Source organism: Pseudonaja textilis, chromosome 4 (assembly GCF_049901715.1).
Source record: "Pseudonaja textilis isolate UNSWEBS1 chromosome 4, rPseTex1.2, whole genome shotgun sequence".
NCBI lineage: Eukaryota > Metazoa > Chordata > Lepidosauria > Squamata > Elapidae > Pseudonaja > Pseudonaja textilis.
The window spans coordinates 86,569,637-86,992,634 of record NC_141993.1 but is presented as its reverse complement, the minus strand read 5'-3'; the positions used below and the strand labels follow the sequence as shown (position 1 = coordinate 86,992,634).

Below are 422,998 nucleotides of genomic sequence, written 5' to 3'. Positions count from 1 at the left end.
TGCAGCCGTTTGGAAGCGGAAGTACATTCCAACTCTTATCTTTAAAAGATTGTAACTAAAATACCAGAGTTTTTGCCCGTGAATATATTCAATTGGAGAACGTGATGGATGGTCACCCAGCCTGTGAAGGTGCTCAATTGGAGAATCTGGTTTAAAACGGTCATAGGTGACTGTATATGACGTATGCCAGAGTCGGCTTCATGCAGGGCAGGGCCAGTAAGTCGCCTCTAATAAATCCTTTTGACGTTTCTTGGAAGTTTGGCTCGAGAACCATGACTTAATTAGAGCGATTGCTGGAATCCTGACAAGGAGTCTCGGTGATTTTTAAAGACTTGTGCACTTTCAACTCCCAGGATTTCTCAGCCAACCTGGCTGGCTGAGGTGTTCTAAGAGTTCAGATCCCCAAGTCTTATTAAAGTGGCTAAAAGTTGCTCTGATCCAAGCGTGAGGCATAGCAGCTTTTTCCTTAACTCTGTTCTTTATTGCGCGCACATTCTGGATTGCCCGAACAAAAGAGGGTGATTAGATTGATCCACTTTTTTTAACGGCTGCCCGATCTCTTGACCTACCGAATTTAAACCGCAGGCACCAGCCAGTTTTTGTTTTAAGATGGGCTTCAGCCTTCAAAACCAAGCCCGGTGGGATTTAAGGGCTCGCTAAACCAGTTTGTTTTTAACTGTCCTGTTAATATGGGAGGGTATGCCTGGAATAAGGGTTACTGCTGCAGGCACCCCCATTAAGATTATAAAGAGTGCCATCCCAGTGTATTGTAAGACACGTGTGGTTTCCTGGATTTTTATGCCGGTAAAATTTAAGATTTTATGTCACGGCATGAAATGAAGCCTAGTGATGCAACGGTTAGAACACGGGATTGCAAGCCTAATTTTGCCAATGGGCGAGTCTCACCGTCTCGTGGTTGACTTGGCCTTCCACCCTTCCAAGGTTGGTAAAAGGAGAACTGTGGGGAGCAATAGGCTGACTCTAAGCCGCTTAGAGCTGTAAAACACCAAAGCAGTACATAAGTTGATTGCTATTGCTTTGAGCAGTGCGTGCATACATTAGGTTTAGCAAAAGATTGTCTTTATAGCATTAAGTGCGTCGGTTAAAACAGTAGATCCTTCTCTGTGTATGATCTGTTTTCCACAGGCCATTCTTGTAGAATATGGTAGACCAGAGGTCTCCAAACTTGTCAACTTTAAGACTTGTGGACTTCCAACTCACAGAATTCTAGGGAGTTGAAGTCCACAAGTCTTAAAGTTGACAAGTTTATGGTAGATCTTAACAGTTAAGGTTACATTACAATTGGCTGGGCAAGAACAAGAGTGCAGTGCATCAATTCCACACCTGGTGCATCTAGAGCCACATTCCTCAAACTTGGCAGGTAGAAAACGGGTGGACTTCAACTCTGAGATTTCCACACATCTTCAAGCCACCAAGTTTGAGCTACGTTGATCTAGAACAGTTGTCCACATTTGGGGGAATTGATAGATCGCCCTTGACTGAGGACCAGAAATTCCACTGCTAAGCAAGATGGTTACGTAACTTGTGCCAGATTTTATGATTGATTTATTTTTTTTGCCACGGTGGTTAAAACAAATTAAGGTTGTTAAGTGAATCGTGTGGCCATTAAGCGAATCCAGCTTCCCTCCCTATGACTTGGCTTGTGGGAACCCATTAGGGAAGATCACAAATGGCGAATAGCAGCATAAATAGATGCTGGTTGCCAAGCATCTAAATTTTAATTGTGTCACTGAAGATGCTCCCACGGTCAGATAACAGATGACAGATAATCAGAGTTGGAAGGGATCTTGCAGGTCATCTAGTCCAACCCCCCCCTCCCGCACAAGCAGGAGACCCTACACCGTTTCTGACAAATGGCAGTCCAATCTCTTCCTGAAAGTCACCAGTGATGGCACTCCCACAACTTCCGATGGCAACTTCTGTTCCATGGGTTGATTGTTCTTCCTGTCAGAAAATCTCTCATTATTTCCAGGTTGAATCTCTCCTTGTTCAGTTTCCATCCATTATTCCTTGTCTGGCCTTAAGGTGCTTTGGAAAATAGCTTGACCCCTTCCTCTCTGTGGCAGCCCCTCAAATACTGGAAGACGGCTATCATGTCACCCCTGGTCCTTCTCTTCACTATACTAGCCAGGCCCAGTTCCTGTAACTGTTCTTCATATGTTTTAGCCTCCAGTCCCCTAATCACCCTGGTTGCTCTTATCTGCACTCTTTCTTGAGTCTCAACATCTTTTTTATAATGTAGTGACCAAAACTGGATGCAGTACTCTAGGTGTGGTCTTACTAAGGCTTTATAGGGTGGTATTAGTACTTCCCTTGATCTCGATTGTATCCCTCTGTTAATACAACTTAGGATTGCATTAGCTTTTTTGGCTGCTGCTACACACAGCTGGCTGATGCTGCGCACTGCTGGTCATAAATATGAGGACTGGTGGTAGGTCTTTTTCAGTGCCATTGTAACTTCAGTCACCAAACAAATGCTTTCAAGTACGGGTAGTCCCAAACTTGTGACCATCATGGAGTCCAACGTTTCTGTCCTTAAACAAGACGGTTGTTTGTTTTTCTCCATTTTATGACCTTTCTTGCCAAAGTTATTCAGTGAATCATTGCTGCTGTTAAATGACTGGCTTCCCCGTTGGCTTTGCTTGTCATGTGGTCACAAAAGGGGATGACATAACGCTGGGACACCAACTGTCATAAATATGAATCCGTTGCCAAGCATCTGAATTTTGATCACGTGACCCTAGGGTTGCTACAACGGCCATAGATGTGAATAAGTCCCTTTTTTCAGGGCCGTATTAACTTTGAGCAGTTACCCAAAGGAATTGTTATAATTTGAGGACTGCACGTACAAGGTTTAGGGTACAGAATCGCTTAAGGACTCTTAAAGATTCTAAGAACTTTGCAGCAGTTAATTTGGTAAAAATAATAAAATTGGGAATAGAAGTAGCCAGTCACTCTTTCTGTTCACACTCTTTCTGTTTTTACCCAATTAACACTTGGAATGATGCGAAATGACAGACATTTTGAGTCAGTGATATTTGTGGGAAAGGTAAGTTCTTTTGAATAAGGAAGTACGGGGGAAAAACTGCTGCATATTGCAATATCAAAACTATGCTCCTATTTGCCATGTACAGGTCAGTTAGCCCAACTAAAAAAGTGATGCTGAGAAAAGAGAACGGCACTACAATTAGGATGGGACTGGTATAAATTTCCCATGAAGGATTTTGAGAGTTTTTCTATTTAGAAAAAAACCAAGTAGGACATAATGCGTAGCTTTATATTCTGTATTGTGTCATAAGCACATCCTTTGCAATGTCCAGACGGCACAGATAAAAGATGGAGGTATAAAAAAAGTGAATGTGGCTATTGAGTCTTTTACTGACCTGGTTGAAATCTAGGTTCTTTTGATCGCTTTCGCCTGGATTGTTCCAAGAAACTTATATTGGAACCAAATGGGAGAAGCTATTCTATTTTTCTGACTCTCCGTGCAGGGTTAAGGACATTTGAGTTTTCTCTGCTTTCTTGGCCTCTGTCTGAACCAGAAAACTGATTTTGGAAACCCTCGTGTGACACATTTTATGCTGAATTTAGACTCTCATATTGATAATGGGGCAAAGAGAGGCTGGAATTTATTTTTCCAATTAATACACGCTTTAACCTGGATTATACCTTCATTCGTTTCCAGTTTAACAAAGTAACCATTTTAATTGAATGAATTAAAATGGCTTCATTTATTATGAAGCGGATGGATGGATGTTTTCTTTGACTTGACACAACTTTGCCTAACAGTAACATTTAAAATAGCTTTCCTTTTGGTGCAAACTTCATTTTGTAAGAGAGGCTACTTGTTAGAAATTTTGCTAGGTAATACCCTGCTTTAAATTTTCCCCCTCTACTAGTCTTTTACACACCACCTGTATCTCTTAGTACAGATAATCCTCAAATCAAGACTTCAGTTGAGCCCAAAATTTCGGTTGCTAAGCAAGGCAAGGATTGTGCTCCATATTATGACCTTTATGCCACAAGCTTCATTTGTTAAGTGAATCATGCAGTCGTTAAGCGAATCTGACTTTCCCCATTGACCTCGCTTGTTTGGAATCCAGCAGGGAAGATTTTCAAAGGATTATCCCATGACTACAGGGACAGTGCAATTGTCACAGATCCGTGCTGGTTTGGCAAGTACCCGAATTTTGATCCCATGACAAGATGTTGCAACGGTCGTAAGTGTGAAAACTGGTCATAAGTCGTTTTTCAGTGCTGTGGTAACAGAACAGTCACTACACAAATGCTTGAAATGAGACCTGTCTGTAGGTAGGCCCATCTCTTGAAATGTTATGCTACTGTCACCCCAAAATTTCATTGGTTGTGGGGCAAAATGAAAGAATAAACACCCCAAATTACTCCCAGGAGGAGAAGAAAGGAAGATTTTTTTCAGAAGAAATGCTACCATCTCCCTTCCTTCTGTTGCCACCCCTATTATGGTAGATGACTCAACTGCCACCCATCACCTAAGCCCAGTGGGACTTGAGGGATAAGTTTTCACTCTGGTCTTTCTAGTAATCAAAAAAACCCAAGATACATTGGAAGTAATTTGGATATTCTGGCATTTTGGCAAGACAAAACAAAGCCCTTTTCTACTCCTTGTGAGATGGATCAACCCCATGAGAGGGAAAATCAACGTTTATTATTGTTATTTAATTAAGTTTACAGATTCCACTCCCCCCCCCCTCTTCATTTTAACATGCAAACATACCATGTGGAAGGAGGTCAGTTACAGAACTGGCCAGATCCTAAGATAACACTGGCTTTGCAAATTGTGTGTGTATTTTTTTTAAGGGGGGGGGGAGTTGAGAACTAATACGGTGCTTCCTCCAGATGAGAAGATGGCCTCGATGTGCTATGAATGGAGCCACTCTCAGCCCAGAATGTCACAGATCACAAGGAAAGAGTTCAAAACAGTGGGAAGGATTCTAGACAATACAAATCCTGGCTTTCTGGATGGTGTATCCTGAAATATGGATGAGGCTGAAGTTAAATCCTTTTCAACCAGGGTTTCTCAACCTTGGCCACTTTTGAAGATTGTGTGGACTTCAACTCCCAGAATTCTCAAGCCAGCAAAACTTTGCTTAGCAGTGGAATACTGGGAGTTGAAGTTCACACATCTTCAAGCAGCCAAGGTTGAGAAACGCTGCTCTAAATCAGGGGTCTCCAATCTTGGCAACTTGAAGACTTGTGGACTTCAACTCCCAGAATTCCTCAGCCAGCAAAGCTGTCTGGGGAATTCTGGGAGTTGAAATCCTCCAGGCTTAAAGTTAAGGTTGGAGACCCCTGCTCTAAACAACTCTCTCCATATCTCTTTTTGTGTGTGTCTGTCTCTCTCTCTCTCTCTCTCTCTCTCTCTCACACACACACACACACATGCACACACGCACAGAGAGAAAGAGAGAGTGCAAAGAGGAAGTTCTGAAGTTCTAGAGAAAGTTCTAGAAAGTTCTAAAGCAAAATATTTCTGCTTCAATTTCCTGGACTCATCCAACATCTTTTACATCTCCAGACGCTGCTAGTTGGTGCTATGTTCTCTGCCCCGCTCCCCCTCCCTCTCTCCTCCTACCCTTCCTTTGAATAAAACCTAATATTTTTCTTCTCTACTTAGCAAAGTGACCCGACTTTGTCCTTGACAACAACACTCCCCATCTGTCTCTTCTGGGGATGAGAATTGTTGAGTGTCATTGTGCCTTCTGGCAGATGGGCCTGGCCTTCACAGCAGGTTGCTTCTGCAGAGTCTCTTTCTGTAAGTCCAAAGGCCTGGCAATTAAAATCTGATACTCTCTTGATAGATCGCTAGACCGAAGCATGACTAGTGTTTTAGATCCTACCCTGCTTGACTTAGATCTAAACGGTTCTTCCAATAATAAGGACAACCAACTGTGAATGAAGTCTTAGGAAAGAAGGGAAGGAAAGAAGGAAAGAAGGAAGGAAGGAAGGGATCATGAATGTGGATTTTTCACTTTAACAGATAATCAGAGTTGGAAGGGACCTTGTAGGTCATCTAGTCCAACTCTCCGCCCAAGCAGGAGACTACACCATTTCTGACAGATGGCAGTCCAATCTCTTCTTGAAAGTCTCAAGTGATGGCGCTCCCACAACTTCCCAAGGCAACTTCTGTTCCATTGGGTTGATCGTTCTCACTTTTAAGAAGAGACACCTGCGATTCATCCTTCAAAAGCCTAAAAAAGATACTGCAGGTAGCCTTCTACTTACCACCACAACTGAACCCCAAATTTCTGCTGCTTGGGAAGAGGGTTGTGAAATGCCCCATTTCACAACCTTTCTTGTCATACTTGTTAAGTGAATCACTGCAGATATTAAGTTGTTAAGTGAACCTGGCTTCCCCAATCGGCTTTGCTTGTCAGAAGGTTTCGAAAGGGGATCGTGTGACCCCCTGGATACTGCAACCATCATAAATAGGAGTCAGTGGCCCAGTGTTCGAATTTTGATTTAACGGTGGGGGATGCTTGCAATGGTTGTATAAAGTAGGAAAACCGGCCACAAGTCCCTTTTTTTTCCCAGTTACCTTCAAATGGTTAATAAATGAAAGTCTGTTGTAAGTTAAGGACTACCTGCAGCAAAAAGCAGAGAGATTTTTGCCATTCCAGGGGACTGAGTAGAAGGGTTGTAATAAATTAACAGAAAAACAAGAGTTGGAAGGGACCTTGGAGGTCTTCTAGTCCAACCCCCTGCTCAAGCAGGAGACCCTATACTATTTCAGACAAGTGGCTGTCCAATCTCTTCTTAAAAACTTCCAGTGAGGAAGCACTTACAACTTCTGTTCCACCGTTTAATTGTCCTCACCGTCAGGAAATTTCTCCTTAGTTCTAGATTGGTTTTCTCCTGGATTAGTTTCCACCCATTTTACTTCTTGTCCTGCCTTCAGGTGCTTTGCAGAATAGCTTGACCCTGTTGAGGGTCAATTCCCCGTTAGGAGAATGAGCGCATACAGGGAGACGTATAGAGAGCAGTGTTGGAATAATACACACAGAGCACACAGATACACTGTACGGTAAATGTAGGTTTTTACTTCCAGAAAGGTTTAAGCAAAGTCCAAACAAGCAATCCAAAGTCATTCACAGGTAAAATCAGTCAGTTTTCATCCAGGGATAATCCAAATATCAAATTCCAGTGTCAAAAACAGTTCAGTATCAGACTTACATGAAATCCAGTAATATCAGTCAATTAGAAGAAATGGAGCAACGGCAATACTTTCCAACAGAAGGAAACAGAGACAGAGACACACTCCCTTCTGAGATTAAGGCAAAACAAACCAGGTTTCTGGCTCCATCTTATGGCTGTTTGAGAAACCACTCCCAACTGCATGCTCTTGCATTCCCTTAAAGAGACAGTATTAAAATGTCTATCCTGGTTTATATATTTCTAACCGAAATACCTGTTAGGTGACTTATATTCCTAACATTCTCCCCTTTGGGGCAAGACAATATATACAACCTTACATTCTAAGTCCATAATCTTCACAGCACGCCTTATTCTTTATAGAGCCTTGGGCTTTTGTAAAATGACCTGCTATATTGTTTTCTGACATACAGTATTCTAGCTTAATCATCTTACTTTGCACACATTGTCTCACATTTAAATATCTTAAATCTGTGTGTTCCGTTCTTGTTTTAACAGCAATATTTGAAGCCATCTGTATTGCTGATTGATTATCTTCGTAAACAACAATAGGATCTGTTACATCAATTCCCATATCAATCAATAATTGCTTATACAAAACTAAATCTGTACATAATAAAGACAAACATGAGAATTCAGCCTCCATTGTTGATAAACTTAGATGTTTCTGTCTAATAGATCTCCATCCAATCAATGCTTTTCCCAATAATACAGCAGTACCTGATGTAGATGTTCGTGTATTTATGTCTGTAGCAAAACTTGCATCAGCATATGCAGTCAAATTCAGTTCATCTTTTGGCTCCAGATACAATGCATAATGCGTTGTTTGTTTCAGATAACTTAACACGTTATGTTAGGAATATAAGTCACCTAACAGACTCCTTCCTCTTTGTGGTGTCCTCTTAGAAAAATTGTCTTTCTTGAAAAATGTCTCTCCCAAGTGGTTAAAATAATAGTTTCCAAGGAATACAAATAGTGGGCGAAGTTCTATTGGTTCCTCTTGTGTAACTTTATCCCTGTTGAAGAATCGGAGAACTGTAAAATTTTGGTTATTTTATATGTTTGTTTCATTCTAAGAAACATCTTTCCTCACTGTTGTTGGTTTCTGAGATTTTTTGGGTGGAACTATACGGCTAGGAGTATTTTTTTTTTTAATGTCCTTTGCATCACACAGAGACATTTACTGCATCCAAAAACCAAAGCAACACGGCTCATAAATAGCCCCTTAAAATGAGGTTTATTGCATGCAGCTTGTGTGCATCCACCAGAGGACAGCTAAAGACCACTTTATTACAGAAATAAATCTCGCACATCTAGTTTTGTTTCTGGATAAACAGAATAATTCAGGCTCCAAACTTCTTGCAATCTAGCAGTTCACTTCATGATGATGCTCTAACCATCATAATTATTTGCTTCTTTTCTATTTTGAAGTCTTGCCCGATTTTCAGAACCTCCTTCCTTCCTTCTCTCCCTCTCTCCCTCCCATATTCCTTCCCTCCTTCCCTTCCATATTCCTTCTTTTCTTCCTCCCTCCCTTGCTCCCTCCCTCCTTCCCTTCTTTCCATATTCCTTCTTTTCCTCCCTTCCATATTCCTTCTTTTCCTCCTTTCCATATTCCTTCTTTTCCTCCTCCCTCCCTTGCTCCCTCCCTCCTTCTCTTCCATATTCCTTCCCTCCCTCCCTTCCATATTCCTTCTTTTCTTCCTCCCTCCCTTGCTCCCTCCCTCCTTCTCCCTTCCATATTCCTTCTTCCTCCCTTCCATATTCCTTCTTTCCTCCTCCCTCCCTTGCTCCCTCCCTCCCTTCCCTCCTTCCATATTCCTTCCTTCCATATTCCTTCTTTTCCTCCTCCCTCCCTTGCTCCCTCCCTCCTTCCCTCCCTTCCATATTCCTTCCTTCCTCCCTCCCTTCCATATTTCTTCTTCCTTTCCCCCTCCCTTGCTTCTCCCTCATAAATAGGTCAAGAAGCCATGAAGAAATTAAAAACAAAAAAAAACCAGGAACCTTTTTTTTAAAAAAAAAATAGGCCAAATAAACAGTTACAAAATCACTGCGGGCTTTTAACTTTTTTAATTCTTCTGCTACGCTTGCAGAAAACGGTTTTTGAGTTGAGTTTTAGCATTAGTCCACTTTCCTACAGAACTTGTCAACTGATGAGATGCAAGCTACCCAGATAGATTGTCTCAGGTGGCTCCACTTGAAGAGTTCAGCAATGTGCAAATCTCAAAATTCCTTCACTGCCACACTATACAAGTGAACCCAAACCTGGTTAGCCCTAGAGGCCATAATTATTCTTTGAACATGCCGGTGATTGAACAGGTCCCACAGAGAGGTGCATTCTGGCCCATATTCCATATTCTTTGTCACTTCCAAAAAAACCCCAACAAAGGCTGTTAGGTGTCTATGTGTCAACTAAAAAAAATACTTCTTTGGTCTTTTTAGTTGCCAGCAGAAAGGAAGGGGGAAAGTAGTACATTCCTAAAATGTTTCAGATAATTGCTAGGCAGCCGAAGCTGTTGGCGCACAAGATTATTACTGGAGAGTATTATTGATGACTCTTGGCTATGGATGTGTCCCATTGGAGAATATACATCCAGGGATGGGGGGAAGACCAGGGTCAAGAGAGAAATGAATGATGTGTCTTAGTATCAGCTGCACCCAGGTTACACCAACATGGTGACTCCTAATAAATCATTTTTTTTTACTCTGAGAGATGCCGCTAGAGACTTATGATTTGAACAGGGGTGGATTTGTCAGAGCCCTGACACTATGGAGTTTCTCAGCCATCCAGGTCATGGTTGTCCCAAAGGTGCTTTTTTCTTTCAAGAGGCAACTGGACTTTCTGGTTTTTTTTTTTTCTTTGAAGAAATTTCGCTTTTCATCCAGGAAGCTTTTTCAGCTCTTCTTCAGAGCTAAAGGGTCGTAAGTCCCTTTTTTTCAGTGCTTCCGAACAGTTGCTAAGTGAACTGTCGTAAGTCAAGGACTACCCCTTTTCTGTGCCTTCCTCAAGTTTCTTTTCGTGCCTGGCCTCCTGCAAGAAAATATCAGAGGGGGGATGCTGATGGTTTTCAGATGACGCTGTCAGGGCTCCAACATGCACCCCCGTTCAAATCACGAGTCTCTAGCCGCATTCTCGGAGTAAAAAAGATTGTTTTATTAGGACTTGATGTGTCGGCATTTCCTGGTTGCAGCCTACTCTGACACATCATTCATTTCACCACCTGGATGTATATTCTCCAATGAGACCCATCCATAGCCAGTAATAATCTTGCGCGCCAACAGCTTCAGCTGCCAAGGCGATTATCTGAGGCATTTAAGGAATGCACTGCTTTCCCCCGCTCCCTTCCTGCTGGCAACTAAAAAGACCAAAGGAGTATTTTTTAGCTGACAGACTCAGGAGTCATTTTTACAGGCAGTCCTTGACTTGCAACAGTTCATTGAGTGACTGTTCGAAGTTTTAACAGCACTGAAAAATGTGAGTCAGGACCGTTTCTCACACTTATGACCATTGCCGTATCCCCATGGTCCTGGGATCAAAATTCAGGTGCTTAGCCACTGGCCTTTTGCGACCTTCTGGCAAGCAGCCGACGGGGCAGGTAGATCCACTTAACAGCCGGGTTACTAACTGAACAACTTCAGGGATTCACTTAACAACACGGGCAAGATATAAAGGGCATAATATGGGGTGAAAAAAATCACTTAACAACTGTCGTGCTTAGCAACAGAAATTTTGGGCTCCATTGTGGTCATAAACTGAGGATTACCTGTGTTATGGAATCAAATCTGTTCTATTGGAAAAGCCAAGCTGACAATCAGGAGGTGAGAAAGGCCAGTTTGCACAGGCAAACCTGATAACCAAAATACAGGTAATCCTCAACCTATGACCACAACTGAGCCCAAACTTTCTGTTGCTAAGTGAGACAGATAACAGATAACAGATAATCAGAGCTGGAAGGGACCTTGTAGGCCATCTAGTCCAACCCCTCGCCCAAGCAGGAGACCCTACACCATTTCCAACAAATGGCAGTCCAGTCTCTCCTTGAAAGTCTCCAGTGATGAAGCTCCCACAACTTCCAAGGGCAACTTCGGTTCTATTGGTTGATTGTTCTCCCTGTCAGAAAGTTTCTCCTTATTTCCAGGTTGAATCTCTCCTTCTTCAGTTTCCATCCATTATTCCTTGTCTGGCCTACAGGAGCTTTAGAAAATAGCTTGACCCCCTTCCTCTCTGTGGCAGCCCCTCAAATATTGGAAGACCACTATCATGTCTCCCCTGGTCCTTCTCTTCACTAGACTAGTCAAGCCCAGTTCCTGCAACTGTTCTTAATATGTTTTAGTCTCCAGTCCCCTTAGCATCCTGGTTGCTCTTCTCTGCACTTTTTCTAGTCTCAACATCATTTTTATAATGTGGTGACCAAAACTGGATGCAGTACTCTAGGTGTGGTCTTACTAAGGCTTTATAGGGTGGTATTAGTACCTCACTTGATCTCGATTGTATCCCCCTGTTAATACAATTTAGGATTGCATTGGCTTTTTTGGCGGCGGCTGCACACGGCTGGCTCATATTTAGCTGGTTGTCCACTAAGACTCCAAGATCCCTCTCACAGTTACTGCTATTGAGCCTGGTTTCACCCAGTCTATATGAGCACTTTTGGTTTTTCTTGCCAAAGTGCAGGGCTTTGCTTTTCTCTACATCGAATTTCATTTTGTTCATTTTGTTAGGCCCAGTGTTCTAGTCTGTCAAGATCCCTCTGGATCTTGAGCCTATCTTCTTGGGTGTTAGCTATTCCTGCCAGCGTAGTATCATCTGCAAATTTGGTAAGTTCCCCTTCTATTCCCTCATCTAAATCATTAAGACATTTGTTCATTGAATTTTGTCCCCCATTTCTTGTCACAATTGTTGAGCGAATCACTCCAGTTGGTAAGTTAATAACAAGGTTGCTAAGCCAATCTCGCCTCCAGTATGTTTTAGCCTCCAGTTAGGGGACTGGAGGTTAAAACCTATGAAGAACAGTTGCAGGAACTGGGCATGGCTAGTCTAATGAAAAGAAGGACTAGGGGAGACATGATAGCAGTCTTCCAATATCTCAGGGGCTGCCCCAAAGAAGAGGGAGTCAAGCTATTCTCCAAAGCACCCGAGGGCAGGACAAGAAGCAATGGGTGGAAACTAATCAAGGAGAGAAGCAACTTAGAATTAAGGAGAAATTTCCTGTCAGTCAGAACAATTAATCAAGGGAACAACTTGCATCCAGAAGTTGTGAATGCTCCAACACTGGAAGTTTCTAAAAAGATGTTTGATGACCATTTGTCCAGGGGTGGGATTTTACCGGTTTGGACCGGTTCTAAAGAATCGGTTGTTATGATTCTGCGCAGTTCGGAGAACCGGGAAATCGTGCCCCTGGCTGGCCCCTCCCTGCCCGCCCCTCCCCACCCAGTCAGTCCTTATCGCGCATGCCTGACATCGCTGACCGTGTTCTCCCACACCTAGTCACTCCTTATGGTATGTGTTTTTATTCCCCCCTCCCAACGATCAGCTGTTCCAACGATCAGCTGTGCCGACGATCAGCTGTGCCAGGATCCCCCTCGCTGTCTTACTGCTTCGCCCAGGAAGCTTCCCTGAGGCCCAGGAGGCCTAAAAATGGAGGGGGGGGGGTTGCTGCAAAAAAAGAGAGAAAAAAACAAGCCACACCCACATAGTCACATGGCCACACCCACCCAGCCACGCCCACAGAATCGGTTGTTAAAAAAATTGATTCCCACCTCTGCATTTGTCTGAAGTGGTGTAGTAGGGTTTCCTGCCTAGGCAGGGGGTTGGACTAGAAGACCTCCAAGGTCCCTTCCAACTCTTCTTATTCTATTCTATTGACTTTGCTTGTCAGAAGACCGTAAAAGGGGGATCGCAACCCAGGATGTCGCAACCAGGAGTCAGTTGTCCGTTGTCTGAATTTTGATCGCGTGTCCACAGGGACGCTACAACGGTCGTTAAGATGTGAAGTCATGAAGTCGCTTTTTTCAGTGTCCTTATAATTGGGACGGTCAGTAAATGAACCGTTGTAAGTTGAGGACTCCCCTGTATTGGAGAGAAAAAGCAGCGATTGTAATAGGCAGCTATTGAGGTTGTGAGCTTTCCATCAGTGAGAACTTTCCTCTTCGTGTGAACCCTAAACAAAAGAGCAGGGATAATTATTACTCCTTCTGGTCTCTCCTCAGCTCTTAATGGCTTCTTAAGACCCCCAGTTGTTGCAGCTGCGAGATTGTGACGTTGTTGCTGGCGCACCGTCCTTCTGACTCATAAATCAGGCTAATTTAGAACTCTGAAAAGCTTCTCCTGGTTCTCAAAGCAAATACCAATTACATATATATACACTGCTCAAAAAAATAAAGAGAATGCTTAAACAACACAATGCAACTCCAAGTCAGTCACACTTCTGTGAAATCAAACTGTCCACTTAGGTAGCAACACTGATCGACGATCCATTTCACATGCTGTTGTGCAAATGGAATATACAACAGGTGGAAAGCATAGGCAGTTAGCAAGACATCCCCAATAAAGGAGTGGTTCTGCAGGTGGTGACCACAGACCACTTCTCAGTTCCTATGCTTTCTGGCTGATGATTTGGTCACTTCTGAATGCTGGCGGTGCTTTCACTCTAGTAGTAGCATGAGACGGAGTCTACAACCCACACAAGTGGCTCAGGTAGTGCAGTTCATCCAGGATGGCACATCAATACGAGCTGTGGCAAGAAGGTTTGCTGTGTCTGTCAGTGTAGTGTCCAGAGCATGGAGGCGCTACCAGGAGACAGGCCAGTACATCAAGAGACGTGGAGGAGGCCATAGGAGGGCAACAACCCAGCATCAGGACCACTACCTCCACCTTTGTGCAAGGAGAGACAGGAGGAGCACTGCCAGAGCCCTGCAAAATGACCTCCAGTGGGCCACAATTGTGCATGTGGCTGCTCAAAGGGTCAGAAACAGACTCCATGAGGGTGGTATGAGGGTCCAACGTCCACAGGTGGGGGTTGTGCTTACAGCCCAACACCGTGCAGGATGTTTGGCATTTGCCAGAGAACACCAAGATTGACAAATTCGCCACTGGTGCCCTGTGCTCCTCTCAGATGAAAGCAGGTTCACACTGAACACATGTGACAGATATGACAGGGTCTGGAGACGCCGTGGAGAACGTTCTGCTGCCTGCAACATCCTTCAGCATGACCGGTTTGGCAGTGGGTCAGTAATGGTATGGGGTGGCATTTCTTTAGAGGGCCGCACAGCCCTCCATGTGCTCACCAAAGGTAGCCTGACTGCCATTAGGTACTGAGATGAGATCCCCAGACCCCTTGTGAGACCATATGGTGGTGCAGTTGGTCCTGGGTTCCTCCTAATGCACAACATTGCTAGACCTCATGTGGCTGGAGTGTGTCAGCAGTTCCTGCAAGACGAAGGCACTGATGCTATGGACTGGCCTGCCCGTTCCCCAGACCTGAATCCAATTGAGCACATCTGGGACATCATGTCTCGCTCCATCCACCAACGCCACGTTGCACCACAGACCATCCAGGAGTTGGGAGATGTTTTAGTTCAGGTGTGGGAGGAGATCCCTCAGGATACCATCCACCACCTCATCAGGAGTTTGCCCAGGCGTTGTAGGGAGGCCATGCAGGCACGTGGAGGCCACACACACTATTGAACCTCACTTTGACTTGTTTTAAGGAGATTACATCAAAGTTGGATCAGCCTGTAGTGTTTTTTTTCCACTTTAATTTTGAGAGTAACTCCAAATCCAGACCTCCATGGGTTGCTAAATTTGATTTCCACTGATAATTTCTGTGTGATTTTGTTGTCAGCACATTCAACTATGTAATCAACAAAGTATTTAATGAGAATATTTCATTCATTCAGATCTAGGATGTCTTATTTTTGTGTTCCCTTTATTTTTTTGAGCAGTGTATATACACCACACCACCACAAAATTCAAAATAAAGTAATTGTCTAGCCCAGCGGTGGGGGTAAAATGCAAGAAACAGATTGTTACGACAAAGCATACGTCCCTCCTGAGTCACCCTGAACCTAAAGTGCAAGAAGAAAAGAGGTGATAAAATGAGATTATATGAGGAAATGAACTTAACATTTAAATGATTAATAGGCCCATTAAGCTGCCCCTCCCCCCCTAACCCTTGCGATGTTCCTATCTGCGCTGCGCTAACATTTGGTAAAGCACATTGTCATTTTTTAAAAAAACCTGTTGCATCCAAAGAGATTTCTCACTGAATTAAGAAATACAAAAAGAGTCCTGGATATGATTAAGAGTATTTCTTCTGAAAACAGACTACTTTTAACTTTATTTAAAATAGCTTTTTGTTGCTGGAAATCTGGCATTCTAAATTTGTGACTCTAAGATATATATATATAAGAGAGAGAGAGAGAGAGAGAGAGAGATGTATTCCTTATCTCTTGGTGGCAGAAATAACTGGTCTGTTTATTTATGTATTTTTGTCCCATTTGCCATGTCCTGCTCCATGCAGATTCCATGAGGTGTAGAATGTTGTGGCTGGGATCGTGATAATTATTACTATTATTTTATTTTTATTATTTTATTTTAGCCATTTAAATAGCTCTACTCTCAAATTCAACTCGCCAGGTCAGGATGACAGGGACAAATCACCCCAAAAGAATAAATGAAATATAATAGAACATAAAATCAATTCTGCTGTACATGATCCTAGAACTCATGAAGGATGCTATTGCACAGGGGAAGACATACAGCATCTCCCGGCTCTGGTAAAATAACGCTGCCCTCTGCTTTTGCTCAGAGAGCTAGTTTAATGCTTAAGTTGCTTGTGAGTTCTAGTCCCGCTTTAGGTATGAAAGACAGTTGGCTGACTTTGGGCCAATCACCAGGAGTCTGTGAGTTCTAGTCCCATTTTAGGCATGAAAGACAGCTGGAGGACCAATCACCAGGAGTCTGTGAGTTCTAGTCCCATTTTAGGCATGAAAGACAGCTGGAGGACCAATCACCAGGAGACTGTGAGTTCTAGTCCTGCTTCAGGCATGGAAGCCAGTTGGCTGACTTTGGGCCAATCACCAGGAGACAGTGAATTCTAGTCCCATTTTAGGCCTGAAAGATGGCTGGATAACTTTGGACCAATCACCAGGAGACTGTGAGTTCCACTTCTGCCTTAGGTATGGAAGGGTGACTTTGGCTCAGTCATTTTCTCTCATCCCCCAAATTGATGTTTGTGTGGAAAAAGAGGAAGAGGAAGTACTATTGGGTATGTTTACTCTCCTGAATTACCTACTGAAAAGTTATAAAGGCAGGATAAAAATCAAATAAACAAACAAATAAATGTGTGTCAGCAAGTCCAGATTACAGTTCAACTGTAGGAGGCAATGCTCCTCAACTTAGAATCTCTAAGTTGGATGGACTCTAAGAGAGAGAGATGGATGGACTCTAAGATGGATGGATTCTAAGATGGATGGACTCTAGGATGGATGGACTCTAAGATGGATGGACTTCAAAGATGGATGGACTCAAAGTTGGATGGACTCTAAGATGGATGGACTCTAAGATGGATAAACTCCAAGATGGATGGACTCCAAGGGGGATGGACTCTAAGATGGATGGACTCTAGGATGGATGGACTCTAAGATGGATGGACTTCAAAGATGGATGGACTCAAAGTTGGATGGACTCTAAGATGGATGGACTCTAAGATGGATAAACTCCAAGATGGATGGACTCCAAGGGGGATGGACTCTAAGATGGATGGACTCTAAGATGGATGGACTTCAACTGTCAGAATTCCCCAGCCCGCGGTGCTGGGAGTTGAGGTCCGTTAATGTGAAAGTTGCAACAGATACACCACCTTGTACCCTGTGCTTGCCTGAACAGCTAGGCCTCAACTTACAAAGAGTTCATTTAGTGACGCTTGTCAAACGACTCATATTTATGATGGTTTGCAGCGTCCCGGGCTCAGGCGATCCCCGTTTGCAACTTTCACACAAAGCAAAGTCGATGGAGAAGCCGGAATCACTACTTCACACCTGTGTGACTAATTTAACAACCGCACCAAGAAAGGTGGCAAAGTGGGGCAAACTCACTTCACCAAGATTTCATTTAGCGACAGAAAACATTGGGCTTAAGTGTGGTCGTAAGTCCAGGACAACCTATACTTCTTGGCCTTTGTTGATGGGACCCCAAGTCCCTTGTCAACTTCCTCCCAATTGTTACAGATCTTAAACTGACCTGCCAATGTGAATTTCTAATCTTTTCAGGGGTGGTTGTTAGGTTTTGGTTTTTTTTGTCATCGTTTCTTGGCAGAAGGGTTGAGCTATTTTAGATGTCTCGCTCCCATCAGCTCCTCCTGGCATTGCCAAGGCACAGGAACTGTGGGGGCTGGAATTGAAAACGAGAGGAGAGAACCAGATTGTATCCAAGCCAACCACTCCACCCCAGTTATTCACCGGCTTACACTGGTGTCTCTCTCTCTCTCTCTCTCTTTTTTGATGGAGTAGATGTCTCCAAACACGATATGACACGATAGCAGCCTTCCGATATTTGAGGGGTTGCCACAGAGAAGAAGGGGTCAACCTATTTTCCAAAGATCCGGAATCAGTGGTGGGATTCAAATTTTTTTACTACTGGATCTGTGAGTGTAGAACTAAGGATAAATTTCCTGACAGTTAGAACAATTAACCAGTGGAACTGCTTGCCTCTAGAAGTTGTGAAAGTTCCAACACTGGAAGTCTTTAAGAAGAGATTGGATAACCATTCGTCTGAAATGGTACAGGGTTTCCTGCCTAGGCAGGGGGTTGAGCTAGAAGAGCTCCAAGATCCCTTCCTATTCTGTTATCCTAAATTCATTGGATACGACGCCATCTATCTCCTGCTTATAATGTAGTCCTTTCATCAGATCCAAGAAGGTTTCCACACCCCTTTGCACTGCTCAGGTGACCTTGAGGGCGCAGATATACCTCCCAGTGGCCTCAATGGCCCTCAGAGGGAGCGCTAGCAACCAGATGACTGCAAGGAATACAAATCCTCCCATTCTCCCTCATTCAGTCAGAACTGAAGAAGCTTCTTGGATGAGAAACGAAACGCCTTGAAGGAAAAACCAAGAAAGTCCAGCTGCCTTTTGAAAAAGCACCTTTGGGACAACCATGATCTGGAGGTGACTGAGAATCTCCGTAGACATTGTTGCATTAATGCTGTTAAATATGTCAACCGGTTTAATTTATCTATTTATTCATCACATTTACATAGTCATCCATCTCACAAGTGTTTCTTAATCATCGTCCTAAATATTTAATGTATAACATTAGAAGGACCGATTCTGTTATGACAATTATTGCTCTCTTTTTCTCTTTTGTTATTCTAAACTGCCTAGAGACTTGGGAGCTGGCTGGTACATAAATCGATGTCATAACAAATAAATGAAAAACATCTCACTTTCTCCATAATATTCTCTGCATAATATTCTCTCCCTCAAATTAATTGTTCCAGAGCAGCGTTTGTCCACTTTGGCAATTTTAAGTTGTGGGAACTTCAATTCCTGGAATTCTTCAGTCAGTATGGACCAACTCCCAGAATCCTCCAGCCAGCATGTGTGGACTTCAACTCTCAGAATCCCTCAGCCAGCACGTGTGGACTTCAACTCCCAGAATTCTTCAGTCAGCATGTGTGGACTTCAAATCTCAGAATTCTTCAGTCAGCATGTGTGGACTTCAACTCCCAGAATTCTTCAGTCAGCATGTGTGGACTTCAACTCTCAGAATCCCTCAGCCAGCATGTGTGGACTTCAACTCCCAGAATTCTTCAGTCAGCATGTGTGGACTTCAACTCTTAGAATCCCCCAGCCAGCATGTGTGGACTTCAACTCCCAGAATTCCTCAGCCAGCATGTATGGACTTCAACTCCCAGAATTCTTCAGTCAGCATGTGTGGACTTCAACTCCCAGAATTCTTCAATCAGCATGTGTGGACTTCAACTCCCAGAATCCCCCAGCCAGCATGTGTGGACTTCAACTCCCAGAATTCCTCAGCCATCAACTCCCAGAATCCCTGGGCCAGCATACTAGCTAGGGAATTCTGGGAGTTGAAGTCCATATATTATATGTTGTCAAACCTGAGAAGCAATAATCTAGAGTCAACAGGTTTACTTCTTTTCCTCATTCTTAACTTCATTGCAATGTGAGGCTAATGTGTGATTAACAGAATGACAGAGTTGGAAGGGACCTTGGAGGTCTTCTAGTCCAACCCCCTGTTCAAGAAGGAGACCCTATACCATTTCAGACAAATGGCTGTCCAATCTCTTCTTAAAAGACTCCAATGATAGAGCACCCACAAATTCTGGAGGCAAACTATTCCACTGGTTAATTATTCTTGGTGTTGGGAAATTTCTCCTTAGTTCTAGGTGATTGAAGGCCGGCAACTGATATCTTGACTCTCCAATGAAGATGATGATGATGATATCCATTATTGGGAAGGGTCTTGTTCGTATACCCTTTCCTATTCCTGCAAAGTTTCTCTTTCCTAGGCTTTTTTGTATGCTCCTGCTAATAGCAGATAAATTTAATAAATAATATGTCTGTTCTGCCCTAGGCCTCCCCAAAAAGCATTAAGTCAATTCGGAGTCCCAGCAAAAATCTCTTTTATTACATTAATGTGAATCTATTTCATTCACAGCCAGCCAACGGCTTGGCAAACAGTCTTGAGAAGGTATACTAATTAGCTCAGGCCTTTATCAATCCTGGAACGCTGCCCGGTAAAATTCCACACTCAGTGCTGACAGGGAAGGGCTGGGTTTTACAGACAAATCTGCACAAGGCTGGAATGAACAGACGAAGGAAGGAGTGAGTTGTTTCCTGCAAAAGCCCCCTTCCCCTTTGCTTCTCTTTTAATCCTGATGGGAGGCGCCATTCATCGTTCACCTGTGGCCTTAGTCCCATGTCGATCCTGAGTTCTTAACTGTGCCTTCCTTTTGGCAGCTCTACGCATGCGCAGGCTGGGAACTGGTTCCAGAAGCTCCTCCTCCTCACTGCTGTCCGACTCTGAAGACATCTGATAACTGCCAGCCTGTCTTGGCCCCATCTCAGCCTCTGATGCAGAGCCCTCATCTGAGTCTTCCTCATCCTCCAGGACTGGCCCAGGTTCCTCCCCAACCTCCTCACTACTGTCCGACTTTGCTGCCAGCTCCGCCAGCCGCTGGCGAGCCACAACAATGTCCCCAAGGGTAGACTAACATAATACAGTCACCTGTTGTGGTTCGCTGGCAGCAGGTGCAGATGGCAGAGGTCTCTGATAGCTAGTACTTGGACGAGGGGCCTTTGTGTGATACAGGGATGGGGCCAGGACTATCAGAGAATGGGGTGCTGCCTTCGGAGGTTGTGGAGTCTGGCAGCAGTGACATAGAGGACCCCGGGGAGCCTGTGCCCAGATTGTGTGTGCTCAGGGCTGCTCGAAGGGAAGAGCAGCTGAAGCAGCAAGGGCGACTCAGGAATAAGGCTGGAAGGTGATGGTCCCTCCCATAAGGGATAAAAGCCAGCCTTTGGGGATGTGCTCTTTGCAGGAAGCAAAGAAGTCCTTTAGACTCATAGTCCTCGTTGAAGCCCTGCTTACTCCAGTTTGTTTTTGAAACTTCTGTCGGTGGATATTTAATCGGTAATTAGTCTTCTGTTCTTGGCAGCCTTTTGCAAACTTGAAAGGACTTGCTTTTGATATCGGACAATTAGGTTTAAATGTCTCTTGGCTGGGAATGCACTGAATTCCCAGCGCTGCATTAAAAAAGGCTTGCTTTTATATACAGTTTGTGTTTGTTTAATTTGAACAAGGCTTGGGTCAGAACATCACCTGAAACAGGTGTATGCAACAAAGAGCGGCTTCGTTGTACAAAGACATAATTGCAAGATAATTCTGGTGACAGATTTTGAATGAAAAGAACCAAGTGGTTTTATTTTTTTAATTAAATCTGATTCCTGTAATGGGACTATGTTGGGTGTCCAGTCCTAAACTATGTAACAATAGTGTTACATCAATAGAATGATATTATTATGAGAAGGACAGGCTGCCCTAGGTAATAGTATTTTCTCTGGGGTCCTTTCTGAGCTTGGTGGGTTTCTTACAGGCTGTCATGCCCTTGGTAGAGACTCTGAGGGAGAGGAGAAACAGCCAACAGGGAGTGGAGGTGCGGCTTCTGAGGTTGTGGAGGAGGCTGGGGAAGGTCTGAGGCCGGCTGGGCAGTCAGAGGAAGAACCAGGCCCATCCCCTCTGCATCCTAGGACACGCAGGGAGGAACGGAGAAGGCAACAACTTGGCTTGCGAGAGAGGAAGCGGCCATGATCCTCCTCATTGGTTGCAGCTGGGGAGACAAGTGTATAAGACAGACAAATTACAACACAGCATTGCCAGAAGCAAAGCGTGTGCTATTTTGGGCTGAAGTTATCTTGGTTGGCGTCCTTCCAACAAACTGTGCCTTGTTATCTCCTTGAATTTGGTAAATTTCATCATTGTAGTTTGTTTGTTTTTTTGTATTTCACCTCTCTCTGCTCATTAAGTTCAGACTGTATTGCTTTCTTTTGAAGACTATTTTTGAGTATGTTTTCTCTCCAACTGAGTATTGTTGAACAGTGGAGCCAAGTTAGAGGCATTAAAGGACATTTATTTACGTTTTGTATTTTGTTATGCTTGTGTTACACTCTGGGTCATCACACAGACATTTCATTACCAAACTAGGTAACATCATCAGAGCATCTTGTGATCTAGTTGGGTAATGAAACCTCTGCCAAGCTCAGAGAGCCTCAAGGACATCACGTTCATCCCTGCGCTAGAAATATTCTCTTCTATTTTTAATACCGTTTCTGGACACTTTGAGAAGTTACATTTCTTTTTCCTAGATCTTTGGTTCAAAATCTGCTTGCTTCTCCCAAAAATGAGGAAATAAAATGTGATAAACACAGCCAGCTCCCTAATCCTCACTGCTAGTCAAGATTCATATTTCCAGATCAAAGTGTCAAGCCCATGTGGCTGGATGCTTCTGTAGTTTTAGGTTACCCCGATGCTCTAATATGCCATAAGGTGCAATGGTTGCATTCACACAGCGTGCTTGCCCATTGTAAGAAGGATAAATTTGGGGTTCTAATTCAAGTGGGGGTTGTGCAAGAATAAATAAAAATGAGGTCCAGACAGCTTTGAGGAAAGGAGAAATATTTATTCCCAAAAGCAAAGAGTTTTGCTTTGAGAGGCAGCTGTAGAGAAAGGGGGTGCAGCGACACAATTTTATAGGGGAGCTTGTTTCTGCCCCACACCCTTTTCCAACAAATCAAACACAATCCAAAAGGAACAGAAACCTGGTAATGCTTTTTACAAAAAAAATTAGCTGCGATAAGCACAAGCCTTGCCAAACTGTGTGAGACTTGCCAAAAGACAAGAAATAATTTGCAATGCAAGAATCTTCAAATACAAACTCAGGATACCGGAATGTCCACGAGGCTGGAGTTTCAAAATGTCTTTGCTTCCTGTGAAGAACGTTCGCTTCACAGCTGGCTTTTATCTTCTTGAAGGAGGGGCCATTACTTTGCAGCCTTACTCCCGAGTCTCCCGTGCTGTTGCAGCTGCTCTTTCCTGCGAGCAGCCTTGCGCCCATGCACACTAGCCACAGGCTCCTCGGGAACCTCCTCATCGCTGCTGCCACCCCCCACAATCTCTGAAGGCAGCAGTCCACTCTCTGATGCTCCTGGCCCCTTATCTGAGTCCTTGCTCTCCTCAGCCATTCACACCGGCTGCCGGCTAACCACAACGGAGCTTCTCCTGGGTGTGGAAGTGTCTACATGCCGATTCTAAGGGCAGTGATGACAAACCTTTTCAGCACCAAGTGCCCAAAATGGAACATGCATGCATGCGTACACCAAAGTGCCAAAAACCCGAAGACCAGCTGGTCAATGCACATTTGCATGCCAGCCAGGTAGTCTTCAGGTTTCCGGTGCCCCGGTGCCAGAAACCGAAAGAGCATCTGGTGACACTTCTCGTGTCCACAGAGGGGGCTCTATGAGCCACCTCTGGTATGCCTGCCATAGGTTCACCCTTGAGGAGTGTGCGTTGTGTGTAAGTATGTCCTCGGTGATATTTATTCTTGTGAACATGCAGTTCTGCTGGGAGATCTAATTTAATTAATTCTATTTGTTGTTTACAGGCCTTATCCTTTGATATGTGGATTGGATCTGGGGGTAACCTATTGGGGAGTTTAATTTTCTCCCATTTGCTGTTTTTTACTTTGATTAACTTAGTTTCATCTTGACTGTCCATTATCTAGTGGAGACGCCGATTCTCAGTCCATTCTGGGTTCTGTTCATGTTTTAAGGGAAGGTAGAAAGAGTATAAAGAATAACGTATATTTTGATTTAAAATGTCTCATGCCATCTTTAACGGAACCATGGTCTGTGCCATCTACTCAACTGCTGGATTCATGCCACACCCAAGGGGCCTATGTCAGCCACAGGAGTTGGAAATACACTTATTTGTAGCTTTGTGTCTGTGTCACATCAACACAGCCACAACTTCGGCATTTTGTCTATGCCGGGCTTGCCTCATCAACGGATGTCTCTTTTAGCTGAAAACTAAGCAGGTTTAGTCCTGATTGGGTCTCGGATGAGACACCAACTCATCTTGGGAATGTCAGCTAGATGGAGAACCAAAATTCATTCTCTCTCCCTCTCTCTCTCTCCCTTTCAACTATTATCTGTCATCTATCATACCTAGCTATCATCTCTCTCCCAACCTACTTACCTCTCTCTCTGTCTCCGCCCCTCTCTCATCTCTCATCTCTCTCTCTCTCTCTCTCTCTCTCTCTCTCTATCTATCTATCTATCTATCTATCTATCTCTATCATATCTATCTATCTATCTATCTATCTCTATCATCTATATCTATCATCTATCTATCTATCTATCTATCTATCTATCTATCTATCTACCTACCTACCTACCTACCTACTATCATATCTAGCTATCATCTCTCTTTCTCCCCACCTTTCTATCTATCTATGTATCTATCTATCTATCATCTCTCTCTCCCCACCTACCTACCTACATTTCTTTCTTTCTTTCTTTCTTTCTTTCTTTCTTTCTTTCTTTCTTTCTTTCTTTCTTTCTTTCTTTCTTTCTTTCTTTCTTTCTTTCTATCTATCTATCATCTATCTATCTATCTATCTATCTATCTATCTATCTATCTATCTATCTATCTACTATCATATCTAGCTATCATCTCTCTTTCTCCGCACCTACCTACATCTATCTATGTATCTATCTATCATCTCTCTCTCCCCACCTACCTACCTACATTTCTTTCTTTCTTTCTTTCTTTCTTTCTTTCTTTCTTTCTTTCTTTCTTTCTTTCTTTCTTTCTTTCTTTCTTTCTATCTATCTATCTATCTATCTATCTATCTATCTATCTATCTATCTATCTAATCTATCTAATCTATTTATCTAATCTATCTATCGTCTCTTTTTCTCCCCCTATCTACTTACCTACCTCTGTCTATCAATCCATCTAACTATCCATCCATCCATCCATCCATCCATCCATCCATACATACATCTTGGAAGAAGCCAGACTGCTGGGAAGGAAATGGTTTGGGTGCGGCTAAAGGAAACTGAGCTTAATTTAAGACTGCCTGGACCGTTTTTCCTCCAAATTAGTTTGCCCTTTAAAGATCAATTGAATATCTCGCTAGCGTGCTCGGCACAGCTAAGCAGAGCGGCGCTGTGCTCAGTGAGGCAAACACTGTTTCTGATGGTATTAACAGAATAATTAATAATTAACAGCTTGTCCCTATGGCTCAGAAGCTGTTGTTTTCGGAGCATGACATCTAAAGTAGCTTTTCTGCCGGCTTTGGAGGCAGCATTTTTGGAACAAGCAAGGCTGAATTAGCTAACACTGAAGAGAGTTGTGAGGGTGTTTCAGTTCATCGACAAAACATAAAACAGAATAATAGAATTGAAAGGGACCACAGAGGTCTTCTAGTCCAACCCCACCCACCCCCGTTCAAGCAGGAGAGCCTATACCAGTGATGGCTAAACTTTTTGGGCTCCTGTGCCAAAAATTGTGCACGCACTTTCATGCTCATGCTCGCATGCCAGCACCCAGAAGGCAATGCGCCCCCCCATGCCCCCTATGCATGCGTACGCAATCTCCCATCACCCACCCAGCCTTGCTGCCTTATCTGCACTGCGCCTCACAGCTGATTTTCAGCCATTTTGAGGCCTTTATCAGCCTCCCAAAGCCTTGAGGAAGGATTCTGCAGGCTTCTGCAAGCTTTGCAGTCGAAAACTAGCCCCCGTTTCATCACTTCCTGTTTTTCTGGAAATACCAGAAGTGATGAAATGGGGCTAGTTTTTGGCCTACAAAGCTTGCAGAAGCCTGCAGAAGCCTTCCTCAACCCTTGGGGAGGCCGATAAAGGCCTCAAACTGGCCAAAAAAATCAGCGGTGAGGCACGCACAAATGGATATCCAGTCTGTTTTTGAAAGCCTCCAGTGATGGAGCACCCACAACTTCTGAAGGCAAACTGTCCCACTGGTTAACTGTTCACACTGTTAATAAATTTCTCCTTAGTTCTAGGTTGCTTCTCTCCTTGGTTAGTTTCCAACCATTAGTTTCTTGCCTTGCCTTTTGGTGCTTTGGGAAATAGTCTGACCCCTCCATCTCTGTAGGAGCCCCTCAAATATGGGAAGACTGCTATCATGTCACCCCTATTTCTTCTTATCATTAGACTAGACCAAGGGGTGTCAAACTCGTGGCCCGTGGGCCAGATGCGTCACATGCTGGCCCCACCCCCAGCTGGTTTAGCGAAGGGGGGGGGAAAAATTTCCATACGACACTGTGACGACGCAAGTTTGACACCCCTGGTCTAGACAAACCCAATTCCTACCACTGTTCTTTGTATGTTTTAGCCTCCGGACCTCTAATCGCCTTCATCGCTCTTCTCTGCGCTCTTTCCAGAGTCTCAACATCTTGTTGACATCGTGGGGACCAGAACTGGGTGCACTATTCCAAGTGTGGCCTTACTAAGGCTTTGTAAAGCTGTGCTAGGACTTCACGTGATCTTGATTCTATCCCTCGATTAACACAGCCTAAGATTGCAACTGGCTTTTTTGGCTGCCATCACACAACTAATCAAACTAATGAAGGAGAGAGGCAACCTGGAACTGAGGAGAAACTTTCTAACCGTGGGAACGATTCACCAGTGGAACAGAGGTTGCCTTCAGAAATCGTGGGCACTTCATCACTGGAGGTTTTTAAGAAGAGACTGGACAGCCACTTGTCTGGAATAGTATAGGGTCTCCTACTTGAGCAGGGGGTTGGACTAGAAGATCTCCAAGATCCCTTCTTGCTCTATTTGATTGATTAATATTTAAGGGGTTGTGTATAAATTTGGCATTGATCAGACCTGCAGTATGCAAGGCCTTTCTTGTGGACTAGCTCAATTCCTCCTCCTCCTCCTCCTCCTCCTCCGCAATAGTGGCTCAGTGGCTAAGACGCTGAGCTTGTCGATCAGAAAGGTTGGCAGTTCGACGGTTCGAATCCCCAGCGCCATGTAACGGAGTGAGTTCCCGTTGCTTGTCCCAGCTTCTGCCAACTTAGCAGTTCGAAAGCATGTAAAAATGTAAGTAGAAAAATAGGGAGCCCTTTGGTGGGAAAATAACAGCGCTCCGTGTGCCTTCGTTGATTAGTCCTGCCAGCCACATGACCACAGAGATGTCTTCGGACAGTGCTGGTTGTTCAGCTTTGTAACGAAGATGAGCACCGCCCCCTAGAGCCAGAAACAAGTAGCACATATGTGTGTGGGGAACCTTTATCTTTACCTAACTTGACAACTGCAGTGATTCACTTAACAACTGTGGCAAGAAAGGTTGTAAAATGGGGGAAACTCACGTAAGAGCTGTCTTGCTTAGCAGCGGAAATGTTGGGTTCTGTGGCGGTCATAAATATGGCTACGTTTGCATAGACATGCCCTGTAAGGTTTTCTAAATCCAGCGCCTGCCTTCGTCTCTCAGGCCACACCTGAGTAGCTTCAAGCTTTTTTCGTTCGCGTGTGCATTGCAGGAGGGGCCGAACACTCAAAGGATGTTGTGTGAACTCAGCTCATTTGTTCCTTTATGGTTCTCTGCCTGTGTTTGACACAACCCACTTAAGCACTCAGATGAAAACCTCATGCTGTGGAGTGGATTAACCCGGCTTGTTTAATTGGGTCAGGGTGCAGTCTGTTGCACGGGACCCAGGAATGGGATGAATGCAGCAACAACAGTAAAGTCGCTTGGTGTGAGATCGATGGCCGTATGAACAGGTCGTCCTTGACTTACAGTCATTCATACAGTAACCATTCAAAGGTACAATAGCACCGAAAGAATAGAATAGAGTATAATGTAGAAAATGCAATACAATAGAATACAGAATTACAATAGAAAATAGAATAAGAATTGGAATGGAATAGAACAGAAGGCAATGTGTGCTGGGGGCCCCCATGTCCCCTGCGTATGCGCACGTGTGACCCTCTTGTGCTCTGCACTTCTGCATATGCGTGTGTGATTCCCCCCTCATGTACCACACATCTTTGTGCATGCGCACCCAATTCCCCCTCACACAAAGCGCGTCTGTGCATGCACGTGGAATCGCCTTGCATGCAGCACATCCCTGCGTATGCGTGCGCATCTCCCATGCACCTCCTCTGCCCCTGCGCAGGCGCACCAGATACCCAACACTCAGCTGCCAAAAAACAACAGATAAGAAATAGTTTACAACACAGTCTTCAAATACCAACTGTAATGTCCACGAGGCTGAGTTTCAAAGCGTCTTTGCTTCCTACAAAGAACGTTCGCTGCACAGCTGCCTTTTATCTTCTTGAAGGAGGGGACATTACCTTGCAGCCTTACTCCCAAGTCACCTGTACTGTTGCAGCTGCTCTTTCCTTCAAGCAATCCTTCATGCACGTACACTTGGCACAGGCTCCTCGGGAACCTCCTCATCGCTGCTGCCGGCCCCCACAATCTCTGAAGGCAGCAGTCCACTCCCTAATGGTCCTGGCCCCTCACCTAAGTCCTCGCTCTCCTCAGCCGTCCGCACCTGCTGCTGGTTAACCATAACAGCGTGGCAGGGGAAGGAGGTTACTGCAAAATCCCCATTCCCTCCCCACCCCACTAACCTGCTTTCCAGCTCCAGATTCTCCTGTGCAGGGCAACCAAAGAAGACCCAGCCAATCGTCTGGGACTCAATAGGAGGCAGAGAAGAGATGGGGACAGGGCCAGTCAGAGGTGGGATTTGCCGGTTCTCCGAACTACTCAAAATTTCCGCTACCGGTTCTCCAGAACTGCTCAGAACCAGCTGAATACCACCTCTGGCGTGCCATATGTTCACCATCACAGCCCTATACCATTTCAGACAAATGGTTATCCATCTCTTCTTAAACTAGTGTTAGAGCATCCACAACTTCTGGAGGCAAGCAGTTCCACTGATTAATTCTTCCAACTGTCAGGAAATTTATCCTTAGTTCTAGGTTGCTTCTCTGCTGGATTAGTTTCCATCCATTGCTTCTTGTCTTCCCCCTCTGATGCTTTGGAGAATAGCTTGACCGCCTCTTCTTTGTGGCAGCCTCTCATATATTCCATCATGTTGCTCCTAGTCCTTCTTTTCATTAAACCAGACATACCCAATTCCTGCAACAGTTCTTTATATGGTTTAGCCTCTTCGTTGCTCTTCTCTACACTCTTTCTAGAGTCTCTTCTCTACACTCTTTCTAGAGTCTCTTCTCTACACTCTTTCTAGAGTCTCTTCTCTACACTCTTTCTAGAGTCTCTTCTCTACACTCTTTCTAGAGTCTCTTCTCCACACTCTTTCTAGAGTCTCTTCTCTACACTCTTTCTAGAGTCTCTTCTCTACACTCTTTCTAGAGTCTCTTCTCTACACTCTTTCTAGAGTCTCTTCTCTACACTCTTTCTAGAGTCTCTTCTCCACACTCTTTCTAGAGTCTCTTCTCTACACTCTTTCTAGAGTCTCTTCTCTACACTCTTTCTAGAGTCTCTTCTCTACACTCTTTCTAGAGTCTTTCTAGAGTCTATTTTATGGCGACCAAAACTGGATGCAGTATTCCAAGGGTGGCCTTACCAAGGCATTATAAAGTGGCATTAAGACTTCACGGGATCTTGATTCTATCCCTTTGTTTATGCAGCCTAGAACTATGTTGCCTTTTTTGGCAGCCACAGCACATGGCTGGCTCATATTTAAGGGATTGTCCACTAGGACTCCCAGATTCTTCTCATAAAGAAATAAATCATAAATAAAATGATTTATAACCGTTTTTTACACATCACCCTTGCAGCATCCCTATGGTCATGTGATCAAAATTCAGGTGCTTGGCTACTGATCTGTATTTGGGACGGTTTTAGCATACTGGGATCATCTTTTGCAACCTTCTGACAAGGAAAGCCAACGGGCAGCCAGATTCATTTAACCATGTCACTAACTGAACCATTGCAGTTATTCGCTTAACCGTTGTGGCAAGAAAGGCCGTAGAATGGGGCAAATGGAACTTAGCAGCAGAAATTTTGGGTTCCATTGTGGTCATAAGTCGAGGACCACTTGCATGATTGATAAATAAGTAAGTAAGTGGTGCGACAACAGCTTAATATGTGAAAAATATATGGAGAAATATCTATAACGTGGGCCAGTTCACTGTCCCTGTTTTGGATGTGAGCTTTTACCATTGTTCTTGCGTTGCTACAAAAAAATAAAAATAAAATAAAAATAAATTGCGATGCCTTTTCCCCAAGTCCTGGAAATTTTCCCCAGACTATTATTAGCAATTGGGTGTTTTTGGAAAAACAAGATGTACAATGATCAGCCGCGTTTGTTCAGCCTCATTTGGATGTATTGTCGGCTTAGCAGCTGCATCCTCAAACCAGCGTGGAATATAATTCCCATAAATACAGCATTGCCGAAATAGCCAGAATATGTAATAGATCTTTGCCCAATTCTACATATCTTTGTACGATGACAAGCTGTTCCTAAACCAACATTTTTAGCTGAGACATGATTTGGGACTTGTACTGATGGGAGACAAACAAGCTTTTATAATGTAAGATCTACTGAAACCTTTGTGTTGGTTTGACTGTTTGTAACCTTCAAATCGATGCGCCAGAGGGAAATCATTTTTGACCCAAATTGTTGAGGGCAACATGCTGACTCTGTAAATCACTGAGAGAGGGCTGTAAAGTACTGTAAAGTGGTATATAAGTCTAAGTCTTAAGTACAATCCTATTTATAGTAGATGTTCTACGTCATGCCCCTGTCAGAGTCTGAATCAGAGGAGGACGATGAACAGCTGATGGGGAATGGGAGTGTGGCTCCATTGGCTGTGAAGGAGGCTGGGGAAGGGCAAAATCCGGCTGGGCAGAGCAGGGAAGAGGTAGAACAAGGGAGAGGGAGTTCAGAGGAAGAACCAGGCTCACCCCCTCTTCATCCCAGGGTACACAGAGAGGAATGGAGAAGAGAGCAATGTGGGTTGCATGGCTTACGGGGGAGGAATGGGCTCTGATTCCCTTCATTAGCCACACCTGGGAATAAAAGTTTAAAAGAACTGAATGCTGACTGTGGCAGCTGCTGGGAGCAAATGTGATTTTATCCTGTGTTGTCGTTGCTTATCTGTGTTCCTGGTGTCTTTCCAACTGTGTGAGTTTTGCCGTGCCTTTATGTCTGGAATTCTTGCTCCTGCTCTGCCAAACTAATTACCTTGGTTTGGCTTGATTGGACTTAAAGTTACAGTTTTTGTTGACCATGTTTTGGACTTGATTCCCTTCAGTTAAAGGCTGTTCCTGGGAGAGTTTTTCTCCAGCCAGAAGGTAACTTGGACATTGGGGGCAAAGTTGGAGCCATTAAAGGGACTCTTACTGATTATCTGACTGTGTTGCCTTTGTGCCATGCCCCGGGTCATCACATCCTACCATAAACAAAAGGTTGAAGTTTAATATTTTAGGAACGATAATATATCCCTTAAAGAGTGCAAATATTTCACAAAGATCCCTCACTTTAAGTGAAAAGAGAATTAATTCTTAAGCCAATTTAGAGGCTATCAGAATAGAGTACTTAAAGTGACTGTAGGGAAAAAAGACTTAAACACCGTGTTAACTTCAAATCCAATAAACAACATTGTCTAGTCTAGATGTCAGCAAGTCTAGAACAAACCACCTAAAATAACATGTCCCATTTTAACCCTGACTGAATAAACCAACTTTGTATTCCTTCCTTTTGTGTAAAACAGTCTTGCTCTTCCCTTCAGATGAGTGTCTTTAAAAAAACCCCTTCTTTTGTAAGTCCAGTAAGAAGAAATTATTGTAATTACTCTCTTGGGATTAGCATTCCTTCTTAATTTTCCTTCTTAATTTTTAAAGACTCGTCCGTATTTTTTTATGCTCATCTCATGATAAATTCTTGTTCGTGTTCTCAGATTTTGTTGAGAATCCTTTTCTGTAACAGTTTCATCTGGGAACAGACTGTTCCTAAGAACAGACAACACAGCTGAGATCAGAGCTGCAAGGTTCAGTGGCAATTTCTCAAAAAAAAAAAAAATGCCATTATAAGTTGCTTATCTGACTGTGTCCCTTGTTATGACTTTATGGCTTTTTGTTAGGAAGAGCCATGGTGGCTCAGCGGTTAGAATGCAGTACTGCAGGCTAATTCTGCTGACTGCCAACTGCCTGCAGTTTGGCAGTTCAAGTCTCATCAGGCTGAAGGTTGATTCATCCTTCCATCCAGGGGTGGGATGCTACCGCTTCTGCCCAGCTCTATAGAACCGGTAGCTCTGAAGAGCAGCAGACACCGAACTGGTTCTGTGTTTGCTGCTGTTTGGCCCACCCGCCTGCCCGGGCTCTTACCTGTCCTTTATTTCCTGCTTTTTCAACCTCAACTGCTTTGCGTGGCACAGCTGAAGTTGAAAAAGCAGGAACGAAGAGGCTTTTCAAATGCTGTGCACCTGCGCGCTGCGCTTTTCAGCTGTCCGGGCGGCACAGCTTAAGGGTTTTGGGGGGGGCACGTGTGTGCGCAAAGTGTGCATGTGCGCGCAAAATGTAGTCACCGAACCTATAGTAACACCAGTGGAATCCCACCCCTGCTGCCACCCCACCAAGATCAGTAAAATGAGGACCCAGATTGTTGGGGGCGAATAGCAGTGGTGGTATGCTACTGGTTTGGACCGGTTCAACCGAACTGGTAGTAAAAAATAAAGATCAGCTGAGAGGGGGAAAACCAGCCTATCAGCTGAGAGGATAGAGCTCCTAGCTTTTCATTTGTTCATCCTCTCACCTGATTGGCTTGTCAGGGGTGTGTGCATTAGGAGTACACATATGCATGCGCGCATGCGCACACACACATGCGCAATCACCCACCAAACTGGTAGCCACTAAGATAGGATCCCACTGCTGGCAAATAGGCTGACTCTGTAAACCCACTTAGGGAGGGCTTGTAAAACACTGCGAAGCACTTTATAAGTCCAAGTGCTATGGCTATTGCTAACAACTGTGACAAGAGAAGTCGTAAAATGGGGCAAAACTCATTTAACGAATGCCTCCCTTAGCAACATAAACAACATTTATGCTGACTGTAAACGGGCTTAGAAAGGGCTATAAAACACTGTGAAGCGGCATATAAGGCTAAAGTGCTATTGCTATCAGTTTTATTTGGAAAATTCCACGTGATTTCATCCTGCTTATTTTTTAATTATTTTTTCGGCTCTATGTTCTCATTAAGGCTTCGTTATATGAAAACCACTTTGGGGGAAATTGCTAACACTTTGGAGCGTAGATTCAAGATTCAGAAGGACCCCGCACTGGGTCCTTCCAATGAGATACAGTTCAACGGGGAGAAAAATAAAACTGTCAAGCCAGGTTCAAGACCCGAGCACTGTCCAATGGGGTGAGCACCTGTTACCTTGCTCCAGCTCCTCCCCACCTAGCAGTTCGAAAGCATGCAAATGCGAGTAGATAAATAGGTACCACTTCAGTGGGAAAGTAACCGCGTTGGGTGCGCCTTGGCGTATAGCCATGCTGGCTACATGGCCACTGCTCTATCCTCACTCCGCGTTACTCTGTGTGCAGCTTGACATACAGCTGAAGCCACCTATCCTCCATTAAAATAGACCGTGTGCGTAGAGCTGCATGTTTTATTGAAGGAACAGGATGGGCGAAACTGAAAAAAATAGGAATACGTATAATAAGATCCCAAATACAAATAAGCCAGAGGTGGTATTCAACAGGTTCTGACTGGTTCTGGAGAACCAGTAGTGGAAATTTTGAGTAGTTCAGAGAACCAGCAAATACCATCTCTGACTGGCCCTGTCCCCATCTATTCTCTGCCTCCCATGGAGTGCCAGCTGATCAGCTGGATCTTCTTTGGTTGCCCTGCACTGGAGAACGGAGCTGGAAAGCAGGCTGGTGGGGTGGGGAGGGAATGGAGATTTTACAGTCTCTTTTCATGCCACTCCCACCATGCCACGCCCACCATGCCCACAGAATTGGTAGTAAAAAAATTTGAATCCCACCACTGCAATAAGCAGTGTTGAGTTGCAATCAATCACTATAAATAAATCTAAGTCTCAATATCAATGCAGTGTGTGTATGGGATGCGGGTTTCTGTCTTCAGATAAATGTGTGGATGCTCCAACCCTGGAATTTTTAAAGATACTGGAAGACCATTTGTCTGCGATGGCAGAGGGCTGGGCTAGAAGACCTCTAAGGTCCCTTCCAACTCTGTTCTTCTCCTTTACGCTGGGCTTGCAGAGCAACCGGAGCGGCACCCAAGCCCAGTCAATCAATGTGAAACCAATCCATCCAGCGGTGGGATTCTACCAGTTCGCACCGATTCGCTAGAACCGGTTGTTAACATTCTAAGCAGTTCGGAGAACCGGTTATTAGAAGAAATTACTGGCCTAATCCTGTAAGGAAGGCAGGAAGGAAACATTCTGGTGTTGCTTACAGAAACTGCCTCTCCGTTAACCCTTATTACATTCTTGGCAGGACTAGACTTCCTGTCTCAGGAACTTCTCTTGAGTTTTTTTCCCCTCCTTTGCTAGTACTTTGCTTGTGTGGAGTGACCATTCAAAGTTACAGTGGCACTGAAAAAAGTGACTTATGACCATTTTTCACACTTACGACTATTGCAGCATCCCCACCGTCACGAGAGGCCAGGCGAGGAGATGCGTGCCTCGATATGAGTGATATTGAGTTGGCCACGCCCAGCCGGTCACCTTACCACCAAACCACGCCCACCAACTAAGCCACGCCCACCGAACCAGTTGTTAAAAAAAATTGAATCCCAACCCTGAATCCATCCATCCCTCAATTAATGATTGCATCCGTGCTGCCGAACGATAGAACAAAACCCTCTCTGGCTGTTGAAACAGTGTTCGTTTATATTTTTTTGCAACAGTTGTTCGTGAGCTTGAAAGAGTTACCTAGAAAAGGACCTGTACAATTGCTTTAGGCCGGGCGCACGAGAAGGCAGGCTGTTGAGTCATCCGAGATGGTCAAGGAGGATAAATAATCACCGGTGCCCTTTGTGAGTTCCAACTGCTGCCCCTGAAGACTGCAGAGAACAGGCTGCTTACGGCAGAAGCTAATCCAGTATGCTTGGCTGGGGAGGGCTTGGCAGCCACGATCTGCTCCTCTACCCAGATCTACTCAGAAGTGGATCCCAGGCTTCTTCCTCTTGCTCTCCGAGACCTCAGCCGTCTGCACCCGCTACCGGTGAACCACAACACCTTTTTGGGCCACGGCGGTTAAGCAAATCACCACCGTTCTTAAGTGAACCGTGCCATCATTAAGCGACTCCAGTTTCCTCCGCTGACTCCTTATCGGAAACCAGCTTGGAAAGTTAGGGGATCGCATGAACACCCCCCAGGATGCTGCAAACGGTTACAAATCCACGCCGGTTGCCATCTGTCCTAATTTTGGTCATGGGATTGCGGGAATGCCAAGACAATCACAAAGGCGAGGATGAGCAATAAAGCTGCTTTTCCAGGGCCGTTATGACTTCGAAACATTAACTGGATCGTTGCACGTCGAGACCAACCTATAACAAAGGAGGGGGTGAAGTAACTAAGATTAAAATGCACGGGGAATGCATTTATATTGCTTTTTCCGGAAAGGCATCCGATGGGTCCCGAGGAGATTTTCCATATCAAAACATGGTCAGCTACATTTTTCCCTTCCCATCCTCCCACCCTCCCTCTGTTTGCATTAAAAAAAAAAAACAAGCCTTATTTTTCCCTTAATGCCATGACTACCAGCGCTTGTTTAATCCCGCCATTTAAAAAGAGGATGCTTCTCAGAGGGAGATATATAAAAAAAAAACAACTCAAAATGCGTAGCTGCAAAATTTGCTCAGCCAGCAAACCAAGGTATAACGGCAGATTCCAAATCTCATTCAGTCTCCCGTTGTTTTACAGTTTTCCCAAAGACAGCCATTTCCTCTAGATTTGGGGTATGGCTGGTTTACCCATTTGTTAGATACAGATGAACAAAGTTGGAAGGGACCTTGTAGGTCATCTAGTCCAACCCCCTCACCCAAGCAGGAGAGCCTACGCCATTTCTGACAGATGGGAGTCCAATCTCTTCTTGAAAGCCTCCTGGGATGAAGCTCCCACAACTTCCAAAAGCAACTTCTGTTCCATTGGTTGATTGTTCTCGCTGTCAGAAAATTTCTCCTTATTTCCAGGTTGAATCTCTCCTTGTTCAGTTTCCATCCACTATTCCTTGTCTGGCCTTCGGAAGCTTTAGAAAATAGCTCGAACCCTTCCTCCTCTCTGTGGCAGCCCCTCAAATATTGGAAGACTGCTATCCTGTCTCCCCTGGTCCTTCTCTTCCCTAGGCTAGCCAAGCCCAATTCCTGCAACTGTTCTTCATATGTTTTAGTTTCCAGTCCTCTATCATCCTGGTTGCTCTTCTCTGCACTCTTTCTACCTGTTCTCCTTTTAATCCTACAGCCCAACTCCCGATCTGCTCCGGACACGACAATGTTTGATAATGTCAGGTGACAACACTGGAACTGAAAACATATCAGTGGGAGTAGATAAACCTGCTGGGAGGAGAGACACATATATTGCGCCTTGCAAAATTTTATGGTGGGGTACGAAAGCAATAAGAGCCACTGCTCTTGAAATTTAAAAAAAAACAAACCATACAGGTAGTTCCTTTAGTGACCATTCAAAGTTACATTGGCACTATAAAATGATGCATGCTTTTCACACAATGGTTGCAGCATCTGCCCCGTCAAATTCAGACACTGGGCAACTGACTCCTATTTATGACGGTGGCAATGTCCTTGTGTCATGTAATCCCCTTTTGCGACCTTCTGATGAACTAAGCCAACGGGGAAGCCAGATGCACTTAACAACCACATGACTAACTTAACTGCAGGGATTCACTCAACAGCTGTTGCAAGGAACGTTGTAAAATGGGACACGGCTCTCTTAACAACTGTCTTGCTTAGCAGCAGAAACGTTGGGTTCAATGACAGCTGCAGATTGAGGATGACCTCCAAGAGCAACAGAATTTTGCAAGTCTGAATACCCTTCCTCCTCCTCCTCCTCCCCTTTTGTTGTGGTTAGCCAGCAGCCGGTGTGGATGGCTGAGGAGAGCGAGGACTCTGATGAAGGGCCAGGACCATCAGGGAGTGAACTGCTGCCTTCAGAGATTGTGGGGGCTGGTAGCAGCGATGAGGACGTTCCCAAGGAGCCTGTGCCAAATGTACGTGCACGAAGGATTGCAGAACAATTACAGCAGCACAGGCGACTCAGGAGTAAGGCTGCAAGGAAATGGCCCCTCCCTCAAGAGGATAAAAGCCAGGTTTGGAAAAGTGTTCTTTGCAGACAGCAAAGAAGCTCTGAAGCTCAACTGGGGGACATCTTAGTTCGTGTTTGGAGAATCTTGTAAATTAGTTCTTATCTCTGGGTTTTGGGCAGCATTGATGAACAACTTGGCAAGGCTCTTTCTTGTCGGAGCTAATGTTTTCTTAAGTTTTCGTGGGTACTTACATGTATGGCATTCAGCTTTGCTCGGGTATTTTCCCACGTCTTTGTAGTTCTGCTTTTAAAGTTGTAGCGACGTTTCGGCAGAATCTCATCTGCTATCATCAGGCTTCTGTATGGTGTTCATTTGTGAGTCGGACTTTCACAGCCATTTCTGTTTTAAATTTGGTGCTAGCCTACTGCTGTGCCAGAATGTGCACTTCAATGACACCAAAACCCTAGCCACTATAGAAAACCCCAGCTACAGAATTATCAGAGAAGCCGTAGAGATTGAAAAAAGACCTGAAAGCATGAATAGAAGCAATGACTCCACCAGACTGTCAATTATCTGGAAGCCTGCACTCACAAACAAAAAAATCTCCATACCACAAGCCAAGCAAGCACCTGGGCACAAATAGAACTCCCTGATACTTCCAGCTCAAGTACACCCCAACCAAACACTCAGATGAAACCTGGCTTCCTAATAAATGATAGCCATCCATTTACTCGGAGCCAAGCCACACTAAAAGCCTCCAATACAGGAAACACGATGTTGCCAGACAATGTTTGTCTTTTGTCAAGACAAAAAAAGCTACAAAACAGATAGAAGATATTAGAAACACCAATCAAGCAGAACACAGCAAACTCCAAGACTAATAAACACAGACCAAGATTCCCAACCAATAAGGATGAAGATAAAACCATTCTGGCACAGCAGATGGCTAGCACCAAATTTAAAACAGAAACGGCTGTGAAAGTCTGACTCACAGACGAACACAATACAGAAGCCTGATGATGGCAGATGAGATTCTGCTGAAAAGTTGCTACAACTTTAAAAGCACAACTATAATGATGAGGGAAAATACCCAAACAAAGCTGAATACCATACATACATACATACATACATACATACATACATACATACATACATCCGATTATATCTATCTATCTATCTATCTATCTCCGATATATATCTCTGATTACAGTTCTAGCCTAGACTCAGGTTTCTTTTATCTAACCATTGTCTTGGTAGAACTGAGCTGTGAGAGTGGCAGGTAGAATAGAATAGAATAGAATAGAATAGAATAGAATAGAATAGAATAGAATAGAATAGAATAGAATAGAATAGAATTCTTTATTGGCCAAGTGTGATTGGACACACAAGGAATTTGTCTTGGTGCAAATGCTTTCAGTGTACATAAAAGAAAAGATACATTCGTCAAGAGTCAAGAATCATCAGGTACAACACTTAATAATAGTCATAGGGTACAATAAGCAATCAAATCATACTAGGAAAGTCAATATAAATTGTAAGGATACAAGCGACAAAGTTACAGTCATACAGTCACAAGTGGGAGGGGATGGGTGAAAGGAAGAATGGGAGGATTAATAGTAATAGTAATGCAGACTTAGTAAATAGTTGAACAGTGTTGAGGGAATTATTTGTTTAGCAGAGTGATGGCATTCAAGAAAAAACTGTTCTTGTGTCTAGTTCTGGTGTGCAGTGTGAGTGTGCATGCACAGTTCCACTTGTGCAAGTGGCAGGTCCTCACACAGAGCCACCCCCTTTTTACCCTCACCATCTGTGAGTTTTAGTCCTGCCTTAGGCGTGAAAACCAGTTGGCTGACTTTGAGCCCATCACCAGGAGACTGTGAGTTCTAGTTCCTCCTTAGACATGAAAGCTAGTTGGGTACTATTGGGCCAATCACCAGGAGACTGTGAGTTCTAGTCCCACCTTAGGCACAAAAGCCTGTTTTATGTTTTTTGGATCTATCACCAGGAGATTGAGAGTTCTAGTCCCACCTTAGGCATTAAAACTGGCTTTGTGACTTTGGGCCAATCACCAGGAGTCTGTGGGTTCTAGTTTCTTCTTAGACATGTAAACAAGTTGGGTAACATTGGGTCAATCACCAGGAGTCTGTGAGTTCTAGTTTCTTCTTAGACATGTAAAGCAGTTGGGTAACATTGGGTCAATCACCAGGAGTCTGTGAGTTCTAGTTTCTTCTTAGACATGTAAACTAGTTGGGTAACATTGGGTCAATCACCAGGAGTCTGTGAGTTCTAGTTTCTTCTTAGACATGTAAACGAGTTGGGTAACATTGGGTCAATCACCAGGAGTCTGTGAGTTCTAGTTTCTTCTTAGACATGTAAACGAGTTGGGTAACATTGGGTCGATCATCAGGAGTCTGTGAGTTCTAGTTTCTTCTTAGACATGTAAACGAGTTGGGTAACATTGGGTCAATCACCAGGAGTCTGTGAGTTCTAGTTTCTTCTTAGACATGTAAACGAGTTGGGTAACATTGGGTCGATCATCAGGAGTCTGAGTGAGTTCTAGTTTCTTCTTAGACATGTAAGCGAGTTGGGTAACATTGGGTCAATCACCAGGAGTCTGTGAGTTCTAGTTTCTTCTTAGACATGTAAACTTGAGTTGGGTAACATTGGGTCAATCACCAGGAGTCTGTGAGTTTTAGTTTCTTCTTAGACATGTAAATGAGTTGGGTAACATTGGGTCAATCACCAGGAGACTGAGCTAGTCCCATTTTAGGCATGAAAAGCTCCTGGGTGTCGTTGGGCCAATCATCAGGAGATGGTGAGTTCTAGTCCCACCTTACGCATGAAAGCCAGCTGGGTGACTTAGGGGCAGCCCATCTTTCTCAGCCCAACCCACTTTGCAGGGTTGTCGTTGGATGGAAAATAGGAGGAGGAAGGACCGTTAGGCATGTTCGCCACCTTGAGTTATTTGTGAAAACTAATGAAGGCGGGGGGAAATGTCTAAACCAAAAAATAAAATTAAAAATGGAATGCCAGCCTTTACTGCCTATGCGTTGAAAGCAAAGGAAAGCTGGTGACTCAGCCCCCTTCCTGATGCACGACGTTGCCCTTTTCCTTCAAGTTCATTCAGCACATCAGGTGATGGGCAGTGCCTGGCAGCCGTTCCCCTGCCCCTCTGAGATTGGCAGGAGGCTGTCCCCACCAGCTAGCCACTTGACCTTGGCATAACTGTGCCAGGGTCTGCTGCAGAGGTACCTGGAGGGAAGCTGGGGTTTTATCAGAACAATCAAAGGTGGGGTCCTGACATTGTATGGGAATGTATCATGGTCCCATATTTAGCCCCAGGCAAAATGGGATCCAAGTACAGCAGAGATGGTATTCACCAAGTTCTGACTAGTTCTGGAGAACTGGTAGTGGAATTTTTTTTTTTTTTAAAGCAAACTTTATTGATTATACAACTTAAATAACAAACACGTACACAACACAAAGGAAAAAAAAGGAAAAGGAAAAGAAAACGAATAAAAACAAACAATTCCATTATCAACAGTCTGTGGTTCCTTATTTGTTATCAAGATTGGTTATCATTATTTACAAATAAGTCTTAGTGCGAATGTGTAATTACTACCCCTTTTATAATTTAACAATATTTACTAATATAGTTTCTATTTTTGTTCTATCCAATCATACCAACATTGCCAGCTTTTATACTATTCTGACGATTCTTTATCCTTAAGTGCTAGGGTTAATTTATCTATCTCTGCACAGGCTGTTAGTTTCTGAATGATCATTTCCTCTGTTGGAATGTCAGCTTGTTTCCAACACTGTGCGAAGGCTAATCTGGCTGCTGTAAGAATGTGCAATATTATATATTAGGCTTTTTTTTAGAAAATTGTCTATTAAATATCCCTAATAGGAAGAATTCTGGTTTTAATTCAAATTGCTCCGTCGTTATTTCCTCTAACCATTTTTTTATTCTATGCCAGTATCTTTGGGCTTAAGTGCAGGACCACCACATATGAAAGAATGTTCCATGTTTCTTTTTACATTTCCAGCAATTCAAATTCATGTTAGGAGACATCTTTGCTGTTCTCGAAGGGGAGAAAAACCATCTATAAAACATTTTATAGGCATTTTCTTTATACGTTGCTGATTTTGTGATTTTGTTATTCCTGATCGAGACCTTTTCCCATTCTAATATGGTGGTGGAAATTTTGAGTAGTTTGGAGAACTAGCAAATCTCACCTCTGACTGGCCCCACCCCCATCTATTCTCCGCCTCCTGAGTCCCAGCTGATTGGCTAGGTGTTCTTTGGTTGCCCTGCACAGGAGAATGGATCTGGAAAGCAGGTTAGTGGGGGTGGGGAGGGAATGGGGATTTTGCAGTAACCTGTGATGACCCAGGGTAGGATACAAAACAAATACAGTCACAGAAAACAGGTGAAGCCCCTTTTATTCCTTCACTTTGCTTCCAAGCTCCGAATGTCCTTGATGGAAGACAAAAAACTCCCACACAGTTACAAGAGGAAGGAAAAAAGCAACACAAACCAGGGTAGATAAGGGCTGAAGGACATCCACAGATAACAGAACACACACTGGGAAGGTAACTCAGAGAGGAACCATAAACTAGAGATATTTCCATGCTTTGTTTCCAGCGCTCACCTGTACGCAAGTCCGTTCTCTCAGTCAGTTGTCACAGCTGCAGCCCATAAAGAGGATCAAGGTCCTCTTCTCCCAAGTAGACCACGTCTCTCCCTTATCCTCTCCTCCCTGTGTGCCCTAGGATGGAGAGGAGATTGACCTGGGTCCTCCTCGGTCTGCCCTTCCCCAGCCTCCTCCACAACCTCTGGAGCCACACTTCCACTCCCTGTCGGCTGTTCCTCCTCTTCCTCAGAGTCAGTCTCCACCAGGGGCATGACATAACCTTCCCCCAGGAGTGGGGAAGGAATGGGATTTTGCAGTATCCTTCCCTTGCCATGCCCACCAAGCCACACCATGCCCACCAAGCCACGCCCACAGAACCAGTAGTAAAAAATTTTGAATCCCACCACTGAAGCACGGTGCCCATTGTGACCCATCAATGGATTTTAAACAGGTATATCAGCACTCGTCTTCTAACTAGCTCTGGGCATCTCCCAGTCACAAGTTAAAACCAGGTACAAAACTGTACGGGTGCTCCTTTTTACGACCTTTCATGCCTCTGTTGTTAAGAAAATCACTTATGCGGTTGGTAAGTGAGTGGTGTAATTGTTGAATGAATCTCACGGACTTTACTTGTCCAAAGCCAGCTAGGAAGTTTATACATGACCCTGGGACACTGCAGCCGTCATAAATAAATAGCCCAGATTTTGATCATGTGATCATGGAGATGTGGCAATCATTGTGTTAAAAGCCATCATAAGTCATTTTTTTCAGTGCTGTTTTAGCTTCAAACACCCGAAATCCAGCTGAAGATGTTACCTAGAAATGTCCGGGAGTCAAACAGCAAACTAGGAGGACAAACCTGGTATAGGATTTCCAGGGGTTGGACTTTAAGACTTCCAAAGTCCCTTCCAACTCTATTGTCCCAAGCCAGAGGTGGCATTCAGCAGGTTCTGACCAGTTCTGGAGAACTAGTAGCGGAAATTTTGAGTAGTTTGGAGAACCAGCAAATCCCACCTCTGACTGGCCCCGTCCCCATCTATTCTCTGCTTCCCATTGAGTCCCAACTGATCGGCTGGGTCTTCTTTGGTTGCCCTGCACAGGAGAACGGAGCTGGAAAGCAGGTTAGTGGGATAGGGAGGGAATGGGGATTTTGCAGTAACCTTCTCCTGACACGCCCACCAAACCACGCCCACAGAACAGGTAGTAAAAAATTTTTTTGAATCCCACCACTGTCCTAAGGTGCTATCTTGAAACAGCACCTTTGGGACAACCAGGACCTGGATGGCTGAGAATCTCCATGGACTTTCACCTCTATTCTCATTGATGGACCTCTTCCTAAATTGGGAGAATTATTTGCAAGGCAACCTCCCCATCCATTCCTGTTTCTGTGTATTCTCTAAAACACATCCATTGTTAAGTTTGCTTTTTTTTTTTTTAATGCAGAGGGATTGGTATTTTGTCAGAAACTCCTGCCGGAGTGAGAATTACCTTCCACCTTGGTCCCATTTAGTAATAAATAAACCCAACAATTTTTGTGATTTTTCCACACACACATACACCTTTTCTCAATATTGCTGATAGTGGAGTTTCAGCATAGATAGATAGATAGATAGATAGATAGATAGATAGATAGATAGATAGATAGATAGATAGATAGATAGATAGATAGATAGATGATAGATAGATGATAGACAGAGGGATAGATGGATGGATAGATGGATAGATCGATAGATAGATAGATAGATAGATAGATAGATGATAGATAGATAGATGATAGATAGATAGATGATAGATAGAGGGATAGGGAGATAGATAGATAGATAGATAGATAGATAGATAGATAGATAGATAGATAGATAGATAGATAGATGATAGATAGATAGATGATAGATAGATAGATAGATGATAGATAGAGGGATAGGGAGATAAATAGATAGATAGATAGATGATAGATAGATAGATAGATAGATAGATAGATAGATAGATAGATGATAGATAAAGGGATAGATAGATAGATAGATAGATAGATAGATAGATAGATAGATAGATAGATATAGATGATAGAGGGATAAGGAGATAGATAGATAGATAGATGATAGATAAAGGGATAGATAGATAGATAGATAGATAGATAGATAGATAGATAGATAGATAGATATAGATGATAGAGGGATGATAATAGATAGATAGATAGATAGATAGATAGATAGATAGATAGATAGATAGATAGATAGATGATAGATAGATAGATAGATAGATAGATAGATAGATAGATAGATAGTTGATAGATAGAGGGATAGATAGATGATAGATAGATAGATGATAGATAGAGGGATAGGGAGATGATAGATAGATAGATAGATAGATAGATAGATAGATAGATGATAGATAAAGGGATACATAGATAGATAGATAGATAGATAGATAGATAGATAGATGATAGATGATAGATAGATAGACAGATAGAGAGATATAGAGAGATAGATAGATCAGGAGAGAGAGAGATCTGGAGAGAGAGATTGCAAACCTGCCCAAAGCTATGGGAAAGTAACTTACATACAGCTTTATAAAACGAGGACATAAATAAGAGAAGCGCCAGGGCATTCTTGAAAATAAAGGCGAGGCCTGAGGCCAGGTTTGGCTTCGCAACTTATTCTCAATTTTTTTTTCTCCCTTTGAATGAAAAGAATTGTTTATCATGCCAAGGAAGAAAGTTTGTCAAACACCTGATGAAAAATTTCCCAGAGAGCAGAGAATGGTAAGGCTCGAAGGGACCTCGGTGTTCTTCTTAGTCCAACCCCCTGCTTTAGGCAGGAACCTTATACAGGTACGACCACAACTGACGACCACAACGGGGCCCGGAATTTGATGTGGTTTAAGTGAGAAATTGGTTAAGTGAGTTTCGGCCCTATTTTACGACTTGTCTTGCCACATTTGTGAAGCGAAAATCCCTGCCGTTGTTCAATGAATAACACGGTTGTTAAGTGAAATCAATTCAAGTTGTTCATTTAGTAACACGGTTGTTAAGTGAACCTGGCTTCCCCGTTGACTTTGCTTGTCAGAAAGTCCCCAAAAGGGGATCACACGACCCAGGGACACCGCAACCATTGTAAGTGTGAGTCGGTTGTCAAGCATTCGAACGTCAGTCACCCGACCCTGGGGAATGCTGCAACAGTCATAGGTGTGAAAAATGATCGTAAGTCCCTTTTTTTTCGGTTAAGTTGTAACTTTGGACGGTCACTAAGTGAACTGTTGTAAGTGGAGGACCACCTGTGCTATCCTGGTCCAATGGTTATCCCAGTCTATTTTTGAAAAACTCTATGGTCTACCTCTGACTTGGAAGACAAGAGAAACAAGCATTTTGCCCTGGGATGAAGAACAGGGACATCTACAGGGTGGAGGGTGTTCCGGACTAGCAAACTCGAAAGCCTGCATCTCTGATTGGCCCGCTGATAGCCGATCGTGATTGGTCACCATAGACTGATGCGATTGGCCAGTAAACGGGGTGCCGCGATTGGCCCTGCCAAGTGCGGCAAACCCAAATCGCCTTCATTGGCTGCCTAGCCGCAGCCAGCCCTATATAAGGGGCTGCTGCGGCTGGGATGTTTCGCTCAGATCTGAAGTCACTAATAAAGAGCTGTTGTTGTTATCTGAGTCTTGCCTCCGTTCTTGGACCCATCCTCCCAGATCTAACAGAGGGGATGCCCAAAGGGCAAGATGGTGGCTGCAATGGCAGCTTATTCTTCATTCACCAGGTTGAGGATGGGGCAAACAAAAGAGTTAGCAAGGATTGTATCGGAGGGATACAATCGAGATCAAGTGAGGTACTCATACCACTCTTAGTAAGACCACACACGTAGAGTACTGCATCCAGTTTTGATCACCACGTTATAAAAAAGATGTTGAGGCTCTAGAAAAAGTGCAGAAAAGAGCAATCAGGAGGATTAGGGGACTGGAGACTAAAACATATGAAGAACGGTTGCAGGAACTGGGCTTGGCTAGTCTAGGGAAGAGAAGGACCAGGGGAAACAGGATAGCAGTCTTCCAATATTTGAGGGGCTGCCACAGAGAGGAGGAAGGGGTCAAGCTATTTTCTAAAGCACCTGAAGGCCAGACAAGGAATAATGGATGGAAACTGAACAAGGAGAGATTCAACCTGGAAATAAGGAGAAACTTACTGACAGTGAGAACAATCAACCCAACGAACAGCTTTTGCCTTCAGAAGTTGTGGGAGCTTCATCACTGGAGACTCTCAAGAAGAGATTGGATTGCCATTGGTCAGAAATGGTGTAGGGTCTCCCGCTTTGGTGGGAGGTTGGACTAGATGGCCTACAAGGTCCCTTCCAACTCTGATTATCTGTAATCTGTAAAACCTACAAGGTCCCTTCCAACGCTTATTATCTGTTACCTGTTAAACGTAATGTGAGCAATCAACCCACAATCCCATTTTTTTATAGCATGTTAAAATCCACCAGGACATTTTGAGAGAAATCTAGCAATGAAACATTGAAGGGAAGCGAGTTCATTTGGCAAGATCCTTTGGATACAGGAATGCATATTTTTTTAAAAGGAAAACATTGCGTCCGTCATAAATATGATCCCATTGCCAAGCGTCCAAATTTTGATCAGGTGACCATGGGCTTCCTTGAACAACCACACGATTCACTTACCAATTGCAGTGATTCGCTTAACAACGGTGGCAAGAACGGTCATAACATGGGGCACAGCTCACCTTTGGGGTTCTCTTTGTTGTCTTCAGTCAAGGACTATCTGTGTGAGAAAATGTAATTGATTATATAAAGGATATTAGAAAACAGAGAATATGGTAAACCTGAAAGGATTTTATTGTAAAGTAAAGTATTTGTAATGAGATTATTATATGATGATTAAAAAGGAGGGGAATGAAAATTTAATAAAATTTCATAGGTAAAATTTGGTTAAATGGCAACAAAGAGGAAATATGAAATAGTTATATGAATATCTCTGGAATAAATATAAGATTTATTGTAGATTGGGGTTAATACCATGTGGATCCTGAATATATTAGTTCTATTTTGCTTTTAGTTTTTTGTTCGTTGATTATACATCGGCTTTGAGAAAGTTAATGAAGATAATAATGTAAAATAAAATAGGTGGTAAGCTGGAAATTAAAATAATAGGGGATAAAGAGTGGAAAATATATGTGAGGATGAAATGCTTTTGATATTGGATTAATGAAATGAAAATATGAAGCGAGAACTTATTCAAAGATCAATGGAATAGATAATGATTTGATATGAAATTAGATAAGAAAGTTGGAAATGTAATTATGACAATGTATGAATGTTGTAACCTGGAATCACGTTGCTCACTTGAAGAGATGTGTAAAATAAAAAATAAACAACTTTTATATATTTTTTTTTACAAAAAGGACTATCTATGTGATGAGGAAGCATGGTTGGTATTCGGTGAGGGCCGAAATCCCTCAGAAAGCCTTCCAATGGTTAAAGGTCTAAATTACACAGGAGATAATTGATGTGTTATTATTATGACATCATTTCTACACAGCGGAGTAAACAAGAGAAACCTTTTCTGTTGGGAAAAGAACAGAAGAGGAAAGCGAGTAAAAGGAGGGTGTGATTTATTCACCTCAAATAAAATAAATAACGGAGCTGGTAAAAAAAATGAGGCCAGGGTCTTGATCCCCCCGCTCAGGTGGCGATTTAAAAATTATGTGGGAGTTTAGGGGAAAGACTTCGCTTTCCTTGTCACTTTCCTTCAACACCGAATGATTTCAAAGCTATTTACAGTACATCCACTTCACCTTCTTCAAACAGGAAAGGTTGTGCGCACTATTAATGGAGAGATTTTCAAAAGTCAGCATTAGCACTTCCCTTATTTTCCACTGGCATCAGTGAAACTGGCGTCAGTGGCACGGTGGTGAGAATGCAGTATTGCAGAGTGACTCTGCCCGCTGTCAGGAGTTCGATCCTGACCGGCTCAAAGTTGACTTAGGCTTCCGTCCTTCTGAGGTCAGTAAAATGAGGACCCAGATTGTTGGGGGGCAAGAGGCTGACTTTGTAAATCGCTTAGAGAGGGCTGTAAAAGCACTGTAAAGGGGTATATAAGTCTAAGTGCTACTGCTAAGTGCGAAGGAAGGAAGGAAGGAAGGTTGGTTAAAGATCCTTCCAAGAGAAATGATGTAGTAGGGTCTCCTGCATGGGTGGGGGGGTGGACTAGATGCCCTCCAAGGTCCCTCCCAACTCTGTTATTTGGTTATTCTGTTCAGGAAGGAAGGAAGGAAGGTTAAATATCATCCCAAGAAAAATGATGTAGTAGGGCCTCCAGCATGGGTGGGGGGTTGGACTAGATGAACCTCAAGGTCCCTTTGAACTCTGTTATTTGGTTATTCTGTTAGGAAGGAAGGGAAGGAAGGAAGGAAGGAAGGAAGGAAGGAAGGAAGGAAGGAAGGAAGGAAGGAAGGGGAGGGAAGGAAGAGGAAGGAAGGAAGGAAGGAAGGAAGGAAGGAAGGAAGGAAGGAAGGAAGGAAGGAAGGGAGGGGAGGGAAGGAAGAGGAAGGAAGGAAGGAAGGAAGGAAGGAGAGGAAGGGGAGGGGAGGAAGAGGAAGGAAGGAAGAAAGGAAGGAAGGAGAGGAAAGGGGAGGGGAGCGAAGGAAGAGGAAGGAAGGAAGGGGGATAGGTAGATGCAAGGGTGGGAGGAAGGAAGGAAGGAAAGGAAAGGAAAGGAAAGGAAAGGAAAGGAAAGGAAAGGAAAGGAAAGAAGGAAAGGAAAGGAAAGGAGAAGAGAGGGGAGGGGAGGGGAGGGAGGAACACGCCTAGGGGTGCAGTAGTGAGAATGCAGTATTGCAGGCTGACTGTGCCCACTTGATCCTGACTGGCTCAAGGTTGACTCAGGCTCCCGTCCTTCCGAGGTGGGTAAAACAAGGACCCAGATTGTTAGGGGGGGCAATAGGCTGACTTTGTAAACCGCTTAGAGAGAGGCCTGTAAAAGCACTGTGAAGCGGTACATAAGTCTAAAAGCGCAATTGCTATTTATTTACGGTTGCCTTGTCCTAGGATCAATGGGATCGCCAGTCTGACATGCAAACGTCAGTGGAGGAAGCTGAATATGCTTAAGGACCACGTGGTTCGCTTAACAAGGGCAGCTTGGCAACCGTGGGGGCGAAGAGGTTGTAACATAGGGCCCTTGCTTAACGACCGCCTTGCTTAACGATGGAAATCTTGCACTGCCTTGTGTTCCAAACTAGAGGACTGCCCTGTATCGCATTTGGTCATTATATACTTTCTTCTACCCTTCTACAGGAGAAAAAAATGGGCTAAGAACATCCTGAAGGTACCAGACTGTTGAAGGAGCCAACATCTCTTCAAAAGGTCTATTACGCTTCTGACCTTTATTCTTCTTGTTGTTGTTTTTTCAAATACCAATAAGCCAGGTGAATTGACATTCACAACTCACAGGCCAGGGTATATTGCACGGGTTTGGCTGCGGTCCTTAATAGATCGACCCAGTTTTCATAATGATTGTTGGATAATGGGGTCCTCAGTGCTCTCTGACCGTGGTGTTTTTCCTGCAGACGTTTCATTTCTCAAACTAGGGAACATCATCAGGGCTAGGTGGGGTGTGGGGTTTGCTCTCATTTTATAAAATTTTAGCGATCCCTTTTAAAGACCCCTTAATCAATTGGATGAGAAAGAAGGGAGTCCGCAAGGCAGGATTTGGAGAAGCAATTGTACAGTTTTATAAAATGAGAGCAATCCCTACTCCCTTCCAGCCCTGATGATGTTCCCTAGTTGGGTAATGAAATGTCTGCAAGAAAACAACCAAGTTCAGAGTGCACCGAGGACCCTATAATCCTCCTTCTCCTCTTCCTCCTCCTCGACCTTCTCCTTCTCCTCCCCCTCCTCCTCCTCCTCCTCCCTGTAAACCCCACTCTCTTCTAGCCTGATGATATTCCCTAGATGGGTAATAAAATGTCTGCAAGAAAACAACCAAGTTCAGAGTGCACGAGGACCTATAATCCTCCTTCCCTCTTCCTCCTCCTCACCTTCTCCTTCTCCTCCCCTCCTCCTCCTCCTCCTCCCTGTAAACCCCACTCTCTTCTAGCCCTGATGATATTCCTAGATGGGTAATAAAATGTCTGCAAGAAAACAACCAAGTTCAGAGTGCACCAAGGACCCCATCCTCCTCCTCCTCCTCCTCCTTCTCCTCCTCCTCCTCCTCCTCCTCCTCCTCTCTGTAAACCCCACTCTCTTCTAGCCCTGATGATATTCCCTAGTTGGGTAATGAAATGACTGCATGGAAACAACCAAGCTCAGAGGGCACCAAGGACCTCACAATCCTCCCCCGCTCCTCCTCGCCCCGTCTGCAAACCCTACTCCCTTCTAGCCCTGATGATGTTCCCTAGTTGGGTAATGAAACGTCTGCAAGAAAACAACCAACTCAGAGATCACCGAACACCATTTCAACCTTGAGCTACAAATATTCTCCTTTATTGATTGTTGGATTTTTTAAAAAATAAAAAATTGCTTGGTCTGTGCTTTTCTTTGCCCAGACTGGCTGGAAAAGCTGAAGTTTTCTTGGGCCTGAATTTTATGTTGACCGGTGGGCACCTTCAGGTTGCTTCTCCGGCTGCCCAGTTTTTCTGGGTCTTATGTCTGCCCGTGGCTGGCTGGAACGAAAGGAGATGCCCTGCCCATCACTTCTCTTTTGTGGCTGCGTTGCCAGTGTCTGTCAACGTTCCCTTCTGGATCTTGCTTGACTGGGCACATTTGTCATTGTTTTTCCGAGTGTGACATTTTGTCCCAGCTGCGTCACCCCTGTCATAAGTGCCTCAACAAGGACAGGAGTTGGCAGCTCTCAATGGCAGAGCGATGTGGCGCCGGGTGCCAAAAGCAGAAAGAGAAATTACCCAAGCCCGGAGAGGCTCATTGGTAGAGAGAGAGAAGGAAGAAAAAGACCGCAGGGAAAAAAAAGAGGGGAAAAAAATGTATTTCTGTCTTCTGTATTTTTTATTTTATTTTTTTAATTATAAGCAGCTCAGCGCCGTTGGGAGTTGGGTGACCTATAAATTGTATAACTATAACTATATATAGTTATAGTTATAGTTATAGAATTTATATAGCCAAATTTATATATATATATAAATAAAACAGCTAAAGACAAAGCCAATTTTTTTTCTTTTTAACATATAACAATTTAGCTAGATATGCCAAAAGGGAAAGCTTTGAAAGAAACCAAGAATTGAATGCCATGTTCTTAAAAACAGGAAGGAAAGGAAGGAAAAATCTGCGCAGTGAGGCTTGTCCAAGCCTTTCCAACAGTTTTAGCTGTTTAATGCCCGTTGTTTTGGAGTGTGCTTCGGGGTGTGTGTGTGTGTGTGTGTGGTGGGATTCAACATTTTTTACTACCGGTTCTGTGGGTGTGGCTTGGTGGGTGTGACAGGGGAAGGATACTGCAAAATCCCCATTCCCTCCCCACCCCACTAACCTTCTTTCCAGCTCCATTCTCCTGTGCAGGGCAACCAAAGGAGACCCAGCCAATCAGCTGGGCCTCGAGAGGTGGAGAATAGATGGTGGTGGGGCCAGTCACAGGTGGTATTTGCTGGTTCTCCGAACTACTCAAAACTTCCACTACCGGTTCTTCAGAACTGGTCAGAACCTGCTGAATACCCCCTCTGACACACACACACACACACACACACACACACACACACACACACAGAGGTCAGGGGTGGGATGCAAATATTTTTACTACCGGTTCTGTGGGTGTGGCTAGGTGGATCTGGCCATGTGACTGGGTGGGCGTGGCTTCTTCCTGTTTTTTTTTTGCTCCTTCCCCACATTCCATTTTTTTGCCTCCTGGGTTTCAGGGAAGCCTCTTCTCTCCTCTCCCCTTCCCTCTCCTCTTCTCTCCTCTTTTCTCCTCTCCCCTCCCCTCCCTCCCTCCCCTCTCCTCTCCCCCTCTCTCCCTTTTCTCTCCCTCCATTCTCCTTTCTCCTCTCTCCTCCTCCTCCCCTCTCCCTCCCCCTCTCTCCCTCCCCTCCATTTTCCTCTCTCCCCTCCCCTCTCTCTCCTCCCCTCCTCTCTCCTCTCTCCCCTCTCCTCTCTCCCTCCATTCTCCTCTCCTGACTTATCCTGCCTTCATTACTCTATAATGAAGGCAGGATAAAAATCAATCTATCAGCCAATCAATCAATCAAACCGTCAAAAACAAACAAACAAACAACATTCTCTCTCTTTTCCTCTACTACCCCTCATCCCACCTTCTTGTTTGGCCTTTTCATGGATGTTGAGTTTGGCCACAGAAGCCCCACCTTGAGAAAATGAGGATCCCAACATGGTTTTCAGGAGATGCAGCCGAGGTCCTTTCAGCCTCCCTGGGGACAACAGAGTCAAAACAGGGTTAGGGCATCATTGAGTTGCCCTTGGTAGTAACTGCAGAGAAGTCGTCGCCTGTCACAAAGCCAAAGAGGACATCTCTTAGTGGGGCTTGGTTCATACGAAGCTAATAATACAGCTGACAGGTCGGAATCCGAGATTGCACCCGGCTAACCTTGGCTGATCTTGAGCAGCTCAGGAGATCATATCTCTGGGTTAGTGTTCAGGTGGGAGACCCCCCCAGGAAACCCCCAGGGCCATTAGGATGATCTCAACCCCTCAGGGGCAAGCAGAAAACTGCAAAGATGCACCACCATCCTTTTACGATGAACAACGTAGTTGCGTTAGAGGATATGTTCGATAAACCCCTGTGAGCCGCACAGAAGGCTGTAAGAGCTGGCAGACCTGCGCGAAGCTGCTAAGTGTTCATTTGGCAACACAGCTTTCTTCGCCTCTTGCACCAAAGAAAGGTCCAACTGCTAGGTCAAGGGGCCCCTGAGGATTTTACTCTGTGAGTGGTTGTCCACTATAGGAAGCGATGCTCATCTCATCCGTTTCAAGGCCATTGAGCCAGAGCTATCCGAAAACATCTCCACGGTCGTGTGGCCAGCCTTCCCACAAAGTGGTACCTATTTATCTACTTGCTGTTGCATGCTTTCAAATGGCTAGGTTGGCAGGAGCTGAGGCGAGGATGGGAATTCACCCTTTTGCGTGGCGCTCAGGTATTGAACCTGAGCTGCTGGCTTTCTAGCCAACAAGCAGAACATCTTCACCAAATATCCACAGCCGCCGCTGCCGCCAAAAAGGCTAATGCAATCCTAAGTTGTATTAGCAGAGAGATACAATCAAGATCAAGCAAGGTACTAATTCCACTCTATACAGCCTTAGTAAGACCACACCTAGAGTACTACATCCAGTTTTGGTCACCAAACTATAAAAAAGATGTTGAGACTCTAGAAAAAGTGCAGAGAAGAACAACCAGGATGATGAGGGAACTGGAGGCTAAAACATATGAAGAATGGTTACAGGAACTGGGCTTGGCTAGTCTGGGGAAAAGAAGGACCAGGGGAGACAGGATAGTAGGGTTCCAATATTGAGGGGCTGCCACGGAGAGGAAGGGGTCAATCTATTTTCCAAGGCACCTGAAAGCCAGACAAGGAACAATGGATGGAAACTGAACAAGGAGAGATTCAACCTGGAAATAAGGAGAAACTTTCTGACAGGGAGAACAATCAACCAATGGAACAGAAGTTGCCTTTGGAAGTTGTGGGAGCACCATCACTTGAGACCTTCAAGAAGAGATTGGACTCCCATCTGTCAGAAATAGTGTAGGGTCTCCTGCTTGGGTGGGTGGGGGTTGGACTAGATGGCCTATAAGGTCCCTTCCAACTCTGATTATCTGTTATCTGACTATGTGCCATCCTCCCTGTGTCTAAAGGAGATTTGGCTGTGCTGATTTACTCAAGGAGGAAGATGATAAACTTCTCCAGGTTTATAGACAAGTCACACTGTTGCAATAACACAAGGAGGTGATTTATAGGGTGTCCGTGCCTCTGAGAAGCTAAGGTCTCTGTGTTGTGTTTTCTCTAAATAAGCAGTCCAAGTCTAAATAAGCAAGTCCCCACTTGCCTGCTAAAGATCACATCCCCTACTTCCTTATCTTAATTACAGATAATCCTTGGTTTATGACTGGTGGAAGTGCCATCCGTCTGATAAACTCGCAAGATGAATTTTTCTCTCAGTGTACATGCGTACAACCCAACTTTACTGTGTTGTTTCTCTGTGTCATATAATATATGTGGGGTATGAGGGTATATGCATAATATTGTATTGATTTATTTCCTCATGTTTCTGTAGTGTATGTTGGAGGTGGTGAACTTTGGAGAGCTCTATGCAATGAAATTTCATTTGTAATGTGTGCCGATTTGTGTACCTTCAACGTGACCATAAAAGTTATTCGAAGTCTTTAAAAAGTCTTAAGTTACAATGAACCCAGCGTAGTCCAGTGTTTTTCCATCTTAGCTGGCTGGGGAATTCTGGGAGTTGAAGTCCACACATTTTTCAAGATGCCAAGGTTGAGAAATGCTGAAGCAGAGCCAAGTCCATCTGGTGAATTTACCATTTCCTCAGGTTGGCTGGGGAATTCTGGGAGTTAAAATCCACCCATCTTCCAGCAGCCAAGGTTAAGAAACGCTGGGCCAAAGCTGTCTAAGAGTTGGTGGTGATGATAATGATAATTGTCATGCCCCTGTCAGAGTCTGAATCCGAGGAGGAAGCCGGACAGCTGACAGGAAATGGGAGTGTATCTCCATTGGCTGTGGAGGAAACTGGGGAGGGGTAAAGTCTGGCTGGGCAGAGCAGGGAAGAGGTAGAACAAGGGAGAGGGTATTCAGAGGAAGAACCAGGCTCATCCTCTCTTCATCCTAGGGCACACAGAGAGGAATGGAGAAGAGAGCAATGGGGGTTGCGTGGCTTATGGGGGAGGAAAGGGCCCTGATTCCCTTCATTAGCCACACCTGGGAACGAACATTTAAGAGAACTGAATGCTGACAGCGGCAGCTGCTGGGAGCAAACGTGACTTTATCTTGTGTTGTCATTGCTTATCTGTGTTCCTGGCATCTTTTCAACTGTGTGAGTTTTGCCGTGTCTTCACGTCTGGAATTCTTGCTCCTGCCCTGCCGGACTAATTACCTCAATTTGGCTTGATTGGACTTGTAGTTACAGTTTGTGTTGACCATGTTTTGGACTTGATTCCCTGCAGTTAAAGGCTGTTCGTGGGAGAGTTTTTCTCCAGCCAGAAGGTAACCTGGACATTGGGGGTAAAGTTGGAGCTATAAAAGGGACTCTTATTGATTATCTGACTATGTTGCCTTTGTGCCACGCCCTGGGTCATCACAATAGTGATGATGAGGTAATCCATTCAGTCGTGTATGACTTGTGGAGATTCTCTGGTCCAGGTCTCTCCTCACCTTCCAGTCTTGCACTATTTCTTTGAGTTGTTCAATGCTCTGGCTGAGGTCAGTTTTGATGGTGTGCAGCTTCCATGTTCTTTGATGGCCTGACTTCCTTCTAAGAGTTGGTGTTTCAGATAAATATTGTGCATGCAGCCTTGTGTGTTCTGAGTCCTGGATGAAAAAGTGCATAGACATAAAGGCGTCTTCTACTGTTTTCATTGGTTGTTATTAACTATGCAAGCATGAGACAGAGGTTTACTTTCATTTGTCCCAAAGGTCCTTTTTCCTAAAAAGCAACTGGACTTTTTTTGTTTTTTTTTCCTTTGAAAACGTTTCGCTTCTCCTCCAAGAAGCTTCTTTAGTTTTAACTGACTGGTGGAGAGTAAAAGGATTTATATTCTTTGCAGTCATCTGGTCGTTAGCTCTCTGAGAGGCGTGAGGCCATTTGAGGGTTTATCTGTATCCTCAGGGTTCCCTGAATCAGAGAGTAAACAGAATCAGGTGGCAGCAGTGCTTCAGATAGAAAGTCCATACAGAGAGTGGTAAGGACAGTGGAGAAGAGTATAGGAAGCTCACTTCCTGTTAATCAGGATGCTGCTTATAAGCACTATGTGCTTAGAGCTCAAAGCATTGTTAGAGACCCCACATACTCACTCTATGATCTGTTTCAAACTATTTCTGGCTTTGTTACCTATGCCAACCATCTAGCAAACTCACAAGATTCATTTTTCTCACCCTGTGCATGTATACATCCCAACCAAGCTATGTTGTTTCTCTGCGTCATATCATAATATATGTGGGAATATGCATAATTTGTATTTATGAATTTATTTTGTTGTGTTGATGTAGTGTATACTGGAGGTGGTGGCCTTTTCAGAGATGAATGCAACGAAATTTTATTTTAATGTATGCCGATTAGTGTACATTCCAAGTGACAATAAAGTTATTCTAAGTCTAATCAGAGTATAGACGTTGTCTTGAGACAATCTGTGGGACGAGTCTATGACAACTCACCACGGCCAACTCACCACGGCCAACTCGCCACGGGACAAAAGTTACACTAATATCGAAGAAATAGTGGAATAGAATTACTAAAGAAAGGTTGCCAAAGGAAGGACAAAATGAAATGTGAATGACAAAAATTAAAATTATTTTAAAATTATTTTAAATGATTAAAGTGAATTGTCCAATAGTCCCGCAGCTAGTTGTCCCATGGAGAGTTGGCCATGGATCATTGCAAGTTGGTCATGCTGAGTTTACAATCATTTTGTTTGATACATTATTTACTATTTATTCTGTTCATCCTGTCTACTTACGTTCCAACCTTGCTTTTGTGGTTAGCTGGCAGCAGGAGCGGATGGCTGAGGAGAGCGAGGACTCAGATGACGGGCCAGGACCATGAGGGAGTAAACTACTGCCTTCAGAGATTGTGCGGGCTGGCAGCAGCGATGAGGAGGTTCCCAAGGAGCCTGTGTCAAGTGCACATGCACGCAAGTTGCTCGCAGGAAGGAGCAGCTGCAGCAGCACAGGCGACTCGCGAGTAAGGCTGCAAGATAATGGCCCCTCCTTCAAGAAGATAAAAGCCAGCTGTGAAGCGAATGTTCTTTGCGGGAAGCAAAGATGTTTTGAACCTCCAGCCTCGTGGACATTACAGTATCTTAAGTTGGTATTTGTAGACTCTTGTATTGTGAAATATTTATCTGTTATTCTCGGCAGTCTTGCACAGTTTTGGCAAAGCTCGTGCTTATCAAAGTTAATTAGTTTGCAGCGGCCTTTTAACCGGGGATTTGTAAGAATCATTAAAAGGTTTCTGTTCCTTATGGTTCGTGTTTGTTTTATTGGATAAGGGTTTGCCTTTTTCTATGCAACTACTGATAGAATTTATTCCACCATTATTTATTCCATAGTACTCAGATTCCCCCTTGTTTTTTAAATCTAGGGTTAGCCTGTCCCATTCTGCACAGGCCATAATTTCCCTTATTATCTCTGTTTCTGGCGGTATGCTTTCCTTCTTCCAGTATTGTGCATATATTATTCTAGCCACCATCCACACATGTATTATTAGATAAATTAAATCCTTCCTATATCCTTCTGGTATTATTCCTAAAAGAAAAAATTCCCCAGCTGAATTTGCCAGTACACGGGCCTCCACCCCACCTCCAAATCTAACTTGAGAACAACATTCACATTATTTCCAAAGAACATCCAGATTACGTGCCTGGAAGCAATTGTTAAAATTAGATCAAGACCTTTGAGCATCTATTTGCCAATCTCCATTTCTTATTCCCCAGGGATGAGTTTATGAGAACACTCGTTTTGGTTTATTGTTAAAAGAATGAGGTTCTTGGGTCAACAGAAGTGAAATTCAACAAACCCCAATTGTGGCAGATAGCAGATGAAGATCAGCATTTTTTTCATTTGAGTTTCAAGACGTACATCAACTTTTTTCTCTTCTTATGTTCTTCATGTGGTCAGAGTAAGGCATAAACAAGAATGCAACAAGAAAAGAATTTCTCGACAAAAGTAGCTGTATTCTGAAGAGTTTTTTTTAGGAAACAGCTACGTGCTTGTTGAAAGACAACAGAACACATTATTAATAAAGTTATGAATGAGTTTATGTGGGAAAAGAAGCAGAGACTGGAGGTGGAGTCAAGAGAGGACTCAGTATAGAATCATTAAGTATCCACAAATGTTCCAATTCCAGCTGTGATGACCTAGGGTGGGATACAAAATAAACACAGTCACAAAAAACAGGTGAAGCCTCTTTTATACCTCCACTTTGCTTCCAAGCTCCAAATTTCCTTGACTGGAGAGAAAAAACTCCGACACAATTTACAAGAAGGAGGAAATGCCATATAAATTATAAAGAGTAAAAAACAACACAAACCAGGCAAGATAAGGGCTTGAAGACCTCCACAGATATCAGAACATTTACTGGGAAGGATGCCAAACTCAGAGAGGAACAATAAACTAGAGATATTTCCACGCTTTGTTTCCAGCACTGGCTCGTACGCATGTCCGTCCTCTTATCCAGTTGTCACAACTGCAGCCCATGATCGAGACCCTCTCCTGTCCAGCAGACCACTTCTCTTCCTTATCCTCTCCTCTGTGCATGCCCTAGGACAGTGGCCCCCAACCTTTTTTGTGCCACGGACCGGTACCGTCATCACAAAATGATCCACAGCCCGGTACCGGCATCAGCACGCATGACAAGGCAAGGCGAGCCGAGCGACTGGCCAGCCAGCCATCCCCCGCTTCTCCCTGCCACCTTCAACTCCTCCTTTGTACCTTTGTCGATGGGCTTTGCTTCGGGACGGCTTCGGGATGGTCGCTCGGCTTGCCTTGCCTTGGGTGCTGAAAGAATCCTCGTGCCTTAGTTTCATTCGAAGCCCCCCCCCTTCGATGAAACTAAGGTGCGAGAATTCCTTCAGGACCCAAACGCCACTTTCCAACTGGAAAAGCTCACCCGGAAGCACTTTCTCATCAAACAAGATGGCAGCTCTCAGCAAACCGGCGGCCCGGTAGGAAATGTTCCACGGACCGGTACCAGTCCGCGGTCCGGTGGTTGGGGACCCCTGCCCTAGGATGGAGAGGGGATGGGCCTGGGTCCTCCTCTGACTGCCCAGCTGGCCTCTGTCCTTCCCTAGCCTCCTCCACAACCTCCAGAGCCATACTTCCACTCCCTGTCGGTAATTCCTCCTCCCCCTCAGAGTCAGTCTCCACCAGGGGCATGACACCAGCTCTCCTGAATTCTGTTGACTCTTTTCTACCATTAATTGAGCACTGACCATCAATTGACCAGAGTCTTACATATAGGCTTGAGCAATTAATCAACTTAAACAGAATTTAATGTACGGCTCTGATTCTTTGTGGATGACAGTTTAAGCCAACTGTAAGCATTTCCTGGAAAAAGAACAGTGAGCGTTTTTCCTTGATGGCTGACAAAAATCTACTTTGTAAACTAACCCGAGTGTTTCTCGCCCTCTCTTTGAAACCACAGAACAACACTGCCTTGTCTTCTATATAGAGCTAAAAGCACTTGCGAGGCAATAAAAAACCATCTACACCCAGACAGCACCCTATTGATTGCCTGCAGCCAGCTAAGCAGAGATTAAAATCCAGGAAAAAGCTTCCTTGGGTCATTGGAAGACTTCAGCTTAAAATTGGAAAGCAGAGAGGACCTATGGAAAGCTAGGAAGACCTGACATTGGATGGAACCAACAGAGGACTTAGGTCTGGCAAAAGCTGGGAAGCATGAAAATTGTTGAATTGAACTGCACACGGGTACAAGAAGATCCTGAGACACTCTGAACAAACAGGGCTATTTGTTGGCTTCTGCCCTTTGCGATTGTGGCGACATGTACGTAGGCAACAACACATAGCAGAGGTGATATTCAGCAGGTTCTGACCAGTTCTGGAGAACCGGTAGCAGAAATTTTGAGTAGTTTGGAGAACTGCCAAATATCACCTCTGACTGGAGGTTTTACAGTATCCTTCCCCTGCCACGCCGACCAAGCCATGCCCACAGAACTGGTAGCAAATTTTTTTGAATCCTACCGCTGACACATAGGTATATCTGTGTTCTGACCAAGCTTTATTGAGAAACTAACAAACACACGTTAATCCCAAAATCCTTTTTTCTTTATTTCAACAGCTGTGAATTTTAGTCATTCACAACCAGGGGTGGGATTCAAATTTTTTAACAACCGGTTCCGTGGGCGTGTTTTAGTTGGTGATGTGGCTTGGTGGTCATGTTATTGGCTGGCCATGGCCAACTCAATATCACTCACATGGAGGCACGCATCTCCTCGCCTGGCCTCTCATGACTGTGGGGATGCTGCAACAGTTGTAAGTGTGAAAAATGGCCATAAGTCAGTGCCATTGTAACTTTGAGTGGTCACTCCACACAAGCAAAGTACCAGCAAAGGAGAGGGAAAAATCTCCAGAAAAGTTTCCAAGACAGGAAGTCTAGTCCTGCCAAGAATGTAATAAGGGTTAACAGAGAGGCAGTTTCTGTAAGCAAAACCAGAATGTTTCCTTCCTGCCTTTCTTACAGGATTAGGCCAGTAATTTCTTCTAACAACTGGTTCTCCGAACTGCTTAGAATGTTAACAAATGGTTCTAGTGAATAGGTGTGAACTAGTAGAATCCCACCTGTTCACAGCCCATAATGAGTCTCAAACAGTTTGTAAATTATCCCATAAAAGTCTGCCAAAGTCCTTTGGGATAAGTCTGATAAGCACCCACCTTTATCTTCTTTGAAATGCTGCCAATGACTAAATGTCCAATTACTCTTTCAAAACAAAATGGAGCACAAATTCACCATGGAGCTTTCAGGTTCCAAACCGACCAGAGCGAACAACGTTGCTTCCTGCAAAGGTTCCTGTCCTTTTGCACTTCTTTTCTATCTTATGGGAGGGGCAATCACTTCCAAGCCTTACTCCCGAGTCGCCCCTTTTGTCTTAACTGTTCTTGCCTTCTGGCAGCTCTGCGCACGTGCGCACTGGGAACAGGCTCCCCTTGTTCCTCTGCCTCATTGCTGTCAGATTCTGGAGGCTATGGAGTCAGCACTTAACTCCCAGATGGCCCTGGCCCCATCTCTGTATCTGATGCTGGACCCTCGTCCGAGTCCTCCCCAGACTCCTGCCCATGTTTCTCCCCACTATCCAACTCTGCTGCTGTCTCGGCAGGCTGCCAGTAGACCACAATAACCTGCTCTTTGTGTCCTGATCAGTGTAAACTAGACAACCTCATGACAGCACAACAGAATTCAATTAACAGCACTACAATAGCTCTTTGACTTATATACCGCTTCACAGCCCTCTCAAAGCGGTTTATAGAGACAGCGTATTGCGTCAACCTTGAGCCAATCAATATTGAACTCTTGGCAGTCAACAGAGTTAGCTTGCAATGCTGCATTCTAACCACTGTGCCACCATGGCTCATAGTGTGTTGCTCATAATGTTGCTAGTTTCAGGGCAAGATTTGTGTGATGACGTGGGGCATGGCACAAAGGTAACACAGTCAAATAAGCAAGAAGAGTCCCTTTATTATCTCCAACTTTGCCCCCAATGTCCAGGTTACCTTCAGCTGGAGAAAAACTCTCCCAGGAAAAAGCCTTTAACTGTACAAAATTCAGTCCAAAACAAGGTACACACAAACTGTCACTGAAAATCCAAACCAACCACGCTGCAGTAATTAACTTGACAGAGCAGGGGAAAGAATTGCAGACTTGAAAGGAAACACAATTGGGAAGATGCCAGGAACACAGACAAGCCTCAACAATACCAAATAATTCATGATTTGTTCCCAACAACTTGCTGTGCTCAACTTCCCTTTTTAAACACTGTGTTCCCAGCTACAGCTAATGAAGGGAATCAGGGCCCTTTCCTCCCCTGGAAGTCATGCAACCCACTTTGCTCTGTTCCTCCCTGCATGCCCTAGGATGAAGGGGGGATGGGCCTGGGTCTTCCTACGAATTCCCTCTCCCTTTTTCTATCTTTTCCCTGCTCTGCCCAGCCGGACTTTGCCCTTCCCCAATTTCTTCCCCAGCCAATGGAGCCACACTCCCACTCCCTGTCAGCTGCTCAGCCTCTCCCTCCAAATCAGATTCTGACAGGGGCATGACAATTTGTTCAACTTTACAAGATATTTTAATCTTGTATTTTATATTTTAAATTTTATGCCGCATAGTATGCCTTATTTTAATTGTGATGCTTCTGACATGAATAAACCAGTACTTTGAGGGCAACTCTTTTGTGTCCTTGCAATCTTCTCTGAAAAGTACAGGTGGTCCTTGACTTACAACAGTTTGTTTAGTGACCATTCAAAAGTTATAATGGCACTGGAAAAAAAGGTGATTTATGATGGTTTTTCACGCGTCTAATCACTGCAGCATCCCCAGGATCATTTGATCAAAATTCGGGCACTTGGCAGCTGTCTCATATTTATGATGGTAACAGTGTCCTGGAATCATATGGTCCCCTTTTATGACCTCTTACTAGCAAGGGGGAAGCCAGATTCACTTAACAACCATGTGACTCACTTAATCTGCAGTGATTCACTTAACAACTGTGGCCAAAAAGATCATACAATGGGGCAAAACTCGCTTAACTTAATCAAATTAATCATAAATAAATTAATCCAAACAATGCATTGATGCAGATTCTACTGCTGTCCTCATAAACAAGCAAACACACACACACACAAACACAGAGAAATATTATTGATCCAATTTACTTGTACTTAACTCAAAAAGGTTCCTTTATCAGTTTCACATTGTGGAAGTTTAACATTCTTTACGAGTAGGTTTTTTTAAAATCCAGCTGGGCATTCAGAGGAAGACCCAGGCCCACCCCCTTATCCATCCTAGGAATGGGGATAAGGGAATAACGTGGGTTATGGGGGAGAAAGAGGCCCTGATTCCCTTCATTAGCTGCAACTGGGAAAACAGGATATAAAGGGTGTTTGTGCACAGCACCTTGTTGGAAGCATTATCTTTGTTTGTCATGTCTTATCTGGGTTCTGGCGTCCTCCCAACTGTGTGTGTTTCGTTATCTTTTGCAGTCTTCAATTCCTTATCCTGCCCTGTCTCGTTAGTTGCTGCAGCGTGGTTTGTGTTGGTTTTCATTTATAATTTAAATGTACTTTGGGTTCGGACTAAATTTCTTCCTTTTAAAAACTGTTCTTAGGAGAGTTTTTTCTCCAGCCGATGATCACTGGATATTGGGGGCCAAGTAGGAGGAATTAAAGGGACTTTACCTATTTTTGTGACTTTGTTGCTTTTGTGCCACGCCTCGGAACATCACAACCTTAAAGCTTTGTTTTTGATGTTTCAATCCGGTTTCCTGTCTCAGCAGAAAATTACATAGAAAGAAAGTTAACAGGATCCGAGACGCTCTTTGAAACGGTGATTCAGTTGAAAGTGACCCCGCCCCCCAAATAACAAGGCAAGTAGGGTAATAATAAGAGGCAGGCTTGCATTTTGGAGAAGAAGCATGCAAAATTGTCATCTTAAAATAATAGTTAAAAAAAAAAAAAGATGTAGATCAGGGTTAATAACAAGATTAAGGCACCAGCCTCAAGCTTTAGGTCTGGCGGTTTCCTTGTGGCAGACTTCAAGGCGTTTCCTGTCTAGGCAATGTTGTGTAATTAATTCTTGATGCATCTTTCCTATTTGCCATATAATTGTTTGTCACTTTATTGTTGTGGTCTCAGTCCTTTTCCTGAGGGCTCAGGAATCACTGTTTTGTTGTTGTTCAGTTGCTAAATCATATCTGACCCCTTGCGATCACATGGACTACAGTAGAAAGTCCATATAGAGAGTGGTAAGGACAGGCGAGAAGAGTATAGGAAGGTCACTTCCCGTTATTCAGTCCAACTCAATTTCATTGAGGGTCACATCAGTGTTGTGTTTGACCTCGGGTGGCTGGGCACGGCTGGGTAGGTGTGGCAGGGTGGGGGTGGACAGGTCGGGCATGTCCAGCTCAACATCACTCGTGTTGGGGGCATCTGTGGTGGCCAAATGCTAAAGGCAGGACTTCCCTCAGACCCTCTCTCACTCTCATTAAAATCTTCCTTCCTTCCTTCCTTCCTTCCTTCCTTCCTTCCTTCCTTCCTTCCTTCCTTCCTTCCTTCCTTCCTTCCTTTCTTTTCCTTTCCTTTCCTTCCTTCCTTTCTTTTCCTTTCCTTCCTTCCTTTCTTTTCCTTTCCTTCCTTCCTTCCTTCCTTCGTTTTCCTTCCCTCTTCATTCTCCTTTCTTCTCTCTTCCCCTCTTTCCTTATTTTTTCCTTTCCTTGCTCTCTTCCCATCCTCCCTTCTTTTTCTTTGTCTTTCCTCTTTCCCTTTCTCCTTTCCTGTCCCTTCTTGCAGGCTCAAATGCAAAAGGGGACACATTTCTCCTTTTGTTTTGGTTTTAGTTTGTTTTGACTGCTCTCTGTCATGTCCCTGTTGGAATCTGGTTCCGAGGGGAGAGGTAGAACAGCTGACAGGGAGAGGGAGTGTGGCTCTGGTGAGTGTGGAGGAAACAGGGGAAGGGCACAGTCCGGCTAGGCATACAGAGGAAGACCCAGGCCCACCCCCTCTTCATCCTAGGGCACGCAGGGAGGAACGGATAAGGGAGCAACGTGAGTTGTGTGGTTTACAGAGGAGGAAACGGCCCTGATCCCCTTCATTAGCTGCAGCTGGGAAAATTGTTTAAAAAGGCAAACTATGCACAGCAAAGTTGCTAGAAACAAAGTATGAATTATTTTGGTTTGTCAAGTCACAGGATTTAAAAAGGACATTTATGCACAGCACCTTGCTGGAAGCAAAGAGTGCATTATCTTTGTTTGTCACGTCTTATCTGAGTTCTGGCATCCTCCCAACTGTGTGCGTTTCGTTATCTTTTGAAGTCTTCAATTCCTTATGCTGCCCTGTCTCGTTAATTGCTGCAGTGTGGTTTGTGTTGGTTTTTATTTATAATTTAGATGTACTTTGGGTTTGGAAGGAATTTCTTCCCTTTAAAAACTGTTCTTGGGAGTTTTTTCTCCAACCAATGATAACTGGATATTGGGGATAAAGGTGGAGGTATTAAAGGGACTTTACCTACGTTTGTGACTTTGTTGCTTTTGTGCCACACCCCGGGTCATCACAGCTCTCTGCCAGCAAAAATGGAGCTTGGGGCCCTGTTTTCAGCTGTGATGGCTTCCTGCAGCCCTCGCCAACGTTGGCCAGTCCTTTGCTATTTCCAGGGCAACCCCTGGGACAAATCTAAGCACCGTGTGGTCCGCATCCAGGCCACGAGCCTTGAGTTTGACACCCCTGCTCTAATAACATTTTTTTAGGGTATTTTATTTCGGGTCTCCCTTGCCTTAATTCATATTAATGTCGATTGCTATTTTTTTCCATGACAAGAAATTGGCACACGGTATAAACATGAGCAAGAGTTAAATAGCATGAAAAGCTAGCAAAATGGGGAAATAACAGGGGTACTGATATTTCTCTCATTCGGAGGCCCCCCTTACTTTGTTTATGACTCTGTGGGTTGTGAAGAATTCTTCGTTCTCTTTTTGGATTAGGAAAAAAAAAAATTCTCAGATTGACTGAGGGTTGCAATAGAAGACATTGCTTTGTCATTGAGTGTGTGGTCTCTCCACTGCCTACTTCCCCCATGAGCCGCTGTTGACATACGCACCTCCAAGCAATGGTGACCACTAGAAAGTCGTGCTGTAGATAAAGGATTAAAAGATTGATTCTTGTGAATTTGATAATTTCATGCTGCAGTGCATCCTAGATTCACAGAGGGGGAAATTCACGGGAAGCTCCTCTTACCGAAGGACAAGCCAACTGACAGCTAGCAGAGCACTGGTTGCGTTCACGTGGCTTGCATGCTACCTAAATCACGGAGTTAATTTATCTACTTATCTATTAATTTATCCAATTAATTTATCCAGTTTGCAAATAAACTAATTAAGATTAGTGTTACCAAGTGTAGCATATTAGGCAAATGCAATGGGTTTCTAGAGGAAATGGTTAAGTGTGTACTGTAGCAGGACTGATTCAGTCATTTGCAATTCATCTAATGGCCAGAACTTCAAAAAATAGATAAGAATAATAGAATGGAATGGAATGGAATGGAATGGGAGTGGAGTGGAGTGGAATGGAATAGAATAGAATAGAATGGAGAGTAGAGTAGAGTAGAGTGGAATGTAATGGAGTGGAGTGGAGTAGAGTAGAGTAGAGGAGTGGAGTGGAGTGGAGTGGAGTGGAGTGGAATGGAATGGAATGGAATAAAATATAGACTGGAGTGGAATGGAATGGAATAGAATATAGAGTAGAGTAGAGTGGAGTGGAGTGGAGTGGAATGGAATGGAATAGAACATAGAGTAGAGTAGAGTAGAGTAGAGTAGAGTAGAGTAGAGTGGAGTGGAGTGGAGTGGAGTGGAGTGGAGTGGATGGAGTGGAGTGGATGGAGTGGGGTGGAATAGAGTAGAGAGAGTAGAGTAGAGTAGAGTAGTATAGAGTAGAGTAGAGCAAAACAGAACAGAACAGCACAGAATAATATTTTATGGGCCAAGTATTATTGTACACACAAGGAATTTTTCTCTGGTGAAGAAGCTTTCAGTATACATACAAACCACAAGGTAATATAATTATAATATACCAATAGGAGAAGGTAGTAGAAAAGATGAGAAGAGAGAGGAAATCCAGCAAGCTTTGGCTTGATTGTCACCAGATCACCAAGCTGGTTGTGTATAAACACTGACTCGTGGCAAGCCTGGGATACAAAGTATAGCCTTTCCCAAACTTTTGGAAAAGGTTAAAGCTTTTTTTGCAGTCAGTTGCTCTGGAAACCCTTTCTCCTCCTACTGAACAGGTTTGAAAGTATCTTTCCCCTCTATTTTAAGACCCAGCGTGGTCTAAATATCCTCCTCTTCATTGCTTTCTCTGACAAGGAATCAGAAATGTAAGTTATTAGGGTGGAAACGCCCTTTGCCAATGCCCTTTCTGGCAATACTGGGGATCTAGATTAGTCAGCCATACAGTGGGCACCATACCCTCTTCACCTTGTGCCAATCCCAAGAGTAAAGCTTTGTGCCACAGAAAAGAAATCAAGGGAAGTTGTCCATAAAGAATTGGTGATTTCTTACCTGTCCTTGTTTTCGGTACAAAAGTTGCTGAGATTCTTTGGAATCTGAGATCTAGTAGATTTCCTTCCCAGAGGATCCGAGAGTTTAACAGGAACACAAAAGCCATGTAGTCTATGAGAGACCATTACTCATGTAGTGGGGAAAAAACACATCCGTTCCTGAAAAGTGGTCACCCAGCTTCTGCTTAGAAACTGCTACTAAAGGTGCATTCACCAGTTTCTCAGACTGTGGGGCTTTGTACCATAGCACTGTTCTACCTAACCTTTGAGTGGGTACTTGGTGTTTTGACCCAGGCTGAACAGAATCACGAAACGGACTCCTGGTCCACCCAAAACCTCCCTTTTTCATTTAGTTAATGTTAATTCCTGGCATTCACACCCAGAAAAGTCCCAGCAATAATCCTTCCCAGGTTTAAGTTCAAGAACAGACCTTATCAGTTCTTGGATAGTTGCCAGGCCGAGAGCTTCTAGTCGCAATGCTGTAAAAGGAAATACTTGGCAAAGAGTCTCTGTGAGGCACGAACTCGGATAAGCAAATCTTCACAATAATAAGTGAGCTAATTGTCTCCTGCAAACACCCTTTTGCTTCTATTTATCCCCCATGGGAGGGGCCATTCAGCGCCCACTTGTGCCTTTTCTTCCGAGTCGACCCCTGTTCCTTGGTTGTTCCCTTCTCCTGACAGGTCTGCACATAAACGCATCTGGAACAGGCTCCAGCTGTTCTTCTTCCCCACTTATCTCTGACTCTGAAGGCATCTGATAAATGTCAGGTGGCCCTGGCTCTCTCTCTGCCTCTGATGCAGACCGTCCATCAGAGCCTTCCCCAGACTCCAGGACTGATCTAAGTTCCTCCCTAACCTCCTCATTGTCCGAGTCTGCTGCCAGCTCTGCGGGCAGCTGGCAGGCCACAACACTTGGTGCTCTCTGAGCTTGGTTCTTTTCTTGAAGACATGTCATTACCCAAACTAGGTAACATCATCAGGGTTATGTTGACAGATGATGTTACCTAATTTGGGTAATGAAACATCTGCAAGAAAAGAACCAAGCTCAGAGAACACCGGGGACCCCAGCACCCCCATTTCAATCCTGAGCTACAAGTATTCTTCTTTATTGTTAATGTCAACTTTCCAGTTGGCTAATATGGAAAAAGAATCTCCTGGGACATCATTATTATTCCAACTTTACTGAATAAATCCACATCGGCACAGAAGAAGTGAAACCAACTCTGGGCTTCCTACGTAAAAGCATGCATGGTTCACCCCCCCTCCTTTTTCTCCATGGGCCACCCAGAGTCCATTATGTCCACCAATCCCTTCTGTTCATTTTATTATGGGAACTGGCTGGCCATGCTGGGACATCTGCTCAGGGTGTCCTTGAGGGGGGAGCAATGTTTCACGGGAACCAACGATGCTTGGATGCCATTCCCCCCCACCCTCGCATTCCAATCGACACCCACCTTCTATTCTTTGTCAAACTGCCAGCAAAGCAGAATATAGGTGAAAGTTCGAGTCAGTCTTGACAGGTGCCTAACTTTTAGACAACATCTTTGTTTAAACTTTGGGAATGCATGGTATCCTAAACCGCCTCTTAGTTGGCTGTGTGAAGCTATCCTATCTGGGGATTGGTTTATAAGTCTGTAATGTTATGCAACCCTAGGAAATTGAACTTAAACACACTACCATTCAGTTAGTCATTAGCAACCATGGCATGTGAACGCATATTTTGAACCAATTAGTCTGGTTGCTAACCTTTGTAGAATTAGAGAAAACATTGCACATCCCTTCAAGTGGCACTTGAAGAGGGCAGTCGTATCGTCTCCTAGTCATTTCTCCTCCAGGTGACAAAAGCTCTTCCAGCTTTTACTCATTGGATTTGATCTTTAGGCCTTCGGTGTATGTCTTGTCTTTCTTGGTAATATTATTAAGAAAGGACTGGTGTGTCACTGCCTCTGGACCAGAAGATTCTGATAAATTGATTCAAGTGTTGCCTTAAGATGTTGGAGCAAGGAGAAGAGAACGGGGATGACTTTCCAGACCAATTACTAGCTGGTATAAATAAATAAGTAAAAAGCCACCACAAGAAGAACGTGTGGTACATCCTATACACGCTCCATGCAGTATTTCTTGCTTTAGGAGGCATGACAGCATGCATTGTTATGCATTGCAATGATTTTGTCTCCACTTGACCTGGGAGTTCTAGATGCCTTGGAAACAACCCCTCAAAAGCCAACCATAGGGGTTTCGAAAAAGAAAGACCGGTTCGGAGGGAAAGGTTGCTATGCCTGTTGCACATTTCTAATGTCTTCTTGGGGCGGGGGCTAGCATCTTCTCCTGTAGGGCCATTCACTCCGTTTTCTTTAAGCTGAAGAATGAATCGGGGAGTGGCAGAGCCGAAGATAGGCATGGGAAAGAGAGGGAGGGAGGATCAAAGCCTTTCAAAGCCACTTTCGGGAGCCCCCCGGGGTACTCCCAATTTGAGGCCTGGTTCAACTGACCCAACGACCCAACGTGCTCAATTCCCACAGCCCCTTCCGCAGGGCCGCCGGCGCTCTCCATGGTGCTGAAAGCAAAACCCGCGGCGCGTGCGTTCGCCTCTGTCCAAAGTGCTGAAGCGAGAGCGCCGTTTCAGCCGTCAACCAACCCGCCTCTCTCTTTCTCCCTCCCCGCCACTCGCGCTAGCAGCAGTGACGTGGGCGAACGTGCAGGCGTCTCAGCCCCAAAGTCCCCGAGACGCCAGCTTGTCGAGGAGTGGGGGGGGTGGGGGAAGAAACCGAAGCGGGGAGGAGACAGCGAGCCAGCGCGCTTCCTTGGAGGCTGGCGGTTGTGTGTGTGTGTGTGTGTGTGTGTGTTTGTGAAAGATTGCGCTCGCGCGCCCCCGCGTTTTCTCAACCTACCTCTCTGGCATTCGTGGCAAATCAAGCAGTTCAACCGCCGCCACCACCGCCCCAGGAAAAAGGGGCTCGTCGTGTCATCCACCGGCTCCCGGTTTGCCTACCAGTTGCCGGCCCATGAGGTATTGTGGCAATGTTTGCGGTCTGGAGCAACGGTTTACTTCCATCCTAAATTGCCCCCGTCGATTATGGGCTGTATTGGCTCCAAAACCCCCATCGGTAAGGCTGGCTTCGTTGTTTGTGGGAAAGGGGGGTGGGGAGGAAGGTGGCTGCGTTTTCCCGTGGACCGGGACCAGCCACCCTAAGGACTGGGGGCGGGCGGGAAGAGGCTGGGTGCTCCCTTTGGAGAATGGGGTGGGGGTGGGGGTGGGGGCGGGAGGTGGTAGCAAGGAACCTGAACGACCTGAGGGGGATCTGTGCGTGTGTGTGTGTGTGTGTGTGTTTGTTTGTGGGCGGGATGCGCTCAGCCGAGCTCAGTTGGGTTTCCTGCTTCCTGCCTGGATCCTCCTGGCGTGGGTATAGCAGGTCTTGGACAGTGACTATTGCACGGTTGGCTTTCGCGGGACTGCATGGCCCCACACAGCTCCTCTCCGAGCAGTTCGTAGGTTGTTTTCTCCTTCCTTCGCTTTCTCCCTCTCCGCCCTCCCACCTCACCCGGCGTCGCCAGCTACGGCCCGAAGCCCGGCGCAATTAGCATGCTAGGGCAGGCTCGCGGTTGCCAAGGAACCGTTCTCCTTAGCAGACCTTCAGTCTCTTCGCCCCCCGCCCCCCCACGTCTCCCCAATATCAATTGCCATCCCAGAAGCAGGAAAAGGCGAAAGGAAGGGCGGGGATGAGGACGGGCGGAGAACCCCAGCCGATTAACGAGCTTCGTTAAACTCTTCTTTTCTACTCCGGCGTGCAAAAAAAAGAAAGGAAGAAGGAAGAAAGGGAGGTTTTGAATCGTACTTCCGAGCTGAGCTGAGGTCCTAGCCTAGCGTGGTTATTTTGTTGGCAACCAAGAGAGAGTTGGGCGGACGACAGCCGATTTTTCTCCAGTGAAAATAAAGGCATGCGAAAGAAAAGGTTGGCTTTGCAAGATGTGTGTATGTTATAAGTAAACCCCCCGGAAAGGGTCTGCTCTAACTCTGGCATTGTCTGGTGAAGGGAGTATCTATTCTATGCCAATTGGAAGTATTCTATGCAATTTCTTATTGTCATGTGCCTCCTAACTGATTAGACACCAACCTCCTTCTCTGGCTGCTCTGGAACCGAGAATAGCTGGTTCTTTTCTCTCAGGAGTTACCTCTGAGTTACTTGGAGTAACTCTACGCTGTTGACGTGTGTAGAATGAGCCCAGTAGAGTCTGAGAAACAGTTGCAGAAAGTTTGCCCGGGAGGTGAAGAAAGAAAACCTGTAGCGTTATACATGAGTGTTTACTTACACTTTAATATCCCATTCTTCAAACCCCCAAGCCGCCTTAGTGAGGCTTGCCGAAGGCATTAAAGATCACCGACATGCAGACAGATTGGATAATCCTTATGCAATTAATAAGGTAACCGAACAACAACAATATTAAAAAGCAGCCTAAGATCTAGAAGTCTTTAAAAAAAAACAAAGACATTGATTTTCTGTGTAAATCTCTTCTTAGTGACGGATTTCCAAATGGGGTGGGCAGCAAAGAGGACTTAAAGAATTTGGTTATGAGAACACCTTCTCAGTTATGAATGGAAAACCAGAGAGCGTGAAAGGTTTTAACAGGAGAGGCAAGTTTGGTGTAAAAGATCTTAATAGTGAGCGCTTCATTGAACTCAACAGCAACCATCCCTCAACATTTCTCATTTGAGAGAGAGAGAGAAAAAAAAAAAAACCTTCCCTTCAAGATTTTCTCCTCTAGTGGATTCATTTGTGCACATGCCCTTTGCAGCGTGTTCAAAGGCATCACCCAAATCCAGAGGAATTTCTTTCTTTCTGGATATTCAGTGGTTGATCCAGAAGAAAAGCACGGATTGTTTCCGTAGCTTGTTTATTGGCCATCGATGGCAACGTTCAGACAATTAGGCTAATCAGGTTGGTTCACAAGACCTACAGGCTGCGTCCACAAACCGTACCAAGCTTGCCTGTTTATTTTGATACGCAAGCGTACACATATCGCTCTTCCAAACCCACCGGTCTTACAGTGCAAGGTTAATTTTACTTTGGAGAAGGATGAGAGTAAGTGGCTTCTGCAAACCTAAACTGTTTAGTGACGAGGCCAGTTTGTGCATCCTTAAAATGGGTTCATTTAGGAATCAGGAGACGTGTCTGCAGCACGTCTATTTAATTCTAGGGGGGAAAAACACTCAGGTTAAATAGCATTCATCTGTGCTGCGTAGTTATCTGTCTCCGTGGACTAAAATACTGCCATCGTGGTTTAAGCTAGAGGATGGTTTTTCTAAGCTAGAGGACTGGTTTTGCAGTAGGTATTGGCATGTTTGTCAGTCTGTCTGTCAATAAGTTCTCTTGCACTCAGAAAGTTCCTTCTGCTTGGCATCACCCTGCCTATCTACATTCCTTGTATCCCTCTCTCTAATGCTATTTCTCCAGAATATCACTTGCCTCAGTGAGTTCCCCCCCAAATCGGTGTGTTCTCCCCATCAAACTAAGAAGGGGGTGGTGGTGGAGGAGAGAATGAGAACAGACCAAAGGGCAATTTTTTCCCCCACACAGAAATGAAATCAAATTACGGAAATCACAAGTACAAGACACAACTGACAACTGAGATTTCAGCAATGTCAGAGTTGGAAGGAACCTTGATGGAGGTTTCTAATCCAACCCCTTGTGCCCTGGGGGCACAGTGGTTAGAGTGCAGCACTGCGGGCTACTTCTGCTGACTGCTGGCTGCCTGCAAATTGGCAATTCAAATGTCACCAGGCTCAAGGTTGACTCAGCCTTCCATCCTTCCGAGGTCAGTAAAATCAGGACCCAGATTGTTGAGGACAAAAATGCTGCCCCTGTAAACTGCTTAGAGAGGGCTGTAAAAGCACTGTGAAGCAATATATAAATGCTACTGTTATTGCCCAAGTAGGAGACCCTGTCACTATTCCAGACAAGTGGCTGTCCGGTCTCTTTTTCTGGAGGCAAGCTGCTTTTTCACTGATTGTTCTCACTGTCAGGAAATTTCTCCCTAGTTCTAGGTTGCTTCTCTTCTTGACTAGTTTCCATCCGTTTTGTTTCCTTGTCTTGCCTTCTGGTGCTTTGGAAAATAAGTTGACTCCCTCTTCTTTGTGGCAGCCCCTCAAATATTGGAACCCTGCTACCGCGTCACTCCTTAGCCTTCTTTTCCCGAGATTAGACATACCCAAGAGCGATGATTCATCGAGGAGATGACTATCAACAGCTACTAGACGAGGTTTAGGATATCAGAGATGGTGTGCCTCTAAACCAGGGGTCTTCAAACTTGGCAAGCTTGAAGACTTGTGGACTTCAACTCCCAGAATTCCTCCTCTAGTCGTGTTAGCTCGGGAATTCTGGGAGTTTGAAGTCCACCAGTCTTAAACTTGCCAAGTGCGAAGACCCTTGCTCTAAACAGTGGTTTCTAGGATGGTCGATCTCATGCCCTACATGTGAACGTCCACAAAAATCTAGTCTGTCTTTGTAATTCATCAGATGCTAAGATTGGACAGTTCATGGCTCTTATGTTTTGATACTCAGGAGAAAAGATTCCTAACTTTGAGATCTTTTGAGATCTGAGCTTGGTTGTTTTCTTGCAGGTGTTTCATTACCAAATTAAGTAACATCACCAGCACTGATTGTGTTACCTAGTATGGTAATGAAAGGTCTGCAAGAAAGCGATAATAGCAATAGCACTTACTTATATACCACTTTATAGTGCTTCACAGCCCTCTATAAGCAGTTTACAGAGTCAGCCTCTAGCCCCCAACAATCTGGGCCCTCATTTTAGCCACCTCAGAAGGATGGAAGGCTGAGTCAACCTTGAGCCTGGTGGGATTCGAACTGCCAAGTTGCAGATCGATCTATCAGCAGAAGTAGTTTGCAGTACTGCCCTCTAACCACTGTGCCATAAAGCTCAGAGAGCACCCATAGACCCCACAGTTCAATCCCAGGCTATGAATATTCTCATTTATCAATTCCCAACTTGTTTCATACTTACATCCTGAATATCTCCGTGGTCAATCTTAGAAGGGATAGAAAAAAACTTCCAGCACTGGTCAGGAAATCTCTCTCTCTCTCTCAATCCAGTCCTTTTTTTTTTGAAAAATGAAGCTGCAGGCACTTCTCACTCTCCTCATGTGAGTTGGTGGATACCATAACAACTACTTCATGCACCATGAACGTGTCTGAGATGAGTAATACTGCAACCATTGTAAATACATAGCAGTGGCCAAGTGCCTGAATTTTGATCACATGATCGTGGAGATGTTGTAATTGGGTATTAACTGTAAGGACTGGTCATAAATCAATTCTTTCAGTGCCGTCGTAACTGAAAAGAGATTGTGAAACAAATGGTCACAAGTCAAGGACTGCCTGTCTGAGACCTGAATAGCGACATCACTCTATTGGGTGTCAATGTACGCTTGTCAATATTCTCCCTTTTGCATACAAGCGTGTTCTAGGCGAGAAAGGATGGGATTGCAAGCAGGCAAAGGACTCTGGGAATTGTAGTCCTTGCCCTACTGCAGGATGTCTAGTTGGGAAAAGCAGAACTGAGACACTGCGCTGGAACTACTGAGATATTGATCTGTATGGATGAATGTCAGGTTTATGCAAAGATCCTTTGGAATCTTTCTTCTTCTATAATATTCTACAATCCCATAATGGAACAAGCAAGACATATCCAAACCATGGCTATGATTAACTGTTACCATGTTTGCCCCCAAAATAAGACCCTGCCTTATATTTTTTTGACACCAAAAAAAGGCACCAGGTCTTATTTTTGGGGGAAGTATAAACCACTGACTCACCTCACTTGAGCACTTCACCCCTGACCTCCTTTTCATTGTCAGAGGCCTTCAAGAACTTCTTCTGTGGCTGGCAAGGCTTTCCCTGAAGGCCTCTTCAGACGGTAAGAGAGTTCCAGATCGATTCGGAGCTTTGTTATCAGCTACGGAGGCTTTCAGGAAAGCCTTGCCAGCTGCAGAAGAAATAGGCTGGCAAGGCAGGTGTCAAGGTGTGCGAGGCCTGGCTACAACTGTCCAAAGGTAAGTAGTCGGGCAGCTCCACCCCCAGATCCCTATCCTAGCTTAACTTTTACTCGTCCACTCTGGAATGGGTGGGATTTTAATTAGGGCTTATTTTGGGGGGGGGGGGTAGGGCTTATATTGGGTGCACATGTAAAAATCAAGCTAGGACTTACTTTCAGGGTAGGTGGAAACAGAGTATTGTTATGTTTCCTTCTTTCAACTTTAAAACCATTACAGTTAACATTTCTTGAAAGAAGAAATTTCTTTCTTTCTTTCTTTCTTTCTTTCTTTCTTTCTTTCTTTCTTTCTTTCTTTCTTTCTTTCTTTCTTTCTTTCTTTCTTTCTTTCTTTCTTTCTTTTGAATATATAATGAACAGAATAGCCATAGCTATACAAGAGAGTTATGGGGGTAGGTTCACTTCATATGTCCAGCTCTTTAAAGGAACCTAATTTATTATAGGGAGGTGGAGAGGCGGGGGGAGGAAAATATGGTAAAGGCAACAAACCACTTCTCTGTACTAAACTACAGAAAGAGGGAATAACAAAAGGAACGGAAAACAAGAAAACCCTAGAAAAGAAAGAAAGAAAATTTGCTTTAAAAAAACAAACAAACCCAAAAATCCCCAACAAGCCAAAAACACACAATAGTGTGTGTGTGTGTGTGTGTGTGTGTGTGTGTATCAAATAGGATGGCACAAAGGCAGACAGGGAGGAAAATAAGAAAGATTAGGCTACTGAATAAGAGGTTGTCCTTGACTTAGAATACTTGTTTTGTTTAATGACCGTTCAACGTTACCATGACATTGAAAAAAGTAACTTGTGACCATTTTTCGCACTTTTTTTTTTTTTAGAGTAGAATAGAATTCTTTTATTGGCCAAGTGTGGTTGGACACACAAGGAATTTGTCTTGGTGCAAATGCTCTCAGTGTACATAAAAGAAAAGATACATTTGTCAAGAATCACAAGGTGCAATACTTAATAATAGTCATAGGGTAGAATAAGCAATCAAATCATACTAGGAAACAGTCAATATAAATCGCAAAGTTACAAGCGACAAAGTTAGAGTCATACAGTCCCAAGTGGGAGGGGATGGGTGATAAGGAGTTGTAGCACGCCCATGGTCATGTGATCAAACACCAGATGTTTGACTCATATTTATGACTGCTGGGGGGGGTCACCTTTTGTGGCCTTCTGACAAAGTTAGCAGGAAAAGTGACATTCCCTTAGCAACCACATTACTAGCAGCCGCTGTGAGAAACAACTGCGGCAAGAAAGGTCATTAAAATGGGGCAGAACTCCCTTAACAACCGTTGTGCTTGGCCAACAGAAAGGTTGGGCTCCATTCATGGTCATAAGGCGAGGACTACCTGGACGTATACTTTCTTCCCTTTCAGCCGTTCAATTCCATTTTAGAGCAAGGAATTGAACCTAGGACCACAACAGAACAGCAATAGAACTTAAGACTTATATACCGCTTCATAGTCCTTTACATCCTTCTCTAAGCAGTTTACAGTTGAAAGCAGAGGTCCCCAAACTTGGCAACTTTGAGACTTGTGGACTTCAACTCCCAGAATTCCTCAGCCAGCAAAGGAATTTACAGAATAACAGAGCTGGAAGGGACCTTGTAGATCATCTAGCCCAACTCTCCACCCAAGCAGGAGACCCTACACCATTTCTGACAGTCCAATCTCTTCTTGAAAGCCTCCAGTGATGAAGCTCCCACAACCTCTTTTCCATTGGTTGGTTGTTCTCACTGTCAGAAAGTTTCTCCTCATTTCCAGGGTCCTCCTTGATCAGTTTCCATCCATTATTCCTTGTCTGGCCTTCGGGTGCTTTGGAAAATAGCTCGACCCCTTCCTCCTCTCTGGGGCAGCCCCTCAAATATTGGAAGACTGCTCTCATGTCTCCCCTGGTCCTTCTCTCCGGCGGCTTTCAAGAAGAGACTGGACTGCCATTTGTCAGAAATAGTGTAGGGTCTCTTACTTAGGTGTGTGTGTGTGTGTGTGGATGGACTAGATGACCTACAAGGTCCCTTCCATCTCTGGTAATCTGTTAAAAACCTGTTAAAGATTTAAGAAAAACTCCTGCAGATCTTGATAGAATTGACATCCAAGAAATACGGACTCTGTCAATTGAAAAAATTTTAGTCCACCCATATCAACCTTGGAAACTTCAGGCAGTCCTTTACTTATGACTACTTAACGTTGCTAAGAAAGACTGTTGTTTAGTGAGTTTTGCCCCATGCCACGATCTTTCTTGCCACCGCTGTTGAGTGAATCACTGCAGTTGAGTTAGTAACACGGTTGTTAAGTGAATCTGGCTTCCACTTTGACTTTGTTCATCAGACGGTCGCAAAAGGGGAATCACGTGTCCCTGGGACACCGCAACCATCATAAGTATGAGTCAGTTGCCCAGTGTCTGAATACTGATCATGTGATCGTGGGGAGGCTGCAACAGTTGTGTGTGTGTGTGAAAAAAGACCACAAGTCACTTTTTTCAGTGCCGTTGTAACTTTGAACGAGCCAACCTCGAGAGCCTGTGGAACTCCTTGCCAAAGGAAACAAGCTTAACTTTCACGCTGACTTTTTTTGCCAAAAGACAAAGAACATTTTATTTAATCAGACTTTTGACTTCCAGACTGACTTTTCTGCCGAGATGGGGTGCTTTGTTTGTTCCTTGATTTTTTTGTTGTTGTTGTTAATGGGTTTTAACTGCTTCCAATTCATTGCATTTTATGTTTGAATGAGTGAAAATAGAATATAAATATGTTCCAGACTTTTGCTTTAAAATAGATTTGGAATGTTGTTGTCGCGTCTTAAGCAGAAAAGTACTCGATATTTAAATGACCTGAGGCCATTTGACTGAGTTGCTTGTCCCGAATGCCTTTTATATATCAATGAATCTATATATATAAAAGCGAAATACCCTTCATGCATCATCACAAAATCTCCAGGACTGTAAAAACCTATCAACTTGAAATTTGGCACCTATGTTCCTCTTGGCTTCTAGGTGCTACTAAGAAAGGATTTTTTTCAAAATCAGAGCACTAGTATTTCCTATATTATTATTGTTATTAACACGCTCTGATGCTAAGGAGTTCTACCACTCCTCCCCACCTGAAAAGAAATCTCTTCCAAATGCAAAACATAAGCAGAGGAGAGAAGTTTCAGTTTCACAGCACCAAGCAGCTTTAGTACAGAACAGTTTTATTTTATTTTATTTATTTGTCAATCGCTTACAAAATAATAGATGTAAGTATAAACATGAGTAAGAATACAGGAAATAGGTACAAATAAATGGGGACAATAGGACAGGGACGGGAGGCACGATGGTGCACTTATGCACCCCCCTTGAGCTGAGTTGAGCTAAGCCATGTCCAGCATCTTTGCTGTCTCCTTCTTGCTCACACAGCACATACTATTTCAGTTTCCAAACAGCCCTCAGCTCTCACACACTGACAGGACACTAGCCAGATGAATGCCGATGGATGCTGGTAGACAGAGGCAGAATTTTACCCCCTTATTTTCCTCCCCCAAAACTAAGCCCAACCACATAGTTTCGTAGCAAAGCACAGGTATTGAGCTAGTATCTTTTATGCATTAAGCTTCTTAATATAGCTTATCTTTGTTTGGATCAGATAAAGGCAGGGCTGGGATCCTATCAGTTCGCACTTATTCGCTAGAACCGGTTGTTAACATTCTAAGCAGTTTGGAGAATCGGTTGTTAGAAGATATTACTGGCCTAATCCTGTAAGGAAGGCAGGAAGGAAACATTCTGGTGTTGCTTACAGAAACTGCCTCTCCGTTAACCCTTATTACATTCTTGGCAGGACTAGACTTCCTGTCTCAGGAACCTCTCTAGAGGTTTTCCTCCTTTGCTGGTACTTTGCTTGTGTGAAGTGACCATTCAAAGTTACAATGGCACTGAAAAAAGTGACTTATGATCATTTTTCATGCTTACGACTGTTGCAGCATCCCCACAGTCATGAGAGGCCAGGCAAGGAGAGGCGTGCCTCAATGTGAGTGATATTGAGTTGGCCACGCCCAGCCAAAAACATGACCACCAAGCCATGTCCACCCAGTCACATGACCACCAAGCCACACCCACCACCTAAGCCACGCCCCCAGAACCGTTTGTTAAAAATTTTGAATCCCACCCCTAGATAAAGGTAATGATGGTGACATCCTGGGGAGGAGATAAATGATATTCATTTAATATCTTACCCCAATTAAGAAATTAATCCACTGGCACAATGCCCTGATAGAGTCCCCAGGGCAAGTAGAATTTGCCCAACACATTAAACCCACAAAATCTAGCCAAGCTTTAGTGAGAATACACTCATTAGATCTATAACAGTCCTGGTTAAGCATTTTATGAGTACATAACACAGAATGCATGCTACTGAATGTACACCAGAGGCACATTCTCAAGCAGCGACTTTTCAGTCTGAAATACTCACGCTATTTTGGTTTAATCAGAAAAATGCACATCAGCTGAATTACCCCTGGTGTTTATTTCCTAGGGAAAAAAATGTTTTAGATTGCAACAGGAAAACTGGCAGATCTATGCAGGCTTAATTGGCGGGTCAGCATAACAAAATTTAGCAGATTTTACTTTGTGATAAATACAGGATTGGGCCGTAAGCCCAGGCTCTGATGCCGTAATAAGGATTAAATGTCTTCTGGAGGATTTATTCGGTTAAGACTGCTGCCAAAGATGCATTTTCTGTATCCTAGCATGCTTGTTTTCAACCAGGACAAAGAAGTTAAAAAAAAACCTTGCTGGAGAGTTGATCAGTCATTTAAAAAAAAAAAAATTCAAACGCTTTAGCATTTTCTGTTTTTTTTTTTTTAAAAAAAGTGGAATCCGCGCTGTCTCCCTTTTTTTTTTCCTTCCAAAATTGGAAATTAAAGCGGGGAGAAATATGCTCATTTTGTGCCAGCAGGAAACAGTTTGCTTACTTCGATGCAGGAAATAAAACCTGGCGGGGCAAGAGAGGATTTCTGCCAACCGGCACAGGAGCTGGAAAGTAGCGCAGACGCTTAGCAAGGAAACTGGCTTGCTTGCTTGGAAAGCAGCGCTGCGTCTGTAGGCTTTCCAACGCTCTTTTTAGGACGGAAATCTCGAGGCGGATTTGCAGGTGGAGGGAAGTCTGCTATGCTCCTCACGTAGCCGGATGGAGCTGAAGAAGATCCTGCAGCTCAGATTTCCTGGCCCAGAAACTTTTGGCGCATTGTAATCTGTGCCCCGGGGGACCCAGTGGCTCAGTGGCTAAGACGCTGAGCTTGCCGATCAGAAAAGGTCAGCATTTCGGCCGTTCGAATCCCCAGCGCCACGTAACAGAGTGAGCTCCCGTGACTTGTCCCAGCTTCTGCCAACCAAGCAGTTCGAAAGCCTGTAAAAAATGCAAGTAGAAAAATAGGAACCACCTTTGGTGGGAAAGTAACAGTGTTCCGTGTGCCTTCGGGCGTTTAATCATGCCGGCCACATGACCATGGAGATGTCTTTGGACAGCGCTGGCTCATTGGCTTTGTCATGGAGATGAGCACTGCCCCCTAGAGCCGGAAATGACTAGCATGTATGTATGTGCGAGGAGGAATCTTTACCTTTACCTTAATGTGTGCATTAGGGGGTGACAGGAGAACAGTCCTCCAATATTTGAGGGGGGCTGTCACAGGAAGGAGGAGGGCCAACCTATTTCCAAAGCAGGGGTTGGCAACCTTTTGGACCTCAGGGACCACCAAACTCATAATTTTAAATCCCAGGGACCAGTAATATGAATTTTGACTGACGGTGACTTGCTGACATTGATGGGAGAGAGAGAGAGAGAGAGAGAAAGAGAGAAAGAGAGGGAGAGATCTGATCTAACCCCCCCCTCTCTCTCTCTCTCTCTCACACACACACACACACACACACACACACACACACACAAACACAGAGAGGCAGGAGTGGGATTCGAATTTCTTAACAACCGGTTCTGTGGGCATGGCCTAATTTGTGAGGGTGGCTCAGTGGTCATGTGACTGGCTGGACATGGCTTGTATGTAAATACTATAAATATTGATGTAAATATTGAATTTTTTTTTTAATAACAAAAAGAGCAATTTTTACCCAAAATCGGGCAAAGCAAGCAGGCAGGCAGATTGAGTTGCTCACAGAATCACAGATTCACTTAGAGATCTGTGTTTCTGCCATCGGCTACCTGGGTCTGCACTGAATAATAGATGCTTCAGTCCTAAGGGAGGTTCGGTTCTGCTTAAAAGCAGAGCTGAAGATCTAAGGATTAGCTAGAAAGCAAGAAATCCAACCATTTTCTGCTTTCTAGCTAATCTAAATCTCCCAACACAGCAGAACAGCTGATGGTCAGGGGGGTGGGAAAAAAGGAAAAATAGCAACTTAGCAGGCAAGTTTGCCAGGTAAGGAGTCAGTGGGCGAGGAGGGTTCCTGCTGGTCAGGTGCGTGGCACAGCCTTGTGTTCCCACACAGCCTGAATGAATTGCTTTGGGGGTGTGTGTGCTCTGGGGTTGACATTTCTCTGCGGACCATCAACATTTTCTCGTGAACCACCAGTGGGCCATGGACCACCAGTTGGCGACCACTGCTCCAAAGCACCTGAAGGCAGGACAAGAGGCAATGGATGGAAACTGTGCAAAGAGAGAACCAACCTAGAACTCAGGAGAAATTTCCTGAGAGTGAGGGGAAAAATTAACCAGTGGAACAACTTGTCTCCTGAAGTTGTGGGTTGCTGCATTGCTGGAAGTTTTCCAGAAGAGTTTGGAGAGCCATTTGTCTGGAATAGTTTAGGTCTCCTGCCTGAGCAGGGAGGTTGGGCTAGAAGACCTTTAAGGTCCCTTCCAATTCTGTTGCCCCAAAGGTGCTTTTGTTTTTCAAGAGGCAACTGAACTTTTCTTTCAAAGACATTTCGCTTCTCATCCAAGAAGCTTCTTCAGCTCTGACTGGATGGTGGGGAATGGGAGGATTTATACCCCCTTGCAGGCAGCTGGTTATTTGCATCCTTTTTAGAGTGTCGTTGAGGCACTTGGAAGCTCATCTGTGTCATCAGATCACCCGAGGGGTGCAAAGGTGAGCCTGATGACACAGTTAAACCTCCAGGTAACCTTAACGACCCACTAAAAGAATGCCAGGAGTCTGCAAGCGGTATAAATCCTCCCAGTCAGAGCTGAAGAAGCTTCTTGGATGAGAAGTGAAACGACTTCAAAAGAAAAAACCAGAAAGTCCAGTTGCCTCCTGAAAAAGAAAAAAGCACCTTTGGGATAACAATAACCTGGATGACTGAAAATCTCCATAGATACTTCCAATTCTGTTATTCTATATTCTGCATTGCGGACATATGTATTTCATTTTCAAGAAATATAGTAGTCTTATAGTTAGTCTCCTCATCTACATGCATCATTTTATTTTTTGGGGTAAAAATAACAGAAAAAAATTGCTGACAGCTCTCCTCTGCTGAAGCCTTGATGAATAGGTTTATTAGAACTACATAATTGTTCATTTGCAACACATTTTTCAGTGCCACTGTAACCTTGAACGAGCCGTCCTCAAGAGCTTGTGGAACTCCTTGCCAAAGGAAACAAGCTTAACTTTCACGATGGCTTTCTGCCAAAACACAACAATTGTAGGGCAGTTTCACTGGGCTTTCTGGAGCAAAGTGGGCCTGGCTATCCTGGGAATGACAGCTCCTAAATCAGAGGCAGGTAACTATGGCAACTTTGTGGCCTGTGGACTTCAACTCCCAGAATTCCTGAGCTAGCATGGCTGGCTCAGGAATTCTGGGAGTTGAAGCCCACAGGTCTTAAAGCTGCCATATTTTTCCACCCCTTTCCTAGATTGTAGCCTGGTTCTTCTTAGTCGGGAGTCACGCTTGGTGTGTTTTGATTGGTGGAATCATTGCTTTGAACGGCGAACCAAAGTTAACGATGTATGAAGCCAATGTTTGATCCTGAGTCCAGTTCACGATGCCATCCAGCCCATCCCCATCTGGTTAGCTCAAAACAAAAAACAAAAAAAAAACCCACCACTCCATCAAAGCTTGGATGGATTTTTGCAAGATATCCATTCTGGGTGAAGATGCCAGCTTTGCACAGGGCATTCTCTTCTCTTTTGGCCCAATAGTTGGACAGCCAAAGGAGGCCCTCAGAACGAGCTGGCAAAGTTGTTGGCTCCTTGAGATCGAGATTTAGTGAGGCACTTTATTTATTTATTTAACGTATGGCAAATACATGGTCTTATACTTTAGTTTTAGTTTAGTTTACTTTATTGTCACTGCACCTCGTCCAACGAAATCAGACACCATCTTCAGTGCACGTCCTGACCGTGACCATGAAAATAAACACAAACACACATCTTTCACCCTCCACACATTGAACCGAAAACCACCGACACCGTGTTTCAAATGTTAATGTCCAGACCCCCGATGGTGGGATTCAAATATTTTTACTACTGGTTCTGTGGGCATGGCTTGGTGGAACTGGGCCTGGCTAGTCTAGGGAAGAGAAGGACCAGGGGAGACAGGATAGCAGTCTTCCAATATTTGACGGGCTGCCACAGAGAGGAGGAAGGGGCCAAGCTATTTTCTAAAGCGCTTGTAGGCAAGACAAGGAATAATGGATGGAAACTGAACAAGGAGAGATTTAACCTGGAAATAAGGAGAAACTTTCTGACAGTGAGAGCAGTCAACCCAATGGAACAGAAATTGCCTCGGGAAGTTGTGGGAGCTTCATCACGGGAAGCTTTCAAGAAGAGACTAGACTGCCATCTGTCAGAAATGGTGTAGGCTCTCCTGCTTGGGCAGGGGGTTGGACTAGATGACCTCCCAGGTCCCTTCCAACTCTGTTAAACTGTAATCCCAATTGAAGACGTGGCGTCAATTTGGGGAGGGGAGAACTTCTATTTTCAACCTCTTGGGGGTTGGCTTTCTCCGAGTGCCACAAGCCCCTCCAGATGATGGGGGGGGTTTCCCGGCATCTGACTGGTTGCTGACAATCGGGACAAGAGAAAGCTTTGCCTTCCGGCACCCTCTGTCCGAATCCATTAGCTTCTCCAAGATGTCCTCTTCTCTCCGTCAACGTCGAAGTCGCTCAGCTTGTTAAAAAAAAAAAAAAAAAGGCTTTTGTTTTGGATTAGCTCTTTTTTCGTTTGCTTCACTTGTCGGCGAGGAGCCAAACAACGCATGCATCAGTTCCGCACAATCGAGCGCTTTCAATATTGTCCTGCCGTCATATAAATAAATATCTCCCGATTGGAAAGGCTTGAGGTGGATGCAATTCTCAAGAGCCATTGCATTGGGCAGCCCTCAAAGCTTTTATACAGGGGGTTTTGTTTTGTTTTTTTGCACCTTTAATTAAAACCCTCCCCTTTATAGTCCCTGCCTCTTACATGCTTCCCTGCCTGCGTTCACATAATACGTTTAATGAGATCGGGTCAACATGGAGTAGCTTCATTTGTATAATTGGCTAAGCAGAGTTCGCTGTTATCCAGCATATCGTGCAACAATCCCAGAAAAGGGAGAAATTCAATAATCAGGTTTAAGCACGTTGCACGATTACAATCTACGGATTACGTCTGGTGTTGAAGTCGCAAATCGCTTCCTATTTATGCATTCAATAATCTCCCTTGATCACCTCAGTTTCTTTCTTTTTTTTTCTTTGTTTGGTTCCGTTGGAAAGACTTTTTTGTTGGTAAAATTTGTTTTATTTTTTTAACAACAAACATAAACATAAAACAACAAACAAAACCTTCTTTCAATTGTAGAATGTGTCGGTTGGTACATATTTCTTGTGCATAATATCTATAGCCTTCCCCTCTTAGATTTAAATTGATATTCAAATTATATTAATCAACTTTCCATGTCATGTTATGTTAAATCCCAGAAAAGGGAGAAATTCAATAATCAGGTTTAAGCACGTTGGGCGATTACAATCTACGGATTACGTCTAATGTTGAAGTAGCAAATCGCTTCCTATTTATGCATTCAATAATCTCCCTTGATCATCTCGGTTTCTTTCTTTTTTCTTTTGGTTCTGTTGGGAAGATTTTGCTGTTGTTGTTGTTTACTTCTTTGGGGAAAAAAAAAATAAGAGAGAAAAACGGAATTATTTTCTCCTCCAAAACAATAACGCAGCTTTGAGGCAATTCAGGGAAGTTATTCCTTCACCACCAAAGGCCCAGCCCTGATCGATAAGAAGTAAATGAAAAAAAAAAATCCCAATTAAGTGTCAAAAAGGATGTTTTGCAGAATTTAAACAAACTCTGCACTAATTGTTCCAGAACGAGCATTACCACGGAGCACTGGGGACACAAATCTGAATATTTTATTTTTATTACCTTTATTGTCAGAGTACAACGTGTGTACAATGAGATTGGCTGAGCCTCCCTTCGTGCACCACATACAACACAAATCTATCATATTATGTTGACATGAAGTTATTTTCCGTTCAGATGTCTGACAGCCCAAGGGGAGAAAGTGTTCTTCAGCCTGTTGGTGCGGCTGGCTAAGCTTCTATCTCCTACCCAATGGTAGGAGAGTGAAGAAGTGCTGACCAGGGTGTGAGTTGTCCCTGAGGATTTTCTTCCCTCTTTTAAGGCAGCAAGCCCTAGCTGCTGTGGTTCGCCGGCAGCAGGTTCGCCGGCTGAGGTCTCGGAGAGTGATAAGACCGAGCCTTGTCAAGGCTGCCAAGAACACTAGATAAAGTTACTAAGACATATTTCAAACACAAAGAGTCTCCAAACACCAGCCAAGATATTCTGAACGTCCACAAGGCTTGAGTGCAAAAACTTCTTTGCTTCCTGCAAAGAACTCCGGTTTCTCAGCTGGCTTTTATCTCTTGAGGGAGAGGCCATCACCTTGCAGCCTTACTCCTGAGTCGCCCGTGCTGCTTGCAGCAGCTCTTTCTTTCGAGCAGCCCTGTGTGCACACGTGCTGGGCACAGGCTCCTCGGGGGCCTCTTCATCACAGCTGCCAGCCTCCACAATCTCCGAAGGCAGCATTCCACTCCCTGATGGTCCTGGCCTCATCCCTGCATCACACACAGGACCCTCGTGTGAGTCCTCACTCTCCAAGACCTCAGCCATCCACACCTGCTGCCGGTGAACCACAACAGATACTCTTTATGGTGTCCACCCCGGTGCGGGCTTTCCCACGTCCCAAAGTTGCAGGGAAAACTGACTTCTGAGGTCTCATCCTGGTTGTTCGTTCTTGCATCGCTTCGAGCTCCTTGCAGCTTCTAAAGCGCAGCACAACCCACTCCGCAGCCCTATCAAAAGGAAATCCAAAGCCACTCTGTAGAAGACCTGCTGGGGTCTCCATTTCCCCAGTGAGGGTCATGGGTCCAAAAGGCCTTTCAGCCTTTGGATCTTAGGGGAGTTAAAACACTGTTTCCCCATCATTTAAGACTCTGCAGTATGTTTAGAGCAGAGCAGCTGTGCAGCTGTGTAGTGGTGGCGGAAATTGGCTGGGCCCTTGGTGACTTTCTCTGGAATTGTGCACGTTGTGATGTCCCCTCCTCCCTCCTCCCCTCAAATAGAAAACCCCCAGTTTCTTTGGGTTTTTGGGATGCTTTGCAGAAGGGGTTTATTCTGAATGGGATGGTCTACAAGTTAAAACAAGAAAGGAAATCTACAGCATGGAGCCCCAAAACTCTAGCGAAAACTGAAGCATTGCTATTATCCTTCTCTTCTTTCCTATCATAACCTTCTCTTACGGTGCCTTATGATTTATTGTTTTGTTCTTTGGATCTTATGATTTATGATCGCATCTTATAATTTATGATTTATCACTTCGTTGTTTGTATGCGCACTCAGAGCTTATGCATCAGAGAAGTGAAGTGAAGAGAAAAGAAAATAGAATAGATTAGAGAATAGAATGGTAGTCTGTTCTATTCTCTAATCTATTTATTTATTTTATTTGGTTTGTCAAATGCTTACAAGATAATAAGTATAAGTAAAAACATAGTTATGAATACATGGATACGTATAAGAAAAATAAAAGAAACAATAGGAATGGGACGGTAGGCACGATTGGTGCGCTTATGCACTCCTCCTACAGACCTCTTAGGAAAGGAGTGAGGTCAATAGTAGAAAGTCTAAGATTAAAGTTTTTGGGGTTTGGGGAAAAAAAAACCACAGAGTCTGGTAGAGTATTCCAGACATTGATCACTCTGTTGCTGAAGTCGTATTTCCTGCAGTCAAGTTTGGTGCGGTTTACCTTGAGTTTGTATCTATTCTTTTGCTCTTGTATTGTTATGGTTGAAGCTGAAGTATTCATTGACTGGTAGGACATTGCAATGTATGATTTTATATACTATATGTAGATCGGACCGAAGGCGGCATAGTTGTAGGTTTTCTAGGCCTAGAATTTCTAGTCTGGTGGCATAAGATATTCTGCAACGAGTAGAGGAGTGGAGAACTCTTCTTGTGAAATATTTCTGGACTTTCTCAACTGTGTTAATATCAGATACATAATGTGGGTTCCAGACTGATGAGCTGTATTCAAGTATTGGTCTAGCAAATGTCTTGTATGCTCTAGTTAGTATCCATTATATCTTCTAGTTAGTATCTATCTTCTCCCCTCCCTTCCCTTCCCTTCCTCTTTTCTTCTATTCTATTCTATTCTATTCTATTCTATTCTATTCTATTCTATTCTATTCTATTCTATTCTATTCTATTCTATTCTATTCTATTCCATTCCATTCCATTCCATTCCATTCCATTCCTGACTCTATTCCTGGTTCTGCTCTGTTCTATTCTGTTCTGTTCTATTCTATTCTATAATCTATTATATTTTCTCTTCTCTCCCATTTTCTTCTCTTCTCTTCCCCTCTTCTCTTCTCCCCTCCCCTCCTATTCTATTCTATTTTCTCCCCTCTCTTCTCTTTTCTCCCCTCCTCTTCTCTCCTTCTATCCTATCCTATCCTATCCTATTCTTCAGCTCACCAAATGCCTTCATGAGGTTTCAGAAACCCCCACACATTTATTATATCAAAATGATTTAATAAATACTTCTTGAACTTATTGACCTTGGTTTGGCTTCTCCTCACAAAATGAAGGCCCTTATGAAGATGTCGAATGTTTCTGGCCAGTTTCCCACTCAGACGAAGGATGAGCCCTGAAGCAACACGAATAACAGAATAACTAAATTGGAAGGGACCTTGGAGGTCTTCTAGTCCAACCTCTTGCTCAAGGAGGGGACCCTATACCATTTCAGACAAATTGGTGTCCAATTTTTTCTTAAAAACCTCCAGTTGATGAATCACCCACAACTTCTGGAGACCAGCCTGAGGTTCATTCCAGGATATCCTGAGCTGAAGATCCCAATCATTTAATCCTGGAAGTTCGAAATAGTCCCTTCCTGTCAGAGTGTTTACAGTGTGAGTACTATTGTGAGACAACCTCGGAGCAAAACACAGGACACAGAGTCTTTTAACAGAGATTTATGTACAAGACTACTATATACATACATACACATGTTAGGCAAATACCAGGCAATCAATCTTCAACTCTACATGAAGAATTACAATAGAGATAGAACACGAGGAGAGAGAGAGAGAGAGAGAGAGAGAGAGAGAGAGAGAGAGAGAGAGAGAGACCATCACATGGCCTCTCTTATACAGACAGCTGCTTAAAGCGACAGTACCCTGCTGGCTCATCCTCAGTTCACCATCTTGGCTTACACTGCTTACAGCAGATGGTCAGCTATGAAATCTCCATTACCTTAACCCTGTATATCTGCACACTTTTTTTTCCCTTTGCACCTAATCGTGGCATGGATGGGCCTTGCCCATCCCTGCCTTCTATTGTGTCCTCATGATGTTGCCTTCATCTCATCCCAACTCCTGTGTGAAAGTCATTCTTGACTGTCTTGTGTTAAAGGAATTCTTTCCCTCCATATTCTGACACTGTCTAAGGGGCACCCTGAGGGCATATGAGATTGAATATTTGTCCCCACCTCAAATGCCTTGAAGGGAAGTGCAGGCAATCAAGACAATACAGGTGGTCCTCAACTTACGACCACAATTGAGCCCAAAATACCTGTTGCTAAGAGAGACACTTTATAAGTGAGGTTTTACCAGGTATCGTAAATGCAGCTGCTGGGCCTTTATGACACCTGCAATTGTTGAATTAGCTGTGAGATTTTCCATGAAGGAGCTGTGTGTTAGAAACTATAAGAGAGAGAAGCAAGAAATAATTAATGAATTGGATGAAGTTTACAGAGTCTATACTAACTATGCTAGATGCCATAGGTTGCTGTCGGCAGGCCATAAACGTTGTGCCCGAAAGAAAGTAAGAGACATTATATATAAAATTACTAGAGATGAACCGATGACATACAAGGGCAAGGAATTAATAATGCTGAAACAAATTCCTAGGAGAAACTAAAACAATAGCGATAGATACCAATAGAGGGAAAAGTAATTGAGAAAATATTTGAATGTGCAGAAATGAATAAGTTAACATTGGTAATCAAAGAAAAAGAAGAAATGGAATATTGTATGGGATTTATTTTATAAATGGTTGGAAAATAGAACAAATTAAAATGGACTAGACGAATATATAAAGTAATAAGATGGTTAAAAAAATAGATATATTAAATAATAGTTATAAGAAAATGTGATTATTGTTACATTGATAAAAAAGTATTAAATATAATTGTAAGCACAAGATATATGTACCCAATCGACACACAGTTGAAATGAAATGGAGTTATTATAAAATATAAAATAAAATAAAAATTCAAAAAAAAAAATACAGATAGTCCTCGTCTTACCACCAAAATTTCTGTTGCTAAGTGAGACATGTGTTAAGTGAGTTTCACCCTATTTTACGACATTTCTTGCTGCCGTTGTTAAGTGAATCGCTGTAGCTTTTAAAGCCGGTAACGTGTTTGTTGAGTGAATCTGGCTTTGCTTGTGAGAAGGTTGCACAGGACCCTGCAACCATCCTAAACATGAGTCAGTTGCCAATCTCCTGAATTTTGATCACGTGACCACGGGTGCAACGGTCGTACATGTGTAAAACGGTCATAAGCCCCTTTTTTCAGTACCGTTGTAACTTCGAACAGCCACTAAATGAACAATTATATGTTGAGGACTATTTATATAGCGATCGTAGCTCATTTCATGCTAGTAGAGGTTTTGACCAGCTGAAGGATACATGAAAAACACTTCAACTCATCAAACTCTTTGTATTGATGGAGAACAATCGATCTAAATCAATCAATTCAGCCTGGAAGGCATTGCTGTTGTTTTTTTTGTAAAAAGTTTTTTATTTTTTATATTTCAAAAACATCTCTTTTAGTGAACAGCATGTTTTCGTTCACATTTCCATACAAACATGGCCTTGATTACATATTCATCTTTGACATTCGGTTTTAATATCATATCATTACATTTCATATTTTTATAAATTTTCTCTGAAATTCTTATATTCTTCAAATTTATTTTATATATTTTCTATTCCTTTCTTATTTCTTTTTATTTTAAATAGTTTTCATATCTTCATATTCATTATACTTTATGTTTTAATTTGTCACATTTGCTATTTCATCACATATTCTTATTTCATTATTTCGAAAGTTCCATCTTAATTCTAATTATTCAAAAAGTTTCCCCTTTAATTACTAATTTGAGTGTACCACCCCTTTATCTTATACATCATTAACTCCTCTTTAATTCATAATAATAATTTATCACAATATAATCACTTTTTAATTATCACCTTAAGAGTTCATAACAATAATCTCCTAATAACTACTTAACACATATACATTTTAAGCCAGATTTCGCATGGTATTTTCCCCTTCAGTTGCATTAAATCATTTATAATTTCAAATAAATTAATCTAGTCAATTAATCATACAAAACTGATGTTAGTCTTTTTATAACAGTCTTCATAATTCATTTTAGCCTGGAGGGCATTGTGAGTGGTTGATTGTGGTTGGGTTCACACATTGTGCTAAAGCAGGTTTCACCCACAGCTTCCACAGGAAACAGGCTAGGAACTGTCAGAGTTGCCATCCAAGAGACATGGGTTGGATCGTGGTTAGAATTCATCAGAGCGCATCTTTGTTATTAATCTTTTTTTAAAAAATAATGTTCTCTACGCAGTTTTGGGAATTAGAGTTGTGGTGTTAGATACCTAGGGGATATCTAGTGCTAGAATTTACTATGCTTTCGTGAGTTATTTGGAGTAAGTGTTACAACTGTAAAGAGTTCGTTGCTGCTTATTTCTGTTGTGTTTTCAGCCGCATCTGCTCGGAAAGGCAAAAAAAAAAAAATCATGATAAGAGCCACAAGCAAGCTTCGTCTTTCACAGAAGAAGAAGAAGAAGAAGAAGAAGAAGAAGAAGAAGAAGAAGAAGAAGAAGAAGAAGAAGAAGAAGAAGAAGAAGAAGAAGAAGAAGAAGAAGAAGAAGAAGAAGAAGAAGAAGAAGAAGAAGAAGAAGAAGAAGAAGAAGAAGAAGAAGTAGTGGTGGAGCTTTGATTGTGTGGCTGCAGCTGACATCTTTACTTTTTTTTGTCACGCTTGAGGATAGAACAGAGTAGAATAACAGAGGTGGACGAGACCTTGGAGGTCCTCTAGTCTAACCCCCTGCTCAGTCAGGAAACCCTATACCATTTCAGACAGGTGGCTGTCCAATCTGTTCTTAAAAACTTCCAGTGTTGGAGCATTTACAACTTCTGGAGGCAAGTTGTTCCACTGGTTAATTGTTCCATTCCATTCCATTCCATTCCATTCCATTCCATTCCATTCTATTCTATTCTATTCTATTCTATTCTATTCTATTCTATTCTACTCCTACTCCTAATTTCATTCCGTTCCGTTCCATTCCATTCTATTCTATTCTCTATTCTACTCCTACTCCTAATTCCATTCCGTTCTGTTCAATTCCATTCCATGCCATTCCATGCCATTCTATTCCATTCTATTCTATTCCATTCTATTCTCTATTTTACTCCTACTCCTAATTCCTGTGATGACCCGTAGTCTCTCAAAATAACCCCAAACCCAAAACATATATTAAAGTCCGATAAAGCCTTCAACTTAACTTCACTGTTTTATTAGGCACAGTTTAAAATCACAAAAGTAAATAATGAGGCAAAAAGAAAACCAAAACAAACCGCATTGATGAGAGTTCCTAAGCAAGCCATGATAACTAATCATAAACTCCAGGAAAATAACCGAGAAAAGTCCATGGGAAGAACGCCAGCAAAGATAAACCTCTTTCAAGGTAAACACTAAGTGACTCCAGCAATTCTAACTGCGCAGTTGCAAACTTATATCCATAGCTCCCACCTGCAAGCCACGAGGAGGATCATGGTAATCTCCTCTTGAGTAGACCTCGCTTTTCCCTGATCCTCTCCTCCCTGCGTGGCCTAGGATGGATAGGGGATGAGCCTGGATCCTCCTCTGACTGCTCTGCCGGCCTCTGCCCTTCCCCAGCCTCCTCCACCACCTCTGGAGCCACACTTCCACTCTCTGTTGGCTGTTCCTCCTCTTCCTCAGAGTCAGCCTTCCTCAGAGTCATACTTTGTCTCCCCTAGTGGTCATAAAGGATTGTGCAGCCTAGTTTTAGTACAGGTACTGCTTAAGTTAGAGTTGTTTAGTGATCGTACAAAGTTACAACAGCACCGAAAAAAGCTAATTATGACCATTTTTCACCCTTACAGCGTCCCCAGGGTCATGTGATCAAACTTCAGGTGCTTGGGCAACTAATTCATATTCATGACGGGTGCAGTGTCCCGGGGTTACGTCATGATTCCACTTTTGCGACCTTCTGACAAGCCAAGTCAATGGGGGGAAGCCAGATTCGCTTAACAATTGCGTGACTCACTTAACAATTGCAGTGATTCTCTTAACAGCCGTCCCAAGAAGAGGTCATTAAAATGGGGCAAAATTCACTCAGCAACGGAAAATTGCTGAGCAATAGAAATTTTGTGCTCGTCCATTGTGCTCATAAGTTGAGGACTACCTGGAATTGTAACTCAGGGGTGGGCAAGTCATTTTCTCAATGGGCCCCATGGGAAACTAGGACTGTTCCGGAGAGCTGAACCCGTAGGCTGAACTTCATTCGGCTCAATATTAATTTTATCGCTTTATAAAAAGCAGTAAATTATAAGGTCTGGATTTGCTGCATCAAATTGATATTTGATTTCCTAATGTCAGATGGAGCTGCCCCGAACTGGGGCAGAAAAAAGGGTCGGTTAAATGCCGAAGTCTCTTCTAGGTTTGCTCTCACACAAAGAATTAACTTTAAAAGGAATTTAGAGATGACCTTGTGGGAGGGGAAAGTCTTGCATAATTTTCTTTGCAAGTCCTTCCTTAATAAGACTTTCACGCCTTTTCCAAAGTCAAATTTTCAATTCTTTGGGGGAACTTTTAATGCTCCTCTCCCTCTCTATCTCTCTCTCTTTTTTCCCCACCTTCCTCTCTCTCTCTCTTTCTTTTTTTTTCCTCCTTCCCTCTCCCTCTCTTTCTTTGTCTCTGTTCTCTATCCTCTCTCTCTCTCTCCCTCTCTTTCTCTCTCCATCTCTCTCTCTCTCCCCCCCTCTCTCTCACCCTCTCTTTCTCTCTTCCCCTCTCTTTCTCCTCCTCTCTTTCTCTCTCTCCCTCTCTCTCTCTCTCTCTCCCCTTCTGTCTCTCCTCCCTCTCTCTCCTCTCTCTCTCTCTCTCCCCTTTCTCTCTCCCTCCCCTTCTCTCTTTCTCTCCCTCCTCTCTCTTTCTCTCCTCCTCTCTTTCTCTCTCTCCCTCACTTTCTCTCTTTCCCTCTCTCTCCCTCTCCCTCCCTCCCTCCCGACTGCTTGAGTAATACTTCATTATGAAATATTGAGGAAGGCAACGGTCTCCAAATTGGCTGAACGATATGGGTCAGTTAAATAACACCGTTTCCTCTTCCTCCTTCCTTTTATGCCAGCCAGTTGGCATTCCTACAGAAGGCGCCACTTCGCCCTCCCTCCCTGGTAGGGACACAGCCAGCTCAGGGGACAAAGCCAGCTAACTCCTACATCGCTTCTGAATAGGTCTTGGAAAGAGAGAACCCACGCCAGAAAAGGCTTTTGATAATTATTTAAAATTTAGAACAACCTACTGCTTACATAACCGTGGGCTGAAAAACGGTGGGCATTTTGGACACGTTTTATTACTTGTAAGAGTTTGGGTGAATTAAATGGTTCACCTACTTAGGAATTCAGGGCCTATTCGGGAAACAAGAGACCCCGATAAGACCCAGCTTGCATAGAATCATAGAATAACAGAGTTGGAAGGGACCTTGGAGGTCATCTAGTCCAACCCCTTGCTCGAGCAGGAGAGCCTATTCCAAATATTAGCCTCTCGCATGTCTGTAGGGTCTCTAATGCACCATCTAGCCATGTAGGTTTGTGTAGGGATGGTGGCTAGATCAGCCAAACATTTTTCTCCTTTTTCTCCAGTGTTGTATATCTTCACTTGTTCTTGAGGGTCGGTTCCTGAAAAACCATAGTTTTTCTTTTTCTTAAAAAAAGAAAAAGAAAATTCTTTTTGTTCTGGTTTTGACGTTTCTGGAAATATTACAAAAGATTTTAACTTTCCCACCAAGGACAAAGTGGGGTTACTGAATCTTGCAGAAACCAGAGCTGAATAACAGAACAACAGACTTGGACGGGACCTTGGAGGTCTTCTAGTCTCACCCCCTGCTCAAACAGGATACCATTTGAGACAAATGGTTGTCCAATCTCTTCTTGATCCCCTCTTTTTTGTGGCAGCCCCTCAAATACCGGAACATGGCTGTCATGTCACCCCTAGTCCTTCTTTTCATTAGACTAGACATACCCAATTTCAGCAACCATTCTTCATATGTTTTAGCCTCCAGTCTCCTAATCATCTTCGTTGCTCTTCTCTGCACTCCTGCCTTCCATTGAGGACCTATATCCGTGATGGCGAACCTATGGCATGCGTACCACAGGTGGCACGCAGAACCATTTGTACTGGCACACAAGCTGCAGGCAAACTTACCTCACTGTGCATGTGTACACCTCACAGCTGACTTTTGGCTGGTTTGAGGCCTTTTTTGGCCTTCCAAAGGCTTTTTGGGAAAACAGGAAGTGATGAAACAGGGCTCGTTTTCGGCCTAAAAAGCTTGCAGAAGCCTGCAGAAGCCTTCCTCAAGCCTTTGGGAGACTGAAAAAGGCCTCAAACTGGCCAAAAATCAGCTGTGAGGTGCAGGGCAGGTAAGGGGGTGGCAGAGGGTGGGGGGTAGGGGTGATTGCGCATGCATGTGTAGGGCGTGTGGGGCAGGGGTGGGATTCTACAGATTTGCACCTATTCGCTAGAACCGGTTGTTAACATTCTAAGCAGTTCAGAGAACCAGTTGTTAGAAGAATATAATGGCCTAATCCTGTAAGGAAGGCAGGAAGGAAACATTCTGGTGTTGCTTACAGAAACTGCCTCTCCACTAACCCTTATTACATTCTTGGCAGGACTAGACTTCCTGTCTCAGGAACTTCTCTGGAGTTTTTTTTTTCCTTTCTTTGCTGGTACTTTGCTTGTGTGGAGTGACCATTCAAAGTTACAGTGGCACTGAAAAAAGTGACTTATGACCATTTTTCACACTTATGACTGTTGCAGCATCACCACAGTCATGAGAGGCCAGGCAAGGAGATGCATGCCTTGATGTGAGTGAAGTTGAGTTGGCCACACCCAGCCAATAACATGACCACCAAGTCAGGGCCACAGAACCGGTTGTAGGGGGCGGGCGTGCATTGCCTGGGTGCTGGCACGCGAGCATGAGTGAGCAAGCGCGTGCACAATTTTTGGCAAAGGAGCCCAAAAAGGTTAGCCACCACTGACCTATATAATGCATGAGCCAGAAAGAAGGATGTGAAAATATTTACAGACCCCTCACATCCTGGACATAAACTATTTCAAATCCTACCCTCAAAATGATGCTATAGGGCACTGCACACCAGATCAACTAGACCCAAGGACAGTTTTCCCCCCGAAAGCCATCATTCTGCTAAACAAATAATTCCCTCTGCACTGTCAAACTATCTAGAAAGGCAGTATTACTCATCCTTATTCTCATCTTCCTTACTTCCTATCTCCTTATCTTTTCATGACGATAACTTTATTGCTTGTATGTTATGATTTAAATATATTTAGTATCCTAGTATGATTTATGTTGATAGTATCCATGACTATAACTAAGTGTTGTATCTAACGTTTTATGACTATGATAATGATCGATCACTATTGTTGCATGTACACTAAGAGCTTATGCACTGGAAACAAATTCTTTGTGTGTCTAATCACACTTGGCCAATAAAGAATTCTTATTCTTATTCTAGTCTCTAGTCTCTAGTCTCTAGTCTCTAGTCTCTAGTCTCTAGTCTCTAGTCTCTATTCTATGGGTGGGATTCAAAATTTTTAAGAACTGGTTCTGTGGGCATGGCTTAGGTGGCGGACATGGCTTGTTGGTCATGTTATTGGCTGGGCGTGGCCAACTCAATATCACTCACATCGAGGCACTCATCTCCTCGCCTGGCCTCTCATGACTGTGGGGATGCTGCAACAGTCATAAGTGTAGAATGGTCATAAGTCACTTTTTTCAGTGCCATTGTAACTTTGAATGGTCACTCCACACAAGCAAAGTACCAGCAAAGGAGGGGGGAAAAACTCCAGAGAAGTTCCAGAGAAAGGGAGTCTAGTCCTGCCAAGAATGTAATAAGGGTTAACGGAGAGGCAGTTTCTGTAAGCAACACCAGAATGTTTCTTTCCTGTCTTTCTTACAGGATTAGGCCAGTAATTTCTTCTAACAACCGGTTCTCTGAACTGCTTAGAATGTTAACAACTGGTTCTAGCGAAGAGGTGCAAACCGGTAGAATCCCACTCCTGCTATATTCTATATTCTATTCCATTCCATTCCCCTCTTTCAATGTCATTTAATTCTGGTTGCCAAAAGTCATATAGACATGGCTAGGTTTGGCACGGTCAGGGTGTCTTCAGGGAAGAGCCTTCCAGGCTGACCTTTGTCCGAGTCACTCATCCTGAATTGGAGGATAATCGTTATAGGTTTGAGTCTGGATCTCCTACTCAGGTATGAGTAAAGAGCACAGAAACATACCCTTCCTTGTTATATAAAAAAAAAAAACTTCTTTGTTATGCCTTGACAGTGGAAGAGAAAAGAGCTGTGCTATTTTCTGCAGAAAGCTTCTGGCACCTCCTGGGTACAACAGTAGCAGTAACACTCTAGAAAATTAATGGCTCGTCTGTTTGGAACGCAGCGTCCCTTCCTTGCACGGAAGGCAGATTCCCTGCCGCCAGATGCATTTCTCTCTTCTCAGAAGGAAATACTGGCTCAGTTCAGATCTCCTCTCTTCTTTCCTTCTTCCCATGCCTCCCTCCCTCCCTCCCCCCTCTCTCTTTCTCTCTCCTTCTCCTCATCTGTCTGTCTGTCTCTCTCCCCTCTCTCTTTCCTTCTCCCTCCCCCTCTCCTCCTCTCTGTCTCTCTCTCCTCTCTCTCTCTCTCTCTTTCCTTCTCCCTCCCCCTCTCCCTCCTCTGTCTCTCTCTCCTCTCTCTCTCTCTCTCTCTTTCCTTCTCCCTCTCCCTCTCCCTCCCTCTGTCTCTCTCTTCTCTCTCTTTCCTTCTCCCTCTCCCTCTCCCTCCCTCTGTCTCTCTCTCTCTCTCTCTCTCTCTTTCCTTCTCCCTCCCCTCTCCTCCTCTCTGTCTCTCTGTCTCTCTCTCCCTCTCTCTCTCTTTCCTTCTCCCTCCCCCTCTCCTTCTCTCTGCCTGTCTGTCTCTCTCTCCTTCTCCTTCTCTCTCTCTCTGTCTCTCTCTGTGTCTCTGACTCTCTCTCCTTCTCCCTCCCCCTCTCTCTCCCTGTCTGTCTCTTTCTCTCCTTTTCTCTCTCTCTCTCTGTCTGTCTCTTCTTTTCTCTGTCTCTCTGTCTCTGTTTGCCTCTGTCTCTCTATCCTTCTCCTTCTCTGTCTCTGTCTCTGTCTCTCCATCCTCTCCACCTCTTTGCCAACACAGAGATAGTTTAGTTCACCCTTCTGTAGCCTGGTTGGGATTATTCCTCAAAATTTCTTCTGTCATTTGGAGGCATCCGGTTGAGGCTTAGGCCAGGGGTCTCCAAACTTGGCAACTTTAAGACTTGGGGACTTGAATCTCTAGAATTTTCTAACTAGCCATGCTGGCTGGGGAATTCTGGGAGTTGAAGTCCACAAGTCTTAAAGTCGCCAAGTTTGGAGATCCCTGTCTTAGATTGTCAAAAGATCCCTTAACCTTGATCATATTCATCCAGAACAAATGAATATTGTGGGATCCTTGATGCTCTCTGGGCTTGGTTGTTTTCTCGAAGACGGTTTATTACCTGACCAGGTAACATTACAGGGTAGCTACAAATATTTCCTTCTATTGGTACCGAATGGATATTCTCGAATGCATGTCTTCCACTTCACTGCTCGTTGCAAGGTCTCCTCTATGGATTATGTTTTTGGCATATTACTGTGTAGCTTCCTTGGCTTTTATTAATTCATACACTGTTTGAGCTGTCGGGCCGTTTTCAGGAATCCAGGCTTGCGGAAAACTCTCTGCTGAGTTAGCAGCTTATGCGAAGTAGCCATTCCGTGCGTCGCTTTTTGTTGTGGTTCATCTTGTCTGACTCTTCGCAGCCCCATGGACCAGAGCACGCCAGGCCCCCTGTTGTCCTCCACCGTCTCCTTTTCAGTTTGCTAAAATTAATGTTCATTGCGTCGATGACACTATCGAACCATCTCATTCTCTGCCGCTGTCCCCTCCTTTTTTCCCTTCCATCTTTCTCCAACATCAGGGCCTTTTCCAGAGAGACCTCTCTTCTCACAGGGTGGCCAAAGGATTTGAGCTTCAGCGTAATATCTGTCTGTCGAGGATGAAATTTTGGCAGCTACGGGCCTCTCCATTCCAACTTGCCATTAGAGTAAGAGGTGGAGGGAAGTGTTGCTGTTGAATGGGGTAGATCAGAGTCCTGCAACATTTTTGGGTTGGTGGCCCAGAAGGGGCAAGCGCAGAGGTGGGATTCAAATTTCTTAACAACCAGTTATGTGGGTGTAGCCTAATTTCGGGGTGTGGCTTGTTGGTCATGTGACTGGGGTGTGTGGCTTGCTGACTGGGCATGGCTTGGTGGTCACATGATTGGCTGGGCATGGCTTATATATAAATATTGACATTTTTGTAAAAAAAAAAAAAGGAGCAACTTTTACCCAAAATCAGGCAAAGCAGGCAGGCAGATTGAGTTGCTTGCAGAATCACAGATTCACTCAGAGATGGACCTTTCTGCAATCTGCTACCTGAGTCTGCACTGAAAAATAGAAGCTTCGGTCCTAAAAAAAGGTTCAGCTCTGCTTTTAGATTAGCTAGAAAGCAAGAAATCTAATAATTTCCTACTTTCTAGCTAATCTAAATCTCCCGGCACAGCTGATAGTTGGAACAGCTGGTGGTCGGGGGAGTGGGGGGAAGGAAAAATATCAACTTGCCCAAAATTAGGCGAAGGCACAATGCAGGCAAGGTGGATGGTGTGCATGCCAGGTAAGGAGTGAGTGGCATGATTTGTTGGTTCTCCGAACTGCGCAGAATCGTAACAACCGGTTCTATGGAACCAGTCCCACCAGGTAGAATCCCACCCCTGGGCAGGCGCCTTTATGAGCGCATGTGCATCTGAGAATGGGGCCATGCCCACATGTGAACAGGACCACGCCTGCGCATGCAATGCAAATGGGGCTGCGTGTCACTAATGCAAGTGGAGTGTGTGTACATACACACATACACATGCACCGGCCAGTCACTCACACAATCTGGTAGCCAACAGGCCATGGCCTGATAATGGGCTTTGGCCTACAAGCTGGGGACCCTTGGATTAGATGAAGAAAACAACATTTCTAAATGGGTTAGACGGAGTGTTGTGGCCTGCCAGTGGCTGGTAGAGCTGACAGCAGAGTCGGACAGTAGCGAGGAGGTTGGGGAGGAACCGGGCCAGACCTGGAGGCTGAGGAAGGCTTGGATTTGGGCTCTGCATCAGAGGCAGAGATGGGGCCAGGGCAGACTGGCAGTCATCAGCTGCCTTCAGGCTCAGACAGCAATGAGGTGGGGGAGCTTCTGGAACCGGTTCCCAACCTGCGCATGCATAGAGCTGCCAAAAGGAAGGCACAATTAAGAACTCAGGGTCGACGTGGGAGTAAGGCCACCGGTGGACGATGAATGGCCCCTCCCATCAGGATTAAAAGAGAAGCAAAAGGGGAAGGGGGCTTTTGCAGGGAACAACTCGCTCGTTCCTTCATCTGTTCGTTCTAGCCTCAGGCAGATTTGTCTGTATAACCCAGCCCTTCCTTGTCAGCACTGAGGGTGGAATTTTACCAGGCAGCGTTCCAGGATTGATGAAGGTCTGAGCTAATTGTTATACCTCTGCAAGACTGTTTGCAAAAGCTGTTGGCTGACTGTGAATGAAATAAATTGACATTAACGTGATAAAAGAGGTTTTTTGCCAGGACTCAGAATTGACAGTGCTTTTTGGGGAGGCCTAGGACAGAACGTGGAGGAACAAAACTTTGAGGATTGTGCTGAAGGCTGTGGGAGCTTGGAATCAATTCAAGGATATCCTAACAGGTATGGAGTTGAAGCAGATGGTTCCCATAACTTGCTTCCGTAGACCAACCACCGGGCCCCGGACTGGTACTGGTCTGTGGAACATTTTCTACCGGGCCGCCGGTTTGCTGGGCGCCGCCATCTTGTTTCGATGAGAAAGTGCTTCCAGGTGAGCTTTTCCGGTTGGAAAGCGGTGTTTGGGTCAAGAAGGAAACCTCGTGCCTTAGTTTCATTGAAGGGGGGGCGGCTTTGAATGAAGAGCCGTCCCGATGGTGGAGGAGATTAAGAAAGCACAAAAAAGGTACAAAGGAGGAGTTGAAGGTGGTGGGGAGAAGCGGGGGACGGCTGGCTGGCCGGTCGCTTGGCTCGCCTTGCCTTGTCACGTATGCTGATGCCGGTCCCAGGCCGCGGATCATTTTGTGATGCCGGTACGGGGCCGTGGCACAAAAAAGGTTGGGGGCCACTGCCGTAGACTACATGGGTATTGGGGTTTGGGCTTGGAAAAGTATTGTTTTATTCTATGGACTGGGGTTCGGGAACCTCAGAGTTAGTTTTGCTTCGACGTTACCATGCCGCATATTCAATAAACAGTAAGATTTTTAGAAGTGGAATGATCCTGGACTTTTATTTGAATTCACAAGCTGGATGTTGAGACACTGTCGTTCCCAAGGACAGTCAGGGTTAAGGTTGATTTCCTTTAGGAACTGTGCTTTGTGGGGCATGCTTAATTCTCACTTTGGTCGAATTGGAAGGGCTGTGGTTGTCTCCTCTTCCTTCAGCTCGTCTACGAGCTCAGCTGCGCTCATATTAATATAATTCGTATTAATAGCTCGGGGCAGGGAAACATGCATAAGAGAAAGAGAAAAATAAAATTGCTTCTACCGCTGCACCATAGAGAGTATCTTAACTTACTGCACCTCTGTATGGTTTGCCAATTGCACAGTGGCAGATAGGACAGCACTCCAGAGGGTTAACGTCATTGCCCAGAAGATCATGGGTTGCCCTCTCCCCTCTTTGGAAGAGCTTTATAGCTCCCAGTGCCTTAAGAAAGTTCAGAACATTCTCAAAGATCCATCTTATCCTGGGAACCCTTTTTTTGAACTATTACCATCTGGCAGGCAGTACAAGATAATAAAAACAAGAACAAACAGGCTGAAAAACAGCTTCTATCCCAGGGCAGTAAATCTGTTGAATTCTACTGTATAGTGCAATATTAATGCAATATCTGGGGTTTCCAGTTCGATTGTGTACAATGCGAAGGATGTGTGTTTGTGTTTATTTTCATAGTCACAATGTACACTGAAGATGGTATTTAATTTCGTTGTATGAGGTGCAACGGCAATAAAGTAAACTAAACTTAAAAACTGAAAAAGAGCAGACTCCCTGCAAAATCAAAGCTCTCCACGTTCTCAAAATTAGCAGGTACAGACCCAAAGTTACCAATTTTGCCATTCTGGCGTTGCAGTGTAGGACATTAAAAACAAAACAACCAAAGCTTCAAAGCTTTGTTCCATCTGCAGAGTCCTTAGTAGCCTCTGAGCTTGGTTTCTTTGCTTACAGACATTTCGTTACCTGTCTATGTAACACCATCAAGGCTAGAGAGTGTGGGGCTCGTTCCTTGGCAACATCGGCAGTGCAAGCTGCTGTATGCATGCATACAAAGGGAGAAAAGCAAACCAACCCTGACATCGCTCAAAAATCAACAGGGAAGCTGGGTTTGCTCAACAACCATGTTGCTAACTTAACAATTGGAGCGATTCCCTTAGCAACTAGGGTGAGAAAGTTTGTAAAAATGGGGCAGAACTCACTTTGCGAGCGTCTCGCTCAGCACCCCTCATTGGCACCATCGTGGATGAAGATTGGAGCATTCTCCTATACCCCACACTTTACTTTGTGATTAAATGCAAGAACAACACACTCTACCAGGGGTTGGGCTTCAAAAATGTTAGCAAGGGGTTCTCCACCCGGTTACTGGGTGGGCGTGGCCATGATGGGAGTGGCCTAGTCAGCCTCCTGCATCACGACCGGGGAAGGCATTTTTGAGCTTCTTGGGCTCCGAAGGCTTTCCTTGAGCCTCCAGGAAGGCAAAAATCGCCTTCCCGGACTCCGGAGGCTCTCTGGAAGCTGGAAATGGGCCCATTTCCGTCCTTCCTCAACTTCCAGGTGGCCATTTTTTCACCCTCCCTGAGCCTCCATGCCTGCCCTGCACTTATCTGCATCTAAAATGGGCCACCTGGGGACACCTGGGAGGGAAGAGGCAGGGCGGGGCAGGGTGAGTGGGGCCAGCCAGGAGTGGGATTTGGGGGTCTTTGGACTACCCAGAATTTCAGCTAGGCGCTCTCCCTGCGAACCCCCAGCCGCCCACTGGTGGACTCTTCACACAAATCCTTCTACTTTTTTGAAATGATTTCTTAGGTTGAACGAAAGCCGCCCAGGGCAAAAACCAAGCAAATAAACAAACCAGAACAGAACTCTCTGACCGGTATTTTGCCAATTACCCATCTGATCCCACAATTCAGCTGGAGGCGACCTTGTGGCAGCTATCTTTAGAAAGCTTCTCTCAAAGGTTGACTGCCCAGATCTAATTCCTTGAATCTGGGATATTTAGGAAGTAAAGGTTCGTACACTCAGGCAAAGCGTGCAACACTGCACAGGTAGCCCTCGAAATACAACAGTTTGCTCAGTGGCCGTTGAAGCATCTCCATGGCCACCTGGTTTGCAGATTTGCTTGACCCCCGACTCACATTTATGACGGTTGCAGTATCCCAGTGTCACGTGATCCCCTTTTATGGCCTTCCGACAAGCCAAGTCCATGGGGGAAACCAGATTCACTTAACAACCATTAAGTTACTCATTGAAATACCTGCGGTGACTCACCTAACAAATGTGGCAAGAAAAGCTGTCAACTTACTTCACCAATTTCTCACTTAGCCACATGAATTTTGGGCTTGACTATGCTCGTAGGTTGTGGACTTAGCTGTACAGGAGTGTCTCCATCAGTATTGTAAATAAGCTCAATCCCAACTTCGCTGTTGATCACTCTGCAGAATACCAGAGCTGGAAGGAGCCTTGGAGGTCTTCTAGTTCAGGGGTCACCAACCTTTTGGACCTCAGGGACCACCAACCTCATCATTTTAAATCCCACGGACCAGAGACCCTTCAGAAAATCCCTCCAAAAGTCTGCAGGAAAATTCCCCACCCCGTTTTCCAACCGATCGGTCATTCTTTATTTGGGATCGCAGGATACTGTTACCAGCTCTGTTCTCAGGGGGAGAGAGAGAGAGAGAGAGAGAGAGAGAGAGAGACTTTTGGCTTCATGCAAGGAAAGCAGCAGAAGTCTTTCTTTCTCTCCCCCAAACTCCCCCAGAAATGGGTCTTTGTGAGACTTGTCATGCCGGCACGGCCTCTTGGAGGAGGAGGCCTTGCAGGGTCCCAAAGACTCATTTCTGGTGGAGTTTGGGGGAGAGAAAGAAAGACTTTTGCTGCTTTGCGTGCAGCCAAAAGCAGAAGAAGACAGAAGCGCAAAGAAGCAGCCCGGTGGCCAGGCGAGGTGTGTGAGGTGAGTGGGGCAAGTTCCCCCCTCCACCCTTTCCCCCCTCCCCTCATTACCTCATGTTGTTTGCAATGCAAGTGATGCAAGCCTTGTGTTCCCATGGGCCATGTGGGCGGCGCAGCCTTGTGTTCCCACTCAGCCTGGATTAATTGTTTTGGGGGGTGCTTTGGGGGTGAAATTTCTCTGAGGACTACCAAAAATTTTTCGCGGACCACCAGTGGTCCCCGGCCCACTGGTTGGCGACCACTGTTCTAGTCCAAACCTCTACTTAATAAGAGATCCTACCATTCCATTCTGGACAAATGGCTGTCCAATCTCTTCTTAAAAACCTCCAGTGATGGAGCACCCAGAACTTCTGAAGGCAACTTCTGTTCCACTGGTTAATTGTCCTCACTGTTAGGAAATTCCTCCTTAGTTCTCGGTTGGTTCCCTCTTTGATCAACTTCCGTAAGTTGTTTCTTGTCAGATGATTTTAGGGCAGATATATCAGCTTATTTGTGATAGGGAATCAGTACAGAAAAAAAATATACATTACAGGTAATCCTCAACTTATAACCATTCACTTGGCAGCTCTTCCAATTTACACCAACACTGAAGAAAGTTACTTACGATCAGTTCTGGCGCTTGGAAGCATTGAGGAAATCCGGAAGTATTTGATTTGGCTAGCTAGTTGCATGAAGTGGGGTAGGGTAGGGTAACGTTAGGGCAGGGTTTTCCAACCTTGGCTACTTTAAGATGGGTGTCCCAAAGGTGCTTTTTTTTCCCCCAAGAGGCAACTGGACTTTCTGGTTTTTGCTTGAAGATGGTTTTGCTTCTCATCCAAGAAGAGCTTCTTGGATGAGAAGCGAAACGTCTTCAAAGAATAACAAGAAAGTCCAGTTGTCTCTTAGGAAAAAAAGCACCTTTGGGACAACATGACCTGGAGGATTGAAAATCTCCATAGTGACCAAGGGTCTTCAAACTTGGCAAGTTTAAGACTTGTGGACTTCAACTCCCAGGATCTCATGAGCTAACATGACTGGAGGAGGAATTCTGGGAGTGGAAGTCCACCAATCTTCAATGTCTATGGCAGGAGTCTTCAAACTTGGCAAGTTTAAGACTTGTGGACTTAAACTCTCAGGATCCCATGAGCTAACATGACTGGAGGAGGAATTCTGGGAGTGGAAGTCCACCAATCTTCAATGTCTATGGCAGGAGTCTTCAAACTTGGCAAGTTTAAGACTTGTGGACTTAAACTCTCAGGATCCCATGAGCTAACATGACTGGAGGAGGAATTCTGGGAGTGGAAGTCCACCAATCTTCAATGTCTATGGCAGGAGTCTTCAAACTTGGCAAGTTTAAGACTTGTGGACTTCAACTCCCAGGATCCCATGAGCTAACATGACTGGAGGAGGAATTCTGGGAGTGGAAATCCACTAGTCTTCAAGCTATCAAGTTTGAAGAGCCCTGCCATAGACATTGAAGACTGGTGGACTTCAACTCCCAGCATTCCTCCTCCAAGTCATGTTAGCTCACGGGATCCTGGGAGTTGAAGTCCACCTGTCTTAAAGTGGCCAAGGTTGAGAAGTCTGACGTGAAGGGATTGCTCTCTGTCTCCCTCTTGTGGCACCCTGGAGGTTGACCTCACTCTCTGCTCTCCCCTGCAGTGGCTGTGGACAATACGCTGCACGTGGAGTGGAACGAGGCAAAAACCTTGCCTGCCCTCTCGTCCTTGGGCCACACTCGGACCTCACTGGTGCGCAGGTTGGTTCGTCAGAGCTCTGTGGACAGCCAGGACTTCCTTGAGGTGCCTGTTTTAATTGCTCTCCTTGTTGGCTGACTGGTTATTTATTTATTTATTTATTTTTATTTTGCCTGGGGTGCTACCATCACGGTGATTCAGCCATGAGTATTATTTTTTTTAATAGAAGTAACGAATTCTACCATTGAAAGGGGCCATGGAAATAATTTAGTAGTCCAACCTGTCAACTAAAAAAAATACTCCTTTGGGAGTGGTGAAAAGTAGTGCATTCCTGAAATGCTTCAGATAATTGCTAGGCAGCTGAAGCTGTTGGCGCGCAAGATTATTACTGGAGAGCATGATTGATGATTCTTGGCTATGGATGTGTCCCAGTGGAGAATATACATCCAGGGGGTGGGGGGTAAGACCAGGGTCAAGGGGGAAATGAATGATGTGTCTTAGAGTTGGCTGCACCCAGCTAACACCAACATGGTCACTCCTAATAAATCAATTGTTTTTTACTCTAAGAGATGTGGCTAGAGACTATGATTTAAATGGGGGTGGATTTGTTGGAGCCCTGACACAACCCCTGCTCAGGGCAACAGTCCAAGTTGAAGGCACTGCTGGAAGAAAACATCCTTCTGGGTTCAGTTCCAAGTGGGGAAGAAAGACGCTGAGAGGAAGACCCAGGCCCACCCCTTCTTTATGCTAGGGCACACATGGAGGAACAGAGAAGAGAGCAATGTGGGTTGCATGGCTTACGGGGGAGGAAAGGGCCCCGATTCCCTCCATTAGCCACATCTGGAAAGAGAGTTTAAAAGAGATGCATGCTGAGTGCAGCAGCTGCTGGGAGCAAACGTGAGTTTATCTTGTGTTGACTTTGCTTATCTGCGTTCCTGGCATCCTTGAATTACCACCGTTCCTTCACGTCTGGAATTCCTTCTCCTGTCCTGCCAGACTAATTACCGCACCTTGCCTTGATTGGACTTATACTTACAGTTTTTGTTGACCATGTTTTGGACTTGATTCTCTGCAGTCAAAGGCTGTACCTGGGAAAGTTTTTCTCCAGTCCAGAAGGTAACCAGGACATTGGGGGCAAAGTTGGAGCTAATAAAGGGACTCCTACGGATTATCTGACTGTGTTGCCCTTGTGCCACGCCCCTTTGGGTCATCACACTGGGTGAACAGGGAGGAGATGCTGAGAGTGCCTGGGTGTTATGCCCTCTGTTGGGCTTTGGATTTGAGCTTGCGTTCTAATTGGTTGTCAGACTCCCTTGGGGGCCATGCAGGGGCAACTCTGTAGGCTGTCTTTTGAGTCTCAGGCCTTGGTTGAGCCTTGCTGGATGATGATGTAATAAAAGGGCTTTGGGATTCCTATGATGGCTCTGCTTGAAGGAGGTAGGTCTTTGTTATGTAGAAAAGACTGGCTCAGGCCTCAACGGCCTATTGACGAAGTTGGGGTGGGGTTGAGTTTCTGCCTCTCTGAGTTTCGACTTCTCTTTTAGGGGAAATATTCTGCCTTTTTTTTTAGTATATCCTAAGATATTTCATTATCATAGGAGTGGGGCGGGTTATAACTTCCAGCAGTACCTCAACAGAAGGTCGTTTGCTTGAACGTCTCTCCATCCAATGGAGGTCACCAGCTTTCTTGGCTGGGGATTCCACTATCCTGTCAGTCTTGGTTACTGGTTAATTGTCCTCACAGTTAGGACGTTTCTCCTGAATTCAAGGTTGCTTCTCTCCCTGATTAGTTTCCGTCCATTTTTTTTCTTGTCCTGCCCTTCTGATGGTTTGGGAAATAATTTGACCCCTTCCTCTTCTTTGTGGCAGCCCCTCAAATACTGAAATACTGCTCTCTCATGTCCCCCCTGGGTCTTTCTTCTATCCAGACTAGCCAAACCCAAATCCTGCCACCGTTCTTCATATGTTTTACTCTCTTATTCATCTTAGTTGCTCTTCTTTGCACTTTTCCCAAAGTCTCAACCTCTTTTTTTTTTTTTTTTTGTAATGTGGTGACCAAAACTGGACGCAAGGAGTGCCTTGGTCACTAAACGAATGGTTGCAAGTTAAGGACTTTCTGTATATATCACGGTTTTCAAACTCACTGCGTTATGTTGCCGTCATGTGACGTATTGTGACGTCTTTTTTCCCCTTCGTGGAGCTGGGATGGGCCCGACTTGGGTGTGATGTATTCAACCTCCCCCGCAGGTCGGCAGTTTGACACAGAGAACAGAGTTGAAAGGAACCGATTATGACTAGTTTAATGAAAAGAAAGACCAGGAGTGACATGATAGCAGTGTTCGAATATTTGAGGGGCTGCCCCAGAGAAAAGGGGGTCAAGCTATTCTCCAAAGCACCTGAGGGCAGGACAAGAAGCAACGGATGGAAACTCATCAAGGAGAGAAGCGACCTAGAATTCAGGGGTAATTTCCTGACAGTTTCAACAATTAATCAGTGGAACGACTTGCCCCTAGACAATGTGGGTACTCCAACACTGGAGGTTTTAAAGAAGAGATTGGACAAGCATCCGTCTGAAATAGTATATAGTTTCCTGCCTGAGCAGAGGGTTGGACTAGAAGATCTCTAAGGCCCCTTCCAACTCCGTTATTCTGTTAATATGTCTGCTGAAGATGCCCATTTTTGTATTCCTTTTATGGGAAAGGCTGAGAGTGCAGCTGTGGTGAGTCCAGGGCATTTTTAGTGGAAGGAAAGCCAGCTGTTGAATCTAGCCAGATGTTTATTTTTTAAATATTTATTTATTTATTTTGTCAAGCGATTATAAGATAACAGGTATTAGTATAAACACAGTTATGAATACATGAAATGGATACATATAAGAAAAATAAAAAGAATCAATAGGACAGGGACGGTAGGCACGTTGGTGCGCTTATGCACGCCCCCCTACAGACCTCTTAGGAAAGGGGTGAGGTCAATAGTAGCGTAGACTTGTCTACTCTACTATTGTCAATTATCAGAGTAGACTTTCATTCCAGATGTCCTGTTTTCTCCAGAAACAACCCAATGCCCGATATCAACAACTTGGTTTTTTGCAGCCCCTGAAGATGCTGTCTTTCAAATCCTTGGATTAATTCAATTACCCAACTCCGGGTGGCCTCTGCTCTTGGCACTCAAAAGGAAATAGCTAATAAATCGAAATAGTAGCTTTTTTTTTTTATTTGAACTGGCCAGAATGATGGCATTTCCAAGAGGTTCAATCACACAGCGACCAGGAAGCCCATGTTCTGACCCAAGCCTTATTCAAATCAAACAAACACAAAGTATGTATAAAAGCACACCTTTTAAATGCGGCACTGTGAATTCTGTGCATTCACAGTCAAGAGTCATTCAAAACTAATTGTCCCAGATAAGAGCAAGCCCTTTCAAGGTTGCGAAAGGCTTCCAAGAACAAAAGACTAATTGCATATAAATATCCAAAGCCAGAAGTTTCCAAAAACAAACCGGAGTAAGCAGGGCTTCAACGAGGACTCTGAGCAGAAAGAACTTCTTTGCTTCCTGCAAAGAAGCCAACCCCGAAGGCTGGCTTTTATCCCTTATGAGAGGGGCCATCAACTTCCAGCCTTACTCGCAAGTCACCCATGCTACTTCAGCTGCTCTTTCCTTCAAACAGTCCTGCGCGCAAGCACACTAAGCACAGGCTCCTCGGGGTCCTCTTCATCACTGCTGCTAGACTCCACAACCTCCGAAGGCAGCACCCCACTCTCTGATAGTCCTGGCCCCATCCTTGAATCACACGCCCCTTGTCTAAGTCCTCGCTGTCAGAGACCTCAGCAGTCCGCACCTGCTCCCGGCGAACCACAACAGCCCAGCAGGTTGCCAACTGACCAAAGAAACCACCGGTTGGCCTGCTCCTCTGCCGTCTGCATCTGTTGGGCCTTTGAAAGTTGGCAGGTGGCATTTCACTTGGTGCTGGAATGAACAGGCGTGAACATCTGCTGCCCTTAAAGCAGAGATGAGGGAGAGATTTATTTAGTGATCATTTCACTGCCAACTTCTTGAATTTCTAATTTTTGAACCATATGGTCAAATTTAGCCGTGATTTGTTGTTCTCCAAAAGTTCACGTTGAGCGGTTACAATTATGCCTGTTGGAGAAAAGTCAGTGAAATGAACGTGCTAAAGTAGGTCTCAGGTCTTACAAACACAACTGGAAGCAGAATTTTTGGTTGCTAGGCAAATCAGTGGTTAAGTCAATCGCACCTGACAATATGATCTTCTTTCTTTTGCACGGTCCTTAAGCAAATCACTCCACTTGTTAAGCGAACCATGCAGTCATGAATCAAACCCCCTAAAGCAGTGGTGGCAAACCTTTTTTTGGCACCGAGTACCCAAACCAGTGCTGGAACACTGGAAAACCAAAGACAAACTGGCCAGTGTGTGCATGCCCCCTTTTAGGAAATTTTTGGGCCTATTTTCAGGCTGGTTTTTGGTCATTTTTCAGGCCGTTTTTGGGCCATTTTCAGACCATTTTCTGGCCATTTTTCAGGCCATTCTCCAGGCCACTCCTCAGGCCATTTTCCAGGCCATATTCAGGCTGCTTTACAGACTGTTTTCAGACTGTTTTCAGAATGAAAACAGCCCGAAAAAGGGCCTGAAAAGGCCCCGAAAACAGCCTGCTTTTTGGCTGATTTCCGGGCTGTTTTCCAGTGTGCCGTCGCCCGTGAAGACCAGCTGTCCAGCACTCATGTGCATGCCAGGAACCAGAAGAGCAGCTAGAAATGGTGCGCTTGCCCACTGATAGGGCTCTGTGTGCCACCTCTGGCACGCGTGCCATAGATTTCGCCATCATGGCCCTATAGATTTTGCTTGTGGGAAGTGGCTAAGAAGACAACAAACAGTGAGCGCATGACTCTGGGCATTGCAGTTGTTGTAAATATATATCCAATTGCTGAGGGCCAGAATTTTGATCGTGTGCCCGTGAGGATGCTGCAATTGTCATAAGTATGAGGATTGGTTGTGACTTTTTGGGGGTGCTGTTGTAACTATGAGCAATTGCTAAACGAACGTTTGTAAGTTGAACAGTAGCTCTAATGCATTCTGTACATTACAGGTAGCCCTGCACTTTGTTTAGTGACTGTTTAAAGTTACAACGGCACTGAAAGGAGCGTTTCCCCATTTACAACCATTGCGGCATCCCCGTGGTCATCTGATCAGAATCTGGATGCTTGGCAACGGGCGCATATTTAAGACAGTTGCAATGTCTCGGGGTCACGTTTTGTGACCGTTTTGTGACCTTTGACAAAAAAAGGTTAATGGGTAGCCCAATTCAGCTAACAACTATTGCTTAGTTAAGAACCGGTTACAATATTCCAAGTGTGGCCTTTACCAAGGCATGCGTTCAGTGGCCCGCTCCTCCAGCAGCCAAATAAAAGGAGGAGGAGAGGTGTGGGAATCAGGCCCAGCATCAGGGCAACTTGGCAGCTTTGAGAGTGAAGAGGGAGTGGATCCCGCGGAGGGGGAGAGACAGAGAGAGAGAGAGAGAGAGACAACAGAGGCGGAGCCTGGGCTATCTATCAGTCCTCAAATGGAGAGTCAACAGCCCCCAGGTCTGGAGGTGGATGATGAGTCCAGTGCCTGAAGTGCAGAAGGCAGAGGAGAGGAGAGCAGTGGAAATCTATGGGCCGGTCCTTGGGATGGAAGAACCACCGCTGCTAGCGAAACCCCACCCTAGCTCTGGGGATAAAAGACAGGGGGAGGAGATGAATAGATCTGGCAGACAACTCTTCATCCTCCAGCCAGACGGATTTGTTAGCCTGTGATGAGAGAGAAACATTTTGTCAGGGCTGCTGGCACTCCTAATAAAGGAATCTTTGAGTTAACTTCAGAGGGTTTGTCGTGTTTTGGGTCAGAACATCATTATAAGGTGGTATTAACACTTCACATGATTTGGTTTCCATCCGTCTGTCAATGCAGCCTAGGATTGCATTAACTCTTTTGGCAGCTGCAGCACACTGCTGGCTTATACCTATTTAAGCAATTGTGCACTAGGACTCTAAGATCCCTCTCACTATTATACTATTGAGCCAGATGCCTTCTACTCTATAGCTGTGTACACTGGTGGGATTCAAAATTTTATACTACCGGTTCTATGGGCGTGGTTTGGTGGGCGTGATGTGGCTTGGTGGGTGTGGCAGGGAAAGGATATACTGCAAAATCTCCATTTTCACCCCACTCCTGGGGGAAGGTTACTGCAAAATCCCCATTCCCTCCCCACCTCACTAACCTGCTTTCCAGCTCCGTTCTCCTGTGCAGGGCAACCAAAGAACACCCAGCCGATCAGCTGGGACTCCCTCGGGAGGCGGAGAATAGATGAGATTGGCAGGGCCAGTCAGAGGTGGGATTTACTCAAACTTTCCACTACTGGTTCTCCAGAACCGGTCAGAACCTTCCTTAATACCACCTCTGCCTGTGCATTTGGGTTTTTCTTGCCTAAATGTCGAACATTACTTTTCTCACCGTTGGATTATATTTTGTTAGATAGGGCCCAGTGTTCAAGTCTGTCAAGAGCCTTCTGCATTTTAAGCTTATCTTCTTGAATGTTGTAGGCCTGGAGACTAAAACATATGAAGAATGGTTGAAGGGTTTGGGTTTGGTTAACCTGGGGAACAGAAGGGCGAGGGTGATATGATAGTAGCATTCCACTATTTGAGACAAGGGGATCAACTTATTTACCAAGGCACCTGGAGGCAGGAGAAGAAACAATGGATGGAAACTAATCCAGGAGAGAAGGAACCTGGAATTCAGGAGAAACTTCCTAACAGTGAGAACAATTAACCAGTGGAACAGCTTTGCCTTCAGAAATTGTGGGTGCTTCATCACTGGAGGTTTTTAAGAAGAGACTGGACAGTCACTTGTCTGAAATGTTATACAGTTTCCTGCTTGTGCAGGGGTTGGACTAGATGACTTCCAAGGCCCCTTCCAGCTCTATTCGGATTGATTGATATTCCTGCCAGCTTGGAGTCATCTGCAAATTGGATGAGTTCTCCTTCAATCACCTCATCTAAACCATTGAGGAAGAAAAGTTCCTGTACGGTGGAACAGGAAATACATATGTACTTCTGTAAAAACCCATGCCTGTTAACTTCTTAATAGCCCGTGGTGGCATTTATAATATATAGAGGAGCAGAATAAAGTATGGCAAAATGTAGGACACAAACCCGATAGATCCAACAAGTTGGAAATCCTACTCAGTACTTAAAAGCTTTTGGTTTTACCCCCACAGTAAAAAAAAAACTGCATTTCCATGCTTTTCCCTGCAGCTTTATTTTGTCATTTGCTGAGAATGGCAGTTTCAATAAATTGGTAGGCCAAACCATTTCTGGCAGGGAAATAGGTGTGGGTGTGGGTGTGCACGCGCACACACACTCACACACACACACACACACACACACACACACACCCCATGGGCTAATACACAAAGCCCAAGTTCCTTTATCCACTGCCTTGAAAAAAAAACAACAGTCAGCATGGGTGCCATTCAGAAGCAATTATCACAAAGCTCTGGTACTTTTCTTTTCTTTTCTTTAAAAAAAAAAGATTTTCAGGAAGAATAAGTGTTGGCTGTCATGTTTGAAGTTTTACAAGGTTTAATTAGGGCTCCCTTTCCCTCTTAGGAAGTTTCTTCTTAATTCCAGATATTTTTCTGTTTGATTAGTTTGCATCCGTTGTTTCTTGTCCTGCCTTCTGCTGCTTTAGAGAATAATTTGACCCCTTCCTCTTCTTTGTGGCAGCCCCTCAAATACTGGAATACTTCTATTAGGTCACCCCTAATTCTTCTTTTCTTCAGACTAGCCAGACCCAAATCCTGCAACCATTCTTCATATGTTTTAGTCTCCAGGCCTTTGATTATCTTAGTTGCTCTTCTCTGGGCTTTGTCCAAAATCTAAGCACCCCCCACTTTTAAATTTGAATTTTACCCGTGTAAAATTTAAAGAGGAGAGAGGAATCCTAATTAAAACGAATCAACATTCCTCCCCTCTTTAAATTTTATATAGGTAATCCTTGAATTACGACCATACATTGAGTGACCATTCAAAGTCACAAGACCACTGGAAAAAAATGACCAAGGAGCCCTTTTCATACCTACAACCGTTGCAGCATCCCCAGGGTCACAGGATCAAAATTCAGACAGTTGGCAATAGAATAGAATAGAATATAGAATAGAATAGAATAGAATAGAATAGAAAATAGAATAGAAAATAGAATAGAATGTAGAATAGAATAGAACAGAAAATAGAATAGAATAGAATGTAGAATAGAATAGAATAGAATAGAGCAGAGTAGAATAGAATAGAATAGAATAGAATAGAATATAGAATAGAATATAGAATAGAATAGAAAATAGAACAGAATAGAAAATAGAATAGAATAGAATATAGAATAGAATAGAATATAGAATATAGAATAGAATAGAATAGAATAGAATAGAATAGAATAGAACAGAATATAGAATAGAATATAGAATAGAATAGAAAATAGAATAGAATAGGATAGAATGTAGAATAGAATAGAATGTAGAATAGAGCAGAATAGAATAGAATAGAATAGAAAATAGAATAAAATAAGAGAAGAGAAGAGAAGAGAAGAGAAGAGAAGAGAAGAGAAGAGAAGAGAAGAGAAGAGAAGAGAAGAGAAGAGAAGAGAATTCTTCATTGGCCAAGTGTGATTGGACACACAAGGAATTTGTCTTCGGTGCAAATGCTCTCAGTGTACATAAAAGAAAAGGAACATTTGTCAAGAGTCAAGAATCATCAGGTACAACACTTAATGATAGTCATAGGGTGCAAATAAGCAATCAAATCATACTAGGAAGCAGTCAGTATAAATCGTAAGGTTACAAGCAACAGAGTTACAGTCATACAGCCACAAGTGGGAGGGTTTGTGTGATAAGGAGTGATGAGAAGATTAATAGCAATAGTAGTGCAGACTTTATAAATAGTTGGACAGTGTTGAGGGAATTATTTGTTTAGCAGAGTGATGGCATTCAGGAAAAAACTGTCCTGTGTCTAATTGTTCTGTTGTGCAATGCTCTATAGTGTCGTTTTGAGGGAAGGAGTTGAAACAGTTTGTGTCCAGGATGTGAGGGGGGTCTGTAAATATTTTCACCGCCCTCTTTTTGACTCGTGCAGAATACAGGTCCTCGATGGAAGGCAGGTGGGTAGTAATTGTTTTTTCTGCAGTCCTAATTACTCTCTGAAGTCTGTGTCTGTCCTGTTGGGTTGCAGAACCAAACCAGACAGTTATGAGAGGTGCAGATGACGGACTCAATAATTCCTGACTACAGCTGATAGACTCAATAACTGACTCGTATTTATGATGGTTGCAGCATCCCCAGGGGTCACATGATCCCCTTTTGTGACCTTCGGACAAGCAAAGTCCATGGGGGAAGCCAGATTGGCTTAACAACCGAGTTACTGACTTAACTGCAGCGATTCACTGAACAACCATGTAAAATGGGGCTCACTTAACAATCGTCTCACTTTAGTGATGGAAATGTTGGGCTCAGTTAGGATTGTTAAGTTGAGGACTACCTGAATGCTGTTTTTAATGTTTTTAATATTTTATTCTACACTGCCCAGATCGTGAGGGAGATTGGTAGTTCTTAAATAAATATAAGATAAATGTGTCTGTATGTGGGTAGAGTTGTGGGTATATGTGATTGTGTGTGTGTGTGTATATAGATATAGAGATAGAGATAGATATATACACGCACACACAAATGTTTGTGTGTGTTTTGCAGGATTAACAGATAATCAGAGTTGAAAGGGACCTTGCAGTTCATCTAGTCCAACCCCCTGCCCAAGCAGGAGACCTTACACCATTTCTGACAAATGGCAGTCCAATCTCTTCTTGAAAGTCTCAAGGGATGGTGCTCCCACAACTTCTGAGGGCAAAAGTTATTCCACTGGTTGATTGTTCTCACTGTCGGAAAGTTTCTCCTTGTTTCCAGTTAAATCTCTCCTTGTTCAGTTTCCATCCATTATTCCTTGTCTGGCTTTTCGGTGCTTTGGAAAATAGCTTGACCCCTTCCTCCCTGTGGCAACCCCTCAAATATTGGAAGACTGCTCTCCTGTCTCCCCTGGTCCTTCTCCTCACTAGACTAGCCAAGCCCAGTTCCTGCAACCGTTCTTCATATGTTTTAGTCTCCAGTCCCCTAATCATCCTGGTTGCTCTTCTCTGTACATTTTCTAGAGCCTCAACATCTTTTTTATAATGTGGTGAACAAAACTGGATGCAGTATTCTAGGTGCGGTCTTACTAAGGCTTTATAGAGTGGTATTAGTACTTCCCTTGATCTTAATTGTATCCCTCTGTTAATGCAACTTAGGATTGCATTAGGTTTTTTGGCTGCTGCTGCACACTGCTGGCTCATATTTAGCCAGCAGTGTGTGTGTGTGTGTGTGTGTGTGTGTGTGTGTGTGTGTGTGTGTGTAATCTCTTTTCTGTCTTTTCATCAGTGCCCAGCATCAGCCACAATGGTGTGCATGTGATAACACACCCCTCTCTCTCCTCCTCCCAGAGGCCCGTGGTCTCCTTGTTGAAGGGCTGGTGCCACTGTCTGAATTCTACCCTCTATTATTTTAAAAGTGAAGATACTTCGGTTAAGTGCCTTACTGAAGTAATGCCCACTGTGAATTGTGTGTTTGTCCCCAGACGCTGATTGCATCGCATGACACACTTCATCTGATGATTAAATTAACCCATTTTCTGGCTTTGCACAATACATGGAACAGTAAACTAATCAGATAGGCCAGGATTGCACTGCTAAGTCAAAGGAAGATTTTAACTCTAACTTTGCTTAACCTGTAAAAATGCACCTCATTTGGTTGCTCAACTGGTAGGAGCAGAGGAAGGCATTGGAGAGAGAGAGAGAGAAAGAGAGAGAGAGAGAGAGAGAGAGAGAGAGCCAATGGGAGAGAGAAAGAATGAGAAAGAGAATATGAAAGAGAGACAGTGAGAGAAATGGAATGGTAGAAATAGAGAAAGAATGAGAAAGAAAATACGAGAAAGAATAAGAGAAAAAATGATAGAATGAGGGAGAAAAAGAATGAGAGAGAATATAGAGAGAGAAAATGGGAGAGACAAAGAATAAGTGAGAGTGAATGAGTAAGATAGAAAGAGAGAATGGGAGAGAGAGAAAAAATAGAGAGAAAGAGAGAATGGAAGAGAGAAAGAATGAAAAAGAATATGAGAGAGACAGAATGAGAGAGAAAGAGACTGGGGGAAAGAAAGAATGAGAGAAAGAGAGAAAATGAAAGAGAAGGAGAGAAGGGAAGAGAGAAAGAATGAAAAATATGAGAGAGGGTGGCAGGAGAGAGAAAGACAGAAAGAAAGGAAAGAATGAGAGAGAAAGAGAATCAGAGAAAGAGATAGAATGAGAAAGAAAGAGAGAGAATGAGAGAGAATGAGAGAGAAAGAGAGAAAGGGAGAGAGAAAGAATGAAAAAGAGAATATGAGAGAATGAGAGAAAGAAAGAATGAGAAAGAGATGAGAGAGAGAATAAGAAAGAGAATGAGAGAAAGAGATAGGGAGAATGAGAGAGAGAGAATGGGAGAGAGAAAGAATGAAAATGAGAATATGAGAGAGAGAGTGAAAGAAAGAATGAGAAAGATGAGAGAGAATGAGAGAGAGAGAGAGAAAGAGAGAAAGGGAGAGAGAAAGAATGAAAAAGAGAATATGAGAGAATGAGAGAAAGAAAGAATGAGAAAGAGATGAGAGAGAATAAGAAAGAGAATGAGAGAAAGAGATAGGGAGAATGAGAGAGAAAGAATGGGAGAGAGAATGAGAATGAGTGAGAGAGAGAGAATGGGAGAGAGAAAGAATGAAAATGAGAATATGAGAGAGAGAGTGAAAGAAAGAATGAGAAAGATGAGAGAGAATGAGAGAGAGAGAGAGAGAAAGGGAGAGAGAAAGAATGAAAAAGAGAATATGAGAATGAGAGAAAGAAAGAATGAGAAAGATGAGAGAGAATGAGAAAGAAAGAATGAGAGAGAAAGAGAATGAGAGACAGAGGAGAGAGAGAGAGACTGGGAGCTGAAGTCCATCCATCTTAAAATTGCCGAGGTTGAAAAAACAGTGCTCTAAGGCATGTTTCCAGACTGCAATGCCCAGAACGGCAATGTCTCACTTTAGTTCTGAGGTCGGCTCTGCCACCACTGAACATACAAAAGCATTCCCCACAGGTAGAAAACTAGCTGCTCAATACAAGGCATTCCAGACACACCTTCTTCCTGACAGGTTAGCTCTTTTTGCGAAAGGGATGAGGCTCCCATTACGGGGGGGGAGGGGGGGAGAGAGGGAAACATACATTAAGCAGCTGAACTGCCCCCTCCAACCCATACATCATGTCCCAACCCACACACACACACACACACACACACACACACACACACACACAGAGCGCCTTTAAAAAGGCCTCGGTGTTATCGCTCTTTCTGTGCTGCACTGACGTCAGTAAAGAGCCCGGCCTGTATCCTGGGAGAAATTGGTCCATGGTGACTGGTTGCCATGGAAATACACCTTGTTGCAAGCTACCAGCCCCGATCGGCTTCCGAAAAAGACCCTCCCCCCCCCCCCGGCTTCAAGCCAAGAGGGCTGCTGTGATGTGGGAAGGGGCCAAGGTAAGCCTGCCGAAGAAGGATCGGTGGAGAAGGGCCCCCCCCCGTGGCTGTTTTTGAAACATGGGGCAGGTGGAGACAAAAGAGGGCATCCTCCCCCTGCCAAGGTGCCCTACAGAGTGGTACCCATGATGGATGCAGCTTTCTCTGTACCATCAGCATCCCACGCCCACTTCCCAGTCTCGCTATGGGGCAGGCAAGGGATGGTTGGGTCTTGGGGAAGCTGGGAAGTGCAGCGGGACGATGACTGTAATTTTCCTTCTTTACCCTCTTTCCAATTTTGCAAAGGCACCCTCTCCCCCCACCCCAAAAAAGAGGTAAGGGTAGAAATAAGTCCAGGGTGACTCTGTAGGCAGTGATTCTCCTATTTCTTCAGGCCTTCCCAATGTTCCCCTTGCAAATTATCACCACTGCTGAGTTTATCTGCTCCATGTGTAAGGTGGCATCCACACAACACTTTGGTCTAGAGGCAGCAGCTACTCAAGCCACACTAAGTTCGTCTTTATGGATAACCTTGGATAGAGATTTGGTAGGGGGTTCTTCTGGCAGACTGACTGGTTGTGTGAACGCGGCCTGTTGGGTTCCTTTTGTAGTTTAATTTAATATGTTGCCCGAACAGAAGAACCCGTCTCTAAAAGGAACTCGCAAAGATATTCTTTTATTTATTTGCATTTATTTTTTGTTCCCGTCATTATATTTTTTTATAAATAATTCAAATATGCCTAATAGTCCTTCCCCCTTTCCCCCACTCAACAACAGTCCTGTGAGTTGGATTGGGCTGAGAGAGAGAGAGAGAGAGAGAGAGAGAGCCATTGGCCCGAAGTCACCCAGTTGGCTTTCATGCCTAAAGCGAGACTAGAATTCACCTGGTGCCTAATAAATTGTGAGTTCTAGCGCTGCCAGAGGCATGAAAGCCAGCTGGGTGATTTTTGGCCAATCACCAAGAGACTGTGAGTTCTAGGGGCATCTGAGGTATGAAAACTGGCTGGGTGAATTTGGACCAATCACCCGGAGATTGGGAGTTCTAGTCCTGCTTTAGATATAAAAATTTAAAAACTGGTAACAGTGGAATTCTGGGAACTGAATCCACACACCTTAAAAGTTGTCAACGTTGCAAAACCCTGTTCTAGGGCAGGTTCCTAGTCTGCTGTGCTACAAAACAGCAATCTGTAGCTTAGTTCTGAGATCAGCTCTGCCATCAGGGGGTTGGACTAGATGACTTACAAGGTCCCTTTCCAGCTCTGTTCATCTGTAATTGCTGAATATAAAGAATCATTCTCCATAGGTAGAAAACTAGATGTTCAACAATACAAGGGGTTCCAACCACACTTATCTTTCTTTGGGTTTATCAACACGACGCTACCTGTACAACAACTGAGCTGGGGAATTCTGGGAGTTGAAATCCACCCACCTTAAAATGGCCGAAGTTAAACTACGGTGTAGAAGGCAGCATTTTCATCACCTCAGTCATAGCATTACCTCTTCCCTACTAGCACCAAGGCTAGGAATAGAAAGGAAATAATGTCTAATAAAATTTCATTTCTTGCCCATTTACCATATGTTGCTGTACCCAAAACTTCCTAAAATCTTATCTCCACAGACGTTTACTCTCTTTTACACCAGCAACTAATACATTTTATGGCCCTGTAAAGAATTACTGAAACAGTCAACAGAGTAAAGGCGCAGTTGGTGTTTTTTCGCCATCATAATTTTTTCAGCCTGGTTTTGAAATCCCTATAATATGAAGGTCAAGGCACAGGAGCTTTTGGAAACCACAGTAATTAGCATCCAAGGAAAGAAATAGCCCTGAAGGAAAACAGAAGGAAAAAAAGGCTTTAAAAATTCAAAGTGTGGACAAATAATTTATAAGGCCTGGAAGAATGGAAAGACCCACATTCTCCTCTATATTCATAATATTTGTATGCAGCCTACTGGAAAGGAGCAAACAGGTGCTTTGAAAGAAATCCTTTCCGAAATTTATAATCTGTCAGTTTCTCAAATGAGAATTTTCTGTATATATAAATGCAAAATACCACTCATGCATCATCACAAAATCTCCAGAACCGTAAAGCCGACAAACTTGAAATTTGGCACTTATGTTCCTCTTGGCTTCTAGATGCTCACTAAGAAAGGATTTTTCAAAATGATCATCTGAGCATTAGTATTTCCTATATTTTTATTAACACGCTCTGATGCTAAGGAGTTTTACTCTCCCTCCCCACCTGAAAAGAAATCTCTTCCAAATGCAAAACACAAGCAGAGGAGAGGAGTTTCAGTTTCAGCTTTAGTTTCACAGCACCAAACAGCTTTAGTACAGAACAGTTGAGCTAAGCCACGCCCAGGCTACTTGGTGTCTCCTTCTTGCTCACACAGCAAATACTGTTTCAGTTTCCAAACAGCTCACAACTCTCTCACACACAGACAGGATGCTACCCAGATGAATACCGATGGATGCTGGTAGGCAGAGGCAGAATTTTCCCCCCTTATTTTCCTCCCCCCAAAAACTAAGCCCGACCACGTAGTTTCATAGCGAAGCAAGGGAATCAAGCTTGTTTGTGGCATAATTGTATCATAATCTTTACTAAACGGTGAAACATCTCTCAACCTGATTTCAGACCTTTGAGGAAAAAGGAGCTGGCAAACTGATGGGGGAAAAATCCATTCAGATAGCAATTTGTTGCGACTTTTAAATCAAACCTCCATGCTTCAAGGCAGTACAGATAGTCCTCTACTTATAACCATTCCTTTAGTGGCCATTGGAAGTTGCAACGGCATTGAAAAAAGGGACACGACGGCTTTTCACTCTTACGACTGTTGCAGCACCCAAATTTGGACACCTGGCTACAGGTTCCTATTTATGACGGTAGGGCAACATCCCAGGATCACATAATCCCCTTTTGCACCCTTCTGACAAGCAAAGCCCATGGGGGAAGCCAGATTCAATTAACAACCGTGTGACTCACTTAACGACTGCAGTGATTCGCTTAACAACTGTGGCAAAAAAGGTCATAAAACAGGGCAAAACTCATTTAACAACTGTCTCTCTTGGCAGCAGGCATTTTGGGCTCAATTGTGGTCATAAGGGGAGGACAATCTGTATTGTCCAATTTTTTTTTGAGTGTCTTGAGGTTTTTTAAGGACTGTTTTCAAGACAGCAGTTATTCCTTGTAACCTTATAAACTGTCTGCTTCTTTGTTCTTTTTCCCTGGTTGATCGTCAGCCTTGAAAACCTTGATTTACGTTATTTAATTTGTTTCCTTATTCCAGCAAGCGGCTTCAATCCAGCCCTTTCAAATCTGTGTTCACTTTAATTGTAGACTGCAGGACTTGCCCTCCGTTTCTATGGTGAGGGTTGAAAAACGCGTTGTGGTCGATTCGATATCGTGCCAATTGGAGGCAAATATATGTGTCCCCTTTATAATGCTTTGGTAAGACCAGACCTGGGTCACTGCGTCCAGTTTGGGTCGCCACAATGTAAAAAAGATCTTGAAACTCTAGAAAGAGGGGAGAGAAGAGCAGCGAAGATGGTTAGGAGACTGGAGGCTGAAACATATAAAGAACGGTTGTAGGAATTGGGTATGTCTAGTTTAATGAAAAGAAGGACTAGGGGCTATGGGATGGCAGAATTCCAGTATTTGAGGGGCTATCACAAAGAAGAGGGAGTCAATCCATTCTCCAAAGCACCCGAAGGCAGGGCAAGAAGCAATGGAGAGATAACAGAGTAGAGTAGAGTAGAGTAGAGTAGAGTAGAGTAGGGTAGGGTAGGGTAGGGTAGGGTAGGGTAGGGTAGGATAGGATAGGATAGGATGGAACAGAATATAATAGAATATTGAGTGAAGAATAAAATATATTACAATAGAATAAGAATAGAGTAGAGTAGAGTAGAGTAGAGTAGAGTAGAGTAGAGTAGAGTAGAGTAGAGTAGAATAGAATAGAATAGAATAGAATAGAATATTGGAATGAAGAATAAAATATATTACAATAGAATAGGAATAGAATAGGAATAGAATAGAATAGAATAGAATAGAATAGAATAGAATAGAATAGAATAGAATAGAATAGAATAGAATAGAACAGAACAGAACAGAATAGAATAGAGTAGAGAGTTGGGATAGAGTGGAATAGAATAGAATAGAATAGAATAGAATAGAATAGAATAGAATAGAATAGAATAGAATAGAGAGTTGGGATAGACTGGAGTGGAGTAGAGTTGAGTAGAATAGAATATAGAATAGAATAGAATAGAATGGAATGGAATGGAATGGAATGGAATGGAATAGAATAGAATAGAATAGAATAGAATAGAGAGTTGGGATAGAGTGGAGTGGAGTAGAATAGAATAGAATATAGAATAGAGTAGAGTAGAGTAGAGTAGAGTAGAGTAGAACAGAACAGAACAGAACAGAACAGAATAGAATAGAATAGAATAGAATAGAATAGAATAGAATTCTTTATTGACCAAGTTTGATTGGACACACAGGGAATTTGTTTTGGTGCAAATGCTCTCAGTGTCCATAAAAAGAAAAAAAATGCATTTGTCAAGAATCATAGATATAACACTTAATAGTAGTCAAAGGGTACAAATAAGCAATCAAATCATACTAGGAAACATAATAATAAGCGATCAAATCAAGTTATACTAGTAAACAGTTTTAAACAGTCATAAGGATACAAGCAACAAACTTACATTCATGCAGTCATAAGTGGGAGGAGATGGGTGAAAGGAAGGATGAGAAAATGAATAGTAATAGTAATGCAGACTTAGTAGACAATGTTGAGGGAATTATTTGTTTAGCAGAGTGATGGCGTTCGGGAAAAAACTATTCCTGTTCTGGCGCGCAGTGCTCTATATCGTGTCGTTTTGAGGGTAGGAGTGGAAACTGTTTATGTCCAGGATGTGAGGGGTAAAACTAATCAAGGAGAGAAGCAACCTGGAATTGAGGAGAAACTTCCTAACAGTGAGGACCATTAACCAATGGAACCGAAGTTGCCTTCAGAAGTTGTGGGTCACTGGAGGTTTTTAAGAAGAGTCTGGACAATCAGACACTTGTCTGAAATGAGATAGCGTTTCCTGCTTGAGTAAGGGGTTAAAAGAGAAGACCTCCCTTCTGGCTCTATTCTGATTGGTTGCTTGGGTGCCAAGTTAAGACAATTTCCTAAACCAGTGTCAATGAGGCGCAATTGTCACCTTCATCTAATACACTCATCTGGAAGAAGCAACCTATTCTGCCAAGGGAGAAGTTGCCTTCTAATAGCGTACTGAGGAACAAACTTTTCAAACCCTAGTTTAGCCTCCTGCTTGAGCAGAGGACTAGAACAGGGGTCAGCAACCTTTTGGACCTCAGAGACCACCAAACTCAGAATTTTAAATCCCATGGACCAGAGACTCTGGGAAAATCCCCCCCAAAGTCTGCAGGAAAATCCTCTCAGTGGGGGAGAGAGAGAGAGAGAGACTTTTGACTGCATGCAAGGAAAGCAGCAGAAGCCGCAGAAGTCTTTCCTTCTCTCCCCCAAACTCCTTCAGAAATGAGACTTGTCATGCCGGCACGGCCTCTTGGAGCAGGAGGCCTTGCAGGGTCCCAAAGATTCGTTTCTGGTGGAGTTTGGGGAAGAGAAAGAAAGACTTTTGGCTGCTTTCCTTGCATGCAGCCAAAAGCAGAAGAAAGGAAAAAGTGGAGAGAAACAGCCCAGTGGCCAGGCCAGGCGCGTGTGGGGCATATGGGGCAAGTTTCCCTTTCCCCCCTCCTCTCACTACCTCGTGTTGTTCGCAATGCAAGCGACGCAAGCCTTGTGTTCCCACGCAGCCTGGATTAATCGCTTTGGGGGGGAGGACATTTCTCTGCGGACCACCAACATTTTCTCGTGGACCACCAGTGGTCCCCGGCCCACTGTTTGGCGACCACTGGATTAGATCGACCCCGAGGCTGGGCTTGTACAACATCCGAAAGTGCTAAAAGGAAGAAACAAAACCGAGCGAAAGCGAACCAGCCCCAGATGTGGTCTAAAACCAACTTTTTAAAATGCACAATCTTTTTTTTCTCGCTTGCCTGGGAAGGCAGCGCAGGGGATGGTTTGGCTTCTCCATTTCACACGCAGCAATCGTGCCGCATGTATCGCTTGACAAGGAATAATCTTTTGTTGAGTTTGATCCCAAGCCTGTTTGGGGTTTAATAAAAGAACGTCATGGTCCTTCTTTTCTTCCGCTGGTGCCCTTCAGAAGGGGATCCTGTTTGGAGGGAAGAGGAGGGAAAAAGAGACGACTGGACGGTGGCTGATCAAAGAAGACGGGAAAGGTTATTATTCTTGGAATGAGTCAAATCTCAAAAGGGATATGGCCAAGGGCAAATGGCAATGGCTTGACTTACCATCATAATGGAGCCTGTGAATTATAGTCCTAAATTCTGACAGTTCTGGAATAGAAGGGACCTTGGAGGTCTTCTAGACCAACCCCCTGCTTAAGCAGGAAACCCTATACCCGTGATGGCGAACCTATGGCACACATGCCAGAAGTGGCACGCAGAGCCATTTCTACCGGCAAGTGAGCCGTCGCCCAGGAATGATTTACCGCACATGCGCGCACACTCCCCCAACAGCCAGCTGATTGTTGGGTGTAGGAGTTGCACACACATCTGCTGGGGGACAGGGAATCATGCACACATGCACAGAGGTGCGCGATGCACACATGGGGAGTTGCGTGTGCATGCACAGGGGGGCGGGAGGGTCACGTGTGCATTGGATTATGGGTGCAGGCACACATGTGTGCGCTTTGGACACGCGACGATGAAAAGGTTAGCTATCACTGCCCTATAGCATTTCAGACAAATGGTCGTCCAATCTTTTCTTAAAACTTCCAGTGTTGGAGCATTCACAGCTTCTGGAGGCAAGTTGTTCCACTGATTAATTGTTCTAACTATCAGGAAATTTCTCCTTAGTTCTAAGTTGCTTCTCTCCATGATTAGTTTCCACCAGGGTTGGGATTCATCCGGTATGGACTGGTTTGGACGAACCGGTAGTTCCGGCAATGAATTGGCGAAGTGCATGCTCACTGAACCAGTTGAATCCCTCACTGGTTTCCACCCATTGCTTCTTGTCCTGCCTTCAGGTGCTACGGAGAATAGGTTGACTCCCTCTTTTTTGTGGCAGCCCCTCAGATAAATAACAGACAAATAAATAACAGATAATCAGAGTTGCAAGGGACCTCATAGGTCATCTAGTCCAACCCCCCACCTGTTCTGACCCTACGCCCTTTTCCGACAAATCAAGCACAATCCAAAAGGAGCAAAAACCTTGTAATGCTTTCTCAAAATAATTAGCTGTGATAAGCACAAGCCTTGCCAAACACTTGCCAAAAGGTAACAGACAAGAAATAGTTTGTAATACAAAAATGTTCAAATACAAACTCAGGATACTGGAATGCCCACGAGGCTGGACTTTCAAAACGTCTTTGCCTTCTGCAAAGTGTGTTCCTTTCAGAGCTGGCTTTTATCTTCTTGAAGGAGGGGGCATTCCTTGCAGCCTTACTCCCGAGTTGCCCGTGCTGCTTCAGCGGCTCTTTCCTATGAGCAACCCTGCGCGCATGCGCACTTGGCACAGGTTCCTCGGGAACCTCCTCATCGCTGCCGTCAGCCTCCACAATCTCTGAGGGCAGCAGTCCGCTCCCCAATGGTCCTGCCCCTCATCTGATTCCTCACTCTCCTCAGCCGTCTGCATTTATAATTTATTTATTTATTTTTATTTGTCAATGGCTTACAAGATAAAAGGTATAAGTAAAAACATAGTTATGAATACATGGATACATATAAGAAAAATAAATATATATATATAAAAGAAACAATAGGACAGGGTGGTAGACACATTGGTGTGCTTATGCACGCCCCCTACAGACCTCTTAGGAAAGGGGTGAGGTCAATAGTAGACAGTCTAAGGTTAAAGATTTTGGGGTTTGGGGAAGAAACCACAGAGTCAGGTAGACTATTCCAGACATTGACCACTCTGTTGCTGAAGTCGTATTTCCTGCAATCAAGTTTGGTGCGATTAACCTTGAATTTTTATCTATTGTTTGCTCTAGTGTTGTTATGGTTGAAGCTGAAGTATTCATTGATAGGTAGGACATTGCAGTGTATGATTTTTTTATACTATACTTAGATCAGACCGAAGGCTGTGTAGTTCTAGATTTTCTAGGTCTAGAATTTAAAGTCTGGTGGCATAAGGTATTCTGCAACGAGTAGTGGAATGGAGAACTCTTCTTGTGAAATATTTCTGGACTTTCTCAACTGTGTTAATATCGGATACATAATGTGGGTTCCAGACGGATGAGCTGTATTCGAGTATTGGTCTAGCAAATGTTTTGTATGCTCTAGTTATTAGTGTAATATTACCAGAGAAAAAGCTACATAAGATTAGGTTAACAACTCTTAATGCCTTTTTGGTTATGTAATTACAGTGGGCTCTAGCACTTAGGTCATTTGAGATGAATACTCCAAGATCCTTAACAGAGTTTGGATCATCAACAAGGTCTTGACTATTCAGCCTGTATTTTATTTTCTGATTTTTTTTGCCAATATGTAAGACAGAGCATTTATTTGTTGAGATTTGAAGTTGCCATTTGATTGACCGTTCTGATACATAGTCAAGGTCTTTTTGAAGGGTAGTAGTATTGTCTGTGGTGTTGAATAGCTTTACATCATCAGCAAAGAGAACGCAGTTGGTGTTAATATGATCACCTAGGTCATTTATGTAGATTGGATGGTTTAAACTGAATTTAAATTGAATTTAAATTGATGGTCTAAATTGAATTGGATGGTTTAAATGTGAGATGGGTCCAAATTCGAACCAATCAGCTTCCATGCTGAAAAGGAGGTTTAAATATGCGTTTCCCCAGTTTTCTGTACCATTTAACCTCACGCTGTTTCTCACTAACAGGCTAGATGGACTTCATTGGAACTATTTTGAAGGCAGAACTTGCAAATATTTACTGTGAAGGGAAAGCCATCCAAATTTCAACACTATCTCACAGACAGGTTCACACTGAGATGTCGATCTAGAACAGGGTGTGAACGATGGCCTCTTTATGACTTGTGGACTTCAACTCCCAGAATTCCTGAGCTAGCTGGCTCAGGAAATGTGGGAGTAGCAGTCCACAAGTCATAAAGGGGCCATCATGCCCAGTGGTGGGATTCAATTTTTTTTACTATCTGTTCTGTGGGCATGGCTTGGTGGGCGTGGCTTGTGGGTGTGGCAGGGGAAGGATACTGCAAAATCTCCATTCCCACCCCACACCACTAACCTGCTTTCCAGCTCCGTTTTCCTGTGCAGGGCAACCAAAGACGACCCAGCCAATCAGCTGGGACTCAGGAGGCGGAGAATAGATGGGGGCGGGGCCAGTCAGAGGTGGGATTTGCCAGTTCTCCGAACTACTCAAGATTTCGGTTCTCCAGAACTGGTCAGAACCAACTGAATACCATCTCTGCTCAGTCTGGCTGGCTCAGGAATTCTGGGAATTAAAGTCCATAAGTCATAAAGGGGCCATCGTTCCCAGTGGTGGGATTCAATTTTTTTTAACTAACTGTTCTGTGGCACGGTTTGGTGGCCGTGGCTTATGGACATGGCAGGGAAAGGATACTGCAAAATCCCCATTCCCTCCCCACCCCACTAGCCTGCTTTCCAGCTCCATTCTCCTGTGCAGGGCAACCAAAAAAGACCCAGCCAATCAACTGGGACTCAGGAGGCAGGGAATAGATGGGGGCGGGGCCAGTCAGAGGTGGGATTTGCTGGTTCTCCGAACTACTCAAAATTTCCGCTACCGGTTCTTCAGAACTGGTCAGAACCTGCTGAATACCCACCTCTGATCGTTCCCCATCTCTGATCTAGAGGCCCGCTGGGAGTTTCTACCTGAACCTTCTTAATGACCTCTGGTTTCTTCCCTTCCACAGGTCAATGTAGAAGACACCATCGAAATGCTACCCAAGTCCCGGCGAGCGCTGACCATTCAAGAAATTGCAGCCCTCGCTCGATCTTCCTTGCATGGTAAGATGTGGGAGACGCCAGCCACATTCTCACAACCCTCTGAGTTTTAACTTTAGCAAGGTTTGGCTTAGGGCTCAGTGGAGGCCGTTATTTAGTGCTCCTTGCAAGTCCAGGATGTCAACTCATCAAACATTCCTAGGCCTGTTTGTGGTTGCCATAAAAAAAAAGCGACGGTGTGGGGAGAGAGAAGCAAATCTGGAAGAGCAGTGCAGCAGTTTGAAAGCGAAGGTACATTCCAACTCTTTATCTTTAAAAGATTGTAACTAAAATACCAGAGCTTTTGCCCGCGAATATATTTAATTGGAGAACGTGATTGATGACACCCAGCCCTTGAAGGTGCTCAATTGGAGAATCTGATTTATGAGACACCCAGGAGGGGGAAACAGGGTCACAGGTGATTGTAAATTATGTAGGCCAGAATTGGCTTCATACAGGGCAGTGCCAGTATGTCGTCTCTAATGAATCCTTTGAAGTTTTTTGAAGTTTGGCTCGAGGATCATGATTTAATTAGAGCAATTGCTGGAACCCTGACACAGGAAATGGGACTTAGAAAGTGTTTGGCTAAGATTTGATGATTGAAGGGAAAATGAAATAGCAGGTCAAAAAAGATGTCGAATCATCTGGATTGTGCAAAAGATGCTTAAGAAATGCCATAGAGGTTGCGCTTAGACGAATTTCAGATTTGGTCTGAATATCGGCTTATTTTGTCACTGTGTAGTGAAAAGGGTACCTGTCATCCATCCAACTGACAAAGGCAACAAAAGCAGGCACTTTCAGGAACTTTAAAATCCCCAAAGCAAAACTTTATTGAGTACATTATTTCAACACTGAAGAAAGCAAACCCAGCTCTGAATTTTCCCATACAAGCCTGCATAGTTAAGAAACAGATTTCACCCCTCCTCCCATGGAACGGGTCACATGGTCCAGTTAGGAAGTGTTCTTTTGCTTTGTTAACAGTCCATGCCTTGGCGGCCATCTGCAAAAGTGTCCTTGGCTCTCAAGGTTGAAGTCTGCAATCTCTGCTTTCCATCTCACCCTTCCCTCCCCCCCAGTTCTTTGATAAGTTGAAAAACAATAATAGTCACAAAAAACTTAAGCGTTTTTCAATTTTAACAGGTACAAGTAATCCTCAACTTACGACCACAATGAGCCCAAAATTTCTGTTGCTAAGTGAGGTTTTAGCTAAGTAAATGTTGCCTTTTTACAACCTTTTTACAACCTTTTACAACCTTTCTTGCCACAGTTGCTAAGTGAATCACTGCAGTTGTAGCAGACGACCAAGCTGTGACCAAGGGAAGAGTAAAATGTGTCATCGGTTATACATCTCTGCGAGCCTACAAGAGATCTAAGTCCAGCCCACCTTAAATACCTTTCTATTCTTAACTCCCACTAATTTCCCTTGACTGTTAGTAGTTCAGATTCTTGTAGAGACCTTAAGCTTGCAATTGTCAGGATTCCAGCAATCGCCCTAATTAAATCATGATTCTCAAGCCAAACTTCAAAAAACTTCAAAGGATTTATTAGAGGTGACGTACTGGCACTGCCCTGTATGAAGCCAACTCTGGCATAGGTAATTTACAGTCACTTGTGACCCTGTTTCCCCGCTCCCCCCTGGGTGTGTCATAAACCAGATTCTCCAATTGAGCATGTTCACTGGCTGGGTGTCATAACAGATAACAGATGATCAGAGTTGGAAGGGACCTTGTAGGTCATCTAGTCCAACCCCCTGCCCAACTAGGAGATCCTACACCATTTCTGACAAATGACAGTCCAATGTCTTCTTGAAGGTCTCAAGTGATGGCGCTCCCACAATATCATCATTCACATTCTCTAATTAAATATATTTGCAGGCAAAATCTCTGGTATTTTAGTTACAATCTTTTAAAGATAAGAGTTGGAATGTACTTTCGCTTTCTCCCCCTTTTTATGGCAACTACTAAAACAGGCATAGAAATATTTTACGAGTTGACAGCAATATCTTTATGCAGCTAATCGTCAACTTATGACTGCAGTTGAGCCCAAAATTCATGTTGCTAAGAGAGTAATTTGTCAAGTGAATTTTGCCGCATTTCTCTTGCCATATTTGGGTTTATTTTGTAAAAAGTTTTTTTTATTTTTTTCACATTTCAAAAACATCTTTTTTTTAGTGAACAGCATGATTCCAGGTTTTTCCATTTCCATACAAACATGACCTTGATTACATATTCATCTTTCACATTTAGTTTCATATCCTATCATTTCTTTACATATTTCCTATTAATTTTCTGAAATACTTTTCTCAAACTTATTTTATATATTTTCTATTCATTTCTCAACCCATTTCTTTTAACTTTAAATAATTCTCATATCTTTATATTTATTGTGCTTTATATACTTTTATCTGTCAGGTTTGCAATTGCATCGCATATTCTTATTTCGTCATTTCAAAAACTCCTTCTCAATTCAAACATTTCAAAAAAGTTTCCCCCACATTTACCAATTAGAGTGTACCACCCCTGTACCTTATATATCATTTGGTTAACTCCTCTTTAATTCCCAATAATCATTTAACTTTAATTATCACCTTAAAAATTAATAACAATAAACTCCTAGCAACTACGTAACACATATACATTTTAAGTCAGTTTCCACAACTTGCCATATTTGTTAAGTGAATCACTGCAGTTGTTCAATGAATAACCCAGTTGTTAAGTGAATCTGGTTTCTCCATTCACTTGGTCACATGACCCAGGGACCCTGCAACCATCATAAATGTGAGTTTAGTTGTTCAAGCATCCGAATGTAAAGCACGTGACCATGAGGATGCTGTAATGGTCATAAGTGTAAAGAATGGTCATAAATCACTTTTTTTCAGTGCTGTTGTAACTTCAAACGGTCACTAAGTGAACTGTTGTGAGTTGAGGGTTATTTGTACTCCTTTGAACTGCTGGAATCTGCTGATTACCCCACAGTTTGACAGTTAAATTAGTAAGTTAGTACTAAGTTAAGTTAGCGACAATGTTGTTAAGAGAAGCTAGCTTCCCCATTGACTTTGCTTGTCCAAGTTTGCAAACGGGCATGTGCTGACCCGGGGTGTGGCACAAAAGCAACAAAGTCACAAAATTAGGTAAAGTCCCTTTAATACCTCCAACTTGGCCCCCAATGTCCTGTTATCGGCTGGAGAAAAAATCTCTCCCAAGAACAGTTTTTAAAGAGAAGAAATTCCATCTGAATCCAAAGTACATTTAAATTATAAATAAAAACCAACACAAACCACGCTGCAGCAATTAACGAGACAGGGCAGGATAAGGAATTGCAGACTTCAAAAGATAACGAAACACACACAGTTAGGAGGATGCCAGAACTCAGATAAGACGTGACAAACAAAGATAATGCACTCTTTGCTTCCAGCAAGGTGCTGTGCATAAATGTCCTTTTTAAATCCTGTTTTCCCAGCTGTAGCTAATGAAGGGAATCAGGGCCTTTTTCTCCCCCAAAACCCACGTTGCTCCCTTATCCGTTCCTAGGATGGATAAGGGGGTGGGCCTGGGTCTTCCTCTGAATACCCAGCCGGACTGTGCCCTTCCCCAGTTTCTTCCACAGCCACCGAAGCCACACTCCCACATCCTGTCAGCTGCTTGGCCTCCCCCTCGGAATCAGATTCCAACAGGGGTATGACAGGGCATCACCTCACCCTTGGACACTGCAACTGTCATTAATATGAGTTAGTTACCAAGCAGCCAAATTTTGATCACATGACTATGGGGATGCCACAATGGCCGTAAGTGTGAAAAACATTTAGGACACTTTTTTCAGTGGCATTGTAACTTCAGTGGAGCAACTTGCCTCCAGAACTTGTGAATGCTCCAACACTGGAAGTTTTTAAAAAGATGTTGGATAACCATTTGTCTGAAGTGGTGCAGTGTTTCCTGCCTAGGTAGTGTGGCTTTTCACTGCCTGCTTCCTGGCGACGACAGGGTCTGAACTCAGAGCCCTGGGCCTCTCATGGTAAATAAATAAACACACGGCACACAGTGTTTACTTGGGATGAAAGACCCTTTAATAATGGTGGGTACTCCTTTTATAGGCTACATGCATACGTCATAGCAGAACAAAGAAGCTTTCTACATAATTATGCTAATGCACACCTATACCATAGCTGGTATCTTATGCCCCTACTTCTTAGCTCCCCCCAGTTACTCTTAACTTTCGTTTCTCCCATGTTACTCTCATTTCTCCGTTTCTCCAGCTAGTACTTTTCCACACAGCACCTTATCACATGGCTACATTCCATTGTCCATCCATCACTCTTACAAGGTCGAGCATTGCCACGTTTATTGTACCAGTCAGTACCAGTATATTGCAACAGGTAGGGGGTTGGACTAGAAGACCTCCAAGGTCTCTTCCAACTCTGTTGTTCTGTTCTATTCAAACAGTCAGTAAATGAACTGAGGAGATTGTAGATTGAGGAGTATTATATTTGTATGTACTTGAATTGGAATTGGCATCCTTCGGTCTCAAGAGACGATGGTATCGTGCTATAAAATGGGTAACTGCCACTTCCTGTGTTGTTCAATGCTTTTATGCAAAGCTGCAGTGTCCCCTCCAGACCACAAGGCCTGGATAATTTAACATGGAGGATAAACTGTTACCCAAGCAGCAGATCTGAGTTGTAAATTTAATTTTACGGAGCTTCTCCTCTGATAATACTGATTTGCAAACTAGGGCATTCAAAACCTTTGCTAGACCAATACTTGAATTCAACTCTGCTGTCTGGAATCTGCACTGTGTATCTGACATAAATACAACTGAGCGAGTCCAGAAGTATTTTACCAGAAGAGTATTACATTCCTCTGTTTGCAACAGCAGACTTGAGATTCTAGGCTTAGACAAACTTGAACTACGCCGGCTAAGATTGGACTTAAAATCATAAGTTACAACGTCTTACAAGTTAATGAATATTTCAGCTTTAACCACAACAACACAAGAGCACGCAACAGATATAAACTTAATGTAAATCACTCCAAACTTGATTGCAGGAAGTATGATTTTAGCAACAGAGTGGTCAATGTCTGGAACTCACTACCTGACTCTGTTGTTACATCCTCAAACCCCCACTCCTTTAACCACAAACTATCCACTATTGACCTCACCCCATTCCTAAGAGGTCCGTAAGGGACGTGCATAAGTGCACAATCATGCCTACCGTCCCTGTCCTATTGGTCTGCAATTATTAGTTCCTATTTCTTCTATTTAAACTTATGTTTATTCTTAATTCTATTGTATTGTAAGCTTTTGACGAAATAAATAAAAAGAACCCCCCCCTTTCCACATCATAGAATACATGCATACATTGTATGTACTAATTGTTTCAATTGAACTGTGTCCTTTTACAAATCATCAGATTTTTTCCCATGCTAACTTATTTTTTTCTTTTTCTATTTCAACATATAACGCTTTTTTCAATTCCTACACTTACCTGTTGTTGGATGCCTTATTTCCATGAGGTTATACATGGGGCAGAATGGTTTTTTTTTTCCCCTCACCAATCAACTTTTTCTTTGAACTTTCTCTTCTTTTTTTTTTTACAAACTATAAAAGGAAGTGCAAAATGGGGTAAAATTCACTTAGTCTCACTTAACAACAGGAATGTTGGGCTCAATCATGGTCGTAAGTCAAGGACTTCCTGTCATCCTTTGTTACCTCAGCCTGAAAAAGTTCTTATCTCGCAGGTAGAAAATTACAGCGACTCGGGTGTTACGGGAGAAAAATTCAACATTCCGTTCTTACAAGATTGTGATCCAACGTAAAAAGCAAAATTAAGTAACATAAAATACATCAATAACCCATATTATTTGGCAAGTATAACAAGACTAGCACTGATGACGTTACCTAGTTTGGGTAATGAAATGTCTGCAAGAAAGCAACAAGCTCAGAGAGCACCAACGGTCCCTCAAGTATAACAAGGCCCATGTTGCTTTGCCCTGAGAATGACAGCCAATTTAGGGTCGTGACTGAAGGACTAGAAACCATAAGTTTTAGTTTTGCCTTAGGCATTAAGCCAGTTGGATGACTTTGGGCCCATCACTCTCTCTCTCTCTCTCAGGTCTGGAAAGAAGACAGCAAGGGCAAGCAATTTTTGAAAATCTTGCTAAGAAAACAGAATATATTTGTCCATAAAGCTGCCAAGAATCCAGGCAGACTCGAATAGCAAAATGAACAGGACCCTAAAAAGGGCACTGGAAAATATTCTGAAATGAAAGAGATTTTTGCCAAGGTGTTTTGTCTGTGAGTGAGTGAGTGTGTGTGTGTGTGTGTGTGTGAAAAAGTCCAGATAGCTTTATGGTTGATGCCCTTATTTATAAAGCTTATTACGTTGTGTTTATTTTTTAGCAATCTTAAGAAATGTTAAGTACGTATATGTATTTGTTTCAGCCTGCTATTGTTGCTTTTGTTTCTCTCACCGCAGTTTTTCGATCCTCTCCCTGTTTGTAGGTTCAGGATTCCAATCCACGGTGCCTCTAAAAAGCAGTGCTTTCCAAATTTGGCAACTTAGAGATGGGTGGACTTCAACTCCCAGAATTCCCTGGCTGGCTGGGAAAACAGTGTGCTCTAAAACCTCTTCCTCCGCAGCCTATTTAATTAACCAGCTTTTCTCCTTTCCAGTAAATGCTTTCTGCCCCCATTGCAAGTATGAAAACATTTGAAATATGAACGCACGCAGAGACAAAAGCATATTTTAATTAACCAAAGTCATGTCAGTCACACAGAAGGGATGAAGGAAGTTCAGAACAAGTTGTGAATCACGCATTTAGCTCTTTTAGAAGAACGAGTGTTCCTTAGAACAGGGGTCTCCAACCTTGTCAACTTTAAGACAAGGCATAGCCCGCTGAGGAATTCTGGGAGTTGAAGTCCACAAGTCTTAAAGTTGACAAGGTTGGAGACCTCTGCCTTAGAACGTGAAATATATTAATTATCAGAATTCCAAGTGCCTTAATTCATGGTCTCCGGGATCCTTCACAGGTTGGGAAGCATCCTAAAAGGGGAAAGAGACACACCCTCTCAGTAACTCGAGGGCCTCTCCAGCTAACGCTGTCCGTCCGTTTGGTTGCAGGTATTTCCCAGGTGGTGAAGGACCATGTGACCAAGCCCACCGCCATGGCGCAAGGCAGAGTGGCCCACCTGATCGAGTGGAAGGGGTGGTGCAAACCTATCGATTCTCCTGCGACTTTGGAAAGCACCTTCAACTCCTATTCGGATCTCAGTGAAGGAGAGCAGGAGGCCAGGTTTGCTGCAGGTGGGACTGCGAGGGAGGGGAGACCAGGTGGGGGGGGGGGCAGCTCTCTCAGGGAAGTCCCTCAGGCTAGATCAGTGTTTCTCAATTAAGATGTGTGGACTTCAACTCCCAGAATTCCACAGCCAGCTTGCATGGACTTGAATAGAGTAGAGTAGAATAGAATAGAATAGAATATTGGCCAAATGTGATTGGACACAAGGAATTTGTCTTGGTGCAAATGCTCACAGTATACTTAAAAGAAAAGATACATTCATCAAGAGTCAGGAATCATCAGGTACAACGCTTAATAATAGTCATAGGGTATAATAGGCAATCAAATCATACTAGGAAACAGTCCATACAAATCGTTAGGATACAAGCGACAAAGTTACAGTCATACAGCCACAAGTGGGAGGGGATGGGCGATCAGGAGTGATGAGAAGATTAATAGTAATAGTAGTGCAGACTTCGTAAATAGTTGAACAGTGTTGAGGGAATTATTTGTTTAGCAGAGTGATGGCTTTCGGGGGGAAATTGTTCTTGTGTCTAGTTGATATGGTCTGCTGTGCCCTATAGCGTCGTTTTGAGGGAAGGAGTTGAAACAGTTTATGTCCGGGATGTGAGGGGTCTGTAAATTTTTTCACAGCCTTCTTTTTGACTCGTGCAGGTATACAGGTCCTTGATTGAAGGCAGGTTGATAGTAATTGTTTTTTTCTGCAGTCCGAATTATCTTCTTAGGTCTGTGTCTGTTCTGTTGGGTTGCAGAACCAAACCAGACAGTTATTGAGGTGCAATGACAGACTCAATCATTCCTCTGTAGAACTGGATCAGCAGCTCCTTGGGCAGTTGGAGCTGTCTGAGTTGGCGCAGAAAGAACATTCTGTGATGTTCTTTTTTTGATGACGCTTTTGATGTTAGGTATCCGTCCATTTTAGGTCTTGTGATATGATAGAACCTAGAAATTTGAAGGTCTCTACTGTTGATACTGTGTTGTCTAGTATTGTAAGAGGTGGTAGTATGGGAGGGTTTCTTCTAAAATCTACCACCATTTCTACGGTTTTGAGTGTGTTCAGTTCCAGATTGTTCTGGTTACACCTCGAGGCGAGTTGTACAACCTCTTGTCTGTATGCAGATTCGTCATTGTCTCGAATGAGACCAATCACTGTTGTTGTCATCAGCAAACTTCAGTATTTTAACAGATGGACCATTTGAGATGCAGTCATTGGTATATAAGGAGAAGAAAAGTGGAGAAAGCACACAGCCTTGGGGGAGCCCTGTGCTGATTGTACAGGTATCGGATGTGATTACGCCTAGCTTCACTGGCTGCTTCCTGTCTGTTAGGAAGCTTATGATCCACTTACAGGTGTGTTCAGGTAACTCCCATAATTTCACAACCAGCATGCATGGATTTCAAGTCCCAGAATTCCACAGCCAGCACGCATGGACTTCAACTCCCAGAATTCCACAGTCAGCATGTATGGATTTCAGTTCCCAGAAATTCACAGCCAACATGTTAGTTGGGGAATTCTGGGAGTTGAAGTCCACGGTTGCCAAGGTTGAGAAATACTGGTCTAGACTACGGCAGAAATATAATGCCAGATCTCAGCCGCAAGAGCCAAGGCTAATACTATCTGGAAGAAGAGTTCTTTCTCCCTCTCCCTCCCTCCCTCCCTCCCTCCCTCCCTCTCTCTCTCTCTCTATTCTGCCATCCAGTGCTTTGTGTTCCTTTTCCACCAAATCTAGGTTAGGGTCTCCTGCTTGGGCGGGGAGTTGGACTATATGACCTTACAAGGTCCCTTCTAACTCTGGTAATCTAACCTAATCTAATATAGGCACCATACTTTCCAGTGTTTGAGAGAGAGGATCACACATGCACAGCTGCGTATTTTTTGTATGTAGTATTGGAATAAATATCCATCTGGTTCAATTCCAAGCTGGGAGAAAGACACTGGAAACATGGAGGCTGACTGGAAAGATGGTTTAATGAAGAAGAACCGTCAAGCACATGGTCCTGGTGCGGCTGACCACATGGAGTTGAGAGAGATATATTTATACCCTCTCTTGGGCCTTGCTCTTGAGCGTCCTGTTACTGTGCAAGAACATGTATTCTATTGGTTGCTGTAGGGGGTCACAGCTAACTTTGTAGGCTGTCTGAGTCCTAGGCTTGGTTGAAGCCTGCTGGGTGATGCAACGTCCTTAGACTGTGTAGTGTGGTGAGCTCTGCTGCTAGATAGACTAATCCAGTGATGGGATTCAACATTTGTTACTACCGGTTCTGTGGGCATGGCTTGGAGGACTTGGCGTGGCTTGGCAGGCGTGGTGTGGCTTGGTGGGTCTGGCAGAGGAAGGATACGGTAAAATCTCCATTCCCTCCCCACTCCTGGGGGAAGCTTACTGCAAAATCCCCATTCCCTCCCCACCCCACTAACCTGCTTTCCAGCTCTGTTCTCCTGCGAAGGACAACCAAAGAAGACCCAGCCGATCAACTGGGACTCAGGAGGCAGAGAATAGATGGGGGCGGGGCCAGTCAGAGGTGGGATTTGCCGGTTCTCCAAACTACTCAAAATTTCCGCTATCGGTTCTCCAGAACTGGTCAGAACCTGCTGAATACCACCTCTGGGCCAATCCTATTATATCCTGGAGGGTCATGACATAATCCCATCGCCCTGGAGCTGGAGGCATTTTGTCTTCAATATAGGCTGGCCCAGTTTTTCTTAATGGGCACTAAATTTCTGCTGGGGGAAAGGCAGCTGCTCTCTGTCTTTAAAACATGTTTCCTCTTTAATCATCCAGGGAAATACCACATTCCACCTTTTTAATATTTCTCAAAATATTTCATTCTTCTAGGAGAGGGGTATTACGCACATGATGGCTCAGTGGCTGAGACGCTGAGCTTGTCGATCAGAAAGCTGGGCAGTTCGGTGGTTCGAACCCCCAGCGCCGTGTAATGGAGTGAGCTCCCGTTCCTTGTCCCAGCTTCTCCCAACCTTGCAATTCAAAAGCATGTAAAAATGCAAGTAGAAAATTAGGGACCACTTTGGGGGAAGGTAACAGCGTTCCGTGTGCCTTCGGTGTTTAGTCATGCCGGCCACATGACCACAGAGACGTCTTCGGACAGCGCTGGCTCTTTGGCTTTGTCATGGAGATGAGCAGCGCCCCCTAGAGCCAGAAATGACTAGCATGTATGTGCGAGGGGAACCTTCACCTTTAGGACAGAGGTGGGTGCTAACTTTCTACAGTAGTAAACCCTATTTAGTTGCTGGTTTGTGGTGCATCTGGGGAAAGGCCCATCTCTACTAAGCAGCTGCACAGTAGTGGGAGGCAGATGGTGTAATTTACGGGCACACGGGTTGTGTTTCCTCTGACATTCTTACTCATGGTGAAGTTGCTTATTCAATTAAGCCAATTTTCTGTATGCTCACGCGATACAGTATTCGGATCTATTACTTAATTGGGGAATATGCAGCTATTGAACGGCCTTGTTCCTGGAACTTCTCCGCTTTCAGATCTTCTGGAGAAGTTCAAGAGGCCATTTGATGACCTCATCAGGAGGGACTCATCCCATTTTTAGTGTTCTTTTGGTGAGCGGTCTGAGGGTGGAAATTGCACATGGCAACCTTCTAAGCAGCCACTTGGCTACAATAGCCATCCTTAAAACTTTCCTTTCAACCCCTATCCAAATCAGGAGTGGGATTTTACAGGTTCGGATGAACCGGATGTTACATTGGCATCTGGTTCGCCAAATCGGGATTTGAACCAATCGGCTGGCTCCGTCCACCCCATCCCGCCCCTCCCAGGAGTCTCCGTACCACCCATTTTTGATGCAGATAAGCGGAGGCTCTGGGGTGGTGGGGGAAATGGCTGTACCGGAAGTACCAGAGGTCATAAAATGGGCCTGTTTCTGGCTTCCAGAGGGCCTCCAGAGCCTGGGCGAGGCCATTTTCGCCCTCCCAGAGGCCTGAGGGAAGCCGTAATTAAATCATGATTCTCGAGCCAAACTTCAAAAAACTTCAAAGGATTTATTAGAGGTGACGTACTGGCACTGCCCTGTATGAAGCCAACTCTGGCATAGGTAATTTACAGTCACTTGTGACCCTGTTTCCCCGCTCCCCCCTGGGTGTGTCATAAACCAGATTCTTCAGTTGAGCATGTTCACAGGCTGGGTGTCATAACAGATAACAGATAATCAGAGTTGGAAGGGACCTGGTAGGTCATCTAGTCCAACCCCCTGCCCAAGCAGGAGATCCTACACCATTTCTGACAAATGGCAGTTCAATCTCCTCTTGAAGGTCTCAAGTGATGGCGCTCCCACAATGTCATCATTCACATTCTCTAATTAAATATATGATGCAGATAAGCGGAGGCTCAGCGGGGGCGGGAAATGGCCATACCGGAAGTACCAGAAGTCACGAAATGGGCCTGTTTCTGGCTTCCAGAGGGCGAAGCCTACGGACCCTTGGGAAGGCGAAAAACAGTCCTCCTGGAAATTCTGATAGGCCACACCCACCATGGCCACGCCCACTCAGCAACTGGGCAGCGAACCGGTTGCGGGTATTTTTGAATCCCACCTCTGCTCCAAGTGGTATAAAACTCATACTTCAAAAATACATCGATTTTGGTGCCTGTTGTTTTGAGAAGCGGGGGTGTAACCTCCCTGGAGCCCACATACGCTTTGTAAATTGCTCAGCTTAGCTTGACAAAGTTGGCTGATGCCAAGGGAAAGAACTACTGGTAGATAGAACCAAAACGAAGGAGAAATGAATTCCAGGCTGGTGTTTGGAGATCAAAGTCATGATTGTTTAATTGGATTTTGACTGGATATTTTATAAATGTTTCCCAGTGCTCATTTGCTACCTTAATCAGATCCTAGTAGAAGTAAGTGTATGGAGTGAGTTCATTAAGATTTAATTAGTTCATTAAGACTGATTCCTAGCTAGGGCTTGTTTGAGTGGTTCTGAAGAATAACATGGGAGCTTGCTTGCAAATAGAAATAAATATGCATAGGAAAACCTTAGGTGAAATCACAGACTCAAATGCTAGCGTTTCACACAGACAGACCTGTTTATTTCCATTCAAACAATGCAGGGTAGTTAACTTTTTGCTGGAATCCAAAGTCTTCCATTTCAGCCTAGCTGAAACCTTGGTGCACGTGACTTCATTCACTTAACATCAGGGTGTGATGACCCAGGGCATGGCACAAAGGCAACACAGTCAGATAATCAATGAATCCCTTTATTAGCTCCAACTTTGCCCCTAATGTCCTGGTTGCCTTCTGGCTGGAGAAAAACTCTCCCAGGAACAGTCTTTGACTGCAGAGAATCAAGTCCCAAACGTGGTCAGCGAAAACTATAACTATAAGTCCAATCAAGCCAAACTGAGGTAATGAATTGGCAGGGGAGGAGCAAGAATTCCAGACCTGAAGGCACGTCAAAACTCAACACGTTTGGGAAGATGCCAGGAACATAGATAAGCAAAGACAACACCAGATCAACTCACGTTTGCTCCCAACAGCTACCGCACGCACCCTACATGTCTCTTCAACTTTCTTCCCAGGTGTGGCTAATGAAGGGAATCAGGGCCCTTTCCTCCCCCGTAAGCCACGCAACCCACGTTGCTCTCTTCTCCATTCCTCCCTGCATGCCCAAGGATGAAGAGGGGTGGGCCCAGGTCTTTCTCTGAATTCCCTCTCCCTTCTTCTATATCCCCCCTGCTCTGCTCAGCCGGACTTTGCCCTTCCCCAGTTTCCTCCACAACTAACGGAGCCACACTCCCACTCGCTGTCAGCTGTTCGACATGACACAGGGGTGGGAAACTATGATTGTCATGTCCCCAGCATATAATTTGTGTGTATAGCAAGAACAGAACAATGGCCCTTTTATGACTTGTGGACTTCAATTCCCAGAATCCCTGGGCCAGCCAAGGCCACAAGTCATAAAGGGGGCATAGTTCTCCATCTTGAATACTGGTAATGCTTGAGGACAGAGAGACTCATAGACCAACACAAGATCTGGGAGGATTATAGATTAGAAACAGGTTGTTTGTACTATGAGGTCATTGTGACAGGTTGTATTGTTTTGTTGTTGTAATGTGTTTTGCTTTTTCTGTAAATTCCCAGATAGATGGACAATATATTCCATGTCTCTCTGCCCCACCATGGGGGCCAGACAAAATCACGTTTAGATAAGGTGTATTAGCACCAGTCTTTCTTTAACCCTGGTTTGGAAAAAGGCTGGGCTGTATACAGGTACTCTTCGACTTACAACAGTTCATTTAGTGACCGTTGAAGGTTACAACACCACTGAAAAGGTCATGGTTGTCCCAAAGGTACTTTTTCCGGAGACAACTGGAGTTTCACGTTTTTCTTTGAAGTTTTGATTCTTATCCAAGAAGCTTTTTTTTAGCTCTGACTGGATGGTGAGGAATGGAAGGATTTATATTCCTTGCAGACAGCTGGTCATTTGCATCCTTTTAAAGGGTCGTTGAGGCCACTTGGAGTTTTGCCTCAAAGTGGTCTCAATGACTCTCTAAAACAAGGCAAACGACATATATAAATCTTTCCATTCCTCACCATCCAGTCAGAGCTGAAGAAACTTCTTGGATGAGAAGAAAAATGTCTTCAAAGGAAAACAAGAAATTCCAGTTGCCAGGTCATCTAGTCCAACCCCCCCCGCCCCGCCCAAGCGGGAGGCCCTACACCATTTCTGACAAATGGCAGTCCAATCTCTTCTTGAAAGTCTCAAGTGATGGCGCTCCCACAACTTCTGGGGGCAACTTCTGTAGCATTGGTTGATTGTTCTCACTGTCAGATAGTTTCTCCCTATTTCCAAATCTCTCCTTGTTCAGTTTCCATCCATTATTCCTTGTCTGGCCTTTCGGTGCTTTAGAAAATAGCTCGACCCCTTCCTCCTCTCTGTGGCAGCCCCTCAAATATTGGAAGACTGCTATCCTGTCTCCCCTAGTCCTTCTCTTCACTAGACTAGCCAGGCCCAGTTCTTATAACCGTTCTTCATATGTTTTAGTCTCCAGTCCCCTAATCATCCTGGTTGCTCTTCTCTGCCCTTTTTCTAGAGTCTCAACAGGCCAAAGATGGGACACGCAGGGCCTCCGCAGCCCGTTTTGGCGGGCAGAGGCACCGTGGGCCAGTCCTTTGATGTTTCCAGGCCGGCTCCACGGGCCAGATTTAAGCACCCGGTGGGCCCGCGGGCCCTGAGTTCGACACCCCTGGTATAGGGTCTCCTGCTTGAGCAGGGACTTGGACTAGAAGACCCCCCCAAGGTCCCTTCCAAGCTCTGTTATTCTGAAGAGGCTGGCTTGTCCTTATGTGGCCGAGCTTCACCAAGGCCAGCTTCTGAGTCACTCCGAAAACTCGGGGGAAAAGCCAGCGAAGGATTTTAACTCTCTCCAACCTGCCCTTTTTAAGATAAAAGCAGGGGAAAGAGATGTTGGCTCCATGGAATCCAAAGCCTGGATCCTGGCAAGACCCATACAATTGCTGTTTTGGGGGAGAAAAAAAATCCCGTTTTGTAAAGCAAAGGGTTACCAGGGTTTATTATGGCCACCATCCAAGCTGTGGTGTTGGCTTTAATGGCTGAATGGTTTGCTGTTTGGACAGCTTGTCAGCTGAGGGGGAGAAGGGGACAGGCAGGAACAGCCATTCCCAGGGATAAATAAGGAGAGGATGCAGAAGAAGGCAACCCAGGCGTTGTGACGGTAGACCAGGGTTTCCCCTATCTCAGCAAATTTAAAGCTGTGTGGACTTCAACTCCCAGAATTCCCCAGCCAGAGATTCTGGGAGAATTCTGAGAGTGGAAGTCCACACAGCTTTAAAGGTGCTGTGTCTGAGAAACATTGGGGTAAACCAGGGGTGTCAAACTGGTGGCCCAGGGCGGGCTGGATGAGTCACACGCGGGCCACACACACACCCCGCTCCATGAATGCCGCGAAACATCACGTGACGGCAATGTGACGCCATGAGTTTGACACCCGTGGGGTAGACCATCCCTGGGTGGGGAGGGGTGTCTTTCTCTCCCACTCATCTCTCTCTCTTTTCCTTTCTCTCTCTTTCTCTCCTCTTTTCCTTTCTCTCTTTTTCTCTCTCTTTCTCTCTCTTTCCCTTTCTCTCTTTCTCACCTCTTTCCCTTTCTCTCTCTTTCTCTCCTCTTTCTCTCTCTCTCCTCTTTCCCTTTCTCTCTTTCTCTCTCTTTCCCTTTCTTTCTCCTTTCTCTCTCTCTTTTTTCTCTTTCTCTCTCTCTTTTTCTCTCTCTTTCCCTTTCTCTCTCCTCTTTTTTCTCTCTCTGTCTTTCTCTTTCTCTCTTTCTGTCTTTCCCTTTCTCTCTTTCTCTCCTCTTTCTCTCTCTCTTCTCTCTCTCTCTCTCTCTCTCTCTCTCTTCTTTCTGTCTCTCTTTCTCTCTGTCTTTCCCTTTCTCTCTCTCTTTCTCTCTCTCTCTCTTCTCTTTCTCTTTCTCTCTTATTTGAATGCAGTTCTGCCTCTTCTTGCCTCTGAAAGACGTGCTTGAGTTGTTCTCTTTTATTTATTTAATTTTTATCCCGCCTTTATTTTTCTTTATAAATACCTCAAGATAGCAAATATACCTCCTGTTCCTTCTGTCTCCAATTTTTCCTCACAACAATATCCCTGTGAGGGGGTTGAGATGGGAGAGAATGACTGACCCAAAATCACCCAGCTGACTTTCATGCTTAAGGTAGAACTAGAACTCAATGTCTCCTGGTGATTGGTCCAAAATCACCCAGCCAGATTTATGCCCGAGGCAGGACTAGAACTCACTGTCTCCTTGTAGTTGGGCCAAAGTCACCCAACTGGCCTTCATGCCTAAGGCAGGATTAGAACTCATGGTCTCTAGTTTTGAGCCGAATGCCTTAACTACTAGACCAAACTGGCTCTAAGTGAACTTTGGTATTCTTTTCAGGTCAGCTCAGAATCTTGACATGCTGAACTTGGTTAATTTAAATATGAACTAAACATTTGAGATTTATTTATTTGCCTGCCTGCCTGCCTGTCTGTCTGTCTCTCTCTCTCTCTCTCTCTCTTTCTCTATCATCTATCTATCTCTCTCTCTCTCTATCTATCTATCTATCTATCTATCTATCATCTATCTATCTATCTAAAAGCGAAATGCCAGTCACACATCATCACAAAATCCCCAGAACCGTAAAGCTTACAAACTTGAAATTTGGCACGTATGTTCCTTTTAGCTTCTAGGTGCTCACTAAGAAAAGATTTTTCCAAATGACCATCAGAGCATTAGCATTTTGTATATTATTATTAACATGCTCTGATGCTAAGGAGTTCTACTCCCCCTCCCCACCTGAAAAGAAATCTGTTCCAATTGCAAAACTCAAGCAGAGGAGGGGAGTTTCAGTTTTAGTTTCACAGCACCAGGCAGCTTTAATTCAGAAGTTGAGCTAAGCCATGCCCAGGCTCCTTGCTGTCTCCTTGCTCACACAGCAAATACTGTTTCAGTTTCCAAACAGCCCTCAACTCTCTCACACACTGACAGGACACTAACCAGATGAATACTGATGGACTGGTAGGCAGGCAGAGGCAGAAATTTCCCCCTCTTATTTTCCTCCCAAAAAAACTAAGCCCGACCACATAGTTTTGTAGCGAAGCATGGGTATCGAGCTAGTTTATTTATAAAATCTATAGGTATGCTAGCCCAGCCCAAATGGGAGATTATGGTCTAGTCTGGTGCATTGTTTCCCAAACTTGGCAATTTTAATATGTGTGAATTTTTAACTCTTAAATTTGCCGCACTTTGAGAAACACAATCCAGGGGTCTCCAACCTTGGCAACTTTAAGCTTTGCTGGCTGAGGAGTTCTGGGAATTGAAGTCCACAGGTCTTAAAGTTGCCAGGATTGGTGATCCCTGAACTAGTCTGTTATCCAAAACCAGGTAATGGGGTAATTCAGTAGTGACTTAGTGACTGCATTCATACAGCAACAACTCTCTCACTTAAAGACCTAATGGCTATGCATACACAACACGGCAAATTTTAACCTTATTTGTTTGAATTATATGTCTGCAAATGTGCTGCCAAATCTTTGATTCTTTGTTTTAGTCTACTCTCAGTGTATTGTGTGAATCCAAATATATTTTTTTTCTACAAGGTGGCGCATGAAGGCAATCGACTCATATATTTTGAAACCCAGGAGATTTACAACATATTGTTAATATAACATGATATGTACTGTTTTTATTGCTTTCATGTAAGTTATTCATTCTTGCTTGTTAATCTTGCTTGTGGTTGGACTACGCTCCAGAAAGGGAGGTGATATCAGTATTATTTGGATTTCTTGCTTATTATGCTGTTGGCACCAAGATTGCAAAACTTCAAACCACCACTAGAGGGCAGCATTGAATTAGATTTAGGTATTAGATTTACTGCTGCCACCTGCTGGTTATCAAGAGTTTTGTTTGTAGTATAAATCAGAAATGGGAAGTTGGGTTTCTTGCTTATTATGCTGTTGGCACCAAGATCTAAGTTGCAAAACTTCAGACCAGCACTAGAGGGCAGCATAGAATTGGTTTTGGGCACCTACTATTGCCACCTGCTGGTAATCGAGAGTTTTACACATAGTGTAAATCAGAAATGGGAAGTTGGGCTTCTTGTTTATTATTGCTGTTGGCATCAAGATCTAGGTTGCAAAACTCCAGACCATCGCTTGAGGGCAGCATAGAGTTAGTTTTTTGGCAACAACAGCTGCCACCTACTGGAGGTCTGGAGTTTTGCACGCAGCGTAAAACAGAAATAGGACGGATGGTCACTGTGTGAACAGAGCAGGAGATTTAGCAGCCCAGATCTGGTAGCTGTTTTATAAGGTACTAAGATTTATGGATTTAGCTCCGTCCAGAATGGCTGTAAAGAGTTACAGAAATACCATTGGCGGTTGCAAAGTGTCAACCAGCTTCATGCCCCAAAGCTTAGGAAAAGCTCCTGGTGATATATTTCCATTTGCAGAGCCTTTTTCACCAAGTCACCTCAAACCAAGGTCCTTCCTGAGAAACTCAGGTCATGTTGGCAGACTGTCCAATGACATGCCAGGACAATACCGATTTATCTACCTTCAAGCTGTTCTGAGTCAGCTGCTCTGTCTAGAGTCCCGGGGAAAGAGCTGGGGCAGTTCACCTTGCCAAATGCAGTATATTTGTTGTCTTTTATTGTTATTTGGTGCTTTCCCGGGGCAGCTCCGTCTCTCTTCTGCTCCGCCTTTTCCTTCCCAGCCTGTCAAGTAGCAAATGAAGATTGATGCGTGGAGCTGATTCCCCAGTTACTCTCTTAATTAAAGGGAGCTAGTTTCTCAACTCGGTTGTCCTTCATTAGGTGCCTGGGAGGGGGGGAGGGGACAGAGAGACAGAGGAACAATTCACTCAAGGCAAGAGTGAGTAAAAGGAAGCCAGAGGCCAAGGGAAACGGTGTCAGGCAAATTTTCTGCATCCAGGAAACGTTTAAAGGAAGCTGTGGAAGGCTGAAGAGGGCGGCATCATCCCAACAACGGCCAAGATGGTGGCTGGTGGCTGATGACTGAAAGATAGGAAGAATGAATGCAGGAATTGGGAACGTCAAGTCTAGTGAAAAGAAGGACAAGAGGTCACGATAGCACAGAGGTGGGCAACTATGGCCCCTTTATGACTTGTGGACTTCAACTCCCAAAATTCCTGAGCTAGCATGGCTTGGTCAGGAATTCTGGGAGTTGAAGTCCATAATTCATAAAAGGGCCATAGTTGCCCACCCCTGCGATAGCAGATGTAGTGTATTGAAATAGAGACTTCTAGGGTGATGTTCCTATTGGTTAGCAGAAGCAACGATACGTTTGGTTAGTAACGTTAGTATCTGATTGGCCGCCTATAGCAGTGGGAAGTTTAACTAAATGTCATTGCGAGCCGTGGAGCAGCCGCTATAAAAAGGGGCTGCTGCGGTTCGACTGCAGTTGAAGTTACTGTTATTATTAAAGAGCTGAATTCAACTCCGGTCTGCGAGTCTCTTTACCGGCGACAGAACAGCAGTGTTCCAATATTTGAGGGGCTACCACAGTGAGGAAAGGGGGTCAACCCAATATTGGTTGCTACAGTATAGCACAAAGATGATAAGGGGACTGGAGGCTAAAACCAGAGGTGGGTATTCAGCAGGTTCTGACCAGTTCTGGAGAACCACTAGTGGACATTTTGAGTAGTTCGGAGAATCGGCAAATCCCACCTCTGACTGGCCCCACCCCCATCTCTTCTCTGCCTCCTGAGTCCCAGCTGATTGGCTGGGTCTTCTTTGGTTTCCCTGCATGGGAGAACAGAGCTGGAAAGCAGGTTAGTGGGATGGGGAGGGAATGGGATTTTGCACTATCCTTCCCCTGCTACGCCCGCCACACCACGCCATGTCACGCCACACCCCCAGAACTGGTAGTTGAAAAAAAAAATGTATCTCACCACTGGCTAAAACATATAAAAAACAGTTGCAGGAATTGGGTATGTCTAGTCTAATGAAAAGAAGGACTAGGGGAGACATGATAACAGTTTTCCAATATCTGAGGGGCTGCCACAGAGAAGACGGAGTCAAGCTATTCTCCAAAGCACCTGAAGGCAGGACAAGAAGCCATGGGTGGAAACTCATCAAGGAGAGAAGCAACCTAGAACTAAGGAGGAATTTCCTGTCAGTTAGAACAATTAACCAGTGGAACGATTTTCTCTAGAAGTTGTGGGTGCTCCAACACTGGACTCTATTAAGAAGAGAGTGGACAATCATATATCTGAAATGGTATAGGCCAGCTTTCCTGGTTGAGGAATTCTGGGAGTTGAAGTCCACAAGTCTTAATGTTGCCAAGTTTGGAGATCTCTGTTTGAGAGGAACATGGCTTTTTAAAGGTGGGTTAGATGGTTCACTGGTGAGGACCTCATCACATACAAGGAGTGAAAGAGGTCATCTGCCTCGGTTCTGTGATATCATGAGTGGTGCATGGCCTCATTGTGGCTTTTAACAAACTCTTGTGTCTCCAAAGCACTGAAAGGCTGCAGTTCCCTTCCATTAACACCACCATTATTGGTGGCCTCCAAAGATGGCTTCATCTTGATTTAGACCCTAACCCTAACCCTCGAGCACAGAGATGTTATTAAAAACGTCTTGATAGAAGTCACATCTTTTGAAAACCAGCTGTTGTACAAGTGCAATAAAACCTTTTATTGCTTTTGCATAGAAAGGTATCCAAAATTTAACCTTTTCAATATACAGTTTTGAAGCTTTTTAATTTTCCCAGTATTATTTTTTAAAATTAAAATGAAACTGCAAGTATGGAATTAAAGGATTAGGGTTAGGACATATCGGGACTTTTTTCCCCCTTTGCTAAACTGGGCGGGGCCAGCACGTGACGCTTCCAGCCAGCCGTCTGCGAGTTTGAGATCCCTGGCTTAGACCCAAGATGAAAAGCAGACATGTCGCACCATCCCTTTATCTGACAACCATGTTTTGTAACCACAGCATGGCAGCTTAATACCGCGACACCCTCGACCCAAGCAACACGCATCTCCGTGAGCGTTACGGTCCCAAATATTTTAACTTTTCAACACCTCTATTTTAACTTTTCAACACACACACACACACACACACACACACACACACACCCTCCAATCTTTGACTTAACTTATTCCAAAGAGGCTCTGGATGCTCCCCAGCTCTCTCCTACTCCATTACTTGCCCAGAAAACAATACTTAACATTCCTCAAATGCCAGCTCTTATCACCCTGGCTGGCCTAGAGGCCTCTTGCTTGAAGAAGATAAAACTTTTGCCTTTCTGGGAGAAGTTGTGGGAGAACGGAACGTATTTTCTCAGGCTCTTACGCCCTTGCCTGGTTGGTTGGTTGATTTTATTTCTCCTGTGTTTTTTATTGTTTTTATAAATAATTCAAGATGGGGAATATATCCAACATACCTTCCTCCTTATATTTTCCTCGTAATAGCAATCCTATGAGGTGAGTTGTGTTGAGAGACAGGGATTGAACCTACCTTCCTTCCTCATCTCCCTCCCTCCCTCCTTTCCATCTTCTTTCTTTCCCTCCTTCCCACCTCCCTCCTTTCAACTTCCTTCCTTCCTTTCCATCCTCCCTCTCTCCTTTCCTCCCTCTCTCCCTCCCTCCCTCCCTCCTTTCCTTCCTCTTCCTCCCTTCCTGGAGAAGCAGTTAGGCTTAAATGCAGGGTCATCTTCCTTTTGAGTGACTAAAATTTAGAATTGCAGCAGGAACATCTTCAACATCTTCCACAGCTTGGCATGTTGTATGATTCAGCCTGACGTTGCTAGGCAGTTCGGAAACCACTGATAAAGGCTGGAGCCGAAAGCTGTCATTGACTCTCTCTCTCTTTCTCTCTCTCCCTTCCTCCCTCCCCTCCCCCCTCCCTCCCTCCCTCTCTCTTTCTCTCTCTCCCTTCCTCCCTCATTCTCTCTGTTTCTGTCTCTCTCTGTCTCTTTCTCTCTGTGGGTCTCTTTCTCCCTTCCTCCCTCCCTCCCTCTCTCCCTCCCTCCCCTCTCTCTCTCTTTCTCTCTCTCCCTTCCTCCCTTCCTCCCTCCCTCTCTCCTCTCTCTCTCTCCTTCTCTCTCTCTCCCTTCCTCCTCTCTCTCCCCCTCCTCCCTCCCTCTCTCTCTCTCTTTCTCTCTCTCCCTCCCTCCCTCTCTCTGTCTCTGTCTCTCTCTGTGTGTGTGTGTGTCTCCCTCCCCCTATCTCTGTCTCTGTCTCCTCCCTCTGTCCCTCCCTCCCCTCCCTCTTTCTAAAGTGACACCCACAGGCAGCCATGAGCTCCAAATTACTTGCCTGTGGCGCACCCCTATTTAAGGACGGGCTCAGCTGCCTAATGACAGGTCAGATCAACAGACACGTTCATGAGGTTCAATTGAAAGCCTCAGACTCCCGGGTTTCTGCCCAGGATGGGATGGGGGAGAAACCCTCAAGGAATTGAAGATCTGGTCTACCGCTAGTCGTGTCAAAAAACACCACCTACCTAGTGGTTTCTATTGGGACACGAGCAAGGGTGGGATTCAAATTTTTTAACAACTGGTTCTGTGGGCGTGGCGTAGTTGGTGGGCATGGCTTGGTGGTCATGTGACTGGCTGGGCGTGGCCAACTCAATATCACTCACATCGAGGCACACATCTCCTCGCCTGGCCTCTCATGATTGTGGGGATGCTGCAACAGCCGTAAGTGTGAAAAATGGTCATAAGTCACTTTTTTCAGTGCCACTGTAACTTTGAATGGTCACTCCACACAAGCAAAGTACCAGCAAAGGAGGGGAAAAAAACTCCAGAGACATTCCTGAGACAGGAAGTCTAGTCCTGCCAAGAACATAATAAGGGTTAACGGAGAGGCAGTTTCTGTAAGCAACACCAGAATGTTTCCTTCCTGCCTTCCTTACAGGATTAGGCCGGTAATTTCTTCTAAAAACCAGTTCTCTGAACTGCTTAGAATGTTAACAACCGGTTCTAGAGAATAAGTGCGAACCTGTAGAATCCCATGCCTGAACATGAGTAACAGGCAGCAATTTATATTTTCTATATATTTATACATGTCAAAAAAACGTACACCTCTACAGAAACAATACTGCAGGTAATTAGCACAGATATTTCCAAAGGGACTGACCTTTGAGGTTTAACTCTTTTATGTTCATATCAGTACTAGATGGAAAAGAGGACACCAGATGATCCCACTGCTATTCTGTACCATGAAACAAATACTTTGGGAAATCGAGAAGGTGGATCCAACAATTATAACACATAAACTCATTGTCAGGGCTTCGGTAGCTACCCCTATTTAAATCATGAGTCACCCTTGACCCTGGTTTTCCCCCACCCCCTGGGTGTATCATAATTCATATTCTCCAATGGGACACATCCATAGCCAAGAGTCAGCAATCATACTCTTCAGTTAGAATTTTGCACGGCAGAAACTTCGGTCACCTAGAAACTATCTATGGAAACATTGATGGAATGCAGTTTTGGTTTTGCAAGCTGCTGCACTTCTCCCCCTCCCTTTCTGTTGGCAACTCTAAAAGACCAGATAAATATTGTACTCATACTTAATGGAACCATGGTTTAAACCAGGGGTCTCCAACCTTGGCAACTTTAAGCCTAGAGGACTTCAACTCCCAGAATTCCCCAGCTAGCAAAGCTGGGGAGTTGAATTCTGGAAGTTGAAGTCCACCAGGCTTAAAGTTGTCAAGGTTGGAGACTCCTGGTTTAAACAATTCATTTGCAAATGAAAGCAAATATATGTGTTCCATGTTGCAGGGTCCAGTGTGGATCAGTCATTAGGATAAGGGTTTAATCTTCCAAGTTTTTGGACTTGTGTTGAAACCTATCCTCCAGGAATTTTTCTCTCCCAGAATGTGTGCTTTGGGCTATTCTATGCATAATATTTATCTGGTGCCTGGTTGTGTGTAGCTTTTTAGTTGTTGGTTGGGGTGTTGATGGCCGGTTATTGGCCGTTGTTTCCTTGTGCTGCTGTAAGGTCTGGCAGTACGCTTAAGCCAATAATGAACCAAAACAAAGACTTAAACGGAGGCTTTCAAATCAAAGAAAGCAGACTTTTATTCTTTGATCAAATTTAAAGATCTGGGGAGAAGTTCCTAGCACATCACAAGAGACATGGGAGGAAAATTCTACAAAACATAGAAAGATGCCCTGTCCTTCTTATACCTTTAAGATTCTTAGAAGTCGAGTAACTGCAGTGTAAAATTCTCTAACTTAGATTTCCATCTTTCCTGCAAAAGACAAATGTCTCTCCAGCAATGTTTGCCTTTCATCATCTCTTCTCCTATTGTCTATCTAATGGATCACAATTGACCACTTAAGGAGGCTATTAACAGCATTCTTCAAAGGTGTGGATTCCTCTGAATGGAGGTACAGTTTCATTCTCAAGGGGTGATGCTGGGGTGAAATGTATCAATCCAGAAAAACAGATGGATTCAGATTGATTTAGATAGGACAGTCATGTGTCTTAATGGGAGAGGAATGTAACTGATTGCAGGCAGGTGTTTATAACTGTTTTACAACAAGTGCAAGTTTAAGGAAATCTTTTTTACAACAGCAAGATAACAAATGCCTATAGAGTAACTCTCTACTTAATGCTATAATATATTTTACTACTCTTTATTTATTACTATCCCCTTCACTGCCAAGTCCTCGATTCCTGACTACCTGATAATCTGGCGGTAAATCAGCACTCCTATTGACTGATAAGTGGCTGGTTTCCCAGGCTTCAATCATTTCCCTGGCTGTATTTGTCCCTGCTCGTCCGACAATCTTAGTAGGGCCGAAATTGAATGCATGTCCTTGTTCACTGCAATGTGAGGCTACCCATGAATTTGGACCTCCTTGTCTGGGCTCCAGCCTGAGTCCAAAAGTGTGGAAGACTAAATGTCTGTGGTCTTGATGACAGACCCAGATTGGAACTTGCCATCTTGGTTGGTAGCTAATCTTTGAAAAACAAAAAAGATAAAAGTAAGCTATGAAAGAAAACTGCCTGAAAAGGAGGTTTTTTTGGGAGGGGGGGGGCTTTTAAATGCCCCCCAATATTATTCAAAAGGATAAATAATCTGAGGTGGAGATGAGAAGATTTAATTTAGGGGTGAGGGAAACCTTATGTGCAGAAGGGAAACGGGGGATGCTCATCAAAAGAGAAGGGAAAAAAGGAGGAATTTGTTTTTCTAACTAGCGTGTCCACAACTGTTGGAAGAAATATCCTTCTGGGTTCAGTTCCAAGTGAGGAAGAAAACATCGAAACATGGTGACTGGAAACATGGTGACTGCTTGGAAAGATGGTTTAATAGTGGACAGGACCACATGTCTTGGGTGAAGAAAAAAGGGGCAGAGATGCTGAAAGTGCCTGGATTTTATAACCTGTGTTGGGATTTGATTTTGAGCTTGTATTCTGATTGGTTGTCAGACTCCCATGGGGCCATGCAGGGGCAACTCTGTAGGCTGTCTTTTGAGTCCCAAGCTTGGTTGAGCCTTGCTGGATGATGAAAGGGCTTTGGGGTTCCTATTATGGGTCTGAAGGAGGTAGATCTTTGTTATGTAGAATAGACTGGCCCAGGCCTTAAATGGCCCTTTAGCAAAGGTGTGCGTGTGGGGAGGCTGTTTCTGCCTCTCTGAGTTTCTACTTCTCTTTTAGGGGAAATATTCTGCCTTTTTTTTTAGTATACCCTAAAATATTTCATTTTTCTAGAATTCTAACTTCCAACAGAACAAAGCGAACGCCTAGTAGCATTGCAGTCTGTTTCGGAGACGGCAGCTTCGATTGCCATCTCAAAAGCAATTCCAGTTCAATTTATTTAGTCATTCTTGTACGTCGCCCGCAGTTGATCTATGGCGATTAAATTTATGTTCTAAGAAGCACTCAAAATAGATAATAAAATTAAGAAAGATTTTTTTTAAAAAAATGTAATAAAGATAATACATCTTGACAGTGGATGATAATACATCTTGACAAGTTCACAGATAGCTTGGCCATTGGCAGGAATTCAAATTATGTTACCAATGCAATTGAAAGGCACCAAGCAGGAAGCTTTCAGTTAAAGGCACATAAGCCCTGCTAAGAAAAAAATATATATGCCACTTTATTGGCCTTTCTTATGATAATTATAAAATTATAACTATATAATAATTATAATTAAGTCTCCTCCAGTATTCCTATTCCTTGGGAGAGCTTTCCCACACAAAATGGCTTTTTTTCTGTAGCCCAATTTCTCTAAACCCATGATGGCGAACCTATGGCATGTGTGCCACAGGTGGCATGCAGAGCCATTTGTGCAGGCATGTGAGCCCAGGCAAACTTACTTCACTGTGTATGCGTGCACCTCCTGGCTGATTTTTGGCTCTTTTGAGGCCTTTGTCAGCCTGCCAGAGGCTTGAGGGGAAGCCTCTGCAGCCTTTGCAGGCCGAAAAATAGGCCAGTTTGGTCATTTCCGGTATTTACAGGAAGTGATGAAATGGGCCTATTTTTCATCCTGCAAAGGCTGCAGAGGCTTCCCTCAAGCCTCCAGCAGGCTGAAAAAGGCCTCAAACGGGCTGAAAATCAGCTGGGAGGCCCAGTGCACATAAGGGGGTGGTGGTAGGGATTGTACATGCATGTGCAGGGGGTGGGGGGGGGGCGCACATTGCCTTCTGGGTAACAGGAGCACAGGAGCCCCAAAAGCTTAACCATCACTGCCCTAAACGTTGGAACAAGCATGTCTTTCTGATCACCGTGTCCTTTGCATTCCTAAACAAATGACTGCAAATATATATTCCTTATTTTATTGCACCAGAGGGAGTTGGAAGTCTACACCCTTTTTTCTTTTTTCCCTTCTTTTCTATATGCTTTTGTATTTTTGTATTTTATATGATAAGCTAATAAAACTGTTAAAGCAAAAAAAAAAAGAAAAGTGTAGGAGAAAAGCAAGCTGGAAGGTGGGGTTAAACATGTCATCAGTTTGGAGTCATTATGTTGCCCCAAGAGATTTAGCAGTGACCAGGTGACTGGGTCAGGGACGTGGCCAGCCAGAACTTACTACCGGTTCGGCAACCCATGCCAAATCCTTGCTACCGGTTCACCTAATCCAGTGCGAACCAGCTGAATGTCACCACTGATGTCGAGACTCTGGAAAGAGTGCAGAGAAGAGTGACAAGAATGATTAGGGGACTGGAAGTTAAAAGAATAGTTACCGGAATTGGGTATGTATAGTCTAGTGAAAAGAAGGAATAGGGCTGACATAACAGCAGTGTTCCAATATTTGAGCGACTCCTACAAAGATGAGAGGGGGTCAGCTTATTTCCCAAAGCACCTGAAGGCAGGACAAGAAACAATGGATGGAAACCAACCAAGGAGAGAAGCAACCTAGAACTAAAGAGAAATTTCCTAATGGTGAGAGCAATCAACAAATAGAACAGCTTCCCTTCAGAAGTTGTGGGTGCTCCAACACTGGAAGTTTTCAAGAAGAGACTGGATAACCCACATTTGTCTGGAATGATATAGGGTCTCCTGCTCAAGCAAGGGGTTGGACTAGAAGACCTCCAAGGTCCTTTATAACTCTATTATTTTATGTTCTTGTTGTGGTTAGCCGGCAGCAGATGCGGACTCAGATGAGGGGCCAGGACCATTAGGGAGCGGACTGCTGCCTTCAGAGATTGTGCGGGTGGGCAGCAGCACTGAGTAGGTTCCCAAGGAGCCTGTGTCACATGTGCGTGCGCTCAGGGCTGCTTGCAGGAAAGAGCAGCTGCAGCAGCACAGGCGACTCGGGAGTAAGGCTGCAAGGTAATGGCCCCTCCTTCAAGAAGATAAAAGCCAGCTATGAATCAGACGTTCTTTGCAGGAAGCAAAGACGTTTTGAAACTCCAGCCTCGTGGACATTGCAGTATCTTGGTTGGTATTTGAAGGCTCTTGTGTTGTAAAATATTTCTAGGTCACCTTACCTGTCATTTTTGGCAGCCTCGCACAGTTTTGGCGAGGCTCGTGCTTATCAAAGTTAGTTTGCAGCAGCCCTTTTAACCGGGGATTCGTAAGAATCATTAAAAGGTTTCTGTTCCTTTTGGTTCATGTTGGTTTTATTGGACAAGGGTTTGGGTCAGAACAGTTTTATATATGTTCTATATCATGGAACATTTTCTCCCAGGTGACTTTCCAACCTTTATCAATCAGCTGCAGGTCTGAAATCTACTAGATTAATCTGTCCCCAGCTTGCCACTCCAGTTTGGTAAAGTACAAAGCTTGGATTTCTGACTTTCACAATGGCCCTCAGGGTTGGCACCTCTTCAGCAGTGATTCCCTACACCTTGTGTTCCACCACCTCTAAATAACAGCACTCCTTTCTCCCCAGGTGTAGCCGAACAATTTGCCATCGCTGAGGCCAAACTCAGAGCCTGGTCATCGGTGGAGGGGGACGACTCCAATGATGAGTCTTACGAAGAGGATTTTCCGGCTTCCAGTGAAACTGCCCAGGTAGCTGGTAAGTGAAGATGGATGGCATCTCTGCTTGGTTGAAAGCCAACAGGAGGCTGAACGCCCAACCAGGTAGAAAACAAAGAACTAACTGATCCACTGACTTTATTCCAAAATCCAGCTCTCAGTGCAATATTAGGTCTTAGGTGTCACACCTCATTTCATTGAGAGTCTCATCAGCTTTACGGTTGCCTTCAAAGGGCCAGTTGCATGTTAGACTGTGTATCCTATTAGTTCAGGAGTGCTCCCTTAAGTCCAGGAGATTGCCAGATTAGCTGATGGCTGCAAGCCTGACCTTTATTGGTCAAGCAATTATAAGATAACAGGCATAAGTATAAACATAGTTATGAATACATGAAAGCGATACATATAAGAAAAATAAAAAGAATCAATAGGACAGGGACAGTAGGCACGTTAGTGCACTTATGTACACCCAGGGGTGGGATTCTACCAGTTCGCACCTATTCTCTAGAACCGGTTGTTAACATTCTAACCAGTTCAGAGAACCGGTTGTTAGAAGAATATAATGGCCTAATCCTGTAAGGAAGGCAGGAAGGAAACATTCTGGTGTTGCTTACAGAAACTGCCTCTCCATTAACCCTTATTACATTCTTGGCAGGACTAGACTCCCTTTCTCTGGAACTTCTCTGGAGTTTTTTCCCCCTCCTTTGCTGGTCCTTTGCTTGTGTGGAGTGTCCATTCAAAGTTACAGTGGCACTGAAAAAAGTGACTTATGACCATTTTTCACACTTACGACTGTTGCAGCATCCCCACAGTCATGAGAGGCCAGGCGAGGAGATGCGTGCCTCGATGTGAGTGATATTGAGTTGGCCACACCCAGCCAATAACATGACCACCAAGCCATGTCCACCCAATCACATGACCACCAAGCCACGCCCACCAACTAAGCCATGCCCACAGAACCGGTTGTTAAAAAATTTGAATCCCACCCCTGTGCATGCCCCCTACCCCTCTTAGGAAAGGGGTGAGGTCAATAGTAGACAGTCTAAGGTTAAAGTTTTTGGGGTTTGGGGAAAAAAACCCACAGAGTCAGGTAGAGTATGCCAGACATTGACCACTTTGTGGCTGAAGTCGTTATGTCCTGCAATCAAGTTTGGTGCAGTTAACCTTGAGTTTGTATCTATTGTGTGCTCTTGTGTTGTTATGGTTGAAAGAGGTAGGGTCTCTTTCCAGGCAACACAGATGGGCTCTTGACATTTTTGGAACCTCCTTTAAGCCCCTGCACAATGGGACTTCTGAGTTCCAGATGTTCTCATTTGCAAGGAAAATGTTTTTTTTTCTTCCTGTAGTTACTCTTAACTGAGAAAGCAGTCTCAAGGAGGGAGGAGGAGGAGGGAGGAGGGAGGAGGAAGAAGAGAAGAAAGGAGATAAGGAGGAGGGATGAAGAGGAGGGGATGAGGAGGACAAGATGAGGAGGGAGGAAGAAGTGGAGAAGGAGATGAGGAAAAGGAGGAGAAGGGAGGAGGAGGAGAATAAGAAGGAGATGAGGTGGGAGGAAAAAGAGGAGAAAGGAGATAAGGAGGAGGGATGAAGAGGAGGAGATGAGGGAAGAGGAGGAGGGAGGAAGAAGAGGAGAAGGAGATGAGGAGAAGGAGGAGGAGGAGGACAGGAGGAGGAGGGAGGAAGAAGAGAAGAAAGGAGACAAGGAGGAGGGATGAAGAAGAGGAGAGGAGGGAGGAGGAGAGGATGAGGAGGGAAGAAGTGGAGAAGGAGAGGAGGAGAAGAGGAGGAGGGAGGAGGAGGAGGACAGGAGGAGGAGGGAGGAAGAAGAGGAGAAGGAGATGAGGAGAAGGGAGGAGGAGGAGGAGGAGGAGAATAAGGAGGAGATGAGGAGGAGGTGGGAGGAAGAAGAGAAGAAAGGAGACAAGGAGGAGGGATGAAGAAGAGGAGATGAGGGAGGAGGAGAGGATGAGGAGGGAGGAAGAAGTGGAGAAGGAGGGGAGGAGAGGAGGAGGGAGGAGGAGGGAGGAGGAGGAGGACAGGAGGAGGAGGGAGGAAGAAGAGAAGAAAGGAGATGAGAAAAGGAGGAGAAGGGAGGAGGAGGAGAATAAGATGAGGTGGGAGGAAGAAGAGGAGAAAGGAGATAAGGAGGAGGGATGAAGAGGAGGAGATGAGGGAGGATGAGGAGGGAGGAAGAAGTGGAGAAGGAGGGGGAGGAGAAGAGGAGGAGGGAGGAGGAGGAGGAGGAGGAGGAGGAGGAGGACAGGAGGAGGAGGGAGGAAGAAGAGAAGAAAGGAGATGAGAAAAGGAGGAGAAGGGAGGAGGAGGAGAATAAGATGAGGTGGGAGGAAGAAGAGGAGAAAGGAGATAAGGAGGAGGGATGAAGAGGAGGAGATGAGGGAGGAAGAGGAGGGAGAAGGAGAGAAGGAGATGAGGAGAAGGGAGGAGGAGGAGGAGGAGGAGAATAAGGAGGAGATGAGGAGGAGGTGGGAGGAAGAAGAGAAGAAAGGAGATAAGGAGGAGGGATGAAGAAGAGGAGATGAGGGAGGAGGAGGACAGGAGGAGGAGGGAGGAAGAAGAGGAGAAGGAGATGAGAAGGGAGGAGGAGGAGGAGGAGGAGGAGGAGGAGGAGGAGGAGGAGGAGGAGGAGGAGGAACTGATGAAGAGAAGGAAGAAAAGACCCATCCTTTAAAATGATCAAACCAAGCTTTTGCACAATCACCATGCCGACTTGGCCCCTTTGAAGGCCACGTCCAGTGGTGGGTATTCAGGAGGTTCTAACCAGTTCTGGAGAACCGCTAGCGGAAATTTTGAGTAGTTCAGAGAACCAGCAAATCCCACCTCTGACTGGACATTTTGCAGTATCCTCCTTCCCCTGACATGCCCACCAAGCCACGTCCACAGAGCCGGTAGTAAAACAAATCGGATCCCACCCCTGCCCACATCAGGTCACAATGCGCTCTCTCGATCCAGGGCCACGATGACTAAGCTGCCTCTCTCACTCTTGGGCTAGAAATAGGACAGAAAAAAACAACAACAACCTTCCAAGGACATAGCAGGAAAAAAATATACAGTATTTCAAGGACTCGCGTGGTGCGAGTGGAGAAAAGTTCTAAATATGGATCGACCCACTTGGATTCTCTGATTAGTGTTCCAGCTGCCCTTTCAGACGAGTAATCCACCTTCTCTCGGGCTGCTCAGCCCTGGTTGCGCATGAAGGACTTCTAGATTAATCGCACCAAACTTGATTGCAGGAAATGCGACTTCAGCAACCGAGTGGTCAATGCCTGGAACGCTCTACCTGACTTTCTTTGTGTTTCTTCCCCAAACCCCAAAAACTTTAACCTTAGACTGTCTACTGTTGACCTCACCCCTTTCCTAAGAGGTCTGTAGGGGGCGTGCATAAGCGCACCAATGTGCCTACTGTCCCTGTCCTATTGATTCTTTTATATCTATTTATTTATTTTTCTTATATGTATCCATGTATTCATAACTACGTTTTTACTTTTACTATCTTGCAAGCAATTGAGAAAAATGAATAAATAAGTAAAATAAAAAATAAATAGGCCTGTTAGAAGCTTTTGTGCCCACAAAGAGCGCCCCCCAACATGTGTTGACAAAGTGTGCAATCTCTATTCTTTGGGGGCAAAGAAAAGCTTTCACTTCCTTAGAATTAATTACTGACAAATCTGGGTCCATTTACATATCAAAGAAAGTTAGCCGTAATCTGCCAGCGTTAACATCTAAAGGGAATTCAAATTACTGCTCTCTGTCATATGCAGGCAAGAGACTGAGGAGGTGCCTGGATGAGACCCCCTAAAATCTTTTCTGGTTGTGGGGTGCGTACCTGATAGGGATGTGGCTCTTTGTTATGGCAAAGTTCCCGTCACAAAAAGAACGCGTTGGTAAACATAGCTCATGGTTTTAAGGTGTTTGGAAAATTGAGAATATTTGCTCAGTAAGAAATATGCCATCGAAATTGGCATGGGTAGTTCACTTGGGGAAATAATCTAGAAGCGGAGAAGTCCTTGGTTGTTTTCTGGAAGACATTTCATTAGTTTACTTTATTGTCATTGCACCTCGTGTAACGAAATCAAACACCATCTTCAGCGCACATCATGACCATGAAAATAAACACAAACACACATCCTTCACACTCCACACATTGAATCAAAAACCTGCCCACACCTCACTAACACTGCACTATATTCCTATAGGATTCCTGAGAGGGGAGGAGAGGGGTGGGTGGGGCCAGCCAGGAGTGGGATTTGCCGGTTCGCTGAACTGGCCATGAAATTAACAACCAGTTCGCCTGAACCGGTGCAAACCGGTAGCAGCGCACCCCTGGAAGTGTGTGAAGATCGCGGCCTGAATGAGGTTACTCTGGGCTCCTGTTCTTCTTGGGAGGGGCTTTAAAAAATAATAATCAGGGGACAGTCACTCATTTTCATTCAATATATGCTCCAAACCTGGGGAAATTTCAGATGGGCTTGGATAGCTCATCGACTAAGCTAGGATCGAACTGTTGAGTAACCTATGGCTCAGTCGGTTGTAGTTTAGTTTACTTTATTGTCATTGCACCTCGTACAATGAAATCAAACGCCATCTTCAGTGCACATCATGACCATGAAAATAAACACAAACACACATCCTTCACACTCCACACATTGAACCAAAAACCTGCAACACTGCACCAACACTGCACTATATAGTAGAATTCAGAAGAGTTACTGCCCAGGGATAGAAGCTGTTTTTCAGCCTATTTGTCCTTGTTTTTAATATTCTGCACCATCTGCCAGATGGTAATAGTTCAAAAAAAAGGCTGCCCAGGATGAGATGGATCTTTGAGAATGTTTTGAACTTCCTTAAGGCAGCGGGAACTATAAAGCTCTTCCAAAGAGGGGAGAGGGCAACCCATGATCCTCTGGGCAATGACTTTAACCCTCTGGAGCACTTTCCTATCTGCCCCTGTGCAATTGGCAAACCATACACAAGTGCAGTAAGTTAAGATACTCTTTATGGTGCAGCGGTAAAAGGTCTCCAGCAGTTTTCCATCCAGTTGTTGTTTCCTGAGAAGCCTCAGGTAGTATCATCTCTGCTGGGCCCTTTTGACCAGGGTTGCAATGTCAGCACCCCAGGTCAGGTCTTATTTTATTTTTTATTTCATTGCCCAAATCTAGGTAACACCATCAGTGCTAATCTAAAAAGCTTCCCCGAATCTCGTTTTGAAATTCAACTCTCACTGTTTAGTCTAGTTTGACTGGAAGGGAGCAGACCAAAGAGGCTGTTTTAGAAAGAAGCTCTAATGGGTTTTACTTCTCTCTTTGATGAGTTTCCACCCATTGCTTCTTATCTTGCCTCCAGGTGCTTTGGGGAATAGCTTGACTCCCCTCTTTGTGACAACCCCTGAGATATCGGAACACTCCTATCGTGTCACCCCTAGTCCTTCTTTGCACTGAACTGAAATGCTGCCTTGCTAAACTCTTCCCTCTTGGTTGTTGTGTTGCAGACACAGTGGGCCAGCTGCCCCCCAACGCCCTCTTGAAGGGCTTCCTGCACAGCCGCCTCTGCCACCTGAACTCCCGACAAGGTTCTTGCGACCCAGAAAGTGATTCCTCTCAGTCCACCATCTCCCCGGAGACCTTGTGCTCCAGTCTCTGCAGCCTTGACGACAGCTTCCTTCTCAAGGAGTTGGGCACCCCTTCTGAACTTGCCGCCAAACTGCTGGGCTCCGTCTCCGGCGGGGAGGACACGCTGATTTCCAAGTTGCCCACACAGACTGCCGGAGAATGTGCCTTCCGGAGCCTGGCGCAACTCGAGTGCCAGGACTCTATGTACTCCATGTCCTTCACCGAGTCCTGCCTCTCGCCCGCGGAGGAGGAGCCAGAGGGCCTTCCGTCCAAGGACTACAAAGTCCATGGGGACAGCTGCCAGGTCCGGAGAAAAGTCTCCGATGTGGCCTCCTCCGGCGTAGTGTCGCTCGACGACAACGAAGACGATGAGGTCGAAGAAGAGCCGGACGCTGAAGAGCCGTGAATCCCCTTCTGTTCCGTGGCATGCTTCACCTGCCATTTTTGCCCCGCTCCGTGGCACCTTTTGTCCACCCAGCTCCACGGCCCATCAGTTGTTTCAGCGGGATGGTTCCACCCTCCCCCTTTTGGGGGGATGAAGGGAGGCAGCATGGGCAGGCATGGCGGGTTCGAAAGCTCCCCTCCCAGGCCTTCCTGAGCTCTACCGTGCCATCCAACGCCGCCATTTTAAGCCTCAGGAGCCTGCTTAACGGCTTTGTGGGTTTTGCCTGCTGCATTTGATCTCTCTTTCTCTCTCGTGGCCTGTTTTGTTTCCTTTGCATGGGAATGTCTTTTGGGGGAGGGGCAGGGTGAGGACACCGAGCAAACTATCGGAAGAAGCGCAATGCTGGTGGGAGTTATCACAACTCAGGGGAGGGGGTTACTCGGGGAACATCGGGCGAAGCCCCATCGTGGTGCCCTGGGAATCCAGAAGTGCCCCCGTTCGCTGTCCAGGTGGTGGTATGGCTAACGCTCTTTCAAGCCGAAAAATCATTTCTCTTTGTCAGACTACGAAACTCGACTGACTTTCGAGTTTGCCTGTGTGTCCCCCTTTCCCATCCCAGCTCCTGTGGTTTGTGGCAAAGAGCGGAAACGGGACGCGAAATGCAAACAAGGGTGTGCGATTTGTTATGCTTTGTTTTTTTAAAAAAAGAGGAAAAAAAAAAAATAATATCCACCCCCGACTCGAGGGGCAAATCCTTGGCTTTATTGTCTCAGATTTTATACTGTGGACCCATTGGAAGAAAGCGGGGGAGGATAAGGGGAGGTGGGGGTGTCCTGGTGTGTGCTAATGTGCTCCATTTCCCCCCTCCCCATCTCTTGGGAAAGGAAGCAAAGAGTCCACACGACCTTGTTCCGGATCTTTTCTATAGTTTTGTACGTGTGTTTCCATGTTCTGTCTTTCTGGGATTTGGTGCCTTGACACGGATGGATTTCCTTTGGGTGCCCTGTCCCCTGCTCTGCTCTCCCAACATGGCTCACCTGGCTTGGGAATACTACTGTGTTTCCCCAAAAATAAGACCTATCCTGGAAACAAGTCCTAGCCTGATTTTTCAGCCTGCGCCCAATATAAGCCCTATCCCCCCAAAATAAGCCCTAGTAAAGATTGTCATCAAACCCAGAGGGTGGGAGATATGGCCAGCGCAGGAGATGGTGAGCGCATGGGGACCAGTGGAGAAAACCAGCCCAGCGGTAGCAGTGCTCCCTATCGGCCCCCACACTTTCCACCTTCTGTACGTGGGGGAAAAAAGACACCACCCCCCAAAAAATAAGCCCTGGTGCTTATTTTGGAGCCCCCAAAATAGAAGGCCAGGTCTTATTTTTGGAGAAACATGGTATGATCTTTATTCTGCTCCCCTTTGCTCTAAGGTAGTATTTCTCGATCTCAACCAAGTTAAGATGCGTGGACATCAACTCCCAGAATGCCTCCGTCAGCTTGACTTGGCTGGCTGAAGCATTCTGGGAGTTGAAGTCCACGCATCTTAACATGGCTGAGGTCGACAAACGTGAGTGTCTCTCTTTTCCATGCAGCCTCTTCTGGCATCTCACCTCTTCTCCAAGCCTACGTTAAGTAGATTTGGATGGTGCAAGCAGTCACCAAGCAGTTTGGCACAAGTTCACAGTGATGTCTCTTTTGTTGGGTCATCATTGCAAGGCCTTATCTGCGTCAGGGTTTTCTGGGATAGGCCCTCCTTTGAATCTTGAGATAACAAGGACTTTGACCTTGCAGGTTGGGAATTTGGAGGAAGCTAGGTTCCTCCACTTCACTTCCTTGTTTAGCAATGGAAACTCTATAGAGCAGAGGTCTCTAACCTTGGCAACTTTAAGAGTTGTGAACTTCCACTCCCAGAATTCTTCAGCCAGCCATGTTGGCTGAGGAATTCTGGGAGTTGAAGTCCATCAGGCTTGAAGTTGCCAAGGTTGGAGACCTCTGCTATAAGGAAAGCTGATCAGCCCCGTAAGAATACTATCCATTTTATACTGATGTAATTGTCACAGCTTCTTTCAAAGGTTTCTGGGAATTGTAGTTTGGTAAAATGAGTTGAGGATATGGAGATAAAAGTCCTAAGGTTGTCCACACACCAGTTTTTAGCAAAGATTTCTGGGAGGCAGGTAGAAGGAAGGACGATTAAATCAGTTTGAGACCTACTGGATATGTTTTTGTAGGAAAAAAGTCCCATCAGCACTAATATTCATGCATCTGAGTTGGATAAAACGATCTGAAAAACAGTGTTGGCTGCAGGATGTGGTTGTAAAATTCAAGATGGCAGCCTTGCTGTTCTTGATTTATGTCCTTGCAGCTGCCATCTTGTTTTTTTCTGACCACCTGGACATAAACACAAGCAGCTGCCTTCTTGACTTTTGAAACCACATCCTGAAGACACCCTGGACTGGACTGTAGATGCCATCTCAACTTCTCCTAGCACAGTGCTTCCCAAACTTGGCTAAATTACTCAGACTTGGACAGAAGTGGTTTTTCTTTGAGTAATGCCATACAAACCTATTACCCACTCATAACAGGGACCTTTAACTAAGGACTCTCTGATCAACAGTAAAAGATAAATTTCTCAAAAAAGGTTTTGTGTCATGTAAGAAAAAAAGTTTGGGAAGACTGTCTTAGAAAGACATCAGAGTCCTTCCTAGTTTTATTCTGGCTGTGCTGTCCAGACAGTTTAGAGTTAATGGGATTTGGGATAGTTACTTGGGAATTGAGAGCTGTCCCCTTAAGGGAATGCATCATGGTAAATGTAGTTAAGGTATCCTGGAAAATGTTCATGTCATGTGGTCACATCTGTAACCCTGATTGGTCACTGAATTGACCCTTGGTGGGTTGGGGGAGATTTCTTCTCTTGCCTGAAAACACAGCCTCATGGTAGCATCTCTACCCGCTGCTTCTACGATATGGGATGAAAGAGATAACCATCTTTTTACCTATAAAGACAGGTATGCAAAGGATTGGATATTAAGAAGAACCTCATCATAACTGTGAGTTAATGAGGATGCCCAATGAACCAATTAAAAAAGACTTTGTATGCATGCTTTGTGGAGTTTATCTATCTGCTTTGTACAAGAGAGAATGGTAAAAAGATGCTCATCTCTTTCATCCCATATCGTAGAAGCAGGGGGTAGAGATGCTACCATGAGGCTGTGTTTTCAGGCAAGAGAAGAAATCTCCCCCAACCCACCAAGGGTCAATTCAGTGACCAATCAGGGTTACAGATATAGCCACATGACATGAACTACATTTCCCAGGATACCTTAACTACATTTACCATGATGCATTCCCTTAAGGGGACAGCTCTCAATTCCTAACTAACTATCCCAAATCCCATTAACTCTAAAACTGTCAGGACAGCACACTGGCCATTGCCCAATTCTTTGTGAATTACATCTTCCACAAGGCGGGGTTACTACATTTTGTAGAATCTGGAGCTGAATAACAGAATAACAGAGTTTTCTAGTCCACCCCGCCTGCTCCAGCAGGAGACCCTATACCTGTGATGGCAAATCTTTTTGTCACCAAGGACCCAAACTGGAATGTGTCTGCATTCGTGCACGTATATATGCATGTGCCGGAGCACCAGAAACCCAAAGACCAGCCGGCTGGTGCACACATGCCTGTTTTTTTGGCTGTTTTGAGGGCCGTTTTCAGGCCGAAAAACAGTTTGGAAATGGCCCGAAAAAATGGCCTTAAAACAGCCCAGAAAATGACTTGAAAAATGGCCTAAAAACAACCTGAAAATGGCTGGAAAACAGCCTGGAAAATGGCCTGAAAATGGTCTGAAAACAGCCCGAAAAATGGTCTGTTTTGGGGGCATCTTTTTGGCTGTTTTCGGGTTCTCCGGTGCCCACAAAGAACATCTGGCAACGGCACGCAGCCCACAAAGAGGGCTCTGCGTGCCACCTCTGGCGCATGTGCCATAGGTTCACCATCATGGCTTTATACCAATTCAGTCAAGCAGTGCTCCAATTTCTTCTTTAAAACCTCCAGTGGTAGATCACCCACAACTTCTGAAGACAAGCAGTTTCACTGATTAATTAATTCCTCACTGCCAGGAGATGCCTCCTTAGTTCTACATTGGTTGCCTCCTTGGTTGGCTTCAATCCATGGCTTCTTGTTCTGCCGTCAGGTGCTTTGGAGAACGACCCCCCCTTTTTCTTTGTAGCAGCCCTTTCTCCATGGCTTACACTTCTACACTTAGGCAAGAAAAACCAAAAGTACACATATAGACTGGGTGAAACCAGGCTCAGTAGCAGTAATTGTGAGAGGGAGCTTGGAGTCTTAGTGGACAACCAGCTTAATAGGAGCCAGCCGTGTGCAGCAGCAGCCAAAAAAGCTAATGCAATCCTAAGTTGCATTAACAGGGGGATACAATCCAGATCAAGGGAGGTACTAAGACCACTCTATAAAGCCTTAGTAAGACCACACCTAGAGTACTGCATCTAGTTTTGGTCACCACACTATAAAAAAGATGTTGAGACTCTAGAAAAAGTACAGAGAAGAGCAACCAGGATGATTAGGGGACTGGAGGCTAAAACATATGAGGAACGGTTACAGGAACTGGGCCTGGCTAGTCTAGTGAAGAGAAGGACCAGGGGAGACAGGATAGCAGTCTTCCAATATTTGAGGGGCTGCCACAGCGGGGAGGAAGGGGTCAAGCTATTTTCCAAAGCACTTGAAGGCCAGACAAGGAATAACAGAGGGAAACTGAACAAGGAGAGATTCAACCTGGAAATAAGGAGAAACTTTCCGACAGTGTGAACAATCAACCCATGGAACAGAAGTTGCCCTCGGAAGTTGTGGGAGCTTCATCACTTGAGATTTTCAAGAAGAGATTTGACTGCCATCTGTCAGAAATGGTGTAGGGTCTCCCGCTTGGGCAGGGGGTTGGACTAGATGACCTACAAGGTCCCTTCCAACTCTGATTATCTGTCATCTGCTTTGGAGCAGATTGTCCCACATAGTTCTTTCGATCTCAGAGGAAGGAATGGGACTGGCAGGAGGACCATCCCAGGACTGGTCTATCACCACAGTTGACGTTCTTCTAAGGAAGGAGAAGTTGCAGGGAGCCTTGTGTAAGGATGAGGTTGGGGGAAGTCTCGGATAAACCAACTAGTCATGGGGGTTAAATAACTAGTTGTGGGGAGTTGGCTTCTTGTCCCAGTTATTCCAGGGACCCTTGAGATATCATGGAGATTGGGAAGGTTGCTTCTTTCCCAAGCATCGGGGGAGGTCGGGGACCTTTCGATCGGCTCAGGGATGGTAGAAGAGTTGAGTCTCACCAGGCCTCACTCATCTGACGTGCAGCAAGACCTAGTCAGGTGACCATGGGTGTGTAGGGGCTCTTCACCGGAAGGCCACTAGGGAGTAGGGTGAGATGGGGAGGGGACGAAAACAACACGTCTCATTCGAGAACCTCCCTTGCTAAGCCCCGTCTTCTCCTACATCGTCTGTGCAACACCAGTCCATTCGGAGACACTGTCGCACGCACCCCTCCCTACCACTACCGCCCCCGCCCCCCCAAAAAAAATCTCCGTGCGGACTCCTGTCTTGCCTGCCCCTTGATGCCCGAAGAAGCCTAGAGCATTTGCCCTCTTTACTCGTTCCTCTCAACCTCTCTGGTCCTTGCACTCCCGTGTCCCAGTCCAAATGCACAGTATTTGTTCCTGTGTGTCACTATTTCTACCCCCACCCTCCCCGATTTGTTCCTGATGTATAGCCCGGCCTGGTACGATTGTCTGTTTCGTTTTCTTTGTATCTGTAAATTCATTAAAAAGGCGGTTCTTCTACCCGATCGGGCTGTGTTGTATTGCTCCTTTGTTCTTCTTCTGTGCCTTGCTTCCGGCAGGTTTATATCTTCCCATCCTTGCCTTCCTGGATCTCTTTCAGAGTCCAGGTAGTCCTTGACTTACAACAGTTAGTTTCGTGACTGTTCAGAGTTTCCACGGCATTGAAAAAAAGTGACTTATCACTCTTTTCCCCCCCCCCATCTACACTGGCGACCTTTGGAACATCCCCACGATCACGTGAATCAAAATTCAGGCGCTTGGCCACCGACTCGTACTTACAACCATTTGCTGGGTTCCCAACAAAGTCACATGATCTTCTTTTGCAACTTTTGGGACGAGCAAAATCAACAGGAAAGCACAGATTCACTCAACAACTGTGTTAATTGACTGCGGTGATGTGGGAAGAGAGGTCATACAATGAGGGCAAAACTCCCTCAACAAATTCACAGAAATTTGGGGCTCAGTTGTGGTTGTACCTATCTAGTATGAGTGTTTGGTATCCGCTTTTCTTCTTTGTTTTTAATGTACCATAATTCAGTTTGGCTGAGGCTGGTGGATTTGACACTTGCCACATCCATGCCTAAGGGAACTGTGTGCTTGTGTTGTCTGCAACTAAAGCTCTGCAAGCAGAGATGTCCACCGGTTATGGTCCAAAAATGTCAAAATGATAACTGTGATGGTTGTCATCCTGACTTTTAGTCCATTATCTTGACTTCGGGGTCCCATTATCCCTGGACATCCCTGCCTGCAACGGAGAGCCACGAAACAGCCTGCAAATGTTACATTCCCCAGAATGAACGGAGCCAGGATGAAAATTACATTTGATTTCCTTTCCGTGTAATTAACATTAAACGCCATTCACATGTCAGCTTGCTGGTCATCGATTTACTTCTTGCCTCCGCCTGTCCTGTTTCCCATGGCGACGTGTAAACCACAATCGATCGTCTCTGAGATCCGCTCCCTGTGGTTGGTACACACCCAAACTCTGCAGTTTAAAAAATGCGAAACGGAGCATAAATAAAAGAAGACGGGTGCTTGGTTTTTCTGCTGGTCATTGTGTGAGAATTGGAGGATGACTAAGAAGGGCGGAAGGTGTCAGGGAATTGCGCAGCAGGTGTCCAATTGGAAGTCAGAGATGCTGACACGAACTCGTAGTTTTATATAAATAATAAAAAATATTTTACATCCATATTTACAGCAAACAAGAGAGTCAGGCAAATAGGAGCATCCTGAGGTAAATCACAGAGCAACGCAGGACACACAGAAGAAAAAAGGCGAGAAAAAAGCGAAACTGCCTCTCCACACCTACAGAATAGAAATCAGAATAGAGTAGAATTGAATTGAATTGAATTGGGGGGGACCTTGGAGATCTTCTAGTCCAGCCCCCTGTTCAAGCAGGAGAACCTATGCTATTTCAGATAAGTGATGAAATGGTATAAGTTCTCTTGCTTGGGCAGGGGGCTGGACTAGACGACCTTCAAGGTCCCTCCAGGTTCTATTTTCTATATTTTCTATATTATTTTCTCTCTTCTCTTTCTCTTCTCTCCTCTCTCTCCTCTCCTCTCCTCTCCTCTTCTCTCCTCCCCTCTCTTCTCCTCTCCTCTCCTCCTCTCCTCCCTCTTCTCTTCTCTCTCTTCTCTTTTCTCTCTCCTCTCCTCTCCTCTCTCTTCTCTCTTCTCTTCTCTCCTCCTCTCCTCTCTTCTCCTCTCTTCTCTTCTCTCCTCTCCTCTCCTCCTCTCCTCTCTTCTCCTCTCTTCTCTCCTCTCCTCCTCTCCTTTCTCCTCTCTTCTCTTCTCTTCTCTCCTCCTCTCCTCTCCTCTCTTCTCCTCTCCTCTTCTCTCTCTTCTCTTCTCTTCTCTTCTCCTCTCCTCTTCTCTCTCTTCTCTTCTCTTCTCTCTTCTCTTCTCTCCTCCTCTCCTCACCTCACCTCTTCAGATTGCCTCAAAAAGGAGCCAGCATTCTCCAATCAATCAATCAATCAAGCACAACTGTGTGCTAGCTCACTATACAATCCCACTGTCCCAGCTACTAAATTTAAATATGTGAACAGACAGTTTCTTAACGGATGCGTTCCATGCACCTCAGTGTATAGATAGCCATGCTGGCCACATAACCGTGGAAGCGCCTTCTGACTGCAGGGAGAATCCCCTCTCCACCCCCCTTTTAATCTAAGGAAGACCCCATATCAGCAAAGAAAAGCTTCCCAACCCCAACCCCTCCCGGAAGAGAAAAGGCTTCCCTGAAGTAAAACCGCTCAAGTGGTTTGTTCAGCAACCAGGTTGAGATGTCTGGCACGAATGCTGCTGGAGCACAGGGATGACCCAAGAGGAGCCACCTCGGTTGCTGCTACTCCTACCTCATCCCATGTTCTGGAACATGGTTTCCCAACTTGCCCTCACTGGGGAATTCTGGGAGTCGACTCACAATCCGGTCTTGTGGCAACATCCCCACAAGTCACCTGGATTAAAATTCAGGTGCTTGGCAACTGGCTTTCAAGTAATATATATTTACCGTGTTACCCATGGCAACTGGCTTTCATGGAACAGGGTTGGAGCATCCCGGGGTCACCTGTTCACCATTTGCGACCCACCCAGCCGGCTTCCAAAGAGCAAAGTCATGGGGAGAAGCTGGATTCACTTAATGACTGTGTGATTCACTTAACGATGGCAGTCGTTCACTTAGCAAGCGTGGACAAAAAAAAAGTCATCAAATCAAGCATGTCTCATTAAACAACCTCCTTGATGAGCAATCTGCTTCCAATTGTGGCCGTAAGGTGAGGACTACCTCTAGGGTAAGGTGGAGGTAAAGGTTCCTCTCGTGCATACATGCTAGTTATTTCCGGCTCTAGGGGGCGGTGCTCATCTCCGTTACAAGCCAAAGAACCACCACTGTCTGAAGATGTCTCTGTGGTCATGTGGCTGGCATGACCAAACGCCTGAAGGTGCATGGAACGCTGTTACCTTCCCCCAAAGTGGTCCCTATTTTTCTAAATGCATTTTTTAACATGTTTTCGAACTGCTAGGTTGGCAGAAGCTGGGACCAGTCACAGGAGCTCACTCCGTTAGGCGGTGCTGGGGATTCGAACTGCTGAACTGCTGACCTTTCTGATTGACAAGCTCAGCGTCTTAGCCACTGAGCCACTGTGTACCTATAGGGTAGGCAAGCTATTACCGTCCCACTTCTGACACCCACAACCAGGATTGTCTGGAGCAGCTTCCCTTACAAAGCCCAGATGAAATATCCTTGTGCCTCCAGGAGTTATTGGGCTGTCAAATCTACAAACTGATGAGGATTAGGGGCTTGCTCAATACAGGTAGTCCTCAATTTACGACCACAATTGAGCTCAACCTTTTGGTTGCTAAGCAAGACAGTGCTGAAACGTGTTTCACCCCATTTTACGACCTTTCTCGCTAAGTGAATCCCTCCAGTTGTTAAGTGAGTAAAATGATAGTTAAGTGAATCTGATTTCACCCTAGTCTTTGCTGGTCAGAAGGTCACTGAAAGAAGATTACATGACCCCGGGACGCTACGACCATCATAAATATGAGTCAGTGGCCAAGCATCTGAATTTAGACCCTATGACCATGAGGATGCTGCAAGTGGTCCTAAGGGTGGAAAACGGCTGTAAGTCACTTTTTAAAAAAATGCCGTTTTAATTTAACTTAATTTAATTTTTATTTAATTTAATTTAAATTAAATTAATTTTTATTTAATTTAATTTAAATTAATTTCATTATTATTTAATTTTATTTATTATTTAATTTTATTTAATTTTAATTTTTTTGAAATTTCATTTAATTTTAATTTTTTAAAAACGCCTTTTCAATTTAATTCTAATTTTTTTTATATAAAAATGCCTTTTTAATTTGAATGGTCATTAAATGAACCTACATTGTCTTTGAATGGTCATTAAATGAACCTACTCCCTGTATTAACCTTGGAGGCTGACAGGGAGGCAGTATTTTCTGGCTTGTAAAAAGCTTCTCTTATTTCCAGCCAGACCTGTCATTTTGCGGCAGGAGCCACCTCAATGCAGGTGACTCGGAGAAGGTAGAATCATCAGAACAGAGCTTGAAGGGACCTTGGAGGTCTTCTAGTCCAGCCCCCTGCTCAAGCAGGAGACCCCTATACCAGGGGGTTGGCAACCTTAAACCCCCAAAGAACCACAACAGTCCTAACCAGAAGCCCCTCTGTTCAATTCTGGAGCTGACCGGAACTCCAGTTCCCCCACCATAGAGTCTCCTCCTAGTGTGGCATCCTTTTTCTTCTGCCAACCGGAAGTCTGCTTCCCCCATCATAGAGTCTCCTCCAAGCGTGGTGCCCTTTTTCTTTTTACCGACCAGGGACAGGAAGTTCCACAGAGGGATGAAAGAGCCACATGCAGCTCCAGAGCCGTGGATTGCTGACCCCTGCCCTATACCAGGGCTCCCCAAACTTGGGCAACTTGAAGACTTGTGGACTTCAGTTCCCAGAATTCTCCAGCCAGCTATGAAGCACACAAGTCTGAAAGTTGCCAAGTTTGAAGACCTCTTACCCTATCACATTCCAGACAAGCGGCTGTCCAATCTCTTCTTAAAAGCCTCCATTGATGGAGCCCACACAACTTCTGAAGGCAACTCAGATCCACTGGTTAAATTGTTCACACTATTAGCAAGTTTCTCCTGAATTCCAGGTTGCTTCTCTCCTGGATTAGGGAAGCGTGTCGCTCTGCCTTCTCTCTCCCAGGGACTGAAACGGCAGCCTTCCTTATCTTGCATTCCAATGTTGTGTGGGACCCAAAGGGCATTGCAAAAAGCCAATTATGGGCATCATCACAGCTTCTCCTGCCCACGGACGTGCCTTCTCCTCCTGCCTCTTCACAAAGAGCCTTGCGCACACCCAGCAGCCGCTGGGCACCCCCAAAGGGCCATGTCTTCGGTGAGCTCTTCGTCCACGTTCCGCTCCGAGCACATCAGCACCTACACGCCGAGTAAACATCGCTTCGAGCCCCTCCTGGACCCTGCCCATGGGATCTTTGGGGCAGGGAGAACGCAGGAACCCTATGGGTATTCAGGTGAGTGAGAGCCTTTTGAGGGTGAGGGAGCTCAGCTGCACGATATGTTCCACCTCCCCCTTGGACTTCAGAGGCAAGGGGAGGCCAGTTGCTCATCCCTACTTTAGAGGAGGTCAGAAATGGACCAAGAGAATACCCTTTTCTGATTTCCAGCATCGTACGAGCAATAAACAGTTTGGCTGTTCTGCTATGTGTGTCCGCTTGACGTGATCTGCTTAGCAGCAGCAATAAAACGTAGACTTATATGCCATTTCCCAGGGCTTTACAGCCCTCCCTAAGCAGTTTGCAGAGTCAGCGTATTGCCCCCCTCACAATCTGGGTTCTCATTTTACCCACCTGGGAAGGATAGGAGGCCGAGTCGACCTTGAGCCAGTCAGGATCGAACTCCTGGCAGTGGGCAGAGTCAGCCTGCAATACTGCATCCTAACTACTGTGCCATCAGGCCTGTTCCTCCCTCCCCTCCCTCCCTCCCTTCCTTCCTTCCTTCCTTCCTTCCTTCCTTCCTTCCTTCCTTCCTTCCTTCCTTCCTTCCTTCCTTCCTTCCTTCCTTCCTTCCTTCCTTCCTTCCTTCCTTCCTTCCTTCCTTCCTTCCTTCCTTCCTTAGCACTTAGCACTTAGCAATAGCATTTAACCTTATATACCACTTCACAGTGCTTTTACAGCCCTCTCTAAGCAGTTTACAGAGTCAGCCTATTTGCCCCCCAACAATCTGGGTCCTCATTTTACCCACCTGGGAAGGATAGGAGGCCGAGTCGACCTTGAGCCGGTCAGGATCGAACTCCTGGCAGTGGGCAGAGTCAGCCTGCAATACTGCATCCTAACTACTGTGCCATCAGGCCTGTTCCTCCCTCCCCTCCCTTCCTTTTTTTCTTACTTTCCTACTTTCCTTCCTTCCTTCCTTCCTTCCTTCCTTCCTTCCTTCCTTCCTTCCTTCCTTCCTTCCTTCCTTCCTTCCTTCGCATTTAACCTTATATACCACTTCACAGTGCTTTTACAGCCCTCTCTAAGCAGTTTACAGAGTCAGCACATTTGCCCCCCAACAATCTGGGTCCTCATTTTACCCACCTGGGAAGGACGGAAGGCTGAGTCAACCTTGAGCCTGGTGGGATTCAAACTGCCAAACTGCTGGCAGCCGGCAGTCAGCAGAATTAGCCCAACAGAATTAGCCTGCAATACTGCATTCTAACCACTGCGCCACCACAGGTCCTACCAGATTCTTGAATTCACCCATTCGGGAAGGAGTCTCGCGGTACATACAGGTAGTCCTCAACTTAACAGCCATTCATTTAGTGTCCATTCAGAGTTGCAACAGCGCTGAAAATAATGACGTGCAACCTTTCTTTCACACTTCTGACTGTGGCAGCATCCGTCCTGGTCATGAGATCAAAACTCGGGCACTTGGCTACCGGCATGAATTGATGATGGTTGCAATGTAATGTGATCACCATTGGCAACCTTCCCAGGGGGAAGCAATGGACGTTGGGAGTTCAAGTGGGGTCATAAGCCAAGGACTGCTTGTATTAGGACATGCATTATGAATTAATAAGAGTCATGGAACACATATCCAAAAGGAAATCCAATTAAGCCCACTGTGATGGATGAATGCACCTGACAATTATGAGCATTGAATGAACCAGCACTGAAATTTCTGGACATCGAAACATGATCAGTTACAACCCTGAAAACACAGGAGGCAAGACAGGGTTAGGTTTAGGGTTCAGCAAGAAGTTGCTTCCTTGGGGGTGAATCTTCCAAAATTAATGGCTGGGGCTCCCTGAAAAAAAACATTAATTCATCTTGGCTGATCTTGTGGGGCGGGGAGAAACCTAAGAAGCATCAAGCTCGGTTAGTACAGTACTTGGATTGCAGAATCCTAGATCACCACTAGAGGGTAGCAGGATGATACCAATACCATTTCCCACCACTAGGGGGTCCTTTACAATGTTGCAGCTCAAGTACAGATGCCCCAGAGGGCAGCTTGGTGTAGTCGTGAAGGCATTGGGTTAGAAACTGGGAGAGCCTGAGTTCTAAACCTGCCTTAGGCCCAAAGCCAGACCATTTGATGATTTGGGGCCAGCCATTTTCTCAACCCTAGAAAGGAGGCAATGACAAACTACGTCCCCAAAAATCTTGCCCAAAAAGCTGCAGGCAACCCAAAGGAGATCTCTCTCCCTCTCTCACTTTCGCTCCCTCTCTCCCCTTCGCTCTCTCATACATACATACATACAGACAGACAGACATACAGACAGACAACACACCCCTCTTTTGGCTCCCGTCCCAGGTTCTCCTCCGTCAGTCCATTCCTCAGCCTTGGGCAGCAGCAATGTGATTGCCAGCGAGAACAAATACCAGGTCATCACCGATCTCAGCCAGTTTGAACCTCAAGATATTGTGGTGACGTCCTACAACTACTGCATTGTCATCCAAGCTGAGAAGGTAAGTAGGCGGCTTCTATCAGGACTGAGATATGCTGAGGGGATGAAAAGAAACCAGTACGTGAGGTCCTCTTCCCACGAAAACCCAATCGATGGAGCCATTCAAGTGGGGTTGGAATGTCGACACGGATGAATTGCTCTGGTCATTAAACAGCTCACTCAATTATTACAATTAACTCCAAGCAGCACGGTCACTGATGAGGCTAAGCTAACTCTGGCAGACGCCTGTGTCTCATGGGAATCCCTAAAGCAGGGTAGGCCGGTCTCAGTTGAACAAACAATGATGGTTATTATGACGGCCGTTGTGCCGTCAGTCAGAATTCAGCCTGGTTTTGACTTTATATCCACCTATCCAGGCCTAGGACCTGGGACAGGCCTATGGTGGTGTTGGGTGGTGTTAAAAGGGATCGTCCCAAGATGTAAGCTGTTCCATGTAAAACTGCCTTTTGCAATTGACTGATGGTGATTTTTGTCAATGCCGGTGGTGTTCAAGTGGTGCTCCAGATCAGTGGTGGGATTCAAATTTTTTTTCTACTGGTTCTGTGGGCGTGTCTTGGTGGGTGTGGCAGGGGAAGGATACTAAAAAATCCCCATTCCCTCCCACCCCACTAACCTGCTTTCCAGCTCTGTTCTCCTCTTCAGGGCAACCAAAGAAGACTCAGCTGATCAGCTGGGACTCAATGGGAGGCAGAGAATAGATGGAGGTGGAGCCAGAGGTGGGATTTGCCGGTTCTCCAAACTACCCAACATTTCCGCTATCGGTTCTCCAGAACCTGTCAGAACTGGCTGAGTGTCACCTCTGCCCTGGATCCTGAATTAACCCATTTTTTTTTGCTTTCACACCACATTCAGTCCTAACCAGCCATAAAAGGAAAACCAAAATTAACAACAACCCCCTTTGCAATGTGGAAATATAATTTATTTCCCTGACTTAAGGAATCCATATGGATGCCACATGGCATCCATAAATCAGTTTATTTTCCAATAAGAATATATTGCTTTTGGTTAAGTCCAGCATTCATATTATACGGTGACTCTGATTGAAATTTATGGGACTTCGACTTACACCCATAATGGAATCTTCCCGTTGTGGTCGTAAATCATGACAGTCATAAAATGGGACATCTTGCAACCAAGCTGATTTGTACAACTCTCTTTTTGCAGAAGTCATAAAGCAAATCAGCACGGTCATAAAATAAACCTTCAGTTATTACGTGAGCCCACTGTGTGCCAGGGGCAACTGGTATACCATATTTTCAGTAAAGATGTTGTAAATTGAGGTCACAGGGTGTTACACATAGTTGTAAATAGTTGTAAATGAAGGCTGGTTGCCAAGGCAGAGAAGAGCAACAAGGATGATGAGGGGACTGGAGGCTAAAACATATTTAAAAACGGGTTGCAGGAATTGGGTATATGTCTCGCTCCGTGATGGCGAACCTGTCGCACGCATGCCACAGGTGGCACGCAGAGCCATTTGTGCCGGCACATGAGCTGCAAGCAAACTTACCTCACCATGCATGCGCGCGCCTGATTTTTGACCGGTTTGAGGCCTTTTTTGGCCTCCCAGAGGCTTCAGGAAGCTGCAGGCTTTTCAGACAGAAAACGGCCCGTTTTTTGTCACTTCCTGTTTTTCCGGAAATACCGAAGTGATTAAACGGGCCTAGTTTTTGGCCTGAGAAGCCTGCAGAAGCCTTCCTGAAGCCTTTGAGAGATCGAAAAAAGCCTCAAACTGGCCCAAAATCAGCTGTGAGGCGCAGTGCAGATAAGGGGCAGGAGGGGGGATTGCACATGCATGCGTAGGGAGCATAGGGGGTGCATTGCCTTCTGGGTGCTGGCATGCGAGCACGAGTGTGCAAGAGTGCATAGAATTTTTGGCACAGGAGCCCAAAAAGGTTAGCCCCCACTGGTCTAGTTTAATGAAAAGAAGGACTAGGGGTGACAAGATGGCAGTCTTCCAATATCTCAGGGGTTCCCACAAAGAAGAGGGAGTCAAGCTATTCCCCAAAGCACCCGAAGGCAGGACAAGAAGCAACGGATGGAAACTCATCAAGGAGAGAAGCAACCTAGAATTAAAGAGAAATTCCCTGACAGATCGATTAACCAGTGGAACAACTCACTTCCATAAGTTGTAAATGCTGAACACTGGAATTTTTAAAGAAGCGAACAGCCATTTGTGTGAAATGATATAGGGTCCCCTGCTTGAGCAGGGGGTTGGACTAGAAGACCTCCAAGGTCCCTTCCAACTCTGTTATTCTGTTAACTTCACAACTGGGCTCGAGGTAATTTTTCAGGGTTCCGTTGCAACTTTGAACAGCTGCTAAGTAACTGGCCGTATGTATTACGTTTGCTCAAATCTTACCCATTGCCTAAGCTCACGTAAAACAAATCAGTTTTTTGGTCTCAGTGTGCCGTATGTTTTCAAACAGCGCACTTAACCTGATTACTGAACGGACTCGCGTTTTTAAAGTTTGTGCCATGCCTGAACGAAAACCCCTCGTCGAGGTGAACCGAAGTCAAGATCCCTCTATTATGCAAATGCATCTTTGTCTGATTTGAATTAAAATGCTTGCATAAACTTAGTCACAGACCGGGAAGCGAGGGGGCAGGAGAGGGAAAAGAAGGACGTGGATTGAAGGCAAGAAGAAGAGAATGTAGGAGGTTGCCATCAAAAAGGAAAGAGAGATGTCCATCTTTTTTCGTTTTGATTCTCTTTGTCTTCTGCTTATTTTCACTGATGTACTAATCACCGAAGTCATCAGCACCCAAATAGGGTTCCTCTTTAGGGCAATGTTTCTCAACCCTAACCATTTTAAGATGTGTGGATTTTGACTTCCAGAATTCCAGAGTTGGCTGTGAAATTCTGGGAGTTGAAGTCCGGACATCTTAAATCTGCCAAAACTGAGAAACTTCGCTTGAGGGGGAGGGAAGGGGAGAAAGGAACCTTAAAGGAACCAAAGATTAAACTGAGTTCAAGACAGTTTCTTGGGTGCTAAGGAGGGTGCAATACCATGATGCTTTCTCAAAAGGCAACTGAATTTCCTTGTTTGTTTGTTTTTCTTGAAGATGTTTCACTTCTCATCTAAGAAGCTTCTTCAGTTCTGGGTGGATTCTGAACATTCAGTCAGAACTGAAGAAGCTGCTTGGATGAGAAGTGAAACGTCTTCAAGGAAAAAAAACCAAGGAACTGGGGCGAGAAGGGTCATAAAATGAGGCAAAACTCACTTAACAACTGACTCCTTAGCAAGATAAATGTTGGGCACAATTGTGGTTGTAAGTCAAAGGCTACCTGTATTCTTGATGACCTTCGATCTCAACCCGTGTTTCTCAACCTTGAATGTTGGCTGGGGAATCCTGGGAGTTGAAGTCCAAACATCTTAAAAGTTGTCAAGATTGAGAAACACTGGGATATTAAAACCCACATCCTTTGATCAGATTACAGTGATACGTATGGCTTACATGCAGAATATGGATGACAGTAATTTGATAACCAGGTCAAGCAGCTTGTGGGAATGCTCCCGGTGACGAAGACCCCTTTGAAAAACTCCAGCTAAGCTCTTAAGCCAACATTGGTAGTGTCATGCCCCTGTTGGAGTCTGAATCCAAGGAGGAAGATGAATAGCTGACAGGCAGTGGAAGTGTGGCTCCATTGGCTGTGGAGGAGGACGGGGAAGGGCAAAGTCCGACTGGGCAGAGCAGGGGAGAGGTAGAACAAGGGAAAGGGGAAGACCCAGGCCCACCCCGTCTTCATCCTAGGGCATGCAGGAAGGAACAGAGAAGAGAGCAACGTGGGTTGTGTTGCTTACGGGGGAGGAATGGGCCCTGATTCCCTTCATTAGCCACACCTGGGAATGAAAGTTGAAAAGAACTGAATGCTGACTGCAGCAGCTGCTGGGAGCAAATGTGATTTTATCCTGTGTTTTCTTTGCTTATCTGTGTTCCTGGTGTCTTCCCAACCATGTGAGTTTTGCCATGCCTTCACGTCTGGAATTCTTGCTCCTGCCCTGCCAAACTAATTACCTCAGTTTGGTTTGATTGGACTTAAAGTTACAGTTTGTGTTGACCATGTTTTGGACTTGATTCCCTGCAGTCAAAAGCTGTTCCTGGGAGAGTTTTTCTCCACCCAGAAGTTAACCTGGACATTAGGGGCAAAGTTGGAGCTAATAAAGGGATTCATTGATTATCTGACTGTGTTGCCTTTGTGCCATGGCCTTGGGTCATCACAGGTAGTGCCTTAGAGGCATCCGAGTGAAAAATTCAGGAAGATATTTGCAGAAAGGGCTCACGCACTTATATTTGCTTGCCTTGCAGATGGCCGAAGATGGCATTGTCTCCAACACCTTCACCCACAAGTGCCAGCTGCCAATAGACATGGATCCTCTGTCTGTCAGTTGTTCCCTGAACGATGCTGGCAAGTTGATCATCACGGCTAGGAGGCGCCAGCTGTCCACCTCACCTCTGTATCGTACGGAAGTGACACTCTAAATGTATCACCCAAGATAGCACATCAGCCCACACCTGAAGCTCCCTTATACATTGATTCTTAGTTTAGTTTGTGGGCATCCTTTCTCCATGCCATGCCATACCATAGCACCTCACGTGGCATTGATATGCATTCCTTCAACGTCCATTTGACAGAAATAAAACCCTATGGTAGTCCTCGGCTTACGAGTGAATTTTGGACTGCAACTTCCATCCCTAAGCGATGAATTCATTGAGTTGTTCCCGATTCTACGACCTTTTTCTTCTTTTTTTTGGCCCACGGTTGAGAAACGAACCAGTGCCGTTGTTAAATGATTTTTTTCCCCCTGGTTCAAATAGGTTATTAGTTTACCAAACTATAAAATGCAAAAATACAACTAAAAATAAGGATCATGGGAAAATTAAAAGGAGGAAAAGTGGAAGAGAGAGAAGTGTAGGGAGAAAAAAAACAAAAAACCCACTGACTTCCGATTCCTTTCGGTGCAATAGAATAAGGTGGCAATGTAAAATCTCAACCTTTTACTTTCATATGGGAATACAGTGGAAACTTGGGTCGCGATGATAATCTGTTCCCAGGACTACGAGCGCAACCCGATTGGGTCGTGACTGGAAGCACGACTGACTTGCGCATGCTTGAGCACCAAAAAAGAAATGGTGCGAAATGGTGCGGTGGGGTGGGATTAAAAAATTTTTTTAACAACCGGTTCCGTGGGCATGGCTAGGTGGGCGTGGCTATGTGACTGGGTGGGTGTGGCTTTTTTTCCAGCCCCTCCCCTGTTTTTGCTCCCAGAAGTCCTCCCTGGGGCCCAGGAAGGCAAAAAATAGATTCCCCCCCCCCCACATGTCCCGTTTTGCCTCCTGGGCTTCGGGGCAGCTTCCTGGGCGAAGCAGTGTGACAGCGAGGGGGATCCCAACACAGCTGATCATCGGAACAGCTGATCGTCAGGAGGGAAAAAAACAAGAAATACCTTAAGGAGTAACTGGGCAGGGAAGAACGTGGTCAGCGATGTCGGGCATGCGCGATAAGGACTGACTGGGCGGAGAGGGGCGGGGCCAGCCAAGGCCACGATTTGCCGCTTCTCCGAACTGTGCAGATTCATAACAATCGGTTCTATAGAACTGGTCCAAACTGGTAGAATCCCACCCCTGTTTCCACGCCAATTTTGTTCACACACCCCCAATTTTTGAATCGTGACCCGATTCAAAAATCGGGTGGATTGGTTGGCCGTCACCTGACTTGGTCACAAACAGAAGCATTCGCGGCCCGAGGTTTCACCGTAGATGCTATCCGTTTCTATAGAAACACACCTATGAAATCGGGAAAACCTAAAGTCAAAGTTGAATCACTGCAGTTGTTAAATGAATCGTATGTTTGTTAAGTGAACTCAGGAAACAACAACTGAATGGAAAACTGCTGGTGACCTTCTACCGCTGCACCATAGAGAGTATTTTAACATACTGCACCTCTGTATGGTTTGTCAATTGCACAGTGGCAGATAGGACAGCCCTCCAAAGGGTTAATGTCATTGCCCAGAAGATCATGGGTTTCCTTCTCCCCTCTTTGGAAGAGCTTTATCATTCCCGTTGCCTTAAAAAAAAGTTCAAAACATCCTCAAGATCCATCTCCTCCTGGGCACCTTGGGCAGACAGTACAGAACCATAAAAACAAATAGGTTGAAAAACAGCTTCTATCCCAGGGCAGTAACTCTATTGAATTCTACTGTATAAGTGCTGTTGGAAGTGAAAACCCACCCCTCTCCTAGGAAAATGAAATATTTTAGGATATTTCTCCTAAAAAAAGAGTAAACTCACCTCAGAAACAGAAGCTCACCCCCCCACCACCACCTTCATTAATGGGCGGGCCATTAAGGCTTGGGCCAGAGTATTCTACATAACAAAGGCCTCTGCCCATCTCACCACCTGGCCTGGGAAGTTTGCATCAGCCAGCACTCAGGTGAAGCCATGTGGGTCCAGACAAAGCCTACAAAGTTAGCTAAGACCACCCCCTGCCCCCTGGGAGTCTTGACAGCCAATGGGATACATTTCTTGCACAGGAACAGAGGGTATAAAACTAAGGGTCTCTCAGCATTTGGACCCTTCTTTTCCTTCACCCAACACCTTGGAGCATGTGATCGTCCTTTTCACTTTGGAGCTCCAAGCCGTGTGGTCCTGTCCACCATTAAACCATCTTTCCAAAACAACCTCCATGTTTCCAGTGTCTTTTTCCTCCGCTTGGAACTGGACCCAGAAGGATCGTTCTTCCAACAGTGCAGTATCAGGGGTTTTCCATTCAATTGCATAGAATGTGAAGGATGTGTGTTTGTGTTTTACGTTTTATAGTTTTCTTATGTACACTGAAGATGGCATTTAATGTTGTTGTACGAGGTGCAATGACAATAAACTACTACTGCTACTGAATGAGTCTTCCCCCACTGACCGATTGGCCCCAGGATGCTGCAACTATCAGAACTACATGCCAGCTGCCAAGTGCCCAAATTCCAATCGCATGAGCACAGCAACAATGAGACTATTGTAAGTGCGAGGACTGGTTGTTAAGTCACTTTTTAAAGTGCTGTCGTGATTTTGGACATTCAACAGTCGTTGAGGACTAATTGTATGTGCAGCGAGAGACAGAAAGCCCTCCGTTGAATTTCTTGTGCAAGGGCTGTGCGTCTTCCATTGTTGGGGTGTGCAAAGTAATAGCTTCTGTGAAGAAAAACAAAATGTCACGAGGTCTAGAAGCTTGAAGCTTGGGGAGGTGGGAGGGCTGCAGTACCTTTGATGGTGGATAGGTGGCAACAAAGATAAATCTCTCCTGCTACCTGGTAGGCAGAGATGATATTCAGCCGGTTTGGACTGGTTCAGGTGTACCATTAGCGGAAATTTTAAGTAGTTCGGAGCACCGGCAAATACCGCCTCTAGTTGGCCCCGTCCACCCGCCCCCACTGTTACCTCTCCTATATTCCCTTGTATTTTAGCTCAGCTGATTCAAGTGGCAGAGCTCAGCTGACCAGCATTGACACAGAGGACGATTTTTGGGCCTTGTGCGCATGTGCGCTTTCAGAACCGGTAGAAATTTTTTGGGAAACCCACCACTACTGGTAGGGTCTGGGTTTTAGGCTGGCATCATAACATAGATTAACAGAATGGGAAAGGACCTTGTAGTCATCTAGTCCAACCCCCTGCCCAAGCAGGAGACCATCTATACCCATGATCAGGGGTGGGATTCTACCAGTTTGCACCTATTTGCTAGAACCGGTTGTTAACATTCTAAGCAGTTTGGAGAACCGGTTGTTAGAAGAAATTACTGGTCTAATCCTGTAAGGAAGGCAGGAAGGAAACATTCTGGTGTTGCTTACAGAAACTGCCTCTCCGTTAACCCTTATTACATTCTTGGCAGGACTAGACTTCCTGTCTCAGGTATTTTCCTCTCCTTTGCTGGTACTTTGCTTGTGTGGAGTGACCATTCAAAGTTACAGTGGCACTGAAAAAAGTGACTTATGACCATTTTTCACACTTACGACTGTTGCAGCATCCCCACAGTCATGAGAGGCCAGGCGAGGAGATGCGTGCCTCGATGTGAGTGATATTGAGTTGGCCACGCCCAGCCAATAACACGACCACCAAGCCACGCCCACCCAGTCACATGACCACCAAGCCACACCCACCAACTAAGCCACGCCCACAGAACCAGTTGTTAACAATTTTGAATCCCATCCCTGCCTGCGATGGTGAACCTACGGCATGCATGCCCGAAGTGGCCGGCAGAGTTATGTCGCCTGGTACAAGAGGCTTCATCCATTCCTCTTCTGGGTTTCTGGCGCGTGCGACAATCAGAAGGCCTTCGCGTGTGCCACAGTGCCGGAATACCGAAGAGCTGGTCTTCTATTTTCTGCCATGCACACGCGCCCCGGCCATGTGTTCGTCATGTACGCATGCACATCGGAAATCAGAAGGGCGCGCACTGGAAGCCTGAAATTTATTTCCTAGCGTGCGGCAAGCCCCCCGGGCACTTCCTCTTCCAGGTTTCATCCCCATCAGTGCATGCATACACATGCTCCTTTTTGGCTCTCGGTGCCGAAAAGGTGGGGCATCCCTGCCCTACACCATCCCCGACAAACGGCAGTCCAATCTCCCCTGGAATATACGTAGTTCTCGACTTACGACCCCAGTTGTTGAGCCCAAAATTTATGTTGCTAAGCAAAGACAGTGATGTGAGTTTTGCCCAATAATAATGGATGAAAACTGAACAAGGATTCAACCTGGAAATAAGGAGGAACTTTCTGACAGTGAGAACAACCAAGCAATGGAACGGCTTTTGTCTTCGGAAGTTGTGGGAGCTTCATCACCGGAGGCTTTCGAGATGAGACTGGACGGCCATTTGTCAGAAATGGTGTAGGGTCTCCTGCTTGGGCGGGGGGTTGGACTAGATGACCTGCAAGGTCCCTTCGAACTCTGTGAGTTCTGTTAGCCCCATTTTACAATCTTTCTTCCCATAGTTGTTAAATGAATCACTGCAGTTAAGTCAGGGTCCAAGGAACTTTGGATGCTTTTTTGGTTCCAGGCAGAAATCCAGAAAGTTTATGTATGTAAAGGAGTGGATTAGCATTTAAATTACAGTAATTAAGCTTTAAATCAAACACTTTAAAAGAGACTCATTTAAATGATTAAAAGCAAGGCTGCCCGCTGGTTTTTTTATTCTCTAGGAATTGTGCTACTGAATCTTGTGATTTCATAAGTGAGCAAAGGACTTATGTAGGCAGCGGTTTTATTCTTACCATCAACCCCTAGTTTTGTCTTCCAATACTCGCTGCAGATGATTGCTGGGTTTTGCTTTGGGACCCGCGTAGGAGGCGGAAAAAATGCCAGAGAGCTACTAAGTTCCTGCAAATGGATATGCATTTCAGGATCAGCCAAAAGCCTCAAGTGCAAAGAGAGAAAATACAGAGAGATTTTGGGAAGAGATGGAAAAGAGATGGAGACTAATTCCTTGTATGTTGAACCACACTTGGCCAATAAAGAATTTTTCTATTCTATTCTATTCTATTCTATTCTATTCTATTCTATTCTATTCTATTCTATTCTATTCTATTCTATTCTATTCTATTCTATATTCTATTCTATTCTGTATTCTATTTTATTTCTATTCTAATTCTATATTCTATTCTATTCTATTCTATTCTGTATTCTATTCTTATTCTATTTTATATTCTATTCTACAGTATATTCTATTCTATTCTATTCTATTCTGTATTCTATTCTATTCTTATTCTATTTTATATTCTATTCTACAGTATATTCTATTCTATTCTATTTCTATTCTATTCTATTCTGTATTCTATTTTATTTCTATTCTAATTCTATATTCTATTCTATTCTGTATTCTATTCTTATTCTATTTTATATTCCATTCTACAGTATATTCTATTCTATTTTATTTCTATTCTAATTCTATTCTAATTCTATTCTAATTCTATTCTACTCTACTCTACTCATTCTATATTCTATTCTATTCTACTGTATATTCTATTCTATTCCACTCCACTCTTATTTTCTAAAAAGGGGTTGTGGGAAGTACACCCCCAAAAGGACAGTGCCAGAAACCTCACAGCATCAGAAACCTCAGAAAACAATGCCAAGAAACTCAAGACAGCCCCCTTCCCTCTTTAAGAAAACCAAGAATCACCAGCTGAAAGAGAAAAAAAAAAGCTCAGAGCAGCCCTGCTAACAGAGCCCACAATAGAAACACTTAAAGTAGAGCCATTAAGATAAGGAGAATCAGGCTAAAAATAACTCACCAAGGCAAAAAAAGGGAACTTCCCTTTTTTCTGCCCCGACAAGATTAATCCCCCAGGATCAGAAAGACAAAGGTCCTGGGAACAGGATCAATCCATTAAAGTAGGAAGGGGGATCACTTAAGAGGCACACAAATAAACCCATCAAGCTGCAGGAACTTCGAAGCATAAAAGGCTCATTTCCCCCCCCCACCAAATCTGCTTGCAAGCCAGAAACTCTGGAGTTGTGTCACTACTTTTTTTTGCTTTACTGAATCAGATCATTTTTCTTGGTAGCTGGCTTCCGTGTCTTCTTCTTCTCAGCATCAGTGACTGCTTCCCAATGAACTCAGGGAATGAACTCAGGAAATTTCTTCCAACGGGGTTATAATTTGTTCATCTTTCCTTTCCCCGCAGTTTAATCTCACCTAACATAGAAATTATTTAAAAGAAATTTGGCATTCTCAGTATTAAAGGCTTTGGGGGGGAAAACTGAGAGCAAACACATTCTGTTTAAAAAAAAAAAATCCTAGCTGGGATTAGCCAGCTTTCTAAAACAGGGGTCTTCACACTTGACAGATTTAAGACTTGTGGACTTCAACTCCCAGAATTCCTCCTTCAGTCATGTTAGCTCAGGAATTCTGGGAGTTGAAGTCCACCAGTCTTAAACTTGCCAAGTTTGAAGACCCTTGTTTTAAAACAGGGGTCCTCAAACTTGGCAACTTTAAGACTGGTGGACTTCAGCTCCCAGAATCCCTCAGTCAGGAGAGCTGGCTGAGGAATTCTGGGAGTTAAAGTTTACAAATCTTAAAAGTTGCCAAGTTTGGAGACCCTTGTTTTAAAAGATCCCAAGGGAACACAGCTGTTCTTTAGGCCAGTCTCAGTGAAGAAATGGTTATGGTTATTTTTATGGCCGTTGCACAATCAGGCAGAATTCAGCCTGGTTTTGCCTTTTTTTATCCACCTATCCAGGCCTAGGACCTGGGATAGGCCTATGGTGTTGTTTGGTGGCGTTAAAGGGATCGTCTCAAGATGTAAGCTGTTCTGCATAAAGCTGCCTTTTGCAATTGACTGATGGTGATTTTTGTCGATGCTGATGATTTTTCATCTGGTGCTCCAGATGTTTGGGGACTACACCCATTCTTGTTGTTAATAAATATGCATTGGTTATGTAGGATGTGTATGTGTTTATAAGGAGATGTGTTAATGGTGTGTAAAATGTTTTATTTGTTTTGTTAAAATTTACAAATAACTTTTAGAAAAGAGCTTTTAGGTTCTTATGTTTTATGTTTTGTATGTCTTTAAAAATTAATAAAATTTGTAAAAAAAATAAAAATGCATTGGTCGCCTATCTCCCATGGACTCTGGACTCCTTTCAGAACTGGGAGCACATCTGTTTAGGAACCCTGGAACTCAGACTGTCTTAATTCAGTGATTCTGGGAGATTACAAGGATATACTCATTTTTTAGCAACTGCATGGAGGGAATTTGCAAATGTATTCTTCAGCAATACTTTTTTTTTCTAAGTCTGGAATTTCTGGACATCTCCCACCTAGTTATTAACTAGCTTGCACCAGCTGGGATATTTGGGGGGAGATTACCTGAAAGATCTGGCTGGCTAGATCAATTTATGGAGGAAATCAGAGATAAGAAGAAATAATTTATTGAAAAGGATCTTGAGTTTCTCCCCCCCCCCCAAAAGAAAAGTAGACATTGACCGCATTCACATAATATCTTTAACCTGGGTTATCAGTTTAACCCCTTCCTGGGTTCCCCCAATAGACTGAATTGGAGCCTAACTAGGCCTGCACAACATGAAAGCCACCTAACCATGTTTTTTTTTTAAAAAACCCTCCCTTTTTACAACCCTGTAATCCCTTAATTTGGGATAAAATTGGAGTTGATTGGATGAGGCTGAGAATTTACTGGCTGGATGCCCTTCTTAACGCCACACAGAGTTGGCAGCAGATATTTTCTCTGTGTGCTCTAGGAGAGAAATATCTGCTGATACCTAGGATTTAACTCTCAATCTTTTGAGTGGAATCTTTCGTGCCTAAGGCAGAACTAGAACTCACAGTCTCCTGGTGATTGGCCCAAGTCACCCAGCCAGATTTCATGTCTAAATTGGGCCAAAGTCACCCAGCTGGCTTTCATGCCTAAGGCGGGACTAGAATTCACAGTCTCCTGGTGACTGGCCCAAAGTCACCCAGTTGGCTTTCATGCCTAAGGCGGGACTAGAATTCACAGTTTCCTAGTCGTGCCTAAAGCAGAACTACAACTCATAATCTCCTAGTGATTGGCCCAAGTCACCAAGCTGATTTTCCTGTCTAAAGTGGGATTAGAACTCATAGCTTCATGATCTCCAGCCTGAAGCCTTAACCATTAGGCTAAACTGGCTCATACCGATACCCACCCTTCTCTTCACCCTAGTTGTGACCTGGGCCATGTCAATGAACAAACCAGACCAGATTCCCACCACCGTCTATGGCTTAGATAACACACCAGACACTCCTTGGTTTACAATATAGCTCTATTTGTACTCTTTTCTGTAATTAAATTAATATAGATAGATAGGTATAAAAAAAAAAATCTTCGGTACATACACACAGCCATCTTTCTTTCCTTCTCCTCTGCCTGCAGACTCCATCATGAGTGGGTTCCACAGAGAGAGGAAGGCGGAAGGGAAGAATTCCAGGTTCTGGCAGAGGGAAGGAAATGGGTTGCCTGGTTCAGTAGTTCAAGAAATCCAGTGTTGGTTTTATTCAGGCCCGACCAAGAACACCACACCACCCCTCAAAAAAATCCCACCCATTATTTAGGATTTCTCCCTACAAAGGGGACTAGCCATACATGGTACGGCTGGGTCAGCGCCGAAGGTTTGGAGGGGAAGATTCAGAACACGGGGAGAGAAATCCAGAGGCTTCAGCACAGCTGCCCACAGGTGCTCCACGCGCCGAAAAGTTCCTTTTTTCCTTTCAAACCTGAACATCGGAGCATGGGGACGAGACCGCGAGGAAGACCGATGCTTCCCCGGCTGCTGAGAACCAACGAACGAGGTCTTCAAGGATGCTCGGAGGTGGCCCGAGCGAGATGAGGGCTGCAAGGAGGTAGGGAGAAGTTGAGATGAGAATGGGAAGGTTAAGTCTGAAATCAACCCTGAGACCAAGGATGGAGCAAACGGGGCACCGGGGAGCCCAGCTTCAAGGTTTCGGAAGGCAGTTCTCCAGTTATTCCAAGGAACCGGCCGTCCTCTTGAAGTCTCCAAAGCTGGAATGTAAAAGGCATCCTTAAAAGAGGCCTAGCTGCAAGAGCAACAGCGCAGGCACGGCAATGATGAACCGTCTCTTGGTTGGCAGGCTCTTCACACCCGTCGTCACTGGTACTTGTCGTCACTCTCGGAAGGGCTGAACTCACGAGGGATGGAGTGTCGCTGCCGCCGATCCCACAGCTGGTGGATTTCGGTGGCCTCCATGTCGCTGCTGCTGGTTGTGCTATCCCGGAAGCTCGCCAGCGGAGGGCGCACCTTCACCCCTTTGGCGGTGACCGAACCCTCAATGGCTTTGCGCAGCTGGAAGAGAGGAAGAGGAAAGGATGAACCGTGGTGGCGCAAAGGGTTAGAGCGCAGTCCTGCAGGCTACTTCTGCTGACTGCCGGCTTGCCTGCAATTTGGCAGTTCGAAATCTCCCCAGGCTCAAGGCTGACTTGGCCTTCCGTCCTTCTGAGGTGGGTAAAATGAGGACCCAAAATGGTTGGGGGCAAATATGCTGGCTCTGTAAACTGCTCAGAGAGGGCTATTGTAGGAAGTTAGCAGCCACCCTTCTCCTAGAAAAAATGAAATATCCCAGGAAATATTAAAAAGGCAGAATATTTCCCCTAAAAGTGAAGTAGAAACTCAGAAGCAGAAACTCACCTCAGAAGCAGAAGCACACACACCCCACACCCCACCTTTGCTAATGGGCCATTGCTCTAGCCTAGGCCAGTCTATTTTACATAACGAAGATCTACTCCAGGTAGAGCTATAATAGGAATTGCCCAAAGCCCTCTCATTACATCATCATCCAGCAAGGCTCAACCAAGCCTGGGACTCAGGACAGCCTACACAGTTGGCCCTGCATGGCCTCATGGGAGTCTGACAACCAATCAGAATACAAGTTCAAATTCAAATCTCAACAGAGGATATAAAACCCAGGCCCTTTCACCCCTTCTCTTTCTCCTTGATCCTTTTCCCTTCATTTGTGAAGCGTGTGATTGTCCTTTTCGCTCAGGAGCTCCAAGCCACGTGGGGTCCTGCTGCCCACCATTAAACCATCTTTCCAAACAGCCTCCACGTTTCCAGTGTGTTTTTCACCACTTGGAACTGAACCCAGATGGATCGTTCTTCCAACACTGTAAAAGGACTGTGAAGCGGTATATAAGTCTAAGTGCTATTGCTATGAAAGGGGACAGCAGCATTCACCCAATCCATACAGGTAGTCTTCGACTTAACAACAGTTTGTTTAGCGACCGTTTGAAATTAGAACGGCACTGGAAAAAAAAAGGGACTTAGGATCACTTTCCACACTTAGGACCTCTGTAGTTATCTCCCATGGTCACGCGGTTAAAATCCGGCCTCTGGGCAACTGACTCATATTTATGACGGTTGCAGTTTCCCCAGGCAATGCAATCCCCTTTTGCGACCTTAAGTCAATGATTCACTTTACAACCATGTTACTAAGTTAACAATTGCAGGGATTCATTTAAAGACCGTGGTAAGAAAGTTCATAAAACGGGACAAAACTCACTTTAGCAACAGAAATTTTGGGCTCAACTGAGGTCATAAATTGAGGCCCACCTGTACTTATCTATTCTGACCAGATAACTGACATCCTAAGAGCCTTTTCTCACCAAGATGGCCATAAAACCTGCTGGACTTATGACTTCAATCAGACCAGATCAGCATGGTGGCTGCTATTGGGTGAAAATTGTACTAGCTGAGGTTTGTAAGCTATTGTTCTGACCCAAACCTGGTTCCAAGGAAGCAAACGCGAGACAAAGGTAACAGCACAACCTTTTAATGCTTCTTTACGAATCCTGTTCCTTCACGGGTAAAAGGCTGCTTCAGACCAATTAGCTCCGATAAGAAAGAGCCTTGCCAAGGTTTTGCAAGGCTGCCAAGAACACCAGATAAAGTTACTAAGCAATAATTCCAACACAAAGAGTCTCTCCAAACACCGACTCAGATATTCCTAACGTCCACAAGGCTCAAGTGTAAAACTTCTTTGCCTTCTGCAAAAAACTATGGTTTCTCAGCTGGCTTTTATCACCTCAAGGAGGGGCCATTACCTTGCAACCATACTCCCGAGTCTTTCCTTCAAGCAGCCCTGCCTGCATGTGCACTTGGCACAGGCTCCTCGGGGTGTTCTTCATCACTGCTGCCAGCCTCCACAATGTCTGAAGGCAGCACTCCACTCTCTGATAGTCCTGGCCCCATCCCTGCACCACACGCAGGCCCCTCATCTGAGTCTTTGCTCTCCGAGACCTCAGCCGTCCACACCTGCTGCCAGGGAGCCACCACAGCTATCCACAGTTGCCTTTGGATGAGATGGGCCAGCCCATAAATTTAGGAGCCATGGTGGCACAGTGGTTAGAATGCAGTATTGCAGGCAGACTCTGCCCATGCTGGCTGGGGAATTCTGGGAGTTGAAGTCCACCTATATTAAACTTGCCAACGTTGAAAATGCTGATACAGGATGACCTTAAGAAACGTTTCTTTGCCGCATATAGGACAAAACCTATGACATTGGACAAAACCAACACGAACCACTGAAGAGCCACGATTCTTGGGGAGACCCTTCTAAGTGCTACTCACCTCCTTGAGGGACACCATGCCAATCAGGCGCCCGATGCTGGTGACGTAAGCGTGGTCCACTCCCAAGAGGGAGAAGATGGTGTGCGTCTGGAAGAGATAGGAAACATCTCAGCTGGGCATCACAACGTACAGAACAATGGCACCCAAAAGCTCCATCCATACGATCAAATCAATCTAAGGGAGACCTTTGCCCATGGCACACTGATGCCAACAGTGCAATAGAGGCTAAGTCGAGGACTACCTGATAAATCGCCCAGCTGTAGGAAGTTAGCACCCGCCCGTCTCCTAGAAAAATGAAATATCCTAGGAAATATGAAAAAGGCTGAATATTTCCTCTAAAAAGAGTAGAAACTCAAGAGCAGAAACACCCCAGAAGCAGAAGCTCACCCTCACCTTGTTAATGGGTGGGCCATTAAGGCCTGGGCCAGAATACTTTACATAACAAAGATCTCCAGGTAAAGCTATAGCAATTGCTCAAAAGCCCTTTCAAGTGCATCATCATCCAGCAAGGTTCAACCAAGCCTGGAACTCAGGACAGCCTACAGAGTTGCCCCTGCATGGCCTCATGGGAGCCTGAGAACCAATCAAAATACAAGCTCCCATTCAAATCCCAACAAAGGTTATAAAACCCAGGCACTCTCAGCACCTCAGCCCTTTTTTCTTGACCTTCTTTTTTCACCTTGGAGCATGCGACCGTCCTTTTCACTTTGGAGCTCCCAGGCACGTGGTCCTGTCCGCCATTAAACCATCTTCCCAAACAGCCTCCCTGTTTCCAGTGTCTTTCCCCCCCGCACTTGGAACTGAACCCAGAAGGATATTTCTTCCAACAGGACCCACAATCTCTCTACCTTGTGCAAAGAGGTCCGTTCGACCAGCTGGAAGGGAGCCGGATCGATCTTGCAGTTGTTGAAGTTGACCAGCTGATCGAGTTGTCGCTCCTCCCATTCCATAACCTACAAATTCAGGAGACACATTAATGCAGCAGGACTGCTCACATTTATTTATTTTTTTTAGTTGCATTTACTGTATAATATTGATGAGTGGTGCAGTGGCCTAGAGGCGGAGCGGAGCGCCTGCCTCACAATCAGGAGGCTGTGAGTTCGACCCTAAATTAGAGACAGATAGTTCTCTCTCTGGGGCTCAGTGAGAATATATCTGCTGAATATAACTCGGCATTGGGGACGGGAAGGGCATCCGGCTAGTAAACACTCTGCTTACTCAATTCAGTTGCCCAGACTCGACAAGGGATTATGGGGTTGTTAAAAGATGATGATTTACTGTATAATATTTACAATATTTTCCCCTGAATATCAACTGTTCGAGATCCATCGATAAATGATTCTCTCACTCCAGATGGTCACGAATCTACATATAGACAGGAAGTTGAACTGGCCCTGTGGTGGAGCCAGAGCAGTCTGGAGTTGAACATGCTTAACATGTAGAGATGTTAATAGATTTTAGGAGAACCTCTCCTATTCTATCACTTCTTATAATATCAGGAGACACAGCATCAATGGTAGAGACCTTCAAATTTCTGGCTTCTATAATCTCCCAGGACTTGAAATGGACACCTAACTTTGGAACCACCCTAAGAAAGCCCAACAAAGAATGTTCTTTCTACGCCAACTCAGAAAGCTCAAACTGCCCAAGGAGCGGCTGAAACAGTTCTACAGAGGAATGATGGAGTCTGTCATCTGCACCTCTATAACTGTCTGGTTCGGTTTTGCAACCCAACAAGACAGACACAGACTTCGGAGGATAATCAGGACTGTAGAAAAAACAATTGTTACCAACCTGCCTTCCATCGACGGCCTGTATGCTGCAGGAATCAAAAAGAGGGCTGGGAAAATATCTACAGACCCCTCACATCGCGGACATAAACTGTTTCAACTCCTTCCCTTGGGAAGCCACTATAGGGCATTGCCGACCAAACTAGGCCACAAAGACAGTTCCCCTCACATGCATATCATCGCTCTGCTAAACACCTCACTCCCACAGCCTTATGCCTAAGGATATCTATCTATGTAATAGGGTTGTATTGCTATTATCCTTCTCATCCTTCCTATTGCCTACTCCTATTGATATCTTATGACTATCACTTTGTCGTTTGTATCTTATGATTTGTGATTTATCATTTTGTTGCTTATATGTACTACACACTAATAGCTTCTGCACTGGAGACAAATTCCTTGTGGGTCCAATCACATTTGGCCAATAAAGAATATTCTATTCTATTCTATTCTATTCTATTCTATTCTATTCTATTCTATTCCATTCCATTCCATTCCATTCCATTCCATTCTCAATTTTCTATTTCTATTTCTATTCTCTATTTTCTATTCTATTCCTATATGCTATGCTGTTCTATTCTATTCTATTCTATTCTATTCTATTCTATTCTATTCTATTCTATTCTCAATTTTCTCTTCTCTTCTCTTCTCTTCTCTTCTCTTCTCTTCTCTTCTCTTCTCTTCTCTTCTCTTCTATTCCATTCCATTCCATTCCATTCTATTTTTACTCTCTATTTTCTATTCTATTCTATTCTCAATTTTCTATTTCTATTCTCTATTTTCTTTTCTATTCTGTTCTGTTCTGTTCTATCCTAATCCTAATCCTAATCCTATTGTTCAGTACAGATAGTCTCTGGTTCCATACAACATGCTACAGAAGACTACCACTGAGATTTGTTAATCTGGGTTTAACATTTAACATATTAAGAGAAGTGCTACAGATTGGCATACAAACTGAAAATCATGCCTGAAGGCATCTAAAACTTGAATCTCCCTTGTATTAATTTTAAAACCCCGATGACTGCACCCTACCGACTTTGGAAGATGTGACTGTTTTCAGATAATATGCTTCCTGAGGTAGCCTCTTTGGGATTTTCATAATTTTTGGAATAACAAACGAACCACACACGGGCTGGCTTTGCAGATACGAAGCCATAGAATTTTTTTTTTGTAAAAAGCAATTCTAATCAAATTTTGCAAGTTCTGTGAATTATCTGCAAGGTCTTTATCTGGCTAAGTAGGTTTGTTTGATCACAGCCAATGTGCGAATAATTTAAAGCAGATAGGTGATTAAGGGAAAGACTAACCACAGGCAAGCTTATTTCCCCAGCTCTTAGCAACAGATAAGACAAACCACCTCAAAGGCTTCTGCTTGTTAATTATTTGCTCTAATTCAAAGAGACGCAGAGATGGATGGATTGGAGATCTTTATGGGCAGCGCATTATCAGATTGTTCCCAGCACTTCTTGATTAAGGCAATTGCAACAATCTCATGCTCTATCAATGGCACGGGCCTGTTTTACACATGGTCCAAGGTTCAGTTGCAAGCCTCTCCAAGTTCAGAAAAAATCAAGAAAGAGCCCCCACCCCAGATATTAGAAAGCGACAACTGGGTTGATTTAATAAAAAGCTGACAGCCCCACTAGGTAGACTAGACTAGACCTGAGAATCAGCTCCACGGGTAGACCAAAACTATACTTTATTGAAATATAATAGCACAACCTTGCAAGACTGATTGCATTGGAATATAGAACAACAGGGTCAGAAGGGACCTTAGAGGTCTTCTAGTCCAACCCCCAACTCAAGCAGGAAATCCTGTATCGCTTCAGGCAAACGGCTGTCCAAACGTTTCTTAAAAACCTCCAGTAATGATACACCCACAACTTCTGGAGGCTTTTGTCATTCCACTAATTTAATCAGATTGATGCATTAATTAATTAAAATATTATACATCCTCTCCTTTTTATAACCCAGTAAATCAGGGAGGCCTCTGCCAGAGTTACTCGTCTTGTTGTTTTGGACTTAAAATAGGTTTTATCCCTTTGGTCTAGGCCAGGCCTTCTCAATCCTGACTGGCTCAAGTTTGACTCAGCCTTCTATCCTTCCAAGGTCGGTACAATGAGGACCCAGGTTGTTGGGGGTAAAACTGAACCCACACATGCAACCTTCTACAACGCTGTAACAAATCTGGGACTGGGACCACAAGTAACCAACAATACTAGACTTAACAACTACCTCGATCTCATCTTCTGCAATAGTTTGAATTCAATTTATGGAATACAAATTAAAGAACCCTTTTCCAACAATGACCACAACATGATTGACTTTTGTCTCAACATACGTCCACACAAAAATCATCACAATGATGTGATCCCCAATTATAACTTCAAAAAAGGCAACCATGGTCTTATAGACAACAATCTCTCATCCCTTGATTGGCAATTTCTATTCACTGGATGCAATACTGTTGAAGACCATTACAATATTGTTTTACTTGAAGTCAAAAGAGTCATCAAACTATACGTACCAATAACAACTCCCAAAACCAGGAAAAACAGATTACCCATAACAATAAGGAAGCTTCAATCCAAAAAGAGATCACTTTGGCAGAAAAACAAATCTGGTCACGTTGCCAATTTCAAAAGCCGATACAAAAATGTATGCCACCAGACAAAAACTGAATGCATCAATTATCACATTAAACAAGAGGAAAACCTTCTGTGCACCAATTCCACCCGCGTTTCTACAATTTTGTAAACAACAAACTAAAAGACTCAAGGTCCATCCCACCCCTGATAGGACCTAATGGTAAAGACTGCAACAACGACACCATTAAAGCCAACCTCTTTAACATATTCTTTGGATCAGTATTTGTAAACACCAATGGATCATGCCCAGTATTTCCTAGCTGAACCACAGAAAACTACAATGATCTAATACATATCGATTTTACAGAAGACATTGTTGAAAAAGCATTGCGCAATCTAAAACCATCTCTATCTATTGGACCGGATGGAATATGTGCTGGAAAGCAGGTTAGTGGAAGGAATGGGGATTTTGCAGTATCCTTCCCCTGCCATGCCCACCAAGCCACGTCCACAGAACCGGTAGTAAAAATATTTGAATCCCACCTGGGAAAGCCAAGGAAAATCATCAGAACCATAAAAAAGGAAAACCTTAGAATATTTTGGACATGTGATGAGACACCTGGAAAAATACAGCCTACTTCACTTAATCCTCCAGGGAAAGACTGGAGGCAAATGAGGTCCAGGCAGAAGAAGAACATCATGGCTGCACAATCTAAGGCAAGGGTCTCCAAAGCTGGCTGAGGAACTCTGGGACTTGTAGTCCACAAATCTTAAAGTTGCCAAGGTTGGAGACCCTTGATCTAAGGGACTGGTATGGACAAAACTTGTTCAGACTTTTGCAGCAATTAATTCAGCGCCAGAAAAATAAACACAGGTGGCTGATGCTTCATTTAACATCTTTATAAACATAATAAGTAGATTTTACAAACCAGGTGTAGATTTCTCCAACATGGAGCAAACTCAGACAGAAACATTATTGCAAGTAGCTCCAGCAGGCAAGCAAGCTAGTTTCATTTTCAATAGACAGACTCAGAGCTTCACATAGCTGCAGTGCTGCAGAGCTTAATACAGAGCCACGCCTAAGCTACTTCTAGTTTCAGTTTCCAAACAGTTCTCTTTGGCTGACTTAATTGCTATGGCCTATTCATTGGCTGACCTTGTTACCAAGCTCTATCCCAGTTCATGAATATACTCTTGACAAAACTCAGCAGCACTTTTTCATGCAGCCGTTGATAAAAACAGGATCGCCAATGTCCGATGACGGATAAGGCACAAGAAACAGGTAACAGATAATCAGAGTTGGAAGGGACCTTGTAGGTCATCTAGTCCAACCCCTGCTCAAGCAGGAGATACTATACCATTTCAAGAAGGAGGAAGAACCTAGCACTGGCTATCTAGTCATAAACTTGACTTATTTTTGTGAGTGTTGGCTAAGGTGGTGGCAGAAATGCTTCTCCTTTCAAAATTGGAGCATCTCAGTCAAGATGGGAGACTCCTAGAAGCTTACCTCAGTTGGAGTCATCTCGCTAACTGGATCAAATTCATCCTGCAAGAGAAACAAGGAGAAGACGGATTATTTACCATAAGCACCTATGTGGGGAAAAGGGACACAGGGTGTGACTGGGCAGTGGAAGGAGGGGAGGCCCAGCTGAAGGAGTAGAAGTCAGGAGAATCAGGAGCTGGCAAAAGAACTTGTGATGACCCAGGGTGTGGCACAAAAATAACAAAGTCAAAAAAGTAGATAAATTCCCTTTAAAACCTCCAACTTGGCCCCCAATGTCCAGTTATCCGCGGCTGGAGATCCAACTCTTTCAAAAACAGTCTACAAAGGGAAGCAATGCAGTCCGAACCCAAAGTATAGATAAATTAGAAATAAAAAAAAACCAACACAAACCACACCGGAATCCTTAACACGACAGGCCAGGATAATGAACTGCAGACTTCCAAAAGATAACGCAGCACCCACAGTTGGGAGGACGCCAAAACCCAGATAAGCCTCGACAAAGATAATGCACGCTTTGCTTCCAGCAAGGTGCTGTGTGCAAACGACCTTCTTATATTCTGTTCTCACAGCTGCAACTAATGAAAGGGGATCAGGGCCTTTTTCTCTCCAATAAGCCACGTTGTTCCCTTTTCTGTTCCTCCCTGCATGCCCTAGGATGAAGAGGGGATGGCCCTGGGTCTTCCTCTGAATGCCCAGCCGGATTGTGCCCTTCCTCCATTTCTTCCACAGCCACCAGGGCCACACTCCCACTCCCTGGCTGCTCAATCTCCTCCTCAGAATCAGATTCCAACAAGGGCATGACAGAACTACAGGAATTTGGATTCTTTATTTTCATTGTATGCATATACACAGTATAAATACAACAAAATTCACATAATACCCAGAGACCAGACCCAACACACACACACACACACACACATACACACACACACACACATGACAATCCCCAAACCCCCACCCATCAAAGTTCCCCAACCCCTGAAAACACACAAGCATCCACACAACAGACCAAGTAATACTGTCCAACAGCTCACTGGTGGTGGTCCTTAAGTTCGTTGTTAAGTGCAATTATAGCTCTGGGATTAAAAACTGTTCAGGAAACGTGTGGTCTGAGTTTTAATTGTTCTGTATCTTCTGCCAGAAGGCAACAGTTCACAAAGATTGTGAGCAGGATGGGAAGAGTCTCTTGAGAATGTTGTGCAACTTCCTCGCACAGCGAGATGCAAAGATGTCATCCAGCCTGGTAGCTGGAGCCCAACGACATTCTGGGCTTTTTAAATGATTCTCTGTAGAGCTTTTTTTGTCCTCTACAAAGCTACTCCCGTACCATGCAAGAGTGCCGTATGTCAGGACACTCTCAATGGTGCTGCGGGAGTAGGATAGAAGTAGATGCTGAGATAGATTTATCTTCCTGAGTATTCTCAGGAAGTACAGCCTCTTCTGTTCCTTCTGTGCCTGTCATCTACACCTCTCATAACTGTCTGGTTTGGTTCTGCAACCCAACAGGACAGACACAGACTTCAGAGAGTAATTAGGACTGCAGAAAAAAACAATTACTACCAGCCTGCCTCCAATCGAGGACCTGTATACTGCATGAGTCAAAAAGAGGGCTGTGAAAATATTTAGACCCCTCACATCCTGGACATAAACTGTTTCAACTCCTTCCCTCAAAACGACGCTATAGAGCACTGCACACCAAAACAACTAGACACAAGGACAATTTTTTTCCCCGAACGCCATCATTCTGCTAACCAAATAATTCCCTCAACACTGTCCAACTATTTACTAAGTCTGCACTACTATTACTGTTAATCTTCTCATCACTCCTTATCACCCATTCCCTCCCACTTGTGGCTGTATGACTATAACTTTATCACTTGTATCCTTATGATTTATATGGACTGTTTCCTAGTATGATTTGATTGCTTATTGCACCTCATGACTATCATTAAGTGTTTTACCTGATGATTCTTGACTCTTGATGAATGTATCTTTACTTTTATATACACTGAGAGCATTTGCACCAAAGACAAATTCCTTGTGTGTCCAATCACACTTGGCCAATAAAGAATTCAATTCAGTTCAGTTCAGTTCAGTTCTGTTCTGTTCTGTTCTGTTCCGTTCCGTCCTGTCCTGTCCCATCCTATTTACAAGCATGTTAGCATTCACAGTCCATGAGAGGTCCTCCAAGATATAAATGCCCGGAAATTTAAAATTTAAACAAGAGGCAAGTTGTTCCACTGGTTAATTGTCCTCACTCTTAAGAAACTTATCCTTAGTCCTAGGTTGCTTCTCTCCTGGGTTAGTTTCCATCCATGGCTTCTTGTCCTGCCTTCTGGTGCTTTGGAGAATAAATTGATCCCCTTCTCTTTGTGGCAGCCCCTCAAATACTGGAACGCTGCTCTCATGTCCCCTTAAGTCCTTCTTTTCCCTAGACTAGCCAAGTCCAAATCCTGCAGCCGTTCTTTCTATGTTTTAATCTCCAAGCCTTGAACCACCTTAGTTGCTCTTCTTCGCACTTTTTCCAAAGTCTCAACATTTTTTTTTTTGGTCATGTGGTGACCAAAACTGGATGCAAGTATTCCAGGTGTGGCCTTACTAAGGCTTTATACAGCGGTATTAATACTTCACCTGAGGTTGATTCTATGCCTCTGTTCGTACAACCAAGTGTCTCATTCACTTAACAGCAAGAAGTTCCCTTAACAACCGTGGCATAAAAGGAGGAGAGGGGGATTCAGACAGGTTCGTACCGGTTTGGGCGAACCAGGTGTTAAATCTACACCTGGTTCACTGAACCGGTAGTTGAACTGACCAGCTGGGCCCGCCCAACCTGCCCCTCCGCTCCCAGGAGTCTCCATGTGGCCTGTTTTGGATGCAGGTAAATGCAGGGCCCACGTGGAGGCTCTGGTAGGGGGAAAAACAGGCCTTCTGGAAGTCCAGAAATGGGCCTGTTTCTGGCTTCCGGTGGGCCTCCAAAGCCCGGGAGAGGATGTTTTCGCCCTCCCAGAGGCCTGGGGGAAGCCTCCGGACTCTGGGGAAGGAGAAAAATGGCGCTCCTGGAAGTTTTGGATGTCTGGAAATGGGCCTGTTTCCGGCTTCTGGAGGGCCTCCAAAGCCTTGGGAAGGCTGTTTTCACCCTCCCAGAGGCCTGTGGAACTCCCTTAAGAACTGCCTTGCTTAGCAGCTGAAATTCTGATCTCATTTGTGGTTGCAAGTCGAGGCCTACACGTAAGTGGGGATTTGAACTAGTCTGTTGTGCCAGTCCCCAGCTGTTTGGTTCGTTTTATGGTTTAATGCACTGTGGAAACCCACATTGGGGATTAAATCGGTAACCAGGTTTACGTATATCATGGGAATGTAACGCCAGGACCCTCCCCCGCGCGACTCTTATCATCTCTCGACTACATAGACTTTCACCTCCTCGCTTGCGTTGGCGCCTTAGATCATACCTAGGGCCTTTGCAGCATCCAGGAGAACAGCCGTGTTACTCGATGCTTCCGTCAATAAAAGCCAGATGTTGCACTAGCATCTTTGAACAAGGGGACCGCGTCACTGTGTACATCGTAATAAAGACGGAGCTGCGAAGAGCTACGCTCCTTGAATGGATGTCTCTTTGGAAAATGCATTCCGTGAGCCCAGAAATGTCTTTCATGTCTTTCTCGCAAGAAAAAAAAGGAGGTATTTGTCGACCAAATGAAGATAAAAGGTGAAGATAGCCACAATTCACCCAGTGGGGTCGTCACTAATTCAGCCCCCTTTTGCCATCTTCTTAGAGACAGGTAGAGGATCACCAAAAATCACTTTTACGATGCAGATTTATTTTCAGGATAGAAAGATGGAAACGAGGAAAGGAAGCTAGTCATTCTTGAGGCAGGGATGAAGGCAAGAAATATTTAGGATTGGTTGTTCCAGAGGGGAAGATGGCTCTAAATAAATCAACTGGTTTGTCAAAGGAAGATAAGAGGATTGTTTTGGGTTACCGCTAACACAAAAACACAATCAAAATGAGAGCTGAAACTGTGCGGAAGGTACTCGAGGGTGGCCGTACAGGTAGTCCTTGACATACGTCCATCCCTTTAGTGACTATTTGAAGTTAGAATGGCACTGAAAAAGGGGACTTGTGACCGTGTTTCGCACTCACGACCATTGCAGCTTACGACTTACGACTGTGGCCGTGTGATTTAACATTCGGGCGCTTGGCAAAACCCTGTTATTAACTTAACCACTGCAGCGATTCACTTTGCAACAGCGGTCAAGAAAGGTCATAAAAGAGGGCAAAACTCACCGAACGAGCTTAGCGACCAAAATGTTGGGCTTCGTTGTGGTCATAAGTGAAGGACTACCTGTACGTTAGAGCAGTGTTTTTCAATTAGGGGAGCTTTAAGAGGGCTAGATTTGGATTTCTAGAATTCACAAGCCAGAATTCTGAGAGTTTAAATCCAGACATTTTGAAGTTGCCCAAGCTAAAAGGCAGTATATTAGAGGGTTTTTTTTAAAAAAAATAAATCCCAAAACAATGCAGAATTTGAGGCTCCTGTACAAATTATTACACAAAATGAGCTCAAAGAATATCAACCATGTTGTTTCAAGGATTGGATAGCTCAGTGCTTTTTGGAAGCTCAAACCAGGTGGAATTTTATCAATGTCAGGCACTTTATATATACTCTGAGTCCTATTTATAGGCCATAATTAAATGTGCATTGTGTGTGCTTCTTAATCTTAAGATAAGATATAGGCACACGTTAATTGGCAAGTTATTATCTATAATCAACCTCGGAGACTTTAGGAAGTAGGCCTTGTCAAAATCAACACAACTGTGCCACGTGCAAGATTTCTTCTAAATGATAAGGATAGTACAAGTCAGCAGAGCTTTGGGTTGGCCAGGATTTGCAGACTCTTTTATTCTAAATATATTCGCACGATATTATGCAAACAAAGATCTGTAAAACCCAGAGCAGGGTTTCTCAGCCGTGGCAACTTTAAGACGTGTGGACTTCAGCTCCCAGAATTCCCCAGTCAGCACAGAATTCTGGGAGTTGAAGTCCAGCCATCTTAAAGGAATTCTGGGTGTTGAAGTCCATACTTCCGTCAATACAGCCTAACGTTGAATTTAGCATCTTTAGCAACTTGACTGCATCACTGTCTACATCAGGGGTGTCAAATTCAAAACCCGCAGGCCGGATCTGCTCTGTGGGGCAGCCCTAGAAACAGCAAAAGACTGGCCTGTGGGGTCTCTGTTAGCAAAAATGGGGCGCAGGCAGGGCGCCCCCCCCACCGCAACCGCTTTCGGCCTCCAGGGTGGTCCAGGAAGCCTACCAGGCCCAAAACGAAGCCTCAAGAGTGCTGCAAGGAGGCCGTCCTTGACTCAGAAGGTTATACAAGGGAGGAAAAGGGAGGAAAACTTTACCTTTCAGACTTGCAGGATTCTGCTACTGTAGCCTACTGTATGCCAACAATTTTGTAGTTCAATTTCCTACGGAGTCAGATTCTTGATCTAGTCTCTCTCTCAAGTAGATCAAGTAAGTATTGAAAAAACAAAAACACAGAAACGTATGCCTCCCTATTTTTATCTATCTATCTATCTATCTATCTATCTATCTATCTATCTATCTATCTAATCTAGGTGAAATACCACTCATGTATCATCACAAAATCTCCAGAACTTGAAATTTGGCACTCTTGGCTTCTAGATGCTCACTAAGAAAGGATTTTTCAAAATGATCATCAGAGCATTAGTATTTCCTATATTTTTATTAACACGCTCTGATGCTAAGGAGTTCTACTTCCCCTCCCCACCCAGAAAGAAATCTGTTCCAATTGCAAAACACAAGCAGAGGAGAGGAGTTTCAGTTTTACTTTCACAGCACCAGGCAGCTTTAGTACGGAACAGTTGAGCGAAGTTGTACCCAGGCTCCTTGCTGTCTCACACAGCAAATACTGTTTCAGTTTCCAAACAGCCCTTAACTCTCTCACACACTGATAGGACACTAGCTAGATGAATACCAATGGATGCTGGTAGGCAGAGGCACAATTTTTTTGCCCTTATTTTCCTCCCTCAAAACTAAGCCCGATCACATAGTTTTGTACTGAAGCATGGGTATCAAGATAGTAAGGTTATAAAACCATGCCTGCGGTGGTGCAGTCTTGTTTCTGCTACACCCACCATGGCCATGCCCTCACCGGGCCCTCCAAGGTCAAATCCAATCCTGATGTGGCCCTCAATGAAATTGAGTTTGACACCCCCTGGTCTACGTCATAAGAAAGGCTGAGCTGCAAAGAGCTACCCTTGTTGAATTGATTTCCCTTTTGGAAAAAATATATATTCCGTGAGCCCAGAAAGCTCTTTCGTAGGTTCCTTGCAAAACTAAAAAAAACAAAAACCTGAGACCACGTCAACCAAACCGTCTGGGGAATTCTGGCAGTTGAAGTCCACCCCTCTTAAAGTTGCCACGGTCGAGAAACACTGCTTTGGATCGAAGGTCGTAAAGAATACAAGGTTAATGCTAAACTTTGTGTAAAGGAGTTTGTATGGATAAACAGGCAGATTTATTTATTTTTTTAAAAAAAAGTTAGGCATGTGTGAATCTTACAGAAGCCAAATTGTCCTGAATTGGGGAGTCAGGTTTCATAAATCCTGTAACCTTCAGCACAGTTTAGGGCCGATCTAATTTTTAGTTCCTGTGATTTTGGGAAGGAGAGGAACGGATACGGGGCGGCCGGCCCACACTTACCACCACCGAAATACGGACGCGTTTCGACTTGTGCTTTTCGGATGCCCCCGGAATCTCCTCCTTTTAATTTTTACCAAAACAAGCGGGAGGGAGAGAGAACACAATTTCAGGAGGGAACCGGTGGCGGAGCGGGGACAAGTCTGCCATGTTAGGGAGCAAGCAGCGGCCTGGGAAGTGAAGATTTCGGGGGGGGGGGGGTTCTGGCTCAAAGATGGAGAGAGGGAAGGCGGGGTGATTAAAAATGGGGAGCTCACCTCCACGGACTCTGCTGTTGAGGCGTTGGCGCAAAAAAGGTTCTTCAAGGTCATCCCTGCCGTCTCGCTTGTCCCAGCTGTCCAGAAAGAGAGAAAGAAAGGGAAAGAGAGAGAAAGGGAAAGAGAGAGAGAGAGTAAGGGAAAGAGAGAGAAGAGAAAGGAAAGAGAGAGAGAGAGAGAGAGAGAGAAAGAGAGAGAGAGAAAAGGAAAGAGAGAAAGAGAAAGGGAAAGAGAGAAAGAGAAGGAGAAAGAGAGAGAAAGAAAGGAAAGAGAGAAAGGAAAGAGAGAGAGAGAGAGAGAGAAAGAGAGAGAGAGAAAGGAAAGAGAAAGAGAAAGGGAAAGAGAGAGCGAGAGAAAGGGAAAGAGAGAGAAAGAGAAGGAGAAAGAGAGAGAAAGAGAAAGGGAAAGAGAGAAAGGGAAAGAGAGAAAGGGAAAGAGAGAGAAAGAGAAAGAGAGAGAAAGAGAGAGCGAGGGTTAAAGGAAAGAGAGAAAGGGAAAGAGAGAAAGAAAAAGAGGGAAAGAAAGAAAGAGAAAGAGAGAGGGAGGGAGGGAGAGGGAGAAAGAGAGACCTCATAATTATTCAGAGAATACCTGGGGGAGGACCCAAGTGCCATAGAGGTTGTCCTTGACTTATGACCACAATTGAGCCCAATATTTTGGTCGCTATGTGAGACATTTCTTAAATGGGTTTTGCTCCATTTTACGACTTTCCGTGCCAGAGATGTTCAATGAATCACTGAAGTTGTGAAGTGAGTAACCCAGCTGTTAAGTGAATCTGGCTTCCCCATTGACCTTGCTTGTCCGAAGGTCGCAAAAGTGGAGCACGTGACCCCGGGACACTGCAAGCGTCATAAATATGAACCTGTTGCCAAGCATCTGAATTTTGACCATGGGGATATTGCAATAGTCATAGGTGTGTGAAAAACGGTCAGAAGTCACTTTCTTAAGTGCCGTTGTAACTTCAAACTGTCACCAAAAGAACTGTTGTAAGTCGAGAACTATCTGTATTGTGCAGAGGACTAGCAACTTATCACCTTTAGAGACAAATGCACCGAGGCAGTTTGGGAAGCAGAAAGTCACCCTCTAGGAGAAAAGCTTGAGTGGGGGGTGGGGTTGGACTAGATGACCTACAAGGTCTCTTCCAACTCTGATTATCTATTAAATCTGTTATCTGTTAAATCTGTTAAAACTGTGTACTTTGCATCGCACCAATAAAGGAGATTATTTGTAGCTCAGGGTTGACACAAGAGTTTTCTTTGGTGCTCTCTGAGCTTGGTTGTTTTCTCGCAGACATTTTCAATACCTAACTAGGTAGCGATATCAGTGCTGTGGTAAGGAGAGAGAGTTTACACTGAAATGTGGAGAACTTAAGGGAACCTAGAGCGGAGTGCTACAGTGGCCCAGAGGTGGAGCTTTCACCTCACAATCAGTGAGGCTGTGAGTTCAATCCTAGGTAAGAGGCAGATATTTCTCTCTCTCTGGGCACACTGAGAATATAATCCGCTGAACAACACTCCGCACTGGCGACAGGAAGAGCATCCGGCCGTTAAAACACTATGCTAGCTCCATTCGGTTGCCCAGATTCCACTCCGCAAGGGATTATGGGGTCGTGTAAAGAAGAAGGTGAACGGGAATAGAGCAAAAGAGCTTTTTTTGCCCCCGCCCCGGTTACCTGAATGATTGTCGGATAAAGTGCTGGGGACCCGTTTCAGAGCCGGCTTCAGGGGTTTACGGGGTTCGCTCTGTGGAGGGAGGGAGGAGGAGGAGGATTCCTCTGGCACGATCTGATTGGAGAAGGAAAAAGAAGAAGAAGTTAGAAAGGGACACGACTTCAGCTCGGAGGCCTAATGGTTTGTGAGAAAGACTTTGGGGGATGAGGGGAAGAGAAGCTCCCCTGGATACGAGACAGATAAGAGACAGGGGAGCCCTCCGTGGCTTAACGGTCAGAGGAAGAAACTGAGGAAGCACCTGGCCTAATAGTTCAGCTGCTTAAAAAAGGAGATGGGAGATTTGTGTTTTCAGATTTTTAGCCAAATTTGTCAGAGTATTCACGAACTGGCAGAGGCACGGTTATAAGGTCAGCCAATGCATAGGCAGAGCAACTAAGTCAGCCAACGACGACTGTTTGGAAACTGAAACTGGACGGGGAGCGTGGCTCTGTATTAAGCTCTGAGCTCTGAAACTGCCTTCTAGTCTGCCACTCTGAATCAAAACTGAAAACTGTTCTCTCCTCTGCTTGTGTTTTTTCCACGTTGGAAGAATCTGCTGTTGGTATTGTAAATTTACTTCATGTGCTATTTATTATCTATCATATATATATATATATATATATATATATATATATATATATATATATATATATATATATATATATATAAAGAAGTTAATGCATCCTGCTGAATCAGTTATCTGCGTGTGCCTTTTGGGATGTGATTTTCTTGCAACAAACTCTGATAAAATTCTGTTAACTTAGCTTGGCAAAATAGGTAGCCCTAGACTTATATAACGAGCCACTTAGCGACCATTCCGAGTTATGACATACCTCCCTGGGGTGAAGGTTAGGGTATTTATGATCCGGATTCAAAGGTTCTAATGGCCTCTGAGGTCATTTGACCACATGTCGTGCACTTGGCAACCAGGCTGCATTTAAAGCCATGGACACGTGACTATGTTTTACTTATATATTTAATTAATTTAATTATTTTAGCGTATTTACACAGCCGCCTAGGGTTATGGGCAGTTACGATGGTTTTGCTGAAAACTGGCATTTGCTTCTGGGTGTTGGCAAAACCAGCCTGTAGCAAACCGTTAGCTCACTGAATGAGTGCCGTGTTTGTTTAATGACCATCGCAAAGAAAGCTCATAAAATTGGGTCAGTCATGTGGGTGACCTGATTTACAACTGTCCTTCATTATGATGGTGACGGGGAGGCTTCATGATGGTCACAATTTAAAGTAGAATTAGCTCATCTAGTGGTATTTCCTGTCAGGTGTCAGGGCTCTAACAAATCCCCCTCATTCAACGCAAAAGCCTCTAGCCGCATCTCAGAAAAAGTAAACTGGTTTATTAGAAACGGCCCTGTTGGCGTGTGGCTGGGTGCAGGCGGTACTGAATCAAATCATACATTTCCCCCTTGACCCTGTTCTTTCCCCCACCCCCTGGATGTGACTTCTCCAATGGGACACATCCGTCTCCAAGAGTCATCCATCACGCTCTTCAATAACCTTCTCACGCTCCGACAACTTTGGGCTGCTGAGTTGATTATCTAGGCATTTCAAGAATGCCACTCCCTTTTTCTGGCAGTTAAAAAGACCAAAAGGGTATATTTTTATCTGACATCGGGGTTACCCAGGAGGCCTGACAGTTACTCTGCACCCAGCAGGTGACTGTGTGTTTCTCTTTTTCCAATGGCTTTGTAGGAGATAACCAGGCCGAGAGTGAGGGAGGGGTCAAACGCGTCATCAGTCATGAATCCCTGCGTGCCCACAAGAGATCTAAACCCAGCCCACCATGAATGCCTCCATTTCCCTTGACTGCTAGTAGCTCAGATTTTTGGAGTGGTGCGGTGGCCCAGAGGTGGAGCTCTCGCCACGCAATCAGGAGGCTGTGAGTTCGATCCTAGGCAGATACTTCTCTCTCTGAGCATAATGAGTATATATCTGCTGAACAAAACTCAGCCTTGGTGACAGGAAGGGCATCCAGCCATTAAACACTCTGCTTGCTCCACTCAGTCGCCCAGACTACACCCCACAAGGGATTGTGGGGTTGTTACAGGACGACGATGTTACTAGCTCAGATTTTTGTAGAGAGCTTAAGCTTGCAAAAAATAATAATAATAATAATAATAATAATAATAATAATAATAATAATAATAATAATAATCTTTACACTCCTTTGAGCTGCCTGATTCTTCCAAATTTCCCTGGTGTTAGACAGTTTTTCAGTTCTTTACAAAATGAAAGATGTTGGCAAAGTCACCGCTGGAGTAAAGAGGGGGCCCCGGTCACCTGAAATCGCACTCCTGTGTCTGGCACGTGGTGTGGCTCCTTGTTTTCCTGGCTCTTCTCAGCGTCCCGGTGCTCCAGCCGGGTTTTCTCCTGCATGAACTGCCGGCGCCGAACGTAACTCAGCTGGTCGTGGAGGAGGGAGCCAATCTGAGTGCGGTCAACGGATCCTAGCAGGATCATGGATTCTGCAGAGGGAAGCAAATGGGACCTAAAGATTAGGAGACACATTTGCCAGCCCGGTAAGCTTACTTGCCTTTCAGCTTGATATTTCCAGTTTACCGTGCTGGGCAAATCAACCATTTCTGGTTCCACAGTGTGGGAGAATTTGAAAAAGGGATAATTCTCTATATTTCTGAAATAATCCAGAGGGGGTTGGACTAGAAGACATCCATGGTCCCTTCCAAATTTACTACTCTGGTGCTATGTAAATGCAATGCAAATGCAATGCAGTGACTCAATTTTCAGGTAGCTAGCTTGAGCCACGAGATAAAGTCCCAGTTCTCTTAAATTTCTGGCGAGCTACTTCTCCCAGCAACCTCTGGTGCTATGCAAATGCAATGCAAATGCAACTAGTGACTCAATTCCCAGGTGACTAGCTCGATCCAATAGATGAAGTCCCAGTTCTCTTAAATTTGTGATGAGCTACTACTCCCAGCCAAGAAATTAAAAGACCCTCCTTGCTCCTGGGAGGAAAGCTATGGCAAATCTAGACAGCATACTAAAAAGCAGAGACATCACCCTGCCAACAAAAAGTATGTACAGTCAAGACCATGGTTTTCCCAGTTGCAATGGATGGCTGGGAAAGTTGGACCACAAGGAAGGCTGAGCGCCAAAGAATGGAGGCCTTTGAACTCTGGTGCTGGAGAAGACTCCCTGGGAGTGCCTTGGACTGCAAGGTGATCCAACCGGTCAGTCCTAGAGGAGATCAACCCTGACTGCTCTTTAGAAGGCCAGATCCTGAAGATGAAACTCAAATACTTTGGCCACTTAATGAGAAAGGAAGGACTCCCTGGAGAAGAACCTAATGCTGGGAACGATTGTGGGCAATAGAAGAAGAAGGGAAGAAGAAGGGAAGAAGAAGGGAAGAAGGCAGAGAATGTGGTGGCTGGATGGAGTCACTGAAGCAGTCGGTGTGAGCTTAAATGGGCTCCAGAAGATCGCAGAGGATAGGAAGGCCTGGAGGAACGCTGTCCATGGGGTTGCAATGGGTCAGAAACGACTTCGCAACTAAAAAACGACAACTTATCCCAGCATCCTCTAGTGCTATGCAAATACAATACAGATGCAACCAGTGACTTCTCAAGCGACTAACTTGATCCCCTGGACAAAGTCCCGCTTCTCTTACATTTATAACGAGCTATTTCTCCCAGCAACCTCTGAACCTAGGCAAATGCAATGCAAATGCAAAAATGGTGACTCTGCAAATGGTGACTATCTTTACCCTGCTTGGGGGGTGGGGTGGTTGGGTCAGGCACAGCTGCCTTTCAAATGTTGGCACACCGCACTTGCAACCGCCGTTACAATTGGTTTCAGTGTGCAGCTATTTCCTTAACCCCCTGCTGCGCATGACATGTAACCCGGCTTGTTCCTCCGAAAGGCCAAACGGCTGTTACAAGGATTGTGGCAAAGTTGAATGGCACGCACAATGGCGCTGCGGAGAACTGGCCAGCTTCCTGTCCTTTTGATAGCAAATCTGAAGTCACCGGGCTTAAAGCTTATCTGTTATATTCAGAGATAATAACTGACTGTACAAAAAACGTGGCCAGTGCTGTAATGGCTGCCCTCACTCTTTCCTCAAGACTTTAAAAGCGTTCTCAATTCCTAATTTCCAAACCAATGGCATTGTCTGCCTCGGAGCACGATCCAATTTCTCAAAATCTTTTTTTTAAAAAAATATGAAATAGTATCAAAGACCAGACACACAATTCAAGATAGGATCTGGCCAAAACCAAGGTCCTCCAAAAAATCTGATGGAGACGTGTGATTTATGTTACTTTCTGTGCTAGACCTTCATTTGTGGAATCAAAATGGCATGAAGTATTATTAGTTGCGCTTTATAAAACCTTGAGTAAGGCCGCCACTTGGAATACTCGCGCCCAGTTTTGGTTACTGCCACATTACAAAAAAGATGTCAAGATATGTTTTTTTGGTGGTGGTGGGGAGTGCAGAGAAGAAAAACCAAGATGATTAAGGGCCCGGGAGGCTAAAACACACGAAAAATAGTTGGAGCATCTGGGTTTGGCTTGTTTAGAGAAAAAAAGGACTGGGGGAGGGGCGCGGGTGGAACGGACATGACAGCAATATTGCAGTATCTGTGGGGCAGACACGAAGAAGAGGGAGTCGAGCTATTCTCCAAAGCACCTGAAGGCAGGACAAGAAGGAATGGATGGAAACTAATCAAGGAGAGAAACAAGCTGGAATTAAGGAGGAATTTCCTGACAGTGAAGACAATTAACCCGTGGAACAGCTTTGCCTTCAGAAGTTATAAGGGCTTCGTATCTTTCAAGAATAGAATAGGCTAGAACAGAACAGAACATAATAGAATAGAACAGAACAGAATAGAATAGAATAGAATAAGGAATGGAATGGAATAGAAAATAGAATTCTATTCTATTCTATTCCATTCCATTCCCTAGTCTAGTCTAGTCTAGTCTAGTCTAGTCTAGTCTATTCCATTCCATTCCCTATTCTATTCTATTCTATTCTATTCTATTCTATTCTATTCTATTCTATTCATTCCATTCCATTCCATTCATTCATTCTATTCTATTTCTATTCTATTCTATTCTATTCATTCCATTCCATTCCATTCCATTATTCTATTCTCTATTCTATTCATTCTATTCCATTCATTCCATTCCATTCATTCCTATTCTATTCTATTTACTATTCTATCATTCATTCTATTCCATTCTATTCTATCTCCATTCCATTCCATTCCATTCCATTCCATTCCTATTCTATTCTTTCTATTCTATTCTATTCTATTCTATTCTATTCTATTCCATTCATTCATTCATTCCATTCATTCCATTCCTATTCTTTCATTCCATTCCCATTCCATTCCCTATTCTATTCCATTCCATTCCATTCCCTGTTCCGTTCCGTTCCATTCCCTATTCTTTGAAATGATGAACCCTTGTCCTCTTTCTCCAGTTGAGGAATGCCTGCGTGCTGCTGAAGCTCTTTGAATGTTTCATCAAAGATTGTATTTGTTGCAAATGTATCTCACGGTGTTTCCAGGCAGGGGAACACACACACGCCACAAGCACTGCAGGTCACAAGTGCAGACTTTTTTGACTGTTTATCTCCGCTTCTGCTTCTTAGATACCACCAGCAAAATCAGCATTTATTTCTCTTTGATCTTTCTTTTTTTTTTTAGACTTCTGCATTAGCCAAGATCAAAGTGTTCACTCAGGTGGAAAACTGATTGGGACTCTCCCGCAAGGTCCCCTTCTTACCTCCCCCACTGGCTTGCTCAGGGAGATCTGGGGAGAATCTTAAAAAACAAACAAACTCTAGAAGTTATTTAAAAAAACGTCTGCTCCATAGAGTTGTTCAGTGGAGATTGCAGCTTCCTAAAGCAAGCGTGAAAATAAATTTATGGAGGCAACACATTCCCTACATTTTAGAGTCCTGCAGCCCTGGGAACTAAAAACAGAGTCTTGACCATGCATAAAGAAGACGGGCATTTTTAACCAAGGAAGGAAGGAAGGAAGGAGGGAGAAAGGAAAGGAGAAAGGGGGAGGGGAGGCAGGGAAAGGAAGGAAAGGGAGGGGAGGGGAAAGAAGAAAAAGAAAGGAGAAAAATGAGGAAGGGAGGGTGGGAGGGGAAGGAAGGAAGGAAGAAAAGAAGGGAGAAGGAAGAGAAAGAAGGAGGGAGGGAAGAAAGGATGAAGGGGGAAGAAAGGAGGGAGGAAGGAGGGAGGAAGAGAAGGAAATAGATAATGAGGAAATAAGGGAAGGAGGGAGGTGGGGGAGAAAGGCGAGGGAGGGAGTGGAAGGAAGGAAAAAGGGAGATAAAGGAAGAAGGAAGAAAGGGAGGGAGAAAAGAAGGAGGGAGGGAGGAACAAAAGGAAATAGATAAATGAGGAAATAAGGAAGCGAGGGAGAAAGGGAGGGAGAAAGGGGAGGGGGAGAGAGAGGAAGGAAGAAAAAAGAAAGGAGATAAATGAGGAAGGGAGGGAGGGTGGGAAGGGGAAGGAAGGAAGGAAGGAAGGAAGGAGATAAATGAAGGAGAAAGGAAGGGAGGTGAGAGAGAAGGGAGGAGGTAGGAAAGAAGGAAGGAGGTAGGAAGAGAAGGAAATAGATAAATGAGGAAGGAAGGAAGGAAGGAAGGAAGGAAAGAAGGAAGGAAGGAAGGAAGGAAGGAAAGGGGGGAGGGAGATAAATGAGGAAGGAAAGGAAATAAATGAGGAAGGAAGGGAGGGAGGAGGGAGGAAGAGAAGGGATAAATGAGGAAAAAAGGAAGGAAGGAGAGAAAGAAAGAAAGGAGAGGTAGAGAGGGAAGAGGAAAGGAAGGAAGAGGGAGGGAGGGAAGAAAGAAAAAGAAAGAAAGAAAGAAAGAAAGAAAGAAAGAAAGAAAGAAAGAAAGAAAGAAAGAAAGAAAGAAAGAAAGAAAAGAACTGTATTTGAGGTCAGGCACACCATGGGTTATTGGAGACTTTATAGCAGTGTTTCTCAACCTCAACAACACCTTTAAGCTGTGAGGACTTCAACACCCAGAATTCCCCAGCCGGGATTACTGTGTATAGAATTCAATCCTCTCAGTTCCTCTGATCCAGCACCCTTCCAGACGGTGGAACACACATTGGATGTTTTCCATGCAGAATTTTGCTGCTCCGGAGATCCCACTTTTCTTACTGCCTTTGCTTTTAAAAAAATTTAAAAAATATATATTGTAGCCACCCTGGGGAGAGAAGCTAAGGGCCCCTTCCTTCCCCTTTCCGCTCTTCCTGTGAGATGCAGACTAAGCAAAACATGGCAAAAGTACTAATTTGGATGACTAATACAGCACAGGACTGCAATTGTTGGGGTTTTGGGTCTTGTTTTTTTTTTTTTTTTGTCGAGAGGAGCAGGTGCAGTTTGAAACCCAGCTGAAAGAACCTCCGTTATGCCAGTGCAGGAAGTAAAAGCATGATGGGAAGAACAGGGGAAGTGAATAAAAACATTCAAACTGAGGTCTACAACCTGGATCAGGCCAAGAGCTTAGGGAAGCCAGCATTCTGAATCCCTCCAGGGGCCTGTCGGTTGCACCTCAACGGGAAACAATCCTTTTCTATGGTAGCTCTCCACAAGCCGTTGCTCAAAATACTCAGGCAGTCCTCAACTTACACCAGCTCATCCAGTGAGCGTTCAAAGTTACAATGGCACTGGAAAAAAAAAAGGGACTTAAACAGGGGTGGGATTTTACAGGTTCTCACCTCTTCTCTAGAACCGGTTGTTAACTTTCTAAGCAGTTCAGAGAACCGGTTGTTGGAAAAAAACCTCCTTTTGTTTTTCTCTACCCTTCTTACATTCTTGGCAGTATGCCCAGACTTACTGTCTCAGAAGGAGACAGGTGGGCGTGGCAGGGGAAAGATACTGTAAAATCTCCAGTCAAAGGTGGTATTTTCTGGTTCTCTGAACTACTCAAAATTTCCGCTACTGGTTCTCCAGAACTGGTCAGAATCTGCTGAATGCCACCTCTGCTCCCCACCCCCACTAACCTGCTTTCCAGCTCCGTTCTCCTGTGCGGGGCAACCAAAGAAGACCCAGCCGATCAACTGGGACTCAGGAGGCCCAGAATAGATGGGGTTGGCAGGGCCAGTCAGAGTTGGGATTTGCTGGTTCTCCCAACTACTCAAAATTTCCACTACTGGTTCTTGCTTTGCTGGCTGAGGAAGTGTGGGAGTTGAAGTCTACAAGTCTTAAAAGTTGCCAAGGTTGGAGACCCCTTGCTCTAGACTATCTTTGTTGCCATGATGTCTTTCTGGCTACATAACAGGAATGGGATTCAAATTTATTTACTACCAGTTCTGTGGGTGTGCCTTGGTGGGTGTGGCAGGGGAAGGATACTGTAAAATCTCCAGTCAGAAGCGCTTTGCCGGTTCTCCGGACTACTCAAAATTTCCACTACCGGTTCTCCAAAACTGGTCAGAACCTGCTGAATACCCACCTCTGCTATATAATATATAAACCCCCCCACAAATCAAGCTTCATCTTAGAAGAATTCCAAAAATATCACATTGGCAATTATGATTTGAACGGATCGTTTCCCCCTCTCTAATTTTGCATCTGATTCAGCGACAAGGTGCAGCCTTTTGATGTTGTTATAATTTGGGCTCAGTGATGTCAGTAGCGGCTCGATTGACTCACCCGTCGATAAAGGCATTTAGGAAAATAGCCATTGCATCAGCAACTTTGGAAGAGACATTGGGACAAGCAGGGAGAATCTATATTTGTCACCGTGGAAAACATACTGGCTGTAACACATGCGCCGATGTTTAGGCGCCAATGCTTCAGGAGACGCAACACCAGAAGCCGTTAAAAAAAAAGAAGAAAACCAGGTGTGCTTATGCGATGTTTCTCAACCTTGGTAAGAAGTGTGGATCGATTCCCAGACTCAAATTTTTTAACAACCGGTTCTGTGGGCGTGGCTAGGTGGGTGTGGCTAGGTGGGCATGGCCATTTGACTGGGTGGGCGTGGCTCTCTTTTTTGTGGCAACCGCCCCACCCATTTTGGGGGCCTTCTGGGCCTTCTGGGGGGTGTTTTTGCTCTCAGGAAGCTTCCCTAGGGCCCAGGAAGGCAAAAAATGGAGTGCGGGGGACCTCAGGGAAGCCTCCTGGGCGAAGCAGTAAGACAGGGAGGGGATCTCAGCACAGCTGATCATAGGAACAGCTGATTGTCAGGAGGGTAAAAAAAGAAATACCTTAAGGAGTGACTGGGCAGGGGAGAACGCAGTCAGCGATGTCGGGCATGCGCGCTAAGGACTGACTGGGCAGGGAAAAAAGGGGGCGGTTGGAGAGGGGCGGGACCAGCCAGGGGCGCGATTTGCCAGTTCTCCGAACTGTGCGGAATCATAAGAACCGCTTCTATAGAACTGGTCCGAACCGTTAGAATCCCACCCCTGGGGAAGGGGATGGTTTTGCACCTAAGTCTGTGTCACTTGCGCAAATAGAGCTTCTCATGCACGCCCACCGCTTTGTTGTGGCCTGTCAGCCGCCCGCCCGTCCAGGAGCTGGCGGAGATGAGGAAGCAGCGTGGGAGTCAGGGTCAGCATCAAGGCAACCTGAGAGCTCCGAGGGGGGAGAGGGAATGGAGTTGGCACAGAGAGACAGAGAGAGACAGAGACGGAGCCTGGGCCGTCCGCCAGCCCTCAGATGGAGAGTCAACAGCCCCCAGGTCCAGAGGTGGCTGATGAGGAAGAGGAGGAACAACGGGGTCCAGTGCCTGACGTGTGGATAGACAGAAATCAGAGGAGAGGAGAGCAGTGGAAATCCGTGGGCTGATCCTTGGGATGGAAGAGTCACCGCTGCTACCGAAGCCCCACCCTAGCTCTGGGGATAAAAGGCAGGGGGTGGAGATGAATAAATGTGGCAGACAACTATTCACCTCCCTGCTGGACAGATTGGTTAACCTGTGGTGAGAGAGAAACTTTTTGGAGGGGCTGCTGGCGCTCCTAATAAAGGAATCATTGATTTATAGTAACTACAGAGGGTTTGTCGTGTTCAGGGACCTCAGAACCAAACCTCTCTCCTTGGAACTGATCCCTGGTGCCCAAAAAATTGGGGGTCACGGCTGTAAAGCACTATGGAGTGGTATATAAGTCTAAGTGCTATTGTTGGTTGTAAAAAGTAGATTGGGGGTATTTAGTATTCTTGCTTGCAAAAGGCAAGTTCTAAAACTCCTGAGCTGCTCCCACTTTCCCACCTGCTTGCCCATCCTTTTCTCTTACCGGCTGATTCCACCAGAGCTAGGCTCTTCATCTTGGTGCTGTGTAACGCATCCTGAAGATCCCGGTACCTACAGTTCAGGGTGATATAACGCACATCACGCACCATGATGTCCTCCACACGTACGTTGTACTTCCTGAAAAATGCAAACAAGCTGTCTGGATTTACACGATTAACTTGATCATTGATTAAAACCTACTCTCCACGTGTTAAATTACAGGTAGTCCTCGACTTATGACCACAACTGAGCCCAGCATTTCTGTTGTTAAGTGAGACAGTTGATAAGTGAGTTTTCCCCCATTTAATGACCTTGTCACTGCTCTTGTTAAATTGGTAACATTAAGTTGCTAAGTGAATCTGGCTTCCCCATTGAGTTTGCTTGTCAGAAGGTTGCCAGAGGTTGCATTGTAGGTCAGATCTGGGCCTCTGGAAGTTCCATTTCGGCCTGCAACAGACCGGGGGAGGCCCGCGGAGGCCCGAACAGGAGCATTGGAGGGGTGCACGCAGCTGAGAGCCTGGAGAAGAGACTGCTTCCTAGATCTTCACAAGGTAAGTGATTCGGCGTGGCAGGTTGAGGTGGGGGGGGAAGCAATTGTGGGGAGCATGAGGTATTTCAGTGGGTTGGGGAGGACTTGGGTGGTCTTAGGTGTTCCATTGCTAGGCCCCCCCATGGCCTTCCTCACCCTGAAATACCTCATGTGCACTTAACAAGCCTCACATTCGATTAGCAAATGCTTGGGCAAAAGAAGGGAGTGATCCCATTCAAAGTACAAGATTCACTCCCACGAATCCTCAGGTTACGAATGGAATGGGCAGGCTCCATTACATTCATAACACGAGGATTCTGTCTTCTGACTCTTTTTTGAATTGTAGCTTTCATCAGCTCTGGCTAGCATACACATTATTCAGAGCGCTATTCACCCAACTCCCCACAGCATCGCAACCCAAAGTACGGGTCTCGCCCAGGGATGGTTTGCTAGGGGTTTGGGAGAGCCCTTAGCTAAGATTCTGTGAGTTCGGAGAACCCCCAAATCCCACTCCTGGATGGCCCTATCCACCCTGCCCCTCCCCTCCCAGGAGTCCCCACAGGGCCCGTTTTGGATGCAGGTATGTGCAGGGCATGCATGGAGGCTCATGGAGAGTAAAAAATGGGCATCCCAGAAGTTCGAGAAGGCTGGAAATGGGCTCATTTCTGGCTTCCAGAGAGCCTCCGGAGCCGGGGAAAACTGTTTTCACCCTCCTGGAGGCTCAAGGAAAGCCTCCAGAGCCCAGGGAGGGCAAAAGTGCCTCCCCAATGTGGTGCAGGAGGCCGACACGGCCATATCCACCATGGCCACGCCCACCCAGCAACCGGGCAGAGAACCCATTGCTAAAATTTTTGAAGCCCGCCCCTGGTCTCGCCCACATCTGTGCACACTTACTCCTGATGTCCCCAACCCAGCTCTGGCAGGTACGGCAGTTTCTTGATCCGGATGATGCTGTCGTAGAGGGAAGGCTGCAAACTCTGGGCCACGGCGTTAGCCAGGATCACCGCAATCATAACCGGCAGGATGTGTGAGATCTGGCCGGTCAGCTCAAAGACGATGACGGCAGTGGAGACCGTGTGGGTGACGGCCCCAGAGAGGGCAGCGGCACCTGGGGAGGAAGAGAGGGAGCCATGTCAGAGAAGAGCAGGATCGCTTTCTGCATTAGGGGATGGGGAAGGCATCCAATTGGGCTCGCAACAGAGGTGGTATCCAGCAGGTTCTGATAGGTTCTGGAGAACCGGTAGCGGACATTTTGAGTAGTTCGGAGAATCAGCAAATCCCACCTCTGACTGGCCCTGCCCCCATCTATTCTCTGGAGTCCTAGCTGATTCGCTGGGTCTTGTTTTGTTGCCCTGAACAGGAGAATGGAGCTGGAAAGCAGGTTAGTGGGGTGGGGAGGGAATGGGGATTTTGTAGTACCCTTCCCCTGCCATGCCCACCAAGCCACGCCCACAGAACTGGTAGTAAATTTTTTTTGAATCCCACCACTGGAAGAGGGGCCCAACATTTGAGATTGACATTTAGAGTTATTTTTGGTTCCCTTTCAAACAGGTTGCCAGGCTGTACAGACTAGACAGAACCAAGAGTCGAGCCCTTGGGATACTTGGAAAGCATATTATGAGCCACTCTGGGTACAGGTACAGGTCCTCCTCGACTTATGACAATAACCAAGCAGGGAATTATGGTAATAAATCCTTGTGCTCGACGGCCATTTTTGAAGTTAAGACTGTTTTTTTTAAAGATGGTCATTTAGTGCTCCAATGGCCATTTTTGTGCTGGAATATGGAAATTAATAGCAATAGCACTTAGACATACATACCGCTTCACAGTGCTTTCCAGCCCTCTCTAAGCGGCTTACAGAGTCACCATATTTGCTCCTTAGAATATGGATCCTCATTTTACCAACCTTGGAAGGATGGAAGGCTGAGTCAACCCTGAGCCGGTGAGGATCGAACTGCTGGCAGTGAGCAGTGAGTTAGCCTGCAATGCTGCATTCCAATCACTGAGAAACCATGGCTGCTGCCTGCCTGCCTGCTTGCCTGCCTGCCTGCCTATCTATCTATTCCTGTCTACCTATCTATCTATCGATCTATCTATTTATCCATCCATACATCTATCTATCTATCTATCTATCTATCTACCTACCTACCTACCTACCAATATCTACCCATCAATCCATCCATCCATCCATCCACCTCCCTACCCCCCTCCTTATCTATCTATCTATCTATCTATCTATCTATCTATCTATCTATCTATCTATCTATCTATCTATCTAATCTCTCTCTCTCTCTCTCTCATTGATCCAACTTATATGGCCACTCATCTCACTTGCATGAGAATCTATGAATGGTGTACATCAGGGGTGTCCAACCTTGGCAACTTTAAGACTTGTGGACTTCAACTCCCAGAATTCCTCAGCCAGCAAAGCTTAAAGTTGCCAAGGTTGGACACCCCTGGTGTACATAGTTAAACACAACCAACAATTACAACCTGCCATCCTTAAAACCAATTACAAATTATTAAAACTTCACGTGATGCCACTGGAACGGGCTCTGCAAGAGCTATCTGAATCTCACTCCACCCATTTATGAGATGGAAGTGTGGTCCTTCTCCCCCCTGTAAGACCAACATTGAAACACCTCTCTCTTTCTTTGCTACTATTCTAAAGTCCTTTCTCTTTCGCTTGCAGCTCCGGAAACAGCTCAGCCAACCAAACAATGGCGTGAACGCAGCTGCTAATGCTTCAACTGAGGTGGTGAAGCCCGTTCCTGACGGAACCAACCCTCCTGAATTTTTTGGGGGGTGAGTGGGTGGGGAGAAATAGAAGAAAAGGTGCCTCTCTTACCTACCACTGCGTAACCCCCTGGCACAATGCGGTAGATATTGCTGTCAGTGTGAATGCCATCGGGGAACCAAGCTGCCATGCTCTCGCCCATCAGCCTCCCAAAAGCTGCCCCTGTTTGCAAAGAGAGGCAAAATCAGACGGGCGAGAAAGGAGAAGACAGACAGACGAGGGACTTTCTCTGGTCTCGGGAGGAAGGAGAAAGCGATTTTCTGGGTCTGGGCTGGGGGAAACCCATGGGCTGCCTTCCCAGAAGACAAAAAAAAAGTCCCCTTAAACACAGGTGATCCTCAACTTACAACAGTTCATTTAGTCACCGTTCAAAGTTACAACGCGCAGAGGTGGGCTGCCGGGGATTCAGGAGAGCCCCTACCTAAAATTCTGTGCAGTTCAGAAAGTCCCCAATCCCACTCCTGCCCCTCCCCCACTGCACCCTGCCCCTCCCCTCCCAGGAGTGCCCACACGGCCCATTTTGGATGCAGGTGAGTCGCACGGAGACTCGGGGAAGGCAAAAAACAGGCTGTCAGGATTCCGGCAGTTACCTCCCCATTTAAATCACGAGTCTCGAGCCAAACTTCCAAAACCTCAAAAAGGATTTATTGGGAGTTCACATGTCCGGCACTGCCTGGGTGTAGCCGACTCTGAGGCACATCATTCATGACCCTGGTTTCCCCACCCCCACCCCCTGGGTGTATCGTAATTCATATTCTCCAATGGGACACCTCCGTAGCTAAGAGTCATCAATCATGCTCCCCGCAGTGAGATATTTGCGCGGGAGAAACTTTCAGTCACCTAGTTACTATCTTTGACCAACTATTTATGGAATGCACTTTCGGTTTGCAAGATGCTGCACTGCTCCCCCCGTCTTTTTTCTATTAGCAACTCTAAAAAAGACCATAGAAATATTTTATGAGTTGACATGGGCTTCTTAGAAGTTCAGGAAGGCTGGAAATGGGCCCATTTCTGGCCCTCCGGAGCCCGGGGAGGCCGTTTTCACCCTCATGGAGGCTCCAGAGCCTGGGGAGGACAAAAACACCCCCTCCCCACTGCAGACCGACTAGGCCACACCCTCCATGGCCACGTCCACCCAGTCCCCGGGCAGAGAACCCTTTGCTAAAATTTTTGAAGCCCAGCCCTGTACAACAGTACTTGAAAAAAAGGGGCTTACGACCGTTTTTCAGACGGATAACCCTTGCAGCATCCCTGTGATCATGCGATCCAAATTAAGGTTGTTTGGAAACTGACTCGTATTTATGACGGGTTGCAGTATCCCGGGGTCGTGGGATCCCCTTTTGTGACCTCCCGACAAGCCAAGTCAACGGGAAAGCCAGATTCACTTAAGAACTACGTTACTGATTTAAGAACGGCAGGATTTAACTTAACAACTGTTAAAAGAAAAAGTCGTAAAAATGGGGCATAACTCACTTAACCCACCTCTCTCTTTAGCTTATCAAACTAAAACTTTGGGCTCAATTGCGGTCATAAGATGAGGACTAGCTGTAAAACACCTTGCAATAACAGAATAACAGAGTGGTCGCTGTTGCAGGTGCTCAGTTGGTAACGTGACTGTTAGGTTAATCTGGCTTCCACGTCGCTTCTGCTGGTCCAGAAGGTCGCAAAAGGGGATCGTGTGACCCCCCGGAACAGTGCAACCGTCATAAATATGAGTCAGTGGCTAAGCGTCTGAATTTTGACCATGTGACCCTGGGGATGCTGCAGTGGTGATAAGTATGAAAAAAGGTCACAAGTCACTTTTTTCAATGCTGTTGCAACTTCTGAAGGACTGGAATTGGGTATGTCTGGTCTAATGAAACGAAGGACTGGGGGAGACATGATAACAGTCTTCCAGTATCTCAGGGGCCGCCACAAAGAAGAGGGAGTCAAGCTATTCTCCAAAGCACCTGAAGGCAGGACAAGCAGCAATGGACGGAAACTAATAAAGGAGAGAAGCAACCTAGAACTAAGAAGAAATTTCCTGACAGCTGGAAGAATTAATCAGTGGAACTTCTTGCCTCCAAAATAACTGACTGGACAGCCACTTGTTTGTATAGGGTTTTTTCCTGCCTCAACAGGGGGTTGGACTAGAAGACCTCCAAGGTCCTTCCAACATTTCTCTTATATTTTTATTTCTATCCTGTCCTATTCCATTCCATTCTACTATACTTGTATTCTATTTCTACTTTCTCTTCTCTTCTCTTCCTCTTCTCTTCCCTTTCCTTTCTCTTCCCTTCCCTTCCCTTCCCCTTTCCATTTCTATTCTATTCTATTCTATTCTATTCTATTCTATTCTATTCTATTCTATTCTATTCTATTCTATTCTATTCTATTCCATTCCATTCCATTCCATTCCACTCTATTCTACTCCACTCCATTCCCTCTTCTCTTTTCTTGTCTTCTCTTTTCTTCCTCTTCTCCTCTTCCTCTTCCTCTTCTTCTTCCTCTTCCCTTCTCCTCTCCTCTTCCCTTCCCTTCCCTTCCCCTTTCCATTCCCTATTCTATTCCATTCCATTCCATTCCATTCTACTCTACTCTATTCTACTCTATTTCCTATCCTATCCTATCCTATCCTATCCTATCCTATCCTATCCTATTCCATTCCATTCCATTCTAGTCTACTCTATTCTAATCTATTTCTTATTCTATTCTATTCTATGCTATGCTATGCTATGCTATGCTATGCTATGCTATGCTATGCTATGCTATGCTATGCTATGCTATGCTATGCTATGCTATTCTATTCTATTCTATTCTATTCTATTCTATTCTATTCTATTCTATTCTATTCTATTCTATTCCATTCCATTCCATTCCATTCCATTCCATTCCATTCCATTCTATTCTATTTCTAATTCTATTCTATTTCCTATTCTATTCCTAACCTATCCTATCTCAATCCACTCCACTCTACTCAAGACTATCTGTATTTGCCTGGAAAAGGTAGGGCTCAAATACAGGGCGATATCAAGAAAGGATGCAGCTAGAAAGTGGGTGGCAAAGAAAGGGGGAGAAGACGGCACAGAGGCCGTAACTTACCAATGACAAAGACGGGCATGAACGCCCCGCAAGGCACAGGGATGGTGGTCGCCAAAGCCGACATCCAGAACTGAAGGAAGACCAAAGGACAAACGTTGATTAGCAGGAGAGAGTGATTCTCTGTACTGGCTTCCCTGGTTTGGGGTCAGGGGGTTTAGCCTACAGTTGCTATAGCCTCCAGCCAGCAGGCCTATTGGTGGCACTGACAGTCCTTGACTTATGACCATTCATCCGGTGATTGTTCGACTTCCAACTTCCAACTGGTCTTTGCACTTAGGAATAGAATAGAATTATTTTATTGGCCAAGTGTGATTGGACACACAAGGGAATTTGCCTTTGGTGCAAATGCTCTCAGTGTACATAAAAAGAAGAAAAAATACATTTGTGTCAAGAATCATAAGATACAACACTTAATGATAGCCATAGGGTACTAAATAAGCAATAAAATCATACTAGGAAACAAATAAAACAATATAAATCGTAGAGATATAAGCAACAAGGATATAGTCATAAATGGGAGGAGATAGGTAATAGGAAAGATGAGAAGAATAATAGTGACACAGTCTTAGTAAATAGTCTGACAGAGTTGCTGGAATTAGTTGTTTAGCAGAATGATCAGAGGGGGGATTCAGCCAGTTATGACCAGTTCTGGAGAAGCGGTAGTGGAAATTTTGAGTAGTTCGGAGAACTGGCAAATCCCACCTCTGACTGGCCCCGCCCCCATCTCTTCTCTGCCTCCCAAGTCTCAGCTGATTGGCTGGGTCTTCTTTGGTTGCCCTGCACAGGAGAACGGAGCTGGAAAGCAGGTTAGTGGGGTGGGGAGGGAATGGGGATTTTGCAGTAACCTTCCCCCAGGAATGGGGATTTTGCAATATCCTTCCCCTGCCATGCCCACCAAGCCACGCCCACCAAGCCACACCCTCAGAACCAGTAGTAAAACATTTTTAATCCCACCACTGAGATTGATGACATTCGGGGAAAAACTGTCCTTGTGTCTAGTTGTTCTGGTGTGCAGTGCTCTATAGTGTCGTTTTGAGGGTAGGAGTTGAAACAGTTTGTGTCCGGGATGTGAGGGATATTTTCACAGCCCTCTTTTTGACTTGTGCAGTATACAGGCCCTTGATTGAAGGCAGGTTGGTAACAATTGTTTTTTCTACAGTCCTGATTATCCTCTGAAGTCTGTGTCTGTCCTGTTGGGTTGCAGAACCCAACCAGACAGTTATAGAGGTGCAGATGACAGACTCAATAATTCCTCTGTAGAACCGGATCAGCAGCTCCTTGGGCAGTTTGAGCTTTCTGAGTTGGTGCAGAAAGAACATTCTTTGTTGGGCTTTTTTTTGATGACGTTTTTGATGTTAGGCGTCCATTTTAGGTCTTGAGATATGATAGGAATGACAATGAAAGGTCCGTCAATTAATGAAATGACTGCTGCAGGGACCCCACAGGATCACGATGGAGGTGCTTAGCCATCAGCTCACAGTTATGATAAGTCACGGAATTCTGGGTCGCATGATCGCCCCTTGCGATCTTCCCAGCTGACAGTGAAGAATAGAGTCTCCCTTTGAGCCAGAAGGGCAGTACAGCAACGTGAAAAATAAATAGAACCAAAAAAAATTGGAATAAATAGAAATTTAAAAAATGGAGAGCTGGCAGAGAAGATTGCGAGCTGTGGTCACATGAGTTTTCCCTTACGCATTGCGGCAAAAAAGTTTGTAAAACTGGGTGCGGTCATGTGATGCCTTGCTTCACAAGCACACTGATTTAATGATGTTCCATTGCGGTCATAAATCAAGGATTACTTGTATTGGCTTCAAGACCGGGGCTGCTTGTTGTGGTTCGCCAGCAGCTGGTGCAGACAGCAGCGGAGTTGGACAGTGGAGAAGAAAGGGGGATCAGGCAGGGAGTCTGGGGAAGACTTGGACGAGGGTCCTGCATTCGATGCAGAGATGGGGCCAGGACCACCTGGGAGTGGGGTGCTGACTCCAGAAACTCCGGAGTCTGGCAGTAGCGAGGCAGAGGAACCAGGGGAGCCTGTTCTCAGTGCGTGTGTGTGCAGAGCTGCCATAACGCGAGAGCAGCTGAAGCAGAAGGGGCGACTCAGGAGTAAGGCTGGGAGGTGATTGCCCCTCCCATAAGGGATAAAAGTCAGACCTCAATGACTAATGCTTTACAGGAAGCAAAGTAGTGCAGGAATTTCTGAGTCCTTCTTGAAGCTCTATGAACTCTGGTTGTTTTTTTCTGGGACTTTGGTTGGTTTGTGTTATAATTAACTGGACTTCTGTTTTTTGGGCAGCATTCTATCGCACTGAAAGGTGTGCTCTTATCTGGGGGAGCTCTTTATAATTTGTTCTGGCCAGGAATGAAAGTAATTCCCAGTGTTGCATTCAAATAGGTTTTGCTTTTAAAATAAGTTTGTGTTTCATTAAGTTTGATGAAGCCTGGGTCAGACCACTGGTGCAGATTATGTCTCTGAAAGGCAGTGGAGTTCCAGAAAGCTAATTTATGGCATCTCTTCCTCCAAATCAAAAGGGAGATCAGAGACTTATCTGTACAGCTCCATCCTCGACTTATGACCACAATTGAGCCCAACATTTATGTTGTTAAGCAAGACAGTTGCTAAGTGAGTTTTGCCTCATTTTACCACCTTTCTTGTGAATCATTGCCATTATTAACTTAGTTATGCGGTTGTTAAGTGAATCTGGCTTCCCCATTGGCTTTGCTTGTCAGAAGGGGATCACATGACCCTGGAATGCTGCAACCGTCATAAATAGGAACCAGTTGCCCAATGTCTGAATTTTGGTCATGTTACCATGGTGATGCTGCAATGGTCGTAAGTATGAAAAATGGTCATAAATCACTCGTTTCGGCCCTGTAGTAACTTTGATCGGTCACTAAACGAATGGTTGTAAGTTAAGGAATACCTGAACTTTGGTTTTGGTTTTTTTTAAAAAGGGGGTTTGGAACAAGAGAAAAAAAATGGGAAGCCAGGATAGAAAAGGACTTGAACTGGGGATCGAAAAAGCAACTAGTTGGGTCATTGGCAGCTTGAAAGGAACTGAACTAATTTAGAATTTTTCTTGTTGTCCACTGAACTACTGGAACTAGTATTTACTGAATTATGATTAGCAAACATTATCAAATAACCAAAGCAACATACATTTTAATGACTTTATTCGTTACCATTTATGTCGCTTTGGTTAGTTGATAATTATATAAAGATATAAATATACAAAAAAATAGACTTAAGATTTAAAATGTACAGGTGGCCTAGAGGAGGAGCTCTCGCCTCACAATCAGGAGGCTGCGAGTTTGATCCTAGGTCAGTGGTGGCTAACCATTTTGGGTTCCTGTGCCAAAAATTGTGCGCACTTGCATGCCAGCAACCAGAAGGCAATGTGCGCGCGGCCCCACGCCCCCTGCGCATGCACACGCAACCCCCTCCAATGCTGCCCTCTTCCCTGCACTGTGCCTCCCAGCCAATTTTCGGCCTGTTTAAGGCCTTTTTCGGCCTCCCAGAGGCTTAAGGCTTCTGCAGGCTTTGCAGGCCGAAAAATGGGAAATACAGGAAGTGATGAAATGGGCCTATTTTTTGACCCGCAAAGGCTTTTCTCAAGTCTCTGGGAGACCAAAAAAGGCCTCAAACAGGCCAAAAATTAGCTGTGAGGCATGCACATGTGCAGTGAGGTAAGTTTGCCTGTGCCACGTATGTGGAGGCTAATAAATGGAATAGATTCTCCTGCTTGAGCAGGGGGTTGGACTATATGACCTCCAAGGTCCCTTCCAACTCTGTTATTCTATGACCTATGTAGAAATTTATTGTATATGTGAGGCATTCTACTGTCATATTATAATCTATTGCAATTGAGATAAACTATAAAATCCATCCAAATTTAATAAAGATTTCTGTCTCCGAATTCTCATTATTTTAACTTTTTCATCATTTATCTTAATGTGGCAATTGAAGTGGCCTTGTTAATCCACATCTCATGATCTAGGATTAACAGAAGAGCTCTTGACTTTGCTCCTCCCTTCTGTTTGTCTTCCAACGATCCAATCTGATGGAGATATTAATTTTCATTTATCCGTCTCCCTCCTTCCCTCCCTCCAGATACTTTCCTGCCTCCTTCGGCAATCGTTTTATGCCACTTCAATCATTACAATTTCTTATTCTAGTTTTTTTTTTTTTCTCTCACTGATATGCTACTCAGGGGTAGGCTTCAAAAATTTTAACAAGGGGTTCTCCTTCCCGGTTGCTGAGTGGGCGTGGCCTAGTCGGCCTCCTGCACAATGGTGGGGGGGGGAGTAGCATTTTCGTCCTCCCCGGGCTCTGGAGGCTTTCCTCAAGTCTCCGGAAGGGCAAAAATATAACTGTCTGTTTTGGTTCTATAACCCAACAGGACAGACCCGGACTCCGGGGAGTAATTAGGACTGCAGAAAAAACAATTACTACCAACCTGCCTTCCATCGAGGACCTGTATTCTGCACGAGTCAAAAAGAGGGCTGTGAAAATATTTACAGACCCCTCGCATCCCGGACATAAATTGTTTCAACTCCTACCCTCAAAATGAGGCTATAGAGCACTGCACACCAGAACAACTAGACACAAGGACAGTTTTTTTTTCCCGAATGCCATCCCTCTGCTAAACAAATAATTCCCTCAACATTGTCCAACTTATTTACAAAGCCTGCACTACTATTACTGTTAATCTTCTCATCGTTCCTTATCACCCATCCCCTCCCACTTGTGACTGTGCGGCTGTAACTTTGTCACTTGTATCCTTACGATTTATATGGACTGTTTCCTAGTATGATTGATTGACTCTATGACTATCATTAAGTGTTATACTTATGATTCTTGACAAATTTATCTTTTCTTTTATGTACACTGAGAGCATTTGCACCAAGACAAATTCCTTGTGTGTCCAATCACACTTGCCCAATAAAAGAATTCTATTCTATTCTATTCTAAAATGGCCACCCTGGGCTCCGGCGGTTCTCTGGAGGCTGGAAACTTCCGGAGCCTCTGGGTGGCCTGTTCTTTGTCCTCCCTGAACCTCTACGCGGGCCCTACACTTACCTGGCATCCAAAACGGGCTGTGTGGAGACTCCTAGGAGGGATGGGGCAGGGTAGGTGGGGCCAGCCAGGGGTTGGATTTGCCGGTTTGCCGAAAATTATAACATTATACCGCTTTGCCTGATGCTACTCACAGGACTACTTTTTCTGTCTCCTACTCCCCCAGCCCCCCAAAAAACCTTTAGATCTATAAAGTTAGTCTTACGTTGAAAAGGCAAAACCAACTCCCCTTCCCTTTGACGATTACCTGCCAACGACAGATAGTCCTTCAGTTACGACCACAGTTGGGCCCCGAATTTCTGTGGCTACGCGTGACATTTTTGCCCCCATTTTGCGACAGTGGTTAAGTGAATCGCTGCAGTTGATAAGTTAGCAACACCGTCGTTAAATGAATCTGGCTTCCCCAATGACTTTGCTCGTCAGAAGGTCGCAAAAGGCAATCACATCACCCTGGGATGCGGCCACCATCATAAATACGAATCAGTTGACAAGCATTTGAATTGTGATCATGTGACCAAGGGGATACTGCAACGGTTGTGTGAAAAACAGTTGTAGGTCACTTTTTTTTAATGTCGTAATTTTGAAAATCACTAAACAAATGGTCGTAAGTTAAGGACTAAACCTCTGTGTTCTTCCTCCATTGCTTTGGAAGTCTCTTCCCTGAACCTCTGAAATAGCATAGATCCTGGCTTAATTCCTCTGTTGGAAAACTAGATTTGTGTGTCTATTATCTTACTTACCCGTGTTCCCCCGAAAATAAGACTGGGTCTTATTTTCTTTTGGAACCCAAAGTAAGCAATAGGGCTTATTTTTGAGGGGGTGTCTTATTTTTTTCCCAAGTATGGGAGGCCCACTTCTGCTTGCTCATGGCAGGGCAGGAGGCTGCGTGGCACACCAGTGCCACCACCGCGAGGCGACGGATGGAGCTGCCTCACGTGCCCCACACTGACTTACCTCAGGGCCCCCGCAGCCAAACCATCCATGCCCCGACACATGTCTCGCCTCGCAACTGCGGCAACACACCACTCATCCTCCTGCTCTGTTGTGGCTATGTGGGCTTCTGCTACATATGCCTGCTGGTAGTGCCACCGCGAGGTAGGGGTGAGGGCGTGGATGGCCTGGCTGCGGGGGCCCTGAGGTAAGCTGGTATGGGCCGTGCTGGGTAGCTCAGCATCACGAGCAACCGGATGGAATGGGCAGCTGGCTGGCTGCGCAGGCTCTTAAGTAGGGCTTATTTTTTGGGGGGGGCAAGGCATATAATAGGTATGTGCATAAAACATGCTATGTCTTATTTGGGGGATAGGTCTTATTTTCAGGGAAAACAGGTTATTTCTGCATTTAAACGACAGGGTGCGGCATTTCCAGGATTTAAGTTATTTCAAGCTATGCGAGAAAGCGTCACACGTTTCAATGTTCACTCATGACGAAGGTTTTCCCAGCCCTTAGGAAACTAGCTGATCAGGAAGAAAAAAGCCTAATCCAATTTCCCCACATTGCAGGGTTTTGTCAACTTCCTTCATCTGGTTACTGAATTAGCCCATTTCGAGGGTTGCACAATGCATTAGACCATATTCTCATCAAGCAAATTGGGTTTGCAATAACAAGCTGTCATAAAAGGCTAATAAAGGTTCATTGTCAACCAACGTGGCATGATGTACCATTTCTTTGACAGACCTTTTGCTTAAACTTGTTATGTGAATATTCTCTCTTTACGGAGAGAAAAGCTAGGACTGCAGTTTTCTTCTTAGTACCTCTTCCCACATGCTTGATATCTTCTCATTTATCAGAACTCATGATTGTGTAGTTCCCATCCTTTTATTCATCTTTCCTAACACAGGAGAAAGTGGTTTGAGGCACCTTCTATTCCAGTTGCTCTCCTTGTTCAACACTAACACCCAGATAAGCAGAGATTACCATCACAATCAATGCTAAGCAATGATCAATCAATAAACAATATCTCAATCATAGAACCACCAACTCAGAAAAACAACCAAATAGTAAACAACAATGCAGTCAAGGAACCATGAAGAATAAAACAACACTCCCACCAACACTGGGAGGGAAACTATATATAAACAAAGAACAAACCCCTTCTCCCTTCTTGCACGGATGACGTTACCTAGCTGGGTAATGAAACGTCTGCTAGAAAACAATCAAGCTCAGGGAGCATCAAGAATTCCACAATACCAACAACAGGTTTTGGAAATTAGATGTTCCTACTCCCAGATGCCACTGGGGGAGACATCCCAGAGAGAGACAGGGTTATTGTTCTGACCGAGGCTTCCCCAAAAAGCACTAAGGAGACTCTTTGTCCCGGCAAAACCTCTTTTATTAAACGAAGGTGAATTTCTTGCGTTCACATTCAGCCAAAGGCCTGGCAAACAGTCTTTCAAGGGTCTAATTAGGAGCACAGACCTTATCTAGTTTGGAGAGTTGCCAAGTAAATATGTCCAAACACATTGCTGACAAGGAAGGACTCAGCAGTCTCTGAGATGCACAGACAGATCTTCACATTGCTGCAACGAACAAATTGTTTCCTGCAAAAGCCCCCTCCCCTTTGGCTCCTCTTTTAATCCTTATGGGAGGGTCCATAGGGATCCACCTGTGGTTTTACTCCCACGTCGACCCTTAGTTTGTAAATGTTCTTTTCTTTTGGCAGCTCTGCACATGTGCAGGCTGGGAACAGGCTCCAGCTGCTCCTTTGCCTCACTGCTATCCAACTCTGAAGGCAGCTGATAACTGCCAGACTGCCCTGGCCCCATTTCTGCCTCTGATGCAGAGCCCTCGCCTGAGCCTCCCTCAGCCTCCAGGTTCCTCCCCAACCTCTTCACTGTCCGACTCTGCTGCCAGCTCTGCTAGTCGCCAGCGGGCCACAACAGTTATATCCAGAGTTGTCACAAACTCACAACACACCTTCATCAGGATGAAAACCACCAAGGTGACAAAGACGTTGGCGCGAGGGTGTTTCCAGGCTTCCGAAACGCCACCAAATTCAAATTCTTCCGCCAAGCCCTGCTTGGCCCATGTGCGGTTATCAAACAAGGTAACTAGGGTTTCCTTCTGGGTGAGCTGAAAGGGAAAAGGGAGAAGGTTAGAGACGCAATAAGTGCCAAAAGGTTTGTGTTGATTTGTCCTAGTCCCGTGAGATGGCACGCAGATCCATTTATGCCAGCACACGAGCTGCAGGCAAACTTACCTCACTGCGCATGTGTGCGCCTCACAGCTGATTTTGGGCGGATTTTTGGCCAATTTGAGGCCTTTTTCAGCCTCCCAAAGGCTTGAGGAAGGCTTCTGCAGGCTTCTGCAACCTTTGTAGGCTGAAAACTAGCCCCATTTCATCACTTCCGGTATTTTTTGAAAAACAGGAAGTGACAAAACAGGGCTAGTTTTCGGCCTACAAAGCTTGCAGAAGCCAGCAGAAGCCTTCCTCAAGCCTTTGGAAGACCGAAAAAGGCCTTAAACCGGCCAAAAATCAGCTGTGAAGCGCAGGGCAGGTAAGGGGGTGGTGGTGGGGTGATTGCACGCTCATGTATAGGAGGCGTGGGCAGCACTGCCTTCTGGGTGCTGGCACATGAGTGTGAGCGTGCAAGCGCGCACACAATTTTTGGCACAGGAGCCCAAAAAAGGTTAGCCACCACTGTCCTAGGCCTTACCGTTCAACCAGCCAGAACTTTGGATTCAATTTCCAGAAGATTAAACAGTGGAATGACTTGGCTCCAGAAGCTGTGGGTGGCTCCAACATTGGAGGTTTTTAAGAAGAGATTAGACAATCATTTGTCTGAAACGGTATTGGGCTTCCTGCCTGAGTAGGGGGTTAGATTAGAAGACCTCCAAGGGTCCTTCCAACTCTGTGACAGGTAGTCCTCGACTTTCAACACTTCATTGAGTGACCGTTCAAAGTTACAATGGCACTGACAAAAGGGACTTATGACCAGTTTTCATACTGATGACTGTTGCAGCATCCCCATGGTCACATGATCCAAATTCAGACTCTTGGTGTGATGATGAGGCACAAAAGCAATGAAGTCACAAAAATAAATAAAATCCCTTTAATACCACCAACTTGGCCCCCATGTTATTAACTTAAGAACTACAGTGATTCACTTAACAACTGTGGCCAAGAAAGGTTGTATAATGGGGCAAAACTCCCTTCACAACTGTCTCGCTTAACAGCAGAAATTTTGGCCTCAGTTTTGGCCGAGGACTATCTGTAATTGCATGAAGCCGGATTGGAGAAGTCCACTTTGGGGATTCAAAACTTACCTGGCCTGCCATGAATTGCCCGAAACCAGGTGGGAAAGTCAGCGTTGCTATGAGGAAGGTGACAAGAGCAGGAAAAAGCAGGCGCCTGCCGAGACCACAAGAAAACAACACAATGTTACATGACAACACCTCACAACTTCTCTTCCTGCTTCTTTAACCGCAAATCCTGGTGCCCTCTGGAGATGCTGAGTGTACACTTAAGAGTTGATGGACGAAGGGGAAGTATAGGAAGAAAATTAGGTATATTCTACTACGTATTTTGACAGCATCAAGGATAGCATACGCACAATGTTGGAAACAAAATAATATACCTTCGGAGGAATTAATAATTCGAAAAATCCTAGATTGTGCTGAAATGGATAAATTGACCTTAAAACTAAAGGACAAAGAGGAGTCAGATTATTATGAAATTTGGTATAATTGGTTGAGTAAGAAAAACAAAGATAAAAGGAAATAAGAAAGTGACAGACAAAAATATACAAATGTATATAAAGATATATAAATGTAGATATTTAAATGAGATTGGTTTGTATAACAATTTGTATAATAATGAGATTAGTTTGTAGAACAATGTGTATAATAATGACGACACAGTACTGTTAAAATTAAGATAAACATGTTTTAAAGTTGGAAAATAACAATGAAAATTATTGGGGGGGGAAAAGAGTTGATTGAGGGATGTCCTAGGCCAGAGGGGGTGGGCAACAGTGGCCCTAGTGTCAGATTCTGGCGTTAGCCTGGGCGTAGCCGACTCTGAGATACGTAATTCACTGTCACCCTTGATCCTGCTTCCCCCACCCCACCCCTCTGGGTGTATCATCCAACGAAACACGTCCATAGCCAAGAGTCATCAATCATGCTCTCCAGTTAGATTTTTTGCAGGGCAGAAGCTTCAGTCATCTAATCAGTCTCTGAAGAAAATATGAATGGAATGTACTTTCGATTCCACACTGCTGCCTGCTCTTTGACCCCCCCCCCCCTTCTTTCTGTTGACAACTACAAAACGTATATACAAAATGCTTTATGAGTTGACACCTGGAACCACATTGGCCCTCCACCATGGGTTATGGTTTACTGTCAGGCACAAAGAATCTGGACCACATTTCAAGTTGTAGCACAGACGATTTATTTCCAGCCCATACAAAAGTCACCTAGTCTGTACAAAAGTCCAGTCAACTAAAGTCAGCTCAAAATTGGTCCTAGGTCAGGAGTTGGCCGCCTGAGGCTCTGGAGCCGCATGTGGCTCTTTCATCCCTCTGCTTTGGCTCCTTGTTGTTGATTGGCACCACAATTTTGAGAGGAGCCTCTTTTGGGGGGGAGCGGGGGGGAGCACAGCATTTCAGGAGAAGACTCTATGGCAAGGGGTTGGTTTTCTGGTCGGCTCCACAATTGATAGGGCTTTCGGAAAGGACAGGTAGAGGAAAAAGGACGCTGTGCTAGGAGGAGACTCTATGGTGTGGGAACCGGACTTCTGATCGGATCCAGAATTAAATGAGGGGCTTCCGGTTAGGACCTATGTGGCTCTTTGAGTGTTGAAGGTTGCCGACCCCTGGCCTAGAGAAAAGATCAGAGGAATTTAGAGGAGCTGGACTTACAATTGTTTGTGGCAACATAAGGATTCTAAGCAGATGACACATTTAATTCTGCCCCCATCTCTGCTTGCTCTTCTCCTACATTTATGAAGGCATCTCTTAGTTTCTTGCCCTTTTTGGGAGGAAACCAGAACAAAACTCTAATTTTAATCCTAAAATAGGCATCGCATATTTTTAAATTTTTTAAATATTAATAAAAGCAAACCCTCACCCACATGTGGGAAGTGATGCCTCCCTTTGTGGGCATCTTCCCGATGCCAACTCAAAAAATATTTCTATGATCTTTTTAGAGTTGCCAACAGAAAGGGAGGGGGAAAAGGGGGTTTGAAAGAGCAGTAGGGCAGCTTGGAAATCGAAAATGCATTCCATAAATACTTTTTTAAAGATAGTAACTAGGTGACTGAAGTTTCTAACTGGAGAACATGATTGATGACTCTTGGCTATGGATGTGTCTCATTGGAGAATATGAATTATGTACACCCAGAGGGTGGGGGTAAATCAGGGTCAAGGGTGACAAGGAGTGATGTGTCTCAGAGTCGGTTACACCCAGGCAGTTCCAGACATGTTAACTCTCAATAAATCCTTCTGAAGTTTTTGGAAGTTTGGCTCGAGACTCATGATTTAATTGGGGTAACACCCTTGATATTAAACCCACTGACCCCAAACCTGGCTCTTTGCATGCCTTACTTTTTCATCAGGAAGCGGTTGATGGTTTTTTGTTTACGCATGAATTGCACAATCTTGCGATTGAAGTAGACAAAGAGAGCTCCTCCGAAGCCACTGGCGATCCTGAATGAAGAAAAGAGAAGTTAGCAGGAGAGGAGAAGGCTGATTTGGGAGGGGGGGGGGGTCCACATCCAGAGGCAGGGGAGGCCCCACCAAAGCGAGCGAGGCTCACCCAATCACTGCAAAAGCCGGAAGCTCCTGCAGATCAAACGGGAAGTCGAGCCGGAAGCGGGTTTTGAAAAGAGCCGTGATGGTTTCTGAGGGAAAGAGAACAGGCGGGAGTGAGACACGACAAGAGTGGCAATTTAGAGAGTTGAAATGGGTTTGAATATTAGCAGCTCGGGATGGTAGCTAGGCTGTTGGTTTGCACTCCGAGTGTGGCAATTTGCCTGCAAACCTTTCGTCACCATTCGAGGAGACGTCGTCAGTGCACTTTGAGTTGTGCTGTGCTGTGCTGTCTTCTGACAGACGAGCACAACTCAAAACGTACTGACGACGTCTCCTCGAACGGTGACGAAAACTTTGCAAGCAAATTGCCAAGCTTGGAGCGCAAAACCAAGAACCTCAAATAAAGGATGTACAGATCTCTCAGGCACTCCTCACTTTACGACTGTATGGGTAGTCCCAACTTACAACCATTCCTTTATGATTGTTCAAAGTTACAAGAGAGCTAAAAAAAGTCACTTAGGAACATTTTTCACATTTACGACCGTTGTAGCATCCCCAGGGTCACGTGACCAAAATTCAGATGCTCAGCAGCTGACTCATATTTATGACAGTTGCAGTGTCCAAGGGTCATGTGATAGCCTTTTGTGACTAAATCTACTAAAGACCTTGTTTCAGGAATTAAAAATCCTGCCTGGCTCCCTGCAACATGCTTTAACTAATTAAAATGAGGTTGAATTATCCGTAATTCAGTGTGTGATGGGCATCCAAGCTAGGTTAAGTTCTACAGGCCAGGGGTCTGCAAAACCTGGCAACGTTTAAAGACTAGTGAAGGTCAACTCCCAGAATTCCTCAGCTGACTGAGGAATTCTGGGAGTTGAAGGCCACAAGTCTTAAAGTTGCTAAGTCTGGAGACCCTGCTATAGACTGACGATGTTTGGGCAAGTCTGATGAATTTTAAGATTCATGGTAAGCTATCTTGACTTTAGCAAAATAGGCCAAATACAACACATTTGGAGGAAAAAAATATGACCTATGACCTCTCCCACCTTACATCTGGGTCGATGTTTCAGAATTCCACACCAAATGTACAAAGGCTCAGAAAATACCCGTGTTTCTCCAAAAAGAAGGCCTTGCTGTTTTTTCGGAGGCCAAAAGAAAATAATTCTTTTGATCCCTGAAAAAAAAAAAACAGCTAGGTCTTCTTTTTGGAGGGTTCTAATTATTGAGCCTGAAGACGAAATGGAGGCCGGGGCAATGCGTGCAAGTGGCAGCAAGTAGCTGCAGAAGAAGGCGGGGCAGGTGTCAGGGTGTGCAGGGCCTCGTAAGTAGGGCAGCTCCGCCCCTCCATCCACACCCTAACTTATTTTTTTACCTGTGTGCCTCGCCCCACCCTCTGCACCCCAGGGTGGGCAGGGTCTTAATTAGGGCTAATTTTGTGGGTGGGGCTTAATTTAATTGCATGCACTCAAAAACATGGTAAGGCTTCTTTTCAAAGTGGATCATCTTTTTGGAGAAACACAGTATTTACAGACCCCTCACACCCTGGACCTAAACTCTTTCAATACCTCCCCTCACGACACCATTATAGGGCACCGCATGCCAAAACGAGTGGACACAAGGACATTTTTCCCCATGCCATCACTCTGCTAAATACCTAAATTCCCACAGCGCTGTTTTATTCCTAAGGCTATTTACCCATGTAGTAAGGCTGTGTTACCATTATTATCCTTTTCATCTTTCCAATGACCTTCTCCTATCGGTTTCATCTTATCACTTATCACTTGGTGGTTTCTATCTTACGATTATGATTCCTGTGACTTACAATTTATTACTTTGTTGTTTCTATCTTATGATTTATGATTCTATCTTATGACTTACGATTTATCACTTCGTTGTTTGTATGTGCACTGAGAGACACATTCCGTGTGTGTCCAATCACACATGGCCCGTAAAGAAGATTCTATTTAATGGTTTGGCAATATCCAGGGGTGGGCTTCAAAAATTTTAGCAAGGGGTGGTCTGCCTGGTCGCTGGGTGGGCGTGGCCATGATGGGTGTGGCCTACTCGGCTCCTGCACCATGGGAACGGGGGCGTTTTTGCCCTCCCTGGGCTTCGAAGGCTCTCTGGAAGCTGGAAATGGGCCCATTTCCGTCCTTCCCAAACTTCTGGGAGGCCCGTTTTTCACCTTCCCTGATTCTCCACGTGCGCCCTGCACTTACCTGCATCCAGGGGTGGGATTCAAATTTTTTAACAACCGTTTCTGTGGGCGTGGCTTAGTTGGTGGGTGTGGCTTGGCAGTCATGTGACTGGCTGGGTGTGGCCAACTCAATATCACTCACATCAAGGCACGCATCTCCTCACCTGGCCTCTCGTGACTGTGGGGATGCTGCAACAGTCGTAAGTGTGAAAAATGGTCATAAGTCCCTTTTTTCAGTGCCATTGTAACTTTGAATGGTCATTCCACACAAGCAAAGTCCCAGCAAAGGAGGGGAAAAAAACTCCAGAGAAGTTCCTGAGACAGGAAGTCTAATCCTGCCAAGAATGTAATAAGGGTTAACGGAGAGGCAGTTTCTGTAAGCAACACCAGAATGTTTCCTTCCTGCCTTCCTTACGGGATTAGGCCAGTAATTTCTTCTAACAACCGGTTCTCCAAACTGCTTAGAATGTAAACAACCAGTTCTAGCAAATAGGTGCAAACTGGTAGAATCCCACCCCTGCCTGCATCCAAAACGGGCTGCCTGGGGACTCCTGGGAGGGGAGGGGTGGGCGGGACCAGACAGGACAGGGATTTGGGGCTTCTCTGAACTGCCAAGAACCTTAGCTAGAGGCTCTCCCTGCGAACACCCAGCAGCCCACTCCTGGCAATATCCCCCAGGCCAGATTCACATTGCACCTGGATGCCACTTAATCCACTCTTGATGTCTTGCAGGAAGAAACCACAACGGTACCTTCATCTTTGTTCCATACCGCGAGGACCCGGAAGATGAACGCGCTGAAGGTGGCTGCGAAGAAACCACGCCAATAGTTGCGGACAGCAAAGAACGTGGAAGTGACTTCGATGCTGAAAAGGACACCTCATGGAGGAAGGAAGGAAGGAAGAAGAAGAAGACAAAAAAGTGGGAAATTGCTGAAGTCATCTAAATTCAGCACCATTTATCCAGGTTGTCAACTCTGAAACTGGCTGAGGCCATTTTGGAAGCCTCAGGCATGCCGCACAACAGAGGTAAGGCGGAGGAATAGCTAAGAAGGCGGTTTGTAGCCAGGGGTGGGCTTCAAAAAATTTAGCAACGGGTTCGCTGCCTGGTTGCTGGGTGGGCACGGCCATAGTGGGCGTGGCCTAGTTGGCCTCTTGCACCACGCTGGTAGGTAGGCATTTTTGCCCTCCCTGGGCTCCAGAGGCTTTCCTTGAGCTTCCGGAGGGTGAAAATGGCCTCTCCGGGCTCCGGAGGCTCTCTGGAAGATGGAAACCGGCCTATTTCCAGCCGCCCCAAACTTCTGGGAGGCCCATTTTTCGTCCTCCCTGAGCCTCTGTGTGTGCCCTGCACTTACCTACATCCACAACGGGCCATGTGGGGACTCCTGGGAGGGAAGGGAGGGGCAGGTGAGGCCAGCCAGGAGTGGGATTTGGGGGTTCTCACAGAAACTTAGCTAGGGGCTCTCCTGAACCCCCAGCAACTCACCCTTGCAATTGTAGCCAAAACAATAAAATTTTCCCTGGGAACCAAGGCCATTCTCACAAGTGGCTGGCCAGGGGAGGAGTGAAGTAACCAAGCAACCAGTCAGCACCTTGATTGGACAGCGTGACCAGTGTCTTGGGGGAAAGGGGACATTTTTACTTATTTGCTGAAAGCCGCGGGAATTTTCAGAGTCGGCTTTCACCAGTTTGTGCCACTACAATGTATCCAATAAATTGTTCTTTGAGGAATCTTTCTGCCTCAGAGTCCTGCTTTCTATGGGTGCAGGGGTTCACGCCAACACAGATCTCGTATTCTGTGGGTCAGACATTAACCCTATGGTAAATTGGGTGGCCAATAAATTTTACAAAAAAAGAAACTAACAAACAAACATTGACTCTCCCACAGGTGTTCTTCCTCACTTTTCAAGTTTATCTTTCCTCAGTTTTCAAGAATGCAGCCTCCCTTCCAATACACGAGGTCCTCGACTTACGACCCCCAATTGAGTTCCACATTTCCGTTGCTAAGTGAGCTTTGCCGCATTTTATGACTTTCCTTGCCACGGTCATTAAGTGAACCACTGCAGGTGTTAAGTTAGTAACATGGCCGTTAAGTGAATCTGGCCTTCCCATTGGCTTTGCTTGTCAGAAGGCCACAAAAGGGGATCATTTGGCCCAGGGACGCTGCAACCGTCATAAATATGAATCGGTTGTCAAGTCAAACATCTGAAAGCCAATCACGTGACCATGGGGAGGCTGCAACGGTCATCAGTGTGGAAAAACGGTCATAAGTCGCATTTTAAGTGACGTTGTAACTCTGGAACGGTCACTAAATGAATGGTTGTAACGTCGAGGGCTACCTGTATCACCTTGAAAAGAACACCGTTAGCCAGAACGGACAGGACCAGAGGTGCCAGCCACACATCTCAATCATTACAAGATTGAGGGTTGGATTGGATGACCTTAGTGGTCTCAGTTCTGAGACTGGGGAGGAATTGGAAGTGAAGAAGCTTATTGGATGAGAAGCAAAACATTTTAAAGAAAAGTCAAGTAAGCCCAGTTGCTGTTTGGAGAAAAGCACTTCTGGGATGCCTTAGATTAATTTAATGGCCCTGAAAAGTATCTGTTTATTGCAGGAAATTGATGAATAGCCCTCTGTGGCTACATCTTCCCTCTTCAAGAAGGAATGACGCACAAAGGCACAACAGACGACAACAAAAAGATTAGAATGAGCCAGCACTAAAAATCCAGAGACTTGAACTTTAAAGCAGGGTCTCCAACCTTGGCAACTTTAAGACTGGTGGACTTCAACTCCCAGAATTCCTCAGCCAGCGAAGCAACTTTAAGACTGGTGGACTTCAACTCCCAGAACTCCTCAGCCAGCGAAGAAACTTTGAGATTCGTGGACTTCAACTCCCAGAATTCCTCAGCCAGCGAAGCAACGTTGAGACAGGTGGACTTCAACTCTCAGAATTCCTCAGCCAGCAAAGCAACTTTAAGACTGGTGGACTTCAACTCCCAGAATTCCTCAGCCAGCAAAGCAACTTTAAGACTGGTGGACTTCAACTCCCAGAATTCCTCAGCCAGTGAAGCAACTTTGAGATTCGTGGACTTCAACTCCCAGAATTCCTCAGCCAGAGAAGCAACGTTGAGACTCGTGGACTTCAACTCCCAGCTTTGCTGGCTGAGGAATTCTGGGAGTTGAAGTCCAAAAGTCTTAAAGTTGCCAAGGTTGGAGACCCCTGCTTTAAAGGAATTATTTTTAAGCATCCCTCCTTCACTTTCGAGATCTCCGTTGGGCCAAAGGTGATTGATGCTGTCAATCAATATTCATACTTGCAAGGAAGCATAAACATCAAAAGAAGGAAAGAAGACTGCCCCTCATTCACGGCAAATCACATCTATTCCGAGGTAGCCCACACTTACGGCATCTAACAACTCTTTCGAAAACTAAAACGGTTGCAAATTTCAAGTTGATTTGCACTGCAGGAGAACGGCAGTGCAATAAATACAGAAATCAATAAGGTGTGTGACACACCCATGTGGAAGGGTGTATACAAATAGCCTTTGACTTACAACAATTTACTGAGTGACAGTTCAAAATGGCACTGAAAAAGTGACATATGACTATTTTTTTCACACTAATCACTAATTTACACTGCACAGACGGTACTTAAAACCAAGGACAATGACTCCATACTACCAACCCAAGCTACTAATAATATTCAAAGACATTTCAAAGAGCTTAAAGTCTCCAAGTGCAGGCAGAGAGGAAACTGTTTCCATGCCATTTGCCCCTAAATTACAGCAAGTCAAAGACAGATAGATATAAATATGTTTTGCACAAAGTGGCCATTATTGAAAATAACTTTATTCCGTTGGGGGCGGCTGGATTGCAAGGCGACTCTCCCTCCACCCCTCCCTCGTATCACAGACAATATCCTAGCCTCAGATCTAAATATTTTGACAATCCCAAATACACACGAGGCCCGTTTGGAGAATCCTTTGTTTTTAACAAAACGTTTATTTTCCTCCAGGATTCCATTGGGGGGAGAGGAAATTATTTCTTGGCAACCTTAAACGCTGCCTGAAATCAAAAGCCACGGAGTCCCTCTGCCCACCACCCGTATCAATGAATGTAAACCAGCATAGGGGTGGATTTGAAAAGAATAAAGCCATTTATTTCTCTGGACAGGAATTTGCCTTGGCAGCAGTGTGTCCCGGCTCAGCTTTTGTTAGCCAGCATCAAAAAAAGACAACACGGATAGCCTTTTCTATCCCCGCCAAGCCTCCTCTGCCTTCCGCAATCCTTTTCTAACTTTTTTAAAAAATGCAAGGACAATTTAACAGATTAAGAATTGGAAGGGACCTTGTAGGTCATTTAGTCCAACCCCTGCCAAAGCAGGAGAGCCTACACCATTTCTGACAGATGGCAGTCCAGTCTCTTCTTGAAAGGCTGCAGCGATGAAGCTTCCATAACTCCCGAAGGCAACTTCTGTTCCATTGGTTGATTGTTCTCACTGTCAGAAAGTTTCTCCTTATTTCCAGGTTGAATCTCTCCTTATTCAGTTTCCATCCATTGTTCCTTCTCTGGCCTTTGGGTGCTTTGGAAAATAGCTTGACCCCCTTCCTCTCTGTGGCAGCCCCTCAAATATTGGAAGATTACTATCATGTCTCCCCTGGTCCTTCTCTTTACTGGACTAGCCAAGCCCAGTTCCTATAACCGTTCTTCATATGTTTTAGTTTCCAGTCCCCTAATCATCCTGGTTGCTCTTCTCTGCACTCTTTCTAAAGTCTCAACATCTTTTTTATAATGTGGTGAACAAAACTGGATGCAGTACTCTAAGTGTGGTCTTACTAAAGCTTTATAGAGTAGTATTAGTACCTCCCTTGATCTTGATTTATATCCCTCTGTTGATGCAATTTAGGATTGCATTGGCCATTTTGGCTGCCGCTGCACACTTCCAGCTCATGGTTAGCTGGTTGTCCAATATTTTATAAAAGAGTTCAGAGATAGTCCTTGACTTACGATGACAATTGCTCCCTTTTTAAGACCCCACCATAAACACTTAATTCAGGGCTTCAGCCCAAAACACCTTGCAAAGCAAGGCAGTTTTTATGTGAGTTCTGACCCATTTTACAAGCCTTTACATTTGCCACGGTTGCTAAGTGAATCCCTGCAGTTGTTAAGTGAGTAACATGGTTATTAAGTGAATCTGGCTTCCCCGTTGACTTTGCTTGTCAGAAGGCTGCAAAAGGGGATCACACAAAGCTGGGACACTGCAAACCATCATAAATACAAGTCAGTTGCCAAGCATTCGGATTTTGATCACGTGGCCATCGGGATGCTGAAGGTGGTTTGTTTGAAAAAAAAAAAAAGGACATAAATCATTTCTTTTCAGTGCTGTTGTAACTTTGAATGGCCACTAAACGAATGGCTTAAGTCGAGGACTACCCGAACAAGCATTGGGAATTGTGTACGGAGAGTCCTCAACTTACGACCAGAATTGAGCCCAAAATTTATGTTGTTAAGTGAAACCTTTGCCAAGTGAGTTTTGTTCCATTTTACAAGGTTTTTTTTGTCGCGATTGTTAAGTGAATCACTGCAGTTGTTAAGTTAGTAACACAGTTGTTAAGTGAATCTGGCTTCCCCATTGACTTTCCTTATCAGAAGCAGTGGTGGGATTCAAATTTTTTTACTACCGGTTCTGTGGGCGTGGCTTGGCGGGTGTGGCATCCTTGATGGGCGTGGCATGCTTGGTGGGTGTGGTAGGGGAAGGATACTGTAAAATCCCCATTCTCTCCCCATCTCACTAACCTGCTTTCCAGCTCCATTCTCCTGGGCATCCCTGAAGACTTGTGGACTACAACTCCTAGAATTCCCCAACTGGCTGAGGACCTCTGGGAGTTGAAGTCCCCGAGTCTTAAAGTTGCCACATTTGGTGACCCCTGAAGACTTGTGGACTACAACTCCTAGAATTCCCCAGCCGGTTGAGGACTTCTGGGAGTTGAAGTCCACGAGTCTTAAAGTTGCCAAGGTTGGAGACCCCAATATAGAAGACAGGAAGGTCCTTTGCCAAGGGCTCTCTGTAGAAAAGGATAGCAGGGCTACAAATTCTGCATTACTACCTGCATCCAGTTTCTGGATGCAGAACTTCTCTAAATCATCCAACTGGGGCCAAATTAAAATGCAATGTATACCCACCTTGGCAACTTTAAGGTACCTGGACTTCAATTCCCAGAATTCCCCAGCCAGCACGGCTGAATAGGGAATTCTGAAGCTGAACCAGTGGTGGGTTTCAAATTTTTTTTTACTACTGGTTCTGTGGGCGTGGCTTGGTGGGTGTGGAAAATCCCCATTCCCTCCCCACCCCACTAACCTGCTTTCCAGCTCCGTTCTCCTGTGCAGGGAAACAAAAGAAGGCCCAGCCAATCAGCTGGGACTCAATGGGAGGCAGAGAATAGATGGGGGAGGGGCCAGTCAGAGGTGGTTTTTGCCGGTTCTCTGATCTACTCAAAATTTCCGCTACCGGTTCTCCAGAATTGGTCAGAACCTGCTGAATACCACCTCTGGCTTGACTCCTTCTTTGTGGCAACCTCTCAGAAGGTCACAAAATGGGATCACATCACCCTGGGAGACACCGCAACCGTCATAAATATGAACCAGTTGCAAAACCAATGAATTTTGATCATGTGACCGTGGGGGAATGCTGCAACGGTCATAAGTCACTTTTTGCAATGCCGTTGCAACTCTGAATGGCCACTAAATGAATGGTTGTAAGTCAAGGACTACCCAGACAAGCTTTGGGAAGGGTGTGCATTATTTTGGAGAAGAAGTGCCATTAGCTTTATTATAAGGTTATCTCTTCCTAGGGATTTGGGATTTCCACACGCCCCCCTCCTATTCTTCTCCTCATATTTATTATAAATAATTTTTGAAATCCTTGTCTCACAATAGCCTTATTTATTTTCTTGCTAAAACGATTTCTCAAAAAAAAAAAACCCAAACAAACCAGGAGTGCCCCAAGAAGGATTACGTCACTTTAAAGTTTGAAAGGCCCCCAGGTTCAAATTCCCAGCCGATTCTTTGGTCTTCACGGGATGCATTTACTCCAGGAGGATAACGACGTGTTTTGAGTTAATAGAAAAGAAAATGAACCACTACCAGAAGGACCATGGGAAGCCCCAAAACATATTTTGACCTACTTTGAACAAAAGAAATGCCTACGGCACCCGGTATTCCCAGGCGGTCTCCCATCCAAGTACTAACCAAGCCTGACCCTGCTTAGCTTCCGAGATCAGACGGGATCGGGCGTGTTCAGGGTAGTATGGCCGTAGACGATGAACGAGGTCTTTGCTGCTGCTTTTAAGCTGCCTCTCTGCACTCGCCTTCCCAATGCTCTGCACAGCAATCAGCAGGAAGACTACAAAAAACAGACCCATCATCCCCTGCCCCCCAGGCCCTCCGTTCCTTCCCCCAAACCAGGATGCCAATTCTAAGCAAGCGGAGGCAAAAGGCTGTGGCCATCCGATCTCAGCCAAAGAGGGCTCAGAGTGGAGAAACCCGTAGCGTTGCATTTCCTGCAAGGGGCTGCAATTTGCAGCCAAAGTGGAAGACAGGCCCTGAGGGGGAGGGGGAGGAAGGAGGCAAAGGGCTTTTTTAAAAGGTAAAAAGAAAAAAAAAAGAAAAGGTTCATAAAAAAATTAAAAAAGCCTACAGCACCCGGTATTCCCAGGCGGTCTCCCATCCAAGTACTAACCAGGCCTGACCCTGCTTAGCTTCCGAGATCAGACGAGATCGGGCGTGTTCAGGGTAGTATGGCCGTAGACGGTAATCGACGTCTTTGCTGCTGCTTTTAAGCTGCCTCTCTGCACTCGACTTCCCAATGCTCTGCAGAGCGATCAGCAGGACTACAAACGGACCCATCATCCCCTGCCCCCAAGCCTTCCATTCCTTCCCCAAACCAGGACGCCAATTCTAAGCACAAGCGGAGGCAAAAGGCTGTGGCCATCCGATCTCAGCCAAAGAGGGCTCGGAGTGGGGAAAACGTAGCGTTGCATTTTTCCTGTAAGGGGCTGCAATTTGTTAGCAAAAGTGGAAGACAGGCTGGGCCGGGAAGCAAGGAGGGAAAGGGCTTTTTTTTTTTAAAAAAAGGTAAAAAAACAAAACAAAATAAAAGGTTGGAAAAGCCTACAACACCCGGTATTCCCAGGCGGAATCCCATCCAAGTACTAACCAGGCCTGACCCTGCTTAGCTTCCGAGATCAGGCGCGTTCAGGGTAGCCTTAGACAGTAAAAGAAGTCTTCGTTGCTGTTTTTAAGGCGCTCACCTTCCCAATACTCTGCAGAGTGATTAGCAAGACTACAAACGAACCCATCATCCCCTGCCTCCAGGCCCTCAATCCCCCTTGCTGCTCCTGCTGCTTTTCTACGCTGCCCTGTAAAGCCAGGACTCCATTCTAAGCAAGCGGAGACAACATTAATATAAATATATACCGATATATGTGTGTGTGTGTGCGTATGGTGCAGGTATATATTATGTATGGATGGATGTATATAGCATGTGTATATGTGAGTGTGTGTGAGTGTGTGTATGTGTTTGGGAAGATACGCACTGTCTCTTGAGGCCAGGCTATAGAATTTCCTTTTTAATGTGGGCCAGTGTGCTCACAGTAAAGATCGGGGGGAAAAAAGACAGGAAAAGTTAAATTACCTTAAATATTTTAAATATCAATCTAAGCCAAGTGGGGAAAACGTAGCGTTGCATTTCCTGCAAGGGGCTGCAATTTGCAGCCAAAGTGGAAGACAGGCTGGGAAAGCAAGGAGGCAAAAGGCTTTTTAAAAAAGGTAAAAAGAAAAAAAATAAAAGGTAAAAAAAAAAAAAAAGCCTACAGCACCCGGTATTCCCAGGCGGTCTCCCATCCAAGTACTAACCAGGCCTGACCCTGCTTAGCTTCCGAGATCAGACGAGATCGGGCGCGTTCAGGGTAGTATGGCCGTAGACGAAATACTTCTTTCTTGCTGCTCCTTTTAAGCTGCTTCTCGACTTAAATGGACGCAACAATAATACCAATTGGTTTTCACTGAATCTACAGTTTTAACAGAGGAATCCACCCCCAAATGGCCCATGGAAACGATTAAAAAAAAAAATCTCTTCTGACTAGGCCAGGAGTCCCCAAATTTGCCAACTTGAAGACTTGTGGACTTCAACCCCCAGAGTTCCTCAGCCAATTGTAAATTTGATAATGGCTGCTAGATTAGTGAATGGCTAAATATTGGGGAGGAAATTGGGATATTCAAAGAAAGGACTGGTATAATGAAATTTGGTGTATGGCAACAATTGATAAATTAACAACAGAAATTAAATTTTTAAAAAGGGATGATTAAAGCAAACAATTTTAATAAAATATTGGGGGAAGTGTTGGGGGAAGGCAATGAGAATAAACCTACTCAAGAATATATGTCATTTTGGAGGGGATAAGGGCATAATTGGAATATATAGTACATTTTTTAATTGTTATAGAAGAAGAAATATAAGGGAAAAATGGTCTCTGGGGGAGGTGGGGTGCACTGCAATATTTGTATTTTTCTTCTTTTTCTTTTTGTATTTAGATGTATATGTACTATGTATTATTTGTATTTAAAATAAAAATATTAATTTTTAAAAAATCAAATCAATTTAATTTATCAATTAATAAAAATGTAATTAACTTAATGTAAGAAGAAACCTAAATCAATTCTTTTGGTTATACTATTAGTTACTGTTATTATACCATTATTATTGCTATTAGTATGTTGAGATTTATTACTAACCAGTGGTGGGATTCAAAAAAATTAACTAATGGTTCTGTGGGAGCAGCTTGGTGGGTGTGGAAAGGCTTGGTGGGCGTGGCTTGGTGGCCATGGCAGGGGAAGGACACTGTAAAATCCCCATTCCCTTCCCACCCCACTAACCTGCTTTCCAGCTCCGTTCTCCTGTGCAGGGCAACAAAAGAAGAGCCAGCCGATCAGCTGGGACTTGGGAGGCAGAGAAGAAATGGGGGCAGGGCCAGTCAGAGGTGGTATTTGCCAGTTCTCCAAACCAGCGGTTGTCAACCGGTGGGCCACCGCCCACTGGTGGGCCGTGTGAAAATTTTGGTGGGCCGCAGAGAAATCTCACCCCCAGAGCACCCCCACAAAGCAATTAATCTAAGCTGTGCAGAAACACAAGGCTGTGCCGCCCACATGGCCCGCGGGAACCCTCCCCGCCCACTCACTCCTTACCTGGTAGACTTGCCTGCTAAATTGCTATTTTTCCTTTTTCCGACCATCATCTGTACTGCTGTGCCGGGAGATTTAGATTAGCTAGGAAGCAGGAAATGGTTGGATTTCCTGCTTTCTAGCTAGTCTTTAGATCTTCAGCTAAGCACAGCCGAACCTCCCTTAGGACTGAAAGTTTGCTTGCAAGCAAATTCAGTGCAGACTCACGGCAAGCAAATTTGAGAGACTGAGCTAGCCGATGGCAGATAGATAGATCACTGAACGATTCTGTGAGCAACTCAATCTGCCTGCTTTGCCTGATTTGGGGTAAAAGTTGCTTTTTTTTAAATAAAAAATTCAATATTTACATGCATGGTGTGTTGTGAGTTAATTTTGTGAGTTTGCTTGCAAGCAAATTTTATGTGACAGACTGAGCTAGCCGATGGCAGACAGACAGATCTCTGAATGTGATTCTGTGATTCTGTGAGCAACTCAATCTGCCTGCCTGCATTGCCTGATTTTGGGTAAAAGTTGCTCTTTTTTTAAATAAAAAATTCAATATTTATATAAATATGTATAATATTTACATACAAGCCATGTCCAGCCAGTCACATGACCACCAAGCCACACCTACAAATCAGGCCACACCCACAGAACTAGTTAGTGGTCCCTGGGATCTAAAATTATGAGTTTGGTGGTCCCTGAGGTCCAAAAGGTTGGTGACCCCTTCTCTAAGCTACTCAAAATTTCCGCTACCAGTTCTCCAGAACTGGTCAGAACCTGCTGAATACCACTTCTGTTACCAACATATGTTGCTTGTGTTTTATTTGTAAGTAATGCTCTGCCAATCCAGTGTTATTCAAAAATGTTGGTGAATGTTTATGAATGTTATTCAAAAATGTTTACAAAGAAACTTTTAAAAATAATTTTTAAAAAAATCAAATCAAAACCCTCAAGAAGTCAGGTGGCCCGGGAAAACGTGCCTGGATCAGCACAAGAAGAGAAACGTGCAAGATTTTGGGAGAAGGTGGTGGTGGGGTCCCTTCAGGCGTATGCATCACCCTGGATCAACCTCAGCTGCCTTAAGGCAATCCAGAAACCCTTGAGATCAATCAAACACGGCGCTCTCCTAGCTGGGACACGCAATGTCGTGACGACGGGCCGATTCCAACCCGGTTTGGCAGCTCTCCCAAACGTCAGTCAACCTGGGCTCAGTTTAGGGAGAGGCTGCTCCATGAACACAGGCAGGGTGCCCTTCCCTCCGTTAGCGCCTCTAGTTGGATCCTGGGAATCGAGGCGTGAGCCAGAAAACAGGATTTGGGAAATTTACATCCACGTATTTCCAACCCAAAAGAGGAGTGGAGTCTTGGTCTCTTGGAGAGCTAACTATGGGTTCCCTCGCTAGGGTAGGCTGGGAAGGTTGGTTCTGAATATGATTCCCACCAAATTACGCAATTATAAAAGCATAATGTTGTTTCTCTATCTTGGCAACTTTTAAGACGGATGGACTTCAGCTCCCAGAATTCATCCAGAGTTCTAGCAACTTTGGCCACGTCAGGTCTTTTAAAGAAAGCATTTGTAGAAGAAACAGCTGGAAGGGACAATGGGCCAGACCTTGGTTTGAATACTCCTGGAAAAGCCCAATTCTGTGGTCCGAATAGTCCAGAGGAACCCCTGTCCCGCAGTAAAATTACCCGTCATGCAACACAATTTCTTCAGATTCTGATTTTAAGCCATCTTATACCTCTCTGTGAGTCAGGGGTCTATAGAAAGTTGTTAAATAAATTTAAGGAGCCAGTTTGGTCTAGTGGTTATGGCATCAGGTTAAAAACTAAGAGACAGGAAGAGTTCCAGTTCTCACTTAGGCATGAAAGCCAGGTGGGTGACTTTGAGCCAATCACCAGGAGACTATGAGTTTTAGTCCCGCCTTAGGCAGGAAAGCCAGCTGGGTGACTTTGGGTCAATCACCAGGAGACTGTGAGTTCTAGTCCCGCCTTAGGCATGAAAGCCAGGTGGGTGACTTTGGGCCAATCACCAGGAGACGGTGAGTCCTAGTCCCACATTCCTTGGCCAAATTCATAAAGAAGCCCCTATTGGGACAGAGTAGGCAGGAAAGGAGAGCTTGTTGGGCAGAGACAAGCACATGGAAAGTTCTGGAAGGAAGTCTTACCACCAATGGGAGCAGCGAAGCAGCACCCAACACCCACTGCACAAGCAGCCGCCAACATTTCAATATTACGGGATTCATTCTGCAAGAGAGAGAGAGAAAGAGGAGGAATAGCAGTTGGCAGGAACATCCATGGAGATTCTCAGTCCTCCAAGTCATGGTTGTCCCAAAGGTGCTTTCTTCAAGAGGCAACTGGACTTTCCTTTTGAAGGCATTTCGCTTCTCATCCAAGAAGCTTCTTCTGCTCTGACTGAAGATGATGTTGTATCCCCACCATCGAGTCAGAGCGGAAGAAGCTCCTTGGATGAGAAGTGAAACATCTTCAAAGAAAAAGAAGAAAGCTTTGAAAAAAAAAAAAAACCTCCTTTGGGAATGGTTGGCTGGAAGGCTCCTTAGACTTAGAATAACTTTATTGTCGCTTTGAATGTACCCTAATCGGCATACATTAAAACGAGTCTTGTACCTCCTCAGCAAAGAGGGCTCCGGTGTGAACTTTCCTTCCTTCTAAAACATTCAAATAAAGTTTAACTTTGGAGAAAGGTGGCTGATGTGTATCTTTGGAGAAGGAGGTGAAAGAAAAGGATGGGGAGAAGCTTTAAAAGTTGGAAATCATGGAGTCCTGTACATACAATGGGCCTGTTTCATATAGTAGTGAAGACATCCAGCTAGAAACCAGGAGAATTATGAGTTCTAGTCCCGCCTTAGGCATGAAAGCCAGCTGGGTGACTTGAGCCAATGATCAGGAGACTGAGAGTTCTAGTCCCGCCTTAAGCATGAAAGTCAGCTGGGTGACCTTGAGCCAATGATCAGGAGACTGAGAGTTCTAGTCCTGCCTTAGGCAGGAAAGCCAGCTGAGTGACTTTGAGCCAATCATCAGGAGAGTGTGAGTTCTAGTCCCACCTAAGCATGAAAGCCAGCTGGGTGACTTGAGCCAATGATCAGGAGACTGAGAGTTCTAGTCCTGCTTTAATTAACCATGAAAGCCAGCTGGGTGACTTGAGCCAATGATCAGGAGACTATGAGTTCTAGTCCCACCTTAAGCAGGAAAGCCAGCTGGGTGACTTTGAGCCAATCACCAGGAGAGTGTGAGTTCTAGTCCCGCCTTAAGCATGAACGCCAGCTGGGTGACTTTGCGCCAATCATCAGGAGATTATGAGTTCTAGTCCCACCTTAGGCAGGAAAGGTGACTTTGAGCCAATCATCAGGAGAGTGTGAGTTCTAGTCCCGCCTTAAGCATGAAAGCCAGCTGGGTGACTTGAGCCAATGATCAGGAGACTGAGAGTTCTAGTCCCGCTTTAATTAACCATGAAAGCCAGCTGGGTGACTTGAGCCAATGATCAGGAGACTATGAGTTCTAGTCCCACCTTAAGCAGGAAAGCCAGCTGGGTGCCTTTGAGCCAATCACCAGGAGAGTGTGAGTTCTAGTCCCGCCTTAAGCATGAACGCCAGCTGGGTGACTTTGCGCCAATCATCAGGAGACTATGAGTTCTAGTCCCACCTTAGGCAGGAAAGGTGACTTTGAGCCAATCATCAGGAGAGTGTGAGTTCTAGTCCCGCCTTAAGCACGAAAGTCAGCTGGGTGACCTTGAGCCAATGATCAGGAGAGTGTGAGTTCTAGTTCCACCTTAGGCAGGAAAGCCAGCTGGGTGACTTTGAGCCAATCATCAGGAGACTATGAGTTCTAGTCCCGCCTTAAGCATGAAAGACAGGGGGATTGTCTACTTTATGTTTTTTATGGTTTAATGACCCAGAGGAGATTGTTTGGATTAACATAAAAATAGTGTGTTGGTTTAGCACTAGGCTAGAAACCAGGAGCATGTGAGTTCTAGTCCCATCTTAGCTACTGGTTATATGACCTTGGGCCAGTCACTCTCTCTCTGACCCCAACGCACTTCATAGGGTGGTTGTTGTGGAGAAAAACAGAAGTCAGAAGGAGTATTAGATATGTTCGGAGCTTTCGATTAATTTTAAAAAACGATAAGGCCAAATATAAATAAATAACAGCAGAGGATTGCATCAAGGGAAACAAACATCTGCCAATAGCAACATCATTTAGACTTATATACCACTTCATACTGCCTTACAGCACTTTTTGGGCAGTTTACACTCTCAGCATAATCCCCCCAAAAACCTGAGCCCTCATTTTACCAACCTCGGTAAGATGGAAGGCTGATTCCACCTTGAGCCGGTCAGGGATCGCACTCCAAAATATGGGCAGAGTTAGCCTGCAATACTGCAATCTAACCACTGCGCCACCACGGCTCTGTTAAACCTAATGCACAATCCGACCAATGGACGTTCATCGTGACCCAGTCCCCATTCTGTTCTCCAAAGGCTTAGTGAGCCATTGTGCCAAGAGAAGAGGATTTATTGAGATTTAAACTATAAAAGGTGACTGCAGTGTAAGAAAACGCGTCTGTAAGGCAGGCGGGCAGTTTTTAATTTTGATAAACAAACCATCCCTCGGAAGTTGTGGGAGCACCATCACTGGAGGCTTTCAAGAAGAGATTGGACTGCCATCTGTCAGAAATGGTGTAGGGCCTCCCGCTTGGGCGGGGGGTTGGACTAGATGACCTACAAGGTCCCTTCCAACTCTGATCATCTGTTATCTGTTAACCAATAAATAAAATGCCACGGAAATGCTGTTGTTGTTTTTTTTCGTGGTGCTCCCCTCTTCCGCTAATGTCATGTTGCACAGGGTTAAATTGATATGCTGAGCAGAAATAAACCATCTCCCATTAGGAATCCTTCTTCAGCTCTTACCTTACCTCCCATCTCGGTTGGCCTTTCTCAACTTTCAACATATATTTTTATCCCTAGGTTTGGAAAACAGACCTTCTGAATAGCTTGGACTACAATCCCCATTGTTCTCAGACAGCCTGGCCTTGGAGCACGATGTAACACTAGCTGAGAGGCAAGAGAGTTTGAGAATGAAGTCATGAATCTAATCATAATATGGAACAAGTCCACAACAGTACTTTTCCTAAGAGTTCAAGAGTGCCTGTAGGACATTTTTGTTTTTGTTTTTTTGTTTTGGCAATGACCATAAAGCAGGCCTGAATTTTGTTTGATTTCTACAAGTTGGGGGTTATTATCCCGAAATTATAAATTTTAGGACTGGGAACGCAACTTGGAACTGGACTCCCGCCTGTTGTGATTAACCAACAATAAAGGAGAATGTAGAGTTGTTTTTCTTTCAAGGCGTTTGCTTCTCATCCAGGAAGCTTCTTCAGTTCTGACTGTCAGAACTGAGGAAGCTTCTTGGATGAGAAGCGAAACATCTTCAAGGAAAGTCCAGTTGTCTTTTGAAAAAAGCACTTTTGGGACAACCATGATCTGGATGACTGAGAATCTCCAGAGATAATAAAGGAGAGTATTTGTAACTCAGGGTTGAAATGAGGGGGTCCTAGGTAATTTCATTACCCAAATTAGGTAACCTCATCAGTACCTTGATGAGGTTACCTAGTTTGGTAACGAGATGTCTGCAAGAAAACAACCAAACTGAGAGAGCACCAACGACCCTGATTAACCAACAGTTTGGTGTTTTCCAGCCCTCTCGTTCTTCCTTTCTCAGAGTCCATATTCTACCTTGCAGTCTCAGAGGTAGATACTCACCTCATAAATGCCTCCAAAGACAGAAAGAAACTTGCTGAGAAGGGCTGCACACATGCTGGCTATGTGGACGAAGGGTCCCTGAACAGAGGAAAGGGAGGAAGAATTGGTTAGCAAGAACAGCAGAATGTTGCTAGGGCCCAAACACTTTCAAAGTTTTTATTTTTATTTATTTTTCTACTCTGTTTCTATAGCCGCCCCATCTCAATCAATGATTCCATGAGCGGTGTGTCCAGTTATGGAAGCTGATAAGGCAGCTGGATTAAGGCAAGAAGAATCACAGGATCATAGAGTTGGAAGAATCAGAGGATCATAGAGTTGGAAGAATCACAGGATCATGTTCAACCTTCTATGGGATTCACTGCAGGTAGTGAATGAATGAATAAAATGAACAAGCTAGAAGGGACCTTGGAGGTCTTCTAGTCTAGCCTCAAGCAGGAGGACCTATTACCATTTCAGATAAGTGACTGTCTAGAGTCTTCTTAAAAACATCCAGTATTCCAGCGCTTACGATTTCTGAAGGCAAAACTGTTCCGCTGGTTAATTGTCTTCACTGTTAGGAAGTTTCTTCTTAATTCTAGGTTGCTTCTTTCTTTGATTAGTTTCCAACCATTGTTTTCTGCCCTGCCCTCCTTGAGTTACGACCCCAATGGAGCCCACCATTTCTGTTGTTTCCTGAAACATTTGCTACGTGAGTTTTGCCCCATTTTACAACCATTTCTGTTGTTCAGTGAATCATTGCAGTTGATAAAGGTAGGAACCCGGCTGTTAAGTGGATCTGGCCAGAAGTCTGCGAAAAGTGACCACATGACCTTGAGACACAGCCATGGTCATAAGTATGAACCAATTGCCCAGCATTTGAATGTTGATCACCTGACCATGGGGATGCTACAAAGGTTGTAATTGTGACAAATGGTCCTAAGTCCCTTTTTTCAGTGCCGTTGTAATCTTGAGCAGTCCCTAAATGTTGTAAGTCGAGGACTGCTGGTCTCCTATGTTCTCCCAAACTATCTTTCTGCAAGCTGAAGACAGCTGCGTCTTTTCAGCACTCCAGGCAGAACCTGGTTTCCGGATCTTTCTCCGTCTTGGTAGTCCACAGACCCCCAAGCCCCCCTCACCTCTTTTCCCAAAGGCATCCCGCTGCCTAATGCACAGGTCAGTCCAATGACTTTGGCCACAAAAGTCTTGAGGGTCAGGTATTCCTTCAGCACCACACCACGCAGGATCGTTTTCATTTCTGGGATGCCAGAGCCTGTAGAGGAAAGAAAGACAGACAGATAGACGGAAAGACAGAAAGAGAAAGGAAGGAAGGAGGGAAGGAAGGAACAAAGAAAAAAGAAAGAAGAAAGAAAGGTGGGGGTGAGGGAGAGAGGAAAGGAGGGAAGAAAGGAAGAGAGAGAGAGAGAGAGAGAGATGGAGGTAGGGGAGAAGAAGGGAAGGAGGGAGGGAGGAAAGAAAGTGAAAGAAAAAGGAAGGAAGACAAACAGAAGGAGAAAGAAAGGAAGGAAGGAAGAAAGAAAGAGAAAGAAAAAGAAAAAGGAAGGAAGGAAAAGGAAGGAAAGAAGGAATGAAGGAAGACAGACAGACAGAGAGAAAGAAAGAAGGAAGGTGGGGAGAGGGAGAGAGGGAAGGAGGGAAGGAAGGAAGGGGGAGAGGAAGTGAAGAGGAAGTGAAGAAGGAAGGAAGGAAGGAAGGAAGGAAGGAAGGAAGGAAGGAAGGGAGAGAGAGAGAGAAAGAAAGAAAGAAAGAAAGAAAGAAAGAAAGAAAGAAAGAAAGAAAGAAAGAAAGAAAGAAAGAAAGAAAGAAAGATGAGGCAAAAAAGAAGAATCAGGAAAATCCAGAGAGCGACCACTGAATGAAAGTTCTTTTTACTCAGTGACAATCCCCACACAGCATGTTTAACTAGATCAGGGAAAGGCCTAGCGCAATGTTTCTCAATCTCGACCACTTTAAGACTTCAACTCCCAGAATTCCCCAGCATGCTTTAAACATGGCCTATGAATTTGCCTTTTAAGAGTCAGTTCAGTGGGTTTGATTCCGCTCTGAGGGAAAAGAGGGATCATTCCAATGCAGGTGAAACCTTTAAAGTTTTCGCAGAGGAAGGTGGCTTGATGGACAAAAAGAACCACCTTTTAGGAGAATTCCCCGAATTTGGGTCTCTGAGGGAATGGAACCTTCCTTGTCTCCAGGATCAGAAAAGAAACGGCTGGCAGAGGGTCGGTTCCCAACTGTGCCTTCCAAACATCTGGGCTTCCTCCACAGCAGCTTCTTGTTCTGACCAAGGCTTACTGAGACACTAACAAACACATGTTTATCCTCAAACCCTTTTTTCTTTATTTCAACAGCTGTGAATTTTAGTAATTTACAGCCCGTAATGAGTCTCAAACAGTTTGTAAAAGTCCTTCAGGATAAGTCTGATAAGCACCCACCTTTATCTTCCTTGAAATGCTGCCAACGACTAAATTTCCAATTAGTTCTACAAGACTAAACGGAGCACAAATTCAACACAGAGCTTCAGGTTTCAAACCAACCCGTACGAACAAAGTTGCTTCCTGCAAAGGTTCCTGTCCCTTTCCTCCTCCCTTAGGTCTTATGGAAGGGCCAATCACCTCCAAGCCTTACTCCTGAGTTGCCCCTTTTGTCTTAACTGTTCTTGCCTTCTGGCAGCTTTGTGCATGCGCGCACTGGGAACAGGCTCCCCTTGTTCCTCTGCCTCGCTGCTGTCAGATTCTGGAGGCTCCAGAGTTTGCACATAACTCCCAGGTGGCCCTGGCCCCATCTCTGTATTGGATGCAGCACCCTTGTCCAAGTCCTCTCCTGATTCCCAGACTAGCCCATGTTCCTCCCCACTGTCTGACTCTGCTGCCGTCTCCGCAGGCTGCCGGCGGACCACAACACTTCCTCCCTTCCCACCTCTCCAGACCAGTACTCACCCACTGCCTGAGGGGCTAAAATCTGGGTGAATCCAGCCGAGAAAGTGATGAGCACGATGGGGTAGGTAATCCAAGCCATGTATTGCAAGAAAACATTGGTATCCAACCCGCCGTACATCCACTTCTGGGCTGCAAGAGAGAGAGAGGGGGGAAAAAAATCCGGTTTGCTTGTCAATGCACAAGAGATAATCCTGCAGGTCAGAGGTGGTATTCAGCAGGTTCTGACCGGAAATTTTGAGTAGTCTGGAGAACCGGCAAATCCCACCTCTGACTGGCCCCGCCCCCATCTATTCTCCGCCTCCCATTGAGTCCCAGCTGATAGGCTGGGCCTTCTTTGGTTGCCCTGCACAGGAGAACGGAGCTGGAAAGCAGGTTAGTGGGGTGGGGAGGAAATGTGGATTTTACAGTATCCTTCTCCTGCCACTCCCACAAAGGCATGCCACACCCACCAAGCCACGCCCACACATCCAGTAGTAAAAAATGTTTGAATCCCACCACTGCTCCAGGTTGAGTTGCCACCACGCAGGAGGCTACGCTAAAGTGATGCTTCTGCCCCGAAGAGACCATTTTCTCAGCATCTTTCCTCCAGAAATTTGGATGGCCCCAATTCTGCTTGGCGCTGAAGTCCAGGCTGTTTCCCCAGGCCTTTAGATCAGAGGGGCAGATGAGCTGGACTTAATTGATCTGATTTTTTTGGCCTGCAAGTGGGGTTGTTGTTTGTCCTTAGATAGCAATAGCCATAGCACTTAGGCTTATATATAGTTCCACAGCCCTCTCTAAGCGGTTTGCAGAGTCAGCCTATTGCCCTCAACAATCTGGGTCCTCATTTTACCCACCTCGGAAGGAGGGAAGGCTGAGTTGACCTTGAGCCAGTCAGGATCGAACTCCTGGCAGTGGGCAGAGCAGCCTACAATGCTGCATTCTAACCACTAGCGCCACCAAGGCTTTATGTTGGGTGAGGAGCAATCTTGGGGTGGGTTTTTTCTATGCTTTAATTATTGTAAGCTGCCTAGGATCACAATTAAAAATTAAATTAAATTTAAAACATAAAACAATATAAAAGTCCTTGACTTATGTCAAGCTCTTGGCCACCAACCCGCATTTATGGCTATTTGCAGTGTCCAACAGTCATATGATTGCTTACTTCAACATTTTTGTTGAAAACAGGCATTTACTTCTGGGTTGTTGTTGGGGGTTTTTGGCAAAAAAGGCCCATAGTGAACAATGGATTCACTTTACAACCACTGTGTTCACTTAAAGAGTGTCTTGTTTATATAACAAATGCCACGAGACAGGTTGTCAGAATAGGGGCAACCCACTTTGCATCCGTCACAACTTATAAGCCATAATGGGCAGGCTCCATTACAGTTATATGTTGAAAACAAAATAAAATAAAATAAGTGAAATAAAACAATAAAGTGTAAATATAAAAAATAAAAATGAAGTAAAATATTAAAAAAATAAAAATAAAAAATAATAAAATGTAATGAAATACAAGAAAAAAGGAAAGAAATAAAATAGAATATAAAAGATATAAAATAATGAAATGAAATGAAATAAAGTAAAATAAAACAATAAAGTGTAAAGTAAAATAATAAAATAAAATATAAAAGAAATAAAATAATAATATAATGAAATGAAATAAAATAAAGTAAAATAAAATAGAATAGAATAATAAAAATAATAAAGTAAAGAGTAAAGTAAAATATAAAAAATAAGGTAAATAATAAAACAAAATAAAAAATAAAAAAATATCATATAAAATAAATGCAATCATAAAACAAAACAAGGTGTAAAAATATATATAAAAAAAAAGTAAAATAAAGACAATAAAATATAAAATAACAAAACAAAACATTTCCTCTCAGAAGTGCCGAGTCTCGGATTCTCAGCCCGGGAGTGCTGGCTGCCTTTGCAGTTGTGACTTTCAATCTTCTCACCTTGCAGGCAAGTTGCTATGGCGAAGTCCATGGCCCAGCTGACCAGGGCCATCAGCAGACCCAACAGAATGAGGAAGATCCAGTCTTCGCCCACTTTGGAGATGAGGAACTTCTGGCACCGCACGGTACAGACTGCAAGAGAGAGGGGGGAAAAGGAGTGGATGAGAGATGGGGAGACAAGGACATCCATGGGACTGCAGCGGAGAGAAGCTAGGATACAGGGGTAGGCCAGATGGGTCCATTGCTATGGAAACGACGCGCTTTCAGAGCAAGTACAGGATGGGAGCAGCGGAAACACCGGTGCTTTGATAGGAAAGATGAACAAAAGGGGAACATAACCAGGAAAAATTGCCGCGTTTAGATACGCGGGTAAAATATACAGTACATCAGCATTTAGCATATGAACAGAAAAGAGAGTCCGGTCATGGGTTTTGCCTATTTGTCTCTCTGCCCACATCCTTGCCTGTCCACATTGGTTTGTACATTTATTTATTAAATTTATTTGCTGCCCATCCTGCAATGAAATAAAATAATGAGCCAGCAGTGTGCAGCAGCAGCCAAAAAAGCTAATGCAATCCTAAATTGCATTATGAGAGGGATACAATCCAGATCAAGGGAGGTACTAATACCACTCTATAAAGCCTTAGGAAGACCACACCTAGAGTACTGCATCCAGTTTTGGTCACCACATTATAAAAAAGATGTTGAGACTCTAGAAAGTATGCAGAGAAGAGCAACCAGGATGATTAGGGGACTGGAGACTAAAACATACGATGAACAATTGCAGGAACTGGACATGGCTAGTCTAGTGAAGAGAAGGACCAGGGGAGACATGATAGCAGTCTTCCAACATTTGAGGGGCTGCCACAGAGAGGAGGAGGGGGTCAAGTTATTTTCTAAAGCACCTGAAGGCCAGACAAGGAGTAATGGATGGAAACTGAACAAGGAGAGATTCAACCTGGAAATAAGGAGAAACTTTCTGACAGGGAGAACAATCAACCCGTGGAACAGAAGTTGCCCTCGGAAATTGTAGGAGCGTCATCACTTGAGACTTTCAAGAAGAGACTGGACTGCCATTTGTCAGAAATTGTGTAGGTCTCCTGCTTAGGTGGAGGGTTGGACTAGATGACCTACAAGGTCCCTTCCAACTCTGATTACCTGTAATCTGTAAACTCTGGGTAGCTTACAGCATAAAACATGAAAATTGTAACATATAAATCCCTCTAAAATAATTATTCTGCTTGAACAGTACTCAAACCATCATTTGTTCCAAAGCAAGATCAAACTGTGTTTTCAGGTTCAGGGCAAAATCATTGTTTCTCACATTCAGATACAATGGCACCCTATGGTTTATCAATCAAGAGGAGACCAGTTTAAAAGGAACCATTTGAGAGGGTTGGAAGTCCACAAGTCTTAAAGCTGTCAAGTTTGAAGATCCCTGGGATAAATACACTGATATCGTCAGACAGACAGATAGACAGACAGATAGAATGACAGAGAACACCAGAGAGGTAGATGGGATAGAGATGGCTGCAGAATTCTCGGAGTTGAAGTCCACGAGTCTTAAAGTTGCCAAATTTGGAGACCTCTGGTATACTGTATCCTGCTTTTGGGCAGGGATTCATATGATAGACAGACAGACAACAGACAGAATAACAGAGAACAACAGAAGGACATGATGGTGTAGAGATGGGTACCAGAGATGAACTGAGCAGAGATCCATTGGATTGATGGTACCGGAGTGTTGAAAAGCATCAGGGTTACGATGCAAGAGCAAATTAAAAGGATGACTACCTTGCGTGGGAGTCTGTCAGAGACCATCCAGCCAATTAGAAGAAGACAGAGGGAAGATTTATTAAAGCAGAAAACCATGAAGTGGTCAGAATGGGAGATTTCAACCGCAGAATGACTTTTTTGTGGGAAGAGTCATTCTGCAGGACCCAAGATGTCACATCGATTTTTCACTTGTCTTGATGATAATTTTCTCTTTCCAAATGTTTGAGTGGTGCATCAGGGGAACGGCTACTTCGGACTTGGTCCTTACTAACAGGATTGGTTGGAGATATTAAAGAGATGAAAGCCGGGTGCAAATGGCTATATAATATTAGAGTCCTTATTCTTTTTAAAAAGCTTGCTTGGAAACAACCTTGGATTTTAGAAAGCAAAATTCTAATGAACTAAGAAAAATTAAGGGATATGATATTTTAAAAAAACACTTAACAGGTAAATGGATTTGAAGCTGGGTGGGACTTCTTGAAAAGGAAATTCAGTTTCAAAAAATTAAAAAGTTTAAATTAAATCCCAAATAAATTAAATCCCAAAGAGTACCAATGAAGAAGACAACTAGGGAAACTGGAAAAAGGCTAAATGCAGTCCTCTCCTCATCGAGAAAGGACAGAAAGAGGATCTCAGATATTATCAACCATCAAAACCCAGAAAGATATTAAAACAGTAAACCAGTCCATTTGTAAACATCTGGAAGAATAACAGAGTTGGAAGGGACCTTGGAGGTCTTCTAGTCCAACCCCCTGCTCAGGCAGGAAACCCTACACCATTGCAGACAAATGATTGTCTGCTCTCTTCTTAAAAGCCTCTAGTGATAGAGCACCCACAACTTCTGGAGGCAAGTAGTTCCACTGGTTAATTGTTGGGAAATTCTCTCCTTAGTTCTAGGTAGCTTCTCTCCTTGATGAGTTTCCATCCATTGCTTCTTGCTCAGCCTTCAGGTGCTTTGGAGAATAGCTTGACTCCCCCTTCTTCATGGCAACCCTTCAAATATTGAAACGCTGCTATCAGGTCCGCCCTAGTCCTTCTTTTCATTAAACGAGATGTACCCAATTCCTGCAACCATTCTTCGTATGTTTCAGCCTTCAGCTCTCTAATTATCTTTGTTGAATGAGACTGACCGAGAAATTGTCCTCTTATTTTATTTTGCACTGTTAGGTAATATGAATTCAATGAGGAAGTAGACTTCATAATGCTAAACAAGATCAAAAGTTTATCTCAAAGGACATCGGACGAGGACTATACTCTGAACATTCACTAGGTTTCACTCAGCAAAAATAATCAGACGCATTGGCCAAAATTGTAAGCAAGTTTGCTCATTTCCTGATTTTATGTAGGCTACCTTTAATTAGGCTCCGTTCGTGCCCCTTCGCCCAAAGCCATTCATGTGTCCCTGGAAGGCAACCAAAATCGGCTGCCAAACTCTTAACTTTCAGGGTGAAAGAAGAAGAAAAGTTATTAAATCCTCAGGAAACAAGCTTAATGAATTGCATCTAATTTGTTATCCATCTGAAAACAAATGGGAATGAATTTCAGCTGATGTTTTTGCCCTGTCACTGATCATTTAGGGGCAATGTGAGGCTTCAAATAGGTATCTTGTCCCCCCCTCAAAGTGTTGGAGTTATGAAATATAGGTAGTCCACGAATTACGGCTATTCGTTTAATAAGCCAAGTTAAAGATTCAATTAATAGATTAGAATAGAATTCTTTATTGGCCAAGTGTGATTGGACGGACACACAAGGAATTTGTCTTTGGTGCATATACTCTCAACAACCATGTTACTAAAGGGTCAGCTCCATTAGCCTCCACCTTTGCATGGGACACACATTAGCTAGGATCCTTTCTCATAGAAATCAAATAGGTAGCAAGCTACAAAAAACAGGTGAAAAGCAAACGACATAACAGGAAACCCAGGATATTGCAACCAGGTGCAAACTGATAGCTACAAAGGATCAGGGAAAAACAGAGATTAGACTATAAAACAATTACTCCCACCAAGATCCCAGGAAGAGATCCCAATCTAAAGAGACAGGAACTCATCACACAAACACAAATCAAAGACTTCAAGGATTCACACTTATAATATCAAAGAACCTGAAGTGTATAAGAAAGGGGTTTTCCTACTCACTTATTAGATTAATCTCAGGAACGCTGTAGGATCTATTCTTATTTGCCTTCCTATTAATAAACTTCTTCTGGCTTCCAATGCAGCTGACCAAATGACTTTGCAGTAAAATCTCCCAGCCGGGAAATTTGAATCCACAAAGGAAAGAACCTTGCCTTTTTCCTTAAAGGGCAAGGCTTTCTTTTCATTTCCTCAGTAGTCCAAAGTTTGCCCAATTGTTAGTCCAACCACTACAGACAGGCCTGTTTTGACTCAGTAGTCCAGGATTTTAAATCAGAGTTGGTTCGCCAGAGACGGCAGGTCTCAAAATGGTTACCAAACTTATCTTCAAGGCCAGCATTCAAGAGTCTAACTAAAACCACTTATCTATAGATAAAGGAATAAACTGTTTCTCCATCCAAGGTTTCTATTTTGTTACTTCTCAATCAACTAGGTCAGGCAATGGGGAGTAACATACAAGAGAGCCTTTTCTAGCTGAAGAGCCCTCACCTCCCAAGGACTGTCTGTACAATTCAGAACATTTTTGCTGAAAATTGGCCTTTGGTACAATGGGTTTGTTTAAAGACCAATCAATCAATTAATCAGAATAGAGCTGGAAGGGGCCTTGGAGGTCTTCTAGTCCAACCCCCTGTTCAAGCATGCAATCTGAGACAAGTGGCTGTCCAATTTCTTCTTAAAAACCTCCAGGGATGGAGCAGGCACAATTTCTGAAGGCAACTCATTCCATTGGTTAATTGTCCTCACTATTAGGAAGTTTCTCCTGAATTCCATGTTGCTTCTCTCCTTGATTAGTTTCCGTTCATTGCTTCTTGTCCTGCCCTCAGTTGCTTTGGAGAATAGCTTGACTCCCTCTTCTTTGGGGCATCCCCTCAGATACTGGAATACTGCTATCATGTCCCTTTTCTCTAATACTAGCCATAGCCACATCCTGCAACCATTCTTCATATGTTTTTAGTCCCCGGGCCTTTAATCACCTTAGTTGCTCAATATCTTTTGAGTAATGTGCTGACCCAAACTGGATGCAGCATTCCAGGTATGGCCTATCTAAGGTTTTCTAAAGCGCTGCTAACACTTCATGTGATTTTCATTCACCGACTGTAGTGTCGGCTTAACAACGTGGCATTTCCTTTACGGCCACTGCAAAAAAAAAGAAAGAAAAAGCAGACTCCATTATGGGTCATAAATCAAGGATGACCTGTAATTAATTACATGATCCCAGCTTTAGATGGCCAGCCAGATTCATGCTGCACTGCACTGTTTTATCTCCACAGGCATTAACAGATAATCAGAGTTGGAAGGGACCTTGTAGGTCATCTAGTCCAACCCCCTGCCCAAGCAGGAGACCCTACACCATTTCTGACAGATGGCAGTCCAATCTCTTCTTGAAAGTCTCAAGTGATGATGCTCCCACAACTTCTGAGGGCAACTTCTGTTCCATGGGTTGATTGTTCTCACAGTCAGAAAGTTTCCCCTTATTTCCAGGTTGAATCTCTCCTTGTTCAGTTTCCGTCCATTATTCCTTTCCTGGCCTTTGGGTGCTTTAGAAAATAGCTTGGCCCCTTCCTCCTCTCTGTGGCAGCCCCTCAAATATTGGAAGACCTCTATCCTGTCTCCCCTGGTCCTTCTCTTCACTAAACTAGCCAGGCCCAGTTCCTGCAACTGTTCTTAATATGTTTTAGCCTCCAGTCCCCTAATCATCCTGGTTGCTCTTCTCTGCACTTTTTCTAGAGTCTCAACATCTTTTTTAAAGTGTGGTGACCAAAACTGGATGCAGTATTCTAGGTGTGGTCTTACTAAGGCTTTGTAGAGTGGTATTAGTACCTCCCTTGATCTCGATTGTATCCCTCTGTTAATGCAGCTTAGGATTGCATTGGCAATTTTGGCGGCGGCTGCGCACGGCTGGCTCCTATTTAGCTGGTTGTCCACTAAGACTCCAAGATCCCTCTCACAGTTACTGCTACTGAGCCTGGTTTCACCCTGTCTATTCACTCAGGTGTTTCCTGGGATGAGATTGAGGAAAGAGTTAAAACAGGCAGGTATTTCTGCTTCCTTTACAAGTTTGGGCCAAGCGGAACCACCAATCTGAATCAGCTTGGCTATTTGATACTCCAACAGCTTAAGATGCTTCCAGGTGTTCTGCATCTGGATGGCCAGGGCTGCTTGGGGGAACTGAGAGGCCGGTCCCAAATTCTGACTTCGTGAGTAAGCCCCATGGCCGGCCATCCTCTTACCCCATTGCTATGACAGCTGTAGGAAGGCAACAGCTGGGCCCAGAGGGTGGGAGGGCTGTGGCATGGAGGCACCTCTGGATAGGAAAACAGCCTCTCGCCCTCCCGCCCATCTGGTCACAGGTGGTGGCCATTGGAGCGGAGGAGAGGAAAGCGGTCATGGCCAAGGCTACCCCAGGACAGAAGAGCCTGGACGTGGGCCATCTCCCCGGCTGCCTCTGCGAGTTGGCAACTTTGGACAGGGAAACAGCCTCAAGGACAAGGCAAGCTGTGACTGGAGCAGTTGCTAAGGGATTTAGGAAGAGTCAGATCCCACAAGACAATGTGCGCTTGTGTATTTCTCTCTCCCTCTCTCCCTCTCCTTCTCTTTCCCTTTCTCTCTTTCTCTTTCCCTTTCTCTCCCTTTCACTCTCTCTCTGTCTGTCTCTGTCTCTCTGTGTCTCTCTTTTTCTCTTTCCCTTTCTCTCTCTCTCTCCCTCCTCCTTCTCATTCCCTTTCTCTCTCTCTCTTTCTCTTTCTCTCTGTCTGTTTTTCTCTCTTTCTCTCTTTCCCTTTCCCTTTTCTCTCTCTTACTCTTTATTTCTCTCTCTCTCTCTCCTTTTCTCTTTCTTTCTCTTTTCCTTTCTCTCCCTTTCTTTCTCTTTTTCTCTTTCCCTTTCTCTCCCTTTCTCTCTCTCTCTCTTTCTCTCTGTCTCTGTGTCTCTCTTTTCTTTCTTTCCCTTTCTCTCTCTCTTTCCCTTTCTCTCTCTCTCTTTCTCTTTTTCTCTCTTTCTCTGTCTTTTTCTCTTTCTCTCTCTTTCCCTTTCTCTCTCTCTCTCTTACTCTTTATTTCTCTCTCTCTCCTTTTCTCTCCCTTTCTCTCTTTCTTTCTCTTTTCCTTTCTCTCCCTTTCTCTTTCTCTTTTTCCCTTCCTCTCCCTTTCACTCTCTCTTTCTTTCTCTCTGTCTCTCTGTCTCTCTTTTTCTCTTTCCCTTTCTCTCTCTCTCTCCCTTCCCCCCTCTCCCTTTCTCTCTCTCTCTTTCTCTCTTTCTCTTTCTCTCTCTTTCTCTCTGTCTTTTCTCTTTCTCTCTTTCCCTTTCTCTCTCTTTCTTATTCTTTATTTCTCTCTCTCTCTTTCTCTCTTTCTTATTCTTTATTTCTCTCTCCTTTTCTCTCCCTTTCTTTCTTTCTTTCTCTTTTCCTTTCTCTCCCTTTCTCTTTCTCTTTTTCTCTTTCCCTTTCTCTCCCTTTCACTCTCTCTCTCTTTTTCTCTCTGTGTCTCTCTTTTTCTCTTTCCCTTTCTCTCTCTCTCTCTCTCTTTTCCTTTCCCTCCCCCTCTTTCCCTTTCTCTCTCTCTCTCTCTTTCTCTCTCTCTCTTTTTCTCTCTTTCTGTCTCTATCTTTTTCTCTTTCTCTCTCTCTTCTCTTTCTCTCTCTCTCTTTCTTACTCTTTATTTCTCTCTCTTTCTCTTTCCCTTTATCTCCCTCTCTCTCTCTCTCTCTCTCTGGCTGTCTTTGGCCAGGGGAGTCTAGATGGTTAGAAAAGTGGGAGGGATATTCTAAAGTGTTCCTGTTATTTGTCTTTTTGGAGGACCAATTCATCTTGGTTAAATTCAAGTTTTAAAAGTAGGAATGTACCACTGAGCACACTGATAGGTGGCACACCCAGCCTAGAGAAGTCCTTCCTGGACTGAACAATGTCTGAATGGAGCAGCTGCAGGTTCCAAAAGGATAAGAGAGAAAACCGGGAGGCCAAAGGAACTATAGATGGAATCTGAAGGCCCACGAACCCACACAGCACATCATACCTCTTTGACAGAGTTGGAAGGGACCTGGGAGGTCATCTAGTCCAACCCCCACCCAAGCAGGAGACCCTACACCATTTCTGACCGATGGCAGTCCAGTTTCTTCTTGAAAGCCTCCAGCGACGAAGCTCCCACAACTTCCGAAGGCAACAACTTCTGTTCCATGGGTTGGTTGTTCTCCCTGTCAGAAAATGTCTCCTTATTTCCAGGTTGAATCTCTCCTTGATCAGTTTCCATCCATTATTCCTTGTCTGGCCTTCGGGTGCCTTGGAAAATAGCTTGACCCCCTCTTCGATATAACAGCCCCTCAAACATTGGTCCTCTGCTATCATGTCCACCCTGGACCTTCTCTTCACTAGACTAGCCAGGCCCAGTTCTTGTTACTTCATATGCATATATATGGCATATAAATACATGCCAGCTGCCAGATACCTGAATTTTGATCAGGTGACCGTGAGGATATACTGCAATGATCCTAAATTTGAAAAACAGCCATATCACTTATTTCAGTGCCATCATCACTTCAAACGGTCACTATATGAATAGTTGTAAGCCAAGGATTGTCCAGTGACTTAACCAGATCACTGAAATGAACAAAAGTTGCAGACTCAACACACATTAAGATCAGGAGGGCTGCCCCAAAGAAGAGGGAGTCAAGCCATTCTCCAAAACACCTGAAGGCAGGAGAAGAAGCCATGGATGGAAACTGATCAAGGAGAGATTCAACCTAGAACTAAGGAGAGCATTTCCCAACAGTGAGGACAATTAACCAGTGGAACTACTTGCCTCCAGAAGTTGTGAATGCTTCATTAATGAAGGTTTTTAAGAATAACTGGATGACTATTTGTCTGAAATGCACAGAGTTTCCTAAACAGGGGGCTGGACTAGAAGACCTTGAAGGTTCCTTCCAACTTTGTTGTTATTCTGTATACTCGGTTTTAAGCCTCCCCCTTTGAGGAGAAGAAGCTCTTTCAGTTGGTTCACAATTCAGGATTCCCCAACACACTTTACCAGAGGTGGGTATTCAGCAGGTTCTGACCAGTTCTGGAGAACCGGTAGCGGACATTTTGAATAGTTTGGAGAACCGGCCAATACGCTCTCTGACTGGCTCCACCCACATCTGTTCTCTGCCTCCCGAGTCCCAGCTGATTAGCTGGGTCTTCTTTGGTTGCCCTGCACAGGAGAACGGAGCTGGAAAGCAGGTTAGTGGGGTGGGGAAGGAATGGGGATTTTACACTATCCTTTCCCCTGCCACGCCCTCCAAGCCATGTCACGCCCACCAAGCCACACCCACAGAACCAGTTGTAAAAAAAATTTGAATCCCACCACTGCACTTCACGTGACTTTTTGGTGTCTGCCTCCCAAGGACTGTATGCACACAACCACACAGTTTTCCTCATGCCTGCATTTCTTTCTCCGTACACAGGGCCAATTTCCCAACGTCCGGCCGGGCCACCACTCCCGTTCTCCCAGACCAGAATGGTTAATCTGCATAAAACCGGGGACAAAGAGGATTGTAATCCTATATATCCGCAGGGTGTCGGATTCAATTCTGCCGGCACAATCCTTCCTTTGACGGCAGCAATGTGCGAAAGACTTGCGAGGAGTGGCTTCTCTGAGCCTGAATAAAACGGTCGTTGAAATGAACCACGTTCCTTACCTTGTGCCCAAGGAAAGCTACGCTGCTGGTTGGTTCAGACAATATGCTTAACCTCTTACCTCTTGATTTAGAGTCATGATAGATAAATGGCAGCACGTCAAACGATATGGGGTCAGGAAGGGAGGTATTTTTGGGGGTGGGGGGACATGCCACTCCCCTTTCCAAGCAAACACGTGATATCCAGAACATTCATCCTACGGAGATTCTCAGTCATTCAGGTCAGGGGTCGCCAACCTTTTGGACCTCAGGGACCACCAAACTCATAATTTTAAATCCCGGGGACCACTGGACTGACGGTGGCTTGCTGACATTGGTGTGTGTGTGTGTGTGAGAGAGAGAGAGAGAGAGAGAGAGAGAGAGAGAGAGAGAGAGAGAGGAGAGGAGGAGAGAGAGAGAGAGGGAGGAGAGAGGAGAGGAGGAGAGAGAGGAGAGGAGAGAGAGAGAGAGAGAGAGAGAGAGGGAGGAGAGAGAGGGAGAGAGAGAGGAGGAGAGAGAGAGGAGAGAGGGAGAGAGAGAGGGAGAGAGAGGAGAGAGAGGGGAGAGAGGAGGAGAGAGAGGAGAGAGAGGAGAGAGAGAGAGAGAGGAGAGAGAGAGAGAGAGAGAGAGAGAGGAGAGAGAGAGAGGAGAGAGAGAGAGAGAGAGAGAGAGAGAGGAGAGAGAGAGGAGGAGAGGAGAGAGAGGGAGAGAGAGAGAGAGAGAGAGGAGAGAGAGGGAGAGAGGGAGGAGAGAGGGAGAGAGAGGACAGAGAGGAGAGAGGAGAGAGAGAGGAGAGAGAGAGGAGAGAGAGGGAGAGAGGGAGGAGAGAGGGAGAGAGGAGAGAGAGAGAGAGAGAGGAGAGAGAGAGAGAGAGAGAGAGAGAGAGAGGAGAGAGAGGGAGAGAGAGAGAGAGAGAGGAGAGAGGGAGAGAGAGAGGGAGAGAGAGAGGGAGAGAGAGGACAAAGAGGGAGAGGGAGGAGAGAGGGAGAGAGAGGAGAAAGAGGGAGAGAGGGAGGAGAGAGGGAGTAGAGAGGAGAGAGAGGGAGAGAGGAGAGGAGAGAGAGGAGAGAGGGAGAGAGAGAGGGAGGAGGGAGAGGGGAGAGGGGGGGAGGGGGGGGAGAGAGAGACGCTCACAGAATCACAAATTCATTCAGAGATCCGTCTATCTGCCATTGGCTACCTGAGTCTGCACTGACAAATAGAAGCTTCAGTCCTAAGGAAGGTTCCTCTTCTTCCTCTTTAAGCAGATCCAAAGATCTAAAGATTAGCTAGAAATCAAGAAATCCAACGATTTCCTGCTTCCTAGCTAATCTAAATCTCCCAGCACAGCAGAACAGATGATGGTCGGAAAAAGGAAAAATAGCAACTTAGCAGGCAAATTAGCCAGGTAAGGAATGAGTGGGCGGGGATTGTTCCCGCGGGCCATGTGGGCGGTGCAGCCTTGTGTTCCCACGAAGCCTGGATTAATTGCTTTGGAGGGGGTTCTGGGGGTGGGGGTGACATTTCTTGGCGGACCACCGAAATTTTCTCACGGACCACCAGTGGGCTGCGGCCCACCGGTTGCCAACCACTGATCCAGGTCATGGTTGCCCTTAAAGTGCTTTTTCAAAAGGCAACTGGACTTTGTTTTTCCTTGAAGACGTTTCGCTTCTCAACCAAGGAGCTTCTTCGGTTCTGACTGTTCCGGTCAGTTCTTCAGTCGGAACTGAAGAAGCTTCTTGGATGAGAAGCAAAACGTCTTCAAAGAAAAACAAAGCCCCCCCCATCCCGTTGCCTTTTGAAAAAGCACCTTTGGGAACACACACACACACACACACACGGAACACAGATATTTTAATTGCACCGAGTTAATTCTGGTTCTCCCCCTTCCCAACCTGCTTCACAGAACTGATGCATTTTGCGCCTGTCAATCAAGGAAGCCACGGAACAATGTAATCCAAACCGCTTATTTACATGCCCACGGCAAAGGACAAAATTAGCACATGGAAACCCAGAAGCCTAAACAAAGGATGAGTTCACTGAACATGTTAAACCCTCGTTTCCCTGATGATGAATTGACATACAAAATGCAGAACAACAGAGTTGGAAAGGACCTTGTAGGTCATCTAGTCCAACCCCCCCCACCACCACCCAAGCAGGAGACCCCACACCATTTCTGACAGTCTCTTCTTGAAAGCCTCCAGGGATGAAGCTCCCACAACTTCCGAGGGCAACTTCTGTTCCATGGGTGGATTGTTCTCCCTGTCAGAAAATCCCTCCTTATTTCCAGGTTGAATCAGTCCTGGATCAGTTTCCATCCCTTATTCCTTGTCTGGCCTTCGGGGGCTTTAGAAAATAGGTCAATCTTGTACCCAGCAATATACAGAATTGATCCTTTCTCTCCATCTTTTCCCCCCATTGCTCTCATTCAAAGAGGCTGCTGGTAGCAATAGCACTTCTATACCGGTTCACAGTGCTTTACAGCCCTCTCAGATCAAAAAATTTGTTCCCCCAGGTCCTCGTTTTAGGGCCCTCGAAAGGATGGAAAGCTGAGCGGGTCAGAATTGAACTGCCGAAGTGCAGGCAATTGGCAGCCAGCAGAAGTAGTAGCCTGCAGTACTGAATTCTAACCACTGCACGGCTCCAGTCGATGCAAACGCACAGGGTTTAGGCCTGGCAAGAGGCATGCTCAGCCCACAACAAGTTTACTTACTCCGACAACAGGCACAGCGACCGTGGTCGTACTCCAGAAACTCGGAAGGACGGAACCGCTCCTTCGGGGAAAATTTCCAGCGCTCCTGCTGCAGCCGGACGCGAGCCGCTTCATCCTTGGCGTATGCTCCCAGGTCTTGGGTGTAGCGTCCATACATCTGGGGAGAAGAGAGAAAGCATTGGGTCAAAGGCGCTGCCATGGGAGGTCAGGAGAAGATGGCTTGGTCTACCTTCGTGCAGAGATCAAGGGGGAACGTCAACCCGACATGGGAACCCTACAGAGAGACGCGAGCCCCAAAGTTTGTCTCTTTCCCCTAGAAAAGCGGCGTCAAACTCAAAGCGTGGAGATCGGATCCAGCCCATATAATCTGGCCAGCGTTGGCCTGCTGGGGTTCGCAGAGATTCAGGAGAGCCCCTAGCTAAGATTCTGCACAGTTTGGCACACTCCCAAAACCCACTCCTGGCTGGTCCCTCCCTCCCCTCCCAGGAGTCCCCACGTGGCCCGCTTTGGATGCGGGTAAGTGTAGGGTGTGTGAGGAGGCTCAGGGAAGGCTAAAAACGGGCCTCCCGGAATGTTTAGGAAGGCCGGAAATGGACCTTCCCGAAAGCTTGAGAAATGTTTTCGCCCGCCTGGAGGCAGAGCGGTGGAGAAACGTGGTTCGGTCTCCGCTGCTCATCGCTGCTACCAGCTCGGCAAAACTGGGCCGAACTGATAGAATACCACCACTGAATCGGGGCAGAGAACCCATTGCTAAAATTTTTTGAAGTCCACTCCTGGATCTGGCCCGGTGGGTCGCCTTGGAAACAGCAAAGGACCGGCCCACAGTACCTCTGCCAGGGAAAATGGGAGCGCTAGGGCCACCACAAGTGCCCCTGGCGCTAGTGATGTCAAGCTGGCCACGCCCACCCTGGCCACGCGCACCCTGGCCACGCGCACCCTGGCCATGCGCACCCTGGCCCACCCAAACCCTGATGCGGCCCTCCGTGAAATCAAGTTTACCTGCCCTAGAAAGTCAAAACGATGTGGGCTGCGATCCCACAACGCGCCCAACTTGGTTACTGAAATCTGGGGCTCCTTGGGTCACACACCCCACCCCAGCCTGTTTAGTCAGCTGACGTTTTGATACGCAGTGCAAATCCAAAAAGAGGGTTAATTCGTTAAGCAGGTTAAATGCATTGTGTGAACACAGGAGTAGTGTTTCTAACGAGGCCTCCGAGCCACAAATGAGCAAAGAGAATCCCAGGTTTGAGACAGGCAGCGACACAAAGGGAGCTTGTTTTCTTGCAGAAGTTGTGGAGGGTTGGACTAGATGACCTACAAGGTTCCTTCCGACTCTGTTAATCTGTTAAATTCCCAGCTGTCTCGTCTCTAGGCCAGCACCTTCACCACTACACCAAACTACATTACAGAGCTGGTTAGCTTTAGCCATTGGGTGTCCTTGTACAGACTGCCTCATTTGGAGGGGGCTGGGAGGCTGAGGGTTAATTTGGGTTCCTCCTGTTTCCTGTTCCTCCTTGCTCATGACGTCTTGTCATGGTATGTGGGGAAGACCTTGGGGTTCACAGCAAGGAAACCCTGCCCAGGAAATGGCCAGAGAAGAAACAGCATTGCTGGACAGTGGGAGGGTCAGAAGGGACTGTCCCTAGTTGTCTGAAGTGGTGTGGGCTTTCCTGCCTAAGCAGGGGGTTGGACTAGAAGACCTCCAAGGTCCCTTCCAACTGTTATTCTATTCTATTCTATTCTATTCTCAAGCTGTAAAGGAAACATTGATAGAACTGTACTTTCAGACTCGCAAGATGCAGTTAATGTGGCTTCACAATAAAGATCAATAAATGAGTCATGCTTCCTTTTGGATCTACCAGGAAGTGCTAGCAGATCCTTAACTATCCCTTATCTTAGACCAAGAGGGTCACACACAAGGCAAACATTTGGGGCTCTCAGCACCAGTGACCAGTTTCTGATCCATTCTTGTGGCGGTAAACTAGCCTCCGACACTTAAAATTCTTCTTTATTGATCGGTTGGCATTCAGGTACTGACCAGCCGTGGGTAGAAAGCTTTTTTTTTAAGGGGTGGGTGGTGGGTATAGGTGAATTCAGAGGGAGGGGAGCTGTTCAGGGTCAGCCCCTCCCCACCTCCAACCAATAGCCTGGAATTTGGGAAGAATTTTATTTCTTTATATATTGAAGTTTACACCAAAAGAAGAAGAGAGGAGCTTGGATCTACAGTGCCCCTGAGGTTAACGAAAAGATGATAAGAATACCATTCTGGTTGCATCTGCCTTATACAGCACAGATAATCCCCAACTTAATTTTGGGCACAGGACCCCCAAAAGGTTAGCCACTACTGCCCTACACCATTTCTTGACCAACGGCAGTCCAATCTCTTCTTCGGTCTGCAGTGATGAAGCTCCCATAACTTCCAAAGGCAATTTCTGTTGCATGGGTTGATTGTTCTCACTGTCAGAAAATTTCTCCTTGTTTCCAGATTTAAATCTCTCCTTGTTCAGTTTCCATCCATTATTCCTTGTCTGATCTTCGCGCGCCTTGGAAAATAAGTTGATCCCTCTCCTCTCTGGGACAGCCCCTCAAATATTGGAAGACTGCTCTCATGATGCGATGGGGGAAGAGAATCACACCACGTGGGAACTCTAAACTCAAATGAATAAAGTGAAGTTTTGCCTAACATACCAAGATGGTTACCCAGCCTTGCTATGATTCGAGATGCCAACGAGCTGAAATTTCGTTAGGGTAGCTCCTGTTGGATTTGACATGATTGTACAGATAGTCCCTGTTTTACAAGAGTTTGTTTTTAGTGACAGTTCAGCACGTTTTTCACACAGTTCATGACCGTTTTTCACACTTACGACAGTTGCATGGTCATGCAATCCAAAGTCTGAACCTTGGCAACTGACTCGTATTTATGACGGTTGCAACATCCTGGAATCCCAAAGATCGCCTTTTGCAATCTTCTAACAAGCAGTCAATGGGGGAAGCCAGATCACCTTAACAAACCACGTCGCTAACTTAACAACTACAGTGATTCACTTAATGAAGCTTGACAAGAAAGGCGGTAAAACGTGACAAAATTCCAAAGCCTCCCTTAGCAACAGAAATTTGGGCTCAAATTGTGGCCGTAACTCAAGGTCTACGCCTATAAGGCAAACCAGGTCCTTGAGGAGAATGTAACGTTTAAAGTTGTTTAATATGGAGAGGTCGACAACATCCCCTAAATTTGGAAGTGCTCTAGATGCATGGCGCCTGAATTGTCACAAACGGGGAATGATGCATTTCAGATGGAGTTTTAGTTTTTTTACTTGTTGGCTGGGGAATTCTGGGTGTCAAAGTCCACACATCCAAAAGTCACCAACGTTGAGGATTGGCTCTTTATCAAGGAAAAAAACATGGTTTGGTGCAAAGCCAAGGTTTAATTCATTGTTTAAAAAGTGAGCTTATCTGCACAAAAGGTTAGGAGTCTTCTACTCTAGAAAAGTAGATACATTTTATTGCTTGTTTTTCTTCTTTCTTTCACAATGTTGTTCTACATCCGTCCTACCTTTGTTCTTTATACTATAAGCAGATTTCCTTTAATTCTATTCATAAGTTTAGACTTTTTTTTATATCTGTATATTTTTTATTTTATTTTATACAAACAATCCATCTTCCATTTAAACAGTGATGTGATCTGGGTACAAATATCTTGTGCGATAACAATTATAATTTATATATATTCATTGCTTAGTGCTAATACTCTATTCTTACTTAATACTAATATGCATAATATATCTAATTCTTATAACATTCACCATCTTAACATTTTTAATTCTTTTCGCATGTTTACTATTTTTTGCTAGCCTTCTTTAATTTCTAACTTTCATATTTATTCTCCAGCCATTGATAAAATAATTCCCATATCACATAATATTCAGTTTGTTACTTTTCTTTAGTTGCCAGTGTTAGCTTATTCATTTCTGCACATTCTAATATTTTCCTGATCACATTCTCTTCAGTCGGAATCTTCACTTTACCAATTTTGTGCAAATGCAAGTTTAGACATTTTTAAAAGGAGTTGTTTGTGGCTCAGCATTAGAATTGAATTAGAATAACAGAGTTGGAAGGGACCTTGGAGGTCTTCTAGTCCAACCCCTTGCTCAGGCAGGAAACCCCATACCATTTCAGACAAATGGTTGTCTAACCTCTTCTTAAAAACTTCCAGTGTTGCAACGTTCACAACTTTTGGAGGCAAGTTGTTCCACTGATTAATTAAATACACTTTAATTGAAAAACCCAAAAGGCAGAATATTTCACAAGAAGAGTTCTCCACTCCTATACTCATTGCAGAATACCTTATGCTACCAGACTCGAAATTCTAGACCTAGAAAACCTAGAACTACACCGCCTTCAGTCCGATCTAAGTATAGTATATAAAATCATACATTGCAATGTCCTACCAGTCAATGAATACTTCAGCTTCAACCACAACAACACAAGAGCACACAGTAGATACAAACTCAAGGTAAACCACACCAAACTTGATTGTAGGAAATACGACTTCAGCAACAGAGTGGTCAATGTCTGGAACACTCTACCCGACTCTGTGGTTTCTTCCCCAAACCCCAAAAACTTTAACCTTAGACTGTCTACTATTGACCTCACCCCTTTCCTAAGAGGTCTGTTGGGGGCGTGCATAAGCGCACCAACGTGCCTACCGTCCCTGTCCTATTGTTTCTTTTATTTTTATTTTTCTTATATGTATCCATGTATTCATAACTATGTTTTTACTGATACCTATTATCTTGTAAGCAATTGACAAAAATAAATAAATAAAACATAAATAAAATACGTTCCTGTAATCTGCAGTATATATATATCTAGCCTAGTGAAAAGAAGAACTAGAGGTGGCATGATAGCAGTCTTCCAATATCAGAGGTGCTGCCAACAAAGAACAAGGGGTCAGCGTAATCTTCAAAACACCTGAAGGTCAGGACAAAAAATAATGGATGGAAACCTATCAAGGAGAGATCCAACCTAGAAGTAAGGAGCAATTTTCTGATAACGAGAACAATTAATCAGTGGGAAAGCTGGCCTTCAGAAGTTGTGAGTTCTCCATCACTGGAGGCTTTTAAGAAGAGACTGGACAACCATTTATTTGTGTCCTGCTTGAGCAGGGGGTTGGGCTAGAAGACCTCCAAAGTCCCTTACAACTCTGTTCTGAATTGAATGCTTCATTGCTGGCATATTTTTCACAAAGAAGGCAAAGGGACTGGAAACTTGATTAAGGCAGATGGCAAAAACAAAAGGCAACGGGGGAAAGGGGAAATTCACTTTTGCTCAGCTTCACTCACGAAAGCCGATTGTTGGAGCACAGGGTTCGTCAAGGCTAAGCAAACACTTTTTTTCCCCTCCAGGGATGTAGAAGCCCAACAATGCAAGACAGATTAAGCGGTTGTTGGGCTGATCTATGGCCATTGTTCTCCCATACAATGCTTCTCTCAGCCAGGAATGGACAAATCAGCTGGGTCAGATCAGGCCAGCCTGAACACCCACACAGCATCAAAAAGAGGTTATTCTGGACAAGAGTGCCAAAACTGCCTCCGGTATTCATGGCCCACAGCCTTAACAGGGGGCTGGACTGGATGTCCTCCAGGATTCCTTCCGGCCCACTGAACTAGGATCCGGTATGCCAGAGCAAGCATCGAAATAGCCCAGTACAGGTAGTCCTTGGCTTATGACCACAATTGAGCCCCAAATCCCCAAATGGGATTTAATTCAATCACTCAGTTATTGTATACCAAGGGTCTTCAAACTTGGCAAGTTTAAGACTTGTGGACTTTAACTCCCAGAATTCCTGAGCTAACATGAGAGGAGAGAGGAATTCTGGGAGTTGAAGTCCACAAGTCTTAAAGCTGTTGAATTTGAAGGGCCATGTCATAGGCATTGAAGACTTCAATTCCCAGAATTCCTGAGGTAGCATGACAGGAGGAGGAATTCTAGGAGTTGAAGTCCACAAGTCTTAAAATTGTCGGATTTGAAGACCCCTCCTGTATATGATGAGTGCAGCCAGAATAGTCCTTGAATTAGAACCACAGTTGAGCCCAAAAACCTCTGTTGCTGAGTGAGACAGTGTATATATAAGTGAATTTTGCTCCTTTTTATTAACTTCTTTGAACAGTTGTTAAGTGAATCACTGCAGTTGTTCTATTCGAGACATGGTTGTTAAGTGAATCTGGCTTCCCCCATAGACTTTGCTAGTCAGAAGGTCGCAAAGGGTATCAAGTGACCCCGGGGGATGCTGCAACCGTCATAAATACGAGTCAGTTGCCAATGACCGAATTTTGGTCATGTGACTATGGGGAATGCTACAACGGTCATAAGTATGAAAATGGTGATTTGTTCAGTGCCATTGTAAGGAAAGGGAAGGAAGAAGAAAGGGAAGAGAAGGGAGAAGAAAAGGAGAGAAAGGAAGGGAAGGAAGGAAGAAGAAAAGGAGGAAAGGGGGAAGGGAAGAGAAGGAAAGGAAAGGAAAGGAAAGGAAGGAAAGGAAAGGGAGGGAGATTGAAAGAAGGGAAAGGAACGAAAAGGAAGAGAAGGGAAGGGAAGGGAAGGGGAGGAGTGGAAAGGAAGCCTCCAGCTTCCTACAGGCCAGTAATTTCCAACTTGAATGACTTCCAAAAAGGAATCTCTCATTCTCTGAATTTTGAGCTATGAGGTAGATGTCCTTGCAGCCAAAACTCTCCCCCCAACGTCCATCACAAAGCCGTGTCCTCAACAAGCCATTTTTATCCTACGCACACAAATGACCTTCTGGAGACATTCCCCTTTGTAGACTTTGTATTTCTGCAAACTTTTGAATTCTCTCCAGACACCCTTCTTTTTATCCTGTGAAAATATCACTTTCATTACCCTGGAAATGTCCTTAAGCTGTCTAGGTGGGTTCTTTCTTTCTTTCTTTCTTTCTTTCTTTCTTTCTTTCTTTCTTTCTTTCTTTCTTTCTTTCTCTCTTCTCTCCCTCCCTTCCTCCTCTCTTTCTTTTTCCTCTCTCCCTTTCTTTTCCATTCCTTCCTTCCTCCCTTCCTTCTCTCTCTGACTCTTTTCATTCCTTCCCTCCCTCCCACCCTTCCCCTCCTTCCTTTCTCTGCCCCTTCCCTTCCTTTCTCTCCTTTTCTTCTTCCTTCCCCTTTCCTCCCTTTCTTCTTCCTTCCTCCCTTCCCTTCCTTTCCCTCCTTTTCTTCTCCCTTCCCCTCCCTTTCTTCTTCCTTCCTTCTTTCCCTTCCTTTCTCTCCTATTCTTCTTCCTTTCCTTCCCTTCCCTCCCTTTCTTCTTCCTTCCTCCTTCCCTTCCTTTCTTCCTTCCCTTCCCTTCCTCCCTTCCTTCTTTCCCTTTCTTCTTCCTTCCTTCTTCCTTCCTTTCCCTTCCTTTTCTTTCCTTTCCTTCCCTTCCCTCCTTTCTTCTTCCTTCCTTCCCTTTCCTCCCTTCATTCTTCCTTCCTTCCCTTCCTTTACCTCCTTTTCTTCTTCCTTCCTTCCCTTTTTCCCTTTCTTCTTCCTTCCTTTCCCTTTTCTTCTTCCTTCCTTCCTTTCCCTCCTTTCTTCTTCCTTCCCCTTCCTTTTTCTTCTTCCTTCCTTCCTTTCCCTCCTTTCTTCTTCTTCCTTTTCTTCCTTCCCTTCCTTCTCTTCCTTTCCCTCCTTTTCTTCCCCTTCCCTTCCCTCCCTTCTTCTTCCTTTCCTCCTTCCTTCCTCTTCCTTCCTTCCCCTCCTTTCTTCTTCCTTCCTTCCTTCCCTCCCTTTCTTCTTCCTTCCCTTCCTTCCTTTCTCTCCTTTTCTTCTCCCTTCCCTTCCCTTTCTTCTTCCCTCCCTTCCCTTCCCTCCCTTCCTTCTTCCTTCCCTCCCCTCCTTCTTACTTCCCTTCCCTTCCCTTCCCTTCCCTGCCCTCTTGCCTGGTTTGCTAATCTAAAGTTGGTTATGTTTCCCTTTATTTGTGCGGGCTGCTTTGCCAGGACATGGTGTCCTTCACCCAGGGCAGGAGACAAACCAGTGCCTGAAACAGGGGTTGTGTTTTCAGAAATTATGTGTGCCAGAATGTTGCAGGCATCAGTGATTTATCCCCACCCACCCCCCCCTACAATCTTTTATTTTCAATCTACTTCTAAATAGCTGGGAAACGCAAGCTAATTTTGTCTAATCATTTGTCTTTCTTCTCCATTCCGTATTCTTTTACTCGTTCTTTCTTCCTACTAGAATACGGGTTCTCTCATCTTCAGTCTATAAACACCCTTTTAGGAATTTTTTTTGTTAAATTTGCTTCACCTATTTTTTTATTTCCTTTTATAGAAATTTTATTTATTTGCTTTACTATTTATTTATTATTTTTATTTTGTTTTTTTACTAATCCTCCCATCCTTCCTTTCACCCATCCCCTCCCACTTGTGACTGTATGACTGTAACCTTGTTGCTTGTATCCTAACGATTTATATCGACTGTTTCCTAGTTTGATTTGATTGCTTATTGTACCCTATGACTCTCATTAAGTGATGCACCTGATGATTCTTGACTCTTGATGAATGTATCTTTTCTTTTTATGTACACTGAGAGCATTTGCACCAAGACAAATTCCAGTCACACTTGGCCAATAAAGAATTCTATTCTATTCCTATTCTATTCTAGTCCTATTCCTATTCTAATCCTATTCTAGTCTATTCCTATTCCTATTCTATTCTAGTCCTATTCCTATTCTAGTCCTATTCCTATTCCTATTCTATTCTATTCCTATTCCTATTCCTATTCTATTTCTATTCTATTCTAGTCCTATTCCTATTCTAATCCTATTCTAGTCTATTCCTATTCCTATTCCTATTCTATTCCTATTCTAATCCTATTCCTATTCTATTCCTATTCTATTCTATTCCTATTCTGTTCTATTCTATTCCTATTCCTATTCCCATTCCCAATTCTATTCTATTCCTATTCTATTCTATTCCTATTCTATTGCTATTGTATTCTGTTCCATTCCATTCCTAATTCCCAATTTCCAATTCTATTCCTATTCCTATTCTATCCTATTTCTATTTCTATTCCTATTCCCATTCCTATCCTATTCTATTCTATTCTATTCTATTCTATTCCTATTGTATTCTATTCCTATTCTCTTCTATTCCTATTCCTATTCTATCCTATTTCTATTTCTATTCCTATTCCCATTCCTATTCTATTCTATTCTATTCTATTCTATTCTATTCTATTCTATTCTATTCTATTCTATTCTATTCTATTCCTATTGTATAATATTCCATTCCCAATTCCCAATTTCCAATTCTATTCCTATTCCTATTCTATCCTATTTCTATTTCTATTCCTATTCCCATTCCTATTCTATTCTATTGAAATATAAACATACATACATACATACATCCTTACATACATTAAATAAGATAATGGAGATTTTAATATCAAGTAATTAGTTAAAGATTGAAACTATTATATAACTATTACTTTGATGTTAATTGGCACATTTTTTCATTTTCTTTCATTCAACATGTGAGAAGGGATGTCCACTAAACGAATAGTTGTAACTTGTAACTCAAGGACTTTCTGTCTTTGCATCTCATTCAGAGCTGGAGATGAACTTAGAAGGCCTAAATATTCCCTTCCAACTCTATGAGCCAACGATTTTATATGATCCAATGAGCTACTCAAATGGCAGAATTGTCCCGTCCTCATCATGTAAAAAACACAGAATGGAACCGCAGTATGCTTTCCAAGGTGGAAAAAATTAACACTGATCTGGTTTTCAAGGAACGGAGTACGGCCACAGAACTCCCCCGCCATAATTCAGGTAGTCCTCAACTTACAACAGTTCATTAAGTGACCTTACAGAGTTACAACGGCACAGAGGAAAGTGACTGTCAACCGTTGCAGCATCTCCAGGATCAGGTGATCAAAATTCAGATGCTTGGCAACTGACTCGTCTTTGTGACCGTTGGTAGTGTCCTTTCTAACAAACAAAGAAAAACAAACAAACAAACAAACAAAAACCAAGCTGAGCTTGTCGATCAGAAAGGTGGTCGGCAGTTTGGCAGTTCGAATCCCCAGCGCCGCGTAACGGAGTGAGCTGCCGTTACTGGTCCCAGCTTCTGCCAACCTAGCAGCTCGAACGCATGTAAAAAAAAAAAAAACGCAAGTAGAAAAATAGGGACCAGCTTTGGTGGGAAAGTAACTGCGTTCCGTGCACCTTCGGGCGTTTAGTCATGCTGGCCACATGACCATGGAGACGTCTTCGGGCAGTGCTGGCTCTTCGGCTTTGTCATGGAGATGAGCACCGCCCCCTGGAGCCGGACATGACTAGCACGTATGTGCAAGGAGGGGAACCTTTACCTGACAAGCCAAGTCCACGGGGAAGCGAGATTCGCTTAACAGCCGCCTTGCTAACTTATCAACTGCACTGATTCACTTAACAACCAGGAAAGGTTGTAAAAACGGGGCAAAACTCACTGAACAAAAGTTTCCCTTGGCAACACAAATATTGGGCTCCATTGCAGTTGTAAGTTGAGGACTACCGGTACCTAAGAAGAACATTCCACGATCGGGGAGGTGGGGGACGATGACGGGGTGACGGGACAGTTTGACCTCTGAATCCCAGAGGCTTGGAATACAGAATAGCAGAGTCGGAAGGGTCCTTGGAGGTCTTCTAGTCCAACCCCCTGCTTGTGTAAGACACCCTATGACAATGGTGCCAAGCCGTTTTTAGCTCCCCTGCCGATAATTGTGTGCGCGCTCGTGCCAGCACCCAGAAGGCAATGTGTGACGAATGGCCGTCCAGTTTCTTCTTAAAAACCTCCCGGGTGGAAACTATCTGAGATAACAGTCCCATCCCTGCCTGCGTTCTCCGTTGTGGGGTCCAGAAGGACCCCAGATCTCTGCTGATTCCGGCGTTTTTATATTTCCTTTCTTGACCCACGACGAACTATCTGTGCCCTCCTCAGGGTGCGACTTTGATTTGAACAGCCCCCGCTGGCCTTTGCAACGAAGCCGTTCGCTTGTTTTCCACAAACGACGGCTTGAAACAACACTGGCCCAGTGAGAATTTGGGAATTGCTGACCTCGGTGGAGAAAGCAGCATGGCCCGAGGGGGAGTGGGTGGGTGGGGGGCTGGCCTTCTGCCTAAGGAGGAGGAAGCTAGGAATACACGTTTAACGCTGAAACTCTTCCTCTGAAGCTGAAGGAAAAGCAAAGTGCAGACTTAAATTTCGGGTGTGGAGGAGTGTGTAGGGGTGTATTTGAGTGTGGGGGTGTTGGGAATAAGATTTAGGCCAGGGTCGTCAATGTCTGGAACACTCTACCTGACTCTGTGGTTTCTTCCCCAAACCCCAAAAACTTTAACCTTAGACTGTCTACTATGGACCTCACCCCTTTCCTAAGAGGTCTGTAGGGGGCGTGCATAAGCGCACCAACGTGCCTACCGTCCCTGTCCTATTGTTTCTTTTTATTTTTCTTATACGTATCCGTTTCATGTATTCATAACTATGTTTATATATATATACCTGTTATCCTGTAAGCGATTGACAAATCAAATTAAATAAAAATAAAAATAAATAAATATTTGGCAACTTTTAACCCCTGTGGACTATAACTCCAAGAATTCCCCCATCCGGTCATGCTGGCTAGGGAATTCTGGGAGTTGAAGTCCATAAGTCTTCAAGTTGCCAAACTTGGGACACCCCTGATTTTGGATTGGAATATTCCGTAATGGAAATTTTTTGCACCTTTGTGGAAAACTCACAACACTGGGCTGTATCCGCAAGGCCCAGACGAGGTATTCAGCAGGTTCTGACCGGTTCTGGAGAACCGGTAGCGGAAAGTTTGAGTAGTTTGGAGAACCGGCGAATCCCACCTCTGACTGGCCCCTCCCCCATATCTTCTCTGCCTCCCATTGAGTCCCAGCTGATCGGCTGGGTCTTCTTTGGTTGCCCTGCACAGGAGAACGGAGCTGGAAAGCAGGTTAGTGGAGTGGGGAGGGAATGGGATTTTGCAGTATCCTTCCCCAGCCATGTTCACCAAGCCATGCCCACAGAACCAGTAGTAAAAAAATTTGAATCCCACCACTGGTAAGGCCACTTTAAAAATTGGGAGTAGAACGGAGTCCACATTGGGAATGTTACCGATGGGGATCAGTGGTGGGATTCAAATTTTTTACTACCAATTCTGTGGGTGTGGCTTGGTGGGCGTGGCAGAGGAAGGATACTGCAAAATCCTCATTCCCTCCCCACCCCAATAACCTGCTTTCCAGCTCCGTTCTCCTGTGCAGGGCAACCAAAGAAGACCCAGCCAATCATCTGAGACTCGGAAGGCAGAGAATAGATGGGGGCAGGGCCAGCCAGAGGTGGTCTTGGCCGGTTCTCTGAACTACTCAAAATTTCCACTACCAGTTCTCCAGAACCGTTCAGAACCTGCTGAATACCACCTCTGAGCTGAAGGCTACTAACAGGTAGTCCTGGACTAACTGTAGGATGCTGTAACCATTGTAAATACATGATAATTGCCAAGCGTCCTAATTTTGATCATGTGACCATGGGGAATGCTGTGACGGTGATAAGTGTGAGGACCACTTCCTAATCACTTTGGGGGCATCATAACTTCAAACGGTTGGTAAATGAATGGTTGTAAGTCAAGGGGTGTAGATTTAATAAATCTGGATTCTGCTTTCTGCAATCGAGAGAACCTCGTGCCAAGCTCAGTTAAAGGGCTGTGAGCTGATAACACTGTTTGGATTCATCTATGGCAGGGCATCTCCAAACTTGGCAACTTTTAAGACTTGTGGACTTCAACTCCCAGAATTCCCCAGCCAGTGTGGCTGGCTGGGGAATTCTGGGAGTTGAAGTCCACAAGTCTTAAAGTTGGAAAAACCCCGATTTAGGCCGTAATAGAGACGTGAGATTGGAGGTTAATGGACAAACAGCTGTGAGGAAAAAAAAAGACACGAGACTTTGTTTTTCTACACGATAAACTGCAGCGAGATTATTGCATGCCCCAAAATGGAAAGATTTGGCACTACCCATAAAGGAAGAATGACGAGGATCAAACTTGCTGAAATGGCTAAATTATCTTTTTGACCAATAAAAGACTCTGTTTATTGCTGTCTGGAAACCTGTCGTAGACTTTTTGTCCAACAATAACAAAAAAAAGGAATTTACGATTTATCATTTTAATGCTTAGACAGGATTATAGAAACGAAAGTTACTTTGTAATCCTAGAGGCTGAGGTAAATTTATAGTTGTGCCTATAACTGCAGCTTAGCTTTCTCTTCGATTTCCTTCTCACTTTAGCTTGCATTATTTCTTTAAAGAAAAACCTTCAATAAAATTATTATTTTAAAAAAATCTAATCTATTTCTATCTTTTTTTTCTTTCTTTTCTATTTTTCTTGTTCTTCCCCCCCAACTTTCTTGCAATTTTAGCTTTATCTTTAATTTCCTTCTCACTTTAGCTTGCGTTATTTCTTTAAACAAAAACCTTTAATAAAATTATAATTTAAAAAAAAAATCTAATGAATTTTACAGAATAGGCTTATAACCCGGTCAGGAGACGATCGAACAGGGGCATTCACCCCACCTGCTTGCATTAACTTGGACGGGGAGCTTTGAGAGCTCTGTAGATCCAGCTCCTTTGTTTTTCATTTATGGTTCAACAAATTTCTTGACTTTAAGGCTCCAAATGAAGCTTTGTTTTTTCTTTTTTTTCCCCTTGGCAGGCAAACCCCAGCGGGAGCCCTGTTTTGTCGGCACCTCACAAAGAAAGGCTCAACACATCCAAAAGCAGGAATTTTATTTCCTCTAAAGTGACCTTTCAAGAGGACTGAAGGTCTTAGGGTTGGCCAAATTTTTACAAGGTTTCTTTCCTGTAAAGCAGGGATCTTGAAACTTGGTAACTTTAACACTTGCAGACTTCAGCTCCCAGAATTCTTCAGCCAGGCATGAGAGCTGAGGAACTCTGGGAACGGAAGTCCGCAAGTCTTAAAGCTGTCCAATTTTTGGCATCCTCTGAAATAAAGGTTGACCAAGGAGCTTGAGCCGAGGAACACTGTAGTTTAAAACATCTAGACCTAAATATATATCTCTGAACCTATCACGTTGGATGAACTATATAACATGCTTGTTTATGTATTACATTTGCATTTCACATTTAGCCCGGGAGCTCAATCTCTCTATATAAAAGCGAAATACCACTCACGCATCATCACAAAATCTCCAGAACCGTAAAGCCTACAAACTTGAAATTTGGCACGTATGTTCCTCTTGGCTTCTAGGGGCTCACTAAGAAAGGAATTTTTGAAATGATCATCAGAGAATTAGTATTTTGTATATTATTATTAACACGCTCTGATGCTTAAGGAGTTCTACTCCCACTCCTGGAGGTGGTATTCAGCAGGTTCTGACCAGTTTCTGGAGAACCAGTAGCGGACCTTTTGAGTAGTTCGGGGAACTGGTAGCGGACATTTTGAGTAGTTCGGGGAACTGGTAGCGGAAATTTTGAGTAGTTCGGGGAACTGGTAGCGGAAATTTTGAGTAGTTTGGGGAACTGGTAGCAGACATTTTGAGTAGTTCGGGAACTGGTAGTGGACATTTTGAGTAGTTTGGGGAACTGGTAGTGGACATTTTGAGTAGTTCGGGGAACTGGTAGCGGACATTTTGAGTAGTTTGGGGAACTGGTAGCAGACATTTTGAGTAGTTCGGGGAACTGGTAGCGGAAATTTTGAGTAGTTTGGGGAACTGGTAGCGGACATTTTGAGTAGTTTGGGGAACTGGTAGTGGACATTTTGAGTAGTTCGGGGAACTGGTAGCGGACATTTTGAGTAGTTCGGAGAACCGGCAAATACCATCTCTGACTAACCCCACCCCCATCTATTCTCCGCCTCCTGAGTCCCACCTGATTGGCTGGGCCTTCTTTTGTTGCCCTGCACAGGAGAACGGAGCTGGAAAGCAGGTTAGTGGGGTGAGGAGGGAATGGGGATTTTACAGTGTCCTTCCCCTGCCACGGCCACCAAACTACGCCCATAGAACTGGTAGTAAAAAAAATTTGAATCCCATCACTGGACTAGGTAGACTAGGACCTCACTCCAACACCTTCATGGCTACCCCATGCTGGCTCTTCTTTTCTTGTACAGCCAGGAGATTTTGCACGGACCTTGTTGTGTGAACACACAGCTCATGGATGCACTCGGGGAGCAAGAGAGGATGAATGCCAAATGGAAAAATAGAAATATTCCCTTAGAATGTGAAGTGATAAAAGAAAATATTGATTTGTGCAGAAATGGATAGATGGATGTTGGGATTGAAAAATAAAGGCCAGACAGAATATTATGAGATAGGGAATAAATTTTTATAAATGGTTGGAACTGAAAGGAGGGATCCAGAATAACAAAAAAAACTCGGATTCATAGAATGGAGAGTTGAGGTTACGTATGTAATCCTAACTGAATAGATAAGACAAAAGTAAAAAAAAAATTAATTACAGATGTGATTATGTTGTCTTTACAAATGTATATTCTGGATAGGCTAACTGTATAAAGGTAGCAATGTATATGTGATATTTATTTGATACTTTAGCATGTAAGGAAAGGACGATGCCAGGACAGTTCCACTGTGTCCAATGTTTTAATGTGTAATTAATAAAATTTATTTTTTTAAAAAGAGAGGGAGAGAACGAATGCCCATTCATGTTTTTTGCCAAGCTAGCAAAGCATGATTCAATTGCTGTTCATTCAGAATCCAGATTTCAAGATCTGGCAAAGGAAACCGCTAAAACGCAGCCGTGCAGGATTTTCATTTTGATTTTATTTATTTATTTGTACAGCACCTTCCTTGTTTTTTATAAACAACTCAAGGTGGCGAACATATCCAACACACCTTCCCCCTCCTATTTTCCCCACAATGACAACTCTGTAAGGTGAGTGGGAGAGGGGAGCGGTGGCTCGGTGGCTAAGAAGCTGAGGTTGTCCTATCCGAAAAGTTGGCAGTTCGGCGGTTCAAATAACGGAGTGAGCTCCTGTGACTGGTCCCAGCTTCTGCCAACCTAGCAGTTCGAAAGCATGTAAAAAAGGCAAGTAGAAAAACAGGGACCCCTTTGGTGGGAAAGGAACAGTGTTCCGCGCGCCTTTGAGGGCGTTTCGTCATGCCAGTCACATGACCACGGAGACGTCTTTGGACAGCGCTGGCTCTTCGGCTTTGAAACGGAGATGAGCACCGCCCCCTAGAGCCGGAAACGACTATGTGCAAGGAGGAGAATCTTTACTTAGGGTGAGCAAGGCTGAGAGAGAGTGACTGGCCCAAGATGGCCCAGCTGGCTTTCATGGCTGAGGCAGGATTAGAACTCACAGTCTCCCACTTGACTTACAACAGTTCATGTAGTGACGGTTCGAACTTACAGCGGCGCTGAAAAAAGTGACTTATATGACCATTTTTCACACTTACGACCGCTGCAGCATCCCCCCCCATGGTCATGTGATCAAAACTCACACGCTTGGCAACTGACTCATATTTATGACCGTCGCAGTGTCCCGGGGTTACATGATCCCCTTTTGTGACCTTCTGACAAGCGAAGCCAGTGAGGATTCACTTCACAGTGGTGTCTCTAACTTTAAAACGGTGCGGTGATTCACTTAACAATTGTGGCCAGAAAGGTCATAAAATGGGGCAAAGCTCCCTTAACAAAGGTCTCGCTTAGCAGCAGGAAACGTGGGTTCAATTGTGGTCATAAGTTGAGGACTACCTGTGCCTGCCAGGTTGTTTTTTTAATCCCGTAATCATGGGGATGCTGCCACAGTTATAAATGTGAGAAAACGTGAACTATGTGAAAAAGTCCCTTTTTTTCAGTGCCATTGTAACGTTGGTCACTAAACAAGTGTAAGTTGTAAGTTGAGGACGACCTGTAAATAAACCCACAGCTGGGGAAAGAGGTGAACGGCCACCTCCCAGTTCCCTGGCCCACTTGTCTGTGTGTCCAAGGCCACCAATTACAAACAAATCCATCCAGGGCAGAAATCTGAGTCACGCTGACTTGATTCAACAAATCTGGTCTGCTTTAAGCAGTTCCCAATCACCGCCTGAGAACAACAGGAGATTGTCAGGTTTAATCCAAGCAGCCCAGCAACCCTGCTGGTTAGAAATACTTGATCTCCCCCCATGATTCTTCATTTGCAGACTCGGTGCCTTTCAAACTTTCCAATTTTCCAGGCAGATTTCCCATAAAAATACTGCACAGGTGGGAGGAAACCATACGGTCCTAACAAGGGGGGTGGAGGAAAATGAGACCAGGCTGAGCTGTGCAATCGTTACATAGAACAGGAGGCTCCAAACTTAGCAAGTTTAAGACTTGTGGATTACAACTCCTAGAATTCTCTGGAGTTGGAAGTCCACAAGTCTTAAAAGTTGCCATCACTTGAGACCTTCGTGAAGAGAATGGACTGCCATTTGTCAGAAATGGTGTAGGATCTCCCGCTTGGGCAGGGGGTTGGACTAGGTGACCTATAAGGTCCCTTCCAACTCTGATTATCTGTTATTATAACTCCTAGACTTCCCGAGCCGGCTGAGGACTTCTGGGAGTTGAAGTCCACGAGTCTTAAAGTTGCCACATTTGGTGACCCCATGAAGACTTGTGGACTACAACTCCTAGAATTCCCCAGCCGGCTGAGGACTTCTGGGAGTTGGAAGTCCACAAGTCTTAAAGTTGCCAAGGTTGGAGACTCCAATATAGAAGACAGGAAGGGCCTTTGCCGAGGGCTCTCTGTAGAAAAGGATAGCAGGGCTACAAATTCTGTATTACCTGCACCCAGTTTCTGGATGCAGAACTTCTCTAAATCACCCAACTGGGGCCAAATTAAAATGCAGTGTACACCCACCTTGGCAACTTTAAGATACCTGGACTTCAATTCCCAGAATTCCCCAGCCAGCACAGCTGAATATGGAATTCTGGAGCAGAAGTCTACGAACAGGTGGTCCTGGACTTACAAATATTTGTCTAACAACTATTGGTAGTGTCCCAAAGATGCTTTTTTTTAGGAGGCAACTGGTATTTCCAGAAGGCCCATTTTTCAGCCTCCTGAGGCTGCAGAGGCTTCCCTCAAGCCTCCGGGAAGGCAAAAACAGCCTCAAACAGGGACCCCCAGGTGGGAGTCACATGCATGTGCAGTGCAGGTAAGTTTGGCTGGGCTCGCACGCCTGGACAAATGGCTCTGCGTGCCACCTATGGCATACATGCCATAGGTTCGCCATCACTGTCCTAAACCCTAAATCGAGTTTTATGAAATTCAGCGGTTGGACTTTTCAGAAATTAAGGCAAAGCCTAATCAACCCTGTGGCTTAACCACCTAAATTGCTTAACCAGGTAAGTCAAAGAGTAATAGACCTCCATAGTCCCTTCCAACTCTTCCTTTCTTCTTCTTTTCTTTTCTTCTTTTCTGTTTTCTCTTCTCTTCTCTTCTACATTTTTTAACGGAGGGGGGAGGAGTGTGGAATTGTAAAGGAATGTGGAGAAGATAGGAACGATTAAGGGGATAAACTCAGTTTTGGAAAACTGGAAAGTTGAAGAGTAACACTCTCAATAGCTGCACTTTGACGTTGTTTGGTTAGGTTTCAAGACTCGGTTATTATCCCCTATAACAATAAAGTAGCATTCCTGGGATACTTGTGGTATCTTATTTCCTGATTTAGGTTACTTCAAAGTGTTGACAGCCTTTAATGCAGGTAATCTTTGACTTACAACAGTTCATTTAGAGACTGTTCGAAGTTTACAAAAAAGTGACGTATGAACGCTTTTCACACTTACGACCGTTGCGGCATCCCCATGTGATCAAAATTGAGGCGCTTGGCAAACTGATCCCCTTTTGTGACCCTTCTGACCAGCAAACTCAATGGGGATTCACTTAACAACTGTATCACTAACTTAACCATTGCAGTGATTCACTTAACAACCGTGTCACTATAACTTAACCGCTGCAGTGATTCACCGTGGCAAGAAAGGCTGTAAGATGGGGCAAATTTCACTCAACAAATGACTCACGTAGCAACAGAAACCTGGGCTCAATTGGGGTCCTAATTCGAGGACTACCTATAGTCTAGCAATGATTTTCAACCCCAGGAATTTTAAGATGAGTGGACTTCAATCCCCAGAATGCCCCAGGCAGCATGGCTGGCTAGGAAATTCTGGGAGTTGAAGTCCACCCGTTTTCAAGTTGCTAAAACTGAGAAACATTGGCTTAGTCCAGTGGTGGCTAACCTTTTTCGGCTCCTGTGCCGACAATTGTGCACGTGCTTGCTGTGCCAGCACCCAGAAGCCAATGCGTGCTGGGGGCCCCTCACGCATCGCGCATCTGCATTCAACTCCCTCCTCACGCACCGCACGTCTGCGCATGCACGCACCTTTTCCCCTTGCACTCAGCATGCGTGATCCCCTTGCGTGCAGTGCATCCCTGGCGTGCGTGTGCATCTCCCGTGCACCCCCCTCCACCCCCTGCGCATGCGTGCCAGATACCTGACAAACAGCTATCGGGTGGTGGCACGTGTGCATGGCAACCTCTCACATGCTGGGGGAAATGGCTCTGCGTGCCACTTCCAGCACACATGGTATAAGTTCGGCCAACACAGGCTTAGTCTGTGGTTCAGATCCAACTGACCACAGCTTCATTCAGTAGCCAAGCTATATAGGTTGTGTGAATGCAAGCAATGGGTGAATCCACCCTTCCTGGCATCCCAGCAGAGTAACAGATGTCACCAGGATGATTTCCATGAGCACGAAAGGGCCTAACCCTATTTGTGCACACTCCAAATGTGCCCAAGAATTGGAAGTCAGTGCCTTTTTCTTTCTTTTTTTTCCTCTTCTCCCGATACACTACATCCCTTTTTTCTCCCTCCCTCTCTCCTTACTTTTTCATGCCTTTTTTTTTCTTTGTATTTTATACTTGGATAAACTAATAAAAGATTAAATGTTAAAAGTGTACATACAGGAAAACACAACGTGGTAACACCGCATCACTGATTTGATTTCTAAGGCACCCCTCGACAGATGACACATGTCTCTGGGCAGCGAACAGAACATTATAAACAACAGTAAAAATATTAGCAAAAAACAAATGACACCTGGATCAGCGCATATGTCTATATCAATAACGCTTTCAAAACAGATTGATCTAACTTCCTGGCCCAGTGCCTGGACAGAAAGCCAAGTTTTTGATGCCTTACGGAAGGCTATCAGGCCCAGGGACATCTGCATTTCAAGGGTGATTCTGTTCCACATCTCAGTGAAATAATAGAATAACAGATCCGTATGGTACCTTGGAAGTTTTTTAGTCCAGAGGTCGTCAACCTTTTGGACCTCAGGGAACACCCAACTCAAAATGTTAAATTCTGTGGACGAGAGACGCTGGGAAAACCCACCCAAAAATCTGCAGGAAAATTCCCTGCCCTGTTTTCCTACCAATCGATCATTCTTTATTTGGGATCGCAGGATACCGTCTCCAGCTCTGTTCTCGAGGTGGGTGGGGGAGAGAGAGAGAGACTTTTGGCTTGATGCAAGGAAAGCAGCAGAAGTCTTTCTTTCTCTCCCCCAAACTCCGCCAGAAATGAGTCTTTGCTGGCGCAGCCCCTTGGAGCAGGATGCCTTGCAGGGTCCCAAAGACTCATTTCTGGCGGAGTTTGGGGGAGAGAAAGAAAGACTTTTGCTGCTTTCCTTGCATGTAGCCAAAAGCAGAAGGAAAAAGAAGCAGCCTGGTGGCCAGGCCAGGTGCATGGGGTGAGTGGGGTAAGTTCCCCCCTGCCCTTTCCCCCCTCCCCTCACTACCTTGTGTTGTTCACAATGCAAGCAACGCAAGCCTTGTGTTCCCATGCAGCCTGGATTAATTGTTTTGCGGGGGACATTTCTCTGTGGACCACCAAACTTCTCTCACAGACCACCAGTGGTCCCCGGCCCACTGATTGGAGACCACTGTTCTAGTCCAACCCCTTATTCAATCAGGAAATGCAGTACCAGTCTGGACAAATGGCTGCCCTTGGTAACCTTCAGCGATGGCAGCATCTACAACTTCTGAAGGCAAGTCTGTTTTAGTTGCTCTCTTCTGGGAGAAGCTTTCAAGGTATCTACAGCAGGTCACTTTTTTCCATTTTGAACAGTCACTGAACAAATGGTTGCATGTCAAGGACTACTTTGGGTGGGAAGAAAAAGTAAACCTCCCTACAGCATATAAAACATAATATGCATTGCTCCCATAGGATCTGTTGTTGTTTTTTTCTGGGCTTTTTGGAGGAAAAAATATATATCTCCAAGTAGTTAGCAATTTTATTTTCCAGGCTCTTGAGATATACTTATTGCCAGCATTTCTCGACCTCTGCAAGCTGAAGATGTGTGGACTAATTCCCAGAGTTCCCCAGCCACCATGGAATTCTGGGAGTCGAAGTCCACCCATCTTAAAGGATGTTGGCTGGGGGAAATTCTAGTGTTGAAGTCCAGGCATCTTAAAATGGCCACGGTTGAGCAGTTGCAAAAGGCTGGATTAGTTTATTATAGATTAATAGAGTTGGAAAGGACCTTTTAGCCCCCCCCACCCCACCCAACCAGGAAATTCTACCCCATTTCTGACAAATGGCAATCCACTTCATCCCAGTGATGAAGTTCCCACAACTTCTGAAGGCAACTTCTGTTCCATTGGTTGATTGCTCTCACTGTCATAAAATTTCTCCATATTTCCAGGTTGAATCTCTCCATGTTCAGTTTCCATCCATTATTCCTTGTCTGGCCTTTGAGTGCTTTGGAGAATAGCTTGACCCCTTTCTCTTCTCTGTGGCAGCCCCTCAAATATTGGAAGACTGCTATCCTGTCTCCCCTGGTCCTTCTCTTCACTAAACTAGCCAAGCCCAGTTCCTGCAACTGTTCACACCTTTATAGTTCAGGGTCTTTCGCAAAGCCCCCCAAAATCACTAATTCAGCTGCTAAACCAGCTGTCCTTTGAAGACCTCGCCTTATTCTTCTCTGTCTTGACTCCATCTTGGGTCTAAGACGGAGGAGCTTCTGTTGATGAGAAAGAAACCCTCAAGACCATGTTGTGTAAGACTGCGAAATCAGGAAAAAAAAAAAAAACACCAACCACTGAGCAGAGAGAGAGAGAGCATAAAATCCCAGAGTCATAAAAAGAGATTAACCCGCAGACTGCTTGTTGGTGATAAGAAAAAAGATACCAGAGAAAAGATCAAGGTTATCTATTAAGTGGCAAAACTTGAATGGCTGAGAAGGATCTTGGGTGGAAGAAGGAAGAACAGAGTGTGCATCAGCCTAGAAGGTGAACCACCAAAACAAAAGCAGATTTCTTGGAAAAACACACAAGAGAACCAAAGGGCAGGATTAAAAGAAGAGCGGGGCAATTGCGGGGTGGTTTTTCTTGAAACAACATTGATCTGTTTTCATATTTGCACGTTTGAACTTAACGAAAACCGGGTTTATACGGTTTACCGCTACTGCAAACTGAGACAGTCTTGGACAAGTAGGATTCCTAGATGGGGCTGTGCAGCTTTCTTGGCGACCACACAACAAGAGTTTGCTGTCCCTCTTTTGGGCGGTTTCTTAACACCCAGACGTCTTAGCATGCAGTCCTAAATTTTTCTGGTGTTCTCCTATTTAAAGCAGCCGTTGGATTGTCATAGAGGCTTTTTTCAGGGGTGGGCCTTTCCTAAGAGGTATTGCAATGTCTTACCTGTCAATGAATACTTCAGCTTCAACCATAACAACACAAGAGCACACAATAGATACAAACTCAAGGTTAACCGCACCAAGCTTGATTGCAGGAAATACGACTTCAGCAACAGAGTGGTCAATGTCTGGAATACTCTACCCGACTCTGTAGTTTCTTCCCAAAACCCCAAAAACTTTAACCTTAGACTGTCTACTATTGACCTCACCCCTTTCCTAAGAGGTCTGTAGGGGGCGTGCATAAGCGCACAACGTGCCTACCGTCCCTGTCCTATTGTTTCTTTTATTTTTCTTATATGTACCCATTTCATGTATTCATAATTATGTATACACTTATACTTATTATCTTGTAAACAATTGACAAATCAAATAAATAAATAAATAAAAATAAATATGCAAAGGTAACCGTTAATGGAGAATTGACGGGGAAAAAAAATCATATTGAGAAAGGAACAAGGCAAGGGGGTCCTTTGTCGCCATTGTTATTTGTATTAACACTAAAAGTGCTAAATGGAAATATTAGGAAAGACAAGGAGAAAAAAAGGGGTGGAAATAAGAAAAGAGGAGGTATAAATTACAGGCACTTGCAGATGATTTAGTTTTTATATTAGAAGAACCCCTAGGAACAGGACCCAAGTTAATAAATAAAATAGAGGAAGATGGGAAAATGGCAAGATTGAAGATAAACAAAGGGAAAACTAAGATATTGGTAAAAAAATAAAATAAAGGAGAGAACCCCCAAATCCCACTCCTGACTGGCCCTGCCTACCTCACCCTGTCTCTCCCAGGAGCCCCCCATGGGGCCCATTTTGGATGCAGGTAAGGGCAAGGCGTCCTTGGAGGCTTGGGGAGGGCGACAAAATGGCCTTCCCGGAACTTCGGGAAGGCCGGAAATGGGCCCATTTCTAGTTTCCATGGTGTCTCTGAAGCCCGGGGAGGCTGTTTCCGCCCTCCCAAGAGGCTCAAGGAAAGCCTCCGGAGCCCGGGGAGGGCAAAAACGCGCCCCCCCCTCTGCCGTGGTGCAGGAGGCCAACTAGGCCACGCCCACCATGGCCACACCCAGCCAGCCACTGGGCAGAGAACCTGTTGCTAAAATTTTTGAAGCCCACCTCAGCCAATCTCTACAATAGGGTTGGTCAATCTTGGGCACTCTAAAGACACACACGGACATCAATTCCCAGGATTCTCACTGAATTCTTTAGAGTCACTTCTAATCAAAGCGAACGCTGTTCACCAACTTCGGTATGTCGTGAGAAATGCAAGTCCTTGTCTTCTGCTGGACCTAGTTAGGCTGTTTTTTTCTCCTTCCAGGGACAATTCTAGGAATTTTCTAGCAATTTTCCCACAAGTGCAGCAGGGTCTGTTTTTTTTCTTTTTCTTTTTCAGACCAACTGAGGGTTGATCCATTTGTTGCCACAGGAATTGATAGACCGGGTTGTCAATCAAATCAAACCTGATGGGTTAAGAGAGAATGATTGGCCCAAAGTCACCCAGTCGGCTTTCATGCCTAAGGCGGGACTAGAATTCACAAGCTCCTGGTGATTGGACAAAGTCGCCCTGCTGGCTTTCACGCCTAAGGCAGGACTAGAAAAAGACATCGGGTGACAGGTCCATAGTCAACCAGCCAGCTTTCATGTCTAAGGTGGGACTAGAACTCACAAGCTCCTGGTGATTGGACAAAGCCACCCAGTTGGCTTTCATTCTTAAGACAGGACTAGAATTCAGGGTCTCCTGATGATTGGCCCAAAGTCACCCTGCTGACTTTCATGCTTAAGGCAGGACTAGAACTCATAGTCTCCGGGTGATTGGACAAAGTCAACCTGCTGGCTTTCATGCCTAAGGCAGGACTAGAGCTCACAGACACCGGGTGACAGGTCCATAGTCAACCAGCCACCTTTCATGCTTAAGATGGGACTAAAACTCAGTCTCCTGTGGATAGACCCAAAATCAACCAGCCAGCTTTCATGACTTAAGGCAGGACTAGAACTCTTCTTCTCACCTGGTGCCTTAACTAGAGCTGGTTCTCACCCAGTGGATGATATCTTGGAGTACAAACAAAGAGACCGGGAACAGAACTTCAGGTGGAAAATGTCTTCCACTAATGATTCACAGTTCTCTCCATTGGGAATTGAAAATAATCAGTAGGTTGTCAGGTCCTTCCAAGTATCTCCAGAAGGACTATAGCTGAAGGATGGGGAGGCAGCTAAATTCTCATGAATGCCCCCACCCCCCCGCTCTAACCACCTAAGTTTGGTTGTCTCTCCACAAGAAAAACTAACAAAAATATCTTGGCAGAGGACCATGGGCATCCTGGTGTCCCGAGCTAGCTCAGGGTTAAATAAGGTCCACAAAGATTTGCTAAAATCATTCTCAAAGGCTGGAACTCAGAGAGGGAAGCGTGCTAATTGTAAGTTTCAAGCTTCAGTTGCTAACTGAAGTTTCACATTTCAATTGCCAACTAAAATTTCAGTTCTGGCCAGGAAGCCCAGATAAATTTCCCAAACACCAGCAGAATCTGTGGCTCACTGATGCACAATGACCTGAGTTCCAGCACACCCACGAAGGGCTCGATTACGGTAACCTTCCCAGGGTAAAGTCAATCTTGCAAAAGGGCCCAAGGCTTTTCAAAGCTTTTCCCTAAGGATCCTATCTTTAAAGAAATCTTTCAAATGCTAACACGCCGTCACTATTTTAAACCTCTTTTCCTAATGCAGGCAGTCCTCAACTTACGACCACCATTCGGTTACTAAGGGAGACAGTTGTTATGTGAATCTTGTCCCATTTAGAAGAGAAGAGAAGAGAAGAGAAGAGAAGAGAAGAGAAGAGAAGACAAGACAAGACAAGACAAGACAAGACAAAAGAAGACAAGAGAGAATGAAATGGAATGGAATGAAATGAAATGAAATGAAATGAAATGAAATGAAATGAAATGAAATGAAATAGAATAGAATAGAATAGAATAGAATAGAATAGAATAGAATAGAATAGAATAGAATAACAGAGTTGGAAGGGACCTTGGAGGTCTTCTAGTCCAACCCCCTGCCTAGGCAGGAAACCCTACATCACTTCAGACAAATGGTTGTTCAACATCTTTTTAAAAACTTCCAGTATTGGAGCATTTACAACTTCTGGAGGCAACCTGTTCCACTGATTAATTGTTCCAACTGTCAGGAAATTTCTCCTTAATTCTAAGTTGCTTCTCTCTGTTTCTCTCTCTTCTGTTTTCCACCCATTGCTTCTTGTCCTGCCCTCAGGTGCTTTGGAGAATGGACTGACTCCCTCTTCTTTGGGGCAGCCCCTCAAATATTGGAACTCTGCTATCATGTCTCCCCTAGTCCTTCTTTTCATCCGACTAGACATACCCAGTTCCTGCAACCGTTCTTCGTGTGTTTTACAACCTTTCTTGCCACAATTATTAAGTGAACCACTGCAGCTTGTTAAGTCAGTAACCCGGTTGTTCGGTGAATCTGGCTTCTCTGTTGACTTTGCTTGTCAAAAGGTCGCAAAAGGGGATCACACAAGCCAGGGACCCTGCCACCATCAATTCCCAAGCATCTAAATTTTGATCACGGTGATGTTACCACCGTGGGAAAGGAATCTCCATCTGGTTCAGTTCCAAGCTGGGAGAAAGGCACTAGAGACAAAATGGAGGCTGGAGGCTGATTGGAAAGAGGGTTCATTTATTGATGAACAGGACCACAATTTTTGTAGTTTGGTGCAGCTGGCCACATGGAGTTGAGAGTAGTTTTTTTTTTAATACTTTATCTTGGACTTTGCACTTGAACTTCTTGTTCCTGTGCAAGAACACGTATTCTATTGGCTGTTGTCGGGGTTATGTAGGGGTCACAGCTGGCTCTATAGGTTGTCTGAGCTATTGTACAGAGGCACTATGTGAAGGGAGAGGATGTATAAGCTGGGCTGTACAACATGTTAAACCATTTATAAATTGCCATACTGGGTCCAGGCAGCAAATTTGGGCCGATTTCTGTGCAATAAATCAGGCATCTCCAAACTTGGCAATGTTAAGACTTGTGGACTTTAACTCCCAGAATTCCCCAGACACACTGGCTGGAGAATTCTGGGAGTTGAAGTCCATAAGTCTTAAAAGTTGCCAAGTTTGGAGATACCCTGCCATAGATGAATTCAACAGTGTTACCTTCTCACAGCCCTTTAATTGAGCTTTGCACAAGGTTCTCTCAATTGCAGAAAGCAGAATCCAGGTTTATTAAACTTACAGTCCTTTGTTTACAATCTCTTGACTTACAACCATTCATTTGCCAACCATTAGAAGTTATAACGGCACAAAAGTGACTTAGGACTGGTCCTCACACTTACGGCCGTCGCAGCATTCCCATGGTCACATTCCCACAAGACCCTTGGCAATTAAGCATGTATTTACAATGGTTACAGCATCCTACATTTACAGAATCGCCATCTGTGACTTTCCCAACACGGACTCCATTCTACCCCCAACTTTTAAAATGGCCTTATGGATCTTGGGCCAGTGTTGTGAGATTTCTACAAAGTTTGCCCAAGTTTCCATGGCGGAATCTTCCAACCCTAAAAAGGGTCAATCTGAGATCTTTTCAGAAAGTTTGACGCAGGCCGAAAGGTGATCAGGATTATGGAAAGAGATTCAGGGGCTGAAACCAATATTTGCTTTTCCAGCCGAGAATGAGCTCTGAATTAGACTTAGTATCGTGGCTGGGGAATTCGGGGAGCTGAAATCCAGGGGTCTTAAAGTTGCCCAGCTTGAAAAGCAGGGACTTAAAGCTATTTATTTAGCTTTCCTTTAAGAATGCAAGGTAGCATAGACCAGGGGTTAAATTCTGATGGTTGAAGTCCACGAGTCTTAAAGTAGCTTTGCTGGCTAAGGAATTCTGGGAGTTGAAGTCCACGTGTCTGAAAGTTGCTTTGCTGGCTGAGGAACTCTGGGAGTTGAAGTCCACGTGTCTGAAAGTTGCTTTGCTGGCTGAGGAACTCTGGGAGTTGAAGTCCACGTGTCTGAAAGTTGCTTTGCTGGCTGAGGAACTCTGGGAGTTGAAGTCCACGTGTCTGAAAGTTGCTTTGCTGGCTGAGGAACTCTGGGAGTTGAAGTCCACGTGTCTGAAAGTTGCTTTGCTGGCTGAGGAACTCTGGGAGTTGAAGTCCACCAGTTTTAAAGTTGCCATGGTTGGAGACCCCTGGCATAGACAGTTTCGCTCAGAGGTGAGACTACAACCAGATCCCCTGTTCTTAATCCAACTCCTTAACTACATACCTCTCTGAATCTCTTATGGTAGAAAGGATCCAGAGTTCCATCCTCGTTACTGTATAACATGGAAAAACTCTACATAATTACAGATAGTCCTCAGCGTATGATCACAATGTCTGCTGCTAAGCGAGACAGTTGCACAGTGAGTTTCATCCCACTTTACGACTTATCTTACCACGGCAGTTATGTGATTCGCCGCAGTGGTTAAGTTAGTAACCTGGTTGTTAAGTGAATCTGGCTTCCCCATTGACTTGGCTTGTCAAGAGATCGCAAAAGGGGATCACACGAACCAGGGGGCTCTGCAAACCATCAGTTACTTTTTTCACTGCCATTGTAACTTCAAATGGTTAGCAAGTGAACTGTTGCTAAGTCAAGAATTACTTGTACACCTGTCACCCACATAGCGTTTTGATATCTCTGATATCTCGCAGAAGCCAATGTAATCACAATAACCCAGAAATGAAGGGGGGGGGAGGGAGGGAGAGGGAGAGAGAGATAGGGAGGGACAGACGGAGGGAGAGAGGAGGGGGAGGAAGAGAGAGAGAAAGAGAGAGAGAGAATCAAATGGCTTTAATCTACTCATTTAATTCTGATTAGACAAAAGTCCATAAAAAAGTGCAAGTTAGTCCATAAAGCAATCAAGATCCAATATTAGCCAACACCTTCACGTAAGGAACAACTAAGAGGTCACATAGTTTCTGAATCTTCCCGGAGGTGTTTGTAGATAAGATGGAACAAGAAAGCTGCCAACATGGGAGAAAGGAAAAGGGTGAAAAGGAAAGAGGAAACGATCTATAAGAAAATCAGAAATTTAAAAAAAAATTCACAAGGGTTGCTGCGTATCAGCAGAGTATATGGAACATGCTCAAAATCTAAAGTGGGAATTTTCATTTTTGCGCTCACAGCTTGGATTCTTATGAGATAAACTTTGCAAACAATCAGGACTGGGTAACCAATTTTGTTCAATTTTAGTAGGTTGCAGATTCACCAGAGACAATTTTATTCAATGTACAAGCTTTTGACAGCTGCAGCTGCACTCACACGACAACATTTACCCAAATCAGATAAAATCCTGCAAGTGCATTCATCCGGTCTGCTAAACCTAGTTGGCGTGAATTATGGTTTATGAACTCAATCATCTCTTCGGCACCCTCACATCACACAGGGCAAATGCCTCCATTCAACTAAGTACCCCTAAAAGAGGCAGCACCAAATTCTGGGCTGTTCTGGTGAAATAAGAGTTGTGTTGTGATTGCACAACATCTGAAAAAGGTCAGGTTTGGCTGGTGAAAACTAATTGTGGGAAATTGAATTAAGACAGGCATGTTTTAATTTGCGAGCATAAAACATTCTTTCCATTTGATTCCTCAAAATTCTGTAAAGCAATTATCCATTTTATTAAATACGAGAACCCTTGTGAACAGAGTTTCATTCTTCCCTCTTATTTTGACAATGTTGGAATTTAGACTCTCTGGGACAGAGAAACAACAGCTTCATTTATGTTTGCTTGACAACATTTCTTCCCCCTTCCCCGCACATACACAAATGTATGCAATACATACAACCAAACTTTTTAGAAAAACTACTGTATATAACCATTCCAAAACTAGCATGGAACAGCCGGAGGGCAATCCACTTCTAAGTATGTTTTACAAAGCCTACAAAAAAAAAATAACTTTGTTTAAAAAGACCACGACAATAATGATATTTTGACAGCAAAGATTAATCAGTGCTTCTAATGGCCAAGTTCTCCCAGTGCAATAACAGCCCACAAAGTATCAGTGGATTCGCACAATCTATTTAAGCGGCGTCCCGGATCCAGTTTTCTGGATTTGCACAAGATAATAAATTAATCAAAAGGTCTGAACACCAACAAAAAAACAACCCCTAACTAATCTTAACACTACACAAAACTCAGCACGCTATGCAAATATAGTTGCTAGGTTTATTTGTTCTACAATATGTTTGCTTTTATCCATTGGATGAAATCGGCTATCCTGCTAAGCCGTAATATGGCTTATATATATAGCGTAACATTTAACCCAGCAAATTTGTTCCTTTAATTGGGTTCAGACTAAAATGTGGATCTAGCCAACTTTACTTGCTGAGAATATGAAAGCCAACAAGATACTGGGGTTTTTTTGTTTGTTTTTTACTATGGAGTTTCTTTCTCTTTACCCAACATTCAAGCCTAACATACCTAACTAACATCTAAGACCTCTAAACTAAGAGACTGTGAAATGAGATTCACTCATTGAGCTGACTCAGGATGTACTTTACAAATCACAGCTTGTGGCTTAGCACAGGGGTCTCCAAACTTGGCAACTTTAAGACTTGTGGACTTTAGTTCCTAGAATTCCTCAGCATGGCTGGCTGAGGAAATCTTGGAACTGAAGTCCACAAGTCTTAAAGTTGCCAAGTTTGGAGATCCCTGGCTTAGTGTGTTGTGCAGATACAACCAACTGTGTCTTAGCTAACAGACTATGATCCAAACTAATCCTGGTTTTGTACAAACACAATGAAAATTAGAGAGACTGGCACACTGTGATCCTACAATTTGGAGCAAGCGAAGATTTGAGTCTAGGAGTCCCTACTTCTAATCTAACCCCATAATCACAACTTGGCATGGATTCTTAACCTCATAATCTGCTCTTAGAGCAATTCAAACCAAGAAAAGTTCAGTATTTAACCTAAGTAGCCCCAGAAAACTGGTCATGGATAACGGAAACCAACCAGAAAACCAGAATCCAGCAGAGGTGAGCTTCTAAGACACAATTTCTCCACTTCAGCAATGTTAAGACAGGTGGACTTCAATTCCCAGAATTCCATGCTGGCTGGGGAATTCTGGGAGTTGAAGTCCATCCATCTTAAACATGCAGAGGTTGGAAAAGAATTAAGATTTATTAGGGAGCATTCTGATGCCACTCAGAATTAGGGAGAAGCGGAATGGGACACCTTGCCACAGCCAACTCATTGTGGCCAACTAGTCATGGTCAACTTCCCATGGCCAAGTCAGCATGGCCAACTCACTGCAGAACAAGGCACCGCAGCCAACTCGCCCAGAGGTGGGCTGCACATACCGTAACAACTGGTTCGCCTTGTCCAGAACCAAAAATGTGCACGCATGTGCGCACGCCCCCCTCTGCAGGAAACAGGGATTTCTTGTGCGCGGCAGCCACAGTGAGCAGAAGTGGGCGAGGCAGGGAACTCAGCTGGGCTTTAAAGGCAGGGCAAGCAAGACGGTTTTATAGGATGGGATAGCACCAGGGCGAGCCCAGCCGGTGGTCAGAACTACCTGTACGGGCAAGCTTGTCTGAACCAGCAGCAGACCATGACTGAATTCGCCATGGGACAATTTTAACAATTCTATTTAATGCTTTAAAACAGGTCTATTTAAGATTATTTATTTTTATTGATTGATATATTTTTATTTATTTATTTATTTAAGACTATTTAAGGCACCCTGCCAACAAAAGTGCATCTAGTCAAGGCTATGGTTTTCCCAGTTGCAATGGATGGCTGTGAAAGTTGGACCATAAGGAAGGCTGAGCGCCAAAGAATGGAGGCCTTTGACCTCTGGTGCTGGAGAAGACTCCTGCGAGTCCCTTGGACTGCGAAGCAATCCAACCGGTCAGTCCTAGAGGAGATCCACCCTGACCGCTCTTTAGAAGGCCGGATCCTGAAGATGAAACTCAAAGACTTTGGCCAACTAATGAGAAGGAAGGACTCCCTGGAGAAGAGCCTAATGCTGGGAACGATTGAGGGCAAAAGAAAAAGAAGGGGACGACAGAGAAGGAGGAGGCTAGATGGAGTCACTGAAGTAGTCGGTGTGAGCTTAAATGGACTCCAGAAGATGGCAGAGGACAGGAAGGCCTGGAGGAACATTATCCATGGGGTTGCGATGGGTCGGACTCAGCTTCACAACTAACAACAACAATGAGGAACTCTGGGACTTGTAGACTTCAATTCCCAGAGTTCCTCAGCCAACAAATCTTAAAGTTGCCAAAATTGGAGAGCCCTGCTTTAAAATAAATAAAAACATATTTTAATTTCTGCCATTCCCATTTCATTCTGTCCCTCCTTTTGCGTCCTTTCTTTAATGATTCTATTCCACTTTTTTTTGCAGTGGGGGGGAGAGCATATTAGTGTAACTCTTGTCCCACAGCAAATTATCCTGCGGTGAGTTAGCTGTGGTGAATTGTCCCAGACCAGGGAGAAGGGGCATGACAGAAAGGTTGAAAAGCAAAGCAGGAAAGCAGAAATCAGACTTGCCTGGGGCTACACAATTACAGAGCCTGAACAGACCGAAACCAAAATAAGATGAAAGGGCCTAAATTTTGTCTAACGAGAGTCCCCCTGTATTGACAGGGAACACATGAATGCCTGGCTCAAAAGGTGGGTGGGGATGTTGGGAAAGGGGAGAAATACTAGACTGAGCCACAGATCAACCGATTGACTCAAAACCACAAGTTTAATTACAGAAATAATCCATTTTCTATCTGGAACATTGGGATGGAGCAGAAACGGACTAAAAAGGTTGGATTGGCACAACCCTCAAAAAGCCTCAAACCTCCAAAGTAGGTCTCACATCGGATAAACTCAGCTTGGTTGTGCGAATGAAGCTGTTAAGTTAAAGTTTACTGTGCTAGCTATTGAACAGTGCAGTGGCACCACCTGTAATGGGATCGTTTCCAACCGGCTCATATTTTGTTATATGTATCTTCCTCTCTCTGGTTTTTAAGTATCTCTGGTGGTGGCCATAGGGGAAGCAGCTAAGCAGCAGCTGTGGGCTACTACCGGTTGTCCCTGGTTCGGGAGAACCCAGGAGTGTGATTCTACCAGTTCGCACCTATTCGCTAGAACCGGTTGTTAACATTCTAAGCAGTTCGGAGAACCAATTGTTAGAAGAAATTACTGGCCTAATCCTGTAAGGAAGGCAGGAAGGAAACATTCTGGTGTTGCTTACAGAAACTGCCTCTCCGTTAACTCTTATTACATTCTTGACAGGACTAGACTTCCTGTCTCTGGAACTTCTCTAGAGTTTTTTTCCCCTCCTTTGAAGGTACTTTGCTTGTGTGGAGTGACCATTCAAAGTTACAATGGCACTGAAAAAAGTGACTTATGACCATTTTTCACACTTACGACTGTTGCAGCATCCCCACAGTCATGAGAGGCCGGGCGAGGAGATGCGTGCCTCGATGTGAGTGATATTGAGTTAGCCATGGCCAGCCAGTCACATGACCACCAAGCCACATTCACCCAGTCACATGACCACCAAGCCACGCCCACCACCTAAGCCTCACCCACAGAACAGGTTGTTAAAAAAATTGAATCCCACCTGTGGGCGAACCTGTAGCTAGCTTTATGGCCGGTTCAGTGAACTGGCAAATCCCACCCCTGGCTGGCCCCTCCCGTCCCTCCCCTCCCCTCCCAGGAGTCCCCACGTGGCCCATTTGGATGCCAGGTAAGTGCAAGGCCCACGCAGAGGCTCTTGGGAAGGGCAAAAACGGGCCTCCTGGAAGGTCCAGAAGGCTGGAAACAGGCCCGTTTCTGGCCTCCAGAGGGCCTCCGGAGCCCAGGGAAGGCTGTTTTCGCCCCCCTGGAGGCTCTAGGAAAGCCTCCGGAGCCTGGGGAGGGTGAAAAATGGGCCTCCCAGGGTCTCCAGAAGGGTGGAAGCAGGCCCGTTTCTGGCCTCCAGAGGGCCTCTGGAGCCCAGGGAGGCCATTTTCGCCCTCCCGGAGGCTCGAAGAAAGCCTCCAGAGTCCTCCCCCACTGTGATGCAGGAGGCCGACTAGGACACACCCACCATGGACCTGTCCATCCCACCCCTCCCGGGAGTCCCCACATGGCCCATTTTGGGCACAGGTAAGTGCAGGGTGCACGTGGAGGCTCAGAGAGGGCGAATAATGGGCCTCCCGGAAGTTTGGGAAGGCCAGAAATGGGCCTGTTTCCGGCTTCCAGAGAGCTTCCGAAGCCCAGGGAGGCCATTTTCACTCTCCCAGAGAGTTGAGGGAAGCCTCCAGAGTCTGGGGAGGGTGAAAAAAGCCTCCCCCGCTGTGATGCAGGAGGTTGACTAGGCCACGCCCACCATGGCCACTCCCACCCAGCAACCGGGCAGGTATTTGCTGATATTTTCGAAGCCCACCCTTGCTTAGCGGATGCTCTCTTCATAAAGTACTACAGGTAGTCCTTGACTTACAACAGTTCATTTAGGGACCATGGTCACGTGATCCAAATTCAGACACCTGGCAGCTTGATTCATATTTATGATTGTTGTGGTGGTTAGGCGATCTATTTTTGAGACCTTCGGACAAGCCAAGTCAATGAGGAAGCTGTATTCGCTCAACAACTGTGTGACTCACTTAACAACTGGTAAAGGATTCACTAAACAGTGGTGGCAAGGAAGGTCGTTAACATGGGACAAACTGCTTGACAACTGCCTCACTTAGCCATGGACGTGGGACTCCCTTGCAGTGGTATGTCAAGGGCTACCTGTACATCAAACCTTCCCTAACTGGAAATTTTGGCCTGGAAAAAGCCAGGGCAGGGGATAATGGGAGTTAAGATCCAGCGGAGCGGCAGTAGTGGCAATGGGGTGTGTGTGTGTGAGGAGGAGATGGTTTCATGCGTGCAACCTAATCCTGCATGTGTGTAAATAGAGTTTTGCACACTCGCTTGCTGCTTCGCGGCCCGGTTTCTCAACAGACGTGGCTCAATACCGGCCTGTGGCCCAGGGCTTGTGGGGACTCTTGCTTCCAAGGGCACCATGTTGGGAAAAAAAAGAGTTTGCTTTTTTTGAACAGCTTTCCAGATTTAAAACTGGGGAAGAGTTTTTCATTTGTGGCTGCACCGCAATCCTTCGTGCTACACAGCTTCTTGTTCTGACTCAGACTTCGTCAAATGCAATTAAACACAAACTTGTTTTAAAAGCAAAACCTACTTTATTGCAACGCTGGGAATTTCTTTCATTCCCAGCCAGAACTAATCTTAAACACTTCCCCAAGATAAGCACACACCTTTCAGTGCTGTGAATGCTGCCATAAACAGAAGTATCCAATATAATTATAACAGAAACCAAACGAAGTACCAGAAAAAAAAAACCAACCAGATTACACAGAGTTTCAAGGAGGACTCGGAATCTATCGAACTACTTTGCTTCCTGCAAAGGTTTCGGCATTGAGGTCTGACTTTTATCCCTTATGGGAGCGTCAATGACCTCCCAGCCTTAATTCCGAGTCGCCCCTTTTGTTTCAGCTGCTCTCGCCTTCTAGCAGCTCTGTGCACATGCGCACTGGGAACAGGCTCCCCTGGGTCCTTTGCCTCACTGCTGCCAGAGTCCAAAGGCTCCGAACGCAGCACCCCACTCCCAGATGGTCCTGGCCCCATCTCTGCATCGGACGCAGGACCGTCATTCGAGTCCTCTCCAGACTCCCTGACTGGTCCCCGTTCTTCCTCACTGTCCGATTCCACTGCTGTCTGCACCGGCTGCCGGCAAACCACAACACTTCTGTTACTCCCAATGAGCAGCATTCCAGCTGGCTGCAAGTAAGGGAACTTAATGGTGTTAGGAGGATGACAGCAATGACGGATCCTCTCGTCCTTCTGTCTGAGAACTGAAACAATATGTTTTATTTTCCCGGCCTTGGACAAGCACTCCTCAACCCTGCCTACTCTCTTCTCCTGCCAGTGCCAACCTTCGAATAATCAAAAGCGTCTTTTATTTATTTATCTGTTTTGGGTCTGCTAGCTTCAGGCTCCAGCAGGATCTTTCGAATGCGTGCCCAGGAAGACTTTTGCCTAGCGAGAGGCTGGCATCTCTGACTGTATCATTAAGCAAGCGATTAGTTTATTTATTCTTCTCATCCTTTTTATTTTCAGAGATTTTTCCATCTCGGGAGACTGTTCCAACCAGGATGAAAGTACTTTTGCTGTTTTCCTAGAGTCAGCCAAGGGTACAAAACTCTGCCCATTCCTGACAGAGCACTTCACAACTTGGAGCAGGCCAGGTTAAACAACTAGCAGGTGCAGTGATGATGCACTGCTGTAAGTCGGTTTGCGGTATATTTTTGGCCCTTTGCATTTGGTTTGGTATCGCTTGTCCCTCTTTCTTTTATGTCAGTTTCGTAGTTTGATGTTGAAATTTAATCAAAGTTGTTTTCTTAAGTTTTCGCGGGTACTTACATGTATGGCATTCAGCTTTGTTCGGGTATTTTCCCACGTCATTGTAGCTGTGCTTTTAAAGTTGTAGCAACGTTTCGGCAGAATCTCATCTGCCATCATCAGGCAGATAATCAAAGTTTAACTTTTAATCAAAGTTTTATATACAAAAATCAGTCAGAAGGAAGGCGCATTAGTGTCAACACACCAGGTTTAATCAGTTCTAACCTGAATTTCCTCTCCTTCCACTCAGTGTCCCTTTCATTTATGTGCAGTTCCACAAGAATCGGAAAAATGGGTTCATTCAGAAAACAGATTAAATCTAGAAGGCTCTGCAAGCCAACCTGAACAAAATACAGGTAGTCCTCGACTTACAGCCGTTCATTTAGTGACCGTTCATTCAAAGTTGCAACGGCACCGCAAAAAGTATCTTAGGACCATTTTTCACACATATGACAGTTGCAGCAACCCCATGGTCGTGTGATCAAAGTTCAGACATTTGGCAACTGTCTCATATTTATGATGGTTGCTGTACTCCGGGGTCACGTGATCCTCTTTTATGACCTTCTGACCAGCAAGAGGGAAGCCAGATTCATTTAACAACCATGTTACTAACTTAACAACTGCAGAGACTCGCTGAACAATGATGACAAGAGAGGTCGTAGAATGGGGCAAAACTCCCTTGACACATAGATTAACAGAGTTGAAAGGGACCTTGTAGGTCATCTAGCTCAACCCCACACCCAAGCAGGCGACCCTACACCATTTCTGACCGATGGCAGTCCAGTCTCTTCTTGAAAGCCTCCAGTGATGAAGCTCCCACAACTTCCAGAGGCAACTTCTGTTCCATGGGTTGATTGTTCTGTCAGAAAGTTTCTCCTTATTTCTAGGATGAATCTCTCCTTATCTCACTTAGCAATGGAAGTTTTGGGCTCAGCTGTGGTTGTATGTCATGGACTTCCTGTAACAGAATCTGGGCAGTTCCGATTGGGCTGAATCTCTGCTTTTTCTTCTTATATCTCAGTAAAATTAGGGAGGTATCTGCCTTGAGACTCTTCCAAATGTTCTCACCGCTCAAGTCTTTAAAAAAAACAGAGCAGCCTTCTTTGATCCAGGCGAGACTTCCCCCATTATCTCATCAAGGTTCTTCTTCCTTGCCTCCCACAGAGGCCTTGGATAGCACCTAAAAGACATGTGTGGGCACCTGACCAACCTCCCTGGAGAGATTGTGTGTGGTAGATTAATATCCTGCTTTTCATTCGAGAGCTCAAGGTGGCCACTACCACCTCCTCCTCTTCCTCCTCCTTTTTTTCCCCCAGAAAAAAACAACCGTTGAAGTAGGTTGGGCCTTGAAAAAGAACTAGGCCAGTCAGTCTTACCCCAAATGGCGTCTCTCACAGTTTCTGCCCCGCTGGTGGGACAGGCCCCAACTTGTAAAAAGATAGGGTGCAATTGTAGGGGAGGGGAGGAACATGGGTTTTCTTGTGACAATAGCATGGACGTTTTTAGCATTCTCTTATCTTCTAGGGCAAGGGTCTCCAAACTGAACAAAGTTTAAGACCTGTGGACTTCAACTCCCAGAATTCCTCAGCCCGCCATGGTGGGCTGAGGAATTCTGGGAGTTGAAGTCCACAGGTCTTAAACTTTGTTCAGTTTGGAGATTCCTTGTCTTGGATAATTTTTTTCTGGTTTCTCAATCTAGTCTGCAGCCTTGGGATCTCTTGGTGGTCTCCTTGTCCTTCTCTCTACGCCTGGCCCTGTGTAGCTACTTAGTTCAAATAACATTACAAGGAACGACCATTCTCTGAGGTAAATTAACAGGGTTCCTTTAGGCTACTTGGAAATCTTTTGTCCAAATGACATACAGATCTCTCGGCAACAAGATTTTCCTGCCTTCCATCTTTGTTTGCCATCCTTGGCAAGTTCTATTCGCCTCGCCTTCCTCAATATGCCACGACACACATTAGTGGTGTTCTCACAATGCACCTAACCCCGCTATCGGGGTTTATATAACTCACTGCATCATCTAAGTAAAGAGGGTGGGTTCACACAACACGCTAAGCCATACACAGATGTGCACAAACAAAGATTAAAGCTAACCACACGCAGAATAATGTGGGAATTGGTCTGTTTAGGGTTTTGGCTGAGTGGATTTAACCATGTGGGGAGGACAATGATCATCATTGTACCACTCAGAAGGAAGCCCGAAACCACCATATCCCAAACACCTTCATTCCTGCTGCAATCTTCCTGGCTGCAGTTATCCAAACTTTCCTTACTTGGTAACAGGTTTTTTTTTTTTTTAAGGGACTCTCCTAGCGCAAACTCCATGGAGTCCCTGGTGTTCTCTGAGCTTGGTTGTTTGCGTGCAGACATTTCATTACCCAACTAGGTAACACCATCAGTGCTACAGAGTGTGGGCCTTGCTCCCTATTCATATACGGTATTTTGCCCTGCCAGTATTGACAAAGATGTGATTTTTCTCCATGGTTAGTTCCTTGATTACGGTATTGCTTTCTGCCTCATTGTTTGTCTGGTATTAATCCCTGCTTATCTGGGTGTTGGCAGCCGGAGAAGTACAAGGGGGAAAAAAAACCACACCTCCATCAACACTGGCAGAGCAAGCTACTGTCTTTAGACAGGGAGCAAAACCCACGCTCTGTCACACTGAAGATGTTGGGTAATGAAACGTCTGCAGGCAAACAAAATCAAGCTCAGAGAACGCCATCAACTCCATCATTCGATGGGAGCTACAGAATCTCTTCTCTTGGTTCCATGGTGTTCTCTGAGCCTGACTTTTTTTACCTGCAGACGTCTCATTACCCAACTATATAACATCTTGAGTGTGACTGAGTGACTGTTTTATAGTTTTTTTCCTACTGCAAATGCCCTTTTTGGTGATTCCTTTGCACAACCTATCCTTTCCCTCGTGGTTTGCCAAGGCTGGCATCAAATTTAACATCAGAGACCCCTTTATTCAAACCAAGTGTGCCTACCATGTAAGAAAGGGAAGAGAGACAGATAAGAGCAAACACACACACACACACATTTTTTCCATGGTTGCAGGAGCTCTGTGAACACCCGAACCTCACCAATGAAATTGGGCCCTTTCCTCTTGTCATTTTAACCAGAAATCTAAAATGAAGTTGGCCAGACCGTTATATTTGTGTTCTTTTTAATGATATTTGAGTTGGTTGGTTGGGTTAATGTAAAATCGGTGTGCTAATTCAGCGCCAGGCTAAAAACCAGGAGTCTGTGCATTGTAGTCCTGCCTTAGGCAGAAAGCCAACTGGGCGACTTTGGGCTAATCGCCAGGAGGCCCCGAATTCTAGTCTTGCCTTAGGCACAAAAGTTGCCCAGATGACTTTGAGCCAATCATTAGGAGAGCGACAGTTCTAGTCTCACCTTAGGCAGAAAAGCCAGCTGGGTGAATTTGAGTCTCTCTCTCTCTCTCCCTCCCTCCCTCCCTCTCTCTCTCTCCCTCCCTCCCTCTCTCTTTCTCTCCCTCTCCCTCCCCTCTCTTTCTCCCTCTTCTTCCCTCTCCCTTTCTCTTTCTCTCTTTCCCTTTCTCTCTTTCCCTTTCCTCTCTCTTTCTCTCATCCCAACCCATCTCACAGGCTTGTTGTTGTGGATAAAATAGGAGGGAAAACAGGAGCATTTAGGTAAGTTAACCCCCTTGAGTTATTTATCCAAATAATAAAGGCAGGGTTTTGAAAATCTTCCTCCCTATCTACCTAAATTATACGGTTATTCCTGGGAATTCTGGCGGGTTGAATTCTACATTTCTGGAAGTCCACGAAGTTTGTTTCTTTGTGAGTTAGGTTTATATCCCACTTTAGGGGTTCAAGTCAACAGACTACTACCACCCCATCTCCCCCCCAAAATAACAGCCCTGCAAGGGAGGCAGCCTCAGGGTTACCCAAGATGCTTCTATAATTAAAGATAGATCGAACCAGGGTCGCCCCGATGCCAGTTCAACACTTTCACTCAGATTAGGAAGCCCTACTTGGGCTATACCCCAAAATATTTTCCCTTCTCCTTTGGCTTGGCTGAGTCCAAATGCTACAAGAAGCACCTACGCAGAACCTAGCCTGCTGCATTTGGTATCAAGGAAAGCTAAAATCTGTGCAGATTCCCACCATTCAATTAACCAAACCAACTGGCTTGTACAACAGGGGAAGCTATAAGGACTTCAGTGCACCTGTTTGGTCTTCCACCGCTGTGGTGACAGCCTGCTATGGCAATGAAATCTGACAGGGGTGAATCCAGATTTGCCCTACCAATCCACCATCAAATAGCTCTGAAACTTTCACAAGCAACTTCTTAGGAAGAAAAGTCCCAATTCACTTCTTCTTTTATCTGTTTCTTTCCGGGACACCTTGGGCTGATGCATCAGAGATGCAATTAGCTAAATAAAATATATAAAAACTGGAGGCTCAAACGTATGAAGTACGGTTGTATGGCTAGTCTAGAGGGGGAAATAAGGACTAGGCAGGGACATAATAGCAGTATTCCAGTATTTGAGGGGCTGCCCCAAAGAAGAGGGGGTCAACCTATTTTCTAAAGCACCGGAGCGCAGGACAAGAAACAATGGAGGGAAACTAACCAAGGAGAGAAGCAACCTGGAATTCAGGAGAAACTTGCTAACTGTGAGGACAATTAACCAGTGGAACAAAAGTTGCCTTCAGAAGTTGTGGGTACTTCATCACTGGAAGTTTTTAAGAAGAGACTGGACAGCCCCTTGTCTCGAATTGAATAGGCAAGGTCTCTCCCTTGAATAGGGGGTTGGAATAGACGACCTCTAAGGATCCCTTCCAGCTCTATTATGGCTGATCTGGATGAAAACGGGGCTCGGTGCCCGAGGGATGGGAAAGACGGGATGCCAAAAGCGATAGATTCCACCACCACCCCCGCCGCCCCAATGCCCGTTGGGACCGTAACAACTCTTGCTTAAAAGTACTGAGGAACGGCGGAACTCCTGGACCGAACTCGGCAAGAGCGCAGCGCACAAACCCCAAGGCACTCTTCACATGTTCAGAGGCTGCCTGTTTTCCCCCTTCTTTCGCCGATTTAAAAACCTCCCCAGCGCGAAAGGGATCCGGCTGGGTTCGAGGAGCCTTCCAGATAGAGAGGGAGGGAGGGAACGGAGGGCAGGCACTCTGCACATGAGCAGAGTCGCTCTTTCCTTTCCACGCAGGCACCAAGGAGCCCGTCCCACGGCGGGGAAGGCGCAAAGGCCACTCACCAAAGTCTGCTCGTACTGCAGCGCCCGCTGCTCCAGGCCGCTGTCCGCCGCCATCCTGGCCGCTGGGTCTGGCTTCTCCGCTGGCGGCCAGCGATCCCTCCGGGCAGCCCTGCCGGCGCTTCGTTCCCTTCGGCCGGGGCTCCTCTCTTGCCTCCGCCTCCACACGCCCCCGGGCGGGGAGGGGCGGGACGGGGCGGGACGGGACTGGCTGGCTGGAGCAGGCCGAAGGGAGGTCCCGGCAGCCCCACCGCTCCGCCTCTCCTCCCGCCGGACCCGGCCGGGGCTCTGCCGCGGTGGGAGGGAGAAACGGCGCCCGGAGGAGGCTTCGCGGACGGGACACCGACTCCCGTGTCTTCCTCCCCCGAACCGTCCCGAGGGCATCGGCTAAGCTGGGCTGGCCGGACTCAATGCCTCGTCCTCGATCACACGTGTACGCGAGAGGTCTCGTTCACACCACACGCTGAACCCCGTTACCCCCCACACCCACACACACACACACACACACAGAGTCCTCGATCACACACACACACACACACACACACACACACACACACACACACACACAGAGTCCTCGACCACACACGCGCGCGCACACACATAAACAGTCCTCGATCATACACACAAACACAGAGTCCTCGGCCACACACACACATATACATCCTCGATCATACACAATCTTCGACCACACACACACAACACACACGCATACAGAGTCCTCGATACACACACACACACACACACACAGAGTCCTACCACATACACATACATCCTCGATCATACACACACAAACAATCCTCAATCACACACACACACAGAGTCCTCCATATACACACACACACACACATAGTCCTCAACCACACACACAACACACACACACACACACAATCCTTGATCATATACACACACAGTCCTCAGTATACACACACACAGTCCTCTACCACACACACACCATACACACATACATCCTCAATCATATACACACCAACAATCCTCAACCACACACACACACAGTCCTCAACCACACACACAACACACACATACATTCTCGATCATACACACACAATCCTCATCCACACACACACACAGTCTTCGATACACACACACAGAGTCCTCAACCCCACACACGCATAACACACACACACATACACACATAGTCCTCGACCACACATGCATGCGCACACACACAACACACACATACACAGAGTCCTCAACAACAGTTCATTTAGCGACCTCTCAAAGTAGAAAACGGCACTGAAAAAAAGGGACTGATGACCATTTTTCACACTTACGACCTTTAGAGCATTTCCAAAATTCTGATGCTTGGCAACCACTTCCTATTTATGACAGTTGCCGTGTCCCAAGATCATGCGATCCCCTTTTGCGACCGCCTATCGGACCAAGCAGAGTCAGCGAGGGAAGCTGGATTCCCTTCACGGTTCATTTTGCCAACTTATCGACTGCAGTGATTCACTCAGCAACTGTGAGAGGAAACGTGGTAAAACGGGGCAAAATTCAGTTTAAAAAAATGTGTCACTTAACGACAGAAATTTTGGGCTCAATCGTGGTCGTAAGTCAAGGACTACCCACACCCATTCCTGGAGTTCAGCTTTGGAGAGGGAAATTGAGTTTGGGCGTTATCCAGGCGTCATTTTTCACCAAATTGTGGCGTATTGAACCCAGCACAATACAGGTAGTCCTTGACTTACAACAGTTTGCTTAGTGACTGTTCAAAGTTAACAACGGCACTAAAAAACGTGACTATGGACCGTTTTTCACGCTTATGACCTCTGCAGTCTCCCCGGGGATCAAAATCCGGATGCTCGACAACAGACTCATGACGGTAGCGGTTCCCGGGGTCACATGAATTTTTTTGCACCCTGACAAGCAAAGTCCATGAGGAAGGCATATTTCGCTTAACCGTGTTCCTAACTTCACTTAACAACTATGGCAAGGAAGGTCGTTAAAATGGAGCAAAGCTCGCTTAACAAACATCTCGCTTAGCAACATAAATGATGGGCTCAATTGCTGTCATAAGTCAAGGAGTTCCCGTAGGCTGGTTCCAACAAGGCCCTAAGGCCCGATTTATGGTAGTGACACCATTCGGCTGGCTTCACAAGTTGCACTAAACCAGGGGTCTCCAACCTTAGCAACTTTGAGACTTGTGGACTTCAACTCCCAGAATTCCTCAGCCAGGCTGAAGAATTAAAGTTGCTATGGTTGAAGACCCCCTTCCACTAAACCATCATGTGGTTGATTTGGTTTGGCTCAGCGTAGGGAAAAATCCGGTCAGAAACTCCCATCTTCTGTCTGATCCTGGCTTGCATTTAGTATTTCCCAGCAGAAGCGAGGAACCTAGATATACAAACTTTGGTTCATACAACCTACTGGATTAGGATTTGTTTCAGTTTGGAAATTGAAACAGTATTTGCTGTGAGAGCAAGAAGGAGACAGCAAGGAGCCTGGGCGTGACTTAGCTCAACTGTTATGTACTAAAGCTGGTTGCTGCTGTGAAATTAAAACTGAAACTCCTCTGCTTGTGTTTTGCATTTGGAAGAGATTTCTTTTCAGGTGGGGAGGGGGAGTAGAACTCCTTAGCATCAGAGCGTGTTAATAATAATAATATAGGAAATACTAATACTCTGATGGTCATTTTTAAAAATCCTTTCTTAGTGAGCACCTAGAAGCCAAAAGGAACATACATGCCAAATTTCAAGTTTGTAGGCTTTACGGTTCTGGAGATTTTGTGATGATGAGTGAGTGGCATTTCGCTTGTTATATATATAGATTAGCACGTTGTGTAAATTCAACACGGGGAACCATCTTTCGTATGGACGCGGAAAGTGGTTTTCTTCTTTCTAAAAGAAGAAAACAGAATTGATCCTTGTTTAGAAATTTAAGTCCTGCTGAGTTGGAAACATTTCAGAAAACTGGAATTTAATCCTGACTCTCCTTCTTCCTTGAATGATAGCAAAGTTCAGCTCTGCCTTTTACTTATTACACAAACTTGATAATGGTTTAGCACCGGCTTAATTGACAGGTTGTGCTCAACCATAAACCAGGATACGTCAGTCTTTACAAGCCACAATATGTTGGGTGGAAAGAAACAATATGGTGGGTTTTTAAAAAAAATTTCTGGATTCAGACAATACAGATAATCCTCGACTTATAACAGGGCACAGTGGTTAGAATGCAGTGTTGCAGGCTAATTCTGCTGACTGCCAGCAGTTCGGCAGTTCAACTTGCTCAATATGACCAGATAGTTGGGAGCAAATATGCTGACTTTGTAAACTGCTTAGAGAGGCTGTGTAAAGCAGTATGAAGCAGTATATAAGTCTAAGTGCTATTGCTATTTAGCGACTGTTCAAAGTCAAATTGGCACTGAAAAAAGTAACTTATGACCATTTTTCACACTTACGGCCATTACAGCATTCCCATGGTCATGTGATCAACATTCGGACGCTTGGCAACTGACTCATAATTATGACGGTTGCAACGTTCCTGGGATGACAGGATCCCCTTTGGCGACCAATGTCAATGGGGAAGCCAGATTCACTTTAACAACCATGTTCCTAAATTAACCACAGCAATGATTCACTTAACGACTCTAGCAAAAAAGGTCGTAAAATGGGGCAAGATCAACAAGTGTCTCAGTTAGCAACATAAATTTTTGGGCTAAGTTGAGGACTACCTGTAATGAACTAACCAAATTGGATTAACTTGATTAAGGAAGGAATGCATTTGTCTGGAATTGCACCGTAGCTGAACTAATCTGACAGGCTGCATTCATGCAACATGCTAAGCCTTAAAGAAAAAAAAATATCAAGTGAATTCTAAGGAAACTCAGCATGTTATCGAAATGAACCCACTGACCTGTTTTATGTGTGTTATGAAAACATAGCTGCGAAAACAATAAGCTAAAACTAAACCGAACACACCATGTTCGTAGTAATTAATGGCACGTGTTTTGCAAATGTGCCTCTTCATTTGTACTTGTTCCTTTTATTGAATGGGTTATTCACTAATAAATTTGTTCCTTAGTAAATAAAATTAAATAAATGTGTTCTCTGAATTTGTTCTCTTCCATCTCTCTTTCTCTCTTTCACTCATACGAATTATGACATTGTTGCAATAAAACTATTAAAAGTTTGGGCTGATTTGCTTACATTGACAGCTGGTGGCTTTCCTTGGGGAAGGTTAATGAAGAAAAAGTTAATAATTAATTGTACATATTTATCTAATCCCTCTTTAAGGAATTCAGGGCAGTCTCCTTTTTTTTTTTTTTCCTTCTCCATTTCTATTTCTCCCACTTCCCAAAATAACAAGAGAATGATTATTTCAAGGCCTCTTTGCTTGCTGTGGATGAGAATTGTCTTGTAAGGGTTCAGAAAACCTTAGACAACCTTGGACAGGAGCACAGCTGTGTGATAGACACAGATGTTTAGAGTTAGATCACTGTTTCTCCACGTTGGCAATTTTAGGATGTGTGAACTTCACTTTATAATGCCTTGGTAAAGCCAACTTGAATCCAGTTTGGGTCACCACGATGTAAAAAAAAAAAAAGATATTGAGACTCTTTCTAGTGCAGAGAAGAGCAGCAAAGATGATTAGGGGATTGGAAGCTAAAATATATCAAGAACAATGGCTGCAAGGAATTCTTAAGGAACAAGTGGAATTGGAACCAGAACTATTTCTATTAGGGATATTGAAAAAGAAATGTGGAAAAAATATAAAATATATTGTATTACACATCTTAACAGCTGCTAGAATAGCTTGTGCTCAATTCTGGAAGCACAACTGCATACCATCGGATGAACTGATCATTCAAAAAATAATGGCATGAGCTGAAATGGACAAATTGACTTTAATGATACAAGAGAAAGAGGAGTCTCAATATTATAGAATTTGGGGAAAATGGTATAATTGGATCGAATTAAGACAGATAGAAAAGGAAGGAATTAAAGATAAGCAACTTATAAGTTAAATGTATATATTCGCATAAAATTGTATATATTTGTAAATATGCACAAAAGATAGAAATGGATGAGATGGATGTCACGAAACTATTAATGTCATGATATTTTTTTGTTTTATTGTTAAAATATACAAAAGACTAATCAAGTTTATTTAAAATAAAATAAAACGTATCAAGAACAGTTGCTGGAATTGAGTATGTCTAGCTCAGGGGTGTCAAATTCAGGGCCCATGGGCGCTTAAATCTGGCCTTGGGTCCGGCCTGGAAATAGCAAAGGATTGGCCTACGGGACCTCTGGCAGCCATTTTGACTGGCATGGTGCTGCAGGAGGCTGTCCAGTCTGAAAATGGGGTGTGGAGGGGGGCCTCACACAGCTCACGCAGCCCATTTTGGCCGGCAAGCTGCTGCAGGCTGGCAGGGTGCTGCAGGCAAGGTCCATCCCATCTCCCCCCGCCCGGCTGGCCCACGGAGGAGAACTATCGTGCTTTAAATCCAGTTTAACATGCCTGATCTAGTTTAATGAAAAAAAGGACTACGGGAGAGAAGATAGCAGTGTTCCAATATCTCAGAGGTTGCCACAAAGAAGGGGTCAAGCCAGAGGTGGCATTCAGCAGGTTCTGACCAGTTCTGGAGAACCGGTAGCCGAAATTTTGAATAGTTCGGAGAACCGGCAAATGCTACCTCTGTCTGGCCCCGCCCCCATCTATTCTCTGCCTCCCAAGTCCCAGATGATTGTCAGGGTCTTCTTTGGTTTCCCTGCACAGGAGAACGGAGCTGGAAAGCAGGTTAGTGGGGTGGGAGGGAATGGGGATTTTGCAGTAATCTTCCCCTGCCACGCCCACCAAGCCACACCCACCAAGCTAGGCCCACAGAACTGCTACAAGCTATTCTCCAAAACACCTGAGGGCAGGACAAGAAACAATGGATGAGTTTGCAATCCGTTGCTTCTTGTCCTGCCTTCAGGTGCTTTGGAGAATAGCTTGGCTCCCTCTTCTTTGTGGCAGCCCCTGAGATATTGGAAGATTGCTATCACGTCATGCCTTGTCCTTCTTTTCATTAAACTAGACATACCCAATTCGAGCAACTGTTCTTCATATGTTTTAGCCTCTGGTCCCGCTATCCTCTTCTTTGCTGTTCTCTGCACCCTTTCTAGCTTCTCCACATGTTTCTTTATATCGTGGCGACCAAAATGGGATGCAGTATTCCAAGTGTGGCGTTACCAAGGCAGAGCTGGACCTTTTGAATATTGGAAGTGTGTGTGTGTGTGTGTGCACCTTCTAGTCCTGGGAACTGCCTGGATAAATCTCTGCAGCTGTCTTGGCAAGAATTTTGGAAGTGTTTTGCCCTTCCTTCCTTCGTAGGACTGAGAGGGAGGGGGAATTGGCTCACCCAGTTGTTTTTGAACCAAGATGGACTAACTCACATTCTCCCTATTTCTAGCTTGATGCTTTAGATTGGAGTTGGAAGGGACCTTGTAGGTCATCTAGTCCAACCCCGCCCCCCAAGCAGGAGACCCTACACCATTTCTGACGGATGTCAGTCCACTCTCTTCTTGAAAGCCTCCAGGGATGAAGCTCCCATGACTTCCAAAGGCAACTTCTGTTCCATGGGTTGATTGCAGGGGTGGTATTCTACTGGTTTGGTCCGGTTCACACGAACCGGTAGTGAAAAGAAAAACAGCTACCGGTTCAGTCGAATGGATAGTTCTTTTTTTTTTCCTCCCAACGATCAGCTGTTCCAACAATCAGCTGTGCCGGGATCCCCCTCGCTGTCTTACTACTTTGCCCAGGAGGCTTCCCTGAGGCCCAGGAGGCCAAAACCTGAGTGTGGAGGGGTGTTGTGTGTTTTTTGCCTCCTGGGCAAACTAAGTAAGATAGCGAGGGGGATCCTGAGACAGCAAAAAAAATAAAATAAATGAAGCCACGCCCACCCAGTCACCTAGCCACGCCCACCTAGCCACACCCACAGAACTGGTAGTAAAAATATTTGCATCCCACCCCCTGGTTGATGGTTTCTCCCTGTCAGAAAGTTTCTCCTTATTTCCAGGTTGAATCTCTCCTTGATTGGTTTCCATCCATTGCTCCTTGTCTGGCCTTCAGGCGCTTTAGAAAATAGCTTGACGCCTTCATTACCACATCAAGGTGACTCTCTCATGGACAGGAGACCTCCAAAAACGGTCTCCAAGAGAGGCCTGGGTGGCTCCATTATGGTCGTAAGTCAAGGACTACCTATAGACATTATCCACCATATTAGTGTCTTCATTGGCTGTTCTAAAATGGGTTGCTGGATATTATAGGTAGCCCTTGACTTACAGTTCATTGTTAAGTTAGCGCAGTACTGAAAAAATGTGAGTTATAACCGTTTTTCACGCTTACAACCATAGCAGCATCCCCACGATCACATGGTCGAAATTCAGATACTGGTCAACTGATTCATATTTATGACGGTGGCAGCGTCCTGGAGTCATATGATCCATCCCCATTTTCACCATATTCTAACAAGCAAAGTCACTGGGGGAAGCCAGATTCACTTAACAACCGTGCTATTAAATTAATAATGACGGTGGTGATTTGCTTAACAAGGAAGGTTGTAAAATGGGGCAAAACCTGCCTATCCAACCTCTCATTTAGCAACAGAGATTCTGGGCTCAATTGTGGTCATAAGCCGAGGACTACCTGTGTGGTCATTCATTCATTTAGTCTTCCTTGTATTTAACTGCTGTCCTTATTTATTTTTTTTCCACTCCACTCCTTGGCTTTCATTGTTAACATCTTTAAAAAACTTTTTTTTTAAAAAAAACTAACTGGCTGTCATGAGAACACAGAACGAGGGCAAAACACAAATCATAAATTCCACAGAGTCACAGGAGTCTTTATCTGATCATGGCTAAATCTTAGCTTTTAAATTGATTATCCGCTATGTTGAAGGGATTCTTTGATCTCGTGGTACTCATTGACAAGAATGCCATTGTCCTGTGTTGCTGATTGTGGTTCCAGTTTTGGGCAGCTGCACTGCGGCTCTCTTGTGTACAAAATCCATCCTTAACTGGTTTCTCGTTCCAGCTGTTAGCTGATTTTGAAGTAGCTTCTTCAGCCTTGCAACTGGGTTTACACAAAGTGCTGGATTAATTAAGGAGGGGAACACCACAAAAGCCTAGTTCCCACATTTGTGTAACATGGTTAGCTTGGTTAAGTGTGAACCTTGGTTAGGAATTTCTAAGGCTGTTGTTCAACGCGGCCTATTTAAATATTTGCAGATTCAGAACGTACAGATATTCGCTCAAGGTTCTGTCGTAAACGGCCCTCCAGTTATTTATTTTGATTGATTGATTTGATTTGTCAATCGCTCACAAGATAATAGGTATAAGAATAAACAGGAAATAGGTATGAATGAATGGGGACAATAGGACACGATTGTGCGCTTATGCACGCCCCTTACAGACCTCTTAGAAATGGAGTGAGGTCAATAGTGGATAGTTTAAGGTTAAAGGAGTGGGGGGTTTGAGGATGTAACAACAGAGTCAGGTAGTGCATTCCAGGCATTGACCATTCTGTTGCTGAAGTCGTACTTTCTGCAATCAAGTTTGGAGCGGTTTACATTGAGTTTGTATCTGTTATGTGCTCTTGTATTGTTGCGGTTGAAACTGAAGTAGTCATTGATTGGTTGGACATTGTAACAGATAATGTTGTATACTACACTTAAGTCCAACCATAGGTGGCATAGTTCTAGGTTGTCCAAGCCCAAAATTTCAAGCCTGGTGATATAGGGTATTCGGTTGCGAGCAGAGGAGTGTAGTGCTCTTCTCATGAAATACTTCTGGACTCGCTCAGTTGTATCAATGTCCGATATGCAGTGCGGATTCCAGGCAGATGAGCTGTATTTGAGTGTTGGTCTAGCAAAGGTTTTGTATGCCCTAGTTAGCAATTCAGTATTACCGGAGAAGAAGCTTCGTAAGATTAGACTTATGACCATCGTAGCATTTCCCAGAGTCACATGATCCGATTTTGAGTGATGAGGTCCTGTTGACAAACCAACATTCAATAAATAAGCACAGTGTTTTTGCATACCTCTAACCTGGGACAATTTGTATCCCGTTTTGTCTACTTGGGCCCTGTTATGATAAGCAAAACCCACTGGTCCTTTGAGGAAGTGAGAGAGATACTATTAAATCTCCCTCAGTCTTAAGAGGAGAAGATCACTAGAGTAAAAACTCTAATTTGGGTCTTGGATGCTCTCTGAGCTTGGCGGTTTTCTTGCAGACGCTTCATCACCACTGCACTGATGATGTTACCTAACCAGGTAATGAAACGTCTGCAAGTAAACCGCCAAGCTCAGAATGCACCAAAGACCCCACAATTCAATCCAGAGCTACAAAGATTCTCTTCTATTGCTACAACTTTATACACATGATAAATTTAGAAGGAATTGTGCCGCAGTGACCTCCTGCAAGAAGGCTGGATCCACACAGCTCTTTCAACTGGGCTAAAACCAGCTTGGGAAATTTCCACAGATTGTAGGAATGTTGCTGAGCTGACAACGTCCTTGTGCTAAACCTTATTATGGATTCCTTGAGCGCAGCCAGTCCTGGAAGTACAGCAATTAAGTTTTGCAGTATTTATCCAGATACAGGTTCTAGCATGCTTGTGAAGCCAACCACCTTGTCCCAAATTACAGTGGTCAGTGTGGAATGCTAAGGGTTGTCTTGTCTGTTGCATTATTAGCAGTCACTTACCTACTGGCAAAAAAGCAGGGTGATAATCATGATTGATCTATGCAGCAAAGTTTGTCAGTCTAGTTTCCCCCTAGCTCAGGGGTCTGTTTGGAACCAAGCATGTGTGTGCACGTGCAAATCTCCCTTCACGGGAGCGGTGACTGTTGGCGCTCACATGTGAAGCTCCCATTCTGTGAGTGGTGCCTGTCTTGCGCTCATGCACAAAACTTTCCACGCAAGGGTGGGCTTCAAAATTTTTAGTAAGGGGTCTCTGCCGGGTTGCTGGGTGGGCGTGACCATGGTGGGTGTGGGCTAGTCAACCTCCTGCACCATGGTGGGAGGGGCTGTTTTCCTCCTCCCCCAGCTCCGGATGCTTTCCTTGAGCCTCTGGGAAGGCAAACATGGCCTCCCCGGGTTCTGGAGCGGCTCTGGAGGCCACAAACAGGCCTGTTTCCAGCCTCTGGGAGGCCCATTTTTTGCCCTCTTCCCTACCCACCCTGCTAACCTGCTTTCCAGCTCCGTTCTCCTGTGCAGGGCAACCAAAGAAGACCCAGCCAATCAGCTGGGACTCAATGGGAGGCAGAGAATAGATGGGGGAGGGACCAGTCAGAGGGGGCATTTGCCAGCTCTCCAAACTACTCAAAATTTCCGCTACCGGTTCTCGAGAACCGGTCAGAACCTGCTGAATCCCACCTCTGGTCTTATGTCATTTTGTACGTTTTCCTGGAACGTAGACGTGCTAATATGATTTTCCCCTCTGCAAAAAAAATAAATCCTTTTCTTCCTCCGTTTTCGCTTCCCCCACTGCCGTATCGACTGCAAACTCTAGCTTGCATTCATACAACGTGCTGAAACCGATCCCGGATGAACTCACTTTCTAGCTCACAAAATTCATGAATGCTAAACGGCCCCTGAAACCAAGGAACAAACAGCAACTCTGGTCAGATATCACTGTACTTTTGTTATTCTTCGCTCCAGAAATGCATCTGTTTGTCCCTTGGCTAGTCCCTCTTGCTGTGAGCATCCTTTGAAGATTCTGACTGTAACACCCCAAACAGGAAGGGGCTGCCAAATGAGATGCAAAAGAGAGAAGCCAACTTTCTGAAATCCCACGTATGTCTGCTTTAAATATACAAACGTATTTGCAAAAGACATGCAAAAACATGCTTGCTGTTACCACGGGGAAGTTACTTACCTATCAATTTGATGTCGGCCAGAAGATACGTATTTAGCTGCGGTTTTCTGGCTGGTTTCCATTGGCAGGTATTCCAACTATTTTTTCAGGGGAGCTGCACCACGACACACCCTGTTTATGACTTATAATTCTGCGGGGGAGGGGGTTTGTTGGGAAGATATATTTGTGACCCAATCAGAACTGATGCTGATTGGTCCCCACATTATCAAAAGGAGATTGAGGCTCTGGAAAGAGTGCAGAGAAGAAACAGCAAAGATGATTAGCGGGCTGGAGGCTAACATATTTCAAGAACGGTTGCAGGAACTGAGTAGGGGTAAGTGAGGAGAAAAGAAGGACTAGGGGTGACGTGATGTCAATGTTCCAATATTTGAGGGTCTGCCCCAAAGAAGAGGGAGTCAAGCTATTCTCCAAAGCACCTGAAGGCAGGACAAGAAGCAATGCATGAAAAACAAGCAAAGAGAGAAGCAACCTAGAACTAAGGAGAAATTTCTTGACAGTGAGAACAATCAACCCATGGAACGGCTTTTGCCTTCAGAAGTTGTGGGTGCTCCATCACTGGAGGCCTTCAAGAAGAGAATGGATAGCCACTTGTCTGAAATGGTATAGGGTCTCCTGTTTGAGCAGGGGGCTGGACTAGAAGACCTCTAAGGTCCTTTCCAACTCTGTCATTCTGTTATTCTGCTATTGCAAAAGAGGTGGAAGAAAGTTTAACCTCCCCTTCCGTGCCTCCATCCCATTATCGGTAGTCCTTGTCTTACAACCGTTCATTTCACGACCGTTGGAAGTTACTACAGCATTGAAAAAAGCGAATTATGGCCAGTCCTCACGCTTGTCATCGTTGCAGCATCCTCAGAATCACAGGGTCAAAAATTTGGGTACATATGTACCATGGTTGCAGCATCCTGGGGTCACCTGATGACCATTTGCAACCCTTCCCAGCCAGTTTCTGACAAGCAAAGTAATGGCGGGGATTTGCTTAATGACCATGTGATTAGTGATAGAAATTCTGCTCCCAACTGTGGTCATAAGTAGAGGATTACCTGTAATCCAATGTCCAGCAGCAACAGGTGCAGTTAGAGAAACTCTTTCGGCAGATATTCTAATCTACCAGCTCTATAGCTGGAAGTAGGTCATCATAGCTCCTTGGATCAATGCAGGTTTAAATAACAGGCCAGATATTGTTTTGGGTGAATAAGAGATAAAAGTAAAGGTTCCCTTCACACATACATTCTAGCCGTTCCTGGCTCTAGGGGGCGGTGCTCATCTCCGTTACAAAGCCGAAGAGCCAGCGCTGTCCGAAGACATCTCCATGGTCATGTGGCTGGCATGACTAAACACCCGAAGGCGCATGGAATGCTGTTACTTTCCCACCAGAGATGGTCCCTATTTTTCTACTTGCATTTTTTACATGCTTTCAAACTCCTAGGTTGGCAGAAGCTGGGACAAATAACAGGAGCTCACTCCGTTATGCAGCGCTGGGGATTCGAACCACCGAACTGCCAACCTTTCTGATCGACAAGCTCAGCGTCTTAGCCATTGAGCCACCACGTCCCTTTTGGGGTGAATAACTCAATGATAAAACCTTCACCCTCATATTATGATTTCTTCTTAAATCACAGTTTAACCTGTGATCTAAGTGTGAATGATATGACAAATATAATCTTATGGCCCAATTTTTCTCAAGCTTGACAACTTTCAGCTTCCTGGACTTCAACTCCCAGAATTTCTCCAGAAGGCATCAAGAATTTTCAATGGTTCTGTTCATGCAATATGTTTACCCTTATTGTTATTATTAATAATTAACCGCCTTTCTGAATTTGCGTAGCACATTAAACTAGAAAATAACAAAGCAAAGGGCATTCATGGTTTGCACAGGCTCACGTTAACCAGGTTTGCATTTTATTTATTGATAGAGTTACATTTCATTGAAGCTCGGGGTCTTCATGCCAACAGAAACAAGTCTGTGAAGTAGATTGACTAAGAGGGAAAGGTTGACTCAAATCATCCAGGCTGAGGTTGGCTCAGAATGCCCTAGTTTGACACTTCAATCATTAATTAGCTTGACACTTTTATTGTTTAATCATTATACCACCATTTCTCAAACTTGGCAACTTTAAGACACGTGAATGATCCCAACGCCAAGACTTCTGGGCGTTGAAGTCCACATGTCTTAAAATTGCCCAAGTTTGAGAAACACCGCCTTACACCAGATTGTGGACTGAGAGAGGCTGAAGTCACCTAAGAACTGTGGTGCTGAGGGTTGTGCAAAATTACACCAGTTAGAACTTTCATTTCGTTATGTCTGTTGTATGAAAACTGACTTTGTGTCTCTATCTCACTGAACATCAACCGGTTTCCAAAACCCTTTTTTTAAAAAATTTAATCTTGGCTGTCCAAACAATTTTCAGACCCAGATAGTCTCTGGAGCTGGAAGGGTGTTTAAGAATATTGCCTGAAACAACAGTCAGCAGGAAATAAAATTGGGGAAGAAAGCATTCCATCAATCCTTAATTTTTTAAGCACTGAGCCTTTTCTAAGCCAGCGCTTCACTTGCAATTTAACTGTTCCCACCCCAGATATTTACTGAATTAAAAAAAAATATATCATCCCCAACTCATTTGGCTATTAAATATGCTACTAAATATGCAAACAGAATAGAAATAGAAATAGACATAGACACAGACACAGACACAGACATAGACTAGAGTAGAGTAGAGTAGAGTAGAGTAGAGTAGAGTAGAGTAGAGCAGAGTAGAATAGAATAGGGAATGGAATGGAATGGAATGGAATGGAATGGAATGGAATAGAATAGAATAGAATAGAATAGAATAGAATAGGGAATGGAATGGAATGGAATGGAATAGAATAGAATAGAATAGAATAGAATAGAATAGAATAGAATAGAATAGAATAGAATAGAATAGAACAGAAAAGGGAGTAGAATGGAATGGAATGGAATAAAAAATAGAATAGAATAGAAAATGGAATAGAATAGAATAGAATAGAATATAGAATGGAATGGAATAGAATAGAATTCTGTATTGGCCAAGTGTGATTGGACACACAAGGAATTTGTCTTGGTGCAAATGCTCTCAGTGTACATAAAGAAAAAATAAAATACATTCATCAAGAATCATAAGATACAACATTTAGTGATAGTCATAGGTTACTAATAAGCAATCAATTCATACTAGGAAACAAATAATACAATATAAGTTGTAAAGATACATTTATAGTCATAAATGGGAAGAGATAGGTACTAAGAAGGATGAGAAGAAGAATAGTGATACAGTCTTAGTAAGGAATTTGACAGTGTTGTGGGAAGTAGTTGTTTAGCAGAGTGATGGCATTCGGGGGGGTAGAAACTGTCCTTGTGTCTAGTTCTGACATGCAGTGTCCTATAGCATCATTATGAGGGTAGAAGTTGAAACAATTTATGTCCAGGGTGTGAAAGGCCTGTAGATATTTTCATATGGATATTAGGCAAATAGGTCAACCGATTCTCCTAGGCACCCGAGGGAAGGACAAGAAGCAATGAGCAGAAACTAAACAAGGAGAGAAGCAACCTAAAACGAAGGAGAAATTTCCTGACAGTTAGAACAGTTAATCAGCCTCCAGAAGTTGCGGATATTCCATTATTGGGGTTTTTTTTTTAAGAAGAGACGGGGCAGCCACTTGTCTGAAATGGTATATGCTAGAGCAGGGGTTTGGACTAGAAGACCTCCAAGGTCCCTTCCAACTCTGTTATTCTGTTAAATCCTAGAGTTGAGAGACACAAAGAAAAGTCAGCGTTGAGACCGGAGGGGTGTGGAGCAGGGGAATCCAGCACCTGCACAGAAAACGTCACGCAATTTAGGGAACTATTTCTGATGGAGGATCTGAACAATGACGTTCACAAACAATACAGTTTGCCTCCAAGGGCTATAATTATGGCCCTTGGCCTTCATGAATCAGTCATTTAATACCCCGGTTGTGGTGGCTAATCGTGAGTAAGCTGAATCAGTGGGGTGTGTAGAACAGACAAAACAGCCTGTGACCTTTTTCCTATGCAGCTCCCAAGCATCACATCTCTCTGTATCCAGCGACTGAGCCTTTGCAATGGGGTACCACCAGAGATGGGTATTCCGCAGGTTCTGACCAGTTCTGGAGAACCAGTAGCAGAAAATTTTAGTAGTTCGGAGAAGCGGCAAATACCACCTCTGACTAGCCCCGCCCCCATCTATTCTCCACCTCCCGAGTCCCAACTGACCGGCTGGGTCTTCTTTGGTTGCCCTGCACAGGAGAATGGAGCTGGAAAGCAGGTTAGTGGGGTGGGGAGGGAATGGGAATTTTGCAGTAACCTTCCCCCTGGAGTGGGGAGAGAACAGATTCATTGTGTGCAAGGCAAGATAAATTCCCACTATCTGAATAGAATAGAATAGAATAGAATAGAATAGAATAGAATAGAACAGAATAGAATTGATGTGAAGTGAAGTGAATAGTGAATAGTGAATAGAATAGAATAGAATAGAATAGAATAGAATAGAATAGAACAGAATAGTACAACAACCTGGTTGTTAAGTGAATCTGGCTTCCACATTGACTTGGCTTGTCAGAAGTTTGCAAAAGGGTATTGCATGATCCCAGGGGATGGGATTCAAATTTCGTAACAACTGGTTCTGTGGGCGTGGCCTAATTTGTGGGTGTGGCTTGGTAGTCATGTGACTGGCTGGGCATGGCTTGTATGTAAATATAAATATTTATGTAAATATTTTTTTTAATTAAAAAGAGCAGCTTTTACACAAAAACAGGCAAAGCAGGCAGGCAGATTGAGTTGCTCACAGAATCACAGATTCACTCAGAGATTTATCTTTCTGCAATCTGCTACCTGAGTCTGCACTGAAAAATGGAAGCTCCAGTCCTAAGGAAGGTTCAGCTCTGCTTTTAGTTTAGCTAGAAAGCAAGAGATCCAACTATTTCTTGCTTTCTAGCTAATCTAAATCTCCCAGCACAGCAGAACAGCTGATGGTTGGGGGGAAAAAAAGGAAAAATAGCAACTTACCAAACAGCAGCCAAGTTTGATGGCATGCATGCCAGGCAAGGAGTGAGTGGGTGGGGTGGGGCCAGCCAGTGGTGTGATTTGCCAGTTCTCCGAACTGCAACAGCCAGTTCTATAGAACTGGTCCGACCAGGTAGAATCCCACCCCTGTGCAACATCCTAAATATGAGCCAGTTACCAAGTGTCTGAAGTTTGACCACATGACCACAGGGATGCTTCAATGGTCGTAAGTGTGAAAAATGGTCATAAGTCACTTTTTTCAGTGCCATTGTGACTTTTTTGGAGGGGATGGTTTAACTCAAAGTATTGGTTATCAACTTCTCTATCAGTGTCTACCCATAATCCAGAGAGATCCGGGGCTCCCGGGTCGCAGGGATTGACCTTTTCTGCCTTTTTGTTTGTTCAAGACAGAATTTACTCCAAATGTGGGTTAGTTGATGGCATAAGCATGATAGTTAAATCAAATCTCCTATACCGATGGGGTATACACCAGTGCTGGGGTAAAAAAACAGGATGCATATCATAGAATCTTTCCAAGTCACCCTTTAGAGATTAGTGGGATGTTTGGAATTTAACAGATTATGGTTTATTAAACTAACCAAGATCCTGAACCAACTATGAGAATGTGTTTTTCTTTTTTTACAGGGCCTTTGTCATTATCGTGCAAGGAAATTCTACTTTGGAGGGATCAAGAAGTATACAAAAGCATTTTAAAGGAAGGTCAACAAGGAAATGTGATCATAGGATAATAAAGTATAAAATCAGGTACCATTTTGGACTGGAGCTACAAACTGGAGTTGCAACAGGAAAAAAAAAAACCACGACACCACAGGAAATGTTGCTGTTTTAAAAAGAGCTGGATAAGCTATTTCCATGCATTTTGTTTTTGTTTATAGTCTAAATACGTACAGCATTTCTTAAGAATGTCTGGTTTAAGGTTGAATTTTTCCCTTCCTGTTTTGCTCATAACCGCAGTTTGCTTAAGAAGGCATCCTTTAGAGTGGTGTTTTTTAATCTTGGCGACCTTAAGAGGTGTGGACTTCAGCTCCCAAAATTCCCCAGCCAGGCTAGCTGAGGAATTCTGGGAGTTGAAGTCCACACATCTTAAAAGTCATCAAGTTTCAAAAACACTGCTTTAAATGGTGGAGCAGTATCTTTTTGGCGGAGGAATTGTGGATAAGGGAGACAGGAATATAGAAACCCTGCAAACAGGGTAAGGAAGTCATCATCACACAAATTATGTAATTTGAATTGTGAAATTTTGGGGCATTTTACAACAGTTTTGTCTGTCATGTTTCCTTCCTCTGGGCTGTGGACATGCTGGCTGTGTAATTTCTTGCTTGATGTTTTGTTAAACTGCCTTTTTTGGCAAAGGCATTATAGGATTTGTCCTGTAATTTAAGGGCTTACGACAAGTGTCAGGAATATCGTATTAAACAGGTGGTTTACACAACACAATTCATCTAGGCATAGTGTTAATCTATTTGGTGGGGATTGTGTGAGAGCTGTCAACCAACCAAACAGATAACGGATAACAGATCATCAGAGTTGGAAGGGACCTTGTAGGCCATCTAACCTAACTCTCCAACCAAGCAGGAGACCCTACACCATTTCTGACAAATGGCAATCCAATCTCTTCTTGAAAGTCTCAAGTGATGGCACTCCCACAACTTCCGAAGGCAACTTCTGTTCCATTGGATTGATTATTCTCACTGTCAGAAAGTTTCTCCTTATTTCTAGGTTAAATCTCTCCTTGTTCAGTTTCCATCCATTATTCCTTGTCTGGCCTAGAGGTGCTTTAGAAAATAGCTTTGCCCCTTCCTCTCTGGGGCAGCCCCTCAAATATTGGAAGACTGCTATCCTGTCTCCCCTGGTTCTTCTCTTCATTAGACTAGCCAAGCCCAGTTCCTATAACCGTTCTTCGTATGTTTTAGTCTCCAGTCCCCTAATCATCCTGGTTGTTCTTCTCTGCACTATTTCTAGAATTTCAACATCTTTTTTATAGTGTGGTGACCAAAACTGGATGCAGTACTCTAGGTGTGGTCTTACTAAGGCTTTATAGAGTGGTATTAGTACCTCCCTTGATCTAGATTGTATCCCTCTGTTAATGCAATTTAGGATTGCATTAGCAGGGCTGCTGCACACTGCTGGCTCATATTTATCTGGTTGTCCACTAAGACTCCAAGATCCCTCTCACAGTTCCTGCTATTGAGCCTGGTTTCACCCAGTCTATATGTGCACTTTTGGTTTTTCCTGCCTAAGTGTAGGACTTTACTTTTCTCTGTATTGAATTTCATTTATTAGATATATTAGGCCCAGTGTTCTAGTCTGTCAAGATCCATCTGGATCTTGAGCCTATCTTTTGGGTGTTAGCTATTCCTGCCAGCTTAGTATCATCTGCACATGTGGTAAGTTCCCCTTCTAATAGATTGAATTTGCACATCATACAACAATACAGATAGTCCTCAACTTACAACAGTTCATTTAGTGACCATTCCAAGTTACAATGACACTGAAAAAAATAACCCATGATCATTTTTCCCACTTACAACCGTTGCATCTCCATGGTCATGTGAACAAAATTCACATGCTTGGCCATGGACTCATGTTTATGACCGTCGCAGGGTGATGCAATCTCTTAACAATCATTCACTTAACAACCGTGTTACTCACTTAACCTCTGAAGTGATTCACTTAACAACTGTGGTGAGAAACTTTGTAAAATGTGGGCGGGAGAAATCACTTAAGAACTGGCTCACTTAACGGCATACATGTTAGGCTCAGGTGTGGGTTGTATGTTGAGCAGTACCTGTGTTTATTTTTATGCCTTTCAAAGTGGATTCATACATTTTTATCTTGATTGTTTGATATGTGTGGTGCTTTAGGGGGTGTCCAGAGTCACTTGTGAGATGGAGAGCTATACAAACTTGATAAACAAACAAACAGACAGAAAGACAAATCTATCTATATAAAAGCGAAAGGCCACTCACGCATCATCACAAAATCTCCAGAACTGTAAAGCCTACAAATTTGAAATTTGGCACGTATGTGCCTCTTGTCTTCTAGGTGCTCACTAAGAAAGGATTTTTCGAAATGACCATCAGAGAATTAGTATTTCATATATATTATTATTAACATGCTCTGATGCTAAGGAGTTCTACTTCCCCTCCCCACCTGAAAAGAAACCTCTCCCAAATGCAAAACACAAGCAGAGGAGAGGAGTTTCAGTTTCAGTTTTAGTTTCACAGTACTGTCTCCTTCTTGTTCAAAGAGCAAATACTATTTCACTTTCCAAACAGCCCTCAACACCCTCACACACTGACAGGACGCTGGCCAGATGAATACCGATGGATACTGGTAGGCAGAGTCATAATATTTTCCTCCTTATTTCCCTCCCCAAAAACTAAGCCCGACCACATGGTTTCGTAGCGGAGCACAGATATTCGAGCTAGTATAAATATAAAGGGGACCCAAAGTCCAAGAGTTGAAGGCAATAGGTTGAGGAAGTTTGCCTTGTGTGTTTGAAAGCAGAGCTGGCCCTCAGAAGAGAAAGGAATGGCTTTGTGCTTAGTAAGAGACCTTTCTCCTACTTTTAATCAGTTAGGAGCTGGCTATACCCCAGATAACCAACGACACTTTTCATACATTTTGTTCTGAGCTGATACCTTTCAAGAGCAAATTTCCTGGAATCCACACCGCTGGTTTCTGAAACTTAGAAATCTCTACGCATGCTGGACGCAGAGGCCAGCATCCTTCAGCAGCTCCACTGCTTTTTTACTGTGATTCAGAATGAACCACAGCAAAAAGCAGTTTTAAATGAGAGACAAGGGAAGGAAGGAAGGAAGGAAGGAAGGAAGGAAGGAAGGAAGGAAGGAAGGAAGGAAGGAAGGAAGGAAGGAAGGAAAAAGAAGGAAGATGTAAGGGAGGGAGGGAGGAAGAAAAGAAAGAAGAAAGATGCAAGGGAGGGAGGGAAGAAGGAAGGAAGGAAGGAAGGAAGGAAGGAAGGAAGGAAGGAAGAAAGAGAGAGAGAAAGAAAGAAAGAAAGAAAGAAAGAAAGAAAGAAAGAAAGATGCAAGGAACAGAGGGAGGAAGGGAGGGCTGGCTAAGGAATTCTGGGAGTTGAAGTCCACAAGTCTTTCAGTTGCTAAATTTGGGGACTCCTGACCTAATGGATGCTTGACTAGGTGAAATGATTTGCAAGATAAGATCCAATGAAATACACTGAACCACATCAGCGAAGACCACTGTAACTCTATTTTATTTATTTAACGCCCGGCCGTTCACAACTTTAAAACAGATAAAATCAAGAAGACCTTATGAAACCATTCCAATAACAAGTAACAATTAAGTGGAACTGATCACGAACAGGGACAATTAAAAGCTTGTTCATAAAGAAGTATATTATTAAGGCCTTTTTACAAATGCCAATAAAACTAATAACTAGTAATAACTAAGTCTTATTACTTAATAATGTACATCTAATCCTAATCTAATATAAACTAAAGCTCTTCAGCTCCGCAGGGAATCCATTTTGAAAGTTTAGATGGAGACAGAGGAGGCTGTGTCTTAAAATCAAATCACTGACAAACTACCACACAATAATTCCCAGAGAATATATTGAAACGGTTTTATAAGTTTTGGAGATTCACATAGCAGGAAGTGTTCTCTCAAACAGCCTGGAATTAAAGGCATGTAAAAACTTTAAAGATAATTACAAGCACTTTGTGATTATTTTTTTTCCCCCAGAAACAATTTTACCGTCAATGTAGTGTAAGCGCAAGTATAATACAATCTCTTCATGTTTTTCCTGAAATAAATCTGGCCATTGTGGTAACTGAAGTTTCCAGGCAAGACAAAAACAGGTTTGTGTGGGACACATTTACTATTGTCCAGTCTGGATGATACTAGTGTGGGCACTGCATGATTAAAGTAATTATCACAGGGAAGCAGTTGGCACATGAATCAAAGTTAATCCAAGGTGCTTCTGACGCCGTCTGGGACCAGAAGGAAGCATTCCCAAATTGTTTGTATCTGTTTCTTCTGACAAAGAATAATAATCCCCTTTGGAACAGAGAGATCTGTAAAGTCCTTGATGATCTCTGGGCTGAGCTGTTTGTTTGCAGATGTTGGAAGGAAAATCTACCTGCTTCAGTTCCCAGCTGAGAGAAAGATGCTGGGAATAAAATGGAGGCTGGAGGCTGATTGGAAAGAAGGTCCATTTAACAGAATCACCAAGGTTTATGTGTGATGACCCGGGGCGTGGCACAAAGGCAACACAGTCAAATAAGCAAGAAGAGTCCCTTTATTATCTCTAACTTTGCTCCCAATATTCCAGGTTATCTTCATCTGGAGAAAAACTCTCCCAGGAACAGTCTTTAAGTGGAGGAAGTTCAGTCCGAAAATAAAGTACATATAAACTGTAACTAAAAATCCACACAAACCATGTTGCAGGAAAGCACAGCAAAACACACACAGTTGGAAAGACACGAGGAACACAGGCAATACCATAACAATACCAGATAATTCATGATTTGTCGTGTGCAGCTTCCCTTTTTAAACACTACATTCTCAGATGTAGCTAATGAAGGGAATCGGGGCCCTTTCCTGCCCTGGAAGCCATGCAACTCACATTGCTCCCTTCTCTGTTCCTCCCTGTGTGCCCTAGGACGAAGAAGGGGTGTGCCTGGGTCTTCCTCTGAATTCCCTCTCCCTTGCTCTACCTCTCCCCTGCTCTGCACAGCCGGACTGTATCCTTCCCCAGTTTCTTCCACCACCAACAGAGCCACACTTACACTCACTGTCAGCTGCTCGGCCTCCCCCTCTGAATCAGATTCTGACAGGGGCATGACGTGGTTCTGGGGCAGCTGACCAAATGGTTGAACGAGTGGATGGATCTTTATAGGTATCTGTGACTTTGAACTTTGAACTACCCTGTTTCTCCAACAATAAGGCCTCCCCCAATAGGAAGTCTCAGCATGTTTTATAGGCATGAAATGAAATTAAGCCCCTCCCCCGAAATTAAGGCCTATATTAAAACATGTGAAATGGGGGGGGAATGGTAGGGGGGGCTTGCCGTTAGGAAGTACTTTTGTTGCACACCCAGATATGGTGCTGTCTGTGTTGACCCTGATACAAAGTGCCCCACCAACACTGAGGTCAACATCCAAGCTGTCACTGCCCGCCTGCCCGAAGATGCAAGGGGGGGGGGGAATTAAGCCACCCCTGAAAAGACGACCTAGCCATTTTTTCGGGGCTCAAAAAAAAATAAGACCTGGCCTTATTTGAGAAACACGGTATTTCGAGGGTTGTGCAATTAAGGAGCTTATGTTCTGAAAAGGGGTTGGGCAATTCCTATGATGGCTAGTGGCTTTTGTCCTGTATTGGATCTTGGGGGAGGGCTGCTTTCTAATCCTACCCTTCTGCCTTTGTTAGCGGTCAAACTTTGTGGCAAGAAGTTTAGCAGTATTTGCTGGCAGTATTTGCCTTGCTTATGAATGGAGCCATCTAGACAGTTGTCTTCCTCTTTCAATAAACTCTTTACCTCTTAAGTGCTGGCATCTGCTGTGGGATTTTAAGAAAGACTTGGGGCTGCTTCCTGCCTCTAAAAACATGTTTCTCCGTTTCTCCTTTAGAGAAATATAACATTCTGCCTTTTTTTTAATATTTCCTAAAATGTTTCATTCTTCTTAGGGGGGGTGGCTTCCCACACAGATGTTTCATCACCTAGAGCAAGTTGGGTTTAGTGCCGTGATGGCGAACCTATGGAAGTGGCACGCAGAGCCTTCTCTGCTGGCACGCAAGCTGTCGCCCTGGATCAGGTGCACTGTGTATGTGCGTGCGCCTCCCGCCAGCCAGCTGATTGTCAGGTATCTGACGTGCACACGCAGAGGCGTGAGACATGGGGGGGGGGGTCGTGCATGTATGCTCAAGAGATGAGGGGCGCACACGCATTGTATTATGGGTGCAGGCATGCGATGATGAAAAGGTTAGCCATCACTGGTCTAGTGCTTCAGGTACCAGTCTAGGAAGCAGAAGGATATGAGTCATAAAAGCCAGCTGGGTGACTTTGGGGCAGTCGCCAGGAGACTGTGAGTTCTAGTTCTGCTTTAGGCATGAAAGCCAGCTGGGTGACTTTGGGCCGATTGCATCCGCTCAGCCCAACCCACCTCACAGGGTTGTTGTTCTTGTGGGGAAAATAGGAGGAGGAAGGCATGTTGGATATGTTTGCCTCCTTGAATTATTTGTAAAAACAATAGAGAGCCCCAAATTTCTATGGCTAAATGGGAATGTTTATTAAGTGAGTTTCGGCCCGCTTCACGACTTTCCTTCCTATGTTATTAAGTGAATACTGCAGTGATTAAGTTAGTGACACGGTTGTTAAGCGAATCCGGCTTCCCCATTGATTTTGCTTGTCAAAAGGTCACAAAAACAGGGTCATATAACTCCCAGGATGCTGCCACCGTCATAAATATGAACCAGTTGCCAAGCATCTGAATTTTAAACATGTGACCATGGGGCTCCTGCAATGGTCGTAAGTGTGAAAAATGGTCATAAGTCACCTTTTTCAGTGCTGTTGTAACTTCAAATGGTCATTAAATGAATTGTTGTAAGTCAAGGGCTACCAATGAGAGAGAGAGGGAGGGAGGGAGGGAGGGATGGACGGACGGACGGATAGACAGGCAGGCAGGCAGGCAGATGGATGATGGATAAATAGACTAGATAGATAAATAGATAGATAGACAGACAGACAGACAGACATGATAGACATGACAGATAGAATTAGATTGATGGATGGATGGATGGATGGATGGATGGATGGATGGATGGATATAGATGGATGGATAGATAGATAGATAGATAGATAGATAGATAGATAGATAGATAATGACAGATAGAATTAGATTGACGGATGGATGGATGGATATAGATGGATGGATGGATAGATAGATAGATAGACGGACAAACAGACAGATAGACATGATAGATAATGACAGAATTAGATTGACGGATGGATAGAGATAGATAGATAGATAGATAGATAGATAGATAGATAGATAGATAGATAGATAGATAATGAGAGATAGAATTAGATTGACAGACGGATGGATAGATACAGATGGATGGATGGATAGATAGATAGATAGATAGATAGATAAATAGATAGGCATGATAGATAGAATTAGATTGATGGATGGATAGAGATAGATAGATAGATAGATAGATAGATAGATAGATAGATAGATAGACAGACAGACAGACAGACAGACAGACATAATAGATAGACAGATAGAATTAGATAGACAGATTAGAATTAGACGGATGGATAAATACAGATAAATAGATATATAGATATGATTAGATAATGACAGAATTAGATTGATGGATGGATAGATACAGATAGACAGACAGACGGATCGAAGAGAGAGAGAGAGTGATGGCTAGATAGATAGATAGATATATATAGAGAGGGGGGTGGTGGTGGTGGTGGTGTCAAGGATGCATCTAGTGCTAAGTCTTCGGTCTGATTCGGCAGATCCTCAATGTAATGGAGCCCCCAGTGCATCCAATACCTGGAGTTTCCCCCTCCCTCAATTCAGCACCTACTGCCCTGAGTTGCTCCCGCTGCCCACCCCAGACCCATTCGTACCCATCTAGTGGAGGCTAAACCTGCCTGGCCCGAACCCTTTGTCAACGAAGCTCCATCCCGGTGGCATTCTGGCCTTTCCTTTTCCCTCCACCTCCCGTCCCCACCCCCAGCCCAAACCGATTGGCGTCTTCACATGAACCAGCGCTGCCCAGATCCGAACAGGGTGTTCCAAGCGCAGGGTTGGTTAAAATCTTACATAATCCGGGAGGCTCCCTGCGCTGACTATAAGTCCTTTGCAAAGAAATTCACATTCCTGGCACGCTCGGGGACCCGGGAAAGGGAAGAAAAGACGGAGGGGAACCTCCTGCTGCTTTTATGAATGGGCCGCTTCCCAGAATTGGGTTCAGGACAGGAGCCCATTCTGTCCCTGATCTCGCTCAGTTCACCCCATCTGGCCCCAACCGGTTGGCAGGGCGAGATCTGAGATGGCTGACCTCCAAAGTATTTCTTTGTCAGGTTGGCTAATCGTCTAGGCTGGTGTGTGTGTGTGTGTGTGTGTGTGTGTGTGTGTGTGTGTGTGTGATGTGTTGTTCTCGGAAGCCAAATTCCAGGACGGCCTTCCTTTTTTTTTCTTCCAAAAATAACCTCTGCACACACCTCCTGCTTAGAAAACAGACAACCTTTTAAGCGTCGTCACAAGTGGGGGTTGAATTAAATCTGATTAGCCTAGCTGGTAGAAACCAGGGACCCCCCAGAAAAATGATCTGGAACAGGGACAATTTTCTTTGACGAGCAAAGCAAGTGAAGGTTTTCCCTCTTTAAAGTCGCTTTCTCCATGCTGGCTGTGTGTTTTAACCCATCCTGCAGAGAAATCTCCTTTTCTTTATTCTATATCCTGCCTTTATTGTTTTCATAAACAACTCAAGGCGCCAAGCATTTCTAATATACCTTCCTTCTCCTATTTTCCCCACAGTAACAAACCCTGTGAGGTGGATTGGGTTGAGAGAGTGATTGGCTCAAAGTCACCCAGTCGGCTTTCATGCCTAAAATGGGACTAGAACTCACCGTCTCCTGGTGATTGGCTGAAAGTCACCCAGCTGGCTTTCATGCCTAAGGAGGTACTAGAATTCACCATCTCCTGCTGAATGGCCCAAAGTCACCCAACTGGCTTTCATGCCTAAGGAGGTACTAGAACATATTGTTTCCTGGTGAATGGCCCAAAGTCACCCAGCTGGCTTTCATGCCTGAGGCAGGATTAAAAGTCACGATTTTCTGGTGATTGGCTTAAAGTCATCCAATTGGCTTTCATGCCAAAAGTGGGACAGAACCGGGCCGAACCGGTAGAATACCACCACTGATTGAAAACCAGGCTTGTCAGATGTTACGTCTTATCTATCCTCCTCTACCGAGTAGAGAGTTGGTCTCTGAGAGAAAGTCGCTTGAAGAGACTGGAAGCATTCGAAATGTGGATTTACAGATGGCTGTTACCTATAAGTTGGGTTGACAAAATCAGAAATGAGGTGATAATCTGCCTGGGAAAGCCAGGGGAAATCGTCAAAACCAGTGGTGGGTTTCCACATTTTTTCCTACTGGTTCTATGTGCGCGCTGTTTTTTTAGCTCAGCTGAGGCGCAGCAATCCGCTCTTCCATGCAAATCAGCTGTGCTAAAAAACAAGGGAATATAGGAGAGGTAACGGCAGGTTGCAGAAATTTGGAGTAGTTTGGAGAACCAGCAAATACCACCTCTGGCTGGCCATAGTGGTGGGCGGGGCCAGTCAGAGGTGGTATTTGCCGGGTTCTCCAAACTACTCCAAATTTCTGCTGCCAGAACGCCAGAACCGGCCCAAACCGGCTGAATAACACCTCCGATCAAAGCCATTTAAAAGCGAAAGTTAGAATATTTTGGACATGTGATGCGACACCTGGAAAAATACGGCCTTCTTCACTTAATCCTCCAGGGAAAGATTGATGCCAAACTTGATTGATAAAACTTAGTTGATAAAAATAGGATCGCCAACATGATTGCCAACATTCGATGATGTATATAGAAGAAGGAGGAGGAGGAGGAGGAGGAGAAGAAGAAGAAGAAGAAGAAGAAGAAGAAGAAGAAGAAGAAGAAGAAGAAGAAGAAGAAGAAGAAGAAGAAGAAGAAGAAGAAGAAGAAGAAGAAGAAGAAGAAGAAGAAGAAATAGTGCTGCAACTGTTGTAAGTGTGAAAACATCCATAAGTCACTGTTTTTTCAGTACCGTTGTAACTTCAGTCCCTACATGAACGATTGAAAGTGGAGGACCACCTGTATGCAACTCGGAGAACCTGCTTTCCTCCTTCCTTGCTTGAGATGGTTCTGTTTGTAACTTCCCACTGAGGCCAAATCTTTTCTGAACAGGCTCAGCCGAGATTTCATGCGAGGTAATTGGTCACAGCTTTTGGAGCCAAGCATACTGAAATCACATGTCCCTCGATCTGTAGGAGGCCGCCGTTGAGCACCAAGGAAGAGATGCCGGCTGTGATAAAGACAAAACCGAGAACAAAGACGATGCTTGTACAGCCGGCCGGGAAAGAAGCGGAGGTGGCTGGAATGGCCGTGCCGGGAGGAGAGGGGGAGGCGAATTCCTGATGCCGTGGGAAGTTTCTTCTCTCCTGTCCTGCCTGAAGGATGGAGGAGACGGTGCGCTGGGAGGGAACAAACAAGAGTGCAACCGCAGGAGAAGAAACCCAAAGGTGCTTTTTCAAGAGGCAACTGGGTTTTTTTTCCTGTTCTTCCTTGAAGGTGTTTCGCTTCCCATCCAAGAAGCTTCTTCACTTCCCAGTTGAACCAAACAAGGTTCTTGGATGAGAAGCAAAAAACGTCTTCAAAGGAAAACAAAGAAAGTTCAGTTGCCTCTTGGGGGAAAAAAAAAGCACCTTTGGGACAATCATGATGTGGATGGCCGAGAATCTCCTTAGACAACTGTCAATCTATCATCAATCTGTCATATATATCATCTATCTATCATCCATCTGTCTATCATCTCTCTCTCTCTCTCTTTCTCTCTCTCCTATCTATCTATCTATCTATCTATCTATTTATCTATCATCTATCTAATCTTTCTCCTCCCCTCTATATCTATCTGTCTGTCTGTCTATCTATCCATCCACCCACCCATCCATCCACCTCTCTATCATCTATCACATATTGTCTATCATATCTCTCTCTCATCTTTACTATCTATCTGTCTATCTATCTATCTATCTATCTATCTATCTATCTATCTATCTATCTATCTATCTATCTATCTATCTATCTATCTATCTATCTAAGCTTTCTCTCCCCCTCTCTCTAAATCAATCTGTCTGTCTGTCTGTCTGTCTGTCTATCCATCCACCCATCCATCCATCTCTCTATCATCTATCATCTATCACATATTGTCTATCATCTCTCTGTCTCTCATCTTTCCTATCTATCTGTCTGTCTGTCCGTCCATCCATCCATCCATCCATCCATCCATCCATCCTATCCATCTATCTATCTATCTATCTATCTATCTATCTATCTATCTATCTATCTATCTATCTATCTATCTAAGCTTTCTCTCCCCCTCTCTCTAAATCAATCTGTCTGTCTGTCTGTCTGTCTATCCATCCATCCACCCATCCATCTCTCTATCATCTATCATCTATCACATATTGTCTATCATCTCTCTGTCTCTCATCTTTCCTATCTATCTGTCTGTCCGTCCATCCATCCATCCATCCATCCATCCATCCATCCATCCATCCATCCATCCATCCATCCATCTATCTATCTATCTATCTATCTATCTATCTATCTATCTATCTATCTATCTATCTATCTATCTACCTATCATCTGGTTTTCGTGGCTCAGGCAGGACCTGAACACATGACTTCCCACTTTGCAGGCTGGTGCCTTAACAGTTTCCTCATTTGCTTCCTTGCCTTCCCTCTGCTGACACCCCTGAGTCATGGCCAAGATCCAAAATAGAATTATTCCAGTTGATGCTCTGAAAGGGTTATGAAACCCACAAAGGCTTTGTCAGACCCTAGGGAGACTCTCTTTCATGAGGAGACTTTGGCCAGAGTCAGTGATGAGCAAGTCTCAACACGCACGTTCATACATCATTGGACAAATCCAAATTACATAATTCATGAGAGATCCATGACAGCTCTGTGACCTGCATGACCTCACAGTGGCCCTTGCCTAGAGTGCTCTTTCCTTTGGAGATTTAGATGTCATTGTGTTCATGGAGAAATTTGGCCTATGTGGGCATTAGAATAGAATTAGGATTCTTTATTGGCCAAGTGTGATTCGACCCACAGAGAATTTGTCTTTGGTGCAAATTCTCTCAGTATACATAAAAGAAAAGATACATTCGTCAAGAGTCAAGAATCATCAGGTACAACACTTAATAATAATCATAGGGTGCAATAAGCAATCAAATCATGCTAGGAAACAGTTAATAAAAATTGTAAGGATATAAGTGACAAAGTTACAGTCCTCCAGTTGACAATGACTCAATGGCACATAATCAATCAACATCCTTGTGTTATACAGGTAGTCCTTGACATCTGACCACAACTCAGCCCGAAATTTCCACTGTTAAGCAAGACAGTTCTAACCTGAGTTTTGCCTCATTTAACGACCTTTCTTGTCACCATTGTTAAACGAATCACTGCAGTTGTTAAGTTAGTTACACATGATTGTTAAATGGATCTGGCTCCCCCGTGGACTTTGCTTGCCAGAAAGTCACCGAAGGGGATTCCATGACACCGGGACTCTGCCACCATCAAAAATATGAGTCAGTTGCCAAGCATGTGAATTTTGATCACATGGCCATAGGGATACTGCAACGGTCATAAGTGTGAAAAATGGTCATAAGTCACTTTTTTCAGTGCTGTTGTAACTTCGAACGGTCACTAACCGAATGGTTGTAGCACCGAGGACTAATATTATGTCCTGCCCAGACTTGTGATGGACTTGAGCTACTTATAAATCTAACAACTAACCAAATAATAACACTAATGTCCTTAATCCAGGCAGCAAAAAGTGAAAGAATCTATCAATTATCTTCAAGGTCCCCAGCTATGGAGAACTTAAGGGTGATCCAAATGGTCGTGTGGGAAGAAATATCCATTTGGTTCAGTTCCTAGCTGGGAGAATGGCACCTGAGACAAAATGGAGGCTGATTGGAAAGAGAGCCCATTTATTAATGAAACAGAACCACATGTTTGTGGTTTATGATTTTGGTGCAACTGACCACATGGGGTTGAGAGTAGGGGGTATTTATACCTTCTCTTGGGCTTTGCACTAGAGCTTCCTGTTCCTGTGCATGAACATGTATTCTATTGGCTGTTGTCAGACTCCCATGGGGCCACGTAGGGGTCATAGCTGGCTCTATAGGCTAAGAACAAATCTTAGGGCTTTGTCTGAGCTAAGTTTGGTTGATGTTTCTGAGGGTGATGCAATGAAGGGGCCTTGGGCAATTCCTGTTGCAGCTCAGGGCTAATCCTACCTTTGTTGGATCTTGGGCAGAGGTGGTATTCAGCGGGTTCTGACCAGTTCTGGAGAACCGGTAGCAGAAATTTTGAGTAATTTGAAGAACTGGCAAATGCCACCTCTGACTGGCCCCACCCCCATTTATTCCCTGCCTCCCAAGTCCCAGCTGATCGTCTGGGTCTTCTTTGGCTGTCCTGCACAGGAGAACGGAGCTGGAAAGCAGGTTAGTTAGTTGGGGGGAGGGAATGGGATTTTGCAGTATATCCTTCCCCCAGGAATGGGGAGGGGATGGGGATTTTGCAGTATCCTACCCCTGCCATGCCCACCAAGCCACGCCCACAGAACCAGTAGTAAAAAGTTTTGAATCCCACCACTGATCTTGGGTGAGGGTATTTGCTTATGAATAGAGCTCCCTACATACTTGGTTTCTTTCAATAAGTTCTTAAATGCTGACATCTGCTGAGAGCTATTAAGGAAGGTGGAGGCTGCTTTCCAAGAGCATGTTTGTCCATTTCTCATCCAGGAATATATAATATTCTGTCTTTTTAATATTTCTCAAAATATTTCATTCTTTAGGAGAAGGGTGGGTGCTAACTTTCTACAGTAGCAAACTACAAGTTCCAACATCCTTTGCTAACGGTTGTGTGAGCTAAACCAACATGGAGTTGTTCAGTACTGTGGCACTGCTGACATAAGTGACTGACGACCATCCTTGCACTTACGACGGAATCCTCACACGATCAAAATTTTGAGTGCCTGGTAACCAGTGTGTACATATGATGTTTGCTGTGTGCCAGATCTTCCCAGGTGGCTTTTGATAAGTAAAGCCAAGGAGGAAACCTGGATTTGCTTAATGACCTCACAATTCCCTCAATCATTGCAGTGATTTGCTTACAGCGCTATTTAAAAGGGTCATAAAATTGGCCGTGACTCACTTAGCAATTGCCTTGCTTAGCAATAGAAATTCTGATCTGTTAAGGTCTTGGGATTTAAGAGTTGACCAGCAGTGAAGCTGACCAGGTGTGGCTGATGCAATAGGAATGAATGAGCATAGCCTGGGTATTTCCCTTTAAGGCTGGGGATGGGTTCTATCCCTTTAAGAGGTGTTTATATAAAGGCAGCCATTAAAGGGTGTGTTCTCTCTCCTTCATTGCAGAGTTCTCCATGCGTAGAGTTAAGAAGTTTGCTTGCTTGTAAGTTATTTTGCCTACCACGTATATTTCCATATATAACTGTTGACAGTGGTTTAAACAGTGGTTTAAACTGACATTTAAACCACTGTTAAATGTTTAAGTGTGTGCTGTGTTTTGCTCCTGGGTTTTCTCATAATGGTAGTCATGCTGCAAATGCTCTGACAAGATCCCAGTTGTCGTTGTACGTCGAGGACTATCAGTTGATCTGGGAGGCCACTGCCTCAGTCCTGTGAGTTACTCATGGGCGAGAGATAAGCCGTACTTCCTGCTCAACGTAGCTGCAAGCAGTAGCGGGCGTTGGAGGAGGTGAGCTGCTTCCTCCCTCGCTCTCATTCACATGCAAGTGTAATTGGAATAATTTACCCACCGCGTGCAAAGCCACCAGCATCTAATAAAATAATGAGGATAAAATTAGACTCGGTCCCATGTGCTTCTGACATGAAAGTTGGTTTTTGTTCATTTACAACTTCAGTGCGCTGCTCAAAAGGGTTTGGAAACAGGGCTGTTTCTGCTGGATTTCTTCCCTGCTAATATTATATTTTAACATTAAGAAAACTAAGATCATGGCATCTGTCCCTCTCAATTCCTGACAAATAGATGGGGAAGAAATGGAGGCAGTGACAGATTTTATTTTCCTGGGCTCCAAGATCACTGCAGATGGGGACTGCAGCCAAGAAATTAAAAGACGCTTGTTCCTGGGGAGGAAAGCTATGGCAAATCTAAACAGCATAGTACAAAGCAGAGACATCACCCTGCCAACAAAAGTATGCATAGTCAAGACTATGGTTTTCCCAGTTGCAATGTACGGCTGTGAAAGTTGGACCACAAGGAAGGCTGAGCGCCAAAGAATGGAGGCCTTTGAACTCTGGTGCTGGAAGAAGACTCCTGCGAATCTCTTGGACTGCAAAGCAATCAAACCAATCAGTCCTAGAGGAGATCAACCCTGACTGCTCTTTAGAAGGCCAGATCCTGAAGATGAAACTCAAATACTTTGGCCACTTAATGAGAAAGGAAGGACTCCCTGGAGAAGAACCTAATGCTGGGAACGATTGAGGGCAATAGAAGAAGAAGAGAAGAAGAAGAAGGGAAGAAGGCAAAGAATGAGGGGGCTGGATGGAGTCACTTTAGCTTGGTGTGAGCTAAAATGGACTCCAGAAGATGGCAGAGGACAGGAAGCCCTGGAGGAATGTTGTCCATGAGGCCACGATGGGTTGGACACAACTTTGCAACTAACAACACCACCACTATATTTTATCATTTTTATTTTGTCAAACAATTAAAGACCATCTTCAAATAAAAAGCAAATGAGAAGGAAAGGAAATATGAAGGGAAGGGGAAAAATGGAATATAAGAGGAAGAAAATTAACAAACACAAATAAGTGATTTCTGGCCTTGTTTGTAACAGAAATTAATAAATTATTTGCCCAACTTCACTGCTTATTTTAAAAAAAATCCCTTCCACCCCACATTTAATTCTTTTTCAATCATCGTCGCTCCACTTTTCACTGTTCTCAAGGAAAAGTCCATAGAGAATTTCCCTTAAAGGATCTTTTAAAAAAGGACATTATTCCTAATATCTAAGGGGCTGCCACAAAGAAGAAAGGGGAAAACCAATTTTCCAAAGCACCGATAACAAGGCAAGTATCAATGGATGGAAATTAATCAAAGAGAGAAGCAACCTGGAATTAAGGAAAATTTCTTGACAGTGTGAACAATTAACCAGTGGAACTACTTGCCTCCAGAAGTTGTGGGTGCTCTAATAGTGGAGGTTTTAAGAAGAGATTGGACAACCTTATGTCTAACATGATATAGGGTTTCCTGCTTGAGCAGGGGGTTGGACTAGGTGACCTCCAAGGTCCCTTCACACTCTGTTATTCTGATATTCTGTTATTGTCTCTGACCAGATCAGTCACTTTCACCATTTCTGCCAGTTCTTACATCTTTACTATCCAGTCTTCCATTGTGGGAACTTCCGTACTTATCCATATAATAATTCTGCTTTTGCAGGATTTACTTATTTGGGAGGGAGCAAGTGGCTGGGTGAGCCAGTCCGAATTTAGAACTACCCCAATCTGGGATGAATGAAGTTTTCTGTGTTGCCATCTAATGTGTCACCTGGATCTTTGCATCCCAACCCCGTGGTCCCATGGGCCACAGTGGTTTATTAACAGCCTTATTAAAATACACAGGGAGTCCTCAATTTTCGACCATTTGTGGAACAAGGGTTTAAAGTTTTCACGGCGCTGAAAAAGCAATTAATGACTGGTCCTCACTTTTACAAATTTTGCAGCATCCCCAGCAGTGGTGGGATTCAAAAATTTTTTACTACTGGTTCTGTGGCGTGGCTTGGTGGGCAAAGTGTGGCTTGGTGGGTGTGGCAGGGAAAGGATACTGCAAAATCCCCATTCCTTCCCCACCCCACTAACCTGCTTTCCAGCTCCATTCTCCTGTGCAGGGCAACAAAAGAAGACCCAGACGATCAGCTGGGACTTGGGAGGTAGAGAATAGATGGGAGTGGGGCCAGTCAGAGGTGGCATTCCGAACTACTCAAAATTTCTGCTACCGGTTCTCCAGAACTGTCTGAACCTGCTGAATACCACCTCTGATCCCCAGGGTCACATGATCAGAATTTGAGCAATTGGCAACCAGCCAGATCCAGCACGCAGGCCTTGAGTTTGACACCCCTCTTGTAAAGAGTTGATTTCCTTTAGGATTGACCGATTTGATCTCCTCGCAATCCAAGGGACACTCAAGAAGCTTTCAAAAGTTATAGAAATCTAGTATAGATCCTTTGAATCAAGTGCCTCTTAGTTTTCTTCCTTGTTATTTAAATATTCTATAATGTTGTACAGGGAACAGCCCAGAATTGCCTTCACAAATAAAGTTAATGAACAGCTAAATTAAATAAATATAGCATTGAATCTATCCCAGTCGTTGCATTGTTCTTTCTGGTTCCTTAACAGGAAGTGGTATTTATCCTTTTCAGTGACATTGAAGTATGAAGGAATTAGCCATGCCTAATGAGATTCTTTATTTATTTTATTTATTTTATTTTGTTAAGCGATTATAAAATGACAGGTATAAGTATAAACATAGTTATGAATACATGAAATGGATCCATATAAGAAAAAATAAAAAGAAACAATAGGACAGGGACGGTAAGCACGTTGGTGCGCTTATGCACGCCCCCTACAGACCTCTTAGGAAAGGGGTGAGGTCAATAGTAGGCAGTCTAAGGTTAAAGTTTTTGGGGTTTGGGGAAAAAAACCACAGAGTCAGGTAGAGTGTTCCAGACATTGACCACTCTGTTGCTGAAGTCGTATTTCCTGCAATCAAGTTTTGGTGCGGTTAACCTTGAGTTTGTATCTATTGTGTGCTCTTGTGTTGTTATGGTTGAAGCTGAAGTATTCATTGACAGGTAAGTCATTGCAATGTATGATTTTATATACCATATTTAGATCAGACCGAAAGCGGCATAATTCAAGGTTGTCTAGGTCTAGAATTTCAAGTCTGGTGGCATAAGGTGTTCTGCAACGAGTAGAGGAGTGGAGAACTCTTCTTGTGAAATATTTCTGGACTTTCTCAACTGTGTTAATATCAGCTACATAATCTGGGTTCCAGACTGATGAGCTGTATTCGAGTATTGGTCTAGCAAATGTTTTGTATGCTCTAGTTAGTAGTGTGATATTACCAGAGAAAAAGCTACGTAAGATTAGGTTAACAACTCTTAATGCCTTTTTGGCTATGTAGTTACAGTGGGCTCTAGCACTTAGGTCATTTGAGATGAGTACTCCAAGATCCTTGACAAAGTTTGGATCATCAACAAGGTTTTGACTATTCAGCCTGTATTTTATTTTCTGATTTTTTTTTGCCAATAAATGCCAACAGAGCATTTATTTGTTGAGATTTGAAGTTGCCATTTGTTTGGCCATCTGATACATAGTCGAGGTCTTTTTGAAGGGTAGCAGCATTGTCCGTGGTGTTGAATAGCTTTACATCATCAGCGAAGAGAACGCAGTTGCTCTTGATATGATCACAGAGGTCATTTATGTAGAGAAAAAGAGAGTTGGTCCTAGAACACTGCCTTGGGGGACACCACTGTTGACAGGTACAGAATTTGATAGGACGGTCCCAATTTTGACCATTTGTTGCCTGTTTGACAGGAATACCTCTATCCAGTTATGCAGGTGTCCAGAGATACCATAAGATTTTAGTTTTAGGAGTAGTTTGTTGTGTACCACTGATTCAAAGGCTTTACAGAAGTCTATGTAAATTGAGTCTATTACTTTGCCCTGATTGAGTTGTGTAGTCCATATGTTTTTGCAGTGTACGAGTTGCAGATTACAGGATAGTTTTTTTCTGAAACCAAATTGTTTGTTAGAGAGTAGGTTGTTTGTCTCTAAGTGGAGGGTAATGGATTGGTTAATAATTGATTCCATGACTTTACAGGTGACGCAGCATAAAGAGATTGGTCTGTAATTTTCAACTAGACTGGGGTCTCTCTTTTTGAAGATGGGGAGGACTGTGGCCAGTGACCATAGGTTTGGCAAGGAGCTGGTCCTGAAAGATTTTTCAAAGATTATGCTTAGAGGTTTGGCTATGGCAGTGGATAGCATTCCGTCCAGTCCAATAGATAGAGACAGTTTTAGATTGCGTAGTGCTTTTTCAACATTGTCTTCTGTAAAATCAATATGTATTAGATCATTGTAGTTGTCAGTGGTTCGACTAGGAAATACCGGGCATGATCCATTGTTGTTTACAAATACTGAGCCAAAGAATGTGTTAAAGAGGTTGGCTTTGATGGTGTCGTCGTTGCAGTCTTTACCATTAGGTCCTTTCAGGGGTGGGATGGACCTTGAGTCTTTTAGTTTGTTGTTTACAAAATTGTAGAAAGCGCGGGTAGAATTGGTGCTTAGGAGGTTTTCCTCTTGTCTTCGCAGTCATCCAGGTCACGGCTGTCCCTAAGGTGCTTTTTTCAAAAGGCAGCTGGACTTTCTTGGTTTTTCCTTGAAGACATTTTGCTTCTCATCCAAGAAGCTTCTTCAGTTTCTGTTGCTCCCCTCCGGGAGGTGGTTTCAAAGTATTTGTAGCAGGATGACTAGATTCTATAACAGCTTTGTTCCTCCTGCCATCCGAGTTGTAAATTCGCAGGATTCTCTTTTTTTCACCATGTATATGTAAACATTCAAACTAGACTGTGATGTTTCTCTGTGTCAAATATGTGTGTGGATGTGGGTATATGCATAATGGTTATCCTTTGAGAACAGAATGCAACGAAATTTCATTTTAATGTATGCTGATTAGTGTACATTTAAAGTGACAATAAAATTTTATTCTATTCTATATTCTATTCTATTCTTGGATGAGAAGCAAAATGTCTACAAGCAGAAACAAAGAAAGTCCAGTTGCCTTTTGAAAAAGCACCTTTGGAACAAGAATTAGCTGTGCTCATTATTTATTTATTTCTTAGTGTAGGAAGCCCCCTCCCCAGATTAAAATTCTTAATATTAAAAAAGAGATAGGATAGAATATTTCCCCAAAGGAGAAATGGAGAAACATATTCTTAAAGGCAGGAAACAGCTTCAGTCTTTCTTAACAGCTTCAAGCAGAAGCCTCAATTCTTTAGAGATGGATATTTTGTACATATTAAGAAAGACCAATCTATTCATAAACAAAACACTTTCAGCCACAGCTCCCACAGAAGGCTGGAGCTGATGTGATTAAAATCTATATTCCCCCCACTCAAATTCTAAGTACAGGACATGACCTTTAGGACATAATAGGATTTACCCACCACCGTTAGAATAGCAAAAGACACAAGGCTCACTACATGGCACAACCCCCTGGAGCATCCCAAACACAAAACCCCAGAAACCTATAAAGATCCATTTGCTCACTTCAGCCATTTTGTCAGCCATCCCAGAAACTTTGCTGTGATCACTGAAGTTTCTGGCATCCAAATAAACAGAGTCCTCCTTTCCAATCAGCCAGTCTCTATTTTATCTTTTTTTATCCTGGCTTGGAACCAGAGTGGAATTCTCTTCCTACATTAGCAATGTTGGCCTAGGTTTCCGGGTAAAGCTAGCCCATGGCATCGGTGTATTTTGTGAACCCTTCCAAATTTGAATTTGAATTTTATCACAGCCAGAGACCAGAACAAATAAAAACACTCAATAAATATAGAATTAAAAATTCTAGAATAAAATAATAAATAGATAAAATATATGATAATCTGTCAGTTACATATGGGCTAACTATATTAAAATCACAATCCATAAACTCTGTGGCCCGTGGTCGGTTTATTACTAAAAGGGAAAGGAATAAGCAGTGCAAAGGACTTGCCACAGTTGTTGTATAACAACTGCATAACATAGTCGTTGCTATGGTGGGCAACCCTTCCAAATTGTGAAAGCTTGGGGTTTTTTCCCCTTCGTTGTTGAGATCTTCAATTCTAAGAAAGCATCTCCTGCAATTTCTCAGGACACCCCTAGCTTGCCTCGTTTCTTTTTTTAAATTGTTTTTATTATACATTTTCATTTATTATACATCATGTTTCCATTTCTGCAAAGACAGTGTACTGTTGTATCAAATGTCATTTGAGTGTACACAGTTTTATACACCCTGATTGTAACCATTTTTCTCATACAATGTCACTTCTTTTGAATATACATATTATTTTACATTACAATTATAACCATTCTCATATTTATATCATATAGTCTTCACCTCTAGTCACTCTATAGACTATCATCTGGTCAAGTACAATCTATTAGTAATATTACTTATAGAGTATATCCTTATATATATATATATATGTATGTATTTACTTCTATTTTGTTAATCTTTTTCCATTATAGAGTTACTAATCTCTGAATCTATTTTCTAACCATTTGTACTGTAGATCCCATGTTAAATAATACTCTGTTTCCTCTTTATCCTTAATTTCCATCGTTAACCTATCCATTTCAGCACATTCTAATATTTTTTTAAATATCTTTTCATCTGTAGTTACACTTTCATTTTTCCAGTTTTGTGCATATGTGATTCTAGCGGCTGTTAGTACATGTAATATTAAGTATGTAATTCTTTTATTGTATTTCCCCGGCAGTATACCTAATAAGAACCTAATATTTGTTGTGCTGTCATTGCTTCTAACCACGTTTTTATCTTTAACCAATATTTTTTTTTTTTTTGCTGTTGGATAGGTCCACCCCATATGGCAATCAGATCCCGGTATCTGTTTGCGTAATCCCCATATAGCTTGACTCATTTCTGTGTTAAAGGTACAGAAGTGAAGCCTGTACTTTTAATCTTCTTGTTGCTTCTCCCAAATACCTTTGTCCTCACACTCCTGTGCCAAGGGAATATTGCATTTTCCACGCCTAAGGACTATGGACAGCTTCAACACCCTTGTGCCATAAAGGTCTTAACACAGAGATGGAAAATATTGACTTTCCAATCCACTACCAGTATACCTCATCCTTGGTGATATTTGGTGAGTATGCTAGAAGCTGTAGTTCACCATCAACAGGAAAGTAAGAGAATCTTGATTTAAGACAGGGATCTCCAAACATGGCCATTTTAAGACGTGAGAACTTTGACTCCCAAAATGGCTGGTGGGGGAATTCTGGGAGTTGAAGTCCACAAATCTTAAAATGGCTGAGTTTGGAGAGACCTAGTTTAAAGCAATTCCAGAAACCGGCTATCCAAGGACCTAAAACAGAGCTGAGCAACTGTGGCCTTTTTAAGACCTGTAGACTTGAACTCCCAGAATTCCTGAACCAACATGGCTGGCTCAGGAATTCTGGGAGTTGAAGTCCACAGGTCATAAAAGGGACCCCAGTTGCCCACCCTGGTCTAAAAACTCAACCTGGGTTGCAAACGTATCATTTTGCCCACATTCAGCTTTGAATCTTGTGTCCTCAGTCAGTTGCCTGATAGGAAACAAAGGCTGTTTCACAATCTCTCCTTGACGGGAACCCAAAATGGCACATCCATCGTGCAAAGCGCTTAGGTGATTTGAATAAGGGCGATTTATCCCTAGGTCAGCAACCAGCCCCTTTAGGCAGGGAAGCCAAAATCCAAGTAACACCAAAACTGCCTGAAAAGTGGAGCTCATTTTCCCCCAATATCAATGATGGCATGCTACCGGTTTGGACCGGTTCAATCGAACCGGTTGTAAAGAAAAAAGCCTTCCACGATCAGCTGAGACGAGGAAAAGAATCCAATCAGCTGAGAGGAGAAAGAAGAGAAAAGCGCGGGATTGGCCCTCCTGCCCACCCCTGAGCTTTTCTCTCAGCTGATTGGCACTGCAGGTCTCAGCTGGGGTGAGGAGAGCTGCCCATCTGCGTTAGGTGTGCGCGCGTGTGATCACCAAACCAGTAGTGGAACTGGTAGGATCCTTTTACTTCCCAATATGGATCTCTAAAACTCAGGGTTAATTGTGGCACCTGAAAAACAAACCCATTTAGCGTGGCATAAACATTTCTGGAGGGCAGAATACATGTAATCCTCAACCTACGGCCACAACTGAGCCCTGAATTTCCCTTTCTAAAGGAGACAGTTAAGTGAGTTTTGCCCTATTTTGCGACCTTTCTGCTACACTTGCTAAGTGAATCATTGCCGTTGTTAAGCTAATAACACCGTTGTTAAGTGAATTTGGCTTCCCCCATCGACTTTGCTTGTCAGAAGATCACAAAAGGGGATCATTGGATCCCCAGGACACTGCAACTATCATAAATATGAGTCAGTGGCCAAGAGTCTGAATTTCGGGATGCTGCAACGGTGTAAGCGTGGTCGTAAGTCACTTTTTTTCAGTGATGTTGTAACTTCAAACGGCCAGTAAACGAACTCTTTGTAAGCTGAGGATTACTTATATTACAGTCAACAGCTAGAGTCTTCCAATCTGTTGGCAGGCCGACAAGGGAGCTCCGGAGGGGATAGGAAAGAGAGATTAAATAGGTTAGAGGACAGTTATGAAATAAAAAGGACAGTAGGTCATGGGCTTTGTTTTACACAAATCTTCAAAATAGCAGATAAGCAAAGTACAAGTTCTGAACAGCCATGTGCAGGAACCCAATCCCCCTATCTTGGTTTCTTCCTATCTCTGTTTGCAGGGAATTAGAAACTTCATTATTGCTGATAAACTCTCTTCACACCAGATACTGACCCAGGTTAGCTAAAGCTCCTAAGGTGCCAGTTCTCTGGGTGCTAATCAGAGCCAACCTGTCCCATGGCTTGGACAGTGGTGGCAGTTCAATCTCTTGGCTGGTTCATAAAGCAACTCCTTGTGCAAATATAAAAGTGAAGCAATAAATAAATAATGAAATCAAATAAGAACAGGAGAAGATAACAAAATTAATTGGTAAGATTAAAAATTGCACCCAGTTTTGGTCACCAGGATTTAAATAAGTTGAGACAAGAGAGCAGAAAAGAGCAACCAACATCTGCCTATCCCATGTCTTTGGGAAGGACTTGATAGGCGAACAAAAATTTTGAATCCAATCTGAACATCTGGCTGACTATGCAATGAACTACACCAAAATAAAACTACACTACTAACCTACTAAAACAAACTATTAAAATAAAGTAAAATAAACCCAAGATCTTTAAGACTCCTAAGATTAGAATATCGAATTCTATTTTAGCCACAGCATTGTCATGAGCTATTGCAATTTCCCGTTCTTACTCATTTAAAATTTTATTTGGAAAATTAGCTTTCTCCACTTCTCAATTTAATGCAGCAAATATCACGATGGTTTGGCGAACAGCGTCATGCATCATACACACTAGTTGTGGCACAAAAAGGCTACAAACATTTGAGAGGGATAAGGAATGCTTAAAAAATAATAATCATTTTTTTCCCATGATTTTTCTTTCTCTTAAAAAAACAAAAGTAAAAACTCTTTTTGTTCCGGTTTCAACATTTCTGGAAATATTATAAAAGATTTTAACTTTCCCACAAAGTACAAGTAGAATCCAGAGCTGAATAACAGAATCACTTCTAGTGGTTTGAATATGGTAAGTGAAGGGAGCTATTATTGAGTTGAAACAGGGTAATATAAAATAACAGAATAACAGAGTTGGAAGGTCTTCTAGTCCAACCCCCTGTCCTAGCAGGATATCCTATATGCCATTTAAGCAAATGGCTGTCCAATCTCTTCTTAAAACCCTCCAATGATGGAACATCCACAACTTTTGGAGGCAAACCGTTCCATTAGTTAATTGTTCCAACTGTCAGGAAATTTCTCTTTAGTTCTACGTTAGTTCTGTCCTTGAGTAGTGTCCCTCCATTTCCACCCATTGCTTCTTGTCCTGCCTTCAGAAAGCTTCGATTGAGAAGCAACCTTTCTCTTTTAAATTTGGGTTGGGGAGTCTGTGATGGTACTTGTTGCTTGAATCTTTACGATTTATATTGCTTTATTTAGTTTCCTGGGGTGATTTATATTGATTGCTTATTTAGTATCCTATCACCATCGCTAAACGTTGCATTTTATGATTCTCGATGAATGTATTATGATGACTAGGATCATGATTTATCACTTATATATTTATGTACATTGAGAGCTTATGCACTGAAGACAAATTCCTTGTGTGTCCAATTACATTTGCCCAATAAAGAATTCCATTCCATTCCATTCTATTCCTGTGGCTCAGCAATGCCCTGTGTTCATTTCCATAGAATCACAGAGTTGGAAGGAACTTCAGCGGTCTTCTAGACCAGGGGTCACCAACCTTTCGGACCCCAGGGACCACCAAATTCATAATTTTAAATCCTGCAGGCCACTAATATGAATTTTTTAAAAAGTTAACTAGTATTTAGGTAAAGGTAAAGGTTCTCCTTGCACATACGTGCTAGTCATTTCCAGCTCTGGGGGGCGGTGCTCATCTCCGTTACAAAGCTGAAGAGCCAGCGCTGTCCGAAGACGTCTCCGTGGTCATGTGGCCTGCATGACGAAACGCCTTCGAAGGCGTACGGAATGCTGTTCCCTTCCCACCAAAGGGATCCCTATTTTTCTACTTGCGTTTTTTAACATGCTTTCAAACTGCTAGGTTGGCAGAAGCTGAGACAAGCAACGGGAGCTCACTAGGGATTCGAACCGTCGAACTGCCGACCTTTCTGATAGACAGGCTCAGCATCTTAGCCACTGCATCCCTAAATAGTATTTAGTGCAGTATAAAAAATGCAAATAACTTTTCTGTGGACCACCAAAGTTTTCTCTATAAAAAATGCAAATAACTTTTCTGTGGACCATCAAAATTCTCTCGTGGACCACCCATGGTCCACGGACCACTGGTTGGTGACCATGTTCTAGACCACCTCCCTGCTGAAGCAGGAGAACCTATACATTCTGGACATTCCAGAGCATCTACAACTACAGGAGGCAAGTTCTTCCGCTGGTTAATTGTTCTGTCAGGAAATTCCTCTTTAGTTCCAGGTGATAACCTAAGACTGAGATAATAACAAGATCAAACTTAGACCTGTTCAATCTGAAGGAAAGATACTAGAGTTACAGCCACAGATCTTTCATGCCGGGTTTATGGGCCCCAGGCAACTAGTAAAGGCACAAGAAGGGCAGTTAAAATGTGCGAATACTAAATACAGTACTGCAACAAAATGAATAATAATTAAGTTATCCTTCACTCTCCAGTCTGCTGAAGCCAATTTTGGCATTTACTGGTGTTTTGCTGCTCTCTAGTGGTTTTAATACGGTAAGTGAAGGAAGCTATTATTGATTTGGAACAGATTAAGTCAAAATAACAGGATAACACAGTTGGAAGGGACTTTGCAGGTCATCTAGTCCAACCCCTTCCCGAAGCGGGAGACCCGACACCATTTCTGACAAATGGCAGCCCAGTCTCTTCTTGAAAGCCTCCAGGCTCCCACAAATTCTGAAGGCAACTTCTGTTCCATTGGTGGATTGTTCTCCCTGTCAGAAAATCTCTCATTATTTCCAGGTCGAATCTTTCCTTGTTCACTTTCCATCCATTATTCCTTGTCTGGCCTTCAGGTGTTTTGGAGAATAGCTTGACCCTTCCCTTCTCTCTGGGAAGGGGCCAGTCAGAGGTGGGATTTGCTGGTTCTCCGAACTACTCAAAATTTCCGCTACTGGTTCTCCAGAACTGGTCACAACCTACTGAATGCCACCTCTGGTGTGGTCTTACTGAGGCTTGATAGGGTGGTATTAGTACCTCATGTGATCTTGATTGAATCCCTCTGTTAAGTAATTTAGGATTGCATCGGCTTTTTTGGCTGCTGCTGCTGCTGCACACTGCTGGCCCATTTTTAACTGGTGGTTCTCAAAATGTCATTTAAAAAGAGGATCCGTGCTTCAGGCAAAAAGACAGAGGCTACCAGATCTGATCTGGATGAATTCAGAAGACCACCAGTTGATGGCCTTAGCGCAGGGGTGTCAAACACACGTCGTCATGGTGGCATCACGTGACTATTCCCCCTTTCGCTAAACTGGCTGGGGCCAGGACCAGTACAGGCCCACGAGCCGCGAGTTTGACACCCCTGCCTTATAAGTTCATTCTCGTGAAAGGCATCTTATTATCTGCCTTCAGCTTACTCCGCTACGATGTATATTAGGAACTAAATACAAATTCAGGTGTATAAATAACTCTAACAAAAGACGGAGAAGTAAGTTGCATATACAAAAAAAAAGGGGGGGGGGAGAAAAATCCATACATTCCCCTCACTTTTTTGAAATTATAATATGTGAAAGTGCAATGCCCTGCAGGTTGTTCACAGTTGCCAGATCTGTGTTGGGGGTGTTGTATCTGTGGCGTATTACTAACACTTCATGTGATTTTGATTATATGCCAGTGATGGCTAACCTTTTTGGACTCCTGTGCCAAAAATTGTGTGCGCGCTTGCATGCTTGTGCTCGCACGCCAGCACCCAGAAAGCAATGTGTGCGCCCCCATGCCCCCAACGCATGTGCGTGCAATCCCTACCCACCCTCCTCCCACCACCCCTTTACCTGCACTGCGTCTCACAGCTGATTTTTGGCCAGTTTGAGGCCTTTTTCAGCTTCTCAGAGGCTTCAGGATGACTTCTGCAAGCTTTGCAGGCCGAAAACTAGCTCTATTTTGTCACTTCCGGTATTTTCGGAAAAACAGGAAGTGACAAAACAGGGTTAGTTTTCAGCCTGCAAAGCCTGCAGAAGCCTTCCTCAAGCCTTTGGGAGGTCGAAAAAGGCCTTAAACCAGCTGTGAGGCACGCACATGCCCAGTGAGGTAAGTTTGCCTGCAGCTCACGTGCCGGCACAAATGGCTCTGCGTGCCACCTGTGGCATGTGTGCCATAGATTCACCATCATGCTTCTATGCCTTTGTTTATACAGCTGCAAGGATTGTATTTGCTTTTTGGGTTGCCACCCCACACTGCTGACTCACGTTTTAAGTGATTGTCCATTAGGACACCAAGATCCCTCTCACTGTTTTTGAGATAATTTGTTGCTAAGCTGTGTGAACACAGAAGACCTTTTTCGGTTGCTTGGAAAATTGCTCATACTCCAAAGAGACCAATTTGAAGCATCTGGGGTTGGGCTCTGGATTGTGCCAGTGAGAGAGACGGCGGCCAAGAGGAAGACTTGGCTGTGAAATTGTACAACAGTCGACTTTACAGTGTCTGCACAGAAAGCCCTTATTACTGCTGTAAATTACTTCTGTAAAACTCTATAATAGAGTTACTAGGACTGGTTGTTGCCAAGATAAGACACTTCTGGGCCGTTAATATTGGCATAATGCGCGTTATAATTCACAGATGATGTATTTTGTAGCTAAGTTTTTTTCCAACTTATCTGTCTGGAATAAGGGAGACCAGTTTCCGTTCCATTCCCACAACACACTTAAATGAGTCACAGCTAGGGGGTTGTGGGAACAACAAAAGGGGTCAGCAAATTAAATTAACTCTCACGCGGTCAATATTAACCCAAAACAAACCTGGTCTTGCAAAGGGTTAAAATAACCCAGTTAGTTACGTTGCAAAAAGCAGCAGCATCCAACCCCGCAAAAAGAAAGGAAAGAACTGAAGCCATTTTCCAGAACCATCTGCAGGTAGTCCTCAACTTACAACAGTTCATTTAGCGACATTTGAAGTTACAATGGCACTGGGGGAAAAAAACATATTACTGGTTTTCACACTTACAACCACTTGCAGCATCTCATTTCTAGAGACTCTAGAAAAAGTACAGAGAAGGGCAACCAGGATGATTAGGGGACTGGACGCCAAAGCATATGAAGAACGGTTACAGGAACTGGGCCTGGCTAGTCTAGGGAAGAGAAGGACCAGGGGAGACATGATAGAGGTCTTCCAATATTTGAGACGCTGCCACAGAGAGGAGGAAAGGTTCAAGCTATTTTCTAAAGCACCTGAAGGCCAGACAAGGAACAATGGATGGAAACTGAACAAGGAGAGATTCAACTTGGAAATAAGGAGAAACTTTCTGACAGTGAGAACAAGCAACCCATGGAACAGCTTTTGTCTTCGGAAGTTGTGGGAGTGCCATCATTGGAGACTTTCAAGAAGAGATTGGACTGCCATCTGTCAGAAATGGTGTAGGGTCTCCTGCTTGGGCGGGGGGTTGGACTAGATGACCTGCAAGATCCCTTCCAACTCTGATTATCTGTTTATCTGTTTATCAGGGTCACGTGATCCAAATTCAGCCACTTGGCAACTGACTCATAGTTATGACGGTTACGGTGTCCCAGGGTCACACGGTCCTCTTTTGCGACCTTCCAATGAGCAAAGTCAACAGGGAAGCGCAGATTCACTTAGCCACCATGTTACTAACTGAACGACTGCAGTGCTTCACTTAACAACTGTGGCAAGAAAGGTCATAAAATGGGACAAAAAACTCACTTCATTCATGACCTTCAGACACAGCAACAGGTCATAAATATGAACCAGTTGCCAAGCGTCTTAATTTGGATCACCTGACAATGGGGATGCTGCAAAAGTTGTGTAACTGCGAAAAATGATCATAAGTTACTCCCGACTCGGGAGTAAGGCTGGGAGGTGATTGCCCCTCCCATAAGGTATAAAGGTCAGGCCAAGATGACAGAACCTTTGCAGGAAGCAAAGTCGTCCTTTTGGTTCAGATTCATTCTTGAAGCTCTGTGTACTTCAGTTGGTTTTTGCTCTAGTTCATTGGACACTTCTATTATTGGCACCACTTCACAAGGAGGAAAGGTGGGTGCTTATCTCGAGGGACTGTTTGAGATTCATTATTGGCTGGGAATGAAAATAATTCCCAGCATTTTCTATAAAACAAGACTTTGTTTTTAATATAAGCGTGTGCATAATTACAGTCTAGGAAGCCTTGGTCCAAATAGCCATTGTAACTTTGAACAGTCACTAAACCAACAGAGGTAAGATGTACTTACTATGTGGTGAATCGGGAAAATTAAGGTCATGGCTAAGTGTGCCTAAACATGTTATGCAACCATCTGTGCTGGGGTTCACTTAGCAGCGTATTAATTTTTAAATCTGCCTAGTGCCCTTGTTTGATGGAGAACTACATGAATAATTCTCTCCTGCTACCCAATTTAATGCATCCGGAAGATTCAGCCCCTAGAGTCTGGACTGTGTAAGCATCTTTGGTGCATGTAATGGGAGCACTTCTGCCTGCCTCTATACTACATGAAGCTGAAATCAACCCATCTGGTTGCTCTTGAATCTGGAATAGGAGAGCAGAGGGCATTTTTCGTGCTTTAGAACTGCAGAAAAAAACAATTGCAACCAGCCTGCCTTCCATTGAGGACCTGTATACTGCACGAGCCAGAAAGAGGGATGTGAAAATATCTACAGACCCCTCACATCCCAGACACAAACTGTTTCAACTCCTATCCTCAAAATGACGCTATAGGGCACTGCACACCAGAACAACTAGACACAAGGACAGTTTTTTCCCCGAATGCCATCACTCTGCTAAGCAACTAATTCCCTCAACGCTGTCAAACTATCTAGAAAGGTAGTATTACTCATCATTATTCTCACCTTCCCTTATCTTCTTAGGACTATAACTTTGTTGCTTGTATCTTACAATTTAAATTGTTTAATTAGTATCCTAGTATGAATTATGCTGATTGCCTGTTTAGTACCCGTGATTATCACTAAGTGTTGTATCTAATGTTTTATGATGACTGCATTTTTACAATGACTATGATAATGATTGATCGCTATTGTTGTACGTACACTGAGAGCTTATGCACCGGAGACAAATTCCTTATGTGTTTAATCACACTTGGCCAATAAAGAATTCTATCTCTATTCTAGTCTATTCTAGTTGTCTATTCTAGTCTATTCTAGGTCTAGATCTATTCTATTCTAGGTCTATTCTATTCTAGGTCTATTCTGTGTCTATTCTATTCTTTGTCCTACTCTACCCTACTCTACTCTACTCTACTCTACTCTACTCTACTCTACTCTACTCTACTCTATGCTATTCTAACATTCCCAGTCAGAAATGCTGGGATAGCAGAGCTGAAGGATAAACTAAATAAAATTGGGAATTTATGCAGAAAAGCCAGTGAAACGTCACTCAAATTTTACTGATCGCAGTATAAAAACAAGAACTTGGAGCCTTCTGATGAATCTCAGCCTTTAAACTAATTGATCCAAATTGGAAAGCGGATGCAAGCTGAGTGATTAATGAGGATCTTCTCTTGCACAGTTTTGTTGCTATAACTAAACAACTAAGGACAAACTGGGTTGAAAACTGCAATGAGCTTGTGGCTCTGGGTTTAACTGCGTAGCTGTGAGAAGCAGCTTGGATCGCTTGAGAAAAGTATCTGGCCACTAGATGGCAGCAATGCTATACTTTAAAATCTACTTCTGTGCTGCCATCTAGTTAGCAGCTGGGTTTTTGCAACCCATATGTGGGAAGTCCTATTGTGTCATTTCGACATTGGATTTACTCAGCCCAATCACAGAGCTGGCCTAGCCTTTTGAGCTTAGCAGGCAGATTTCAAGCAGATAATAAAATAACAGAGCTGGAAGGGACCTTGGAGGTCTTCTAGTCCAACCCCCTGCTCAAGCAGGAAACTATATCATTTTAGGCAAATGGTAACCCAATCTCTTCTTAAAAACTTCCAGTGTTGGAGCGCCCACATAGAGATACAGGTAGCCCTTGATGTATGACCACAGTGGAGCCCAAAATGTCTGTTGCTAAGTGAGACAGTTGTTAACCAAATTTCTTCCCATTTTACGACTTTTCTTGCCACACTGCTTTAAGTGAATCACGGGAGCTGTGAAATTAGTAACACGGTTGATAGCTTCACCTCTTCCCTATTGACTTAGCTTGTCAGAAGGTCACACAAACGATGATCCCATCACCCCGGGACACTCTTAACCGTCATAAATAGGAGTCAGTTGCCACGCATCTGAAATCTGATAAAGTGCCGCAATGGTCAGATGCGTGAAAAACAGGGCATAAGCCACTTTTTTCAGTGCCTGTTGGAGACTGACTCTCAGAGAGAGAGGAGGAACAGCCAACGGGGAGTGGAAGTGTGGCTCCGGAGGTTGGGGAGGAGGCTGGGGAAGGGCAGAGGCCGGCTGGGCAGTCAGAGGAAGACCCAGGCCCATCCCCTCTCCATCCTAGGGCACGCAGAGAGGAGAGGATAAGGGAGAGGCGTGAGTGGCATGGTCTATGGGGGAGGAAAGGGCCTTGATCCTCTTCATGGGCTGCAGCTGTGAGAACTGAGTAAGAGGACAGACATGCGTATGGGCCAGTCCTGGAAACAAAGCATGGAAAATCTCTAGTCTGTTGTTCCTCTCTGAGTTTGGCGTCCTTCCCAGTGTGTGTTCTGATATCTGTGGACGTCTTCAAGCCCTTATCTTGCCTGGTTCCCTTAATTGCTTCAGTGTGGTTTGTGGATTGTTTTTACTCCTTATAATTTATAGGCATTTTTAGTTTAAACAGCATATCCTCCTTTTCATAACTGCTTGTGGGGGAGTTTTTTTTGTCTCCAGTCAAGGATATCTGGAGCTTTGAAGCAAAGTGAAAGAATAAAAGGGGCTTCCCCTGTTTTTGTGATGACCCTGGGTCATCACAGTGCCGTTATAACTTTGAACAGGCACTAAATTAACTGCTGTAAGTCAAGGACGGCCTGTGTGCAGTCAGAAACTCCAGCTAGGCTGGAGTGTGTCAAGAGGGGAACAAGCTTAGAATCTTTGCACTGCAGTAAGTGGCACAGGCTGGCGTCCCCCAGAATTTCTGAAGTCTGATCTGACCATTTGCAGCAGAAATGCAGCCAGTCTGGCAAGATTCTTGCGACACAGGCGACTAGCGATAAAGCTTCCGCAGGTGGTCCTCAGTTTAAGACCTAAAATTTCCATCACCCAGGGAAACAGTTAAGTTAAATTTTGACCCATTTTACAATCTTTCTTGCCGCAATTGATTAAGTGAATCGCTGCAGTTATGTTAGTAATGGCTTCTCTCTTAACTTTGCTGGTCAGAAGGGGATTGCATGACCTCGGGGCCCTGCAGATGTCGTAAATATGAGTCAGTTGCCAACCATCTGAACTTTGATCACGTGACCACGGGAATGCTGTGACGGTCATCCAGGGGTGGGATTCCAAAATCCCAACAACTGGTTCTCTGCCTGTTTGCTGGGTGGACGTGGTCTCGCGAAATTTCCGGGAGGGCCGTTTTTTGCCTTCCCAGAGCCTCCGCGCAGACCCTGCACCCAAAACGGGCCGTGAGGAGACTCCTGGGTGGGACGGGAGTGGGGTACATAGGGCCAGCCAGTCAGTTCAACTACCGATTTGGTAAACCAGATGTAAATTTAACATCTGGTTTTTTCAGAGTATATTCATGAATTGAAATAGAGCATGGTAACAAGGTCAGCCAGTGAATAGGCATAGCAACTAAATCAGCCAATGAAGACAGTTTGGAAACTGAAACTAGATTGTAGCCTAGGCTGGAAACTGAAACTAGAAGTAGCCAAGGCGTGGCTCTATATTAAGCTCTGCAACTCTGTTGAGCTCTGAGTCTGTCTATTGAAGATGAAATGGCCTCTCTCCTCTTGCTTGCTTACTGAAGACTGGAGCTCTGCTCTGAACTTGCAACATGTTTCTGTCTGAGTTTGCTTCGTATTGGAGAAATCTACAACTGGTTTGTAAAAATCTACTTACTATGTTTATAAAGATGTTAAATGAAGCATCAGCCATCCGTGTTTATTTTTCTGGCGCTGAATTAACGCTGCAAAACTCTGAACATGGTTCACTTGAACCGGTCCAAACCGGTAGAATCCCACCCCTGGGGTCATCCATGTGGAAAACGGTCATCAGTCACTTTTTCCAGTGCCGTGCTGACTTTCAGTGCCAGTCACAAAATGAACAGTTGTAAGTCAAGGACTCCCTGCCTTCATGACTGGTTCCGATTGCTTGAACCTCACATTGAGTTGCAAGAAAAACCTGGAGTATCCTGTGGTTTTCTGCAAGTGAGATTATAGCTGATGATTTCCCAGGAAATTTCAAGGATGTTTGCAAGACTGCAAGAGTGACACGTTAAATCCTTGTTTCTCCTCCTCCTCCTTCTCCTCCTCTGTTAGGAATATAAGTCACCTAACAGGTATTTGGGTTAGAAATATATAAACCAGGATAAACATTTAAAAACTATATCTTTAACAAAATGCAAAACTGTAATTAGGTGTGGTTTCTCAAATGGCCATAAGATGGAGCCAGAAACCTGGTTTGTATTAGTCTGAGTCTCAGAAGAGAGTGCGAGTGAGTCTCTGTTTCTTTCTGTTGGAAATTATTGCCGTTCCTCCATTTCTTCTAATTGACTGATATTATTGACTGATATGGATTTGATGCAAGTTTGTTACTGAACTGTTTTTGATTCTGGACTTTGATATTGGAATTATCCCTGAAATGAACACCGACTGATTTAACTGTGAATGACTTTGGACTGCCTATTTTGGACTTTGCTTTCAACCTTTCTGGAAGTAAAAATCTACATTTAATATAAGTTTATCTGTGTGCTATATGTGTATTATTCAAACACTACTCTCAGATATGTCTCCCTGTATGCGCTCATTCTCCTAACGGGGAATTACCACCTCCTCCTCCTCCTCCTCCTCCTCCTCCTCCTCTGGTTGCCTTTACCATTACAAACTGCTTTATAAAGCAATTTCTAAAGTACTCTATGAAGCCTTAGTAAGACTAAGTAGTAAGTAGCCTTAGTAAGACTAGCATCCAGTTTTAGTCACCACACTATAAAAAAGATGTTGAGACTCTAGAAAAAGTGCAGAGAAGAGCAACCAGGATGATTAGGCGACTGGAGACTAAAACATAGGAAGAACGGTTACAGGAACTGGGCTTGGCTAGTCTAGTGAAGAGAAGGACCAGGGGAGACAGGATAGCAGTCTTCCAATATTTGAGGAGGGGCTGCCACAGAGAGGAGGAAGGAGTGAAGCTGTTTTCTAAAGCGCCTGTAGGCCAGACAAGGAACAATGGATGGAAACTGAATGAGAGATTCAACTTGGAAATAAGGAGAAACTTTCTGACAGTGAGAACAATCAACCCATGGAACAGAAGTTGCCCTCGGAAGTTGTGGGAGCACCATCAGTTGAGACTTTCAAGAAGAGACTGCCATTTGTCAGAAATGGTGTAGGGTCTCCCGCTTGGGCGGGGGGTTGGACTAGATGACCTACAAGGTCCCTTCCAACACTGATGATCTGTTATCTGCTTTTAATCCAACCATGGAAATTCCCATGGAATTAAAAACCCGTGGGAGAGGGGGAAATAAAAGAGGGAATTACCACAAGCGTTTGCTCCACCTCAGGTGCATTTTACTCGGCTGATCTTCCTTTTCAAAAAATAAATATTTCATCTTCAACATCGACCCTTCCGTTTTTTTTGAATTGAGCCGGGATAGAAGAAGCCGCGGACAACATAAATTATACAACCAAAGGAAACAAAGAGGAAGCACCCAACCTCCTCCTCCCCCAATACACACATTCCTGACATACATACATACATACAGTACATACATATATATATTACTTTGGGGAAAGAGGTGCTTCCCTTCCTTTGGATCGTGTTTTGGTACGACTGAAGCAATATGGTTCCTTTTGAAGAGGTCACGTAGCCCAAGAGGTTGTGAAATTAAGATGACGGCATCAACGTGTTAAGTTCAAGGGGACATGGAAGAGGCGCCCCCGATTTGGGTAGAATCCTGGTTCCATTCTAGAGTTTTACTGCATATCCTAGACATGTAATATCAATTCCCAGTTCCTCAAGGAACCCATAAATGCCGGGTTGTTTTTTTTCCCCTTAGAGAAACAGATGCAAAAAAGGTGCTCAGGAGAATGGATGGATGCTTCTTCTGTGAGGAGAAGATCTTAAAGTCTTCCTGTGGCTTGGAGACCACCGCCAAAACTTGGGTGTCTTTAAGAAGGATCCCAGAAAGATCTCGCTCCAGACTGCCTGCCTGCCTTTAGCAACTTTAAAATATCTTTTGGGGCATCCGCGCTTCTTGGTTTGGGCTGGTTAATGCCTCCAGGAGTGCTTGGTCACCCCTTCAAAGGTCCCTTGAGCTTCTTCTTGAAGGATCTCTGATGCTGCAGGACACAAAGAGGGAACAGAAAAGGCCAGTGGGGGGGAAAAATATGAATTAGATGGGCCGGTTTGATCAGACTGAAGCGGGACAAAAAGGGGATTTATTTTGTTGCTGTTCTTTTAATTGGACTGACTGGCCTCCTCAAGTTTTTAATGGCATGTATAAGGCCACCCAAAACTCTATAGCAAGGGTGGCTAATCTTTTTGGGCTCCTGTGCCAAAAATTGTGTGTGCGCTTGCATGCTCACACTCGCGTGCCAGCACCCAGAAGGCAATGCACACGCCCCTTACGCACGCAGGTGCAATCCCCCACCCACCTGCCTACCTCCCGCTGCCTTACCTGCACTGGGCCTCACAGCTGATTTCCGGCCGGTTTGAAGCCTTTTTCAACCTCCCAAAGGATTGAGGAAGGCTTCTGCAGGCTTCTGTAAGCCTTGCAGGCTGAAAACTAGCCCCGTTTTGTCACTTCCTGTTTTTTCCGAAAAGACCGGAAGTGATGGAAACGGGGTTAGTTTTCGGCCTGCAAAGCCTGCAGGAGCCTTCCTCACGCCTTCGGGGCCCCGAAAAAAGCCTCAAACCAGCCGAAATCAGTTGTGAGGCACGCACATGCGAAGTGAGGTAAGTTTGCCTGCAGCTCGTGTGCCGGCACAAAAATGGCTCTGCATGCCACCTGTGGCATGCGTGCCATAGGTTTGCCATCACGGTTCTATAGTAACGCTGATGCTGCCGGTCGACTAAAATAGTTATAAAATGTTAACAGGAGACTTCCAAAAATATAAGTCGTCCTCGACTCACGGGGCACGATTTGAGCCCCAAATTTCTGTCGCTGAGTGAGACAGTTGCAAAGCGAGTCTGGCCCCATTTCGCGACTTTTTCTTGCCATGGTTGTTAAGTGAATTGCTGCAGTTGTTAAGTGACTAACCCATTTGTGAAGTGAATCCGGCTTCCCCATGGACTTGGCTTGTCAGAAGGTCACAAAAGGGGGGGGGGTCACATGACACCCCCTCTCCAGGATGCTGCAACCGTCATAAATGTGTCAGCTGCCAAGCATGTGAATTTTGAATCTTGTGAACAGTTGTAAGTGTGAAAAATGGTCATAAGTCTCTTTTTTTCAGGGCCACTGTAACTTCAAGCGGTCACTGAATGAACGTTATAGATTGAGAACTGCCTGTATGGCACTTTTCATAGCGTTGTTGTTGACTCCAAATGATTTGGGCAGCGGTTCCCAGTATTTCTGTTTGAAGACGATGGGATTTGTAGTTCACTGGATCTCATGAAGTGGAAATTTGCTGTGAGTGTATATGATGCACTGGTTCTTTTGTGTGCCAAACTTCGAACGGTCATTGAGCACACTATTGTCCACCGAAAACTACCTGTATTGTGTTACCACCAGGAGTTGGGCCACAACCTTGTGCAGAGAGTCCAACCAGAGGTGGTATTCAGCCGGTTCTGACCAGTTCTGGAGAACCAGTAGCGGAAATTTTAAGTAGTTTGGAGAACCAGCAAATACCACCTCTGACTGACCCCTCCCCCATCTCTTCGCCACCCGAGTCCCAACTGATCAGCTGGGTCTTCTTTGGTTGCCCTTGTTGCAGCCGGCAGCCTGTGCAGACTGCAGCGGAATCGGACAGAGGGGAAGAATGGGGACCAGTCTGGGAGTCTGGAGAGGACTCAGATGAGGGGCCTGCGTCCGATGCAGAGATGGGGCTAAGGCCATCTGGGAGTGGGGTGCTGACTCCAGAGCCTCCGGAGTCTAGCAGCAGCGAGGCTGAGGAACAGAGGGAGCCTGTTCCCAGTGCAGGTGTGCACAGAGCTGCTAGAAGGCAAGAGCAGCTGAGATAAAGGGCAACTCGGGAGTAAGGCTTGGAGGTGATTGCTCCTCCCATAAGGGATAAAGGGCAGGCAAAGGAGGTGAAACCTTTGCAGGAAGCAACTTTGTTTGCTCTATTCGGATTAAACCTTGAAGGTTTAAGTGTGGATTTTGTACTTCGGTTGTTTTTTTTTACAGTTAATTTGGCACTTTTGTTATTGGCAGAAATTCAAAGGAAAGAGAGGTGGGTGCTTATCTCGAAGGGACTGTTTCGGACTCATTACCGGCCAGGAATGAAAATAATTCCCAGCGTTGCAATAAAACAAGAGTTGTTTTAACGAAGTGTGTGCTTAATTACGGTCTCGGAAAGCCTTGGTCAGAACAGCCCTGCACAGGAGAATGGAGCTGGAAAGCAGGTTAGTGGGGTGGGGATTGGGGATTTTGCAGTATCCTTCCCCTGCCATGCCCACCAAGCCACGCCCACAGAACCCGTAATAAACATTTTTGAATCCCACCACTGGACCACCCTCACCTTGGCACTGGGTGCAACAGGAGTCTCCCTTTTTCCCTTCCTTGGAGCAAGCGGTTGGAGAACATTCTTGGCGCTCACAATGTGTTTCTCCAGACTGAAATTTTAAAAAACCAACAATAACATAAATTTGCTGGAAGAGAGCTAGGATTATACAAGAACCCCAAATCCCCAAAACAAGAACTTCAAGACAACAATTGTGCGGCAACGGCTTTCAGACCATACAGGCAGATTACAGGTAGTCCTCAACTTTAGGACTCACAACTGATTTCCCCCCCAGAATTCATGCTGCTGAGTGAGACGGTTGTTAAGTGAATTGTGCCCCATTTTACAACCTTTCTTGCCAGAATTGTTAAGCGAAAAGGGGATCATTGCGTAACTCTTGCACACTACAACCATCATAATTATGAGTCAGTTGTCAAGCATCTGAATTTGGCCACATGACCCTGGGGGTGCTGTAATGGTCATAGGTGTGGAAAAACAGCCATAGGTCGCTGCCAGGATTCCAGCAATCACTCGTATTAAATCATGATTCTTGAGCCAAACTTCAAAAAACTTCAAAGGATTTATTAGAGGCGTCATACTGGCACTGCCCTGTATGGAGCCAACTCTGGCATAGGTCATTTACGGTCCCCTCTGACCCTGTTTCCCCCCTTCCCCCCGAGTGTCTCATAAACCAGATTCTCCAATTGAGCACATTCATAGGCTGGGTGTCATTAATCACGTTCTCCAATTAAATATATTCATGGGCAAAAGCTCTGGTTTTTTAGTTACAATCTTTTAAAGATAAAGAGTTGGAATGGACTTTCGCTTTCAACTGCTCTTCCAGATTTCCTTCCTCCCCCCCCCCCTTTTATGGCAACTACTAAAACAGGCATAGGAATGTTTTAGGGAGTTGACAGCTGCTTTTTTCAGTGCCGTTGTAACTTCGAACGGTCACTAAACAAACTGTTGTAAGCCAAGGACTACTTGTGTTTTTCTTCCACCCACTGGGATACCGGCCATCTCCTAAGAGAGAGACATCCCCGTCTCCAAGCTACCCACTGAATTTTGCCGTAGAAGTTCCACCTCCTCCTGCCGTACTCACCAGGCACCAGCAGGTGATGCACTTCATTTCCCCAAAAGGGGGCACCGTAGGGTGCCACTTCTCGTTGTGCATGTACCACTGCCGCCCAAACTTGCAAGCTCGAGGGCCGTCCGCCTGCATCATGTCGGAGAGCAGGGAGGAGCTCTTCTCCAAGGCTGTGGAGGAAAGACGCGAGTATGACGAACACGGAAAGAGCAGAAAAGGAGAACGTTGGCTAGAATTGTAATAGCCCTTAAGACTTATTATATAGCTCCACAATGCTTTACAGCTGTCTCTGGGCGGATTACAGAGTTAGCATATTTGTCCCCAACAATCTGGGTTCTCATTTTACCGACCTTGGAAAAATGGAAGGCTGAGTCAGGATCGAACTCCTGGCAGTGGGCCGAGTTAGCCTGAAATGCTGCATTCTAGCCATGGTGAAACCACAGCTCTTCCATGCACACTCTCTCTCTCTCCCTCCTTCTCCTTCTCCCTCTCTCCCTCCCCCTCTATCTATCCATCAACCACACATCCATCCATCCATCTATTCAATAGCATATATACCACTTCATAATGTGTTACAGCCCACTCTAAGCAGTGTATGAAGTCAGCATATTTCTCCAAACAATTTGGGTTCTCATTTTACCGACCTTGGAAGGATGGAAGGCTGAGTCAACATTGAGCTGGTCAGGATCAAACTCCTGAAAGTGGGTAGAGTTAGCTTACAATGCTGCATTCTAACCACTGCAAAACCACAGCTCTTCCGTAGTGGTTCTGTCTGTCTGTCTATCCCTCATCCATCCATCCCTCATCCGTCCATCCATCCATCCATCCATCCATCCATGCATCCATCCATCCATCCATCCATCCATCATCCATCCATCATCCATCCATCATCCATCCATCTCTCCATCCATCCATCCATCCATCCATCCATCCATCCATCCATCCATCATCCATCCATCCATCCATCCATCCATCCATCCATCCATCATCCATCCATCATCCATCCATCATCCATCCATCTCTCCATCCATCATCCATCCATCCATCCATCTATCCATCCATCTATCCATCCATCATTCATCCATCCATCCATCCATCATCCATCCATCCCTCATCCATCCATCCATCCATCATCCATCCATCCATCCATCCATCCATCCATCCATCATCCATCCATCATCCATCCATCATCCATCCATCTCTCCATCCATCCATCCCTCATCCATCCATCCATCATCCATCCATCCATCCATCATCCATCCATCCATCCATCCATCCATCATCCATCCATCATCCATCCATCCATCCATCCATCCATCCATCCATCCATCCATCCATCCATCTATCCATCCATCATTCATCCATCCATCATCCATCCATCCATCATCCATCCATCCATCATCCATCCATCTATCCATCCATCATCCATTCATCCATCAATCCATCCATCCATCCATTCATCCATCCATCCATCAGTCATCCATCCATCATTCATCCATCCATCCATCATCCATCCATCCATCCATCATCCATCCATCCATCCATCCATCCATCCATCCATCATCCATCCATCCATCATCCATCCATCCATCCATCATCCATCCATCCATCCATCCATCCATCCATCCATCCATCCATCATTCTTCCATCCATCATTCATTCACCAATCATTCATCCATCCACCCATCATCCATCCATCCTGCCTATTGACACCAACAATCTGGCTCCTCATTTTACAGACTTCAGAAGGATGGAAGGCAGAGTCAACCTTGAGCCAATCCAGATTGAACTTCTAGCAGTGGGGCACAGTTAGCCTCCAATACTGCGTTCTAATCACTGTGCCTTCAAAGTCCTGTAGCACCACCACAACTTTTCTGGGCACAATTTACAACACTGTTTTTTTCAATCTCATCAACTTTAAGATGGGTGGACTCCAAATCCCAGAATTCCCCAGCCAGCATAACCGGGAAATGGAACTGCCCCATTCACTCAATGACCACCACAAAAAAAAAAAAAAACATTGCAAAAAAAGTCTTGTAGTGATCCACTTTATGACTGTCATGAGATATGCCCGTATTAGCCAGACTCAAAGACTGGCTTTGAGTAATTTGAGGATTACTCTGTAAGAAGTATTTTGGAGAAGCGGGGAGCTGCTGCTAAAGGAATCATTTTCTCAACGTTGCTGGGACTGTCATGCCCTTGTCAAAGTCTGACTCTGAGAAGGAAGATGAACAGGAAGATGTCTCCATTGGCTGTGGAGGAAACTGGGAAGGGCAAAGTCCAGCTGGGCAGAACAGGGGAGAGGTAGAACAAGGGAGAGGGAGTTCAGAGGAAGACCCAGGCCCACCCCCTCTTCATCCTAGGGCACGCAGGGAGGAATGGAGAAGAGAGCAACATGGGTTGCATGGCTTACAGGGGAGGAAAGGGCCCTGATTCCCTTAATTAGCTACACCTGGGGATGGAGTTTAAAGGAGCGGCAGATGGGAGGGGTGATTGTCAGGAACAAATGCTGAGTTCACCTAGTGTTGGCTGCTGTTATCTGAGCACCGTCCCAACTGGTTTGATTTACTACCTTGTAACTCCTTATCTTATTCTGCCAGATTTATTACCTTATCTTGCCTTGTTGGATTTATAATTTGAAGTTTTCTGTTTACAACATTTGGACTGAAGTATCTGCAGCCAAAGGCTGTTGCAAGTTCATGGGTGAGTTTTTCTCCAGACCAGAGAGTAACCAGAATGTTGGGGGAAAAGTTGGAGCTAATAAAGTAACTCCTACTTATTCTCTGGCTGTGTTGACTTTGTGGCATGCCCCGGATCATCACAGGGACATTACAAGGAGAACCGATTACCACCATTCTGTCCTGCAGTAGGGATAGGACTGGGCTGGCTGGCAAAGTGTAACCTGACAGGTTTCACTTACCTGGGCATTGCTTGCAACAGTCAGATGGGTTGACCCGGATGGGGTTACTGCAGGCCAGCTGGGGGCACTGCACCTTCTCACAGTGAACTTCTCCTGTGGTTCCCTGCGCAATCATAGAGGGGAGATTTTAGCACCCAAAAGAACCAGGACAGCATATACACACACAGAGCAAATTCCCAGCACATGACATCCTGCGGATTACAAATCCCATCAAATCCTCAAACAGAAGAACTTGGGAACCGCTGTCCTAACCATTTAAGAGTCAACAAGGCTACATGAAGTGCCATATAGGCAGTTCTCGACCTACAATCATTCATTTATTGAAGACCAGTCTGAGAACCTCTTGCTATAGGTCAGAGGTCCTCAGACTGGTCTTGTGGTGCAAGAGTCATAACCTCGCCCTGGACATCAAAAAGACCAAAGAATTGATTATAGACTTCAGAAGATGCAAAGCAGAGCTTCTCCCACTATATATCAATGGAGACTGTGTGGAAAGAGTTCATAGTTTTAAATTCCTAGGAACCCACATTTCTGACAACCTTATTTGGTCGGTCCACACTTTGGCCACTGCAAAGAAGGCCCAACAGCGCCTGCACTTTCTGAGGCTGTTGAAAAAGAGTAGTTTGGGTGAGAAGTGGCTGGTTACTTTCTACCGTTCTACCATTGAGAGCATTTTGGCATACTGTGTAAACGGTGTGGTATGCTGGATGCTCTGCAGTGGATAAGAAGATGCTCCAGAGAGTTATAAACACATCACAAAAAAAAATCATTGGTTGCTCTCTTTCTTCTTTGGAAGAGATTGCAAGGACCAGACTCCTCTCTAGAGCACTAAAAATCTCCACAGACCGTTCTCAGCCTGGAACATTCATATTTCACATTGTTACCATCAGGGGAGGCATTAGAGGTGTCCTAAAATGAGGACTAATAGATTGAGAAACAGTTTCTTTTCCAAGGCAGCAATTGTCTTGAATCAAACAGGGCATTTGTGATTTAGTCCTATTATTATTGTTGTTGTTGTTGTTGTAATTTTTAAATACTCTGTAGTTTGATTGTGATGTAGTGTTTGGGGCACTGTGCTGGAGTAGCTTTCAAATTTCATTGTATTCGTGGAATGCAATGACAATCAAGAATTCTATTCTATTCTATTCTATTCTATTCTATTCTATTCTATTCTATTCTATTCTATTCTACTCTACTCTATTCATTCCATTCCATTCCCTGTTCTATTCTATTCTATTCTATTCTATTCTATTCTATTCTATTCTATTCTACTCTACTCTACTCTATTCATTCCATTCCCTATTCTATTCTATTCTATTCTATTCTATTCTATTCTATTCTATTCTATTCTACTCTACTCTACTCTACTCTACTCTACTCTACTCTACTCTATTCATTCCATTCCCTATTCTATTCTATTCTATTCTATTCTATTCTATTCTATTCTATTCTACTGATCATTTGAAAAAAAAAAAGTGACTTATATTTTTCACACTAATGACAGTTGCAGCATCCCCAGGACCATAGGATCAAAATTCGGACACTTGGCAAATTCGGACGCTTGGCATTTATGACAGTTTGCAATGTCCCAGGGTCACATGATTCCCACTTTCGCCATTTCCTGACAAAGCAAAGTCAACGGGGAAGCCCGATTCACTGAACAAGCCTGTGTTACCAACTTACCAACTGCAGGGATTCGCTTAATAACTTCCTAAGTTCATAAAATGGGCCAAGACTCAATTAAACAACTGACGTTTTTCTGGCGTTTCCTAGGTTGCCCAACTCCAGCCCGTTCAGTTTGTTTTATAGTTTCAGTGGACTGTGCAAAATGGACTAACAGCATCTGGGTTAAACCCGCTGGTGCAACAGGCTTTTTCAAAGGTCTGGTGACGTTCCTTTCCTACCTTGCAGGTGCAAATCGCGCATTTGATGAGCCCAAAGGGGGGCACTACAGGGTGCCAATGTGTGCCTGCGCGTCTCCACGTCTTGTCCCCATCAAAATAGCATCCTAAGATAGAGAAAGAGGATCAGAGCATCTGCCTTAAATGCAGTGTAGATCATAGTGTTAGAACTGTAGTCCCCAAATGGCCCTGAACCCTCATCTCTTCTTTGCTAAGCTGTGGCTAAGCTAAAAAAAATAAAAAGGTCAGGATTAGTTCTAGTCAATAACTCTATTTATCATCTATATCTATCTTCATCTCTATTTCTATCCATCTTTATCTATCCATCTCTGTCTGTCCATCTCTGTCTGTTTGTCTCTCTCTCTCTCTCTATTTATCTATCTATCATCTATCTACAGTATCTGTCTATCTATCAATCAATCATCTATCTTTCTGTTGTGAGGCATGGTGGCGCAGTGGTCAGAGTGCAGTACTGCAGGCTAATTCTGCTGATTGACTGCAATTTGGCAGTTCGAATCTCACCAGGCTCAAGGTTGACTCAGCCTTCCAGCCTTCTGAGGTGGGTAAAATGAGGGTAACCCAGATTGTTGGGGGCAAATATACTGACTCTGTAAACCTCTTAGAAAGGGGCTGTAGAGCACTGTGAAGGGGTGTATAAATCTAAGTGCTATTGCTACTATTACCTATCTACCTTCCTAAAATTTATCTATTATTTATTGTCTGTCTGTCTGTCTATCTATCATCCATCTATAATTTATCTATTGTCTCATCTGCCTGTCTGCCTGTCTGCCTGCCTGCCTGCCTGTCTGTCTATCTATCTATCTATCTATCTATCTATCTATCTATCTATCTATCTATCTATCTATCATCTATCATCCATCTATAATTTATCGTCTATTGTCTGACTATCTACCTACCTACCTACCTTCCCACCCACCCACCTACTTATCTACCTATTTACCTACATATAGAGTATATAACACAGAGAGATACATATATAAGCATAAATATAGATATAAATAAACACAGACCAGTTAATATGAACACAAAGTCACATTTAGAAAGCGGCTCCTAAAAGAAATAAGCAGTCTAAAGCAACTAAAGTTTTTTTTTAACCAGCTTTTCCTAATGGGAGGCCATTTAGATTGGAGGACTTCTGTTCCTGGGATCTAAGCAGTGGTGTTTCCAACAGAAATGTCCTTCTGGGAACACTTTTAGCTACAATCTCAACTTGTTTCTTTTCTTCATTCTTCCTAAGAGAAACTACACATTTGTTATTTGTGGTATGGATTGTTCACCCTTTCATTGATCCAAAGGTTTTCAAAGCAGCTCCCAAAACAAGGTGAAAACAAGGCAACCAGATGCCCTCCAGATGTATGGATTTCAATGTTGGAGGCAGCAAAGTCCAATAAGACCGTGGGAGTTGTAATCCAAAACATCTGGAAGGCCTCCTCAGAGGCCCGAGCTAAAGTCAACTGAAAAATATTTCATTCTTTTTCAGTATTTATTATTCAATTTTTATCCTCCCTTTTCAACAATAACACTCGAGCCAGCATTTGGAAAAATGGAAATAACAGCAATAACTATAAAAATGAAGTATAAAAAGTGGGGAAAAGACGTTTAGCTGCATTTCAACAAAATGTAGAGCCCCTCTCTGAAGTAGGTGGACAGTTTTAAAATTTTAATAAATGATAATACAATAAATAAATAAAATAAATAATAAAAAATAATAACATAGAATAAAAAAATAAAAAATAAAGTAAAAAATAAAAAAGTAAAGTAAAAAAATAAAGTAAAAAAGTAAAGGTAAAAGTAAAGGTAAAAGTAAAGGTAAAAGTAAAGGTAAAAGTAAAGTAAAGTTAAAGTAAAGTAAGGGTAAAAGTAAAGTAAAAGTAAAAATAAAGGTAAAAGTAAAGGTAAAAGTAACGTAAAGTTAAAGTAAAGTAAAGGTAAAAGTAAAGGTAAAAGTAACGTAAAGTTAAAGTAAAGTAAGGGTAAAAGTAAAGTAAAAGTAGAGGTAAAGGTGAAAGTGAAAGTAAATTAAAGTTAAGTTAAGTTAAAAGTAAAGTAAAAGTAAATAAAATAAAATAAGCCTTTTTAAGTAGCCATGCGAGAACCTAAAGTGGGTTGGACAGTTCACAGTTGTGGAAACTAGCCATGCCCTTGTCATGTTGGGTTCATTAGACCAGGGTTCTCACAACTTTAGGACTTGTGGACTTCCAACTCCCAGAATTTCCCAGCCAGCCATGAAGTCCACAAGTCTTAGAGTTGCCAATTTTGGAGGCCTCTCCACTAGACCCATCAGCCTTGACAAACATAACCTTCTCTTTAATACAAACTGGAATAATTATTTCACTTGAATTTAGCTCTGATGACAACGTGACCCTGAGCAATAATTAAAGGCCCCTCTCCCATGCGACCCAGGGGCTTTAGGGTACACGTACAAAATCGCTTTGCAACTTTGGGGGCCAGAGCAACTGCTAAAAAGAGAGAATTTGCTGTTCGTTCTACCAGAAGGTCCGTAATGCTCAGCCAGCCCACTCTTGCTTTTACCTTCGCTGCCGTCTCGAATTTTCTCTGCTCTTTTCTGTTCTTCATTTTCTTCTGTTCGGGAAGAGAGGAGGTACAGACACATCAGGGGCGGAAGGGGAAGAAAACCAGGCTCAGCTGTGATTGGGACAGCTACACTCCCCTACAGCAGGAGGGGGGGGCTTCCTTCTTCCCAGGCCTTCCTTGGGCAGCTTGGCCCAAACTGCCCCTTGTCAGTGGGGCAGTGCCCTCCAAGCTACGTCCAGAACCATCTTCTACCCAACTAGCTCTGCCTGACCTGCATGGGGCTTAAGGTGTGGGGAAGACAGAAATCTCTGGCTTGAAAGGGCAGGTGTCCGTTTTCTAGCTGGAAGGATGTCCGTGATGCAATGTGCCTGCAGATATTTCCCTGGGTCTCTCTAGGCTCTGTCAACCACCTACCTGACTCCTCTGCTCTCTTCCCCTCCCCTCCCCTCCTCCTCCCTGCCTACCATCCATCCATCCATCCAATTCCTCACTCACTCATCTCCCTTCCTTTCATCTACTCACCCATCCATCTCCTTCCTTCTTCCTTCCCTCCCTTTCCTTTTCCTTTCTTTCCTTCCTTCGTCACACTTCCTTTCTCTCTCTCCCTCCTTCCTTCCTCTCATCCTCCCTCCCTTCCTCTCTCCCTTCCCCTCCCCTTCCTTCCTTCTCTCCCTCCCTTCCTCCCTCCCTTCCTCTCTCCCTCCCTTCCTTCCTCTCTCCCTTCCCCCTTCCTTCCTCCCCCTTCCTTCCTCTCCCTTCCTTCCTCTCTCCCTTCCTTCCCTTCCTTTCTCCTCTCCCTCCCCTTCCTTCCTCCCTTCCTCTCCCTTCCCTTCCTCTCTCCCTTCCTTCCTCTCTCCCTCCCTTCCTCTCCCTTCCTTCCTTCCTCTCTCCCTTCCCCTTCCTTCCTCCCCTTCCTTCCCTCCCCCTTCCTTCCTCTCCTCCCTTCTCTCTCCCTTCCCCTCCTCTCCTTCCTTCCTCTCTTCCCTTCCTCTCCCTTCCTCCCTCCCTCCCTTACTTCCTCTCACCCTTTCTTCGTCCCTCCCATCCTCTCTCCCTTCCTTCCTTCCTTCCTATCAGAGGTGGGTATTCAGCAGGTTGTGACCAGTTCTAAAGAACCGGTAGCGGATATTTTGAGTAGTTCGGAGAACCGCCAAATCCCACCTCTGACTGGAGATGTTGCAGTATCCTTTCCCTGCCACGTCCACCAAGCCACGCCCACAGAACCGGTAGTTAAAAAAAAATTGAATCCCACTACTGCCTCCCACCCTCCCACCTTCCCTCCCTCTCCTTCATTCCTCCCTCTTTCCTTCCCTCCTTCCTTTCCCTCTATAACTATCTATATCTATCTATATCCCTCTATAACTATCTATATATCTAGTTATATCTCTATAACTATGTCCCTCCCTCTCTAGACAGGGAAGCAGCCATGGCTCAAATCACAGCCCCAACCTCTGCATCACCTCTATTTTAGGTTTCAAGTATTGAACATATGTTGCTAGAAGGTTTAAAAAAAACAAAAGGGGGTGAGTTGCTTTGTCTGGAAATGTTCCTGCTCACCCGCCCCAAGTGAACAAGAAGAGCCGGGAGCATTCTGATCCGTTAGTGCATTCCTAATTCCTAGGCAATATTTTGCAGCAGCTCCTTCTGGCTGTTCTTAAATTCCCAGATGGGATTATTTGCCCCCTTTGAAAGTTCATCCCCATGGAATTGGCTCCCCTGTTAGTCTGCATCCCTCTGACTGTCCTCAAGAGCAAACAGGTAGTCCTCGACTTGGACGGCTGTAACGGAGCCCAGCAATTCTGTTGCTGAGCAAGACAGGGGTGCCATGAATCTGAGAAGCTTTCCTGCCACTGTTGTTAAGTGGACCACTGCTGTTGTGTTAAAAATTAGTGACCCGGTTGTGAAGTGAATCTTGGCTTCCCCCATTGGCTTTGCTTGTCAGAAGGTCCCCAAAAGGAGATCACAGGACTCTGCCACCATCATGAGTCAGCTGTCAAGCATCCGAATGTAAATCAATGGGACCGTGGAAGATGCTGCAATGGTCGTATGTGTGAAAAAAATGGTCACATGTTACTTTTTTCAGCGCTGTTGTAACTTTGAATGGTCCCTAAATATTCAAGGTATGATAAAGATCTTAAAACAGAAGGTTTCTATGATAAATTGACTGATTTAGAGAAGATTTTGACAGGTACTGATGAAAAGGTAATTAAAAAACTGTATGGATATCCATTAGAAATTAAACTAGAAGAAGTTAAAGAAACTATGATTGCTTGGGGGAAGAATTTTGGATATGGGATTGATTTAGAGAAATGGCAAAAATTGTGGTCTCAAAATTATAAAATGACAATGTCAACAGCTTATAAAGAAAACTTGTATAAGATGTTTTACAGGTGGCATTTCCCCCCCGACAAGAACAGCAAGAATGTTCAAGAACAAATCTGAAATATGTTGGAAATGTCATCAGATACCTGGCTCATATTACCATATGTGGTGAGAAAAATTAAAAAAAAAAAGGAATGGTCCCTAAATGAACTGTTGTAAGCCGAGGACTGCCTGTATCTGACAAGAGAGCCCAGCATCCCATCTGCAGGCTTAATCCTGCCCTGCCCACGTTACCTTGACACACAGGGCAGCACTGATTACTTTGATGGACTGGCTGGGAGCAGTTGAGTGGCTGGCACAACACCGGATCACAGATCACCGTCCGCTTCTGAGGAACCCGGAAGGAGAAAGAAGAAAGAAGGGGATGAATTAGGGCAGGTAAAGGAAGGGGAAGAATTGTATTCTCACTTGGGCTGAGTTTGCTTGCAAAATGACAGAATCAACACAGCTGGGAGTAGAGGTGGTATTCAGCAGGTTCTGACAGGTTCTAGAGAACCAATAGCGGAAATTTTGAGTAGTTCGGAGAACCGGCAAATCCCACCTCTGACTGCGCCCTCCCCCATCTATTCTCTGCCTCCCGTTGAGTCCCAGATGATTGGCTGGGTCTTCTTTGGTTGCCCTGCAACATTCCTTTTCTTTTGACCCCTGAGAAACAGCTAAGCCGTCTTTTCGAGGGGTGTCCTAATTTCCCCTCCCCCGCACGCCTCGCCTGACCCCCGGCCTACTTCTTTTGTGGCCAAAAAGAGCGAGCTTCCCCTGGGCCGCTGCTTTCGTGGCCCAAAAGAGTGAGCTCACCGCTTGGCAACCACTGCTCCAGATACTCCTCTCCAGGTGCAGGGTAACATGTCCTTGACTTTCTGAGAAAGGAATGTTGTTGAGTCTAATTTCCCACCTCTCTACTAAATTCCCCCTCCCAAATTCCCAGGCACTAAATGTGGTAGCCTTGACGCTTCCAAGTAAAATATGGCTGACATCTGATTTATTGTGCAAAATTACAAACCAACAACAACAGCAGCAACAACAAACTCCTATATCAGCATAGATGGGAACCCAAACATAAAATTACCTTCTTTCTAACTGGATGCTTCAATTCTTCCAGAAAACAACAATTGCTTTTTCCACTGTCTGCCCACCTACCTGACAGATGCATATAGAACATTTCTTGTCGTAGTTCGGAGCCCAGCGGGAGCCATGCGGCTGGTGTTGACCTTCAAAAAAGCAGGTGTTGGGGTCTTTCTTCCACTCTTTTGGGTCCCTGGGCCTTGGTACTCCAGCAGGTTCCTCCTCTGGGTTCTCAGAGGCCATCCGGAGGACCCCTGCCCTGCATTGGTTGGGAATGTGAACCTGGAAGGACAGTGGTGATTGAACAAGTGAGCAACTGGACAAGAGTAGGCCCATCTAGGAACCGAAAGAAAGAGAAATCAAGCTTAACACATCCGACTGATGAGACTTCCCATTACAGGGTAGGCTTCAAGAATTTTAGTAGCTGGTTCTCTACCCGGTTGCTGGGTGGGTGTGGCCATGGTAGGCGTGGCCTAGTCAGCCTCCTGCACCATGGCAAGGGGGGTGTTTTTGCTCTCCCTGGGCTCCGGAGGCTTTCCTCGAGCCTCCGGGAGGGCAAAAATGGCCTCCCTGGGCTCCGGAGGCTCTTTGGAAGCTGGAAACAGGCCTGTTTCCCAGCCTTCCTGAGCCTCCACACAGGCCCTGTGCTTACCTGCATCCAAAAGGGCCACATGGGGACTTCTGGGAGGGGAGGGGAGAGGTAGGGAGGTGTTTTTGCTCTCCCCGGGCTCTGGAGGCTTTCCTTGAGCCTCCGGGAGGGCGAAAACAGCCTTCCCAGAGTCCGGAGGCCCTCTGGAAGCTGAAAACAGGCCCATTTCTGGCCTTCTGGAGCCTCTGGGAGGCCCATTTTTCGCCCACCCTGAGCCTCCACGCAGGCCCTGCAACTTACCCGGCATCCAAAACGAGCCACGTGGAGACTCCTGGGAAGGGCGAGGTGGGGTGGGTGGGGCCAACCAGGGTTGGAGTTTGCCGGTTCACCGGAACCGGCCATAGAACTAGCTACAGGTTTGCCCAAACCGGGGACCAAACTGGTAAAAGCCCACCCCTGCTTGCCATCCAATCTACCTGAAAGACAACTGGCTCTAAAAATCTAAAGCGGTGTTTTCAAACTTGGCAATGTGAAGATGAATGGACTTGCAACTCCCGGGATTCCCCAGTCAGGAGAATCTGAAAAGTTGCCAAGGTTGAGACACGCTGAATTAAATAAATAGCAGAGATGCCCCCGTGCCTATGTGATAAGTATCATGGCCTCCATCCTTGGGTCTTCACCCACTCAAGTTGAACAGGAAGGCCGAGAGGCCTGTGGAAGAGATGGACTGAAGCGGGAAGAATTGTGTTAATTCAAGCCTGTCCCGTTCCAATAATGGCAGCCAATTGGGTGCAGGGGTTCAGTCGAAGGTTCAAAACAGACCGATAGGTTGTCGGCTAAAAGAAAGCAAGGTCATGAAAACACACAAAACTTGAAAGAAAACCAGGAAGCCTGTAATTGTGGGGTCTGTCTGGCAAGAACAAAGAATGCTTATTCACAGGGAACATGCACACGTGTTAAAGCTTATAACAATTCTGGGTGATTAAGAAGCTGATAAAAGTAACAAAGAATTAGGTATCTTGCATAGCTCAGCTAGAAGTCAGGAAGAGAGGTGGCCTGGAGCAAATAGAACGTGTATTAGATCAGGGGTCTCCAACCTGGGCAATTTTAAGCCTTGGCGGACTTCAACTCCCAGAATTCCCCAGCCATTCTGGGAGTTGAATTCAGCCATTCTGGGAGTTGAAGTCTGCCAAGGCTTAAAGTTGCCAAGCTTGGAGACATTAGCCAAGGTTTAGGAATAGGGATGGCTAGAGACCAATAGAAAAACTGTTTATTAGAGGATATTTCTTATATACCCTGCCTGATCCCTTCATCTGCTTTAGGGAAAAATGTATGAAGCTTTCTTTCTTCTATTGTTCGGAGCCCTTGGCATTTTGGCCAGGAGCCATTTTCTTGGAGCGCTTCAATAAAAGGAAACAAAACCGGCACTTTGTGTCTGATGTCCTTCATTGACCTCAGACCCAGGGCTGGGATTCAAAAATTTTAGCAATGGGTTCTCTGCCTGGTGGCTGGGTGGGCCTGGCCATGGTGGGCGTGGCCTAGTCGGCCTCCTGCACCACAGCAGGGAGGGCATTTTTGCCCTCCCCGGGCTCAGAAGGCTTTCCTCGAGCCTCCAGGAGGGCAAAAATGGCCTCCCTGGGCTCCGGAGGCCCGTTTTTCATCCTCCCTGAGCCTCCACACGGGCCCTGTGCTTACCTGCATCCAAAAGGGCCACATGGGGACTCCTGGGAGGGGAGGGGAAGGGAGGGGTGGGCGGGGCCAGCCAGGAGTGGGATTTGTCAGTTCTCCAAACTGTGCAGAATCTTAGCTAGGGGTTCTCCCGAACCCCTGCGAACCCCAAGCGCCCACCCCTGCTCAGACCTGAACTGGGGGCAACACAGGAAGTTGTATGTTGAGGACTATCGGTACCCCCCAGGTCAGTGACAGGCCTTTCCGCTGCACTCTTGCACCTGCAAAAGCCAAACACTGGAATTTGAGCTTCCAGTTTCTCCTTTTCAACTCAAAGCTCCTTCGTGCATTTGTGGTTGGGAAGACAACGTTGGAAAGAGAGGTTTGTGAAAGTCACCTGCTTGGAGGGACAGGCAAGGGATATTATCCAGCAAATAGATTAATAAATCATTTTCCTGCAGAACTGCCAGCAAGAAAGACTTAGTTCCTTTCAATCTTCGCAACCACTCGGCAACCACTGAAGAGAAAACACGTCCTGGCACTGTGATCGGATGCCAAGCGGATTCTGCCGCCTTCCAGCCAAACAGGGTTTCTGGGAAGCTGCTGGCAATGTTGGCCTTGAGCCCAGATAAGGTGCATGGCAGGCAAAAGTCTGCCTTTGCAAACATCCCAGCCATGGAGAGACTCTGTTTGGGTAGCAGGAGGAGGAGGAAGAAGAGGTGGAAGAGGGAGGAGGAAGAGAAGAAAAGGAGGAAGAGGAGGAGGAGGAGGAGGAGGTGGAGAAGGAAGAGGGGAAGGAAGGGCAGCCAAAAAATGATTTGCCTTTTGGTCAAATATCGTGACAATATTTTCTGCCTCACATCTTCCACACTAGGTTCACATTAAGTTCTTGATCAGTTTAGCATCAGTATCCCCTTCCATCAAGGACCCCGGACATGGCAGGTGAAGGAGAGGCAGAAAAAAGTAAACTAGGAGTAGCTACAAGGGATTAGCATTCCCTTGCAGCCAGTCCTAGGAGTAGTTTACTCCAACTAGTCTACTCCAACTAGTTCTATGCCAAGGAGGAATCCCTGGATTCTCAGCATCTCTATATCAAAGCCAGAAGCTTAAGTGGGAGCAGAGTTACCTTCCGAGTAACATGCTTGCAAAAATATCCCCCCAAATGGGAACAGAAACCTAAGTGGCATAGTTGGTTAGAAGGTAGTATTGAGGGCTAACTCACTGCTCACTGCCAGGAGTTTGATCCTGACCGGCTCAAGGTTGACTCAGCCTTCCATCCTTCCGAGGTCGGTAAAACGAGGACCCAGATTGTTGGGGGCAAATAGGCTGACTCTGTACAACCCCTCAGAGAGGGCTGTAAAAGCACTGTGAAGTCTAAATCCTAGTGCTATTGCTAATTTCATTTCATGGAAAGCGAACTCAAATTCTGCTGGCCAACGTGAAGCCAGCCAGGCTGTTTTTCCTGGCCATAGCATGAAAATGGCCTGCTTGTCATCTTTTTCTGATGCTGATGTGGAATGACTGCCCAGTTTCACTCCAAGAATTGGCATTTCCGGGTGTTTTGACATCCAAATATTAATCAGGCCCATGCCGGGTTAACTTCCAAGCCCAGACAGGGTGAGCCGAATGCTGCCATGGCGTTTTCACAGAATTAAAATGAAATAGAATTAATATTATGACTCTTTAGTAGTGCATAGATTCACTGCCCCTAAGCAAATAGCTTTGCTGACTGGGGAATTCTGGGTGTTGAAGTCCGTACTTCTTGAAGTGGATGAATTTGAGAAACAGCGCTCTAGTTATTTTTCCTCTTCTAGTATGTAGACAGTCAGCTAACCCCTATTTCTGAACTTTAAACAAACAACTTATTTGGAGCATGTGAGGGATGGAAGCAAATTTTTGAAAAAACAAGATACAAAGATACGTATTATCGATTACGGCAATTCCTCTTATTTTTCTAGCTAAGAAAGGACAGGCTGCTCTACTCGTCCTACCCCCCTGCAAACTTTCTATGTCATTCACTGTTATGCAAACATCCATCTTCATCAAGGCAGCATTTCTCATTGTTTCATTTCCATGCCAAGAAAAGCTTCACGCGCGGAATTTCCATCTGTCTAGGGAGCAAGCAAATGCTTCTCCTTGCAGCGATTAGGAACGCAAACAATGTGGAGTTTAAGATTTTGGCACATAGCTTTCCTTGGCATCTTGCCACGCTTCTAAACGTTCCCTTCTAGCTGAGAAAAAGGGTAATTTTTGAAATCCTCTCCCTGCGCGTGACTTCAATTCTTGTCAGTTTAGAGGGGCTTTTCCACCTGATTTTTCAAACTGTGCCCACATCGCTTCCTTGAAAGGAAGAAGTTTGTGAATCTATCCTGGCACAGATTTATTCAAAAACTCAGCTCTACCTTCCGTTTTCTTTTTGCATTCTAGTTTCAACATTTAGATTAGAAAAGCCCCCAACCCCCACCTCACCCCCAGCCAAAAAAAAAGCCAATGTAATCCTTGGTTGCATTAACCGAGGGATAGAATCAAGATCACATGAACAGACATGAACACCGGGCCCTATCCAACAAAATGAAATTCAATGTAGAGAAAAGTAAGTTTTTACATTTAGGCAAGAAATATCACATGTACAGGAACAGATTAGGCGAAACCTGGCTCAATAGCAGTTACTGTGAGAGTCCTGTGAGGTCTTGGAACCCTAGTAGACAATCACTTAAATATGAGCTAGCAGTGTGCGGCAGTTGTCAAAAAAGCCAACACAATCCTTGGTTGCATTAAGAGAGGGATAAACTCAAGATCACGTGAAGTGTTCGCTACTTTACATTATGATTTTTTTTTACTGTTTCCTAGTAGGATTTGATTGCTTATTGTACCCTATGACTATTATTAAGTGTTATTTATACCTTATGATTCTTGATGAATGCATCTTTGGTTTTATTTACACTGAGAGCAAATGCACTAAGACAAATTCCTTGTGTGTCTAATCACTTGGCCAATAAATTATTCTATTCTATTCTATTCTATTCTATTCTACTCTACCCTACCCTACCCTACCCTACCCTACCCTACCCTACCCTACCCTACCCTACCCTACCCTACCCTACCCTACCCTACCCTATTCTATTCTATTCTATTCTATTCTATTCTATTCTTTATAACACCTTGGTAAGACCACTCTTGGAATACTGCATCCAGTTTTGGTCTGGAATGGGACAACTCACTGCAGCCAACTTGCTGTGGCCAACACAACATGGCCAACTCACCGAGGGACAATTTAACAATTCAATTTAATTATTTAAAATAAATAAAAAAATATTTTTGCCTCCAGAAGTTGTGGCTGCTCCATCACTGGATGTCAGGATTCTGGCAGTTACCCCCATTTAAGTCCATGAATCTCAAGCCAAACTTCCAAAACTTCAAAAGGATTTATTGAGAGTTAACATGTCTGTCACTACCTGAGTGTAGCCGACTTTTGAGACACATCATTCCTTGTCACCCTTGACCCTGGTTTTCCCTCCACCCCCTGGGTGTATCGTAATTCATATTCTCCAATGGGACACATCCATAGCCAAGAGTCATCCATCATACTCTCCGGGTAGAATTTTGTGCGGTAGAAACTTCAGTCACCTAGTTACTTTCTTTGAAAACATTGATGGAATGCAGTTTCGGTTTTGCAAGCTACCGCATTGCTCCCTCCTCCCTTTCTGTTGGCAACTCTAACAAGACCATAGAAATATTTTATGAGTTGACACTGGAGGTGCTACAGTAAGTCTTCCACTGCTTAGCCTGAATCTCCTTCCCTATAATTCAGGGGTGTCAAACTCAAGGCCCATGGGCTGCATCTGGTCCACGGGGTGCTTAGATCTGACCTGCTGGACCACCCTGGAATTAGCGATGGTGCTTCTTCTAGTGAAAATGGAGCTCAGGAGGGCTGCATGCACCCCAGCCCCCAGCTCCATTTCCACTGTCAGAGGGCTGCAGGAGGCAGTGACAGCTGAAAATGGGACTTTGAGCTGGCCACGCCCCCTGGCCACGCCCCCTGGCCACGCCAAAGTCAAACATAACCCTGATGCTGCCCTCAATGAAAATGAGTTTGACACCCCTGCTATATATAATTAATGATTCATTAATTCTGGTCCCGCTCTTTGAGGCAGCAGAAGGTAAATCTCCTGCATGACGACCCTTCAAATATTTGGACACTACTTCTATATTTCTTCTCAACCCCCCCACCTGTAGTTTAAAATCAACACCTGGAAATCGCCAATGATTATTTTCTAATTGGTGCATCGCTGCAGGGAGGAAGGGGGTTTTCTTTGACCTGAAACCATCCCTCCCTAATCCCAGGTGTTTTTGGGGACCATCTATGGTTACAACCTAAGAAGAAGAAGGGGGGTGGGGAGAAATCACTCTTCACATGCTCAAACGGCATCCAGGGAGCCATGAGAAGCCTGGTTGGGAAATCAGAGTCTTTTAGAGCAGAGGGTCTCCAACCTTGGCAACTTTACGACGTGTGGACTTCAACTCTTAGAATTTCCTCAGCCGGCATATGCATATGCCGGCTGAGGAATTCTGGGAGTTGAAGTCCACACATCGTAAAGTTGCCAAGGTTGGAGAAACCTGTTTTAGAGCTAAAATAGCAGACGTACCTTCCCTCGGATCTCTCCTTGGGGGTTCGCTTTGGTGCTGACTTGCAGGAAGGCTGTGCCTTGAGCTAAGTGCCGAAGCAGCTCTGCGTCCAGGTCCTTCACTACTCCCTGGGCCTAAGAAGGAAAGACAAGTACCTCAACAGAGTTCCAGGACAGGATGCAGCGAATTCTCAACTTACAACCCGGAATACTGCATCCAGTTTTGGTCGCCACACTATAAAAAAAAGAGGTTGAGACTCTAGGAAAAAGTGCAGAGAAGAGCAACCAGGATGATGAGGGGACTGGAGGCTAAAACATATGAAGAATATGTTACAGGAACTAGGCCTGGCTAGTCCAGTGAAGAGAAGGACCAGGGGAGACAGGATAGCAGTCTTCCAATATTTGAGGGGCTGCCACAGAGAGGAGGAAGTGGGTCAAGCTATTTTCCAAGGTACCTGAAGGCCAGACAAGAAATAATGGATGGCAGCAAACAGACCAATAAAACCCCTTCCTATTTCCCTCGTAGCAACAACCTTGTGAGGTGGGCTGGGCTAAGAGAGAGGGGGAATAATAGGAATAATTTATTCTGAGTCTATGCGGCCATTCCCCAGAGTGGGTGTTCAGTGAACCTCTGGCAAAAGACACAGCAAGCTTAATTTCCAAACGCAGGAAAAAATGGAACAAGCTCAGGCAAATTGTTCATAGGTTCCATGCTGGCCTTACCCGTTCTTTCCTTGGGCTGCCTACCGAGAAGGAGCTCTCTGAAAAAAATTAAGCTGGCACAACGTTAAACTGAGAGCAGATAATTAGATGCATTGTGTTGGAGAGAGGGAGGGACAGAGAGAAAGAGATAATGAAATAGAGAAATAGATAGATAGATAGATAGATAGATAGATAGATAGATAGATAGATAGATAGATATGGAGGAAGGGAGGGAGACAGGGACTGAGAGACAGAGAGATAGAAAGATAACGAGAGAGATAAATAGATGGATAGATAGATGATAGATGGATGGATGGATGGATGGATGGATGGATGGATGGATAGATAGGGAGACAGACAGACAGACAGGGACAGAGAGAGAGAGAGAGATAATGAGAGAGAGAAATAGATGATAGAAAGATAGATAGGGACGGAGGGACGGAGGGACGGACGGACTAAGAGACAGAGATAATGAGAGAGAGAGGGAAGGAGGAAGGGAGGCAGGGACTGAGAGACAGAGGTAGAGATAATGAGATAGAGAAATAGATAGACAGAGAAATAGATAGATAGATAGATAGATAGATAGATAGATAGATAGATAGAGAAGGAGGGACTGAGAGACATAGAGATAGAGAAATAGAAAGCAGACAGGCAGACTGTCAGAGATGGAGGGAGGGACTGAGAGACAAGGAGAGAGAGATAGATAGAAAGATGGATAGATAGATAGATATAGATAGATAGATAGACGCACACAGAAAGAGAGACATGGAGAGATAGAGAAAGAGGGATACATGGATAGACTGATAAACAGACAGACAGCAGGACAACACATTTCCAGCCAAAAGGGGGCCTCTAAACCACTTACCTCCGCGCCATAGAAACTTCTCAGCAGCCTCCTGTGCTCGGGGAGGCTGGTCTCGTGAATCTCTCCCAGTTCGGCAAAACCATGCAGGTGAGCGCTCACGGTGCCATCGTCTGCCCTGCCCAGGCCGGCCACCACGATTTCATAGTGCAGATGGCAGTGACCATCCAAGGACACCCAGGCGTGTCCAGCAGAGCCCGTGTGCACCACAGGGGATACAAATTGGCCGGCCAGAAGTATGGGAAATTCTACAGGACGAAAGACACACCAGTGATCTATTCCCGAGTGCCGGTTTGTGGTCTTATGAACAAGGGAAGGCACCCAACGCTTTGTATTCCACCTCCCGCAATCCTTTAGCCACTTGCCATACTGTCCAGGCCTGACTGCAGCATATCAGAAGCCCTTTACCCATAAAGGAGAATATCAGGGTTGACATGAAGGGTCCTTGGTGCTCTCTGAGCATGCTTGTTTTCTTGCAGACGTTTCATTACCCAACTAGGTAACACCATCAGTGCTAGTAAGGAGTGCTGTTTGCTGTCAAGTTTATGTTCTGGTGGCTTTCTCAACACATAGACAGAATCAACCATAGTTTCAATTGGAAAAATGTGACATTCCTAGACCAGGCCAAGTCCAAAAAAAAAAACCCCCAGGAATTTCTAGAAGCCTGGTGCTCTGACAAATTATTTTATCATATTATTTTGGGAAGCTTCTTCTCCGGTAACATTGAATTGCTAACTAGGGCATACAAAACCTTTGCCAGACCAATCCTTGAATACAGCTCGTCTACCTGCAACCCGCACTGTATATTGGACATTGACACAATTGAGTGGGTTGAGAGATATTTCTCGAGAAAAGTACTCCACTCCTCCACTTACAATAGAATTCCCTAGGCCTCCAGGCTTGAAATTTTGGGCTCGGACAATCTGGAACTGCGCCACCTGCGGTCCAATTTAAGCACAATACACAAAATTGTCTGCTACAATGTCTTGCCTGACAATGACTACTCCAGCTTCAACCACAACAATACACGGGCAAAACAACCAATACGAACTCAAGGTGAACCGCTCCAAACTCGATTGCAGAAAATACGACTTCAGCCACGGAGTGGTCAACACCTGGAACGTCCTACGCGACTCTGTTGTTACAGCCTCAAACTGTCTACGGTGGACCTCGCCCCATTCTTAAGACGTCCTTAAAGGGGGCATGCCGTCCCTGCCTTACTCTCCCCGTTTGTCTGTATTTATTCCCTTTGTCCTCGTTTCTGTTCATACTTGTTATCTTGTACATGTTTGACAAACAAATAAAATAAATACTAAATAAAAATAAAATAGATCAGCCATCAGCAGACACATAGATATCAACAACATCTACAGACTATGCAAAGGAGGCAGTCAACCAGCCCCAAAGAGAAAAATACTACAGCACCCCTCCACCAGTGATCAAAAGCCAGATCAGCATAGATTAACTCCAAGGTTAACTTCAGATAAACAATCAAGTAAGCAATACCCCAGTCCAGAAACTCCCAAAGAGCCCTTAGTAAACAACCCAACCAAAAAAATCCACACCCACACAGACAGGCAAGCCACCAGAATATAAACTGACAACAAGCTGCACTCCCTTACTAGCACTGATGATGTTCCCTAGTTGGGTCATGAAATGTCTGCAAGAAAACAAGCAAGCTCAGAGAGCACCAAGGAAGCCCTTTAAATTAATCTTTGCGGCTTGGAGGCCCGGGGTGGATAAGAGAACTGTGCCGTGTGAGCTGTGGGCTGGTGTGGGCATGCGTGTGCATGCAGCTCTTGCGCAAGTGTCAAGCCAGGCCTCATGCGCGCAGCTCAACTTGCATGAGCAGTGGGCTGGCACGCACCTGTGTGATTGCCCTCCTGCCTGCCACATGGGCAAATTGAGCATCATGTGTACGTTCACACGATCAGCCCAGTCACTTGTGCAGCCCAATTCTGACTAGGCCAAGGCCTAGTAGTGGGCTGCGGCCCAGAGGTTGGGGGCTCCTGTTGTGGACTTTAATAAGACTTGTGGACTTCAACTCCCAGAATTCCTCAGTCAGTATGGCTGGCTGAGGAATTCTGGGAGTTGAAGTCCATAAGTCTTAAAGTTGCCCAGTCTTGTGGACCAGTGGTCCCCATCTTTGTGGCTTGGAGGCCTGAGTCAGGGAGAGAACTGGGCCAGCAAATGGCAGGAGGGGACCCCTGTTGTGGACTTCAACTCCCAGAATTACTCAGTATAATCTGGCTGAGGAATTCTGGGAGTTGAAGGCCACAAGTCTTATTGAAGTTGCCAAGTTTGCCCTCCCCTGCCCCACATTATCTGGCTCAGCAATTTCACACACTTTGTGTACGAGTACCTTCATAACGGGCCAAGTGTCCGTTGTAGAGCATGGAGTTTATCTGTCCACGCAATTCTCCATCCTCAAAGTCCTTGGTGGCGACATTTAAGAAGAGCTCGTTCTGCAGCAGCATGTGAGCATCACGCCCGCTGGCTTGTGTCCAGGAGCCACTGGCCTGAAAATAACAAAGATGGCACGAGAGAGAATCAAATGTACACGGCTTGGGTTGTTATTGTTGTTGTTTTTGTCGAGTGAATTCCAAGAGCGGGCAAAGAGGAACAATGCATTTCACACATTTTCTGACGTTTGCTGCACCAAGCTGGCTGCCTGTCTCCAATCCCCAAGACCACCCACCCTTCTGCCAGCCAACGCTCACCATGCCATCCCTGTAGCTGTGGGTCATGTCATACAAAATGCTGCGTTTATTTCTTCGGCGGGGTTTGGTTTCCAAGGTGACGCCAATCACCTCGCTTCCTGTTCCGGCTACCTGGATCTAGACAGAAGATTGTCCCAAAGGAATGTTCAAAGCCACATTAAACCGAATAACAGAATAAAAGAATGTCAGAAAGAACCGAGAGAATAACACAATCACAGGATAAGAGAGTTGGAAAGGGACCTCGGAGATCTTTTAGTCCAGAGATTTCTGGATTTCTTTGAGGGCCGGATCAGCATCGGACTTCTCTGCTGTGGGCCGGCCAGGTGGGGGGAGACAGGAAGGACATCTCCTGCAGCACCCTGCCAGTCAAAACAGGGTGTGTGTGTGTGTGGGGGGGTCATGTGTGCCCACCTGTACCCTGTTTTCAGCCTGGATGGCCTCCTGCAGCACTTTGCCAGGGGCTCCCACACTCCATTTTGGCTGGCAGAGTGCCACAGGAGGCTATCCAGGCTGAAAACGGGGCATTTGGGGGAGGAGCTGCATGCAACTCCCTCGTGCCCCATTATGGCTGCCAGAGGCACCGTCATGCCCCTGGTGGAGACTGACTCTGAGGGAGAGGAGGAACAGCGACAGGGAGGAGAAGTGTGGCTCTGGAGGTTGGGGAAGAGGCTGGGGAAGGGCAGACAGACGAGGACCCAGGTCCATCCCCTCTCCATCCTAGGGCACGCTGGGAGGAGAGGATAAGGGAGAGACGTGGTCTATTCGGGAGGAGAGGGCCTTGATCCTCTTCATGGGCTGCAGCTGTGACAACAGAATAAGAGGACGGACATGCATACGGGCGAACGCTGGAAACAAAGCATGGAAATATCTCTAGTTTATGGTTCCTCTCTGAGTTTGGCGTCCTTCCCAGTGTGTGTTATCTGTGGACGTCCTCCAGCCCTCATCTTGCATGGTTTATGTTGCTTTTTTCCTTCTTCTTGTAACTGTTTGTGTGGGAGTTTTTTTTCTTCCGTCAAGACTATTCAGAGCTTGGAAGCAAAGTGAAGGAATAAGAGACTCCATCTGTTTTCTGTGACTGTGTTTGTTTTGTATCCCACCCTGGGTCATCACAGGTACTATGGGCCGGTCCTTTGCTATTTCCAGGCAGGTCCCATATGCCAAATTTAAGCAGCCTGCGGGCTGTATGCGGCCCATGGGCCTTGAGTTTGATACTTCTATTCTAGTCTAACCTCCTGCTCAGACAGGAGACCCTGAGCCATTTCATACAAATGGTTGTCCAATCTCTTCTTAAAAACTTCCAGTTGTTGGAGCATTCACAACTTCTGGAGGCAAAATTGTTCCACTGCTTAATTGTTCTCCCTCTCAGGAAATTCCTTCTTAATTCTAGGTTGCTTCTCTCCTTGATAGTTTCCATCCGTTGCTTCATTGACCTTGATATTTCTCGTGTTAATATACTTTTCCCCATCTGTTCACAACAAAACACAAACTTGCCAAAGTTGGCAGCAGCTTTCTTCCCTGCTGTGTCCCGATGACAGCGTCCCCAATTCTAATGGAGTACAGATAGTCTCCAACTTGCAATGGTTTATTTAGTGACTATTCGAAGTTACAAATGCATTGGAAACAGTAACGCATTATATCATTTAATTAATTGATAATTTGCTTATTTTCTTCTATTATTAGTTTTATTTTTTATATATGCTGTTTTTATATTCGTGTAAGCCGCCTTGAGTCTCCATGGGCGAATAGGCAGCAATATAAATTTTCTAAATAAGTAAATAAACCTATCACCCTTTCCTTACACTTACAACCATTGCAGCGTCCCAGGAGGTCACAAGGTCACAAAAGATGATCATATGATCTCGGGACACCGCAACCACCATAAATATGAACCAAGTGTCCACATTTTGATCATGTGACCATAGGGATGCTTGCAATGGTCATACGACTGAAAAACGGCCATAAGTCCTTTTTTTTCAGTGCCGTTATAACTTCAAAGCCACCAAGTGAATGGCTGTAAGTGGAGGATTGCCTGCATGCAGTATAGCATCATCAGGGACTTCCAACAAGGTGTTTAGGAGCTGTACACAATTGTGAGGCCAAAATTGTGCTCTCCTGCTACGATCTCAAGTGCAAGCTATGAGCCATGCCAGCAAAAGTTGCCTCCTAGTGTTGCGGCTCGACAGTGGCTAGCGGAGCTGGCAGCAGTGTCAGACAGTGAAGAGGTTGGGGAGGAACCTGGGCCAGACCTGGAGGCTGAGAAAGGCTCGGGCGAGGGCTCTGCGTCAGAGGCAGAGATGGGGCCGGGGCAAAGGCTGGCAGTTATCAGCTGCCTTCAGAGTCAGATAGCAGTGAGGCAGGGGAGCAGCTGGAGCCGGTTCCCAGCCTGCGCATGCACAGAGCTGCCAAAGGGAAGGAACAATTAAGAACTCAGGGTCAATGTGGGAGTAAGGCCACAGGTGAATTGTGAATGACCCCTCCCATAGGGATTAAAAGAGGAGCAAAAGGGGAGGGGGCTTTTGCAGGAAACAATTCCGTTCGTTGCAGCATTGTGAAGATCTGTTTGTGCATCTCAGGGACTCTGTGCCTGAGTCCTTCCTTGTCAGCACTGCGTTTGAACATATTTACTTGGCAGCACTCCAGGCTAGATAAGGTCTGTGCTTGTAATTAGACCCTTGAAAGACTGTTTGCCAGGCCTTTGGCTGAAGGTGAATGCAAGAAATTCACCTTCATTTAATAAAAGGAGTTTTGCGGGGACAAAAAGTCTGCTTAGTTCTTTTTGGGGGAAGCCTAGATCAGAACACCTACCTGGTATTCCCATGTCCCATTTTCATGTAGCACAACCTTGGCAGAGCCCACTGCCCCTGTGTGAGTGGGTATCAAGGCATTGGCTCCACAAAGCACACTCTGTATGGCTGGAAGAGAAAGAGGGAGAGAAAGAAAGAGGGGTGGGGAGAGAGAAGTGATGTTTTTTAGGATGACACAACATCGTTAGGTGGAGCATGCTGATTGGGGAATTCTGGGAGTTGAAGTCCACATATCTTACAATTATGTGTAGAGTAGTTACAACCCAGATTTGAAATTCCGACAGAGGGAGGATTCTCGTGGTTATGTGACTGGTTAGTCCTTGACTTACGACCATAATGGAGCCCAAAATTTCTGACATGAAGTGAGACCATGGTTAAGTAAAGTTTGCCCCACATTATGACACTTTCTTTGCCATAGTTATGATTTTGATGTCAGGGTCTTGACAATTGCCCTAATTAAATCAAGGGCTTCGAGCCAAGCTTTAAAAGAATTCAAAAGATTTATTAGGAGCAACGTGTCCGGCACTAACCCCTATGAAGCCAATTCTTGAGACACGTAATTTACTATCATTACTATCACCTACGACCCTATTTCCCCCCCCAACCCTCTGAGTTTGTCATATATCAGTTTCTCCAACGAAACACGTTCACGGGCTGGGTGTCATTCAATCACGTTCTCCAAAGAAAGATTTTTGCAGGCAGAAGATCCAGTAGCCTAGGCTACAATCTCCGCAAGATAAGCGTGGAATGTGCTTCTGGCCTTCACCTGCCACACTGCTCCCTCAGGCCTTTCCCCTCCCTCTTTATAATGTCAACTTGGAAACAGGCATAGGAATGATTGATGAGTTGACATTTGATCATGTGACCACTGGGTCGTAAGTATGAAAAATGCTCGTTTTTTTTCAGCGCCGTTCTAACGTCAAACGTTTACTAAATAAATGGTTGTAAGCAGGGAAGGGATTCAAAAATCCCAGCAACCAGTTCGCTGCCCGGTTGCTGGGTGGCCGTGGCCATGGCGGGTGGAGCCTATAGGAACTTCCAGTTTTCGGTTTCCGGTGGGCTCCAGAGCCCGAGGGAGGCCATTTTCACCCTCCCAAGGGTCCAGAGGCCTCTCCCCAGCCTCTGGATGCCCACCAGAAAGTAGAAACAGGCCCATTCTGCCACTTTTGGTTTTTCCAGGAAGGCCGTTTTTTGCCCGGGCCTTTGGAAGGACGAAAATGGCCTCCTCTGGGCTCTGGAGGCCCTCCAGAAGCCGGAAACAGGCCTGTTTCTGGACTGCCAGAAGGCCTGGTTTTCCCCCTCCCAGAGCCTCCGCACAGACCCTCCACTTACTTCCATCGAAAATGGTTCACATGGAGACTCCTGGGAGGGGTGAGGTGTGGTGGGTGGGGCCAGCCATCAATTGAAATATCAGTTTAGCAAACCAGATGTAACTTTAACATCCAGTTCACCCAAACCGGTCTGAACCAGTAGAGTCCCACCCCTGGTTGTAAGTTGTTGAGGTAATTCCCCATTAGGAGAATGAGCACATACAGGGAGACATATCTGAGAGTAGTGTTTGAATAATACATGTACAGCATACAGATACACTGTACAGTAAATGTAGGTTTTTACTTCCAGAAAGGTTTAAGCAAAGTCCAAAATAAGCAATCCAAAGTCATTCACAAGTTAAATCAGTTTTCATCCAGGGATAATCCAAATATCAAATTCCAGTGTCAAAAACAGTTCAGTATCAGACTTACATCAAATCCAGTAATATCAGTCAATTAGGAAAAATGGAGGAACGGCAATACTTTCCAATAGAAGGAAACAGAGATACTCACTCAGACACACTCTCTTCTGAGACTAAGACCAAACAACCCATGTTTCTGGCTCCATCTTATGGCCGTTTGAGAAACCACACCCAACTACAGTTTTGCATTTTCTTAAAGATACAGTTTTAAAATGTTTATCCTGGTTTATATATTTCTAACCCAAACAGCTGTTAGGTGACTTATATTCCTAAAATAAGTCATGGACGGCCAGTATTTTAAGTTCACGAAACTGATCTCTCTCTTTTTTTTTTCCTGGCTACATCAGTGCCAAAAGCTCAGAAACTCTATGAGGAGAAAAAGGAGCCTGGATGAATAAAGTCCCATTGGACCCCCACACGGTCACTCACTGTCACAGCTTCTCCGGATCGCGATGTGCCCAGCTAACTTGCGACGGGCTCCACCTTCCACCTCTGCAGTCATCCTCAGCTGTCCTTGAGCCAGCCAGCGCATCTCCTGACTCCCCAGTTCCATCAGCACCTCTGCAAAATCGGGGTCCTGGGGAATGACAGCCAAAGCAGGCAAGCAAACAGCAGCAGCTTCATTAAGTGTTCCCCAAGCCTCTCCCCCAAAAAACAGGGTTTTAAAATATCGGCTTACCTGTAAGGTGACGTTAGCCAGAACCTGCCTGAGAACATTGTCCTGGTGTAGGATTTGCACCCTGAGAGGGATCCGATCGGATTCTGCAAGGAAGCGGAGAGACACAATTCATGTCACATGGTTAGTCCTCGACTTACAATCATTCCTTTAAGGACCGTTTGAAATTAGGATCGCGCTGAAAAAAGTTGCAACCGGTCCTTGCACTAATGACCATCGCGGGATGTCCATGGTCACACGATTGCAATCTGGTTGCTTGGCAACCAGCTCACATTTCAGACTGTGGCAGGATCCCAGGGTTAGAACACTTCATCAGTAGAACAACTTGCCTCCAAGTAAGAGGTAAGAAGAGACTGGACAGCCAGTTGTCTGAAATGGTATAGGCCGCAGGGGTCTTCAAACTTGGCAGCTTTAAGACTTGTGGACTTCAACTCCCAGAATTCCTCCTCCAGTCATGTTAGCTCAGGAATTCTGGGAGTTAAAGTCCACAAGTTAATTAAACTTGCCAAGTTTGAAGACCTTTGGTATAGGGCAGTGGTGGTTAACCTTTTTGGGCTCCTGTGCCACGAAGGCAATGCATGCAGTCCCCCCACCCTCTGTGCATGCGCGCGGTCACCCCCGGTGGCCCCTTTCTGGAAATACAGGAAGTGACGAAACTGGCCTGTTTTTCGGCCTCCAAAGGCTGCAGAGGCTTCCCTCGAGCCTCCGGGAAGCCGAAAAAGGCCTCAAACAGGCTGAAAATCAGCTGGGAGGCGTGCGCATGCACAGTGAGGTAAGTTTGGCTGGGGCTCGCGTGCTGGCACAAATGGCTCTGCATGCCATAGGTTCGCCATCATGGGTATAGGGTTTCCTACCTGAGCAAGGGGTTGGACTAGAAGACCTCCAAGGTCCCTTCAAACTTTGTTATTCTATTCTATTCTATTCTATTCTATTCTATTCTATTCTATTCTATTCTATTCTATTCTATTCTTCTATAATTTAATTCACATTTGATCTTCAACCATCTCTTTGTGATATACATCCCATGCAAAACTCTGTCAGCAACCCACTGGACTGGACTGATTTAATCTTAACTAATTGGATGAGAGCGGTTTTTTTTTCATTCATGGCTCGCTGCTTCCCTGCTCACTTTTGTCTGCCGATGCCAGAAAGCCCCTAGTAACCAGGACAAAATGCAGATTGTTCTCAGTGTCGCTCAGGGTGAGCATAGCGATGCCTCCCATGTTCAGGTGAGTTGGGTCCGTGGATGTCAAGATGGCACTGAAAGTCTCTGAAACAACAAAAGAAAATGCGACATTATTTTAAGGGGGTCCGGGGCAAATTCAAATATCTGGAGGTAGTTAGAAACTGGGATTATTACAGCTGCAAGATTGGTTTATGCCCCAAATTGGAAAAATAGAGATATTCCCTCTGAAAGAGAGAGAATAAAGAAAATACTGGTCTGTGCAGAGATGGACAGACTGACGTTAGAACTTAAAAATAAAGGTGAGACAGAATATTGTGACGTTTGGAATAAAATGTACCAATGGTTGGATCTGAGGGAAAGGAGTCGGAATTATAGAAAATATTGACAAAGTGTAGAATTGATATTGGATGATATTTATGTAAATACAATGGAGTATAGAGGATAAAACGGTTGTATAGAAATAGTAAATCATGAGGTTTTATGTTATAAATACAAATGAATATACAGGAGATGTTAATAGTATAAATTTAGCAATGTCTGATAAGTAGAAGCTTATTTGTTCTATGTTATGGTATGTATGGCAAAGACAACGCCAGTCGCAGTAGGTCCAATATTTTAACATTTACTTAATAAAATTTCTAAAATAATGAAAGAAATTCAGATTATAGACACCATCGTTTCTCTTTCTTTCTTTCTTTCTTTCTTTCTTTCTTTCTTTCTTTCTTTCTTTCTTTCTTTCTTTCTTTCTTTCTTTCTTTCTTTCTTTCTCCAAGTAGATTGAGATGATATTCTACATTAAGGGTGCCTTATCTTTTGAAACAGGTTTGTAGACTCTTTGTGTGACATGGAAAGTTAAAAATTTCCCAGATCTTGGAAAAGTTCCCCAGGATAACCCTGGCTGCCTAAACCCTAGATTACCTGCAAAGAGGGCCCGGTGCTTCACGATCTGCCCGTGAACCTCCCCTGCAGGATGAGTCTGGGTGATTAGGGTTATGCGCATCTGGTCCACTTTCAACAACCGGATGGAAGCCTTCTGCAAATTCCGCCACATGCCACAGATCTAGAAAAAAAGAAGAGGCAAGGTGTGTGGATTGAAACCTCATAGCCCCCCGCAAAACCAGGAGCGGGGTTCAGCCGTTTTGGCCCTGTTCAGCCAGACCAGATTTTAAATTTACATCTGGTGGACCGAACCGGTAGTTAAACCGACTAGCTGGCCCCTCCCACACCATCCCTCCCCACTCAGGAGTCTCCATGTAGCCCATTTTGGATGCAGGTAAATGCAGGGACTGTGCAGAGGCTCCGGGAGGGCGAAAAATGGGCTGAACCAGAAGTTTCGGAGGTTCAGAAAAGGTCCTCTGGAGCCTGGGGAAGGCTGTTTTCGCCCTCCCAGAGGCCTGAGGGAAGCCTCCGGACTCTGGGAAAGGCAAAAAAAAAAATGGCTGTCCCAGAAGTTGCAGTAGGCCACGCCCACCACACCCACGCCCACCCAGCAACCAGGCAACCAACCATGCCCTTCCTTGCTACAGTTGTTAATTGACTCATTGCAGTTGTTAAGTGAGTAACCAGGTTGTTAAGTAAATCCGGCTTCCCCACTTACCTTGCTTGTCAGCAGGTTGCAAAGGGGGATCATGTGACCCTGGGACACTGCAACCACCACAAAGGGTTGGCTAGAAGACCTCCAAGGTCCCTTCCAGGGCTATTCTCATTAATTGTGGTGCACTTACCATACCATCTTGGAAGACGGTGCCTTGTTGTATAGGATGTTCAAAAAGGACCGTCCCATCCGGTTCCAAGAAACGGACACGGATCGGTTGGCTCAGCCTAGACAAAAAGCAGAGGATGTCAAACAGAATTTATCACTCCAGGAACAGAAATATTGATTCCCCCCGCCACCCCACCCCGAGTTTCCTGAAACTACTCAACATCAAGAAAGACAGTGGTGGGCTTCAAATAATTTAACAACCGGTTTTCGGCCCGGTTGCTGGGCAGGAATGGCCATGGTGGGCGTGGCCTAGTCGGCCTCCTGCACGATCCTGAGAGCAAAAACGGGCTGTGGAGGGCCCGTTTTCAACCTCCACGGGATCCGGAGGATCTCTGGAGGCGGGAAATAGGCCCGTTTTTGCCCTCCACAACCCTCTGGGAGGCCCGGTTTCCACCTCCCCGAGCTCCATGCACCCGCTACACTTACCTGGGATCCAAAACGGGCCATGTGGAGACCCCTGGGAGGAATGGGGCAGGGTGGGGCAGGGCCAGCATGCTCATCAGAACTACCGGTTCATTGAACAGGACGTAAAATTAACATCCGGTTCACCTGAACTAGTACAAACCGGCTGAAGCCCACCTCTGACGAAAGGACTTCCAGGTGTTGAAGTCACTTTCCCAAAATTGAGATTACAAGTAGTTATGGATTTGGGACACAAGAATGGAGGTGTTAAACCAGTTGATGATGGAACACGCTATGGGTAATCCTTGACTTATGACCACAACAGAGACCCAAATTATGTTGTCAAGGGAGAAAGTTTTTCCGTGAGTTTTGTCCCATTTTATAACTTTTCTTGCCATGTTTGTTAAGCGGAACTCTACACTTCTTCAATGAGCCACACAGTTCTTAAGTGAATTTGGTTTCCCCACAGCTTTTCAGAAGGTCGCAAAAGGGGATCAGGTGACCCCGAGACACTGCAATCGTCATAAATGTGAGACAGTTGTCAAATATCCATGGGGATGCTGCAATTGTCATAAGTCAATTTTTTCCAAGTGCCGTTGTAACTTTGGCCAGTCACTAAATGAACTGTTGTCAGTCAAGCCTGTGGTTTCTTCAGCTAGCCATCTGAACAACAAAAGGTTCCTCCATCAGGTCCCACCAAATCCTGCTAGCATCTCCCTACCAGGTAGTCCTCAACTTACAATGATTCATTTAATGACAGTATTGAAAAGTTAAGCCAGTACAGAGAGAAAAAAGCAGCTTATCAGTGTCCTGAACACAGGTGGTATTCAGCAGGTTCTGACTGGTTCTAGAGAACCGGTAGCGGAAATTTTGAGTAGTTTGGAGAACCGGCAAATACCACCTCTGATTGCCCCCGCCCCCATCTCTTCTCCGCCTCCCTGAGTCCCAGCTGATTGGCTAGGTTTTCTTTGGTTGCCCTGCACAGGAGAACAGACCTGGAAAGCAGGTTAGTGGGGTGGGGAGGGAACGGGGATTTTGCAGTATCCTTCCCCTGCCACGCCCACTAAGCCATGCCCACCAAGCTGCACCACGCCCAGAGAACTGGTAGTAAAACATTTTGAATCCCAACCGTTCTGAGGTCACGTGATTTACCGTTTACCAACTACCCAGCGGCTTCAGATAAGCCAAGCCAATGGGGGAAGCCAGATTTGCTTAACAGCGGGGTAATTTGCTTAAAGACCCTGGGAAAAATGGTCGTAACATTGGGCACGACCCTCACTTAACAACTTTTGGTCCCAACCGCAGTTATGTAAGTCACGCACTGAACTTAATTTTGTAAAGCTTTTATTAAAAGAAAATATTCAGCAGGACACTGAACTTTCACTGGGACGTCCCATCTTGCTTTGAAATAAAAGCAAATTTATCCATACTAGTAAAAAGAAAAGGGTGCGCTTTCAGAGTGGCCCAAGGGCTGCTTAAAAAAAAAAAAAAAATTAAGAACAAACAGCCCTTCCCCACGTTCACCAAACCCACCCACCCCTGCAAATCTTTTCATAAATAAATGAAGGAAACGCTGCTTTTGGCAGCCAAAAACAATTCCTTTCCACACTTCCACGCACACCCCGCCCCCATCACAACTCCGTCCCCCGCCCCTCTCAAAAAAGGCAAGAGGGAGCATCTTGGCTTCTCCAGGGTTGAAAAGCTGTCATGTTTTTGGCCTTGCTGGGAATCATAACAACCACGAAGGCTGCTTTGCGGAATCTGAGCGCACATTTGGAAATTACTCATCTCTTGGCAGTGTAACAGCTTGGAAGGGGGGGGGGAAGAAACAGGGGGGGTGGGGGGGGCTTGGTGTCCCTTCACTGAAGAGGTTGGGTGCCTCACGGATTTTGCAATCAGAGGAGGGAAGGGTCAATCAACATCGGTGCCTGCCCCTCCCTCCTTCTCCTTCCCCAGCCATGCGCAAGGCAGATAGACAAAACCCCACCAAAAAAGCCCCCCCACCCCGTTTTATTTGGACAAAGACCGAGCATGCAGAGGCTGGGACGATAAAACTCCCCCAAACTGTTCTTTGGACCATGACCCCCCCTTCGTTTCTCTTCCCTCCTGGCTTGCCAAGTTGTATTCAGCCACACTAAATGTATGCGGGGGGAGAGCTTTGGAACGGAGGATGAATCCCGTGCAAAGCCAAGCTAAAATTCCCCGGTGCCTGGTGTTTCCATAAAGCCATTGGAGAAATACCAGCTGCTTATCAGAATGGAGTACAAGCAGGGGTGGGCTTCATGGTTTTTTTTTTTTAGCAAGGGGCTCTTTGCCCTAATGACTGGCTGGGTGGATGTGGCTGGGTGGTCATGTGACTGGGTGGTTATGGCCAACTCGACATCGCTTCTTCCCCTAATTACATGTATGTATGAATATGTATGTATGTATGTATGTGTATAGCTATAGATACACACACACATATACACACACACACATATATATCTCTCTCTATATACATATACATATACATTCACTCTCAGAAGCACAGAGCCGAAGACACAAGCCTGAAGATGACGAATGAGACTTCATCGAAACGTTGCCTAGATACTTCCAATCTTACGTGGGAGAAAACCCGAACAACCAAAGATCCACATACAAATACCCGCGAGAACCTCAGAAAACATATACCTATACCTATACCTATATCTATTCCTATACCTATATCTATATATACATACATACATATATATATATACAGACAATACAGAAGCCTGATGATGGCAGATGAGATTCTGCTGAAATGTTGCTACAACTTTAAAAGCACAACTACAATGACGTGGGAAAATACCCAAGCAAAGCTGAATACCATATATATATATATATATATATATATATATATATATATATATATATATATATATATATACATATATACATACATACGTGTGTGTGTGTGTGTGTGTGTGTGTGTGTGTGTGAAAAAGTTGTTTATTATTTCATGCATTTAATACTTAAATAAAAGACTGGGTGTAACCAGGCTTAATAGCAGTGATTCTGCGAGGGATCTTGGAGTCTTAATGGAGTTTCTGGTGAGTTACATGATTCTTATTATTTGGGGATTCATCCCCTCAGAGGCTAGTGGCTATGTTATCTGATTTGCTCAATGGCTCTCCTTCGCAAGCGCTGAGTGGATTGTTTATCTAGCTTGCAACACTTTTACCAGGTGAGAAATGCTCTTGGCTGAATGCCCAGAATTTCAATTAAGCCTATTAAGAGCTTTCCCTTGCTGCTTGTCTTTCTGAGGTTATTGGGGGCTCTCTGAGCCACGCAGAGTCTTAGCTAAGGGCTCTCCTGAGCCCCTACGAGCCCACAGCAGCCCACCCCTGAGTACAAGGGCCAAGAAAGGGACGTGGAGAGGACAGGAGCTGAATTGAAACCCAAGAAACAGTTTGGCATTTTTCTTATCGGGGATAGGTTTAGTGTATTCCGCTAAACAGGGCCGGCTGGGGAATTCTGGGAGTTGAAGTCTTAAAAGTTGCCAAAGTTGGACATCCCGTGGGTGGCTTCTTCCTTGCTGGAGTTGTTAAAACCAGATTCGGGTGGCCACCATTCTCCAATCCTCATGAAGATGCTTACACTGACCCAGAGGGTTCAGCTAGATTATCTCTGAAGTCCCTTCCAACTCATGCATTTTATGATTTTTCAGTTTGTCTTGAACGTCATTGGTTGGTTCTGGCCTCTTGGGGATGGGAAATTCCTCCACCCCATGCCTATGAAAATATGGTGGGATATCAGAATAACAGAACAACAAGAGTTGGAAGGGACCTTGAAGGTCATCTAGTCCAACCCCCTGCCCAAGCAGGAGACCCTATATCCATGATGGTGAACCTATGGCACCCGTGCCACAGGTGGCACACAGAGCCATTTGTGCTGGCACACGAGCTGCAGGCAAACTTACCTCACTGCGCATGCCTCACAGCTGATTTTGGGCTTATTTGAGGCCTTTTTTGCCCCCCCCCCCCAGAGGCTTGAGGAAAGCTTTTGCAGGCCAAAAAATAGGCCCATTTTGTGACGAAACGGGCCTGCTTTTTGGCCTGCAAAGGCTTTCCTCAAGTCTCTGGGAGGCCAAAAAGACCTCAAACAGGCCGAAAATCAGTTGTGGGGCGCAGTGCAGTAAGGGGGCGGCAGGGGGTGATTGCGTGCACATGCGCAGGGGGCGTGGGGGCACATGCATTGCCTTCTGGGTGCTGGCATGTGAGTCCTCATGAATCCCTGCCAAAGGAACTGATTACAGAACGATCGGGTAAGCAATTTTTGGCACAGGAGCCCAAAAAGGTTAGCCACTACTGCCCTACGCCATGGCAGTCCAGCCTCTTCTTGAAAACTTCCAGTGACGAAGCTCCCACAACTTCTGAAGGCTGTTACATGGGTTGTTGTTCCTACTGTTAGAAAATTTCTCCTTGTTTCTTGATTGAATCCCTCCTTGATCAGTTTCCATCCATTATTCCTTGTCTGGCCTTCGGGGGCTTTGGAAAATAGCTTGACCCCTTCCTCTCTGTGGCAGTCCCTCAAATATTGGAAGACTGCTATCCTGTCTCCCTTGGTCCTTCTCTTCACTAGACTAGCCAAGCCCAGTTCCTGCAACTGTTCATCGTATGTTTTAGCCTCCAGTCCCCTAATCATCCTGGTTGCTCTTCTCTGTACTTTTTCTAGAGTCTCAACATCTTTTTTATAGTGTGGAGATCAAAACTGGATGCAGTACTCTAGGTGTGGTCTTACTAAGGCTTTATAGGGTGGTATTAGTACGTCACTTGACTTCGATTGTATCCCTCTGTTCATGCAATTTAGGATTGCATTTTTGCCTGCCATTGCATAGTGCTGGCTCCTATTTAACTGATTGTCTACTAAGACATCAGATGGAGACATCATTGAGGCTCACCTACCTTTCATAGTTAATGGAGAAGATCAGATGCGTGTGTGTGAGAGTGAATCTGGCTTTCGCCACTGCGCTGGTGGCAGCCCCTCTTCGCCCTGAGCCCCCGATCAGCAATGCCACAAAATCTGAGAAGCAAAACAAAAACAAAAAGAGAGAAGTTGATGGGATCTTACATTGCCTGCCACCTGGAAATAACTTCAGTTATTTATTTATGAAATACAGGGAGTCCTTGACAAACAACAGGTTGCATAGCGGCAACTCAAAGTTAAAATCGAGTAGCTACAACCCAGATTTGAAACTCCGACAGAGGGAGGGTTCTCGTGGCTACGGGCCTGTACAGGCGGTCCTCAATTTACATCCACAGTGAAGTCCAAAACGGATGCTGCTAAGTGAGAAAAGGGTTAGGTGACATTTTGCCCCATTTTATGACTTTGTTTGCGATATTTGTTAAGTGGATCACTGCTGTTGTTAAGTGAGTCACGGGGTTGTTAAGTGAATCCAGCTTTCCCATTGACTTTGCGTGTCAGAAGGTTGCAAAACGGGGATCACGTGACCCCAGGGGACACTACAACCGTCGTAAGCACAAGTCAGTGGTCAAGCATCCAAATGTAAACCACATGACCATGATGGGGAGAGGCTGCAAGGGTCGTAAGTGTGAAAAATGGTCATAAGTCACTCTTCAGTGCCATTGTAACTTCGAACGGTCACTCACTGAACTGTTGCAAGTCGAGGGCTACCTGTACTTTAGATGCTTAGCCAACAGGCTGCACGTACAGCCATTTGCAGCATCCCATGGTTTTCTACTGGTTTTGCCAAAATGCAATAGCAATAGGCCTTAGACTTATTATACCGCTTCACAGTGCTTCACAGCTGTCATGCCCCTGTTGGAGACTGACTCTAAGGGAGAGGAGGAACAGCTGACAGGGAGTGGAAGGGTGGCTCCGGAGGTTGGGGAGGAGGCTGGGCAGTCAGAGGAAGACCCAGGCCCATCCCCTCTCCATCCTAGGGCACGCAGGGAGGAGAGGATAAGGGAGAAACATGAATGGCATGGTCTATGGGGGAGGAAAGGGCCTTGATCCTCTTCATGGGCTGCAGCTGTGAGAACTGGTTAAAAGGATGGACATGCGTATGGGCCAGTGCTGGAAACAAAGCATGGAAATATCTCTAGTCTGTTGTTCCTCTCTGACTTTGGTGTCCTTCCCAGTGTGTGTTCCGATATCTGTGGACGTCTTCAAGCCCTTATCTTGCCTGGTTCCCTTAATTGCTTCAGTGTGGTTTGGATTGTTTTTACTCTTTATAATTTATAGGCATTTTTAGTTTAAACGGCATATCCTCCTTTTCATAACTGCTTGTGGGGGAGTTTTTTTGTCTCCAGTCAAGGATATTTGGAGCTCTGAAGCAAAGTGAAGGAATAAAAGGGGTTTCACCTGTTTTCGTGACTGTGTTTATTTTGTATCCCACACTGGGTCATCACAACAACCCTCTCTAAGCGATTTTACAGAGTCAACCTATCTGCCCCCCACAACCATCTGGGTTATCCTCATTTTACCGACCTTGGAAGGACAGAAGGGCTGAGTCTACCTTGAGCCGGTCAGGATCGAACTCTTTGCAAGTGGGCGGAGTCGGCCTGCAAATATGCATTTCATTTCATTTCGCCTGAAATGAAACGTATTCAGGGACTCCTTGACTTTACAACCAGAATTGAATCCAGAATGTATGTTGCCGAGCGAGAAATTTGTTCAGTAACTTTTGCCCCATTGTATGAGTTGTCTTTCCACCGTTGCAAAGTGAACCACTGCAGTCGTTAAATTAGCAACACGGTTGTTAAGCGAATCCGACTTCCCCATTGACTTTGCTTGTCCGGAGGTCACAAAAGGGTTATTCAGCAGGTTCTGACCGGTTCTGGAGAACCGGTAGTGGAAATTTTTAGTAGTTTGGAGAACTGGAAAATCCCACCTCCGACTGGCCCCGTCCCCCTCTATTCTCTGCCTCCTGAGTCCCAGCTAATTGGCTGGGTCTTCTTTGGTTGCCTGGCACGGGAGAACGGAGCTGGAAAGCAGGTTAGTGGGGTAGGGAGAGGATGGGGATTTTGCAGTAACCTTCCCCTGCCACGCCTACCAAGCCACGCCCACAGAACCAGTAGTAAAAAATTTTGAACCACTGGATCACATGACCCCTTGGACACTGCAACCGTCATAAATATGAACCAGTTGGCAAGGATCCAAATATAAATCAACTGACCATGGGGATAGTCATAAGTGTGGAAAATAGCATCAGCAACTGCACTTAGACTTATATACCGCTTTATAGTGCTTTACAGCCCTCTCTACGTGGCAGTTTACAGAGTCGGCCTATTGCCCTCCAACAGTCTGGGCCCTCATTTTACCAACCTCGGAAGCATGGAAGGCTGAGTCAAAATTGAGCCTGGTGGGATTCGAACTGCTGGCAGTGCGTTGAATTAGCCTGCAATACTACATCCTAACCACCGCGCCACCACGGCTCATGGTCATCCGTCACTTTTGCAAGTGGACACCAAACAACCTGTTGTAAAGTCCAGGACCGCCTATACTAAATATCTCTGGAAGATAAAAGTCTTTAACACCACATCCTGTGGTTACACACAAAAACACACCACCCTAGAATCGGGACCTGGGCACCCCCTCACCCATACCTATCTGGCTGTCGTCTCGGATCAAGTCCTGAGAGCTGAAGTAGGCACGGTCGTTGTAGTTCCTGTGTAAGCCATCTTCTTTCTCCTGGGCGTATTCCATCTTGTCGAACAGCTGCACAGATCTCTTCTCCGCGGTGTTGGCTGCAAGAGGGAGGACAGAAAGCGATTTGAAGCATCAAAAATAAGGGCACTCTGTACACAGGGTAGTTCTCAACTTACGACCACACTTGAGGGCCCACCCCATTTACGTCGCTAGCTGAGACATGTGTTTAGTGAATTTTGCTCCTTTGCATGACCTATCCTGTTAAGGGATTCACCGCAGGGGTTAAATTACTAAAAATAGCATTTGAACCACAGGACACAAGAAGAGAAAATAACTTTTCTTTTGAGTTTAATGGGGGGAAAATTGGGGACAAAAAATTGGTGATCTATCTATCTATCCGCCTGTCTGTCTGTCTGTCTACCTACCTATCATCTAAAAGCAAAATACCACTCATGCATCATCACAAAATCTCCAGAACCGTAAGGCCTACAAACTTGAAATTTGGCACATATGTTCCTCTTGGCTTCTAGGTGCTCACTAAGAAAGGATTTTTCGAAATGACCATCAGAGCATTAGTATTCATATATCATTATTAACACGCTCTGATGCTAAAGGAGTTCTACTCCCCCTCCCCACCTGAAAAGAAATATCTTCCAAATGCAAAATACAAGCAGAGGGCTTTTTCAGTTTTAGTTTCACAACAGCAAGCAGCATTAGTACAGAACAGTTGAGCTAAGCCACGCCCAGGCTGCTTGCTGTCTCCTACTTGTTCACACAGCAAATACGGCTTCACTTTCCAAACAGCCCTCAATTCTCTCACATACTGACAGGATGCTAGCCAGATGAATACCGATGGATGCTCCTTGGCAGATGCAGAATTTTGTTTTCGTTATTTTCCAGAAACAACAACAAATATTTTTGTTTCTATTGGAAACCGTTTCTGGACTTCTGGCTTCAGGTGGGGAAAAAAAAATGAAACGTTTATTTTGGATTTTAGTGATCAAATAGATTTGTTGTTGCAGAAATGACTCGTTTATGCTATGATGTAAAAACTAAAAAGTTACGGTTTGATGTTACTGTTTTATTCTACGGCATCAGAGGGAGTCAGGTGTCAATGTCTCTTCCTTCTTTTTCCCTTCTCTATACTTCTCCCTTCCCCTTTCCCTCCCCTATTTTTCTTACTATTTGCTTTTGTATTTTTGTGTTTTATTTTATAAACTAATAAAAACTGTAAACAGGAAAAAAAAGAAGAGAAAAGAATACAAGATAGAATGACAGAATTTGAAAGGACCTACGAGTTTTCCTAGTCCAACGCGCTGGTCAAGCAAGAAACCCTAAACCATCCCAGACAAATGGCTGTCCGATTCCTTCTTAAAAACCTCCAGTGTTGGAGCACCCACAATTTCTGGTGGCAAGCTGTTCCACTGGTTAATTGTTCTAACTATCAAGAAACTTCTCCTTAGTTCTAGGTTGCTTTCCTCCTTGATTAGTTTCCACCCATTGCTTCTTGTTCTACCCTCAGGTGCTTTGGAGCAGTGGTCGCCAACCAGTGGGCTGGGGAGCACTGGTGGTCCATGAGAAAATTTTGGTGGTCCGCAGAGAAATATTACCCCCAAAGCAATTAATCCAGGCTGCGTGGGAACACAAGGCTGCGCCGCCCACATGACCCGTGGGAGCACAAGGCTTGTGTCGCTTGCATTGCAAACAACACGAGGTAGTGAGGAGAGGGGGGAAAGGGCAGGGGGGTGGGACTTGCCCCACTAACCCCACGTGCCTGGCCTGGCCACCGGGGTGCTTCTTTCCACTTCTTTCTTCTGCTTTTGGCTGCATGCAAGGAAAGCAGCAAAAGTCTTTGTCTTCTCCAAACTCTGCCAGAAATGAGTCTTTGGGACTCTGCAAGGAATCCTGCTCCAAGGGGCTGCGCCGGCAAAGACTCATTTCTGGTGGAGTTTGGGGGAGAGAAAGAAAGACTTCTGCTGTTTTCCTTGCATGAAGCCAAAAGTCTCTCTTTCTCTCTCTGTCTCCCCCTGAGAATGGTATCCTGAGATCCCAAATAAAGAATGAACGATCGGTAGGAAAATGGGGTGGGGAATTTTCCTGCAGATTTTTTGGGGATTTTCCCAGGGTCCCTGGTCCACGGGATTTAAAATTATGAGTTTGGTGGTCCCTGAGGTCCAAAAGGTTGGCGACCCCTGTCCTAAATCATCTTTATTGCTCTTTCCAGAATCTCCACATCAGTTTTGTGTTGTGGTGACCAAACCTTGGATGCAGTGGATAAAAGCCGACAGCTTCTGACAACCACGAATGACCCCCCTCCTTCAAAACAAGACCCCGCTCCTACTTCACACAGTTACACGTGTGCCTGGCAGACACACAAGAGAATAAAGATGCCGCTATGCCTTGGGTCTGGTATATTGGGCCAACTCTGGAACTGAATTGCCCCAACGTCTCTGGGGGAAAGAGGCAGAAAAGGGCTTTCCAACATTACAAGGGGACCTGGAATTCCCCTTCATTTCAAACAGAGTGGCGTCAGGAGAGATAATCCCACATGGCAACAGGAACGGAAGAATTTACGGCATCCCCATGCGATGATTAACACTGCCCAAATCTGCATTTCTTTAAAAAAAAAAAAATGATTTCTGCAGGTTTGGGTGGCATTTTGTAAACATCTGGGAGAGACCACAGGCCTCAGGTGGCTGCGAGACTCCTTTGCTACAACAGGACAAAGTCTCGCTTTCACTCCGGTTCCCTCGTAATTCCTAAGTGAAACAACCCAAACGCGAAATTAATCAGCGTATCAAAAACAAGCTGCGGTTATTTTGACATGTCAGCAAAGTAACAGATGATTTCAGAGCCGGGTGGAAAGAGAGAACACAGTCCTTACTCTGATACAGATGTGGGATATTCGATTTAGCTAGTGATTGTTTTCTCTTTATACACATTTAGTCTTCGATCACAACTGGGCCCAAATTTACTCTTGCTGGACAGTTGTGAAGTGAGTGTCTTCCCCACCCGCCACCCAATTTTACGATTTTCCTTGCCGTTGTTAAGTTAGTAACATGGTAGTTGAGGGAATCTTGGCTTCCCCACGGACTTGGCTTGTCAGAAGGTTCTATTCTAGGGATGGCGAACCTTTTTGTTGTGGTGTGCCGGCACCCACAATGCAATGCATCCCGCGCCCTCTGCTCATGTGCATGGAAAACCCCGCCACTTCCCTGCACGGCGTATGCGCGTGCCTCCTATCTGATTTTTGGCTCGTTTGAGGCCGTTTTTGCCCTCCCGGAGGCTTGAGGGAAGCCTCTGCAGCCTTGGGAGGCCGAAAAACAGGCCCATTTTGGCACTTCCGGTATTTCCAGAAGGCCCGTTTTACGGCCTCCAGGAAGGCATAAACGGCCTCAAACAGACTGAAAATCAGCTGGTTGTTGCGCACATGTGCAGTGCAGGTAAGTTTGGCTGGGGCTTGCGTGCCCGCACAAATGGCTCTGCGTGCCACCTGTAGCACATGTGCCACAGGTTCACCATCACGGTTCTATTCTATTCTAGATAAGGGCATCTCCTTTGGAAGGCTTCCTTAGAAGCATCGCTGGAGGCTTCTAAGAAAACATTGGACAACCATTTGTCTGGAATGGGACAGGATATCCTGCTTGAGCGGTGGGTTAGACTAGATGACCCCCAAGGTCCCTTCTAAATCTGTCCCTCTGTTATTCTGTATCCCCGTTGACAGAACAATTAATCAGGGGAATGACTTGCCTCCAGAAGCTGTGAATGCTTCCAACACTGGAAGCTTTTTTAAAGAAGAGAGTTTTAAAGAATTTGCGTGAAATGGTATTAGGGTCTCCTACTTGAGCAGGGGGTTAGACTAGAAGATCTCCAAGGTCCCTTCCAACTCTTGTTATTCTGTTCTTCAAGGTGGCAAAAAGTGATCATGTCACCCCGGGACCCTGCAACCGTCACAAATACAGTCCAGTTGCCAAGCATCCAAATTTTGATCATGCGACCACGGGGCTGCTACAATGTGAGAAATGGCCATAAAGTCATTGTTTTTCAATGCTGTTGTTAAGTTGGAACGGTTGCTAAAAAAATACTAAACAACTTTTTGTTTACATTGTGGATGCAGGATCCCAAGTGTGGTCTTGCCAAGGCCTTATAAAGTGGTATTAACACTTCATGGGATCTTGATTCCATCCCTCTGTTAATACAGCCTAGGACTGTGTCCTACAGCCTAGGACTACCAGTTCGCACCTATTCGCTAGAACCAGTTGTTAACATTCTAGAAGAAATTACTGGGCTAATCCTGTAAGGAAGGCAGGAAGGAAACATTCTGATGTTGCTTAGAGAAACTGCCTCTCCGTTAACCCTTATGACATTCTTGGCAGGACTAGATTTCCTGTCTCTGGAACATCTCTGGAGTTTTTCCCCACTCCTTTGAAGGTACTTTGCTTGTGTGGAGTGACCATTCAAAGTTACAATGGCACTGAAAAAAGTGACGTGACCCTTTTTCACTCTTACGGCTGTTGCAGCATCCCCACAGTCATGAGAGGCCAGGTGAGGAGAGGCATGCCTCGATGTGAGTGATATTGAGTTGGCCATGCCCAGCCAGTCACATGACCACCAAGCCACGTCCACCCAATCACATGACTACCAAGCCACGCCCACCACTTAAGCCACGCCCATAGAACCGGTTGTTAAAAATTGGAATTCCACCCCTGACTGTGTCGACTTTTATTTTGGCTTCCTATCCAAGAAGGAAGCTTCTTGGATGAGAAGCAAAATGTTTCAAAAAAAATAAAAACCCCAAGAAGTTTCCTTTTTGGGGTGGGGGAAAAAGCATCTTTGGGAGAAAACTGTGACCTGGATGATTGAGAATCTCCCCAGCAGAGGCTGTCTGGGCAGCCCATCTAGTAGTGAACTCCAAGGCCTTTACTCCTTGTAGCCAGGTGGCTCCAGACAGCTTCCTTCTGTCCAAACATTAGCTCTGTTCAGCTGCTGGGAAGCAGACAAGGGCAGGTGTGTGCAGGGTGTTATGGCGATCAACACATCGCCTGCTTAGTCATCTCAGGAAAGCTAAACAGATGGGAAGTATAGACTATACAAGGGAAAGCAGGACACCGAAAATCAACACACCAAGTAAACAAGAGAGGAGGTTACATATCTGTCCTACTCAATGTCTTGCCCCCCACACCCCCATCTGCCATCTGAGGCAGAACCTATGCTGAACATCGGAGTTGGAGAGGGAAAAAGAGGCAACTGGCGGGAGGGAAAGAAGGACCTGGGACAGGGGGAGAACAGGCTGTTCTAGGAAATCTTCTCGTAGGCTAAGCCTGCCAAGAGAACATGTGTGTGAGTGTGTAGGGGGTGTCTACAGTTCCAAGAACTCAGTTTCACTGTTTCTCTGCCAAAGAAGAGAAAGAAAGAAAGAAAGAAAGAAAGAAAGAAAGAAAGAAAGAAAGAAAGAAAAGAAAGAAAGAAGGAAAAGAAAGAAAGAAAGAAGGGAAGGAAGGAAGGAAGGAAGGAAGGAAGAGGAAGGAAGGAAGGAAGGAAGGAAGGAAGGAAGGAAGGCAGGCAGGCAGAAAGAAAGAAAGAAAGAAAGAAGGAAGGAAGGAAGGGAAGGAAGGAAGGAAGGCGAAGAAAGAAAGGAAGAAAGAAAGAAAGAAAGAAAGAAAGAAAGAAAGAAAGAAAGAAAGAAAGAAAGAAAGAAAGAAAGAAAGAAGAAAGAAAGTAGAAAGCTTCTGGTCCTCATGAATCCCTGCGGAAGGAACAGATGACAGAACGGATCAGGTAAGCAAACATCCGATGGACCATCCTCAGGGACAAGAGATGGTCAGGATGGTTCCAGGGATGCAGCTCTCATGGCTAGGCTCAGAGGGGCTCAGACCGGCCACGCAGGTGGTTGAGCTTTGTTCCTCATTTCCAAGTTGTTGGAAACTTGGAACTATATAAATCAGGGGTGTCAAAACTCGATTTCATTGAGAGCTTCATCAGGGTTGTGTTTGACCTTGGGGGGGGCGTGGCCAGAGTGGGCGTGGCCAGCTTGACATCACTCTTGTCGGGGCACCTGTGGTCGGGGCACCTGTGGTGACCCGAGCACTCTGCCTGTGAAAACGGTTTCCCGAGCTCCGTTTTCAGCTGCATGGGGCTCCTGAAATCCTCTGCCAGTGAAAATGGAGCTTGGGAGGGTCCTGTTTAACCTTGGAGGGCGTGGCCAAGGTGGGACAGCTTGACATCACTCATATCAGGGGGCGCCTGTGGTGACCCGAACACTCTGCCAGTGAAAACGGTTTCCCAAGTTCCATTTTCAACTGCATGGGGCTCCTGCAATCCTCTGCCAGTGAAAACGGAGCTTGGGAGGGCCCTCCGGAGCTCTGTTTTCGCTGGCAGAGACCCCGCAGGCCAGTCCTTTGCTCTTTCCAGGGTGGCTCCATGGGCCAGATCTAAGCACCCCATGGGCCAGATTTGGCCCGCAGGCCTTGAGTTTGACACCCCTGATATAAAAGTCTCCCTTGTCCAGTCGTGTCCGACTCTCTAGGGCTGGGGTCTTCAAACTTGGCAGCTTGAAGACTTGTGGACTTCAACCCCTTCCAAATTCCTCCTTGTTAGCTCAGGAATTCTGGGAGTTGAAGTCCACCAGTCTTAAACTTGCCAAGTTTGAAGACCTTTGCTCTAGGGCACAATGCTCATCTCCGCTTCTTAGCCGAGAGAGAGCCAGTGTTGTCCGTGGACATTTCCGTGGTCATATGACCAGCATGACTTTACATCAAAGCTCACGATCACCAGCCCAGAAAAAAAAAACAGAAAGTCCAGTGGCCTCCTGAAAAATGCATCTTTGCGACAACCACAACCTGGATGGCTGAGGATCTCTTCAGACCTTTAGCTTTACGATTTGGGATGAACGCCCTTGGAATGGTGTGCAAGTGAGAATGGATTTTCAGTGGAAAAAACTGCAGACTACAGGAACCAGGAGCACTACTCAGGTGACCCTGAGGACACAGATAATCCTCCAAGTGGCCTCAGTGACCCTTTAAAAGGATGCAAATGACCAGCTGTCTGCAAGGAATATAAATCCTTCCATCCCCCACCACTCAGTCAGAGCTGAAGAAGCTTCTTGGATGAGAAGTGAAATGTCTTCAAAAGCAAAACTAAGAAAGTCCAGTTGCCTCCTGAAAAAGCAACTTTGGGATTTTTTTTCAGTTGTTATTCAAGGAAAAAAACAAAGAAAGTCCACTTGCCCTTTCAGAAGCCCCTTTGGGGTTAACTCTGCTAGTGGCAAACTGGTTTCAAGCCAGTTGGGAAGAATACAAATGTTGATCAGGTGATTGCTGATGCAGCAACCGTTGTAAATGCGAGGATTGTTTGCCAAGCTATCTCTTTACACCACCGCCATAACTTTGAATGGTCACAAAACAAGGCCGTTCGTTAAGTGAGGACCCACCCCCCTGTAATTTTCTTACCTTTGGGGCATGATTTGCAACATTGTCCCGGAAGCACAATAGGTTCGGTACACGGAAGTTTGGGGCAACTATGCTTAACGTTCTTACAGGTGACTTTGCCGGCAGGTTTCCCTCTCCGGTTTCTCTGCTGTAGGGAAGAAAAAGGAAATAGAAAATCTTAGAAATAGAAAACCAGATCATCTTCTGGTTTTGGAGAGACAAATCCTAGCACTTTTGTGTGTTTTATTAGGGATGATGCGGAATCTTCCCATCCAGGCAAAATCCTCCTGTCGTTTTGCATTGATGTTACAATTACTTATCATCAATATTTTGCCTGATTTAGGAATGTGGCATCAACTTTTTGGCAGCCAAATGGATCCAAATTATTTACACACTGGTCTTCCAAATTCTATTCCTTCCAAGCGTGGAAAGAAGCACTTTTGAATTATTCTTGATATGCAAAGGAGAGGCCACAGGTAATCCTGAAGCATAACCGTTAATTCAGTGTCTGTTTGACGTTACCACAGCACTGAAAAAAGTGACTTATGACCACTTTTCATACTACCTGTATGTGAGTCTTGCTTTAGCACAAATCCTTAAGGGATTGGTAAGATTCTATCTATGTCTCTATCTATCTGTCTGTCTGTCTTTCTATCTATCTGTCTGTCTGTCTGTCTGTCTATTTATCTACCTATCTATCTACCAACCTACCTACCTACCTGTATTTGCATTTGTATTTATATATTTATATATTTGCAAAATGCCACTCATGCATCATCACAAAATCTCCAGAACCATAAAGCGTACAAACTTGAAATTTGGCACGTATGTTCCTCTTGGCTTCTAGGTGTGCACTAAGATAGGATTTTTCGAAATGACCATCAGGGCATTAGGATTATTACTAATTATTATTAACACATTCTGATGCTAAGGAGTTCTACTCCCCCTCCCCACCTGAAAAGAAATCTCTTCCAAATGCAAAACACAAGCAGAAGAGAGGAGTTTCAGTTTCACAGCACCGAGCAGCTTTAGTACAGAACAGTTGAGCTAAGCCACGCCCAGGCTCCTTGCTGTCTCCCTCTTGCTCACACAGCAAATACTGTTTCAGTTTCCAAACAGCCCTCAATTCTCTCATACACTGACAGGACGCTAGCCAGATGAATACCGATGGATGCTGATAGGCAGAGGCAGAAATTTTTCACCCCTTATTTTCCTCCCCCAAAACTAAGCCCAACCACATAGCACAGGTGTCGAGGTAGTAAAATACATGTTGGGCTTGGATGAGAATAAGCAGAAAAAAAAAAAATTCCAAGTTACAAGGTAAATTCTTTGGCCCACCAAATTCTCTGCTGTTTTGTGTTCTAGTATATTTGTGGATAGGGTTCTTCATTAGCTGAGGTAGGGAGCTAGGTAAAATAAAATTTAAATTGACTGCTTTAAGAGTGACGTTTTCTAGAAATATTTCTAGACGGGGATGTTTCCTAGTTTTAAAGTGGAGCTGCATAGTATGGATTCTGAACACAAGAATGGAGTCATCAAACCAGTTGGCGGAACACACTGCAGGGAGTCCTTGACTTACGACAACAGTTGACCCCAAAATTTATGTCGCTAAGTGAGACCCCCCCAGTCACATGATCACATAGCCATGCCCACCAAGCCACATCTACAGAACCAGTAGTAAAAACTTTTGAATCCCACCACTGGACCTGTTCTACAAATGGTTGGGTAATAGAGGTAGAAATTAAGACCTGGGAAAGTCTTATTATGTAAGCAAATGGATTCAGACAATATGCTGTTCACAAAGCACTTATGTATGTAAACTGAAAATGCATAAATAAACTGTATGTGTGTGTGTGTGTGTGTGTGTGTGTGTGTGTGTGTGTATCTCTGGTTTTGGGTTTTCCCGTAAGATCCACATACAAATACCTGCAAAACCTCAGAAACACACACACACACACACACACACACACACACACACAAATATATATATATATATATATATATATGTTTAGTATTTTCGCACATGCATTGTCAGTTGATTCACTTAGTTTGCTTTAAAGTTGTAGCGTTTCAGCAGAATCTCATCTGCCATCATCAGGCTTCTGTATAGTGAATATACAGAATATACAGAAGCCTGATGATGGCAGATGAGATTCTGCCGAAACGTTGCTACAACTTTAAAAGCACAACTACAATGATGTGGGAAAATACCCGAACAAAGCTGAATACCATACATACATACATACATACATACATACATACATATATATGAACAAGCACTGAATGCAAATCACACGATCATACTGCAACGGTCGTAAGTGTGTGAAAAATGGTCATCAGTCACTTTTTTCAATGCTGTTGCTAACTTCTAACAGTCACTAAATGAGCTACTGTAAGTCAAGGACTAGCTGTGTCAGGATCCCTCATTCCAAAAACCCGGGAAATCTGGCCAATTCAACCACACCTGCCTTATAACCTGGATCTTCAATTACACTTACTGGTTCGCAGGTGCATATCACGCAGTGCATAATGCCAAAGGGTTCCCCTAAATCAGGATGCCAGGTATCCTCCAAGGTGTAGAACCGGCCACCGAAATAGCAACCTGCAAAGGAAAAGAGGTTTGAGTGCTCCAGAAAAATGTGCATTGAACCAGCTGCCAAGCCTACTAAATCAATGTTTCTCAGACGTGGCCACTTTTAAGACACATGGATTTCAGTTCCCAGAATTCCGGGAGTTGAAGTCCGTGTGTCTTAAAAGTGGCCATGTCTGAGAAAACACTGTACCAGTGGTGGATTAAAAAATTTATTCCTGCATCTATTCCCCGCTAGGCTAATAAAAATGTTTAACCTAAGCCCAAACTGTTGGAAGTGTTTAAGAAAGAAAAAGGCACTTATTTTCATATGTAGTGGACCTGCCCAGAAGTGAAGAACTACTGGAACATGATTCAACAATGGCTAGAAGAAATTATAAAACAGAAAATGGAATCCAAACCAGAACTATTTTTATTAGGCATAACAACACAAAAATGTAACAAAAAAGATAGATATATTATGTTACACATCTTAACAGCTGCAAGGATCTCTTACACACAGTTTTGGAAGCAGGAAAGAGTACCACCAGAGGATGTTGTTATGAAAAAAATATTAAGACTGTATAGAGATGGACAGGCTAACGTTGAAATTAAAAGATAAGGAAGATTCGACATATTACACAGTCTGGGATGCCTGGTATGAATGGTTTAAGAATAAAAAGAAATTAAAATGGCAATTAGGTAAAGAATGAGAAATCATATAAATATGTATATGTATTATGGAGAAAATCAAAGCATATGGTGAAATATATCGATTTGTAACAAGAATAAGGAAAGAATTATGCAATGGCAATGGAATAAGAAATTATATATATAGAAAAAATGTAAGGAAATGTAAGAGATGTCTTGATGTTGATATAAGGATGTATAAAGTTGTATTTTATGTTTTTAATCTTTGAAAATTGAATAAAATTTATTTATTTATTTTACTACTGGTTCTGTGGGTGTGGCTTGGTGGAAAGGAAGGAAGGAAAAGGAAAGGAAGAAGAGAGGAAGGAAAGAAGGAAGGAGGGTGGAAGGGTGGGAAGGCAGGAAAGAAGGAGAGAGGGAAGGTAGGGATGGAGGGAAGAAAGGAAGAAAAGAATGAAAGAGGGGAGAGAGGGAAGCAGTGGTAGGATTCAAAAAAGATTACTACCAGTTCTGGGGCGTGGCTTGGTGGGTGTGGCTTGATGGGCATGGCAGGGGAAGGATACTGTAAAATCTCCATTCCCTCTCCACCCCACTAACCTGCTTTCCAGCTCCATTCTCCTGGGCAGGGCAACCAAAGAAGACCCAGCCAATCAGCTGGGACTCAGTGGGAGGCAGAGAAGAGATGGGGGCGGGGCCAGTCAGAGGTGGCATTTGCCAGTTCCCCAAACTACTCATAATTTCTGCTACTGGTTCTCCAGAACTGGTCAGAACCTGCTGAATACCACCTCTGCACTGTACTTAAAATCGAGCAAGTGAATCAACCCATTCTCTGGGTTGGCATCCTATGTGGGATGCTAAATTCACCAAACTAGGTTTGCCAAATAAAAATAAAAAATGTAAGCCACACACTTATGCACAAAATGAGCCTTTCTCACAAGACTCGGTTTTCATCTAGCCCAGGAGTCTCCAAACTTGACAACTTTATGACTTGTGGACTTCAACTCCCAGAATCCCTCTGCCATGGCTGACTTGAGGAATTCTAGGAGTTGAAGTTCACAAGTTGCCAAGTTTGGAGATCCCCTGATTTACATGACCGCAGAGAAGACTTCCTCTTCTTCACTTGGGACCCCTTCGGGTATTTTGGGATAAATAAAATATGGGAGCTGGTATCTACCTTTTCGGGAAGACAATGGTTGGGACAGAATGCTAAGCAGTTTTCTTAGGTCTGAACTATTATTTCTCCTCCTGGGCCAAGACTTCAACTCCCAGAATTCCTGGCTGGGGAATTCTAGGAGTTGAAGTTCACCTATCTTAATGTTGCTAAAGGTTGAGGAACTCTTTTTCTAAAGCAGAGGTCTCCAATCTTGATAACTTTTTAAGACTTGTGGACTTCAACTCCCAGAATTCCTCAGCCATGTCTTGATTGGGCAATTCTGGGAGTTGAAGTCCACAAGTCTTAAAGTTGTCAAGTTTGGAGACCTCGGCCTTACACCATCCCATCCTACCCCATCCAATTCCAACCGTCCAAAACTGGAGAGGAAACAACTTGATTGATAGGTAGGTAGGTAGGTAGGTAGGTAGATAGATAGATAGATAGATAGATAGATAGATAGATAGATAGATAGATAGATAGATAGAATTCTTTATTGGCCAAGTGTGATTTGACACACAAGGAATTTGTCTTGGTGCAGATGTTCTCAGTGTACATAAAAAGAAAAGAGACATTCGTCAAGAGTCAAGAATCATCAGGTACAACACTTAAAGATAGTCATAGGGTACAAATAAGCAATCAAATCATATTAGGAAACAGTCAATAAAAATTGTTAGGATACAAGCAACAAGGTTGCAGTCATACAGTCACAAGTGGGACGAGATGGGTGAGGAAGGATGGGGGGATTAATAGTAATAGTAATGCAGACTTAGTAAATAGTTTGCTTGCTACTTTATTCTTATCCCACTCATGCCCCTCCCCACAGCCATTTAAGGCCAAGGTCTCAGCTGATCCAAATCACCATATCCTACAGCCCCTATTCTTTTATTTTCCACCCCTCCCAGAAGGCATTCCTTTGAATCAGAGTTTCCCCAAGAATTTCCCCTTCAACTTGGTTATTGCTCTCAATGTTAAAAAAAGGGGAAAAAAAGAAAAAACTGAGCTGGAAGGGACCTTGGAGGTCTTCTAGTCCAGCCCCTTGCTCAAGCAAAAAAAACCCTATTGCCATTTCTGACCTATAGCTGTCCAATATCTTCTTAAAACTCTCCGGTGATGGAGGAGCACAGCTAGCTGGAGAATTCTGGGAGTTGGAGTGCACAAGTCTTAAAGTTGCCAAGTTTGGGGAGCCCCGTTCTAGTTGTTAAGAAATTTCTCTTTAGTTCTAGGTTGGATCTCCCGTTGATAAGTTTCTGTCCTTTACTTCTTGTCTTGCCTTCAGGTGCGACAGCAATGATTTAAAAAAAAAAGAAGATATGGTCCATACAGAGAATGTTTTTTTTTTTTAATCCTTGCTAAAGTTGGGGTCCAGGCATATGGACAAAAGATGCTTGAACCAGTATTTGAGACACTGGCTAACGAGACAATATTCATACAACACACTTATCCAGACCAGCTAAAGGCTTAGCCATTTCTGCATTTATATCAGGGGTTCCCAAACTTGGCAACTTTAAAACTTGTGGACTTCAAGAATTCTCCAGCCAGTATAGCTGGAGAATTCTGGGTGTTGAAGTCCACAAAAGTCTTATTAAAGTTGCCAAGTTTGGAGACCTCTGGTTTATATAAACGACTGTATTGTGCAAAGAATGCAATGTGAAAACTGGCTCATTTTGTCCAGGATGAAGCATATGGGGCGAACTCCAAAGCGTGCATTTAACAGGTTAAACCTCTGCAAGCCGGAGCGTTCACCTCTGGATACACGTAACATCATGAAAGATCATTCCCACGAACGAAGCCAAAAATAAGAAACTAAAGCTTAAAAAAAAAACAATTGACACGTGTGAATACCCAAGACGAGCAAGTAGGAAATGAGGCGAGAATCTGCCTTCACCTACTTGATTTTAATGACCGAAGGAGATTCATTCTGTCTCTTCCCTCCCGCTTTAATTCCAAAAATCTGTCCCTGTCTCGTTTCCCCCTAAACGGGCAGATCTAACAGAACTCGGAAAGTGCGGCTGCGCCTCCTCGGAGTTCTTCACACGTTCAGAAACACGCCGTCAGGTGGGAAAGGACGGGAGAGGGTCGCGCTGCCGAGCAGACTATACAGAAAACAGCAGAGTTGGAAGGGGCCTTCAAGGTCCTCTAGTCCATCCCTCTGGTCAAAGCAGGAAACCCTATACGTTGAAGACAAACGGCGGTACAATCTCTTCTTTTAAAAGCCACTAGTTTTCGGAGCAGGCACAACTTCTGGAGGCAAGTCGTCCCACCGATGAAATGTTTGAACTGTTAGGCATTGTTATCCCTTCTTTCTAAGTTGGATCTCTCTTTAAGTGGCCATCTTCCCCAAGTTATTTCTTGTCCTGCCCCACCGCTTGGTGCTTTGGAGAATAGGGAGACCTCCGATTCGTCCGGAATAGTAGAGGGTCCTCCTGCTTGAGCGGAGGGGTGGACTAGAAGACCTCCAAGGTACCTTCCAAACTCCCAGCTCCCGCGGGGTCCCCCCAAGGCACTGCGCCCGCCCTTCCAAAGCGCGCGACCACCGGCCCAGAATTCGGGATTGGCGGGGCTCCAAGGACCTGGTGTGTGTGGGGGGTCCGGACACCCCCTCTCTCTCCCCCCACCCGCCCCACACGCGTCGGGCCCTTTTCCCCGACGTGGCTGCGGAAGGGACGGAGCGCAGCGGTCGGGAAAGCGCTCAAGGGCGTCGAAGCCAGCTGGAGACGGAGGGATCCAGCCAGCCGCGCCAAGAAAGCGGCCCGGATCCGCCCTTGGAGGGAAAAAGACCGCGGGTGACACGGTAGCAGGCTCTTCCATACTCGAGGGGGCTGCCCCCTAGAAGAAAGGAGAGGGGGGTGTCAAGCTATCCTCCAAAAAGCACCCGAAGGGCAGGACAAAGAAGCCCTGGATGGGGACCGATCTAGGAGAGCAGCAAAGTTGGAATGAAGAAGACACTTCCCTAAACAGTGACAACAATGAACCAGTGGAACTGCTTGCCACCAGAAACGGTGGCTGCTCCAACACTGCGGGTTTTGAAGAAGAGGTTGGACAGACACGTTTGTCTGGAAGGATAAGAGGGGTTTCTTGCTTGAAACGGGGTTGGACTAGAAAAAAAAAACCCCTCCAAGGTCCTTCCCTATCTCAAGGTCTCAATCTATCTTGTATCCTTTTCCCTCCCCTGTTTTACCCCCCTATTATTTGCTTTTATAAACTAATAAAAACGCCAAGTTTTTATTAGTTTATAAAAGCAAATAATAGGGGAAAAAAAATAGGGGAGGGAGAAGTGTAGAGAGGAAGCGGGGGTGGTGGTGGTGGAGGGAGAAAGAAAGAATCGGGCAACCCCCTTGTCGTGGAACGGCAGAGGGTCTCTCCTGCTTGGAGCAGGGGGTTGGACTCGATGACCTCCCAGGGTCCCTTCGAACTCTTTCGTAAAAATAAAAATAAAACCCCCCGCCCGCGAAAAACAGACAACTCCTTGGCTCCTCCGTTTTTGGGAGGCTTCCTACCTTGGACGCCCTTGGCAGGCAGCGGCTCCGTCGATTCGGGCTGGATGGGCAGGAGGGTCTTGGCGGGTCCGACGGGCGACCCCGGGCCCGGCCACGCGAGGGCGGCGGGCGGCGGCACCACCATCACCATCATCACCACCAGCAGCGGCAGCGGCACCAGCTGGGCGCCCAAGAGGCTCATCGCGACGAGACGATCTCGGATCCCGGAGCGACTCGCTGCCGCCCCCCAGCCCCGCTTTCTGGACCAGCCCCGAGCCCCGTCGGGTTTTATAGGCTCCGGCATCGGCCGAGCCGAACGGAGGGGCTCGATGGGCTTGAACAAACAAAGGCGAGGAGGACTCTGCAGATCACAGCCCCAGCGGGGGCGCGCTCAACACCGCCGCGGGGGGCGTGGAGGGGGGGGGGGGGCGCTAGAAGGATGGAGAAGGGAGAGGAGGGGGTTCGTCGTCGGGACGGATCGGGGCCCCTCCCGCCGCGCCTCCGCGGACGAAGACCCCACCCCCACCCCCTGCCCGCCCAAATTTGCAGCCCCCCTCCAAAAAAGTGCTCATTCCAAAAAGGGCTCAAAATTGACCCTGACTCTCCCCCCCTCCTTCCCCCCACAAACTTTGCTAAAATGAAAACTTTTCATCCCAGCCAAAAAGTGTGTGTGGGGGCTTCTCTCCCCTTTGGGAGACTCCTTGCCCCGTCCAGTTTGCAACCCCCCAAAAAGTGCTTCTTCCAGGCGGGTCCAAAAAGAGGGGGGCTCAAAATTGACCCTGACTCTCCTCACTGGGCCTCGTAGATGTGCCCCCCCCTTTGCTAAAATGAAAACTTTCAGCCTGACTAGAAAGTGGGGAGGGGGGCTTATCTCCCCCTTTCCAGCCCCCTAGGGAATAAATTGCCCATCCCTTAAGAAAGGGGGTCCTAGATGAGACTCCAAGACTAGATGAGAATAATTATAAACAAGTCAGAGGAAAATATAAATTTGATGACTGAATAGCAGATAAATCAGAAAGGAAATATGATTGAATAATGATTAAAGAGAAACAATGTGGAATTTGGTAAAGGGAATTTACGTGCTTATATGGAAATGGGATAAATTATAAGTACGTGATATAAAACAATACATTACTTGCCTTGTAAAGATCTACAATGGAAAGAGGTGTTATGTTTTTAATGTTTAATGGTGTTTTGTTTTGTTTTGTTTGTTTGTAAAATCAATAAAACTTTTTTTTTTAAAAAGAAAGGGAGTCCTTAGAGATGGAGAAGCGGGGGGTGCAGACTAAGCCCATGCCGGGGGGACGGGACGGGACCCTGAGAGTCCCGTGGCCAGCCTCGGGTGGAGACGGGCAGGAGAGGGGCAGGAGAACGCCTCCTCCCCAACCCTAAACGTCCTTCTCTGGCCTTCCTTCGACCCCGCTCCCCTCACCGGAATGGCTGGCTGGGCCACCCCACTTGCCTTCCCCCCCCCCAATCATCACCAGTGACCCCAACCCAGCTCAGAGGGGAGCCATGGTGCCACTTGGAGGTGTAGGTGTGACGTGGGAGCCTTCCCTGTTATATTTTGGGAGACCACCCCACCCCCACCCTGCTGAACACCCAGTTTGCATCCTCCCCCAAAAAGCACTTATTCCAGGCCGGCCCAAAAAGTGCTCAAAATTGACCCTGACTCTTCCCACCAGGCCTCCTAGATGCCCCCCACACACCCCTTTGCTAAAATGAAAACTTTTGGTCCTGGCAAAAAGTGGGGCTTATCTCCCCTTTCTGGCCTCCAAGTGAAAAAATTGCCCATTCCTC

At 44.7% G+C, this 422,998-nt stretch overlaps 4 protein-coding genes and 3 non-coding genes across 9 annotated transcripts; 2 read left to right on the top strand and 5 right to left on the bottom strand.

The window, feature by feature from the left end:
- Window positions 1-69,397: 69,397 nt before the first annotated feature.
- FAM131A (family with sequence similarity 131 member A) lies at window positions 69,398-163,160 on the top strand. 2 transcript variants are annotated; one of them, XM_026718892.2, is made up of 6 exons: window positions 69,398-69,725; window positions 105,473-105,612; window positions 128,111-128,204; window positions 135,298-135,480; window positions 156,307-156,435; window positions 161,899-163,160. In XM_026718892.2, the coding sequence occupies exons 1-6, from the start codon at window positions 69,695-69,697 to the stop codon at window positions 162,423-162,425; spliced, it is 1,104 nt and encodes a 367-aa protein (XP_026574677.1). In that variant the 5' UTR covers window positions 69,398-69,694; the 3' UTR covers window positions 162,426-163,160. The 2 variants fall into 2 exon arrangements, with proteins under 2 accessions (XP_026574677.1, XP_087789737.1); XM_087933611.1 differs by lacking the exon at window positions 105,473-105,612 and having other exon boundaries at window positions 69,498-69,725; window positions 161,899-163,153.
- A 9,877-nt stretch (window positions 163,161-173,037) lies between these two features.
- LOC113448267 (heat shock protein beta-7-like) lies at window positions 173,038-180,448 on the top strand. Its single transcript, XM_087932064.1, has 3 exons — window positions 173,038-173,303; window positions 175,585-175,739; window positions 180,047-180,448. The coding sequence occupies exons 1-3, from the start codon at window positions 173,159-173,161 to the stop codon at window positions 180,218-180,220; spliced, it is 474 nt and encodes a 157-aa protein (XP_087788190.1). The 5' UTR covers window positions 173,038-173,158; the 3' UTR covers window positions 180,221-180,448.
- A 7,560-nt stretch (window positions 180,449-188,008) lies between these two features.
- On the bottom strand, window positions 188,009-311,746 carry CLCN2 (chloride voltage-gated channel 2). Of its 2 annotated transcripts, XM_026718889.2 has the most exons (24): window positions 311,567-311,746; window positions 270,191-270,347; window positions 257,941-258,072; window positions 256,001-256,129; window positions 254,186-254,319; window positions 253,071-253,148; window positions 249,459-249,537; window positions 237,824-237,949; window positions 234,880-234,964; window positions 234,669-234,770; window positions 232,390-232,474; window positions 231,040-231,195; window positions 223,053-223,122; window positions 220,023-220,133; window positions 218,069-218,282; window positions 216,650-216,783; window positions 208,714-208,898; window positions 206,379-206,490; window positions 204,707-204,783; window positions 204,453-204,512; window positions 197,725-197,763; window positions 192,688-192,792; window positions 191,840-191,926; window positions 188,009-189,559 (listed from the first exon to the last, which is right to left on the bottom strand). In XM_026718889.2, the coding sequence occupies exons 1-24, from the start codon at window positions 311,618-311,620 to the stop codon at window positions 189,365-189,367; spliced, it is 2,706 nt and encodes a 901-aa protein (XP_026574674.1). In that variant the 5' UTR covers window positions 311,621-311,746; the 3' UTR covers window positions 188,009-189,364. The 2 variants fall into 2 exon arrangements, with proteins under 2 accessions (XP_026574674.1, XP_026574675.1); XM_026718890.2 differs by lacking the exon at window positions 204,453-204,512 and having other exon boundaries at window positions 311,567-311,742.
- Window positions 244,270-244,388, bottom strand: LOC113448275 (5S ribosomal RNA). Its single transcript, XR_003375734.1, has one exon. It is a non-coding gene; the product is annotated as a 5S ribosomal RNA (ribosomal RNA).
- Window positions 244,760-244,878, bottom strand: LOC113448274 (5S ribosomal RNA). Its single transcript, XR_003375733.1, has one exon. It is a non-coding gene; the product is annotated as a 5S ribosomal RNA (ribosomal RNA).
- On the bottom strand, window positions 245,935-246,053 carry LOC113448272 (5S ribosomal RNA). The gene has a single exon (XR_003375731.1). It is a non-coding gene; the product is annotated as a 5S ribosomal RNA (ribosomal RNA).
- A 52,462-nt stretch (window positions 311,747-364,208) lies between the features above and the next one.
- Window positions 364,209-421,562, bottom strand: CHRD (chordin). The gene is made up of 24 exons (XM_087933570.1): window positions 421,220-421,562; window positions 415,848-415,951; window positions 413,371-413,497; window positions 411,849-411,854; window positions 405,880-406,020; window positions 403,216-403,333; window positions 397,851-397,947; window positions 397,045-397,186; window positions 396,070-396,210; window positions 394,944-395,026; window positions 394,694-394,841; window positions 392,534-392,640; window positions 389,729-389,845; window positions 389,371-389,527; window positions 387,012-387,256; window positions 385,466-385,579; window positions 378,638-378,844; window positions 377,735-377,828; window positions 375,116-375,166; window positions 372,566-372,669; window positions 370,662-370,764; window positions 367,757-367,911; window positions 366,673-366,766; window positions 364,209-364,332 (listed from the first exon to the last, which is right to left on the bottom strand). Exons 1-24 carry the CDS (start codon window positions 421,500-421,502, stop codon window positions 364,262-364,264), a joined length of 3,009 nt encoding a protein of 1,002 aa, XP_087789696.1. The 5' UTR covers window positions 421,503-421,562; the 3' UTR covers window positions 364,209-364,261.
- Window positions 421,563-422,998: the final 1,436 nt, after the last annotated feature.

What these genes read in the sequence shown, in the direction of transcription:
- FAM131A (XM_026718892.2), top strand. Translation starts at nt 69,695, where the DNA reads ATGGGCTGTATTGGCTCCAAAACCCCCATCG. An exon ending in ACAGCCAGGACTTCCTTGAG is followed by an intron (nt 105,613 to 128,110) that starts GTGCCTGTTTTA and finishes TCCCTTCCACAG; the next exon opens with GTCAATGTAGAAGACACCAT. An exon ending in GGAGGCCAGGTTTGCTGCAG is followed by an intron (nt 135,481 to 156,306) that starts GTGGGACTGCGA and finishes CTTTCTCCCCAG; the next exon opens with GTGTAGCCGAACAATTTGCC.
- LOC113448267 (XM_087932064.1), top strand. Translation starts at nt 173,159, where the DNA reads ATGTCTTCGGTGAGCTCTTCGTCCACGTTCCGCTCCGAGCACATCAGC. An exon ending in GGAACCCTATGGGTATTCAG is followed by an intron (nt 173,304 to 175,584) that starts GTGAGTGAGAGC and finishes CTCCCGTCCCAG; the next exon opens with GTTCTCCTCCGTCAGTCCAT. An exon ending in TTGTCATCCAAGCTGAGAAG is followed by an intron (nt 175,740 to 180,046) that starts GTAAGTAGGCGG and finishes CTTGCCTTGCAG; the next exon opens with ATGGCCGAAGATGGCATTGT.
- CLCN2 (XM_026718889.2), bottom strand. Translation starts at nt 311,620, where the DNA reads ATGGCGGCGGACAGCGGCCTGGAGCAGCGGGCGCTGCAGTACGAGCAG. An exon ending in AGGGGGTTACGCAGTGGTAG is followed by an intron (nt 218,283 to 220,022) that starts GTAAGAGAGGCA and finishes CTTCCTCCCCAG; the next exon opens with GTGCCGCTGCCCTCTCTGGG. An exon ending in CAACAGCAGAGTCCGTGGAG is followed by an intron (nt 204,513 to 204,706) that starts GTGAGCTCCCCA and finishes AAAAATTAAAAG; the next exon opens with GAGGAGATTCCGGGGGCATC.
- CHRD (XM_087933570.1), bottom strand. Translation starts at nt 421,502, where the DNA reads ATGCCGGAGCCTATAAAACCCGACGGGGCTCGGGGCTGGTCCAGAAAG. An exon ending in GCACCGGGCCCTCTTTGCAG is followed by an intron (nt 396,211 to 397,044) that starts GTAATCTAGGGT and finishes TTGTTGTTTCAG; the next exon opens with AGACTTTCAGTGCCATCTTG. An exon ending in GCGCGATTTGCACCTGCAAG is followed by an intron (nt 370,765 to 372,565) that starts GTAGGAAAGGAA and finishes ATGATTGCGCAG; the next exon opens with GGAACCACAGGAGAAGTTCA.